Here is a 555,072-nt window from a genome sequence, read left to right as displayed (position 1 = left end):
GTGGGCTTACTTGTCTAGGCTCAGAAGTGCATAATCTGGTTGAGTGTTGGCTGGCGTTTGTTAACGATCCATTCTCGCTGCGTTAAGGTGATATCATAAAGCTGTAGTCCTCCGGGGTGTAAGCAAAGTTTTTGTTGTAACATGTGCATAGAACCATTGCTCATCTCCGCGCTTCCATCGGGCAGTTGTTTGTAAATAAACTTTGCTGTAAGCCAAACAGGTGAGTTGCTGGCACACGGTGAGTCTTGTGCATCGGTATTAACGGTATGTCATGAACAAGGAGTCGCTCATAAAAGTTCCCTGGAGTGCAGGGACAGATACATATTATTTTTTGCTTATGCATTGTTTTTGTGTAAATAACATAATGAAGTCCTGTCCTAATTTGAAGATGACTCCCTTAAGTGTGCATTGATGGGTGATGCCGCCCATACGCATCACGTTAACATATTTTGTGAGACAACACGAAAAACGTAGCACAGAAATTTGACAAAAACCTTGATCTTCTACTTTGATTACTGTGATTAAATTGCACAAAGAGCTTGCAAGTTCACTTATTCACCCCTCTCCATGATGAATCTAATTTGTACCCTCCTGTCTTGTGGAGCTGCTAATATGACGCGTCCTCTCCCCTGTGCGTGCACTAATTAAAAGCGTGTGTTCTCTTTTAAACACAATCCGGCTGCACAATTGAAGTTAATTCTGCAGACTCCGGTTCACGTTTCGTCACCACTTTGTAAATTTAGATCATATGGGGTCAGCGAGGGGTTGAGACGAGCCTGCAGCCGCATGTCGACTCTCCAAAGATCAGTTACCACGTAATGGCGAAGGAATGTCGCTCAGTCTCTGGAGGTTATTGCATTTTTTTTTTGTCTTAATTACAAACAATTTGGCTGTAGTTTGCAGGGATGTAAAACTGCAACACTTAGAGGTGGGACAAACTATAAGAAATCCACATTTAATCATTTGAATTTCATTCCATTTAAATGTATCATAGTTCTTACAATCGTTACAAGTATCATTGGTAAGTCATAATTATGATCATAATTAGGTAAAAAGTCGACCTTATGAGATAAGAAAGTCATAATTATGAGATATGAGTGATAATTATCAGATAAAAAGTCGAATTTACGAGATAAAAAGTTATTATTATGACTTAGGAAAGTCATAATTATGACATCAAAAATAGGAATTATGAGATAAAAAGTCAAAATTATGCAGGGTTTCCCCTAAGATTTTTTTGAAGCTGTGGTGCTGGGCTGCATGGGAGGCCGCAATCTAAAAGTGAAACCAATTGGGAATAAGGAAGAAAGTGTTTCCTCGGGTCGAGTACTTTTATCTTGTCGCACATGCGCAAGAGCCAGCACAGCAGACAAGCGATTCCAGTGCACGTTTATCACAATAAAGCGTACTGAAACATTTTTATAATATTCTATTTTTTTTTGTGCATAAATAATAAGCTACATATACTGTATAGCGTTTACATCTAGGGCCGCACGGTGGCCTAGTGGTTAGCATGTTGACCATACGGTCAGGAGAGCGGGTTCGAATTTCCGTTTGAGCATCTCTGTGTGGAGTTTGCACGTTCTCCCTGTGCATGCGTGGGTTTTCTCCAGGTACTGTGGTTTCCTCCCACATTCCAAAATAATGCACTATTCTAAATTGCCTATAGGGATGAATGTGAATGGTTGTGTCTAAATGTGCCCTGCCATTGGCTGGGGTGTGTCCTGCCTCTCGGCCAAAGTCGGCTGGGATAGGCTCCAGCATACCCAAGTGAGGGAAAGCGGCATACATAGCCGTTCATATAATATTATAACATTATATATATATAACATTATATTATATTACTTAACAATGTTTTCAAGTTAAAAAAAAAACACTTTTATGTTGCCACAATCAATGACATGTATGAGATAAAAAGTCCAAATTATGAGATACAAACTGCACGTGCCGCCTTCTTCACTGGAGCTTCTGTCACATGGCACTCGGCACATGCGCAGTTTGTACTGTATCTCATAATTTGGACTGTTGATCTCATAATTATGACTTTTTATCTCATAATTACAACTTTTTATCTCGGAATTTTGACTTTCTTATCTCATAATTGCGATTTACCATTGGGATTTTTTTTGTTTCTTTCAGTGTTCCAAAGGGGCTTCCATAATTTATTTTGTTTTTCGAAGGAAATAAATATTTAAAGCAGGTATTGTATCATACAGCGGTGTGAAAAAGTGTTTGCCCCCTTCCTGATTTCTTTTTTTTTGCACGTTTGTCACACTTAAATGTTTCATATCATCAAATACATTTTAATATTAGCCAATGACAACACAACTGAACACAAAATGCAGTTTTTAAATGATACCTTTTATTATTAAGAGAAAAAAAAAATCCAAACCCACATAGCCCTGTGTGAAAAAGTCATTGCCCCCTAAACCTAATAACTGGTTGGGCCACCTTAGCAGCAACAACTGCAATCAAGTGTTTGTGATAACTTGCAATGAGTCTCTTACGGTGCTATGGAGGAATTTTGGCCCACTCGTCTTTGCAGAATTGTTGTAATTCAGCCACACTGGTGATTATTTAGAGCATGAAGCACCTTTTTAAGGTCATGCCACAGCATCTCAATAGGATTCAGATCAGGAATTTGACTAGGCCTCTCCAAAGTCTTCATTTTGTTTTTCTTCAGCCATTCAGAGGTTGACTTGCTGGTGTGTTTTGGATCATTGGATCATCTGTTACAGAACCGAAGTTGGTTTCAGCTTGAGGTCACAAACAGATGGCCGGACATTCTCCTTCAAGATTTTTTGGTAGACAGCAGAATTCACGGTTCCATTTACCACAGCAAGTTTGTTGTTTGAACACAACAGTCCCAGACCATCACACTACCACCACCATATTTTACTGTTGGTATGATGTTCTTTTTCTGACTTGAACTCAGGTGTGATAAAACACAGTTCAGTTACGTTTTAACAGGGGGGCAATCACTTTTTCACACCGGCCCATGTGGGTTCGGATGTTTTCCTCCCTTAGTAATAAAAAGTTTCATTTAAAAACTGCATTTTGAGTTCAATTCTGTTGTCATTGTCAAATATTAGATTAGTAATGTAGAATATTAAAATTTGTTTGATGACCTAAAACATTAAAACGTGACCAAAAAAAAAAAAAAGAACTCGGGAAGGTCGAAAACACTTTTTCACACCTCTGTATCTACTAAAATGACATAAAATGAATAAGAACCTAACAAAATATTTTGTTTATGTGTAATGTGTTATGTAAAGTGTAGCTCAGTGAGCTTCTAGGTGAATTAAATCTAAGTAGATTCAGCTTTTTCTTACCAGTGATGGCAAAGCGGAAAAGCGTAATGACATCCATAGAACCATAAATGGAACTTATTGCAACATATGGCTCAACATGGGCAGTACAGTCAATTAGCTATCTATTACAGCGCACACACGAATTGCTAGTACTGACCCACGACACTTATTAATTCCAACAATACCTAAAAAGATAAAACCGCAAACATAGTACACCACACGACTTTGTAAACACCTTGCTCCCATCTGTCAAATATCTTCAAAGAGCAAGTCGTTTTACTTGATTCGAGTTTGACGAGTTCGTTTTATTATGCAGTGGTTAATTTCCCTTTGAAATGAGACCAACTTGGAAGTCAACTAGTGTCCAGACATAATGGAATAAGCCTTTAGATAATAACTGAAGTAGAATGATTGCTCTCGTAGTGCATGTTCTACTTTTTAACCCACACATGTGGACAACTGCAACACTACACAGCCATGTTGTTGAGGTATCCCTTCTTCCTGCAGTGGTGGTGTGTGTTATTGATCCTGATTGGGCCTCGCGGGAGGAGATTCCGGCCTGCCGTTGACCCACGCTTCTCCATGTTTCCACCCTTCCCTGCGATCATCAGAGGCAGCTGTCTTCTCCTGCCAGCAGGCCGGCTCGTGTGACATTTCTGATTGTTAGATGTAAAGGGGCGAAAAAGGAAGAAAAAAAAAAAGTACCACAGGTTTTTGCAAAATCACTAGCAGGTCTTGGCTGAAGTAGTCCGTGCTGACGTTTCTTTGGCTTGGAGGGCTGTCAAAACATTACCCCCCGCCCTCGCTTTCGACGAGCTTGTGGCTCACAGGCTGCTCTCGTTTTCAAAGTCAAACTCGGCCATGTGGCCTGTGTTGAGTTTTTTTTCCTTGTCGCCTTCTTTCTCTTATAGGTTGTCATTGATCTCCTTGGAGCTGGAGGCGGCGGTCGCAGGCAGGCATGCATCAGGGGATGCTGGGAGCGGTGCTGTTGTCCATGTGGTGTCTGTTTGGGGTCCTCGAGAAGCTGCTGGCCTCCGAACAATAGAACAAACAGGAGGGTCTGTGGTGGAAGGGAGCTATTTAAAATGCCTAAAAAGGTAAGAAAGTAACACAATGAGCACAGCAGGTGGTGCGCATTGTGAGTCTTGATAAGGTGCTGTTGCAATGAAATAACTTGTTTTGCCCCTGTTGCAATGGTTCTCAAACATTTTCCACCAAGTACCACCTCGGAAACAGTTTCGCTTTGCAAGTACCGTACCGCTGTTTTTTTCCACCAGCGCTTGCCATCGTGCTTTGAATGTGTGGCCTGAATACTTGCAGTTAATTGGCTTATGTCATGTCATGAAATTTCATTTGAATTCGATTTGTTTAATACATTTATATGAAGACATAGTTCTGATTATTTCTTACATGTATACGTTTCTAATCTAATTTATTTTTCTTTTGAAAAAATCCTCCAGAGTACCAGTAAATAGCACACCAGTGATACTCACACACAGTTTGAGAACGAATGCCGTTCTGGATACAACAAACACTTCATATGAGAGGATCGGTGCCCTACTTTTCTGTTATTTCTACAATTCCATCCAAACCTACAGGCTACAATTAACATTCCACTCAGACATTGTCATTCAAAGCATTCTCTGCCTTTTTTTCCTATTGGAAACATTTCTTTGTCCTCCTTCCTTCACTTTCAATTTGAGCGCTTGGAAGCCGCACAGACTCTTGGATTGTTGTCACCTCCGGTCAAGTAGTCTACTCATTTCAAAGAGGCTTAGGGTCAAAGGTTAAGTTGTCTCCAGTGTGTTGCCGCTTGACTGACACACTGGGCCCGACGCTTCCACGGTGCCCTTTTTGAGTCATTGTGTCTTACAAGTTTAGCACGTTTTAAGAAATATTAAAAACTAAAATGGCATGCCTCAAGAGCATTCAGGCCTCCGTGTGCGGAGGATTCATGCATTATTTACAGAGAAATTCGGGCAAATACAACCTTATCCCACAAAAAGTGGGATAAAAATCCTTTATCTACACCAAAATGACACACAAATGCCAGTCAAATTAGGAATTAATCATAATAGCAAGTAGTAATTAAATAAATAGCATTATATACTAAATATATAATAAAAAGAATATAAAAATAACATTTTGTCATTGTTCGATGAATAAAGGTGGCATTTGCCAGATGCTAATCATTTTTAAAACATCCCCATCATCATTATCATCTATATTCCTTAAATTAGCCTAAAATGGCAAACCTGCAAAATAATCGATGCATTTGTCTCGACAGACAAACGAAATTGAAAATGTCATTTTTGATCCCACTGTAGGCTTTACATTTTTCATTCCCAAATTTGCGCTGCTTTCTTCCATTCAAAGCATACAGCGATTTTTTTTTCCCTGCAAGGGTGCCGTTTGACTGAAATGATATGCGTGAATGTAAAAAAAAAAAAAAAAAAAAGTGTGCGTGTGTGTTACTATTTTTATTTTTTATTTTGGATAAAATGGCCAAACTATAATTATTTTACATATATTTCAAGGTGAAGTAGTTTTAAAAGACATTCATGTGGAAAAAAATGAATGAATATATACAGCGTAATGTTTTTACAGCAGCAAGTTTGGGACATTTTTGGTGATTAGGGGTACATGAGTGAGGATGTAAATACTTCATGGTTTATGAAATATAAACATCCAATGTATTCCCACACCACCGTGCTGAAGAATGTTTCTATCCGACATATGAACGACACCAGCAGCTGCACACCTGATCCCACAATAGTGGGAGCGATAAAAACTCACCAGTGATATTTGTAGCCTTTTGTGGAGGTGACCAACAGTGTTTTCCTTTTCTTTTTTTTTTTTGGGGGGGGGGGGCTGCAACGAGAGTGGAAAAGCCTCTGAACCCTGCGTAGTCGTGTCAGTGACTGATGTCCAAGTGTGTCTGTGGGCCACTGGGGCCCGGATAATTTACAGCAGCTCTGCTTTAGCCATTAAGGGGTGTGAAGGAGGCCCTAGAGAGCAGGAATTTGTCCAAAGGAGTGGTTATGAAATGGGATATATTTATGAAGGAGTGCTTCAAGAGGGTGCAGCACTTGTGCAGAAAGAACATACAGACAGATAGAACATGAAGACCTTTTAGCCAAAAAATAAAAATGAGTGTGGAGGGGTGTTTGTGTGTGTTTTCCATCATACATTACTACTGGAATCATCGTTTAAAAATATTAATCTTCTCCCGTAAATGCCACAAAAATCACAACTTACTTTTACATTCTTTATTATAAATAGTAAATAGTGCTGTATTGTACACAAAAAAAGTCTTGCAAAACAATCATTTTATGCCAAGTGAAAATGATACAAAAAAGAAACAACAACATGAATACGGAACATTGTTTAGGACTTATTTAAACACGTACGATTATGTAATTACAGGAAACACTTGAGCAACACTAAATAAATAAAACATATCGGAAAGTTCCAGATTAAAACTAATTTAACACATGCAAAATTATTTTAAAAAATAACCGTCCAATGGAAAATGTGTGCACCTGTGGTGTGTGTTTTTTTTTCTTGTTTTTTGGTTTCTCAGTTTTACACTGGGCAATGAACTCCAAACAAAAATACTGTATGACAGACATCATTAAAAAAAAAAAAAAGGAGTATTAGTTGGAGGACGTGTACATGTGATGTGTGCTCGTTCATGAGGTATGAAGGTATTGCACTTTCTTTGGGTTGCAGTGGTCCACTCAGGTTAGATTTACTGTCCGTCTTTTCCATCATCGTCGGCTTCGGAAGAACATCTGGCCCCTTTTTGACAGGAATTCAAATCCATACTTACAGAGCACAAAATAACGTCACTTATTTGAAAGAAATAACAACATGCTTTCCTTGCAGGGTGTTGGTAACCGCGTTAAAAAAATGGTGTATTTTATGTAGAGTTTATTGACGAATGAGGTTGGTCCCAACTTTTACCTGACGAACGCACGGCATTGGGTGGAAAAACAAAGTCTGCCTCAGTTGCAAAAAACAAATCTTGAATGTATTAAGTCCATCCCTCCCACCAGCCCTTTTTTTCCTTATCCTCTTCAAGCATGAACAAGCGGGCTTGCGTCCTCGGAGCATGACGAGACGCACAAGGTAACTGGAGAGGCTGCACCTTTGGTCCTAATTATTCCAGTCGACCATCGCCATCAGTGTACCCTCCATTGAGGTGGTTTTTCCTTGTTATTTCTGGGAGGGAGCACACCTCTTCCTCTCGGTCTCCTCTGGTTGGCCTCGGAGAGGCTGGCAAAGACAGCCGGGTACCAAGTAGAGGGGCTTTAAATGATGAAAGGAACCTGAAGATGACAAGGAAAGAGAAATGAAGGTTAAACCAGATGGGCGGATGGATGGATGGTCTTGGGTGGGAAGTTGACTCTGTTTAAGAGCAGGTGAGAATGGAAAGTGAGGTCCGAGGTTGAACAGTAAATCCACCACAAAACAGGTGAAGCGCTTTGGGGATCTCTTGACAGACCCCCCTTTGAACCTAATGTGGCTGGCTGGATCTCTCTAGTTCTGCTCCGTTGATCAATAACTAAATCTGACCTCCACTTGGACACATGGTTCCAATACGGGCCTGCCAGGGGTCATAATCGCCCCCCTGTTAAAGAGCCCTTACCTTAACACACACAAAAAGCTACATGTGGTTCTCTCCCAGGACGGGCTGAATTAATGCGATCAAGATGTCGCCACTGATGGGCCAGTCAACATGTGCTCATGTAGGAGCCACCCGCTCCCCTCCTGTCCTGTCAAACACACTTTTAGTGGCTTCTCTCTTTAAGTCAGGCCAACACGGGGGTCATTACATGGATAGGTGAGCCCCACTCCAGTCTCATCATCACGGGGGTCATGAAAGGACAGTGAGCGTGTGTCGGCGAAAGCCCCCTCCCCCGAAGAAATGCCTCAGCGTCAGGCTATACGTTTGATGATCCTAATGTAAACGGAGGTAACCTGCTGTAATTTCAGCACAGAGCGAGCTGATTTGATGATTTGAGACTCATCAGAAGGGTCCGCGCAATTAACGTGGTTTATGTTAGGTAGAAATCCTAAACGCGGCAGCGCAACCCAAGCAAGCGACAAAAATTCACTTAAAAAGAGAAGAAATATTTCATCGCACTTACAGTACCGTGTTAAAGTCTTGGGGTGTGTTGTTTCAGAAAGGCAAACATGCTAACATAGAATGTGTTTTATAGCTTTGCATGCAGAAAACACTGCATATCAATGATGAATGGAGGCGATGAATGAACATTTTTAACATCAAATTTACATCGATTGAAAACGTGGTTGTCGACAAAGACGGCGATGTGACCGCGAGATCCACTCGGACACCGCCTTCGTGTTTCGCTATGAGTTGTTTTCTTCAATTCAGTCGTGTTTCTCGCCATCAAAACGCTGGCGCTGGGTTTTGTGGGTTATTTTGCAGCCGCGATCAAAAGAAAAGCAGAGACTTGTGGCGCAACTTCTAGCTAGCAAGTAAATACAGAGTCAGCCGCTGATGACGTCATAGACGGTTCCTGTGCTAGCTAACAGGCTGCTAACACGGACACTTTGTGACAAAAAAAAAAAAATACATCAAGAACACAGCTGGGCTCACGCAGTGTAACGAGACGTGCGCTTTATTGTCCGCTAACTGGAAAATGTACGCAAACCGGGGCAAAATTTTGCCATGAATTTTCAATGTTAACCAAAAAACACGCTGAGGTTCTAACTAAAATAACTGAGGTTCCGCTGTACTTTAATGACCGCATTTAACTACATTGTCATTTAGTAGAATTCATTATCAAAATTGGGGAAGCGGGGAGGGGCTTGTTTTCATCAGCAGTCCCTTTATCCGGATCCTCACCAAAATGTAACGGTGGAAATATTTTTTGCTAAAATGTTTCTGTCCTTGAATCTATTCTGTCCAAAAGTATTGCTGTGGAAAACTTCATGAACACACTGTTTTGTTGTTTTTGCTTAATTTCTTTTGAACAATTCACAGCAGTTTGATGACCTTATTAAACCAAATCTGTTTTTTTTCCCCTGAGAAAGAAGTCTGGAAAAGACGGCGTCTTATATAGTCTTCCAGTATTTACTGCATGAAAAACCCAAACTGATTGTGCCGGACTTCCATTGCATTTGGGGATTGCAATGATGTGTTATGATGAAAAAGAGAGCAAAAACGCGTAACATAACAAGAAACAGGTCACATTAATAAAAATAATACACTTGGCCACCTAATATGCAGGCTGTTTTTTCGTTTAATATCACTATATACTGTAACTTCTCAGCATATGTACAGTACATGGGTTGGTTTTAGCCTTTTTTACATTTTAAATATCAAAATCAAATATCAAATCCTTTGATTTTTATTATGCAGCCTCCTGCGGAAAAAGTCTGGACACCCCGGCCTGAAACAAGTCATGTCTTTCTTCTGTGAGAACCTACCTTGCTCTGAGTGTATTGTCCATATTGGTAGGACGGATGGTGGTCCACGGCGTAGGCTGGTGAGGTGTAGGAGGGCGGGCAGTAAGACTGTGTGCTAGGCAGGGCAGGCATGCTGGTCAGACCCGGTAAAGCCTCCAGTCGCTGGGAGCCATGACAGCTCGCAGCCATGCCGCCGTTAGGCTCTAAGCCTCCGGTCAGCGGGGAGAGAGCGAAGTCACTCTGGGGCTGATGAGGTACCCCTCCTGGGTTCAAAAGGCCCATCACCTGTGGGGAGAGACAGAAGGAAGGTGGGTGATTAGAAGAAAGAATGAAAAGACAATCATTCAAGTCTACTCAGGTGGGCTCGGCACAGTCATTGTTCATTGTCAGACACACACTGGGCTAACGGGGCTAACCTAAGACGCTGTTTTTATTCGGCTTCACTGACAGCCTAGTAGATGACCAAATAGCTCGACACCTGCTTTTTTATAGGTAGATATTATTGGCAAATAAGTGGATGGCGGAAACAAGAGTTCTTCTGTATATACTGGTGATTGGTAATAAAAAAGAATATATATTAGTGTATAATATAAATGAATTCAATGCAAAAAACTTCTAAAAATGGGCCCAAATAGCCAAGAAAAAGCAAAATACATATCCTTTCTTTGATGCGTGCTGGTTTTGTGACTCCTATATGTTGAAGTCGTGTGTGATTATGAACAAATGAAGTTATCGACTTCATGCGAGATCTCCTCGGACAGCACCTTCATGTTTTGCCATGAGTTATTTCTTGAATTCAATAGTGTTTCTCACTTTCCTTACCAAAATGTTGGCACTTGCGGCTTTCTTTGGCTCCGTTTGGGGGTTATTTTGTAGCCGGCATCAATAAGAAAAGCAGAGACCTGAGTTGGGAAACGCTACTGAACTCAAGAAATAAGAAAAGACGAAGGCGCGTCCGTGTTGATCTCGCTGCCACATGGTGTCTTTGTCTCACGTCTTCAGTGAAGACATTCAATATGCATTCATTCGTCATTTATATGCATTTTGGATTGTTTTCTGCATGAAAAACTATAATTGTAAAACTACAAAAATGTGTTCTGTGATCAAATGCGCCATTTTTCCGAAAAAATATTGTTCCAATTCCAGATTTTTGTCCACATTGTTAAGCACTTAAAAACGAAGACTCGTGCGACATGGTTCATAGTAAAAACTCAAACTTTGTGCGGCTTTTTTGACTGAAAACTGTTGGTCTAATTCCATATTGTAAAGAGTTCTTTAAAGAGACATCACGTGACCACCCTGAGGAAGACAGCAAGTGAGCGGTCAAAACTTACAGGTACGGAAAAAACTAAAACTGTTTAGAATGCATGGACGTTAGCCCAAATGAACCTCAATGGACTAATTCTGCATTTTTGTGAAGCCATTTTCGCATAATTGTGCTCACTAAATGAAAAGTAAACTAAACAGCGATGAAAACACATCTCTTCTGCAAAAATAATTTAAAAAATAGTTGAAAACACGCCACTTTGAAGTATTTTAAATTTATGTTTGTGTCTGCCGTCAGACTGGTGCGTCTGTTCAAAGCAACATACCCCTTGTTCACAATCTCTTGATGCCCGAAAATCACCGTGTCCTTGTGAGGCCTAGAGGCCAAAAGGGTACGTGGGAACGAGGGGTCGGTGTGTGTGTGTCTGTGTGTGTGCGCGCCGTCAATGTGTGGTACCCATACAACAGTACTTGTGTGTGTGTGTTTGTGTGTAGTCATTTTCTTAGGAGTTTTCGCTCTGATGTCTGGGCTTGCAGTCAGTGTTGCTGGTGATACATCATGAACAGCTGCGCGCAGGTTTGCGTGAGAAACAAAGTCATGAAATTGTCTTTTAAAAAGGGGGAGGAGGAGGCGGGGTGGGGTAACACATCGAACAAGACTTACAGAGAAAGAATTACAGTCCGTGTAATGAAGAAAAGAGGTGAGAGAGTTGAATGGAAAGTGCAACGGAAATAAAGTATGACAAAGATCGAAATAAGGCTGTTTGATGCGCAAAACACGAGGCTTCCCACACTGGCAGCCAGCTGGCGTTATGAACATACACACTTCCGAACACACTGACATCTACACTTTAGTAATACAGGGAAAAAAAACAAGGGATTAAAAAAAAAATAGGCAGGATTTTGTGCAAGAAATCATAGTTGGTCATTTAGATTAAATGCATTTTTAGAGTAGGACTGGTTTTTGCCATCCAATAGCAAAGAATATTCTTTTTTGAACATGTGAATAAATATACAATTTTAAAAATCAAATAAATAACATAATTAATGATAACAAAGAAGAAATAATTAAGAATGGCAAATGCGATAAATATAATAATCGTATCACAACAATCTAACATAAATAAATGAAATTATTACTTTTTTGAATTAAAAGAAAATTCTAAAACTATTTTTAAAAGTCACAATAAAATGTGATCAAATAGAATGAACATATAACGACAAACAATACAAGATGCAATTTAAAACGCTTTTTAATGAAAAACATTTTTAAATACAATTTTTCATAAAGCTTCAAATGTAATTAAAACAATAAACAAATATTATATTTGATCACATTTTGTTATGATTACATAAAATGTGAAAAAGATACATAATGGAAAAAAAATACGATAATTTAACAAGATATCAAAATAATTTCAATAAAATGTGATGAAATATAATGACTCGATATAATGATGATAAAAAATTATAACTAAAACATATTTTCACTAAAGTGGCAAGCTAGCATAACCTAATAAACAAAATCTTAAAAATAAGAACTAGAATAAAATGTAATGAAATGTGTTGAGTCTATATCACTATAGCACGATATGATAAAAATGACATAGTAATAGTTTGAAAAAGTTAAAGAAAACAACTTTACTGCTATCTAATAATGCTCTGTATTACATTTTTAAATAATTCATTCCTACAAAGAGTAAACTTTATCATATTCTGCAAAAACTTATACTTTTTGTTCTTAAGCGGTCAGGTTTGGAAATACGTGAGCAGTTCTCCGGCAGCAGTTCGCAACGCCGTGTCTGTTTTGAGGTGGTTCCGGGGATTAGGTCTCAGGGGGGTGCAAATCCCGGCCGCTCGCTTCCTTGGTGAGAACGGATTGCTTTGGTATGCACCCGATCAGCAGAGGGATGTCGGGGACTCTTGCACCTAAAGTGGAAGACTCGCAGCGCTAACCTCTCCGACAAGAATCTCCCTCATCTAAAACCGACCTTATCCATATCAGCTACCAGGTCATGATATGACCATATCGGGAGTTAAGTGAACTTCTCAATCTCCTGATGGATACAGAGAGTAAAGCTCACTCGCAAAATTGGAGTTCCGATAAGCAAATAGGGGAGATTTAACAGAAAACGGCGCAGGTTGCAAACTTTGAAACGTCTTCTCGATGTCATTGAATGTAATCACGCCTTCCTCTTTATTTAACCGAAATCAGCAAATTAATGATTCGCTAATCTGGAAAGGGTGCGAGTGTGCATTCCAACAGCTGCAGTGAATACACAAATTAAAAGAAATTATCCAACAAAGTGAATCATTTGCATAAATTACACACTGCGTTATAACAGGATAGGTTACTTCATTGGAATCAATTAAGAAGCTGCGTGATTGCAATTCCAGACTGACATTCCTGAAAGTCCGTATCGCTGTAAGACCTTCTGGTGAAGAGCTGCCTGCTAAAGGTTAATGCTGAAACCAGCCACGAGTCCACACAACCTTTGGCCTTTTTTATTGGAAGGCCGGTCGCTCTGTGACCCTGTGAGTGTGCCAATTCACTCTACGGGACTCTCCCAAGTTTTCAGTTCCAGTACAAGAGCAACAATCTGTGACATTAACCATCTTTCATGTGTATGACAAATGCATTGAGCACCTCATTTCTCCTCTATTCTTCCTTTCAAAGGCGTCCATTAGCATGCGAGCCACCTATCACTTCCTCCCAGTGCAGGCCATAATAAAGACTTCTTTTAACTTGAAATACATACATCCTCGGGCATTTAGGTTAGTCACAAACCAGCCCGAGGCATTTCTTGTGTTTATCTGTGCTTGACAGGGCGTCGAGATGCACTCTCTCATGGGAATTAGTACCCAGCATGCATTGCATCTGGGCCCGGCCACCCTTTGTGGCGACTAAAAGCTCGTTTTCCGCCTGTTAGTCCATCTTCTGGCCCAGTAGGGAGCCACTGATGGAGCCTGATGACTGTGTAATCGACCATAATTGTCTTTTCAGTTTTGATTTGTGTCATCGCATCGCGTCCTTATATCTGCAGTCTTCCTCAAAGACTGACATTTGCCGCATTGCAAATTCATCAACCCATCCGGACGAACACAAATGAAAAGCTACTCAACAAGGATCTCATCAATGTCAAGGCAATAACAGAACAGCCGTGCAGACGAACCTGAGGTGAGAGGCTGTTGCCGATGGCGGCGGGGTTGACGGTGTTGGAGTGTCCGGTGGAGGCCACGAAGCTGTCCGAGTATCCTGAGAAGCCGTGCCGTCCGGAGGAGAGGCAGTACGGTGAGCCTCCGTCCTGAGAGCTGGACGATGAACTGAGGCCGCTCTGGTGCACGGAGGTGGGCGGCAGAGGCTGCGGCCGGTGGACCGTACTGGGCTGCTCAGTGGCTGTTCACAATAGAACAGAACCGTTTACAGGCATGCTTATGGCAGGTATGAAAGAACGTGTGCAGCCTGTCATATAACATTAGGTACACCTGCACTGGCTGTATGAAAATGTTGCCTTGGCAAAGATGATGTCATAATTTAACACTTATTATTAGAGTTTGCAACGCACCGGATCATAGCGGTGGTTACCTTTTTATGAGGGGGGGCAAACATCAAGTGTACACCACTGCAAACCTCACGTATAAACAATCTTCTATTTCCTTCCATTTCTTTGTTAGTTGGTAGGATGATGCAAAACTGTTCCATTTGTTATCTTAAAGGTTTTTGCCGGGGTGGGGCGTAGGCAAAGGAAAAATTTTGTTTGTTTGTTTCCAGGAATTTCAAGTCGCACTTGAAATTTGGGGTCAAACTTTGGGGTTTAAAAACCACGCCACCATGTGGTGTATTTGTCAGAAAAATAATAACACAGGAAACACAGTTGCGGTGCACCTTTTGACACATTTTCACCCTTTTTCTGCAGCAGTTCAGCAGTAGAAGAGTTAGCTTGCACCAGGGGTGTCCAAACCTTTTCCACCGAGGGCCACATAGTGAAAGGATGCAAGGGCCACTTGGATATTTCATAAAGCAACACATGTAGATATGCTAAAAGGTTATATATGCTTCAGGAAAAAAGCTCCATCTCAGCTTTGTGATTGACATCAGGTGAAAAAGCTTATTATTAGTATGAACTTTGGTCTTTGCTCTTTTTTTCCATCTTTGCTGTTGTTTTTAATTTTCTTTCTTCAACTTTTCGTAATATTATAACTAAGTTAATTTTCCAAAAATTACAACTGTATTTGTTTTGCTTGTTTCTCATATTACAACTTAAAAAACAACATATTTTTTCTTGAATATTTCAATTCTATGCTCATAATATTCCAAGTTTATTCTCGTAAAATTGCACATTTTTTTCTCGTGAGAGTCAGACTTTTTTTCTCTTCATATTTTCACTTAATTCCTGAAAAATGACTGCAGATTTTACTATTTTTGTTGGGTTTTTTTTTTATGTTCCAAATATTAATACTTTCTTCTTGTGATATGACTTTATTTCCATAATATTTTGACTTTATTCCCATAGTCTAACTTTTCCCCAACCTAATTTTCCAAAAATTACAACTTTGTTTTGTTTGTTTCTCAAAATATTACCACTTAAAAAAAATATATTATTTAATATCTCCACTCTATGCTACTAAAATGACATTTGTTTTTTACATTATGAGTTTATTCTTGTAAAACGCTTTTTTCACGTAATATTTTGACTTAATTCTTGGAACATTACTGCAGCTTTGACCATTTTCTTTTAGTCTTGCTATCAAATTATATTTTTTGAATGCGCCACAGGCCGCAAATGGCCCTAGCCGCACTTTGGACGCTCCCGTTTTAGACTAATGCACGCATACCGTATACTGTACGTGCTCTTGGGATGTTTTGTTTTTTTTAACACGGCTCTCGTATTGAATCTGATGCAGGTGTACCTAATAAAGTGTCCAGAGACATGCATGCCCACCCTGAGCTATGGAGGTTGCGGGGTAGGGGCTGTCAGGCAGCTGATAGGGTTGCAAGCCAGACATGGCTGACGGAGGGAAACCGCCTGGGATGAGGTGGTTAAACGCCATCAGCTGATTGGCTCCTGCTTGCTTCCTCCACCGGGCTCTTCTGTTGCTGAACCACACCTAAGAGTAGAAGAAACAAGCTTGCTGTGTTTATATATCTGATGACCTTGTTTAAAAAAAAAAAAAAGTTGACTTTCACAGCACTATGTAAAGACCCTTCTGTGTCATTACAGGCAGCTGAACTGATAGAGATCTTAACATGCGGAGCGTGCAGTGAAACCACAGACATCTTTGTGTAGCGCGGCCAGTCAGCGGGTTCAAATAAAGCCAGGGGGCTGTTCCAGCTGTTAAAGCCTGTATCAGCACACCATCTGAACGAGCCATAATGTATTTTGGGGATCTTTACATCGCCTCTGACAAAAATAGGAAGCTGTCCTCACACACAGTGGGTGCAGTGTATGTGTCTGTCTACATGTCTGGGGCACAGGGGGGGTGAGTGCGGGGTCGAGGGTTGTAGGGATTTAACACATGCCTCGAAGCGCCGTATGGGATGTGTGGCAACATCTCCGGGCCGTTTAGCACCCGCATGATCCATGACAAGAGCCGCTCATCGCCTGACAGTGAAGATTGCCAACCTGAACGCGAGCCTCGGTGAGTTTAGCCCTCTGAGCGAGCTCCTCCCTCGTGTAGATGTCAGGATAATGCGTGCGCTCGAAGGCCCGCTCCAGCTCCTCCAGCTGCTCCGCCGTGAAGGTGGTCCGACTGCGACGCTGCTTCCTCTTCAGCGGCAGCCCTGGCTCGGAGTCCACGTCGGAGCCCTCATCCGAGTGACTGGCTGGAAAACAAATAAAGTGTTACTTCAGGAGGCTCGCTAAGCTGCCACACAATAGCCAGCTCGGAGACAAAAGGCGTCAGTGAATGCAACACATGGTACAGAGCCACTTTAAATTGTCTTCTCCTGCTTCTTTTAAACTCCTCTGTGGTTCCTGAAGGGATCAAAAGCCAGAGGCTGCTTGAACACGGATTAAAGAGGACTAGATCTCTCCAGGGGCTTCCATTCCCCGGGACACTGTGTCTCTCCCCGTCTTAGCCATGCTGTGCGCTATGCCGATAGGGTCCCAGAGTTAAGGGCACTTGGCCCTTTTGCAGGTGCTTCTTAATCTGTTTGTTCTGTCGAGGGCAGAGGCGGCGATGGAGGGACAGCTTTTGGGGTCTAATTCAGCAGAAGACGGGAATCAATGAAGGCCTGAAAGTAGAAGACGAGGACTATTGCTGCGTTCGGGGGGAGGCTACCCATCTATTAAATAATGATTAGGCGCCACAAACTAGCGTGACAGCCAGCTATTGTCCCCAATTACACGTATGCAGTCCCCCTTCGCTTTCTCAGTCACAAACATGCATCTGCTACGTCTCGGCCTATGCAGGCTTTCGCTCAAAGAACACAGATGGACTCCAGAGAGAAAGAATCCACTCCCAAATCCATGAGGAGGGTTCATTGCACCTTTTCGACATTGGAAAACAAGAAGCGAGGGGCTGGAGCGAGCGCCAGGACAGAGGCTGGTCTGTCTCCCCACTCTCCAGATGTAAAGCTTTAATTAAAAAGTGCCAAGTCAGACATAGAGGAAGGGGGAGTAGCAGGGATCTCCACTTGCCTCTGGAGCCTCCGGAGCCAAGCAGGAAATGTTTGCGCCGGTTGCTAGTGTGCGTCTGACCAGGCATTACACACGGATTTGGGACCCTGGAAGTCGGCGGCGCTCCGAACTGCCAGCACAGAAGATTCTGATGCTGAGAGGAGGTCTTTATTACATTTGTACAAAGGAGTGCCATGCTGGCATGAGGGCTCACACAGTCTGGATTCTTGAATCCTCTGAAAACATCACTTGATACTCTTCAAACATTGCTGTGGCGGCCTTTTGCAACATTCCTTAATTAGCAGCAAACAAAAATGGCACAGAATGGATTCTAAGGGAGGGAATGGTAGCTCATAAAGTTCCCCATTGGCACAGTAACTCATGTTAACTGCAGAGTGGGGGTGGACCTTGCCTCCTTGCCCCCGCCCCTATATTTCTCTTCCCCTCTCTTGTTCCTTATTTTTATTATTAGAAACTAGAGAAAACACTCCGTCACAGACTCTCCCTTAATGGCGGATGACAGTGTTGCTTTTGTCATCCTCTGCTTTTCTCTTTTGCTCTCTTCCTCTCTTGCGCTCTGTCTTTCTTTTTTTTTGTGGAAGTGATGTGGCCAAGTCTTTGTATCTTAGCAGGGAAAAGCCTGTGGCAGGGGCTCTATTGGACCGATTACCACGGTCCATCTGTAGGAGCCATCAGGGACGCCCGGGCCCGCATTCAGGGGCCTGTCACCTGCCCAGCAGGGGAGAGAGTGGGAGGGAGGGGGACTGCAATGGGGGAATGAAGGGTGGAAGGGAGGGGTGGGCCACAAAGGGGTCCAAGAAGGGCCACTGGGGGCTGCAGAGGGGCACAGCAGGGGAGCACCCCTTCATCCCCTCCCTCGACTGCCTCAGGGGCATTGGCTTTTGGGGGGGGATGGTGAAGTGAAGAGGGGGGTGGACATGAAGTAGAGGCTGGTGCCACCTGAAGATGCCCGCGAAGGCTTGCGTGGGCGCCAAACTCTCCCTCGCCCTCGGAACGTGTCCACTCTAAAACCAATCTCGAGGCGCACTGTCGCGAATTTGTTCCCACACATTCCCCACGACAAGCAGCAGAAGAGGATACTAAACACACAAAGGGAGGCCTCACCCTCCTTACTTAAACACCCAAATCAAATTTTACGCTGGAGCTCAAGCTCTGTGGAGCTGAAAATACTTCATAGCCGCTCACAGTTTGGCTGCGGCTCCGACAAGAATCTTAATAGAAAGATAGATGATTACTGGCGGGGGCAGAAATTGGGGCTCCTGCAGAATATCCTTAAAACAAGACATTTGCAAGATTTATTGGCTCATAACAAGCATGCTACAACTTGGTTGATAGTGGAGTTTTTGGGGTATAGTGAGTGAATTCAACAGGTTTATTAGTGTACGGCCTCAAAAAGATCCCTCAGAAACAGGTGGATTACGCTACTGACCCACCAGTCAAGCAATGACACCGATAAAGCCAAGGAAATTAACTCCTGAGGGTTAGGGGGATAACTTCAGCTGCTTTAATAACACCTGTAGTAGTGACACATCCAATAGAAAAAGGCGAGGAAAAGACACACAAACACTCTCTAATGATGACGCTCCACAAGTTGCGATGCACATTGCTTCTATATGGTTGCGACACAGAATTATGTTCCACAATTTCAAAAAAAGTCAGGATTTACCTCAGAAGGGTCCACATTGTCAGTCATGGCTTTTTGCAACAGCAAAAAAATTCCAATAAAAATACTTTTTTCATTTACACACTTGTATCACACGCAGCGAAGTTAGCCTTCCTCCGAATCACGTCTAAGACGATGCATGGTAAAGATGGCTGTTATCCAAAACATACACACCATTACGGCAAGAAATGGAACAATATAGTGCATAACAATGCAAAGTTGCAGCTAAATGGAATGGAGCCCTTATTCATTTCATAGTAATAACATAAACATGTCAATAAAACTTTTAAAAATTGTTACTAGTGGAGAATTTTTTTGTAGTTGTGTCAAGAATTTTTTTTCTTTAAATGCAAACCCCTCCAAAAATTAATATTAATCAAATTAATAGTCAGTTTACTTTTATCCTCAACAGATTTAACAGGTCAGTTTGTATAATATGTACTTTTTTAGGGCTGTCAAATGGTTAAAAATATAATCAAATTAATCACAGTTTTCAAATTAATTAATCATGATTAACCATTTGCAACTATGAGTGAAATATGCCAATTCTTACTGTATTTTATGAACAGAAAAACTTCAAGCTAAAAGATATCACACATCTGAAAATTTATTGTATTGTGTATGTAATGTACACTATTTTCTTTAATAGTAGCAGAATCACACTTTAACTGCGTTATTATGAGCAGTGAGGGCTTGCGCTCAACGACACCATGTTATTTAAGATGAAGTCACATGTTTTTAGTGTACTGTGCATGTATTTTTGTGGATAATTAATGCAGCAGATTGTACTTCCGCAGTAAGAATTACTCTATTGAGTGATGAGAATATCTACTTACTGTTTTAATTTGTTTTTCTGTTTATTTAGACCACACACACACAGCACACACATAATAAAAACATTGTTGTGATGTTCATAGTGTTCATAGCAATGAGGAAGTTGATCCGATGCTGAGCGGACTACGGACGTGGATGTGAGTTGGAGATACGTATATGGTGTTGGACTTGCACTGCTGTTGATGTGTTGAGTTCAGAATAAAGTTATAAAAGAGCGTCAGACCCTGTGTGAGTATGCGGGGGCGCTACACTGCGCGTCCGTCTGCCGTCATAACAGAGACGGCATGTGGCTTGACATGATGTGCACGCGCTAAAAAGTTTAATGTAATTAACGTAATTAGTTACCGCCGTTAGCGTGCTAATTTTGACAGCCCTAACATTTTTTTGTTACATAAAGTAGGTATGAATATAGACAATTTTGCAAACTTTGCAAAAATCACTCTTTGATTCTCAAACATTTTTTTTTGCATAATATTAATAATTTTTATTTTGCATAATTCATATTTCAAATGTAGCAATATTTTTTCCCTCACAGGTTTATAAATTACTGCGTATCTATCCTGCAAACTAACACAACCTTCAGCAGAGAGTGGAAAAACGTTTATGAAAAACTTTATGAAAAGAAACATGATAACAGAAGAAGTAATAGAAAGGAGTGATGGCGGGGGGAGAGTGAAATCAGCAGTGATAGTGAGCATATGGGCCACTTTACAGCCTTGTCTTGGTAGGGGCCGGCTTGCCCTTCCTCCAAGGGCTGTTAATAGAGAAGGTAATTGAGCTGCTGACATGTGTTGGCAATGCAAAACAAAGGGCAGAAGAGACAAATGAACTAGTTATTTGCCCAGGGAAGTAGATCTGGCCCCTTTCAGTGCGCCGCTCATAGTGTGAGTGGGCACCCTGAATAAAATATTGGCAGGCCACTATAGAGTCAGTGCGAGCAGATGCATGGGAGGAAAAGAATAGTTAACTGACAGCTTATAGGCTCAGCTGGGGTTAACAGTTAAGGGGAGGGTGGGGGGGTAAAAAAATGGGAGTGAGTGGGCTGCTCACTTGACTTGCTAAAGAGCCCCCAGGAACCTGCAGCTGCCTGGGAAAGCGGGGGGGACTGTGATGATGATGGACATAAAAAGATGCAGTGAATAAGCCCAACGCTGGTTGGCACTTCATGAACAAAGAACTTAGCGGGTGATGCGACATTGAATGATGCATCTCTGTCTGATATCGGTGATAAAAAAAAAAAATCAGAAAATGGCACCACATGGCCGTTGTACGCGCCCGGTGTGCGGCGCTTATTATTTAGTTCCACTTGTGGTGCAGTTAGGTGACAGTTTCACGGTGGTAGTTCCACCCTCGGGGCAGGGACAAAGCCGGCAGCAGAGAACCCACGCGGGGATGCAGCAACAGGCTGCATGTTCCACTCAAATGGCCACTAACTAGCCTGCTTATGTTTGGGTTCGACCAGGGGTGTCTAAAGTCTGGCTCAGGGGCATTTTGCTGCCTTTTTTTAATGTTTTCCCCCTTTCAGCTTTTCCAATCCATCGCATTAATGGTCTTGACTTCATTTTTAACACTCTTCCTGACGCAACCCTGGCTGTGAATTGAACCCAAGGCCTCTGCCGTAAGAGGCAGAAGCATGCACCATTACACCCCCGGGAATATTAAACAACCATCTAAAATAAAAGTAAATATGCCGTGTACATACACGATGTCGACCTACAGTGGACTGATTTTAGTGTCTTTCATAAACAAAAAGATGAAGAACATCAAGGTTGTACCCGCGTCCTTCAATTTATCTCTGCATGCATATGTTTGGACATGTTTGGTGACACAAATGACTGTAAAAATACATGAAAAACTTCCAAACAGGTGGGCAAAATGAGTTTTTCATCATGTAACATGTCAAAATAATCCCTGTTCTTACACAAATGCATAAAAGGCTGTAATATGCATGCCAGGCCACTAGTTGGCGATGTCATCTTTTGAGTACCTCTTAATACCACGTCGTACGGTGTTTGGTCACTTTCCAGTCGAAATACAACCATTCAACAAATAAAAATCCACTTTAACTGGAAATTGGTTTGTTATGAGCACAAAGTCAAGGCCAAAAGTTTCAACAGTGACAATTTTGGCATGTGTCTTTTATGTCTGTGTCAAAAATCGAGCTGTTTAAAGACTCGAATTGGAGAATAAATCGGAAATGTGTGCACTATGCACTGCAAATCACTGAGACATACCACAGAATTCAGATTAAAAATGACAAGAAAATAATTCTTCACGATAATACAGAAGCAATGTGAAGGAAAAACATGTTTTGTCTTACTGACGACACATGAAGGTCGGTTGCTGACATGAAAAGGCAGTCCTTCTGTGAGCAAACAACGTAGCTTCTACCTGTTTGTATACTTCAAAAATACATCCTTTGATCGTCCCCCGAGGAGGCTGGTCGTTCCGTGGTCCTTTTCCCTAAACATTATTCTAACCTCCTACATGGGGGCCTGATAGTTTTAACAGTCAAGTGACCCTCGCTTAGCCCCTGACCTTTTCACAGCTCCTGTGCACTTCTGCTGCAAAGATCGACTCGCTTCTGACCCTCCAGAGTCCACTTCACCGACACGAAAGCAACCTTCACATTCCTGCACTTTTTCCTCCTCACATTCCCTTCTATTGGTCACTTGTGATTTTTACACCACCGCAATGTGCATGACACACAACTAAGAATGTATGATTGATGAGTTTCACACGAATATTGCATTTAAAGGAAATGTCATGCTGACTACCGTCATCACAAAAACGACCTTGTTGTTCGTTTGTTTTGGTGAGTTCGATCCCCTCGTTAGTCCGAATTGAAGGCAAGGATGTCAGCACACTCTCACAAAGCGTGGTCAGGAATACTCCAAAAAGCTTAAAACTCCGGTGGCAAAAAGATACAAACGCGCAAATAACAATTGACGGTGTGAAAGGTTGAGCGAAAATAAAATTTGAATGATCATAATAGATGAAAAAATGAGCTGGAAATGTCACATTAAAAATATGCAACATAAGGGGGTGAGAAACACCTCAATATTGAATCAAGCAAAATTTGTCCCTGACCAAAAATCACTCCATACTCTTTACTGTTCTCTGGTATTACCGTATCTAAGATAGGAGGTAATGACTATAAACGCAAGCTACTGCAAAAAGGATCAGTTAGGATAATCGATAATGCCGCGTACATACAACAATCAAATCCTTTATTTCTAAAATCACAAATATTAAAAAGTATTACATTATTGTCTCATTTTGCGAATTTTCAAACTGCTAAAATCATGCATAAAGCAAACAATAATCTGTTGGCCAAAAATGCCATACAATACTTTTCTACAAGAGAGGAGAAATGTGATCTAAGGGAATAACTCAACTAAAAACACTTACAACAGCGCTAAAAACCCACAGCATTGAGTAAGGAACTCAAACAAAGCACCATGATGAGCAATTTCAAAAACAATACATACAGTTGATGTTTGCAAAATCCAAGGAAGAAGAGTCTTCAACTTGTTATGTTATGTTTATCTCTATTTATTATCATTCATTTATTATTATATTGGTTATTATATATCATTATTTATTATAACTGTGGAAAAACCTTGACATTTATGTTACCATATTGTGACTTTACCATATCACTTTTGTATGTATTAAAAAGATCACATATGGAATACAGGAAGTGAATAAATGTACAGCAACAGATGTGAAACGGATGGGGGGGGTAGGATTAAATAAGTTTTGCCTCTTCCTACTGCTTTTGGACATGTGGAACTATGAATTGTATTATGTGATGTATTCCACTGTAACTTGTATGCATGTTCAAATTAAATTAAACCATTACCATTACCCAATATAGTAGACATAAGAGTAAATAAGCCATTTAAGACATAAATAGGACTCATGTTTGTGTGTGTTGCTATAAATGGGTTGCCCAGGGGAACTGGAAGGAGACGTCAGCGGTTTAGAGTTGAGTTTCAGCTTGCAGCAACAGTAACTCATGTTGTTATTATTGTTCCTGTTGTGAGATAATTCAAACCAGCAATAAAACCCTGTTGTTCCGGCGGTCAAGTCTGGTGTTTGTGTCAGTAACATTCCTGACACCTAGTGACCAGTGTAGAATACTAGATATCATTCACAGCGTCTTTGAATGCGTCTTTTGAATGCCTTATATTTGTATATTAGTTCATTTAACCATTTTTATGCTTGAAAATGCTTCATTTAGGCGAAAGGTGCGTAAAATTAGCTTCAATATGGATATTTTTTAATCTACAAATAGGCTGTATTCAACCCCGAAACAGCACTATTTATTTATGAATATATTTGTGAAAAAGCGTGATAGAGTGAAGCCACGGAATTCGAACCAGGGAGCATCGAGGGACGACTGGGTTGTACATAAACGGTAAATGCCACATTCTTGTGAAACTGTGTTCAATGAAAGTCTACACTGTCATGTTAGCTGGTTTATTTCACATCCATTGTGGTGGTGTTTAACGCACAGAAAAACTCCACATATGAAGGTACTTGCTCTTTATGGACGGCGTCCAAAAGGCATAACTCACACAATCGTCCAACTGCTGCTGGTGTGTCTGTAATGTGCAATGTGCCGATGAAAAAAAAAAAGGAAAAAAAAAAAAGAGTGTGACCAAAAAAAGGGGAGAAAAAAAAGCTAAACAAAGTTAAGTGATTGACAACGCTGTCTGGCTTTAGTCAATTAACTATCCCATTGTGCTCCTCTTTGCAGAGTCTCCTCACCCCCCGACCCCCTTTTCTCTCTTCCCACTCCTTTATCCTCCCCATCACAGAGTTTTGCTTGGCTAATACTTCCAAGGAAATAAGAGAGTTCTTTTTCTACAGGGCCTCCTCTCCTTGACCTTCCATTGCTTCCATTGGCTTCTCTTTCAACCACTTCACGGTGTCTCTGAGGTTAGAATGCCGAGGAGAGTACATCAGTGCTAAGGGGGCCGGCGCAGGGCAAGACCCCGCTCCATTACTTCAAAGTTGGCCTGAATTCATTAATTGTCCTTTGAATTAATATTGGGAGGATCACAATGCTGGTGCCAACAGAGAAAGAGGCTTTAATGAAGCATAGAGTCGGCATTCAGTTGCAGATCAGCCTTGGAGTGGATTTGCTTTCTGGTTTCTTTTCTTGGGGGGGGCGGACTGGAGAGAGTCCTGAGAATCATTCCAATGAAAGTGTTAAGTGTGTTTATATAGGAGAAGAGGGACAGTCGCGGAAGGGGGGGGGGGCATTCCATCATTCATTCTTAACATGTACAGTGCAAAAGTCTTGGACTGTCATCAGACCTGTTGCTTTATGCTGTCATAAAAACACATCAACTTAACCATAAAAGCCAAAAGTGGCAAGCATTTAGTATGACTACCCCTTCTACTACACTGTTTATGTGATTACGCCCCCAATTATTCCTAAATTTAAATATAAAAGCATGGTTTATTTGGGTTTCTTTTAGCTGGAAATGACACGGGAAAGCCACAAAGGACTGTAGGGAGTTGTGTTAAGAGACATTCATGGAAAATATACACCTTTTTCTTTGAGTATTCTAAAGGATCTTAGACAATTCTAGCATCAGCTATGTCATATCATATCCAGCTTGCCTACATTCTAAAAACAAATCAAACTTTTTTTTTTTAGCCTCAGAAACACTGCACCTACAAATGTTCATTATTCAGAACAGTAAATTAGAGCTGCCACGATTGATCGATGATTAATCCATTATCCAATTAATCAACAACTATTTTGGTATTCAATTATTGTTTTTTTTATTTTAAAATGTAAATATACTTTGATTTCAGCCTCTCAAATGTGATTTTTTTTTAATTTCCTCAGTCACCCACGAAAGCAAACTTATAATCTTTGTGTTTTAGGCAAAACAAGATATTCAGTGATCAACACGAAACAGTGATCAACATGTTTGCCTCTTTTCTGATACGACCAAACCACTGACTGTGGTTGGTTCATATTGATTTGGTCCGTCTCGGGCTGGTGTAGGCAACCTACGGCTCGCGAGCCAGATATGGCTCTTTTGATGACTGCAACTGGCTCTCAGGTATTTCTTAACACGATCAAGTGTATTTCCGCTGATATTTTTAAGTAAAATGTGGATGGATGGATGGATGGATTACAGAAATCACAGTTAAAAATAACGTACAAACAAAAAAAATTCTCATGCATTTTAATCCATTTTTTACGGCAATGCGGGCGGCCAGAGCCAAGGCTAGCTGTCCTTCCGATATTTTCCCAGGTCAGACAACAATACTCCATTATTATTGGATAATGCAGTAGCCTAGCCGGGTCATTGAGAAGTCAAGAAGTAAGTAGTCAGCTAATTAATTCTGCACAACAAACTATTTTGACAAAGAAGATGGAAAAAAAAAAAAAACAGATAAGGACTATGGTGCAAAACCATGCAGCACAGGAAGTCGCATTAATGGTAAGAAGTATTTTGTTTATTATTAGTTAGCTTCAATATAACATTATTAAAAAGAATACAGTCAGAGACTTATTTTATTCTAAAATTGTTGGTCTTGCTTAAAAATGCACGCATTTAGTTGTAGTCAGCGTTAACTACAGTTTACAATATGTGGCTTTCATGGCTCTCTTAGCCAAAAAGGTTGCCGACCCCTGGTCTAGGGCCTAAACAGTTACTCGATGAATCAAAACAACAATCAAATCAATCAAAACTAATCATTAGTGATCGGTGCATTGAATTTTTATTGATTCTATCCCTCTGAGGACTTTATGTGTGACATACTGTACATATAGTTGGGTAAATGTACCAAACGCAGTATTTTCTGTTGGATAAGACACAAGTGGCAAAAGACTTATGTTAAAATAGTCTGTACAAAATAGTCAACTTTTTAAACATCAATACATTCATACATAATTAAGGACAGGATATAAGGATGTATAAAAATAGTGAATAAAGTCAAATTAAACATCAAAACTGTACTAAAGACCACAAAATAAAATATCTGTGCGCTGTGCATATAGCAAGACGGAACATGTAAATCAAAATATGTTTTTATTTTCAATGGAAAAAGTCGCATATTGGCTATATATTCGATATTTGAACGTCATTTTTGACTAGGTGTCGACAACCCACCCAGAAGTGTTCAGTGACCCGCTTTTGGGTCCCAAGCCACCAGCTGAGCATCCTTGTGCCTTCTAATCAACTATGAATTCATAACATGAGATAAGGTACGTTTTGTCCACTAAAACTGCCAAAAGAGGATGAAAATGGCTACACTGTAATGAATGATTCTGTAGTCATGTATATTTTATTGAATATATTTCATTAAATATATTAAACAGAAATGTGTCCTTGATTTTGTGGCAACTGTTTAAGTAACTTTTATATAAAATGTTTGAGATCAAATTTTTATGTAATTCTAAATTAAGAGAATTTCGACTGAATCCATCTCAACAGAATTTATCAGATTTTAATTGACGAGCACTTCGCTGTAGCCTGCTTCCTGCTTCCCGTCATGCTTTGCTGGAGTGCTTTGTAAATAGTTATTAATGTTATATGTTTAATGTTATATAAGTTACCCCGCCTCTCGCCCGAAGTCAGCTGGGATAGGCTCCAGCATCACCACCACCCTAGTGTGCGCCTATCTGTGGTTGTGATCTTTGATCTGCCACCATGACCATGGTTAGTGTTCTGTCTTGTTATCCTTTCATTCCCACTGAGACGTAAGATCACTGGAAGTTCTGTCCTGACTATTATTATTATTATTATTATTATTATTATATTATTCAATCACGTTCAATTATTTCATTCAGTGCTTGACATCTAATTCCTATTTTTTAACACACATTTCATGAATAATATCCCATGCAACTTTTTGTCTCAATTTTATTGAGTAGGTATGGTGTCACTTTTTTTTTTACAGTGTACTCTATCCAGTGTTGTGGATACCCTGGGGGTGAATGATGTTGCTCATAAACATATTATAATATAGTTATAATTGCATAGCGTGCAGCAAAATATTAATCGGAACCTAAGTATGTGAAATAAAGGCAACACATTTAGGATTACAACTAACAATTATTTTTAATAACCGATTAATCGGTCGATTATTTTTTGGATTAATCCATCCATCCATTTTCTATGCCGCTTATCCTCATTAGGGTCCCGGAGGCATGCTGGAGCCTATCCCAGCTGACTTTGGGCAAGAGGCGGGGTACACCCTGGACTGGTCGCCAGCCAATCACAGGGCACATACAAACAAACAACCATTCAACAACCTAACATGCATGTTTTTTTTGGAATGTGGGAGGAAATCGGAGTACCCGGAGAAAACCCACACATGCACGGGGAGAACATGCAAACTCCACACAGAAATGCACAGCGGAGAGTCGAACCCAGATCTTCCCGATCTCCTGACTGTGTGCTAATTTTCTTAGTCGATTAATCTGAAGCTTGTTGTTTCCATGAAGGGAGTAACCAGTTAGGCCATTGATGGGCCAAATTAATATGAAGCAAACACGTAAAGTTAGTGGTTGGGTCTGCAACATATCAGAAAAGACACAAAAAGTTCTCCAAAGTCAAAGCTGTCTTGTTTTGGCCGAAACACAAAGATAATAGGTCTGCTTTCATGGATTACTAAGGAAATGAACAAATATTCACATTCAGAGGCTGAAATTGGAGGACATTTACATATTTAAATAAAAAAAAACGAATCGATTACCAAAATAGTTGTCGATTAAATGGGTAATCAATTAATCAATTAATTGTTGCAGCTCTAAACAAATTACTGCATCTCTTCAAAATAAACAAAATTGAGCCCTATAAGGCCGCACGGTGGCCTAGTGGTTAGCATGTTGGCCACACAGTCAGGAGATCGGGAAGACCGAATCTCCGTTGGGCATCTCCGTGTGGAGCTTGCATAGAAAATGGATGGATGGATGGATGAGCCCTATAATTAATGGCATACTGCTGACTGCCATTAAAAAAAAGGCCAGCCAGTGGTGGCCCGAGACTTTTGCATTTGGCTTGTTATTTCCCACCAGCTTACTTGGCTATTATAAGCCCTATAAACACAGTGAGTGAGGCCCACATATAAATTTCATTCCATTATCCTTGCCCTGAGAGGAAAAATGGAACTGTAGCTGTGTAGCAGACATTCCAGCGGCTACATTGAGGCCTATACTGTCTCGCTAAACATCCCATATTAAAAGACATTCACTGGGGAAACGCCATCACCCCGTAACAAACACATACAAATCCCGTTGGAGGCCTGGGCTGACAGTGTATGAGAGAAAAGTTTGTGTTTATATTCTCTTGTGAGAGTAAATGTTCAGATTGGATTATCATTCCGGCTAGCGCAATTTACACAAACAAAATCTCGCTCGCCTCCTTTTAGCGACAAAAAGCGGTTCAATCTTTCATGTTTTGTCAGCGCCTGATTCCTCCCGGCCCTCAGGGCTGCTGGCCTGCACCATTGAGGCAGGGAGAATGGCAGCAGATTGTTGGAATGCGCCTCAATGAGAGCAATTATTACATGTTGACTGCGTTCACCATGGCACGGTAAAAAAAAAAAGAAGTGGGCCCTCAATGAACAGGGCACTGCAGGACTCCCTTAGAAAAAGAAAAGTTATCCCTTTGACTGTTTGCATTTCTGAGCTTTTCTTTTTCACCCTCGGCTCACCCCCGCTGCCATAAATGGATATTTGCAAGAGTGGCGACTCCTCTTTCATGGCCTGCTTCAATTGGTTCAATGAGGCTAAAATGCAAACAGCAATAAACAGCAGTGAGGATGCTATCACTTCATTAATGCACTCTCAGCATATTGAGCAATAAGTGGCACAAACAATTCACTCCCATGTTTAAAATTCTGCACACTTGCATCCAAAACTGGGAAACAACTCCCATGCTCTCCTCGCAATGCTGTAGCCACTTGCTAATGCCATGCAGACCCCTGGGCAAACCGGACCGGCACTTTTAGATGCATCTCCCGAACCTTTTCGCCGTGCTTTTCCCAGACAAATAAATCTAAATGAGCCAGCTTTGATGTGAGCACTTAAGGCAAGGCAACAATGGTGCTGAAGGAGAAAGGGGCAGAGAGCAACAGGCCTCCCTGCACCACAACAATGGCCTCTGCAAACACCTCCTTAATCAATATTTGGCCAGAAGACACTCTCCCCAAACCCCACCCCCCCACCCCCCACCCTCTTTCACATTCTAATGAGAAGCCATAAAAGGGAAAAACAACAACTACTTCCACAAAGACACACAAGAAAGATATACTGCTGTTCTGTATATGAATAGGACGCAAGCATGCAGGCTGTTTGTATAGGATGTCATCTATTTGATGGAAATACTTCATATTAGGAGTTCATCATCACAGGTGTACAGACACACTGGGGTTTTTACATGTTAGGATAAAGTTGTTTCATATTTTTTTTGCATTATTTTTGACATTTGAGGTTTTATATTTTACCCTGCACATGATTATTCGTTTATCCTATTTTATTTCACTATGTAGCTATGTTTTAAAATTGGATATACACGCACCTCAGATGAACAATACATGACACGTTACACCATTTTGATACTTATTTGACAGGTTTTTCATATATATAATATTTATTTTTTTTACATAAGTAACTTTAAATATTTATTACACCATTTATATATTTTATTTATATTGGATGTTTTTTTAAAGGTCCCCTGTACCTTTCAATATTTATGCATATTTGATTATTTTTTAAATATTTTTTTATAATTATAATTGCACATTACCTTGTACCTTTTTTTAAATCATATATGTTGTACCACTAACAATTTTATCTTGCATCTTTGTTGATTTACCCATTTTCTCTTTGCACCTTATTGTGTATATGCTTATGTGTATAGGATATATAGCCTTTGCACGTGTAAGTACATACAACACAAGGTACATGTTCATTTTTTAAAACGAGCAAAATGCAAATACAACCTTTGATGAACAGTAAATGGCATATTACACTACGTTATTGTTTATTTAACATGAGTAATAGACAGATATTTTTGTTTTTAATAGCACCATTTTTAAAATAGTCGTCTTCACACCATTTTATGACGGAGGCAAGCGGTTTACCGTGTGCTTATTTGCAATTTGTAAGCTTATTTTTGAAAAAGGAGGTGATAGGAAGTGCCTGCAGATAGTGCATAAAAGAGGGCGCCTGAGGCGGGAAGGAAAAAGGAGGAGGAGGAGGGCGGCGTACTCCTTGTGGGAGATGAAAGTGAAGAAGAAGAAAAGGTTGGGATTTTAATCTAGTGGCGAGAAGCGTGACAAAGCGCCAAATGCGCTATTTAAATGCTGAAAAATCACTATCTTTAAGTTTCATTTCTGGGTGGAAACAACAATAAAAAAGTTGCATATCACGTGGTGCAAAGTGTGCGTAAACCTGCGTAATTGCACATCGAACACAAGGGAGTTAGTCATCAATCATTAACTACACACGCCATTTCCTTTTGCAAGGGAAAACACTCCAACAGGTCTTAAATCAACAGGTGCCAAGTGCCTCCATGCACTGTACGCCTGACACAAACGTCACTTTTTGGAGGGGGATGGAAAACTGAATAATTCATCGGTGCCTTTTGAAAGGCATCTTTATGTACAAGCCTTTGGGCATTTTTTCTATTATTGGGGGTTTGTACAGGCCTCGAACCAAGGACCAGTGACCACCCTCGAAAGGCCTCTTGTGGGGAAAAATTAGACAAATGATAGATTTAACACGTGAAAATGTCCCATGTAACTGTGCATTTTGGGTCAAATTTATTATCGTTAGAATTATTATAACACATTTTTTCCACAATTGGAGGTTTTGAACACACGATGAAACGACTAGAATAAACTTACATCTGTCTCCCAGGATGCCATCGATGCTGTGTTTTGTCCTGGGTTCGTTTTCCTCCATCTCCCTCTTCACCACGTCGTCCCCATCCTCCTCATCGTCGCCCACGCCGCCGAATTTGGACCTCATGATGCGACTGATGGCGCTCACTTTATTCATAAAGTTAAAAAAAGATCATTAAACATTTCACAGGCGGCACATTCTATTATAATAATGATAATAATATTTTTTTTTACCTGAAGGAACACTGTTTCTATCGCAGATGCCATCTTTTAATAACTTGTCCCTAATTTCCCAGCTGAACATTCCCGGGTTCTCCCTCTTGTACTCTTCAATCTTCTTGTCCAGCTCTGGAGTTGCACTTTGCTTTACAACAAGAAAAGAAAATAATAAAACATCCTCCACAATAACAATAATGATATTTGTGTACAGACATGCAGCAAAAACTGCACCAGCGTTATTTTAATGCGGAATAGCGACGTTAAAATCAAGTTTTCCTGGTTAAAAAGGCACGCAAGCGATTTAAACAATGAAAAAACTTCTTTAAAAGTCCTGAAGCGGTATTTTAGTCGCATTTTACACGTTTTTCCTTACCTTTGGCTTGCTGCCTCCGATGGCTCCAGGCCGTATGGATCCAGTCTCCTGGTACCGGCACAAGATTTTGGACACGCAGCCGTGAGAGACCCTCAGCTGGCGGGATATGACACAGGGCCGGACCCCGTGATGCGCCATCTCTACGATTTTATGGCGGATGTGGTTGGGCAGAGGCCGGCCGTTGATGAAGACGCCACCGAGCTGGTTAACTCGACCCTGACCCAGAGGGGTGGACACTGGACGGGGAAGGCAAGACAACAAACATGGTTCAAATAACCTCATAAAAATATGAAGTGAAAATAATGGAGGAAATTAAACGTGTGCTGCTCTTATGCATACAGTACATAATATTCATACATGTTTTATGCATTTATATTGGAGGGACAATATTTTTCATAAACAAAACAATTTTAAAATAAATACATTTTTTAAAAATTGAAGTAGAAAAATTATTTTTAAAAAATCCACATTTTAAGTGTCAATTTTATTATAATAATTATGAGCACAAATCTAAATAAATGTGGCATGTTAAAATGGACTTACCCTCCAGAGAGTAGCCTCCCCTTGGGTAGTTCTGGTGTGGACTGGGTCTCATCATCCTCGTTAAACCTCCTGCCAGTGCTGTCATGCCTCCTGACCGTCTGTCAGGTAAAAAAAAAAAAAAAAAGTTCGTCCCAAAGTTGTGTTCTTCTCGTTGTTAATCCTTGAAAAGTATTTGAAAAACACGCCACTTAGGCGCAACAGGTTTCTCGCAATACGTGCCAACGATAATAATACCCGTCAACGTTCAGTCCGTTTCTGGTGGGGTTTGGGTCAAAGTGCAGCTCTCTGCCCGTCCTGGGAGGATTGAGAGGATGTTTTGGGAGGATGGAGGATAGTCAAACATTTTTATCTGTGGTGGCTGTCCCGGTGTGACTCGCTGCTGCAGCTCGCTGATTGGTGCGATGCTCCGGACGTCCACATGCTGCAGGAGCGTTCTGATTGGAGCACGCACACCCCTACACACACACACACACACACACACACACACTTCCTCTGGAGGGTGGATTGACCTCATGAGGGTTGTCTGGCTGCGGTGACAGAGGCTTCTTGCTGCTTGTATGGAACTTCTCATACACACACACACACGTGCGCGCGCACACACACAAAACAAGAAAAGGTAATTCCTGTGTATGATGACTCATCTGAGGTTTTTACCTGATCGTTGTCTTGGAGGCACTTTCATCTTCTCGAGGGGCTCCATAAAATCAACCTGTACTTGCACTGAAAATGATTCAACCCCCATTTCTTCTGTAAAATATACAAGCGCTCAATAGAAGACTCGTTTAAAAGTTGATCATAATAAAAGTGATATGTGATATAACATAATAACATAAGTAATATGTGTGGACCTATTTAATGATACGTTGCTTTATTGCAAATCACTTCAAGGTTATAAACTTTTTAGATAATTTAAATAAAGGTACAATGAGAATTTTGATTTTCTTTGTTTTAGTTTTTTTTAAATGACATTTATCCTCCACGTCTGGTGAATGATTTCTATTTTAATTATTCTGTATGCTGTAACTGTGCATCTTATTATCTTTAAATGCACAACATTTGGAAATTCTGAAAACACGTTTACAAGCATACACATATGATACTGTTTCGAATGGACTAATTCTAATTAGTCTAAACCGGGAAACAACTTCAACTAAATTACATTTCATTATTCGAATGAATGTTGGTTGCACAGTCAAATTATTGTGCTTTTCAAATTAGTTTCTACGTTTTTCCCCCCCGAAATTCTACTGACTTGTTCATGAAATGAAATACGTTATTAACATATTGTCATAACCACATGCTGCGTGTGGGTTTTTTTGTGTGTGATTTTTTAGTTTGTGGATGATTTCGTTCTTGAATGACTCGCGCACAAAAACGATGCGCACACGCAGAGCTGATGAACGAAACGTGAATAAATACTGTACGTCGTTGGGGTGTGACGACACATTTTTCTTTTAATGTTGTTTTTCGTCGTTTTCCCTGCAAGGCACGTGATTTACTTCGTCTGCGTGATGTATTCAAAAAGGTGTCGTTTAATAACCTCGGGATGTATTTTCTGTTTTTACAAGTTGCATTTCCTCCGGATTGGTTGGGCCTTAGCTGTAATATGTTGCAGGCTGCATGTTACCACAAGGCAGTAAACACCTTGCAAAGCGGTGCCATGTTTTCCACATTAAAGGGCACAGATGGAAATTGGGTGCACATACAACGAATGCGCTCAAATGTGGTGTGTGTGTGTGTGTGTGTGTTTTACTACACGACACCCCTCTCAAAGGAAAAAAAAAGCCTCCTTTAAAATAGTTGCAGCAACAATAGAGGGGACACGTGGTGCAACGACACACGGCAGTGTAACACATCCGTGCAAATGCTCGATTATGGACACATAGAAGCACATGAGGGATCATTTGACTTTGCTGAAGCCTTGTGGAGTTGTGATAATTATGATAATTAGGCGTGTTTAACAGACCGATACATTTTTCGGGGCCCCCCTTTTTCTCCCCCAGGAATAAGACAATAGACTGCTGAGTGGCCTACATCTCTGAGAAAAGACTGGTCATGACCTCCACAGGACAAACCAGTGCATTGTTATACAGATATCACTGCTACTACTCGTAGTATTCATCGTGATCAATTTTTACAACGCAAAACACAAAAAAAGCATGACAAAGCATGTAAGGGCATTTTTCTATATCTCACAATGCATGAAATATTGGCATTCATTTCCCCACCAGACTCAATGCAGACAAGAGACTATAAGGACAGAGAACATGTGGAAACATTATATGTCCATAAAAGTCATAGTAAAGTTTGACTATCATGAAAAGGACATTGGATCCAGCGTGTCAAATCAATTAGCGGGGCAAGCTGAGTCAGAAATGTACTGTGGCGGCGGACAAAATGCATTAAAAATGAAGTACAAAATGTCCCTGAAAAGACTCAGTGTGTTGCCTTTACTAACCAAGAAGAAGAAGAAGAAGAAGAAGAAGAAGAAGAAGAAGAAGCAATTGGGCCTTTTAGTGCTCACTTTAAAATAAGTCATTTGCTGTCCCTCAAGGACAAAGTCAGTTCTTGGCTCTCATGGAGATAGTGTGGATTTTGACATGTAGCGTGATAAGCAGGAGGCCTGCTTCAAAGACTGGAATAAATCCTGCATTTATTCAACCAGTCAGCGCGCTTAAATTTAGATGAGCGCTGCGGTTGTCTGCTCGCTTTAACAACTAAAATACACTACAGTGCATGCATACAGGGGACAGTTAAAAGGCTAACTGTAGAGCAGGGGCGTCCAAACCTTTTCCACAGAGGGCTACGTACTGAAAAATGAAAGGATGCAAGGGCCATTTTGATATTTTTAATCCATCACATGTAGAATTCCTAAGAAGTTATATATAGATTTCAAGAAAAAAAACTGCAACCCAGCTTTGTGACATACGTGGACTAGCCTATTATTAGTATCAACTTCTGGCTTTGATCTTTTTTCCATTTTTGCTGTTCTTTTTTTTTAATTTTCCAAATATTTCAAATGATAACTTTTCATTTCGTAATATTATGTCTTTATTTCCATAATATTTTGACTTTATTCCCATAATGTTATAACTTTTTCCCCAACCCAATTTTCCTAAAATTACAACTTTATTTAGTTTTGTTAACAAAGAACATATTTTTCTTTAATATTTTAACTCTATGCTACTAAAATGTCATTATTTTCCCTTAATATTACGAGTTTATATTCAGAAAACTTTTTTCTTGCTTTTTTCCTCTTAATATTTTGTCTTTCTCGTAAAATTACAGCTGTTTTTTCCCATTCCTACTGTTATTCTTGGAGATCTGGAGATCAGGAAGACCTGGGTTGGAGTTTGTGTGGAGCTTGCATGTTCCCATGTTCCCCTTCCTCACACGCCACTATTTATGTCAAATTACGACTTTGACACTTTTTTCTCTTAATATTTTGACTTTATTCTTGTCAAGTCACTGTTATTGCTGTTGGCGGTTTTCTTACTAAATTACAGTATATTTTTAGAGCCACGGGCCGATAAAAAAACAACTGTGGGCTGCAAGTGGCCCCCGAGCCGCACTTTGGTGACCACTGCTGTAGACAATACATCTTCAGTCACGGACAACAGTACTTATTATGCTGAATATACGACACAAAGCAGTTATTATAAAAAGTATAATAAAATAATGTGTTTTCTAGTCTAAAGTCTGCAGATAAAGTAGTGTGATGGTGATAGTGTGATTGAATCATCCATGTTTTGCTAACATGCCAACAGACGGCATTCATAATAGCAAAAATGTAAACTGTACACTAGACTAAAATATGAAGTGCACTCATGACAAGTGTGCCAGTACTTTTGTCAGTCTAAAAACCAAGTACTTGTGAAATATTGCAATCTTTCTGCATGAAGGTCAAGGGAAGACAGATTATCATGTCATGACTTTGTCAGGGGATCATAGCGCGCACTTACCATCCAATCAGAGCAGGCCTATTTGCATGCTATTTGCATGTCGACAAAGTTGCAAGGTAGAAAACCTTTTCTTTTATCAGGGTCTCCGGAGATCTCAACGAGTCAAATTTAAGGTTTTTGCAATTTATCCACACAAAAGTACAAAAGGCAAAGGAAAATTGGAGGCCCAGCATCCTCAAAAATCCCAAAACTTAAAAGCGAGACTGAAGTTCATGCATTTGTTTTCACTAAAAGTAACATGAATACATTTTTAAGACCTTTCAAAATTGCAATTAAGACAATTTATGCCATTTTAATTTTAAGAATTTGGGTCATTTTATGGCCTTAAATTCAAATGATTGGATCTTTTTAAGACCCTGTGGATACCCTGTACATGGGGGAAAAACGATTATTAATGCCATTAAAAAATATATATATATTGCCATAAAAATGTACACAGTGTGGTTCTGTAAGGCGGTGTTTTTCTGCCACTGTACATCGGTGCCAATGTACACTAGTGTTAAGCTACTTAATTGCTCCCCAAAATATGATTTAGTCACCTGACTGTCAGAGTAATTAAATGCATTGGTGGCGTAATAACAATTCAAATTCAAGCCAGCGGAATTAGTGCCACATAATACAGACTCTGAACCACGCTCACATATGAGGTGATAACATGACTGTCATGTATTGAGGACATGTCTGCTTTGTGTTCATCAAAACATGCCCGGGTTTCACACTGACACAAGCGCCTGTTTTGCATCAGGCTACAATCTGTCCTCATGTCGCATTTAAAGATTTTGCTGTTCAAAAAAGGCTTGCGGCTCAAAGAAACGGTCTCACAGGGGACTGTCACATTTGTGTATTATGGTGTTAAAACCACAGTTCTGACAGGCAGACGTGTCCTGTCACCCTTTTAGGCTGCCATTGTTTACGTAAAAGAGCACGCGTATATGCAGTCAGTTTCCAGCAATGTCGGGAAAGGGAGTGCCGAGTTCAGCACCCATCACGCATTGCTATCACACTGCTGTGTTGCAAGCAGTTGCCACTGCAAAAACAAGTATTTTGCACATCACACCAGAAGCAGGCACTGATGTCTTCACGCATCCGTTTATCTAATTCTGTGTCAGTGTGTGAACATACTTACATTTGATACAATGTCCCTCTTCAAATAAATGCCGGACCAACTGTTCCGGCTGTCATGTGCCAATTTAGTGGGATTGCAGTGTGAAAGAGACTATGGGCCGGGGTGTCCAAACTTTGTCCACCGTGGGCCATTTGCTGAAAAATGAAAGGATGTTGTTAAGCAACACATGTACAGTAGATATGCTGACTGATATGTATTTCAATAAAAACACTGCATGTCAGCTTTGTGATAGAGGTGAAAAAGCCTGTTATTAGTATAAACTTGTCTTTTTTTCCCTCCATTTTTTTTTTATTTTCCAAATATTTCAACTTTCTTCTTAAATAATTTTTGTAAATTTTCTATTCGTACAATATTTTGACTTTATTTTCAGAATATTAGAACAATTACAACTTTGTTTGGTTTTGTTTATCATGCTACGGCTCTTAAAAAAAGAACATGTTTTTTCTTTAATATCTGAACTCCATGCTACCAAAATGAAGATTTTTCCTCATAACTTTACAAGTTTATTCTCGTAAAATTGTGACTTTTTTTTCTTGTTACGATTTTTTTCTCTTAATATTTTTACTTTATTCTCCCAAAATTACAGCTGTTTTTTCTATTTCTGCTATTGCTGTTTTGTTTTTTTTTTATTTTCCAAGTATTTCAACTTCATTCTTGTACATTTTTATCTTGTAATTATGACTTTATTCGCATAATATTTTGACTTTATTCTTGTAACATTCTAACTTTTTCCGCAACCTAATTTTCCAAAAATGACAAATTTGTTATTTTGTTGGTTGGTCATAATATTTTTATTTACAAAAAAATTATATTTTTTTTAAAGATTTCAACTTTATGCAACTAAAATGAAAATATTATTCCCTCGTTCCTCATGTGGTGCGCATGTTGCAATATTATGAGGAAAAATAATGTCATTTTAGTAGCATCAAGTTCAAATATTAAAGAAAAAAATGTTTTGTTTTGTTTTTTTTTAAAAAGTCAAACTATTATGAGCAACCAACAAAACAAGTTGTAATTTTTGGAAAATTAGATTGCGGAAAAAGTTATAATGTAAGAAGAAAAAAGTCCAAATATTATGCGCATGAGGAAAAATAAGGAGGAAATGATGACTTTATTAGCATATTTTGACTGTATTCTTGTAACATTATCACTTTTTCTGCCACCTAATTTTCCTAAAATTACAACTTTATTTGTTGTTTTCTTTGTTGCTCATTATATTTTGACTTGACTTGACTTTTTCTTTAATATTTCAACTATATGCTACTAAAATGACATTCTTTTTTTCTCATATTGTGACGTTCTCGTAAAATGACGCCTTATTCCCATTGTATAACTTTTTTCTGTATGTATTTTGGTTTTATTTTTGTAAATTTACTGCTGATTTTGCCATTTGCTGCCCGAAAATGGCCCTGGGCAACATTTTGGACACCTCTGCTATAGGCTAAGTGCAGATTTCCAAGTTATCCCTGTTAATATTTGTATATTTATTAATACCACCGTCAACTCCTATCTTAAAGTCATGTTAATAACCCTGAAATGTTAATTCTTGCTATGTCATCTTATACGTTCAGAATGTAACTAACAAGTTATGTTTGGCCTCCTTTTGGGAGGCAAACATTGTTGCTAAGAGGATGACGTTTAGAAAAGAGAGGAGGAAATCCACTCTCTTGATTACTGGCCTTGGGATGTTATTATTACGAGTGACCTCCGAAAAGAGGGACTGTTTTTCCTGATGCGTTTGATGTGATCAACTACATGTGACCCACAACACTTGAGGGGGAGCTCAAACCGAGCTGCGTTTATCATCACAAAGGAGCCATGAGGTGACGCCAGGTGAGCAGGCCGAGAGGAAGGAGAAGAAGTGCAGCGTTTGTTAACAATACAGCCTGTGGCCATGCAAGGGAACGCTTAATAGTTCAGCAAATGACAACTGAAAAGACTTGAGCTGATAGTTTACAGTCCCATGATGAACATGCGCCGCTTGATTGTTATCTACCTTTACTTCAGGTGAGAGGCTTCCTACAGAGCATGCTGTGTGTGCGTGTGTGTGTGTGTGTGTGTGTGTGTGTGTGTGTGTGTGTGACACCTTACATTGTATTTCCTACTTCCCCACAGGCACTGCTAGCATGCAATCATGGCTAGGAGGTGGAATCCATGCAGAATTGTATACCTTCAATTCAACTCAATTCATTGATGTGGCGCCAAATCACAACAACAGTTATCTCGTGGCGCTTTACACATGAAGGTCACACTCATAAATGAAAATAGAGAACCGAATGAAACCGCACATGAGCGAGCACTTGGCGACAGAGGCAAGGAAAAACGCTCTCTGGGGGAGAAACCTTGAACAGAACCCAGGCTCTGTGGGGCGGCCGTCTGTCTCGGCCGGTTGGGTTAAGATAGAAAAATAGAGTAGCGGGATACTGTAGATCAGGGGTCTCAAACTCGCGACCCGCGGGCCATTTGCAGCCCATCAAGTCACATTTTGCGGCCCGCGACTTGACAGGAAACACTACTGTAAATGCGGCCCGCAAGTTCTAAGTCAGTGGTCTCAAAGTCGTGGCCCGTGGGCCATTTGCGGCCCGCCGAGTCACATTTTGTGGCCCGCAACTTGTCTTCAAAGATGACTGTAAGACGGCCTGCGACAAGCCGATGTTGCTCGTAGGATGTACTGTACACGGAAGCCTACACTGAACTACGCTCGTCTTCATTAGGGTCACGGGTAAGCTGGAGCCTATCCCAGCTGAATGCCGCAAAATATAAACTGTGAAATGATTTGTTTCTTTGATTCACCCAATTACTGTATCAAGATATTCATGTTATTGTCAGCCACGTATCGCGTGTCGTATCGTGAGGTACCCCGAGATTCCCAGCCCTACTCCCAATACTTGATGCGGCCCAGCCTCACTCAGACTCCACCTCCAGCGGCCCCCAGGTAAAGTGTGTTTGAGACGCCTGCTGTAGATGGTAGATCAAGCCAAAACAGGAGAGTCTTTATCTTAGTCCAAGGAACATACGGTAGAAGAGTGTCTCTGATACAACCTATTAGGGTTTAGTTCTAACGTTATGCTTTAGCAAAAAGGCGGGTTTTGAGTTGACTTTTAAATAGAGAGAGGGTGTCTGCCCCCCAGATTGAGTCGGGGAGATGGTTCCACAACAGAGGAGCCTGATAACTAAATGCTGTACCTCCCGTTCTACCTCTAAAAATTCTAGGAGGGGCAAGTACAGTAAGTGTAAACTCTGGGAGCACACTGTTCTACTGGGGTGATAGGAGCTCTTTAAGATATACCAGCGCCTGATCGTGTACTGCTTTATTTGTAAGAAGGAGAATTTTAAACTCAGTTCAACATTTGACAGGTAACCAGTACAGTGAGGCTAATACGGGTGAAATATGATCTCTTCTTCTGGTTCCAGTTAAGACTCTTGAGGCAGTATTTTGGACGAAGTGAAGGATCTTAGGGCAGCCTATGAATAGAGAGTTACAATGATCCAACATGGAGGTCATAAATGCATGAAGTTTTTTAGCATCTGGTAGTGATGACACCAAGGTTTCTGGCTGTAATGTGGGGGGTGAGTGCAAGTCATCTAGGACAGTCGCAATCTTGTCTCTGAGGTGCTGGGAACCTTATTTGACTTTAATAGTAATAAATGGTAATAATGGATTACATTTTCAAGGCACCCAAAGCGCTTCACAATGAAGTGAATCCATTAGTCATTCATGCCTCAGTCACACACGGGTGGTGGTAATGTACATCTTTGGGTCGGGGTAGACTGACCCAATCATAATAATAATGATGGCTGCCAATTTGCGCCTATAGCCTCTCCGACGACCACCAAACTTTCATTCACATTCATACACCAGTGTGGGCAGCATTGGAGGCAAGGTGGGTGAAGTGTCTTGCCCAGGGACACAACGACAGTGACTGGGTGGAGCGGTGTGCGAGGATCGAACCGCCAACCTTCTGGTTTCTGGACGGCCTGCTCTAGCTCTAACCTCCTGAGCCACTGTCGCCCACAAATAGTAAAAAGTTTAATGTCATCCGGCCCTTGATGTCTTTAAGACACGCCTGGAGTTTGGACAGCTGATTAGCTTGGTTAGGTTTCATTGATAAGTAGAGTTATGTGTCACCTGCATAGCAGTGGAAGTTAATGATATTGCCTAAGGGGGACTTATAAAGCCTGAACAATACAGGTCCTAGCACGGAACCCTGTGGGATGCCATGACTGACCATGTCTGGATTTCTTATTACTAATGGATACAAACCGCAGGTGATCTGGCAAATACGACTGAAACCATTTAAATGCAGTTCCTTTAATGCCAAGGGCACGTTCTAATCTCCGTATTACTATTTGGAGGTCAATTGTGTCAAATGCTGCTGTAAGGTCTAATAAAACTAATACTGAAATGAGGCCTTTGTCTGAGGCGGTGAGGATGTCGTTCAGAAATTTTTAAATGTTTATATATTTTTAAGTAATTTTTTTTGCTTTTTTGTTTCTGCACCGTGGTGCATCTTAAATTCTGAGTGAAAGACCTCAAGTAGATGATTGTTCTGTCAGATCTTAGACAATGATGCAGCCACCTGAGGAAGGCCCGGAGTCGGAACTGGACGTGGACTTTCTGGTGTCAAAGTTGATGGTGTCCATTTGGAGTTCGGTTTCAGGGATACGGCGGAGTGCGGACATTCGCTGTTCCAGTTCGATGATCTTAGCGGTGAGATGGATGCAGCTGTGGCGGTTGTTTGGAGAGGTGAGTGGGGCCACGGTGGAGTTTTGGGTCTGGGGAACAGAGAAAGGGACTGGCCAGTACAGGAGCTGATAGCACTGGTTTTAGGCTAATGCTATGTTTAATGACAGCTTGGTGAGTGAGCGTGGCACTTACACGCGGTGAAGGAGTCTTGTGGTCTTGTTGATGCATAGTTTTCTGCAGGGTTGAAGGACTAGCTGTCAGCTAGCGTAAGCTATGCTAGCTGACAGTGTAGGTTGTCAAAATGTCAAAAATACTTTTTAGAAGTTCTGCTGGCAGCCTAGGGTTTGTTTTGCTCACTTATGAGCTGGATTGTACATCATTTGGAATATCGAAATAGCAGTTGAAACGAGATAAAAAAATGACTTTTCCGCTGAACACTTTTGACAGCTCTGACGAGGCGCCATGTCGAAAACCACACGAAACACCACAAAATGTGTAGAAAGCAAAAAACAACCTAGGTTGCCGCTGGTCCACTTTTACTGTCCTTACAGTGGCAGCACTTTTGGTGAAAATATATCCAAAAATTGCAACTTTGGATCCAATTGAAGCAGACCACAGCAGAGCCTGTTAGCTAGCTAGCTCACACACGTCTTTGCATGTCCAATGTTGACACATGCCAAGTAATAAGCACTGATCATATCTGTTGGTGGCAGTATTGGTATCAACAATACCGTACTATTTGCAGTATCGCCCACACTTACTGGACACGTTCAAGATGTGACTTTTCTTCCTCCACTGTTGCACTGCATTGTTATAAACTTTGAAAGTACTAAATATGAATGTATGCTATAGTTACATTCACAACTTTATCCAAAATGGCCAAGGTCAAAGGTTAATCTGGTCAAATTTGTATTATGCTTGAATATTGTCGGTCAATTTTGTCATTTTTATTTCCATCATTGCAAATATTTTTCTAAGACATACAAAAATATTTTCTTTATCATAAAGATTTTTTAAAATATTACTATTATTACTATATATAATTATTGTATTGTTGAAAAGGTTTAAACTATTCAACTTAAAAGAAAATTCTATACCAATTAAAACGGCTGCATAAATGTAAAAAAAAAAAAAAAAAAAGTGCCCTACTGAAGCCTAATGACATTAACACTATCGTTCATTTACTTCCGTGGAAGTAAATGCATCACCGATAATAATCCAGTTCCACGAAATGGCTGCAATAACAAATTCAGCCACAAGAGGGTACCCTCACTCACCAACTCACAGTCTTAGCTTTCAGTACAACATTAATTCGGTTCATTTGGAAGCTGTAGCAACAAAATACCGCAGCAGGACGTAGAATATCATCAAAATACTGTTCAGTTCAATGAAAAGATATGACCATTATATGGTAAATGGGAGTTCCTTGTAAAAAGGCAGCGAAAATGATGCTTCTTTAACAGTAATATGGGATTGTGGCGCTTGAGTTCATGACATTTGTGTTGTACAGCAGGATGGTGTGTATTATGAACACTGCAAATTAACATAAACACGACAAATGTAGTTTATCTCGATGTTGACATGCTGATAATGAAAATGAGCTTGTTGTCTAAAAGCACATTTGAACCTTACATAAAAAAATAGCAGCTACTTCAAAACATACGTCAAAATAAAAATTTTTCTCCATTTTTAAAAAGTCTTTTAAAAAACTATTCACAGAATAAATTCATTTTCCTCCTCAAAATTCTACACACAACAGCCCATAACAACAACACGATAAACTCTTTTTTTATGTTTGCAGTCTTATTAAAATGAAAGGTAAGAAATCCCAAGTACAAACATGTACTGTTCTATATCCACACTTTTTGTCATGAAGCTGAAAATTGAGCTCAGGTGTATCCTGTTTCCACTGATCATCCTTGAGGTGTTTTCTTCAGCTTAAATGGAGCCCACATGTTGTAAATTCAGTTGATGGAACGTGATTTGGAAAGGCACACACCTGTCTATGTAAAGTCCCATAGTTGGGACATGAAGCATGAAGTCAAAGGAATTGTGGTACAGAAAAAAAAATCTGCAGCTTTGAAGGTCCGACGGACAACAGTGGCATCCATCATCCATAAATGGATGAAGTTTGGAACCAGCTGGTCAGCCGTCTACAGTAAACTGAGCAATTGTGGGCGAAGGGCCTTCGTCAGTGAGGTGAATTGAGGCCAGTGGTCACCCCAAGAGAGCTCCAGCGTCCCTCTGTGGAGAGAGGAGAACCTTACAGAAGGACAACCATCTCTCCTCTCACTCCAGCCTGCCTGGAGTTTGCCAAAAGGCACCTGAAGCACTCTCGTCTGATGAGACAAAGATGAAACTCTTTGGCATGAATGCCAGACGTCATGCTTGGAGGAAACCAGGCACGGCTCATCACCTGGTCATACCATGCCTACATTAAGCATGGTGGTGGCGGCATCGTGCTGTGGGGATGTTTAAAAGCGACAGGAACTGGGAGACAAGTCAGGAAAGAGGGAAAGATGAATGCACAGAAACATCCTGGATACAAACCTGCTCCCGAGCACTCTTGGTGTCAGACTGGAGCCGTGCATCATCTTTCAACAGCACAATAATCCTCAGCACGCAGCCAAGATCTTAAAGGAATGGCTCTGTGAATGTTCTTGAGTGGCCCAACAGAACCCAGACTTGGATCCTATTGAACATATGTCCAGTTAATGTGATTGAGCTTGAGAGGTGTTGCAAATAGGAATGAGCGAAACTGCCCTAAGATAGGTGTGCCGGGTTTGTGGCATCCTATTCAAAAAAACTTGAGGCTGTAACTGCTGCCAAAGGTGCATCAACCAAGCATTGAGCTTTGCTGTGAATACGTATGTACATGTGATTTATTACTTGTAAAAAAAAATATTATTCATGAAAAATACTTTTTTATGTCATTATAGGGTGTTGTGTGTACAATTATGAGGGAAAACAAATGTGTTCCATTTTGCAACAACAACAAAAAGTGGAAAAAGTGAATCGCTGTGAATACACTGTACCTGTATAGTCATTCAGCACAGTCGCTCGTGGTTAAAAGGCTTTTAAAATGATATTGGATCCCAATGTGGTCACTATAGTAAGCGTCTTTTAATAAAACACTCCATAAATCTCAAGTTGTGTACAGCCGTCCCTCACATCGCTCCCTCACGATCGTGTTTTTCAAAAAATAATGAATCAATAAATGATCGATGTTTTGTGGTTGACTATGATTTATTATTAGTCAAAAATATTGAAAGACAAGTTATATGTAGTATTCTGGTCACAAAGCATCAGTAATGTTATGAGATACAATGTTAGATTACCTTACCTTTCACACTGCATGGAGACTGGCTAATGAACCACCAGAGCCGAGCCGACATGTCATGGCTGAGATAGAGTGGAGGAAAAAAAATCTCCTCTCATTCTGTGTGGAAGTGGTACGTTTTTGGCTTTCTCTACCAGTACGTTTGAAACGCTTTAAGTTTAGAATACAGTAAGTAAATTGGAGGGGGTGACTAGTTAGCTCGGCAGCTTGCTATGCTAGCGGCGTCTGTCAGTGATCCCGTAGCCTGCACAATGTGGCGTAAACAAAGAATAATAGCAGTATAAAGTGGCTATTGGGGTGTTATTTAATGCCTACAGGGCTCTAATGTTAAAACCTGTACTTGGAAAGTCAAACGGGTTTTCTATGCTCTAAATACCAACATATTCAGTTTTATAATATTGAATCCTATTTCACGGAAATTCACTTATCGCTGTCAAGTCTGCAACCAATGAACTGTGATAAACAAGGGATGACTGTATAGGGTAAATCTGCATTCTTCCCCTCTTGGCTGACATGCTTGGACTCCACATCCTCCTGACTGACCATGCCTACTCTGTTGGAAATTGGTCAGGGCTTGAGGGTAGGCTCCAGCCACTGCTCAGAGCTCCTTAGAAACACAGCCCCCTCAACTGGTTAGATGCTAATGCTTATCAGCAAACAAGCAAAGAAAGAAGAAGAATTGGATATAATTTTGTTCACAAAACAGCTGCACGTGAAGTGGCGAGAGCAGAGGAGCAGTGACCATGAGATAGGTCTTTAGCTCCCCCAAAACAAAAAATCGTCACATTGTTGACTTGTTCCGGATACACAGTTCTTACATCCAAAAAACATTCTGGCACATACTGAGCAACGTTCGCCTGTACTGCTGGACACCTGCCAAGTTGTCATGTATGGACACCTGCCAAGTTGTCATGTATGGCCTTCCTGTTGTGACGTGAGAAATTAAAAAGATCTCGTGGAAATCTTGTGACGTTCTTCCTCAGCATGTAGAACAAGAGTACACCATTTTAAACATATACCTAAGTCCAGAAAGTTGCAAAAATAGAATGGCGCCCCTTTAATGAGAACACTTAGGGGCGCTGTCCACTGCTGTGGTGCTGAAATGCAGAACTAACACAAAGGTGGTGGTGTTATTAGCAGCTGCGGGCATTCTAATGATATTCTAATAATGGCAGCTTTACTTGTACACCACATGACCCCAACTTGTGACAAATTGGGGAAGACGTTTGGAAATCAATTTGCCAGCGTGCATCATCATGATTAGGTCGGTGCTTAGTTCTGCTGTCAGTTCCCAGTCCACGCGATGTGCCTCGGGCGGCTTCAACAAGCGAGTCATAGTCCAAACCAGGACACTCATACAGTGTTTCACGTTGATTTAACTGTACAACGGAGCTACTAACCGGACTTCGCCCAGACGTTCAGCAAAAAGTTTCATGAGCATTGTTAAAGATTACATAACGTTATTGAGAGGGAACATGGCGGGGAAGGCGGAAGTTGACAGCAGCGTCGCTGAGGAATATGAATGCACAATCTGCTACAACCTCTTCGACGTGGAGCGCCATGCTCCCAAAATGCTGTCCTGCTCCCACACCTTCTGCTTGGAGTGTCTGGAGGCTGTGTACACCCGAGAGGGACGCGGCTGGAGGATCGGCTGCCCCTTATGTCGCCACCGAACGCCGGTGCCGCAACATATAGTGCAGGAGCTCCCGGATAACACCGCGGTGGCTGACAAGCTGTCACCGGGTAAACCAATGCACACCGCGGATGAGGAGGAGCGGATAGAACCCATCGCTCAAGAGAACCGTTGTCAGACATGCGCAAAAGTGGCGTTTATTGCGGCTTGCATGTGCACACTTTTGTCCTTCTCTGCCACGGTGGTTCTGGTACTAGTGGGCCTGTTTTTCATGCATAATGTCAAGAGCAGCAAGTCGGTGGGCGCCCTTTGCCTGGTTGGTGCAAGTGTACTCGCTCTCTTCTCCCTCATTCTCACCTGGTTGACATGCATGTTAAAGCATCCGAGCTGAAACATGAACGAGACATTTTACTTCCGCCTTGTTTGGATGTGACCCACATAGATGGACTGAGCGATGAACGTTTGTTGATTTTTTTTTTTACACTTTAATTTAATGTTTAATTAATTCGGCTAATTTTCATCTTAGTTTATTCAGGACAATAAACTAAAATATATCATCTCTTTGGGCACTACTGTGTGTTCATTCCAGGCAGGCGCTTGAAAATCATTAACTTACTCATGTGACTTTATGTTTAAAAAACAAACAGAGGAATTCAATATGTAGGAGTATTAGGACCACACTGTAAAGACAAAAACAAATAATAGCCAAGAATAAAGTTGTATTGTTTCGAGAATCATCTATTACAGTCCCAATTTTCAGAGAATCAAATTTTATGAGAATAAAGTCATTTAAGGTTTACAAGAATTAAGCTTTAATGTTATGAGGGGTAAATGTTACATGTCACATGCGTAAAGTCATTTTACAACACTAAAGTCGTAATATTAGAAGACAGATTCACAATGTTATGAGAATTAAGTTGGTATATAAAAATATATATATAGACATATAATATACTATATTATATTCGAATAAAGTGACATTTTCAAGAATAAAGTTTGGACTATTATAAGGAAAGTCCCACTTCTTTTGAATAAATTCCAAAAGTAAATGTTGAAGAATGAAACTTGCAGTGATACGAGAAAGAAAGTTATGTTGTATCCAAACATGGTTGATTATTTTTAAGAATACAAGCTGTACTAATGCAAGGATGAAGTCATTATGTTATGGGAATAAAGTCATAATTTTACAAGAAAAGTCTAAAATGTTACAAAAAAGAATTTGTAATGTCATGAGAATAAATTTGAATTATGAAAACAAAAGTACGATGTTTTGCAATGAATTCAGCAATTTTTTTTAAAATAAAATTGAGAATTTTTCACCAATCTTATGAGAAAACAGTGGTAATGTTGCATAATGTCACCAGAATAAAGCTGAAATATTACATTTATAAAAAATCATGATACAGTGAGAATAAAGTAAAGTTTTTTCAAGACTAAAAGTCATCATAAGAATGAACCTGCGGTAATACAACAAAACAACATATTGCAACAATATAGTCATAATGTTTTCAACATGATTGGATGACACAGTAAGTCATTCACATGCACTACAGTAAAGCCATGCTGCATTACTCATGATAGTACTGATGACAACAAGCACAAAACATGAATAACACAGCGCCTTTACAGTGTGTGGGGAACAAGTGGGGGTGTTAGATGCCTTGCTCACCACCACTTCAGGTATGAGGCCAAGGGAGGTTCACGTAGGGCAGTTCCAGCATCGCTAATGTTTAATGATACAGTGGAACCCGCTTAAGTCGACAACCCGTCTATGTCCGCCAACTCATCAAGTCCCGGTCCACTGCTTTTCTCGACATAAACTTTGAGACCCGAAGGAGTCATTTCTATGAAAATGGTCCGTTTGTGTCAACGTGTGAGATATTGTCAATTTCCTCCTCATCCCTAAGCAGTGAGATAACTGCTGTCAAGTCACACAGCATCAAAACGTGCACACAGCAACTAAAATCTGTATTGCAATTGTAGTCAAGACTGACAACAACATGATCGCAAGGGTTCTGTAAAACAACAGTATAAAATATCATATGAAAACAGAAGAATGAAAACAAAAATATGCCCAAATGGAGTAAACCCATGTCAACAAACTGCCATAGGTTAAAAAATCCCATTCTCCTTATGTCTCGATTATGTCGACAACCATTCGTGTCGACGTCTGTCAGCCACCACGAGGGACATCAACATAAAGAGATTCCACTGTATTATTATTAAAAAGATTGTTAAAATAACAGAGAGCGATGCAGCATGTGTTCTAATTGAAACGATGCTATGATTTATTTGATCTCTGCTTGTGTCAAGGTGTGATTGATTCACTGTAAAATCCTTGCACCACCACTTTTTTTTTCTTACAACAAGAGCTATTGTGCCAATGACTGGCTCCCCGTGGTGGACCGGCTCGGCGGGGGGTTCGAAGCCAATGACCCTGAGGGGACATGTGCCTTCACAAGATGAGAGAAATAACTTTGGGGCAGGGGGCCAAAATAAGTAGTGCTGTAAAGTAGTGGCACAAAGGAAGTGCAGATGACCTCCCAGGGCTTTTAAATCATCTGTCAGCCTTAAGTTTGTTTTGAAAGTCATATAACCTGCAAGAATATAACAACTCCACTAACGAGCTGTTCCATGAACACATCACCTGATATAGGTTTTCTCTTAAATGTAAAAATTGGATCGTGAGGTCAGTAAATCTAAAATCTAGAAGCAAAGCTCTTCATTGGGCAGGAGATTGACTTTTAATCTCTTATTTGTAGTGGGGTAGATGTGAGGAGGGCCACATTGGTGTGATTTATGTGTTCAACAAGGATCTACCGAGGTATGCGATGGTAAATGAGTGATAACTCTCTGAAAGGTCTTTTCGGTAGCAACCTAATTGTTTGTAATCAATGCATGTTGCACAATTCCGTGATATGATTCATAACTGAGGAAAAATACTCACTGTGCATCTCTTTTGAGGAACGTAATGTTGACCGGGCCAGACCAGTTCACGCTAGACCATGACAAATGTAGCAAAAAGAGAAAGAAAACCATACAAATTAATGAATTAATGGCATGTAACAAGCTACATTACAACAGAATTCGCACGAAAATGCTGAGAAATGTCGTCACCAAGCCAAACACGTGGAGAAAAGAAATGATTGTCCATTATAACATCGGTTGTAACAATTCCCCAAACATTATGAAAATGCGCCCTCTAGTGGATCAAAGCAGAATATCACACAAAAAAGTAAGCTAATATTTTTCTCATCCAGCTCCATGCAAATAAATTGTACTTTCTAGCAGCCAAAAACTCCGATCAAAACAAATCAAATAATAAGTTAATGTCAGCACACGGCCAATAGCTATTTTTGTGTGTATAAGTTTAATTCAAAAAGCAATTAAAAATAATGTTGGATCAACTTAATATTTGGTTTAACTAACAAAATTAAAAGTCAGCTGACTGAAAAGCTAAAAAATAAGTATAATGGGTCGTCCCATTCCATTAAAAAAAGAATGTTTAAAAATGAAATTTAGTTCATAAAAAATATATCCTATCGTTATTTCTATGATTCATAGGTATCAATATTGCTGTTGCTATTGCACTGCAAAATTAGGTGCATAAATTTGTCTTAAAATAGGCATATATCTAATTTAAACGTAGAATATAAACTGCTAAAATGCTTGATACATAGAATAAGTATTGTGGATGATGTGATATAATAATACTCAATTTATCATTTAATTGTTATTTTATATATGTGCATGGCTCAGATCAAGGGTACCATTTGCTGTCTTCAACTTCACTTGAGTAGTATTTGAAATAGTTGTTCTAACAATGTGTACTATCCCTATCACGCTGACGTTTATAGAGTGAGGAAGCTTACCAAACCATAAATTAAGCCTGTTCATGTTTTTATTTTGCGCTGGCACGGCTATGTTGTAAAAAAGTGTCTATATTTGGACATTGAAATGTTACATGTAAAGCATGTCTATGTTTGTTGTGAAATTAACAATATTTTCTCTGATAATTTTGTCATGATTTCTACTTAGAATTAAAGAATGATGTCTGAAATTGGTTTCTAATGTGTTTTATTCAAATATTCTCAGTCTAAAAAAAAAATAACTGTTGTGTAATCATTAGTGAAAAGTACATAACCTTCGTGTCTGCCTGCAGATGAAAATTTTGAAGAACATAATTCCATGGAAAAACAAACCATGATGATTACAGTGGTATATATTCATGGAATAATTACTCAACTCTTCAACTAAAGTGATTTTTTTTTGTATAAAAGAGTAAAATACGATTTGAACAAAAGTCTAACGCCGAGTGGACACCGAGTTATGTACTTTACATTTAAGAAAGAGGGAACTTCGGAGGGTTGCTATGGGAAATGGAAGACGTCTCGAGCTCTGGTACGTTGGGTGTGTGTTTTGCAATGTTTGAAGTTTGTGTTGATAACATTACAAAGGTCTATCCACGAGTTTAACATTTTAAATGTAACACTTGGGTACCCTTGATCTGAGCCATGCACATATGTATATATTAAATAGCTCCTTGAATGCTCTATGAGAATGCCATAGAGAGCGTTTGTGTGGATCGAGTATAGCTGACATCATTTTTGCTTTTTTAGACGGCGAACTAGTTGCGATTGAATCGACAGCGCCTCTGCTGGTCTCAACCAAGTAGTCAATTTGACCTCAGTTGCTTTAAAACGCAATGATTAACAATTGGTTACACGCAAATGACCGAAGATTGTAGGTGTATATCAATTATCAAAATATCACATACATACACTATGTGTCGTTAATCTAAAGTTCTCATCCCTAATTGTATTTTTACTACGCTGCTACAATACCTGTCAACATTTGCACTTAAAAATAAGGGCAGAAATGCTCTTTTGCCCATTATCCTCAATGTGTATGAAACAAAACATCAGTGGGTTTTTTTGCTATCAGATCACAAGTCACAAAGATATCTCCTTTTGGATTAAGAGTGTGTGGAATCCAAGTAACACAGTGGGCATTTATCTGGGCTTAGTGTTGTTTTAAGAGGCGACACTGGTCTCGGGAGTTAAAATAAAATCCACCTCTTTCAGGTTCCTCAAAGGCAGCCCTTCATTTGGTCATCCAGCCAGTGAGTAATACCACTTAAATGCCACCGTGACTAAAGCTGCAGAGAAAAGGAGGGGTGGCAGGCTACCACTGGGAGCCACAGGCAACACGGTGTCTGGGCCTGCCGGCTTCATTTCATAAGGGGGACCGCCGGGCTTAAAGTTAAAGATTACTTTGAAATCTGCATCCCCGGCCATCAAACTCTCCTGCTGTAGCCCACCCTCCAGCCGTCACTCCCCTCTTCCCAAAAAAAGAAAAAGCTGTCGCCACAGAGCAGGGGAAGAGTTTGGAGCGGATCCTCTTTGATGACAGAGAAGGATCCTTTTGTTCCCTAATCCCCACGCAAGCTTTCCCCTCCTCCCCTTCTCTCTCCTTCTGGAAGTCAAGGGGCTTGATTATTACAAGTTATGACTTTACCTATTTGGTTGTTATTTAACAAAGTTATCTTATTGAGGTTTCTCTTTCTAACAATGGGATGGTCTCACAATAATAAGAGGATGCCTTACAAGTCACATGACCCGGGTCAGTCGGCCGCCAAGAGGTGTTTCCTGAAGGAAGAGCCATTAGCCACTCAGGAAGAAGAGGTCACCCAGAAACAGACACTAACGTTTCCTGTCTTCCAAAGTACGTCTTCACCTCATTATCACATTGGACACACACATTTCACAGGGGAGATGAAAGTGTTCCTCGCTTGCTCCAAACATCTGGTCTAGTCAAGATGATCTCAAAGGCATAGCCCCGAGGAGAGCGATCACTGCGCTTCCACTCATGTGATCACAAGGTAATGCACGATTGTGTGCAATACATTGACTTTTTGAGGGAATATTCCACTGCACGCAGACATATGGCCTAATAACCTACACAAACACTCCAAGGAACAGAGAGAAGGGCTCAATGTCGAGGGTCAAAGGTGAAACATGGATCACCTGGCCATTTCACCGACAATCTGCCCAGTGACAGATGGAGAAGAACAATGTCCTGTCGTACACACACTCATTGTCTCTACAACACTTTTTAACATTTAAGCAAGACATGCCCACTAACGCCCTCTGTGTGTCAAAAGAAGAAGGCAGCAAAGGCAGAATACACTTGCACAATTTAACTGACCATGCCTTTGCAAAGTGCTCAGTTTTGACAGATACTATCAAAGAAACATTCATTTTATCCATTAAATATTGTATCATTGTAGTTTATAATGGCGTAGATCTGCCCTGCATCACACTAACAGCTAATATCCCCAGTGATATCTCTTTTAATAACAAACAAATATTAAATGTTGGCATGCAACCATGCAGGAATATGTGGTGATCAACGTGAAGCTTAACAGTATGAATAATTAGCATTTTATTAACAGTGTACTTCCATTTATAATAATTGTCAGCATGTGTGTATTTTACTGCATACTTTGTGTATAGCTATACTGTATACTGTGTATTTATTGCAGTAGCTGCTCATGCCAATATTCCATGATATGATGTTTAATGAACTATGACAGTAACAACTCGAGTTTGTAAATACACAGGACTTGATGGAAACTGTCCTCTGTGCCAATAGATGGTAATCACATGAGACATGGATGTTGAGAGTGGCGTAGGATCTTTATCTCAGCCATACTCACATACTCATATTTTTTTATAAATATAGTAAATATATATATATATATATATATTTTTTTCTATATTTACAGTAGGAGGTAGATCTTTGGCCATTGGTCATTTTAAAAGTAGCTCGCAGGCTGAAAAAGTGTGAGCGCCCTTGAACTAGCCTTTTCCAATCTCAGGCCATGGCTATGTGTCTAGCTTCTGGTTTTGTAGGGGGGTGGTTAGGCTGTTTCTGTCCCTCTCGAATGTTGGCACAGCGATGGAATTGGTAGCTCTCAGGGGCAAAGAGTTGATGGTGTTCCTCTTGCCCTCAAGGGCTGCTGCCAGACTCTTGAGGGCCTGATTGTGCCTCCAGGTGTAGCGGCCTTGTGTGAGGCTGGTCCTACAATTGGTCAAGATGTGTTTGAGAGTCGCTGGGTTTGGGGAGAGGGCGCAGGTTGGGTCCTCGCCATACCGCTGTTGAAGGTTTTTTGGGGATGGAAGCACATCATATGTAGCTCTTATGATGAAACTGATGCTGCTGGCTTCCATTTCCCAGGGCTGCCTCCAGGTGAGCTTTCTCTATTGTCCCTGCTTGGGGACAGCCTTTGCGCTTCTTTCGGCCTCCTCCTGATGTCGCACCTCCTCTAAGACAATTTTCCTCCTTTGTGAAGCTGAAGCTTTGCGCCACGTTGGTTTATTTACTGCAATGCCAAATCATCCCTCTTCCTAGCTGGACATGTCCCACAATGTCATTGTGCTTCTGGGCTAACGTAGTGTGCTGTACTGGGCTGGATGGTGTCCATTTCCGTCCCGTTAACAAAGGTAGTGCAGCATTGCTGATGGTCTGGTCTCTGGAGTCCTTCAATGTCATCTGTAGTCTCACTTTAGAGCAGTTGTACTCTTCGGTGAGGATCATGATAGGTAATTCAACGACTCCTTTACCGTAGATGCTGATGACAGTCAGACAGTGTGGGACCCCGAGCCACTTCTTCACATACAAAGTTATGGTTCGCTCCATCTTCTCCACAGTTGTAATTGGGACCTCGTAGTTTGTGAGTGGCCACATAAACCAAGGGAGAAGTCCAAGTTGTAGGCACCAGAGTTTGACCTTCCCTGGCAGCAGTGTCTTGTCGATGGCGTCTAGACTGTTGGTGATGTCCTGCCTTAGTACCTGCACCTGGCCTTTGTCCCTGAGGCTTGCATTGTACCATCTGCACAGGCTTTTGACAAGCTGCTCTGACACAATCGGTATTGGGTCGTCCCCAATGCAGAACCTCACATTCCTAAGCTCTCCCTTGACTATTGAGATGCTTTGTGACTTATTTGGCTTGATTTTCATCCAGGCCCAGCATTCATCCATGAATGCTCAGATAGGTAAAGGTGGGTTCCGTTCTTAGCTCGCTCACCTCCCACCAAGACTTCCTTGGCCATTGTGAACGCCAGGAGTGAGACTGTGCAGCCTGTCATGATGCCTACTTCTAGACGCTGCCATGATGCATATACCTATACTGTATACTATGTATTTATTGCAGTAGCTTTTCATGCTAGTATTCCATATGATGTTTAATGTACTATGACAGTAACAACTGAACTGAACTTAATTGTACATCCTGCTCAATTTTTGCAGACTATTGTATGACCTATACATTTTTCACAACACATACATATTTTGTAAGGGTTTTTACTATATTATTTTGAAACACATACATGTCTGTAGTACATGGACGGTGTCATAGTGTAGTTAGGATAGGCTATACATTCATTGGTAGCTAACATCAGGAGATAAACTTTGCCAAATCGCTATTATTAGCCTCCAGCATACACCGGCGACCTTATTGAGGATAAGCGGCATAGAAAATGAATGGATGGATATTATTAGTTGACCAAAAACATGTCTAATGCACATGCATGTGTGCTACATAGGACGTGGCTTGCAATGTTGGAGCAAGAAGAGGGTGGGTTTATAATGCTTGAAGCACCCTGGAAAGTTAGCTTGCCCCCATGCAGTACCTAAGGTAGACAGTACCTATAAGTGATGGCGTTTGTTAGCTTTTATCAGTTAGCATGGAGTGATAAAGTAAAACATTGGCCTCATGTTGTGTTCACAAAAAGACTTGATTAGCCCAAAATGGCTTCATTTAACTACTTTTATAATTGTATACATTCCATACAAAATATGTCATAACTGATTTTCATGTGCGAGTAAATACACTGATGATGTTAATCAGCGGCTATCAATTTGTGTTTTTATTTCGAATCAGAGTTGACCGATAGTAACCCAACTGACGTCTCCCGAACCCCCAAGCACGCGCCACCTCCACTCCTCCAATCACCAGCCGCGCAATGCTCCGACGTCACTCATTCACTTCCGGGCTGGTAAACGCTACCCGGGTGACACTAAAATGAACCATTTTACCCAACTTTATACTCGTTTTGTAAAATAGTCGAAATATTAACTTGAACACAAACACACAGGTCTTTTAGACGTTGTCATAATAATGTCAGCGCTTTGCTTTGAAGGGTAACAATACCTGATACGATCCGGCAAGAAGCGCAGGCGTAGCGGCTGAGGTGAGAATGTATTGAAAGCTTTGCAGATGTGGAGCTGATCATTAGCAACCGGGATGCTAACGCGCGCGGCATACCGTATTTATGCTGATGGCTGTGCCAAAATACAAGCCACAGTCGCATAAAAAGGTAGTTTAATTATGAGCAGTTAAAAAATTTGTATCGCAACAGCAGTTAGCGTGAATGTGATTGTAAATCGACAAACATTAGCTTCCCCTTTGGCTAGCGGTGTATGCAAAGCTGTGTGCTAACTGCTCGCTTGGAGACCTGCGGCTTTTCAACTTTATGTAGCTTAAGGCTGCGTTTGTTGTCATCGTAACAGCAAATAATTCATGAAAACGTTCATGTAGCCTAACACATGCTTCGATATCATCAAACATCTCAAATGTGTGCGAATGGCTTATCTGTTTGTAGTGTGACGTGCTCTTGTCCTGAGTCACCTGTCGCTCTCAACGCCAAAGTAATCAATATATGATCAACACGAATCCATTTCCGGTTGCATAGTGGAGCATTGGCTAGCTTTTCTAAGTTTTAGGAGAGAGCGGGAGAACAATTTATTTTGTCTTGAGTAGATCTCTGTATAGAATGCAGATATTTGGATTTTCAAAGTGTGGCACAGTGAGCCTCTCCTCGAAAAATAATACATTTGTGACCTATTCCCTGAAAAACAGATTTTCTGGAGCGTCTTAAATAACTAAAAACTACTACCTAAACATACTTAATTTTCCCTTGAAATAACTTAAGTTACTAAGCAGGTTTGAAAATGTAATTTCTGAAAATCTCTGTTCAGAAACATACACTTGTTTGCGTTAACAGCTGCCACACATAAGAATTATAGAGCGCAATTTACAGTAGTTTGGATGTGTTGTGTTTGCCCAACCCTTTTCATTGTGCAGTGTAAGATTCTTCTCAACATTGTTACATTAGCCTACTACGACACCTCCCATGTGACATTTGAACCTTGGGATGAGTTGCTACCTTTTTTCCAGTTTGTATTGCAGTTAAGTGTTATTAGGTGCAATAATAAGTCCAACATAGCAAGTGGTTTTACTCAGCATTTTATTTGTTAAAGCATAATTGTCAAGCGCCATATCGATTGTTTAAAGAGCATTTAAACAAAAAACTGTGTTGGTTTTAACCTTTACTGAAGCCTAACATTTATTAAATCTCAAATATTAGTTTTTAAAATTCTTCAGCTTCTTCTCTATATAGTCTGTGCAACTGTGCACCAGATCTGCCAAGATAAGAATTGCTGACAGAGAAAAGGAGCTAAGAATAGGCCAAGATGGCTACAGAGCATTCACTTACCATTGTATGCAGGATCTTATTTGCTGTTGTTCAATTTTGCTGAGGCAGGCTGTGTTTTCTAAGCTACATGTTTCTGTGTTGCAGGTCTGGTTGACTCGCTGCAGAAAGGAACCACAGCCTCCAACCTTCAGCCGCAGCTGCAAGACGTATTTTTGCGGAAATATTCTAGTCAGCTTCAGCAGTGACTTTTTTCCTCTCGAGATGAAATTAAAGGAGGACATCAACCCTCTGCTACTACAGGTCTTCCGCTCAGTGGTCTGGGTCTACTCTGTGATCACCTTCATACCCTGGTATTTCTTTTCCGGGGCCGGTACCAACCTGGAGCGGGCACGTCGCATCAAAGCACGCTCAGTTAGTGGGCACCCTGCCGGGCCGTACAGAGCCATCAACAGCCAAAAGAACCTGGTGGCATGGCTGCATCCTGGGGTGGATACCCTGGATAAAATGTTTGAGTATGCTGTTAAGAAGTTTCCCCAGAGGGACTGTCTGGGCACCAGGGAGGTGCTGAGCGAGGAGGATGAGCTCCAACCCAATGGGAAAGTATTTAAGAAGGTGAGCATAAAGCTACTGTATATACCATAGTATATACCATATATACCATCAGTTAACAAATTTTCCTATGAATCTGTTCCAGAGTCAAACTGTCACCAGAGTAAACTGTACATTTAACATTCTTAACTGTCATACAAGTGTGGGATTAAGTCTGGCCAAGAACAATACTTACTTGGAAAGAGAACTTCATGCATTGTACTTTTTGTTGTTCAGTGTCATACAAGAATAAAATTAAGTTACCTGCCATAAAGTAAGCTTACAAATAAGTTCTAAACTCCATCCATCTATCCATTTTCTATACCGCTTCTTCCTCATTAGGGTCGCGGGGGCATGCTGGAGCTTATCCCAGCTGACTTTGGGCGGCAGGCGGGGTACACCCTGGACTGGTCGCCAGCCAATCGCAGGGCACATATAGACAAACAACCATTCACACTCACATTCATACCTATGGACAATTTAGAGTCGCCAATTAACCTCACCTGCATGTTTTTGGAATGTGGGAGGAAGCCGGAGTACAAGTACCCGGAGAAAACCCACGCACACACGGGGAGAACATGCAAACTCCACACAGAAATGCCCAGGGGAGAATCGAACCCCTGGGCGAACCCCTCCAAGCTGTTACTGTGTTGGCCAACGTGCTAACCACTAGACCACCGTGCGGCCCCAAGTTCTAAACTCACCGTTAACTAATTGCATCGGTGGCATTAAAGAGTATGCCTGGACAGCCATTGGCTTCATGTTAGTCACTGTAGTCAGGACACAGACGTCTGTGCCACCTACTGCTAATGTAATAAGCATAATTTCCAGTTCTATGGTTGTCATCACACTTTTGGAGTTAAGATGCTCACTGATCTGAAGTCTTACACAATAAATGGTTTGTCCTCCATGGGTATGCACGACTTTAGAGGCATGGTTTTACCATACATATTTTCTAGACGTCATTCATTTTGGTCGGTTTCCAAACTGTACGACTTTTAGCTTTTAAGTCTTTTGAGATTCCACCGTAATTAATCTTTGACAAGGTTTTCCATCTTTTTCATGCTGTTCATTTTAACTAATAGGTTTATCAGTGCTAAAACAGAAGTGGGTTTGTGCAGCGTACTGTTGGTGCAATGGCTGTAAGAGCCTATGGGTGGCACCATTTCACTAGGTGCGATGTCACATGCCTTCCACATAAGATGAATGTCCGCAATGATTTAATACACTAATGTAGAGAAATGCACACACAGTAATTCCATCAGCGTTGCTATGCTTCATCTTTAAATGACTTGTTGACCTTTATTCACCCTAAACAAATATTATGATGACATCAGGCTACCCAGTTGTGATACACAGCCCAACACCAAGTTAAAGCACATTTGCATGTTGTATGTGTAGGTAATTCTCGGGAACTATAACTGGCTGTCTTATGAGGAGACCTACCAGGCGGCAAGGACATTCGGAAGCGGGCTCGCGTCTCTCGGTCAGAGGCCGAAGTGCAAGATCGCCATCTTCTGTGAGACCAGAGCTGAGTGGATCGTGGCAGCTCAGGCCTGCTTTATGTACAATTTCCAACGTGAGTGACACAAGGAAAGACATGTACAGTCGTCCCTCATCACTTCGTGGCTTCACTCTCAGTTTTTAAAAAATATATTAATAAATCATGCAGTTTTGTGGTTGAATGCAGCCTATTATTTGTCAAAAAGTACATATACTGAAGCAAACTTTTTTTTTGCCCAAATTAAGCATTTTCAAGCATTATAATAATAATAATGGATTCGATTTTATATAGAACTTTTCAAGGCACCAAGCGCTTCACAATTAAGTGAACCCATTATTCATGTCACTCCTCAGTCACACACTGGTGGTGGTAATGTAGCCCCAGGTGCCCTGGGGTTGTGTGACAGAAATGTGGCTGCCAATTTGCACCTATAGCCTCTCTGACCACCACCAAACATTCATTCACATTCATTCGATTTATAAATAAGGAATCCTACTTCAAGGAAATTCAGTTATCACGGTTGAGTCGGGAACCAATTAACTATTAGAAATGAGGAATTACTGTATTTCAACCCTGGATGTTAAATTACGCACTTTTCTTCCCTTTATTTGACAGTCGTCACACTGTACGCCACTCTTGGACCCACGGCCATTGCCCACGGTCTGAACGAGACAGAGGTCACACACATCATCACTAGTAAAGATCTGCTGCAGGGCCGTCTCATGGTACCATAATGAATAGCAGTTTAAATGCAATCAATCCCTATTTTTGTATTAATTTTTTACTTTGCCCCTGTCCCTTCTTACCAGGCCATTCTGTGTGATGTTCCGAGGCTGCAGTACGTCATCGTGGTTGACAAGAAACTGGCGAGTTGGCAGGACATCCCCAGAGGCATCACGGTTCACAGCATGGACGCAGTGAGAGAGATGGGATCCAAGCCTGAAAACTGTGAGTGTTTGTGCAACCGGATTCAAAAGGTTTCTAATTTTGCCAGGGAACTGGAAGTACATTGATGGGGCGGCTTAAATCTGATATGGAATTGGAGTGATGTGAAGCACAAAAAACATGTTGCCCCTGAATTAATGAAGGGAAAATGAAAGTTATTTAGGTGGAAGAAATTGCTTCCTGTCACATTTAAACACACACACTCCTGTGGTCAGTTTGTCTAACCTTCATCTGCCATCCCATCCGCAGTAGCAACAGACTGCAGACAACCACAGTCCTCAGACATTGCCGTCATCATGTACACCAGTGGCTCCACGGGCATCCCCAAGGGTGTGATGATCTCCCATGGCAACATCATTGCTGGCATCACCGGGATGGCAGAGCGAATCCCCAACCTCAAGTATGCATATATTAAACTGACCAAGCTCCTCTGAGACCTTTCTCTACTCAGTTTATGCTGAAACTTTACTGTCTAATGTTCTGCGCTAAAAGGCAAACGATAATGACTGTGAGTCATTCCATTAAATGCTCAAAAAGAAATGAAATACACACTATATGGAAAAAAGTATTGATACTAGAGATGACCCTATATGTGATGGCTTTTTTGCTGATTTCCGGTATGCTGATATTATCCGACTCTAAATTTCCGATACCAATATGTGTAACATCACATATCTCCTGACGTGGAATTAACACATACCTGTTGTGAAGCTAATGGATACTGTATCAGCAATTGGTGAGGTCTGGGGGATCTCGCAGGCCAAGCACAAAAATCAAGGTCTTGGGCCCCCTTCTGACCAACGTTGCAGGGGGGACGACGCGACTACAGTGCCACTGTGGCAGCCATTCAGAACTTAGAAAACTCCTCTTTCAAATGGTCACTGACTTATTCCATGACGATGTTTGAGAACTGAAGCAATGCGTCATGAAATTGGTTCATTCTTTTTGAATAACGCTGTCGAATTGCTACCCACTGAAAATAGCCCAACACACTTTTGTCTAAATAGCCAGCAACACAAGTGGGTACAACTCAAAGTAAGTAAACATAAAAGAGGCACTAATTTCAAGTTTCAAGTCTGCAATTAATTGAAACGTGATGTCCATTAGAATAGAGGCCACCTTTTGCAAAAAAAAAAAAAGTCATACTGCGCAAAGTGTGGAAACTAAACAGCTGTTGTATATGTGTTGGCAGTGAAACAGACACCTACATTGGCTACCTGCCCTTGGCTCACGTTTTAGAGCTCAGTGCAGAGCTTGTGTGCATCTCTCATGGCTGTCGCATCGGCTATTCTTCCCCTCAGACTCTCGCCGACCAGGTCAGTGAACAAATGCATGCTAATAGCATGGTCACCACCTTCAAACAGTTTAGCAGATTTTGCTGTTTGACGGTACATTCACAATCATGGAACATTGATGACAGAGAGTTGATTAGCTGTCTTGTATCCTTGTTTCAGTCCACCAAAATAAAAAAGGGCAGTAAAGGGGACACCAGTGTGTTGCGACCTACGCTCATGGCTGCTGTACCAGTGAGTCCTTAAACGCTGCACAAACCACATTTGTCATCATACTTAAGCCATACATCCCGTAACTGAAAAGTGTTAAATTAAAAGCCTTTTTTCTCATCTACAGGAAATAATGGACCGTATTTATAAGAACGTGATGACGAAGGTGGAGGGCATGAGCAAATTCCAGAAGACGCTCTTTGTGCTGGCGTACAACTACAAGATGGAGCAGATCTCGAAGGGCTACAGCACACCTCTTTCTGACAGGTGACGCACTCTTGAAACAGTCAAACACAAGAAGAAGCTGTAGCAAAAGCAAAACTAGAGTAGTACCGTAATATGCAGTGTGTAAGCCACTACTTTTTTCTTAAACTTTGAACCCTGCGGCTTATACAGGCTAAAGCTAAGTTCTAATCTCGTGACATCTCCTTTACTTCAGAACTACTACTAATCGCTTTAAATACTGTGCTACTTGCGAGTCAGTGAGGAAACGGTAGCTCTTTCTTTGGCAGGAGCCGATCATGGGCTATCAGTGCACTTACAACAAGCTTGTCAACCCATTGGAAATCACAGGAGGTCATTACTCAATATGTTACTCAATAAACAGTCTAACTCATCTTACAAAAAAACGCTAAACTCATCACACAGCAATTTAACACTCAAAAGGTACACCTAAGAAATATACAAACAAGTACCAATACGAGGTTAAAATGGGGGAAAAAATATTTTAACGTTTTCCCATAATGCATTGCGTCCAAGCAAAGCATTCACTTGTGCCTGCCGGGCTTCTGCAATGAAATCAGCCTCCCTCTAGGCTCTCGGCTCCTCTGGCTCCCTCTGGTGAACAGAGGCAGCATTGCAGCGCCATTTTCTATGCCGCTTGTCCTCAGAAATGCTAAGACTAAATCTATGATGGGAAAATGTTAAAATGTTTTTTTTTTTCATTTTAAACACATATTGGGACTGGTTTGTAGATTTCTTAGGTATACCTTTTGAGTGTTAAGTTGCCGTGTGACGAGTTTAGCATTCTTTGTAAGATGACACCATGAGTCGGACTGTTATATCTAATGACTTTCTGTAATTTCTAATGGGTTGACAAGCTCGTCGCGAGTTTCTTCATAGCTCATGATTGGCTCCTGTCAAATAGACAAAGATCTGCCTGGTCGTGGACATGTGCAGCTTATAGTCTGCTGTGGCTTATATGTGTACAAATCTGTTTTTTTCCTCTAAATTTAGTGGGTGCAGCTTATAAATTAGTTTAATGTAAAGGTAGAATAAATTTGATTATCTGTGTAATTAATTGTTTATACACACAATTTCCCAATATAAAGCTTAGCTGCACCCACTGAACATACAAAGTCGTTAAGTGCAATTGATGTATTTTATCCGTGACATCCCACAAAGCTGCTCCTGTTTTCTTTACCGTCTTTATCTCTCTTTTCTCTTTTTAGCCTGGTGTTCAAGCGGGTCCGTGCGCTACTGGGTGGCAACACACGTGTGCTTCTCTCTGGAGGGGCTCCACTGTCAGCCGCCACGCAACGCTTCATGAACATCTGTCTGTGCTGCCCTGTGGGGCAAGGCTACGGTCTGACAGAAACCTGTGGTGCAGGCACCATCAGCGAGGGTAATGGCAAAAACACCGTTTGGCAGTGAGTGATCTCATTTATAGCTCTTTAACGCTGATGTTTACAGTTTGGGACTACAGCACTGGACGGGTCGGCGCGCCTCTGGTTTGCTCAGAGATCACGCTCAAAGATTGGGAAGAGGGTGAGTCAAGAAAAGTGTCTTTAGAGCGAGTCAAAGCATCACAGGTTTGACAATGCAGCCCTGTGCAACTCTAGGCGGCTACTACAGCACAGACAAGCCCAACCCACGTGGTGAAATCTTGATCGGCGGGCCCAACGTGACAATGGGTTACTATAAAAACGAAGCCAAGAACTGCGAGGACTTTTTTGTGGACGTGAAAGGCCAACGGTGGTTCTGCACTGGGGACATTGGGGAGTTCCACTCTGACGGATGCCTGAAGATTATCGGTGAGAAAATGTTGTGGATGGAAGAATCTCTTATGAAAGTTCTAAACTCCTGTTTCCAGGCCAGTGTTGTATTGAGCACAATAATGCCTGGATGAGTTGTGCCGTAGTGGTCTTTGTGGATGCAGCTCAACTTCCCATAGCTTCTTTAGACAGCACACTTGTTGAGACTGAACAGCGTCTCTGCTGGTTGCAATCAAGTAGTACACTTTATTTTGCCTCAATTGCTTCATGATATGATTGATTAACCAATTAGGGCAGGGATATTCATTTACGACCCGCAGCTATTTTTTTATTGGCCCTCAGCACGTTCTCAAAATACAATTAAAAAAGAAAACTTAAAAAAAAATACAGCAAAAATGGAGAAAAAGCAGTAATTTTATAAGAATAAGGATGAAATATTAATAGAGTAAAGTCATTATGTTAAGAGAAAAAACTGAATGAAGAACAATTAAAAGGGAAAAAAAAAGTTGTGGTATGAGGGGGAAAAAACTAAGAAAAAGGTTTTATTACGATAAAGTCAAAATATGAAAATAAAGTCTTAAAATTACGAGAAAAAAAAGGTAATATTAATTATACTTTTTGTCACCAATCACAAAGCTTTTCTTTAAATATAAACAAAACGTCTCAGCATATCTACATGGGTTGGTTTAATAAATGTAAAAGTGGCCCTTGCACCATTTAATTTTTCAGTATGCGTCCCTCTGTAGAAAAACTGACACCCCTGAATTAGACCATCAATTAATGGATTATTACTCCTATTCCTATTAACAATGTTTTTCTTACTTAGACCGCAAAAAGGACCTGGTGAAACTGCAGGCTGGCGAGTATGTCTCTCTAGGAAAAGTTGAGGCCGTTCTGAAGAACTGCTCACTCATAGACAACATCTGTGCCTATGCCAACAGGTAAAGTCTGTCCAGGAAAGACCACCATTACTGTGGCGATTTTTTTTAGTGACCTTCTCTTTGTTTTGTTTGTAGCGATCAGTCGTATGTGATCAGCTTCGTGGTGCCCAACCAGAAACAGCTGATGGCACTGGCAGAGCGGATGCAGGTGCGAGGCACATGGGAGGAGATCTGCAACAACCCCCTGATGGAGAAGGAAGTCCTCCGCGTCATCACAGAGGCTGCTATCTCGTGTAAGGCTTTCACTATCCTCTTCACGTGTGTTTACACTCACTCTTACATGTCAAGTTGGCTGAACTTCCCTCCTTTAACTCTCCTTCGCACAGCAAAACTGGAGCGATTTGAGATCCCCATGAAAGTCCGCCTGAGTGCGGAACCTTGGACACCAGAGACTGGCCTGGTCACCGATGCATTCAAACTAAAACGCAAGGAGCTCAAAACACACTACCAAGAAGACATTGAGAGGATGTACGGAGGAAAATAGCACATGCACACACGTGTACACACACACACACACACACACACACACACACAATAATAACCAAGTAAATGAGGTTGCTGAAAGGACTTGGAGAGGATGCATTATGCTTAAAATACAGTTAACATTCACATGGACACACAAAACCCCACCTGCTCTGCTTCCCAGTGGCCAGCAATGATCAATACAGAGAAAATCCAGCCTAACTGTCCCTTCTATCTTCCACCCAACCAGTGACTCACACTCTAAGTCCACTCCTATCGATGTGCTGAGCTCTCAGAGTTACCATGGCAACCAAGGCCTAATACGAACTTCTGCATGAAGTGAATCAAATGTGAGGTGTAGACGTACGTGGATCAGCGTCAGCCGCCCTCTTCTGCTCCCTGGAGCCCCCCATTGGTACAGCCTAAAAACTCAGTAGGAGAAAAAAATGGTGTTGCATGAGTGCCGCCTTATACCGGGATCCCTCCTGTGCTTTAAAAAGGTAACTCTGGGTTTGTTTTTTTAAATCTGGGTTTCTGTCTTTATCAGTGATTCATGATTGGAATCACCAAGATGCAAGTTTCAAGGTTCTTGTTCAATATTGGCGTAATTCTGATCATCTATTATGTATTTTATTAACTAATAGGGCAGATTTTAAAACATCAGAAGGATCTGTTGTAATGAGTAATGTTCAGGTTGTTGTATGCAGGGATTGCTTGTTATTTTTGGTCTGTGTTCTTTTGTTGCTTCTCATTCTCTCTCTTTTTTTGTATGAGGAAAGTGTTGCAAAGCCATGAGAGATTGAGCGTTTAATATTTTTTTGGTATTCATTTAACTGTTTTATAATTTTATGACATCCGTATTTTTTTATTCAGCGTTTTCTGCTTTTGTGTTTTGTATTTTTCCTCCCCTAAATGACTAAGACACTCCACTAAAAGATCAAATGCGAGGGCTGGATAGTTTACTCCTGCCCCAAAGTTTGTTTACCTGAGTGTGTGTTTACTGATTTGTCTTCGGCCTCCTCAGTTGTGGTCTCAGGCTTTTTGGTGGTGGTGTTTTTTTGGGGGGGGGTTTCCCACCTTTGTCGCCAATTAGCGCTGATCTCCAATCTGAGGAGCCTCAAGACATGCCGCAAGTTGCGTCTTGTTAGTTGGTTTATTGAAAAAGTTGCCCTACCTCATGTTGATCCTCTCATCATGATGCGCCTTGTTGGCTTTTGTTCCTCCCATCAAATTTACTGTTACCTTCCTTGTCAGGTTACATATTATATTACCTTTCTCTCGTGATGATGCACCACGTTGGGTCGCGTTTTACTTACTACGTTATCTTCCTCGTCATGATGCGCTCTCACAAGTTGTGGGTGATGCACTGTTTCTTTACTCTCGAACATACTGTAGTACGTTATCTTCCTCTCGTTATAATTTGCTGTGTCAGGTTTCGGCTAACCTACCAAGTTTTGTTCCTCCCATCAAACTTACCATGTTACCTTCCGCTTGTCGTGGTGCACCCTGTCAGGTTGCGGAAGCAATGACTTTCTATGTTATGTTCCTCTTGTAATGATGCGCCTTGTTGGGATGTGACTAATGTACGAGCTTATGGTCCTCTGGTTATGATACACCCTGTCGGGTTGCGGAAGCGCTATCTTATGAAAACAATTTCAAGGTAAACAAATAACTGAAGTGCTGAATGGATTTCTACAAAGGAACCAAGTTAGTTTGCCTTTCCTTTGTAGCCTCACAGTTCTTTTTTTGTACAACTCCATATTTTACTTTATCTTCCTCAGGCCTACTTATGTTTTGTTTTTTTTTTCTTGTGAATATAAAATACACACGAATGTGCAATATTTTTACGCAAATTTTAAACCAAATTATTTAAAAAGGTAACAAAATGAAACGCACCCACTCCATAGAACTTTTTTTCAAAGCCAGTTTTCTAGCAGTGTAATAGAAGTCCTGTTGGATGAAAGACATAGGAACATGCAGGAGTAAAAGGGAGGATGGTAGAAAGACACTGTAGGGTTGTGTGATGGTTCACTGTGCTAACTCATGTTGTATTTAGGGTGGAAAGTAGGGATGGGGTGAACTGAATAAGAATTTTGTCAATTGTGTGTGTCTTGAAGCAAAATGGAGTGCAGTACTTGGCTGCAACCAAAAGAGGTGCTGTTGATTCAACAGCTATTGGAGGTTGCGATACATCCACTCTACTTTGCTCAATACAAACAGGAAAAAATGCATGGAAACAGGAGTTAAAAACATTCGGAAAGATTGAAAATATCTAAAAAAAATAAAATAAAATAAATTTAAAAAAATGTAATGCCCGTCCCTTTGGAAAGTGAATATTGGCGTTGTAGAAATCGCTATAGTGCACCAAACTGCGTACTTTTTACCAAACGAACATTCTAAGTAGATGAACACACTCCTTTTTATATTTAAATGATCTCACTTAGGAATGACGTGAAATGATCTTTTACAGATCGCTAGTAACATTTATGTACCTTTTAAAAACAGGTTTGTGCGTGAAAGTGTATATAAAACGGTTCTGCCGATTGCATATTTAAATTCATGTACATTCATCATTACTGTAGCTTTGTGGTGATAATAATGAGCATATTTTTCTGTGTGGCATAAATGCCAGGGACACTTTTTTTTCGTCTTACTCCTCCCCCCGCCCAACCTATTCTGTTCAGACGTCAGCACCCTCCTCTCCTCCCATCGCTGCCTGGAATGCAAATTCTGCTTGTAGATATTTAGCGTGTTTTGTTGGGGGTTTTTTTACCACACGGCCGAGGGGTCCGTAGCTTACTGTGCTGTTTTGCTGCTCTTCCTCTGCCTGACTCAAAGCGGCTTGTTGCCTTCTGACACACGTGAGCTCGTCCTCCAGGGCTCCTACGAATGTGACATCACAAGTCCGGCCCCCTTCCTCACCATTAAGTTCTAACAGTGGAATGTCACTTATGTTGTAAGTATGCTGACAGGAGGGGGGTTTCTCCATGATCTTTAAAGCTAAGTTTCTTCTGTGTATATTTAATAGTATCTTTATTACTTATCTTTTTTTGTTATTCTTCTGGGGGGAGCAGAGGGGCCCTTCCACTTGCTTACAAGAAAGTGTCTCATTCCTTATCTCTTTGTGATTTGGCCTTGAAAGTTATGTAATAAAATAAAAAGGTTGTGTTGTAACAGCGGTGTCATGCGCTCTTTGTGTGTCGTGTGAGGCATCTTGATTACAGTCACCCTGAGACTAGTGTTCCTATGGCAACGAAGCCATCGGGTGAATAGCTGTGTTTGAGAGAATGTATTCTGTGTGTGCGTGTATGTCGACACTCATGGAACACATCGTTCTAGGAGCCCTTGAATCAGAGCTAATAGGAGGATTCTTTACTTTTTTTGCTGCTTTCACTTGAGCATCATTCAAAGATGGCAGTTTAGGAATACACACTTTTTTTTAAGCGTACAGTACACATGAAAGTATTGGAAATAATTATTTCCAGCATATATCGGCGGACAAAAATATGAGGTGTATTTACGGACATCGGGTCATTACATTAAAAGACCCGTGACCCACCAGTTGAGAATCACTGCAATAGAGCATTTAAGCGTCAGTTCACTCGTATTTGATGGGATCACATTTTCTCAGCAGAAACAGAAAATTGCTCTCAAAAGTGCTTCAATTTGATGTTAGAAATAGCAAATAAACCAACAACAATGATCACTTTTTCACTTTATTGAATGATAAAAGTGGATGATGTGTATGAAGGTAGAATTTAATACTTCTGGTAATGGTTCCACTGGGATAGTTTGAAAAAAGGCTGAGCTATTTTAGGATTTTAAGGTAGAAAACCTTCGGCATCCACAAGTCTGTTTGCTTGCTCCCTTGCTTGCGTGTGCTGCTGCCATGTTCGTGACCACACAACAGTCATGTTTGTTTAGCGTTCTTGTCTTTGTTGACAACACAGCTGACGGGCTGCACAGACGGAGCCAAAGATGAGGCTCTGTGTGTATTTTATTCACAATTAAAGATTCCTTTAAGTCCTCCTCTCCGGTGAATGAGGCGTAATGTGCCTCTCGCTGCACCACAAAGCCAACGACTGCACCAGAGCTACAGAAAACGGGAAGAACATCTTCCATATTATATGAATGCAGTCTCTCTGCTTGCTGTCCCGCTAATTTAACAGGTCCAACTCTCCTCTCCTCTCCCTCCCTCTTCCTGTTTACTTATGACTCAGAGGTGTTCGGTGCGCACACTCCACTGTGAGCCCATATTGAAGTTTACCCAAGGATAGCGCCATCACAGAGGTGGGTAACGACCGAAGGAAACATTAATTACATCTGGGGCCTGTAATAAAGGTGTGGTCCATCACAACAAACAACACAGAAGGGGATTGGGGTGCAACGAGTGTCAATAATACTGGGAAGCAGAGGTGAACCTTCCAGCACTGCTATCACCCTCAAATGTGCTTGTTAGAGCACTCAGTTTATTTATTTCTATTTTTAATAAAAATCCATTTTGGCAAATGTTTTTAAAGGATTACAAATAGATACAGTATATGTGCCATATATAATTCATATTTGATATGTATATTTCAGGCTTGAAATGGTTTTCAAAGATTGACTTGCTTTAAGTTTTAAAACAAATACGTTAATATAATAATACTTTTGCAGCAGTTTTGGGAAGCCGACATCTTTTGTCCTGAGGACCTCATGTTTGAGTTTTTGTGATACTTGAAAAATGTATGCATGAAAATCCATGTTGCCGCCAATCCAGTGTTTCCCATTCATTCACAAATACATATGAACTGCCATAAATAGATTTGGCGCTACTTGTTCACTCATAAACACATAATAATATCAACATGGAATAGTCCATTGCATGAGATGGGAGGGAGGAGCGGTCGAAACAATTAGATAGTGTACGCGTTTTTATGTAGTTTTAAGCACGCCAATTAAGACTATAACAGTAAATCTCGGGGCCCTTGGCAATTGCCTGTGTTTGCCCAATGGTAAGTCAGCCCCTGTTTGAGGCGGGAGACGAGGAAAACGACACGCATGCACATAGCGATAGATTGAGGCCATCAAAATTGGCGAGTTCATTTTCAGTTATTATGTGATTAATTAACTATAATTAATAATTAATTAATGGGACTGGGACGATAATAAATAAATTAATTTATTTATTTATTATCGCCCCAGTCCTAGTGCCGACGAGATAGTTTTCTCAACAAGAAATCGGGTCACGTTTTAATCTCGCGAGATCTTGTGACACGAGATCTTGTGACACTCCATGCTGATACTGTTAAATTTGCAACATCCTATTTAAAGATTACAATAAAACGATAATATTCAGAATAGTCTATCAAGGGATTGTAGTCAAATGCCTATCCCTACATCTTACATTACAGTACATAATGTAAAATAAAAATGGAATATTGGCAAACGTGCAGCCGTACCTGGTTTGATTGGGTTTTATCGGATTCAATCTAGGAATCCCCCCCACCCCAAATTTTGTGTTCCCCTATAAAAAAAACACTCAATAACTACATTTCCATGCATATTGGCATTTTTGCCTTCAATTTGGAATGCATCAAAGTGACCTTTAGCTAATGCCTGGGCCAACGTGGGGGTGGGGAAACGTGTGAGGTGTTGAGCCAAAATGTGAGGGAGCGTGACGACGGAGAGCCAAAGACAAAGAGAGGAGGGGCAGAGGGGGGGCGAGTGATACGTCTGGGCGATGACTCACCGATGCTGGGTATTTATAGCATCACTGAAGCGGGAGGGTGGGTGCTTGGGAGGTGGACGACAGCGTCATCACACAGCCAACAGGGAGTGGCGGGCGGAGGCAGATGAGCGCAACCGAGGAGGCGAGTGGAGGAGCTGATGGGCCAAAGCAGCAAACTGGAAGCGGTGGGCGTGGATGAATGAAGATCTGTTGAAAGATGAGAGGATGAACTGCAGAGAAAGAGAAGGAGTGACACAAATAGAATACCATTCAGGAGTAAAAAGTCACTTTAAAATGAGAAAAATGAAGGACATACTGAAGGTGGATAAAATTAATCATATATAGACTAATAATCAAATGTACCCTTACATTTCCTCTTATTGATTGGCTGCTTCCAATGATGCTCCCTTAGCGTGACATTGTTTTTTCATCCCACCAACCAGCCTGTGTCGCTAATGACGTCAGCGAATGCGTCACACGAACCCCCCCCCCCCCCCCCCCCGACATCCTCCTCGCTTCATAGACTATAACATAATGAGTGCCGTGTATGTTTGCATGCAACAGCATAGATTTGAAAAGGGATAAACAGCAGAGCACCAAGGAGAGCGCCCACACACATCCACACCAACAAGGGTGAAAACAAAGGAAGTCTGGATGCTAAAATGTCAGAAAATTGAAAATACAGACAAGACATACAGTACATACGTGGAGACAATATGCACATATATGAACTGTCACCAAAAAGCTGAGCAAGTAAACTTACTTGTTCGCTTTCAGGCTAGTCCCTGGTTCATGAAGGATGACTTAAGACAATGAGAAGGGAACCGACATCTGACATACTGTACCAATATCGCCCAGCACTTCGTTACCGAGACCAACATCAACCAATACCGATATTGGCAGCAGCTCTTCCCTCAAACTAATGTCAGGCCACATCTCCAGTAAGAAACACATCATGCTTCTTTTACTGTAATGCCACTAGATGCATTTCATAAATAAACTGTGCAAAATAGGACAAATACTGAAATACAGTACAGGCCAAACGTTTGAACACACACAACACAACCCCATGGTCCCAACCCCGTTAATAAGGCAAGAAATTCCACTAAGTAACCCTGACAAGGCTTAACAAGTAAGACAGGTTAGTCTTAATAAATTGACAAGCCAGTTAAATAAATGCTGGCAACTATGCCATTTGGAAAGCTGCACATTTGTATGTGGCACAAACATCCTTGTAAGTAAAATGCAAAGTATGAAACTCTGGACTAATACAATCACTTAAATTATAAAGTGCGCTCATTCAGCATGTTCCATCCATCCATTTTCCATGCTGCTTATCCTCATTAGGGTCGTGGGGGTATGCCGGAGCTTATCCCAGCTGACTTTGGGAGAGGCGAGGTACACTCTGGACTGGTCGCCAGCCAATCGCAGGGCACAAATAGACCAACAACCATTCACACTCACATTCATACCTATGGAATACGTGCATGCTGCAGATGGAGATGCCCAGCGGAGATTCGAACCCCGGCCAACATGCTAATCGTGCGGCATGTTCAGTATGTTCACTTTCCATCCATCTTCTATGCCGCTTATCCTCACTAGGGTTGCGGGTATGCTGGAGCCTATTCTAGCTGACTTTGGGCAAGAAGAGGGGTACAGGCAGACTAGGCAGTCAATCGCATGGCACATCTAGACAAACAACCATTCACTCTCACATTCATACCTATGGACAAGAGTACCCGGAGAAAACATGCAAACTCCACACAGAGATGCCCAACACAGATTCAAACCCAGATCTTCCCAATCTCCTGACTGTGTGGCGAACATGCTAACCACTATCTGCGTTCACTTTGACTTATTTTTTTGCATTATCATTTGAGTGATTCTTCCTGAGGTGTGATATTAGATTAGAGGTATTTGAGTAAAACTTATTTTACAGTCAATGCAAATCGCATACTTACAATCTGAAAGCGAAACTGCGGACATACTGAGCTAGCACGCTTTGTTGCTGTGTGCTCATCACTATTTGGAGAACCTTAAACTAAATGGTACCATTTTCGATTGTGGGGCCGTTTAAACATGACTCCTATGACAAAATCAGAAAATAAAGTGTACAGTATCTTAAAAGGGGGGCGGACGTCAAATTCCTTTTTGTTTGTTTGTCTGTTGTAGCAGGCTACTTCCTGGTTCATGGAGGGTGACTTAAGACACAAGGGTGAAACTATTCCATTATAAGCGAAATGAGGGAGAAAAAAAATGGAGTACTGCATTTTTGCTTGCCTATTTGATAGCTAGCCGGCTACTTCCTGGTTCATGGAAGTTGAGGTAAGACAAAAAGACTACCTTTTTTTTTTTTTTTTTTTTACTCTGAGGCAGGTAAAACAGTTCTATAATGATGCAAAAGACAAAAAGAGTACATAAATGCATCTTTAAAAGTATGGATTGTGTTTGTGCGATTGCTAGCTAGCAAGCAACGTCATGGTTCATGGAGGATGACGTAACCAAAGGGAACGTACCATTTTTGATTCCGGGAGTGAGGAAATGGTTCCATCATACCTCCGAAGGCAAAAAGAAAAAAACAGATTCTCCAACAAAAGTGACACATTTCTAATTTGGTGTATTTGTGTCTGTCCATCTGTTCGTCACTAGTAGGCTACTTCCTGGTTCATTGGGGATGACATAAGACTCTACCATTTCCATTCTGGGGCAGGGGAAAACACTTTCATTGTTACAAATTAAAATCTAAACTTTTTTTTTTACTTTTTATAAAATTTTACCAGATTGGCTGCAGTAAAAAAAAATCAAGGCTAATCAACAATAACTATAATAATATATCAATTAGTATTGTAGCATTGTTTATTTTCTTTGTGGACTAGAATACCCCCACCCCTCCCTCTCCCTTGTAAGCTACATTTTGCCTCACTTAGCATAAAGAAGAATGTGTGTGTTAATTCTTAGCTTCTAACAGTTAACACATATAGACAATTATTTGTTAAATATGCTCTCTTAAACCACTATAAGTAACATATGCTAGCAGCTGGTGGTGGTGGTCTATTTTTTGGTTGAAAAAAAATGTCATTTTGAGCTAGTGACACACAGAAGCTTTGGACATTGTGTATAATTGGCAAATAAAGACGGTCGTTAGCAGTGAAAATGGTGGTGGTCTCATTAATGCAGAAATATTTCACCCACTCCTTCCCTGGTTCCCTTCTTGGTGTGTGTGTGACATTACATGGACATGTGGCCTTTTCAAACAGGAGCCGCCTGCACAGTCACACGCTGCACCTTCATTCCTTTTCATCTTCCCGAATAGTTCTCTCCGCTAATTTGCTCCAAACACTCTGAATTATCTATTCTGCGTCCTGACAGCCAGGACGACACATTGTCTCTTTACACACTAATTAATGCATCAGAAAAGTAAACGGCTAGGAGAGTATGTACCTGATGGAGGAGAGGAAGAAACAAAAGGTGGAAGCAATTGAAAGGCTGTGAGGCGGCGTCACCATGGAGACGTGGGATGAAAAGAAGACGTGCCATGACAACGGGTGTGCCGTTCTCTCCCCTGCTCGCTATCTATCTATGTATCTATCTATGATGCCTTGGGGGTGATGAAGATGAGGATGAAAACAAACAAGTGAGCACCGCTCAGTTTTTCTTGTCACAATGAATCATTTATTATTCCAAAAGGATTCCAAATTTGGACTCTGTTAAATTGGCTGGTAGTTGAGTCATACGTCCTTGAAGCACACAATACAGAACAAAGAAAGGACTGGAAAAATAAATACTGACATGAAATGGATTTTAAAGGTCCCCTATTATGAATGAAGAAAGCAGACTTTTAAATGATGTTATAACGGTAATACGTGTCTGTTTATGAGCACCGTACGTGAGAAAAGTCTATCATCTCTCTCACTTGTTTGCTCCACTTTTGAGAGAAGAGGCGCTTGCTTGTGAAGTTCCGGGTTTTCATGACGTCATGAAGAATAAATCAGGTTTCACTACACATCTTAAAATAAAGCCTGCAGGTAAAAATGCGTATTAGTATGAACTGAAGTCTTTGCCCGTTTTGTCACATTTTTTTTGTTTTTATTACAATTGTCTTCTTAAATAATCTTTGTAAATGTTCTTTTTGTATAATGACTTTATTCCCATATTATTATAACTATATATAGCTATATAACTATATTAACTATATTGGGTATATTGCAATATATATTATTTATTAATAAATAATATATATTGCAAGTTTTTACCCAACCAAATTTTTTAAAAATTACTACTTTGTTTTGTTTATTTTTCATAATATTATGACTTTGGAAAAATAACTTGTTTTTTTCTTTAATATTTCAACTCCATGCTACTAAAATGACATTATTTTTCCTCATAATATTAGGAATTTATTCTCGTAAAATTGTGACTTTTTCTCGTTTGAATACTTTTTTTTTTGTTTAATATTCTGACTTTATTCTCTTACTTTTTCTTGTTTTTTTCCATATCTGCTGGATTTTTTTATTTCCAAATTTAAACTTTTAAACTTCCTTCCGGTCATTTTTCTTCTCGTAATAAATTTTTTGCTGTTATTATTATTTTTTTTCCGCTAAATTATATTTTTACAATGCGCCACGGGCCGATTGAAAAAAAAAATAGCCGCAAGCATAATACTGTAAGAGTTTGAAGATGAATCTGACTTTGGTGGACGCTATTTACTCAGACGTCAACTTAAGACACTCTCGACCTAGGTCTACAAGTCTGTCTGAACCTCAGAAAGAATGGCAGACACGGAGTCCGACATGCCTCGAGTAGGCGGGAGTAAGATGGCTGTTGCAATTACTAGTGATTCTCTTTTTGTAATTACGGCCCTGACTACTTCAACTGCAATATTTGTTCTTCTGATGGAATTTTGACTGCCCCACTGCACTCCCTGGCAATTTAGTATGATTTTCAGCCATTTAGACAGGTTAAACACCAACCTAATGCCAGTCTGCCAGTCAAAAAAATTATTCTGCATTAGGGACCAAGCTCATTTTCAGCAAGGTATGACCATTGGTCATTTTAACAAAGGGTGACTTCTGTTTCAACCTACATGGAATGTCCTCATGTTTAAAGACAGCTCATTAGAAACCCCCCAAAGGACTCACATTTTCTTCCAATTCCTCCTCAACCACCAGGAGCCTGTGAGGACTTGAATTTTTAAATTTGTGATCCATCATTGAGAACTTTCTTAGCCCCCTGGGGAACAAATAATATATTAAAGCAGAGAAATGTGCCACAAGCTACACACATTGCCACACAAAATGTGAGTATCCTCCAGTGAATAATAATGAATAGTATTGCCTTCAGAAAAAGGCTTGAGAAAAGATCCTTATTATTACTGTCACTTACGCTTCCCCATCCCCCAGTCACCAGCAAAGCATGAGGGACCACTTTCCTCTATTTTTGCATGCCTGATTCAGTGTTACGCACTTTCAAGCAATCTGCTAATGGGTACACAAGAGAAGCAGTGAATAATGTGTTTGGCTGGGGATTGGAGGGATGTGATGTCACAGCTGTGGTGATGCTGTGGGATTAGACAACCCCCCACACCACCACCACCACCACACACACACACACACACACACACACACACACACACACACACACTCTTTTCTTTTATCAATGATTCTTCCTGTTCCATTTCCTGGGCCGACAAAATGAAAAAAAGAGCAGTAATTTGACAAAATATGAGAATAAAGTCATAATATTAAAAGACAGACGTTTTTTTTACAACCATAAAGTCATAATACTATGAGAAAAACATTTACCGGTCATTGAAGCATCAAGTTGAAATACTGAACACATTTTATAGTTGAAATATTAGCAACAAAAGGAAGAATAAAGTTTAAATGTTTTCGGAAAATTAAGGTGGGAAAAAATTTCAACGTCATGAAAATGAAGTCAAAATATTATGGGAAAAAGTCACAACATTCCAAAGTAAGTTGAAATGTTGGTAAAATTGAAAAGCAACAACAGCAAAAATGAAAGAAAAAACAGCAGAGGATAAAAGTTTATAACTTTGTCCCCCGCTGAGATGCAGGCTGTTTTTTTCTTTAAAGATGTATATCTTGTTAGCATATCCACATAGGTGGTTTCCAAAATGTAAAGTATCAAAGTGGCCCCTGCTTCCTTTGATTTTTCAGTACGAGGCCTTCGTTGGGAAAAGTTTGGACACCCCTGCACTAGACACTCTGTGCCAGACTTGGGCACACTCGACACTCAAAGTCCGGTCCATTTGACTAACGTGAGAGCATTGCAGTCCGGACTCAAGCATGGTACACAGCAAATTCAACTGTGTTAAATTCCCAGTGTTGATGTTAATGTGTGGAATGTGAAAAAAAAATTCACTGTTGCTATCACTACTTTTTGAGTTATTTTAACCAAAATAGTGCTATTTATCAAAGTGAGTTGTTTTTTTTTTGTAATACTGAGTGTCTGGCATGGCGTAAAAGTGCTGTGGGAAATTACCATGACTAACATGGCTACCGAGCTAGATGTTGACAATGCAAATCTGTTCTTTGGGGGGGCGTTTTGCAGTTTTTTTTGTATGTTCGTTCTTTGATGTGAGTAGTTCTGCTGAGGTGTCGAGTACAAACTGGGTGTGGAGCTGAATATCATATTGGTATGCTCGTGGGCGTCGAGAAAGAGATAGACCTTCCAATTTTCAAAAGGATAACCAGCATTGTCATTAAGGACAATCAAGCATTTCTTTTGATGTGCAAAGTGGACGCACTTTATTTTGATAACCCCTTCAATGCATATTGTACAAAGGACACAGGAGATTCCTTTTTCTGTTCAATCTGTAGGTTACTTGATGTATTACAGACCACATGACATGCAGTTTTCCAATGAAATAGATAAAAAAATTACATTGTTCCCCACTGTCACATTGTTTAACCCCCTTTAGATTTTTACTGTATGCAGCTGTGTTGAATGGTGTGCCTCTTCTATAAAATTTGGTTCAAAATGGAAATATTTTTGTATTTCAGGTTTTTGTGAGGCATTATAAAAGGACTTATTCAACACAAAATTGTGATTCAAGAAAATAACACTTAAGAAAGCTCACTTGATGAGGGTGTTAAGGTACGGGTGTTAAAATAGGTGAGTTAAAAGCAACTCATAATGTGTTGAATTCAACGATTTTAAGTGGTCACTTCCTCTATGTTAAACATGAAACCCTTTGAAAAGTGTTGCTTGTACTCAATCTAGTGTGGACCGTATATAACAAACTGAAAGTGTTGAAACTAATTCAACAGGAGTTGTATTGACACAGTTGGATTTACTGTGTATGCTTCCCTCGCCCGAGGTGCGGGCCTGGGCCAATTGTCATGCACAAGCACACATACAGTCTCCCCACCGACGCTAACAACTACTATAATAGAAACAAACAGAAATAATGAAATTGAAGAATTGACCACACCTCCTGCCAGTTATTTATAACAAAGCAAGGAGTACTTGAGGATTTCGTAAACATGGTCCGAATGAAGACTGTGAACAAAAATAACCTCTTAACATTCTGGATAAGTGTATACTTACAATTTTGTAGAATCAATCGGATAAAAGAAGACCCTTTTCCCATTGGTTTAAGACTCCATAAAGGCGTGGTTGGATGATTTGGAAGCCCATTGAACTACAACAGAGATTGTGACACATGAGGCCTCTCGGACGTTACAATTGGACAAAAATAACAGGCACTCAATCTGTATAAGTCTAAGGTGTTCCAATGCATTTGTGTGTTGTTGCATTGGTGATACAGTGGGAAAAGTGCTTTTCAGGAGACCATATATAAATCTTCCCACCTCTGTGACCCTCCCTTGGTGGGTGCCATGCTGTGTCCTCTTTATCTTGCCACTCGTGGCAGTATGCAACATTGACTGCATGCCCCCCTCCAGTCTGTCAGTGGAGGGTGTTTATCACCGTCTGGGTGGGTGATCTCGGAGACGCAGAAGAAGCAGGGAATTGGAGGAGGAGCAGCTGAACTGCGACAGCGCCTGTGAGTCATGCTGGAGGGTTTAACTCCTCATGTGCCATGGAGAAGAGACAGTAATTGCGTTATGACAAAAAATGTGCAGGTTTGACGACAGTTACAGGAAGGTGCAGCTATAATTTTAGGAGTACTATGGCTTTCAAGTCCAATCATTCGTCCTGTGGGGTAATATGACTCAACTTGCACACGTATTTATTTGGATACACGTCATGTATCTAACATTGGCTTTTCCTTCAAATATAAAGCAGAAAAACATATCCTTTGTTTGCTTAAGTCGCACTTTGATTGTGTGCAGCCAGTATGCTCTTGTAGCCGATCAATAACGCTCACTGAGCAGTGCCGTGCAACAGACAGCGTCGAGGGCTATTTTTAATGCTGCTAGCTTCTTTTGTATGCCATACCATAAACGTGAATCATTTATATTGGCTCTTTTTTTTAGGAGGTAGGCTCTTGCGTGTGTTGCGTGCGATGACGCGCAGGTCAGGTGTCTCCTCTTATATGGCGCGGAGCTGTCCAAGTGCTGCACACACACAACACACACGCAAAGCTGCAGGAAAGAGGACATGCACGACACTTCTACTGCTGTCTGAGCATAAAAGGTAAGTGTTTGTACTACAAAACGTGGTGCTATCGAATAATGAGATGTATAGTGCGACGAAAGCTTGCTTTTGCATGACATGACTCATCTAATCGTTGCGAATGCTGCTTTTACCATGCACGTCAATCATCTTTTCTTTGTCTACAGGTGATCAATAGCCTATAATGCTGCATTTCCACCACAAGTTGCCCTCGGGGGTAGCCGTGGTCCTCCTCGCCTTCCTTCTCCACGGATGCGCGGTGCGGGCGGCGTCTCTCCCCCGCCACTACCGCCTCCGAGGCGGGGAAGGCGAAGAGCAGCCGGCGGGTTCGGACCTGCTGAAAGCCTTAGAGTACATAGAGAACCTGAAGCAGCGTAATGGGGGTCGACCTCTGCCTGTGGACTACGACGAAGTGGATAAGTTCAGGATGTTGCTTCAGCTCGCCTCGCAGCAACAACAAGAGGATAATGGTCCATCGGATCGTCAGGATATCACCGCGGAGCAGCTAATGAGGAACCTCCTCAAGACCATCCAGGATCAGGCCAAGCTCGGATCAGCATCTACACCCCGAAACGACCGCCGCCTGCACCGACACCGCACCAAAGACACTGAAACCCCGCAGAGCTCACCAGCAGACTATGCCAACTACCCAAGACCCCACAAGAAGTACCCGTTGATGTTTGAGGATGAGGAGAACACAGATGCATCCAAACGGGCTACAGAGGACTTGGACCAGCAGTACACACCGCAGAGCCTCGCCAACCTTCGCTCCATCTTCGAGGAGCTTGAGAGGATGCCTCTGAAGAGAGACCTGTTTAGTGATGATGATGAGGAGGAGGCTGATGATGAAGATGCAGCCCCTGGAGAGGAGTGGGTTCCTGTGGAGGAAAGAGAGGAGACAGAGGAGATGGTGAATGGGAGCCATGAGGAGGCAGATCGGGCACTTGGGGACCAGGAGGAGGCTGCAGAGGCAGAGGAAGTGCAACGACGCTCGGGTCAGGACCAAGAGGACGCGGATGATGACACCAAGCTGGTCGACTATTACCTGCTGAAGGTTCTGGAGATGACCGATCAGACACAGAAGAGGGACCAGACTGGAGAGCAAAAAAAGAGACTCATCCGCCCTTCCATTGTGGACCCTCGCACGGTGAAGGAGCTGCTGGAGCTCTCCTTGAAACTCCACGTCCCCCCACAGGACCTCATCGACATGCTGCTTACAGAAGAGCTCCGGAAGCTCCACCGCAACCCTCCTGCTTCATCTCGCTACACGGTAGGACCGACCCCTAAAGTTCGCTATTTTAGTCGTAGACTGCCCCTGAAGAGCAAGATGGCCCCCGAGGACATGGACCGGGAGGACTTTCTGGACATCATTGGCGTGGAGACCATCAGTAATGAGTATCCGGTGATGCCAAGACCTGCCAAGACATCCTTGGATAGAATCCCAGCAGGGTCCAATGTCGCTCCCAATGCAGGTTCTGTTAAAATCCCACCTCCAACCGGACGTAGAGAGAACCTGTTCTTATCCGAGCTCAACAAGATGCCCCTTAAGCGTCAGGCTGATGACGGCGATGACACAGACAACCATGACGTGGAGGACGAGGTGACCACCTACCTGGCGGCCAAAATCCTCACAGAGTACCCTCCTAACAGCATCGCCAAGCGGGACACCCAGTTGCAGATGAAGGGCAGCTTCCCCTATGACCTGTACGAGCGAGCCATGAAGGACTACTTGGGCCAGGCGGACTCTGGAAGCAGACCGGTGGCCAAAAGGGAGGCTGAGGGGGTTGCAGAAGAGAAGCCCACAGAGGTGCAGAGCAAGGAGGAGATGACGGTGAAGACCTCAGCTCCACAGACCGTGCAGGGTGAAGGTGGAGAGGAGCACCATGACAAAACTGTGGCTGGAATGTAAAAGCTATGAATATAGTATTTCTCTATGGTGGATGTGATTTAGTTTACAAATTTTAAATTGTATGAATCATAGCTATCATCACCCTAATAAAAATAAAAACAACATAAATATAGTCCCTATTTGCTGCAAGGTCATTATATAATTATAGTGACATCATAGGTAATATTCAAATCACAGGGTTTGTACCTTCTCTTGCTACCAAATTCAATCAGCACTTACTCACATAAAATTAAATTTATAAAAGGTTTTGTGATGCTATTCAGTTCGTTTACATTGGTTGTTTGTAGACAGACCATCACATTATAGTCACAAGAAATTAACATGTCAAACCACGTATATGTTAATATAGCTGTAAATGGAAAAAAACAAACAAGACAGCCTTGAAGGCATACTTTCTAACATAATATAGAGCTATCTATGAGAACATCAGTTATTTTCAATTAGCGGCTGGCTGGAATGCTGTGGCTCCACGTATATTCAAGGTCTGTGAAGATGTTGTTGTTATGATTATTAAAATGAATAATTATTTAAAAGTCTAGACATCAGCCTGCCTTCCAAACGCTTTCATACTGCAAAGCTCTGTATTGTTGGCCTATACCAGTGGTTGTGCTCAAGTATGCTCATTTTTAAACCATTTTGTACATGCTCAGTAATGTGTGATGAAGCACAGATGAATAAAGCATCAGATGTATTATTTTTCTTCTTGCTGCGTTGTGTTGATTATTAAATGTAAAAAAAGACTCACAGGATTCCTCCTAATTTATCAAAAGTTGCATTTAATTATAAGCTCCACCTTTGTATAGTGCTTGTCATAAAACAATGTTTTTTTTACACCTATGCTAGCGCAAAGAATAAAGCGCAATACATCTGAGATTAATACAGAACAAATATGCATATCAATTTCATTCAGGAATGTGTTCCTTTAAATAGACACAAATCATAAATTAGCAATTCAAATATATTATTCATAACAATAACATTCAGGAAATCCATAAAATAATTTCATCACGACAATGTTTTTACCTCAACTCTTGTGTTTGCTGTTAAAAAGAACACCCCTTCCACTTTGAAGCGTGCAAGAGAAAGAAATATTATATTTACTTGCATGGCAGAAGGCAAGCATTCAATATTCCGGTTTCTTCCAATAAAAATGCTTCAGAGAAGTTAATCTAGTTTCCATGGAGTCTTCTTTGACTCATAGACAATATATTTGGCTTCTGTATTCTCCTGAGTCCCTTCACGTCCCTTTTTCCTGCGTCAAAATGCCGGTTTGCTCATATATTCCTCCATTGTCTAGAAAAGAAGAAAGAGACAAACAAGAAAAGATAAATCAGCTTCTAAGTGTATTTACAGTTAATATTCAGACGTACACGTTTAACACCTGGAATTAAAAGGTGCCAAGAACACCGACACACAGTCACTAACACAAGCAGAACATCTAACCTGTCTGTCCATATTCAAGGTCATCCAAACAGCTCCACCTCATACCAATCACTGTTGCCATCCTGAAGCGATAATGATCAAAATCAATGGGAGGCTACACTACAGCACACATTCTAAATTCAGGTGTTAGTCAGGCCTACTGAGAAGCACAGAGGAACACACCCAGGAAACGACTTGACCACACAGAGCCGCCATAGCCTTAATGGAGAGCAGGAAGTGTCACTAAAATTACAGTAGGCACCCTACTTCCAGGCAAAATCTGTCTCTCGCTTGCAACTAACGCTGGCAGAGAGAGAGAAAGAGAGTGAGAGAGATAGAAGAAACACACACGAGTTAAAAACAGGCAGCAAACACACATCTACACACAACAGCAAACATCCAAAAGCCTATTAGCTACATAAGAAAGACACGCCGGAGGCCGCTTCAGCAGCGCCACTGTTAATTAAATCGGACTGACTACTGAAGATGCTTGGCGCCACATTCACACTCACAACTACACTGAAACAACACCTTCCCATGCTCGAGTTAAAAATGCACAACTTAGGAGGAAAGTTACTGTTCAGAAAAACATTCATATTCAATTTTAGGTCACCTGCAGACTAAAGTTGGACACAGACTGTGCACTGGTATAGTGCATGCAACTGAGCACTGGAGTCAAACATGTAGTAGTTTTACACTACATATTAGTAACTGTGTGTGACAGGTGTTGCCTCCACCTTGTGTGTGTGTGTGTATGTGTGTGTGTGTGTCTGTCTAAGGTAATGTTTACATGGACAGCAATGTTCCATTTGTACCTACATGTAGGCAAAATTTGCACAAGACACTGACATACAGTATGTCAGATTAAGCTACAACTGCAGCTGTGTCTGCACATACACATTTTGAAAAATATATCTTTAGTTTTAGTTTCAGAATCAATGTTTTAAAGGATTGACAAGAAAATGCAACAGGTGGCGCTACAAACACCTACAAAAAAACAAAAAGGTAAATCAAGGACAGGTATACTTCAGGATTACCAGTTTGGCAAAAAGGAAAAACAACAAATAAAATAATCCGGAATGTTTTCAGTAACCTAAAATCAAGTTTGTGTAAAAACATAACTCTTTTTAAAAACCACAGTGGAAGCCCTGAAGGTGGCACAATTGGGAAAGTAAGCAAAATTTTCTGGAAAAATATGCCTCATAAGACAAAGGTCAAAGCATCAGCATTAGGGAAGTCTCTTAAAATCGTCCGACTGATATTTGCATAAAAATTATCTACAGTATATCGGTGTCGGGTTTTTTTCTGATGATGTCAGCGCATGAGAGATGACATCATGCTCGACACAGCTTCAAGATTGCAAGCTCAGTATGTCCGCGGCCTAGAATTATTTCCAAGCAAGGAGTCTTTCTTTAATACAATATCACACCTCAGAAAGAATCCCTCTGGAGGCACACGGAGCTGCCGTACCTGCAGAAAAAATAATAAGCGACTGGGGACACGTTGAATAAACTCAGTTTATAATTTTGCTCATTATTCCAGAGTTTCATCCTTTGCACTTTACCCTGTTCTTAGACGGATGTTTGTGCCTTATAGCAATGTGCAGCTTTCCAAATTGTATCATTGCAAGCATTGTTGAATTGCTTTATTTGTGACTTTATTAAGTCTAGCCTGTCTCACTTGATGATAGTCGCTGACACACATTTAAAATAAATATGGCACTTTTTCGATAGCATACATTGTATACTGCAGTCTGTCTTATTTTGCACAAATAGTCTTTATTTGTGAAATGCCTCCATGAGATTTGACATTAGTTTGAGGGAAGAGCGGCTGCCAATATTGGTATCGGTTGATATTGGTAATGAAGTGCTGGACTATATCGGTAAGAAATCCTGTTCAGTATATCTGGTGAGACCTCAGTTTAGTGAGCATCTGTCCAAAGTGCAGCCTGGGGGCCATTTGCGGGCCAACTCAATTTTGGGAGGAATATTCTATACATAAAATTAAACGTAACATTATGGCCACTAAAGAGAAAAAGGTGAAATATTGAATGCGTGAATGAACAAGATATCACACTAAAACTGAAATATATTTAACATATGATGACTCGTTTAATTTACACTAGAGACATAACACAAACAAACAAAAAAAAACAATATCAAACTTCCAGATGTCTTCATTTTCTTTGTTTGTTTTCTGTGATGCCACCACAGAAGGGTAAAGGGGAAAGAAGGGTAAACAATTTTATGTGTTTAAAGAACATTGAAATGTTTCTTACAACAGTGCTTAGAGTTAATTAAAGATTTCTGATTTTGATTTCCATTATTTCCCGTGGGACAATCATTTTGAAATATGAAAAGATTGGATGTTTTATCTGTACATCTATTTGTGTGGAGTTAGCTCGTCTGTTAAATGGTACAATTAGTAAAACAACAGTTGTTAAAAACAGATTTTCTTTCATGTGTATCTAACTGGTATTAAACAACCAGCCATCTTATTACTTACAAATGCAACATTACGTCATTTGTGGGCAATATTTTCATTTTCATTGTTTGCATTGCATCATATTGTACTCCGTTGTATCAAATTATGTCAAATTGTATTGCATCGTAATTAGAATTAATCGGATTATTCTATATCGCCTTGCATCGGGTGTAGCTTGATCTGTATAGTATCACTGTATCAAGATTCGCATAACATTGGCCTCAGTGATGAAGATGCCTATGTCTGCACACATAATCACACTTAGAGCAAATGTTGTATAATGTGTTGGCATCAGATTATTCAATACATTCAGAAAGCCGCTCAGTGCGGTGTCTGTTCTTGTAACACAAATCCAAGACAAGATGACAGATGTCAAGAACACACACTTGTAGGCTGAGAGGAAACACTCTGACAAACACAAATGAATATCAAGATGTTCTGAAGTAACTAAAGCAGCAAGTCCCATTGTTTAAACATGTAGTCTTTATATACTCATATTTCCAGGAATGATAGTTTCATCCACACAAAACCGTCTTTTAGGTCAGAAAAACAAGGTTAAAATGTTCAAGACTTAAAACGATTGTTCCTTTTCCAGAAATGACTTTCTTCAAGTATCTGATTTGATTCTAGCTTATAGCGCCACCTGTAGCGTTGGCATATGCCTGACAGCCTGCAATTGCATTTTTATTTGGAGAGGCTTTTGACATTTTGTTTCATTGACATCGTGTTTTTTGTTTGTTTGTTTGTTTGTTTTTTAACACCATATGCACAATTGGACATAGCCTTAATTGAAAGGTTTTAAAGGGGCCAAAAGACTTAATGGGGGAGGCACAGTAGCGTCAGAAAAACAAAGAATGAAACACATACGAAACATGTTTCAAAGCTTCTAAACCAACCTCAGTAATGTTTAAAGGCAAAATTATTTGATTTTTACTTCCTATAGTAAGAGAGTAAAGAATATGGCATGGCTGGAGTATGCTTCAGAAAATCAGTTTTTCGGGGACTAGGGGAGGCCCAAACCTTATTATACACTCTGAAGGGAGGCTCACTGTGCCACACTTTGAAAACCTCTGCCTTAATGAAAAGGTAGGCCTGCGGGCGCCTCATGTGGTCGTGGGGGGCTACCTGGTGCCCGCGGGCACTGTGTTGGTGACCCCTGGTCTATAGTGTCCCAACTCTAAAAGAACCACTATTCATTCTCCACCAAATGTGGATGCTGTGGTTGGGCACTCAATTCCGTGAAGTAGTTTGTTAGGCGCACTGTTTGGCCATACGATAACAGAGAAATACATAGTATTTTTAGCAATAATTTTTGTTGAAACCCAAATAAAAAAAACAAAAACAAAAACAGGGTGTACGAAAACCGAGGTTCCACTGTATAGCAAACTAGTCCACAACAGTACTACAGTTGGTAAAACTTTTACGAAGACTTCCGATTGCTAACAACCAATCCTAAATGAAAATAGATCAATTAAATTCTCTGTGTTTCACTTGGATGCCTTTATGGCTGATGTTTTTAATTATGTTGAGCCTTGCAACAGACGCTCATGCCACACTTGTGAGCCACTTGCTGTTTTGAGTTGTGTTGTGCGCCAGAGCGTCTCACCTCTTGTAGCATGTCTGAGGCTTCAATGGAGCGGTTCACAATCTGTTTAGAGGTTTCTTGTATTTCTCCTCCCATGAGGAACTCGTCCAGGATAAAATAGGCCTTCTCAAAGTTAAAGATTATGTCCAGCTCGCACACCTAAGAGGAGACAATGACCAGTGTAGAATGCGCTTAGGACTACTGTTTGAATATGAAGTGAAGGGGATAAGATGAAGGAAATACATTGCCAAAGTATCTGTCCAGCAGCTCCACATAACGATGAATAACCTCCAATGCTAGCAGCTCATTCTCTTGGTTCTCTATGGCCAAGCAAAAATACAAGCTTGCATATCTAAAGAGGAAAAAAAGGGACAGTTTTAGGCTAAAAAGAGTACATTGATAGACAATATACTCAGGGTGTGTGTCTAAGAGTAGTGCACTTGCTTTGTTGGTAATTCTAAGCGGTTAGACAAGAATGCGGACGCCCCACCCACCTCTTGTAAATAATCTTCAGGTCTTTCCACTGCAGGAAGTTACAGGTGCGTGGTTGTCGTGCCAACACGGTTGTGGTCATGTCCCTGATGATTTTTTTCTTCTCCCGATCAGACATGGGCGTGTACCATTTCTGCAATCGCAACTTGCCCTGGCGGCTGAACAGCAGCAGGAAACGCATCTGAAGACATGGACATACAGTGAGGAGGGCAGGGGAGGGAAGAAAGGAGACAAACATGGGGGACATGCCTTGTTTCCCATGTCCTCTGGTAAGGAATTCCTTACCAGAGGACATCATTAACAAGAGCATGTTCTTCTGTTGTCATGGCTCGTTAAAGAATAACTTCATTCCCCAACTATCTCACTATAATTGCTCAGCAAAATATCTGCAGGTTTATGGTACAAGGACTCTTCAGCATAGGCTATGTAACATTTTAAAATGTGTTGCTTCATATTGTGTAGTTCAGTATTTTGTCTCAGTGAGAAAGGTACAGTCTCGCCACTTTGCAGTTCAAATTTCGCAGCTTTACTCTATCACGGTTTTTATCACGGCAACCGACGCCAAGCTAAAACTCAACTCTGAACCACCAACGTCACTTCCTGTCCAAACTTATTTATTGTCTTGTCTTATTTATGTCTTAAATGGCTTATTTACTCTTATTGTGTCTACTATATTGGGTAATACGAGTGTAAAGGTGACTATAGGGATGTTAGTTCATTTCTAGAGGGCTCTAATAATGTTTAAAAAACTTATTTTGAAGGTTGTAAACAGGTTTTCTACGCCCTAACTAACTTTGCGAAAAATGTACTGATCACGGTTGGGTCTGGAACCATTTAACAGGAATAAACAAGGGTCTACTGTGCTGTGTAAATAGTGGTAAGTTTGCTTAACTGTAGACAACTGTTTTACAACCTTATGCAAAATGCAACACTCCACAAGAATAAAACCTGTTGTGCATTGGAGAATCCATATTGAATTAGGCTTTCCAATGTTGTTAAGCACACGTTTTTAATCACTAGTTTGAGGTGGTTTTAGACACATTTTTGAGATACTAATACACATTTTTCCAATTGCCTCTGGACGTACTGTACTTGTAAATGTAAAACGATGAAGATGATTGATGAAGATGCAGAATGGGTAACCAAGAAAAAAAATGCTTCTTGCCATATCATTCATAATATAACTATATAATACATGGCAAGAAGTGCACACAATGACAGAAAAGTCCAAGTTCAAGCGACATTTTTTTTTTTAATGTGCACTGTTAATATAAAAATATAGACAAATAATTTGTTTTATTTTTAAAAAGTCTTGCTCCACTCATCAACTCATAGACGATGATGGATGAAAGACACCATTGCAAAACACTACTGTGGCATAGCGAGTTCACCCAAGACAGTTAATGAATGCAAAAAAAGTTGTTGCAAGTTGTATTTTTCTGGGTGTCAAGAAGACTTCAGTGTGGAGGCGGCGCTTGGAAAAAGGTTGCTAGAAGATCTGTGTCAGGTGACACTCAAATAAACCCGGAAAGCCACCAACTCGACGCAAAGTGACCGAACCTGTTTTACTGAATGGCCTGTTGGATTACATTACCATTAACTCAGACATTAAATGGTGTCAAACCTTAAACACAATGAAAATACATAAAAACTAGAAACCTCCGCGGTACGTTTCTTAAAAAAACAAAAAATACAAACCGGAAGTAGCATAAGAGTCTCAATTCTGGCGGCGACAACAGGTGCAAACAGGTGAGGCTAGCTTTTATGTTAAAACTCACGCTGATCACTCACTTACCATATTGCCAGCTTTTAAGGTGCCAGAGTGTTTAAAAACGTACTTTAACCCTCACTAAGGGTTAAAACACCCTTTCGGAACACATATCCTTAATCCATAGCCGTCGTCCACCGTCGGTTAGCAGCAGCCTGAGTGAAAGTTGCTAAACTCCGCCCTTCCTGCCCACGGGGCGGTGTCTGTTGTTGAGTCGGCGTACACCTCCAGCACCTGCAAACCGGATTGCAGGTTGTGTGGCAGAGGTTAGAGATCACGTGACTTTTGCCGCGTATTTGAACAAATCACTGGTTATTGTGTAGCGGCAGTACCGTGTAGTGTCGACGGAGGGCGCTATGAGGTGACTTCTCCTTCCGTTGCCTGCTTCATGTGACACTCATCTGTCACAGTGGTTGACAAAAGCAGCACACTGGCTCCTTCAGGAAAGGCTTCCGCAAAGTTATCATTTGATAACATGTCCCTCTACCGAAATACCATCTGGTTCTTAAATGGAATACACCATTACACAAGGTCAGTCAACTCTTTCATTTATATTTTGTGCTTAATTTATTGCCATGAATTACTTGTCCTGTAGTTTTTTATTAATGCAGAGTGTATGTATTTATTTAAACAAAGCAGGCTTGTCTAGATGAATTACGAAAGGCCTGATCACCGATGGCACCACACAAACTCTCCCTTATGTGCCATCACAATAGTCCCATTGACAGTTGATTTGTCTTGAGGATGACATCAACACAGAAAAACATCATAGTCATATTAGTCTTATCTCAGTATCTGTTTAGATTCTCCCATGTGTGTATTCACTTTTGATTTAGGAATGGATATGAAGCAGCATCTAAACATTTTGAGCCACAGGACATGGATGTGTCCGTTGTGGGAAGGTCTTTTATGGTCACTGGAGCCAACAGCGGAATTGGGAAAGCGACCGCCATGGCAATAGCCAAGAAAGGTACACAGCCAAGAGATGGGTTCTCCATCATGCACATTTATGTAAAAATAAATAAATCCGATGTGTTGTGTTTGTAGGTGGTAGAGTACACATGGTGTGTAGGAATAAAGATAAAGCTGAAGAGGCCAAGGAGGCGATTATTCATGAATCTGGGAATACCGTAAGCATTGTTTCTGAAGGGTTCCATAAACGTCTCTGAGCTCCAGCAGGAGTGTATTGAAAGTGTGATGTCCAAAATCTATCTTGATGCTGGAATTTAGACATGTTTAGTAAGTCCTACTGCAGTGGTGTCCAGGGCGACATACAGAAAAACTGAAGGATGCCGGGAGCCACCTAACCCTGGAAACATTTTCTACATTAAAACAAATCCAGTGTAGGTCAATATATGCTTAGCTCTCTGAAGAAAACATTCACATCTTTGCTTTAGTTTAATATCTAATAATATATCTCATTAACGATGAATTCATTTTATTTTTACCATATGCCGAGAGCCAATAAAAACAAAAAAAAGTTGCGGGCCACTGTACTACTGGGAAAAAGGCGTTTTGTCTGTTTGTACCTTTTAATGCCAGAGTTAATCTAGTAGATGCTCTCTAAGCTGAAGTCTCGCGACATTCAGGATGCAAAATTTTGGACTGGGACTGTATGCGGATGTCTTGCATTACATCATGAACAATGGTGGGTTTTAAATCTCTTTTATGTCTTTTATATGACTTTTGAGGGCGATTTTTCCTGAACATTTGAACTGAACACCACATTGTTGGGTATGCATATGACTTTGGAGGTTCCTATTTAGTCTCATAGGGTTGAAATGGGGTGGACAATGTCCAGTAAATTCTACAAATACTCACTGGAAACGTAAAATGGGTAATTTTGGAAATATTAAAAGTTGGACATGTTAGTGAAAAGAGGGAATCGTGCAATTTACCACATTTGTATTTATTTCCATGAATTCCCATAGATTCCTGTTAAAAACAAAAAAGGAAAGCTGAAAACTCTTGTTGCATAACCTTACTAATCAGTGATTGCATAGGCTGTCTGCAAAGGTTAAATAGTTATCATGAATGACTATGAAAAAGAAGTGTACCAATAATTGGTCATTTCATTTCAGGAGGTATACATCCATATTGTGGACTTGTCAGAGTCGCACAAAGTCTGGCAGTTTGCTGAGGCCTTCAAGAAGCAGTATGCATCTTTACATGTGTTGGTAGGTATATGGACCTGAATAGAAGACGAACACCCTCTTTTTCAAGACTAGCTTTTGGAAAATCTGCAACATTAATCTTTTTTTAATCATGTTTTCAGTATGAGTGAACTAACTGGTAGATTACAATAAAAAAGAATAGCATACTATGGGCGGCATGGCTCAGGTATTAGAATGGGCGTCTTCCAACCTGAAGGTCGTGGGTTTGATCCTCCGTCCTCCTGTGATCGTGACCAAGTGTTTTTGGGCAAGATACCGAACCTCCAGTTGCTCGTGATGCTGCGTCATCAGTTGGTAAATGCGTTAGAAGTGTCAAAGCGCTTTGAGTGCATTGGAGGTGGAAAAGCGCTGTGTAAGTGAAAGACCATTAACTAAATGGCTTAGCTGCTGGACAGTTGTTATGCCTCATTGACCAACATTATTTTAAAATTAGCATCCTAAGATCCTCTGATTGCTAACTTGCCCAACCTTTGAGATACTTTTCCCCCCGTGTGTGGGTGACAGGAGGAAAAGCTCTGACTCCTGTTGGTTTGCCTGTATAAATTGCTCGCTTTTTTCTAGGGAAATTAATTAATTTTGTATATTCAACAGATAAACAATGCAGGGTGTATGATACACAACAGAGAGGTGAATGATGAAGGCCTCGAGAAGAATTTTGCTATCAACACAATGGGTAAGTACTACTATGTACTGTACTTTTTACGCATGACATCATCCTCATACATTGAATCAAGCTTGAAACTGGTCTTTGTCTCTTTAGGGATGTATCTTCTGACTGAGAGTCTCATACCACTTCTACAAAAGAGCCGGGATCCGAGGGTGGTAAGAACCGGCACACAATCCAATTTGCTCATCTGCATCATGTGGACTGCACAGTGCCACTTTTGTGCTTGTCTCAGCACACTGTGCCTCTGTTTAGATCACTGTGTCGTCAGGAGGCATGCTTGTCCAAAAGCTGCAGATTGATGACTTACAGTCAGAGAAAGGGTACTTTGACGGTGTCATGGTCTATGCCCAGAACAAGGTAGCTTGGGGGGTCGGTGACTTCATTGAGAATGTGAAGGATTCATTCTATGCTGTTCCTCTCAGAGACAGCAGGTGGTGCTGACAGAACAGTGGGCCAGAGAGTACCCTGCCATTCACTTTTCAGTGATGCACCCTGGCTGGGTAGATACACCAGGTACTCATTCACAACTTCTACAACTGCTAAGTGCATCTAACATGTGAGCAAGTACTCAGGTAAAATGCAAAACGATGCATTTTAATCTATTTTAACCATAAGTTTATGTAATAATGCACTGAGAATGTATCAGTGAGGAACAGGCAGTGACTATTGCTCATTACTACATAAGCCAAATAATGACATTAAACTGGTGGTTAACATGTCATATCATTCTCAGATAATTTATGTATTATTGCTTTTCTTTGAATTGTCTAAATTTTCACCAGAAAAGTCAAATACTAAGCCAAGAGGTCACCAGTCCCGACTGTGTCATGTAATTAATGCATCTTTCTTACTTGCAGCTGTGTCCACATCCATGCCGCAGTTCCACAGTATGATGGGAGGCAGGTTGCGCACTGCAGAGCAAGGAGCAGACACGGTGGTGTGGTTGGCTTTGTCCCGAGCTGCCAGCAGAACCCAAAGTGGGCAGTTCTTTCAAGGTAGCCATCTTTCTCAGAGCACAGCGGCAGTGTCTTTCCCGCCCCATTTTCTCATCTTGCACACACATACACGGTGGTCTTTGTTGCAGATCGTACGCCCGTCCCAACCCACCTGCCCCTGGCCTGGACTCGGAGCTCTACAGTGGAGGTTCTGACTTTCATCGGTCACCTGGAGATTCTGGCCAAAGCTGTACAGTCACTGCCTGATCCACAAATCAGTGATCCACTAGGCCCCAGCACCCCCCATGTAGTATAAATTTGAATGATGAGAACCAATCAAATCAGTTACTAGGGAATAATACACATATGTACACTTTATTTTTTAAAAGACTTCAGTAGAATTAAAGACTACACAATGTCAAGCTTAAAATATTCATATTTTCACAGTACAGTATCTCACAAAAGTGAGTACAGCCCTCATATTTCAGTTTTATGACAGTATGGAAGGACAATACTACAGAAATGAAAGAGCAACAAAAGTTTCAGGATTGTCTAAGAACATGGAACAGAACACAAAAAAATCTGATTACAACATTCTAAATACATTTCTTGAAACATTAGAGCTCACTAGACATGAAATAACACCCCTTGTATTTGACATAAAACATAAATAAGAGTCCTGCTCGTGTGTGTTGGTGTAAATGTGTTCCGGTGTTAGGGGAACTCAGTGGGGGGGTGGACAAGAAGTGTTGTCGGCATTTCAGAGTTGAGTTTTAGCTTTGCATGAGTTACGGCTGCAACAGCAGCCTGTATTTTATTACGGATTATTGTGCCTTCGGTGAGATAATTCAAACCTGCAATAAAAGCCTGTTGTTCTGGTAATCAAGTCTGGTGCTCCTGTCTCATTGACCCTAAGTTACATTGCTGACACCTAATAACCAGTGTAGAATACTACTGTACAGATCATCACAATATCTTTGAATGGGTCTTCAGAATGCCTTTTATTTGCATTTTAGTTCATTTAGCCGTTTTAGGCAAAAGTACATACAATTTGCATATTTTTTTATTACATTGCCATAGTCAACCACAAAAAAAGCATGATTAATATTTTTGAAAAACTGATTAAAGTATTGTCCTTTGAGAAGATACAGTATAGTAAAATTGATGCTGAAATGTGAAGGGTCCACTCACTTTTGTGTGATATTGTACATGAGTAAATGACTCAAGATGGTCATGGTCATCTATGACGGTATAGTAAATAACAGATACAGAGAAGAGCAAAACATTTATGGAAAAAAAAACTACAAAGCATCAATACTCTATTTTACAATCTACATTTTAAATACATTTTTATACAGTATTGAAACAACAAAATCATGTGCAAAATTACAATTTTTCCCTTTATGTTGCTAACGGGATCACAGGAAGACATTAAGGTGAATTTTGGTGCAGTTTTTCATCCCATTTAAGTTTGTAGCAATTGTTCGAAACAATGTTGTGTCAATCAATTCAAAACCCCCTTCCCGTCTCATACTCTATGCGACATAGGTGTATATATTACGGTCCTCTGGTGTCCTTGCCAAGTATTCTCTCTCTATAAGTACCTCTATGCGCTTTTTGATGACCACAGGGCTGGGGAGGAAGTGTGCCTGCAACTGCTGAGTCACCTGAGGACACAAGTCACAGCCATTTGAGAGGTCAACACCTGAATAGGAAATAAAACAAAATGGATTGTGTGTTCTCACCTCAGCCACCAATATGTTATGCTGTATCTTCTTCCTGGACTTCATGATGCGCACAATGGCTGCGTCGATCATAACCTTCCTGTCGTCATCCACTTTCTGCCGTGTCTCTTTCCTCTCAGGGTCGGACTCCCCTTGTTTAGCAGCGACTACAATTACACAGGTACAAGTTAACAATGAAACAGCATATTTTATTTTGATTTTTGCATAAAAATGTACATTTTGCAGTGGTGTCACGCATAGTATTGCAAGCATGTGTGTATCATACCTGTCTGGATTTTGACTCTGTGTACTTTGGCAGTGAATTGGTCATTGACTGTAAAGACGTGTCCATTTTCGATCTCCTTAGACTTGGGCTCTTTGGTGAGGACTCTCTGTGTGGGCTTCCCACAGGCCAAAGACTGCAAGGCTCGCACTAACTCCCATCTGGGAATATCTGTCTCATGGTGGATCTCCTTTAAAAAAAAAAAACAACCCAAAAACCACAAGGGATGTGTTGAAAAATTATGAGAAAGTGTGTGCAAAAAAGCTACAGGATTGTGCAACAAACCTCAAAAGTGCAGTTTTCTCTGTGGTTGAAGAGCATGAGGATGGTCATCTGGAATGTGGAGACCTGTAGTATGGTCTTACGGGAGTTGGAGCCAGTCATTTGGGTCGCTCCCATGGCTGCTTCGGAACCATCCTCCTGCACATGAGACATTTTGATATTACCCAACATGAAAATGATTCATATTACCAAAAGACACTGCCTCACTCACCTTTTTTAAAGCACCATAGAAAGTTGCAATTAGGTCGGCCCCGCCCATGTGATGCTGCAGCGTGAGCTGTCTCCCAGTGTGTTTGGCAAGGTAAAACCTGCCGTAAAATAACATTGAGCATCTGAACACAAACTACGAGATGTTACATGTATCAGCTAAATGATAAAGAGTATTACCTCCTGAAGACCTCAAAGGCGTGTTGGGGGGAACAGGGGATGGTGCATTTTGGCGTTGCAGACTGTGTGGGCCAGTAACCAGTAGTGAGGACTCGGACAGTGAGGTCTACACCACACAGAGAGGCCTGAAAAAGAAGCACTTTGTAAATCACTGTGTTTGGGAGACAGAAAGAAGCATTCCTGATAGCACACACTGCAATTGAAATAGAAATTGTTACTGGAAATACAAATAGCCAACTATAAAGCCCTGATTCATCACTCATTTGAAGACACTATGGGATACCATCTTTCTTACCGGCGTGGACTGTATGTGTTGCCTGAACTCATCCATTGTGGTGTTGGAGATGGTCATATCGCGAAACATTCCCTCCAGTTTTGATGTAAACTGACAGCCACATTCAGTCTGTAAAGAGCAAAGATGGACAACTGTGAGCTCAACCAGCAGACACTACTGATGTAAGACAACTGACCTTCTCTTACTTTGAGCTTGGAAATCATGCTCTTCTCCAAATCGTCCGAGACACTCTTGTTGCTCAGCAATCTCCGGCCCAGATGCTGCTTGTAGTACCTTTCAAACACATCCTTCTCTTGCAAAAACCTGAACAACACCATTGTCTTGTCCAGAATTGACTCCACCTCCTGCTCTGTCAACTAAACAAGGAGAGCAGAGACAAAAAATAATAAAACTGAATTTTCAGGATGAATATGTGAGATATTTCTATGCTCGATAGAACAGCATACCCCTCGAACGCCCTTCTTGAGCTTGTCATCAATGAAGAGCGATAGGTACTCCGGTGACCTTGAGTTGAGGTTGAGGAAATACTCAAAGTCTCCAGCAATGGTTTGTTTGAACTGTTTGTCATTGATGAAGGACTCATGGAGGAAATGGTCAAATACCGTCTTCAAGTCAAGCAGGCCCTGTTGAGGAGACAAGAACTCACACTAAAGCTCCAGCAGCGTGATTTCCTTCACAAAAATAAAGATAGCTGGCAAGAAGTGAGTACACCTCAGCACGAATGTCCAAATTGTGCCCAAAGCATATTTTGTATGAGCACAGCTTCAGAATGTCACAATTCATGTTGAAATTAACATTTCCTATAAAAAAAAAAAAACGCAGCTCCCAAGTACCGTCAGCACTAATACAGCCTCATATCATAACACTACCACCATGACTGTCAGCAAGACACAATTATATTGGCACTCACTTGTGTTGCCAACTATTTTAGACAATAATGACTGTTTCAATTTCAAGCTGTACACTGACTACTTTAAAGTATGTACAAGTTTCATTTGACATTGTTCCTTCAGAAGATATACTGTAGTAATGTAATTCAGTTACAAGAGCCCTAAATATTGATCATAGTTGCCCAAAAAAAGTAGCAACAGTCCATTTTTTAGTGCATAAACTAAGCAAATAATGTATTATAGCGGTCATTAGCCATGTTTTTTGTTTATGTTTGATGGTGAATGTATTATCATTAGCATTTGTTACATCATGGTGTGTTCAGGACTCTTGCAAAATAGGAAATATCACAGTTGAAGCTTCCAAGATTTTTTTCACTCGTCTACATTTTACAGAATCATTTCACATAGAGGATATGGCCACTATTGTAAATGATCCAATTAATCAGAGTCTCCAAAAACAATTGATAAACCTCGAGGCCCAAAAAAGCTTACCTGAATATAGTCGACTGGGTTTTTGCCCTCTCCTTCCTCTGACACTAGAGCTCTCCCCTGCTCTCGCAAGTACACACTCATACACTCGCACATAGTTTTTAGGCCATTTGGCACACGGCTGAACAGCTTGTACATGCATGCCAGGTCTGTGGTCGAAGTAACAGAGAAAACGTATAAGCAACAGGTCTTTATGTGCATAGGAAAGGTTACATTCTACCTTCTGTTATGCCATTCCTGAGCATGTGGACCATCCCAGAGTTCTCCATCTCCACTATCGTTTTCATGTGTTTTGTTATCAACTCTCTTTCCACCACTTTAACAATGGAATCCTCTGTGGACTTGTCCAAGCAGTGAATTACACGCTCAATCTCTTCGTTGATTCTGGCCTCGACCTTCTTGATATAGATGCTGGTGCTGTTTTCTGCGAGAAACCTTTGGCTTTCCATCTAAAGTAGGACATTAGTATTTACTTGATATGCTCTGAGTACATTCTAGAACACACAGGTAGCCAAATGCGACTCACCTGGTAGAATCCAGCTGACATTTCTAAGAATGGGCGCTCAAAGTCTTCCTCGTATACAGACCTGCTGTCTAGGCCCAGAACCATCAACATCTGGCAGGTGTTTCTGATGGACCCCCTGCAATTACAGTAAGTCAAATTGTAATTAACAGATCACTGTCCAGCAATCTACAGTGTGGGTGATCCCTAACCTGTCTACAACCTCTCCCCTCCTCTCACGTTTAATCATATCCAGAAGGGTCTGCCATAAGTGGTCTCGAACAGAACTGTAGTGAACCACTTGCTCTCTGAATACGATGAGGCTGAGGTTGTACACATTCTCTACATTGTTTTGCTGGACGTAAACCCGGTCCTGGAATCACACAGCAGAACATAAAGTATGTGTGTGGGGATCAACACTGATAGAGTGAGTAAATTTTTAGGTTTTAGGTTTGATTTTCAGGTTGAATGAATACAACCCTCACATTTCAGCAACCAACTTCAGTACATTATATCTTTTCAAGAGGCGAATCCAGAGAAATAAAGGATATACTTAAGAATAGTCCATGTGCAGCTTTTATAGCCATACAGATTTACTATTCTCTGAAAATTACTCAAAACCAAGCCATTATTGTGTAAATAGCCTACAGCCAAGCATAAGTGCTGGTGGCTCTGGGGAGCAGTGCTTCATTGAGGGGAAAAAATAATTCCAACATATATTGTAGCATTCTGAAGCAGCGGGGCATCCTCAAGCAGAGGGTGGAGGAGCACAAGGTGTCTAACATCCACCAGTTCTGCGTTGTCATTATGGAAGAGTAGAAGAGGATTTCAGTATCAACTTATGCAGCTGTGGTGAATTCCATACCCATGAGGATCAAGGCAATGCTAGGTGACAATGGTGACATTTTGGACACAATTGGGACATTTGCACTCTGAGGTGGACTCGCTTGCCTTGCCAGCTATTTTGACAATGATGGCTGTATGTTGGGTTATTTTCAGTGAATAGAAAATCAACACTGCTATACAAGCTGTACACCGACTACTCTAAATACATGTTTCATTTCCATAGTATTGTCCCTTAAGATTATCTGGCAGCAGAAAGATAGGGGTGTAAGTGCTTACTTACCATGTACATGAGAATGTCTCTGATCATGATAGTGGCAGTCTGATGATCATTCCACTCTTGATTGAGGATTTGCAGAAATGTGTTATTGAGAGACTTGAGGACATCATGCCGAACCTTCAATTAGAAACTAAAGTTAGCACAAGTAGCAGGCATTTAGAAAAATTCACAAGCTATGGATATTTCTTTACTTTGTTGATGAGATGCTCGGTGACAACCTCCGTCAGGCCCGTGTAGAGCTTCTCCCCATGCTTGTGGAGCACCATGGTGTAGGCATTCCTGTACAGCTCCTCAAAGCTTAGCCCGCTGTTGTTCTTCCGCTGGATTTCCTGGATGGCATTCCTTAGCAGGGCCCAGATGTTGTCAACATACTTCTCATCCATTGTCATCTACAGTGGATGGACAAAAGGGGTAAAATAGGATGTTATTATAGAAGAGACTTTTTATGTTCAGAGGGGACCACTGTGCAAAAAAAAAACAAAAAAAAACACAAAACCCAGACGCAGCTTTAAACCACATTGTGGACCAATCACCAATGTGGTTTACTGTGACAAGAATATGACCAAAAACATCTGCAAAATTGATGGCAGCCAAAGTAACAGTTTAATATAGTGGTATTGCATACCACAGCCGCAAATGCAGTTATCTTAAGAATTGATTTAAGCCTGCAATGGATCTGTATGGTGCAGAAGAATGACATTCCAGCTGTGATTATTGATTAACATAATAAAACATTTCTGCATCCATCCATCCATCCAACAAAATGGATGGATGTAACTGCACGACTCCAATTCCTTATGCTAATCATGTAAAGCAATTTTCTTAACTGGAGACCAACGCACTCTTGTGCCTGGTATGGCTTCTTATGGCAGCTTTCACTTGCCACTGGTATGTTATTGTTTGTCACATGCTAAACAGTGGGGAGGTTTCTAGCACTTTTTATAAATGTTCTGTGGGAGCTGTCACATACTTACAGGGAAGGCTCGTATCCTCATTTTGACCTCCTTCTTGGCTTCACCTTGCAGATTGGCCATGATTCTAACGGTCAAGTGACGCTCCCAAATAATAGAGACTGCATGGGATGCGTTTGGCTGCTAGCTTTGTATAAGGACGTGTGCCGGCCCAACATTTTTCCTTTGCAACAAACGACAGTATGGCGTCATAAGCTCGCCATGTCGGAAAAAATTACGTAGCTGTTGTTGCTTTCTTGGCAATAATAAAAATGACGCCTTTCGTTTGCTAACACCAAAGTTCTCAAGAATTCACACGAGCACTTGCGAGAAGGGGCGGGACTAAGGCAGTAGAGGGCGGAAGTTCGCCGGTGCGCATTGGATTCTGGGATATGGCACATGGCTGAGAAAACTGATGACGCATTTAAAACATTAAGATCTCGCGAGATTTCCTCCCCGAGAAGCCAAATGACGTTCAAGCTATTAACTTCAGCGACATGTAAGTATTTTGTTGTTCAGTAACAAGTAAAGCTGATTATGAAATAACAAACCCAACTAAAAGGTAATGGAATAGAATGCGTTAGAGTTTGCGATTAACTGTCTTGTTTGTGATTATGCTTGACACATTTTTTCAAAGTTAGCTTAACTTTTGAAAACCCTGGCCCAGACTTGTACACACACAACAAAACAGGAAAAGCCTCATATATCCAGTAGACCAGTTTTTATACCTAGATATAGAAATTTAAAATGTTTACTTGTTGTAGTGTTTGTATTATACTATCTTAGTGAAATCAATAGCAATTCTAGATCAGGGTTTTTCAACGTGTGAGACGGCCCTCCCCTGGGAGGAGCTAGAGGACCTGAAGGGACGGTGCAGTACACTAAGTCCCAAACTAACGAACACAATTGGTTCCAGACGACTGTTCTTAAGTCGAATTGTTCTTAAGTAGGGGAAAAGGTAATTACCAATTATATAGGTACTACATGTACGTGTATACATATACAGTAAATGCGTATGTATGTAAATATGAGTTTGGATGGCCATGTTATTTACCTTTGAAGAGGAGTGGTCGAGCATACGTTGTTGGTAATGGTGGAGGCGGAGATATTGAAAAAAAAGGACAAATCGTCGTCGTCTTTAGACTCTTCTAAAAGAGGTAGTGTTCTGTGGGTGGCATAGAATTAAGCAGGCCGATTAACTCTTTATAAACTTTAATCACGCGCTCTGTCCAGGTTGTATCATACAGCTACAATTTAGCTTTCCATTTCTCCTTTACACTCTCTCCCTGCAGCCTGCCTCTCTGTTGGTCCCATTAGCAGTGTCACAGTGCCCTCTACTGGTCAAGCATGTAGCAGTATAAATACTGATGGAGCGACTAGAAGGCAAAATAAAATCAAATATAGACTAGTCGGCTTTGTTTGTATCTCCGAATGTTCGCTAGTCTGATGTTCGTAAGTTGGGGACTTAGTGTATATTTGGGGAAAAATAAAGAAAAACATTTTTCAAACCTGCTAGTGATTTAATTTATGTCAAAGTCAAAATGTATTGATTTTTAGTTCCTACGATTTATGAAACAAATACATTGGCTGGGGGTGACTTAGAAGTATATAAAAATGATAAATAAATAAATAAATTGGGAAAAAATACAAATGCAACAAATAAAAGTGACTGAAAGTGAAGTGTAAAATAAATAAATAAAAATAAAACTGAGTTAAATATAAGTGGGTTGTGACTTAATGACTATTGGAAAATGTGGATCCCAGGTTGAGACCGTTTCAGAAACCCTGATTGAGAGTCTCCAATTAACCTATTTAAGATGCATATTTTTGGACTGTGGGAGGGAGAAAACCCACGGAAGCACGGGGAGAACATGCAAACTCCACACAGATGCCGAAACACAGATTCAAACCCTCGATCTCCTGACTGTGCGACCAACATGCTTAACCACGGTGGTACTTGCAAAGTAAATAATTTTGAGGTGGTACTTGATGTAAATAGTTTGAGAACCAATGTTCTATATAATTGATCAATAATATTCCCACATGTATACTATCTGAATTAAATACAGGGAGGCCCTAGTTTATATTAGCATTTGTCTTGTCAGTGTCTATTTTTGTTTCATCTTTCATACCAATATTCAACCGAGACTCTAACCCCTCTGTAAACAAACAGTTTATCCTCCCAGTAGCGTGCTATTTCATTCACCGTTTTGTTTCTAAACACAGTACTTGATGACATGCAAGCATGCATTTGCATACATGGCAAAATGAAAGGAAAAACACTCAGTTTGTCTACTCCCATAATGTTCTATATTAAGGTTGCCTGCTTTTGCTTTTTTTGAAGCTGTGTTTTGAATGTGTGTAGTTCCTCCTTTTCACACAGTAGTGTGTTTGTCTGCTGATAGCAACCCCCCTCAGACACCTAGAGATAAACGGCCTGTAGATGCAGTCATGTGACAGGCTTACAGACATGGCAGAAGGCTCTGCAGTGTGTAAGATAATGCTGAAATTAGTACATGCATTGTCATTGCGTCCATTTCATTTTGTTTGCCACTTGTAATATACAAGATGTCCAACAGGTGGCGTGCATTGTCGGTGTCAAACAATATTGGGGCCTCCATGTGCAAGCAGATAATGTGCTCTATGTCTCGTAACATGGCAGCATAGTTCGAAGTCATTTATTTTTTTTTTCTTGCATAGCAGCAGAATTTAATACATCGTTTTTCATTTCAGTGCTGACACCCATGGGGTCAGGACAAAAACGCCACTCCCCTCAGAATCCTGCACTCATCATTTTAAACAAGTCGTTGTTGACCCGGCGCCAGCGGCACAAAACAGGACAAGTAATTTAATTTGCTTCTGCCGCTGACCTTGAAGCAGGGTATGTAGGCTACCAGAATCCCAATGGGGTAGCAGGATTGTCTCACACAATCTCCTCCAAGCATCTCAAGGAATACTTTTTGTCCTTTAGTATGTCTGACAGAGATAATATGATGATGTTACCAATAATTTAATTAGATGTCTGTTACTGACAAATGTAAACCGCATTCTAATCACCTCAAGATGATTATAAAATATCTCAGAACTCTATTTGAGGGTTTAGTGACTCATACTTGTCCTTTTGCGTCCTTTCTCATTAGATAACATCGAAACGATTCTTTGCGCGTCCCTATTTTTGTTTTTTTTTGCAAATGAATACAGCGGAACACATTCCCAATTGAGTTTAAATTAAATTATTACAAGATAATACTAAAGTAACATTCTTAAAAAGACAAAATAAAAAAATACTAATGTAATAAAATAAAATATTAATGTATATACTATTATTAATAATAATATTAATATATTTTTCAAAAACTGTGATAAAGTGAAGCCGTGAAATTCGAACCGCAAAGTGGGACATCCGTTTATCACGGTTACCGTAATTGGTTCCAGACCCGACCGTGATTGATGAAGTAGGATTCAATATTAATAAATCGAACATTTTCGGAGTTGGATCATAGAAAACCTGTTTATGACTTTCCAAATAGTTTTTTTTTACATTATTAGAGCCCTGTAGACATGAAATAACACCCCTATAATGACCTATAAACTCCTGCTTCAAACTTCACATAGATGCCGAAACACAGATTGAAACCCTCGATTTCCTGACTGTGCGACCAACATGCTAACCACAGTGGTACTTCCAAAATAAATAATTTTGAGGTGGTACTTGATATAAAAAGTTTGAGAACCAATGTTCTATGTAACTGCAAAGTGGGACAACTGTTTAGTTAGACCATAGAAAACCTGTTTATGATTTTCTAAATACGTTTTTTCACATTATTAGAGCCTTGTAGACATGAAATAACACCCCTATAATCACCTTTAAACTCCTGCTATTCTTTGTTTACACCACATTGCGGAGGCTACAGGATCACTGCAGGGACTAGGGTTGGGCATCGTTTGAATTTGAACAATCCGGTTCAGATTCTGATTCTTCGTTTCAATTCCAGCTCCTAACGATTCTCGATTGCGATGCTTTTTAGAGGCAGGGTCATAAATGTTTGCATGAAGCCGGCGGGACACCTCCGGGGGACGGCCGGGATGGTAGGCCCGGCGAAGCTGGCAGTACCTCTCTGGAGACGGCCAGGACGGTGTGCCCAGCAGAACCAGCAGGACTCCTCCTGTAACGCCTTTAGGACCTGCCAGGTCCAGAAATCCATCTCCGCGAGGTTGTCTTGTTTTGGTTGGTGCATTCTGTTACGTGACAGCATGTTGTTAATGCTGGCGGTGACCCCAGGAGGCAGAAATGAGACCCAAGTGTAGGTATAAGTATATTTTTCATGAACGTTGCAGTGCGGCAACAGGGACTCAGCAACATAGGCATATAAGCACAATGCACTAACTCAGGACAGATGCCAAAGCCTGAATTAAATAATCATACACAAATGAGAGGCAGGTGTGTTGGAAGAGAAAGTAAAGACGGATGAAAAGCGAACAGAACAGAACACGCAGTAACTACAAAAAGAGCATGGAACCGGAACAAATGCATAAAAAGTAAGGCTGTCCCGATCCACATTTTTTGGCATCCAATCCGATCTGATTTTTTTTATAGTCTTGCTGATCGGATCCCGTACCCATCCCTTTTTTTTTTTTTAACAATAATAAGCTTTTGTTACAAACATCAATTTGTGGACTCGAATATGGTTATAAAAATAGCTCTTGAAAGCATTATAAATAATGCAACCAAAGTATTGCTGAATTTACTTTTTTATTACACAGCATGACCAACAATATTGTTTGGCTTTTGTAAAAACCTCTGTTAGTCAGGTCCCCAATCCAATAAAAGATCCAATAAAAGTCCATCCAATGAAAGATGAAATTGGAGAAAAAGGGCATGCAAAATACTTTTATGGTAGAACTAATCATTTCACGTAGATCAGTTTGTGGTGTGATTTACAATATATGACTTTTTTTTAACAAACTTTCTTAGGGGCCTATGAAATTGGTTTTATTTTTTTCCAATTGCTGTATTATTTTTTTTCTCAAATTCCGTTTTTTTTACCAGCACAGAGTGTGTCCTATTTGGGTTACTAAACAAAATGTCCATGAATGAAATGCAAAAAGCCTTACATTTATTGCAGTTCATGCAGTACTGCATGTACATTATTGGCCCATTTTGTCCAGTAATTCAGAAATAGATGTAGCTTAGCACGGTGGTCTAGTGGTTAGCATGTTGGCCAACACAGTAACAGTCCGGAGATCGGGAAGATCTGGGTTCGATTCTCCCTTGCATGTTTCTCCGGTTACTCCGGTTTCCTCCTACATCCAGGTTAGGTTAATTGCCGACTCTAAATTGTCCATAGGTATGAATGTGAGTGTGAATGGTTTTTTGTCTAAATGTGCCCTGCGATTGGCTGGCGACCAGTCCAGGGTGTACCCCGCCTGTCGCACCTACCATATACGGCAACCGGATCGGCCCGATCTCATGGCGGAAGCCGATTTTATCCGATCTTTTAAAAGACAGCAGATCGGCAGCTGATCCCGATCCTGAAGATTGGATCGGGTAAATTGCTAATAAAAAGGCAAACTAAACAGACTGTCACACAGACAAACAGACAGGGCGTGACAATATTTTCATTTAGTACATAAATATCAAACCATTCAACGTGAATATAAATGTTTTTAAGTTTCTTTCTACAAGAATACATGTTCACAAAAGTTGTTTACTTATGAAAAGTAGTGTACTTTGTTTGCTGCCTCAATGTTGGTGTAAGCTGTTTTTTTTTAATTTTTATTAAACTCTTATTTTGTGAACACAGGTACAGTAAACAGGATACAGCTGAAACTGGTCTTATTTTGAAGGCCGGAAGTGTGTTGTGTGAGTTGACAAGGCCCCTTGACTGTTGCTAACAGAGACTTAATGTGCAAATACATAAACTCGCCGTAGCCCCGTCCTTTATTTACAGGAGACTTCCACATCAGGTAGCATCCTGAAACCCTTGGCTACATTGGCATGAGACAGACGTCATTTATTGTTTGACTTCCCTGATTCTGACTGCTTAGAAGAAGTACAACATAGCGCTTCAAAGATGAGGTACTCTTATTTCTACACCATGAACATTAATCATGTTGCTCGTGCTCCCTCCTTTCATGATATCATTTTGTTGCAAAATGCTGCACTGAGCCGACTGCTCTTTTTTATGAAGTTAAGCCAAACCTTTTATCCGCTTCTTCGTTGGTGTTCGCGGCCATTTCTTCCAGACGGCGCGCATCACATCTAGGAATCAAAATCAAATCATTTGAACGACGCCGGGAGAATCAAAATGTTAGTCCCAGTTCTTCTCCATGCTCGAGACTCAATGCCCAACCCTAGGGAACATAAGGAAGAGACAGCCACTGCTAGCATTGCAAGCTGTCAAGCTAGTTAGCCTCTCCAGTTTACTTATTTTAAACTTAAAGAAGTGTTTCAAATGGAGTGAGGAAGGACAATGTAAGAAGCCAAAAATGTACCACTTCCACACGGAATGGGAAGACAACTTTTTTTCACTCTTATCATGTCAGGCATGCCAGGGACACCATGCAGGGTGAAGGTAATGTAACGTCATGCCTCATCAATATAACATTACTGAGGCCCATTGACCACAATACTACATATAACTTGTCTTTCAATATTTTTGACTATTAATAGGCCCTAGTCAATCACGAAAAAAACGATCATTTATTAACTAAATTTAGAAAAACCGCGACAGAGTGAGGAAGTGATGTTTGAACCGCGATGTAGCGAGGGCCGACTGTGCCCCCCCCCTGAATTTGTATCTGTTTTTTGTTTTGGCATAATTGCTGGAAAAATAGAGCTCAGTTAAACCTAGTGTGACTGAACTGAGGTACAGGAAGATATGTTGAGGTCCTTTGGGATTTATAGAAGTCTTACGTGATGTCATGCATTTAAAGTAATTAATGATTAATTAAAACTAATCCACAGCAGCCCTGTGATTAATCTGAAACATTAGTCGTTTGCCAACCCTATTGTTCCACCAAAAACATTGTTTTTCTATTTGTACAACCTTTTATTACTGATCTCAACCACACTCAAATCCAGTAGGTGCCACAAAATGCAATAAAACGGAGGACTTGGGTAAATATTAGAAATGCTTTCTTTGATAATAGGATACGTGCCAAGGATGGGTAATGGTAATTCTATCAGTGACTTAGTCCAGAAAGAATGTGAAAAGACACACTAGCATCTCTGTTGTAGCGAGTTAAATTGTTTATTGTAAATCATGCGACCATTCAATGACGAGATGACTTTTAAAAATACTGGCTGAACCCTGGTGTTGTTGTGTTACTTTATGACTTTAATTGCTGGCACCTTGCTCATCTCCCATCACCTGAGAGTTTGGAAGTAGCAGGCTGGGGGGGTGAACAAATATACCAGTGTCCTATCTCAGCCATGTGATGTAGGCTGCTTGTAATTGTGGTCGTAACTTCTTGCCCGATGGAAGTGACATTTTTAATCACCCCGGTGAAAACATCTTGTGTCAGAATTTGATATTGGTCATAAAATCTAAATATAGTGCCCTGGAGGCAGAGCTGTGGATCTCACACACATACAAACGGGGTAATAATAAAAAAGATCCTCAACGCTTACAAGGGAGCTTCTACTTTTCAGATTACGAGAAAAGTACTTACGGAACACCTATAGTCATGTTTTGCTATTTAAAGGCTTACAGAGCTGTTTGGAATGACTGTAACTCTGCGCTACTTGTCATCATCATTCAGCATAGAGTCCAATAGGTTTTCCAGCTTTTCTTTAATAACATAGTCCTGTCCCCACAATGACTCACTAATCATAGACTTGATTCTCTTTTGGTCCCATCTACTCTATCTTGTTAAAGCATTCCATAAAACTAAACGTTTGCTTCTGTGTGCCTTCCTTCAAGCAGAAGAATTCAGTAGTGAACCAAAGAAGAAAGCTTTTGTTGATTTTTTCAGCACGGACGTGTGTTCGGTTTGGCGAGCCGGCTGTTATTTATGGCTCAAGGTCTCTTGCGATTGGCTGAGGAAATATAATTATGTCTGGGGCTCAGCTTGGCTAGTTTTAGAATTACAATAAGTACCATGTTGAGTTTGCTGCTTGCTAGGTTACTAAGTGGCCTGTTGACTACCTCAATGATGATGCATTATTCCCCCTCTTAAACCTGACAATCCCTTGATGAGTCAAAGTAATGCATTTAACAGAGTTTACTTCACATTATTACATGTAGTACCTGTGGATATTCTCATTCATCCAGGTCATTGTATTCTCTATACAGTGGCTGGATCCAAAAATGACAACAAACAGAGGAGCGCGAACCAGAACTAAATACAAGCATAACTCAAATTTGCAGCAGGTGTGATTGATATGTGAAAAGCAAAACAAAAAAACACAGACCATGGCAAAACAGGAAGTACTACAAAATAAAGGCATTAAACAGGAACTAAGGCATAAAAAGGGAACCTAAATGAGCTGTCACACAGGCATTGACAATTAATAAATGATCGGTTGACTACGGCCTATTATTCGTAAAATATGCATATTTAAGGAAATTGTACATATTTTTTAAAGGATTTTTAAGCATAAAAATGGCTAAAAATACAAATACAGTATAAGCCATTAAGATCACAATTTGTGAATGTAGTATTCTAGTGTACATTGGTCACAGTAATTTTCCAATGAGACCACCACCAAAGCACCAGACTTGAACAACTAGCTTTTTTTGCGGGTTTAAATGATCTCAATGGGCAAATATAGAGCCCTCATATTATTATTGTAATAATAATAATTATAATAGTAACAATGTTTACTGTTGGGGCCATAGCCCACAACAAGCTAAAACTCAACTCTGAACCCCCAGCGTCACTTCCTGTCCGCCATCGATTCTGCTCCCCTACAAGGTAAACTGTCTTAAATGGCTTATTTTCTCCAACAATATCTACTATATTGGGTAATACGAGTGTAAAAGTGACTATATGGATGTTATTTCATGTCTACGTAGATGTCTAATAAAGTTAAAACAACGTATTTAGAAGATTGTAAACACATTTTCTATGCCACAAACTACAAAAATATTCCATTTATAAAGAAGCAATCGTACTTGAGTCTGGAACCAATTAACCGTGATAAACAAGGGATTACTGTATCGGGATATTCCTGCCTCACAGGCTGCATCTTTGTAAAAATGTGGCCATTATGGTATGCTTTATGTACTGGGGCACAGTTATGCAGGAACAGAAAGCCGCCTTGCCCAAACTATTGAGATTGTGACCGGGCTCCACAATACACGCAAATCTTTTGCCAGGGCAGCTCATAACAGGAGGAGAACAAGATGATATTGCTTCAGTCCAACAGGTGGCCAACTTTCCATAATCAAAAGGAGGTGGATGTGGATGTCAATATCGATACATGCAGTCCAATGTCTGGCATGAGTAACAACACCACACCTGTCATCATAAAGTTCACCACCAGAGAAAACAAGGTGGCATTGCTGAGGCAGAGAAGCAAGCTTAAAGGAACAAACATCTACATAAATGAGTGTCTGTCTGACAACACAACACTGACATCGCCGAGAAAGAATGCAACAGAGAAAAATTCAAGGCACTTGGAGTATAAAATCGACATCAAATTAAATGGAGGACGAGAGGAAGTACTTGTTGTCAAAGGCATCAAATATTGAATATGACATCTCAGCAGCAAGGAAAATATAAGACACCTGTTGTAAAGCAAAACTATTCTGGCAAAACAATTTACTCATACTGCATGACTAAGCTGCGGAGCAGGACAGGTTAAAAAAAACAAAGGCGAAAAAGCCACAACACACAGAGACTTGATGCAGCTGGAGTCATCAACAGTCATAACTCTACAATAACAAGAGCTTATGAAAAATTCAACAATATTAAGCATTACATGTTATTCATTGAACGTGACCAATAAGTTATTATTTAATCAATATCCAGAAATTACTCATGAATTGTGCGATTCAGTCAAAATTCTGATATTTATACAGTATACAGTATTTATTCTTGCTGTCTTTACTTTATTTGTCTTTATTTAATGCCTCCACTTATTCTAACTTATTTATTTTCTATGTATTAAACAATTTATTCTTACTGTTATTAAATTAAAATTTGATTTGTATCTTAACACTGCACAAGCTATTTGCTTATTGATACTCTGAACACCCTTCTTTTCACACAGGAAGTGAAAAACATTTAAATGACAAAATGTAACCAAACGAAGAGATGGGATAGGATTAAATAAGATCTGCTTCTTCCTACCACTTTTCGAACATGCAATTTGAACATGAGTTCCTATGGTGAGACAGTAAACAAATTTTGGGGTGAGCTGAAGACACCTGAAAATATTATCCAGAAGCTAGCACTGTTCACCGCTCACCGCTGACCAATAGCAGAAGAGAGTGGCTTGCTGTGATGCATTTAGGTATGCTTGGAATTTTTACCATGTGAAAAGGACCCAGGCCAGGGAAAAAAAAAATCTTTACAACCACAATCTGATTTGGAAAACACCCTGAATGTTTGCCTAACCTTTTGATTGCCTGATTAATAGGTGCTTTCTGTCAGAATAGAGCTACCCTGTGCTTTGGATACATATAATGAAAATAGAAGTCAGTTCTTAAATTTCTACACTTGCTAGAAGAAATTGTACAGTCGTCCCTCGCCATTTCGCAGTTCAAATTTTGCGACTTCACTGTATCACAATTTTTTAAAGATATATTAATAAATAAATCATGATGTTTTGTGGTTGAATACGGCCTATTTGTAAAAAAAAAATGCAGATTGAAGCAACTTTTACCGGTATGTATTTTTTACCAAAATTAAGCATTTTAAACCATAAAAATGGAATGGAATAAATGAACGAAAATACAGTATATGGCATTCAGAAGACTCATTCAAAGATGCTGTCAATTATATGTAGTGTTCTACAATGGTCACTAGGTGTCAGTAATGTTACTGTAATGTTCGGTGAGACACACAACCGACTTGATTGCCGGAGCAACAGGCTTTTATTGCAGGTTTGAATTATCTCATAAAAGGCACAATAATCCTTAATAAAAATCCATAATTAAAAACACGGGGTACTGTTGCAGCTGTAACCCGCCAAGCTAAAACTCAACTCTGAACCCAAGACGTCACTTCCTGTCTGCCCGCCACTTTATGTCTGAAATTTATTTTTTACTCTTATTATATCTACTGTATTGGGTAATACAAGTGTAAATGTCTAGAAGGCTGTAATAATGTTAAAAACTGTATTTAGCGGGTTGGAAACAGGTTTTCTATGCTCCAGCTATGAAAATAGTTCATTCATAAAGAAGGAATCATAAAAAGGAATCCTACTTTGCGGAAATTCACTTACCACGGTCGGGTCTGGAACCAATTAACAACTAAACGCGGGATTACTGTATAGTAAGTATAGTTTTATGCCCGCTTTGACACCCAAACTCCTGATGAGCAGAGAGGGTGGCTGGACTTGGGGAGCACACAGGACTCACCTCTCATGGTGACATCAGCTGATGTGCGCAGGGTTCTGAATAAAACGAACCCACGAAAAGCAGCAAGCCCAGACAACATCTCAGGACGTGCACTTCGGGTTTGCTCATCAGAGCTAGCTGATATGCTTGCTGACATATATAACCTGTCGCTTGCACAAGCATCTGTACCAACCTGCTTTAAGTCCACCACCATAGTGCCCGTACCCAAGAAGAGCAACGTGACCTGCTTAAATGACTATTGCCCTATAGCACTCACTCCTATTGTAATGAAGTGCTTTGAAAGAATAGTCATGACCCACATCAAAAAGAGCATCCCGGCAACTGTGGACCCTCTACAGTTTGCATATCGCCAGAACCGGTCCATGGATGATGCAGTCAACACTGCCATCCACACAGCCCTTTCTGACCTACAGGGCCAGGACACATATGTCAGAATGCTATTTATAGACTATAGCTCTGCTTTTAATACAGTCAGCCCCCACAAACTCACAAATAAGCACCTCACACTTGGCCTGTCACCCCCCCTCTGTAACTGGGTGTTTAACTTTCTCACAGGCAGACCCCAGTCAGTCAGAGTCCACAATCGCACATCCAGCTCAAGAATTGTGAGCACTGGGACCCCACAGGGGTGTGTGCTGAGTCCGCTCCTCTACACGCTCTTCACCTACGATTGCGTGGCCTCCCAGAACAACACCAGCATCATTAAATTTGTGGATGAAACTACAGTCATCGGCCTGATCACTGGTGGTGTTGAAACGTCATACAGAAGAGAGGTGGCGGACCTCATAGCTTGGTGTCGTGATAACAATCTCCTTCTCAATACAGATAAGACTAAAGAGATGATCATTGACCCAAGAACAAGGGAAAAGGAGCCGCATAAACCCCTGTTTATTGATGAGACTGAGGTGGAGAGGGTGAAAACCTTCAAGTTCCTTGGCACACACATCAGCGAGGACCTCACCTGGTCTCACAACACCCAACAAATTATGAAGAAGTCCCAAAGGAGACTGTACTTCCTGAGAAGACTGAGGAAATTTGGCATGTCCACCAAAATCCTTAGTTGCTTCTACAGATGCACTATGGAAAGTGTCCTTACCGCCCCCATCACTGTCTGGTACGGTAACTGTACAACACGTGATAGGAAGGCACTCCAGCGGGTGATCAAGACCTCACAGAACATTGTTGGGGCAGCCCTCCCCTCACTGCAAGACATTTATAAATCTAGAGTCCTACGAAGAACACACAACCTCTTCAAGGACAGCACACATCCACAACACTCATTATTCACACTCCTACCATCAGGCAGACGCTACAGGAGTTTGAAGTCCAGGACCACAAGACTGGCAAACAGCTTTTACCCACAAGCCATCAGACTGCTTAACGAATCACTCATACACGCCGCACGCAACACACGCACACACCCATAGCACTTTATTTGTGTTTTCTTTCTTTTCTTGGGAGAATGAACAGAATAAGAATTTCATTGCATAGTATAACTGCCTGTTTTACTATGCATATGACAATAAAACTCTTGAATCTTGAATCTAGTTGATGGCTAAATACAACAACCTTACTTGGATGCAGGTTGGTTGTTTTTGCAAGATTAGAGGTTTTAAGAAGGGATAGTAGTGCCATCATTTGTTACTGTTAGTGCCAGTAATTACATAGTTCAATTATGATAAGCTTTTCAGAGCTGCTAGTCAAGGAGTTGACCTCCACTCTAAGATATTACATTTAAATTCTTTCAGTAACTTGAATAAGCATTTCCTCCGAGTGGAGTTTAATTGAATGATTTCTCCTTCAAAAGGCTGGAGTTCTTATTATAATTTGGGATTTTTTTTGCCCACATCCTCTTATTATAACGGGCTGCGAGAGAGGCACTTGGGATGGATTTATGTGATTATCAATTTGAGGTGGTCTTTGCTGAGATTATAACACAGATTTACTGTTAAATTATATTAATTAAAAATCAGATAACAATGAAACAAAAACCGGAACCTTACTTTAGAACGAGCCTACTTATTTTGCGTATCGCGCAGCATCTAGTTTCAGTTGCACACCAGCTGTTAAAGATTATATAGTGTGGGGGCCTGTTTGAGTGGGTTACGTACTGTAAGTATGAATATTATGCCTACTTGATGGGATCTACTCTTTTACAAGGCTATGCCTGAATGACTTTATTATACTTGTGAACAAGTTCAAACTGAAAGGTTAAACTGTAGGCAATTTCTTATTGTAGTTACACATTTAAGCGTACACAATGTGAGAGTTAAAAAGTGATTTAAATTGTGACTGTCACCTCGCCCCTTCTCCTTAGTATTGGAATGCAGGAGTGCCACTTGCGGATCGCAGTGTCCAGGGATCCCTAAAAAGGGAAGGCGTCTCACTCTTGATTCCTGGCAGCTCTAGGAGTAGTGAAGACTAAATTAGGCATGGTTTCATTGACTTCCAATTCCCGAAGTCCCAGCATCCCTGCAGCCCAGCGGAGGAGGGGAGGTCGGGCGGTGCTCTCAACCTTGGATGTTTTGCCTCTGGTAAGTGAGATGAGACGATGAGGATAGACAAACCTTGAGATGAGAGCTCGAGATAACATTGTGAATAGAAAGGGAAGACCCAACTAATCAGTCAGTTTGGCGTTCTGCATTTTAGCATCAATAAAGCCTCTCCATAATCGATGCTACTAGCTTGTGGCTCTTTAAAGTACTTTATGGCTCTGCCGTAATGGCACTTAATAATATTTTCCTCTCATTTCAGCTTCTTTTGAAAGCCATGACTTTGAATTTAATGTGGTTCTACACAAATAAAACAACACATATCACAGGTTCATTTTGTGTCCAGTGCATTTGCATCTGTTTTACATTTTTATCTCACTTTAAATAACGGTTACAGGCATTTTTGCATTCACAACATTCTTCTCTGACTGTTAGACTTTTTTTTTAGTGCCACTTCAAAAATATGTCATATGATAACAAACGGTCTACATATAGTTATTGTTTTCTCAATAAAAAAGCTCCAATTTCATAGCAAGAACAATAATAATGGATGTTAGATTTCGTAAAGTGACCTCAAGCTTTTAGTTTGAAGTTTTTATGGCTGAAAATAAAAGCGCCTTTCTAGACACCCAAACACCATTACACTGAGAAATGTGTACGCATTTGATTGTGTTATGTGATTATAGAGCTTATTTTTGTTATTGTCAGCATTCACACATATAAAATTGTACACTATTTTTCATCTATTTATTCTCTACTACTACTTATTCCACCTAATTTTTTTGTCCACCACATTTCTCAACCGGTTCAAACCAATCCAATGTCAAAATGTTGATCTCTTTCAGGACACGTTGGTATCTATTAGGTATTAAAAAAAAAAAATCGGCCACATTTACTGTAGTTTCATATTTTCCGTGACAAATTGTCATTCGGCTTGAAAAAGATGATTGGTCACTGACAGCTGTTTGGTATTCACATATATGTCCATAGCGCGTCCACACATACACAAAAGCAGGCGATCAACAATGTGTAGTCATGCTGTTGTTACATTCAGTCATAGCTAACGTTAGTAGCTAAACTTTGCCGAATTGCTATCATTAGCTGTCAACATAAGTAGTAGGACTGGACGATATGTCGATATTAATATATCGATATTTATAATATACTAATAAGTAGTGCATGTGCACGTGTTACGTCGTGTGGCACACAAAGCAGGAAGAGGGTGGGATGTAATGCTTACAGTATATTCGAATGTTGGCACCCTCTAGGCAGCAGGGGAACTCACTGCATACAGTTCCTTTTAATATTATTTTATAATACAACAATGATAAAACAATTGAAAATTGTTATTACTATTATTCATTGATAATTATAATGTCATAACAATAATAATAATAATATAAAATATGGTAATGTGTGTAGTGCATTATGGAACGCAATGACCTAATAATGATTTTACTTTGAAACACTGGTATGTTCTACAAACTGATGAATTGTCACGTAATATGAAATACCAAATATTTTATGTGTTTTCTCTTGCTGCTGAATCATTATTGTCCCCTCTCCCACTCCTCTTTTCTGCGATTTTGCTGTGCTGTCCATCGTGATTGACTATGTCTCTGTCTCGCTATAGACTGGTGCTGAGTGCTGCTAAGTGGGCCTGCGTGTATGTGTGGGCTCCAGAGTCCTGCCTCCACATTCCTGCGATACTTCGAAAGACACAGCAGTGCTTTGGGGGAGAAATAGGTGGAGGCCCCTGACTGAGGACCGACGTCAGGGCGGCGTGGGGGTTGGGGTGAGTTAAAAAACCTGTGGTGTTGTGCATGCCTCCATGAGGGTGTTTTGATATCACATCCTCTTTCTTTTTAGGTCTCTGAATAGAAACCACTTCCTGGTTTCCCTTTATCTTGCTCAATGCAAATTGTTCTCGTAGCTCAGCCACTTCTTCTTTTCACACACTCGCTGGCTGCAAGCAAACATACCTGTGTGCACTACATCTACTATAGTGTTGGGACAACTACCCGTTGTACCTGGAGTTGGTCCATGTGTTTGCAGCTACAACAGCTTGCACTATTCTGGGAAGCCTTTTGGAGTCTGTCTGCCTTGTTTATCCAGAGGAACATTTATGGACCTTGCAGGAAAAGGCCTTGCCCGAAATGTTACTACAGAGTTGGAAACATAGTCTTGATAATATGACTAATTAAGATTCATTAATCTACTGATTAAGAGCTGTCTCAATACTTTTGTCCACATTGTGTGCACTATAAACAAAGCGCACCGTCACAGAAAGTGGAGATGCAAGAGGAAGTTGTAAAAAAAAGGGGGGTACTTAGTGAGAGGAGGCGTGGAAAATAACAAGGTGACCATATTTGGCATCAGTAGATAATGCAAGCAGAGGATGCAAATGAGATAAAGGAGTGGTTGTCATGGAGACTTGATGTTGCGCAGTGATGGTTCGCTGTAAACCTGACCACACTTGCGGTATGGCCGTTGCTAAGCAGAAGGTGCTATTGTGAGCAAGAAAGAGGGGAGAGTGAGTGAAGTGGCGGAAGAGGGAAGCGAAAACGTTCGTTGATGTCGTGGCGCGTTGCGTCAGCGTGACCTTTTGCTTGAAGTGGCTTTGTTCATCCAGGTAGCACCTCAGCACTAGACACACTCACAGGTAAGCTCAATGTCAACACTACTAATCTTTGCTGATTCCTTTATTTAATTAATCATTATGAGTTGTCAATTTAACAAGGCGCTTTTGTGAACTAGGTTGCTCTTCATTCAGCACTGTCCAGTCCAATTGTCAAAGTACTGTATATCTGAAGCTTTTATTGCAAGGGGATTTTATTTGATATTTTTGTAGTTGCAGTAGTATATCTGCAATATTGCCACTGAGAAATTGCTGGAAGCCCAAGTGTAAGGCCTCTTGGAAAAGGTGTTTCTATTCGATTTCATTTTATCTGCAAGATAAGCTTCCAGCTTGAATGGGGGGTTGGTGGTAGGGGCACACACATACACAGACAGTCACACACACACACACACACACACACACACACACACACACACACACACACACACACACACACACTTTGTCTCTCTCCAGTGCCAGATGAGGACGAGACAGTGCTCTATTTTCTCGCTCTGTATTTCAAACCTGACAGCTTGCTTAAATTACACCTATCTGCCTTCTCTGTGCGGAAAAGGCGTTTAGAGAAAGCCACAAATTAACTCACTCTCCATGGTTGGTTTTCAGCAGCCGCATATTTACAACTCTTAAACTTTTTACGAATGGGTGCTATATTTATAGCATGGTTGTGTGCATAGCGTACCCTGCGGTCCTAATATAACATGTAACACAATCAGGAAATGAACCGGCTGCCGTTATTTGGATTTTTTGATTCTGCTGGCACCAAAATAAATTTGAGTTAAATGGGTTAGTTTGATTGCTGCTCCCAGCTGTTGGCCTTTCTGCAGGCAGTCCGTGTGCTCCGTCCCAGTCGTATAAGCTGTGATGGTCTGTAATGGAAGCCTAATGTGTATTTGCGGCTTAGTGATAGATGAGCAGTCAGAGGTTGGCACACCAAAGCTCGGGGACATTTCCTCAGGAGAGTGAGAGTTCACATTAGCCAGTCAGTGGCATTTACAAGAGGATGGGAAATAGCAGAGCTCTGACATGACCAGGCAGTTTAAGGTGGAAATTTGGGTTCATCATTGACAGAGAGAAAGTGGAAAAATGCATTGGTGAAAAGTTAGGAGATTATTCAAAGACTCACTTTTGATTTGATCATACTGATAGGTAGTTTCAGTGTCAGGGTTTGAAAGGTTAATAGAAAATTCCAGCAGTTGATTATCTTACTGTCATAAACATTTAGCGTTTAAACTGTTGACACTTAACAGCTTTGATGTGTCCTGTTGGTGGAAATCCCCTTCAATTCCTTCGCATTTACACGCACACCACTTCCTGTTTTCAGTTGGTTAGTGTTACTATGCATGAACTGTTTGCTTTTTGATTTCTTTGTTTTTTTTTTATTATTTGTATTTTATTATGTATTATTATTTTTTTTCTTTCTCTGTCTTAGAAAACAGAATTCAATTTAATAATTTTTAATTAGTTAAAATACAACAGTACATATATTTATTTTTTAATTTATATTATATATAATTTACAAAGCTTTAATATTATTAATATTATTTGATTTGTTAACATTTTCTAATTTATTGAGCGTGAATATAGTTACATTATTTTTAGTTTATTTATAATATAGTTACTTATTGTCATAATCATACATTAAAATTATTTAAAATTCAATTCATTTAACTCTGTTGTTCACTGATATTACCATATCTAACTTATTGTGTGGAGATATGGTGTAATAACTATAAAAGTACACTTCACTCATTAACAATGCTACAAAAAAAACAGTTAGGATAATTCATAATGCCCCTTGTAGAGAACATACAAACCCTTTATTCCTAAAATCAATATTATTAAAATTTGCTGACTTGGTAAACTATCAAACAGGTAAAATTATGCATAAAGCAGCCAATAACCTGTTCTTCACAACAAGAGAGGAGAAATATGACCTTAGGGAAAAATCTAACTTAAAACACTTACTTGCACGGACAATGCTAAAAACCTTCAGTGTTTCAGTATGTGGAATCAAATTACGGAACTGACTGAGCAAGGAACTCAAACAATGAGCGATTTTAAGAAACGATACAAGCAGTTGATGTTTATAAAGTACAAGGAAAATACATACAATACAATGTTATACTATTGTTCTATATTATTTTCATTATTACATACAATTCACTGAGCATATATTGTATTTATTGGTTTGTTTCTAACTTACTTCCATCAATTCTTATTCATAATTTTGAGTATGAATATATTTGTCGAAATATCTAATTTACCACTGCTTTAAGGTGCCGGAAAACCTTGGAAATTGATCTATTATATCAGTTCTGGGAGCTCTTCATACCCTCATTCTCAGTTAAACACGGGTTTTCTTACTGGATTCAAACATCAAACAAAAAAACATGTTCCTATTATTGTACCTTGAAGCAGATTGTCTCCCTGAATGAAACATTTCCTAAGTAGCTAAATGAGAAAACCATCTGGCGTCTGCAAACTTGGCTCACGCTTTTTGGAATTGGACAAGCGGTAGTTGTCTCATATAAGTGCTCGTGGTTCTTGGGGAGTAAGAGGGAGTTGTGGATTTAGGTTGTACTCCAAAGTGGCACAAAGTGCTAGACGGGGCAAATCGGATACAGTGCCCACTCCATATTGATGTGGAAATTTGGATGATGTAAAAAAAAATACTAAAAAAAGAAAGACTGAGAGGAAGAGCATAGCTGGCCTGCCTATGCTTGGCTTAGGTAACAGAGGGGGAAATTCCACGTCAGTATCTTTAGTTTCGCAGCAAGCACATATCTTTGGAGGCATTGTAATATGTCAACTCCATCACGTTTACTTTGGCAAATCATAATCACTAAAGGCACATTGCTGGCATGTAGGCAAGTTCCAGTCCAGCTGCCGTTTAATGGGGCTGATTGCAGCGGATTCGTCCAGCCGCCCCTAGGGCGCCAACATTCAAACGTATGCATGCATTATATCCCGCCATCTTCCTGCTTTGAGTATGTAAGCTGACGCTGACGTAACACACGCACACACAGTAGTAATGTTTGTTGTCAGGTAATAATAGCGATGTGGCTAAGTGTAGCTACTAACGTTAGCTATCATTGAATATTAGGGGTGTAAGGATTCGTTTTAATAATGATTCGATTCGTATCACGACTTGTGGTTGCCGATACGATTCAAAGACGATATTGGTTCATTTAGAACGCCGTGGTCCGAAACGATTCAGTAACTTTAAATCGATACAGTAACTTTTTAGCCAAAAAATCAACCAGTGTGACTGTGAAATAAATACCTGGATACTGGACAGTGCAGGTGAAGTTTCCTAGACTCCCGTTGTTTTTTGTAAGGGAATCAGGTATAAATTAATTCCGGATATAAACGAACAAGTAAACAACGATTAATGGCAAATGCATTCAAATTTTATTTGAATAAAGTGCAACCAACTCTTCAGGTTGAATTAACAGGTTAACTTTTTCTGTTCTCCTTTTTAATATTCAATAAATTTTCAATAAAAGTACAGTAAGTGCACCCAACATTTCAACATTAGGTACTTCTGCTTTTGTTTTTCAACTTAAAAAAAATACAATATTACTATCAAAATTTTTTGCAACCAACATATATTGAATTAACAGTAGGTTTGTTTACCTTAGAGGTTAAGAGTGTAACGATTCGATTCGTATCACGATTCGTGGTTGCCGATACAATTCAAGGACGATATTGGTTCATTTAGATCAATATGATCCGAAATGATTCAGTAACTTTAAATTGATTCAGTCACTTTTACTCCACCCCCAACCAGGAGGGCTGGGGGCGGAGTAAATTACACAGACCGTTTGGGCGGGAGACAGGAAACACTGCAGGGAGGTGCAGAGTCTGGAAGATCTAGAAAGCTTTCTGTGTGGAGCTGCTCTAGTCCAGAACTCAATACAAAGGCCCAAATAGTAGTATAATAGTTCCCCTTTAAATCCAATGCTTTATTTCCTAGTATCGATTCAATCGTCTCATTACCTTTTAAACGAAGTTAGATAGATATATGTCGTCTGGAATGAAAACTTGCTAAACACAGATGGATGTAGGTGAATCATGGGAATATACTGTAAATCAATGCATCGATGTAGTGCAATGCATCTTAATTCTGGCTCAATGAAAATGTATGTCAATCTCTATGCAGTTTATTTTGTAATTGTGAAATATATTTTTTTGGACAGCCTGTTCTTTTAAGCCATTATTCGTAACATATGCTAGCTGATGGTGGTGGTATTATATTAAGAGCGTGCTGTGTAAATTCAACATGACTTATTACCATCTTTGTATTTAAGGTGTGTAGCATTAGAAAAACTTCCAGGTGTACGAGGGAATGGAAATGCACATTCAAAGCTTTGTGGTGTTTAATGAAATGTTCTCATACACCTACAACAGTTTTATTTTACCAAGGAGGACAAAAATGCATGTTAAACCTAAACAAACCAAATTAGGATCAGCACCCAACTGTACACATTCATAGATTTTGCCACCCCCCTGTGCCTGAATCTTGCCAAAAAGATGCGCAACATTTCCTGTGACAAAGTTAAAACCAACACCTGGATCTGCACCAGAATTCAATCGCTTCATCCACACATTTATCAAAAGCTAGTTCTGTAGTTTTTGCATACTTATGCTCACTAAGAAAAAAGTGGAGATGAATACGTGACCTTAAACAGAGCTTTGAGGAGGGTCCTTCCAACTACCATTGATGGCCTCTTAAGAATCCCAATTCTGACACCATTTGTCATAGAATTGTGAGGCACACCCTCAACTCAGTTTTGATGCAAAGTCTATTGGTGTGAAAGACCTGTAATTTGATCACGGTATGGTCGTCAGATACCTGTATGTGTATATGCCTGTGGCGAAAGAACATTTTCAATTGTCTTTTGATGACGGATGACCTCACAGTTAAACCTCCCACTTCTGACAACAGGTTTTACCCTTGGTTTAGTAGCCAGACAACATACTAAACTATAGTGACATGCAGTTTCAGTACTTAGAGGTAGACTCATGTCTTACAAAGGCACCACATTCCAAGCTTCCCTTTGTGTCAACGATCAATTGAAAAGGCCTCACCTGTACCAAGGGTCACGGTTAACCATCCTACTTCTGATTTAACATGAAACTCTGAAGAGGGTCCTTTCAACTGGGTACACCACAGATGGCTTCAGAGTAAACCATCCCACCTGATACAAGGTTTTACCCTAAGTTCAGTAGCCAGATATTGTACTCTGCCATAGTAATGGTAAGCTCACTCAAAATACTTCTGCCTTATGCAGGTAGTCCCGTGTCTTGCGCAGATGTCTCATTCAAATCCTCACCTATCTCCGGGATCGATTGCAAATGGCTCCCAAGTGGTTCTCAAGAACTGGCCTGACACTTTACCATTCCACCTCAGATACAATTTAATACGGAAAAGGATTTAGGCAGATGCCCAGGCCTTTATTTCCATGGTCTTGGGATATTACAGCTTTTTTAAAGCCAATTATCTGGGGGTCCTTGAGAGATATAGAATTTTTTTAGGTCGAGATGAGTCAAAAAAGAATGTATGAGAGTCTGTAAACTTTTGTAATGATGTTGCTGAAGTAAACTAAACTGCAATGGTGTGCGTTTCTTTTCACAGCTTTTCTCTCAAGTGTTAAAGGCCAATGTTCCTTTGAATGTACAAGATCTTGAGTGTATGTTATCTTGATTTAATTCAGACTTATGGGTGTTTGGCTTTTGTGCCAAAGCAGAACATCAGTTAGAGAGGGGAGAAGGATCTGGACAGAAGCGAGTTGTTTTTCCCTATTTTGCCTCGAGGTTTTATTGGTGTGGTTTCATTATTTGCGGATATGTAACTTCCTCATTAAAGTGTCTTACATGTAAAATCCCATTTAAGATCTTAGGACACTTACAGTACATTGCAAAGAAATTGGGTTGGGTCAGTTTGTAATTTGTTGTGCATATGTCGGATATGGATAGCTGATCATACTCATTGTTTCTGTCGGTGACATGTTAACCCTCTGAATCTTCTCATTATTCCTTGTTTTGCCCAAGTTTGCCATATCCTTTCCTGTCTCGATTGTACAATATGTATCTCATTTCATTTGATGTGCTTCCATGCTACCTCGCTTCCTCTGCTTCTATTAGTCACCCCCTTTATCTTTTAACTGTGTTTTCTCAATTCTTCCTGCCTCGTCCTTATTTACTTCCTTAGCCTGGCTGGGTAGGCAAGGGCAATGTTGCTGTTTCTGAAATAGCACTTCCTGGTGTTGTTCTAAAGGGGGGTGTGGCCAGCCTGCAGTAAGGAATGGAAGGAAGGTGAGGGGACTGCAGGGTCTGTATGCCCGGTGCAGTCAGAACTCCCTCCTCTGCCTAATCGCCATGCTCCTCCACAGCTGTTGCAGCCGGCACCCCTACAAACACGAACCACTTTCTCCAGGAAGCAGACAGACGATCCAGAGGCTGGGGTGAAAACCATCCCAGCTCTCTCCTCAGGCAGTTAGCACTTAAAGAAGCAGGGGTGGGGAGACACGAGCGTACACAGCCAGCGCTGCAACGTGCACACGCAGTCGCACAGACACACACTCCTCCCTCGCTTACCCTCCCTCCCTGTCTCTCTCACTGTGGTGTTGGGCTCTGCACAGCTCCTCCACTCATTCGCTGCTGATTCACCCGCTTGCCTCTCCTCTGCCAGTCGCTCTGCTGTGCTGTGCTCTGCCTGCCTGCCTGAGAATGGTCCAGCCGGTGCCTGGGGGTCTGCTGTCGCAGCCTGTCTGAACACACACAACAAACACACGAGAGTCAGTGGACACGCGGAAGCACACACACATTAGCTGGAGAGCAATGTGAGAGGTAAGAGCTCGCTTCGTAACCCTCCTCCCCGCCTCCATGGTTTATCTCGATCTTTCCTCCTGTGGGTGCTGCAGTCTTGACTTTCCAAAGTGGGCGTCTTTGCATTGGAGCCTAGGCCACAATATGGGGATTGTTTAGGGTTGGTTCTGTATATCAAGTATGTTGGCCGATGGATTAATTTGTTGCAGCTTGTTTTATAACCACTGGCAGTGACACATAGTAAGAAATATTCTTGCCTCAAAACAGTCAGTAGCCATTTCCTAGGCTAGTTAACAAAAAGATTTTCTTATGTGTGTGTCCATATGGATGTTGTGTGGAAGGCCGTTGTTGATCCAGGAAGCAGTGGAGAGAATCAATAGATCGCCCACTCAGCTTTCATTCCCTACGTCTGACTCAACACTGTTTGGAGTTGTCCTGCAGAGCTTGCTTATGACGAGGGGGAATGGTTACATTGAATTCCCTTCTGCCCCCTCTCTTAGTTGCTGCGTCAGCCTAAAGGAGGGAAACATGGTTTTGCGTGTGTGTGTGTGTGTGTGTGTGTGTGTGTGTGTGTGTGTGTGTAAACTACCGCCCTGCTGCATGTAAATTATATGTGACATGTGAAACTGCTGCTACCTTATTTGGTAGGCACAGTATTTCAGTACAGAATCTTGCCAAACATTCCGGGGTCGCGGGAGGAGAGTGTGTCTGTGTGTGTGCGCGTGTGTGCGTGTATGAGAGGGTGATTTTGTCTCTGCGTGTGTAGGTGTGTGTGTGTGTGTGTGTGTGTCTGTGTGTGACTCAATGAGTGTTTGCATGTGTCTGGTAAAGGGGGAGTTGCCGAGAGAGGGACAAAGTTGAGAAAAAGAAACCGGGGCAAGAAGGAAACCAAGCTAATGCAGTAGAGAGAATTTACTTTTTGGAGTTTGAACTTGACTGAAAGTAAGTAGTGCTGTTTCTTTCTGTTTTTGTGTGTGGATCTTTTGATTCTAAAGTCCTAGGAGGGACAATTACTTAATCACCCTAACTCAAAAACAACCCAGATTACGTCAGCATGTGAGTCTGCTAAAGTCATGATAGGATCAGCGGATCCTGAGGAGCTTCCAAACTTTTCGTCCTTCTTCTCTTTGTCCCCTGTGCTCGTTACCTCCCCCCCCCATCTCTACTGTCTTCCTTTGGGTGGTGTGTCTGTGGATGGGGCAGTGATGTGGAATGTTGTTGTGACTTTGTGGGAGTCCGTAGGTAGCTCAGACAGTAGCTCTCATACACATACACACAAGTATGTATGCACATGCATGCGTGCAGCAAGTATGACACAATTTTAGTTGGTCTTGACAAACTTTAAGTGTGCGTAGCCCACAATCTAGTGCACAGGCGGGATTATATGCTCGACAGCATCTGTGCTGACAGGTTAAGCCTTTATTACGCTAGGGTTTCTCTCTGTGTTCCGACTGTGTTGTGGCCACTTTTCAACAATATGTCTCAGCTTTGGCCAAGTGCCGGACCCACGCTCAAATGAAATTCCATGCTGAGCTAAAACGAATTGCTTGCGACATATTATCACACCAGTATTTGACTCTTTAACCTTTCTCTGATATTTATGTATTTGTCTCTTTTCAAGTGACCAATGGTTAGGCATGTGAACAGTAAACCTGAGTCAAGCTGTTTTCTAAAAAGCAGTGGGGGGTCATGTGCTGTAGAGTAAGTAGTCTTTAGTCTGTATTTTGTTTTGTAACGATGCACATTCCCTGCTACTCTCCAGTCCTTCAAATAAAGGAGCGACTATGACATTTAATAACAGACATTAATAACACACGTCACCCTGGCAGCCTCTTGTTTTGCCCCCACACCAGGCCACTGAGTATGTTTGCGTCTGCTTTATTAGAAGGTCAACCAAGCTCTCATCACACCTCACAAGCTTGGCTGTGCTCCCTGAAAAATGATTAACTCAATGAAAGTCAGAGATAATGGCGTATATAGAGAGTGAACACACCGCTGTTGAAATATGTATCATGTTTTCTGATTAAAAAAAGGAGACCACAGTAAATCATTTTTTTATTTTTTTATTTTGATAGCCCCCTTTAAGATTTATTTCAAGTTATAGGTCACAATCTTAAAAGGAAAAATAGTTCTGGAATTATGACGACCATTTAACATCACCATTTATCATTCCCAATTAGTTTTTACAAAAATGACTTTGTATTACTGTCTTAGCTTTGAAGCATTTACATTTTAGTGTGTAAGCAGGAATTATTATTACATTTTGTCCCTGGTGCAGCATAGGTCGTTTGTTTTGACCTTTTCTCAAATTTTTTGCATGAATTTGAATGACAAAATCTGTTGGTGCCATCGCTGTTAATGGACACCTTGTAAATACCGTAATCCCTCTTTTCACATGGTTAAATGTTTCCAGACCCAACCCTGATAAGTGAATTTTGGCGAAGTATGATTCCTTCTTTATAAATGGATTATTTTTGTAGTTAGAGCATAGAATGTTTACGAGCTTCTAAATATGTTTTTTTTTAACATTATTAAAGCCTTCTAGACGCCAAATACAGCCATATATTCACCTTTATACTCATATTACCAATCAATATAGTTGACAGAATAACAGTAAATAAGCCTTTTACCACAGAAATAAAACTGTATTTCAACACACACAAGTTGTGTGTGTTGAAATACATGTGGTGCTTCCAGTGCGGATCGAGCAACAGAACTGCCAACCTTTGAGAAATTGGACAGGTGGACAGGAAGTGATGTCAGGGGTTCAGAGTTGAGTTTTAGCTGGATTATGGCTGCAACAGTATCCACTGTTATTATTATGATTATGATTATTATAGTATTATTATTATTGTGCCTGTTGTGAGTAAATTCGAACCTGTAATAAAAGCCTTTTGTTCCAGCGACCAAGTCCGGCACTTGTATATTTCACCTACTAACAGCTAGTGACCAGTGTAGAATACTGCACATCACGATACTTCATATGAATCTGTTATATTTGCATTTTAATTAATTTACCCATTTTTATGCTTGTAGTGCTTCATTTAGTAAAATTTCCTTAAATATGCATTTTCTTTTACTAATAGGCTGCATTCAACCAAGAAACACCATGATACATAGGACTATACAATAGATATTATTCCTATGATCAGAATCTCAATACTGATTTTCAACACTGATCCCTTTTGAAAATCCCTTTGTTAAATGTAAAATTGCGCTCAAAATGATTCAACCTTTTTGTAAATTACATTCACTTTCATATACAGTACATATAACTTTTGTTGGTTTATTGGCAACTTGTAGAAATTCGCCAAATTCTCTGTGGAAATGAGCCTGTCAACTGCTGACAAAAAAATGAGAGCAAAATGAGAGCCGATGAGCCTCTGATTAAGCCATAAGGTCAGCCATTATCGTTGATATCCGTTGACTTCACCGCATCTTGAGCACACGTACAAAGATGCAGTGTTGCTGCACACAATCAGATATTCACCACAGCTTAAGAATACACATCATCATAAGGACACGGTTTGTGTGTCTGTGCTAACAAGAGTCTCATTGTGTGCAGGGGTTTTGCTTATGGAAGAATAAACAGGGATTGTTTGTGGACTTTTGGCCTAAAATTCATCTTAACTACTGCTATGTTGTTTAATATCTTGACATGATACTGAGTTAAACCAATGACGATGGTGTTGACAATCCCAACTATGGTGAAGATATTCAGGATAGCGGTGTCTTTGTGTTGTCCTGTTAATCTTTTTTGCAGTCAACCAACATGTCTATGAACTGTAGCCGTCAAAGTGATGGTGGAAAGTGTAGCAGCCCTTAATATCTTTCTATGTTTGTCCATGGAAACCTCAAGAGGCTGTGTGGTAAACATGCATGTAAAGGTCAAAGGGGGCATTATTGACATGCTATATTCCGAGTATCTGCAGCGGCGCTATCATCATGGCGTCCTGCGGTGTTGTGTTTCCTTCCTTGACTTTGATGACCTGTCACCCTGCCTCCACTTCTATCAGTATGCTGAAACCCAGCAGGAGGAAACAAAAGGAAAACCTTCTGCTCGGCAGTCAAAAGCTGAAAATAGAAGCGCTTGGCTGGAAGCTATCATTTTGTTCATTTCGGTTGCCATAGCAGATGTTGCAGCAAAAACAATTGCGATATCTGGATTTTGAACGTTCACTCGACTAGTAGTGGATCATCCTTTTGTCAGAAAGGTCTATCAAAACTGTGAACCGCACCCTTTCTCTTGTTTTCTCATCGCTGCTCGAGCAGTTAGTCATTCTGACAACTCTTGCGACGCACATTGCTTTGATTGCGTCTGCATTTCTGTCTGTTGAGACGTGCTCGTTTCAGCTCCATCCTAGGTGTGATCCTCTGGCAGGTTTCAAGCATAGTGTGGTCTACTGGCACAACTAAAGGGTAGAGTTGCTATGTGACTCATTAGTAAAGTAAAAGAAGGACATACTTGCTCCTCATTTCAGAAACCGTTTGTGCTGTTGAGGCATATAATGGTGTCACATGACCATGATCTGATGGTCAAAACACTTCCTCTTGTCTCAGTCTTGAAATGTTTCTACCACGAGGAAGAATGTGATCACCCTCTCACTGCTTCTCTTTCTTGCTGTCTCACCATCATCCCTTTTACCAGTATGGTTGACCCTGCACCATCTTTTACATACTTGGACTCCAAGGGGAGTGCTGGCCTTGCATTCAGGGGGGACAGGTGTGACTTTAGGTATAAGTTGAGTGAAGACAGCATGAATTAATCAGCAAAAGTAAAGTAGATCTCAGAAGCCCATTTAAATGAATTAGCTAAAGGGTGTGGCCTTCTGGCAAGAGATGAAGAAATCAATAAGGGAAGGAGGTCCATGTTCAGACATGATGGATCATATCGAGCGCTCATTATGAGGATTATTACACAGCGCTACATCTTGTCTCCCTCTCACACACAGAAATGCGCCTGCCTGACTTAAATAGAAAAATCTGAAGCCGATTAAGCATCCAGACAGAACGCAGGGGTTGTCAGCTTTTCATGCATCGAGCCATCACCGTGTCGCATTTGACTGAAGAGAGCCCCATGGCGCAGTCTATGTTAACAATGTAAGAATTGATGGCTCCACTTCACCTCATTAGTTGCTGTCCAGCTGTGGCTAAAGTTGTATTTGTCCATGCTCACCTGAATTCAACTCATAGCAAAGTGTGATTGGATTGTAGGTGTGGTAATGTTTACCCAACTAAGCGGTAGTAGGGAATTCATACAATGTCACATTTTTTTCCAACAAGCAGAACAGTTATGTTGAGTATGGCATCATTTTTTTTAGTGTTTTTTTTGTCAATTTTTTTCAGTTTTCAGAACTGGCAAGTATCATTTGCGTTGGAAGGGTGCCAAATGCGGTGAAGTACGGTGGCCAGAGGGAGCACCTCTCACACTGCAGTCCAGATTGGTCCATAGAAAGAACACAACATGCTAGATCAAGGTGCATAGCTATGTGAGCTACTGTGCTAACATTACAGACACATTCTTACAAGCTATAATGGCAGGTTAGCCTTTTTTCAGAAGAAAAACAAATTAATAAAACTCACAGCTCCCACGTCTTCAGATGACTGTCAGTTGGCAGAGCCCCAGGCTTTATTTTAAGATGTGGAACGATTATTTATTTTTTTTTTTACACAAGGCTGTCGTCTGTGAAGTGGTGGGTGGGTCAGAGGCAGTATCATGTCCATGAGGAAAGAGGGTTTTTTTTTTCCCCTTCATGATGTCATAAAAACCCGGAACTTTCAAACTGACCATTTTGAGAGCCTTTTCTCTCAAAAGTGAAGTAAAGTGAGGGAGATGAGAGCTTGTTCTCATGTTCTGTGCTCATAAACAGGGGACACTGCTGTGAGAGCATCTGTAAACAGTCAATTTTGCACAATAAAAGAACAATAAATAATATTTGAAGATTACTATTTAAAAGTGTGGTGTGATGCGTTATCAATAACTACCTCGTAAATTGTAGCGTTTTTTATTTTTTTTATTTTTTGTACTTGTGGGCTGGTGTCTGGTGTGTGTTGGGTGCAGTGCAGTGTTTGCATTAAGATAACGCTTGCAAATTCAAAGGTCATAACGGACAATACTACTTTTGCTCTCAGGATGTAATGCAATGTCAGAGCAGGCCGTAACTTCACGCTCCTTTCTCGCTCAAAACACATTAAACCATGTTGCTGGGTCATCATGACCAGGGCTGCACTGGTGCAGGGCTTCTAACACAGCGCGTTGCAGTGCTGCAGTGTTGTAACATTCACAGTTCTTAGCATTGCTGAAAGTGCACATGCTGTTCTGGGAAAAAAATCATTTCTCCACACAGGGTGTGGTAATTTACCCTCCTCCTCCTCCTTTGATAAGAGTCCCCTGGGAGCCTAACCATTCAAATTCCACTTGTGGTTTAACCAAAAATAGAATTTACATTGCAAAAGATCTTTTTACCACATTTTATGACTGGGAGTTTGTAAATAAATTTAAACTACCGAGCATTCTCTGGATCTGTGATGACACTTTGCCTTCCCATGTTAGAATTCATTAGAAAAACAGTGCGCTCTCTCTGGCAGTAGGCAGGTCAGTCTTTGCTTGGCTCCGCCTCCTCTCACCTGGCGTTTGGCCCAGAATGTTGCTGCAACTCTTGCTAGCTCCCATTGGCGCGCACTCTCGCACAGCTTCGCAAGGAGGGAAATGACTAACCTCTTTTCCCTCATGCCCCAACTTCCCCTTTTCTTTCACTCTCTTCTCTTCTTTCATCTTCAGACATATTTGCAATGACTCTGCCACACTCCAGTGTAAGTGATACAGGATTTTTGATCTCATTTCACATTGTGTCAACGTGGTGGAAGGTTGTGAATGGCTGCTTTGTGCACTCTTGCTTGTTGAGTGTGTGTTTGTGTGTGTGTTTGTGTGCGCCGTGGCGTGATGAGCGTGTGTGCACAGCATGTGTGTTTAGCACAGTGGGCGGGAGAAAGTTTTATTTGTCTAACTGACAAACGATGCATTTCTGACATTTTTACGCATTCTTCATTTTCACTGTTGCATAGTTTAGTCGCACCGTGACTTGAAGGTCACAACCTGCTTGGAAAAAGTGAAAATACATTTTTTTCCTTTTTTTTTCTCCCCAGAGGAAGTGCCTTTGCTGATGTGTGCCGCAGCTTTGACCTGCTTCTACCGCTGAAGCTCCATCTTCTCCCTCCCTTGCCTCGCTCGCTTGCAAGGAAAGGTGGCCACACCCTCCTCAGACTGCGCTCAGACCCGTTCGTCCATCTGCCATCATCACCATCCACCCCACCCAATGAGCCCCAGCCTCAGCTAATTCTCACCTGACAGCCCAGCAGCCCAAATACACCACACGGCTCACACGGAGCATCACACACCTTGCCTTTTACTTACCTTCGCCTTGGACCCTCTTAAGCCTCCACACAGTCCTCAGTGTCCTTAATCTCGCCCTCTAAAAAGCGGACTACACCCTGGCTATCACCTTTGTTGCCTGCTTCACCGCATCATAACCTGAGGGCTTTCTCCTGAGCCGCTTCGAAAGTTGTAGAAAAGACGGATCAGTGAGCAATAAGAGTGAACATTCAGGCCAAAAGCAGCAACTTCTTCTTCTTCTTGGGCTGCCTCCTGGATAATCCACTGACTTGATCAGGAAGATGGCGCAATAACATTAACAGCCTTACTTCGTCCTGCGACATTTCACCCTGGACACTGTCTCACCCACACAAACAATAATACACAAGAATAAGAGAAGTTGTGGATTAAAACAGAAGAGGCACTTTATCCAAATCGATCACAGTTGGGAGTTTGTTTTGCCAGCGTGTTGCCATGGCGATGAACATAGCACAGATCCGCGATACAAAGTGGCTGACACTCGAGGTATGCAGGGAGTTCCAAAGGGGCACGTGCTCCCGCTCGGACCAGGAGTGCAAGTTCGCTCACCCGGCTAAGAGCTGCCAGGTGGAAAATGGACGGGTCATCGCTTGCTTCGACTCACTCAAGGTAAGAACCGAAAGAGAAACGCAGAGGAAGGGGTGTAGGGGGGCGGCAGGAAGTCAGAACAGGAAGTCAGTGGTCAGAGCTCAGACATGCGCGATAATGGCCGTTGATAAGACACTGAGCACATGCCGCGTGGCAGACATAAAGTCACAAACTAGAAATAGCAGTCGTTTTTACGGCCACTGTCATTGCTAGAACACACCATCTGGTCCCAGCATGTGCTCTCCCTTGTCCCGCCCATTTCTGGTCAGGTGACGAGAACATGTGATAAAGGCCACTGTCTGAGAGGTGGGGAGAGATTAAACTTTTCAGGAAGCAGAAGCTTGCAATACATCACTGTCGAACTCAGCTGATCTAGTGGAACGGATGGAGCATACTTATACTGTAAACACTGCTGCATGAATGTAGTGCATCAACCGTCCTCAGTCAAGAGGATATCACATACAGTATCAGTCAAAAGTTTGGAGACGCTTTGTCATTCAGTATGACGCAAAAGTGTCTTGACTGCTGTTTTATACAGTATGTCTGTAACTCTTATGCTCTTACCAAAGAGAAGTGAGGTGATAGCACCAATATGTAGGTCACTTCCTGTGCTTTAGGGTGGTTTACAAAACCAATATATGCATTTATTTTTAGGCTTAGGCAAGAAACCAAACCAAAACTTTCCCTTTATGTGCCCCACCCCCTTTTTATCAGGGCCTCTATTTCCACTGACTTTCCAGCTTTGTCGCACTTGTACATTTTCGGAATCTGACAAACAGTAGTGGTGACTCATAGTCATTGGCAGTGTGTGAGAAGGGCAGGGTTAGGATGAGGACACTCAGGAGACGTTTACAGAAGTTTATAGCCAGATGTGGACATAAGCTGAACTCCCAAATTTCCTCACAAAGAGCCTGTACATGCGTGTTGAAATTACTGTATAAACTAAACAAAATGAGAACGCAATCGCAATCTGCCGTCTGTGAGCTTGGAAGCTATTGCGTGAAAAAGGATGCAATTAATGAGGACATCGATAAAGAAGAAAAGATTAAAATTTAATCTCCACATTAGGAAAACACATGATTAGAAGTGAACGTTTTGTTTTTTCACTTACCGTTTGTGCAGTAATTTTGCAAACAAGTAGCTTCCATGACCCAAAGAATACCAAAATTACAGGGAGCCTGCATTTACATAATGGTAAAGTCATTATATTCCTGAAAAACTGCTATAGTGATTACCAAAGACAACTATAATTCATTCAGTAGGTGTGTAGACTACTGCCAAGGCTACACAACCCAAATTTTTGGTCAGTACAATATTGTGCACCTTATTTGACATATTCTACGTATAGTGTAACTGAATTTTGTATGCGTTACTTGCACACATCCAATTCTGCTCTACAGCCGTACCATTTATCAGAGGTGGGAGTTACTCACTCATGTGCAAGTCACAAGCAAGTCTCAAGTCATAACCTTCAAGTCTCAAGTCAGTGTGGCGAGAATCAAGGAAGTCATTCAAGTCATTGCTCAGGTCAAGCAAGTCACATGTTAAGTCATACAAAAAAATCTGTTACTCAACCTGAGTACCCAAATCAGCAAAGACAGTGGTACACAAATTCACATATTCACACATTCACACTATTCAAATGTTTAATGGACAAAGCTGATGATTATTATTGTGCATGTGTATGCTATTGTGACAAGACCTGTACTTCATGGCTTTCAGAAGCTTTCATGACAGAAACTTTCATTTCAAACTTTCACAATAAATTTGATGATCAGAAAATGATTCAACATATTGAATTATTAATTAAACGTTTGCCATGATCGAATGGGATACAGCACCCTGCTGTCTGGTTGTCATATCAAAAAGTGTATTTTACTTCATATAACATCACGTTATATGATCTGACGCATATTTTAAACTTAAGGTTAGTTTAATAAACGACGTTAGCATTCGTGTTAGCAAACATTACCTTTCTAAATAACTTTCGACCCACTTAAAGACACTTTTACTGCACATTTTATTGAGGGGTTTTTTTTTAGTGACAGATGAAGTTGGATGTTGTGGTGGTCGTGTCACTGATTTTTCAGCTGCAGACCTTGCATACCCCAGTTTTCTTCTAAATACTGTCATCGACAAGATGTAATAATCCTTCAACTCAAATTGAATCGTTTTTGGTCTAGCCGCCTCTATGACTGCTACGACTACTCATTTCATCAGCTCCTCTGTTGCCCCTCTTCTGTGTTGACCGTGTTAGTCTGTGCAGCGTTCTGCATGTATTGCATTGTAAAACAACACGATCATTTTTCAAACGTAATAAAACGTAATTTCTACTGTAACCGAACTTTAAAAAAATGCAACTACAGTCTCAAGTCATGAAGACCAGGACATAAGCAAGTTGAGACATTTTACAGTGTTAGTCAAGAAGTCTCAAGTCTTCACATTTGTGACTTGAGTCTAGTCATGTGACTTGAGGCTCCCACCTCTGGCATTTATTTACCTCAACCAAATGAATGGGAAGCAGGCGGTAATTGGAGTTATTTCAAAAATGTAAAATCTCATGACACTCTTTACATATAACAACTTCATTTTTTTACATTAACAATGATATGGAGAGCATGAAAAAGTGGAAAGGAAAACATGTCTCTTTTTGACCACATGGTCAATTATTAACAAGTATATTGCACAACAGAACCAATGAAGTAACACCGGTAGGGAGAAAACTGCTGAGCCAGCATTAATACTACTGATGAGTTCATTGTTAACAACAGCACGGAAGCAAAACATGCGTGAATTTCACACCAATATTTTAAAGTGCATGCAGAGGTAGATGAAGCTGCTGGCTGCTGACCACTCATGATACTTCACATGCAGCTACTGTACTGCCATCTTGTGGCGTAAATAAAAACTACATTTGTTAGGTTGCCTACAGCCACAGCTGCTAATGCTGATGGTTTTTGACCTGGTGTTAATTAGAGACTCCTGCAGTTATTTGCTTTTGTAGATCATGCCACCGACGACTATAGGCAGGGGCTTGCCATCAGGCAAAGCAGGCAACTGCTTGGGGCCCCAGCCCAATTGGGGGCTCCTGAGGGATGACTAACGAACGTCTACAGCAGTGGCGCTATGTAAAGGGGCCCCCTGTGAATTTTTGCGTAGGGCCCCAACAGACTCTAGAATTGCCTCTTCACTATAGGAGACTCGGCGGTTAAATGAATGGCGTTAACTAGGCGCATTTATGGTATACGCTGGCAAGACGTATTTTCATATAAGACACAAGGGATGACAAGCAGTTGTTGTGTGTGAGCATAATGTTACGAGAATCTTAACACCACCAAGTACTGGCCCGGCATGCCTAGTACAGCATTTTTCAGTGGTTTTATAAATGGAGGTTGTTTAAACAATGATGTCAGAAAATTCATTCCTATTTTCACTAGGTTCTGTAAATGTATCTTTCAATCTTAATCGGGTACTCTCCTATAATTGTGCTAATAAACAGAAGAATAGTGTAGGTAACAAAAAAATATGTCCATCATTTGATCCCTTGCGACCAAAAGGATGTGCAGATGACCCTCATTCGTTCTCTCTATCTGTATGTCGTGATCCCTTCGTTCAATATCGTGTAGACTTTCACTGACACAGCAGTGGGGCTGCAGTGTGGAGGCGGAAGCCTCTCGATATGTGAACACGTGTTTAAATTGTCATTCATGCTGACAGAAAGGTCAGCTACCGGAAAGGAGTAACTGGCAGACGTGCAGTAGGCTTATTCAAGGGAACCGAAGGGCCTAATTTAGGACTTTTGTACTCATTTTCCATGAGGTCTTGTGTATAATGAAGATGGGTGTCAATTTTTTTTGTATTTTTTTTTTTTAAGTGTGCCCCATGTTTTCCCCACTCGTAATGGAAAACAGCTAACGTAAAAAAAATAGTGGGGTTTGATTTGACGTTTATATTCGAAATGATAACCCAAAAACCTCACACACAACACACACACTCACCATTTACTTCTCACACAGATAGTCATTACGCCATTGCATGACCCCGCTTCCTGTGTCCTGCAGCTTCTTGGATATGCATGAGCACCCTCTTACTGACTGTGAGAGAGAATCGACCTTCTTGTGGAGAAGTGTATAATTAGAACAGGTCTCACATGATCATCATTGCATAGCTGAGCAGGTCACACCCAAACCCAGTCATTTCACCACTCTCTCTCTCTGGCCTCTTTTTTTTCCACACTATATACACTTAACAAATCCAAGAGGGAATAAGGGAGTAGAATTTGTACCAGCGGGAGAAGAGAGAGTTAAATTGCATTTTTTATTACAAGATGCTCATGACAGTAATCAGATATCTCAATGGGTCCTTAAATCCCAGCACACTGTCTATCCCTGCCGCCTGTGTGTGTCATGTTTGGTGCAGCGCACACAGTTCAGCGACATGGAAGAGGGGTAAATATTTGGAGAGGGATAATGGTAGGCTGGACCGCCACTGATTTTAAAGTTGACTTGTAACTTTTTAATGATTAACTCAAAAGGCAGAAGGTTAAGTATGATATTTGCAAATGGATACAATGTTGTGTTTCAGCATGGTTCCCAAATGCCAGGCAAATGGGCGCCAGGATGGAAGAATCCAGCACTTCACAACCATTTTATGCACTCATTTTTTGATTAATGCCACAGATCTGATCATTTATGCTCTCCGCACAAAAAGAGGGCACAGTGAAACAGTGGGAGGTCGAGCACAGTTTGCTTCAAGATGCTCTGATTTGTTGAAATTTTTAAACATTCCTCATAGGAAATATTGAAAATAGAAATGATCTTTTTCTAGGGTCAAATTGTTTTCATCATAAAAAACTGTATTGTTTTAGGTTTTACACTTTAACATTCTCAAAAGCTTTCTTTTATGCAAAATTGACTTTTTAATATTTAACAAAAGTAAAATGTGTCCCTAGAGCATGTTTATGAGAACCAAACATGTATCATCTCCTTCACTTGTTTGCTCCACTATTCAGAGGCACTCAAACGGTCCATAGCGAATAGGCTAGTAATTGCTACGTGACACCTGTTTCAATATATACTGTACTTACTATACATCCACGTAATAAGAACACCAGCAAAAAGCTCAACAAAGCCAATTATGGGAAAACAGAAGAAAATTGAAACTGCAAGCACTTAAATTAGCAAATGCCAAAACAAGTTAACTGTCCGAGACCAGCATATGTCATGAATAATTCCATAAATCTTATATTATTTTCAAATGCAAATGTTGACAACAGGTATTGACTACAGTAATGAGAGGTCTGCAAAACCTGATGGATGATGTGTTTTGTAATTATCTCACATTACAACTCCAATTAGGTAATTACTTGTGAACCTTGTTGTTGTTATTACAGAAATATGATAAGTAGTTTCTCGTTTTTCATATGAAATGAGTCTGACTTAGTGGTTGTGCATGAAATAAATCATGTAAAATGGCAGCAGCGCGCCTCCTACACAGCGTTATGTTCCATCCTACTTTACATTTAAAGCAAGTCTATTCTCGTCACCCATTTCTTTCCACTGTTGCTTATTTTCACTCTCCTCCCATCTTGATTTCCCACTCAGTCTGGTTTTTACCTCAGGTCACACCCATCCTGGAGCTGCATGGGTCACATTACACACACTCACACCACACACACACACACACACACCACACACACAGATCCATGTGGTGTGAGTTTAGGTAAATGACATCAACGGTGACCTTGTGTGAACTCACCAGCAGCAGGGCCTAGTCTAACCAAATAAGGCCCACAACTGTCATAAAAAAAGCGAAGTGTTAACCGTCTATAACAGAGAAGTTTGAATACGTACTGTCGCGCCATTAACTTTTCACTCTGTCTGCGCGCTAGCCTGACACACCCACCATGATCATGTCTGACTTGTGAGGAAAAACAGGCCGCCCGTGTGTACATGCACGTGTGTGTTGCATCTGTGTTAGTGGTGCTGTTGGAGCAGGTTCTTCCTCAGAGCCAAGATTACATTCCCACAGAGCCCAGGCCTCATACCTTATCTTCTCTCTATCCCTTTCCCTCCATCTCTCTCTGTCTGTCTCTTATTTTTCTCACGCTATGACAGCATGTTTATGTGCAGTATTAGGTAAAACAGTCAGGTAAAACATACACATATACACAGTGGTGTAAATATTAGATATGTTGCTAGTCGACAGACGTTGTCCCTGCTTGGATGTAAAATCAACATGTCACGCTCAATGTGTGGTTGTGTTCAAGTTGGAGTTCAAGGGGCTAATGTGTATTTGACACTCGTGTCATATGCAGTGCACTAAATTAAACGACACAATGCACATGGCCCCGTTGAAGCAGCAGTTGCCTTTTTAGTAGCAGGGGAACAGTTGGTATAATCCAGTGCTAAATCATCCTATGTGACGTATTAACAAAGACGAGTCCTGGGTTAACCTTTCATATAAATATATTAGTGTGAGGCAGGGAGTAGACTTCCAGAAAGAAAAAACATCTTTTTAATACTGTTAGGCAAAATGAGTTTTTAGTTCCAACAATGAGCAGGTAAACACAGTCTGGGATGACTACAAAACTCCACTAAATATGCTCCAGAAAATCATATTTTTGGCCGTTTTTGTGCATGGTGTCTTCTGGTTCTGCAGTATTTAAATTGGAAAAAAAACACCTTTAAGGCCATGTCTACATTAATGTGGGTATTTTCTTTTATGTTTTGGCCTTTTGTCCCACACTTGAAAACTCAGTCAATGGTGGAGATATTTTAAAACTCTCATCAGGGTTTGGTTGTACTGTAGACGGAGATGCCTTTAAATCTCCTCTTTAAATACTACTAATTTACATTTAATCTATTTTATATTGTGGAGAAATATTGAAAACCTAATAAAGAAACTAAAGCACAGATTCATTTAACACCAAGAAATACGCAGCACACCTGAACTCCTCACCAGCCATCAGCGCACTGTGTGTATTCGGAGGAAGAAAGGAGACGGATACAAGTTGTTCATCGTTCTGTGTGCGTTCTATGAACCAGTAAACCACACACACTCATAATAACGATGATTAAAGGATTCCCTGACCGGAATCTGTCTATAGTGTCCCACTTCTAAAAGACCCACTATGCATTCTTCACAGAGAGTTACCAATACATGGATGCTTTGTTTGGACACTCGACTAGTTTTTTAAGCGCACTGTAACAGCGACAGTGTACGAAAAGCTGAGACATATTTTTAGTAATAATTTTCTAACCAGGTTCTATGAGAACTGGGGCATATGAAAACCGAGGTTGCATTGTATTTTACAAAGTATATAATTCCTGGTGGTGCAATGGAACACACGTCTACCTTCTATCTGTGTGTGTGTGTGTATGTAATATTAATTTGGGTAATAAAATATATATTAATATTAACGTAAAGTAAGTCAGGTTTTTACTTCATATATTGTGTCATATAATTTATATTACATAGCATTTTCATATCTTATATCAGTCTATGTAATGCGTATTGTTCATATTATTACAGAATCAGAAAATAAGTGACACTAGAGACTCATTAAGACATGAATAAATAATAAAATGTGGTCATCTATAAAAATAAAATACATATTTTATGAAGTAATCTTCATAAATTACATATTATCTATGTTATATATACAGGCCCGTACCCAGGAAAAATGGAGGGAACACCAGCACGCCACGCCCCCCCCCCCGGTCTGTCCAAAAGGTCCATTCACTGTGATTTTTGCAGCCCCCCAAAAAATATCTGGTTAAGGGCCTGATATATTATCTCATGACTTGTATTACCCTGTACATTTATATGTGATGATTTTCAGCTATTTAGACAATAATAGCTGTGTGGTGAGTCATTTTCAGTGGATAATAAATCTATACTGCTATACCAGCTGAACACTGACTACTCTAAAGTACACCCAAGTTTCATTTCAATAGATCTGTCCCTTAAGAAGACATACTGTCATAAACATTTTTGCTGAAATGTGAGGGGTGGACTCAATTTTGTGAGATACAGGAGCATCAGTCACACTCATAATATCCATTACTCATAATATCCTTTACTGAATATGTTTGAGAAAGAAATATGTGTATAGCTGCACTGCAGGGGTGATTTGACATTAAACAGACTAAACCTTCCCTATGTTGATACGATCAAAATATGTTAATGCAGTGTTTATCTACACAACAGCCTCAGCATGTAATCCACAGATGCCTGATTCTCCTTGGCGAATCGCCACCATATGCTTGCCCAAAGAAAGCGTGGATATGCAAAGAAAATAAGACACCTGTTTGCAGGATTATAATGTTAGAAGCTGACTAAGACAAATGTGTTTTCAGGTTGAACAGGGCCTCTTCCCTGTAATCAGCTAGATTTGTTTTTAGTAGCGCTGTACTGATCCCCAGCCCGTCCTGCAGCAATGTTGTAATTCAGACGACACAGGGTTCTGCAGTCCACACATAAATTCTCCACCCCTAATTGGATTTTTAATTGGATATCTGTGGGTGAATCCATGATGAAATCATCCTTTAAGTTTATTAGGTAAGGATTCAATCATCCATAAGGTGCAAGCTTCTTTTTAAAGTGTGTTTTTTTAATGATGCAAGGCTGCGGGGTGTGTTGTTGTCTCAGGTTTTATTAAGAGCTGACTTCCAAACATGACAGGCGCATTTGTTTTTGTCTTAGTGTTGATGGCTCTACCCTTATGGCATTGTCAACTTTTATGCCAAACGGATTTAACACACACACACACACACGCTAATCTGAACACACACCACCGCATTCTTTCGCTGCCATTTCTATGGAGTGTACATCCTCATCAGTTCACGATGCATTTTGTCAACAACAGCCTGTCTTTTCCCCTCGGTGTCAGCTGACCCTGGCCATCACACTTGTTCTCTTGCTCACTTCATAACACAAATACAATGATCACCTCTCTCTCTCTCGCTCTCTCGCTCTCTCACTCTCTCTGCGCATGTGCCTATATATCCAGGTATACTGTAAACACTTCAAAGTTTGTTTACTCTGCTGGGGGAAAAATATTGATGCTTCTATACCTACATTGTAATATTCACTTTTCCAAGATTGCACATATAATAGAGGTGACGGACATGTCACCAAGGATATCGTCGATAAATGCACGTCTCTGTATTCATCTCACATGTGACAACAGAGCAGTGATGTCCAAAGTTTGGTCCATGGGCCAATTGCGTCTGCAGCTTTTTTTCCAAGGTCAAACACAATACTTTCCAGTTCCTTGACCAACCAAATTTGTTCATATTTAGAATACATTTTCTGTACATTGCCACAAGTGTTTTAAGTACAGTTTTAACAATTATTTACCATGGGTAAAAAGGAGTTAAAAAACATGACAATAAAACATGTTATTAGTCATACAGTAAGTCGCTTTATAGCCATATCGTATTGAGCGGGCAGTTTACACTTACCAACGTTGCAATAAGTTCCGTCTGCTATTTTATGGTTGTCATTATTTTTTTTTTACCTTTTGCCATTTCTGCTCAAATATCGATACTTCCGAAACCAGGGGGTACATCGAAAGTTAAGTCCAATTTTAAGCCTTTCAAACTCATGGATCGGAGCTCCAGGACAAGATAAAAGTGATGTAGAATATAAATTAACTTCTATATCTACAACTGCAGATGAAATTTTGTTCAAATCTGCGAAATATGTTAATTTTGCCCCGGAATTACTGTGTACATGCAGTTTGGTCTACATGAAATGACACTTGATTTTCTTCCCTGGACTTTTTGATTAGCTATTTACATTTTTTTTGATACTCTGTTGACTTTAACAAATGTCACAGACTAGGTTATTACATCTTTTGTAGTATAGTTGTACTTGGTCTGAGGGTCGATCATAGCTTTTGTCTTGATGTTAAAGCAATGAGAACCAAAGGCACTATTTCCTGGTATGAAATTTCTTTAAAACTTGGGCTAGAGAAGTGAATGAGGTATGAAATTAAAGTTCAAGTCATGTTTTATCATATAGAATTAATCACAGACTTGATTTAATTCAACCAGTTCATTCATTCATTTTTAATTCAACCAGAAGTGTTGGTTGCACTTCATTCAAATAAAATGTGAATGCATTTGCCAATTGTTGTTTACTTGTTTGTTTATATTCATAATTAATTTATACCTGATTCCCTTACAAAAAAACAACAGGGATCTTGGAAACTTCAAGTTCCAGGTATTTATTTCACAGACAGACTGGTTGAATTTTTGGCTAAAAAGTTACTAAATCGATTTAAAGTTACTGTATCGTTCTAAATGAACAAACATGGTCCTTGAACCACATCGGCAGCAACGAATTGTGATACAAATCGAATCATTATTAAAATGAATCGTTACACTAGTCACACCTATAAAATTAATTCAAAATGTTTTATTATTATTGTGTTAGGCCAATTTTCATGAATTTATTATTATTATTATTATTAATATTTTATTACACCGTTTTTTTGTCCTCTAACAACTTCATTTTTTAACCGATTCAAACCATTCAAGCATCAAATCGTTCAGCTATTCAGATATTTCAAAAACTTCCCAGATTTTCAAAAAATCAAAACATTTCACAGTATTTTTCCCATTGAAAATGAAAGGGCCATTTTCAAACTTCCACCATTTGCACATATATTTTATGTCTTGTAATTTTGCAAACCCTTGGTGTTCTCTCAGTGAGATTCATGAGGTAGTCACCTGAAATGGTTTTCACTTCTCAGGTGTGCCTTGTCAGGGTTACTTAGTGGAATTTCTGGCCTTATTAATGTGGTTGGGAACATCACTTGTGTTGTGTGTGCCCGAACTATTGGTCTGTACTGTACAGTATTTTCAGCAAACCTTTGTATTCCTTTTTTGTTACATAGCATGGCCAACGATATTGTTTGACTTTTGTAACAAACCACTGCGAGTCAGGTACCTGATCCAATAAAAGATCCAATAAATGTCCATCCAATAAAAGATAAAATTGGGAAAATGGGCGTGCAAAATACTTTTAGGGTAGGACTAATCATTTGACATGATTTGTGGTGTGATTTAGAACAGTGATCCCCAACCCCTGGGCCGTGGCCCGGTACCCGGCCGTGGGTCATTTGGTACCGGGCCGCACAGAGAGAAAAAATAATTTCCTTTTTTTTAATGTTTTATTTTGAAAAGTGGCCGGATTCCCTACATCCTTACTACATCCATCTCAATTGACGCATGTCCATTGTGCGTGTGCTAACTTTGTCTCATGTCGCACAGATAGACTACTACTGTATTTTACCATTTTTCTTTCACCTCATATTTGGTGTCAAATGCTGATACTATGTGGGAATGCATAAAGGTAAGTTTTGCTGACTTATTGAGTGCTAATGTGTACATTTGTCTCAAGTTAAGTCATGCTAGCATACTGCCTTGTACCACACACGTCAAACAGCGATGTAATAATCGCTCTGGAAAAACTCCAGGCTTGAACTGGTGGATGGTGGGTCGGCATTCATTTTATGCTTTTAATTTGATGTTATTCATGTCTTAGTTTTACACAGTACATAATAAATAAGATAAATTAGATCGCTATAATGTAGCAGTCAGGGCACAGTGAGGGGGAACTACCACTGTAGCTACAGAGCCGAATATCCAACGTCCACCGTGAAACCACAGTACACCACGGACATGTCTGCATCGTGGTGTTGCATTTTCTTCTTTTTGCGGGTGGCAGGAGTTGACTTGGAGTGTGGCGAGTTAGAGTTACGAACGTTATACGGCAACCGGACCGCCCCTGATCTCGTGGCAAAAGCCGATATTATCAAATATTCAAAATACAGCTGATCTGCATTATTTAACTTATTTTCTTTATTCATTGTTTAAAATACCATTTCCACATGTTTTTTATGATTTTGTTCTCCTCTTGTACTTTTTCAAAGCAGACACGGTATTGCCGATAACAACGTTTTACTTGGTATCGGATTGGAAACTAAATCAGTGGTATCGCACATCACTAATCGCTACACTTTTGTGGTGCCATTACACACAAAAAAGCACACTTCTGGAGTTAATCTTTTTGCTCTTTCAAAAGTCTTTCAAAATTTGTGTCTTTCGTGTTGTGATACAAGACGATGGGTTGACTTCTGCATTTTTGTGCAGCTTTAGGAATGTACTGTATTGACCTGAATATAAGATATACTGTCCTTACAGGTGATCAATTAAGTAGAATCATCTGTCGAAAACTGTCAGGCAGCTAAGAAATATATTATTTTTTTATTATTTCACCGACATTGACGACATGATTTTGAGAATATCTACATTTGTGTCTTAATAAATATTTTTCCATGGTCTTGAAAAAGAAGGGTCAACTCATATTCAGGATCGTTGTTTATTCAGGTCAATGCGGTCTTATAACATTTAAAGCATAGTTCATTGGCTTCGACTGTAAGTGCATAAACAAGTTGCCCAAATAATGTATGTCATAATAAAACAAAAAAGTAACATATTTATTAAACCTTACCTTTTCATGTGTACCACTTTATCAAGTTCTCTTATCCATAGACACACAATATACTGTAACCAAAGACAATACTACAAACACCGTATTTTTCTTGAAATTTTACTTTGAATTCTCGAGTTGTTTGACCACTGAATTGTTTGAGTTCTTGTATTGTGTTGTATTAATCCACTCATACTTGAGAATGAGCCTGTTTCACATGTCGTCTTCATTTTGCTAAGGCCCAATCTCTTCCATCATCACAGAGTGATGTGTGCTGCCATGAACTGCATAAAGAATCCAAGGTTTCCGAACATATTTGTTTGAATTTTAGAGGCGTGTGGGCAGAATTATGACTTCCTGGGTAAATATCATGGGAAACGTTTCTGCTTTAAAATAAAAAATGTAAAAAAGCATAAGCCCCTTTTTTAACAATGTTGCGAAAGTGGTTTGGCAAAGGCTTGACTATATCTTCTTTGGATCTGTTTTTGTGTTTATCTGTCCCTGTGTGGCAATTTCCTGCCTCCGAATGAACGTGTTTGCTCTGAAGGGGAGGAGACATCCAACGCAGGCTATATTTAAGCTGATTGGTCATTTCTGTGAAATGTTGGCGTACACTTTCGCACAACGACCTCTTCTCATCACAGCTCCTGATGCTTTTTTTGTGGGCTTTATTTAAGATAGGCTCATGGTTTCAAGCAATTAAAGTAGTAAAGTTACAGATCTGGATAACTTCCTTCAATGAGACCTGAATGATAAACGAATAATGTCAGCGTACTTTATAAGTGCTCTGGTTTTTCATAATGACGTCTTTTCATTTTGTCCTCGCATGCCAGCAATCCTGCGTACAGACAATTTTGCCATTATCCTCCCACTAGACAGGTGAAAGCGGTGCTGCAGGGCATTAGCGTCATTTACTCAACACCCTTGCAAGCTGCCCCTCCCTCACATAAGCGTTTAGAACCGTCAGTCAGGTTTCCCCTGCCCCTTATCTTTCTGTTGTTGCCGTACATGAAAGACAGATGCCAGAAGCTATACAGTATTATAAACTCCGCTGGCGCTTGTCACTGACGTGGGGCGTTGAGGGAGAACCGCAGTTGATAACTGAATGTTTTTATTACTATTCAGCCCAGATGTTTTGTTTTTTTTAAGCACATTCCTTCACAGAATGACGCTGTCTGGGCCTGTCGAAGTTATGGCACTGCTTTTTATTGCCATACCTCCTCCTTGAAGTACTCTCACTTCTTCACTTTCCCTTATACATATGGCTAGATCAGGGGTGTCCAAAATGTGGCCCAGGGGTCATTTGCAGCCCGTGGCAGATTTTTTTATGGCGCATTTTTTAAATACTATTAAAAAAGAAAACTAACAAATACAACAAGAAAAATGGAAAAGGAGCAGTAATTTTAGGAGAATTAAGTAGAAATATTATAATAAAATCATTAGATTAATATACAAAATTTTAACATTACAGCAAAAAAAATTTACGAGCATAACATCATAATGAGGAAAAAATTAGGAAATGTCACAATGAGGAAAAAAAATGTAATTTTCGCAATAATTTTCCCAGTGTTAGTATCAAAACAAAGAATAAACGTGCATTTTTTGGAAACTTAGGTTGGAAAAAAGTTGAGAATAAAGAGAATAAAGTCACAATGTTATGTACAAAATGACAAGAAGACAGTTGAAATATTTGGAAAATGGAAAAACAACACCAAAAATGGAAAAATGAGCAGTACAAAAAAGTAATAATACACTGTGTCACCTATAATGCGGGGTGTTTTTTCTGGAAATATATGTAACTTGTTAGCATATCTACATGGATTGGTTTATAAAATGTAAAATATCAAAGTGGCCCCCATATCCTTTGATTTTACCATATGCAGCTCTCACTGGATCTATTTTTCATTTACCTTTTAATTACATCTTATAAATGTTGCCATTCATGGTATACAATCAGAATTTTTATGCTTGGCACTATTGGTTTTAGCAGGCTGCCTTTTGAAATTCAAAGTAATCCAAATTAATGTGCTATATGTTGTGTCTTGTCTTACCCCTAAGACTGTTGACATGCATATTCGAATCAATTTAGGCAGCAGTTTGCTACAGTTGGCTTTTAGTATTTGCAAGTAGAGAGGCTTAGCTCTGAGCCTTAGGCTGTGCTGACTTTTGGAAAGTAGCGTATTTAATTATAAAGTTTAAACACGAAAGTTATTTTTATCTGCATTGCTAGAATATAATTTATTATAGGAATGAATAGTTATTTGTGGAAAATAACAGGTTTCTAAGTATATTGTGCCATTGGGAATGTTAGCTGTCCTACTTACAGTATTAGCCTGTTGGGAGGAGCAGCTTGCTGATGGTCTCCAACTTAAAAGCCCTTTTGTGCTCTGTATAGGACACAAAAACTGAACTTGAACACACAGGTACTTTAAGCTAAGTCATCAGCTTTCCAATATTGGAGACGTCTTTTGACATTTTTATTTGGAAAAAATATTGTCTTATATTCAGATGATCAATACAGTAATTGATTAATTTTCCAGGAAATGTCTTTCAGCTCTCCCCTCTAGTGTCCAGTCTATGTTGTGTGACTTCGCTATCCAGACTGCTGATGCTCCATGCTGCAATGCACCAATGAAATAGTCTCTCCCTCATTCTGGCAGCTCTGACACCATATATTGCTTTGCGCAGTATATCAATCCCTATTAGCAGTCCAATTAGTATGCTTAACTCAGTCAAATGAGAAAGTGCTAAAAGAATTCATCCTCTTGTCTTATTTCAAGTTAAAGCCTGCTCATAATTTGAAAACAGCGACAGAACCAAATTGAATTAGCCACTGTCGGCTTTGTTATCCTTAATAGACACAGGAAGAGGGTGAAAACATCCTGCTTTTGCTGGTGCCAAGTCCGAGGGGGATAATCACACGCAGAAACAGGATTAGGCCAGTTGACAGTGGGATTAGAGCTGCAGATAGGATTAGCGTCGTAGAGATCAGATTAGTATAATATGTGCCAGATTGATTGTGTAAAGTCACTGGTGAAGGAGCGTATGTGTGTGAATGCACTGTACACGTGTTTAGAATGCAGGCACTTAGAAGAGGAGAGTGTGGATCAAAGATGATATATAAAGGAGAAGTGTTTGGGGTTTTTTTTTCAGCAATTGCTAAAACAAAAATGCTGTTTACGGTGCACAGTTCATGTTTCCTACCTTTGTGTAATTCAATTTTAATTTTGAAAGTCAAATCTGTTTCATTATATTTTGTCTAAAGTCCTTTTTTTTTTTAAGTGCACTGCTAATGACGATCCATACAAATATCTCATATACAACATACACAGAGATACAACATATCTCATTTACTCACAAAAAAACAGCTAAACACTCGGATAAACAAATAAACGCGGTATGTGTGCCACAACAGTACCTTTATTTATTTAGTGACACAGTCAGCGCCTTTGGTCTTGCTGGATTCAGCCGCTGTTCTACCAGCCCTACTGCGCTGTTTCGCCATGTCTCTGTGAAAATGATGACGTTGCAGTCCAAAAGTCTCTTACTGTAGGTGATGTGGAGTCTTAACTCGTCCATTTTATTCACTAAAGACCACACATTAGTGAGGAAAATGCTCGGTAAAGAGTGTGTGCGGTGTTAGCTTGAGCTTAGCTCATGTTCCTCCACACTGTCTTCGCCTTTTTTTATGTTCTCAACGCTGCTGGTGTGCACTTGGTTGCACTTGGTGGTTAGTGTAGACTCCGGTGCTATGGAGACCTCAGGGGCTAGTTGATAGCGCTGTGAAATCAAACGTGAAGGTTTTATATATTTAGAGAAAAAACAGCCTGCATCTCAGCTTTTTGTTATCAGTGACACAGCGTATTAGTAAGGACATTTTCTCCTTACATTCCATGTTTTTTGCTATTTTTACATATATTGCAACTTTCTCCTTGTACATTTTTTCTCGTAGTATTATGACATTATTCTCATAATATTTTGACTGTATTATGGTAATATTAGAACTTTTCCCCCAAAACTGCAACTTTATTCTGTTTTATGTTTTTTTTTGTATTTCATGTTACATTTTTTTCTCTTTAATATTTCAACTTTATGGTAGTTTTTTCTCTTTACTATTATGGCTTTACTCTCTCAGTATTTAATCTTTAATCTTGTAAAATTACTGTTTTTCATTTTCATTTTTACTGTTTTTTTAGTTTTCTTTTTTAATTGTATTTTTAGAATGCGCCGAGTGACAAAAACAAAAACAACCGTGGGCTGTAAATGGCTTTGGATACTTTGGATACCCCTGATTTACCCCTTTCAGTCGTCATTTATATACACAGTAATCTCTTGGTTTTCACGGTGATACCGACTGTGATAAGTGAATTTCTGCGAAATAGGACTTCTTATGTAATGGGGATATTTTTGTAGTTAGAGCATATAAAACATGTTTACGACCTAATTAGTACAGTTTTTAACATTGTTAGAGCTCTCTATGACATGAAATAACACCCCTATAGTCACCTTTACACTCGTATTACCCAATGTACTAGACATAATAAGAGTAAATACGCCATTTAAGACTGTACACAAGACTCTGCTTGTGTGTTGCTATGAATGTGTTCCTTAGATGAGCTGAGTAGCAGGCAGACGGGGGGTTCAGAGTAGAGTTTTTGCTTGGCGTGGTTTACAGCTGTAACAGTAGCCCGTGTTATTAGATTTTTATTAGGGATTATTGTGTTCAAACCTGCAATAAAAGCCTGTTGTTCTGGCGATAAAGTCTGGCGTTGGTTTGTCTCACCGAACATTACAGTAACATTACTGACACCGAGTGAACATTGTAGAATATTGTAATGTCAGGTTTTGTGTGTGTGTATGCTTACAAGTGGTCCACATCACCATTACTTTATTCTTCTGAATACCTTATATTCGGATTTTTGTTCATTTAGGCATTTTTATTTTTGAAATTGCAAAAAATATGTCAAATCTGCTTAAATACGCATATTTTTTATTGAATATTAGGCCGGATTCAACTACATGAATTAATGAAGCCATGAAATTCAAACCGCAAGGTGGTGAGGGCCGACTGTATTTACATGCACTTTGAATGGTTTTCTGCATGTAAAACTATAATTGTAAAACTATTTTTTGGAGTCTGACTTTCTGAAATGGATGAATGACGCTAACCAAGGTTCCACAGTACAGTGTTCCCTCACTACATCGCGGTTCACCTTTCACGGATTCGCTGTTCCGCGGGTTTTTTAAGTGCAACGTGCATTGAGTTCTGGGTCCTTGTGGTGTATTGTAGCAATCGGTGGTCTGTTTTTATGTCTGTTATTGTATTTACTACTGCTACCAGTAGAGGGTGTTGTATACTCATGTTGAAAACATGTGCTCCACCTTGTCTATGTGTTTATTGCCTGTACGAGCAATTAGGAACCCACAGCAGACAACAGCCGGCCAAATATAGAGCCACAGCAGTCCTTATTGCCTAAGGGAAAAGCCGACCATTGTGTTCTGCGTCCTGATTGGCTGTAGACCATTGTCAATCAATCTCCTTTGTGCCATCACCAGCAAACTGCATGAGCTGCTTGCTAACCACCAATAAACAATAGAAGAAGACGCTAAACCTACTAAATGAATCTTCGGTTCAAGCAGTAGGACGAGAAGGAGGATAACGGCAGGAGCAATATGTTTTAACAAGGAAACTAGAACGCTACAGCCGAACGGCACCAGGACATTAAAATTCTCACGAAATTAGAATTTTCAGTGTTTAAAATGTGACAAAATGTTATTGCCTGTCTAAGAAAAGTGTAAAAAGTGTATTGTGAGGGGTTTTACAGCCTTAAAACATATATAATAATAGTAAACAAATAAAGCTGGATACTTTGTGGATTTTTGCGGGCTATTTTGGGAATCTATCCCCCACAATAAACGAGGGAACACTGTATTAGCAAATAGGGCACCGTTGGCGTTTCTCGAAGAAATGGCTGATGATGATAACAGCAGAGAACAGAGCACTCCACAGCCGCTCCAAAACAGCAGCTCGGAACTTGAGATTTCTGAGCAACAGTCATGGCATGTTTAGGACCAGCTCTCACATGACAAGAAGCTTGACAGAAAACTATCATATAATAATCATATAAGAATACATTCGGAGCAAAACGTGTGTGGGTAAATTGAGGCAGTGCTGCTTTAAAAAAACACACACATACAGAGCAGTCTAAATTTGGACGTAGGGCTCCTGTGTACGTGACATCTGACCTTAGGCATTTCTTCAAAACAACACCCAGTGGGGTGCGAATAACTTATTGCCACTGGACCGTTTGTGTGTACACAAATAACAAGGTCTGTGTGTGTGTGTGTGTGTGTGGCTGCTGCTGTGCTACATACACTATAAGGGCTAAAGCACGGGCGTCAAACTCGTTTTTGCCATGGACCATGTCACAGTTATGGTTGTCCTCAGAGGGCCACCTGGAACTGTAAAACCATATAAATGTATAATCCTCTCACGATATTAATACACATGTGATTATTTACTTAGATGATTTGTTTACTTACTTACATTTAAATCATTAGATTATTTATTTACTTATATTGAAATTAAAAGTCAAAGTGCCTCGCGGAAATTTGAGTATACGACAATTGTATAATTCATTTAAAATGGGAATTGACAACAACAAAAAAAGAATCTCCTATTGCATGCAGTACAATTTTTTGGTCAAAATTGACAGAACAAATACATTTAGCAAGAAAGAAAAATGATGTGTCTTTTGGAGTTTTTATTTATATTATTTATGTATTTACTATAGGGTTGGGCATCTGGTCTCAAGCATCAATGGGAACCGGGACTAACACTCCGATTCTCCCAGGATTGTTCAAATGTTTTTATTTCGATTCCTAGATTCAATGTGCACTTTGCCGACCGGAAGAAATGGACGCGAACACCAACAAAGAAGAAGCGGCTAAAAAGTTTGGCTTAACTTCATAAAAAATAGCGGTCAGCTCAGTGCAACCTTTGCAACACAATGATATCGTCCAAGGGAGGGTGCACAATCAACATGATTAATATTCACACATTCGCAGTGTAGAAGTAACAGAGTACCCCGTCTTTGATGCGCTACATCGAACTTCGTCTGTCTCATGCCAATGTAACCTGGGTTTCAGGATGCTAGCTGATGTGGAAGTTCACATCACACTTCTGGCCTTCAAAATAAGAGTGGTGTCATCTATATCCGGTTTACCTGCGTTCACAAAATAAAGGTTTCATAAGAAATAGCTTACACCAACATTGAGGCAGCAAATGAAGTATACTACTTTCAAAAGTAAATATCTTTTGTGAAAGTGTACTCCTGTAAAAAGAAACTTTAGAACATTTGTATTTACTGTATATTATATTTACATACTGGTTGAAAATAGCCCTGTAAGAAATTCATAGTAACGTTGAACATTAAACAATTCATGGAGAAGTTCAAACATTCCATCCAAAAACAACTCTGGTTAGCCACCTCATTTAAACCATGCAAACTTTTATGACCTCTAAAAAGCATCGGAATCGAGAATCTTTAGGAACTGGAATCAAAACCAGGAATCGGAATCGTATTTGTTCAAATTCGAACGATGCCCAACCCAAATTTATCATTTGGTTTTTTAATTGTTATATATTTGTATGTACAATTATAAATATAATTTTATGGATTTTTTTGTAACAATTTCAAAAATAAAATAAATTATCATAATAAAATATATATATATTTTAAAAAGGCAAGGCGAATCTGGCCTTCGGGCATTGAGGGCTCAAGTCTTCAGACACCTTTTTCACCAGTTAATCTAGGGCTTTTCAAAGTAAACTGTATATAATGTCAACATTTCACTGTAAATTTAATTAAGAATAGGCCTGCTAAAATAATTTTATTTGAACAACAATTTTACGGTCTTGTACAATTCCAAATACAGTAATTAATTGCATCATTGTGTTTAGTACTGCTTGGTGTATTACCTCAACATGGAATGTAAATGTACTGGCCAAGAGTCCCAATGCTTTCATCCTTATGTACAGTTCCAATCAAAAGTTTTGACACTCCTTTTCATTGAATAACATGAGTAGTGTCTTTATACTTTTGACTGGCACAGTACATTGCTTTACTCTTGAAACAAAGACATTCATCAACTCACATGTTTCCACATTTTGTCTACCAATGTCTGCAATGTTGCTCTTTTTGTGTCGTGTAGCTATACCACCACCCATAATACTCTCTGCCATTGTTTTGTACATGGTGGTAATGTGTCACCAGGGGCAAACTGTAACTATTATCATGGATTAACACTCCCACCCTTCGCCATCCTCATAAGCCTCGCTGATCACATATCAGCTCAATTGACCACTAAGCAGTGCAGCATGTGTATCAGTGTATACAATGAGGCTCAGTGCGGAGCTATACACATAATCACAATGGTATGAGAATGTGGTGGTGCATGGTTTGAAATAGATGCAATTGCAACATAAAACCAAGATGGCTCAGATTTTGGATTCTTTTTTTGGAACTGTTGCTAATTCTAGTACTATAAAGAGATGGGATTTGGACCTCAACTGGCTTTTCCTTAGAAGTGTCTTGTCAGTTATTTACCAAGCATAAATGTCAAGATAAAGCAAGTATTCTATTAGAAATGATGCCAATTGTAAAGTATAACAACCATGGAACATCATGTTTCAGTAGTTTGCTTTGGTGATTTAGAGATTTCAGTTAGCTTGTTAATGACCTTAATTACTTTTTATGCTTTATGCTATGCATGCCTGACAATGTTGGGCAGAGCCTTTGAGTGGCTGCTGTTGGTGCTGCCGCTGCTGGTCAGCAACACAAAGCTCCATTCACAGTGTGTGCGAGGAGAAAGCGCTTTCATCTCCGTGTATGTTTGGACAGAAGTCACTGGAACGCAGGCCAGAGAACAGTAGAGGCTCACATACTGTGATGCAAAGCATCCTGACGAAATGACACCATGAGAGATTCCAGTCCACAGTGAACGAGATTGTAATTGTGATTATAGGTACACAAAACAACACAATGGTTGAGTGCTTTGAAGGGGTGCAAAACTTTAGATGCTGTAACATAATTGTAAAACAAATCAAATAAATTGAGATGGGTGAAATGTACTGCTTATTTTTCTCATGAGATATCATCTTTTCAAGGGTCAAACTTTACTATAATATAACCTTTCATACCGAGTTAACCCGAATACAACTCTGAATATAAGACAACCCATGTTTTTGACCCGTTTTTGGAAAAGCTCAAATCAAAGACAAAATTATTATTTTTTTAAATCACATTTTTAATATTAGTGAAATAACAAATGATTGTTTGCGATTAAAAAAAAGGACATTATAATTCAGAGCTGTTTAACAGTTTGATGACTGTGCTGCATTGTCACCATTATCTTAAAATTAGCATCATAACTGTCAGTTCTCTGGGTCACTGATGAGTGAGTGACAGGATGAAAAACTTTGGCTCGCTTGGGGGAAAAGTTCTTTGGCGCCACCTCATGGCTTGCAAGTGTAAATCTATAGACCCTGAATATAAGACGAACCGTCATCTTTTTTCTAGTCTTATGTTCCGTTCAATATGGTCATTGCGGCCTTTTTTTCAAACATGCATGATAGTGGTTTTAGTGATCTCGAGTTGTTCCACACCAAACTCATCCAAACATGCCTTTATGGACCTCACTTCTGAGAAAATGAGAAGTTTAAAATATGTCCAATATTAATGCAATTAGAGTCGTCCCTCACTACCGCACGCTTGGAATTTTGCATCTTCACTCTATCAGGTTTTTTTTCAAAAATATATTAATAAATAAATGATGGTGTTTTTGGGTTGAATATGGCCTATTAGTGGTAAAAAAAAAAAAAAATGCATATTTAAGCAAATTTTATGTATTTTTGCCAAAATTAAGCATTTTCAAGCATAAAAATGGCTAAATAAACTAAAATATAAATACAGTATAAAGCATTCAAAAGACACATTCAAAGACACTGTGAATATGTGTATTGTCTTGTCTACTATATTGGGTAATAAAAGGGTAAAGGTGACTGTAGGGGTGTTATTTCATGTCTAGAGGGCTCTAATAATGTTAAAATTGTATTTGGAAGAAGGTTGTAAACAGGTTTTCTTTGCGCTAACTACGAAAACATTTCGTTTATAAATAAGGAATCCTGTTTCTTGGAAATTCACTTATCACGTCTGGTCTTGAACCAATTAAGCACGATAAACGAGGAATTACTGTATCTTGATTATCTTTATTAAAATCCCATCGGTTGTGATTATTTGCTCAAGAGGTGCTTCTATGGGACATTAATAATAATAATAACTGGATTGAATGATGCATGGAAGTATAACCGATGCAGGCTTCAGGCTCAGGCTGAATGTTGCAGAGCAATCAAAATGCTGTTAAATGTTCCATGTGTGAAAAGCAGCAGTATTGCATAACTTAGGTGCATTGTCGGCGATGTTTTCTGCTTTAGGGGAGTAGAGTATTTCTGTTTCGCAGTGGGAGTATGATGTTGTTTAGATGGCTAGGTGAAGCAAAGTGCATCCCTTCTCATGAATACATCTTGCCGCATGCCTCTTCTCCTCTCCACAAAAGGATGGGATGCAGCCCCACCCAGCATTCTTTATATCATACTTCATTGTTTTTTCAAACCCGCAAACACTTGAAAAAGCGAGGGTGTGTGTATGTGTGTGTCTACGAGTCAGAGGGAGAGTCGGTCGAGTGAGAGATCAGGGCGGGTCATGTTTTTACAACTTATCTTCAGTCGGACCGCTCAGTAGCCAGGCGGATTATTGTTCCCTGTTTGGCCTGGAGTACGGCAAGTCTGGTCTCACCAGGAGAAACAGGCCCCTGTCAATATGACAACACTGCACCCGATTGGCCTTGAGTGAAGTCAGGAAGATTCTGTGAAGGACACAGAGCAATGTTGACACCAGCACATGGAATTGAGAGGCCCTATTTAGATTTTGTCGTGTCTTTTTGTAATTATAATAATTAAGTGCTAACTATCCATCCATCCATCCATTTTCTATGCCGCTTCTCCTTATTGGGGTCGCGGGGGCATGCTGGAGCCTATCTAACCAGGCAATCCTAAACATGTACTGTATGTCTCACTAGTATGTAATATCCAAGAACACAATAATGACCAAAAAGGAAAATAATGCCCCTTTTTAATGCATGGTACCTACTTCCTGCTACCTACTACAACCTACTTCAATACTTCTGCGCTTGCTATTGATGTTTTTCCATTGGCGAAAGGAGGCCTTATAAGTTACTTGTGTTTTTTCTGGTAGCCTGACATGGTTCCAAGCAATGTAATGACGTAAACCACTGCTGGTCACTCATTGGTTGAACATCATTGTAACATTTGAGGATACACGGCAAGAAATTGCAAAAAAAACACACATATTGTAATATTAGCTAAGCCTGTGCCTTAACCCTGGATGCTGCAGTATTATACTCCACATTCTCCACGTTGCTGCAGTATTCCATTTTCTTGATGCCCTCTGTCATTCCATTCTTACATTTTGTGGACCATCCTTCTCATCCACTGTGGTTATTTGTTAGCATCTCTTGTTCTGGCTAATGAGTTCAATGCTGCTTGGTTGGTTGGCTGTCTGACAGGGACCCCACAAATAGGTAAGGGTTGAAGTGGTCAATGTAATTTGTTTTTATTATGGTGCCTAAAATTCCTGGTGATGCTATTTTGAATTAGAAACTGGACCATGTCAAACTGGACATGCAGAGGATGTGGTTGTTGTATTCTTACTAGCCTGACTTGTGTTTAGTTTATCTCAGATATGAAGTGAATTATTATATTATACAATTATTATTTTCAAATTATTCATTATTATAATAATAGCGCTTTTCAAGGCCCCCAAAGCACTCATTCATTCACTCCTCAGTCACACACTGGTGGTGGTAATATACATTTGTAGCCACAGCTGCCCTGGGGTAGTCTGACAGAAATGTAGCTGCCAATCCGCACCTACGGCCTCTCCGACATACCACCAGTCATTCATTCACATTCATACACCAGTGCGGGCAGCACTGGAGGCGAGGTGGGTGAAGTGTCTTGCTCAGGGACACAACAGTGACTGGGTGGAGGGAGCGAGGATCGAACCACCAATCCTATAATTACTTTCTCATTTTCCTCTTCTTGAATATGTTACTTGCTTTGGGTCCCTAGACCACATCCAGTGTTTTGTCTCCAAGCGTCCTCTAATTACGACCTCCGTATCTGGGTCGATAAGTAATTCCATTAAGACATGAGGAGAATGCTTTCTTTCATAATGTTTGTGTGACTATTAAAGAAGTACCATGAAGACAGGACCAAAAGCTGACGTCTGGATGCCTTCTACTCATGCAGCAGTCCCGCCTGTGAGCCAGTTTGTTATCATTATTGTCTTTGTCGAGCTCCTGTGAAATCCAGTTATGACAAAAATTCGAGGAATCACTATGATGTGTGTAAGAGTGTCTGTCTGCTCTGTTGCCCTGGATACCGTCTCGGGCTGCAAGGCTGTTGATGTCACGATCAGAGGAACAGCCACAAACATGATGTAAGGAGCAAAGTCCTCCTCCTGATCTGCATCACCGCTGGTCTCCTCCCAGTGTGCAGTGACCCATGATGATCTCTACTTGTGCAAGTTCTAACAATTCCCTGACGCAGCCCAGCTCTCTCTATAGGGTTGATATGGCTACGTCACCTGCTCTCATCTAGCTTTTCCACCACATTTGTTATTTTGGGGGCGGGGGGGGTTCTTAAGTCAAAATGGCTACCAGTGTCGGTGGAAGGCTTTTTATGCAGTGTTATACCGGGTGAAAGCAATGTGATCTGTCATGCCTCTATCTCCGTCAGTTCTGCCCTCACCACCCTCACCGCTTGCCTCTATCACTTTCTGGATGATTGCTATTAGAACACACACAATTCAATTCCATTTAAAATATTGTCTATCACATTAAAGCGTTAATAGTGACATGATTTAGTACCAACGGTACTGTTGTTAAGTTTTGGTTAGCACCAAATGTTGCGGTTAGGTCCACATCGCTACAAGACATAGCTTACTGTTGATCAAAATCCACATGATCAATATAATTCTTAATAATCTACAGTGTCTCACAAAAGTTACTACACCTCTCACATTTCAGCAACCATTTTTATTTACCATCTTCTCAAGGGAGACTACTATAGAAGTGAAACTTTAGAGAGTGTACAGCACAGGTGCCAAACTCAAGGCCCCGGTGATCACGTAGTTTGTTTTTTTTGGGGGGGATGGAATTGTCCTCATTCCACCCAAATGACTGTCGTTGCCAGGCAGATGTCTCACGCCACTGCATCTTAACAAGTGCCGATTCGCACCACAAAACAGTGAAACCAGTCTTGTTTGGAGCTTACCTTGACGTGAGAGAATAAGTGCTTGGAACTTGCACCAACCCCTCTGTTTAGAGTTGTCCTTTCTAGTCTTTGAGCATGAACTGATGAAGCCTGCTTGGATAAGAGGTGAAGCGTCTTCTAACAGTCCAGTTGTGCACACATTTCAGCCAAAGCCGTGGCCGTCTGAGGACAAACACAACTGTGATGTGGCCCACGGTGAAAACGAGTTTGACGCCCCTTGTGTACAGCTTTAGTGTACAATACAATTATGGCTGTCGGTTTTGTTGCCTTCCAAGCTATGCACTGACTACTCTAAATTAAAACCAAGTTGTATTTCTGTGGTATTGTCCCTTGAGAAGACATACTGCTATAAAAATGCTTGCTGAAATGTGAGCAGAGGCGATTCTAGAGTCTGTTGGGGCCCCAGGCAAAAATTTACAGGGGGCACCTTTGCACAGTGCCACTCCTGTAGAATTTCAAAGTTTGTCAGCCCTCGTGGCACCCCCAACTGAGCTGGAGCCCCAAGCATGCCTGCCTTGCCTGGTGAATGTGAGGCTTGTACTCACTGTTGTGGGATACTGTACAGTCAGACGACCATCCCTATTTTCTACCACTATATATTATTGTTATTATTTGTACCAATATGTACATTCCTTCTCTCTGTTTTCACAATATATGGGTACACCTCAATAAATTTGAATATTGTGTAAAAGTTATTATGAGAAACAGACCAATCAAAGGTTCAGGAAGTATTTACAGTTCATTTTTGAGCGTGATCCAGTAGTTTACAATCGTGAACTTTTTTCCAATTTTATATAATCCTGAATTTGGTGTTTTTATTAGCTGTAATTCAAGATGCACATGTACATACAGTATAGACTTGCATCATAGTCTTTCCAAAAACAACTTGAGACGGCCCAAGTGGACAGCACTAAGTATCTTTAAAAAGCCCCCCCTGCAATCTAAGTATGCTTCTTAGCCCCACTCACGGTCTCTCGCGCTCCCTTGCACCTGTCTGGTAATCGAGTATGAGTGAAAGTGAAGGCGGGTGAAGTCATGACAGGGTACTGAGATGACTCCGCGGCGGGGGTTGCTCAGATGGGTCAACTGGCCCCCGGGGCTAAAATCATACACATGTCTATGCTAAATATTGTTTGTCTGTATTTGCCTTGGGTTCACGTGACACGTAGTGTGTATGGGCCACCTGTCGTATGACCCTGAGTGCATGCATTAATGGGTTTGCATTCGTAATTGGATGAGAATGTGCAAGACTCCCCCTTCAGAATGAAGGTATAATTAGGTACCCGCAGCAGACTGTAATAAGGATCACCATCTTAGATAATTATTCAGGTACTTTGAAGTGCAACCTTCTGACCACGGTTCGTATTTTATTATATGTTAGGATCACATGAGTTGGCTGTATTTATACAATCGGTAAAAGAAAAGTGTCACCATGCCAGATGTCATGAGAGCAGCAAGACATGCATCAGCCATGACCTTCTGGGGGCACACCAACACACATGTACGCCATCTGCCCCCTGCTGTAACTGACAGGGATTGCAAAGTGTTCACTGTTGGCTCAAACAACCTTTCTCTTTATCAATGAGGCAGCAAAGTATTTTTTTTAAATGCATTTACAGTATTTGAGTATAAGGCCTGTACAAAAAATGAGAATAAAATAGAAGTAATTATCATTTTGCAACTTTTTACCAAAAAAAATCAGCTTTTTTTCTTTTAACATTATGACTTAAGCGTAATTGTATGTACAGTGTTTTCCTCCACTATCATATTGACTCGAATATAAAACTGTAAACCGAGTTGTCATGTATTCTGCGTCTAGAGATGTATATAAATATGCAAATCAGCAGACGGCGGATTTCTTCCCAAGCAAGACCTGGTTTTCTTCTTGTCACTCACAAACACCAGTGACGTGGAGAGAAAATAGTTTGAACTGGGGAGCAACAGCAACTGATACAAAAACGGTGGTTGTCTTATATTCGGGTTAATACAATACTTTCTAATACTAAAAGATTTGATAGGCACTTTCCATGGCACTGGTGCTTGCAAAATATATTGACAAAAATGGGAAGCACATAAAAACAAATGTTTTCTGACATGATTTGCACATACTTGCTATATATTTTCGTTCCATGTTGAGGGTTAACACATTTGCACTGAGACTCTTACAACTTCACCTGAGTGGTTTCACCTATAAATGCCCCAAAACACAGATAGGATAAGGAAACCCGTGTTTCTTTCAGGGCCGCTGTTCCAGGGAGAACTGCAAATATCTGCACCCTCCTCCCCACCTAAAGAACCAGCTGGAGATCAATGGCAGGAACAACCTGATCCAGCAGAAGAACATGGTGATGCTGGCCCAGCACATGCAGCTCGCCAATGCCATGATGCCTGGCACGCAGCTACCGCCGATGGTGAGAAGACACAAACGCATGAATGAACATACCACAGTTTCTTGTCTGCATGGTAGGCTGGACTTGATCTTCTTTTCACCATCCTTCAGCCCATGTTCTCCGTGACGCCCGGCCTGGCCACCAACGCCAGCGCTGCGGCCGCAGCTGCAGCCGCGGCTTTTAATCCGTACCTGAGCCCTGTGTCGCCAGGCCTGATGCCCCCAGAGATCCTGCCCAACACCCCCGTCCTCATGGCTTCCAGCCCCACTGTCAGCCAAGTCCCCAATGCTGCTGCTGCAGCCCAGAAGCTGCTGAGAACAGATAGACTTGAGGTAACATGGCATCCATCAACTGTTGCTACACATAAACATAAACAAACTTTTTCACTTTAAACTGAATCCCAAGATCAATCCCTATATTAACAAATGATACTGTTTTTCTAATTAGAAGCTTATTAAAAACTGCCAAAAGTCTTGTATTTCATCACTTTTAAAATGCAGTGTTGTTGACTGTGTTGTGTTGTGTTAATGACTACAAATTGTCCCAGATCTGATTTAATTCAATTCATTTCCTTGAAATGATGCAAAACATACTACAAAAAATAACGTTTGCATGTGCTTACATCATCAATTAGCTTTTTATCCGTGAGCATTTTTTTTTATCTAATCAAGCAACAAAAACAGTCATATTTACTTTATTGGCTGTTCACAGACGTCACACACCACTAAGATAGGGCTGCCCCCTGCTGTCTCACATATAAACTACAAGTTTCCTGAGCTAATGCAAGTTCGATAATAAGAACCTAGTGGTTGTGTTCCAATGATTTATACAGCAAAAGGAACACAAATGGACTGCAAGTCTTATTCACTAAGTTTGACCTATTGTAGTTTCTGGAGCTGTACACGATACACAGAGACAGAAAAGGTTTAATGTGTTAAAGGTAATCTGCATAAATACAGAAAAAATAAGTGAGTTGTGCTGTATCAATTGGCGTTTTCATATGAAAATAAAACGGGCAGTGTTACAAATTGCATATACTGTACTATTTTTGGCATCTAGCAGACTCAGCAGCATACAGTAGGTTAACATAATGCTCTGATTATAGCCATTTGTTGCTGGGCAGAGTTCATATGGTTCAATCAGAACTGCCCCATTGGCCAGTGAAATGCTGTATGAATGCCAGCATGTCAGACTAAGAATATGATTTAAAGAAATAACAGTATAACATTTACATCAGGGGTGTCCAAGCTTTTTCCACCAAGGGCGGCATACTGAAAACTCAAAAGAAAAGGCCACATTTTTAAACCAATTCATGTAGATATGCCGAGATATTTTTTTTTTCATATTTAAAGAAAGCTACTTCTCAGCTTTGTGTTCTCAGTGACAAAACATATTTGTATGAACTTTTTCTCCTTACATTACACTTTTTTGCTGTTCTTTTTTTATTTTTACAAATATTTCAACTTTTTCCTTTTACATTTTTTCTTGTAATAATATGACTTTATTCTCATAATATTTTTACTTTATCATTGCAATGTTGTAACATTTTTCCAACCTAATTTTCCAAAAATGTGTTGTTTCTCATATTACAACTTTTTTCCTTTAATATTTCAACTTTATGCTATTTTTTCTCCTAATATAATGACTTTATTCTATTAATATTTATTCTTTATTCTTGAAAAATTTCTGTTTTTTTCCCCTATTTTTGTTGTTTTTTTAGTTTTCTTGTGTAATTGTATTTTTAAAATGTGCCGAGGGCCAATAAAAAAAAATAAAAACAGCCGCTGGCTGTAAATGGCACTCGGGCTGCACTTTAGACACTCCTTATATATATTCAATTTTCCAAATGACTGACTACTAGGGCCATCTATCGCATTTTGCACCAGGGTCACATACTTTGTAAATGTGCAAAGGATGCGCATAGCTGCCATGAGTGTTAATAATTATGGGTTCTGTATAGGGGGAAAAAGTAGGACAATTAAGTGACGGGGCCCCAAAAAATGATTTTGCTCTCTGTGTTGAGATTTTTTTTCAAATATAATCAGAAAACGATAAAAAAAAGCAACCGCCTTGTTTTTGGCAATTAAAGTTGAACAACCATGTAAAAAGTAAACATCCATACTGACCGGCCCCGCTGCTGCGTATAATTCATGTAATGACAGTGTTTAAAACAATAAAATTCTGCTTAGGGTCCCAATTTGGCCAGGGGCAGCCCTGCTGACTACTTTGCATTAACTATAAACTCTGTATTACTTATAAAATGTGTATTAGGTATTATATATGTGTCTTTGTTTATAGGTGTGTCGCGAATACCAGAGGGGAAACTGCTCCCGAGGGGAGGATGACTGTCGTTTCGCCCACCCCGCGGACAGCACAATGATAGACACAAACGACAACACTGTCACCGTGTGCATGGACTACATCAAGGGCCGCTGCTCCCGTGAGAAGTGCAAGTACTTCCACCCGCCGGCTCACCTGCAGGCTAAAATTAAGGCCACTCAGCACCAGGTGAACCAGGCCTCAGCCGCCGCGGCCATGGTGAGCAATCTTTGCCCAATGCAGTCACACTCACAAACAAGCAACTCAAGTTTGATTGACAGTAGGGACTTGTCATGTACAATCCAGTTTTAAGGTCTCCATGTCCTAGCCCACATTTTATACTTGCTATTGACGTAGCGAGGGCCGAGAGCTGGGGGTGAATCATTGCAATGTGACTCTGACTAGGATGTGCACAGTGTACTGTCTAATATGATTTAGATGAGTAATGAGTGAACAATGTTTTCATTGCTGCGTTCATCCATTTGTGTGTGACGGTAACTAATGTAGATGAGTAGTACGTAGTATCATGATGATCATGTAACTGTTGAGCAGTAGAGCTATAGTGTCCACACTGTGCATGCCTTAGTCCTGTAATCCCCTTGTACAATTGCATTGATTTGTTTTTTTATTTGTTTTTTTTCTCACCTATACCCAAACTGCACTGCTGCCCCCATGATGCACCTCTGCTTGCTGGTTTATGTTAATGCGCTTGAACCCCATTGGCCCATTGCCATCATGTGCTCGCTGCCTGCTAATTAAGACTCAGTCGGCTGTCAAATCACTGAAGCGACCCCTCGACGCAACCTTTGACCTGGTACTATGACCTTTCACCTTTTAGCTTGGCATGTGGCTTTGTTGTACAGCAGTGTTTTAACCAATGCTATTTTGTTGTCTTTGTCTCAGTGCAAATGTCTGTTTTTCCTTCTGTCATTATTGTGTGCAATGAAATGATCGCGGCTCTTCCCTTTAGGGTAGGGGTGTCCGAAGTGTGGCCCGGGGGCCATTTTCTACTCGGAACAGGTTTTTTTTTTTTTTTTTTTTTCAAAAATGGAAAAGTCAGCAGTAATTTTACAAGGATAAAGTCAAAAATATTAAAAGAAGAAAGTAAAATTTACTAGAATAATGTTGTAAAACGATGAGGAAAAATAAGTAGCATAAAGCTGAAATAGAAAAAATACTTTTTTAAAGTCATAATATTATGAAAAACAATTAATAAAGTTGTAATTTTTGTAAAAGAAGGTTGCGGAAAAAACGAGCGTGAAGTCAAAGTATTATGGGAATAAAGTCATAATTACGAGAAGAAATTTGACAAGAAGTTGAAATATTTGAGTAAAAAACAACAGCAGAAATGGAAAAAGATGCTTTAATTTTACAAGAATGAATCCAAAGTATTAAAAATTATAGACGTATTCTAAGTAGAGAAAAAAATCGCAATTTTATGACAGTAAAATTGTAATATTAGGAGGAAAAACAATGTCATTTTAGTAGCATAGAGTTGAAATATTAAGAGTTTTTTATGTTGTAATATTATAAGTAACAAACAACAAAATTGGAAAATTAGGTTGGGGGAAAAAGTTGTAATATTATGGGAATAAAGTCAAAATATTAAGGAAATAAAGTCATAATAATATGAAAAGAAAATTTACAAAGATGATTTAAGAAGAAAATTAAAAAACAGCAACATGCAAAAACGGTGACTAAAGAACAACAACTATAGTTCACACTAACGATAGGCTTTTTTACCTATATCACAAAGCTAAGATGCTTTTTTTTTCTGGAAAATTCTTAGTGGCCCTTGCATCCTTTCATTTTACAGTATGTGGCCCTCGGTGGAAACGGTTTGGACACCCGTGCTTTAGGGGTTCAGTTGGGGGATGCCAAACAAGCTTGAATTCACAAGGAGCCACAATCAATTCATCACCTGTCGTGTCTTTAACAAAAGCAAGTGAGGGTTAGGGAACTAGAGCTTTAATAATGGTAGCATGGCTTCAAGTCTAATGTCCAAGTGTTCAGCCTTGTGGAGCTATCAATGATGCGCATGAATGTGTTGCTAGTGCACGTCAGGTGGGGCTAAGAGGAAACAATCTTATAGCCATAAAAGGGGGGCATCCCACTAGAACAGATGATTCAAAAAGCGATAGTTCACTCAATCACTGAGTTTTTTCAAAGATGGCCTCATAACATGGGAGAATCTACATTCATATTGATGCCATTTTTGACCTGAGTCGTGAGTGAACCATCACTTCAACATGGCTTTACACAGTTTATCATGGAGCTAGCAGTGCAGCCTCCCTCTCTCTCTCTGTGCTTCCTACCTGTTCCACCTCTTGTTAGCCGCTGTTAATTGTTAATGCTTGCTTATGTTGCATCTAGTTAGCCACAGTAGTACTCAATTAATATTCCCAGTGAAGATAATAATTCGTGTATGCTTATTAGCCAGTAGCTCCAGTAGGCACCATGCTCCTGCTTGTGTAGTACATGTGTCAGAGTGCTGCTTGCTTGCTACTGATGATATGATCATATTGTTGATGTACACACAAAGGATGTTGTACTGCTGCTTCTATGATGTCCTCTAACATATGTTCCCTTTTTTGTTTTTTGTTGTTTTTTTTCCAACTCATCTTTTTCCCCCCACGCACACACTTCTCTATCTCTCTGTCACTGACCTTCCTTCATCTGGCTGGGCAGGGTATCGCCCCCAGTGTCATGGCTCCCCTGCCAAAGCGGGCAGCCCTGGAGAAGGCCAATGGGGCCTCTGCTGTGTTTAACACCGGCATGCTCCAGTACCAACAGGCCCTGGCCAGCATGCAGTTTCAGCAGCAGGCTGCTTTCCTCCCATCAGGTATGCAAACCACATAGCTTGCGCTCTGATCACTCAGACGATGCCCGGATCGGCTTAACCCGGCTCCCACTTGGCTGGAATTGGACAGATGGCGGTTCAGCACATTGTGGAACCATCTATCCAAAGTGTGTGCATTTATACTTTGGATTGAAGAACATTACAGAGATGGATATCTAGATCTTTGCAGTGTGAGAGCTCAGGATGCCTCATTGTTTGCTTTTGCATGGCCACTTAGAACAAGCCACAAGCCCTCTACTAATTATAGTAACATGAACAGCACATGCAGACTGGGTGCTGCTTGGAGAAGAAAAGACACATTTCCACCAAGTGGTACGGTTCGGTTTGTCACTGTGTGGTTTGAATCGTGTCAACTTTGATCAGGCTTGTGTTTCCTCTGTGGGGTGTGGAGGCGGATAACCAATAAATCGCAATGAATTTAAACCAAGGGAATAGGATGACCCGGAACGTTAGACAACACCTCTTTATCAAGACTCATTTTTCTTTCGACCGAGCATATAAGACGACCCATCTTGTTTAGAAATTTTTCTAGGGGAACAAAAGTCTTAGATTTGAGTGAATAAAATAAGTTTCAGTATGTCATTTTTTTTAATTGGTGCTTTTGGCTATGTGGTATGCCTGTGGGGTACATTCAGATGGACTATATTGAAACTTTACAACACACATTAAAGTCTGTACAGTACCAAAGTAACCCAAACGTACCGCTTGGTGGAAAGGATTTAAGCTGCGTTTACATGACAACAGCCTAGTTTTTGCAAAGGTAACTCATTACCCAACACAGTTGTCAAAACAATCTCCCTTTGAACTGACAGCTTAGCTGAAAACATGACAATATGCATGCGGCGTCAGTAGTTTTGTGTCCAAAGTGCGGCCTGCCGTTTATTTATTAGTCCGCAGAACATTGTAGAAATAAAATTTAACAAAAGAAACCGCAAAAGTGGGGGAAAAAAGAGCAAAAATTGCGTAATGTCATGAGAAAAAGTTGATGCTAATACTGTAATCCCTCATCTATCGCAGTTTATTGGTTGTAGACCCAATTTTCGTGAAGTAGGATTCTTCAGGTATAAATGGGATATTTTTGTAGTTAACGCATATGAAACCTGTTTACAACCCGCTAAATACGGTTTTGAACATTATTAGAGCCCTCTAGACATGAACTAACACCTTTACACTCGTATTACCGTGTACGCAAATAAAAATATGCAATTTTAGACATGATTAAGACTCATGCTCATGTGTGTTGATATAAATGTGTTCCCTAGGTGAGCAGAATGAGTGGGGGACAGGAAGTGACGGAAGAGGTTCAGAGTTTATTATTTAACAGTAGGCCATGTTTTTATTCGGGATTATTGTGCCCATTGTGAGTTAATTCAAACCTGAAATAAAAGCCTGTTGTTCCAGCGATCAAGTCTGGCGTTTGTGTGTCTCGCCAAACATTACAGTACTGACACCTAGTGACCAGTGTAGAATACGTCTATGAATGCATCCTTTGAATGCCTTATAATTTTATTTTATATTTCTATTTTTATACTTGAAAATGCTTAACTTAGGCAAAAAGTATGTAAAATTTGCTTAAATCTGCATATATTTTTTTAGCAATAACAGTCCGTATTGAACCACGAAACAGCATGGTTTATTAATTCATATTTAAAAGAAAAACCATGATAGAGTGAAGCCGCGAAATTCGAACCAGAAAGTGGTGAGGGACAACTGTAATACTATTAACACACGTTGTCACCTGTAACAGAAAGGTGACACAGAGTTTTGTCTTTAAATATCATACAGTGGAACCTCGGTTAGCGTACGAGCCTGGTTAGCGTATTTTTTTTGGTTAACGTCAACAATTTTGCCCCCGTTTGCATACAATATGAAGCGCATCTTGTCATGTTATTAATACACTGCATATGTCCAAATGTGGTCTTAATGTATTTTTATCGCAAAACATCCTTGTTAGCAGCCTATTAGCTTGCGGATACTTGGAAACGCCCATCTATGATGTCATCAGTGGTTGACTCAGTAGTTCTTTGCTAAATAATACCGTTATGCCACAAGTCTCTGCTTTTCGTTTGATCCCGGCTGCAAAATACCGTAAATTCCGGTGTATAAGCCACACACACTAAATTTAGAGGAAAAAATATTGTGGTGTGCACGTGTCAGTGAGGACCAGGCAGCTCTTTATTTGACAGGAGCCAATCATGAGCTATGAATAAATTCATGACAAGCTTGGCAACCCATTGGAAATTGCAGGAGGTCATTACTCAATATAACAGTCTGACTCACGGTGTCATCTACATTAAGCTCATCACACAGCAACTTAACACTTAACACGCTCTAAAGGTACCTAGGAAATCTACATCACATGTACCAATATGAATTTTAAATAAACAGCAGCTATTTTAACATCTACCCATAATGCATTGCTGCCAGAAGAGCAGGCTGACGTCATTGCAGCGCCCCAATAAATGCGTTTCTCAGACGCAATGCCTTATGTGAAAACTTTTAAAATTTGTTTCCATTTTAAACTCGTATTCGTTCATGTTTCTATATTTCTGAGGTATGCTTTGGAGTGTTGAGTTGCTGTGTGATGAATTTTTGTTCTCAGTAAGATGACACCGTGATTCAGACTGTTCGGGTGTTATTCTAGTATATATAATGACGTCCTCCGATTTCAGATGGGGTGACAAGCTCGTTGTGAGAGCACTGATAGCTCGTGATTGGTTCCTGCCAAAGAAAGACCTACCGTTTCCTCACTGACTCGTGAGCGGCACAGTATTTAAACAATTAGTAGTCGTTCTGAAGTAAAGAAGATGACACAATATTAGAATTTAGCCATAGATTAGCCGCACCGCTGTAAAAGCTGCAGGGATCATAGTTTAAGAAAAAAGTAGTGGCTTAGACAATGGAGCCAAAGAAAGTTGCAAAAAAATGGCCTTTAATTACTGTTTGTGGTGTGCAGATGAAGACTTGGGTGAGTAATGTCTCCACTGGAAATAGTAGTGATACAGTAAATGTAATGTATACCTAAAGAAACAGACTACTTAAAAAAAAATGCTTGCATTTGCGTATTCAGGCTTCATCAGTGCTGTTGTCATGCAAATGCACGGTAGTTGACATCGTAGTTGACTAGTTTGCTCACTAAAAGTGGTCATTGCTATTTAATGACTGGGGCTTCTGCTGGATGTGGGATGCTGGAGATGTTGATATCTAATGGTAACCTAAGAGAACGCGGGCTTCTGTACACGTTCACACTTCTCCTCACTTTGTGTTCACAATGTTTTCATACTTTTAGTGTTCCTTCTTGACATGCACCATACTTGAGACCCATGACTGACCAAGAGATATTAACCTTCCCCCAACCTTATCTCTCTCCCCCCCCTCACTCTAACGAACCTTGTGACGGGCTGTTTTGATTTCTCTCCCACCCCACCCACCCCCACACTATCCAATCCACTTCCTGTTGCACTGCATGATGGGCAGGCTCAATATTGTGCATGACCCCTGCAGCCGGCGTTGGTAGGTTCCAGTTCTCCTTCTTCAGTTATGTGTGACTTCCTGTCTTTGTGGCTCGCATGCAGCGTCAAGAGTCTCGCCAGTTTTGCTTAAAGCTGCGTGTTGGTTCAATGTTTGTGGCTGACACCGTTACTAAATTTTAAGGAAGACAAATATTGAAATGTTAGATTTTACCTGTCATTTATTGGATTTTAGTTGACATGGCTTTTTTTTGCTGTTTTCTCTTTGTTGCTTCACCAAATATACTCTCATGCTTGTTCTCAACCTGGCTTCTGGCTGGTTAACCTTAGAGTGCCTTGACATGAAGACCCCTTTAAAACCATCACACACCGAGGGAGTTCAATTTAAACCTCCCCCATATCACCTCTGCTAGATTGACTATTACCGAATATCAGGTGACTTAATCATGTAGTTTTTGTATTAGTATTGATTAGGGGTGTCGCAACATCTCGCGAGATTAACATGTAACAAGGAAAAAACACTCGCGTGGGCATTAGTCCTGGGACGATAATAAATTAATTAATTAATCACACAATGAATGAAAATGAACTCGATAATTTTGCCGGTGTCAGTACATCCATGCATGTCTGTTGTCCTTGTCTCCTGCCTCCAAACAGGCAGGAAGAGGCTTCGCTCTGTGCTTGGGTTTCAGCACGTTTCTTCCATGGAACACAGCAGACAGCGTACACACAGAGTGCAGAAGAGTGTAACATAGTAGAAATTGTTTTAGTAGATTGCAATATATTGTCATTGTCAAAATAATGTTAAAGTCTTGTCTCGTCTCATCGCATTCTCGCACCAGACCCAATCACGTGTATCACCTCGTCTCGTGAACTGAGTGTCTCTTGACACCCCTAGTATCGATACTTTGCTGTGTTCCCTGCAAAGCAACACGTCACTATCATTTTATAATACTGTACTAATACTGTACTAATGTTTCTACGTTAAAGCGAGAATCCTATTGAAACGGGAGGGCTAAGGTACTCACAGGTCAAATCGGTAAATTTTTCAGGCATAGTTTTAAACAATCAATATTAGCACAAGAGTCCCATTGATTTTTAGGAATATGTCAGACAAAAACGACATGTCACAGTTCAAAGATACGTGTTTTATAGGGCTGTCAAAGATTCCAGCCGTTGTCTTTAAAGCCACAATCCTATTGACTGAAACAATATTGCTAAATCAGCTGTGGTAGCAAGTGACAGTCAGTCCTCTTCAGTGCTCTATCAGACAGAGTTTATTTTAAACATTTTTTGTTCCATATTAGAGCAAGAGTTCCATTGATTTTGAGCCATACCCAACACAAGAGGACTGTAGCGTCAGATGTTAAAGGTTGTGAAATCAAATCACCATCATTTAATCACCTCTTTCGTGGTCTCACTTTTCAAACTGAAATGTAAAAATCTTGTGAGAGCAACAACTGTATTGATCTTACCCAGCGCTACAGTGTTTGCAACCAGTATTCCGCAACGCTAAGGTAGCTCGACAGGGACTATATGCAGTATAGTGTAGTCATAGTTTTCTATGTAGTTTACTTCTCATATTCACGGTGTTGGCATAGAGGTGAAAGGGATCCAGTTAAATTGAATCCCTTGAGGTCTTCCCCCCCTAAGTTATGTATGTGTGTGTGTGTGCGTGTGTGTGTGTGTGTGTGTGTGTGTGTGTGTGTGGCTACACTGCTCCTCTGTGTATTTTTGCTTACATGATTCTCCCCCTCCCAAAAAAAGTTCCCATGATGCACGGTGGTACTCCAGTCACTGTGTCTGCAGCCACCACATCTGCCACAAGCGTTCCCTTCGCAACTGCCTCCACCAATCAGGTTTGCACCTCAACCGCCTCGCTCTCTCTCCTTCTCTTTCTCTCTCACTGCACATGGACAGCGAGTGGGTGGGGTTGCGAAATAAGTGGTGCTCCCTCTTGTTGGCCTACACCTAAGAGTCCAACGTGTATATACTGTAGCACATTCAAAACACTCCTTCAGTTCTCTTTTCTTCTTGACAAATGGTGTTGCATTGAATATGTCTGTCCTCATTGTAACTCCCATTTTTGTCCTTTCCCATTTTGAGGACTCTTCCTTATCAAAGTTGACTACCAACGAATACATGCAATTGGTATGTATGAGGTAGTTATTTTAACCTCCCCCTTACTCCCCTGTACATTCACCATATTCGCACAGCTCATGCAACAGCTGCTATCTGTGCCCTTTGGTGCTTGGCTTTTTTTTTTTTTTTCCTTCTTTGATTTTTTTATTTTGAATTTTTTTCGCCGCTGCTTCCAGCACGCAGCTTTACCATGTGTCCCATGTCTTTAAAAAAAAGAAAAAGAAAAAAACTAACTATGATTATTATGGGCACATTCTAGTCAAAGTCTTTATAATAAGGGTCCAGTTTTCTGCATTATTCTGTGGAGGTGTGCAGGTCAACAACATGGAGGGCTTGTTAGATTTGCATGGGGGGAGCCGACTCACTGACCTTTCACCCCCTTAACCCTGCTCTCCCCGTCCTTCTTCATGCTTTCCAGAGGTGCCGCAAGTGTAGACTAATAGCTTTTTGACTTTTTGCCATCTCTTGTTTTTCAGCTGATGTGACAAGATGACTGTATATTTTCAGAGTGTGTATATGTTGTACGTCTCTGTTTTGCGGGTGTCGGGGGCGCTCCGTTTGATGACCTGCTTTTTACTCCCTCCCTCAGATTCCAATAATATCTGCAGATCATCTGAGTAGTCACAAGTACTTGACTCAAATGTAGTTCCTCTCGAGAACAGTGAGTCTCTATTCCAATCCATTACATCAGGGGTGTCCAAATTCCGGTCCGGATGCCATTTGCCATTTTTTTACTGGCCAGTGGCTTATTCCAACAGTGCCCACATCGGATCATTTACAAGGAGAATTAGGACCATAAGTGTAGTCATGCATACCAAAACTCAGTATCGTGCCGACGTAAACGTTAAAAAGTAGCTTCATTTGGGTGCTAAATGAATGCAGATGCAGCTACCTGCAACAAATGCTTGACGGTGATATTGAGGAAGCGACGTCTTGTAAGTAATGTTGCGTCCTGACAGACGCACGGTCTGACGCTCTTTTTAAACTACCTTAACACACCAACAGCAGTGCTCAATCCCAACACTTCTCCTTAGCTGTCCGCGACACAACACTTCCTCATTATCAACCGATCGTGGTCACCATGCACATTTCCTGTGTTCTGTACCGCTGCTGGTTTTGCTGTGGTAATTATAACCATTTCTTGTGGATTTTATTTTGTATTGGTGAATTTATTTCTTAGTTATAGTTATTCATTGCTGTTATTGAAGTAGTTCAATTACCAGTGCAAACCAGTCGTCCCTCGCCACTTCGCCATTCGAATTTTGCACCTTTTCAAAATAAATTAATAATTGATCACTGTGATTGTGGTTGACTATGGCCTATTATTATTAGTCAAAAGATATGCATATTTAAGCAAATTTGACCTATTCTTGGCCCAAATTAAGCATTTTCAAGCATAAAAATGGCTAAATGAACAAAAATACAATTATAGAAGATGCTTTCAAAACCGTGATATGTAGTATTTTACACTGGTAATATTGCATTGGTGAAATTATGTCTTATTTATGTCTTATTTTTTTATTAAATCTAACACCCCTGCAGTCCCCTTTACACTCACATTATCCAATATAGTAGTTCATGTCTAGAGGGCTATAATGATGTTAAAAACTGTACCGTATTTAGAAAGTTGTAAACAGGTTTTCTAATTATGAAAATACTCAATTTATTAATAAGTAATCCTGCTCGCAGAAATTCACTTATCATGGTCGGGTCTGGAACCGATTAACCTCAATAAACGAGGGATTGCTGAACTGTTCAACTTGCATGTGACAAAATTCCGTAAAAATTAACAGGCATTCTTTTTGGACAAAATGTGTGTGTTTTTATGTTTTTTTTAGTACCAGTTCGGGCAACTTTTAAGCACTGGCACTGTTTCAAAAGTACCAAGATGTTGACTTACAGATGAAACAATAATGTGCGTCCCCGCATCCTTCCCTTCTCCTGTATCTGGCCCTCAAGGGAAAAAGTTTGGACACCCCTGCGTTACATTAAAGTATTTTTTTGTTGAACAAAACAACCTCCCTCTTGTGTTCCTTGTTCTTATGTCCTTCCTGTTTCTCCTCTTCCAGATCAAATGAATGTGTGCCGGCACCGTCCAAGCCAAAACAGTTCAGCCTTGATTTACGTAACCTTCAGAATGTCAAGCGACGGGGACGAGGAGGGTCTCATCACATATGGAAACATCGAGGGTGCCATCTTCCCACACGAGTGTTTAAAAAAAAAAAAAAAAAAAAACAAAAGAAGTTGGGAGAGGAGGACATCTTGGTGCACAGCGGGTCACATCACACCTCTGTATGTTTAAATTGGTTCTAATTGTATTATACTGGATGCACAAAAGGTCAAAGAGTGCACCTCCGGTACGTTCGTCGACCAATTTATTTTATATTCCTTTTTCTTTTGAAACAATCAGCCATATTTCATCGTTTACAAAAAATGCACCTTGAATTTGAACTGAGACAGGCACAGCGATTTAAAACAAAAACAAAAAACAAAAAACAAGGATTAGTGCAGTATTGTGCGTGTGTACAGCTACTAGTCAAACTAGATGTGGATGGATGAATTAATGATGGTGGAGGGGAGGGGACATATGAATGTTTGTGGGTAAACCAACATAGTACCTGTGTACCTTGAAAGCACAGCCAGGCTAGCTCTTCTCACCTTGTCATGTGCCATGGAGGCCATACAGCTCAAACCAGAGTGTTGTCTCAGCAGTGTTATTTGTTTACCAGGTGTAAAATTTAAAAAAAAAAGTAATTCTATGGCTCTTAATGTTGTTTTCATTTCAGATTTTAAAATAAATCATTTTAGAAGTAGGTTTTTTGGTCATTTGTAATGTGTTTTTTAAAAATCTTTTATTACTTTTCATAGACTAGAGTGCTGTTTTTTTTGTGTGTGTCAAGGTGTCGCTCAAGTCCATTGACTCTAAAGCCCGTTGAAGGGGAGGGTGAGGCTTGTTACCTTGTTGGTCCTCTTCTAAAGAGGCTCGCCTCTGGAAGAAGCACTGTTGAGCCGCGTGCTTGTTGCTGAGAAGAGACAAAGAAAGACACGAGGTCTGTTAGGTCATTGTAACCAAAAAAACAACAAAAAAAGTACACTTGAATGATTGTCTGAGTCAGATTTCAAGCAAGCAGCCCAAACTTTCAAACTTCACTTACAGTGTAAGACAGCGGTTCCCGACATTTTACGGTCCCAGCTTTCTTTGAAAACACACTTTAAAAAGGAGGAGTATTTGGTCCACACTGAAACTGAGCAAAAAACATTACGGGGAAAAAAGTCCTAATAAACAATACTCATTTAAAAATACTCATTTTTGTAGGGAAAAAAACCACAATATTATTCCTGTAACATTACTTTTTTTCTCTGTAAAGATACCATTTTATCGTTATTGCATTATGACTTATTCTTGGACTTTTTCATAAGACACGATTATTTTCTTAGTCAATTATGTGAAGCTTGTTGTTTGGATGAATCGTTATGCCCTAGACCAGGAGGGCGGCAACCTTTAACCTTTTCTACCAAATTGAAACCCCCTTGGAGCCACAAAACAAAATGTGACCACTGAGTTGCAGCTAATGCCACACATAGTTTCCTTAATTGTATCGCCACGTTCCTTTTCGGTTTCCCTGGCGTGGCGGAGTGATGAGCCACACCTGTTGCCAGCTGGCAATTACCTATCTTTCTTACGCCTTCAACATTTGCAATAAAAGTGTTGTAACACATTGATTAGTTCCAGTTCCAGTACCACTTTCCATGTTGCTTTAGTGTCCATTGTTCATTAGCGACAAAGGAAACTAACAAGCTAAATAGTGGCCTGGCATCATGGCTTCTCACCACGTCCACTCACCAGAAAACACCCCACCCCTAGCACGGCTCACACTCAACTCCGAAAAAAGAGAACTTTGAAAGGCTCGTGACGGCGTCAAAAGCTTTCCCAAAGTCAAAAAGCTGTGCGTGGGAATATCTTGTTTCGGCCCAAAACACAAAGATAACATGTCTGCTTTCATGGATAACTAAGGAAATTCAAAAATATTCACATTTGAGAGGCTGAAATCAGAGGATATTTGCATTTTTAAATTAAAAAATGATTAATCGGATACAAAATAGTAAATTAATTGGATAATCGATTAATCATCGATTAATTGTTGCAACATTACAACTTTTTTCTGATAATATCGCAACTTTATTCTCATGTTATGACTTTTCTGAAGAAAAAAAAAGCGACTCGTTATTACAATATGTCTTCTCTCATAACATTGCCACATTATCGGAATATAAAATTCACTTTTTTCCGCATATTAAAACTTTTTTTCCCGTAATATTCCGATTCTTTTCTCATAATATCACGGCTGACACTAGATAAGACATTATTGTGGCTTTATTTTATTTTCCGAAGTATGTTATTTCTCATTACAACTTCATTCTCATAATACGTAAGGTTACGACAATTACATCTTTATTCTCGTAACGTTAAGACTTTTTTTTCTTGTGGATTCCGTCTCGTAATGTTACATCTTCATTCTCTTAATGTGACGACTTCATTGTCATGATATTGCGTCGTTTTAATCGTCGTATAACAACCTTAATCTTGTAACTTTACGACTTTATTACGACTATTTTTTTCGGAATGTTACTACTCCTTAATGATGAACCAGGTAAAGTCATAAAATGGGGGAAAAACGAAAACCAGTACTGTTCAGTATGTTACGACCATATTCTTGTAACTTTATGAGGTTTTTTTTGTCATAACTCTCACTATTTTTTTGTAATGTTAATGCTAATATTTCGTAAAAACGATAAAACAACTAAAGTAATAAAATAATGGGGAAAAAAAGTGAAAATCAAGACAGTATAAAGAATACAAGAATTTTGACTTAGGCTCGTTAAATCTTTAGTCTTTGCAATGTTACAACTTTATTCTGACAATAGTCAAAGTTTTTCATTCCACTTTCTGGCTTTTTTTGTCATAACTCTTTTCGTAATGTTACTATTTCATTAAAACTATAAAACGAGTAAAGTCGTGAAATTACGGGAAAAAAATTTTAACCAAAAAACTTGCAATATAAAGAGTATAGTCATTTTGACGTTATTCTCGTAAAATATTAAGTTTTTTATCGTTATCTTACAGCCGTATCCTTGCAACTTTACGACTTTTTTGTCATAACTCTCAGTATTTTTCGGAATGTTACTATTTTGTAAAAAAAAACGATATAACGAGTGAAGTCATAAAGTGATGAGGGGAAAAAGCGAAAATCCATACAGTATCATGAGTATAAGACTTCGGACGTAGCCTCATTAAATATTTAGCTAGCAATGTTACGACTTTGTTCTCACAATATTAATTTTTTCATTGTTATATTACAGACACTTTCTGGCTCTTTTTGTCATATCTCTTATCACTATTTTTCGTGATGTTACTATTTCGTTAAAACGAGTAAAGTCGTGAGAAAAATTTTAACCAAAACTTGTAATATAAAGAGTATAGTAATTTTGACTTTAGCTCGTTTTTTTAAATTATGTTTGGAGTTTTCTTCCTCTTCGCATTAAGACTTTAATATTCTGACTTTATTGTCTATGCAGCTTTACTCCTGTAGTATTTTGACCGTTTTCCGTAAGGTCACGCGATTTTTATCGCAACCGGACGACTTTTTCTTGTAACTTTTCAACATTTTTATTTATTTTTTTCCTATTTCGCTGTAGACCTCATACTCCTTTCTACGAAACAAACAAGAAGAAGGCGTATTTTGGCCAAAATTGGAGCAAAACATGTCAACGCATGATGAATTGTACCTGTTGGGAACCCCTGCCTTAAGAGGAAACACGACAGAGGTGTGACTTTAACGAATAATAACAATAATCAAAGCCAAACTCGTTAGAACAGCATCTCTCACTGAGGAAGGGGCGTCTTGTGTTTGGTTTTTTTGGTTCATTCAACAGTTTTACGTCCCTGTTGTGGTCCCACAGAGGTGTGTCGCGCGTCTTTTAGCGATTGTATTGTACCTAACAAAGCCTTAGATTACCATGAATGGGTCGCGGCCCAAACTTGTCAATCACCATGCAGGTAAAGAGCACCAATGATGTTTTCTAGTTACTTAGTCACACGTCGCTTATGATATAATAAGAGTAAGAATAATAATACGTTTGTGCTTTTTCCTCTTTCTCTGTGTAACAATTATTCTCTTAAAAACCATGGAGCTTTTATTATGTACTACTTAAGGATTTGAATCTATTTGAGATGCATAGTTGTAGATGTTTCTTTTCTTTTTGTTTTGGGTTTGTTTTGGGTTTGTTTGTTTTTTTTTGCCTTACTATATTACTATATTACTTGACAGCATCGATATAGCCGTTGTAGATTGTTGAGGTTGTATGACATTCATAACTTTGTTGTTTTGGAAGCATATACATGATAAACATTCACTTGGTTCATATAGCTGGATGTCTTTTTCAGTTACATTACTTGGGGGGGGGGGGGTATTTTTTTTTCGACACGAGGAATTTGTTGTGAAAAGAAACCATTTTCCTTGTCGCCATGTCAAGGTCATATTTGAAAATATAGTTTTAAGGGTAAACATTGTTTTCTACTGTATCCATTTAAAAAAAAAACAAAAAAAAACGACATTGTTGGAAATATTTCTTAAGTTTGCCCTGAATGTCAGGCCAAAGTGAGCAGTTTGGGTTGTTTGGATATTCGTTTTTGTTGTTTTGTTCTTTGTTGGTTCTGGGTCGGTGGGTGGTGAGATTCGGAGCAAGAACGTAAAAGACTTTTCCCGGCTGGTGAAGTCAGAAATGCTGCAGATGATGAGTTCGAACCTTAAGGGACGAAGGTTGTGACTTTTTTGCACTTCTGTATATAGTCAAATGAACAGAGACAAATGTGTATCATATTGAGATATTATTTTGAATAAAGAAAAAAAAAAGATCTATAATTCTAAGGAATTTTGTTAGATTAATTTAAATTCATAAATAAATTAGAAGACCAGCTAAAATTGCTTGCAAAGAAGGGCACTCGTTTCTTGGCCGATGCGTTCAGAGGAAGCTACGCGCTATTTTCCCTTCTTTTATCCGTGGTTAGTTCTGCCTGGGAATGTTTTAGGGGAATAATGACGCCCCCCTTTTGTCCTGCTTGATCCACCCCTTCAAATGATCGCATTATATTTCATTTGTCGGTCACATCGCTGCTCCCGCTCCACACACACACACACAATATGTATTCCATCCTCATTTGACTGCATGTATAAACCACAAAAGCATAGATAGCTCACAATAACCCGTACAGTAGATCACATCCACAGCGGGGGAGAGAAATAACACGTGTGATCAAATCGTTTCCGAGCGAATGTTGTTTAAAAAAAAAAAAGGAAAAAAAAAAGAGCACTCATCATCCAACCAAATACTTCTGCAGAGCCATAAATACTGTCAGCAAGTTGCTTATCGACGCTGTGCGCTCAGCAGGTGAAGACGTGCCGCACCAAATGCACATTTAGGCTAATTCAAGTCGTTTAAACACACATGAATGTAAAGCGGCTGCTGTATTGTTTGCTATAGAACCAAAGCACCGGATTCTCCAAAACCACACGTTCACACGCAGTCACTTTCTTCCCTGCTGGGGGCACACGGATGCTTTTTTTTGTTTGTTTGTTTGGACCGCTTTTTACTTGTAAGTGCAAAACTACCACTTACGTGTTTGCTAACAGTTGCCACACGATGATGTCTGATTTGTTTATGCACATTTTGATTGTTGCCATATTTGACTCTTCGTTGTATGGATGACGACAACAACAACAACAAAATGGAAATAAAAAAACAATATTTGATTTGCTCATGCAACAGTTTGCTCCCTTTTTGTGCAAAATGTGTTTTGGGTGACCTTAAATTAGCGGAGCCTTACGGATTCATGTGCTGTATTTGCACGTGAGGGCGCACGTCTTACTAGCTGGAGCAGGGGTGTCCAACGTGCGGCTCCGGGGCCGTTTGCGGCCAAGGGCTGCTTTTTTTTTTATCGGCACATTGTAAAAATGTAATTTAACTTTTTTTAAAAACACCAATAAAAACAGCAACAAAAGTGGAAAAATCCGCAGAATTTTTTTAAATTTAAAGTCAACATATTAGGAAAAACATTGTAATCTATTGAGGAAAAAGTCATAATATTAAGAGAATAACGTCATTTTAGTAGCATAAAGTTGAATATTTTTCATATATTAAAGAAAAGAGGTGTTATTTTTGTCTTGATTTTTTTTTTATTGGCTGAAACTGAAAAAAGTTGTAATCTATCGTTAAAAAGTCATAATTTTATGAGAATAACATCATTTTAGTAGCATAAAGTTGAAATATTAAAGAAAAGAGGTGTTGTTTTTGTCTTGGGGGGGGGGCCACCACTGATTTTTTTACTGGCCCGTGGCACATTCTAAAAATTTAACAGGAAAACTAGAAAGAAAGAAAAAACAGCAGAAAAAATGGACAAATCTGCAGTAATTGGACAACAAAGTCAAAATATGAAGAGAAAGAAGTTGTAATCTATCGAGAAAAAGTCTTTTTTTTTTTTTAGAATAACGTCATTTTATAGCAGAAATAAAAAAGAAAATAGATGTTATTTTTGTCTTGGGGCGGCCATTTGCCATTTTAGGTGAATTTAAGGAACAGATATGTGATGCAATTATTTTTAAAACATGATAATCCTCTGGCAAAATGTCCCTCGTGAGATGGCCACTAATATCGGCCTTCCAATGTTATCAGTCTTAAAAATGACGTTTCATATTGATATCGGTTTTCCTGCCGATAATGAATAATGATTAAACCAATTTCACTGATTGTATTAGTCCAGAGTTTCATACTTTGTTGTTATACACTATTGCACAATATTCTATTTATTTGTGCCACACACAAATGCGCAGCATTCCAACTTGTATCATTATCAGCATTATTTCCCTAGGATCTTTTCAACTGTACCACGAGGAATCTACAATTGTTTTGTGCCGTACTCTTCCAAAACGGTCATTGTCGCCCTCTAGTGGACACATGAGTAACCGCCCCCATTTTACCACTCACACCCACATGACCTCAAGTGCTGGCAGTTTAAACTGTCTTACATTAAAGAAGTGACTTTGTTGTCCACGTCGTGTTGTGCGAGGTTTACAGCAAAGTATGTCTCACCTTTCTATCACACAGCCCCCGCAAAGTCACACCAGCGGCATTAAAAATGGACTAATAATCCAATTATTTGTTCTCACAAGGTGTGAACGAATGCCGTGGATGTCCTGCACATAATTTCTTTCTTGGCTAGCATAAAGGTGAAAAATACATTACCTGTAACTGACCTTTAAGTGATTCTTGACTCTTTTTCTCCCCCCACCTAACAAACAAACATTTGGTCAGCTTTTTCGTGTTTCTCCAATTTTTAGCATATTTTTTCATTTTTCAGGTCGCTTCCGTTGCACTTTAAGGGGTCGGGAGGTGGGGGGGAAACTTCCTAAACTATCATCTGGGGTACAGGGAGGACCCAAAAACGGCAGAAAACGCCACTTTTCTGAGGGGTCAAATTTAAGCATTTTAATCAGGTCCACCTATGCCTGCTGCAAAAAATTTTCATCAGGTTGCTTTTATTGCACTTTTCTGGACTCAACGTGGGTCCCGGCAGTACCCAAAAATACCACTTTTTCAAGGCGTTGATTTTCAGCATTTTTTTAGGCCTTCCTTTGTAAAACCTTATTTTTTCAGGTTACTTTAAGTGAAAGAAAAGGTGCATTTTTTGACAATTCCGGGTCCTGCCGGGATCCCAGATGACCCTGTGGAAAGTTTCCCCGTACCATCCGCACCAGAAAAGTACAGCTGAAGTCACCTGAAAAAATGACATTTTCACAACAGCCACTGCCCTTAAAAAAAGAAAAAGAAAAGTGTCATTTTCTGTCATTTTCGGGTCCTGATGAATATACTCCTGGATGAGTAGAGTGCAGTTAAAACATGAAAATTTAGATTTTTTGACAGCCACAGACCTGAAAAAAAACCCAGGTTTTCTATGCTCGAACTACAAACATATTCCATGCCAAAAATCCACCCCTCAAAAGTGGCATTTTGCGCCATTTTTGGGTCCTGCTAGAACCCAGACGAAGGTGTGGGAGGGTTCCCCAACCTCCTGGACCAGCAAAGTGCTGTTAAATGAATTTCGCGACAGCCACAGACCTGAAAAAACAGGTTTTGTATGCTCTAACTACAAACATATTCCATGCCAAAAATCCACCCCTCAAAAGTGCCATTTTGTGCCATTTTCGGGTCCTGCTAGAACCCAGACGAAGGTGTGGGAGGATTCTCCAACCTCCTGGACCAGCAAAGTGCTGTTAAATGAATTTCGCGACAGCCACAGACCTGAAAAAACAGGTTTTGTATGCTCTAACTACAAACATATTCCATGCCAAAAATAACCCTCGATAAGCGTCTTTTTCTTACATTTTGGGGTCCTGCTGGGACCCCTGATGAGGGTGGGTGAATCCCCCGTCACCTGGACGATTTAAGTACAGTTAAAATGACATGAAAAATATGATTTTTCAACAACCACGGTCCTGAAAAAAGGAAAAACAAGTTTTCTATGCTCCAACTACGAACATATTACATGCCAAAAATAGACCCCTGCAAAAAAATTGATTGATTGAAAATTGATTTTGCGACCACTGCGGACTTGGAAAAAAAAAAAAGAAAATCGACCACTGGGAAACCACAGATGAGGAAGTGGGAGGTTTCCCCCGGTGGAAAAAACAAATACAACATTTTAATATTAATAAAGGTAAACATAACGTTTTTTAAGAAGCATGCATTTTTAGCCTGAAAGGACAAATACACTGCTGATCAAAATCTTAAGAACAGTTGAAAAATTGCTAGAATTAGCATTTTGCACATTTGTATCTTAATGAGGTTTTAAGTAGAGCTACAATACAAAAAACAAGAAGGTATCCACCTGTCATTGTCCCATGTTTGATGCTCCCTGGCAAAGTCTAAACGGGCAGTTTTGTGGCGTTGAAGGAGACGAGGTCTTTGAATTCATTTTTTGTTTTTTAAACCCACAGATGCCATGTGATGGTTATTGCGCTGCGGTTGGCACCAGTAAGGGCCTTGTTGTGGGTGGAAGACCGCCCTGTGTCTTGATGGACAACCAATCGGATCCTACGGCTCGGTGCAGGTGTGATTTTTTTAGGGGTGGGGTCTACCACTTGATTTTTTTGTTCCATAATGCTCAGGATCTTTCAAAAAATGTAGAATGACTGATTTACTGCACCCAGCAATGACACGCTGCGAGAGGCCTTGCTGATGCAGCTTGACAATCTAACTACGTTCAAAAAGAGAAAGCTTCTTAGCTTTAGCCATCAGGAGGGCATGACAGTGTGAATGCCTGACAGAAAATGAACATTTTGAGCAGATTTTGGCTTTTATAGCCTGTGGTCTTAAACTTTTGATCAGCCTATTTCAGTTTAATTGTTGTTTTCAATAAAATACTTTTTCAAAGTGCTTTTTGTCTCCCTCCCCCTTCTTGTTTTTGCATATTGTAGCTCTACTTAAAACCTCATTAAGATCCAAATGTGCAAAATGCAAACTCTAGCAGTTTTCAACTGGTCTTAAGATTTTGATCAGCAGTGTATGTGAGGGAATTTTAAGGAAGAGTTCAATGCTAATTTGACCTCAGGTAAGAAAATAAACCATTTGTGAATCTGTGCTGTGCAAACACAAAGCTAACACGGGCTCATAAAGTTAAGTCATAAAACTATATTTATAAATAAAAAGGCATTTCCTTGATAAAAGAGTAGTGTGAAAGACATGGTAAGAATTTGTATCACTATACATTGCAACAGGACAAACTAAAAATGCTGGGGTTATCAGAAGAAAATGTACTTATGTGGTGTACAAATGACTTTGTAAGCGGGAGGCTCATGTTTAGCACAGATCAACTACATACAGGATAAAAAAAAAAACAACATTCCAACAATAAGAAGGTCTGTGATTCTCTTGAACAACATTTTTTTCCTTTCTCGAGCAAATATTTAAGTCTGAACAAGATTAGTGTTTCATACAGCTTTGTTCATGTTAGAGGTAAGACCTGGACATGTGCAGGGGGGGGTTGGGAAGGCAGGCAAGGGCGAAGACAAAAATAAATGAAAAACATCCACGTAGAAAAGCGCTGAGTCATCCTCCCCATCTGTCTGTTTCCACCAATTCCCTCCCCTCTCGGGCTTTGTCCTTGCACAAACTCTTCCCCACTGAGGGCCGGAAACCGACAGGCGCTTTGGTTCCATCTTGGGTGAGGGGCGGGGAAGTGTTTTTTCTTCACTGAAGAAAGTATGGCCACAACTACTACAGAAGAGAAGCACAAAAGAGGAGGAACATGTTTTTTTCCACACACAGCACACACAAGACTGATTGCATCCATGCTTTTAGGAATCGAGGCCTTGAAATACAGCTGCTGCAATCTTCACACCCAGTCTGCTACTCTCTCAACCGATCGCCCTCTAACCCGAGTCACATGACATCTACAAAGAACTCGCCAGCGTTGCCCACGGCCATCCGCAAGGACTGGCGTGACGCAGTGAGCTCAGGGGGGGCCGAGGCCAGTTCCCTGCCCGGCGGGGCGCCGGGGGCCGCCGTAGGCAGATGTGGCGGCTGCGGGGGCAAGCCGGGCGGCCCGTAGATGAGGCCTTGCCCGTAGGCTAACGAATGGGAGTGGGCACTGCGGTGGCTCAAGGAGCTACGGACGCTTCGCTCGCTAGGGGGAGCCACGGAGCGCTCGCTGGGAGCTCGGTGGCTCCTGATCTCAGGTTCGCTCCCGCTGCCGCCAGATTTCCGCCCTTCGTTCTTGCTGCAGTTCGAACCGCTGCTTTCTGTGGAGCGAGTAGAGCAGACGGTGGTTATTAGTCACACATAAATCATTGACTAACATGAGCTGCTTGCTCCCATCAGGGTGCCAGTAAAGGAAGCCACACTCAACTGACCTACTTTTCAGAAATGACATGCTTTCACTTTACGGCCACACAAAGGACTGTCATTTTCACACAAGATCCTGGTGGAGCTTTAATGCCGAACACAAAAACAACAGCACAGGGTGACCCTTATTCTATACTTCATGCGTTATGGGATAACAGCGAGACAGGATGTGCGAGCAGACTCGGTACATACTGGCTGTTACTTAAGCAAACGGCTGCAACCACAATGTCTGACTTTCCACTTCTACGTGGTGAATAAATACATTAAATACAGGTTGGCAGACGAGAGGGGGTGCTGCAGAGATGTGGGCTGGAGGAAATATTTGTGCGCTCCTGCACAGAGGAAGGCTATGTTCTTTTACGACTTTGAAGATAGCAACTGTAAATATGCTTCACTGGACCTTTTCTGGATTCAGAGACATTACACCAGGGGTGTCCAAACTTTTTCCACCAAGGGCCGCACGCTGAAAAATCCAAGTATGCGGGGGCCATTATTCCGTTTTTTATATATTTTATATAGGCATTTTTTTTATATTTAAAGAAAAAAAAACAGCCTGCATCTCAGCTGTGTGATTGGTAACAAAATGGATTATTAATATGAACTTTTTCTCCTTACGTTTTCCTCATCGTTCCTTTTTATTTTTTACAAATATTTCTCTGCTTTCTTCTTGTACATTTTTTCTTGTAATATTAAGTGTTTCTCATATTTGGACTATTATCGTAGTATTTCTTTTACCCAACCTAATTTTCCTAAAATTACAACTTAAAAAAATATATACATTTTGTCTTTAATTTTTCAGCTCTATGCTGTTTATTTCTTTGCAATTATGATTTTATTCTCCTAATATTTTGTCTTTAGTCATAAAATTACTGCTGATTTTTCCATTTTTACTGTCCCCCCCATGTTTCTTTCTTTTTATTTTTGTTAATTTTTTTTTACAATGTGCCAAGGGCCGTAAATGGTCCCCGGGCTGCACTTTGGACACCCGTGCATTACACTGAATGCAATATACACAGTATCTCACAAACGAGTAAAGCCCTCATTACTGTACATCTTCTCAAGGGACAATACTGTAGAAATACCGTAGACACAGCTTGTATAGCGGTATATAGATTTGCTATTCATTGAAAATGACAACACAGCCATTATTTAAATAGTTGGCTACACAAGTGAGGACCAAGATAAATATGACATGCACTGCGACACTGCGAAGCAGAGCAGGACCCCCTCCCTTTCCAACATGATGACGAGCCCAAACATACTTCCAAGATGACAAGTGCCTTCCAGAGGAAGCTGAAGGTCAAGGCGAGAGAGTGGGCAAGTATTACTCGACACCTGAACACCATTGAGCACTTGTGGGGAATTCCGCAAGCGGAAAGTGGAGGAGCCCAGCATATCAAACATCCACCAGCTCCGTGATGTCATCACGGTGGAGTGGAAGAAGATTCCAGTAACGACCTGTGTAGCTCTGGTGAATTAATTTCAAAATAAAGTATCGCGATATTCAACTTTATGATGGATTATTGCGGTATGACGATCACTGTGCACTTTATAAAGTGTAATTCTGTTTGTACTCCATTTAAATTATGCTGCAAAATCTAAACTATAAAATGTATTTTTGGGGTGGTTGTTTTTTTTCACCCCTATAAGCGCACAGATACATCATAGGTTATTAAGAGCAATTAGGCATGGGCCGGTTACTGGTTTCAAGGTACACCACGGTATGAAAAAGTCAGTTTCAAAACCTCTAAAGTTTTGCGTCATACCGTTTCTACTAGAGATGCTCCAATCAGTTGGCTGATTTCTATAAAAAAATCATTTGATCGGCATATGCCAATAAATGCCTTTCAACGCCGATCACAAAAGTCGATCACCCGTGGCTAGTACGATTGCACTCCGCAGCGATCCCTGCGTGCAGTGTAGTGTCATGCCCTAACTAACGTCTTGGGCAGCGTCCTCCTCCCACTTTCCTTCACACCGTGCAGGCGTGCCAAACAAAAACAATCATGTCTGCCATGTGGAACTTAACCGCCAACGCATGCCACGAAAACTATCTTGCAGGGGTAGCATGTTAAAAAGCTTTAATTGAATAGGGCACTTGAAGAACAAACACCGGGCGGAGTATGTTGAGTTTGAGGCTCTCGGTGTGATCATCAGTCCAACGCCAGCTAATGCAGCCATGTGGACACTCGCCCGTATGTGCGTGACAGTCTGAAGGCTGAGCTAATAACCAGAAGAATAAGTCAATTCATCGGCCGATATGACCAGCCTAAGTATATTAGTGCGTGTGTGAATGTATAAACAAGAGGCATTAACTTAAATTTTTTGAAGAAAGGCGTTTTATGAGTACATTTCCTTGTATTTCCTTACAGCGCAGCCTTGCCACATCCAATATGGCGGCGACGCTGAAGTACGGCTCAGCAACGCGGCGTCTACGTATATGGTTTTGACAACAGCGCTTCCTGTTTCCCAGCATTCCTTGCTGTACTGTTGTTGTAAATCGCTAAGTTACATGTTTAGAGTTCACATAGTTGTCGTTATTCTGCATTATTTGTTGGTAGTGTCTTGTCTGTTGTTATCTACCTATTACATTACATTGTTGTATGATTTTTTTTTTAGCTCTTTCTCTGAAAAAACAAAACATCGCTAGTAAGACTAGTGTGTGGAATGGTAATCCGCTGTGATTTCTAAGGATCTGGTAAGTTCATTGTGAGCTTTGTTGTTACTCTGATTGTTTAAATATAGAGTTACCTTATTCCCACAGACTTGTGAGCAGCACAGTACTAACTTCACGATGCAGCAAGTTCAACAGTTTTGCAAATTTGTGAGCTAAGCGCCTCTGTATTGGCTTTTATTGTAGGGGAAAGAAAACGATACTGATCTTGGCCGATATCACGTTTTTATGCCAGTACCAACATCTCTAGTTTTGACTTATTTTCACAAGACAGTAAATCTATACTGTTAAACACTGACTACGCCACGTTATATCCAAGTTTCATTTCGATAGTATTATCCCTTGAGAAGGTATAATAAAACGACTCCTGAAACTTGAAGAGTGTACTTCACTCTTCACTCACCGCTGTGCTGGCTTCCTGCACTGCCAGCAGCTGGCCCACCATGGAAGGGTTGTGACAGGTCATATGGGTGAGGGATGGGGAACTGGTAGGGCAAAGGCATAGGCCACGGAGCTGCCCCGGGGTGAGGCAGAGGAGGGAGGGTATCCTGATCTGAGGCGCCCCCACTTGAACCATCTTGGTCATGGAGAGACAGGTGGGTCATATCTGAGAGAGGGAGAAATGAACATTGAGTTTTAATTATTTGTGTTTACACTCGCATGTTTTACTGAAGAGTCCACTTACTGCCACACAGGTCTCCAAACACATAGTAGCACTGCTCAGAGAAGGTGATCTTGTTGACAGTATGTCGGATGTAGCCAGCCTTCAGCAAGTTGCTGGCGTATTTACGGGCTTCTCTGCGGTCTGTAAAGCCTTCCACGTGATGGAAGAGCCAGTCCACCACATCAGAACCTGACAAAACAAACAACATAAACATTTTAAGGTTCAAAAACGACTTGTGAACACTGAGGCATGCTTTTCCAGTTGTACCAATAAAGGCATTTGCGATGGTGATCTTCAGCCACATCCTGTCTCGCACTTCCAGGCCTGACTCTGGACATGCCATGGCCTTAGCAACCGTTGCCATGTCAGTGTGAATGGAGAGGTGGAAGTCATCAAAACCTGGGAGGATGCAGAGGCACAGAGTTGAAGTCTTTGTTTCTTCCTTTCAATGAATGAATGAATGCAAACAAACCGATCTGCTTTAGAAATCATCATAAATAATGTTTGCTTTCCTGTGGCCTGGATTGAACAGGGAATCAGAATGGATTATACTAGCTTTGTTTAACTTGGACTTCAATCTTGACAACACTTCCAAGCTGTTTAATAACTTCTAGAACAGAATGTCCTCCCTACAACACCAACACAGACATACTTACCCATTGAAGTTCACTTTTGTTTTGTGAAAGATTATATTTTTGGTAATTTGGATGTTGTGATTCATGTTTTCCTCTCCACTAGCTGCTAAACTTCAAAAAGAATTCTTTTGCGATGTCTGCTGGGAGTAAATTGTTTGATGTATCTTTTATTCATCTGCTTCTAGGGTTAAGGCTTAAATATTTACTGACAATAGCCTTACAGCCATAATCCCTTCCTTCATGTCTTACCTCTTACCTTCATACCATAAGACTGTATCCAGCCCAGAACAGCTTTCTGCTTGTGTGTGAGTGTTTTGACTGATGCAATTTTCAGCAACCATGTAAGTGTTGGCATGGCATCTTTCACCTTTTCCTCTTCAAGTGTTAACAATGGCATGGTTACAGACTGTGCACATATCCAAACTATATTTTCAGCACTAAAGCAGAACTACAACCCCAAGGAGAATATGTATAAATCCGATCAAGCAAATGTCATGAAACAAAAGGGTGGAAAATGAAAGTCTGCTCAAAGATTACAGGGAAGATGAAAGTTGTGACTTGTGGCTGACTTTGGACATGTGTTATTGAACAGATGGAAGCTAGCTGTGGGCTGAACAGTCAAATCTGGAGCACAGACTAGTCGCTGGAATGCAGTGAGAGGGCAGGGCTCTGCAAGATTTACTAACATGTCTAAGGGGGATACTGGTATTGCTGAAATTTGGTAGGTCAGGGTGTAGAGGGGAGGTTTCCAAAGGCGTATGGTACTTCGATGTTCAAAAAGAGAGATGCAAAGGGTGAGCAATTAATAAAAAATAAATAAATAAATAAAAATGCAAAATCAGAGTAGAACGGGAAAGGTAAGGGAGACTCGTGAAAGGTCATCACATACAGATGATGACGGACGGGCCTTACGTTCAGTTTCTGGAATGGAGCTGCTGATGGAGGAGCTTGTGGAGGTGACGGTGCTCATGGAGGGGCTCATGCCGTAAGGGGGATACACCCCAGTCATTGCTGCGGTATGAGACACCCACGCAGCAGGATCAATTGGTCGAATTGGCTCACCTGTAGAATTAAACGTAGCATGGTTACAGAGACGACAAACTAGATCGATGAAAACCAAAATAACCACTCACTTCTCGGCAGAGCAAAGCAGCTCCGTGGGTTTGGATCCCAGCATTTGGCAACAGTCAGAGTTATGGGACTGGTTATACACAAACACAACATTTACACATATTGTGTTAAAACGCACGTGAAAATGAATCCAAACTAGTGTGTTCGTGTCTTTTGATGAGCATATGATGTTACCCAGGCTTGTGCACAATGTCCCTCAGCACTCGAACTGCATCATCATTGCTCATGTTCTCAAAGTTGATGTCGTTCACCTGCAGGGAACCCACAAAAAGAGAACAAAGTTCAACACGACAATTATCTTTTGTGGATTACCTTCTTCTGGACATCTGTCAAGTGAGCAGTCTTCCCCATGCCTACTGACCCAGGCTGAGAGACCACTTAGATGTCAGGAAACCTTTGCAGGTGTTGTGGGTTAATTCACTGATTAGAGTGTGAGCCCATGACTTTCCAATATTGAACTTTTCACGTTGGCTGTGTCTAAATCCAAGATCTGCAGCCTACTAGTCCAAATTAGGAAGTCTGTGAAGCCTCCTCCAAATGTGTCTGACAAATGTGTCCTCCTCCTCCACTGAATGGAAGTCTGCATTCAGACCAACCTTTGTGGCCCTTCATATCCCAAGATTCTTTGTGTGCTTCCGTCCAGCCCTTAAAAAAAGGCAACACTACGGTGCCAAGCACCGAATGTCTGGCCTTCATCGACGAAGTAGGTTACTGGCCTTGTTGGCTGCAAACCCTTAAAATGGACACAGCCAGTGACAAATTTGGGGTTTTCATTTTCAGTTTCCATAATCAAACTTGCAACAAATAAAGGCTTGAAATATTAAACTTTTTGTGTAAATAATCTATATAATATAGTATATAGGTTTCACTTTCTGAAATGAGTGATAAAAAAAAAATATTGAACTTTTTCTTAGTTTTTTCATGTACCTGTATGTCAACACAAACAGGCTCCTTACTAAACTGTTTTTGTGTCTATTATTTCAGTTATAAAGGTTTCACAGCCTCAGGAACCACAGAGGCATTAGTGGGACTTGCCGCGTTTAAGCCCGTATATAACTGACCTTGTTACGATCAACAGTTTAGATCGGGGTGTCCAACCTTTTTCACATGTTTGATGCTCCCTGGCAAAGTTTAAAACGGGCAGTTTTGTCGTGTTGAAGGAGACAAGCTCTTTGAATTTGTTTTTTAAACCCTTTTCCCGCAGATGCTGTCTGATTGTTATTGCGCTGCAGTCGGCACCAGTAAGGGCCTTCATTTGTGTCTAAGACCGCCTTGTGTCTTGATGGACAGCCAATTGGATCCTCCAGCTCAGCGCAGATGTGATTTTATTGGGTCTACCACTTGACTTTTTTGTTCCATAATGCTCAAGATCTTTCAAAAAATTTAGAATGACTGATTTACTGCACCCGACCTCAGCAGCAATGGCACGCTGCGAGAGGCCTTGCTTAAGCAGCTCGACAATCCGACCACGTTCAAAAAGAGAAAGCTTCTTAGCTTTAGCCACCAGGAGGGCATGATAGTGTGAATGCCTGACAGAAAATGAACATTTTGAGCAGATTTTGGCTTTTATAGCCTGTGGTCTTAAACTTTTGATCAGGTGATCAGTTTTTTTTTTCTTTCTTAAATTCTTACAATTCTCTTAAATGAGTATAGTTGTTTTGTTGGCTACTCCATCAATCTCTGAGTAGATAATTCATGTATTACATATTTTATATAAGAATACATTTGTGTTTCTTGTGCCTTGATACGTTATTTTTGGAAAGATTTCATTTATTTTTAGTTAAAATGGGTATTGTTTAAAATACATTGCTGATTATTATTTTGATTGATAACTTTCATGTTCTTATTTTATATTATTTTTTTATTGCATTAACACTACTCATTAAAACGACTACATACACACACATATATACACACCTTATATTTTAATCATTTTATTATACATACACACACACACACACACACACACACACACACTTATTTATAAACATTAACATTAAACATGGAAATTATGTATGAAATTTATCCAACCATCCATTTTCTATACCGCTTATCCTCACTAGGGTCGCAGGTACGCTGGAGCCTATCCCAGCTGACTTTGGGCGAGAGGCAAGGTACACCCTGGACTGGTCGCCAGCCAATCGCAGGGCACATACAGAGAAACAAATCATTCACACACACATTCACACCTATGGACAATTTGGAGTTGCCAATTAACCTAACATGCATGTTTTTGGAAAATGGGAGGAAACCGGAGTACCCGGAGAACATGGAAACTCCACAGAGATGCCCAAGCGGACATTCGAACCCTTCCTGATCTCCTGACTATGTGGCCAACATGCTAACAACTCATCCACCGTGCGGCCCCTGAAATATATTATACACATTATTTTTCATTTTTAGATTTTTAAATATATCAATTATCATATTAGTAACAGTTCAGCTTTTTCTATTTATATTGTGTCTTTTTGCTGTAGTTTTCCCATTTTTGCTGTAAAAAAAAAAAAAACATTCTATTTTTACAATGTGCCACTGGCCAATAAAAAAACCTAGCCTTGGGTCGCACATTGGACACCCCTGGTTTAGACGGACAACTAATTGTACAATGCTGACAATGTGTATCTGTAGTCTGAGATGAACATCCCCAGTTCCTGTCTCCATATTGGTTTGGCATATAGTTAATTAAACCAGCTGGTAAACAAAAAAGCTTGGGCAAAAATGAAACTGGAAAGCTAACATTAACAAAGCCTCATCAGCAGAAAATGAAATCATTAGTGGCAGAAGTTGGAAAATTAAGGGAAAAAATTTAAGTATCTTAAATCATCCTTTAGAGGAACCATGATGGCTGCTGGAAATTACGACTGCTTTCACGCCTTCACGTCAAAAGCCTGACATGCATCGGCCCACATGCACATTCCTGAAGTCCAAGGTATGCACTGGCACGCACTTTGACATTCCCTGTGTGCATTTTACAGCAAACAACCACACACACCTGCAACAGCATGTCCCCGGGCTCAATACGTCCGTCTGCAGCCACTGCCCCACCCTTCATGATGGAGCCAATGTAGATTCCTCCGTCTCCTCTCTCGTTACTTTGGCCCACAATGCTGATGCCCAAGAAGTTGTACTTCTCTGAGAGTATTAAAGAGAAGGAATTACAAAGACAATGTATGCAATTACATTTACAAACATCAGGTATATGCATCCACTGTGTCTACAGTGCACACTTACCCATGTTGAGAGTAACCGTGATTATGTTGAGAGACATGGTGGAATCTGTGATGCTGCTGAATGATGATGACTGGACAAAACAATAGTATTAGGAGACGAGCTCAATTAAAATGATCCAAAATTGATACATCTAAATAGGGAACTATGTAGATGTCTAGTTGTAAAAGCATGCATGAGAGGTGGTCTTACTCTGTCCAGATTGGAGGCTTTGGGTTTCCGCCGACGGCGCCGATGTCGTCTCATTAAACGAGAGGAGCTTTGTTCTGTGGAGCTACTAAACCTGGGTAAATGAGAAACGGATGTCTGTGTGAAATTACTGTTTCACAAGAACTAATGAGTAGATAATTATAGCCATCTCATGAAAAAAAAAATTCTACTGTTTAATGATGTAGACTTAGTCAGTGTGGAACGCAAACTTTACAATTGGAATGTACCAATTCTTTAAAATGTCTTTTTTTCACTGCAACTCTAAATATATTCCTCCAGCAAACACCTTTTGTCAGCGGGAACTGTACAGTGTGAAAAGCTACATGGGGCATCTGACCTGCTGGTAGCATCATCATCGTCTGAATCAAAGCAGGAAGTGGACTCCAGCTCGCTGCTCATGAAAGAAGAGCAGCTGTCGTACTCTGCGACTCCACGTCCCACTGCCCGTGATGAGTAACCATTCTGCCTTCCGCCTGTGGCAGAAACAAAGCATCAATACTCATGTCAAGTGGCAATACGTACTTTCCATCCAAAAAAAAAGCTTAGCTAACAGTATATTCACACAGCCATACAGCACATATTTATCCACTGTGAAAAGACTTCCTGACCATGGTCACTGTGTTTTCGCCTGGGCTTCTCCCTCTCCCTTCTTTGCGACACTACAGAGCCTGTCTCAGTGTCGTTGTCCAAACTGTCCCGGCCGCTTGCTGCTTTCCCACTATAGATGGTGGCAGTGTACAAAAGGAAGAGATTATCATAGTCACTAATAGCATTGCATCAATATTAGCATTCACCAATTATTCACCAATTATTATAACAAATGTTTGCAAGCTACAACATCTGCAGCTATCCAAGAAAGAATAAAACTATCACTATATGAGGTGAAAGCAAGTCGTAGGTACCATTAAATAAAACCACTCTGCATTCTACAACTATATGCCAGAGTAAAGGCAATTCGAAAACACTAGCTGTGAGAAAAATACACATTGTTTTCCCCCAGACAGTCACAAGGCGTCAACGTCTTCATTTTTGTCTTTCAGTTGTTATTGTGTTTATTAGGAAAGACTGAGGACCTTATTCAAGAAATGCACACACACAAAAAAAAAGTATCTCGCTTCTACAGGCACACTTTGTGCAAAATGTGTCTCTGACTACAATAAAACCCCACGCACACAATATTCTGTTCATGTACTGACTGGTAAGAAGGTGGTCGTGAGTCTCCGATTCCCCCTGTCCTCTCCAAAGGGGGTGCTGCCTCCAAGTCTGCCACTGAGCCTGCGGAACCTGCATCTGTGTGGGCGCCATCTCCAGAGACTAGCTGTGATCAGGAGGAGAGATGCGTCCGTCAGAGGGGAAAAGACTAAAAGACTATTATTCTCCATCCATCCTATGACTATCTCAGCTGACTTCGGGCGACAGGCGGGGTACACCCTGGACTGGTCGCCAGCCAATCGCAGGGCACATATAGACAAACAACCATTCACACTCACATTCATACCTATGGACAATTTAGAGTCTCCAGTTAACCTAACATGCATGTTTTTTTTTTGGAATGTGGGAGGAAACTGGAGTACCCGGAGAAAACCCACGCGCACACGGGGAGAACATGCAAACTCCACACAGAAATGCCCAGGGGAGAATCGAACCCAGGTCTTCCCGATCTCCAGACTGTTACTATATGTATGGCTGTTTAACTGTCACTGCCAAATAGGAGAAATTATGTATCAGTCAATGAAATGTTTGCTACTTTGACTTGTTAAGGATTAAAGGGGAAATAGCATCCGTTTGTTTGTGACTCGTTACATTTCCATCTTCTTTTCACATTAGTGAGCTTTATTTGTTGACAAGCATTTTCAAAGTCGAAGAACAGCAGCTATTTGTTTGATTTACACACACATTAACACATGATCAGTGTGGCACTACTTTGCTCTGTTGTCTTTATGGGTCATTTGCTTGCAGGCAGTCTCATAACTCAAGAGATTATTGAGGCTGATGTCTACAAGCAGTCTGAAGCACTTTTTCCTTCATGTTTTCAACACGTTGTGAATCACCATGTTTGCATCACAATTGAGTTAAATGAACTGTTTGCTCAGTATGTTTACCACAATGTGCGTCCAAATGTTTTGCATTTGTGACTGATCTAACAGTTATCATTAAATGCGACGAGGCTGGATAGATAAAGAGCAATGACGTCCAAGTGTGATTCTTTGTGATCCATGCGTATTACACTGCATCCATTGTGCAAACTTGCAGTTTGCAAACAGCCTGATTAGACTTCGTAAAAGTAATTGTTTATATAATTTATTCAAGAGGTTGCTTGATGTGCACAAAGATAAGCGATTAAAAATCATGTTCAGCTGCTAGTATAATGCATGAGGCCACAGGGTGTTGGCCTGCTGCTGTGCTGTGGTGACAGCAGGCCAAGCCCCTTGGACCCCAGGGAACCATCAATCAACTCATTCAAACAACAATATCACAGTGGAGGCAAACAAGCCAACACACACAGTAACAGAAATAACATTTGGTGGTCAGTGGAATTTTTAAACATGAGATTACAAACATATTTATTTGCAAAAAGAATTAAAAAAAAGGATATTTTCATGACAGACTAAAACTTGGAATCCTAACCTGCTGCCCAACATTAACTATATGTCTTTTACCAAACCTATTTGTAGCAAGAAAACATTGTCAATTTAAATCTGACAGCACACAGCGAGTCTCTTTGCTACGTGGTTATTTTGCCCTATCCTGTGATTTCACTTGCTGTTAATCCAATTTCAAAGTCAAGAAAAGGAGGAAGTGAGGCTGTGTGCTGGTAAACAGATGTCTCTTATATTATGGAGACAGGAGAATGGTGGCTCGGGGACTTCCAAGTGATGGTGTTGTGTGCGTTGACTTGCATAGAGAAGCATTTTAGGATAAAATTGCAAGAAACACTGCATGGGTTGCAGCAGCAGCAGCCTGGGTTCATTATGTGTTAATGATATTATCACGCAGATGCACGGGGCCCTGGAGATGGGATACGGTGGTGCTGGGATTCATTTAGCTGTGTTCTCATTCAAACTCCGATGAGTCAGATGTGGATGTCTTATGCATCACAAGACAAAACAGCCTAAGCATACTACGCCGGGTTGCCGCTACATGTAATTGATCGTGGCGCAGTTAAAAAAACACCAAAAAAAATCATTTTTTAAAAAAAAGGTGTGGCAGCTTATTATTTTTAAACTTGGAAACAATGTTACTCTATTGTATGAATGGATATATATGCTATATATATATAGAGATACAGATACAGCTCATTATTTATGCATAATATTGACAACAATTAGTTTGAAAACAATTTTAAATATCATACAAATGTTTCACTGTGCTTTACTTTGATAAACATGGACCGGAATCGCCTGTCTGCCCTGTTGGCACTTGTGCATGTGTGACCAGTTTGTTGTTATCATGAATGAAAAATGAAACGTAAAATGTGTAGTCAATTGACGACATCTTGTCACAGGCTAATCTTATCTATGCCGGCATGCGTGATTGCTCACGTTTCAATCTCATTCTACTTTCTGGCACCTTTGTTTACACATTTTGCCTGGCTCTCACTACCTCTCTGGCGGCAGCTAGCGAGGTACGCGTCCCGTACGTGAGCTACAAGTGGCTATCACGTTCATGGGATAAAAGCTAACTTGCTTTTTTTAAACTCTCACTTAATCTTGCTCTCTTGTTCTAAATTATAATATTTATAAATACTTGTTATCATTTATAAAGATTTACTTGTCTTCAAAACACTCGATGTATGTCTAAGTTGTTCAACATAAATAGGTAGTGTGTCCAGCTTTAAGACAGTGACGCCATCACAGGGGTCTCCAAAGGTAGCTTGTAAGCTAGCAGAAGCTCACCAGCTGATGTTGAGTATTTCACCAAAGATTATTTGCTTCCTCTTAGCATTTCTATAAGTGTTCAATTCGAACATGACACCTGTATTTAATGACAAATCAGCACACTGAATGGAGATGTGCTTTGAAAATAAAATGACATTTAAATGTTGGCAGTCACATAAAACACAAATAGCTCACCTCTCCTTTCGTTTTCTCAAAGTAGCTTTAATAGTGCTGCAAGTTGGATATATACCTGTGCCATCATTAGAGATGCTCTGATCAGGGTTTTACGCTGCCGATTCAGATACCAATCATCCCGGACTGAAATCAGCCGATACAGATACCGATCACATGGATTAATTATGCATTTTCAATTTATTTATGACGGCTATTGGCCAGGCGTACCGTATAAGAGGGAAAAGTCCGCACAATTGCAAGTTCCCTGCCAGGGGACCCAAAAAATAGGTCATTACCAATAATTCATTCATTCATTAATAAAAAGGGGGAGGAGGGCCATGTGATTTTTTTTCCATGGGACCCAGAATTCCTGGCTGCACCCCTGCTGGCTATATGATATGAAAAAAGGAACCATAAAAATCACTTTAATTTAGTCAAAAACATATTCGACTTACTTTTTGAAGAGAACATGAAACTTCCAGAGGATGACACGCCTTCTTTAAAGGGGACCTATTATGCTTTTCCTCTTTTCTGGCCTACTGTATAAATGTTACAATGTTGTATTCTCGTGTTAAACGATGCCAACGCGTCAGATAATGAGATTTTGCATTTGCAAGTGAGACCTGAAAGCAGTTTCGGACAGCTCTGCACACTGTGTTTTACTGAGTTTTTTTAACATAGAGTTCTATTGACGTCAATGCAACCCAAACTTCCTTATATGGGCATGCCCAGGCAAACACTGTAGCCCTGCCCACCCCCCGCTCTGCTCTGTTCACCGTGTTAGCACGTATGGCTCCCAGGAAATGTTTGTTCGGGTGTGCCTACAGAGGCAAGCATCAGGCAGAAGTGGTTGGAGTTGCTGATTCGCGTCCAGCAAGAGAAAAATATGCTCATCTGTCAACGGCATTTCACACATGACTGTTTTGTGAACATGGGCCAATACGAAGCTGGACTATCCGCCAAACTGTTGCTGAGGTCCGAGGCCTTTCCAACGTTACTTGGTCGTGTTGAGTCACGACAGCAAGCTGTAAGTAACAATTTATCAGTGTCGTAACTGCGTTTATTTTGTGTAAGAAATCGGACAAAAGTTGGTTCGGCAGCTGTCCGGAAGTCCTCGGGAGTGCTTGGGAGTGTGACCAATCACAGCGGAGTGGGTTAGGCGGGAGGCGTACCTGGAGGAGGGCCCGGGGTGGAGTAAATTACACAGACCGTTTGGGCGGGCGGCAAAAAACACTGCAGGAAGAGGTGCACTATCTGGAAACTCTAGAAAGCTTTCTGTGCGGTTTTATCATGTGGAGCTGCTCTATTGGAGTCCAGAACTCAGTACTAAGGCCCGAAAATTTGTATAATTGGATGTGAGAGTACCTTGGTGGAATTTCCACGTACGTGAGAAAGCACCCGGTGAACTCAATGTCTTCTACTGCTGAGAAAGGCTGGTCATCTCGTCCGCTGAATTTAAATTATTTTTCGGGTTATTAGCTTAGCCTTCTGACTGTCACACACATAGCCTACACACCAGTGTTAGCCGCGTGACTACGCTAGCTGCCTTTTGCATGACGATCATACCGTGAGCCTCAAAAACTCACCATACTCCATTGATTGTTTGGTCTTCAAATGCCGTATTAAAGCTTTTTAAAAAGGTGCTAGCCCCGCAAGATAGTTTCTGTGGCATGTGTTGGCAGTTAAGTTCCACACGGCAGACATGATTGTTGTTTGTGAGAGGGGAAAGTGTAAGGACGCTGCCAAAGATGATTGTTAGGTTAAGATACTACACTGCACGAAAGATCGTCGACTTTTGTGATCGTCGTTGAAAAGCATTTATCAGCATTTGCCGATATTATGATTTTTCCACAGAAATCGGTCAATACTGATTGGTGGCTGATTGATCATAGCACCCCAAGCTATAATAAACCTAGACTCTGAATTTATACTGTTTATACGGAACAGATTTCTGTAACAAAAATATTTAAATTGTTATTTTGTTAATTCTGTTATGAATTAAAAAACATCATTGAACCATTAATTTCCCATTTATTTGTATTACTGTAAAACAGGTATTAAATTCAATTTTGGTTTGTGTCAAATAGTAAAAAAATGTTGTACTTTTGTACTAGTCACACAGTACTATTGAACTAAATAGGTCAGGTAACAAAAGGAACCATGACATTTTAGACTCTCACTTTAAGTGCTCTCAGCAACTTTGCCATTAAATTAACAGTTTTGGAATTTTCTCGGTTCATGTTCTGCTGGTTGTTGAAAAAAAGTTAAATAAGTTAATAAATAAATAAGTAATAAAATTTGTTATTTGTCAAAATAAAATGCACTGACTTGGCACAATGGCAGAGGAAATCACTCCTGGCAACACAGAGTGGGCAGATGCAGAGTTCAAAAGTTTGAACAATGCGATGAAGATGACAGAGAAGCTCACTGAGGAACAGAGAGCACCATGGGAGACACACAAGAGTCACTATAGCAACCAGACTGTGGCATGTCCAGAGAGAAAGCAAATGATTGCATTAGTAGTCCCTCCGCCAAGTTCAAACCAAGTGGCAGGATGTTATGTTTTTCCTGTGTTTGTATGTAATGTACAGTGGAAGCTTTTAAAAGACAACAAGTGTGTGTGTGATATAGATGCCGAGAAAATGAAAAAATATATATATAAATAATAAAATTAAATTAATATAATATGAATAAATATATATATATACACACACACACACACACAATATATGCTTTGTGTTATTATTGGTTGTTGGTTTCAACATTTCAGCTTTTTCTCATTGTGCCTTTTGCTGTATTTTTATCATTTTTCCTGTTTTTTAAATTTTACTTTGCTTCTGCAGCGATGCAATGACAAATGGGCCACGGGCTGCAGATGGCCCCTGAGCCACACTTTGAGCACCCCTACTTTTGCAGCTCTTGGTCGAGGTCGGGCTTGCGGCTTCGGCTCCATGAGCAAACCACAACTCTTATTTGGCTTGTTGGCTTAGTGTAGTGGGCGAGCGATGCAGATTGAAGAGAGAGGGGTCAAAGCGCTACAACAGTCAGTCCTTAACGAGCGGCATCGTCACGGCTCAAAGATTTTTTTTTGGGAGATGCATGTCTCTGAAGTTATATTTGTGCCTTAACTTTGAGGTAGCAGAGGCAGATTTTGAGCCCTATTCACGTGTAATAAGTCCCTCCTTCTCTCACTCGACCTTTTTGCTAGCATGGGGGGGCGAGTCGGTGTACTAGTGTACCTCCGGCTGGGTTTTGGGGACCGGTCTCCTTGCTGGGGTTTGCGGTTTGCTGCCTCGATAGCGGCGAGGCGTACTGTGGACAAAATGCGTGCTTGTCGATCGCTCTCCGTGAGGCGAGGGCACTGATGTGATAATACATATTTTTCAAATGTTCTCGTGACCAACCGGCAAAGTCCCAAAGGTTGACTAGTAGCTCACGATTGACAAGTTAGCGACCCCTGACCTGAACCATTAACTTCTGTCTTTTTCTTTCTTGTAGCAGCAAAAATAAGAAGTGTGATGATTACCATAGAACCAGAAATGTAACATATTCCCCTTCCACTGCATCGACTGGACTTGCCATGACTGTACTGTACTGTACTGGCCAGTATTTCACTACAAAACAGTACCGCCTCATTAGTCTGGAAGTCACTACTGCCATGCCATACTGACCGCACAATGAGAGCACTTTCACTGCATGCTCTAAAGGTAGACTTGCATTTTCAAAGTTGAAAGTACACAGTATTATAGTCATGTTCCAATAACTGAAATAATTAACCTATAAACAAAGAGTCACTGACTGCAGAAGACGTAAAACACAACAACACTGCAGCAACTGAACTATACCATCTAATGTAAAGCTCTTGTATGCAAATATTTCAAGAAGTACTGAATTAAATGTGAATTACTTCCAATAGGAAAAACTGATTCTATGTTTGAACCAATGGAAGGTCAACCTTTGAGTTTCCACTGCTCGTGTATTTGTTTGTAACCAGCATAGATGCCGTTTGTTGGTGTTTGACTTTATTTTACTTTTATCAAGTTAACTTGCGTATACTTCACAACTCTGTTAAATTATGTATAGTATTACACTAGGAGGACGGAATCTACCACCATCTGGCTTTATTGTTTGGCCTTGGCGGAGAGGTCTGTCCTTTACTAAGAGCTTCAATCTTGTCGAGCTTGTGACTTTTCCGTGGCGAAAAAGCCAGTTGATGTCCAAGATTTACGTACAGTCAGTAGATTCTATCATGAATGGACACATAGCTGCCAACCAAAAAAAATGGACTCCAACGTACTGTATGTGAACTTACCCATGACACCACACGTCCATTAAAGCAGGGCAGCTTAGCGTTGTCGTCAGATATTTCCTCTTTTACCACCCTGTAAAGTGAACAAAAGCAGGATTTCAGTAAACCTTTACCAAGACAAAAGCACTCTCAGGGTAATAAAACCTGAGGCTGCATTTAGAGCCAATGGAGACAGGCAATCACGAACAAATGGGACAACCTGATTTAATAGTCCACTCACTACACTATTGTTACACAATGCCAGCAACAGTTATATACAATGGCTTTAAAGTTGGACAGTTGAGAACGCTGGTGCCGTGTATTGTCAAACGAGACCAACGATTTCATTCCTGGCTTTCGGTTACATGACTGTGACAACATCTGCACTGGATTAAGAGATAAAATGTGCTCTGACATAGAGAAATGGGGCAAATCTGGTATGAAATGACGTTCTGCCTCAGACAGCTGCATCTGGCAGAACTGCTACGAAGAATCAGCGACGCTTTGCGAACTCTCAGCCTGACAGGTTGCTATTTCTTATTGTGATACTGTTTGACTCCCAGGTGTATTTACAGAGTGTGCTTTTACCTTCTCCTACATGAATACCAGTCCTTTCAAAACATGTCGGTCCCACTTGCTAGTATGCACAAGTTGCTGCCCCACCCTTATTTGAGTTTGACCCAAAAGCCACGAGAGAAACCTGGCTCAAGTGTTTAAAATAGAACAACTACACTCTTTGGGAGGAACTGTCTGCAGGAACATTACACGTATACCTTTTTTTCCAGCCATGTTTTAACACAAAGGGACATGCTCATAAATCTGCCAGAGTGATGAACGGTGCATTCCTGAGTCCAACTCTGCATTCCGAGGACTAATAGACAACAACAGCAGGGGCCTGCTGTACAAACTAGCTCAAACTACCTCTCTGACGTTAGCCTGTTAGCTTGCCATACATCTACCAGCTGCTGACAGAAGTGGCGTTCCTAAGTAGTTATTTTCGGCGTTGTCAACGCTGAGAATAAAGACTTTAATTGTAATTTAGAACTTTCACTAGTGTTCACGACGCCGCCAAGATGCCAAATTTGGTGCAGGCACGGAAAGCTACGAGCAGTGTAAGCTAGCCGCACAAGCAATGTAAACAAACGGTATGGAGACGCTAAACAGAGCTGCTAGCCCGCTAGCGGCTAACAAAGGAACGCTAATGTAGCTAGCAAGTGGTCGACAGCCAGGTGAAGTGATGACAAGCCAGCTGGCTGCGCTGTTGGCTTTTTCCCCCCTCTCCAGACTCTAGCGGCACTTACCGTTAAAACACAACAATGACACACTGAAATCACATTAAAAACAGGCCAACAGTTACCCGAAGTCATCGTCCATGGATTTGAAGAAGAATTTGTAATTTGGTTTCTTCAGGACATTTTTGAAGTCTGCCAAAGTGACTTTGTCCGCTGGCACAGACAGTTTCACCAAATATGGTGTCTCCTGGTCGTCGAGGTGGTAAATAATTTTCGTCTCCCCCATCTCGGAGTGCGGCTGAGGCGCAGCAGGCAGGGCGCATCAAGCCGAGGGCCTGGCAGGCTCCCTCTCGGGCCCCGACTCCCCGTGGCGTTAGCGGCGGTTGTGCCGTGGTCCTCCCGGCTCTCCCTGGTCGTCCTACTCGCTGCGTAGCCGTGGTTGCCTTTTCTACGCCAGCTAGCCAGCTCAACCCCCCCTCCCCTAAAAACGTCCTTATTCCACAGTACACTTTCCGCAAGCAGATGAGCGGTAGTTTCAGAGACTGATTTAACTTCCTACGGGATTGAAAAGACTGAAAGGCGAGGATACAAAAATCTCGATGATTTTCTCTCGCTAGCCACCAAGCTCGGCTGTTTGGTTGCACACGAAACTGCATTAAATCTCTCAAGGCTGTCTCGAAACGACGCCACTCACAGGTCAGGAGGAGAACTGCAGCTACCATCTCGCTAGAAGACTTGGAATGACAGCGATGAGCACGCTCTTAAAAAATAATACATGGCTTCTACGAAAAAAAATAGTTGCGTCTAATAATGTAATGACAACAACTTTAAAAATTATGTACAACAGACAGCTTAAACTGAGTTGGAAAAATTATGTTTTTCTGTTCCGCCAAGAAGAATTTTAACTTGTATGGACTTAATATATGGACGCTCAGTCACTTTCTAAAAGTGTATTGCTCTAAAAATTAAGTTGATACAATGACTTTTCAACACTGTTGAACATGATTTTTAAAATAAAATGTACTTAATTAGCACAGCTATTACCGTTTACTTTTAAATGGATATGAGTTTAACTATCCATCCATACATTTTCTATACCGCTTCTCCTCATTAGAAGGGATATGCTGGAGTATGGGGGTATGCTGGAGCTTATCCCAGCTGACGGCAGGCGGGGTACACCCTGGACTGGTCACCAGCCAATCGCAGGGCACATATAGACAACCATTCACACTCGCATTCATACCTATGGACAATTTAGGGTCGCCAATTAACCTAACATGCATGTTTTTGGAATGTGGGAGGAAACCGGAGTACCCGGAGAAAACCCATGCACGGGGAGAACATGCCCAATGGAGATTCCAACCCAGGTCTTCCCGATCTGACTGACTGGGTGGCCAACAATTCCCAACATAGTAATTTCATTTAAATCAGTATATTATAATCTTTATTTTGAAAAGGATGTATTTAATTAAGTTACTGTACTAGATATGCTGCCTTAGTTTTTACAGTGTAGCACATGGGTACATGTTACATAAAAATACATACAAAAATCACAGAGGATAAAATAAACAAGACTGCATCTGTTTTCGAAGTGTGGCCTCACTGTGCCACACTTCCCTCGGAGAATACAGCTCGGGCTGCCTCCACTCTGAAAGGTTTTTTTTTTATTCTTCTGAGTTTTCTGCTTACCTCAGACTCTTTACGCTCTAATAAATAACTTTAAAAAAATCATTAATTTTGCCATTAAACATAACTGAAGTTAGCTGAGCAAATTAAAAAAAAGGTGTTGCTACTTATTTTTCTCAAGCTGCTGTGCCTCCCCTGAAGGAATGCCATTCCTGGCCTAGCAACAAGACAGAATATGATAATGCTAATGATAACATATGCCTTCAATTATTTCCTGACTGTTTTTCAAGTTGTCTTTCAGGCCTGTGGTTTAAAGACTGCGACATAACATTTATCCTTATGAAGGCATCTTGAGTGCAAATACTTTTTTTTAAAGTGTCAAATAGTTGAGGGACCTCCTCCAACTTACACACCCTTGCTTACGGAATTAATTCAAACTTGAATATGTACAGCAACCGCAGTTTATTGAACTGAATGAACAGTGATTCTTCATCACAGACAAGGCAAAAAAAATAAACATAACATGTAGCTCAATGCAATAAATTGGAAAGGTCTCCAACAATCACATGGTGTACAAAATGGAGAGTCTGAAATATAGACATGTCGTCTATTATTCCTCCGAGGATAAAATATTACTGGTATCATATTCATCTACTTCAATGTGTAGTAGGTGGACAATAACATTTTTAAGTACAAAAAGGGAGGAGGGTGTTTGGTCTCTCTCTGTTATTAAATAAACTCCAAGGTGGGAGACAGCGAAACGAGTCGAAGGTCTCTAGTCGTCAAGAAAGTCATCATCGAGATTAACGTCTGAGGTGTCTATGTCATCTAGCTCCATGTTGTCCAGGTCTACCTCCAGCTCATCCAGAGTCTAAGCATAAAGATAATAACATTTATTATTTTGGATTTCTACCTAACAAGAAAAGCATAAACTAACACAAAAAGAGGCTCATAAATTCTACCTTTTCTTTTTCCAACTGTGAGACTGAATAGATTTCCTTTGGAAGCTGTGCGGAGGCAGGTTCAGGCTGTGAAGGCATGGCCAAGGCCTCCTCTGCAACTACTGACACTAAGGGAGACTCTTCAGGCTCCTAAAATGAGAAATGACACTTTGTTACACAATTTATGTACCAACTTCATACAAAAATTAACTATGATGAAAGCTATTGCGGAAAATGTGTCAACATGAGTGGATGGACAATGTCTACAAACCGCAACTGGCGAAGTCCCTTTGAGCTTGTATCCTTGAACCTCCTCTAAAATATTTCTGTCTTCATTCGGCTGCAAAAAAAAAAAAAAAAGGGTATGTTAAGTCACACAATTGAGTTTAAAATCGAGGTACTTCGACATCTAATCCTGTTTTGTATTGTTGTAGCAACTCACTGTGACCAAGGGATATTCTTTGGCAGGCCTGGTGGCGCCTAAGCAAGTTTCTCTGAGGTAATGCTCAGCTGAAAAGGCTTCTTTCAGACCAGGGAACAGGTTTTCATACTCTGTGGGGTCTGCTAAGGATTCAGCAGCCTATGATCCAAAGCGGTTGTGTTAGAAAACAAAATAAGATTAATGTAGCTATAGCCAGGGATTGGCAAGAAAATCTCGCCCAAAAGAAATAATCCAATGCCAGATAAGGCAACCTAAAGTCTAATTATTTGTTGTAGCAATCCTGTTTCAATGGAATACCAAATCCCATGAAAACCTCACCTTCTGGTTGACCTTGGCCAGGTTTTCCCTCCACAGTTTGACCACACGGGATACTTGGCTTGGCAGGTAAGTGCGAGCCAGGAAAGCAGCTTCAGGTAGACGGTTAGTTCTTACCAAAAGCTCCAAGCACTGATCCAGTCTGTGTGAAATTTATGGCAGAACAGTTAAAGCTATGAGGTGAGCACAACTCAGCTTCTACTCCTTCAGTCACATGTGGTACTTACTTCCCCTGCAGGAAGTAGGTCATGAAGGCCACATTGTTCTTCCCGTCCTTTTCTGCACCCTCAGCCAGCTTGCCCACCATAGTGGCGTTACCAGAGGCTGTGGCGAGGAGCAACAGGCCGCCGTAGTCCTGCGCATGATGCAGACACTCCTGGGCCAGGCCAAACTGACACTTACCAACAGCAAGCTCTGCCAACTGCTTCCACTTCTGCTCTGACTGCGAGGGCCAAAGACAGACATTTATTAGAAATGTAAAAAACTGAGGAGAGAATGCAAATAAATGACTAGTTACTTCTGCCTCGACAGCCAGCTGGTAAGCAATCTTCAACTCTCCCAGCTGCAAGGCCAGCTCAAACCTGTGCTCAGGGTCTGTGGACACTGCTAATGCCTGCTGCTTGAAACCCTGTGGAGCCGGGAAAAAAGCTTAAATAAGTAAGCACAGAAAAAGCCATGACTCGGCCTATTAACTAATAACTAGGAATCAACAGTCAGTACTAATGACTAATAAGGCTACTAATCCACTAAGTGCTGACCTGTTTCTCCAGGAAATGGGCCACTCTGGTTCGTTGTTCTTTAGGAATTGTGGGAAGAACCTTGTCAGCCATGCTAAAGTCCCTCCTCATGACAGCAGTCTGGTACTCCAAAACTGAGACCAGCAGGGAGTAGCTGACGATGTTGAGCTCCTTGTCTCCCAGGTAGAGACGGTCATCTTTGGGTATGTAACCCAGTAAATACATGGTTCTGCACAGAAAGTAAACATTAAAAGGCAGCTCAAGATAATGAATTGAAATGAATTGCAAATCATAAATATCTGACCTGTCCAGGTGAGCAATGGTAACGATTTCTCCTCCGACAAAGTAGTTGAGTCTGTTCACAGAGCTGGTGTAGATGAAGCAGTCACCCACCCAGAGTCCAGTCTTCACAATCTCCTGGATCTCTCCCTGGACCTGAACAGAGAAGAAATCCAGTATTTCCAGGTATTCCTGAGGTTACGGCCTTCCGTGGTTACGCACACTCTCCCAGAAATTACTTAAAAACGTAATGTTCGTCCATAAAAACTGGACTCGCTCAAGGACTAGTTTCAGCACATGCAGCAGATGAATGTGCGCTGCAAGGATGCAGTGTGTACTGGTCTCGCACACTTCAGATGAATATAGAGTCTGCCTCATTCAAAGCTACACAGAGTGGATAGCATCACTTATTAATTAAACGTTTGTACAGTCGTCCCTCGCTATATTACGGTTTGAATATCGCTCCCTCACTATACGGCTGTTTACAAAAAATAATGTATTAATAAATTATCACTGTTTCGTGGTTGACTATGGCCTATTATTAGTCAAAAAATATTGAAGGACAAGTAATATATAGTATTAAAAATAAATAAATAAACAAGACACCAACCTCAAATGCATCTTCAATGCCATCCTCTGTCACTCCCTCATTGTTCTCTTGTGAGGCAGCTACTTTTTCTGCCAGGTAACGAAGGATGAAGAAAGACTCTTCTGTCGCGATGCACACCAACTCACCAGAATCTGACCAGAAGATCTGACATGGAAAAACAGATGCAGGAAAATAAAGGTGGGTTTGATCATTGGTAAAGCAGCCATTATCTACAAGACCTACAAGTGTAGATCAGAAAAAGAAAAGCAAGATAAGTCTTACATGCTTGGGTTGGATCTCAATGCGGCGGATCAGTTCAGTGTTCTCCCAGTCATAAAATGCCAGACCATTAACTGACCTCACACCAAGCAAGAAACCTCCATAGATCCCTGCACGTTTCAAGACAATACACATTTTTTTTCCATCGTGTCACATTATAAGAACCCTTTTTGATACACTGACTTACCTTCAGCTCCAAAGTCAGGCTTAAAGGATTTCTTTTCTTTGAAATTTTTAAAGAGTTTGACGATGCTGTTGCTTTCTCTAATGGCATATCTGTACAGGAAGAATTGGCTTATTATCCATTACATAAGAGTTTAAAATGTAACAGTAAAACATGGAACAGTAAAGCATCCCAGTTGGACATAAAACTTACTCTGACGAGTCATGTGCCCAGACAAATTCCTGTGCAGAGCCAAAGCTCTTGTTCCTCAGAGCCATGGCAGTGTAGATGATATACTCTCCATCACCACACACCACAACAAACCTACAAATGACAGCTCACAATGAGTCACAGTTCCTCAGAGAGATCCTCAATCATTTGAGCACCTCTTGTCTCTGCAAGCATACCTCCCATTGGGGTTGTGCTGGATGGTTTGTGGGTATATTTCGCAGCTGCCCATGTCTTTCACAGCCAATGGGAGCCTCTCTCCATCCTTGATCTCAGCATCTCCCATTGCCTTCAAGTTGGCCTGCTGGATTTCACTGTGCTTGGCCCAAATGATTTTTCCGTTGGTGTCCATTGACATGGCCGGCTCTTCACGACCCACCTTTAAAGCAAGGAAAGCTTGTGTAAACTGACAGCCAAGGCACTTGTGGGAGAGAACTACATGACTTTAATTGTTAAAAATACTGTCTTGGACTCACTTTGATAATGATGCTGCCTTCATCATAGCCCAGTGCTACATTGTTGGATCCCCTGAGGCCGCACACGCACCACACTCGCTCCATGCCATAGTTCAGGGTGCTCTCCAGGCGGTAAGTGCTGGAGTGCCAAATACGTACCGTACCTTCATAAGTAAAAGATAATGTTATACACACCCAAGATCAGCAAGGCCATATGAGAGAACATCTGAGACAAAAAGGAACACAAGGGATATTCTAGCTCACCATCTTCTGACCCTGTGATTATGATTGGCAGCTCTGGGTGGAAGCTCACACAGGAAACATTCTGAGCATGGCCCTCCAAAGTCTGAACACAGGTTTTATTCTAGAACAAAACAGGTGCAGATGATGATTTGTTTTAACAAATCAACTATCTGTGAAATCAGCAGTGGATTTTTCCCCAGAGAAAAGTATTGTTGAGGCAATAGTTAAGAGTTTCTATTGGTGGTGTTTATCCTCAACAGCTTATATATATATTGGGTTTTTAATTGCTAGATGCCTACAATGCTGCATTGCATAGTATTTCTTTTTCATCTACAGTTGCCAGATACACTGCTGTTGCTGCTCACTAGTGTAAATATGTCCATAAATGCTTTGGATTTGTTATACTTATTGTTCGCTGCTGCTTTAAAGCCTGAATTTCCCCCCTGCAGGACTAATAAAAGGATTATTTTCTTCTATTCAACTCTAATAAAAGGAAGACAGTCAATGGAAAGGCATCATCATCTTTGGAAATAAGGTATGCAGAGTGTGTCTCTTGGATAAAAAGAATGGCACAAAAAATGTGTTTTACCTGGTAGTCCCAGATTTTGACCTGGCGGTCATCAGCGCCTGATATCAAGTAGGGCTTGTCCCCTCCACTGTAATAGTCAATACAATTGACTCCTTTGTCATGGCCTTCCAGAGTGAAATTGGGAGAGGAAGAGCCCAGCTGCCAAACCTGAAACAATACAAGAACATGGCTAAGAACGCACAAGTTCTTCATGTGATTAAATGAATGATATGCTCTCACCAACCAAATCACTAGGTCCACTTGCCTTAATGAGCTCCAATAAAATAAATAAATCACCAAAAAGCAAACAAAAAGTAGCATTACTACATTTATAAATGAAGATTTTTAGACCTAATTGTGGACCTAATGTTGTGGTTGGTGAGTAGGAAGACGTCCGTCCTACCTTGATGGTCCTGTCTAGGGAAGCACTAGCAAACTGATTATTGTCCTTAGGGTTGATGACAATCTGCATGACATAGTGGGTGTGACCCTCAAACACCTGGCTGCAGGACCACTTCTTCTCCCAGTCCCACAGCTTGATCAACATATCATCTGAACACACACAGTATATGCATATGCTGCTGGAAAAATATAATGGTGTTTTTTGGAATTGTATTGGCATACCGCTGCTGGTGAGGATGTAGGGCTGTGTGGGGTGGACAGCGATGCAGCGGATGTAGTCAGAGTGGGCCTCGAACATGTGAACACGCTCCAAGGTATTGTAGTTAAACACGCGGATCTGCATGTCATCCTGTCCAGGCGAGAGGGAAAAACTGGAGTATTACGTTGACAACAGCGCATATAACTGCATGCAGACACAAAATAATTGTCTGGAGTTGTGGATACGAACAAAGGACATATGGTTAAAATACATGATACTCACTGCTCCTGTGATGACCCAGTTCTTCCTGGCCACAAATTTGGATGCTCTGACAGGGAGGTCGCACACCTCAAATGTCTTCACCAGAGTCTGACATAAACAAAACAGGATTTAATTTCTTACATTTGCTGCCCAATCAATAAATGTCAGTCAACAACTTAGCCGTAATGTTCTTATGCATGTTTCACCTGCGTCTCATGGTTCCACACACACACGCTTCCATTGTACAGACTGGCAAGCATCCATGGTTCCGTTGGATGAAGGTCCACACTCTTCACTCGGTCAGACCGAGCTGTCAGCCTTCGCTTAATGTCAAGCCTCAGCGGCTGAAACACAGTGGACATGAGTGTTGTTTCTGAACGTAACGATTATCTGGTAAGCATCCAACTATGGCGTAAAACACTGATAACATGGCGATATTACCATTTAACATGTTAATACTGTTTAAGTTGCTATTATCTAAGTGTTAACGTACCTTACATTAATCCATTCAACAATATTATTATTCTTTAAAACAGCCAAGTTTACAATAATATGTAGCTATACGCTCGTCTGCACACCAGCTAGCTAGCCGCGCTAAGAGTTACCTAACATTTTTTACGAATCCCAGACAAATAAACCACCGTAGCCAGAGTGAATTAAACACGATAACACTTCCTTTTGAGATGGCTCACCATTTTTGTCACTGTTCCGTCGACCCAAGCTCAGATTATTGGTTTGCGAACAGTTGCAAACAGCATTCAAATGTAGCGATTTCAGTGAACAGGGTTGGATACTGACGTGGAACTTCCTGGAACGCAAATCTCGCGAGAGTTGGGGCGTAGAAACGGTGATGTGACGTAGACGATCATATGTGGACAATAAACTGTTCACGTACGTGTAGGGGTACACATAGTGTGGAGTTGGGTCTGGCCGCTTGGAAAGCTTGAATTCATTTTATTTCATTTTAAATGTGTCAGTTGCAAAAATGGTTAATTCCATCTGGTAAGTGCCGCCAGCGAACACTTGCATTTAACACGGATGTCCTAACGTCATCAAAGCTCACCTTTTGGCATTCACACACAGCGCCACCATTTGGAAACAAGGACGAGGTGATAGGAGAAGGGGAAAAGTACACGTCAATCTATTGCAGCGTAGGTGAAATGTATTTATACGTTTCACTTTCGCATCTCTGTGGTGCGTTCAAGGGCCATCAGATAAAGTGCCAAAAAATGGTTTCAGCCTAATTTATGCAATTGCTGTATACACACACATATTTGTGAAAACAAACAAAAAAGATAACTGAAAAATATCAATCTGATCACACTAGTATCAATACCACACTGGTATCTTTATCTAAATTGCCCCACCCACCTATCAATCTATCTATCGACACGTTATGCAAATATATCTCTGACCTTGTCAACAAAGATCAATAAAGGAGGATCACATTGAATAGTGGAGGTGTTCCTAATGTTTTGGCTGATGGCTGTAATTGCTAATGGGGGGAAGTTGACAAAGTCAAACATAAACAATATTTGTAAATTTTGGGAAAATACTGTATGTGTGTTGGGACATTCATCAGCCACATAACCTTTTAAAGGTTTTTATTGAACAATGCCACCAAATTAGATCTCAGTAGCGCAGGGGTCACCAACGTGGTGACCGCGGGCACCAGGTAGCCCCCACGACAACATGAGGTGCCCGCAAGCCTGCTTTTCATTCAGGTTTTCAGTTAATAATGAAAGAACAGTAGAAAGAAATGCATTCTGAAATACAAAATGTGAGTTGTGGACACCAGTATTTTGTTAATGTTCTGGTAAAACAAGCATATTTGCTTTGTTTGGGTTTAAAATAAACTCTGAAAATAAATGTTACAAAAATGAGTAGCTCTTGGCCATTTTCATTTTGTAAAAGTAGCTCTCACAAGGAAAAACGTTGGTGACCCCTGCAGTAGCGTAATGCATGGACTCCCTTCCATCCATCCATTTTCTATACCGCTTGTCCTCTTTAGGATTAGGATTAGGATTAAATTTTATTGTCATTCCAAATGCACAAGTACAGGTTAACCGGTTAAGTTATTTAGCATCCAATCCATAATTGTATTGTACAGTATTCAAGTCACAGGTGAGCTGGAACCTGTCATCAATGGACATTTATGCAAATTATCATCCTAAAAGGGAATTACCGACGAGTAATAATAATAATACCATTGCAACATTTTTTTTTACATTGTGTCTTTAATGCAAAATACAAATTCTACTCCTTAAAAAGCAAATGTACCCACTGGGGTTAAGAACTGTATGTCAAGTTTATTGAGAGCCAAATATATAACTTGTTGGGGGATGAAAAGATAGCCAAATAAACCACACGTCTTTTATTCTTTTCTCTTGAACACTTGGAGGCAAACTGCATCTTCACATGTCAACTCCTGTGGAGAGAGAGGATGCATTAGAACGATGATGACAACTAGTTTGATCATATGTCATAATACCACATTTTTCATAAACAAAACATTTTGGCAGTGCTGCTGACCCACCAGGTACATTTTGTCCCCTTGGATCCAATGCTTCCAGCCTCGATTAGCTTTCTCTCCTTTCTGGGTGCAAACAAGCTTGTCCCCCTCCCAGGACACCAGACTCTAAAAGTCACCATTAAATATATTCTTTATACAGTAAACAGAAAGCTCCTACAAAATAATAATTCACATTTCCTTCATGTATTATAGGCACATGAATGTGATTTTTGCGGCAGTCTTTATTCTTGTATGCATTAAAGTGCAAAAAGGGACAAAAAGAAAACTATCCATTCATCCATCCATTTCGACACCACTTGTCTTCATTGAGGTCATGGCTGAGATGGAGCCTATCCCAGCTGACTTTGGGTGAGAGGCGGGGTACACCCTGAACTGGAAACCAGTCAATCACAGGGCACATATATACAAACAACCATTCACACTCACGGATTGGCGGAGTAATGCTACACTGATGAGACATTACCTTAGGTTACATTACCTTAACACTGCACAGAGTCAGCCATGGAATTTCTGACATGATAATGTCTGTCATGGAAGTGGTATGTCCTTCTTGTTACTTCATGTTTACAGGGCTATAATAATGGTGAAAACCCTATATAGAAAGTCATAAACAGGCTTTCTGTGGTCTAACTACAAAAATACTGTATTTCATTTATTAATATTGAATCCTACTTTGCGGGAATTCAATCCAATGAAACACGATAAACGAGGAACGACCTGTACAGTATAATGTAACAAATGCACATTTAAATTATTAATACATTGATATATTTGTACATATTTAAATGTATTACACTGTAATTTTGTATTATTATTCATTATTATATACAGTTAACAAAAATAACAAAAATAGAAACTCCTCTCAATAATAAATCAGATTTTTCTTGTACTTATAGTGTTGTGGTTCACACTGCTGCTTTTCGCACAGCCAGTGTTGGATCGACCTTCTCACTGTCCATAGGTGTGAATGGTTGTCTGTATGTGTCCTGTGATTGACTGTTGACCAGTGCAAGGTGTACCCCGCCTCTCACCCAACGTCAGCTGGGATAGGCTCCAGCTTTACCATGACCCCAAACAGGATAAGTGATATAAACTGTAGGAAGTGGACGGACGGATGGCTGGATCAATAATAATTATATTCAATATCAATATTCAATATTCAATATAAGTACAAGGAGAAGTTAGAGGCCCACTCACCTTGACAGTTCTGTTGTCTAGTCCCTTGGTGTACTCATCAAACTCCACCCCCACGGTGAAGGCCAGCTCATAGTTCCTGAAGGTGCTCAGTGTTTTGAAGTCGAATATGTCTCCCTCTTGGACCACCACTTTGGTCTGTGACAGATACGCGGCTATTTTCCTCGTTGCAAAGTCAATATCTATAGGAAGAGTGTACACACATGAACACACATTAAGTGAGACACTGAATGCGTGTTAAATTTCATCCTACCGAGTGCTTTCATGTAATCGTCAAATTTGTCATTGCTCTCCAGTATCCATTTCCCACTGAAGTCCACAGGCATGGCGGCAGATGGTGACTCTGTGGCGTGTACAGTACTCGACTTGAGGTAATGAGAGGAGGAGGTGGAAGGTGCAGGGTGCTTTTATACAAAGGGGGGGGGGGGGTGTATGAGGGCAGACAACTATTGATAAGCCACTTTATAGCTTGCATGGGATTGGCAGGGACAGCTTTTTTGGAGGGGGAGGTTGAAGACCTCACTGCACGCTCACTGGGGGAAGGTTCCTGAGGACACACACACACATAGTGCATACAGTAGTGCAGTGCAAACTTGCAAAAGTACTATTTTGTAACTCCAATGTCTGACCACCTCAGATTTGAACCCAAAGGTTGATTAAGTTCGGCTGAACTTGTAGTAACTGTCAAAAAGGACAGGACAGGACCCTGGGTGACATTTCCTTATTATAATTAAGTGTTTTGTATCAGTCAAAATAACAGCCTGCAGAGAGCAATAGCAACACATGTAACATAAAATAAACAGAGCCTGCATATATATGCATGGATGGAGACAGTCACAGGAACTAACACAAAGTCTGCATCATACAAAATAAGGCTGCTTTCTGTAAAGGCAGGCTTTTTATACAGTGCTTGTATTGGATGTCATTAGACTGTGCAGTTGTACCTAATAGAGCGCCTGCAATCTGGATAGAGGCTTTGACAATGCTCCATAATCCTTAAATCTGTATTATATAATCATCTGACTTTAAAGAAGGGCTGTTGACCGCGTATTTAAAACACTTCCTTTTCCCAAAAAGCTAGTTAATCAAAATGAAGATACATTACAAAAAAAGGCACTTGAACACTTGAAAAGAGTAGTTTTGGTTTTCTTTTATTGATTGATTCAGTTTATCAGTGACACAGTCCCAAAAGAACTGGGAGGGATATAATATATTTACACACGTATTTTTTTGGGGGGGAGGGGTAGGAACTGATATCCTGTCTCTCAACTCAGAGCTTCATTTTATAAATTTGTCTCAATGCACATATATTAAGATCAACCCGTTTGGCTCACATCACTGCATCCAGCACCAACAATGCGGCCCACCCGTCTGATATGCATGCTTAATGTAGATGTGTTGATCAAATCAGCACTCATCCTGAGTCAGTAGACAGTATTTCTGGGATGATGGCATAGAAGTACATAATCGAAGATGGATGGAAGCTTGAATGGACTACAAGGGACCTTGGATGCTGTTTCAGTTGCAGGGTGGTACCATCTTGTTGGCTATAGGAGGCACTTTAGGTCTTCTTGAAGACCTGCTTAGAGACCACTCCTGCAGCTCGCAGCTCCTGCAAACAGAGCACAACTTGAACTGAGCCCAATGTAACACAGCCTCACAGTGTGGGATGTATTGATCATACACTCTTAAACGCTGCAACCAAACTCCTTTGTTTTGCAAGTACCCGCATTTTTTTATACCTACGCTTGCCATCACAGTTTAGCTTCAGTCAGGTGGCTTGTACTTGCAGTTAATTGGCTGGTGTCCCATGTGTCCCATTCCAAATAAAAAAGTTTTGTCCACCTCGAGAAAGCTGAATACAGTCATCCTTCATTAACGGCAGTTAATTGGTTACAGACTCGACTGTGATAAGTGAATCTCTGTGAAGTTACGGCACAGAAAACCTGCTTACGATCTTCTAAATACATTTTTTAACATTATTAGAACCCTCTAGACATGTAATAAGACCCATATAGTCACGTTTACATTTGTATTACCAAACATAGTAGCTACAATGGTGTGAAAAAGTGTTTGCGCCCTTCCTGATTTCATATTTATTTGCCTGTTTGTCACACTTAAATGTTTCAGATTATCAAACACATTTAAATATCAGTCAATGACAACACAGCTGAACACAAAATGAAAATTTTAAATGAAACTTTAAAAAAAAAAATCCAAACCTACAAAAAATGTGTTTGCACCCCCAGGCGGACAGATGTGTAAAGGACAGGAAGTGACTTCGGAGGTTCAGAGTTGAGTTTTAGCTCGTCGAAGGTTATGGCCCAAACAGTAGCCTGTGTTATTATAACGATTTTGTTATTATTATTATTATTGTCTCACCGAGCACCGACACCTAGTGGCCAATGTAGAACACTACATTCACAATTACAGTAAAATGCGTCTTTTGCCTTATATTTGTATTTTAGTTCATTTAGACATTTTTATGCTTGAAAATGCTTAATATAGGCCAAGAATAAGTACAATTTGCTTAAATATGCATTTTTAAAAACTAATAATAGGCCATATTCAACCACGAAACAGAGGGCGCGGCGTTCGAACTGCAATGTAGCGAGGGACGACTGTATGACATCCTTGATCATCCAGCGGGAAAAGTCAGGCTGTGTTGCCCTTTTGAAGCTATGATATGCGGCCACTTGATGGCACTGTTGGCTGACATTTCCCCCTCTGCCTCTGCAACCTCAGCTGATTGATTAATGGTAAGCTCTTTTCCACCGATAGGAAGGTGGCGTTATGTTTCATTAGCTATGTAATATTATGACATAATTCTGGTAAAATTACTGATTTTTTTTTTCATTTTTGCTGTTGTTTCTTGTTTAATTGTATTTTTAGAAGAATAAAAAAACAGCCACGGGATGCAAACGACCCCTGCAATGCACTTTGGACACATTTGCTTTAAATCACGAAGTACTGTAGTCATCCCTCACAATATCATGGTTAGATTATCGCTCCCTCGCTGTAACGCGGTTTTACAAAAATGAATTAATGAAATGATCGCTGTGCCATGGTCGACTATGGCGTATTATTTCTACAATGAAATTTAAGTTAATTCCTCTTGTTTATACATTCACGTACGCACTAATATACTTGGGAAACAGTTAGGCACCAAAAACAATGTATTTGAGCTTCTCAAATTTTAATTAAAAATTAAATTTACCTTTCTTTGTAGAAAGGCGCTTTGTGAAAGTAAGTACATCTACTTGTATTCATTGACAGCGTAGCCTTGACACATCCAATATGGCGGCGACGTTGACGTATCGCAGCAGTGGATAAACCTACTCGATGCGGCGTCTGTATATATCTGTGGCTAAAGACATGGCCGTCTCTTGTGTCCCTGCAGTGATCCCGTAGCCTGCGCATTACGGTATAACAGAAGTGTAAAGGTGACTAAAGGGGTGTTATTTCATGTCTGCAGGGCTCTAATAATGGTAAAGATTGTATTTAGAAACTCATAAACACGTTTTCTGTGCTCTAACTACGAAAATCTTCCATTTAGTAATACTGAATCCGACTTTGAAAACTGAAACCAATTAATCCAATGAACGGGAGGTGACTGCATTCATTAGTTTTGGCTTTTTGTGCTGTCTTGCAATAGCAGTTCCTACCACCAGAGGTCACGGTTGCTCTAAAATGAAACGCTCCTCCAAGCAGCCCAGTGCAAAGGCCTCACCTATGATTATTCTTTCTACGTGAAAACATTAGTTGGGCATCACTTCAACAAAATAAGTTGGCTGATTGGATTTAGTTGAAGCATTGATAACAGTAATCACACGGAAGGAAATCTGATAATGGCAAGCTAATGATATTGGTCATTCCATTGTAAGTTCTTTTTAGGTGTTAATGCTTCCATTACAGACCACAGTGGGGTATATGATGAATCCAAGAGAAGTTATTGATGTGCTTGTATTAGAAATTACAGCTACAAAATGAAGGCAATTGTGAGTGGGTAGCAAATGTTAATAAATATTCTTGATGACGAAACACAAAATGCAAAAATAAATGAGTTTTTATCTCACATTTTCAATTTTTCTTCCATTTGATTTGGACTCTGGTGTGCACATCACAGATTTAAAGTTAATCAAAGTGAGTTGCATGAGAAAATGTATGCGCTGAGAGGCATTTAGGATTTGGATTAAAGTGTCCAAATGTGTGATTAATATTCATGGCAGGGTGTGATGTGTTCTTACCAGATGAAGCTCATCTCCTTCCACCCAGTGGGTCCAGCCTCTTCCTTCAATCTCTCCTTTCTGCACACACACCAGCTTGTCTCCCTCCCAGGTGATGGTGGTCTGAATTTACAGGTCAGGACGGCAGACATTTAAGCACAGTACTGTATATCTAAAAGGATGGTTCACAAATTTAAGCATATGTACGATGCTGCGCGATGGCCTTCCAACGTTCCGATAAAATCAGCTAATAAATGATGTATGTGACCTTCATTTACTCTCAGGCTTTGAACAGATTGCATCTTATCTCTAATCAGCAAACAAAAAGCGTATTTCTCTCTCAAGGAATAACAGATAATCTTTGATCCCTTTCAGTATTTGGCGTTCCAGTCTGATTACATAAAATGGGCTTATTTCTAATAACAAGAATCGTTCTTCTTACCTGATTACATCTGCTGCACATTAACATTTGCAGCTGTATGACTGAAAGACTGCTTTAATGCACAATTAGCACACTCATACATTGTGTGGAAATAAAGTGTCTTTTATAGAAGATAATGATTCTCATTTTAGTCTCAGACTGTATCTTTATTTTTTATGATTGTGGAGAGCATCATGTTTCACATCTGGTTCCCTTTTTTAGCTACAGGAGAGAGGAAACAATGTTAGAAACACCCCTCAGAATGATGGATTGCACCACTTTAAGCACTTAAGTCACAATTAATAATGAAGATGATGAAATTACAAGCAAAACATTATAGCTATAAATGTTTTTTTTATATTTATGTTGTTGTCTTGAATTGCGATAAAGTAAAAAAAAAAACCCACCACTTTAAGCACAATAATGAACATATTGTTAAATAAGCATCTCTTTTACTGTACGTCCGTTCCATTGATCTCGTTAAATTCTAGCAAGTCTACCATTTGTGGGGGCCAGCTGGTCTACATGCGCTGCAAAAGCTGAAATGGAAGCAAGATAAAATATCTGAAATTCACTGATTCATTCATTTTCTATGCCGCTTGTCCTCATTAGGGTCGTAGGATATGCCAGAGCGTATCCCAGCTAACTTCATGCGAGAGGCAGGGTGGACCTTGGATTGGTCGCCAGCCAATCGCGGGGGAAAATATCTGAAATCAAGGTCGAAAATATTTATTTTGGACTAACACATTTTTTTTCATGATATGTTCGACTAATTTGTTTATTTAAAGTACTATGTACTAAAAACTGAAATATATCACTTCAAATAAGCAAAATAATCTGCCAAAAGAAAATACAAATTTGACTTGCCAAAACACTACAAATTAATTAATTAATTTTTCCCCCATCTGGTGCTTATTTTAAGCAATACAACAATACTATGTTTATGGTTAATTGGTTCCAGACACAGCTGGGACAAGTGAATTTTCGCAAAGTAGCATTCCTTATTTAGAAATGGAATGTTTTTGCAGTTAGAGCATAGAAAACCTGTTTATGACTTTCTAAATATGGTTTTTAACATTATTAGATGTGAAATAACACCCCTATAGTCACCTTTATACTCGCATTACCCAATATAGTAGACATAAGAACAGAAAATAAGACATATTAGACATAAGTAAGACATAACATAGACTCACACATGAGCATTGGGATAGTGTCTTTTTATGGGCATCGTACTTCCTGCGGTGGCTATGGTCTCAACAATGTAACATTACTGACACCTAGTGACCAGTGTAGCAAGCTACATATAACCTCTTTAAATGCAGCTTCTGAATGCCTTATATTTGTATTTTCAGTCAGACGTTTTTATGCTTAAAAATGCTAAAATGCTCAATTTAGAATATGTAAAATTAGCTTAAATATGTATATTTTTGACTAATAATAGGATGTAGTCAACCACAAAACAGCGAAAAATTATTTATTTTGAAAAAACTGTGATAAAGTGAAGCCATGAAACTTGAACCATGAAGTGGTGAAGGACTGTATTTCATATACATATTAATTTTGTGTATAGCGTATATTGTTGTAGACCACCCTATTCACAAACCAGTGCCGCATGGTCTGCTACGTGGTACCCATATTGCAGAAGAGGTGGTTTAATAGTGAAATTGCTATACAACATAAATAGCTGCTATTTATACTCACCATGCATTTCCTATCATCCACGCCAGACAAATCCTCCTCAAACTCTTTGCCAACATAGAAATCCATGTTGTAGTTTTTGAAGGTACTGAGGGTTTTGATGATTATGTGATCCCCTTCGTGGGCGATGTCCTTGTCAGGCTTCAGCAAAGTGGCGATTTTCCTAATGGCAACATTAACATCTGCAGAAAGAACATGCACTATTATTTGTTTGCATCCATACTGCGCTAAACGCTATTTTGCTTAGTGAGGTGGTGGTGTGTGAACCCAAATGCAATTCAAGCAAGAGGTCAAACTGCAGACTGACCTAGAGCCTTGAGGTACTCCTCAAAGTTGTCGTTGGAGATCATTTTCCAGTATCCGTTCAGATCCACAGGCATTTTGGCGTCTTCTCCGGGGGTTCCCTTACTCTGAGTGGGCGAGGAGGTCGACTGTGGAAGGCCACTTGTGCTGGAGTGCAAATCCTGCTCTCACAATCTCCCATTTGAACCCAACTCAAATCTAATCCGATTACCTGCCGGGTTTCATTTTTTTAATGGAAAACACAGCTCGCACCTCCCACTTCTGTGCTCACGTAACACCCCCATTCCTCACTATGATATGCTGGAACCCACAGGCCCACATAATATACAATGCACTATGTGTGCTTTATCTGGCAATATGCTTACTATGCCTGTGAGGGATTAGGATAAAAGAACTTCCTTTAGAGCTACATATGTAATTCCATGTGAGCACTGATTTATGCTCATAGCGGGTTCTTTTCAGTAAAAGCAGTAACTCAAGTGAATACAACACAACCTGAATGATGAGTTACCCTCGCACAAACAGCACAATTCAGTCTGTCAAGCCTTTAGCCGCATTAAATAACTTATTTCATTTGGAAATCTCACATAGTGAGATAGATGCAGCCAAATTCTATGAGTGTAGAAACCCACACTCTCTTTAAAAGGACACACCCGTCATTACCAGTAGCAAGGAGCTGCCGAGAAATGCATCCTGGAGCTGAGCAACTGTCAGATTACTTTAAGAAGACTGAATGCCTGTCGGACACCCACTGTGGATGCTGATGAGCAGCTAAAAAGATAATTGTCATGATGTATTAGAGAGACTGGAGGAACCTGGAGAAAAAGAAGAGTCAAAAGTATTTTACTGTCATATGCAGTTAAAGCGCGATTTTACACGCAAGAAGAATCTTTCTTTGCATTTGTGCTGTGAATGTGAGTGGAGAAAAAAGGAAATGTAAGCACATACGGTGCCTCACAAAAGTGACTCCACATCTCATGTTTCTCCAAATATCTTTTCAATACTGAAGAAATGACATTTTAATACATTGGAAAGTAGTCCAGTGTACATCTTGGATAACAGTGTAATTTTAATTTAAATGGCTAACTGGCCCAATGTGGACATTTTCTCATAGGGGGGTACCAATCCAAGCCACTTTATTTATAAACAGTTTCCAAAGTGCTTCACAGACTAGTAAAACCATAAATAGCAAGAAGTAAAAGTACAAATTACTACAGTAAAAACTAACAGATCAAATAAACACAAATACACATCCATCCATCCATTTTCTATGCCGCTTCTCCTCATTAGGGTCGCGGGGGTACTGGAGCCTATCCCAGCTGACTTCAGGCGACAGGCGGGGTACACCCTGGACTGGTCGCCATGAAATGGCAGGGCACATATAGACAACCATTCACACTCACATTCATACTTATAGGTAATTTAGGGTCTCCAATTAACCTAACATGCATATTTTTGGAATGTGGGAGGAAACCGGAGTACCCGGAGAAAACCCACACACGAGGAGAACATGCAAACAGACATGTCCAAACGTAGGTTCAAACCCAGATCTTCTGGATCTCCTGACTGTGTGGCCAACATGCTAAGCACTAGGCCACCGTGCTGCCATTGCAATATATTGTCTTTTTTAAATTTATTGTACTTTTCTCAAAAGTAATGTTAAAATCTCGTCGTCTCCTTCTCGTGGACCCAATCTTGTGTATCGCCTTGTCGAGTGTCTCGTGACACTCCTAGTAGACTGCAGACTTGATGTACTACAAAAGCAATTGATGAGGTATGTTAATCAGATGTGTTCTATGTACTCAGTGGCTATCAAAGTTTTGTTTAATTGTAAAGACACTTTATGGACACCCTGTATATTTTCAGCCTGGATATGGTAAAAATAATCATGAAGTAGTATGAAATGTGTCTTCTCACATAAAGCGACTGAAAAAAACAGCAGTCAAATAATACAATTTTGAATATATACTTTATTATCAAACTTCCCCATAGCAAAGCATGGCAACATTTAGGAGATAAAGATAAATCCAGAGGAGCACAGGCAGGTGAAGATGCTCTGTAGTCCATCAGTTTTCTTGGCAGCTTTTGCAGGTTGTGCAAATCACACTACAGTAGAGTGTAAATTAAATCCCTCAATCCCGACTGAAGAGAAGCATTCATCTGTGACTGAATTCATACTCCAAGGGCGTCCATGTTGAGCTCAGTGTTGTTGCACTCATTTCAGTCATGCAGACTCTCTCTTGGCTGCTGGGCTTATTGGAAGTTTTCCACCTTGCAGAATGACCACACTGTGATTGTGGCTCAAGTACTAGCTTCATAGTGGAAAGATGCAGAGTGAGGCCTCTGTGAGCTTGAAGAGCTGGTGCATCATCAGCGAGTGGAACCCGTCCCACGTCTCTGAAGACAAGCATTGATCTGTGTCAGTCGTCCAGACTCTCCACTGGTTGATGTGCCTGCTTGGCGAGTGGCCTCAGAGCCGTGCCCTCATTCCTCCTCTCGCTGTCCTCAGTGTAGAGGTGGTGCTGCTGAATGTATTCTATCACAGAGTCTGGGATAAGGTATTTGACGCTTGTTCCCCGTCTGAGAGCCCGCCGGACCTCTGTGGCACTGGTCTCATTCCTCACCCATTCTTTCACCTGGAAGATGTTTTGTCTGTGGCGCCAAAGTGTGTCCGATTCGTGCACCACCTGCTCTGGCTGCAGTCCCCCTCGACTGACGCACACCAGACCGAAGTGCCCGACCACTTCCTTCATGTGGTCGTCCCGCCACAGGCCTGGGATCTTGAAGGTGTCTAGGAAATCAGCTCCACACAGCAGCTTCAGCTGAGGAGGAGCGCCTGGGGGGAGAAGTGGAAGAAGTGCAGCATAATCAGTGGATAAGCCCATTCAGCTGAGTGTCTGCTCAATCACACTTTAGCAATCTAATAATAGTGAACAATGTCCAAAGGGCCTTTGTCCTTTGGAGGTTTCATTAAAGGGTAATTACTGTACCAAATTGAAGACTCCTTCAAAGGCAGCCCTTTACTTTGCATTTTTTTTTGAAAATATACATCTACTAGGCCTGAAATGTCCAAAAACTGTTTGCACAACACAGCTCAGTCCTGAAAAATATTCAATATGGCAGCACGAAGCAAAGGGAATACAAGTATTGGATTTTTACTCCATGCATCTAACACCAGATATACTAAACTTTGTGGGACCTTAAGACCTTAAAACAGGGGTTTGGATGATCGATATCGGAATCGGCAGCATAAAACTGGCAGCAAATCGGAGCATCTCTCGCTATTAATGAGGAAAAAAAAATCCTGACTGTATACAAACTATGAAATGGACACTCTTCTGATAAGTTTTGGGGTTGAGAAGTTTTTGCATAATCCAGTAAACAAACCCACAGGTTGCATGTTCTGGGAAAATATGCCTGAAGAGTTGAACAAAACTTGGATTTGAAACTATCACAATGCGTGACGTCAGCAAAGTTCTTAGAGACATCAGCGCTTTTTCCTTGGATTTTTTTTGTGAAGCCAACACAGAAGGGATATGAATGAATATGTTCTAACACTGCTTGGTAACAGACAGGCATGTATTAATAATATTCGTGTTCCAGTTCCCTTAGACTTAGACAGACTTTATTGAACCACAAGAGAAATTGCTTGGTTACAGTGCTCAATTACAGAAGAAAAAGAAAAACACTCTTAAATAAAATGCAGTGCGATATGAATAAAATATAATACAGTAAAAACAATAGATGATGAACAAGATTAACAAGATTTGAACAAAATTTGGGTGTTATTTCATGTTTACAAGGCTCTAATAATATTAAAAAACACATCTAGAAGATTGTAAACAGGTTTCCAATGCCATAACTACAAAATAATCAATTTATTAATATTGCAGCCTACTTTGTGGAAATTCACTTATCATGATTTGGTCTGGAACCAATTAACCACAATCAACAAGGAACGACTGTATTTTAATTTTATTTTACCGTGCTTAGCTTCTCTTTATCCTTATAATACAATTAGGAATGTTAAAATGTTATTTCACCCATTTCCTGTACAGTTAACAAAGCTTTTATGATGGAGACACTTTATGCAACTGATTGTGAACAGAACATTGGAATCCACGCTTAAATGGCTAAATTAGATGTCTAAATATCAGTTGTGCTTGATAAAGGGTTGATACATGTCTGATGAGCTTTTTGCTGTGCAACCATGCTAATGCAAGTTTCCTGTAGTTGTGAAGTGGTTCGTTCAAAGGTAATGCATCCAGCACACGCACGCACACACGCATGAGCACAGTCTTAAAAGCAGCCTATTAAAACAATCCCTAATACAAGCAGGAGACTTTTTCTCTGCACGTGTTACAGCACATTACACGGACACAAATCCTTCACGCTGACTCTGTAAGCTTATAAAATATGTGTTAGAGCAGAAAATGCAGAAGAAGAAAAGGTTTTACTGAGCACTGTGTGCTTTTGTACTTTCATACCATTGGCGCACTGCCATCAGCTCACGGCAATATTCATGTTGCTTACAGAGAGGACATTGCAGCGCTCCTAAAAATGCACGTTTGAAACATTTTGTGGATTATTCTCGTCACGTGGAATCTATTTTACCATTTCACACTCACATTGTATACTTGGGAAAACAGTAAGACACATAACATAACATAAAATCCCCCCAAAACAGAAGATTTTCTGAGTAGTAGTGTCTTACTTTGAGAAGGGCTGCTGCTTCCATTGGAGTCTTCATGTGTCCTCTCTTCATAATCCTTTAGAATACGACTGTAATGATACCTGTCCAACATGCAAGGGTATGAGAGGGAGGTTATATAAATCCATGTGTATGATAAACACCAATAAAAGTATCCTTGACTAATTCTACATAATTCTTTGAGAACTTGTGTCAGACTTAATTGAATCAGCATGCGTGACAAAGGCAAAAACTTGTGATACAAAACCCCCCCCCGTTAAGCTTCTTACATGTTTTTCTATTCCAGTGCAGTGAGATGACGCAGGAGGTTGCGTGCTGTCAGCAAACAACGGGCCACTTTATGACACGATCAGCACCCACGTTGCGCAAACAGGGCTCAGAAACAGCCACACAACCATGTGAGGGGGAGGGGCAACACTAATAAGGAGATTTGCGTGAAACTGTGAGAATGTGTTAATTGGGAAAATGAATAAACGGGCAGGGAGGGGGTTGTTGAATGATGCATGTTGAATGTGCCCAAATTAGCACTGAGAACAAACTCCAAAGTTTGTACGGTGGAAGTTTGGTTAGCGTCATTAATTTGTTCCAGAAGGTCTGACTCTAACCAAAATGGACGCTAACTGAATCAACTTTTCCCCATAGGAAATAATGTAAATCCAATTAATCCATTCGAGAAAGCCAAAATGTTAACAGCTGCCACAGCTACATCATCATCTGCCAAGGATATTGTGTGTGTGTGTGTGTGTGTTTTTTTAAAATACAACTTTGTTAATAGACTTCAGTGTGTGTCAGTAATTTTTTTAAACATTTTGAGCACATTCAACAACACAATAATAATGATAACCGTGATAATTTTGGTCACAATAATCATGATATGAAATTCTCACATTACATCCCTCGTATAAAGTGTAAATCTTGTTTCTGGTGTGCAATAGGTGTGTTGTTATAGTGTTATTATAATTATTTTTAAGTTTCCTTATTACTTTGTAACTATTGCATTCTATTTTTTCATTAGGTTATGTTTACTTTTTGTCCTGTTTATACTGTAGCCTGTTCTTACTGTACGTCAATTTTACACTGCAACCGTGGAAATTCCTCAATGTGGGATAAATAAAGTCCATCATATCCTGTCCTCAAGAATGAATTAGTTGGCATAATATAAAAAGCAGCAAGCGTGAATTTCTGCTTTCCAAATAGTGAACCCACATTTGAATGTACTTTATAGCAATTTGTTTACTAATAAGATGACAAATATCGTGTTATCATGTTAAGAGTGGTTGTAGCTTGAACTCCCTAAATAGTCAACATGTTAAAAACTGTTGTCATTCAAAACAGCTGAAACCGTCTGTCTTTATTCTTATGTTGCAGTTTTGTACCTCATGGTGACCACCGTTTCAGTCCAGTCAGGCTGCTGGCTCTCCCATTCATCGACTGTGACCCAGTTTGAGCTCTGCAGCGCAAGCTTTGCCATAGCAATCCTGTGCTTTGCCAGCACCAGGCCTTGCTTTCCATAGCTGTCACTGACAGGAGACACGATGCCACCCACCACCTGGTACTGGCCTGGAGGGAGAGAATATTCATTCACTTTTTCTAGGTCAGGATAGTTGACGCAGAGGTGGAATAAACAATCTTATTGTTTAAAAGATGACACCGATGGCACTACTTGTGTCTTTATGATTTTTGAAAAATGAACTTTAACATTTATTATGGCCGTTGTAGATCGGACGTTTTGACATTTACGTCAAATATGTTCAAGGTTGTTGCAACAGACGAGAGACACTCCAACGTCCAGGGAATATGCTGCTCCCTAGTGCTCCATGTGTCATGTTTCACCTTATGCTCCTCCTGTTTTTGCCCTCTGCTATGCCATGCCTTCATGGTGCTTTTTAGTGACTGTTCTTTACGCGCCATAGTCCTTTGTTTTTCCCTCTATGGACTCAATTAAAAGACTTTATTCTGCACACCTGCCTCTGCATCTGAGGTCCAGTACTTGTCTGCACCTAACACCATGAGTGTAAAATGAAAACCTGGTTCCTTTGAAAGCATTAAAAATGCTTCACCAGAACATTTCACAGTTAAAATACTAAGCAGTCACAATATGAACTTTATGTAACTTGTTTGTAGATTTGCAGGTTTTTTTTTTGTAATAAAGTAATAATGTAGGAGCATATTTAAGCTTTCCATTTTTTCTTAATTATACAATGAAATAAATTGAATGCATCTTGATCCTTGATCCTTCATCCTGGACATAAAACCATCATTATGTAGGCATTACCCATTAAGGCCTATGGTTACCTTACTGTATATCATTTCCATTAACTGGCATATAATACCTGACAGCGCACTATGTGAATAATTATATGTCACCCAACATGACACAGTCCACAGTCCTACCGGTTACATGTGCCCTGAAAACCTCCCCAGGAAGGCGTTCGGGAGGCATCCTGACCAGATACCCGATCTACCTCATTTGGCTCCCTCTTCACCATAACGGACCGATGCAGAGTCCGCATCACTGCAGACACCGCACCAATCCGCCTGTCGACCTCACGAGGCATACAAACAGGAATTGACAACACAATGTCTGAATGATTGATGAAATTTTGAAAATGAAATGTATTTTAATAACCATTGCTTTTATAATGACCGTATTTCCTCAAAGAGTGGGCAACCCCAAAAACAGCTTACTTTTCCGCCCTCAGTAAGCACAATTACTTCAGTTCAAAGACCCTATTGTTCATACACAGACATTGAAGAGTTAGCTGCTGATCTCTATTGCTAACCAAAACAGCAACACCTACTAAGGCACGTGAACAATTTCTAAATTGAATTAAAGTATGGAGTCTTGTTACAATGAAGGAGACCTGAGTCAGTTAAAAAGCTGGTTTGCAGCATGTTCCTGTTCTGCAGCACAAAAAAGAAAACCCACCTGCATCACATCCACACAGAGGTCTCTCCGGGACCATTTCTGTTTGGCCATACAAACAATGCCATGCATTTGTGACTCAGTCTTGTCTAGTTATTAATACACTGAATGCATCCAAATGTGTCCTAATCAATCAATCTCAACTCCCAGCCGGAAGTCGTTCTCCCCCAGCTCTGTCGCCCCTCTATGATGTCATCACCGGTTGACCCTGCAGTTCTTCACAAACTAACACAGCTATACCACAAAGTCTCTGTTTGTATTGAGTACGGCTGCAAAATAACCCACAATGGGGCCAAAAAAAGTTGCAAGTGCCAGCACTTTCAAACAATTGAGAAACGCAACTGAATTTAAGAAAGAAGTTGTCGTAAAGTACGATGGTGCCGTCTCTCTTCCCATCTTCCCTCTCTGCTCCTTGCCAACAAGAGTCTTCAATCAAGGTAAAAGTGATGTTAAATGTTATTTATCCTTTTCATTCATCATTTGTAAGCTCACATCGTTTTCTGCATGTAAAACTATAATTGTTCTATAGTAAAAGTGTTTTGTGGCGACATCTTTGGGTGTCTGGAAAGGATTGATTGGATTTACATTGTTTCCCTTGGGAAATATTGTTTTGGCTTTTGTACACTTTTGGACTTTTGGTTTTGGACGGACCATTTGCAATGGATTAATATCGAAAACTGAGGTATCACTGTATATTATTTAAACTAAGCATAATTAATTATTTCAAAAAAACAATATTCCATCCATCCATTTTCTGTGCCGCTTATCCTATATAGGTTTAAGGGGGTATGCTAGAGCCTATCCCAGCTGACTTCGGGCAAGAGGCGGGGTACACCCTGGACTGGTCGCCAGCCAATAGCAGGGCACATATAGACAAACAACCATTCACACTCTTGTTTTTTTTAATATTATTTGATAAAGGCACCTTTCAACGTCTCCAGCAACTACATGAGGAGATATGTTTTTTTTTTAAACATAATTTTTCGTGACACTGTTGTTATCCTGATTGACTCTTTGTTACCTGTTTACCTACCAAGTCAACTAGTTACAGACACGTTACTCACACATGACATCTGACCTGTGCTGTGCAGGTGGTCTCTGGCCAGCTCAAACAGCCTCATGTGCTGGTTGGTGATGGGATTGAAGGAGCCACAGGCTAACAAGACTAGCGGCACACGCTGGCTAGGCATTTTGGTGAATGCCCCCCTCAAGATGGCAGAACAACCTTGACAGGAAAAGAAATAAAAATTATTCTGAACACTGAATACAAAAGGAAGCCTCCTATTAAGTGTATGTGCCTTCCAGTTGACTCGATTGTGTACATTTGTCGAAGCGTATCTACTCGTATCCAAGTCAAACAACAATACCTTTATGTCTATGATGTCATGTTGAGCACATGATCACGTATCTACAGTATGTGCCCAAAGCAGCTATACAATACATAATATTACATTTGGACACTTTAATATAGAACATTAGACATTATGTAGTCCAAGGAACATCATCTGGCGGCCCGTGGGCCACATCTGGCCTGCAAGAACCTTCCATCCGTCCCCCAGAATAAAATTATTGAATCCATGATAGAGTCATGGCACTACATTTATTGCAGGTGGGTCATTTTACTGTGAAAATCCAAGATTGGTAATGGTAATGGTTTCATTTATTTGAACATGCATACAGGTTACAATAGAATGCATCACATATTACGAGTCACTGTTCCACATGTCCAAAAGGAGTAGGAAAGTTTATTTAATCCTACCCCCCCATCCGTTTTACATCAATTGCAATACATTTGTTCACTTCCTGTATTCCAAATGCACTCTCTTCTGGTTGAATGCATAGGAAAATGATAAGGTAATGTAATAATGTGGTAAAATAATAGTCACATTTCTTGTCCTGTAACTACTTCATGTGACAATCATAATAAATAATTGTACAAAATAAACTTAACAAACATAGTTGATTATGGGTGAATACTGACAATGAACTCACAAAAATGAAGAGTTAGTAATAACGGTGGTAGTGATTAGACGTAGAATTGACAAATAAAAATAGAACAGAACATAGTTGGATAATGGGTGAGTACTGGCAAAGTACTCGCATACGAATGAAGAGTAAGAACTGACAAGAATGAAGAGTTAGTAGTGTTTAGAGATAGCATTGTATGCATACAGTGTTTCAAGATTCTTCTTCCTTGTACTTTGCAAACATCAACTGCTTGTATTGTTTCTTACAATCGCTCATGTTAGTGCTCTGTTTGAGTTCCTTGCTCAATCCGTTCCATAATTTCATTCCACATACTGAAATGCTGAAGGTTTTTAGAGTTGTTCTCGCATATAAACGTTTTAGGCTTAAGTTTTCTTTAAGGTCATATTTCTCCTCTCTTGTCCTCTTCTTGACATTTTGGGGTTGCAGATTTCTGTTTGTTTTATGCATAATTTTAGCTGTTTGAAAATAAATTAGATCATCAAATTTGAATAATTCTGAAATTATTGACTAAATTGACTAAAACAGAGGATTTGTATGTTTTCTATAACGGTGTTATGGATTATCCTAACTGATCTTTTTTGTAGTACCTTTAGCGAGTGAAATGTACTTTTATCGTACAAATCTCCACACAATAACTTAGATATGGTAATACCAGAGAACAATAGAGAGTATGACGTTATTTTTGATCGAGGACGAATTTTGCTTTATTCAATATTGTGGTATTTCTCGCCACTTTGTGTTGTATATTTTTAATGTAAGATTTCCATCTATAATGACACCCTGAAATTTACTTTCATTCACCCTTTCAATGATTGGATTAAATCTTAAGTGTAATAGTTATAGTACAATAAGTGCACTCAAATAAGGTGACTGGTTTTGTGATGACATAGGTTAGGTTTGGTTTGATACAAAGTGAATTATATGTGTGTGCATCATGTGACTTCATTTATCACGTCCCCATTTGAGTCTCCAGTTGCCACTGCCTCCAATATATGTGTACAAATGTGTTTTTTTGTTCTTTTTTTTTTTGAAGTACAACAATGGTGTAAAACGTGAAACACGCTACTTTCAGGCCCTGTTTTATGCATATGCAACTTTTAATAAATTAAACCCCTTATTACTGACGGGTAGTTGTAGGTTTGTAAAATTGTAAAAAGACTCTGGACTTTTGTGACTAGCTGAACGCTAATATGAGTCTGTTAACACTGACAAAGGCTATAAAATTATACAATAAAATAGTACCGTACTTAGGATACAATATGTTGTAATATCATCTGGCCCTCGCAGTGTCTGCCGAGAACCCTTGGACAAATGTACCCATGATCCACTTTAGAACCTGTGACCTGATATAGAAACTGTACTTGACTATTGTTGATATTCACGGTGACTGTTTCTTAAGAGTTTCTTCATTGCAATATGGGAGTGATATTTGAATACTTTAAATAATCAAAAGTTAAATGAAAGTTAAGTAAATGATGAGCAGATCATTTCACAACACAGATTTGCAAAACTACGTCCCTAACTACCAACCGTCGTTTTCCTGTGGGTTTACGCCAATGGAATGGGAAAACGTACCTTGAATGTAGTTGTTCCTTTTCAAAATTGTTTTTGCGCTGGCCATCGTGTTTATTTTGAGGAGGTTTTACTCGGAGAGAGCAACCACAACAAATGCCTACCAGGAGGCGTCCATCTTGTTTTTTCGGATGTGACGTCATCCACACGCCGAATTCCGATTTAATTAATTTTAAGCATCTTATTTTTACACATCTTCACTAAAAAAGAACACAGATTATATTCAAAAGCTATATAAATTTCAACATATTAAAGGAAAGATATTAAAAGACATGTTCACCCTTGTTTTTCCAAATTTTAGCATGTGTGTCACACAGTTTTAGCTCCGTCTATATGCAAAAGGTTGTTGTTTGGTTCCCCACCTAAACGAGGTTAAAGTGCGGCTCCTAGTGGACAAACAGTAATTAAACAATGAGCTGTCCGTGGTGCTAAATCACAATGCAATGCTGTACATGAATTGGGTCTTACTAACGGTCGATATTTGACCAATTGTTATTCCTACTTGATTTTCAAATAATAGATGATCAAACTATATTTAATTGTAAACGTGTTCTAGCAACTTCTGTCATTGTAACAAAAATAACTTTTGACCAGTCACGCAGCAATTGTCAAAAAAGTACTTGGCAATTTAATGATAAGTTAAAAGCTTAAATCAAGAATTGAAGATTGTACAGGTGAAAAGCGAAGACCAACCAGTCATGTATGCATGAGTGAAACGAGGTCTTTTAAAGCACGGCAATTAAAAATAAAAATAGCTGCTACTATCAGAGTGAAATCCACTTCTTATCCCCTTTTGGAGTGATTGATGATCAGAGGTGAGAAAGGTAAAGGAACTCTTTGCTCATTATATAATTTCCCTCTCCGCGCTCAGCTTTAAATCTGCATCCACTTTCCATGGAAAAAAAAACAACCTTGGAATAATTGTGTTTGAGGCGACTCTATTCACATGTGAATATAATTAGTGTTTTTCTGCATATGTGTATTTGTGTTCACTTGAGGTTTGCCTCCCTTCTCTCTAATCCCCAGAACACACACCCACACCCAGGAGAAGAGGAAGAACAAAGAATAATTGAGCGACATAGGGCCGCAGGATGAAAGGTGAAGGACTCAAATTTGTGACAGTGTAATCTGTGCTCTTCTAGTTGTTGTTTAAGTGGGTGCATCTGAGAAACACCATACAATAAAAACCTATCTCCAGTCCCAAAATGTACCTAAACTTAAACAAAAACTAGTTATTAGAGAGGTGCTTCCTGACTACTGCCGAGTAGCCCTTGAGCAAGGCACCAAAGACCCCTGGTTTGAGTGACCCCCTCACTCTGACATCTCTCCTTGCATGCCTGCATGTGAGTGCTCTGGTCCTGTGTGGTGTGTGATATAATATGTACAGAAAAGTGTAAATTGAAATTCCCCTTGAGGGATTATAATATGTATAACAATAATAACAGTTATAGATAAACGGGCAAATATGAGAGTGTACATATTAGAGAAGATGTGATAAAAAAAACAGTTGCCCAATTTTTTATGCCCCTGTCAGTTTGACATTTTTGGCAAACACAAATAATCATATTGGTCTGAAAAGGATTTTTAAAAATTAGTTCTCAAATCATGTCCTGCAGTTGGCTGGCGACCAGTCCAGTGTGTTCACACACTCTCGCCCAAAGTCAGATGGGTATAGAATATGGATGGATGGATCAAAAGAAGTTGTAAATTGACAATAGAATATAGAAATAAAAATAGAATATAGAATATGGATGGATGGGCTCTCAAAAGAAGCTGTAAATTGACAATCTGGTGTTATACAATTGAGAAAAGAGTAAAGGCGGACAAAAACCTGGTTTAATATGAATTCCATTCATCATGATACAAAAAAAAAGCTAATCAACACATTTAGCCATGTGGTGAGCTTATGCTGATATAAATCAGATGATTTAGTGGATTGACACTGGGTTTCTGAGTGAATTTAGAAAAAATTCTATTAAAAAATTACTCATCACCCATCGTATCATTTGCAACCCCAGAAGTCATTGAAACTCCATGAAAATCCCGGGTATATTCAACAGAAAATGTGCACCATTTCATTCAACATAAACGTTTTTATTTGTTTCCACATTTATAAGACACACTGTTTAGTAGTATATAAATGATTTCTGATGAGACATACGATTAAGATGTACTTTATCATACTTATGGAACATTTGTATTGTTGTTGTATTAATAATACAGCAATTCTATAAATAAAGTTTTATTTTGAAACGGCATATCAGGAAGTGACTTTTAAGCAATAACTTGTTCTCTCTCTCTCTCTCTCTCTCTCTCTCTCTCTCTCTCCCTCTCTCTCACGCTTTCGCTCTCTACACGCCCAGCGTGAGCAGAGAGCTCTACCAGCCGAGACTATCCTCATTCAGTGTCTGTGAGACAGGGAAGACGTGGAGGAATCATCCGCACAAACTGACAGCCATGGCGAAAGTCGCTGTCTCTTTTTTGCTGTTTTGGCTCGTCTGTGGCCCATGCTGTGCCCTCGGCGGAAAAGGTAGGATCCCGGAAAAAAAGAAGATAAAACAATATGTTGTTGTTTTTATGATTTACAAAGTTGACACAGGGGTGCAACTTCAGATAGCTAGCTTTAAGTTTCCATTTGTAAGTATGTCGGCTTGTGTGTTTGGTTTTCTCCTTTTGAGATTTGTTGTGTGGTTGTTAATGGAGTGAACGTCACAATTAAGGCGTCAGGTATTCAATTAGTGTTTGCCATAAAGTAACAGCTCTGCTGGAAAATCACCTTGCTTGGCGACTACACGTGACACCTACAGTAGGTAAGGTAATTGGGGTTATTGATTTCCCTCTTTCTCTTTCGTCACGATGTTTTAAAACAACAACGAAAGCAAGGAAGACTGGCTGTTTTGAAAGCTAGTCGCCTAATAAGTTCATAAAACAACCCTATCAAAAACAGTGTCCTGCTGACATGTTCCACATAATAACACAAAATTTGCAAAGAGCTTGCCTTATATTCTCCAGCTTTACAGCATTGAAATATGATGGCTACAGGCAAAAAGTTATCAAGGTAATGTCAATAAAGATCACACACTTCTAAAAAATCTTATATGATGCTTGATATATGCATCATTTGGTAATCCAGTCGTTGTTTTAAAAGGATGATCATTAAAAAACTCACTGTTGGCTCCAGCGACCCTGATCCAGTGATACACATCAAAAAGACAGTGAGAATGTTTGTGTTGGATGGAGGGTATGGTCATGGTCAGGGCATTACATTCAGTCATATCCTCTCTTGAAAGCAACTGTCAAATCTTTCTCCTCTCTTTCTGACACAGAAACGCACATACACACACACTTGCATGCATGCATGCATGCATGCATACATACAGTACATGTAGCGCTTATACCGCTTTGCCTATGAAAGGCAGGGACACAGTGTGTTAATTGGGTCTCTGGAGTGAGCGTGTGTGGCTGACTCGCTGTGTGCGTGCGTTCAGCCAAGCACCATCATTATTTTCTTTGTTTATAAAAGATCTCAATATGGCTGATGGCCAGAGGGAAAACTAACACAAGCTTAGAGCTTGTTTTCTGCAGAGACCACCCATCCAAACATTTCAAACATAAATATGAGGTCTACTGTGGTTTGCCATATGCATCTGCACCTCTCAGATGTGTTTTTTAAGATTGCATAAACTGGTGTGAAGGCCACGTTATTCAGCATGTTATGAAATGACCGCGCTGGCTTTCATGCTGTGTGGATTAATTAATAATAGTTTTCAGAAGATGTGGTGTTGTAAAATCATTTTCTCTTTGAAGAGGATCACGTCAAGGCCTCTTTGTTCTGCTTGCATTCTGTATATGAGTGTAGTCGATGCCTTCAGCAGCTCTACAAGCTCAGCAGAATAATGTTTACATGAGACAAAGGCTTGCTGCTGAACACCTTTACATGCAGGAAAGAGACCAGAGCCAATGAATGCAAAAGGGGGGCGAAAAAAAACAGAGGATTTGCTGCAAGCTGTGAAGAACAGAAGAAAGGGAGGGAAGGCAATTGAAACCAGATCAGATTTATGGCAGTCTTTTCAACAGAGCCGTCTAGCTGCTTTATCCCTGCTGTAACATAAATCCTGCCAGTGACATGGAAGGTAGAAGCATAACTCAGGTGCTTCTCTTCTGTGCTAGTTAGACAGCGTCTGCTGAGAGTTGCTCTGCCTTTCCTTGGTGCTTCTTTTTTCCATCTTTACAGTCATTCACTCCCTAGTGTCTTCCCTCACTTTGTTTTTCTCCCCATCTGTCTTCCTCTCCTCCTTTGACTCTGCATCACTCTTTGCTGATCTGCTCCATTGAGCTGATGCCATTCAGAGGGCAGAATTGTCAAAGAGAAAGAAAGAGTTTCGTCATCCTCCTTCTTCCCTTGGCTGCTTTCTCCAAGCTTCATTGGTCTCTCTTCGGACTTACAGACCTGCTGCTTTCGCCACCTCTCCTTTCACAGCAACGTGTTCAATTTCAAAGTTTTATGGGCTTAAGTGAGACGTATAAATGACAAGGCACTCCTTTCTCAGTCTGGCATTGTTGTCTTGTATTTGGATTGTGGCCCATTCTCCCTTATACCTCCTGTTACCTTCCGCTAATTGTTTTAATTTGATATTTTTTCTCACTATTTGCCATTCAAGCTTTTCTGCACTTTCAAAAGAGGCACAGTGGAACCTTTGTGGTCAAAGGCAATCTGTCCTGGGTTGCAGGTTGATTTCTGAAACAGTTCTTACTATAGGTAATAATGAAAATTAAATTTGTCAGTTCCAGGGTCAAACTGTCATCTGTATTACCTGTAAAGGCAATATTTTAAGTAACATTTCAACTGTCATTCAATTTTAAGTAAAAGTTTACTGTTGTTTAAGAAAAAAATAAATAAAACTGCTCACACGTTGATAATGTGTGACAGCCAAGTGGGCCAAAAGCTATGCTGTGATTTTTTTTGTTGTTAAAAATATGGAAAAAAATAAGAGGAACCATTAAAACTGTGCCAGAAAAGATGGGGAAAAATACGGTAGTTTTCCTGAGAAAATGGGAGAGTTGACCGGTATAATGCCACAATGGATTTGGAAATACATAAATCAGCATGTGATTGAAATGTATACTTACAGCTTTCATTTTAGACCTTTCATGAGATGAACTCAAAGATCTGCAACTTTTTTCTATGCACACAAAAGGCCTGTTTCTTTCCAATATTGATCACATATCTGTCTAAATCTGTGGTAGTAAGCACTTATTCTTTGCCGAGATAATTCATTCACATCACAGGTGTCCCTTAGGGTGGCCACAATAAAAGGCCACTCCAAAATGTGCAGTTTTACTGTATGTATGTTTACTTCGGTTGTTGATTGTGGCCTGCGGAATGGTCCGCTCCTCTTCCATGGCTGTTGTTGGATATTGGCAGGAACTGGAACATGCTGTCATATACGCCGATCCAGAGCATCCCAAGCATGCTCAGTGGGTGACACGTCCGGTGACTATGCTGGCCGTGCAAGATCTGGGATGTTTTCAGCTTCCAGGAATTGTTTACAGATCCTTGCCACAGGGCGTCGCTCATTACTATGCTGCAATGGGCCAAAGGATATCGTCGCCATATCTCTGTGCATTCAAAATGCCATCAACAAAATGCACTTGTGTTCGTTGTCCATAACCCCATGCCATCATGGGCCACTTGATCCACAGCGTTGACATCAGCAAGGGCGCCATACATGGTATCTGCCATCTGCCATCTGCCTTGCACATTGAAAGCTGAGAATCATCCTTGAAGACAACACCTCTTTAAAGTGCCAGACGCCATCAAATTCCCCCATTCAATTCCGTTATGAACTATGAACTGGAATCAGGGCGAGACCCTGATGAGGATGATGAGAATGCACATGAGTTTCCTTGACAGTTTCTGACAGTTTGTGAAGAAATGCATTGGTTATGCGAACTGGTTGTTGCAGCAGCTGTTGTTGCAGTCCAGGTGGCTGGTCTCCAAAGATCTTAAAGTTGAAGATGCTCGATATGTTGTTATTGGGCTTATGGTAAATATATGATCATTCATTTCACAGGCGACAGCTCTGGTGGACATTCCTGCAGTCAGCATGCGTACTGCACGCTTCCTCAACATTTGCGACGTCTGTGGCATTGTGCTGTGCTGCACATTCTGCACTGACCTTTTATTGTGCCCATCCTAAGGCACACCTGTGCTATAATCATGCAGTCTAATCAGCATCTTGATATAGCACAGCTGTGAAGTGGATGGATCACGGTAAATGCCGTCATTTTGTTAAACCTCTTAAATTAAAACTGAAAGTCTACCCTTGCACACATGCTGATTTATTGACTGATCAAATCCATTGTGGTGGAATCTACTGAAAAAGCAAATAAAAGAACTGTCACTGTCCAAATACGTCTGGACCTTACTATAGCAAGATACTGTATACCCAACAACATAATTGACAGGAAAGGATGTTCAGTGTTCAAAATTGTAGTTAAATTTACAGTACCAGTTGATGGTTTGGACACACTTACTCATTGCTATAAATGAGGTGTGTTCAAAAGTTCAAACTTGTGTATGTTAACCCTACTTTACCTTCTAATAATTCATTGTATCTATGTGCCAGAAGTGTGTGAATGTGTTTTGTGGCACCAGGCCTTGCTGTTCTCTTTTTGCTTGTATACAAACGAGAGTATGTATGCACTCTAATCAGGATGTTAATTACTCAGCAAGGCCAATTAAAATATGGAATGGAAGGTAGAACAATAGTCTAATGCACTGTTTTTTTTTTGTTGAGAGAAAAACTGCTTTGGTGTGTGTGTTTTGCATTATGCCAAATGACACCAGCTGGTCTAATGTCTCTGCTGGGTAGTTTTAGGGTCAGCATTGCTCCATGTGGTGTGCTACGCTTCACTAAATGAGCTGTGTCTGCAGGACTACAGTCACACAGGGCTGATTAGCTTCAAATGTAGGCACAGCTGAAACACACTAAGAGTTCTCTCTTCTTTTGTTAATCCAAATGTCTCAGGGTGGCCCAAGTGCGTACTATTTCTCTTTATCTATCTAATTTGCAGAAGAGCTGCTGCCTATTGCTGGGTTGCATGACCTAAGGCAGTCCGCCTCATGGGGGGCAAAGTTACCACCGGCTGCGTATTATATACTGTATATGGTTTAGAGCCAATAAGCCACATATTAAAAAAAAAAAAAAAAAAAAAAAATTTTCACAATATCACTGAAGTTGACATTTCAAACTGCTGGCCCCACTTCCTTCTACACTCGCAAGGAGTTCAGGAACGACAAAAGTATCGAGGCATATAATTTCATTTCATGTGTTTGGTCTACAAATTAGGCATTAAGGCCATGAAAGACACTGTTGGACTTATTTGTGCATGGGTAAGTAACGGACAGTGGAACCTCGGTTAGCGTCCGCCTTGGTTAGCATATTTCTTGGTTACCGTCGAAAATTCACATCCTAATTTTGCTGCGGTTTGCATGCATTCTCCGGCTAGAGTACAATATGCCGCGTTATGAATGCACTGCATGAGTCCAACTGTGTTTTTAATGTATTTTTCTTTATCACAAAATGTACCTTCGCGTTAGCATCCTATGAGCATCCGGAACCAGAGGTTACGTCGCCCGTCTATGATATCATCAGCGGTTGACTCTCAACAACGTTGACACAAAACACGTTTTTATAGTTTTACACGCATAAAACAATTCTAAATGCATATATATGATGATTGAATGGGATAAATGAACATTTAAGGTTACTTTTACCTTCACTGAAGACATGACTGTTCCCAAAGACACAATGTGCCAGCGAGATCAACCACCACCACCTTCCTGTTTTCAGTCACGGCAAGAATCATGTCATCACTGAAGGTAAACGTACGTTCTTCTAAAATATTTTGCTGTCATTTAATAATCTTCGCAAAAAATGTATATTGGGTATATTATATTGGGTAACACGTGTGTAAAGATGACTGTAGTGGTGTTGTTTCATGCCTAGAGGGCTCTAATATTGTTAAAAACCCTATCTAGAAGGTTGTAAACAGGTTTTCTATGCTTTAACTACGAAAATATTCATAAATAAGGAATCCTGCTTTGCGGAAATTCACTTACCACAGTCGGGGGATTACTGTAGTATGTGTTTAGATTTACGTACTGTACAGGTATGTGTATTCACAGTTAGCCCTACGCCTTTATCAAAAGTTTCCTCGGTTTCTCAAGTCACTCCGTGTTTAGTGATGTCTCTTTGAGCCTCGGGGCTTTATGTTGTCAGAATGCAGCACAGTGCTCAAAGAAAATGTGTGTTTGCCATTTTGGTCGGGGATGATCATTCTTAGCTGCGTTTACATCCTGTAGCCATGTAGACAAATAATTAGAATGAACAAATATTACAAGTTAACACAGCAAGCACACACCATTAGTGATTAGTACTAGACTTTTGGTCAGAGGCTGCATTCTTAAGCACAGTCTACAAGCTCCAACTGCAGCAACTACACCTTGTTTTAGGAAACAAGCAATGTGATTTCTCCCAACATGAAACCCGCACAAGGGAAACATCATTAATAATGGATGGATTGTTTATCACTCAACGACTAGAGATACTTCTAGGTCTGTGTGACCTGTGACTCAAGGCAGCAACATTAAGGAGATTTCATATTCGTATGAAGTAAATTAATGCGGTCGCCCCACACTGAGTCTAGGTTTCTTCTTTCTTATTAGAAGGTGTTTTTCCTTGCCTAAATTTATATAAATTTATTTATAATCTGGTCCGTCAACACCCACGCCCTCTACAAGAAGGGCCAGAGTCGCCTCCACCTGCTGAGGAGACTGAGGTCCTTTGGTGTGTGCAGGACTCTTTTACGGACCTTTTATGTGTGAAGGTGGCCTCAGCCATCTTCTATGCTGTGGGCTGCTGGAGAGGGGGCAGCACGGACAGGGACAGGAGCAGGATCAATAGACTGATCAGGAGAGCGAGCTCTGTCCTGGACGGTCCTTTGGACTCCGTGAAGGAAGTGGGCGAGAGAAGGATGTTGGCTAAGCTTACATCCATCATGGACAACACCTCTCACCCCCTACATGACACTGTGGGTTCCCTTAGCAGCTCCTTCAGCAGCAGACTGTTACACCCCTGGTGTAAGAAGGAGAGGTTCCGCAGGTCCTTCATACCGACCGCTGTCAGGCTCCACAACACATGCACCACCTGAACCATGTTGTATTCACTATGTCACTATGCATTCTTTACTTGTGTATCTTGCTTGCTGCTGTAACAAGTGAATTTCCCTGCTGTGGGATTAATAAAGTACTACTACTACTACTACTACTACTACTACTACTACTACTACTATAATAAGAAACAAAGTGAACTATCTGGTCACACATGCGCAAGTGCCAACCAATAGGCGACTTTCTCAGCATGCTTTGTTAACATGATCATTTTCTTATGCCTTATGTCTTATGCCTCTTTAAGGTGTTATTTTATACAGACAGGTTGTGTACAGTTAAAGTTTTGTTACTGTGAGTGTGAGTCTGGCACCTTGAGGGACAATGGTTTGCCATTGTAAGCACGTTGTTTGATGAGGATCCCGCTGGCCTTGAGTTTGACTCCTGTGCACAAACGGGTGAAAATTTGGCAAGACATGCATCCCTGCTCTGTAAGGTCTAAACACATATACACACACACACAGACACATTTGTTTTCATGTTATCCTGAACTTGACTTGACTGAGTCATCTCCTTTTTTATATAGTCCTGTGTGGCTCACTTCAGTCAATCCAAAGCTGCAGTCTAAGGCTTTGAAAACGCTTCATATTTTGTTCTCATCCCTCCCATAGAAACCATGAAAAAGGCTACGTATTCTTTTTGTGTGATTTGATCCTGGTGGTGTTTTACAAGCACAGGTTCAGGTGAATGTTTTTGTTTTGAACACAGTGCTACGTCCAAATCACTTCACAATGTGGTCACCACAAGATTACGATACACTGTAACACATGCTATTGAGAAATATAATTACATATTGTAATTATATTGTAATTGTAGTATTACATAAATTGTGTCTTACATTACTGTGTTGTGTTGTTTGGTAAGAATTAGATTATTTTTTGTGTTATTTGCTTAGCCTTCTGACTGTCGCGCTCATGTGCTACAAGCGAGTCTTGCCCACCATTGGCTGCCGTTTAACTGTTGCTGCTCCGTGTGTCTCGAAAACTCACCATACCACGCCAAGTGTTTTGTTTTCAAATGCCATCTTACATTTTTTGTGTTGAAGCTTTTTAACACGTTCCCCCCGCAAGATTTTTTTCGTGGCATGTGTTGCAGGATGCTAACTTTACTTCGCTCTCACACGTCGCCGCCACGTGCCTGCGCAGTTTGAACGAAAGGAGGACGGCGACACTTACGGCTACCGTTTTTTTTTTATCTGCATACTGTATGCCGGTCACAAACTTTTCATGGAACTCGGACGGTTATGATCGGTGGCCGATCAGTCGAAACATCACTACTTTTCACAATGGCATTGAAGATGTAGCTACCCGTCCATATTATTAAGTACTGTAAGACTGGATTTTGGCGCTTACCACTGTCAACTTCTTTTGTACTTAAGCCAGCCTGCACTTGAAAAGGTTGAGAAGATTGTAGAGGACGCTTTATCAGCTCGACTCAACTCCAGTCAATTTTCATGAGTTTTATTTCACACTTGTCAGGTTAGGTTGTTAAACTTTGAATCAAAGAAGAATAGCATTGAATTACTACTCAGCAGTCATAGTTGTTACGTACCAAGTGGTCTATCGGGTCTTCTCTCGTTACAGTCATTTGAGTCGTGGATTTTAGTTGTCCACTGAACTTACCAATTATTAGAGATTGTAAAATGAACCCGAAACTTCGAAGCTTGTGTCAGACTTCCTGAATCACACTGCTTCGAAATAGTGCTTTGGAGCTTGTATCATTCTGCAAATGTCATGTGACCCATTTACATTAGAAATGTCATACACAGCTTGAAACGGATGTCATTGGTTTGACAGGTTGTTTTGGCGCTAACTTGTGTGTATAATAACCACCAATATTGAACAACGTGTGCTTGTAAGGCCAGCCTTGGCAAGTTTTTTTTGTGCGTTAGTAATTGCGACCAGAGATTCACCCCCTTTGATGACATAGGTTGGTTTGACTTCACTCTTCCAACAGATGTAACTAATGATGCTTTCACTGAAGCATCAAAGCTCTGAATCTATTCTGGCACAACCAGAAGGAAAGTTGACCTGCCCATCTCTACCAATTATTTACTCTGTACAGCCACATAGCATCATATAATGCATGTCATAGATAGGTCATATAGGTTTCAAGCAAGTCAATTTTGCATCATATTTGTATCAGAGATTTGAAAGACGTGCATTTTTAGCATCATAATCGGCATAAGACAATTATGTGATGCTTATTTTTAACAATATATTCTCAAATAAGTCAAACAACCACGACGAAAACATTGGTACAGGTCTTTATGTCATACATCAGTAAGGACAGTAGCATTAGATTCTACCAGGTCTGCTACTAATTATTCTTTTTCTCCTTGTCTTGTCTTCTATGGACATACAGTATATTAATGCATGAAAATAAGGTAGACAAGGAAGACTGAGTACATGTAGAGTTTCAGTATACTACAATAAATTGTGTTGAATCATCTACGACCTTTCTGCCATCCATCCATCCATTTTCTACTGCTGCTCTGATCCTTACATGTGTGTGTCAGGAAACTACATTGCCATATTTTGTGATTTGTAATTTACTTGCCTCCATTGTTTTGTACATCACTTTCTCTCTCTTCATCTCTCAGGGTACAACAGTCTTGTGTCCAATTCCCCATCAAGTTGCTGTCACAACAGATTGCTTTTAATTTTTTACTTACTCTGGTGTCTTGACATTTTCTGCATATTTTAATCATGGTCCACAGCTTTCTCTATTACATGTTTTCTGTCAGCAAAAAAGGCAATCAATCTTTTTTGCAGGTTCAGCATTGCTTTTTTGCGCCGATCATGTCCTCACCCTAGCTTTTCTTGCTCATTATTCTCAATCACTAGTGGTTATAGCGCATGCAAAAATGAAACACCCCTTTAGTCAGCGTAAATGCCTACACCAGGGCACACTGGGTGACATTTGCTTTGACTAATTATGTGGAGATAGTGGAGGGAAAAAGGATGTTGATTGTTGTTGACACCACAGTGGTTTGCATTCTGATGGGAATGTGTAAGTGTACTTCGGCCTGTCACGATTAAAAAAGTTTTTCACGATAACAGTCTAGGGTGTACCTATCCCTATCGGGCGATAGGCAGGGTACACCCTGGACTGGTTGCCAGCAGGGCACATATAGACAACCAACCATTCGCACACACCGCCAATTAACCTAACATGCATGTTTTTAGAATGTGGGAGGAAACTGGAGAACCCGGAGAAAACCCACGCACGAGATTCGAACCCATGATACCTGATGTATATTTTGCGTGTTGATATCAACTTGGTGTTGAAGTAAGTGTATCGATCCTTGTGACAACGCTAGCCCTGAGGGATCAAGAAAATGTAGTCAAATACCTGTTCCGATTCCATTGATTGTTTTTTCACATTCATTTCTTTTTTCTTATTCTTTCTGATCATTTGACAGACTTTTTAGTTCAATTGATGCACTCATTTGCAGAGACAGAAGCAGTCCAAATCCTGGCAAATTTCTATATTCTTATGGAAACTAAAGCCTATAGTGAGGAAAGTAACATTTAAGAGTAGCACCTCTGTCCACATGTATAATTCTACTTTTCCTACATTGTTTTTTAGGCATCTGATTGGCTGAAATTGCCCCATGGTTGGGGACTTCAGCGCAACATATTGCTTTGGGGTGTTTTAAAAAATGTATTTGTGCACCACTAATGGTAGGGTGTCACAATACACAGCAACCAATCACACCTTCAAGTTTCTTTGTATGACCAATGACTAATTATACTTCCTTGGGAGTAACTACAACAAAATTTACTCAGACAGTTGAGTGATCGATCATCTTTGGCACTACTGCAACTGCAGGCTTTTGAAAATCTGTCTCTGTACATTAATCTGTTGTTTCTCGGCTCCTTCCCACCCGCTATCCCTCAGCTGCCGTTTGCTTTTGCCCCTTGTACAAACTTCCTCTCTAGTTCCCTCCTGCACAATTACACCCACACGCCCACTCACACATCCACTAAGCAGCTCCTCAGCCGCCCTAATAAAGCTGCTGTCCTCTACAGTAATGGGGATCGGCTGTGGGTGAAATGCTCCAAGATGGCTCCTCTGCAAAAGATCCGTGGCGAGGATGGCCAGATTACTTATTCCGTTAACCTCTCTTCACCTTGGTCTCTTCACTCCCCATTGCACTTGGACAACTGATACAGTCTCACTGCTCACGTGATCACAACAAGAGCGAAGTCTAATGCAATATTAATATGCAACATACTTTACCTCTCACGGAGCTTTTTGCCTCTCAGGCATCATTTCTTTATTTAGATCGTAGACTCCAGAAGCAAAGTGCAGGGGAAACAGTGGTAATTGGTTTGGAAGACATGACAGAAATTCTCCATCATTTATCTTTCTGCCATTGTTTTGATTATCCCAGTATGTTATTTACTATTTTGTGCTCATCTTTATTATTGCCAGGTTACAGAAATAACGCCTATCTTGGCGATTAGTGAAAGAGTGGTCGTGGAGGTGCTGCTTCCCTCCTTTGCTTTGAGTAGCATATTCAAGTCATCGGCATTGTCAATTATTGATTTTTAGAGACATGCTCATACTATTGGGCTTGCACGGATGTCTGTGGCAGCCTAGAACAAATTTCTGTAAGATGTTATGTGCCAAAATTTGTATACCACTGTCAAAGTATAATACTACCGTCCCTCGCCACTTTGCGGTTCAAATTTCATGGCTTTTCTCAATCACGGTTTTTTAAAAATATATTAATTAATAAATCATGTTGTTTTGGGGTTGAATACGGCCTATTATTATTTTAAAAATACGCATATTGAAACAAATTTTACATACCGTTATTTTTTTGCCTAAATTAAGTCTTTTCAAGCATAAAAATGGCTTATTAAAGAAAAATACATATACAAGGCTTTCAGAAGACGCATTCAAACACGCTATGAATGATATGTAGTATTCTACACAGGTCACTAGATGTCAGTAATGTTACTGTAATGTTCAGTGAGACACACAAATGCCAGACTTGATCGCCGGAACAACAGGCTTTTATTGCAGGTTTGAATTATCTCACAACAGGCACAATAATATAGACCAACGCACGTATAGACCAACGCACCTGAGCATGAATCTTATTTATGTCTTAAATGGCTTATTTACCCTTATTATGTCTATATTGGGAAGCACAAGTGTAAAGGTGACTGTGGGGTGTTATTTTATGTCCAGAGGGTTATAATAATGTTAAAAACTTTATTTAGAAGGTTGTAAACAGTTTTTTTAATGCTCTAACTATTAAGTTATTCAGGATAAATGAGGAATCCTACTTCACGGAAATTCACTTGTCACGATCGGGTTTGGAATTAATTAACCAGGATAAACAAGGAATTACTGTACATCAAATTTTGATAGTAATCCATGAATTTATTTTTGCAAATTTGGTCAGTTGTTTGGCATTGTTGTCGATTAATTGTGTCGTGAAGTAACTGAGGAAAACTGAGCGCATCCCTTGGCTTCAACCAGCAGAGGCTCTGTTGATTCAGTCTCAACCAGTTTGCCATGTAAACAAGAACTAAATGACATCAGCTGTGGGAAACTGAGCAATGTCCATGCAGACCGCCATTGCGGCAAAACTTCTCTGTGCAACATTATTCTGCTCATGGCGCTGGCATAGAAACACAAGTTCAGACCATTCAGACCCTTTAATCTAAACTGTAGTACATCAGATTTTCCTTCTGCGGAGACCTCAACCCATGTTCCTAAAGCTGCAACACGCAGAATAACACATAGGCAACACTGCAGTAATCTAGTAATTCTTCCGTAGAACTACGCTTCACTGAAGTCTGATGAGGATTTTGCATACAACCCAACTGAAACGATTAAAATGGTTTGCTGGTGCTCTGCTACATGGGTTTATCATACACCCTCCAGCTTTACTGCCTCTGGTACCTGGCATCTTGAATGCGCAAGGGTGACGGGCAAGGACGAAACACAAGGAAAGCAGAATCATCATCATATGAGGACATGGGTTGAGGGCAGCGCTTCATAGAGAGACACAAGCAGCAGGGAGTGATGAAGATAAGGAAAGAATGAAACAAATATTTACATCTAAGATAAAGGTGGGTGAGACTGTTCCGTGTGGTGATGTTTGCTGTTGCCACTCATTGCCTGGCTGTGTGAGCAGCCTGTGGTCCAGAGTGATTCATCATGATTATGTGTTGGTAGGCAGGTAATGTCGCAGTAGGCAGGTCTCGGCACACCTGAGGTGGAGGCAAGCTGATGCTATTTCTGTGCTTGTGTTGCTGCCCGCCTCCATCAGCATGCTACATATTCCCATTGTCTGGTATTTAATGCTGTTTGTTCTGCCAGAACACTTAGCCGTAATATTATTTTATAAGGTACTTTTCGCTTTCATTGGTTGATGTCTGTGCTTACGTATTTTTAGTCTTCAGACCTGTGGGTCGAACGTCACAGCGTGTTGGTGTCTCATTAAAGATGTCTTAAATGACAGATGTCAGTCTGTATCTCCATCTGTTTGGCTCTCGCCCCTCGCAAGCTCCTTATCTTGAGCTGACTTCAGTTTCCTTTCTCTGGTATGACAGCTACATGTGTCTGTACCGAATGGACTCCCTCAGCTCTTCATACTGCATATATAGTTTTTGGACAAACAATGCCTGTGGACACACTTGAGTTTTTGTGTGCTTTTCGAAAGCTAGAGAGTCCTAAATGATTAATGATTACCAGCTGATGTGTCTGCCAAGGCTGGAGCTAAAACCAGTGTCATTCTCTCTTTGCTGTCAGTCCATGAAAATTGTATAAGACTGGACTTGGTTGTCACGGTAAGACGTTTCCGACTGTCGACAAACCACCAACTATTCATTTTTTTGACCTATAGACATAGACCTCCGAAATCGGAGGAGAATGCGCTCGCAAAGGTGGACTGTATGCCCTCTGAACGAGTTGTTGTAATGTACAATCACAGCCACGTTGTTGTGACACAAGGTTAGATTGTTTTGGAGGTTCATGTCATGCGAAGCAGGAGGCTTCGGATGGGGAGAAGTGAGCCAGTGTAGCGCACACCGGCTCCTCGACACAGGAGCATTTGAGCGTACAAGCTCCCCCTCTGGTGAACAGTCGTAATTACAATAATTATCAGCTTTAAAAGATTGGAAATGAATCAAATGGCCGAATTCATTAAAGGCGAGGGCTGTATTCAGCCCGCAGGCCGCCAGTTGCGCACGTCTGCTGTAAATCTTACGATATGCCTTTCACAATTTAAATTCAGTTTTACACATTAAGAAACATTTACAGGCATACAGTATACAGTACTGTACTTACAGAACATGATGAAAAAATCGAGTGAATTAACTTGTGAGACAGCGCCCTCTTCAAGGTTTAAAGCTGCAGTGCCCTTTCTCCCTTGCAGATTGCGCCATCAAACCACTTTCTATTCAAATGATCAGGGAGCGAATGCCGAACTATGATTAGGCGGGGATCATCAATGCACAAATATAAGTAAAATATCTACTTTAGTGGTCTTATTTACTATAATTTCCGGACTATAGAGTGCACCGGTGCTTAAACTGCACCCACTAAATTCAAAGAGATAAGAGATTTGTACATATATAGGCCGCACCGATCTATAAACTGCAGGTGTCCACGTCATAACATGAGATACGTAGTACACAGAAAGATGTTACACTGAACGATTTCTTAAACTTTTAATTAAATACTATAAATGCCGCACGGTGGCCTAGTGGTTAGCATGCTGGCCACACAGTCAGGAGCGACTCTAAATTGTCCATAGGTGTGAATGTGAGTGTGAATGGTTATTTGTCTATATGTGCCCTGCGATTGGCTGGCGACCAGTCCAGGGTGTACCCTGGCTCTCGCCCGAAGTCAGCTGGGATAGGCTCCAGCATACCCGTGACACTTGATTCAAGATTCAAGAGAGTTTTATTGTCATGTGCATGGTAAAACAGCAGTTATACCATGCAGTGAAAATCTTATTCTGTTCATTCTCCCAAGAAAAGAAAGAAAACACAAGAAAGAATAAGAACATAAGAAACATAAACATATATACCAATAAATTAAGCAACAACAACAGAAGAGACATTGATACAAATAAATGCAAATAAATAAATAAATAACTAAATAAATAAATAAATAAAGTGCTATGAGTGTGTGCGTGTGTTGCGTGCGGCATGTGTGAGTGCTTCGTTGAGAAGCCTGATGGCCTGTGGGTAAAAGCTGTTTGCCAGCCTTGTGGTCCTGGACTTCAAACTCCTGTAGCGTCTGCCTGACGGTAGGAGTGTGAATAATGAGTGTTGTGGATGTGTGCTGTCCTTGATGAGGTTGTGTGTTCTTCGTAGGACTCTAGTTTTATAAATGTCTTGCAGTGAGGGGAGGGCTGCCCCAACAATGTTCTGTGAGGTCTTGATCACCCGCTGGAGTGCCTTCCTATCACGTGTTGTACAGTTACCGTACCAAACAGTGATGGAGGCGGTAAGGACACTTTCCATAGTGCATCTGTAGCAGCAACTCAGGATTGTGGTGAAAATGCCAAATTTCCTCAGTCTTCTCAGGAAGTACAGTCTCCTTTGGGACTTCTTCATAATTTGTTGGGTGTTGTGAGACCAGGTGAGGTCCTCGCTGATGTGTGTGCCAAGGAACTTGAAGGTTTTCACCCTCTCCACCTCAGTCTCATCAATAAACAGGGGTTTATGCGGCTCCTTTTCCCTTGTTCTTGGGTCAATGATCATCTCTTTAGTCTTATCTGTATTGAGAAGGAGATTGTTATCACGACACCAAGCTATGAGGTCCGCCACCTCTCTTCTGTATGATGTTTCAACACCACCAGTGATCAGGCCGATGACTGTAGTGTCATCCACAAATTTAATGATGCTGGTGTTGTTCTGGGAGGCCACGCAATCGTAGGTGAAGAGCGTGTAGAGGAGCGGACTCAGCACGCACCCCTGTGGGGTCCCAGTGCTCACAATTCTTGAGCTGGATGTGCGATTGTGGACTCTGACTGACTGGGGCCTGCCTGTGAGAAAGTTAAACACCCAGTTACAGAGGGGGGGTGACAGGCCAAGTGTGAGGTGCTTATTTGTGAGTTTGTGGGGGCTGACTGTATTAAAAGCAGAGCTATAGTCTATAAATAGCATTCTGACATATGTGTCCTGGCCCTGTAGGTGCGAAAGGGCTGTGTGGATGGCAGTGTTGACTGCATCATCCGTGGACCGGTTCTGGCGATATGCAAACTGTAGAGGGTCCACAGTTGCCGCCGAGATGCTCTTTTTGATGTGGGTCATGACTATTCTTTCAAAGCACTTCATTACAATAGGAGTGAGTGCTATAGGGCGATAGTCATTCAAGCAGGTCACGTTGCCCTTCTTGGGTACGGGCACTATGGTGGTGGACTTAAAGCAGGTCGGTACAGATGCTTGTGCAAGCAAACCAGTGAGGATAAGCGGCATAGACAAAGGATGGATGGACTATAAATGCTTTTTTTTGCAAACAGTGCGTGTGTTATGAGTGATTGCTGATTAAACAGTAGCCTACCAGAAAAGTCATTCATCGTCGTCGTCCTCCTCCTCCCCTTGGGAATTGGAACCATTAAAGTTGTCCTCTCCAAGTGTTGGAACCCAACAGCCCCACCATTCCCACAGCACACACGTCGCCAGTCTCTCTCCTTCTTTTTGCTACCAGCATCACCCCCACCCCAAGGCAAATCAGCCCCCCAGCCGGTGCTGTCCTGCCCAACACGTAGCAGTCAAGCCCTCCGAAACCCGCCAGCGACAGTGGACCACCCGCGCCACGCTGCCAAGATCCACTAGCAGACCCCCGAGCACAGGCTGCAGATTGATCGCCTTCGGCCTGAAAATCGCATCACATGCACCTCTCCATGCGTTCTCCATGAGTAGTGATGTATAGATTGATACCTTCGATACCAGATTGTTCATCCTTATTTCCTAAATGATTTACTCTCAGATGCATGTGTACTTTTGTTTAAAATTTTTATATCATTTTTGAAAAATTGCCTGCAGGGGTACAACGATTCCTCGACCAGTACCTCGATTACAAAAAAATAATCAAGGATTTTTTTCTGCCTCGAGGAATCGCTTACTTCACCAACACGATTACGTCACCCACGCAAGGACGAAGAAAATAGCGAATGTTTGAAGGCGTAGGAAGATTGAAGAGGTGAGAGAAAGGCAATTGAAGAGGTGAGAGAAAGGCAACGAAGAGAAGGCAAACAAAATGTAAAAAAAAAAGACTATAAATAAAATGTGGCTAAACAGCAATTTGAACACTGTGAGGTGTATCCGTTGTAACGCGGCACTTACGTACCACAACAGCACATCTGCAGTGTTGCATCATCTCCTCCCGAATGGAGTGGAAGATCCGCGACAAGGTAAACGTATCGTAAAGCAGTGAGATGAAGGTTAATGTGCCTTATTAACAACGTTAGCAGTGTGGAGGGCTAGCTTTCTCTTAATTATGATTACTGTCGAATGTGGCGGTTTATTACGACGGTAACGTGACTTCATGAAGTGTTTTTTTTTTTCTGCAAAAACACTGCGCTGGGAGTTAAGATGGAAGATAAAAACATTTAACTCACTAATCAGTAGCTGGTCATTTCTAGCAGACAATACCGTGTAATGGAACAAGAGGGTGTCTTCATTTTACTTTGAATACTACAAAAACTCAGTATTTATCTAGTCAGCCTGTCTATGTTTAGAATTTATAAATGGACAGCCACTAACATGATGCAATGTGTAATTTCGTCTTAGTAATGTCTTATTATAGTACTGTCTTAGTAAAATAATTATTTCTCTCCTTTTCCAGTAAATAGTTACAGTCTGGGATGGATAAATTCATCTACAAAAGCACCAGCATGTAGTCCATCAGGCCCAAGAAAATACAATTTGTTCTTATATGCACAATGTGAATTTAAGAAATAAAACGTTTGATTATCTAAAAAATTAAACCAATCGGTCGTTCATTATTTAAGGAAATGTTTTATTTTCTCTTGTGTATTTATAATTGCTCTTGATAGCTGAAGCCCCAATTGCTGGGCTTAAATATAAGTTATTTATTTTACTCATGCTAAAGAAAAATGTAAAACAATTTAAAATTTTTAAAATGTGGACATTTTTTGGTCCAATTTCTTTTAAACCACTATTGGTAACATATGCTAGCCGGAGATGATGTTCGTATTTTTTTATGTTTCAAAAATTGTAATTTGGAGCGTGTTGTATACAGTCTCTTTTTTAATATGGAAAAAATATTTAAGTTACCTAATATGATACACAGGGAAAAATTGCATAAACAGGGTGGTACAGTATACTATCAAAATTATCATCTATTGTAATCACCGCATGCTGAGCATGCTTGCATGTAAGATTTATTTTTTAGAGATATGATGACCTGCAGTCTGCAGTGCTGCTCGCTCTGTCAGCAGAGTCCATATTGCAAACAGTGCAGAATGTTATTTATTTGTTCTTGATTCTGGCTTTGTTTGTTTGGGCAGCTTTTTGAGCAGCACGTGCATTAAATGGAAGCTAATTGAGCAGAGGTTTCTAAAGCGTGGGAGGCACCAGAAGACTTTAGGGATGGTGCAGCAGCTTGAGAAAAATGAAGAAAAACAAGCTGTTAAGCTAAGCTTCAGTTATGTCAAGTATACAGAGACTTGTTGGAGAGGAGAACTCCATCAAAGATGATGCAGGAAATACATTTTTCCAGGTTCCAACTGTACTGTATTTTATTCTCTGAGGGGAGGCTAACTTGTGTGTCTGACTTTTTGAAAACAGAGCAGAAGAAGAACCAGACAGAATAAAGATTCTATACCTATGAAAGGAAATCCATACTGTATCTATGATTCCTTCTGATTGAACTTATTCATTGTTAATGTAAACATATTTCTGCCTTTCTGTTGTTAGCTTTCATTTTTGTGAATTCTTCTTGATACTCAACAGATCTTGTCCTAATGTTTGGCCTGCTAACAATACTGTACAGTGCTTTTGTCACAGACATGTTTTACCAACACAAGAAAAACACTCCAACCATGACTCACTTCCTTTCTTCTTCCCTGTATCCGTGAGTGTGCACAGTGCCAGTGCTGTTGGGGTGAAGTCGCACAGTTGAATGCAGTCAGTGCGGATGTTAATTCATCTGTGCTTTGACAAGACTGACTGTTTCCCATGAAGCAGCCTGACATTTCAAATGATTTCAACAAAGACCATCAAAACATTGAGATTATGAGTCAGGTTTGCCTCAGCTGCCATAAAACCGATTTGCTGTTTGTGTTGCATGAGCTCCTGCTAGGGCTAAAGTTAGGTGTCGTTTACATATTATCTGATACCGGTGCCAAATCGGTATCATGCCCAATGGCATTATGGCATTTTGTGACATTCAAGTTACAGAATAGTCATTTAAATACTTCAATATAATATAATATGTTTTCTGGTTGAATACGGACTATTATTAGCATATAAGCATATTGAAGCAAATGTTACATATTTTTTGCCTAAATTAAGCATTTTCAAGCATAAAAATGGCTATAAAATATAAGGTGTCAGCAATGTTACTGTAATGTTCGGTGAGACACACAAACGCCAGACTTGATCACCAGAGCAACAGGCTTATTGCAGGTTTGAATTATCTCACAATAGGCACAATAATTGCTAGTAAAAATGTCGAATACTGCCTGCTACCTTTGTGGCTTTAACCCTACAACAAGATGAAACTCAACTCTGAACCACCAACGTCACTTCCTGTCCACCCGACACCTACCCGGCACTCAGGTGACTATAGGGGTGAAAACTGAATGTAGAAGGTCATACTGTAGGTTTTCTATCATCTAACAATGAAAATATTCGATTCAGGAATAAGGAATCCTACTTTGCGCAAATTCACTTATGACGCTCGGGTCTGGAACGAAATAACCACAATTAACAAGGGATTACTGTACATCAAAGGCTTCTATCCCTCCTTGGCTATCACTTCTCACGCTGCCATGCAGTCATGGCTGAACTGGAGGAGGGTGGGATTTTGTACGTTTGAAAGCCAGCGTCCCCATTGCAGCACCCAACTATGACACACAGCACCTTTTTAAGTGCATATATTCCTCTGTTTAAGCGCATACTTTCCGTACAATTCGAGCAGAAATTGAAAATTAATACACAATTGTTGTGATGTTAGACTACCGTTACAAAGGTGTTTGCTAGTTAATCCTAAATGCAAGAGTCGTGTATTAATTGAGCACAAGGAAGTTAATTAGACAATGTTATTTTCATCGTAGCACATGGAGTCTGCGTCTTTTGAGGTGAAATACAACCACTTTCCAGCGTTTTCTCCTGAGCATTTGAGCTACATCAGGTTTGTCCAAACTTTTTCCAAATATTTCTTCTTAAATAATCTTTGTAAATTTTCTTATATATGTATCTTATATATATGACTCTTTATATATGACGTTATTCCCATAATATTTTGACTATAACTTGACTGTAAATTTTCCCCAACCTAATTTTCCAAAATCTACAACTTTATTTTGTGTTTTTTTGTTTCTCATAATATTGCAACTTTTAAAATCTAAATTTTTTTCTTTCATTGTTCAATTCTGTGCTACTAAAATGACAATACTTTTACTCATAATATTATATATGGGCCGCACGGTGGTCTAGTGGTTAGCATGTAGGCCAACACAGTAACAGCCTGGAGATCGGGAAGACCTGGGTCGATTCTCATCTGGGCATTTCTGTGTGGAGTTTGCATGTTCTCCTCGTGTGTGGGTTTTCTCCAAAAACATGCATGTTAGGTTAATTGGTGACTCTAAATTGTCCATAGGTGTGAATGTGAGTGTGAATGGTTGTTTGTCTATATGTGCCCTGCGATTGGCTGGCGACCAGTCCAGGGTGTACCCCTCCTCTTGCCCGAAGTCAGCTGGGATAGGCTCCAGCGTGCCCCCCGACCCTAAAGAGGAGAAGCGGTATAGAAAATGGATGGATGGATTGTTATATATTTTATATATAAATTAGTTCTCGTAAAATTGCAACTTTTCCCCTCATAAGAATATTACTTTTTTCTTTTAATATTTTGGCTTTATTCTTGTAAAATTACAGCTGTTTTTCCATTTCTACTGTTTTTTGTTTTGTTTTTTTCCCCTCCTTGTAAATGTTCTTTTCGTATTTGACTTTATTCCCATAATATTTTGACTTTATTTTTGTAACATTAGAACTTTTTCTGCAACCTCATTTTCCAAAAATTACAACTTATTTCATTGTTGTGTTTGTTTCTCATCATATTCCAACTTAAAACCTGTTTTTCCTTTTGCTAATAAAATGACATTATTTTTCCTCATAATTTTACTACGTTATTCTTGTAAAATGACGACTTTCTCTTCAGTTTACAACTTTTTCTCGAAATGTTTGGACTTTACTCTTGTAAAATTACTTCTGATTTTTCCATTTTTTCTGTTTTTTTTAATTTAGTTTCCTGTTAAATTATATTTTTTAGAATGGGCAAGGGGCAAAAAAAGACAGCACCAGGCCGCAAATGGCCCATGGGCCACACTTTGGACACCACTGAGCTAGATACTCACGGTTGTCCATGCAGGTGAAAAACGTTAAATGTTGCGCTGTCAGAACAATTGACTTGCTGGTAACTAATCCTCATTTTTCTGGTTACGGCCCTTTACGTCGGTACCGGTGCCATTATGATACTGAGTTCTTTTACACATCCTGAGCTGGGAAATAGCTGGTAAAATGCATTTCATTCATGCAAATCCTGATGCCTCATCAAGTCACAATTAGAGCAGATGTTATGTTAAAAAAAACACTGCCACACCTTGTGCTGTTATTTCTATTAAAAATGCTCATACGCTTTTCCTTCCCTATTCCCTCTGATTGCAGTCTTTTTGAAATGCTTTCTGGGTTGTAGTGAAGATTTCAAATGAACGCTGCCTTGATTAGTTATTTAACTCCACAACAACACTCTTCAGCATGAGCTATTAATCAAACCTGGTGTGTGTAGAAGTGACTGCACTTACGCATCACATAATTGTTCCAAAAGTAATAGTAAACACTGTGCAGCATTATATTAGCAGTAGTAATTTAGTAGTTAAAAAATAATGTAATTGTGATGATCATTTGGCCAGTGTGGAGCCATTAAAACACCTTATTATTCATTGAATTGAATGAGCTATTTACAAATTATGTTAAATTTACTATTGCACATTATCTGTTTTAGCCCCAGACATGTTAAAATGTGCAAGTGTAAATGTGAAATATTTCAATATAGCGCTGGTAATAGGCCTGTCACCATAACAAATTTTGCTGGACGATCATTAGAAAACAAATTATTGCCAATAATATCATTGTCAACATTATTTTGAGATCATTTTTTCCTTAATGTAATGATAATACATGGCATAATCTGAGTACACCATATCAAAAGCAAGACAATTTTATTTCTCAAGAGTATTTAGTATTGCAATTGGATTTCAAGAGCTTTTCAATAAAATAAACAGGCAACATAATACATTGAAAAACGCAAAAAATTTAGCAAAAAATGCACTTAGATAATAATCATAACCAAAAACAATAAAAAATTAGACCCTGTTTCTGTTAAGAAAAAAAACACTCCAATAAAAGCCACAAACAATATGAAAACAATTAATAAAATGGAATATGAAGTCTCTGTAAACAAAATTGCACTTCAACAAATAATGAACATTGGGTATTATTGTTATGAACGGCCAAGGCCGTGATGCAGGAATCCAAAATGCAGAGTCGAATAGGTGAAAACAGAAAAGGTCTTTAATACAAAAAATGGATAACAAAAAGGTACCAAAAACCACACAAGAAACAAAGTACAACCAAAATACATCCGGACCTAGTCGCGGGAAACAGTAACAAAAAACACTGCTAGCAAGGTGAGCTGAGCAGGGAAAAATACAGACAAGAACAAAAAGAGCTGCTAACAAAAAACTAGCAGAAGTACCAAAGAATACAGCTACTGCTGAAGACGTCAAGCAGGCAGGTAGGTACTTACAGGTGAGCAGAGCGAGGGTCAGAAAGCCAAAACACAATGCACAAGAACAAGCTGGAAGGAGCTGAACAGGGTGTAGCAAAGGGACAATCTGGCACTGAACCTAGCATTGCACACAGCTTAAATAGCACAACTAATCAGGCACAGGTGAAGATGATTAGCTCATCAGGGTGCTCAGGAGTGTGCTGCAACAGAGAAACAGTAGAAGGCAGTACCGCAGCACACAATCCTGACAGTATCCCCCCCTTTTATAAGACGCCCCCTGGCGGCATACCTGGTTTATTGGGGTGAGCGGAGTGGAAGTCGGAAATGAGAGAGGGATCCAGGATACGGGAGCAGGCGACCCAGGAGCGCTCTTCTGGTCCATATCCCTCCCAGTCGACCAAATACTGCACCCCCCTCCCCCTTCTTCTCGAATCTAATAAGGCTCTCACCGTGTACGCGGGCTGGCCGTCGATGATGCGGGGCGGGGGTGGAGCCTCGACCGAAGGGCACAGTGGACTGGTAGCGACAGGCTTGATGCAGGAGACGTGGAAGACTGGGTGGACTTTAAGAGCCGGTGGGAGCTCCAGCTTGACAGCTGACTTGTTAACTATTGCCTTGATCTTGTAAGGTCCCACGAACCTTGGAGCCAGCTTCCGAGAGGTCCCTGCAAGCGGAAGGTCTTTAGAAGACAGCCATACCTCCATCCCAGGCTGGTAATCAGGTGCGGGAACCCGGTGCCTGTCAGCAATCCGGCGGTTGTGTTCTGCTGTACGTGTTAATGCAGCCCGGGTCTCTCGCCAGATGCGTCGGGCACGTCGTAGGTGAACATGAACTGCCGGGACGGTAATTTCTGCTTCCTGGGAGGGGAAAAGCGGGGGCTGGTAACCAAAAACAGTCTTGAAGGGTGACATACCTGTCGCCGAGCAGGGTAACGAGTTGTGGGCATACTCGATCCAGGGGAGGTGGGTCGACCAGGAGGAGGGGTGTCGATGACAAACGCACCTGAGTGCTGCTTCCAAGTCCTGGTTGGCCCGCTCCGTCTGGCCGTTGGACTGAGGGTGGTAACCAGAAGAAAGACTAACGGTCGCCCCCAATGCCTTATTAAATGCCCGCCACACTCTTGAAGCAAATTGAGGCCCTCTGTCCGAAACAATGTCTGCAGGTATCCCGTGTAGGCGGAAGACGTGCCTCACCAACAGTTTAGCTGTCTCTAGGGCCGTGGGCAACTTGGGGAGCGACACAAAATGCGCCATCTTCGAAAACCTGTCCACGATATTGAGTATGACGGTCCGGCCATATGACGAGGGTAATCCAGTGATGAAGTCCATTGCGATGTGGGACCATGGCCGACCAGGGACAGGTAACGGCTGAAGCAAACCGGCAGGAGGGCGATGGGAAGCTTTACCTCTGGCGCAGACGGAGCAGGCGGCGACAAACTTCTTCACGTCAGCTGTCATGGTAGGCCACCAGAACCTTTGGGAGACCAGGAATAGGGTTCGTCGAATCCCCGGGTGGCAGGCAATCTTAGACGAGTGACCCCACAGCAGCACCTCGGATCTGAGTCGTTCAGGAACAAACAATCTCCCCTCTGGGCACCCCTCTGGTAGTTCCGTCTGTCCCGCTGCCTCTGAGACCTTCCTCTCCACCTCCCACTGGAGGGCGCCGAGTATCCGGGCGACAGGTACGATTGTCTCCGGTGGTGAGTCCGACTCCACCGGGGAAAAGATCCTAGATAGTGCATCAGGCTTAATATTCCGTGATCCAGGTCTGTAAGTGATAGAGAAGTTAAACCTTGTTAAGAACAGTGACCATCTGGCTTGGCGAGAGTTGAGTCTGTGCGCTGAGCGTATATATGCCAGGTTCTTGTGGTCCGTAATAACTACCAACGGCTGGGCTGCACCCTCCAGCCAATGTCTCCACTCCCGCAGCGCGAGCACAATGGCCAGCAGTTCCCGATTGCCCACATCATAATTTCTCTCTGCCGAGGTGAGGCGACGTGAGAAAAAGGCACACGGGTGCAGCTTCTGGTCGACTGGTGAGCGCTGGGATAGAACCGCCCCCACTCCCGTATCCGAGGCATCAACCTCAACGATAAACTGCAAGGCAGGATCAGGGTGAGTAAGGACAGGGGCAGACGTAAACAGTGCTTTAAGCTTGGTAAACGCTTCCTCAGCTTCGGGAGACCATACAAAGGGAACCTTTACTGATGTAAGCCTTGTCAGAGGTTCTGCCTTTATGCTGAAATTACGAATGAACTTCCGGTAGAAGTTCGCGAACCCCAAGAACCTCTGCAAGTGCTTCCTTGATTTGGGAGAAGGCCAATCGACCACCGCCTGGATCTTGGCGGGATCGGCTCTTAACTTGTCCTTCTCCACTATAAACCCTAAAAAGGACACGGATGTGGTATGAAACTCGCACTTCTCCGCCTTGACAAAAAGGCGATTCTCCAACAGCCGCTGAAGGATGCGGCGTACATGCTGGATATGCTCCTGGAGGGAATTAGAAAAAATCAGGATGTCGTCTAGGTAAACAAAACAGCAGTGGTTAATCATATCCCTAAGTATATCATTTATTAAACACTGGAATACGGCGGGTGCGTTGGTAAGGCCGAAGGGCATAACAAGATACTCGAAGTGACCGAGTGGCGTATTAAAAGCCGTCTTCCACTCGTCCCCCTCTTTGATTCGAACCAGGTGGTAAGCATTCCTAAGGTCGAGTTTGGAAAAGATCTTGGCCGAATGAAGAGACGAAAAGGCGGAGTCCATGAGAGGAAGCGGGTAACGGTTCTTAATGGAAATGTCATTAAGGCCGCGAAAATCAATACAAGGCCGTAGAGACTTATCCTTCTTTTCGACAAAGAAAAAGCCGGCCCCAAGTGGAGAGGACGAGGGGCGAATAAGTCCGGCAGCTAGAGAGGAAGCAATGTATTCCTTGAGCGCAAGTTGCTCGGGTCCAGAGATGCTATAAAGCCTAGCATTGGGTAATGGTGCTCCCGGAAGGAGTTCAATAGCGCAGTCATATGGACGATGGGGGGGTAAACTCTGAGCTCTATCCTTGCTAAATACCATGCGGAGGTCATGATAGACGTCGGGAACACCAGTGACATCAATCTTCTCAGTGTTCCTAGGTTTACCTGAAACTGTGGGTACCGCGGAACGTAAGCAACTAGCAAAACAGTGACTGCCCCAATTAACTATCTGTCCCCTCGTCCAATCCACCGTCGGGTTGTGAATCTGGAGCCAAGTGAGACCTAGAACTACGGGCGCGGATTGAGACGGAGCGATAAAAAAACTAATGGATTCATGGTGGTTGCCAGACAATTGAAGAGATAACGGAACGGTTCTATGAGTGACTACCGCCAAGGGGCGTCCATCCAGTGAGTGAACCTCCTTATGGTCTCTCAACTCAACCCCCTGAATGCCATGTTCCTTAACAAAATTAGAGTCAATAAAGCAATCATCCGCCCCAGAATCGACTAATGCAGAAATCCGAACATTGACGCCCCCCCCCGTAATGAGTCCAGTCACCTGTAGTCTCTTAAAGACTGCTGGAGTCGGAGCCGACGCCGGAGGCATTTCAGCATACTCACAACGGTCCTGCGTAGGCTGATTCTCCCTCGACTTAGATACGGCGGTCGATCCTGCGCCAGTCTCCTTAATAACGTCAGGAGGAGATCCGGCGCGGCGTGCCGGTCGCGCGGGGCATCTGTTGATGGTGTGGTTGGGTTCGCCGCAGTACAGGCAAAGGCGGAGTCGTAGCCTCCGCGACCTCTCTGCAGCAGACAGGCGTCTTCCCCCGAGTTGCATGGGCTCCGCAATCTCCTCGGTGGTCGCCGTTGATGGGACTCCCTCTGTTCCGCTGGTTCCGGAAGTTAGTGGTATCAGCCGAAACTCCTGACGGTGGTTCTTGGCTGATCCTGCAGGTAGTCCCTCACTGCGTTCGCGATCACGTTCCCGGAGGCGATTATCCAGCCGTATGGCTAGGTCGACAAGCTCGTTGAGCGTGGTGGTGAACTCCCTCACTGCCAGCTCATCCTTGATCCGCTCGTTAAGAGCCTTGCGAAATATTCCGCGGAGAGCCTCCTCATCATATCGGCTTTCTGCCGCCAGCACTCTAAAGTCCACAGAAAAAGCCGCTACCGAGCGTTTGCCTTGTCGTAGGTCCAACAATTGGTTACCGGCCTCCCTACTACGGATAGGGTGATCGAAGACCTGCCGTAGCTCCTCCAAAAAAACAGGATAGGAGGTGCGTAACTCCGGCTTAGCTTTGCTCACCGCTATAGCCCACGCTGCTGCTTTATCAGTAAGTAGGCTCATTATAAACGCTATCTTGGCCTGGTCGGAATAGTAAGTGCTGGGTTGTTGGTCAAAAATCAGGGTACACTGGTGTAAAAATTGTCTGCAATCCATAGATTCCCCCGAAAAGCGTGGGGGGGGTGGGAGGCTAGGCTCGCGACTATTACTGCTGCTGGCAGCAGGTGCGATTCGAACAACCTCTGATGAGGGAGCTGCACCCTCCGACTGTCCTGGGTGAGAGCCAAGTCCCAGATGCTGCTCAATAGCGCTAATGCTAGTGGCGAGGGCGGCCAGGGACTCCATAACTCCCCGGAGGGATTGCTCATGGCTGCCGACGAGCGCACCTTGTTGGGATAGTGCGGCCTTTATATGTGCGAACTCTGCGGATTCCATGTTTGGCCAGATTGTTCTGTTATGAACGGCCAAGGCCGTGATGCAGGAATCCAAAATGCAGAGTCGAATAGGTGAAAACAGAAAAGGTCTTTAATACAAAAAATGGATAACAAAAAGGTACCAAAAACCACACAAGAAACAAAGTACAACCAAAATACATCCGGACCTAGTCGCGGGAAACAGTAACAAAAAACACTGCTAGCAAGGTGAGCTGAGCAGGGAAAAATACAGACAAGAACAAAAAGAGCTGCTAACAAAAAACTAGCAGAAGTACCAAAGAATACAGCTACTGCTGAAGACGTCAAGCAGGCAGGTAGGTACTTACAGGTGAGCAGAGCGAGGGTCAGAAAGCCAAAACACAATGCACAAGAACAAGCTGGAAGGAGCTGAACAGGGTGTAGCAAAGGGACAATCTGGCACTGAACCTAGCATTGCACACAGCTTAAATAGCACAACTAATCAGGCACAGGTGAAGATGATTAGCTCATCAGGGTGCTCAGGAGTGTGCTGCAACAGAGAAACAGTAGAAGGCAGTACCGCAGCACACAATCCTGACAATTATTCCATAACAGGAAGGCTTAGCGAACGACACTGTCTGTGAGCGTGCACCATTTTGCACTGTTTTATTTATATTTGCTTTGCCGACCAAACGCCTCAGTAAACGTTGACTGTCAGGACAAAGACTCCGCTGCACCTCGAGCCGCAGTTTTTTTTTTCCCAGTTGGGAAAACTGGACAGGATCGTCATGTTTGAGTTGCGCATGCAAGTTGGTGGTATTCCCCTTTTTCATTGCCACTACTTTCCAACAAATGCGACATCGTTGGTGTTCATGGGCTCACCTTGTTAATTCTTTTTAAAACCTAAATATTCTCACACTGGGCATTCTCTTTAGAAAGCATCGCTTTTGTTCCTTCACTCATATCTGTGTCGTTAGCAGCCCCGACTCCACCCACTGCCACAAAGAGACTGAATGACTGACAGGAGTCTTCACTAACTGTTCACTCGTTCCGCTATACAAACAACGCGCCCAAGTGTTGAGACAAATACACATAGTGAGCCCTCTCGTCATCCAGCGTGTTTGGCAGAGAGAGACGAGGAAAACAAACATGCATGCACATGTCAATTTATCGAGTCTGGCAACATTTAGTTCATTTTTATTTGTCGTAAAATTAATTGAATATCGCGACAGGCCTACCGGTAAGCATGTTTGAAATAAACTGAATCATTATGTAAGTATGGTATTGTTCAGTTGTAGTAGTATTCTGCCGTTGTAGACAGTTTTGATGACAATTTACTACTGTACTATTCCCACACCTACCTCATGTTATCACCTCGCTGTCCTCATTGAACTGGTGACACTCTCTATGACACTGTGACACAGTATAGAACTCTTATCTCCCAAACTCTGTATGCTAACATTACCCAAGCAGAAACACTTACTGGCAGCCAGAAAATCCATTGTCAATGAAACTCTGATCCTTCTCATATCCTAAATCTGTGGAGTTTTGATATAGCGGCCTGAACTCGTTTTGCAACAGCATTCATTAGAGTGGAACATTTCTGTCTTCATTAAAATTTAAATAATTTTCCCTCAGAAACCAGTGCTCCATTTTTACTTTCACTGAGCTATGCATATTAAATTGTACACACCTTCCCTATCTAGGCCAATGGCTCCCCTGGCCATAGTGTTACTATAAGAATCAAATAACACACAAAGGATCACATCTGTGGTACCTGCAAGGATCACCGCTGATGTATTGGATTTTCTTGTCCCATAAACAGAGATAACACTCTCTGTTCAAAATATGATCACAAAACAACACAAACTCAGAACTGTTAGGAATTGTCATTTGAGCAGTGGTGTCCAGTCAGGACCAGCAAAGCATCATCTGTTGGCCGAACCACTATCAGAAGCACTGGCCTACATTTACAATTTAAATTCTATTATTTGCCCCATGAAATTGTTTTAATTTATTCCAAACAGTCTATTATCTTCATTTAGTAGCCGGTCTCTTGGCTGTACTGCTTGTGTTTATGTATGGTACATTTGATACATACATGTGTTGTCATCTAATTTGCAGAGGGCCTTCAGAATCAGTAACGCTGGCCCATATCACTTCACGTGGTAATGACACCAAAAAAAGTTTGAAAAAAAAAACAATAACACAGTGGAAGTACTCACTTACTAAAACATTTTTGCCATACTGCTGTCAGATTGATAAACTTATGAAACAGCAGTGAAATGAAGTGGCGATATATAGTGGTGATAAGAAAAGTAACATATTCACAACAATAACACAGTAATGACATTTACTGATTTTGTATTGAGATAACTTGGATATAATACACACAAAAAAATGACCACATGTTTTTTTGAGCCAGTATTTGACAGACAGCTGCAAAATAAAAGACCGGTTAGCACTGGAATGAAACACCGTAGTATTATTCCAAGATTTACAGATCTTGTAAAAACTGACTGATCGAAAGCAAGGCTACAAAGATGAGTGACTGCAATTTACGTATAGAGCACTTACAGGTGACACCGGCAACCAGGTGCCAATAAACACAGCCATGAAGGCAAGTGAAGAAAGTGACATATTCACAACAATAACATTCACTAATATTTTATTTCCATCTATAGGGCAGTATGGAAACATTTGTCCTACAAAGTATGCCGATCATCTGACAAGGCGATTGGTGTCTTTTAGAAATGTGAACATTTATATGATTTTTTTTCCCTCTTCATTGTGTAATTTTGACTGGTACAACTTATACTCCAGAGCGACTTATAGTCTGGAAAATACGGTATTTTATTAATCATATTTCTTGATGACTGCTTCACTGATCACCTTTATATTGAAATTGGCATCATATCTCCTCCTCTGTTTGCTAACTTACCCAGCCTTTCTGTTTCATGGCTGCATCTCTCCAAGTCACTGGTGTGGAAGTGACTGGAAGAAAAGCTCTGACTCCCTGGGGAGAGAACATTTGGAGCCACCTACTTGTTCGTTTCATGCATAAAGTTCGAGATGTCATGCTCCGTGGGACAGTTTGCATCTTGTCTTGGTTTTGTTTCTGTATTTCCGGTTTTGTGCTCTTATTTTGCCATTTGTTTCCGGTTATTGTGTGTTGAGTTTAGAGGGCTTCTTACACCGAGCGTGGGCGGTAGGCTGACGCTGGTTCATTGTCAGTGCTACAGGCAGTGCATGGTCTTATGTTTGCAGCGTTGTTAATCACCTGGGTCTAATCCCAGAGAACTTTGTCTTTTTGACCTCTCAGTGGTTTTGTTATTCCTTTTCGCACGGACACCTTCTGTTCATTTTTCCTGCCTGAACCCATTAAAGACTTCTTACCTGCACTTTCTGCCCTGCTTCTGCATCTTGGGGGTCACGCAGCTTACCAAAGCGTGACACTAGACCTCAAAAGAGACTTTTTTTCTGTTCGGCTTGATATGGTAATTATTAACAATCAGTTATTTGATTCATCGATGGTATTACTCATTGCTACTATAGGTTTAGAATTTACTTACCTTTTTATTATATTAATCCACAGCTGTACTACTGTATATACACTGCTCAAAAAAATTAAAGGAACACTTCGAAAACACATCAGATCTAAACTGGAAGAAAATGATCTTGAATATCTTTCCTGATAATAAGTGGGTGATGTATTAGTAACAAAATGATGCTACATAATTTGCTAGAAATATAAATGATCACCCAGTACAGGGGGGAAATCAAAGACACCCCAAAAATGAAAGTGAAAAAATGATGCAGCACACTGGTCCATTTGGCTAAAATGTCATTGTAGCAACTCAAAATGATTCTCAGTAGTTTGTGTGGCCCCCACGTGCTTGTACACATGCCTGACAACGTCGGGGCATGTTCCTAATGAGACTACGGATGGTGTCCTGGGGGATCTCCTCCCAGAGCTGGACCATCACTGCGGTACCTGGACGCATGGAGGAGATTCCAGGAGACAGCTGTTGTTGTTACGTTGTTACTCCAGGAGAGCTGGACAGGGCTGTAGAAGGTCCTTCAACCATCAGCAGGATTGGTATCTGCTCCTTTGTGGTAGGAGGAACAGGATGAGCACTGCCAGAGCCCTACAAAATGACCTCCAGCAGGCCACTGGTGTGAATGTTTCTGACCAAACAATCAGAAACAGGCTCCATGAGGGTGGCCTGAGGGCCCGACATCCTGTAGTGGGCCCTGTGCTCACTGCCCAGCACCGTAGAGCTCGACTGGCATTTGCCATAGACCACCAGAATTGACAACTACACCACTGGTGCCCTGTGCTCTTCCCTGATGAGAGCAAGTTCAACCTGAGCACATGCGACAGACATGAAAGGGTCTGGAGATGCCGTGGAGAACGTTATGCTGCCTGCAACATCATTCAGCATGACCGGTTTGGTGGTGGGTCAGTGATGGTCTGGGGAGGCATATCCCTGGAAGGACGCACAGACCTCTACAGGTTAGATAACGGCAGCCTGACTGCTATTAGGTATCGGGATGAAATCCTCTGACCCATTGTCAGAACCTACGCTGGTGCAGTGGGACCTGGGTTCCTCCTGGTCCACGACAATGCCCGACCTCATGTGGCTAGTGTATGCAGGTAGTTCCTGGAGGATGAAGGAATTGATACCATTGACTGGCCCCCACGTTCACCTGACCTAAACCCAATAGAACACCTCTGGGACATTATGTTTAGGTCCATCCGGCGCCGCCAGGTTGCTCCTCAGACTGTCCAGGAGCTCATTGATGCCCTGGTCCAGATCTGGGAGGAGATCCCCCAGGACACCATCCATAGTCTCATTAGAAGCATGCCCCGACGTTGTGAGGCATGCGTACAAGCACGTGGGGGCCACACAAACTACTGAGAATCATTTTGAGTTGCTACAATGACATTTTAGCCAAATGGACCAGTGTGCTGCATCATTTTTTCACTTTCATTTTTGGGGTGTCTTTGGTTTCCCCCCTCTATAGGGTGATCATTTTCATTTCTATCAAATTATGTGGCATCATTTTGTTACTAATACATCACCCACTTATTGTCAGGAAAGATATTCAACATCATTTTTCCCCCAGTTTAGATCTGATGTGTTTTTGAAGTGTTCCTTTAATTTTTTTGAGCAGTATAGTTTTATGACATAAGTATCCAAGACTGGTTGCAGACAGACAGTGTTTGCTATAAATGTTTTAGGTTGTGGAATGTGTTTCATAATGGCTGGACATACTTGGCCTTTCTCTCTGTTTTGAAGCTTAGAAGCAGAATATTTCATTGAGCTGGACTATTTTTTTTTAGCTTTGCTTGAAGCCCAGGCGAAATCATCCCTGTTCTGCCACTTACAGTATGTGGGTCCAATTAGAGGACCTGTAGATTCAGCTCTAACTAGCTGGGGTGGATCTGTGCTGTATTGGCAGATCACCTAATATTAGATTACATTTTTTACCTCTGTTTCCATTAATTTCAATATTTTTCCATTGCCTTATAAATGTTTGTCTTCATGGTACAATAGATCCGCGCTATTCGCAGGGGTTACCACCTGCGAATAGCGAATAATCACAAGTAACTGAGATGGCCATAAAAATGTCTATTTCTGATACCCTGATAAAGCCTGGGGTATGCTGCTGTGTCTAGGCGCCACTGTACACTAAACTGGCTCGCTCCCCCCCCTACAAACACTCCTTCTAGCTTGAGGTTGGCCTCTCTGATTTTGGATCAACATTTGCTAATGTAATCATTAGATTACAGTATCCCCCTCCCATCTCTTGAATAGCCATTGTTCGCTCGCAACGAAGGAATCTAACAAGCTAAATGCATCAAGGCAAATGTAAAATGCCACATTTTGGTTTTTGAATTTTGAGGCTTCTCTCTATCACGGCTTTTCAAAAATATATTAATAAGTCATGCTGTTTTGTAGTTGCATACATATTACAAGCAGATTGTTAGTCAAAAATTGTGCATGTTTCATGTATTTTTTTGTCTAAATTAATCATTTTCAAGTATAAAAATGGCTAAATTAACTAAAATACAAATATAAGGCATTCAGAAGATGCATTTAAAAACATGACGCTACGTAGTATTCTACACTGGTCACTATGTGTGAGTAATGTTCCTGTAATGTTTGGTCAGGCACACAAGCATCGGACTTGATTGCTGGAACAACAGGCCTTTTTGCAGGTTTGAATTACCTCACAACAGGCACAATAAGAACATAATAATAACACGGGCTACTGTTGAGGCTGTAATCCACTCCAAGCTAAAACTGAACTCTGAACCCCCGACATCACTTCCTGTCCCCCACACATCCGGAACACATTCATTGCAACATATATGTGCATTAGTCTTAAATGACTCTCTTTCTATGATTAGGTCCATCCATCCATCCATCCATTTTCTATGCCGCTCATCCTAATTAGGGCTACGGGGGTATGCTGGAGCCTATCCCAGCTGACTTCGGGCGAAAGGCGGGGTACACCCTGGACTGGTCACCAGCCAATCGCAGATGATTAGGTCTACTATAATAATAATAAATAGTAATATGAGTGTAAAGACTATGGGGGGTTATCTCATGTCTAGAGGGCTCTAATAATGTTAAAAAAACACATTTAGAAGGCCGTAAACAGGTTTTCTATGCTCTAACTATGAAAATATTAGATTTATAAGTAAGGAATCCTACTTTGCAGAAATTCTGTAGGAACCAATTACCCAAGATAAACAAGCGATTACTGTATATGTAGTAATATAATAATGTATCATATACTGTATCATCATTATGTAATGATGATGAAATTTGCTGTGCATATCACGGTGATGAAGACATGTACCCTTGTTTCCTGTGGCGCCACCAGCAGCAAATACAAGGTACTTGTGTTGGGTAAGTTTTGGGCCTTCCCAGCATGCCTTGTGTTTATGTTGATCCCACCGTAAGCGAGATAGTGGTTTGAGCGGAGGACTTTTTGTTATTTTGTGCTTTAAGGGCCAGTGTTTGCGAAGCTGCAATTAGCAATTAAAGAGCACTTCCTTGAAATAAATTGAAGCTTCCCTCTGACCATTTCCTATGTGACTCGAGCTCATCACAGTATGTTTTATTATCGGTTGTCCTCATTTGCTCAAGCAACATTCCTGCTGATCAATAAGCAGCCGTCTGAACACTGCTGAAGCATGACTCCCCACCCACCAGCAACAGAGTTGTAGTTACTTAGTACAGCCATGATAAGTGTTCACAGATGATTTAATTCCTACATAGAAAAAAATGTTCACATTTAAACGACCTTGTTCTTTTAGTCACCAGTTCATAAAAGCACATAGAGGATGTTTAATTAAAGTGGAATGGCATAAATACCCAAAAATGTGCACATGCAGTATCTCCACACCAAAAGGTTTTAAATGTCACTCAAATAAAGAAGAGTTTTTTTAAATTGAACATTTTTTGGGTGTACCAACAACACCCGCTGACCCCCCCCTTTTTTAAATTTATTTTTTTAACAGTTTTAACAACACGAATCAAACACCATAGCACAACCAGCAAGTTTTGCGTTATACTAATAAAGAAATTAGATATTTTTATTTATTCCCTGTTACTCAAATTTATACTAGCTTAGGTTGCGTTTTGACTCTCTTACTACTTATTGTCCCCCACTGGATAGTAGGTGTGTCACGAGACGACACAATATACGAGATTGGGTCTAAGACAGCGGTCTGTAACCTGCCGCATGCGGCTTTTCAGCCTCCTTGATGCGGTTCCCTTCGCCAAGAGCGGTGATTTTTTTTCAACATGTGCATTTTCGTAAAGAGTGTGACATATCCGACTCACCTCAAGTCCGTGAACGCATCTGGACTGTGTTCTGACTGCTGATTGGATGAGCAGGGGAAGGGGACGTTGGCAAGTGTATGCAGTGAGTCTCACTGCGTGGGAGAGAAGAAAGGTGAGGGAGTTTTGAGTTGAGTCTGAAGCAAGTTACGGCGCAGTAAAATAAAACAATTTAAGAACAGCATCGAAATATGTTTTATAACGAGAAGCGTGCTGTAGCTACTTGCTTGGAGCTTGTGACACACTAATCGCCGAGGTGGTGACTCCAGGAGAGGCAGATAGTGTGCTGCTGCAGCTGGCTGTACACTCACCTCTCACCGAACAGTATGTGCTTTCGCTTTCACATCTCCAAATACCAGAAAAATCTCCCAGCGATGTCAGGAGAAGTCTTTGCATTTGTCGCTAGTGCTTTTGAGAAAATAAGTCACCAAGGGGGTTTGGAAAGTCGCCAGATTTACTGAGAAAATCGCCACTGCACTGCACATGAGATGGGAAGCCATTCACAGATGGAGAGTACATAAAAGAATCGTTCATAACAATAGCAGCGCATCTATTCTCTGAATTAAAAAATAAACAGGAAATGAAAGAATGCCTGTCTTTGCAAAGACAGTCAAGGACAGGCCCAATAGAATGGTTATTGATGACAATTTAGCACAGGCGGTATTCGACAAACAATGCAGATATGCAGATATGTGAACTCTGTTGGACTTTTTTGTCTTAACGTTGGCTACATGTTTTAATTTTACACAAATATGTGCTCCACTAAGTAAGACTTGCAGAGTAAAGTGTTTACATGATTTCAGAGTAGGCCTACAAATGTAGGTGCACTTCTGTTTGAGTTTTGTGGTTGTAACAAGTTTATAAGTTGTGTAATGTTTTGTGGCTGCCGACTATTTTTATTTTTATTTTTTACTGAAAGGGGAGAAAGTGTCTCTTTTGATGGCAAAAGTTGCCGACTCCTAGTCTAAGAGAACGTGACAAGACAAGATTTTAACATTAATTTTAAGGAAGGAACAATGACAAAATGGATGACAATACAGTGCAATCTACTAATATACTGTAATTTCTACTATGTTGCACTCTTCTGTACTTTCTGTATGCTAGCGGCCCTACCCCACCCACCACCACCAAGACAAAGAGATTGTATGACTGTCAAAACTGCTCACCCTGCAAGAAATCTAGTCATGTTTTAGTCTTGCGAGATCGAGACCTCCAGCCTTGACCTCAACATTTTATGACACCCCTACTGGGCAGTGAACTTAAGAGCACTGCACTATTGGCAAGTTGATTGCTTACAGTGAGCGCAAACAAATCTAAAGCTAATCTTAAAAAACGGGGACAGGCTCTGATGGTTCCTCGGTTTTTCCAAGAGTAACCATCTATTTGCCCATAAGACGAGTGAGAGTAGGGCAACATTTAATCACATAACTAGATTGCCTTTCTTTCTCAATCTGCATCTGAAAGGTCAGGGGATGGGAGACATTTTTTTTGCCAGAGCTATAAGCAGCTCCCCGGATCTTGCTATTTCCAAGCAGGCTTATGAATCCATTTTTATCAGCTCTAATAAAATTTGCCTGCTCGCCCTATTGCATTACCTTCCATTCCTCTCCGCCTGGAAGATGACTTGGGGCCGATAGAGCCTTATCAGACCTCAGCCAAGGCTGGGACAATTATTCAGCCATTAGACCAACTAGGAAGTCTTATTAGCTTCATGGCCAGACATCTGCCATCCCACCTGCAGCCTCATAAACCCCAGTCATTCGCAGCAAACGGCATTAAAAACTGTATTTATACATATACACGCGTAACCATATTCGTGTTTGTAGTATTAGTGCTGGATAACCGTAAATGGTAATTATTCATCACGTTCCATCTGTTTCAGATTTACTATTTGTATAAATATAATATTATAATACTTGCCTACGTCGCCAAGTGCTTGCTCATGTGGAGTTTCAGTTGGTTCTCTTTTTTTTATTTCCGAGTGTGGCCTTCATATATATAAAGTGCCATGAGATAACTGTTTTGGCGCTATATACTGTAAATAAGTTGAATTGAATTGAATTAATATTTGGCTGCTTTTGAAATATTTTGCAGGAGCACTGTGCTAAGTAAAAAAAAAGTACAAAAGTGAGCAGGGAGTGGGCCTCCCGGAAGTTCCCAGAAGACATCAGGGAAAGGTGCAGCAGCTTGGAAAAAATAAAGAAAAACAGATTTTTCAGACATGCCCAGCGAACTACAGTTATATCAATGCAAATTGAATTGATTTTCGGTCGTACAGTGAGAGCATAAACCGGGGTAAGAGAGCCATGAAAGCCACATGTTTTAAAATGTATTTCTGTGAGAGTCTTATAATATTTTTTAACACTGAGTACAACTACGAGTACAAGATTTCTACGAGGATTTTGTTAAGGCTGTGGTGGTGGGCTACATGGGAGACGGACTGCTGCCGCCGTGTCATGCCGCTGCTGCATCGCTGTGGCAGCAATGTTATTTAAAATATTTACATTTACTGTCATGACGTCAGGGTCGTTTCCACAGGCTTGAACAACAAATGCATTGATTAACTTTAGATGCCTTTCTCTCTGCCTTTTCTTCCACTCCTTATCTGTCAAGTGCCAACCGGGCAGACAGATGATTCCGGTGCATGTTTTTCAAAATAAAGTGTCGTGAAACATTTTTGGGATATTTGATAGATATGTTATTTCAAATTAACTGTGGTCAATGTGTAAATAATAGGCTATACTGTACATGTATCTCTATAGCACAGGGGTGCCCACACTTTTCCAGCCCCCCCCCATAAACACAGACAATATCTATATGTATTTATTTTATTTATATTATATTTATGTACATTGTACATGTATATCAGGGGTGCACAAAATGATCTACCGCTTACTATATTAAAACATCGCATATATAAAATCTAACTGGTAAACTCTGCCACTACTATACTAAATACTCGTGATTAGTGTTTCACATTCACAGTTTCAAAGTTTAAAGGTCATCACAATAGTTGATGTAATTACACATAATTCCTCAATAGTTGTGTACATAAACTGAGTAATATCTATTTTCTATGCCGCTTATCCTCAGTAGGGTCGTGGGTATGCTGGAGCCTATCCCAGCTGACTTCGGGTGAGAGGCGGGGTACACCCTGGACCGGTCGCCAGTCAATCGCAGGGCACATATAGACAAACGATCATTCACACTCACATCACACATCGTTCACACTCACACCTTTGGATAATTTAGAGTCTTTCGCTGATGGCTTTGTAGTCCGGTTGATACGTGGTGTAAGTTAAGCTTCATGCCCTTCACTTGTTTCCTCCACTTGATTTGCCATCATGATGGTACGATCGTGAACAGTTCTTGCTGACAGAGGCATGTCTTTTAGTTCTTTGAATATCTTATAGTGATCCGAAATGTTGTCAAAAAGTTCATTCGACACATCAAGCATGCATGTTTTTCCCATATTCGCCCTCTGTGAATGTCTTTCCGCTCTTCACTATTGCAAAGGAACCAGCAAAGCTGGCCGGAGACCAGTCGGCCTGACTGCTGCTGCTGACTAGCTTGCCCTCTGGACAGTAGCTCTTGGCATGCCTTCTTCTTCTGTGACATTTAGATGCAAATGTAGCATGGCCTGTGTCAAAGTGCTGCTTTATATTTGACCGGATCATCAATTAAATTTATCGCTGCATATTAGACACACGGCCAAACCTGCTCTCTTCATGAAGGCGAATTCCTCTGTCCATTTGTGCTGAAATGTACAGTACCCCTCATCTTTTGTTCTTTTTGTCATCCCCTTTGTCAAAAGTGTTTGTGCTACAGAATTAGCTAGCTGACCGACTAAAGCCGGGAAGTTTACTTCTTGACCTCTCAATGACCCGATAGGCTACCGCATTATCCAATTATAATCGTGTTTAAAAAAATATCGGGAGGACTGTTGGCATTGGCTCTAGCCATCAACATCGCGTTAGAAAGTGGATAGATGGATTAAAATGCTGCATAATGTTTTATATTTTGAACGTTATTTTTAACACTGATTTCTGTAACGTTTTACTTTAAAATGTCAACAAACAAAAAAATAGAATTAAAAAAATTAAGGTTCCCAACCCCTGGCATAAAGAGTCTGGGGAATCAGTTTTTGGGGAGTACTAGAGGCATGTATTGTATTCTCTTAGGGGAGGTCTTTTTAGGCCACCACTTTTTGTTGTCTCACTATACAACGGATGGTTAAAATGGCTATTTCAGCCTTTAATAAAGCATTTGCATATACTGTATTTCAATTGGGTGACCGTCTTTGAATGATAGCAGTATTTTATGTATTGCATATTATTTTGGGTAACTGTTCTTTGGAAAAACAAGTGTCTTTTTTCACATTTTAGATAATCTTTTTTGTATCCCAAGGATTTATGTGACGTATTTATGGAGTAGGCGTTGTAACCATTCAGTGGATACACTGGAGCCTTTCTGTCTTTTGAAAACAAAGCCCGTTTTTTGAATGAAATTTGAATAATTTGGCGTTATATTAAAACACTTTGGAGGAAAGCCTTTGCTATATCCCAAACAAGCGAGAGCTGCCATGAAGAAGAAAGGAGAGCCAAAAGACGTTGCATTGCTTTCTCAGATGATTCCTGCAACAATCCCGCAGATGCCCTGATTCACTTCGTTGATTGTCAGTTGTTGCCATACCATTTTATACGCAGGATTATTGTACTTTTTTTTTTCATAGTGATGAACACTAAGGTACATTTTTGGACATTCTTTTATTGTTATTCTTTTTACAGACAAGCTAACTAGCTTCACAATACCAATTTGGATTTCAGCTGGCAAAGCATTTTCACAGAGCTCATCCTCCCTCTGCAATGGCCTGCTGGGCTGAAAATAAAGCATTTGCACTGTAGGTGGATATGAATGTGCACACACTTGAATCGATTCCCAATCTGCCTTACTGTTTGGCCAACGGTTTGATCAAATCAATCATTTTCATTTTTTTTCTACCTAAAGACAATGAACACAATGAAGACAATGAGAAGATCTCCTGTATTTCCCACCATTAATGCAGCATGAGACTTTCCATGCATGTTGCCTCGCACGCTGAATGCATGGATCAATACACACCCTGATGGACACACGCAGGCTGAAAGCATTATAGATTAATGAAAGGAAATGACAGAAGTGCAATAAGTATTATATAGCCCACACTTTAGAGAGCTTTTTTTCAGTATGGATTCAGTACATTGACCTCTTAATTGCCATAAGAGTACATTTTTAGGACTGAAGCACTCAGACACTTGAAGTAAACCTCTGAAGCGCCAATTTAAACCTCCATTTCATCTTTTGGAAATACTTATTGTGGTTAGCAAGTATTGCCACTTAGACCTCTTTATTCCACTTCTTTGTCCCGCAATCATTTTTCTCACTCGAAGTGAAGCCGCAGAGTAAAAATAAAAATGCAAAAATGTCCTTTCTTCTTTGTTGTGGCACTAAATTGGAGTGCAGGTTTTAGATGATAAAAATGCATAATAATGTATATTGGATTTGATTAGATCGAATTTTATTGATACCCCAGGTTTATGCCCTTGGGGAAATTAAGGATATCGTTCATTATACAGTGGAACCTCGGTTAGCGTCATAAATCCGCTGCATTAGCTGAAAGGTACGCTAACCAAATCACTGTTTTGCATAAATCCAAATAATCTGTTCCAGAAAGCCAAAAATATTAACACAAAACTATTTTTTTTTTTACAGTTGGAGTTTTACATGCAGAAAACAATTTGAAATGCATATAAATATATATATAAAAATGATGAATGAAAGGGCCAAACGAACATTTAAGGTCACTTTTACTTTCACCAAAGACGTGATTCTTGCCAAATGTATGATGCGGCAGTGAGATCAACACGGATCCCACCTTCCTGTTTTGCCATTAGTTTTTTTTTTTAATTCAATAGTGTTTCTCACCTCAATAATGCAAAAAGAAGCCAAAGAAAAGTTGCAAGTACCAGCGTTTTTGAATAAGGTGAAAAACACTATTGAATTCAAGAGATAACTCATGGAAAACACGAAAGTGGTGTCCATGTTGATCTCACTGCCACATCGTGTCTTTGGGAACAGCCAAATGTAACCAACGTAAATACAACGGCTCAGTGATTTGGATTCAGACAACTCCAAACATCTACACTACAACATCACCTGGAGCAGTTGACAATCAATATTTATCTAATAACAAGACAAAAATATAAAACATATAAAGTAAAATATGTCTACTCAACAGAGATGTCAATTTTGTTCCTCAGTTAGCCATTGTGGGTGTAACTTGGCTTGTAGAACAGTTTGCTCTGATCAACCAATCAGAGGACGGAAAAGTTCTGATGTCACTGTGGGCCAGCTTGCTGGCCCTGAGAGGTAAATCTGAAGTCTGATTGGCGGAAAAAAACCATGGCTATCATTGATAATAGTGTGTATGTGACATGGACCAGCACTCCTGATTCTGAAGGCCCCAGTCAGATTAGATTAACATGGCAACACATAGAAGCTGAAATCTGATTGGACAAAAAACTATCTAACATACACTCCTGGAAGCAGTGCAGCCAACGCATGCGCTACTAAATGAAGATAGACTGTTTGGAATAAATTAATACTATTTCATGTAACAAATATTAGAATTGAACTTGTAAATATAGGTCAGTGCTTCTGGTAGTGGTTGGGCCAGCAGAGAAGGCTTTGCTGGCCCTGACACCACTGCATTTTTGAGACTTGTGGTGTAACTGTGTTAGCAATGAACTACATCATCAACTGCTGATGACATCATAGACAGGCAATGGAGCTGACCTTCGGTTCCTGTTTTTGTGTAGCGGCAAGCTAATAGGCTGCTAACAAGGACATTTTGTGATAAAAATGCATTAAGAACACAGTTGGACTCATGCAGTGTAATAAGAAGACAAGACGTGCGCCATATTGTACGCTAATCGGAGAATGTATGCAAACTGAGGCAAAATTTTGGCGTACATTTTTTACGTTAACCCTAAAACATGATAACCGGGGCGTACGCTAACCGAGGTTCCACTGTACATCAAAATAATTTACATTTCCAGATTTAACTCATTAGTGTTTCTAGAGCCTACAGTTATACAAACACAAATGCAAATCACCTTTGAAACCTCGCAAGATTCCAAATACACATTAAAGTCAAAGATATAAGATCCTGTTATGTTGACAATGAGCCAGGAAATTTACTCCAGAAAAATAGTTAATCCACATGGATTAGCCACGCAATAAAGCTGTGAACCTTTGAGGGACGCCTCACTCAACCCAGTCAAACACATCACGGTTCGAACACTGCTGCCTCACTCTATCATGTTTTAAAAAAAATAATAAATAATTTATAAATGATGGTTGATTATGGCCTATTGTTAGTCAAAAAATATTGAACGCCAAGTTCTATGTAGTAGGGATGATCCTGAAGATCGGATCGGGATCGGCTGCCAATCCGCTGTGTTTGTGAAGATTGGATATCGGCTTCCGCCAGTCCGGTTGCCGTATCACGTTGGTAACTCTGAGCCACACACCAACATGGTAGGTGCTTTTATGCGCCTCAAAGCTGGTTGCCACTCGACTCGCGCCACCCGCAAGAAGAACTAAAAAAATGCAACACCACCAGGCAGACGTGTCCGTGGTGTACCATGGTGAAGTTAGTTTCACGTTGGACGTTGGATATTCGACTCCGTAGCTAAAGCGGTAGTTCCCTCTCACTGTACCCGGACTGCTGCGTCATGGGGTAGGGAGCTCGCACGGGAAGTGCTGGTTGATAATAGGGACCGCACAAACACTACTAAACATCTCGAAACGGTGGCGAAAAACTTGGAAATGCCTCTGTTACGGAGCGTGAATGGAAGCTAGCAAGGTTTGCTTAGTTTAGCTAGCGCAGTTGTGTGTGTGTGTGTGTGTGTGTACTTATGAGTATATTTTCACTGTGTTGTGCTTTACCCCTTTAATGTAAGGACCATTTTACATTTCCCACTGACGACGTGCAAATCCTGAGTGAGAAAAAAAGAGAGGGGCACGTTTATCTTGCACCCGGCGCGTATCAACCGTCGTTTGCCATTCTCAACACACACAACACATTCCGGCTTTCAAAATAAGAGCGCTCTTTGTCACATTGGTCATTGTTATAATTGTGTAAACAAAATAAGGATGTCATTAAAATATTTTACATTAATAACGCGATTGGAAAGACATCTGTGACTACATGTTCCTTAATCACAAGCACGGGCATTACAGTTTGTTGAAGATTTTGTAGCAATATGTGCTGAGGCTGACATCCCATTAGAAAAGTTAGCTAAGCTACGTCCATTTCTCAATTACTGGACAAAATGGGCCAATGATGTATTGCATCAATAAATGTAAGGATTTTTGCATTTTATTCACTAACCCAAATAGCACACACTCTATGCTGTTAAAATAAGTGCAAAAGGTAAAAACCTGAATTCTAAAAAAGTTAAAATGGAGAAAATGGAATTTGGGAAAAAATAAAACGGATTTCATAGGGCCCTAAGAGAGTTTTTTTTTTTTTTTTTTTTAATCGTATTCTAAATCACACCACAAATGGATCTATAATCATGTCAAATGATTAGTCCTACCCTAAAAATATTTTGCCCGCACATTTTTTCCAATTTGATCTTTTATTGGATCATTTATTGGATTAGGGAAGACTATTAAAAAAATCTGATCGGATTGGAAGCCAAAAAATGTGGCTCGGGACATCCGTAGTGTGCAGGAATAGGGGATACATGGCTTCAGGTCAAATTTCTGAAGGGTTACGTGACTGTGAAAAGTTTGGGAACCACTGTTTTGGACAAAGCTGATAAACACAAACTGCTAATGGTGCAGTTGAATTACTTTACACCACAAAAAGAAACACCTAAGATGGATAGACTGGCGCACACTTTTGCAGAGAACCTTTGCTGATAACAGTCTGATGCATATCTGCTGAACTTGCTTTGTTAACAGTTTTTCTGCTTTCTGCCTTTTGTGCACATTTAGATCTGCCACATTAGAAATGTGAGCAAGAGTGAGGAGCAAAGCTGCAAAGTGAGGGGTGATAGTGAAGTGAAGTAAGATTTCATTGATAAAGGTGATCTTATATTGACCTATTATTAAAGCAAAACCATTCACTAAAGACTGAATGTACTCATTTATTTATTCTTGATAACAACATTATGTTTTAGGTGAGAGGAAAGAAACGCTTTTTTTTCTGGATTGGCTGTCAATTGACGCAAAAATATAAAATAACTCGAAACAATGAGGTGATCAAAGTACCCTTTTTGGTAGCTTAACCCCACCAGCCTTGTTATTTTTAATTTTTTGTCAAGAGGCAATGGTGTGTAGCTATTTAGCCCATCGGAAACCAATGAGATTAATGTTTTTGCATGCATATTGTTGCTGTATGGAAAATCATTTATGTCCACTTTACTATGATTTTGACCTTTTAACATAATTAGATTATCTGTCTTATCCTGCCAAAGTACATAGCAAGCAACCAAATAAAACACATTTTAATAATGCCATGTTTAATTTCTTTTAATGATTTACATTTGGCCTCACGGTGGCCTAGTGGTTAGCATGTTGGCCACACAGTCAGGAGATTTGGAAGATCTGGGTTCCAGTCTCCATTGGGCATCTCTGTGTAGCGTTTTCATGTTCTCCCCGTGCATGCGTGCGTTCTCCTCGGGTACTCCGGATTCCTCCCATATCAAAACCATGCATGTTACCGTAGGTTAATGGGTGACTCTAAATTATCCATAAGTATGAATGTGAGTGTGAATGGTTGTTTGTTGTATGTGCCCTGCGATTGACTGACGACCAGCCAAGGGCGTACCCCGCCTCTCACCCAAACTTAGCTGGGATAGGCTCCAGCATGCCCCCACTGCCCTAGTGAGGATAAGCGGCATAGAAGATGGATGGATGGATTTACATTTGCTGCACTAGCCTTCAAAACACACGTCCGCTTACAACAACACCTAACCCATTCACATACTGTAGTATTGAGGATGATCTAACAAATTATACTTTAAGGTCCTCTGTTATGCAAAATTGACTTTTTTAATGATGTTATAACAGTAATGTGTCCCTAGAGCCTGATTATGAAAATCTATCATCTCATGCCATCTCTCCTCCCTCAGCTGCACTGAGTGAAGAAGAGGCGCTCAAATGGATGGTTTTTCATGATGTGATGAATGAAAATCCTTCTTCAGCTTGTACAGTACATGATACCACCTCTGACCCGCTCCTAGCTAGATCAGTTCACCCCGTGTCTACGCCCACTAGGCCTCGCTACACATATTAAAATAAAGACTGGAGCTCTGCCAACTATCTTTCAGTCAATACAGTACATAAATGTGAGCTCTGTTATCTACATAGAGAAATATGTAAAACGGGGCAAATATTATATTCTGCCTCGTCCTGCTTTGAGCATGTATGCTATGCCAATGTAACACGCGCACACACACTAGATATGTTGGTGATGTAATGATAGCAATTTGGCAAAATTTAGCGACTATTGGTAACTATCAATAAATGTCCCATCGTAACCACACAATGACTCCAAATTGCAGATCGTGTCGTTTTTGTGTATGTGCATGTGCTACGGACCTGTACGTGTACAGTTGTCCCACGCCACGTCGCGGTTCGAATTTCAGGGCTTCATTCTATCACAGTTTTGGAAAAATATATTAATTAATAAATCATGTTTTGTTCTTGAATATAGCCTATTAGTATGAATATAGCCTATCAGTATGAAAAATGCATATTAAGGTAAAGTTGACATATTTTTGGCCTAAATTAAGCATCTAAATGAACTAAAATACAAATATAATATAAATAAAAATAAATAAAAATAAAAAAATAAATTGTGACAAAATCAAGCAAATCCCAATGTCAACTACAACAATAACAAGAAAATCTGAAACTTTAACAGATGATGTATTGTTGTAGCTTTTATTTTAAGGATACACATATTCAATTATTATTAATTAATTATTTATTATTATTAATTAATTAGTTTGTACAGTCAAACCTTTTATTGCCTGATATTTGGTCCTGTTTTCTTTTAAATGCAATATAGGTTCCAAGTTAATTGTGTTGTATTGAAACATTAGGGAGTTTCATTAAATTTGAATTCATATGACCTTGTCTGTTTGATGCAATTTAAGGCAAAATGAGGTTCAGCCCTTCGATGTGAAAAAAAATGCAGGAAGCAACCTTACTCAATTTTAATTGAAGACCCCTGGTATACAACGTGAGTGACAGCCATGAACGGCCCTCCTTTATAGCGGTTAATTGGTTCCAGACCCGACCGCCATAAATGAATTTCCACAATATAAGATTCAGTGTTAATAAATTAAATATTTTCGTAGTTAAAGCATAGAAAACCTGTTTATGACTTTCAATATATGTTTTTTAACATTATTAGAACCCTGCAGACATTAAATAACACCTCTATAGTCACCATTACACTTTTATTATTAATTGTTTACACGGGATTGCACAACTATTATCCTACAAGGACTCTAGATGGCCGCCAGCTAGCAAGCTAGCGAGCTAACAAGTTAGCCTCAAATTTATTTCTTCTGAACTTAAGAAAGGATTTAAAATGGATTGGGGAAGAAGGACAAAGTAAGAAGCCCCAACTTACCACTTCCACATGGAATGGGAGGAGAATCTTTTTTTCACTCTACATCCATGGTTGGCTCCATCAAATGAAAGGTAGGGTAATGTAATCAAGATGGATGTTATTGCTGGCTGGTGGCCAGAATAGTACATATCACTCATATTTCAAAATGTTTTGACTAATAATAGACCATAGTCTGCCACAAAACAGCGAATATTAATGAATTTCTGAAAAACACGACATAGAGAAGGAGCGATAATCAAACTTTAATATTGCAAGGGACGACTGTATTTTATTCAAAACAACAACAAAAATATCTGACAATTTTTATGCAATTTAATTTGCAACTGTGAAAAATATGTAATTTTTTTGGTTTCAAAATAAAAGTAATTTGGAGAGAGTTGCATATCGAGTAGATATAGAGACCTTGGAGTAGAGCTGCTCCTCCACTTTGAGAGGAGACAGCAAACATGACATACAATATCTGAGGCATTCAATTAGGATGCTTTCTGTGTACCTCCCGTTGGAGATGTCAAATTGGTAGGAGATGTCTGACTCGTACCAAATGGCTCTGTAGGGTCCGTATTGCATATCTTTTCCTGATGCAGAGGAGGCACCTACTTTATGTTACATTAGGTCAACCAAATTCTAGTGGCAGAAAATGAATAGATGACTGGGGAACTTGGCTTAGTTAATATGCCATGGCAGCTCCACACTCTGACCACTGACAGGCATACTGTTAAACCTCAGCCAAAATACTCAGAAGTGACTCTGTGATCTAGCTGCAGATGCATAAGGTGTGTCCAGGGCCTCATTTTGCAATGATGGCCCACAAACAAACCCACAACGTTAAAATTCTGCAATCAGACAGTCGAACAAACAAAATGAGACCTTCATATCATCTTTGGCACAGGTAACCAGCTGCACTGGGGCTGTCTGCAGAGAACTATCTAAAGCAGCATACGATTACATTCCCCTGCATATCTCATCTTACTCGGGCTGTCTTTGACTAAGGATTTTCATCGTCAAATCTGATTTGTTCGATTTTGTCCACAGTCGAATAACATTTGTTGTTTTTGTTTTTTTTAAGAGCAGAGCTATTGGCTATCCCGACAAATAAACAGATCGCCGATCACACTCAGATAAAGAATTAAACATGGCAGATGTGCAACACCAGTACCTTCATTTATTTAGTGACACAGAAAGCAAGACGAACAAAACTGGAACACGGTCGCTGTCAGAAACGGCTTGAAAAACAACAACTTGCCAGAACTCTCAGTTAGCAGCCTAATTTGTTGTTTTAAAATTCACAGTCGGGATATAAAATGAAGTTGACGTTACAGCGTCACCCATCTTAAATGAAACGCTGTTGGTTGCTGTCATGATACCGTATGTAAGAAGCTGCTGACACAAGTTGCACTTCATCTGTATCCTTTTCACAATACTTCCACACTTTTTTTTAGTAGCCATTTTGAGCCAATAAGTCTGTCTGTCTTCCTAGCGTTCAAACCTAGCACTCATCTCAGCTCTTTTGGATTGTGGCACTGAAGCAGGCGATTTTATTCATGCGTTGTAAGTATAGGTCTTCTCTTAAATACACACGCCATTTTAATTTCTTTATTAACGCAAAATAGACAGTTTCTGTATCAAAATAGGTTACTTAAGACAAAAACAAAGACATCCTTTGTAAAAAATGGATGCTTAGCAGCAGGGTGGCCACACCCCATTTAGTCAAAATGGTGCAATCTTGATCACATGACATTTTTATGGGATTCGACGGCGAGATTGGTAGACGAATCAGACTCCTCAGGATCGTCGAATAGTCGACTATTCTAAGACATCCCTACATCTCATGCTTGAAAATGGGGAAAGAGCTCATCTTCTTGCAGAACATAAAATCATCATAAAGATAGCAGCATGTGAGATTGAATTATGTCCCTTTGTGTTGATGGCCCTCAGGCTGTTACGTGGCCTCCTCTGAAAGAAAATAACACACATTCTTAATGCACTAAAACTGAATTTAATTGGTTTAATAAGGGGTTTGGTTGCATGTGTTATCCTCATGATCCGAAAACAATTATATTAAAGCAGAGGCTCATTGTTTGCTACTAAAGAAATGAAAAGGGCATTAAGATCAGCAAAATGCTCCCTTGTGGTTTCAAGGAAAGTAAACTTGCAATGGAAATGAATTTAATGAGGTATTCTCTTCCTAATAAATAACCTAGCAAACAGAAGGGTCCACCAAAGGCTAACTTCTGTCTATGAACTCCACTTGTGTAATATTTTTACTCTGTTAAGAAGCAGGGAGAAAGGGAAGACAGTAAAATGGACCTTTGATGTATTAGAGAGCTATGTTTGAGTTCCACAGGTGACGAGTAGTGTTGTCAAGAACGTTTTCAAAAGTGAGAGCACCAAAAGCAAAGCATGGATGGAGACGGTGGGCTGTCTACCTCAAGAGATGTCTTGTAATGTTAAAGTAAACGTGGCGACTGAGGGATGTTTGGGTGTGGATATAGAAAACAGTCCACTTGGGAGCTGGAGAGGAGGAAATTCAATTTGATGGTAATCTGATGTACACTTTCTACTGTTTGTGAGTTAAATTAGATTTGGAATCTGTTTGCTTTAGCTCCTGTGTAGCCCTTACAGTATTAGGGAAGAAGATTTATCTAGAAAGATCTATGGTTGTGTCTGATTGAAGAATCATGCTGAGGGTATAGTGGACAGATGGTAATCTATCACACAGACAACAAAATGTTTTATTTCTTTCCTTGTCACCTTAGTTTATCTTCAGTTTTAAAGCCTTCCTGGACTGGTAATCTTAGGGGCTATCTACACGGAAACATTTTCATGTCAAAATGTCAACGTGTTTTATCGTTTCAGCCTTTCATCCACACGGAAACAGTGTTCTGGGTGCCCTGAAACTGTACTTTTTTGAAAAAGGCTTCCAGATTGGGCAAATGTGAAAACACTGGCTTGTCGTTTTTGTGTAGTCAAGCGAACCGCTGCTTTATGAAAACGATGACATCACCGACTTGTCGCCACCCTGTCCTCGTCACGTGACCAGAAGTGGGCTTTGACGACAGGCCAACATAATATCTTAATATTTCGACTGGCATGACTCACCCTAGTCAACATTCTCCTGATATTTTGTTGTCTTATACAGTGTTCCCTCATTTATTGCCGGGATAGGCTCCCAAAATAGTTGGCAATAAGTGAAATCCGCGAAGTAGCCAACTATATATTTTTTTACAATTATTAGATGTTATGATATGTTTTAAGGCTGTAAAACCCCTCATCATATACTTTTTACACCTTTCTCAGACAGGCTTCAACATTTTCTCACATTTCTCTCTTGTTTAAACTTCAAATGTTGTTTGAATTTCAATGATCTATTTGGTTGGACACAATAAATTATGTGACTCACACGTATTTCACTCCTCTGTGCCTTGTCGTCCTGGCACCGTTCGTTTTTTCCGTAGCGTTTTTGTATCCTTGTTGAAATATATTGTTGAAAAAATCCCACACGTTTGTGTGGACAGGGCCTCGGAGCGAATCCTTACAATGTCACTTATCTTAATGATATTTGAGAGAGGCAATTCCTTCACCACATGCATTCTTTGTTTGGCTAAGGTCACAGTGAAGTGTGTCTAGTTCAGGCTAAACATGTCCTGAAACAAGAAAGAGTGAATGTTCTATATTTAAACAATAGCCTACCATTAGAACCAGAGATGTCAACTCTCCCAGATTCTGCGGGAGAATTACAGAAATAGGGGAGGGGAGATATACTACTGTGCACCAAACACCAAATGTTGGCAGCTCTTGTTGAAAACTTTTCCAAAGCTCAGGTCAAGTTTTTTTTTTGCGAATTTGCTAAGTATCTGTTGGCCTTTTGAAACTGTCAAGTGATGTGAAACTTTGCAGTGCGCTTTGACAAGCCTTCAAAGTTTTCTTGCAGATGTAAGTCATGGCGGAACAGGTGCTGTCTGACTACATGAGGACAAATCTGGGGTGGATGTAGTGAAGTGGAGCCATGTGTATATAAAAAAAAAATAATCAAAAATTCCACTCACAAGGCTTTTTGGAAAAGTGATTCTATTTGGCATTTCAGCATATAAATATACTAAAGTGGAGGACACCCTTCTTAAGGAATTCATTAGGGTTTGGACTGAGGATTTGAGCTGCTACAGGGGACCGACTCTGTGCATGGTGCACAATGGAGCTAATTCAGGATGAAGGGGTGATTGGTATTGCAGTGGTTCACATTGCTGGCTTTCATGAATCAATTCCCACTTAATATCCCAATTCACAATCACTCAATGATTGCAAGCAGTAATCAACCCTTCATGCAAGTCAGCTGGGATAGGCTCCATCTCCAGCCGTGACCTTGCACAGGAGAGGCAAATATGAAGAAAAGTGAAAGCGTGTTCGGTTGGGTGATAATTTTTATATACCGGTATAAATCCTTCGGACAATTTATAAAAAAGCAGAGTTGATGATGCGTTCTTCCTGCGACTGCACGCCGCGGTGCACTGTATTGATGCAATGGCGCCTCACGTCTACCACAGAATAGTCCAGCGGTGGCGGAGAAAGCCGCGGAAACAACAAAACCACCAAAAGAGAGAAAATGAGCTTGGCTGAAAGCGGAGGAGAAGCGGAGACTATAGACGAAGACATTTTTGCTAAACGGGGAGGTATGTACCTCTTTACTGTGATATGGAAGTGGTTTGGTTTTGATATCTGTAGTGCAGACATGTGGAGTAGCCGAGCGGCTCAACCATATACAGTATTAATTAGCCTCACACTCCACTACAGAACAAGCGACTGACTTTGACGTTTTTTTTTCTGGAGGAACACACAGGTGAAAACAAGTGAGTTGAAAGAGTTTCTCCAGGAATGGGACTTAGATGAGAAGCAAGTGTGTGTAACTGCTGACAGTAGATCTATTCTTGTGAAAGCAGCTGCCCTGAACAACTGGAATAGACTGGCTTGCTTTGGACACTCTCTACACAGTACCATAGTCAGGAGATTGGGAAGATCTGGGTTTGAATCTCTGACTGGGCATCTCTGCATGGAGTTTCCATGTTCTCCCTGTGCATGCGTGGGTTTTATCCGGGTACACCAGTTTCCTCCCACATTCTAAAAACATACATGTTAGGTTAATTGGCAACCATAGGTATGAATGTGAGTGTGAATGGTCGTTTGTCTATATGTGCCCTGTGGTTGGTCCAGGGTGCCTGACGTCAGCTGGGATAAGCCCCAGAATACCCCTGCGACCCTAATTAGGATAAGCGGCATAGAAAATGGATGGATGGATGGACATGCTAAGGTCCATATCGGCCAACCCTAAAGTGTATTAATGAAAAAACCTATACGAAGGCAGTCTATTCATTTCATAACACCCCTTGAGACTTGCCACACCTGAAAGATCTGCGGTACTTGCCAACTTCTGCACCCTAAAAAAGTAAGAATTTGCTGTTGACTTTACCGTGTGCTTATTTAATGTTTTTTGTACGGGACTTTACCAACTGAGGCAGGCCAAATGGCCATAAAGTGAAACTATAAAAAAATGCAAAAACTTGTAGTCACATTTTTGTACTGTACAGCTCCTTATCAAAATGTATGACTGTACTGACTCCAATATAAAATATGTAGGACTCTCTTCGACTAAGGATTTTCATAGTTATATCCAATAAGTTAGATTTTGTCCATCGTCGACTAATATTTGAATGTTTTTTTTTCTTTTAAGAGCAGCGCAAATAAACATGGTCGGTGTGCAACAGCACTACCTTAATTTATTTAGTGACACTGAAACACGGTTGCTGTCAGCACACATCAGAAAAGTTCACACAGAATAGGAACAACATGGCTTGAAAAACAACAACTTGCCAAAACTCTGTTAGCAGCCTCATTTCTTGCCGTAAAATTCACTGTCGCGATATAAAATGAAGCGGGCATAACGGCCTTAGCTGTTTTAAATGATGTTCAATGATGTTGTGCTGTCGTGATATGTAAGAAGCTGCTGACACAAGTTGTTCTTTCTGGAGTCATCTTTAGCCTTTTTTTTAAGTAGCCATTATGAGTCGACCTTGATCACATGACAGTCATGATAGTCAAATCAGACTCCTCCGAACTGAATCATCAAATAGTCGACTATCCCAAGACGCCCCTAAGAACAAATTCTTTTTGCAAGGAAAAGACGTGTGAAAAAGGTCTGGAGATGTACACATGCAAACAGGTGGTGCTGTGACATCTCTCCAAGCGAGTCAGAGCTTTTCTTCCTGTCACTCATACACACCAGTGACTTGCAGAATATTGTTAAAGGAAAACTGCTCTTTTTTGGAAATTTGCCCATCATCCACAATCCTTATGGGAGACATGAACACATAGGTCTTTCGCTTTTTTGTGCATTTTAAAGATATAAAAATCTATAAAAAGCTACAGCTTAGTAGTGCACGTAATGGTATACACCCAAGCCGCCTACAAATCCCGCTATTAAAACACCTTTAAAAACCTCCAACAACCTTTTATGGTTTTATATACATGCTGTGACCATGTGGTAACAGGTATATTCATGATAACATGTAGTACTTACAGTATTTTGTGTATTTAAGCCAGTCAAAGCATGACTGGGACTTCCTTGCTCGGCGCATTGATTTCACATAGCAACGTCGTAAAAACAAACGCCTTCTCCTAGCGTTAACTTTTCCAAACTCCGAAATAAAACCAAAGTAGCAGTGGCAGCGTCTCAAATCTGTAGCCTTACCTTTTGGTAGTGTCTGTGGCGTTGAGAGCACGACGCTCACGCGCTAGGGGCGAGTCTTTGGTGAAGCTAGTCGCTAGCCGACTAGTAGCTAGCTGGTGTGGTATGGCTCAGTGTCAATACACCAGTAATATAGTTTGATGGGCGTAACAATGTTAATAATAATAATAATAATAATAATAATATTGCTGTAGCTGTGTTAATATGCACGTCATATTATATGTAAATGGAGCGCTATAGTCCAATGAGGTTCATTTGGTCTAAGATTCATACAATCTAAACAGTTCTTTATACAGACCAGAGTTAGCTAGTGTTTTCCCACCTGACAGTTTTGACTGCCCACTTGTAGTCTGAGGAAGAATAGAACTGAATAAATTGAGCGTTGTTGGCGCTTTTTGGAGACTTTTTCAGACGACTTTATAGGAGGAATAAGTACTTCCCATACGTGCAGTAATGAGCTGGCTCTTTTGATCTGTTTTTATATTTTTAAAACGCACAGAAAAGAGAAAGACATACTATGTGTTCATGTCTCACATAAGGATTGTGGATGATGGGCAAAATTCCCCAAAAAGTGCAGTTTTCCTTTAAATATGATGCCACTTTTTATTCAGTGTTTTTTTATTTTGTCTTAAAAATATATATAAGATGGGCCGTCTTATACTCAGCTCAATACGGTAATTAAAAATTCAAGGAAGTGTAAAATGTTACCATTTGCAAACAGCGACACATTTTTCTTCCCATGTGCACTAAGTTAGCGCCAGATGATATGGCAAAAAAAATGTATCACCCGATCTCGATTATTATCACAATTTTTTATATTGTTTTGAACCTGCCAGTTTTAAGGCATCTGTACTAAAAACAACAAAAAAAATAGATTAGTTCAAAATTTGTATTAACGTATGAAGTAAATAATTAAATAAGTACCGTAAGTAAATCAATAATAAATAAGGAAATTAAATAAGACAAACATGGACAAATATATAAAAACTATTTTTACTCACCAGTAAAATGAATGTAGAAAAATATAACATAATACAGTGAACAAGTTCACTAGTTACAGTTTACAGTCCTGAGTGTTTTTGCAGGGACACAAGACCCAAAATAAACAAATTGCCCCATTGGGGATAATGAAGGACTAAATGAAGACGCTTTATGATAATCCTGCTACGCACACATAAACATACCAACTAACAATGGTGAAAACAGTACCCCCCAGGATGGTTTAATAGAACAACAAATGAACCAAGTTATGCAGAGGAGATAAAATTGAAAGAACATCAACTTGCAGTCTAGTTTGTATCCCAAACTCTTAATACCCAAGGGGCGATGTGCTTCATGCCCACACCATCACAGACTTATATCCTGCACTCCATAAACAGCAAACTACTTTCTGTGATAGCAATAAGTGCACGTTTGGGTTGTAAATTGCACATAACAGATGCACATAAAGTTTTCTGGTCTTTGCCAGGCCTGACTTGACTGGAAAATACTGTTTAGCCCCTCAGGCTGGCTGCAAGGATAGCGAGGACAAATCACCCACTGCAAACCTCATCCGTGCACCCTGCTCAGAGCTCCCTGTCTAAATTCTAATCAAGAGCCAAACGCCAAGGAAAATGTATTGGGTGGAGAGCAGGTGGAGTCGAGAAGGGACCAGCCAGAGGGATTTTGTGTTGGAAAATGAAAATTACCTGTTTGATCTCGTCACACTGTCGGCCTCCTAAGTTGGTTTATGTGGGCTGGCTCCTTCTGACAGAAAGGCACACATTTGACTGCCTAAGTAGTTTTGTAATTAAGTTGTTTCCACGTGTGTTTTAACCTAAGCTGATCCCCTTTTACCTTCGCTCCTCACATGTACTGCTGCATTCACTGACTTCCAACATAGTCAAAGGCTATTTCTGTGTGTTTGCGAAATACTTTTAAGGAGCACAGTCACTGAAAATGTGTTTTATTTTGATACATCATAAAAAAGAGGCCTTGTGCGTTTTTAGAACTTCACTTTGTATAAGTCAATGCGATTATACCAAGGTACATATATCTAAAAAAAATGATGGCTATTGACTTATTCTTTTTGCGCTCGTAGTCATGTTAACATGATGTTTAACAGGGCAGATATTCAGTATTACTGCCAATATCTGTAAAATGTCTTATTCATCACAAACTCATAATGTTTAGCAAACCGTGTTGAGAATGTTTGTGTAGTGGAGCGAATAGAGAAATTGATAGATGATTATAAGTGCTGAGGAATGGAGTGGGTTGAAAGTGGGTGAGCGAGAATGAGGGCCTTGTTAACATGAGGGGAGCAGCGACATAAAAATGTAATTGACTCTTCAACTTTAGTGTAGTATAAACGTATTACCAAATAAAACAGAGTGAAGAGCGGTGAGTGAGTTCAGTTTTTGTAAGGCGACAAATTAGCATAGTTCATGTCATGTTTGCGTAACCATTTTGTTGTGAAATACTTTTCCTGTCTGCTGCAAAGAAAAGGTCTTTTATTGGGGCGTAGTATGGCTTCTATATTCAATTCAACTATCCCAGTTGACCAAACTGCTGTACAGAAATAAAATTAAGTTAAAATACAGTGTTAATTAAATAAAATTTAGGACAGCATAATGAGTAAAATTAAAATAGCTCAAAAAATAAATATTTATTAATAGGGACTAAAATTAAAATATCCTGCGCAACTAGATTTGCATGCCAGAAAGTACAGTCGTCCTTCACTACCTTGCACTCTATTGCGGTTTTTCAAAAACGTATTAATTCATAAATGATTGCTGTTTCGTAGTTGAATACAGCCTATTATTCGTAAAAATATGCACATTTAGGCAAATTGTAAGTATTCATGGCTAAATGGGAAAAAAAATATATACATATGAGGTGTGTTGGAAAAGTTCCAGGACTCGTGTCACAAAAGACCTATTTCAAATCCAAAGTACAAGTTTCCCCTTCAAAAGTAATTCCCCTCAAGTCTGAGGCGCTTTCCCAGGCTTTTCTGCAACGCCTTTCTGAAGGATTCTTCGAGGATTCATCGCAGCTTCGTCGTCAAGGCCATCTTGAGGTCATCCACGTCTTGAAAATGGGTCCCCTTGACCACCATCTTGAGCTTGGGAAAGTGGGCGGGGGGGGGGGGGGGGGGGGGAATCATACAGAGCCAGGTTGCGTGAGTAGGGAAGTTTCTGGAGCACGGTGACGTTCTTCTCTGCCAGGAACTGTTGAGTACTCAGGGCATTGTGAGCAGCCACAAGTTGTCCTGCCGCAACTCTTGCCTCTTCTTGTGCACTGAAGGACGCAAACGCTGCAGGATCTGTTTGTAGACGTACTGGTTGATTGTCTGGCCCTGTGGTAGCGATTTACAGCCGACGATGCCCCTCACCTAGAAGAATGTGATCAACAGGAACTTTTTTTGACACCGCTCATATAAGCTGTTCAGAAGATGTATAACATCTGTACTTACTATTACTCACCTACCCATCTTCTGAAGCCGGGCTGGGCTTACAGGCACTTATCAGCAACCGGAGCCCTGAAATGCCAACCCCCTGTTGAGAGTGAAGTCTCAGCCCTGAGTTGACGTTGAAAATAAAAATGGCAAAATAATAAATGAATGGCCGTAGGGAGTGTGCTAATGCAGCTTAGCTGAACACTCCACTGTCTTTGCTGAGAAATGCCGTTTTGCACCACACGTAGACAAATAACACACCTGGCAACAATACCTAATTTACACACAATTACAATTACACACAATGTCTTAAGAAAACCCTATAATTTCCTGTTACATAAATGCTACGTGCCTTTGGTGCCTAGGGTAATTTGGAACTAACAAACTGTAAAAAGAAAGATCAGGGAAAGGAACTAAAGCACTGACAGGCTAGAACATAAATAAGCATTTAATACCAGATAAACAAAAAACAATCCCCATGAAACTGGGGAAGAGAAAACCATATAGAAATAAAACACTGTGTTTAACACAACTAAAGCTAATGAGAAAACTACTACAACAAAACAGTAACGGACGTTTGAAGTAAACACACCAAACAAAACACAAAGTAACAGCAATGCTAGGAAAACAAATTCAAGTAACACGAGCCTCACTGGGCATGAAACATGCTGGATGCTGGCAAGAAGAAGCACACAGTGGCTTCTGAAACTGCAGCGTGGTCCTCACACACAATCCTCCTCTTCCCTTTGCTGCCTGCCTCCTGCCTCTTTTGTCTCCACTTGATTGGCCTGATTAGCCACACCTGGGATTCACTCCCAGGTGTCGCCTCTCGGAAAGAAAACAAAATAAACACACAGACACAACAAAACATACCCACCATGGTAGGTAACATGCACACTCCGTAGGCCCCGTGTGATGTAACAAATGCATGGATTGCTCTTTCAAAGTTAGCCTGAGGAAGATACTAGCAGTGACCCATTTCGGGGTCTGCATCCTTTAAGTGCGTATTTGCAGAGTGCATTATGTCATCACGGTGCATGAAGTCTCAATTTGAAAAAGGGGTCCTTAAAATGTGGCTGACAAATGTGTCCTCCTCTACCATTAGCTCCAAGCATTCATCGCCACTATCATTTCTGGCCTTCCGTATCTGAAGATCCTTTCTGCGCCCAGCTCGAAAAAATATTTCAGCATGGCGGGGCTACACAGAGGAAAAAAATAGCAACTTGTAACATAAGTATAACTTTTTTTACTCATTAAAACATATAACATCGGATATGTAAAGCTTAGTGTGTTAATTCAAGAAGCAAGAGGGTGTGAACACGTTCCTAGTTAGATGTCACATGTCACAATGCTCCAGCCGCGGCTGGAGGACTCTCATAACGACCCAGCCGTTGTTGGCCGCATAGGCTGGGTGCTTGAGGGATGCAGACCCCTAAATGGGACACAGCTGTTTTATTTTGGCAAGAAGCCTCACTGGAAAGAAGCTTGATAGAGCTGAATTGTTAGTCAAACTTAAACATGCAGTCGAGAATCACTCTAAGCTTCTCTGCAAATGGCTGGCAATAAGAGAACAGAGGACCAATAAGTCAAGTCCGTGTAAAGCAGGGGTGCTCACACTTTTTCAGCCTGCGAGCTACTTTTAAAATAACCAAATCCTAGAGATCTATCTCCTACTATAAATATAGAATATATAAATATATTTACTATATTTGTAAAAAAAAATATGAGTAACTATTTATACATGTATATCAGGGGTGCACGCACTTTTTCAGCATGCAAGTTACAAGTCAAAATGATCTAGGTCTTTCTATAAAACATATACAAAATCTAACCGGTAAACTTTGAAATACTATTGTAATTATTAATGAGTAGTATTTCACATTCACATTTTTAAAGTTTACAGGTAATGGAAGTAGTTGGTATCATAATTATATTCAATATGGCAATAAAGGCAATAATAACAAATAATTCTTCAATATTTGTGTACATAACCCGAGTACTGGTAATATGTCAGTCAAAATAGCTACATAATGTTCAGTAGGAGACACAGTTCGTGTATTACATCCAGTTAGCCTTTGCTATCAAACATTACCGATATACAAGAATTGAAAATGCTTATGCAAAAGACAATGCAGCCCAAGTCAAGGCAACGTATTAAAAAGGTTTCAGCAATGGGCACATTTTCCATTCCATCATTTTATAATAGTTTAAGAAGTGAACGTGTAGAAAACACTGATTTCTGTAGTGGAGTTCCTGACGTGAATCAAGCCATCAAACAATACACTTTTTTTTTCTACATAACTAGCCGCTACAGGTAAACAGATAACTTCTGTTATAGATATCGACATCTTACCTCTGAGTTAGTTTATCCGTAATCATAAAGATGAAATTTGCATCTCCGTTTGTAGTGGGGGAGCAAGCGTGAATCAGGAGGGGAGCTTAATGTCAGCTGACTGATGTCATATGACATCTACAAAGTGACGTTTGCCCGATCGACCCAAGCTACCTTGGTTATCTACCGTTAGCTCGCGATCGACGTAATGGGCACCCCTGGTGTAAAGGGTTTCTGTTTTATTTTTGTTCAAGTACAGGAAGTTAGCTCCCATCCAGACAGTTTTGCAGTTTTCATGCTTAGATCTGAATGGCATCTGCAAAGCAGTGAAAGAAAACTTTGTGCTTTTTAAAAACAGAGCCCAAGGGAAGCATGTTTAAAGAGAAAAGAGCAGGTGCCAAAATTGATTCCTGGGGGACCCCGCAATTAAGGGGAACACAGAGGAGGAGCCGAAAAAAAGAAAAACTCCTGTTTGTCGAATAGGGTTGAAACCATTTTAGTGGTGATGTACCTTTAATGCCGACATGTCTGCAGACGAGTTCAAAGAATGCTGTGGTCTACTACGTCCAAAGCTGCTATTAAGCCTAAAAGCACAAGCACCACAGATTAACCTGAGTCAGCAGCTAAAAGCAGTTCATTAGAAACGTTTTAAAAGTGCAGTTTCTGTACTGTGCAGTGATTGAAAACCAGAGAGACTTTTTTTCTAAATTTAATTTTAGATTAGATCAGAAGTTGATTGTAAGCAACCTTCTCTAGGACTGTTTGAGATTGAGCTTTGAGATTGGTCTAAAATTTGACAAAACATTAGGGTCAAGATTGTTCTTGATGTTGAGCGGCTGGACCAAAGCATGTGTGACAGTATGGCATGTAGCCGCTGGGTCTACAACATAGATTTTTCATAAAGTGTAGTGGAGGGCACCGCCATGTTTGAGTTTATCAGAGAGTTCAGTGTTAAAAACCACCTGACGTTTGTGGCTATTTTTTGACACAAGACTAAAAAAGGTGCTTTTTTCATCTTTGACTGTCCACTGATATTCAGCAAGCCTGTTTTTTAGTATTTTTGAACAAACTTGAAGGTGGTTTTTCTTCCATTTCCAATAAGCATATGTACATGCATGTCTGACCTACTGAGTGTGCTTCTTTGCCATGGCTGTGTCACACACTCAGTGCGTTTCTGTGTAAGTGGGGCCACTGCGTCCAACACCTTGATGCACGCATTATTTTTATAAAGTCAGGAGTTTGTCTGGAGTAGAGTTACACAAGTCTTATTGACACAAGACAACAGATGAGCTAAAAGCTTCAGAGAGCAAAGACGCAGTCTGCGGGTTCATCGTGCGTACTCGGTGTGCCGAGACTCATGTTCCAGAAAAAAATAAAGCAAAATAATCAGAGAAATGTGTTCCAGAAAGTTCAATCAAGGTAACATTGCAGTCAAAAGATAACACAAGGTCCAGTGGGTGTCCTTTTTTGTGTTGAGTCCGACACCAATTGGGTCAAATTAAGAGTCCATCAAGTTAAAAAAAAAAAGTTATATATTCTGTCTTGTATTATGGCCTCCCTCATTCACTGAAGGTTTGAACTCAGTTGCTTTCTTACAATTTTCTGGAGGTTCATGGGAAATACAGTGGAACTTTGTATTGGTTTTTGTATGCTCCGATTTTTATATGATTCGGTTTTCGATGAAAATATACAAAAACTATGTCTTGGTTTTTGTACGCTGTGTCGCTTATCATATGAACAAACAGTGCGCCTAACAAACTATTCCGCGGAATCGATTGCCCAAACAAAGCACCCGCATGTTCTGGTCCCCACTATTATTTCTTCTGGGTGTTAAAGTCATCACTATAAAATGTGTTTGTGTTAATATTTGTTGGTGTCTGGAACTGATTAATTGGGTTTACATTGTTTATTATGGGGAAAAAATCAATTAAGTTTTCATATGTTTCAGTTTTTGTTGGACCTTTTGGAACGGATTAATGATGAAAACCGAAGTTCCACTGTAAATCCAAACTGGTCCACCTTCTTGCTAGCTTTCTTTCTCCACCCCTCGCGAGGCGCTCTATCTTCTTGTTCGTGGAAATTTGATTCCTATTAATTTTTGGTCTAGTGTGTGTTCTTTTTTGTGTGTTTAGCCCAACACCAGCTGGGTCAGATTTAGAGTCTATCAAGTTTAAAAATCCTTTGGCCAACATTCACAGCAGACATGAATTATTAAAATCCCCCAACAATCAGAAACTGATCGTAAGTCAATGCTAAGGTTGTCACCAAGTCTGTGAAGTCTTGTATTAAGTCTTTGTTAAATTTTGGTGGGTGGTACAACTCAGCACACCAGACCAGACTACCAAGGTTTATAACAAGCGTCTAAAGCTATAAGTATTGGCAGATGGTATCGAATGGGACATGAAAAATGTGGATTAGTGCATTCTTACTATGAATTAATACATATTTTTACTAGAATTTACTTCATGAACTTTGTTAAATGACTTAAATGTACTTTAGCTTGTAAGTCTACTTGGAGTAATGTATTTAACATCCATCCATCCATTTTCTAAGCTGCTTGTGGGTATGATGGATCCTATCCCAGCTCACTTTGGGCAAGAGGCCGGGTACACCCTGGACTGGTCGCCAGCCAACCCAACCTTAGACGTTGCCTTTTTCTGAGCGTGTCTGTGTGTCACAGTTGCATCTCTCCAGGCGACCAGTGTGGGAGTAACAGAAAGAAGAGTTGGTGAGTAGTCATTTGCGCTATACCTTATCTCTAAATCTCCAAACCCCAAATGTAAAACGTAATAATAATAGTAATAATAATGCAGTTTTAATATTACTATACAGTCATTGTAATAATGTCCCAAGGGTAAAGTTGCTGTTAATTGCTGCTGGTATTTTTTTATGCCCTGGATCCAATTCTGTATGTCTCACAGCCACTGTAGGCTATTTTACAGTACATGACGCAATTTCACTTGAGTATTAGTCAGGCTTTCAATACCTCAAGCTGCTCCTGTTAATATGCCTACCTCTTTGTTTTTAATTCCTTGCTGTTAGCAATTGTTACCTGTCTTTCTAACTCCCAAGGCTGTCACTCTGAACAGCTAATCAACGTGAGGAAAAAAAGCCAAGAATGAAATCCCACTGTGTAAATACATCAAGCGACTGTCAAGTGCTGGTGTTTATAATCAACGCTCGGGAAACCATTACAACTACTTGACATTAAGACCTTTCACTTTATTTTGGCGTATTTCCTCATGTGGCTGGGGAGGTGTTTGATTCCCCAACTGCAGACAGGTCCAAGCATCTATTGGGGGTAAGATGATTTATTTGTACAAACACATTTCTATAATTTTATTCAACATAAATACATAAATAACATAAATAAAATTCTAACTATGTATTCTGTCTTGTATGATGGCCTCTCTCACTCACTGAAGGTTTGAGCTCTGTTGCTTTCTTATAATTTTCTGGAGGTTTTTGTTCGGTCCGGTTTTCATATGATTTCGATGAACTTGCAAACTCCACACAGAGACGCCCAAGCGCAGATTCTTCCAGATCTCCAGAATGTGTGGCCAACATGCTAATCGCTAGGCCACCGTGCGGCCGGAAATCTAATAGTTTTTTCCTATTATTTTTTGGTCATGGTTCAAATGTTTATCAGCTTTTGTTCTGAAATGCTCCACACTGCACGCATCATTTTCCCTTTAAATGAAAGTTTCAAGTTTAGCTTTGCAGATGTCATGTCTGATTGTCAGGCAGTGTGTGATCTGGTAAGATATCTGTCTATGGTGGTGTCATTCATAGTACAGTGTTCCCTCGTTTATCGCGGGGCATAGGTTCCCAAAATAGCCCGCAATAAGTGAAAGCCGCGAAGTAGCCAACTTCATTTTTTTTTTTTTTTTTTTACAAAATATTATATATGTTTTAAGGCTGTAAAACCCCTCACCATACACTTTATACACTTTTTTCAGACAGGCAATGACATTTTCTCACATTTCTCTCTTGTCTAAACACTCAAAAACGTTCAAACCTTCGTTTGAATTTTAATGATCAACCTTAATGATCAACACAAGAAATTATTAGGTCACCCACGTATATTTCACTCCTGTGTCTGGGCCTTTTCGTCCTGGCGCCGTTCCGCTGTACTGTAGCGTTTTTGTATTCTTCTTAAAACATATTGCTGCAGATGAACCGAAGATTCATTTACAAGACAGCAAGCAAGTAAGCTAGCATGACACAGGAGACATGGCAGGACGGCGCGAGGAGATTGCTTGACAATGGTCTACAGCCAATCAGCACCAAAAGCACCAAAAAAAAATCTGCGAAACAGCGAATCCGCGAAAGGTGAACCGCGAAAGTGCTAGAGAACACTGTACAGCATATTACATTCATATTACCTCTTATTTTTGTCTTTGAGGGCAAAAGGATGTATTTTTTTGAGGTGCGGTATATATTCAAGTGGACGTAGCTGGCCTTGTACACCAAGGTGAATCTCTGAGGTTGGTCTATTATGTTATGTATTAATTTTGCTGAGTTATTGATTAATCTTGTGCTTAGAAGTGACAGAAATGTGAATGATGAAAACAATGAAGCAATTAAAATGTGGTGTTTTCCTTTCTCTGGTGAACATACATCATACAATTTGCAACTTCACCTTTTGAGACTGTGTTGTGTGTTCCCATTGTGTTCTTCTTCACGCGATCAACTCCCCCCAGCATGAGCTGCTCATCCTAATGCACTCTACCTAGCCTTAGAGACCAGATAGCCTGAGGCAGAGATAATCAGCTCTTGTGAAGCTGCCACACTTTTTGAGCAGGGCCTGCAGGTCCAGCTTAGCTGGTTGTTTATCTTTGGTTTTCTTTTCAGTTTTTCACCCTTCTTTACACACACTGTGGCTAACCTTGAACAATATGGCCTATATGTATGTATATATGTATATTTATATATGTATATTAGTGATGCCACAATCCATGTATCTGTACAGAGGTCTCGATTCGATACCACTATGAATCGAACGATACTACTCTCATCTCTCGACTCCATGCAGTGTGAAGGTAATGTCATATAATGTCATGTCTCATCAGTGTAACATTACTGACGACACGTGACCAGAATACTACATATAGCTTGTCTTTGTTTATAGTTTGACTAATAATAGGCCATAGTCAATCCCGAAACAGCGATATTAATACATTTTTGAAAAAACACAATAGAGTGAGGGGGAGCGATGTTCGAATGTAGCGAGGGACAACTGTATAACTCAAGTCGCAAATGTCACATCAGTCAGCTGACATAAAAGTCCCTTCTTGATTCGCTGTTGCTCCTCCGTGGCCAAGAGAAAAATCCCCACAGGCAGAAGCAATCAGCAGTTCCTGTTGTGGCATCTCAAGTGGCTCTCATTATTATCCAAATTCCAGATAAAATAACTTGGCGGTAAGATGCATAAACATACAATAAAAGTCATCATTGCAATTTGTAGTGGCTAGTTCCATGCAAAACCTGAAAAAAAGTAAATTGCGCCGTGCACGCCCTGAACTCCCTTATGGAAATGTGTTTTTTTGCACTTACTTTTTATTGTTGCTATTATTTAATGATGAATTAAATGAAACATTTATGTTTTGTATGTGTTGCCTTCAGTTTTGCTATATTTGCAAATGCAGAATGTTGTTGATCTAATTAACAGGGGTGTCACGAGACACGAGATATTGTGATCTCGCAAGATTAACAATTACAGGAAAGATGTCTCGCAAGGGCAGGGTTAGCTAGAAGTCTATTAGACTATGAACTATAGCATTGCTACTATTAATGATAGTACATGTAATATGGAAGTGGCAGTGCGCGAGGCAGGATTAGAATTGCACAGTAAATGCTTTGCCCAAACTATATACCTTGCAATCCTACCTACCCAGGTGTGCCCAGCCGCCACTCGTCACTCGGCAGGTGCTTTTTTTCATTCAGTAATGCAGTTCAATATCTGCGGCAGTGGTAATGTCCAAACAGATGCAGCCTCAATTCTACATTTGATCAAACTTACTTAAGATTTGTCAGATCAAAACACAATTGCTGCATAAGACTTGGAAACATGTGATCTTAGCTTCTATTTCGAAAATGTACAACTATCAGGTTTGGCTCTTGAAGCTTCATGGGAACAGTAGTTCTTTTAGCGTAAAATAAAACTAATGTACTGCAATCTATTTTATATGTCTTTACATTACTGCACATCAACATAAATTATTAGTAGTAGTAGCTACAACTGCTGTCATTATTTTTACTTTTATATAATTTTGTTAGTTCAGTTATAGTTTACATTTGTGGAGAAAAAAGTTCAACAGTTAAAGTCATCATGCTTAGGTCTCACATCCAAAGTTGTAAAACATTGCAAAATGTACCTGCATTGTTTTTTGACTCAGTTAAATAAAAAAATGTCTGTTTGTCCAGTCCTATATTTTGTCATTGTAGTTTTCGTAAAAGTAATGTTAAAAATATTGCATTGTGTCGTTCTCCTGAACCCAATATCGTCTATCGTCTCATCTCATGAGCTGATTGTATCGTGACACCCCTACTAATTAAGCAAATGGCCAAAAATATTTTGCACCGCCGGCCACAATGGGCGCCAACCAATGTTGTGAAGTATTATCCTCATAGAATTTAAATTTGCACGTTTGATCGCAAACGTGTCACTAGAAACAGAAATACAGTGGTACCTCGGTTTTCATACAGCCTGGTTTTTGTAGGATTTGTTTTTTTTATGGAAATGATTGCCAAAAATATGTCTCGGTTTTCATACGATCAAACAGCGCTCCTAACAAACTATTCCTTTTGCCCACATATCATTCCGGGGAATTGAGTGCCCAAACAAAGCATCCACGCATTGGTGACTAAGTCTCTGTGATGAGTGGATAGTGATTCTTTTAGAGTTGGAACATGATAGACTGATTCCAGCCAGGGAATCCTTTAACCATTTCTATTATGCGTGTGTCATAGTCGATTCGGAGGGCCCTAGTACCGGCCACAGGGAGTGGTAGGGAGACGTCCCTGCTACTGCGGGTTTATTTGCTCATAGAATGCAGACAGAAGGAATAACAAGTTATTTCTTCCTCCTAATAAGTACTGTGCGCACTGCGCTGATGAGGCGTTCAAGCACACTGCGAATTTCTGAGTGTTAGACAAATAGCCTTTCAGAAAGTCTGTGTTTTTTTTGTTTTTTTTTGAGTACGGCTTCCAAAAAGTTGTATAAGCCAGACTTTTGATAAAGAAGATGACAAACTATTAAATTCAAGAAAGAACTCATGGCAAAGTATGAAGGTACTTTCGTACTTTGCTACAGGTTTTTTCTTAGTACAGTACGGCAAGTGTAACATGTATGGGTTTCACATCAACAGCTGAGTAGGGCAACCAAAATTTGAAAGCACTGATAGGAGACTTGTTGTCCGTTAACTGGAGCATTTATGGTATGTTTAGATTTCTGCATACCCATGAAAAAACAAGTTTTTCAAACTCATTCTCACGTAAATGTAAATTTACACAAATTCTCCCACTAATCTTAGTAGCCTGCTGTTGCTTTTTAAAGTTTTTTTTAAAAACATATTGCCACCGAAAATCCTGTAGTATGAGTCAAATAGCCTTAATGTCATAACGAAAAGTAGACCACTCGCCTAATTCAGACTAAAATCATGGGGTGTGAAATGAACAGTGGCTGCAATTGCCAACTGAGGGTAAGCAAGAGTTAATATTCTGGTTAGAAATGGCATACAACTACAGGTACCACCCTGAGCTGTTCTTTTATAATTCAGCTGTTTTGTTATGAGTGTCAATTGGTTATCATTTTAAGATGTTTGTTGTCTCATATAAGCGTTACATTTTTAGCTTGATGATGTTATTTAATACAATAATCAGATGGCTGACTAAGTACGGGTTTTTTTCCACCTCATTGGATGCAATATTAGATGTGCCATTGGATTGCAGTAATTTATCTTTGCTACTTATATTTGGCATTATGAGTAATGGTACTTTCACGCTTTTTAGCTCCCTTGATTAGTTTGGCCCCCACCTTTACTCCCACGTGCACATTTTTGCCTATGACATATTCTTTCACATGTAATGTCATGGCCAAGTTTGACAAAGTCACATGCAAACTGTGTCAAAAGTGAACACAAGGCTGAGGGTGTGGAAAAAACAAACACAAACATAGTGTGAAAATGCTTTTAGATTGCTGTGGGAATGTTGTTTGGGCATTGTTATACGTTATTGGACATTGTTGCATATTTAAAACCACTACTACTCTACTCAACAGTGCACAACGCGGTGCAATCCTAATTTCCCAATTTCCTAATTTCCCAATTTAAACGCCTTCGTAGATGCCTGTGTCTTGCATATGTATAAATTCAGTCATGAACATTTGTGAATTATTTCCTATGGAAATTAAGGAACATGTTGGAACGGTAACAAAAGTCAAAAGAACGTCCTGTACTGTCCTGTATACTTAGATTTAAATTACAGTTGAACCTCGGTTAGCGCCAAAGTTTTGCCTCGGTTTGCGTACATTTTCTGGTTAGCGTACAATATGGAGCTCGTCTTGTCGTGTTATTAATTTTATGCACTGCATTAGTCGAACTGCGTACTTAATGAGTTTTTATCCCATAACATCTCTGTTAGCAGCCTATTAGCTTACTAATACATGTAAACAGAAACAGGAAGTCAACATTGTTGCCTGTCGATGACTGTTAACTTTGTAGTTGCTAACTAACACAGCTACGCCACAAAATGTTTCTAAATGCATATAAATGATGTATGAAAGGGATAAATGAAAATTTAAGGTCGCTTTTGCCTTCATTGAAGACATGATTGTCAACAAAGACACAATGTGGCAGCCAGAGTTATTTCTTGAATTCAGTAGTGTTTCTCACCTTCTTTATCCTCCATTTTTATTCTCTATTTATTTTATAGGCGTGATCAAAAGAAAAGCAGACTTGAGGTGAGAAGCACTATTGAATTCAAGGAAAAACACATAGCAAAACACAAAGGTGTTGTCCGTATTGATCTTGCTGCCACAATCACATCTTCAGTGAAGGTAAAAGTAACATTAAATGTTTATTTATCCCTTTCATTCATCATTTATTTTGTTTCATGTATATACTGTATGTATTTCATGTATTTATATGCATTTTGAATTGTTTTACGTAAGTAAAACCATAGTTGTATTGTTGTGTTCACATTTTTGGCTTCCTGGAATGGATTAATTGGATTTGCATTATTTCTTATGGGAAAATTCATTTTGTTAGAGGCATTTTCAGGCCTTCTGGAATGGATTCATGACACTAACCAAGGGGCCACTGTACCACAAATGCTGTAATAGTGTTCAGAGCGTTTAGTTACCTAAGACGCAAAGAGGACGGGACACTGTTTGGAAGAAAGCCATAATTGGAGCGAGGCTGTTATTTCTGAAAATGTATAACCTCATTAAATTTAACAGCTTACTTTTTTCACTTTAATAATGATTTGGAGAACATGAGAAAGTGTTAAGGAAAAAGTAGCTCTCTTTGACCACATGGTCATTTCCTAACAATTTCCTAACAAGTACAGGTATATTAGACAACACAGCAGCAACAGAACCAGTGTTGTAATAGTGTGTAATAGCTCTGGATTTTTCAAATTGCAGTACAGTAAACCCTCGTTTATCGCAGTTAATTGGTTCCAGACCCACCCGTGATAAGTGAATTTCCGCAAAGTAGGATTCTTTATTTTAAATCAAATATTTTTGTAGTTAGAGCACAGAAAACCTGGTTTTTAACATTATTAGAGCCCTCTAGACATGAAATAATACTCCTATAGTTACCTTTGCACTCATATTACCCAATATAATAGCCAGTACAGTAGCCTGTGATAACACCTGTTGCTATTATTACTGTGCCTTTTGTGAGATAATTCAAACATGCAATAAAATCCTGTTTGTCTTTTGTGTCTCACGGAACATTACAGTAATATTACTGACACCTAGTGACCAGTGTAGAATACTACATATCATCAGAATTTGAATGCGTCTTCTTAATGCATTTTTATATTTTATATTTATATTTTAGTCTATTTAGCAATTTTTATGCTTGAAAATGCTTAGTTTAGTTATGTATTTTTTTTTTTTTACAAATAGGCTGTATTTTAACATGAAAGCACATGTGGCGAGGGACAACTGTCCATCCATCCATCCATCCATCCATTCTCTATGCCGCTTATCCTCATTAGGGTTGCGGGGGTATGCGGGCGAGAGGCGGGGAACACGCTGAACTGGTCGCCAGCCAATTGCAGGGCACATATAGACAAATTCACTCTAAATGAATTTAGAGTCGCCAATTAAGCTAACATGCATGTTTTTGGAATGTGTGAGGAAACCGGAGTAACCGGAGAAAACCCACGGGTGCCCAAGATGCCCAAGCGGAATTTCGAACCCGGGTGTTCCGGATCTCCTGACTGTGTGGCCAACACTTGACCACCGTGCGGCCAGTGACAACTGGAAATTTTAAATTGTACTTAAAAAAAACTACTATAGGTTGCTTCCCACCACAGCTTTAATGCTAAGGTGTTTTGACTCGTTGCTAATTAGAAACCTGAAAATTGGTTAATTGGGTAACTGAAAGAAGTGTTAATTTGAGCATTTACGGTATTCCTCCTTGGCTCATGCCGCGCCCATCCTAAAAAAATTGGTGGAAATTATTCTTGTAGCTTCTTAGCAATCCCGCTTTCATTTAAAGAAATGCCAAAATGTTAAAACATAGCTTCCTTTGCAAACATTAAAAGCTATTGTTCTTCACCAAGACACGTCATTTCTTTCCAAAAGCCTCTTCTATGAATGCTATTAAATGCTATGCTGCTGAGACAAAACTGTTACATTTTTAGCCATGGTTCCGTTGCTGGCATGCTGCTGGTCATGTCCACTTCTCGGTGCTGCTCCAAATGAGATGAATGCTTCTGTGTGAAGGCTGATTAGTGTTAGTGACAGCTCATAGATCTTAGCTGGCACTTTTCCAACCTTGCCTCGCTTGCTCCCCACACCCAGCGAGCCTCCTTTGTCTCGGAATCTAGCATTTGTTATAGACTCGCATATTGGACACAGCTCAGCTCATTTTATGGGCAGTTCTTGAAACTTGGAACTCTGTTTCTACTCATGTACAGTAGAATCCTTCTGGATGTGTCTTCTGTAATCAGTAGTGCCCAAATGGCCTTGAGTTCAATCAATCACAAAGGGGCCACCTTAAGAGTGGCAGCCGATCTTCAAAATGTTATCCAGGAGATTTAACATTTTACATTTACTGTGTGAGTAGTTTGGAAGGGATATTAAGACCATCGATTTGAAAAGTACATCATGTTTATGGCACTGCCGTGCTGGATTTAATGTGCAAGTTGCCAATCAATGAAAATGCTCATTATTTTTCCAGACTGGAGCCCAGGCTATAGCTTAATAGTGTTGTTTATTCTCTGAGTGGTATAGCTAGGAGACTAAGACGTGATTTGTCTGCACTTTAACGATTAAGCGCATTCACTTCGATCTAAAGTGGAGCCCTGGAACTTGAAGGGTTTGATGGTTGAACAATTTGGAATTTTGACCTAAAAGTATGAACAAAATCCAGAACCTGAATGAAATGGCGACAAGACAACATCAGATCTTCTTCATCTTCCTCATTGCAAAAACTCACATCTAAGCAAAGAATAAATATCTAAAATGAAGGTATAAAATACTTAATAGCAAGATATTTTTTCTTACCAGGCACATTTTATGTCCGACTAATTTACTTATCTTAAGTAATATGTCTTAAATCTGAGGTATACATAAAATAAGCAAAATAACCTGCCAACAGAGCAAGACAATCCAGCGTTTTGGCAACTGAAACGATCTTATTGTGTATATCAGAATTAAGCACATTTAATCAAATAAAACTTTTTAAAAAGTTGAAAGCTCTTTTTGTACATATAAATTGCAACCCAAAGTGCTTTACAGAGTTAAAAACAATGCCCCCGATATCCCAATAGCATAATATTTAGGGTATAATTTACACTCTGTTCATGCCGTTGTTTTATGGAACAAAAGTGCCAAAGTGCTGAAACCAATGCACCAATGTAACCCTCTTCCTGCCTGTTTGGAGGCAGGAGACGAGGAAAACTGACATGCATGCACATGAAAATATATTGACACTGGCAAAATTATCAGGTTCATTTTCAGTTATTGTGTGATTCATTTATTTATTATTGCCCCGGATTTAGTGCCCATAAGACCACGTTTTAATCTCACGAGACCTTGTGACAACCCGAGTTAGTTGTATGACTTATTTTTGCACTTACATGACAATTAAGTTTGATAAAATGTTAATTAAATCCTTATTTCGACAGCATATAAAACTTTCATCACGACCGTTGGAACACAGGATTAGTATGGCTTTATTTTATAATGAGATTATATTAAGTTCCAAGAGTCATATTTTAGTGTAGTGACAGTGGAGAAGTATGGGTGTTTAAGGTTTCGTGCATTTTCCTCTTGAATTCCATCCAGTCACATTCACTATGTACACATAAAACAAAATTTACACACGCCCAGTTTTATAAGCAACACACACCTCCACAGCCTCTGTGTTTTGCCAACCAGGCCGCTGCTGCATACTTAAATGCAGCTCCCTGTCCTCTCAATCCCACACACACTCAGCATTTCTGCAGTTTAAACAATGTGCTCTGCATCTGGCATGCTGCGCTGAAAGAGCTACTGCCTCCATGCTGTTGGTTTAGTTTATCTTCGCCTGTCAGAAATCCTCCCAGTCACTCCTACGGGCTTTTGGGGATTCCGTCAGATTCACATAAGCACACACTGAAAAATCAAAATGTCAAGAAAGTTAAAAAAAAGTCCCATTTTAAATTATTTTAAAACATTTTTTTTCTAAAATGAAAAAATCTATTTTTAATAAATAATTTCTTTGTGGAGTTTGCATGTTCTCCCCGTGTGGGCGTGGGTTTTCTCCGGGTACTCCGGTTTCCTCCCACATTCCAAAAACATGCATGTTCATTGGTGACTTTAAATTGTCCATAGGTATGAATGTGAGTGTGAATGGTTGTTTGTCTATATGTGCCCTGCGATTGGCTGGCGACCAGTCCAGGGTGTACCCCGCCTGTCGCCCAAAGTCAGCTGGGATAGGCTCCAGCATGCCCTGCGAGAAGCGGCATAGAAAATGGAAGGATGGATGGATCTTTTATCTTTTTTTTTAATCTAAATACTAGAATTCTGATAGTGTTTATGACAATAGGGTTTCCTAAATTACACCCACGGTGTAAGAAGGAGAGGTTGTGTCCTTCATACCGACCGCTGTCAGGCTCTACAACACCTGCACCACTTGAACTATGTGTCACTATGTATTCTTCTTGCTTGCTGCTGTAACAAGTGAATTTCCCTGCTGTGGGATTAATAAAGTACTATACTACTAAATTAAGTGAATTTTAGATACAATCACACTTTTTAAATAAAGTTCCATCTATATAATCTGCTTCATGCTTGTTGAAAAGCTGGTGAAGTAACCAACATAACTAACATGCCAGCAAGAAGAGATGTTCGCTTCCCGGTGGTCGAGTGTTGATGTTGGCCCCTCAGTTAGACAACCCGGGTTATAATCTCCTTCGGAACACCTCCCCATGGGTCTTCTCTGTGTAGTCCGGCTTCCTTCCACATTCCAACAATATACACGATAGGCCAATTGGAGACTCCATAAATTGTCCACAAGTATGAATGGTTGTTTGTCAACAGGAAAATCTCTCTTTAAGGATAATACTCCTACATCTAGAATATGTACAAATATTTTGCTTAAATCTAGCCTCATAAAAGCAAATTTGATCTCAGTTGATGAATCTTACAAGAGCATTTGGCTTACGTCTTGCCTTGTAATAAGAACATGTTGCTTAAATCATTAAATGGTAATGGTTTAATTCATCCTGAACATTATTACGAGTCAAGCTGGAGCACATCACATACTACAATTCACAATTTAGCATGTCCAAAAATCATTATTAAGATGATTAGGATTAAGAATAACTTGCTTATTTTAGGACGCATTGTATTCTTAGTCGCAAGAAAAATATTGTAGTTATAACAATTCTAGCTAAGCAAATTTTGCTTTTTTTGGCTTGAAATAAGAAAAGTTGTCTCATTTTAAAATAATTTGGGCTTCTTTCAAGTATGGCTGTTTTTACAGTGCAAGCACTCGTAGTATGTGGTAGCAGGTTGCCCAAGTCTGCTGAAATGCGAGTGTCTAACCACCAAGAGTTGTTTCACTTGTGTCAGTCAATAATCCGTCACTTCTGGTTGTCTCAACCACGGTGGTTTGGATATGACCTCGGGCTGTGTTTACGAAAGCGTGCGTGTGTGTTTGGGGGGGGGGTTGATTCTCAATAAACATGGACGAAAGCAAGACGGACAGAGAGACAGGCAGAGAGTGAGGCTGAGCTGTGAAATACATCATTTTCCAATCGAAAGAGCCCAAAAACCCTTTTGTAATGATTGCACACAGACATTTTAGGTAGGCGTTAGGGGTCGATTTTGATAATGTATTTGTAAGCTCCTTGATCCTTTGTTTACATGCTAGCTCCTCTAACTACAGGTTCCATCAAGGAGTTGAGATGAGATGTGTCTGTAAGCTAACATAATACTTTTTTTAAATGATGGAAACAGACAAAGCACTGTTTAGCTTGTTTCCTGCTCTGCTTAAAACCCAGCTCGTACAGTTGTGGTCATATGTTTACATACACTCTTCATGGGTATGACTGCTTTGAACTGTTCGTTTTCGATCCGGTGCTGTAAAACCAATCCTTTTAATGCTGGCAGTGTGAAACTACAAGCTGCAGTCAAGCCTTATCACGAATGAGGAGTTAATCGAGCTTGGCCTTGTCAAGTTAAATTCTAGAACCTTCAGCATTACTTATTTAAAGGTTTAGGTCAATGTACTAGTATGTATTTATTTCAGCCCGCATGAGGGGAGCACCCAAAATATTTTCAAACTTGTGCAACCAATTCTTGATTTTAAAATGTTGTAAAAATATATGTTTTATAATAATTCCACCCTGGAAAAAGAAACACAGTCGTCCCTTGCTACATCAAGGTTTGAATATTATATCTTTCAAAAATGAATAAATGATCGCTGTTTTGTGGTTGACACTTTATTAGTAAAAAATAGTAAAATACAAGTCGTATCTGGTGTTCTGGTCACTATGTGCAATGATGGTAGATTGATGAGACATAGATTACATTACCTTCACACTGCATAGAAGCAGCCATGGCATGTCTGAAAATTATCCTCCCATTTTGCGTGGAAGTGGTACATCTTTGGCTTCTAAGTTTGTCCTTCTTCCTCACTCCGTTTGAAACGCTTTCTTAAGTTTAGAACAAATAAATGGGAGGCTAACTGGTTAGCTCGGTAGCTTGCAATATGCTATGAGCGGAGGCCGTTTGTTATGTCTCTGCAGTGCCTGCGCAAATGTGGTGTAAACAAAAAATAATATGAGTGTAAAGGTGACTATAGGGGTGTTATTTCATGTCTACGGGGCTCTAATAATGGTAAAACCCCTCTTTAAAAAGTCTTAAACAGGTTTTCTATGCTGTAACTACAAAATATTCCAAATATGGCGATAATGCAGTGCCAGTATGTTTACGCAAAAAGACCACTCTGCGCGCTTGCAGTTTTTGAATAACTGCCATTCTCTGCGTGCTAGCTGCCGCTCTGTTCATGCTACGTGCTCACCAATGCTGACTTTTGGCACTTGGGGGGCGGGTGTTAGAGAAACACAGAATGTTGCTGTTGTTGTTGTCTCTCTGTATTGTCCTCCCTCTTGTCCCCGCACTCCACCCTGTCTCCTTTTCTCTTCTTCTCTATCCCCTCCTGCTGCGGTCCGGCCGCTCCAAATTTGCAGGACAGTAAAACATCATATAAAGTCAAGTAAAAACTATGTAATGGGAGAAGAGTATCTTACGCTTTGCAGAGCAAATATGTTTAGCATGTAAGGTCATTGTGATCAACAGTACAACAATACTGCAGGACAAAGGGGGAAAAAGACAGAGTAGTAGCTAGTGCGCAGAGGGTGGCAGCAAGCAGTTCTAGCATATTAATAATGAATTCATTTATTTTTAGAATATGCCAATTAAAAAATGAGCTGTTGGCTGAAAATGTCACCCGGGCCGCACTTTGGACACCCCTGCCCTAGTGTGCGTAAGTTACTGTACATGAGATCCACCCCAGGTTCTCTTCAGGTGTCCTTTAAGCGTACTTTTTTCAAAAATTACATTTTTTTTCTCCTTGGATGGCAAATGAATGACAGAACAAGAAACCCTAACATTTGCAGGATACAAAGAATTGCATCCTGTCAAGAAGCAACTTGTAAGCAATACATCACAAATAGAATTCTCTTTCTCTCTCCTGTCACAGTGTGGTGTGAAGCAGAGGATATGTGTGCTCAAACAGCAGCAGACAAACCTGATAATTTCAATTTAGAGAGCCTTTAACAAGTCCAATAAGAATCAGCTGTGCTCACATTTTGGCCAGCAAGCTGTATATGAAATAGAAGTATAGATTCTTCCTTCGCTGACGACATTGTGTCACACTGAACTTTTAAAACACAGATAAAGAACACCTACATATTTTATATTGCACCGTGCAGATGTCTTAGACCGCTATTAATATATATCGATTTAGCAATACTTTAATAACCACATATAACTTGAATGTGTGTTCAAGGTTTTTTCCCTGTAGGGAGTTTTTCCTTGCCTCTGTCGCTAAATGTTTGCTCACGTGGGGTTTTCACTTCTGTTGTGAATTGGCACTGTATAAATCCAACTTTCCTTGATTTGACTAGACAAGAGTGCAGACCCCAGTGCAACCAAAGCTGAATATAAACTACAACAACAAAAGTTAAGTGTGAGAGTGTATTTGTGTTGGTTTATTTATGTTAGTATTTGGTGTTTGTGTTGGTTCCTGGCTCACGGAGGATGACAGATGTGGGTTGCTAGTATAATTCGGAGAGGTGGAACATTCCTTTTGAGACCAAAGTGACTCAAACTGTGATAATAAAGTCCTGTATTAGCCCCTTATTCAGATCTTCACCGAAATTGTATTGATTCTTCTATAGTCCAAAGTTAGTTGGAAAGTGCTTTTGTATTTTTATGCATAGGTTGTCCCACTAGCTGTGTCTGTCTTACTATTTACTGTTGTACTGTGTCACAATGATGATATCAAAATAAAAAGGTCATTAAAATGATAACACCGGTGGTGACCTAAGATTTTTGCACACTACTGTATATGGAGAAAATGCTATTTTGTATATTTTGTTTCATGCTGATTTGTAAGCACATGACACTATTATGGACCAAGTAGTCCTTTGTGGACATAATAGTACTACAGTAAGGGAACGTGTTTAAGAATAATGCTGGATTCTGTGAAATTTTAAGAGATTTATTTTTTCGTCCCATGCTGCTTGAGAGTCCTGTATGACATTTTCAAAAGATTGACAAACTTGACTTTGTTAACCCCCCAGTGCTCTGCAGTCCAGTTTATGAGAAAGTGCCATCGGGTGAGATTCATAGCTGGACATCACTCATCCCCTCAATCAAAATCAGCAGCACTTTTCTTCCAACCCCTTCCAACCGTATCAGGGCACACGTCAGGGGTGCCCATTATTCCCCTTCATATTTAGCTTTGTCCTCCAGCCCTAAGCCTGTGCTATTCCTTATCTTCCCGAAATAATGGCTAGCTCAGTGGGTGGACACCACGTCTTAAATTAATTCTTACACAACTGATGTTTCAATGACATGATTTAACCCACTTAAATTGAGAGATGACCTCATCTTATTTTAAAATTTGAAGATAATGCAAGTGAACCGTCTTTTTCACCTGTGCTACATTTTTCACCAGCTCATTCTATGCCCATTCCATTGGAAAAAAAGTAATTCAATACTCAATTGTCAGACATAACCCAACACTTAAGATACGTAAAGACATCATATCACCCTCCTCTTCAAATCTCTTTTGTATCCTACCCAAATGGGTTTGCTACAGAAGTCTTTCTTCCTATGCAATGACACAGGGTCCATACTTTTAGAATGCCCTGAGAATGTGTCCGAGTTAATCTTAATCATCCGATTTGCAGTTCAGAGGTAGCTTCACAGGGTGTCCATATGTTTTGTCCTAAAGGTGCTGTCCCTCTTGGGCTCCAACCTACACTTTTTTCAACCAGAAAATATAAGAAAACCACCACCGGCTAGCAGATGTTACCCGTAGTGGCTTAAAAGAAGTAAGAAGTTACTTTATGAAAGCTGTTTTTACAGTACAGTGGAACCTCAGTTAGCGTACACCCTGGTTAGCATGTTTTTTGGATAACATTCAATATGTATGCCTCCGTTTGCGTAAAATTTTTGGTAAGCGTACAATATTGCACCAGTTATGTTGTGTTATGAATGTACTGCGTGAGTACAACTGTGTTCTTAATGTATTTTTATGACAAAACATCCTTGTTAGCAGCCTATTAGCTTGGTACTACATGGAAACAGGAACCGCAAGTCAGCTCCGTCGTCCGTCTATGATGTCATCAGCGCTTGACTCTAGAACCCGACTGATATGGGATTTTTGGGGCCGATGCCGACACCGATATTGGGGGTTTAAAAAAAGCCGATATCCGATATATCGTCCGATAACCTGTATATCGGCCAATATATGAAAAAGAGCATGAATATACACAGGATATATACTGTACACGAAGGTAAATTCTCATAATAATTAATTAATAATAATTCAACGCAAAGAAGCAAAAGACTACCACATTAAAATAAGGAAGTTTAATTAGTAAGACTGTCAAGATAAGGACATGCCTCTTTGTAATGTACTTTTAATGTACTTAATGTACTTTAGACTCCTATTATTCTTTGTTTACACCGCGTTGCTCAACTGTAATGCTATGGGATCACTGCAGGGAGACAGCCATGGCTTGAACAATTAGCAAGCTACCGAGGTAAGTAGTTAGCCTCCAATTTATTTACTGTATTCTAAAGTTAACAAAGGGTTTTTAAACCGAGTAGGGAAGAAGGACATAGCAGCCAAAAAGTTACCACTTCCACATGGAACGGGAGGATAACTTCTTTTCACTCTATCATGTCGGAAATCCCATGGCTGACTCGATGCAGTGTGATGGTAATCTAGTGTCAAGTCTCAATAATTTAACATTACTGACGCCTAGTGGCCGGAATACCACATATACCTTTTGCCTTTCAATATTTTTGGACTAATAATACGCCATATGCAACCACAAAACAGCGATCATTTATTCTATCCATCATTCATCTTCTTCCGCTTATTAATTTTTGAAAAACCGCGATAGAGCCAGAGAGCGATGTTGCCAGGGAGACTGTACAGTATTTTATGTGACAATTACCGTGTTGAAAACACCACAATGAAAGTAATTTCCTGCTCTTTCCTTGCTGGTTTCTCTCTGAGACAGTGTGTGTCATTATTGAACCAGACATCTTGCAGCACGGACAGCTAAAACAGACTTCCTGCACTTTTCAGTCCATTGTTCTCCACTTTTACAAGTCTAATATTTCACAGTGGAGCGTGAACTCAAAGGTCAGAATCCTGAGAACAAAAATTATAGTAATTGAATTTGCTCTAAAAACAAAGCTTTGATGTTCGGGTCCTGTGATGTAGAGCTTTTCAGAGTTTATTTTACATCTCTAAGCCTACATTACAACCTATATCCTTCTCAGGTACCATCAGCCTCCGTTGCACGTTTCAGAATTTCCCATATTGACTTGTCTAGTCTTTCTCCCAATTACACTATTTTTTTTGTTGTATAAAAATAGGAAAAAAACCCCTAAGAAAAACCAATACAGATGTAAAAAAAAAAACCCTCTGCAGTCAAGGTTGCAGATACTGTAGTTGCAATTTTTTATCAAACTGTTGACATGCAAAATAAATATGACACATTTGTTTGTATTACGGCCGCACGGTGGTCTAGTGGTTAGCATGTTGGCCAACACAGTAACAGTCGATTCTCCCTTGGGCATTTCTGTGTGGAGTTTACATGTTCTCCCCGTGCGTGTGTGGGTTTTCTCCGGGTACTCTGGTTTCCTCCCACATTCTAAAAACATGCAGGTTAGGTTAATTGGTGACTCTAAATTGTCCATAGGTATGAATGTGAGTGTGAATGGTTGTTTGTCTATATGTGCCCTGCGATTGGCTGGCGACCAGTCCAGGGTGTGCCCCGCCTGTCGCCCGAAGTCAGCTGGGATAGGCTCCACCATGCCCCCGCGACCCTAATGAGGAGAAGCGGTATAGAAAATGGATGGATGGATATTTATATTACCATGACTCTACATTTGATTTCCAGTTAAATAACATCCAAATATATTGCCACAATTGTAGTCAGTTTTCATCATTAACATGTTCTCATTAGAGGGGGAAAAACATCCATATGCTGATTAAATTTTCTAAATTCTTTGGAGATTCACTGTGAAATTATGCAACAGTTGGTTGGAACCATAACATCTGGTATTTCCAAAGTGTAGCCAACAGGCCAGATTGGTCCATGTTGGCTTCAACTCTAATTGCATCAACTTTGAAACCAGAAGAGCAAAAACAAAGACAGTTGAAATTAGGTTTGAATCATTAGATCTGTGCCACTTTACTTTAATCAAATATATATATGAAAAAAACGTTTGGACTCATTATTGCCTTGATAAATGTAAATTCCAAATACAGCATTTTATGATATGACTGGCAAAATAATCTCACGCATTGGCCTACAATAGGTACATGTCTGAATCTGGTGAAATACAGTAAAAGAGTGCATGGTTTTATACTGTAGTGGCAGTGTGACTATTAAAAATGTGGCTTTAATGAAAGTCAATGAGGCATTTTTGGCCACGAAGGTGACCTACGGGATTATCTGGCACTACATGAAAAAATACCAATGCAATCTAATCCGTTGTTTTGCTAATCTTCTAATCCAGTGCTTCCCAAACTTTTCACAGTCGTGTACCCCTTCAGACACCTGACTTGAAACCATGTACCCCCTGCTCCTGCACACTTCAATAACGTAAACCTTTTTTAATCTTCATTACTTGAAATATTGAACATGATTAATTGGTGAATTAATTTCATAGTAAGTAAGTAATTCTGGTTAAAAAAAAAAAGTATTTTGCATGGTCAATTTTTGATTGAAGTTTTACATGACTTACTGACAAACTAATGCAAGTCTTGAATCACCACAGAAGCACCATCCCCCTACTATTTCTTATATGGAAAATAATCCTTTTTTTTGTTTTTGTAATGAATAATCAAATATTTCAAATTGAAAGGAGTAAGTAGACTGTTTGGTAGTTTTCGCCAAGTTTGAAGTTGTTTATTTAAAGTGCTTATGACACCAAAAACAGTTAGAAAAAAACAATAACAAAATGAAAGTACTCACTTAATGACATTTTTGTCATAAATAAATAAAGAACTCTAAAATACGAGTGAAATTAACTAGTGATTTTGACACGCTGCCCCTAATGAGTTTTCCGAACCGCCGCCATCTTGACTGTGAAATTACGACGATAACACGATCCGGGAACCAGACTCAAACAAACGCTGCCATAAACTCACAGCAAAGCCAAGAAAGTCACATTTTCACAACAATAACACAATAATATCATGATGTCATCACAACACTGATATTGTGTTGTGATGATTATGATATAAGACACACACAAAAATTGGCCACAAGTACGTCAGTAAGTGATACTGACAGCTCTATGTGCACTGCAAAATACAACACCAGTGAGCAGCAAATGTTGCTTATGTAGCCCTGGCATAAAACCCCGTACTATTATTCTAAGATTCCTAGAATAGATCTTGTAAAAAATATTCATTTACTTGTGAAACTGACAGATTGGCTGCAAGACAGGCTAGAAGACGAGTGACAACAATCCATGTTTAGCTAGCAATTCACGTCGAGAACACTTTCCGGACAGGAACCAGGTAAAAATGGAGAATATTAGGAGAAAAAATATGGATTGACTTACTTCCCCCTTGGCATGCTTTTCCATGGTCCAACGTCTTATGGGTTTTTGACTTTTTACTTCCATCTGCGCGGCAGTATCATAACAATTGTCCTCCGATGTTTGCCCAAATACCGAAGCGTCTGACGCAGCGAATGATGTCTTTTGGATATTTGAGCTAACTCCATCTCCTCGAGTGTTCCAGCAAAAGCCTTCAACACAACAAGCGGGCATATAAAAAAATATAGAACAGCAGAAATTCATCCAGAAATAAATATGTATGTTTTCCTTTTTTTAAGTAAGGTTTTTAAGGTTTCGACACCGTTGAAGCACCTGCAGTGTTTCAAAAGTACTGATTTGGCAGAGGTATTGGATAATATGTAAACTATAGCTAACCTTAACCACAAATGATCCTCTTTTCTCCGTAAAGACATGGAAGCAAGAACAATTAAGGAGCCTGTTCATGTTGCCTGATCATTACAAGTCTCTGGAGTGGAACTGTTTCTAATTCAATGCAGTCAGTCAGACACAGAGCATCCATGTCTCCTCACCGTGGCTCCTTCTACCACATGCTGTTCTCTGTTAATGGAGATATCACCTGTTTCCTGCTTTTCCTTCCCATCCCTTTCTCTGTTCCCTCCTTGTTGTGATTTCCCTCCACTCCTCTATCACTTCACTTCTTCCATATCCTCCTTTTATATACAGTACGTCTTCCTTATGGTAAGATAAATGTCTAGCGCCTGTAGAGCAAACAACTGACATTATTAGACTCAAGGTTTTGCGTGGGTTTCAATAAATACTATCTGAGAAGCATCTGTTGTCACGGTGACACTTATTATCCATACATCCATTTTCTAAGGCACGCTAGGGTCGCAGGGGTATGCTGGAGCCTATCCCGGCTCACTTCGGGCGAGATATAGACAAACAACCATTCACTCTGTGGACAATTTAGTGTCGCCAGTTAAGCTAACATGCATGTTTTTGGAATGTGGGAGACTGTGTGGCCAACATGCTAACCGCTATTATCCATCCATCCATTTTCTATGCCGCTGATCCTCATTAGGGTATGCTGGAGACTATCCCAGCTGACTTCAGTCAATATAGACAAACAATCATTCACACTATGGACAATTGAGAGTCGCCATGCATGTTTTTGGAGGAAAACCCACACACGCAGGGGGAGAACATGCAAACTCCACACAGCGATGCCCAATGGAGATTCGAACATGCTAACCACTAGGCCACCGTGTGACCCTGACTGTTGTTATATGCATTTTAAATGTGACTGTTTATTGTAGCAGAGGTAATGATCAGGACTGCAATATATACTGTATGGTGCAAGCAGAGTGCACACAAAACACAAAAAACACACAATAGTTTTCTTTCATAAACAGACAAGGACAAATAAAAAAAATGCTGCAGTTGCAAAAAACCCCCAAAACCTCATTACACAACACACTTTGATTTTCCTATTCTTTCTTTTGGTTGTTGTTTTCATCCTACACATTGTTGACATTTTCTGTAGCTGCTCAACCCCCCTCAGCCTCTAGTCTGCTTACAGTACAGTACCGCTGACTCGGCACATCCACCATAACTAGTTTGTTCCCATGCTCATCAAGATACATAATAACAGCCCTCAAAATGCATTTAATTCTCTGTAGAATAATGGTTTTCCTAGCTGGGTGGCCTTGGGCTTGTAATCAGTGTTTATTGTTCCTTTTCATTAATTAATTAAAAAAAATCATACCCTACAAATCCTAAGAGCACATGCTAGGGAACCACTGGATCAGAGAGCATGCGGGAATAATTAATGTTCTAAAATAGAGCTAGTGGAAGGCTTCAACCAAGGACTACATGCAGCAGTCAATACGTCTAATTATACTGCTCATTCTAAAGGCATCTTACACCTCAGCAGTGGGACTTTAAAAGTCGTTGTTGATGCTCTGAGGACTAATGCAATGAAGCACACCCCTCCCCTCTCGCCTCTTAATGCCTAATCTAGCTGTTGTGGTCGATTTCCTTATCACTTATTCCTGTAAATGCATTTAAGATGCTTTAGTAGAGAAGAAGCAGAAATACAACTTAAAATAGAGTGCACCACTTGGAAGCATCTAGAAAGGCGCTGTTGATTCAGTCTCAATTTTGCTGTCAAATAACTTCAGTTATGGGAATCTGAGCTACATCAATGGAGACCTATTAGGGGTGTAACGATTCATTCACTACATCGATGCATCGATTTATATTCCTATGATTCAACTGCATTGATCTGTGTTTAGCAAGTTTTTCATTCTGGACGGCATATATCAGTCTAACATCGTTTACAAAGTTAACAATTCGACTGAATCGATACTAGGAAATGAAGCATTGAATTTAACCATGGCAGGCTTTATATTGATGTGTTTTTTGTTTTTTTTTAGCACTTTTAATGATAAAGACTCGATAAAGACATTCAGTCTCTGTCTGTGACGTCATTGGGCCTCATTCACGAAACGTTCTTACGCACAAATCTGTTCTTAAAGCTTTCTTACGAAGATTTTTGGCATTCATGAAACGTGTTCTTAACTCACAGTTCTTAGATCTAAGAACAAATTCTACGAACGCTCAGGAGGACTCTTACGCACAAGCAAAGCTTGCACTTTCAATGCGCAATCGCCCTCATGATGGATTTTGCAACCTGATCCCAAAAAATGTAGTGCAAATAAAATATCCCAACAATTATTTATCATCAAAACAACTAAAATATACTCCATTGATAAATATATATTCAAATCCCAATTCATCCAAAAAAAAAAGTAGCTGGCTGGACGTGCGCTGCGCAGAGAGAGAATGTAAAGGGATCATTAGATTTATTTGCTGAAAGCGACGAATATTTGATGTCCCGCTTCAGGCTTCAGGCTTCAGGCTTCCCTCTCTGTTCTTGCAGGTGTGCAGGATCATCAGAATAACATCGCAATGAAACGTGGTGTGTCTATTGCGCACGTGCACCCCCAGATAACGACATTCACCCCCAGAACCAGAGCACGGGGCTGCTGTATTAATTAGGCAGCGTCTAATCAAATGTAACCACAGAAAAAATAAATTGTCACACACAAACTATGTATTTTGACTTTATTTTTCCATCATGACTGTGTAAATATTTTCTAGAGTTTCCGAAATGGTTTGGTTTCTGATTGATGGCCCGCCTCCCGTTTCCTCCAGATCCCTCCGGTGCAGTCCAATCTTTTTTTTTTTAGTCTATTTTAAGTCAAAGCACTTCTTTTTAACCTCTGCAGTGGTGCGTTTCTCCGTGGAAACGGCATTTATGTTTCCTGCAATGGTGAAACATGCCGACTCTTTTTGGATGGCCTGATGAGCGGTTGATACACGTGAAAATAAGGTGGTCTTGTGTTCGCTCACTCCTTGTAAAAGCACCTCTATTTCAGTAGAATTTAAGTTTTTCTTTCATTTGTTGTCCAGCTGCTCCTCAGTCTTGCCCTTGCGCGTTGCCATCTCCGCCTCCAGCTGCCCGTTGCGCACGGCACATTTTTTACCTTGTATGGGAAATAATAGGCGGTGACCTATGCAAATTAGGGCTCACATGCACGGGCATCGCAGTTGGCATTCATCAACCTAAGAACACCGGTGCGAACGATTATCCCTACTTAAGAACGTGTCATGAATGCGGCGCAGTTTCCAACCCGCGCCTTCTTAAGTACACTTCTTAAGAAGACTTTTAAGAAGATTTTCGTGAATGAGGCCCATTGTCTTCCGGGTATGTGGTGGTCATAGGAGTTGTAGTGGACCTGTGAAATCCAGTTGATTCACGTCTTCTTCTTTTGGTCTGTTAATTCACTTCATTCTGTATTCATATTTAACTCATCTGTCTTTATTTGAAATCACTTTTTAAGTGACATCTATGTAGACAATATGCAAAGTAAGGATGTTTTGTACGCCTGGTAGTTTACGGTCTTGTAGCAGTGACGCTTAGAGACGTCATCATCCAGCGTGGCATGTCCAGGTCAAAACATACGCTTACGCAAAAGCAATAAATGGCGCACACTTGCTTGTAGCGGCGAGGAAAGAGAAAAGAGGAAAGGCTGGTAATTTTTGTTGATCGTTTATTCGTTTTGTCACACATTTACACTCGCGTTTCTTATGTATTCTTTTGTTTTACCACTTTTCCTGATACTACTGCACGTCATCTGCCATCAATTCACACGCAAAATATCTGTTTGCTTTCCCGGTTTGGTCTCATCATTATAAAAACGTATTATCATAAACCCACCACATCACGGTATCTTGATCAGTGTCTCTGCTAAGTGCGTCATCAAGATGGAGGACCCATTCCAACCCTCTCAGCGGCAAAAGGTACAGGGAGGCCACATTACTTGCTAGTTGCTGCACCTTTCTTTTAAGTGGCTGCTCTGATCAGGTGGATTATCAGCACACAAAAGCCATTGGCCCATACAGGTGAGAAAGTTTCAACACCTAATTGAAGAGACCATATCACAATAATTTGCTGAGGAATTTGCGTAATGTCCCTCACCTTAGGGTGCAGGTTTGGATTGGACTATTGAAAGTAAGCAATTCATCATGTCAAGCTATACCAGCCTCTGTTCATCTTGATTTTGTATTGCATTTTTAACACATTTTTTGTACTCATTGACAATTTATTCTTAAGTATGTCAGCATTATTCATAATTTATACCTGATTCCCTTACAAAAAACAACGGGAATTTAGGAAACTTTACCTGCACTGTCCAGTATGCAGGTATTTATTTCACAGTCACACTGGTTGAATTGAAAAGTTACTGGATCGATTTAAAATTACTGAATCGTTTCGGATCGTATCGTTCTAAATGAACCAATATCGTTCTTGAATCATATCGGCAACCACAAATCGATATGATTCGAATTGTTATTAAAACGAATTGTTACATCCCTAAGACCTACATGTATGCTATGGCTAAACTCTTGGCCGCAACAGTAACCCTTGTTAATATTCTGATTACTATTATTATAATATTAGTATTATTATTATTTTGCCTGTTGCGAGATCATTTAAACCAACAATGTAGAATACTACACTCACAAGTTGAATAATGGTCTTAATAGCTTATACTGTATTGGTGTTTTAATTTGTTTAGCCATTTTTATGCTTGAAAATTCTCAATTTGGGTAAAAAATACGTACAATTTGCTTCAATACTGTATGCATATTTTTGACTAATAATGGGCCGCAGTCAACCACGAAGAAGTGGCCATTTATTAATTCATACATTTAAAAAAAAAAACACCTTAGAGTGAGGGAGCGATGTTCGAACCATGATGTAGCGAGGGATGACGGTACATAAGGAAAAGTTGGAAATGTAGGACACTGCCCCTTTAACCTTATTAGTAGTTTAAAAAGACGTTAAACCATGAGAAACATATTCGACAACAAACTGATGTGTCTTTTTGGACAGTAATCCCTCGCCACATTGTGCTTTGAATTTTGCAGCTTCACTCTATCATGGTTTTCAAAAATTAATAAATTATTGCTGTTTTGTGCTTGAATACGGCCCATTATTAGTCAAAAAATATGCTTATTTAAACAAATCTTGTATTTTTTTGCCAAAATTATTTTCAAGCATAAAAATGGCTAAATGAACTAAAATACGAATCTAAGGCATTCAGAAGACGCATTCAAAGACGTTGTGGTAATTCTACACTGGTCTGTCAGTAATGTTACTGTAATGTTAATAACAAGGAACTCTCCCAATGCTAACGTGTGTATATTATTATATTATATATTATGTTTTATTTTCTCTTACTCGATCTACTATGTTGAGTTATGCCAGTGTAAAGGGTGTTATTGAATGTTTAGACGACTACAAAAACTACAACTACAAAAATATTCTATTTATAAATAAGGAATCCTACTTTGCGGAAATTCACTTGTCATGTCTGGAACCAATTAACCGCAATAAACAAGGGATTACTGTTTTCATTATATCTGAAACTCTTTCATGGGCGTTATCGTTATCTATTTTAAAAAGCTCCAACTATCCCTGTCCTCTCTCTCTAATTTACCTATACCTGCTGACTCCAGCAATACTCTACCTTCTGCTCCTTGGATTTCACACCCCCATTTTGCTGATCCAGTATATATAAGCTACTTTTATCCCGGCGGCACACAGGTCTAAAGGCGCACTAGGTCAGCCATTAAAGTTAAAGTGTATATCTTTGGGCGGCGGTTGTATAATTCCTAATTTGTCTCACCTTTGTAAATTGTGAGGTCATGAACATTTGTGTGTCCAGCCAAGTTAATACCTGCTCATTAATGTCAGTGCACGATGAGTTCACCAGAGCATGAAGACCCTCCTCCATCGTTTAGTAACACTTTGCCTTCCTGGCCAAGTACACAAACCGGGGATGTCCAAAGTGCGGCCTACGGGCCATTTGCAGTACATGGCTCATATTTATTGGCCCTTGGCACACACCCTTTTTAACTAAGAGAGGATAGTAAGGACAAGAGACATTTTATCACAAAGCAACGTCACAAAATGGACATACTGTATTGAGCCGAATAAAAGACGTTATTTTTTTCCCTTAGAAAAAATTCTGAAAAGGGGAAAAGAGATGTAGCGTCTCAAAGGCTAGGCAAGTTAGCAAACAGTAGAGGAGGATGATGTTATGATGCTAATTGGCATGCATGGGTTTGATTTTGTCTTAAACATAATTTTCCAAAAACTGTTCTTGAAAAGAGAGGCTGTCTTATATTCAGGCTAGTATGTTTCTGATCTCATTTTTACTTTCGAGACCGGGATGTCGACATACTGTACATTCACTGTCAAGTCCTATCTGTGGGCTACATTGAGGAAATACTAGAATGTAACTTCATGTAAAGTAACTACAAATAGTGCTGGTTACTTACAGAAATCACACTAAACTATTTGGTCATGCAGTAGTTTAACTTTCAAAATATGGCACACCACAAAAGGTTGTCTCTTACTGCCTACTGAGTCATAATAGAAACAATTCCCCCACCCCCAAATCCAAAATGGTATGTTTGTTGGAACAGTTCAACCTTGGCTTTAGCTTTGAGTATCATAATAGTTTAAATCACTGTTGCTGCACTGCACTGACATCGTAGAAACCAAATGAAGGGAAAATTTCAAATAAATTTGACATCCCTGGGATTTGTCAGCGCACAGATAAAGCAGTAACAAAGTGTCTCTTAGAAATGAAAGATAAGATTAGCAGACTAATAAATTTTTGTGCGCCTCGGGGATGACACTGACTTACACTCGAGTACCAAAATAGACAAGAATGACAGTAATGTTATTTACAGGACAAGACAGGCCAGCATCTTGTTTATGGATTCCAGTTATTTCTTCTGCCATATTACATTTTACAGAGCCCTGGTGGAGACACTCTTTAAGATTGTCCCGCTAAGTGAATTAGACCTCCATAATGTGCTCCGTGATGCTGTAACGACTGCAGATGTTCCGCGGCGTTGCTTGCTGTCACTTTCACACCCTTGTTTGGATGTGAAGGACAGATACCTTGTATACATCACTTACAGCTTTACAGTGCTGAGTGTTATAAAAGCCATTTCAAAGCTATGACGTATGAGCTCTTAATACACAAGTGAAGACCTTGTTGTACTTGTATTAGACTGCATTCAGTTGGAAAAGGTAAAAGTTTGGACAGAAAGTAGTTACAGCATAGATCGAAATATGGGTTTTAACGAGGGCTGTCAAAAATAACGCGTTAACGGCACTAACTAATTTATTTCACTAATTAAGTTATTTTTTTATGTGTGTAATTAACGCATGCACACCAGAGCAAGCGGGCCTCTCTGTTACGACGGCAGACAGTTCTCCAGAGCGTCCCCACACAGTCACACAGAGTCTGACGCTCTTTTATTACGTCATTCTGACCTGAACACATCAACAGCAGTACAATTCCAACACCATATACTGTATGTATGTCCAGCTCACACGTCTGTAATCCTGGGAACGATACGTCCTCATTTTCATTACAAGAATGCAAGATGCATTCAGGGACACTCCAAACATCACAAAAAAGCCTTTATAATGCATATTGTTGTGTGTGTGTGTGTGTGTGTGTGTGCGTAAATACTGTAAGATTGTACTGTAACAGTAAGATAAAGAAACACATGAAGTGGATATTCTTATCACTCACTTCGTAACTCTTCATTCGGATGTACAGTTTGCTACATTTACGTATGCTGTAAAATACACTGAAAACAAGTAAATTTACCTTAAATTACGGGATGTCTTTGAATGGAACCCATCATTGCTCATAATAACACGGTTTAAAGTGTGATTCAAATGTTCTGCTACAATTAAAGAGACTAGTGTCAGACCAGTTAGTCAAGATTTTTAGACTTGTGTGGTGTCTTTTAGCTTGACTGACATTCAGTTTTTTCTCTTCTGAGTTGGGTGGAAAATTAGTTGTCACCTGCTCGGTGGCAGCAACTTCAGCTGGCTGTTTTTCCTCCTGGTTTGGGTGGAAACATGCTATATGGTTTCTCATATATGTCGTGTACCCAAAATATTTTAAGCTTGCATATTGTCTGGCTCTTGTCCAGCTCATTTTTACCTTCAACTACGTTTTTTTTTTTTTTTTGTTCCGTCAGCATCGATTATTGACATTTATGAATTGATTAATAATCGACAATGTCTGCATTGCAATGCATTTAAGAATCGATTATTTCCCCCAAAACTACTCACAGCCATCACATTGTATCTCCAGTAATGAAGTGGAAAACACCTCCCCTCATTGTTCTCCGACTAGAGCTAGAAAACTGTAATAGAAGTTCTTCACAAATAAAATCTGATCAGTAACATATCATTAAATAATAATAAAAGTGCAGATACATGGTGTTTTATTACGTGTTATGTAAGATGTTAAAACATCCATTCAATAAAAAGCTGCCGTGTTTTTCTTTTTCAGTTGCTACATCTGCTCATTTAAATTATGAATTGTTTGAAACACATCATTATGAATTTATATGAACTATGCACAGCTTGCTGTGACATCTGCTCGCTGCATTGAGACATTGAGATGTGTTATTGTTCAGTGGATTGAAAGGTCATGTACTGATACTGGAACACTGGAGATTAACAGGGTTTTTTTTTTCTTACACGTGTGGGCCTCTATCCACATATTAGATTGGGTTGAGGGAAAGTGGGAGGAAGTTTAATCCGCACTGTCAGTAATTATATGTGATGTGATCTGTGGTAATCTCCAGCTCATCTGGTCTGGTTAATCTCATTTGTGGCATGGTGCTTCCTTTCTACTCTGCACCAGAAGGGAGAAGTTGGATTTAGAAAGATCAGATGAGAGTATTTGTTGGGTTAGTCTCTTGTGTCAATCATATTTGATTGAACTTTGAATGTGTGAGCCATTAAAAGTCCAACTCTGTCAGAAAACATGAAGTGAAGGTAGTGTTAACATTATACTCTGTGACCTTGTGTGCTATGTACGCTATTTCCTTAAATAGTAGCCAGGGGGTATGTCTTTACTCAACTGCCGGGCACCTATTTGACGGGGGTGTCTATTTAGGGAGCGACATTATGTGTGCAAATGGAGGACTATATGAGACATGGTGTCTGTTGTAGAATGGAGGTTATGATTTAGGTTTGATTGGGTGTCGCCTGCATACTCACTACCGTAAACCTGGTTAGTATGCAGGAATTATACATCACTATAACCCCCAATCAGGGAAACCTTGAAAATGCATATCTAATGCTTCCTCCTTTGCAATTTTTGAAGCCTCCTGTTTTTACTTTTATGTTTAGTAAACAAGGACATACACAATTTGATGTTTCTGCACTGGAAAGTACTGCAAGTTCATTAGTGCAGGAGATAGTGAGCCTTTCATTAGTGGAAAAGTAATGCTGTTCTTTCTCATTTTGTTTTATTCTGAATAAAATATTGTGTGCTCTGTTACTGTCTCTGAGCATTTAAAGTACAGCATTTAAAGTGCAGCTCTAAATAAAGTAACACAACACAAATCACTAATGTTTTTACCAGCTCCTCCATTTCTGACGACATTACAAAAAAACAAAACCAAAACTGAGCTCAATCACAAAGGAGGAACTGTCACAGAAGGGTCAATGTTTCCCTTCCCTACAGATGACACGATGTGCAGTGGAAAGAAACATGTGAATTACAAAAACAATCCTTGCACTCCTTGCTTTAAATTGAAATGTGCATTCGACTAAAACGTTAAACAGGAAAAGAAGAGATTAATATCATCCTGTCTTCTTCCTCCACCCCCTTTTCCACAGTCAACAAGCACAAACCGTGGATAGAAGCCTCTTACCATGGCGTGATCACAGAGAACATGGACACCGTGCTGCTGGACCCTCCGCTTGTCGCTCTCGATAAGGATGCCCCGGTTCCATTTGCAGGTAGGAAACATGCAAATATATACAATATATACAAAATTATTTATGCATCAAGTGGAACCTCTGAGGTCCATCACACTCCAGTGATTCCCAATGAAAACATTGGAAATAGAACAATTATATTCCATGGTTCAACTTTATTAGCTGTTTTAACATTATTTTCTTTTACCATTAAATGTGATAACGAATGACGACTCACTTGTACAGTATGGTGACGCTGGAGTTCCGCTTACTACACGTCACTTCCTGTGTATATTCTTCCCATAACACCCAAAACTACAATTTTTTTTTTATTTCTAAAACTATGGCCATTTGACTTTAGAATGAATTGACTTTTTGAGGGCCACATAGTAAAAAATATGAAAGGATGCAAGGGCCACTTTGATATAAGTTATATACAGTATATTTCAAGAAAAAATTGCATCTCAGCTTTGTGATACAGGTGAAAAGTCTATTATTAGTATGAACTTTGGCCTTTGCTCTTTGTCTCCCATTTTTGCTGTTTTCATTTTCAAAATATTTCCACATTCTTTGTAAATTTTCTCTTTATTCTCATAATATGTTGACCTTATTGCCATAAAATTATCACTTTTTCCCCAACCTCATTTTCCTAAAATTACAACTTTATTTTGTTTTGTTTCGAATGCTATTACACCTTAAAAAAAAAAAAGAGTGCCTTTTTTTTAAATATTGCAACTTTATGCGACTAAAATTAATTATTTTTCCTCATAATATTACAATGTTGTTCTCATAAAATTACAACATTTTCTCGCTAGATTACAACTTTTTTCTCTGAATATTTTTACTTTGTTCTTGTAAAATTACTGCTGATTTTTCAATGTTTGCTGTTGTCTTGTTAAATTCTAATTTTTAGAATGTGCCAGGGGCAAATAAAAAAAAAGCAGCCGCTGGCCGCGAATGGCCCCCAAGCCGCACTTTGGACACCCTGCTTTAGAGGTTCCACTTAATTAGAAACGTTTTGACAGATGAGTTACTCACGCACACACATACGCATACACAATGCTTTAATATTTTTCTCCTCATGGAACTTGAATTCCATTAGTCACATTGGCACTTTTATATGATTTATTGACATGGCTAAATTAAATGGATCACAGTGAGTTAGTTCTGGAAGTTGCGTTCTCAGCTCGGGGGCACCTCGGCTTCTTCTCGTTCGCTCCACCTGTCCTCGTCTCTGTTGCAGGAATTGAACCTGGGACCTCTCACGGGCTGCAGTCTTAACCATTCAGGCATAAATATGACTTAATGCAGATACAATACATTAGACAATAAAATAAAAAGTCAAAGTTGCTCAATACATCTACTGTATGTAGGCGTTGTCAACTTCAGTCTGCACAAACTTTTGACCGACTTCGAGCTTCTAATACAAGTGCTATGGGTCAAATAGGGAGCAAGTATGGATGAAATTCATGTATTTCTTTTCATAAGCAATGTTTACAGTACACTTCTATGTTTTTTTCCCCAAACTTGTCTCCACTGCACTTCATTACTTTTGTAGATGGAATTTGTAGGTGTTGTCGCGACAATGAGGTTGTCCAATTAGGGGGTCTTATGATCTCGTCTCTGCTATTTGCGGATGATGTGGTCCTGATGGCCTCATAAAACTGTGACCTTTGGCGGTTCGCAGCGGAGCGTGAAGCTTCTGGGATGAGACTTGCTATGGTCCTCAGGCGGAAAAGAGATGATTGCACCCTTCGATTTGGCAGTGAGGTCTTGCTCCAGGTGAAGGAGTTCAAGTATCTCAGGATCTTGTTCATGAGTGAGAGAAGACTGGAACGTGAGATTGACAGGCGGACCGGTGCAGCGCCTACAGTTAATGCGGTCACTGTACCGGACCGTAAAAGATAGGGTGAGGAGCTCGGTCATCCGGTAGGAGCTCAGAGTAGAGCTGCTGCTCCTTCACATTGAGACGAGCCATTTGAGGTGCGTCGAGCATCCCGTCCGGATGCCTCCTTGTGGGGTGTTTTAGGCATGGCCAGCTGAGAGGAGGCCCCGGGGTAGACCGAGGACATGCTGGAGGGATTATGTCTCCCAGCTGGCTCGGGAATACCTTGGTAGAACTTGGTAGAAGAGGTGGCTGCAGGCCGGGAAGTCTGGGCATCCCTACTGAGACTGCTGCCCCCACGACCCGGACCCGGATAAACGGAAGAAAATGGATAAATGGATGGGCTCCACTGCACCTATACTGTACATTTTCATCTCTGAATAAACACTGAATAAAAAATGTTTATTCTTTTCAGATGTTTGACGCAAAACATGCTGCTGCACACCAATATAGGTTTTGTTGCTTTGCAGCATGGCAGACCTCCAATATGCCACAGAATGTGATAACATGTATTAATGACAGGAGAACATAATTATGAAACTCATCTGCAGATGATGCTTTCAGATGTTGATTATGTTGTCTCACAAGAGGCAGCCATGCGAATATAGCAAAGCTGACAGTGACGGCAACGAGACGAAGATCACTGTTGTAATTAGATAAATTATTCTGAGACTCAAAGGCAAACAAAGACCCTTTTTGGCAGTTAGCTCTTAACAGCTCATTATGGCCAAATGGTTTCTATTAAGCCCGATGCTGACAACCATGGAAAATGGATATTTGACTTTGTGTATCTCTCATATTTTTGTTGTAATGTGGCAGGCATTATTTAGTCTTTTATAATTCTATGTCTGAGCTGCTCTATGAACATGGCTGACCTTGGGGAGTGCAAACCCGCTTGCATAACTGTCCTTACATGCATTACCTCACAATAAAATGATACTTTTGATACATAACATCAGCCCAGATAGTTTAACTTAAAGCCACTTTGGAGCTTTAAACCGCAAATAGACAAAAAGAAAACTAGTTTGGATATTTTTTTCTGTCCTCCCCCTATGATTAACACGTTGTTTGCTGAATGGTAAAGGCCAATTCCGGTGAAAGATCTTGAGAAGAGCTGCAGAGCTGTGCCGTTGTGACTGACTGGCTATATTTCTTTCTCTAAATGACTCGTGAATGAAACCCTCACAACAGCTACCAAGGAGACTCAAGAAAAATGGCATCAAACTGAAGCCCCTTCACAATTTATCTCCGTTTACAATTGTCCACAGCTACACAAACACTCAGGCTTTTTTCCTTGTGGATTCCCAGTATTTCACCTCTTTATCTCATTCCTTGCTCCTTCTCCTCTATCCATTCTCTCCTACCAAATGGCACATTCTTGCATCCTTTCCTTTCTTCCCCATCTCGACAACTTGTTTCAAGCGAGCTCTTGTGCGTGGTGCTCACTTGAGCATTACAGACACTCGCATCAATCCTGGTTTTGTTTTACTGCAGAGGTGTGGCCTGTCCTTCTGGCTCCACATTAATTGCAGGGAAAAAACACAGACAAGGATTGTTCACTACTTACCTCCCCTCTCATTCTTCCGCTTTTTATCAGTGCAACCTTTCCTTTTTTTAACCTTTGTTTTCATTCCTTTTTGACTCATGCTTTGTCTGTTTCTCCCCTGCACCATCACATTTCATTTAAACTACCTACAGTGGCCCTAACTTAGAGAATATGTGTGGAGAGAAATTATTACTGCATGCCATGCAGGCATCCTTCATCCTCTGTGCCCACACCTCATGCAAAGGTGTGTGGGTCGAGGCCTGTGCACAGAGCAAGCCCTCTCAATCAAATTAACATGAGGGATGGTTGCAGTGGACTGGAGGTTGCTGTGAAAAAGCCTGTTTCATTTGCCTATTCTTTATCTCAGGACCGCAGTCAACAGGCGTACTTTCTCCCCATTTGTCATGCTACCAGAATCATGCGCTGTAGTACACTATTACCTCATGGTAATGGACTAAAAGTAGCTGGAGAGGAAAATGTGGAATAGACATACGGGCAACGAAATAATGTGAGCATCCTTAGAAGTAATTTCCAAAAAGGAACATGGATCGTTATTCCAATGCATGGAATGCAATTTTCTAGGCCAGTTCCCATTTGGGATTTTTTTCATCTAAGAAAATTGCTCAATGTTCTGAAACATGTTTTCCAATCATAATATTTCAGAATTCATGTGATGGCTTTCCATGAGCTCATCGCCCTGTGCTCTTTCTGAACATTGTGGCAGTAATGCATCATGGCTCACAATACTGTAATATAGCAGAATAAAGGTAAGATTGCATATAATGTTGCAGTTCAAATACTGTATTGACCCAAATATAGGACAATATTATTTCCCTAGAAAAAAAATCTAAAAAAGACAGGCCAGTATGGCATGGATAGCTCATTGGAACCAACATAATTCACACTACTTTTGTGCAGCGTAAAAAAATCACTGATCCGCTACCCTTGATTTAGGAAAACGAACGATGAGTGTCTCTTTTCCCGAAACAAAGTGATTGAGTGAGTGTGGTCAGATGAACACTTCTCGATACAGTTGGAAATAAATAGCGAAGAGCATCATGTAAAAAAAAAAAAAAAAACGTTTTCATTGGTTGTTAAAGTAGAGTAAAGAATACGTATTCATGTTCATGTTATGTTTTTAACATTTTTGAGCCCACAGACCAGCTGTACGACGGAGTATTAGGGCCAAAAATAAGATTACGAGAAAAAAGTTGTAAATTAACGAGGATAAAGTCGTAAATTTACAAGAAAAGTCGTACATTTAGCAGAGAAAAGTCGTACATTTACAAGAATAAAGTTGTACATTTACTTAATATTACGTTTGTCCAAGGCCGAAGGTCATATAAATCCCTCCTTTTCATAGCTGTCTCAGGCAATGCCTGTTACGACGGAGTATTAAAATAATCTGAGATTTTGAGAATAAATTTACGAGAAAAAAAATCGGAATATTACGAGAATAAAGTCGTAAATTTACCAGAATAAAGTCATACACTTTCGAGAAAAACTTTATGTTACAGGCATTGCCTGTGACAGCTCTGAAAAGGGGGGGCTTATGTGACCTTTGGTCTTAGGCATGTGGAGGGGGCCGTGGAAGGAAGGCGGAAGTGAGAAGGGCTAGACATGCTAATCTAAATGCTAAATGCTCAACTGCTCTGTTTTGCGGGTACGTTATAAATAAAAGCTTGCCTGAAGCAAGAGGAAAGTTTCCTTCCTTCCGGAAGAGCTATGCTCTACTTTCCCTCTGACGGGTATGACACGATAACACATAATATTACGACTTTATTCTCATAAAATTACGATTTTTTTCTTGTAAATTTACGACTTCGTTCTTGTAAATTTACAACATTTTTACTTGTAAATTTACGAGTTTTTTCTTGTAAATTTACGACTTTATTCTCCATTCTCTTTATGCTTTTTTTTCAACGTGGCCCTAAAACTCCGTCGTACACCTGTGATGAAGTGGTGGGGAAAAAAAAGAGCGTGAGAGAGGTAGGCTCCAGACCTCAATGTAATCTGATGCTATTGTCATGTACCAAAGCAAAAGTAGAAATTAAAACACTGTATTGTTTGTTTTCCAGAGAGAGGGGATGGGAATGTCAACAATATCTTCAATGCCATTGTGGCAAGTTATGGATAGTTCATTTTAACTCACTCAGCTTCCCGAGGGAACACATTTCTACCAACACACACAAACACAAGTCTTATTTATGTCTTAAATGACTTATTTACTCTTATTATGTCTACTATATTGGGCAGCACGACTGTAAAGGTGACTATAGGGGTGTTAGTTTGTGTCTAAAGGGCTCTAAAAACGTTTGAAACCATATTTAGAAGGTCGAAAACAGTTTTTTTTCATGCTGGAACTACCAAAATATTCCATTTATAAATAAGGAATCCTACTTTATGGAAATTCACTTATCATGGCCGGGTCTAGACCCAGTTATTTGCGATAAATGAGGGGTTACTCTAAAATTAGGCATTTGATTGCACATTGAGGTAACAGCAAACATATTAGCCTTAAAATTACAACACATTGTGCATGTGCAAGTGTCTGATAGTGAAGAAGAGGAAGAAAGTGGTGGCTCTATACCTACACAGCATTTATAATGAGACGTCCATAACCTTTTCAATAATTTATTGCTTTCATTTGTTTTGAGTCCATATTTTGTTTTAAATTAAAGAATTTGTCTTTATCTGCCGTTTTAGCCCTTGCGGTCCATGGCGTATAAAAGCAAGTTAACAAACATTTTAATGGTGTGTAAGAAAGAATACTGTAGTCAATTATTAGACAAGAACAAAAACAACATTAGAGCAACTTGGGGCATCCTAAACAGTATCATCAGGAATGCTTCCAAAAAACAGATTGCCCTCAGTATTTTATAGATGGAAATGCCAGAAATGATAATATGAACAAGGTTGTTGAAAGGTTCAATAACTACTTTGTAAATATTGGACAAAGTCTGGAAGAAAGGATCCCAAATTCCTTGTCAGTAGAGTAAGGGAATGAAATCATACCCGGGAATCCCAGCTCCATGTTCCTCACTGGTGTGATAAAAGAGGAAATCATTCATATTGTCAACAAATGGAAAGCAAAAATAGCAACTAATAGTAATGGAATTGAAATGGAAACGATAAAAAAGGTCATTAATGAGATCGCAGAACCATTGATCTACATCAGTAATTTATCATTTGAAACAGGTACAACAGGTTCCAACCAAAATGAAAATAGCAAAAGTAGTACCAATCTTCAAAACGGGAGACAAACTCCAATTTACAAGCTAATTTATTGCCACAATTTTCCAAAATTATTGAAAAGCTATTTAACAACAGGTTAGCCAAATGGGTAAAAAAAGAATGAATTAGAACTAACATTTCAACTTCCATGGCAGTAATCAAAATAACGAAGGAAATTAACAACGCGATACTGCTACCGCGGAGAGTCCGCAGTATTTATGGATCTAACAAAAGCATTTGATACAATGAATCACAATATCTTAATTAACAAACTAGAAAGGTATGGAGTCAGAGGGTTAGTTTTGAACTGGGTAAAAAAAGCTACTTCGCAAAGAAGCTAGGAAAATACTCATTTGCCTGCTTAAATATACCGTGTGGCGTACCCCACAGGTCCATACTGGGACCAAAACTGTTCACCCTTTATATAAATGACATCTGTAAAGCCACGAAAGACCTAAAGTTGGGATTATTTGCAGATGATACTGCTGCATTTTCTTCTGGAGAAAGCACATACTGAAATGACTATACTAAAAAGATGGTTTGATAAAAACAGACTATGCCTGAACCTAAGTAAAACTAAAATAATGTTGTTTGGTAATAGCAGAAAGACACTTATGAGCAAATAGTAATAGATGGCGTACACATTGATAGGGTGAACAAAAATACATTTCTAAGCATTGCAATAGATGACAAAAATGTGCAGTTTAACTGTATTGGGAGTAGTCTGGAGGGGTCAGAAAGCCAGTCATTAGGCATAGAAGATGGATGAATGATTCCAAAACATGCATGTTAGGCTAACTGCCGGCTCTATATTGTATCCCGCCTCTCGTCAGCTGGGATAGGGATGCTCCAGCATACCCCCGCGACACTAATGAGAATTAAGTGGCATAGAAAATGAATGAATGATTTACAAACCTTAAAGGGATAGTTCTGATTTTTTGACATGAAGTTGTATGACATCCACATCAGCATTGTAGTCTAATAACAGAGACTTACCCCCCACTTGGTCTCCTAAGTCCAGTTCTGGTCCGATTTCCGTGATGCAGAACGTAGTTCCACGTAGTTGCTGGGGACAATTAAGTAAAGCGTTTGGCTTCTCAACGCAATATGCGTTCAAAAGAGTAATACAGAGTCATCACAAAAATGCCTTCTCTAAAAAAATCAGACCTCACAAAACGCTTGGCGTTATATCTGTCTCCCGCCGTATCCCTCTGCGCACTGTCACCGTTTGTGACTGTGACGAAGACGCTCTTCTGAACTATCCCTTTAACCTGTTGTGACACATTGTTATATTGCCTTATCAGTTTCTTATGTTTTTTTCAGAATTGGTAAAAGGTACATGTTGAATACTGGAGGTGTATTAAATACAAATGTATTATCTATTGATGTGAAATGGAGAGGTGGTAGGATTAAATAAGGCTTTCTTCTTCCTACTCCATTACCATGACCATGGCCTCGGTATTTGCTTTTATCGTGTGTTAAGGCCACTATTGGCCTTGTAACATGTCACTGGCATCTGACACATTATGAAAGCAGCCCAGCAGCTGTAACTCTCCATCAATGTCTCTGCTGGATGCGTTCAGCCGCAGTGCTGTGAGCGTAGACCTTTTTTGTCAAGCTCACATGGTATGGTACAAAAGAGAGGTAGAAAGGAGATGAAAGCCATGAACAGTTTTAGGTATGGCATAAGGTCATTAACGGTCAAATTAGAGAACTGACGTGACCAGGCAGGTGTCCGTCTGCTCGGTAGGGGAGGTGGAAATGTGTCTTTGTCTGCCTCGTTTGTTCCTTCCCTGCATGTGCTCTTTGCCTTTGTAGAGCTGTTGCAGCTCTGCGGCCAACACTCTTGAGTTTGTGAGCTAATGGTGAGGGAGGTCTGCAAAGATAGAGAGAGATGCACAACATCACACGGTCTGTATGCTCTTTTAAGGGCTGGCTTTTATCTGCAAACCATAAAAATAGATTGAGGATTCCTGGAACACTGTGGCTGCATTTACACTAAAGGGCTAGGTGCTCAAATTACATTTTTTTCCCATTTTTATTTCTTTCTATGGTGTTATAATTGTGCCATACCGTAACGTATAAGACACACAGGGGTTTAAGCCACACCCACTAAATTTAGAGAGGAAAAACAGATTTGTACACATATAAGCCGCACCGGACTATAAGCCACATGTCCATGTCCATGTCATAAAATGGCATCTATTCTTATTTATTTCTTTATTTGACCGGAGCCAATCATGAGCTATGAAAAAGCTCACGGCGAGCTTGTCAACTGGTTCCCTCTAGTGGACAGAGGCAGCAGAATGAATCAGCTTTGCTGGGACGAAATGCATTATGGGAAGAAGTTAAAATATTTATTTCTTTTTTTCTAAACTCGCATTGGTACTTGTATTGTATATTTCGTAGCTACCTTTTGAGTGTTAAGTTGCTGTGTGATGAGTTTACCACTCTTTGTAAGATGACACCGTGAGTCAGGCTGTTATATTGGGATTTCCGATGGGTTGACAAGCTCGTCATGAGTTCCCTTATAGCCTCGAGCGGCACAGTATTTAAACAATTAGTCGTAGATCTGAAGTAAAGGAGATGTCACGAGGGTTCAAAGTTTAAGAAAAAAGTAGTGCCTTATACACTGGAAATGATCATTTTGAGGTAGCAAAGTTTTTGAGCACCGAAACTAAACTAATTGTTTGAGTGAACATAAATGTATTTTGTGCTCAATAAATGTATTTGCATGTTTGTAATTGTCCATATTAATGTGCGATAATTAATGTTGTGTGCATTAGCACACTGATGCGCCCTCTCACTCCCTCTCTCCCTCTCGCTCAACCAGAGCATTCTGCTCGGTGAAGTTTTTTTTTGTTCTACACTCGCTCTGATTTCTGCTCTGCGTGCGCTCAAGTTGGAACAGCATTATAAATGTGGCAAAAAGACAACCAATCAGAGAGCTGGATAAATGCACTCTCTGATTGGCTGTTTGCTTTCCAATTAGATTGCTTGTTACATATATCCCGCAAGCATTGGTAAACAATATTTAAGTCACAATTCGGGGTCTGCGTCCTTCCAGGGGCATTTGTGGGGGTGCTGATGATCTCGGTGCGGGAAGGCTGCCCAATTCGAAAAATCTCCAAGCGTCCCTAAATTGTGGCCATCAAATGTGTCCTCTTTGACCTTGGATATTAGATGTTTTGTAAACCAACCCATATTATCTATATATTGAAAGAAAAAACAGCCTCCATCTGAAGCTTTGTGTTTTTTGTCTACATTACACTTTTTTTTTTGCTCATTTTAGAATTAAAATGATTATTTTTTAAGTAATAGTTTAATTCTATTCTTATGAATGTTTTTTTCTCATAATATTATGACTATCCCAAAATGCTTTGATTTCATTCTCCTAATATAACTTGATATTTTTCACAACCAAATTTTATCCCTTTTTCTTTTTGTATTTCCCACTATATTAAAATTTTTTCAAAAAATAAAAATAACGGCTTTTTTTTCTTCAATATTTAAGCTTTATGCATTTTTAATCATAATATTATAACTTTATTGTTTCTTTGAAAGATTACCAATTTTTTTCTTTAATATTCTAACTTAATTCTCCTAATATTTTGACATTATTCTTTTAGAATGACTGCCCTTTTCTTCTTTTTCCTGTTTTTTTTAGTTTTCCTGTTTTATTATATTTTTAGAATGTGGCGGTATCCATAAAAAAAACAGCTGGGGTGCGCACTTTGGACGACCCTGATCTAGAGTTTAGACCAGGGGTGTCAAACTGGTATTCATTGAGGGCCACATCGCAGTTGTGGCTGCCCTCATCGGGCCACTTGTAACTGTCAATATACATGAAATATAAATATGAATATAACCTCATGATATTATTACACAATTGCCTATGCAATTGAGTATTATATTTTTACAAATTGATGGATAACTCACTTTGAAATGAGAAGTAAAATGAGATTTTAAAGGAGTCAAGCAGACATTCGAGTATTTATTTTTGATAACAAAAAAATGCTTGGAATATCTTGTTGCATGATCAGATAATATTTAAGTCTAGAAGAACTGCACACAGCACAATTTTTCTGGCAAAATGAAGAATAAATACATTTAGAAGGAAAAAGGTGAAGTGCATGATTGACACACATTATTCCCAGGCTTTTGCGGGCCACATAAAATGATGTGGTGGGCCCAAAGTGGAGTATTGCGCTGTGTGAGTTATATCAACAAGTAAGTAAGTTTGATGATTATGTGTTGTGCATTAAGAGTGTTTAATCTTGAAGATGTAATGTATATTGGTATTCCAATCCCTGCACTGTGAAAACCTGTCAATGTACTGTATATGTGTGCTTTATTGCGGGTTGCATATATTTTGTACCTTGGATACTGCTTTATCATGTTTGTTTAACTTTCCCTTTCAATTTGATATCAAATTAATATGCAGATAGCGAGTGCAAGCGGACAAAAGTGAAGCTCAAGCTCAATTCAAACAGAAGGATCTCAACATCCGGCTGAAATAAAATATATGAAGGATGAATACTTAAGTGTCTATCAGTGGTCATGTAAATGTTTTATCAAAATTTGACCTTTTTAAAATGCAAATTTTTTTTTACCAGAATTACTTACTATACAATTAACCAGTTAATCGCGTTCAATATTTCAAGTTAATGAAGATTAAAAAAGGTTTGTGTTTTTTAAGTGAGCAGGAGTAGTGTTCATGGCTTCAGGTCAAATGTCCGAAGGGGTATGCGACTGTGAAAAGTTTGCGAACCACTGGTCTAGACCAATACTTTCATAGTGTCTATAGTCATAGAGTCTATGTCATAGTGTCAAGTGTCTATACCCTAAAGTATAGGGTATATGGTCTCAATACGGTAACCTACCGTATTGAGACCATATCTAATGCCAAATGCTTTTGCTGTAGGTTAGATATACTGTAGTACTGGTATTTTTTGTGCATTTTTAATGCAGTGATTGTCAGGCTACGATATCAGATTTGTATTGCCTCAGTCTGATCACCATTTTTATGCATATCCCAACTGTGCCACTTGAAGCATAATGAAACTGAAATGTCTCTTTCCTCGCATTTTTTTGTCTGAATTTGTCCGACTTTACCAGAGTACTTTGCAAAATATAATTTGATGAAATCACTGTAATGGGGGGAGACTGTAGCATTTTATCCTCCAAATGTTAATTAAATTCAGACTTGCCCAAATGAAATGTCAAAGAAAAGCACATCTACCTCAGAGGTGAGTATATATCCAAAAATGAATCAAATTAGTTTTTGTTCCATGATGGCTCTTGTATTCTTTCTGTGTAGTGATAATGATCATAGCCAAATGAGCCTGTTCCGGGAGAAGAGCGTTTATGAAACAGTCGACTCAAATGAGCAAAGGCTTGATTACCTTTAATTTGTGGCTGCCCATTTTACACTCTATTGAGGACTTTATATAAATCTTTTTTTATGTTTAGTGCCCCTGTTTTGTAGAGGCATAAGAGCTCCGTATAAACATAATAATATAGAGATAATCAAGTCAAAATGTACAGCATTCTAAAACTAAACTGTTGTACTGGAGGCCCACAATATATAGTGTTGCATTACAGTTGTAGGAGTAAAGGACAGAGAGTAATTAAGTCATAAAACCACGGTGCCCTTTTCTAGCCCATTTAAAAGATAAACTACAATAACAAGAGTCTCAGCTGGAGCTGTAAGTGTGTTGTCTGCCACAATGTGAGCTACATTTGTTGAAATGTCATGTGGCTAACTGCCTCATGGTGACATCCTGCACATCATTAACTTAACTACAGTGGTGTGTGGCATCCCTGTGAATGGAAGCCACTGTATCGCAACAGCGTTTTTTTGCCCTTTATTAATATGAGTCATTTTTGCATGGCCTAAGAAGTGTATGAATGAGTCAGAGTGAGCATCAGTGGTTATCACACGTATTGCTGTAAGTTGTCCCCATCTGGTTTGCACCGAATTCTGACTAGTCGTAGAAGCTCCCAGAGAAATCTGTAATGGAGACAAAGAGAAATGCTGCAGTGCTACTTTACTTGTGTACAAATACATTTTATAGTATATGCCTTCTTTTCCGCACTATAAATTACACTTTTTTTTCCTGTTTTGGCTGGTCCTGCGACTTAGAAATAGTCAGGTGCGACTTATACATCAAACAACAGTCGTCCCTTGCCACTTTGCGTTTCAAATTTCACGGCTTCGCTCTATTATGGTTTTAAAAAGATAGATTGAATGTTGAAAGCGGCCTATTACTCAAAAAATATGCATATCGAAGCAAATTGTACATATTTATTTGCCTATATTAAGCATTTTCAAGCACAAAAAATGGCTAAATGGACTAAAATACATATTTATAAGGCATTCAGAAGATGCATTCAAAGATGCTGTGAATGATATGTCGTATTCTACACTGGTCACTAGGTGTCAGTAATGTTACTGTAATGTTCCGACTTGATCGCCGGAACAACAGGCTTTTATTGCAGGTTTGACTCATCTAACAACAGGCACAATAAATGCTTATAAAAACAGAGGCTACTGTTGCGGCTGTAACCTACGCCACGGTAAAACTTAACTCTGAACCCCCGACGTCACTTCCTCTCGGTGCACCACTTAGCTTCCCAAGGGGACGCATTTATGTGTACTATATTGGGTAATACGAGTGTAAAAGTGACTATAGGGATGTTATTTCATGCCTAGAGGGCTCTAATAATGTTAAAAACTGTATTTAGAAGGTCGTAAACTGGTTTTCTATGCTCTAACCACAAAAACATTCCATGTATAAATAAGGAATCCTACTTCGCAGAAATTCACTTATCGTGGTCAGGTCTGGGATCAATTAAACGCGATAAACAAGGCATTACTGTATACAGTAAATTCCGGTGTATAAGCCGCTATTTTCCTTTGGCTCCCTCTGTTGGCCAGGGGCAGCATTGCAGTGCCATCCAGCCACACATTTTCAATGCTGCTTGTCCTCCAATGAAATGTATGCTCAGATAAAATGCATTACAGGAAAACTTTAAATGTTTTTTTTTTGTTTCATTTTTTCTTTCATTTCTTTAATACTTGCACTGGTACATGCTTGTATATTTTGGAGGTACACCTTGTGAGTGTTAAGTTGTGACACCGTGAGCCATTCTACTGACCTCCTGTCGTTTCCAAAGGGTTGACAGGCTTGTTGTGCGTGCGATATGCCATTTTATGACATGGACATGTGCAGTTTATGCACTGGTGTGGCGTATATATGTACAAATCTGTTTTTTCCTATAAATTTTGTAGGTGTGACTTATACGCAATTAATATCTGCTAGCTTCTTTTAAGTGTGGCTGATCTTCTCTTACTTATTATAATTTAGATACTGGCAATGATGAGGACAGATATAGTTGAGCGGATGCACACAATGTGCAGATAAAATAATTATGGAAATGAGGCAAAGGCGACTCATGGAGCGGGTTACTGTGAATAGGAGGGGCTGGGGGTCATGGATGATGAAGTTAGTTTGAGTGACTCTGATGTCGTACAAAGGTTCAAAAGCCAGATTATCCTATTTTATGCTCACATGAACAAGAAAAATGGTGCAAAGAAGATATGCAAATTGGCGTCTAATTGGCCTGTCAAGATACAGAAGCCTCATCAAGTCACTGTAAACGCACACAAGAGAGCGAGAACACACTAGAGAATATAGAGAAATACTGGATTAGTTTCAGATGATTTTTGCAGCATAATTCATTGAGACATTTGAGCTCATGTGGAGTTTGCAGACTATATTTAAAGGGCAAGTTCTTTCAGGAATCATTTTGTGGACTGAAAGCCATTTGTTTTTTATTGTTATGAAGCATTTTTTCAACACAAAGACAGTTATTATCTTGTTGCAGATTGGTTTGAAAGCACATTTTGTAGCATTACTGTTGTTGTATTCCACTCTGTCCTGATTATTTGAAGGGGACATATTATAGAAAATTGACATTTAAATTTCTTGTATACGCATATAGCATTTGAGTTCCTGAAGTGCCTGTCCAACCATCAAATGCAAAATTACACAACCAAGCAATTTTCATGTTAGCGCCCTATGTCGTTCACCCAATCCATTTTCTATGCAGCTTCTCCTTTTTAGGGTCGCGGGGGGGGGGGGGTGTGCTGGAGCCTATCTCAGCTGACTTCGGGCGAGAGGCGGGGTACACCCTTGACTGGTCACCAGCCAATCACAGGGCACATATAGACCAACAACCATTCACACCCACGGACAATTTAGAGTCTCCAATTAACCTAACATGCATGTTTTTGGAATGTGGGAGGAAATGAGGGTACCCGGAGAAAACCCACGCACGCACGTGGAGAACATGCAAACTCCACACATAAATGCCCCAGGGGAGAATAGAACCCAGTTCTTCCCGATCTCCAGACTGTGACTGTGTGGCCAACGTGCTAACCACTAGACCACCGTGCGGCCCATTTCTTTTTTGGCTGTGTCAAAGCCAAAACTAAGCAGAGCTGCGGCGTTGTTGGATGCACAGATCACACATCCTTACATCACCTCCTATCCACAGAGAACATCAGAGCAAAATGAATTCATTTTATTTACGATTGTTAGTAAAGAGCTCAGTTTAGTGCTTCAAGGTTGAGATCTGTTGTGTCTTGACTTCTGGGCTAATCCCGTTCTTTCCTTCCGGTGTAGAAATAAGACTTGGCCTGTAGTTTTCTGGGTGAAACTTTAATTTCAATCTGCTATTGCAGTAGAGGGGGCAGTGTAAGCAGTGGCTCGTTTGCACCATACTGTATCCCCAACGTACAGTATGTTGTAATGGTAGCCCTGTGGGTCTCCTGCAAACAAACTTGTATTATTATATCATATGATTTTGTATTACTATACCTTTCAGGGGCATTTCCTCTCTAATACCGTATTTATCGAGGAATAAACAGTAAATACTGATAAATATCGTGTTGACCCAAATATAAAATAAGCCTTCTGTTGCAAAACTGCTCTTTTAGACACTTTTTTAATAATGGGGGTCTGTCTCGTGGCTGCATCTTTCCAGTACATTGGTGTTTATGAGTGACAGGAAGAAAAGCTCCGACCTACTTGGAGGGAAGACACCACCTGTTGGTTTGTATGTATACAATCTCCAGACAACCCACGATTTTTCAAGGGAAAATATATATTGGTGTCAATATGATAAATTTTAAAATTGGTTTAATCACAATTTTCAAATGAATTAATAGATTTTTCGCCATGTGCAACTATGTTTGAAAAATGCCCATTTTTTAACTGTACTTTATTAAAAGGAAGAAAAATGACAGGACAGAATTACATAGACAGTGTTTGTATGTGTTGACCGCTCCAAATGAACTGAAAATTTAAATTTAATGCACCACTTAATGATTAAAAAACAGTAAGGCATTTGTACACTAATGACAGGGTGGTTACAATAAGAGTTACTGAGAAGGATGAGTCTCTGAAGTGTCTCTCACAAAAACCTGCCTTTTGCATTGCAATTGTGCTTCTATAATCAATAAAGATGCACATGCACGAATTCAGAATTCAGTAGACATGTTAGTAATCCACATTTACAATGAACCATTACTGCAAGACAAATGGAAGTAATCAGCATAACATGATGAAATAGAGTCACAAGCAGCAGATCATTTGTATAGGTTTATGTATACAGCTGTTTCTCTCTCTCTCTCTCTCTCTGATGGATGTCTTGCTGTTTCCTGTCAAGGTGAAAAAGACAAAACAGTAATGTTTCAGATGGAAAGACCTTGAGATTAACATCTGTTTTGCAGAAAAATAGATACAGAGATAGAGAGGAAATGCCAAGATAAACGAGGACAAGGCGAAGGGGCTATTTAAGTGATCCAGGGCTCATAGCGTCCATGGGTTCGGAGTCATTTTATACTTAGATGGAATCTCTTGAGGGGTGCATTGTGCAATTGCGTGGCCTTCTGGCTATCGTGTGGGTGAAAACCTTTAGGCTTAAGAAACAGCAGCAAGTGTGTTATCTGCGTTGAGAAATAGTAATACCAGTCCGCAACATTAGGTACACTCACACAATCTAATGTGGTCCAATACAACAATTCAGCCTTTGCAAAGATAGTAATACTCAGTTGTGCTGATTTTTACTTTGATGAACTACACACACAATAACAAAGTAGCTGAGCTTTATGATATTTTTAAAAGTATGTAGAGGCATAATACACACACTCACTCACAACTCATCAGAGTTGCGTGACACAACAAAGACTCACAATAGATGCATTCTTGTCACTCACACCAGCTTAACTCTCACTTTCACTTTCCAAGTTTTACTTTCTAGACGGGTGCAGCAACCTCTGTGTACGTCATCATTCTCGGCCCTTGCTCGATCTTCCTCACTGATGACGGAGTCCAGCGCTGTAACCAAATATATTGCTCTTATTTTTTAATACAGTTTGAAAACCTTTTAAACTGTATGATCATTGACTACCTCTCTGATAGCAATGCTGCCCAAAGAGCCAGGAAGAAAAGCTTAGGAATATCTATTACATACAGTATATACCGTAAAAATGCTTTTCCCTGCTACTCATATTGTCCGTTTTTCCTTTCAATGGAATGGACCTCAGTAATTCACCTCTCCAAAAAGGTTGCCTGGCAGCTGGTAGATTGTTTCTATTATATAAATTACAGTCCATCCTCTAGGTCCGATCTACTAATTACAGGTCTGAAACACCAAACCACACGCGCGTACACACACATGCATTCGAAAGGCAGTGTGTGTATTACTAGACAAGGGTCTCCAGGGTCAATTATGGCAGTGTAATGATAGTAATTGGCAAATTTTCAGCACATTACCCTACTTTATATCTCATTCAGCAGGCTGTAATTTACTGAGGGAGTGAAAGCTCATCTGGCTCTGGATGATAGATAACGGTGAGGGTCTGAATGAGGGGACCTGTGTCATTAATTGTGTGTAGGAATGAGCTGTCACGCTATCCGGCTGACATACAGTGACCCAGTGGAGCGTAAGGGGCTGTCTTTGCAAGGCTATGTATCAGTCATATTTGTTAGTCAGCCCATATGGAAACTACAAGGGTACTCGATAGAGCGTAGACCTCCACCAAGGTCAGACTTTTAAACACAGTAGGTTATGTTTATTTGTCCATCTGTCTGGCTACTTCCTGGTTCATAGATGGTGATGTTGCGAACAGACAATTCTGGACACCATAGATCAACCTCGGTCCGGCTACGGACCCAGTGATGGCCCTTTACGGACCCGTGACCAATTCAAGTGAATGAGAAATAAGATAATATAACATATAATCATGCTTGCGGACGTAATTACTTCAGTTATTTCGGTTACATGACAGCAAACGTGGGGACATCACTCAAAATGAGCCAGTAAAATTGTTTGTTTACTTGCCGAGTAGTGAGTGAGAGAAATTGCTGGAGAAAACAGAACATTTAAAAGTGAGTGGATGGACCAATATATATGTTCATTCTTCCAGAATCCAGGGCCAAACCGCTGTGTCTCATATGCACTGAAACTGAAGCGCTGGTCAAAAGCGCAAATGTGGAGCAACATTACCTGGGAAAACACAGATAATTCGAGGGGAGGTATCCACCGAAGTCTGATGTGAGAGCGCGGAGAAAAAAATGTCGCTTTAAAGCCTCGTATGGAAAATGGACAAGAGTGATAACACATTCATTTACAGCACAACGTGTAAATGAGTGTTCACTAAGGATTGTATGGATATTGGAGCAAAACAAAAAATCCTTCACTGACGGGAGAGTTGTGAAAGAGTGCTTCTGCTGCAGAGACCTTGTTATTGTTATTATTTAGTATTATTCCTTCAGAGAAACTGACACAGTTTTGTTTACCTTAAAAAATAAGCCTCTTGTGTTCATTTCATTGTTTGTACAGTCAAACATTTCATTATTGGTGTGAAATTTGGTCCCATTGTTTTTTAAATGCAATTTAGGTGGCAAGATAATTGTGTTGTATTGAAACAATAGGGTGATGTGCGGGGTCTCCTTATATTTGATATTCACATGAGCTGGTCTGTTGGATGCAATTTCAGGCAAAATGAGGTTCGGACCTTCACTGTGAAAAAATTCGGGTAAACGGACCTTACTCAATTTTAATTAAGACCCCTGCCATAGATGGCCCTATTGACCTATTGATTTTTTTTCTTTCTGTACCCGCACCTGTACTAGGATCTCCACCAAAACTGAATGGCATATTCGTTGTACCGAGCAACAAAAATTGGGCTGGGGGCCTTGGCTATATACAGTGGTGTGAAAAAGTGTTTGCCCCCTTCCTCATTTCTTATTTTTTGCATGTTTCTCACAGTTAAATGTTTCAGGTCATGAATTAAATTATTAGCCAATGACAACACAACTGAACACAAAATGCGGTTTTAAATGAAAGTTTTTATTATTAAGGGAGAAAAAAAATCCAAACCTACATGTCCCTGTGAGAAAAAGTGATTACCCTCCCGTTAAGACATAACTTAACTTAATTGAGATTTGTCAGTCTGGAAAAGGTTATAAAGCCATTTCTAAAGTTTTGGAACTCCACAGTGAGAGAGCCATTATCCAGGAATGGCAAAAACATGGAACAGCAGTGAACCTTCTCAGAGGTCACAAAAGACCCCACAACAACACCCAAAAAACTGCAGGCGTCACTTGCTTCAGTTAAGCTCAGTGTTCATGACTCCACCATTAGAAAGACTCTGGGCTCTGGACTATGAGAAACGGCCTGCATGGCAGAGTTCTAAGACGAAAACCACTGCTGGGCAAAAAGAACATTAAGGCCAGAAAGCATCTTGATAATCCCTAAGACTTTTGGGAAAATACTCTGTGGTCTGACAAGACAAAAGTTGAACTTTTTGGAAGGCGTGAGTCCCATTAGGTCTGGCATAAAGGTTCAGAAGAAGGACATCATACCAACAGTAAAGTATGGTGGTGGTATTGTGACGGTCTGGGGCTGTTTTGCTATTTCAGGACCTGGAAGACTTGCTGTGATAAATGCAACCATGAATTCTGCTGTCTACCAAAAAATCCTGAAGGCGAATGCCTGGCCATCTGTTCGTGGCATCAAGCTGAAACCAACTTGGGTTCTGCAGCAGGACAATGATCCAAAACACACCAGCAAGTCCACCTCTGAATGGCTGAAGAAAAACAAAATGAAGCAATGGAGTGGCCTAGTCAAAGTCCTGATCTGAATCCTATTGGGATGCTGTGGCATGACCTTAAAAAGGTGCTTCATGCTGGAAAACCCTCCAATGAGGCTGAATTACAACAATTCTTCAAAGATGAGTGGGCCAAAATTCCTCCACAGTGCTGTAAGACACTCATTGCAAGTTATCGCAAACGCTTGATTGCAGTTGTTGCTGCTGCTAAGGGTGGCCCAACCAGTTATTAGGTTTGGGGTCACTTTTTCACCCAGAGCTATGTAGGCTTTTCTCCCTTTATAAAAGTTTTATTTAAAACCTCATTTTGTGTTCTGTTGTGTTGTCATTGACTAATATTTAAATTTGTTTGATGATCTGAAATATTTAAATGTGACAAACATGCAAATCAGGAAAGGGCATTTTTCAAACCACTGTATGTATTTATCTTTTTGTAGGTGTAAAAGGTGCGTAGAAAGCTTAATTGCTTCCATGTTTCTCCGTCACATACTCTCGCTGCTTGTCTGCTGTGTACACAGACCTCCACCCACTCTGCCTCATCTCATTGCTTTATCGTCCTTGAGCTGCTGTGACCATGATTACTGCTGTGTTCATGATTACCATAATGACTCATATATCACTAGAAAGCTCACACTCTCACACTTCAGGAACCAACGGCATAATTTTGATAGTTATCTTTTTTGAGTTAGTTACGGTCACCGGCAGGGCTTCGGGGGGGCTGGGAGGGCGGCACACCCCGGGGCCCCAGAGGGATAGCTCTTTCCGTTACCATTGCAATGTCTGAGCGCTCATTCTCCAAGTTACAACTAATTAAAAACCACTTGCGAAGCACAGTGGGACAGGAGAGACTGTGTGGCCTTGCCATGTTGCCCATAGAGAATGAGAGAGCAACGAAAATACAGACATACAGAGCATCATGGACGAGCTTGTGGGCCGCAAGGCTCGTCGTATGCCCTTCAAATAGTGGTGAGTAGGCCTATAATACTTACCATTGAAATAGTGTTTGTGAACACGTGGGCTGCTGTGCCAGTTTTACGAAACTAGCTACTGTTGAGTTGAAATAGTTAAAGTGGGTGTCACAATGATGCGGCCGCTATCCGTGGTCCTGAACTGCTACAGCTTCAATGTTAAAGGTTTAAAAATAATCATTTGGAAACATCCGGTGGGCTGGATGGAAAAGCTTAATGGGCCGGATGTGGTCCATGGGCCGTATTTTTCCCAGGTCGGCCTTAGACAATAAATGTCTCATACCATCAGCCCTACAAAAGTAATACAGGCGCTCCTTGTTTACCACAGTTCATGGGCTCCAGACCCCACCGCAATAAGTGAATTTCCGTAATGTAGAATTCAATATTAATAAATGGTACATTTTGTGGTTAACAGCATAGAAAACCTGTTTATGACCTTCTAAAAACATTTTTTTAACATTAGAGCCCTGTAGACATAAAATAACACCCATATAGTCGCCTTTAAACTCGTATTACCCAATATAGTAGACATGATAAGTAGGGATGTCCGATATTGCCTTTTTTAATTTAGTGTACTACAGATTTCATGTGATCTGTTCCGTATTTATGTATTTATTTATTGTTATTGTATTTTTTTTTCTTATCTCTCATATCTTGCCTTGGTTGTTTTATTTTGTGATTAAGTTCATTATGACATTTTCGCAGAGCTGCTGGAAATATTAATTTCTCTTGGAGATTAATAAAGTATCTATCTATCTGTCTCTCTGTCTATCAATCTATCTATCTAAACACATATCTGTTGTGAAGCTAATGGATACAGCATCAGCATTAGCTTCTCGACATGGCTGTGAACAACAACTCGTGTAAGCAAACACCTGAGAAATACTTGCAATTGGGCATGGCAAAGCGTGGCTGAGGAGTCTCGTACCGCGTCTGCCTGCTGCTATTTCCGTGTTTTTTTTACATTCCTGCTACCACCCGCTAATATCGGTGGGCCGATGTTATCGGACATCCCTAATGACAAGCGCTAATAACACATAACTCACACGTTAGCAGTGGGAAAGTTGCTTGTTGTAGTATCTCAAATTCAATGTGAGTCAATCTCATGGCATTAAAAAAAAGAAAGATAGACATCCGCCTGTCATCCATCCTCACTATGACGTTTGTTATTTCATTGATATACAGGCAGCCAAACTAGACGTACACTCCGACACTACTGCTAGCTTTGTTTACACCACATTGCGCAACCCTTATGCACAGGCTACCGGCTCTTTGAAGTGACACAAGACTAGGGCCACTTTAAACATAGCTACCAATCTACCAAGCTAACTCCAAGCCTCCAAAATTACCGTAATTTCTGTACTAACTAACTATAGAGCACACTGGTATTTAAGCCGCACCGACTAAATTTAAAGGGAAAAAAAGATTTGTACATATAGACCTCATCTGTCTATAAGCCGCAGGTGTCCACATCGTAACATGGGATTTTTAGTACACAGAAAGATGTTACACACAAACATTTGATTAAATAAACAAACTGTGTATGTGACACAGCAAGTTAAACAGTTCCTGTAACATGGCTAAGTAAACAGTCGAAAGAAAAGAAAAGCCATTCATCGCCATCTTCCTCCTCCTGGTAACAAAAACCACTCAAGTTGTCTTTTTCAGCATCACAATTGAACAGCCTCGTAATTCCTTCATCACACACTTTGTCAGTCTTTCTCTCTTATCTCTCTTTCTCTGTCGTTGTTGCTCTTTGTGTAACTTTTATCTTGAGCCATTAACCATTCTTCAACACACATTCATCTTCATCACACAGTAGTCCACCCTTTCAAACCCTGTTGGTGATAGTGGACGGTTGGCGGTCCAAAGTAGTCCACACAGAAACTGTAGTAGTTTGACACATGATCAAACTTACTTAGGATGTGTCAAGTCGCTGCATAACACTTCAAAACGTGATATTAGCTTCCACTTCACACGTCCATGTCGCTGCTTCCTGAAGCTGCACTCTAAGCATTATGGGAAATGTTGTTTTTAGCCATAACTTAGCCGCATCACTGTACAAGCCGCATGGTTCAAAGCATGAGGAAAAAGAAGAGGCTTATACACTGGAAGTTATGGTTAATTTAATTTAACTAACTTTAATTTAACATAGTCAATCATGAAACTGCAACCATTTATCAATTAAGACATTTTTGAAAAAACACAGTAGAATGAGGGAGCGATGTTCGAACTGCGATGTAGTAAGGGACACCTGTATATCCTTGGAAAATTAAAAAGGAAAATAAGAGCACAAAAAATATAAAAAATATATATTTTTTATATATATTTGAATTAGGGCTGTCAAAAATAACCGCGTTAATAGCGGTAACTAATTTGTTTAATTAATTACGTTAACATTTTTTGTTTGTGGAATTGCCTACCAGAGCAAGCATGCCTCTCTGTTATGACAGCAGACGGAGTTCCACGCAGTCACACAGAGTCGGACGCTATTTTATAACTTCATTCTGACCTGAACACATCAACAGCAGTACAGTTCCAACAGCGTATACTGTATGTATCTCCAACTCACACATGTCTCTACTTCCTCATTGTCATTACAAGAACATGAGATGCATTCAGGGACACTCCGAACATCACAAAAACAGCTTTATAATGCGTGTTCGTGTGTGTGTGTATAAATAAACAGGAAGATAAAGAAAAACATGAAGTGGATTTTCTTATCACTCACTTTGTAACTCTTCATTCGGAAAATACACTGAAAACAAGGAAATTTACCTTAAATTACGTGATGCCTTTGAACGCAACCCCTCATTGCTCATAATAACACAGTTTAAAGCGTGATTCAAATGTTCTGCTACTATTAAAGAGACTAGTGTTAGACAAATACATTTTTAGACTTGTCTCATGTATCTTTTAGCTTGATTGACGTATTCAGTTCATTTGGATCTGTTAATCCATACAAATATACATAATCCTGTCCTGTTTTTGTCTTTCTGTTAATTAAATACAGTAAAAATGGGCATATTTCAGACATAGATGCTAATGGTGATTAATTATGATTAATTAATTGAAAAACTGTGATTAATCAGATTAAAGTTTTTAATCATTTGACAGCCCTAATTTGAATATATTTTAAATATTCGAGTTCTGAAATGCCTTTCCCTGAAATGGGAACCTCTGTGTTTGAACATGCTAGGTGCATTTGCATCAATCAGGCAAACAGCAATAATATGTAACATCACCTGCTTTGCAATGCTCAATCTGCATAAGAACAGCAGCAAACCTTGTTGGTGTTGTGCCAGAGGAAATGTACCTTCATAGAGTTGATAAAAAGTCATTTTTTCTGGCATAATGAATCAAGAGACGTTCTCGTTAAGACTTGTGTGGAACTCCACATGAATTGACATTGCTAAATGAATTGCCTTGTGAATGGCAGCTGACACTAATGCAGTATTTCTGTCTTTCTATACGGAACCACTCACAAATGAATTTCTGGTTATTTACAACAGAGACATTGCTGTTTTTACATTATTTTCTACATATATTTGTGCATCTCTCCAATCATGCAGCAGTAGATCACTTCTAATGTTGTGCAACAGAATTTGACGGCATGTGCATGTGAAATGAGAATGTTTGCGACTCCGCCTGCCACTTCCACTGCTCTTAACTTTTTGGACCAAAAGGCAGACAGTTCACTTTTACAAAAAGTGCCAGAATATTTGAAAGGCAATTTGAAGTGAGTGACAGAATAATGGATGAGTGTAGCAAGGACCGTCAGTCAACAGCCAAACACAACCAAGTCAAAGGTACCACTAACGTATACTTACACATACTCTTCCACCTCTGCACTGTAGCTGAAAAATGACTTATTCATATGTGACATTCACTCAACTTTTTGCCTTTAAAAACATTCACTATAGGGGTCCAGACTAGCGTTTTTTTTACTAGGAGCACAGTGGGCCCCGAATTTAAAATTTTAGGAGCGCAAGAAGAAAATTTAGGGGCGCACACCTAAATGGACTTGCAAAGTAAATATTCACATTTCCTCTCATTTTCACTGTATTACTGATACATACTTGAACAATAAATGGCAACTGTTTTCTCTAACCACTCTGTTTTTGTCCCTAGCTTCTGGAAGGCCTTGTTGCTGGCATCATATAGACCTTAAAATTCTTTCACTGCCTAAGACGTCTATTGACGTCTTTTCAAAAAGTAACGTTGACCGCCAAAGACGTCTATTGACGTCTTTTGCCTTATTTCGCGGGAACAGCAGATCGAAGTCTTATTCATCTTGTGTGTGAATTTCTGGCTTGTAGGCAATGTATTTCTGTCCCAGTAGGGGCAACAGTTCTCTTTTGCTCCAACTGGCAGTGACATATTGTCTATGAAGAAGACAGATTGTGGGTTGAGAGAGGAAAACGGCGAAACACATGCAGAAATCGAGCAGAGACAAAAAATACAGGCAGCTAACACTGTCACAGAGCTTGGATCTGCCTTTTGTAGTGACGCTATCGCAAAAGATAGAGGTGACATGGGTGATGTAGGTGGCGTAGACACAAATGCAGTTGACAATGGCAGCCGAAGCAACGAGCTAGTGGTTAGCATTGCTGAGCCATGTAGCGCGACACCGGAGTCGGGTGACTCAGAGCCCGACTCTGATTCTTCTGACGTGTGACTGCCGTCTGGATAGGTCAGCAGCAGGGACTCATCCCCACATCCAGCAGACCCCACCGTCACTCTGCTTGAATTTGCTTCTCTGCAGAAAAAGGTCGTTTTCTCTGTTTTTTGGTCAAAATCAGGTGTTTTTGCTAAAACTACCCTATGTTCTACCGCCAATGTAAAGACCCAAAAAGGCTACAAAGAAACTGAGAGTCTAAAGTTTCTTTACATAGTTTCAATGTTTATGTAGTTCTAAAACTCAATATTCTGTGGGTCTTGAAAGTTCAGCAAAAATGCCCCAAAAACGCTGGCAGTATGGAGCTCTCTGCTCTGAACATGGCTGGCAGTCAGTGAGTTAAATCACAGCATATGCACAGTTATTTATTATTCCTTCAATATTTACTGTAGACCAGAAACCACCAGCCTGTCATCATATCTAACAGCTTAATCATTATCATTATCATCATATGTTGAGGTTAAACATCGTTTTTAGTTTTAGAGTCAAAACGTGGGTCCCCAACCATTGGTTCGTGAGGGATCGAACCTGGCTTTGAAGAACTTTCAGAAGCATTGATTAAAAAAAAGATCTATCCTGCTTAAACAGGATAGTATAAAAATTCAGTGTCCGGGATTATGAGCACAGGTGTATCCAACTTACAGCTACTTTGATAGAAAGAAAGGAGAGGTGAGCTTTTTCTGTTTCATGTGACTGGCAACTTTTATCAACGATGGAGCGCCGCAGCCATCTTGTTTACGTGAGTGTTCCACGGCGGAAGAAGATGTGAGCGTCGTCATCACATACACCAGAATGGAAAGGTGGCAGTGCGCAGGGACACGGCGGGAGACAAATATAACGCCGAGCGATTTGTGAGGTGTAATTTTTTTGAGGAGGCATTTTTAGGATACAAATGTATTACTCTTTTGAACCCATTTTGTTTAGAGTTAGCCTTGTGAGCAAGCATACGCCAACATGAATGAAGGCACAAAAGCAATTCTTTCTAAGGCGAATGCCACAGCCTTAGTGTGGGAATATTTTGGTTTTAAACAGAGTGAACAAGGTGATGACCGACACCGACGGTTTTCCCAACTGCGGAAAAAAAACTACCGATGGAGGTGCCGCGGGCAGCGTAGCCGTCGTCCCGACAGTCAGTCAGTGTCACTTGCTACGTTGCAAAAGAAATGAGAAATTTTTGACAGAGCGTACGAATTACCTGGGAGAAGGTACATGTCACAAACAGCAATTCCTGAGCTGTATAAAAGCCCCGGTCGCACCGCCCGAACTTTGCTGTAGCGTTCCTGGAGCGGTGAAAAAAAATCATCACCGCTCGTAACCGTTCACCACCGTTTAACAGAAGTTGGCCCCCCTTAAGGCAACGGCGTATACGCTCGGCCACCACTGATGGTCCCTCCTACCGCTCCGAAAGTTTTGAGCTGCACAAAATATTGCGAGCGGTGAGGAGCGGGCAATTTTCCGCCACGGCTAAGTTCATCACCGCTCCAACAACATCCAGTCAAAGTTTGGCGCCGCTAGACGCAAGTTTGTGGACGCTTGGGTCCGCTAGGCCAACGCAGAAATCTTGAACGCTGGACCACGTTGCACAAACTTAGTTGGAGCGGCTGTAAGCGCTTTACGAGCGGACACGGGATTGCTGGAACGGTGTCAGGCGTTGAAGCAGCGATCCATTGCGGTGATGAACTTTGGTTTGGCATTAGTATAGAGGTGTCGGAGGGGGACCAGAATTTGGCTATAAATACGGGGAGAAATGGACCAGGAGCCCATTTGGAATAGCCATTGAGTGCAGACCTCAGTTATATCGAATTTGCTCAAAGTTACAGTAAAACTGTACTATCATGGATGCTGAGAGACTTGCTATGATTGGTGCACTAGTCCAGCAGCAGAATCAGAACCTCCTCAGATTGCAACAAGCTGTTGACAGAAGGAGAAGAGAGAGAAAAAGGAGAGACAGAGTTGTGTGGGTCAGCAGTGGATACTGAGAAGGCCTGAACATGGACTGTATGACAAGCTGATGGTGGAGCTGAGGAATGAGGATCCACGAGCCTTCCAGCACTTCATGAGGATGCCACCAGCCCGCATGCGCAGAACGCCGCTCTACGCTCAACGCTCGCGTCACCGCTAAACCAACGTTCGCTACCGTTAAACCAACGCTAAAGCTTCAGCGGTGCACCGCTAGGTCAACGCCCGTGTTTTCGATTTTTTTCCCCATTTTGTGCACGGTTACGAGCGGTGATAAAAAAATTTTTCACCGCTCCAGGAACGCTACAGCAAAGTTTGGGCAGTGTGACTGGGCCTTAACCGAGTGAAAGAAGATGTGTTGAAGGACATCAGAAACATTGCATTTTATTCCGCCACCACATATGTGGTCCAGCTCAAATATGACCCCCTACATTAGTTTAACAATACACTACATAACTGCATGTGCGTGTGTGTAGTTTTTTTGGAGTGGGTTTTTTTTTCTTAACAGAGACAGAGTCCATTTTTTTTTCATTGAGGGTTTTTTTTGTTTGTTTTTTGTTTAATTTATTATGTTATTTTTAAAATTTATTTAAAAGCTCTTGATATTCCAATTGCAATGTTAAATACTCTTGAGAAATTAAATTGCTTTTGATACAATGTACTCTCATTATTATGCCATATAATTAATGAAAAAATGGTCTCAAAAAATGTTGTCAATAATATCGATTATCAACAATAATTTGTAGGACAACTATCGTCCATCAAAATGTCTTATCGTGACAGGGCAAGCAACAACGGACAATTCAAAATATGCTGAATATTTTGGTGGGGAAGCAAATTATTGAATATGTAATAAAATATGCGTGACGTTTCTGTGAAAATCAGTAATTGTGCTAAAATACTTACATTTATATGCTTCTTTTGGTCTCCGCGCTGCCTCTGGAGTGTGGTATGCGTGTAAACTCTGCCTACCCTTTCCTTTCAAGTCTGGTCCCTGACCACACTTGCTTTCTAGGGTGATATACCCCTGAGCACTTACCCCTTACCCCTTGATTTAAGCAGAATAGAGACACCTCGGGGTAAGACGTAGAAATGAGATTCAGCCTTAAGACATGGAGATGAAGACTGGTCGCCTTCAAAACACAGAATGGTAAGTGTAAATTACTCTGGAGTTGCTTATCTTTAAATTATTGTTTTCAGTCGTCTTGTTAATGAATGTAAAAGGGTTTTCAGAGCCTCTTTTAATTTGTGGCCTCACATTGACGATGAATATTTGCCGCACAGTAAACATATAGCTGTCAAAAGATGTTTATATAACATGTATAATGCTTTGCAGCCTTGTCGCTATCATGGAATAGTGTTTAGAAGACATTATGTAAACAAGACATGACTTTGGCTGAATCCCAATTCTACTCGTTAGCCTTTCGTCTTACCCCTTCCCCTGCCCCTTAAAACCTAGGGCCAAGGGGAAAAAGCCACTAAGAAATGGGACACCACTTGATTCCCATTACATCATCATCCTTCACCACTTGCTGGCTGTGACATAGACAGATGAGATAATTCAATTGTTCATTGCATGTGTCCTTCCATAAAGTCAGGTGCATACATTTCTACATGATTTCAATGTAAAAGCACACATTTTTACAAGCTGACAAGTCGCTACAAGTTGAATAAATAACAGCTTAAAAGCAGCACTGTAACCACATTTATAAAATGAGAAAATGTATGAAATATACATATGAAATAGAAACAACAATATCACAAACTTCATCAACAAATGTGCAAACCTTATCAAGCACCATTTCAACGTTTAAAAACCAACCTGTTTTGGCCTCGCTCTCCTCCTGTCGTCGATCTTCTCCCTCAGATTGTTTTGCAAGATAGTCCAGAATTGCATTTTGTCGTATTTGACTTTTCCATACTGAGATTGTAGCTTTTGAATGGTACTGGAGTGCTGCATTGTGTAGCAGAAGGCTGACCTCAGTTGGCTCAGCATCTCCAGCAGGAATGACACATGTACATGAATGACGGGCTACAACTATTAACTCATTGTAAATACAATAATAATAGTAGTATAGCAGCAGTGTGCCAAAAACAAATTGATGGGACAACGTTAGATTCCAAAAGTTGATAATGTGGTCGCCATAATTTTTACATCTTTTATTTAATCACTTCCTGACTATCCGTACTGTATGCTGAATACAATAAGCATATCTCACCACGACAATCGTTGGTGGACTACGGTGGCTGTAATTCACAGCAAACAGACTTCACTACGATGTGCTGCGTTAGATGAATGATTCGATTAGAAAACGCCAACGTCACTGTACACTGTGGAGCGGGGATTGCCACCTGCCATGGCCGGGCGAGGTGCATTGTAGGCGGACATACGTCCGGGCAGCCTCCACGCTTCCACGGAGCTCGGGGGAACCAGAGCATAGAGCGGGGGATAGCCACCCGCCGTGGCTGAAAAGGGGGCGTTTTAGTCGAACACAAACATGGCACTCTCTCAGCCAGTTCATCAATGTAGATTCTCCTCGCTAGCGAGCGATTTTAAAGTACAACTTACAATTAACAGGCTAATGTGGTTGCTCTCTCTAACTAATCATCTAATCATTTCTGAAATGCAGTAGATTGCAGTGAAGTTAGATGTCGGTGTGAGCCTGGCTAGTTATAACTAGCGAAAACAAACAATTGAAAGCATGGCAAATATTTACATGGAGTAGCAAATGATTGAATGTATAATAAAACATGAGTGACGTTACTGTGAAACTCAATAGTTATGCGTGATTACTTTTACTTTTATATGTTTCTCTCGGTCTGTGCGGTTCCATCTTCTCAGGGGGTGTTGTAGCTGCACCTTCCCCTTCATTTCAAGTGTGGTAACCTACCGCACTTATTTTTAAGGGGTATATACCCTTTGGCACTTAACCCTTACCCCTTGGTTTAAGGAGAATTGGGACACCACTTGATTATCGTGAACGCACAAAACCTAGGGGTAAGGGCTAAGACAAGGAGTAAAGGGTAGAATTGGGATTCAGCCTTACTGTCTTGTGTCAGATTTGAAGATGTGGTCGTTCTTCGTTGTGTTGTTTATTTCCTGTGTACCGGCGGAATAGCACCCTTTTTGAAAATGCGTTCCTCCGAAGCAGTCTTAGGGAAACAAACTTACAATATCACTCTGATAGTATGAACATCCAGCAGCAACGCAAGATTTTAGCATGACTATTTGAAAAATATACTGTAAATAAAAAATATTAATATGAATATACTGAAAAATATACTGAAGCAAGTCGACAAACTACCTCAGGAAGCGATACGGAAGTTCGTCACGGCTACCGCCATGAACTATAAATGTAATTTTTGCGAATTTAACGTTAGCTTTTAACAAATCGAACAATGTAGAACATAATTACAATCAAAATATAATATATTTAAGCAAAGTTGATAAAGAGCACATCCCCAATGAACGTAATAGCCACTTGTAGCTTGTAACAAAAAGCAAACTAACTGCATTGTTTGTATGTTTTAAATACAAAATATCGCTGTTGTAAAAAAAAAAAGTCGCATTCGGAGTCCGATGACCAGAGGCTAGCGGGAAAACTAGCTACTGTAGCTAGCTCGCTGCCACCAGTGAGACAGAGTGACAGGCAAAGTGTGTAAACAAAGATGCCAGAAAAGTTGCATGCCAATGAGATTGAAAGGTGAGCGATCACACGCTGGCATTAATGGGTTTATCCTGTGACAAGCTGTCGTTATTCACTCCACATTTTACAGACTATTTTTCATTCGTACAGTAATAAGGGACAAAGTGCTTCCCTTGTCAACTCAATATAGGACACCTACTTCATGCGCACGTACATGAAAAATGTACTCACAATGTCTCAAATTGTAGTGCAAAATGTGACCATTTATTGGCAGTCTGGTGTCCTGCTATTCAATAAATTGTCAGAAAAAGCTGAACCTCTTCTGTCTGGCTTTTGTGACACATTTTGCCATAGTAAACGAAAGAAATAGAAATAATCTGTTCTATGCTCACACTATCAGTCTGTCAGTAAAAACTCCTGTTATTTTGTTCTGTCTATTTTGAAGGAATAAAGAGCGAGAGAGAAAAAAAAATAGCAGATGATGACAATCTAAGACCAGCCTCTGTCTGACCTACTAAGACCTTTGTTTGACCTTTTTGTGTCATTTAACATGATCACAAGAGGGACTGCCACTCTGAGGTGAGAATTCTGTCATTCTCACTGTCTCTATGCGGGAGCTATCATGTGATGGAGGGACTATTTATAAATGGCTTTTCTGTTTGGTGAAAGATGATGTGGTTTATTGTTGTATGTTTTGTCTTATTGAAGGCTCCGATGAAAAAGTGTTACTGCATATTTGGGCCATTATGGTATAAATAAAAACTGTTAAGTTGCTTGAGCCACATCAGATCCTACGTTAGTAAAACTAATTTCACACGGATCTAATCTGATACATTTCATTGGGATTTTTCATGTTCAGTTTAATTTACTAGATAAAACCTTCTTTTTAAAGTATGGCTTCTGACCCTGCATACACAAAGCACTTTATTTTAGCCAAGAAACACTGAAGATCATCCGTCACAGGAACGTATCAATAAGTGCTTCACTTTCTTATGCAGTAAGATAACAAAGCGTCCTGCTGCTGAAGACATAATTAAACATGACAGGGAGCCATCTGTGAGTTATTACCTGATGCTCTGCCATGACAAACGTTGACTATCAAGTGATTTGAGGCAGACCCCCCCCACCACCCAATACATTTAAAGTGCACATTTTGGAGTGGCCTTTTATTGTGGGCAGCCTAAGATACACCTGTGCAATAATCAGCATCTTGATACGCCGCACCTGTAAGGTGAATGAATTACGAAAGCTCACTAACAGAAATTCTGACAGATTTGTGGCCAATATTTGCGAGAGATGGGCCTTGTGTGTACATAGAAAAGTTTTGCATCTTTGAGTTCAGCTCATGAAAAATGGGAGCAAAAACAAAATGGTTGCAATCATAGTTTTGTTGAGTATGTAATGAGTTTTCAAATTTCAGAAATAACAGGGCCTGCTTCCAATTAACGCCCCGTCCACTTTGTGGTTTAGGTGAATACGCACCGGCTATCATTAGAGCTTTTATAGTAGACAACAAAATAGTCCAAATGATCCCCCGCTCACAGAAAATGATGGCAAAAGCTTTTGATGTGTATACAACAACAGCAGTTGGCAACATCACGTTTTAAGGAAGCTAAAAACGCATGCATTAACTGCGTGTCCTTGCGAGTCTTCGAATGTCTTGTATGTAGGTAACGATTTGATGCAATCTAGTAAGCTTACAGAGAAAAATAACCAAAGTCAAGCCATGTCCTGTAAGCAAATATCCAAAATGACCACATTTTAATTCGTTTTTAGTTCACAGCTGTGTCATTTAATTGGTCCCATAGACCATAATGTATATTGGTTTATATCTATTCGTGTGTGTGTGTGTCATGAAACTCTGGGCCTTGTCTTTGCCTTCTTAGTGAACTGGTGAGGTCATCATCAGAGCCATGGAGATTTAGCACAAACACAGCACGTTAAAGTCTGTGATAGTCTCAGTCAGGCCAGGCTACTCTCCTTGGATATAACAAGATACACAACAAAATGACTACATCTTGGAAAACATCCGCTGTCCTAATTTCTAGATGTGTGTCTACTGTACGTTGTGTAATCAGACTGTGTTTGTGTGTTGAACATTTCCTGGCACGCACATATTCGCCCTGTCAAATTGTGCTTGCTCAAAAAGCCATTTAGCTGTCAAGTGGTGACACTTGGAGAGCTGTGGAGCGTCACAAGTGGCCAGTAGCACATGAGGATGGAGGAGGAAGCGGCGTTGTGAGGTGTGTCAGGGCTAAAGCTGAAGAGCAGTGCCTCTGAGTGCAGATGTTAAGATGTGAATAATTGCTTACCACGGTGAAATCCCCTGCAGAGGAAATGAGGTGACATATGGCGAGGAGAAGATAGAAGAGGTATAGAGTGCCATTTATAACTGTATGAGTTATTTACAGTATTTGCATTCTTGCTTTGCATTTTATAGTACATTTGCCTCATGTGCTATCCTCTTACCCTAAACTGACAACCCCCAAAAAATGTACATTGGCTTAGCATTGCTAACATTGGACCTAACATTTCTGCTCAGAGTTAAGCATTTAACATAATTAGACAATATGTACATCAAAATACGATTATTTTTTGTATTTAAAATGTACATGGCTTGACTTGTTTGGTATTTGAGTATTTGCTGGTTAATGCAGTGGAACCCGTCTATCTCGACGCCTGTCAGACTTGCTGACAGATGTCGACATGTAGTAGGCGGTTATCAACATAACCAAAACCGAAACTAGCCATTCACGTGTGGCTTGCGCTATAAGGACAGTGGGCAGTAATAAAAGACTCTTTAACCTATGGCAGTTTGTTGACGTTTTCCTCCATTTGTCCATCCATCTTCTACCGCTTATCCAAGATCGGGTCGCGGGGGCAACAGCCTAAGCAGGGAGGCCCAGATTTTCCTCTCCCCGGCCACTTCGTCCAGCTCCTCCCAGCGGATCCCGAGCTGTTCCCAGGCCAGTTGGGAAACATAGCCTCTCCAACGTGTCCTGGGTCTTCCCCGAGGCCTTCTACCGGTCGGACTTGCCCTGAACACCTCCCCAGGGAGGCGTCCGGGAGGCATCCTGACCAGATGCCCAAGCCATCTCATCTGGCTCCTCTCAATGCGGAGGAGTAGCGGTTCTACTCCGAGTCTCTCCCGGATGACAGTGCTTCTCACCTTATCTCTAAGGGAGAGCCCAGCCACCCTACGGAGAAAACTAATTTCAGCCGCTTGTACCCGTGATCTTGTCCTTTCAGTCACTACCCAAAGCTCCTGACCATAGGTAGGAACGTAGATCGACCGGTAAATTGAGAGCTTTGCCATTTGGCTTAGCTCTCTCTTCACCACAACAGACGGATGTAGAGTCTGCATCCTCCATTTGTGCATATTTTATTTAGATTCTTATGTTTTCATGTTATATCTCATTTGCTTATCTAAAAGAGCTGCAGAGGTAGTTGCATTCTATGTCTTGACTACAGTGCGCAAATCTTTCTTCGGATGACGGATAAGCAAAAAAAAACATAATAGTTGTCGCTTGTTTATCAAAGTCACTTGCTTTCAGACTCAACCGCGATAAGTTAATTTTCGCGAAGTATAGGATTTAAGATTAGTAAATGGAATATAATATGTATATAATAAACCCCTAAAGTGTTTCTGCAGCAAAATAATTTTAAGAAGCAACCAGCGGTACTGAAAATAAAAAATACTTAGCTACCACGACAAGAGACAACCGAGAGAAAAACTAAAGTCAGTCAGTCAGAAAATAATTAAATGCATCGCACTGGCTAACCAGTCCTACTCCATCGTGCAAGACGCCGGATTCAGTAAACTTGCAGAGTTCCTCGAGCCACGCTTCGAAATGCCCAGTTGTAAGTTTTTGTCAGATGTATACAGTCATGTTGACAACTTAATTTCATGATTGGGCAGTATCAGCATGGCGGTAAGAAAGCCAATATCAAGCATCTCTGGGCCTGTTCGGATTATTTTTCCTCATCGTGTGATTTTGAGTGACAAGACAATTTCAAATGTGTGCGTCTAAGTGTGTCTGCGTGTATGTGTGAGGTGTTAGTATGCCACCCTGGGGTCAAGTGGGTGGTGTGACAACTTCCCAAAGGCAATTAATCAGTGACCTACCCCGTGAACTCCTGCATCTCACGCTTTGACTGACACCACACACACAGCGGTGTTGTCCTACACAGAAATGTGTGCTTTTGGGAACATTTTTAGGCGTGCAGGCGATAAGCCACTGTTAGAGTTGAAGTCTGTGTTTGAAGTCATTGTTTAAAAGAAGTTGCTTTATGTTGAAATGTGTCCATGATCTGAATTACAGTGAAGGATGACCCCAAAAACTAGGCCACTCTGCCCGGCAGTGAGATTCGGGTACTCAAATAATACTCGATTTACTCAAAAATGCTTTATAATTCCAACACATTCCAAGGATGCCTCCTCTGTATGGATAAAAATTGGTATCCAGTCAAACCTCATACGCAGCAGTTTTTTAATCATTTGTTCTTTGTCGAAAATTTGTGCTAAAATTGTGCTTCGGTTTTTGTACACTGTCTCGGTTTACGTACAACATTGCATGTAACGAACCGGTCCGTTTGCCAAGTACCGTGTTGTTCCACGAAAACGAGTGTCCAAACAAAGCACTGTACGCGTTGCCAGCTCACTAGCCATGCATTTTTTTATTGAGAGCCACTGCTCAATAACCCACCATGGGGCCAAATAAAGTTGTGATTGCCAGCACTTTGATAAAGAAGAAACAATATTGAATTCAATCTGGCCAGAATGAACAGGAAGTCCACATCAACAATAACTTCCATGCATTCATCATTTATAACAATTTCACATTGGTTTCTGCATTTAAAACTATAATTATTCTCTATCAAATGTATTTTTCCTTCATATTTTGGGGTTTCTGGAACTTATTGATTAGATATACATGATTTATTATGGGAAACATTGCCTCTTTTAAGTTAATTTCTGCAAAGAAGGATTCACTATTACTAATAAATGAAATATATATATTATTAGAGCCATCTAGACATGAAATAACACCCTCTTCATCACCTGTACATTTCTATTATCCAATATACACTGTGTGCACAATTATTAGGCAATTTGCATTATTGATTATTAGTTTTATTATTTAACAATAACAGTGCTCTTGGTGAAATGTTAATAAACCTAAAAAAAAACTCAAACTTGAATATTTGATGTTTTGGCTTTTGTTGAGAATATCTCTGTGTGCACAATTATTAGGCAACTACTAGTGTGCACAATAACTAGGCAACTTAAAGAGAAACAAAAATATTCCCATCTCACGACTTTATTTTCATTTTTTTTTAAGTCAGAATGATAAACAAACAACACAAACTTTACAAATAAATATTTCTGACATTTCCAAAAATAAATCTGTGACCAATATAGCCACCCTTCTTTTCAATAACCCGGAAAAGCCTTCCATCCATGGAGTCTGTCACTTTCTTGATCATTTGACCATCAACTTTTTGTGCAGCAGCAACCAAAGCCTCCCAGACACTGTTCAGAGAGGTGCACCTTTTGTCTTCACTGTAAATCCTACGTTTAAGGGCCCACAAGTACTTAGTTGCGTTTAGGTCAGGTGAGCAAGGAGGTCATGTCATTATTTTGAAAGACCTTTTTAAGACCTTTACTGCTAGCCACGCAGTGGAGTACTTGATTGCATTAGATGGAGCATTGTCCTGCCTAAAAATCTTGGTCTTCTTTAAAGATGCACACTTTTTCCTGTACCACTGTGTGGAAAACAATGGCAGTAGGTTTGGGAGTTGAGTTTCAGTCCATCTTCAACCTGAAAAGGCCCAACAAGCTCATCTTTTAATAATTCCAGCCCTTTACCAGTAGCCCACCTCCACCTTGCTGGCGTCTGAGTTGGAGTGGAGCTCTCTGCCCATTGCTGATGCAGCCACGGGCCCATCCCTCTAGTCCACCAAGAGTCACTCTCATCTCATCAATCCATAAAACGTTTGAAAAATTTGTCTTCAGGTATTTCTTGGCCAAGTCATAGCCTTTCAACTTGTGTGTCACGTTCAGTGGTGGTCGGGTTTCAGCCTTTCTTACTTTAGCCATGTACCGTACTTCTGGACACCCTCGGTAGATTACAGTTCTGGAATATGACGGCCCTGGAGGATAATGGGTTCCTGGGAGCTTCACATTTGATTTTTTTTGGAGACGGCATGGCTCAGGTGGTAGAGTGGTTGTCTCCCAGCCTGAAGGTTGCATGTTCAATCCTTCGTCCTCCTGTGATCATGGCCAGGTGTCCTTGGGCAAGATACTGACCCCCCAGTTGTTCCTGATGCTGCGTCATCAGTAGGTAAATGTGCTAACAGTGTCAAAGCCCTTTGGTGCCTTGGAGGTGGAAAAGCGCTACACAAGTGAAAGATCGTTTTTCTCAAATATTTGGCAGCTAATTTGCAATTTTTCTGTCGACACGTTTCTTGCGCCGCTTTTGTGCACTTGTAACAAAACATTTAATGGTTCTGTGGTCACGTCCTAATATCTTTTGGCTGTTTCAAGAGTGCTGCCTCCCTAAGAAAGATGTTTTACAGTTGTTGGCTTTTCAGTCTCCTTTCTCTTTTCTGGCCCAAACAATCTACTTAATCTGCATTTCGGCCTCGGCCTATCCAAGGTAGCTCCTCGACAACAATTTCCCCCTCTGACCCCTCCTACTGTTCTTCATGAACACATGTTGTTTATTGTCTCTGTCACGGGCTCGTTTACGGACATCTCCATGGCAACTGCTGCGTTATCGCGATGACACCCTGCAAACTGAGGCTCCAAGGTTGGGCACCTGTCGGGGGAACTTCTTCGGGCCTGCACACTCATCCATCCAAAGACACTCGCACACACATCCCTTTGCCCAACGCCTTTGCCGCTATATCCACCCCGTGCTGGCTAGACGGGGAACACAGCTCGCGGCGATAATGGCTGCATTAGCTGTGACTGGCTGCTGGCCGCGCTGGGATCGCTTCCACTCCTCTTTGCCCTCTCCCCTGGTGCAAGTCTTGTGTTCATGTTTAAAAGTGTGCTTATTTGTGCCTATATATGCTGAGGTTTTTTGACAGTCCCACATTGTACTCCCCATAGGAGCTTAGTTTGGAATTGTCTTTTTTTCCCCTCCTCTCTCCTCCTGTTGTTCCCTTACCTCACCCTCCTTCATTTCCCAGTCGTCCTGTCCTGTCTAGCCTCACATCTTATTGTATGTATGTTGTATTGTATGTTGTATATGTATGGACAGATGACTGCACAATTCCTCTTGTACCCCTGTATAAGTGGCAAGTAAAGGCTGAATCTGATTCTGCCAGAGGAAAAGAAGCAGCCTAATAATTGTGCACACATCTCCTAAGGCCACACCCTCCCTCAGTACACCTGGTACGCTTAAACCCATTAGGCATTCAGTTTGGGGTTGGAAAATATGCATAAAAAAGAGAATATGGTCAAAATACTGAATTGCCTAAAAATTGTGCACACAGTGTAGCAGATGTAATCAGAGAAAATAAGACATATTAGGCATAAATAAGATAACATAGACTCACACGTTAGCAGTTTGTTGTTTTTTTTCCGGACGGTGTACTTCCTTTGGTGGCTTTTCTCTCATCAATGTATTGTAATGGCGGCTTTAAATGGCTTTACACACTCGTATTACCCAATATAGTAAGCATAATAACACTAAATAAGCCATTTAAGACATAATTAAAACTCCTGCTCGTGTGTGTCACAGTAAATGTGTTCCCTAGGGGACCTTAGTGGCGGGCGGACAGATGCGTGGAGTGACATTGGAGGTTTAGATTTGAGTTTTAGCTTGTCGGGGGTTATGGCCCGAACAGTAGCTTGTGTTATTATTATGATCATTATGTTATTATTATTGTGCCTGTTGTGAGATCATTTAAACCTGCAATAAATGGTGGTGATCACATCCAGTGCTTCTCTCACCAAACAATTACTGACACCTAGTGGCCAATGTATAATACTACATTAACATTTAGAATGCTTCTTCTGCCTTGTATTTGTATTTTTGTTCATTTAGTTAGTTCATTTAGCCATTTTTATTCTTGAAAATGCAATTTGCGCTTAACTACGCATATTTTTTTTACTAATAATAGACCATATTAAGCCGCGAAACACTGATCATTTATTAATTAATTTATGAAAAACAAAAATGTTCCAACCGCAGAGTTGTTCTAACCACAATGTAGTGTGGGACGACTGTATTGCAAAATACTACCTATAACCAAACACAAATTCCAAAGAAAGAAAACCAACAGGGTTAAAAACCAGCATGGAAGTGATTAATTGTGGTTAATTTGTTTTGGAATGTAACCAATATTTTTGGGAAAAAATTCAAATCAGCAAGGACCATAGGATTATGTATGTGCATACGTTTGCTTTTTCTTTGTCTTTTTGCAGCTTTTTGGTAACACGTATTTAAAAAGCCACCGACACGACAGCCTCTAAGGGATTATCTCACATGCAACAGAGTGCCCTAATGCCGGTCGGTTTAATGGCCTAATGAAAAACACTGAAAACCAGACATTTTCATCACTTCCTAAAAAAATGTTTAAAAAACAGGATGTTTGGTCACCCTAATCATTGTGCTTTTAGAACGTGTACAGCCTTATAGAACCCAACTGTACTGTATATCAGCGATCCCCAAGACTACTACTGTATTTTTACCATTTTTCTTTCACCTCATATTTGGTGTCAAATGCTGATACTATGTGGGAATGCATAAAGGTAAGTTTTGATGACTTATTGCGCGCTAATGTGTACATTTGTCTCAAGTGAATTCATGCTAGCACACTGCCTTTTACCACACACGTCAAACAGCGATGTAATAATTTTCTGGAAAAACTCCAGGCTTGAACTGGTGGATGGTGGGTCGGCATTCATTTTGTGCTTTTAATTTGATGTTATTCATGTCTTAGTTTTACACAATACATAATAAATAAGATCAATTCGATCGCTATAATGGACGAAAACACCCCACCCCCGCACCCCCCGCCTCCCCCCGGTCCGCGTGAGATTTGTGGGAACACAAGCCGGTCCGTGGGTCAAAAAAGGTTGGGGACCACTGCTGTATGTCACATAAGTCTGGGGCACACCCCCTAATGAAATGATTAATGAATCATGGATCAGGCCCCACAAGCAGATTATTTTCATTAGTGTCCCATTGCATTTGCCAGTACAATGTGTCTGATTGACTGCTGACATTTGAGAATACGTAGGCCAATACCAGGGAATATAATGCGATGGAGATGCAAGTAGATAATATAACCACTAGTCGGGCAGTGAAAAAAATCCCCAGAGCCATTACTAACTTTTTAAACACATTATCCTTTAGTTAACTTAATGTCCTCATCACGACCTCAGCAAAACCTTGAGACAGGAGAGAAAATCCTGTTTAAGCCCACAGTTGAAGGGCTTAGTAAAAAGCCCTCATTTGTTTTTAGTCTTCCTTGCATCTTCAAACCTCCTTGCAAAAAAACTGAGAATCAAACATAAGCAAAGAAGCTTGTTTTGTCAGGGTTTTTTTTGCAGGAAATTACATGCACAATTGTGTTGATTCTTTGTGTGTGTACAGTAGCTGGAGAAATACAGTGTGATATAAATATTATCAATAATTACAGACTGGAATACACACTCAAACATTGAAAACCCACTTTTAATATATGAAAAAAATCATAATTCAGGATATAACCAAGCAAACAAATAAATGTGCCCCAACAAATGTATATTTTGTCCAGAGTCTATGTTACTGTATGTACAGTATGTGTCTTGATTGCGTGCGTTCAGTAGGAGTGAGTGTATCGTGACTGTCAGTAGAGAGATTGTGCTGGCTTGTCATTAATTAAATGAGAAGATGGGAGCTTAGTTCAAAGAATGAAGGAATCAAGGCTTAAGACCGTCTGATACTCTGCTTGGGAAATGGAATTTAATCACACACACGCACACACACGCACTCGCACACACACGTCATCAAATATTAAGACGTGTGTTGTAAAATCTATATATGTATAGTACAATGCAAAAATGGGAAGGAAGCATTATTACATTTTTCATTATTACTATACATATATTATTATTTTATTCTCTTTACAAGTTCACTCTATTGCCCCCTACCCTGAAGTTGGTACAGTCCTGCCTGGTCCTGACACAATTAGTCAAAGTAATCCAGACCGAAAAGTTGTTGTGATTAGTATTATGAAGTGAAGTATACTCAAGTCCAAATGAGTGCGGCACAGTGTGAGTGCGAGCCATTTTTCTAAATGATTGCACTTTCACTTTTATACGTATACACACTCCTGATTGAAATTTAACACCATTTTGAAAAAATTGCACAAGTTTACATTTTGCACTGTTGGATCTAAAAGAGGTTCTAAATAGGTCTTCAAAATGCAAAAAGACGAAATAGGTGTGAGAAAAAATAATTTCAGGAACCAATTCATTGCAACCGTTCGACTGAAATAGGCTGTTCATCAGCTGATCAAAAGTTCGAGACTATACCTAAAATAGAAATAACATTTTCAGAAAAGGACTCAGTGATGAGTTGCTCTGCCTTTCTTGTTCATCACCTCAAAAATGGGTTTGGGCATGCTTGATGCCAGTGTTTCAAGTAGGCTAGTGGGAATGTTGCTCCAGGTGATGAAGATAGCTTCATGGAGGGCATCTACTGTCTACTTCCCTTTCCATCCATCTCCAAATGTTCTCAGTTGGATTTAGATCAGGGGAACACGCAGGGTGTTCCAAAAGAGTGAGGTTATTCCTCTTGAAGAAGTCCTTTGTCAGACGGGCATTGTGACCTGCAGCGTTGTCCTGTTGAAGAAGCCAGTCATTTCCACACAGATGAGAGTTTTCGGTCATGAGGGATGCCCCGTGCAACATCTCCACATAGCCACCTCCCGTTTGACGCCCCTGCACAACCCGAAGCTCCATTGTTCCATTGAAGGAAAAAGCACCCCAAATCATGATGGCGCCCCCTCCACTGTGCCGTGTGGAAAACATCTCAGGTAGGATCTCCTCGTCATGCCAGCAACGTTGGAAGCCATCAGGACGGCCAAGGTTACATTTTTTCTCATCAGAGAACAAAACTTTCTTCCATCTTTCCATGGCCCATATTTGGTGCTCTCGTGCAAATTCCGAACGGTGGCGTTGAAGGAGACAAGGCCTTTGAAGATGTTATTCTTCCTAAAACCCTTCTCTCACAGATGCCGTCTGATGGTTCATGGACTGCACTCGGCACCAGTAACAACCTTCATTTGGGCCGAGGATGGTCCCGTGTCTTGACGGACAGCCAATCGGATCCTCTGATTTAGGACTGGTGAATTTTTTTGGGGTCTACTTCCTTGTTCCATAACCCTCAGGATCTTTGAAGAAGTTGAAAATGACTGTCTTACTGCGTCCAACCTCAGCATCAATGGCGTGCTACGAGAGGCCTTGCCTACGCAAGTCAACAATCTGACCGTGTTCAAAGAGAGAAAGCTTTTTTACCTTTGCCATCAAGAGATCATGACAGTGTGAATACCTGACAGAAAATGACATTGAATCCACATTTTTGCCAAGATCATGGCTTTTAAAGACTGTGGTCTTAAAATTTTGAACAGGCTATTTCACTTTAATGCTTGTTTGCAATACATTGCCTACTCAAAAATGTTTTTGCCACCCTCCCATTTCTTCTTTTTGGATTTTGAAGCTCAACTTAGAACCTCCTTAAGATTTAACACTGCAAAATGTAAATTCATGCAATTTTTCAACTGGTCTTAAAATTTTCATCAGGAGTTTATACATTATATTTAAATTACACAGTTTAATGCTGACCACAATCTTTCCCCAACCACATTTGTCTCAGAAAAAACACACTGACTTGATCTAGTATTTCCAGCCAGAACTAAAAGGGTAGTCTCCGATGAGGCTTTTTCACTCCACTGCTGTTTCAGCACAGTACAGGTCACAGCATCACTATCCTGATGAGAAGTGATACCTCACATTGTTAACCACTAAAAGCTGATTAGAGTGGATGTGTCCCACAGGCAAGGCACTAATTGGCAAAGTAGAGTGTCACTCCACATATAAAGTCAAGGCTTCATTCTTCAGCCAATTTGTTTCCATTATGTTACCAAGAGAGCCTGTCCATGAACGGTGCGACATATTCATTTTGCTCTAATGATACATTCATGTACCTGATTAACCCAAAGGACTCGAGGACCCTGTCTATTTTCAACATCCAAAAGACATGCCTCTTAAATAAGGCTTTTTATTTTTAAAGTGCTCAACTGTGTAAATGTTTATTTATTGAAATAGTCAAATAAGGGCATCCACTCTAATAGACGCCCGGTCTCAATTAATTACTCTACATTTTCGCTATTATAGTCCTACTATATTCATGTAATTTGGCATTAGTATTTTGGCCTCCTCTTTAATAAACACCGTACCACTAACAGACAACTGATCCTCTACGCCGGGGGTGCTAATTACGTCCATCGATCGCAAAGGTGGTGCGGGTCGATCGCATGTGTTACGAACATCATAAACGTCTCTTTGTAGATGTCATATGACGTCCATAAACAGCTGACATTAAGCCCACCTTCTGATTCCCTGTTACACCCCCGCGGCAAACATTAAGTAGCGAACAGAGGTCTCAAGCGACACATGGAAATGCAACTGACTTCAACTTGACTTCGGCTATGTTGTCGGCCATATTGTCTTTTGCATAATCATTTTCATCTGTTGTATATCAGTAATGTTTACATAGTGTTACTGACGTAATACATGAACTGTGGATGCTATGTCGCTATGTTGACTGGCATATGTAATGTTATGTGTTATGTAAGTGTGGGCACCCCTGCTGTATGCAGTTGAGTAAATAAATGTCCCCGGCCACTATATGAATATATCTATATGTTTCCATTTCATTTAGATAGTAGTTAACTTTGTAAAGTACAGTCGTAGAATAGGAAAGTATACTGTAACTACTGTATGTGTGTGTGACAAATAGAAGTGTGGTGTAAGAGGAGGTCATGCTAAATACTTTGGGTGTGATTTTAGTATATTTTATTTATTTATACATATGGTAAATATACAATCGCAAACAAATGTAAGACATTCATTTTCTTTTGCACATAATTGTGTCCTTTGGCCAATTCTTGTCACTTAAAGCAAGACTTACACTGAGAATACTAACATTTAGGTCAGATCTTTTCAACACCATGGCTTTGCAATTAATTGTATTCACACTCACACTGCAAAGCGAGTTCAGTGGGTTAGCGAGGTGTGTTGAGTCTAAAGGTGGCTCTCTTTTAAAGCTAAACTCCAGACTTTCAGCTTAAAATTGGCTATGAAAGTACCGCTGTTTCACTGTAACTGATTCGGTGATGGTGTCACCATTTATAGACAACCCGGTGGACGTGGCAGCAAGAATTTGAGCAGCACTACGACGGGAGTGGCTACTTGGAGATCACACTGATTCACTAGCATTCCCTGATGGAATTGCGAAGGGAATACGCTACATTTGTTCATTTTTTGAGCCGAGCATCAGGAATAAAATGCAATATGAAATCTTAATTGGGCCAAAGTTAGCAGACGTACGTGTCTCAGTAGTCTGTCACTTGTGTGAGGACTCAGACCCGTTAGTCATCTTATATTACAGTACAATATTTTCTGGAGGCATAAGCACTCTGAGGCATCAATCAACTGCAACAAAACACGTCCTTATTCGAACAAAAAGGAAAAAATTTGTCACAAAGGAAAAAGTCGCCACAATACAACACGCCAAAACTGCCACCTAGTGGTCACCACCATGTACATGATTTACATGTATTTATTTTTGAAATGGTGTTAAGTGTTAATATGTTAAAGTTGTACAGTGTTGAGCGTCCGTAAATGAAAAGACTAGTAGGGTATGGGTAGTACAATAACCAGTGTTAACTTGTGCATTGACACACTTGGCATTATACTGCCAGCGGTCCTCCCTCGCTCTGGTGGCGACAGTGTTGCTGGCGGGGATCGCTTAGTTTTTGTGCGAGAGTAGAATAATATGACATCAAACACCCCCTTTTATTTGAACACGCACTGAGCCCAAAGCAGAGAACCGGACTTGACAAAGGAAGTTGATAACCACCATTGCAGTACAGTTGAACTTTTTTTTTAGCTGCATCTTGAGCACAAAGCCTGAGTTTGTTGAGCCACTTTTGCCGTATACCCCAACTGTCAAATTACCCTAGTTTGAAATGCATTCGTATTGACAGCATGACATTTTTTGGCACTCTAGCTCTTTGAGGGGCCATCTATTTGACATGATTGCTGGATGCTGTTTTCTCCCTGACTCTGTACATATCAGTAAGCTCAATCCCATCCTTCCATCTATTTTCTATGCCGCTTATCCTCATTAGGGTCGTGGGGGGATATGCTGGAGCCTATCCCAGCTAACTTTGGGCAAGAGGCAGGGTACAGCCTGGACTGGTCACCAGTCAATCACAGGGCACATATAGACAAACAACCATTCACACTCACGTTCATACATACATTTAGAGCCGTCAATTAACCTAACATTCATGTTTTTGGAATGTGGGAGGAAACCCATGCATACATGGGGAGAACATGCAAACTCCACACAGATTCGAACCCAGGTCATCCCAATCTCCTGACCGTGTGGCCAACATGCCAACCACTTGGCCACCGTGCGGCAAAGCCCAATCCCAAAGGGCACAATATAGTATTTGTTTTACTTACTTTAAAAAGCAACCCTTTACCTTATGATGTGTTGGCCCAGAGATTAGACCTGCTTTCATCCATAAATTTCAGCTGAGTGAATTTGAAGTGTTCCCTCAGGGGGGGTGGATGCTGAGAACCAAACTTAAGTGGCAAGAAATGGAATGTACAGGTATGTGTGTGTGTGTATGTATGCATAAGTACATGTTTGCTGACTCAGTAGAAAGATGAAATTACTGACATTACCATTTACATATACATCCACACATTTCCACCTACTCCATTCTTTATCTCCTCCTCTGCTTAGCTACACAAAAAATTTGCAACAACGGATGAAGCGGAAAATGGATTTGCATCCAACCACAAAGTGTGAAGTTGAAGTCCCTCTTTACTGCTCTCCACTAAGTTTATAAACATGAGCACTCGAGTTGTGTCGTTGTCACTGCTAACAAACATTTTACTCTCCTTGGTCCCATCTGTGTTCGAACATGTTGTATGCACAGGTATGTGCAGGCTGGATCACACACTACAGTACATACAGTAAAAATGAGTACACCCCTCACCTTTAAGCATCTTCTCAAGGCACAGTACTAAAGAAATGAAAGTTGGATGTAACTTGGAGTAGTCAGTGTACAGCTTGTATAGTAGTACTGTATGAATGCCCTCTGAAAATGACTCAACACACAGACATTGTTGTCTAAATAGCTGGCAACACAATTGAGTGCACATCACAGATGTCCACATTGTGTCCAACATGTCATTATGTTGTGTGAGCACCACTTTTATTTAGCACTGCCTTAATCCTGCTTTAGGATGCCCCACAGGTGCTCAATTGGGTTCATGGCTGGAGACATACTTGGTCAGTCCATCACCTTTACCTTCAACTCCCTCTGCAAGGCACTCGTCATCGTAAAAGTGTGTTTGAGGTTGTTATCATTTTGGAAAAGTGCCAGTTTGCCAAGGGAAGGGATCATGCTCTGCTTCACAATGTCACAGTACATGTGGAATTCATGTTTACCACCATGCTCGATTGTAGGCGAAACACCTTTGTACTCAATGGTGTTGCTAGCTTAGCCAAGGGTGGGGCGTGAGGGGAATGGGGGAGGCTGACAGCTCATCTCCGTCCACTTTCCAGGCACTAGTTTACTCATGATTGGGCATGGGACGCAAGCTCAGGCTTGATCACCCTGTAGTTGGCCGCCTTTGATGAGGTTGTCGAAAAACACACACTGATTCAAAGTTACACTACTGATGATGTGTCGCAAAATTTACTTAGATATATCAAGAGGTTTTTTGTATTTAAAGAAAAAAAAGCAGCCTGCAGCTCATCTTTCACAAGGGGTATCATTAATAGGAAACTTTTGTCCTTACATTACACTTTTTTTGCTTTTTTTAATTTAATTTTTCCCTTGTAATGTGTTTTTATTATTATTATTATTATTATTATTCATAACAGTTGGACTTTATTATCATAATATTCTTACTTTCAACCAACCTAATTTTTCTAAGAATGCAACTGTATTTTTTTAATATTACGAATTTTTACATATTTTGAATAAAAGCACATATTTTAATCTTTATATTTCAACTTTATGTTATATTTTCTGTGACTATTATGACTTTATTCTCCTAATATTTAGTTTTTATTCTTGTAAAATTACTGCTCTTTTTTTTCCCCCCATTTTTTTCTGTTTTTTTTTTTTTTTTTAGTTTTCTTTTTTAATTGTATTTTTAGAATGAGCCGCGGGCCAGTAAAAAAACAGCTCCAGGCAAATGACCCCCGGGCTGCGCTTTGGACACCCCTGGTCTATAGTATTTTCCCTCCAGAAGATATACTGTAATAAAATGTTTTGCTGAAATATGAGGGCTGTATTTTAAGACTACCTAATGTTGTGGCCAGTGAGTGCAGTTTTTTTTTGTCAAGGAAAATACAGATTAACATGTTCATTAGTTATGTTTTCACATTATACTACAGTATATCTCCTCCCTTCTACAACTACAAATGTATATTCTCCATGATGTTGATGTCCTTGACCCTCAACCTTTATGGTTAGTGTCTTTCCTATTACATTGTGATCGTGTGGCGTTTGCCTGGAGGGGATTTCTTCAATATGCCACAGATGGATTTGGTCAGATTAGATATGGTGTTCAAAGGTCAAGGTTACAATGACCTCTACTCCTCTCGTGTCCTGTTCTCGCTTCCTAGATTCAATATAATGACCAATTTGCAGCATATAAGTGTCAGAATTATGGCAAAATATGGTGTTTTCTGTACAGTGTTCCCTTGTTTATCGCGGGGGATAGATTCCCAAAATAGCTTGCAATAAATGAAATCCGCGAAGTAGCCTACTTTATTTTACAATTATTATATATGTTTTAAGGCTGTAAAACCCCTCACCATACACTTTACACACTTTTCTCAGCCAGGCATTAACATGTTCTCACATGGCTCTCTTGTTTGCGAATGGTAATTGGAATGGTTTTACAGTAATCCCCACTTTGTCATGGATAATTGGTTTACAGACCTGAGATAAGTGCATTTTCACGAAGTAGATTTATAAATAGAATATTTTCATCGTTAGAGCATAGAATACCTGTTTAGAACCTTCTACATACAGTATGTTTTTGTAACATTATTAGAGCCCTCTAGACATGAAATAACACCCCTACAGTCACCGTTACACTCATATTACCCAATATAGTAGACTTAATAAGAATAAATAAACCATTAAATACGTTAATAATACTCTTGCTTGTGTGTGTTGCTATAAATGCCTTCCCAAGGGGAGCTGAGTTTGTCAGAAAGTGATTTCAGGAGTTCAGAGTTCAGTTTCAGTTTTGCGTGAGTAACGGCTGAAACAATAGCCTGTTTGTTTCTATTAGGGATTATTGTGGCTGTTGTGAAAGCATTCAAACCCGCAATAAAAGCCTGTGCTTGTGTGTCTCACCGAACATTACAGTAACGTTACTGACACCTAGTGACCAGGGTAGAATACTTACATATCATCAGTGTCATTGAATGCGTCTTTTGAATGCCTTATATTGTATTTTACTTCATTTATCCATTTTTATGCATAAAAATGCTTAATTGAGGCAAAAAAATATGTAACGTTTGCTTAAAATATGCATGTTTTTCACTAATGATTGGCCATATTCAACCATGAAACAGCATGATTTCTTCATGGATATATTTTTGAAAAACCATGAAAGAGTGAAGCTGCGAAATTTGAAGCGCAAAGTGATGAGGGACACCCATATTTGTTTTGAAAATTAAAAGATTAAAAATTACATAAAATAAAAAAAAATAAATACATAGAAAAAGTAAAGGTAATTCAATAGAAATAATAGAATAGAAATGTAATTACTATAAAATGTTTATTTGTTTAGTTTAGTTTTACCTTTAGCCTTACAAAAAGTCATTTCTTTTCAAAAAGGCCCTATTTTATTTTGGTGTTGACAAAAATGAATAATACCTGTAGCTATACTAATGAGTTTCACATGTATTATGGAAGGCCAACGTTTATTTTCTACTTGACTTGTTTAAATGAATATTTTACTATTTTCTAATAAAGCAATTTCTCATGTTTGGTCCCTCACCAAAAATATATATACTTGACTCTCAGGTTAGTGATTACTTTGTTGCAACAATCCTTGCAGAGTAAAGCACTGTTCCATAAATTTCTTTCCTTGTCTTTTTAGGGGAAATTTGTGCCTTTAAGATTTATGGTCAGGAGGCTCCATTCGAGGCAGTGGTGTTGAATCGCACGTCAGGAGAAGGCGTACTGAGAGCCAGCGGCCCTGTGGACTGTGAGAGCCAGAAGGAATACACATTTATTATCCAGGCCTATGACTGCGGAGCTGGACCCAGTGGGGCTGACTGGAAGAAATCCCACAAGTGAGTGAAGCTGTGTGTCCGGGTGTAGTGGGGTGTATTTGCTTCAATCCTTACTTTAATTAATCAAACGTAAAGCATTTTTAAAACTTTATACCTCCGAGTCAACATGATAATGCAACACAAAGACCGAAACCGTGACTTCATAATTCTTACTAACTAAAAAATCATCTTGAGACTTGGAGCCATACAAAAAAACATTTCAGTGCAAACTACACACAATAACTGCAGTAATTTGACATGAATTGTGCAAATTGTGTAATTATCTACATCCATTTTGATTCAGTTTGTTCTTTGCCCAGTTTGATGGTGACGTGGCCTCCTTTGTCTAGCTGTCATAGATTTTCTTTGCAACACAATAGAAGTTACAACAACGAGGACTGCTGTTAGAGCTGTCAGTTGCTTCTAATTGTTCTGTAACTCAGTATGAGTCACTTGTGCCGCTTCTGAGGTGGAATAAAGGAACATAACATGACTTGTGGACAAAAAAATGAATTTGTATCAAAGCTACAAAGACAGCTACACAAGTGAGTCACCCCCGTTTAGAATTTAGAAAAGAAAGAAAAGTGTACTGGTCATTACAGCAGCCTGCAAGTGCCATTGTTAACGTTTATTATAGAGAGTCATCCCTCTCCACATCGCGGTTTGAATTTTGTGGCTTCACTCTGTCACGGTTTTTCATATTAATTAATAAATCATGCTGTTTCATGGTTGAATACGACCTATTGTTAGTCAGAGAATATGCATATGCATGAATATGTATATTTTAGCAAATTGTGTCCCGATGCTCCTCCATGAGCTTATCGTAGTGGAGGAGTTTGCGTGTCCTGATGATACTAGGAGCTAAGTTGTCGGGGGCTTTTATGCCCCTGGCAGAGTCACCCATGGCAAACAGGTTCTAGGTGTGGAACCAGATAAAGAGTGGCTCAATAGACCCCTATGAATAAAAAAATAATAGGGCCAAGTTTTCCCTTGCCTGGATGCAGGTCACCGGGCCCCCCCCTGGAGCCATGCCTGAAGGTGGGGCATGATGGCAAGCGGCGGGTGGCCGGGCCTACACCCATGGGGCCCAGCCTGAAAAAATGACATGGGTCCTCCCTCCATTGAGCTCACCACTCATGGGAGGGGTCAAAGGGGTTGGGTGCAAAGTGAGATGGGTGGCAACCAGGGAGGGGAGGGCAGGTGGGGACCTTGGCGGTCCGATCCTAGGGACTCCACGGTGGGATCTCCTATCTCTGGGGCTGAGGTTGCTGAGGTTGTCAAAAAACTCCACGAGCCCCGGGAGCGGATGAGATCTGCCCGGAGTTCTTTAAGGCCCTGGATGCTGTGGGGGTGTCTTGGTTGACATGACTCTGCAGTGGACATCTGGGGCAGTGCCTCTGGATTGGCAGACTGGGGTGGTGGTCCCCCTTTTTAAGAAGGGGGACGGGAGGGTGTGTTCCAACTATCGTGGGATCATACTCCTCATCCTTTCTGGTAAGGTCTATTCAGGGGTTCTGGACAGGAGGATCCACAGTTGAATCTCGGATTCAGGAGGAGCAATGTGGTTTTCGTCCTGGTCATGGAACTGTGGACCAGTTCAACACTCTCGGCTGCATGGGAGTTTGCCCAACCAGTCTACATGTGTTTTGTGGACTTGGAGAAGGCATTTGACTGTGTTCCTTGAAGAATTCTGTGGGGAGTACTCCAGGAATATGGGGTATCGGGCCGGCAAATTCAGGCTGTTTGTTCTCTGTATGACCGGTGTCAGAGTTTGGGTGGCATTGCCAACAATAAGTCAGACCCATTTCGAGTGACGGTTGGACTCTGCCAGGGCTGCTCTTTGTCACTGATTCTGTTAATTACTTTTATGGACAGAATTTCTAGGCGCATCCAGGGGGTTGAGGGATGTGGTCCTGCTGGTTTCATTGAGCTGTGACCTTCAACTCTCACTGGATCGGTCTGCAGCCAAGTTTGAAGCAGCTGGGATGAGAATCAGCACCTCTAAGTCCGACTCTATGGTTCTCGCCCAGATGGTCATGAGCTTTGAGTAGGGACCGAAAGGACAAGATCGTGGGTACAAGCAGCCAAAATGAGTTTTCTGGGCTGGGCTCTCCCTTAGAGATAAGGTGAGAAGCACCGTCATCCGGAAGAAACACGGAGTAGAACCGCTGCCCCTTCTTATTGAGAGGAGCCAGATCAGGTGGCTTGGGCATCTGGTCAGGATGTATGACTGGTAGAAGGCCTCGGGGAAGACCCAGGACACGTTGTCTCTCAACTGGCCTGGGAATGCCTCGGGATTTGCTGGGAAGAGCTGGACGAACTGGCCGGGGAGAGAGAAGTCTGCTTAGGCTGCTGCTTTCGTGACCCGACCTCGGATAAGCGGTAGAAGATGAATGGATGGATGGAAGCAAATTGTACATATTTTTTGCCCAACTTACGCATTTTAAAGCATAAAAATGTCTAAATGAACTAAAATGCAAGCATAAGGCGTTCAAAAGACACATTCAAAGATGTTGATAGAATGTAGTATTCTCCACTGGTCACTAGGTATCGGTACTGTTTCTGTAATGTATGATGAGGCACACCTGGACCAGACTTGATCGCCTGAATAACAGGCTTATATTACAGGTTTGAATGATCTCACAGGCACAATAATAATAACATAATAATCATAATCTTAATAAAAACATGGGCTACTTTTGCGGCGCACACAAAACTGAAACTCAACTCTGAACCCCCGACCTTGCTTCCTGTCCGCCTCAGTCTTATTTATGTCTTAATTGGCTTATTTACTCTTATTTTGTCTACTATTTTGGGTATTAAAAGTGTAAAGGTCACGATAGGGGTGTTACTGTATTTCATGTATAGAGGGCTCAAATAATGTTACAAACCGTATTTAGAAGGTCGTAAACAGGTTTTCTATGCTCTAACTACAAAAATATTCCATTTATAAAGAGGAGTCCTATTTTGCGGAAATTCACTTATCATGTGCGGGTATGGAACCAATTAACTGCGATAAACGAGTGATTACTGTACAGTATACAGTACAAATTAAAATACTCTTTCTCAAGTTTTACATTTTAGTTGTACTTATTGTGCTGCTCTCCTTCCGGATCTGTCCTGCTTTTGGCTGAGATCTGTCACTCCAGACGGGATGACGACTTCTGTTGACAGGATAGCGTGCGCTCGTGTTTGTGAGTGACAGTGACAGATGCGGCGACTAGCATTGACAACATCAAATCAAAGTCTTTGCAGCTTCAGTCACACACAACAAGCTGCGAAAATACGGACGCTGCTGGCTCAGTGCTAAAAGTATGACAGTGAGAGGGAAATTTATGAGCTTGGGGATCTGGGACGAATTTCTCAGGTGGAAGATGAATGGTGTAGTGTGTGAGTGTGTGCGCGCACACTTATGTGTGTCCTTATCACTGCATGACATTCTAAATAGGCCTCATTAAGCTAATGTCATTAATTTGCCAGATGTGCTTCCTCGGATACAAGTTACAGCGAAGGTCACTGAAAAAGAAAACTTATGTGAATTATTGCTTTATTTATATACTCCGCTACAGAGATTGTATCACAGGATATTACATTGCATTGTTCGGTTCTGTCTATTGTGGTGGTACGGAAGATTTCACTGTATGTTACTTTAACTGTCCCCTCCTTTCATTTAGGGTTCTTTAGATAGACCGTGAAATAGGTTTTAATTAAGTTTGATCATCTCTAATGAATTCCTCGTTTCCCTTTTCCTCCATCCATCTCTTGGCTTCCTGTCTCGGCTCTTCCTTTTCTCCATCAATCACCTCCAAACTAATATGTATGTCTGCGTGTCCCCGCGGTTTCTCCTTCATTCCCTCGCTCTTCTTTCCATCTCCTCACCCAGGGCTGTGGTTCACATTCAGGTGGATGACGTCAATGAGTTCTGCCCAGTGTTTCGGGAGCCTCTATATAAGGCTTCAGTCGTTGAAGGCAAGATCTATGACAGCATTTTGCAGGTATTTTCTTAACACTGTGTTTGAAGTTTGTGGGAGCTACTTGTACAAAATGAAAATGGCTGAGAGCTACTCATTTTTGTAACATTTATTTTCATAGCTTATTTCAACCCGAAGTGAATATGCTTGTCTTAGCAAAATGTTGGTATCCACAGCTCACATTTTCACATTTTCTTTCTAGTGTATCTCACTTTATTAAATGAAAACCAAGCTCGCAGGGCCTCGTGGTTGTTCGGGGCTACCTGGTGCCTGCGGGCACCACATTGGTGACGCTTGGTCCATAGTGTATGAAAATGTGACTTAAAGGAAAACTACTTTTTTTGGGAATTTTGCCCATCCTCTACAATCCTGCGTGAGACAAGAACACGTCTTTCTCTTTTCTGTGTGTTTTATACTGTATGGCCGACTCATGCTGCCTTTTTCACTAACAATGCAGGTAAAGGGGATTCACCTCTTTCGCCTATAAAGCTGTCTACCTCTAAAAGAACATCCAAAAATTGCCAACAATGCTCCATTTACCAGCCTTGACCTGCATATTAACTCCTTCAATACCAAAGACATAATTATATATGTCCAAACGCCCGATCCCAAAGACATTTTTATACGGCTTTTACGTTTTTTTGTGTGAGAGACAAAAAAAGAGGTGATGAGGCAACTGCACACTAATAGATGTCACTTTTACAGCAGTTTTAAGCCAGAAAAACAGCCACAAGGTGGCAGAAGTGCATTTGATAAGAGCTCGGCATGGATCATTTTCCTGTAAAGAAGTGAGTGTAGTGCACAGAAGGTTACGCATTGTAGGGAAATTTTAACGCATGCACACACACGCACACGCGTGCACACACACAGTTTAGTTCCAAAAATGGCTGGGATTGGATGAGTAAACCAAGCCATAGCGACATTGTTATTGTAGGAGCTAACACCGAGGAAGTACTTTTCACCGCCAAGTCATGCCGGTCCTGACTGTCTCGGCCCCTGTCAGCTAAGACGTTTCACCCTCTCATCTTATCCGCTCGGCTTCTAAAACCTATAGCTCATCCTCCGTATAGTCAGGCTCAAAAGGACAATGTTCTGGATATTTATTTGTCCCAAAGTAGTCGGCGGCATCGGCACATGGTTAGTGGCAGCAAACAGAGAATGCGTGCTCTATGCTGTTTTTGTTGCTGGAAGTAGCTAAGAGATCTGTGAAATGCGCCCAGGAAAGAAATTACGGTAATACTTAAAATGACCAAAATACTTTAAGTATTACATGTTATCATGAATGTACCTGGTTCTACATGGTTACAGCATGTACTGTACGTACGCATGTTGGAGGTTTTTGGATGTTTTTTTAGAGGGCTTTATAGGCAGAGTAGGTGAATCTCCATTACCTGCATTGTTAGTGAAAAACTGCCAGCACGGGGTGGCTATCTAGAACGCACAGAAACATGGAAGACGTGTTCTTGTCTCACTTTCAGAAAAAAAGTGCAGTTTTCCTTAAACGCTTCATCATAATATTCTTAACTCATTCTTCCGAAATAATTTGTTGACAGAAGCAATGACTTCAATTAATATTTTCTTATTGACTGGTTATGCTAAATTGTATTATAAATATTATAAAATCTATATTTGTCAATTTAAATATAAATGTAAAAAATAACAAAATTGTTTAACAAATGCAGACAAAAATATTAACTTTCAATTAATTTACTCACTATTATTTTATATAAAAATGATTAACTTAATAAAAATGATTAACTCAATTATTTTATATTAATTACAATTAAAATAATGTATTATAAATAGTACCTTAATTATGCTACTAGTCTAAATATTAAATCAGCATTGTTATGGTTGCGTGCCATGTTCACAAGTTAATTAATGTCCAAGTTTGTGGGACTTAATCTAAAAACACAAACAATAAAAGTGAGGCCTGCTGAGTAGTTGTTTTTGAATAGTCATCGCACTCAAATTAGATCCTCAAATGTTCAATCAATTATAAACACTGGTGTTTATAATTCATTATAAATGTTGCAGTTATGTGTTGTCATCATTATCAGAAATATATGTGCATACTGCTTCGATGACATACCGAATGATACGTGTTGCTGCCTGTCATGCAGTCAGTAAGAGTCTGATTCTTGGCCAGTGCCCCAACATCCAGCTATTTGAGCACACCACTGCCAGTCCCAAGCCCGGATAATTGGGGGGTTGTGCTAAAGACGGCATCCAAAAAATGTATCCCGATAAATTATTAAAGTTTATATAAATTTTGTAATATAGCATTTTAGCCTTGAGAGCTGTATGATGTGTATTTTGTACCATGACAGGTGGAGGCTTGGGACCAGGACTGTTCTCCACAATACAGTCAGATCTGCAACTATGAAATTGTGACAGCAGGCACACCATTTGCCATTGACCGCAATGGTAAGTGTGTTTACATGTGTGTTTGATTGGAGGAGAGATTGCAGTTTTCATGAGGAGATATAATATGCCTTTATTAGTTAAATTAGTTAAATTAAAAATGAATTAATTAATAAATGATCGCGGTTTTGTGGTTGACTATGGCCTTTTGTTAGTCAAAAAATATTGAAAACCAAGTAGTATAATAGAATGAAAAAAGTGTTCTTCTCCTATTCTGTGTGGAAGTGGTACATTTTTGGCTTCTTACTTTGTCCTTCTTCCCCACTCCATTTGAAACACTTCAGTTTCGAATAAGTAAATTGGAGAGGCTAACTAGTTAGCTCAGTAGCTTGCTATGCTAGCGGCGGCCATCTCTTGTGTCCCATGATCCCGTGTGGTGTATGTGGTGTAAACAAAGAGTAATAGGAGGGTAAAGGTGACTATAGGGGTGTTATTTCATGTCTACAGAGCTGTAATAATGTTAAAAAACGTATTTAGAAAGTCCTAAACAGGTTTGCAATGCTCTAACTATGACAATATTCTGTTTATTAATATTGAATCCTATGAAAATTCACTCATCGGTCTGGAACCAATTAACCACAATAAACGACTGTAAGCACTACTCTACGTGGGCCGCATGGTGGTCTAGTGGTTAGGATGTTGGCCACACAATCAGGAGATCTGGAAGACCTGGGTCGTATCTGTGTTTGGGTATGTCTGTGTGGAGTTTGCATGTTCTCCCCGTGCGTGCGTGGGTTTTTTCCAGGTACTCCTGAGTGTGAGTGGTTGTTTGTCTGTCTGCCCTGCGATTCGCTGGCGACCAGTCCAGGGTGTACCCTGTCTCTCGCCCGAAGTCAGCTGGGATAGACTCCACCATACCCTCGCAACCGTAGTGAGGACAAGCAGCACAGACAATGAATGAATGGATCTTTGTGTAGTTTATTATAGACACTACTATTTCTATAACTCCTAATTCTAGTCGAGGGAAAGGCTTCTTGAGACGTCATCTGTACTTCTGTGAAGAAGGTGTCGGCTTCGTCAGCGAACTAACAAGTGCTGGTAGCCTAGGCCTTAAATACAGTAAGGCCTCGGCTACCAGCACTTGTTAGTTCGCTGACGAAGCTCTTTGGATGAGGAGCGAAACGTCCGACACCTTCTTCACAGAAGTACAGATGACGTCTCAAGAAGCCTTTCCCTCGATGGACAACTCCTGTACGACTGAGAGCCTTCACAGACGCATTCCTAATTCTAGCATTAGGAAATAATTCATAGGATCGCAAGGATAAACTAGCACCAAGATCTATTTAGGCTGTGCTCTCTGCACACATCCTAGATAACTGGAGGACACAATTCTGATTGATTTCTTCATTGTTTGCTATTCTGAGCATGTCCAAAGTTTCAGCTTTGGGCTATTTGCTTGCTCCTCCATGGACATCCATATCCACACTGTGTTGATCTGAGTTCAGTGTAATCCGAAGTAAAGAGGCTGGAGGGCTAATGTGTATGTGTGCACTTTATGTGAGTCTCTCTCGCTTCCTCTTGGGGTTTTTTGAACAAATCTAAGAGACAAATCAAATTAAGTGGACCAACCTGCCAGAATGATTCTAGCTGTACACTTGATGTTAAATGGCTGTAAATGGGGCTAATAGTGTAATGTGGAACCCTGCTGCCAGCAGTTATAGCATAATAAAAGAGGCAGTAAATTAAACGGCATTTAACTAACATCCCTTGTTTACAGTCATGATAATAAACTGACTGATAATCAACATAGGAGTGCAGATGTTAATGCCAGCACTGATACAAAGTAAACATGAGCTTTTTGAGGTTGGCTATTATTTTAGTATTTCCTGTTTATTTTAGTTTTTTCTTCTCCCTTTGTTGGCAAAATATTTTATATTATATTAGACATTTATTGTTCTGCACTTTTATCTTATCGGTGTAAATAAATAAATAAATAAATCTAATGGGTGTAAATAAAAAAATAAATAAAATTAATAAATTGTGCGTCTCCAAACATTATAGATTGTGTTTGCTATACCAACAAATACTTTAGTATTTGAGGTTTTTTAAGAATACCCCTTCTTCCCATCCATTACTGTCAAGTCATTCATACCATATCTTTAACATCTTTACACTCACAATATTTAGTTTGCTTACAATTAGTCATTTACATTTTTGTCACCGTTTATAATTACGGTAAAAACAAAATCTGCTGACCACCCCATCCTTGGCCAAGCGGTTCCTCCTGCAACATGGTCTGTTATGAGTCTTCTCGATGCTTTCAGACTAGGTCATGTGGAGCACATACCTCTATCGCACTGCTGAAGTGCATTCTCAGTCCAAGGGCCAGGAACCCTTGCGCCACTCGACAACTTGCTTGAAAACCTAAACTCAGGAGAATGGCACGTGTGGCTGGATGACTCATTGCATTCTAGGTCAATCACTAGGCTTACTAGAGCACTTGTGATTTATGAGCTGGCTGGACTCGATCCTTAAACTGACAACTAACAGTGCAGTGAGGCCTGGTTCAGGTAGGGCTTAGTTTCCAGCCATGCATGCTCTCTCCGCTTTTGTTTTTCCCATCTTTTTGTCACCCATGATACTCTCTTTCTGAGCAGCAGCGAACCATTTCATAAGCCTAATTTGAAACTCTAAGCAGGGACACCTGAGTTAGTTATTGTTTTCTTTTGCACAGTATAAAAAAAATAAATAAATAAGTAAAATAAAATTCTAATAAGCTATGAGGAAAAAAAAAACATTTGCCGTCTGCCCAATTGCATAAGAATGTGTTGAAAGGTACACTCAAGGAAAAAAAGAAACGCAACACGAGTTTTGGAGGGGCAGAATAATTTTATTTGTGAGATCTGCCAGTTTTATATGAACGCTACATCCATTTCTAATCCTTAGGCCAACTCACACGGCGTTTGCACATTTTCGAGTCCACTAACACAACCAAACAATAGAGCACACCCCCAAACCAAAAGTTACAGGAATTGCATTATACTGTCAATAGTTCACGACACTGTGTCCCAATGGTCTCGGCTGCGGACCTGGTGGCGGGCCAGAACCTGTCACAGAGATGTGCCGGCCGGTTGGCGCGGTCTTGTACAGAGGTCGTTACACGGGGGCGACCAGTCTGAGGGCGGTCGTTAGAGGAACCAGTGGCGTGGTATCGCTCAGCAAGACGAGTAATGGTAGAGCGGTGGACTCCAAACACCCTGGCGACAGCAAGACAACCCGGTCCAGCTTGGAGCATGCCAATAGCTCGATCGTCTCTGGTTGCGACACTCGTGGCTTCGTGAAGAAGTGTGTTTTTGGCTTCATTCTGGTGCCCTTTTAAAGAGAAGGCTTGAGCACAGTTAACCAGTGGTAAAACTCATCTCTGAGTTTCAAACACGAGCTTGTGTGCATAAACAAGCCTGAAATGCACTCTTTTTTGTCCTCACAATCAGTCGAGCGGAACCAAGAAATCTGTTCACCTGTCTTCAGCCTAATTTGGAGTGAAATCCTGATGCTAAGTCATTTTTCCAAATTCACCCGTATTTCTTAGGAATTTTCGAAAATTAAAATGTTTATTTTTTTCTTGAGTGTACTTTTAAGTCCTCCGAGACCAATCTTTTTTCTTTTTTCAGTCTGAACTGTCTCTGCAGTTCATTGAGCACCTGATATAACACACGTAAAAAAAATCGGTATGTTATGTTGTTTGACTGGCAGTGACTGACAGTGACAGATCTATGCAGAGACCGCAAAGACGAGTGAGCAGCAATCCCTGTTTAGGTAGCCTTGAAATTTGCCATGAAAACCCATATTATTATTCCAAGATTTGTAGAATATATCTAGTAGAAAAAAATCTGAATATATTTCCTGCCACCTTGGCACTCTTTTCCACGGTGCAATGTCTTCTGAGTTTTTAACTTTTTGTTTATTTCCATCTGCATCAGTACTTGTGATTTCCCCAGGCTGGGTCGAGGAAAGATAGTCGGCACAGCTGATAGGAGAAGCACCCTCCGGAAATACACATTTAGTCACAAATTTTTCTTTATCTATGGCACAGTAGCAAAACAGCTGTCCTTAAAATGTGCTGATCATAATACAGAAGAATCTGATTGGGTGAACGGCTTCTTTTGGAAATGTAAACAGGCTTACTCTGTGTGCCCGAGTGTTTCAGAGAGGGGGTATTCTTGAAGTCACATCACTTCCTCCTTCTGCAGTGTCAGACGGGATTGTTTTTCAGCGGCGAAAAATGTAAAAAAGGGTAAATACTGTATGTCAACGTTCGTGCTCACATCAAACGCAGGAAATATGCCTTTAATGTTACATTTTTTTTATTTTTTACAGCAAAAAATAAGATTGACTTGTGTTTTGGTGTCATGCGCACTTTAATATTTTTAATACATGGAATAATGGAATGGTTTTGGTGATTTGTTTATACCCTAGTAAAACTAGAGGTTGAATGAGCCAGAATGCCCTTCGAAGTGCAATCTGAGTGCACTCCAAATATTAGAGCCCATTCCTGTGGCTGGCCCTCAAAAACTCTTGAGATGGATTTGAAGTGGAAAAATACAGAACGGCATTTGAAAGTTGTTCTAATTGAACTCTGACTGCATTCTAAATATTCTTATGGTATTCTAAATATTCTTAAACAGCATTCCAAACATTCTGATCATAGTCGGAAAAAAAAACTTCACGATTAAGCGTCGCCTTATTTACAACACATCACATTCACATAACCGCCAAGGAAAAAAGAAGCTGTCGTGGGCAGCGCAGAGGTGCTGAAAAAGGATTGAAAGCCAGCAAGCCCGCTGAAGCGTCGCTCACCTTCCGCGTCGCCAATTTACATCAGATCATGCCGCCAAGAAAAAAAAGGAGCCAAACTATCCACTGGCCGCCGGTAAGCAAATTCAGGAAGCCACTGAAGCACCAGCTCTTATTCCTGATAAGTATTTGGACAGCATTCGTATCCTGTATCAAATGTGGCACAAATTTTACTGTAACTTTTTGTTTCTGCTTGATTCGTGCTGATTTGTGCTTTGCGTCACTTAGTGGGGGCTTTGTGTAGAATTTAGGCATGTTGACTGATGCTCTTCTAAAGATGTGTTTTTGACATCTGACATGGCGCTGCTGCTGGATTAAGGCTGCAGTCTCTTCAGGGCCGTGGGTTTCGAGTCCCACTGCTGTCAGTGCTTTTGGCTTGGATCAAATATGGAATTCCTCTTTGGACAGGACGCACCACCTATCGTGTGGTCTTGTTCTTGGAGAAATGTAATGCAGTATATACAACAGAATGATAATTCACTTTCCCTTCCAGGGAGGCTTATTCGTTTGAGAAAAAAAGAATTGAAAAAGAGGAGAACACTGTGTCTAATCATGTCCACTCTGATTTGGTGGCTTTTAGGTAACATCAGAAACACGGAGCGGCTGAGCTATGACAAGCAGCAAAGCTACAAGATTATGGTTACAGCATTTGACTGCGGCCAAAAGAGAGCAAAGGAGGACGTGGCTGTGCATATTGATGTCAAGCCTGTCTGCAAACCTGGATGGCAAGGTCAGAGATAACCAAACAAGTTTTCTACTGTTCACACATATTGTAATCTATAAATGACATAAACGTATTGGCGGATTTTAATAGCAGTATAAAGAACACTAAGACTGTGTTCTGAAATGTATCAAATTGAAGCCTGCTCTTTTTGAGCACATCCTTCTCCTCAAGGGAATTGGTTTCATTTTAGAAAGAATGTCTCTCGTTGAAATCAAACCCCGAGGTACAAAAAAAGAGAAATGAACCAAAATCTCCAGAGAGAAAGTTGGCTGGGAGTGTTCCCTTCACTGCGAGCCTACCATTGGAAGCAGACACTCTCCTGCTGCCTTCCTTGTCAGCACTGACAGCATCTCACAAGTCCAACTCACCCAGGAATGAAGGAGGAAGTGAGGAAAAGATCAAGAATGAGAACTCAAGGGACGTAAGAGAGAAACAAAGTGAAAGTGAGACAGAGAAGAGTTGGTTATTCCTGCCGCCTTACGGTGAACCATTTAGCACTACAGTCTTTTTGGTGGTGTTTTGTATATCTGCTGAGACGTGAATGCTCTCAGACAGCCAGGAGAAAAGAAGCTGAACCTAATATGAGGGATTCTGTAAATATACTTGTCATGCGGTTTCATGTAACACTGCTTCGGGAGCTAGAACTAAGATGTGGTTTGGAGCAGCACTGATACAACTGAATGCAATAAGACATGAGAAACTACAGTTATGTTGTGTCTGCACAACATAACATTAGTGAAAACTAGAATGGCAAGGATAGATGTGCAGGGAAATAATCAGTGTCATACATGGAAAGTCATCTAAGATGGATACGTAAGTAAACCTTTAGCCATAAAGAGCAAATATTTTGAAATGTTTCATGTAGGACGTAACATAACACCAACGAGAGACTGAATGCTGTTTTCAAACACGAAAACGGCAAAGAAAAAGTGGATCAGAGCCTTTTAGTTGTTAATATTCATCAATTATCCAATCAATTGACAACTATTTTGGTAATCGAGTCCCTGTTTTTTTATTTAAACATGTAAATATTTGATTTCAGCCTCTGAAATGTGATATTTTTAAAACTTTCCTTCGTCATCCATGAAAGCAGACCTATTATCTTTGTGCTTGTGCAAAACAAGATATTCACGCACATCAGCTTTGCATTTGGAAAACATTTCGGCCTCTTTTCTGATCTGTTGTGGACCAAACCAGTAACTGTTTGTGTTTGATTCATATCAATTTGGTCCGTATGGGGCCTAACCGATTACTCGATTAATCAGAACAATAAGCTTCAGCTTAATCGACTAAGAAAATAATCTGTTTATCAAGAACAAATGCATGCTTAAATCTTTTTCTTTGTTTCCTTCAACGATTTTAAAATAAATCGCAGAGGTCCTACGATAGTGTACCAGAGGTGCTTTGCCCAAAATCTAGACAGATTAAAAATGTTTTTAGTCTGCCTTTACTGCGAACACGCTGTTTTGTGTGTCTGTAGCTTTGATGCTAATGAGCTGTGTTTGTCCACGCCTGATTGTGTCTTCAAGAAGTGCATACTTTTTACACATACAGTACATTACAACCTTGGTTTGACTAAACTGATTTTGTGTTTTAAGGCTGGAACAAGCGGGTGGACTATGAGCCCGGGACCGGCAGCAAGCCCCTGTTTCCCAAGATGCACTTAGAAACATGCGGCGAGCCTTTGTCTGGCATAAAAGTGATGGTGGCGCTGCAGACCAGTCACATTGGGAAGGGGTGTGACCGGGAGACGTACTCTGAAAAGTCCTTGCAAAAACTCTGTGGTGAGCAGAAACAACAGAGCGTGGTGAAACAAAGAAATAGGTCGCATTAGAAACTGATTTGGAATGCCTCTTTGAAATACAGAGCTCCGACTTAACAGTGGAGGGTGGCCATGACGTGAGACAATGAAATTTTAATTAAAAGACCACATTACATTTGATGTCTCACTCCTTTCATTTTATTGCAATTTCCAGTATGCCACTGAAATCCTGGAGACTGGAATTTCATTAAATATTCTTAATTAAAGCTCAAAGGCCATTTCAAACTGACATGTGTTCATTAAATGCGTTTCATTAATACTCTGGAATTTCTTGTTATGAAGGTGAACTACTTTGCTAATGGCAACCCGTAATGTCAATACTACATTTTATTGGATAGTATTTATTGGTCTTCATTTTATCATAATTACATCTTTATATTCTTTATATCTGTATATATATTTTTAAATCATATTTTTTTTAATTACTTTTTGGATATTTGTGTTGTAAGTCACTCTGATCATTTAAAACGGTAATGGGAAGGGAGATGTGCGTTGTTAGCGTGACAATACTGCCCCGTAACTTACTGACTCAACCTAGTCCTGAATAGATTTGCTCTTAAAGGTGAAAGGCTGACAATAATGATTACTTTCTGTTTTACAACATCCATGCATATTGCCTCAATGCTCATACAATGTTTGGTTGCACATTGTGATCAGTGCTTCTGCTCTCCATGGAGTTCTCCTCACAGTGTTTATATGTTTGTTCCCTCCTAGGTGCAGCATCAGGGAGCACAGATCTCCTGCCCGCCCCTAGCCCGGCCACAAACTGGACAGCGTCTCTTGTGACCGACAGTGGGCGTGACAGTGACCTGATCTATAAATTTGATGGGCAGCAGGCAGCCAATGTTCCCGACCACGTTGTGCCCCAAAACCTGACCGATCAGTTCACCATAGCAACGTGGATGAAACATGGGCCCAGTCCAGGACTCAGAGCCGAGAAGGAAACTTTGCTCTGTAACTCTGACAAAACTGGTGAGGATTTCACATTTGATAAGGTTTACATAAGAATTCATTCAAATGTATTATCGTATTCTTAATATTTAGTTTATTTATGCTAAAACCAATCAATGGAGGCTTTTTGAAGAACAGTAATCCCTCATCTATTGTGTTTAATTGGTTCCAGACCCCACCGTGATACGTGAATTTCCAGAAAGTAGGATTCCTTAATTATAGGTTATCTATCTATCTATCTGTCTATCTATCTATCTATCTATCTATCTATCTATCTATCTATCTATCTATCTATCTATCTATCTATCTATCTATCTATCTATCTACAGTAACTATCTACTGTATCTACAGTATCTACTGTATCTCTAGACATCAACTAACACTCCTATAGTAACCTTAACACTCATATTACCCAATATAGTAGACATAATAAGAGTACATAAGCCATTTCAGACATAATAACACTTGTGCTGTGAGTGTTACTATAAATGTGTTCCCTAGGGAGTGACGTCGGGAGTTCAGAGTTGAGTTTCATCTTTCCCTGGATTACGGCCACAACAGTAGCCCGTGTTTTTGTTCGTGATTTTTATTAGGGATTATTGTGCTTGTTAAATAAGTCGAAGCTGCAATAAAAGCCCGTTGTTCCGGTGATCAAGTCTGGCACTTCTGTGTCTCACCGAACATTACAGTAACACTACTGACACCTAATGACCAGTGTAGAATACTACATATAATTCCCAGTGTCTTTTAATGCATCTTCTGAGTGTACTGATTAATTTAAATATCTGTATTTTAGTTCATTTAGCCATTTTTATGCTTGAAAATGCTTAATTGATGCAAAAAATACATACAATTGGCTTCAGTATGCTTTTTTGACTAATTACATATAGGGCGTATTCAGCCACAAAACAACATGATTTAGTAATAAGTATATTTTTGGAAGAACGTGGGAGGGTTAAGCTGCAACATTTGAACCGTGAAATGATGAGGGCACTCATCATCTGTATGGCACTGAGCCTTCGGTCAGAGAACACATTACGGCTGGTGCCTTGCTTACGCCACGAAAAACCCCAGACTCTCTCTCCATAGGAACTAAAAAATAATACATTTTGCCTTTAACCATAACCAAGAATGTGTTGCGGGACAATAAAAAACAAGCTGCGGGTCGCAAATGCCCCCCAGGCCACACTTTGGACGCCAAAGGGCGTGGGGGATGCGTGAGAGGCAAGGAGGGACTATACTCATAGACTTGCTGTCTTTCATGCCACATTAATGCTTCAACAATGCTGGTGCCAGCAACTCATACAGTGGTGTGTACAGATACATAAATACATATCAGGTTCCCAGTAGTACCTGACAACAAGTAGTACATACAAGTAGAACTGGAGCCTTGCCCAGCTCACTTCAAGTTGCCAGTCAATCACAGGGCACGTATAGACAAACAACCCACATTCACACCTGTATGGACAATTAAGGGTTTCCACTTGGATTTGGATTGAATGAATAATACATATAGCATATGTTTTGGCCTTGTCCTATCTAAAATCATGGGGTGTGCTGTGAGACAATGACAATATAAAGTTATCTATCCTACTCAATCTGCTGCCACTATCACTTCAAGGCAGATGGAAGAAAATAGATAGCATAACATCTCCGCACTGATTTGAATGTTGTCACGGTGTATGTTTTAAATAAACCCAAACAACATTGAATCCCCTCAGCCTATGTGGAAATGGGATGAGAATCGATATTTTCCAATTCGGTATAGAAATGTTGAAATGTCAGTACATGTGTCACTTCCTATGATAGATTTTTCCAAACATGCTGTATACGAGATGGAAATGTGTTCAATTTGAATATGGCAGGTTGAGTTTACCAATGCACTTACTGTGTGTCATTTCACACAGCTGGAAATGATGACAGAATAGAGTACACACACACACACACACACACACACACACACACACACACACACAAAGCAATGTTCTGTCCAGTGTTTCTATTTCTAACCATATATTTGCTGTTGGCTTTTCAGAAATGAACCGCCACCACTATTCTCTTTACATTCACAACTGCCGCCTGGTTTTCCTGCTCAGAAGAGATTTCAGCCAGCTTGATACTTTCAGACCTGCTGAATTCCACTGGAAGCTGGAGCAGGTGAGGTGTGTGTGTGTGTGTGTGTGTAGGTGTGTGTGTGTGTGTGTGTGTGTGTGTGTGTGAGAGAGAGAGAGCGAGCATAGATTCAGGGTGATTTTGCACAGTGGGTGAAAAGCTATCAATTTTTTGTGTCGTGAAGGGAGAGGTTGTCTATTCTCATTACCGCAGGCCCTCACCTGCCCACATTTCTTCACACTCTCTTCTGCTCATTGGAGGAAAAGGCCTCTACTTTGTTCACTAAATCCGCGGTGTAGCCACAGTGAAAAGACTGTTTTGTCACGGGGAATAACTTTGCCAGGAGCGGTGCACACATTTGGACTGTTATTGTCAGTGCTTTTATGGATTGGGTTGTTGTCGTTCAGGGTTGATGCCCTATAGATTGTTGACATTTCCTATATTTATCTGGCTGTTTTTCCGTCATGTCTCTGTGCCATGCTTCTCATTAATTAGTTTTATTAGTTCTGCCAAGCAAGTAACGTAAGAGTACAGTCGTCCTTCTCTACATCGTGGTTCAAACATTGTTCCTTCATTTTATTGCAGGTTTCAAACATTTACTAATAAATGATTGCTGTTTTGTGCTTGACTCCAGCCCAGCATTAGTCAGAAAATATGCATAATTAGGCAAATTGTACGTCTTGTTTCTTCAAATTAAGCCTTTTTGAGCATAAAAATGGCTAAATGACGTAAAAAAACAAATACAGTATTAGCCATTAAGACCACCAACTTGTGAATGTAATAAACTACATTGGTCACTAGGTGTCAGTAATTGTTCGGTGAGCCCGCACCAGACTTGAACAATCGGCTTTTATTGCAGGTTTCAATTATCTCACAACAGGCACAGTAATAATAATAATAATAATAATAATAACAATAATAACAAATGTGAGTGTGAATGGTTGTTTGTCTATATGTGCCCTGCGATTGGCTGGCAACTGGCAGTCCAGGGTGTACCCCGCCTGTCGCCCGAAGTCAGCTGGGATAGGCTCCAGCATGCCCCCACAACCCTAATGAGGAGAAACAGCATAGAAAATGGATGGATGGATGGATGGATGGATGGATAATAATAACAGGTTACTATTGCATCCATAGCCCACAACAAGCTAAAAGTCAACTCTGAACTCCCCGACACAAACAAAAAATGTTCCCCTGATGTGTCTTCATGTGCTGCTTAAAATTGTAGCCACGTTTCTCTCTTCGTTTCTCTGCACAGTGCATTCAGTTTTTCTTTTCGGATTGATCATACTTAAAGTGTATCCACAAATTAGTGCGTTGTTTCCCACCAAAAGTGCTCCCCAGCGTGGATGCACTGCCACGTTTTATCCATCCATCCATCTTCTATGCCGCTTATCCTCACTAGGGTCGCGGGTATGCTGGAGCCTCTGCTACGTTTTTGTGTTTGACTAAAAGATTACATGCACTACAGGCAGACATGTCATGCATTTTTGTCCAGTCTTGTCTCGTCAACGAAAACTCACTCATGGCTCGTCACGCTTTAGTCATCAAAAAGCCACCTTTAGCTCGTCACCGTCTCGTTTTCTTCATGAAAAAAAGCTCTGTCAATGAAATAATGTCGCTATACGAAAACAACACTGCAATGACGTAATCACCGGTTGACTCTGTAGTTTTTTGCTAACGCAATTACACCACAAGTCACTGCTGTTTTTTGAGTACGGATGCAAAATAACCCACCATTGGCCCAAAGAAAGTTGCAAGTGCCAGCACTTTGATAAAGGAGCGAAACACTACTGAATTCAAGAAATAAGTCATATCAAAGTACGAAGGTGCCGTCCATGCCGCTCTCTCCTCCCCTCCTCCCTCCCGTCCTCTCCAACAAGAGTCTTCAGTAAAGCTAAAAGTGACGTTAAATGTTCAGTTATCCCTTTCAGTTGCCATTTATATGCATTTCAAATTGTTTTCTACTTGTAAAAATATAGTTGTTTTATAAAATTGTTTGTTTTTGTGCAATTCAGTTTTAGATGGACCCTTTGTAATGGATTCATAATGAAAACCAGTGTTAGATGTGTTAAGCTATTTAACTGGTGTTTGTTTTGTTGGGTTATTGCAAACTAGTTTATCAACTTTGAAAGTGAAGGGGTTTGAATAATTTCAAGCGCAATTTATAAGTGGAATGTCTTTTCTCTTTTTGCCATGCTTGTGTCATACAATTAAAAAAATGGTTCAGTGCCATCATCTTATGTCAAGAAGTGGCCTACTAACATACAAACCAACAAATGAGCATAAATATGCCATTTCACAAGTTGGTTTCTGTGATTTTAGTCTATTGGATTACACTCATTTAGCCACACAGTGGCCTAGTGGTTGTTAACATTGTCGTTAACACACAATCAGGAGATCTGCAAGTTGGAATCTCTGTTTGGGCATCTCTGTGTGGAGTTTGCACGTGGGTTTTCTCCGGGTACGCCAGCTTTTTCCCACATTCCAAAAATATGCATGTTGGATTCATTGGAGACTCTAAATTGTCCATGAATGTGAGTGTGAATGGTTGTTTGTGTATACGTGCGCTGCAATTGGCTGGCGACCAGAGAGGCCTAGTGATGAATTGCATCTTTCAAAATCGTAATCAGTGGGGTTTATTGAAAGTAAATATATTATCTCTTCAGTCACTTTTCTTTTGTCTGTTTGTTTACTTTGTGTCAGTGCCTCTCTTCTCATCATCTGTGCTATGTTAGACATAAAAAAAGACGTTTCTGCTTGTCTGAGCTACTAAAAGGCAAATGTCACGATGTGATGCTGAGTGCTGCAGTCATTTTAGGGCTGTAGATCTACACTACAGTAATACCGTAATGAGTTACTTGAAAGACAAAGTGTGGAGTGGCAAGTATTGTTTAAGAAGCTAATTTAGAGAAGTGGATGCTGAGAGGTGCCGAGCACAGCCTCACTCACTGTAAGCCAATGAGTATTCACTGTCTATAAAAGTGGCAATGAAGTGTCTGTGGCGTTAGAATGATTTGGACATTAAGGCCGTATAGTTTAGTGATAATGCCCAGTACTATCCATCCGTCCATTTTCTATGCCGCTTCACCTCATTAGGGTCGCGGGGGTGTGCTGGAGCCTAGTCCCGGCTGACTTGGGGCGACAGGCACGGTACACCCTGGACTGGTCGCCAGCCAATCGCTGAATGCACAGTACTAGTACATGTAAATAAAAAATGTTTAGCAACCTTATTTTGTAACGATAACACATTTTCTCACGATAATGGCATAATCCAACTCAAGAGTTTAGCAGATTATGAAGGATTCATAGGAATGCCAGGAGTGTGTATGTGTTTGGGAGCTTATACAAATGTTATCGAGTGTCTGTGACTGTCCGTGACTTTTAATGTACCGCGCACCATAATAAATCCTGTTCACATTTCCATCAGTTTTCTGTATCCATGAGAATATTTGAATGCATTCTGTGCTATCTCCTGCACCCATGTGTGCTATTTCTGGTAACCCACATGTGCAACCTGTGATGCAAGTCGCTTTCATGCGGGAAATATTTGTTTCGCACTACACTTATAGGGAATGTAACATTTATTTCTCTCAAATGTACTTTGCAAGAAGGCAGCTAATGCACTGGGTTTTTTGTTAGTAAGATTAGTAACCGAGACACACTCTAAAGTTATATTTTCTTTCTCTTTTGTGTCCTATAACATCTCATACTCTCATCCGCATAGATAAATAATACTGATGGTATTCATTTGCTGTCTCAGAGGCAATTTAGGATGGACCGTGGAGGAATCATGCATGTTCATCTTAAATGACTGTGAAGCAATAGACAGACCATTTTCCTCCGTTTTTGTTTGAAGACCAGGCGGATGGGTTGGAAATGTGTGAAATTTAAACTCATGAAAACATTTCAGTCTTTAAATAGGTTTATTTAAACGAGGGCTGTCAAAGTTAACGCGGAAGTTTCCTTTAATGGCACTACTTTTTCTAGACGCGCAATAAATGTGTGAATGTCCTGTTTGACCCTCGGCCCACACCATAGCGTTAGGAAACACAGGGGCATGGCAGCTGATGTGCAGCCAGAAGCGGGAGCAAATATGGAGCACAAATGGGCAAAGAAAAGGGAATTTTGAATGGTAAGTTTAGCTTCAAAGCCCTGGCAGATGGCTCTCTCGACAAGACCAAGACATTTGTGTCGCTGTGATTTGAGTTGTCACGAAGTCCGTCACACCTCCGTTGCCAGGGAGAAGTGAGAGGTTAGCGTACTGCAGGTATTTCTTTAATTGTTGTAAATTATTTTTTAAATAAAAGAATGGACCATATTTCCAAAATTGATATCTATTTACAAAAAAAATTGACGTCATTATTTACAATTTATTTTATTTTTATTTTATTGGGGGGGGTTCATCATTGCATCTGAACCTTTCCCACGACCCGGTGGTTGGAGACCCCTGCCTTACAGCATGCTTGGGGATATCATGTGCTCTTTTACACATTTGAAAATACTGTATGAATGGCATTTTTGGGGTTCTTTATCACATCGTTCTATTTTTAAAATGTATCGAATTGTATCTAGCTGCGTATCGAATCGTTTACCATAAAGAGATTTGCATTGCTACGTATTATAGATAAAAACTTTGATGTGCAATTCATTGTGATTGAGTTTAACTATGGACAATATGATGTGATTCAATATTTTAATCGATTGACAGCCCTAATTTAAACACAAAACTCTTAAGTGTGGTTAGCACATGGCACATTTGGCGACAATTTAACAAATGTAACATGTAAAATTAAAATCCCATTTCATTCAGACACATGTAGGGCAAACTAAACAATGAATGTTTAAGCCTTGGTGGAGGTCTGCGCTCCCTCACTCCTCCTGAATGGCTTTTATTTTTATTCATTTTCAGTGCAAAATTGTTAGTCAAGCACTTCTTTTTGGATCTGAGGAAAAGTGTGTACCCTGAAGCAAAGCAGGTAAGGTCAAAGAGAAGTCAGCACAGTTTACAAACCAATATTTTTGAAGGTGAAATACTGTAGTATCTTGGTGAAAAGGAGCCTTGTGTCTCTTTCAACTATCAGAATGAGCGATCTTTATGTGACAACATAATGTCTGCATTACTCATTTGAAACTAAAAATGTGTTATGAGTTTTACTCAGCATCATCATTCGGCTATCATTGAAATGCTGTTCAGCCCATTCTGCACAATATATACCGTAATGTGCAGAATGTTACAAAAACTTGTAAAGGAAGTCTACTGATTATTGTATGCCTGTTTTACAACTTTGAGGACCTCTGCTGGACTTAGTTTCCCAATGTATTCAGCCCAATGCCATTTTTAGGTTGCCCAACAGGGGGCACTACACATGTTGGGCTCATGTTGACAATAATGTGTGCTACGTTTTGACATTTTTCTTTATTTTGCTGATTTTCCCATTAGTGTATAACACCAGGGATTATATAGCACATACATGTGTTTACTAAACAATATAATGTTCAGTGTTGAAAGGAAAAGCAGATACACAATCGCCTTTTTTTTTGCACACCGGAACCTTGGTTAGCATCATTAATCCGTTCCAGAAGGTCCGACTCAAACTGAAACGTACTCTAACCGAATAAGAAATAATATAAATCCAATTAATTCGTTCCATACATCCAGAAATGTTAACACAAAACGCAATTCTAGTTTTACTTGCAGACAACTATTCAAAATGCATATAAATGCAGTCGACCCTCGCCACCACATAGTTCGAATTTCGCGGTTTCGCTCTATCACAGTTTTTCAAAAAGATATGAAATATTAAGTCATGCTGTTTCATGGTTGAATACCGCCTATTATTGGTTTAAAACACATGCATATTTAAACAAATTTGTACATATTTTTGCATAAATTAATCATTTTCAAGCATAATGAATGGCTAAATGAACGAACATACAAATAATATATATAATATAATAATAATACATAATGTTAGTTCATTTAAGGTCATCAGAAGATGCTGTGATGATGTGATGATATTCTACAATGGTCACTAGATGTCAGTAGTACTTGTATTACTGTAATGTTAGGTGAGACACACAAGCACCAGACTTGATCGCTGGAACAACAGGCTTTTATTGCAGGTTGGAATTATCTCACAACAGGCACAATAATAATAATAACATAATCATAATAATAACAAGAGCTTTAGTGTCACGGCCGTGGCACAATAAAACTCAACTCTGAACCCTCGACGTCACATTTATAGCAACACACACGAGTATGACGCTTATTTATGTCTTAAATGCCTTAAAAGAAACACTGACCTTCTAACACCAATTCACATCAGAAGTTGTCGGTTTATTGTAGGTGGGGGCAGGGTTTTAGGGAAGATCTAATATGGTATTTGATGGAGATGGGGGTCGGGAAGATGAAGACCCAGGCTGTGAGACCCTGACATGGGTTCATCAACTGCCTCGCTGGACCGGGCTTGTCGCTCATCATGTTGATGCATTATTGGACCAAATACATAGGCGTCAGTGACTTTTTATTTGAAATCCATACAGATACAATCAATATTTTGTTCAAATGTAGTGGAGTTCATTGGGAAGCAGGCCAATTGGGATTATTTGGAATTATTGTCTTGGATTGTAAAGCGGTACATTTTTGGTGGAGAATTTCACTGCATTGAGAAGTGTTTCTAACAAGCAAACAATTAAAATGATCATATTGAATGATGTTTTTGCAATGAGTAAGCTACATGGTGATGAGCCCTGATAAATATTAATTAGCAGTACTGTAGAGAGCTCCGGTGCTGGCATGTGTGTTCCACGGACAAGGTCAGTGAGACTTGGGAAGAACGTTAGCGTGGCGAGAGAGACGAAGGGAGGGAGGAGGTGATGATACTGCGTGTCAGAGCTGCCTCTCACTGTCCTCGTTCCTCTTGCACTTAGGAAGGACACTCAATGGCTTCCGCTGCAACTCCATTTAGCTGTATTGATTTTTCAATTCTCACCCTAGAGAGGAGGAGCGGAGAGCCATGAAAGAAAGTTGGCAAAGAGAGAGAGACAGAAAGACAGAAGCCTCCATTTGCCAAGTAGATCGAACACTGTGAAGGAATGTCACATCTGATAGAAACCTTTACACACACACACACACACACACACACACACCTATCTACAACAAACTTATGGTCCCCCTTTCTTTGCTGCACACGGTAACAAATGACTCAGTCAGGCACAAGGCCAAAAACAAATCCAGATACACACTTTAAGCCTGTTAGAGGAATAATGCACATACAAAAGACACCTAAAAAGGAAAACATCTTTTGTCTGTGTTTGGGTCTTTTTATCTGCAAAGTTTGAGTGGAAAGTTTGCCAAGCTTATTCTTGTGTGGCCTTGATGCTTAACTTTTACAAATGAGGGCTGCTTGGACCAAGAAGAGAAGACATTGCAAAAAAAAAAAAAAAAAGAAGAATCCGCACTAGCAGAAGTGTGGAGACATATGTACAGTCTGAGATTTTTTCTTTTTTTTTTTTTTTACAAGTTAAGCCAAGAGAAACGAACACTTATTGGAGCTGGCAGCTGTTTGGAAGCTCAATTAGCACTCTGCGATGGCGATCACATGTTGTGAATCGCAGATAAGCATTCCAATTTTACTCTCTTGAAAGCAGCTGCACGGGCCTCACGTAGTTTATCATTATACGTCTAAGTTCAATTAGCGCTGCTGAAGGTTGGGAGTGGTGGAAAATTAACCCCCGCCCTCGTCTGCAAGGAATCTTCATTTATCTGCTTTATCTACCTAGCTTGCAAGCGCTCGCTGTTCCCTGTGCTGTGCTGATTAGAAGCATCCTGTTGTTTCCAAACAGATGGGATGGATTGTTTTGGTGCTGGAGTTAGGCTATTGAATGTGCACGTACTTGAATTGAAGTCCATTATTTAGTCCCATCTCACGCTTAACAGTCTTACTGATGAAAAAGTTAACTGCAGAATTCTTAAGTGTCATTCGTTGCACAGTTGTTTGGAATGCTAACATGTGCAAGTACAATATTCACTGTAAGTTTAGAAAGAAAAGTCTCTTCACACAACAGAGCTAGAAAAGCATTCTGAGAGTGCAGACCTCCACCAAGCGCCACAGTTCCCCCCCATGTTGTGATTTATACCAGTGGTCCCCAACCCCCGGGCCGCGGCCACGGACCACGGACCCGGGCCGTGGGTCATTTGGTACCAGGCCGCACAGAAAGAAAAAATTATTTCCATTATTTCATTTTTTTTAATGTTTTATTTTGAAAAGTGGCCAGATTCTCTCTGTTACATCCGTCTCACTTGACGCATGTCCATTGTGCGTGTGCTAACTTTATCTCATTTCGCACAGATAGACTACTAATGTATTTTTACCATTTTTCTTTCACCTCATATTTGGTGTCAAATGCTGATACTATATGGGGGAATGCATAAAGGTAAGTTTTGATGACTTATTGTGTGCTAATGTGTACATTTGTCTCAAGTTAATTCATGCTAGCATACTGCCTTGCACCACACACGTCAAACTTCTTCAAACTTCAAAGATTTTTGAGAATACAGGCCGGTCCGTGGGTCAAAAAAGGTTTGGGACCACTGATTTACACCATAAATATCATCTGAGAGGATAGTGCTTTGAGTGTCAAAATGTACATGCATGCTAAAGCGCTAGGTGCTATAGTATCGCAACCTGCCGATATTATCACATGTTTGGATAAATGTCTTACACACACATGTGTGCAGATGCTATTGCACTTGTTAAATGTGCACAGATATATTTGCGTACACACTATTCACAGCATACGCCTACATCGTTGCAGTCGTCGCTCTTCACTTTGCAGTTCGAATTTTGCGGCTTCACTCTATCACGGTTCTTCAAAAATGTATGGATAATGAATCATGTTGTTTTCTGGTTGAATGCAATCTTTTATTTGTGAAAAATTGTGCATATTTCAGCAAATATTACCTGTTTTTGGCCGAAATTGCCTCCTTTAGGCACTTCCTTCGTGCTATGTGTTGTGGAGAGTTGTTGAGCTTGTGTGTGTATTTGTGTGTCCCTGGCAAAGGGCCATTTTATGGCATTGCCCTTCACTTAGAGACCACTCAGTGCATATGTTGTTTATTCTGTAAGTACTACATCAGCTTTCATTCAACATACTTAAGACTCGGTGGCTTATGTCTCCCTCTTGTATTTTATCTCTCCATCCCTCTTGCCTCCTGCCTCTGTACTCCAGGGCCAAAAGTATTTCCAAATGAATTCAAACTTGCAATATATCGTTATACATTAATTAAGTGACACAAGTATAGGAAGATGAGTCATCATTGGGAATGAAAGGCTACTTCAGGGTAATTTTATGTCCGCTCCTCTGTACCTCTATCGTAAATATGTCTGGGAGGATCTTTGCACAAGATCAACGATGCTATCATTGCTGTTTTATTTTGTGCAATAAAACATTGCTATTGCATGGTCACACGTCCTACAAAGGCATACTACGGAAAGGGTTTTATTGTTTTTAGGTTTTATGTGAGGGATAGAGGGAAATAACCTGAAAATGTCTTCATACGAATTAAATCCCTGATCTAACATAGGCCAAACTTAAAGATCTCATAAAATCATATTTTTCTACAATTTCAAATAAGTCCCAGAGGTCCCCTAGTAGTGTATTGAAAGCGTGTCGAGTCTTTATGCTGGAATTTAGACTGTTTAAAAGTGATTTTTGTAATCCCTACTTGGAATACGCTGGTTTGTGTGTCTGTAGCTTTAATGCTAATGAGCTGTGTTTGCCCAGAGTGTGTGGCTCCAAGAAGCACTATTGTGCACTTTATCCACTTACACTCTGCACTTGTTCAACATAATAGATGCCATACGTCACAACAGTGTAACATTAAGGAATGGGACAGGAAGACACATATGTTAGCACTGTAGCTCACATAGCTATGCTAGTGTTTCCAACATGAACGCATTTAAGCAGCAACATCATGCTAGGTTAGCCTGCTGGCTGACGAAAAACAAACTTATAGCTCGTGACTGACTGATAAATGGCAGACTCTCGGGGTTTTTGGGGAATTTTGCCCATCATTCGCAATCCTTATGTGAGGCATGAACACACAACTTTCTCTTTTTGGGCTTTCTAAAGATATAAAAACAGATAAAAAGAAGTAGCTCATTAATGCACGTAATGGGACACACCTATTCCCCCTATAAAGCCCGCTATTAAAACACCTCCACGTTTTATCATTTTATATCCATGTTGTAACAATGTACATTCATAACATGTAATAACGTGTAATACTTACTGTAGTTTGCCGTACTTTGGTCGTTTTAAGCATTCCCGGAACGTCCTTCCTGGGTGCATTGCTTTCACATAGCAACATAGAAACAAACGCTACACCGAGTGTGAACTTTTCCAAAGTCAAAAACAAAAACACAGCAGCAGTGGCGGCAGCTCCAATATGTCACGTTACCTTTTGGTAGTGGCCTGAGGAATTGTGAGCGCGGCGCTGTGAGTGTGTGTGTGTGGTGAAGCTAGTCGCTAGTAGGTGTAGGTGTCAGTACGCCATAGGGTCCGCCACACGGTTCACATGGATATAACCGTTTCGGTTCTGCATGTTTGGTTCGGTCCACTTGCGTGCCGTTATGGTTATATTTTATGCCATTTTTCTCATTAAATTCTTTACTAGAGTGATCTAAGCGGAACTAAAGTCCTGGACGAGTTTCCGCACGGACGCCTCTGAGTGTCATACACTACTGACTGAGGAGGAAGAATGCTGGTAGCTCGCAGGCGTGACAAATGGCATCATGGCAAATGAAAGCGAGAAGCCTGAGCTGGAAGACCCTCCAATCTCACTACGGTCTCCTGTTTGGGAACACTTTGGCTTCCCTGTTAGAATTACGGATGGACAAAGGCAAGTAGATAAATCCAAAGTTGTGTGTCGACATTGTTCCACGGATATTGGGTATGCTGCAGGAAACACATCGAACATGTTAGCACACTTAAAACGGCATCATCCAGCAGTGATGATGATGTTACATCTACAAGAAAGAAAACCAGCTTAGTGCAAACACCGATAACTTCAGCATATAAACAACCTTTAGCAAGCAACTCTGACCGGGCAAAGCAGTAACACATGGTATTGGAATTTTTTTAGCCGCGATATTACGTCCGTATTCAGATGTTGAGAGCGCTGGCTTTAAGTCCAGTCATGGAAAAAATGATTAGACCACGTTCATTTTAATGCCTAATACAACTAAAGTTACCTTTGTTTGGACAAATATAACAATAACAACAAAAATAGCTCAAAAGACTTCCATCGTTTGGTAGTACAATGCTGTCGCTATTCATGTAAGAACTTAAGTGATTTTGGTTATTATCAAGAAAACCATGGAAGTTGCTAGATATCAGCTCTTATATTCAACTCTTATGAGCTATATTTGTTATCATCATTATATTTGTCCGAACAAATGTACCTTTAGTTGTACCAGGCATTAAAATGGATCAATAAACTGAAGAAACAAGGGTGGTCTAATCATTTTTTCCATGACTGTATGTTGTTTTGCACAAGAGATGATCATCAATGAATGTGTATACAAACACTGCATCGAGGCAGAAGGGAGTCTTTGAATTGAGCTTTGTGCTGTAATGTTCTAATACCTTCATAAGAAGATTATCTTTTTTCCTTCTTCTTGTTTGTTTGTCAGTTTTACAGGATTATCCTAAAACCACAAAGTCAGTTCAATGTATTTCATGGTGCCAAACTTACTTACGTTATCCTTTAATTACTGCAACTCCTATGCCCTCTTTTCCACCAAACAGTACAGTTTGGTATGGTAGTCAATGATTTGGCATCTTCACTAAAAATTCTTAAAAAATTCAAAATAACAGATTATCACAGCATATTAGCATCCTTCCTTTAGGGTTGCACTTTCTAAAGAGTGGAGCTGGACACAGAGAATCAGAGCTTCCACACAATGGCATGCAATGAAAGGAACTGTAAAGAAGACATGCTGCACTGCACGTTTTGTCAAACTAAGTGTGTTGTGTATCATTCGTCTTCTTTGTGGAATTCCAGAGATGCCTCGCATTGTGTGACGTCACTATGACGTCACACTATTTAAGTAACTGGAGCACCGATCATCATTCCACCCAAACAACCCACAGTGGACACTGAAACCAGATCACAGACCAAAGTGTGTTCATGTAACACCAATGCAAACCAAGACGCGCTCGCTGAGATTTATTTTTTTAAACGCACTGTTTGAATCTAGGTATTGGAATATACTGTATCTTGGCATGATATAATGTTAATTATGAACCGTCCTGTTGGTGAGTCAGAAGAAAAACAGAGGACATACTGCCGAGCTGCGTGTGCAAAGACATCCAAGACTTGCAGAGACACACAATTTAGCAGTCATTTCCACCGGCACTCAGCCAGACAGCTTTTAAAAGCCAATTAATTCTGCTTGTCTACTCAACTGCACATCCAAACCCTGAGCGTGAGCTGGTGAAACTGAAACACAGCCATCTAAAGTGACATTAGGCCTCTGCATTAGCTTTCTGTACATCATTTGATCAGGGTGCACTTAATACCCAACTTTTCACCTTCAAGTTCAAGCAGGTAGTAAATAGAAAATTCTTACAAATCATTCTTATATTGCTGCCATAGTTAAAGCTATGGTTGAGAAGGACATGAGGAAAAGATCATTTACTTAGCAGACACGTTCACAGAGAAAAAAAAACACACTCTAGGGCGAGGTTTGATTGCTCATGTCCTCTTGGACTTTTAGGACAATTTTGTGTGAAGGACTTTTTCTGTTCTAGTGTGATTGAGTCCCATTACCCATAAATGTGCGGTTGGATGAGTTTAGTGTGGAAGAATTTGAGCGTATTGACCTCAATCCCGTCAAATGCCTTTGGGATGAACTGGAACACAGGTCCAGCATCAGTGAGTAAATGCTCTAATTTTTAAATTAACCACTGGGTTTTAAGGGAAAGTAAACAGTAATCCCTCTTTTTTGGAGGTTAGTTGGTTTCAAGCCCGACCGTGATAAGTGAATTTCCGCAAAATATGATTCCTTTTTTTGTAAATTGAATAATGATTAATAATAATGATTAAAGCCCTCTAAACATGTAATAACACCCATATCACCTTTATACTTGCATTACCCAGTATAGTAGATAGTATAGAAAATAGCATAAATGTAATGTTTGTTGAAATAAATGTTTTCCAGACGTGTGGAGGACTGGAAATGACGTTGAGGTTTCAGAGTTGAGTTTCAGCTTGGCATGAGTTACAGACACAAAAGTAGCCCGTGTTATTAGGATTATTATGTTATTATTGTTGCCCGCTGTGAGATAATTCAAACCTGCAATAAAAGCCTGATGTTCTGGCGATCAAATCTGGCGCTTGTATGTCTCACCGAACATCACAGTAACACTACTTACACCTAGTGACCAGTGTAGAATACTACGTATCACAATTCGAATGTTTCATCCGTATATACGGTATGTATTTTACTTAATTTAGCCATTTTTATGCTTGAAATGCTTAATTTAGGCAAAAAAATATGTGAAATTTGGTTAAATATGCATTCCAACTCAAAGAGTGTCAAAGCACTTTGAGTACCTTGAAGGGAGAAGTACTGTACATTTACCAAGTCCACTATACAGTATATAATGTGTAAAATTCTAATATATTCCAATATCAACCGTTACTGATGCCGATATGTATAGCATCGCATATCTTCTGTCATGGAATTAACACATAGCTGTTGTGAACCTAATGGATACAGCATCAGCAGTTAGCTTCTCCACGTGCTTGTAAACAGCATTGCACCACTTTAAGTAAACATCTGAGAAATACTTGCGATTGGGCACGGCAAAGCGTGGCTTGAGGAACTCCACAAGTTTGCTAAATCCGGCAGCAGTGGATTTTCTGCCAAGGGGTCTCTCGGAGTCTGCCTGCTGCTATTTCCGTTTTTTTTTTTTTACATTCTCGCTGCCCCCCTCACCATTAGTGGTGTTTTGATAACCCACCACGTCCTGCCACCCCGAACACGGTTGAGCAGAGCATCGGCTCAAGTACAGTATGTGCTGCGTGTGGACTGTTATGGTGACTGGACTCACTGCCGCACGCACACCGGGATAAACTCCAAAACTTTGCATAGAAACAAGCCTACAAATGTTGCTCAGATTGAAGTTACAGATGTCCGCCATCTGCTAGTGTAAAAAGTACAACTACATGGCATCATATTAGCAGCAAATTCAGCAATGTTGCTCGTTTGCGACTTTGGTGCTTAAAGGGCTATATTGGTTTTCATTATAGCGAAAAACCCCAATATATTATTACATTTATATTACATTTTAATGCCAATATCAGGGCGATAATATCGGCCCAAATCCCTAGTTATATTCATTCATTAGCAGCACTGTATGACTCCTGCAATTCCCAAAGGGAGACATCCACTGATTTTACTGCCAGGATAAGCATCCATTGGTATTAGGTGTGTGTGCGTGTGTGTGTGGCCGCTCAGAAATACATTAGTTCCTGCAGTTTTTTTCTCTTCGCATGGCAAATCAACAGACATTTCCTCTGTAGAGCAAATAAATTCTTTACTGTTAAATCAACCAAATGCTCCACAACGTGCAGGGGGGGGGAAACGATCAAAGTGGCCTTACAATCCCCAAAGCCTCTGAAGCTGCATTTGCCAGCAGCAGTTGAATACAAGTCCATTCCCTGTTGAAGTGGTTGAAGTATAGGTTGTCTTTGATTGAGATTATAACACAACATACAATATTGTGTGTATGGTAAATGGCAGCCTCCCAGGCGGCCTGAAAGGATCCTTTTTAGTTGATGTTAACGCATCTCAAACCTGCAAGTCTTTTAGCAGTGTGGAGGTTAGAACATGTTGTGTACAGCGGTGATAGCAACTCCTTGTCAACAGACTGATTTTTGCACCGCCTTTCTCATCCTAATTTGGGATGCAGACATCCATGCGGCGCAAAGCTGCCATTGAAATGACATAAGTTCAAGTTGGAGTCGAGTGAAAACCCATTAGGCATCGCAATCAGCTCGTGTGGATTCTCAGCAGTGTCTGTCACTCATTTTATACCTTTTAATGAACAGCGCATTAGATTGAAAGCTCATTAGCTGTCAGCAGCAGCCGTAAGTAAAGGATCCATAAATGATAAGAGAAATTTTCAGTTGGAAAGGAGCTTCAAGGATGTACTTCTATCATCCTTGGAAAAAATTATCCTCCACTCCTATGCTGACCTATTTCAGCAACTACCTTTTGACGTAATAAATCACGGACACTTAAAAAGAAAGTCTTGTTGCCTAGTGACCGACTCTTGATATCCTCTTCTCCTTCCCCTTCTGCAGATCTGTGACAAAGAGTGGCACTATTACGTGATCAATGTGGAGTTTCCAGCTGTGACTCTCTTTGTGGATGGAGTGACCTATGAACCCTACCTGGTGACAGATGACTGGCCAATCCACACCTCAAAGATCGATACGCAGCTCACAGTGGGCGCCTGTTGGCAAGGTTTGTGTGTGTGTGTGTGTATTTGTCCATCAAGTTCCAGAAACTACAATCTGGTTTATTGCTAGAAGCAAACATTCACAGGGTTCTCCTTAACAGTAGTTTGCATCACTATTCAGGATTTGACATTTTTTTCATTAGCTCTTATAGTTTTGTTTACTGCTTTGAGCGAGGCTCTGACTTACATACAGCGGCCACACTTGCTTGTTCGGCTCACTAAAAGAGACGGATATTCAGCTCGCAGATGTCTCCTCATAATTTTTTGTTGCTTAAATTGATTTCTTACCAAAATACAAATTTCTAATGTAAAAATGTAATTATATCGATTGTTTATTGTTTATATGCGCAACATGGAATAGATTGCAACACAAAAACAAAGACCCATCTCACTTAGACAAAAGGTCCAATCTGATCTGTGTGTATTGTTTGTAAATTTTTTAACTATTTACATCAACATCAAGAAAACGTCACACAACGAAATGTAACTTAAAATATGGAAAACTAAATGAAAAAGCAGCATCCAGGTAACAGCTTTGGCTAGTTTTTAGTAAAGATTGATCAAGATTTCAGAAACACAAAGTGCTTCAGCTTTGTTTCCTGCTGCTCATTTTCCTCACCTTTCCAGCTTGCTTGCTCTGCTTAGCGTCGACACATATGGCATCACACATTTTGCACCAATCACGTGCGGCTTTGACAGAAAAAAACTACGAGAAAAAAATTACGGCTCCAGTTGTTGACTTCAAAGTGCCGTTTTGTTTGCAACCAACACATCAGCGCTTCACTGTCACAGACATAATGAAAACAAATAAAACCAAAAACATGTCAGTAACACAGTCCATATGTTGGCAACAGTACCTAATGTTTTGTCACTAAAAGCATTGTATTCATTCACTGTATATAATTCGATTGTGTAGGTCAGGGGTGTCCAAACTTTTTCCACCACGCAACAATCAAAGGATGTGAGGAGCCCTTTCATATTTTTACAGATTTTTTTATTTTTCGAAAAGGCTAAAAAAAAACCTATTTACATATATGTAAAGCCAAATCTATGTGTTATTAACTGTGAGTGTCGGCATTAATTTCTACAACGTGCCATGAGCCGCACTTTGGAAACCTCTGGTGTAGATGTACCCACAGATGTGGCCACAGAGCATGCACAAAAACGGGACGGGAAATACTGTAGGTTTAAAGATTGAGTTGATATTAATACATTACAGGTAGCTATATTTGTATTGAGCCGTTCTGACCACAAATGTAACTAATAAAGGAGAACAGCATCGTATCTCATAACATTTGACTACCAACTGCTCTGCAAGTAGATTATAAGCAAGTAGGGGTGTCACAAGATCTCGTGAGATTAAAACAGGATTTCTTGTTCAGAAAAAAAAACTGTCTTGTGGGCTTGGGATGATCAATCACACACAATTTTTAGGGTTGTAAATCTCTTTGTGATAGATGATCCGATTCACATCTAGATCATCTAGATACAGGACACGGGTTACGATACGATTCAAAATCGATATATTTTAAAAGCAGAACGATTCGATATTGTGTGCAAATGATAAGATTTGATTCAATACAATTTGAGGTAAGATTTGATGACGTTATTGCGTGCTAATGTGCATATTTGTTCGGTCCACAACCTCAGGTTAATTCAGGCTATCACACACATCCAACAGCGACATATAATCTTTCTAAAAAACAATCGCCAGACTCATGCTGGTGGATGGTGGCTCTGTATTCATTTACTGCTTTTAATATTATGTTGTATCTGTTTTAGTTTGATACAATACATAATAAAGAAAAATAAATTAGATTGCTGTAATGTACATGCTGCTACTATTTACATCCATTCTCGTCTTCAGTCATGCTATGCTAGAGAGTAAGGGCAACAATCCTTTCACCGGCAGCCAAGGCTGTCTGGTTGCTTAAGAGACTTACTGTCAACCGGTTGCTAGTCTTGTGATACCCGATGCATGTCGATTAATCCAAGGATTTATGGCTGATTGTTATCGATCGAAGAGGCTGCTACTGATGCAGCCGTATCTCTCGCTTGTCAAACCGGATATCCAGTCGCATCGGTTTATCATTCACAACCCTATTCATTTTTCCAGCCTCAGTATATTGCCATGTGCGTACGTGTCTGTTTTCCTCCCTGGCCGCCAAACAGGCATTGTTTGCAGACTGTGCATTGGTTTCAGCACCTTCGTGCATTTGTTCTATAGAACAGCATGAACGGAGTGAGCCCTTATGTCAGTCATACAGTCTCTTTGTCTCGGTGGGTGGAGGCGGGGCCGGTAGCATACACACAGAGTGCCGAAGAGTGTAGCCTTGTTAGAAGCAATGGAAGGTAACATAGTAGAAATTAAAGTAGTACATTTCAATATATCGTCATATATTTTTTAAATATTTTTTCATTGTACTTTTCTTAAGTCATGTTAAAATCTTGTCTCACCTCATTCTCCTAGACCTAATCTCGTGTATCGTCTCATCCCGTGGCACCCCTCTAAACAACAAATAAAAACTTTATATATATTTATGATTTAAAAATCTAGTCACATTAATCCACAAAAACATTTCTGTTTTTAGAAGCCAAAGGGAACAGGCTGGAAAATGATGACATCTCATGACAAACATTGAGCTCCTGCATCAGCTACTGCCAACCAGTGAAAATTATGTTTGAAGTACACACACACACACACACACACGCACACACGCACACACACACAGTGAGAGAACGTAGGAGAGAAAAATAAATAGAGATTAAGATGTATGCCTTGAGGCTGCTAGCATTTCTTTTGATATGGAAAGGCATGAGCGAAGTGGGTATCAAACAGGAAATGGTTGGTACCAACAGCTGGGAATAAGTAGACATGATCACATTGGAGTGAATGGGAGGTGCCGTGCAATGGCTGGAATCATTATAAAAATGTGCTTTGGGGAGGGGTGCGCAGAACAACAGCAGTGATCATCCGCTCTGCAGCTCGCTTAAATCACGCTTCTCACCTCCCTCTGTATCTTCAAAAAGCCTCTGTCCCGATGACATTTTGCTTGTCGTTTGAAATTCTTTTCATTCTCTGCTTGATTCTAATTTTCTTTTTGTCATCATCGCTTTTTTGCTGCTTCATACGGTCTGATTCTTCTCTCTGTGAACCTCTGATTGTGAGAGAAGGCCCTGAAGGAAGGATTAGGCAGAGTGAATGGGCCACAACTTTGCCAGCTATTACATCCCAATGAAGCTGCCTTAAGCCTCACTAAGCTGCAACTGATAACTTTGCAGGCCATTAGTGAGCAAGATTGCCTTTCAGAGTCTCTCATTTCACGACCCCCCGCCCCCCTCCCCCTTTTACTCGCAATCAACATCACAATAATGAAGTATGTGGAGTCAAAGACATGCAAGTTCCTTTCACCCCCCAACAGCAAAAAGGAATTTGTCGCAGCATAATGTGCACAATATGTGGTTTTGTAGGTAGAATCCTGTTTGTATGGAAGCCTTATTGTCATTCTCAACATGGAAAAGACCCAAAGGGATTGCTGAGGTCTCTGTATAGTAAATATGTATTTTGTAAATGAATAACTAGAAAAATCTATAAAGTTTATACCATTAAAATGCATTAGGGGTGCTCCGATCACAATTTTATGCTGCAGATTCCGATACCAGTCATCCATGAGTGAGATCGGCCTATATCGATACCGATCGCATGTATTAACTGTACATTTTTCAATTTTACTATTGGCCAGGGGAATGGTATAGGGGAAAATGTTAGGACAATTTCAAGACCCCCTGACTGCCAGGGCCCTTCCCAAAATAGGCAATAATTAAAAATTAAAAAGGGGGATGCCAACATGATTTTTTTTCCATGGACCCAGCATTCCTGGCTGCACCCCTGCTATTGATATATGATCTAAAAAAGAAACCATAAAATCACCTTAATTTAGACAAAAACATATTTCACTTACTTCTTCAAGAGAACATACAGTATAGCACTAGTGCTGCAACAATTAATCACTTAATTGATGGTTAATCGATTATCTAATTGATCAACAACTATTTTGGTAATCGGTTAATTGTTTTTTGATTTAAATATGTAAATATCTGATTTCAGCCTCTCAAATGTCAATATTTTTTACATTTCATTTGTCATCCATGAACACAGACCCATTATCTTCGTATTTTCGCCAAAACAAGATATTCACACACATCAGCTTTGTGATGGGCATTTTTGCCTCTTTTCTGATATGTTGCAGACCCAACCACTAACTGTAGTTGTTTGCTTCATATTAATTTGGTCCATCTATGGCCTAACCGATTACTCCATTGAACAGAACCAAGCTTCAGATTAATCGACTAAGAAAATGATCACGATTATATTTTTGCGTACATTTATTGTTTTACTGAAGCTGTTTGAAAAAACATTTAGATTTTTAGTATTTAACATTATTTTAACACATTATTAAAGCGGCAACCTGGTGTTTGTGCACTTATTTGCTCTGAAAGTTCCAATCTTCTATTTCTGAATAAAGAGACGGAAATTAATTGTTTTGTTTTTTTCAATACAGTTAATCGGAAAAATAGTTAACTGATTAAATCTGTGATTAAAATAATCGGTAGTTGCAGCCCTATACACCACTTGTGAAACTTAGAGGATGAGACACCTTCTTTAAGGAGAGTACATTGTTTGATGGAGCGCTTCATGGCAGGACTTCCAGTAGCAGTAGTGGAGCTCCAAGTGAGAAAGCAGTCGGCGGAACTCGGTGTCTTCCACCGCCGGCTGGTCATCTAGTCCGATGAATTCAATTATTGTTGACTATGTTAGCTGCCATTTGACTGGCACTCGCAATATGCCGTTAAGTGTTTGTTCTTCAAATGCCTTATTAAAGCAATTTAACGTACTACCCCAGGCTGCGGGCTGCAACATAAACATAAAATAAAAACAGACATAAAATTTAACGCGCACGGATTTCCCGTGTCACATGGCTGGACAGAGACTCGCAATAATCGCATGTTTCATTGAAAATTAATGGACTAAAGGCGACATCGCCTCCCGTGTGTGGCGCCCATCAATCGGACGTGGTTGCTTGTTCGAGCCCGTTGTCTGCAGGGTATAGGTACTGTATACTACATAGCAGGGACACTACAGCAGTCGCTCTCTGTACTTTATTTATTTAAAATACTCTTCTCTTCCAGCAGAATTATTATAGCTAGAATAGTCATGACTCCCTTTAAAATTGAAATACATTTGTGCTATCTGAGATCACAACACTGCAATTAATTAACATATGTTTTTATTGGTCATTTTACATGCTTGTTGTTAGGTGGAGTTCGTTAGGCTAAGTCATAGCTTATATTTGAATTAACTGAAATTATATCTTAAACTTAAATCTATTACTCCAACAACAGCACTACAGTCGTCCCTCGCTACATCGCAGTTCAACCATCACTCCCTCATTCTATCACATTTTTTCAAAATTAATCAATCAACGATGGTTATTTTGTGGTTGAATATGGCCTATTATTAGTAAAAAAATAAATAAAATAAAAAATGTAAAAATGTGCATATTTAACCAAATTGTACTTATTCTTGTCCTAAATTAAGCATTTTCAAGTGTAAAAATGGCTAAATGAACTAAAATGCAAATACAAGGCAGAAGAAGCATTCGAATTGTGAATGTAGTACTGTATTCTACACTGGCCACTAGGTGTCAGTAATTGTTCAGTGAGACAGGCACTAGACTCATCACTAAGGTTCCCTTGTCTACTATGAGGTCATTTTCTTTACTCTACTGGGTAATACGAGTATAAAGTCATTTAAAGCTGTGGAAGTACGCTATCCAGAAAAAACAACAAGGATGTTACGGTTGGCCACAGCCGAGAGTGCTGGATCCCAATTGCAGAGACGACTCAGTCCGTGTAACAAAAATGTATTAACAAAAAGTGACCACCAAGTGGGACAAAATACAGAAACACAAAAATGCAAAGTACAACACAAAAACTACCCGAACTAAGGATGCTGCTAGCATGAATAAAAAGCAGGGAAAAAAACTAAAAGTGGTTCAAAAAGGTAGCTGAGAGGAAAAATACAAATTGAAAACACTGCTGAGAACCTAGCAGGAGACTACAGAGATTCAGTACATACATTTGATATAATACATTACAGTAATACTCTGACTATTAATTGAACAATATATTTATACTTGTAGTTTGCAGTGGTGCAGAACTGTAAGCAAAAAAGGGTAAGCAAAATAGTAGAAACAGCTCTCATTGTGATGGATGTCATGAGATGAATTATTCAGCTTTAGCTCTCGTCTTCATTCGGGCCAATCAGCCTACACACCACACTGCAAATGTGACAGCAGCATCTGTAAAATGTGCAATAAATGTCCTGCTGCCCACTGTATAGAACAAAAGTGTGTGGGTTTCAAACACAACAAGGAAGGAAAAACATCCAAACACTATCTCCTGAGGCAGGAAACAATTTAGGCTTTTATGTTAGACACAAGAAGCAGAGCAGAGGCAAAAGAAGAAAGAAATTTCTTACCAAGAAGTTGCAAATCAGGAATTGCTGAGAAAGTGAGGCCACAACATGAAATGCTGGAGCAGACAAACATCGACACATGGCGGTGAATACTTGAAGAGTAACACAGAATATCAACAAGAGTCCAAGGGGGGGTGACATGGATACTTGTTGGAAGTGACACGCACTTTGCACACAGTGTTGCATGTTTGTGTTTGTATTTATTTGCGATGAAAGATGCATTTCCTTGCTGTGACAGTTTGAGAGCGTTCCAGGACAAGCATCCATTGCATCTGTCAAACTTGTGCTCCCAATTCTTAAGAGGAAGAGTCAGAGCGGATGTGTTGTTGTGCCAGATGTTGGGAGCCTGTTATATAAAATGGATGTGATTACTACTACTAGTGTGTGGGCAGTCATAAATCAGTAAAAGGCTGACATCTGTGCACGGTAATTGTCTATGTATTCATACTCATCTATTTGTTCATTTTCATGTTGTAGACATGGAAAATAAAGCTGTTACATTCTTCATAGCCACGTCCTTTGGGGGATTTGTCTATGAAACCTCTACGAGTGAATTATACATAATACATGTTGTGTTTTTTTTTCTTTGCAATTGTCCTTTATTGACCCACTCCTCCTCATTTTCCACAATGTGCTGAACCTCACCTCTCTTATCTGCTTTCTCTACTTTCTCTTCGTCTTCCTTATCTCTTCTATTCTCCTCCCTTCCCGGCGCCTACCTCCTTCCCATTTAGGTGGTGAGGTAGCGACTCCGCGCTTCACCCAGTATTTCCATGGCAGCTTGTCGGGCCTGACAATCCGCCCGGGCCGCATTGAAACCCAGAAGGTTATCTCCTGTTTGCAGGCCTGCAAAGAAGGTCTTGATATTAACTCCCTTGAAAGCCTGGCTAAGGACATCAAGGTGTGTGGCTATTGTGGGGAGCGGGGGCGTTGGAAATACACCCTACACGCACACGCACACACGCATGCACAGACACACTTGAATATACTTACTGTATTGTTATAGTAACTGTAGTTCCTCTACGACGACTGCGAGTAAGACACTGTCTCCTGTACATAGTGTGAATGCTGAAGCGCAAGTATGTGGTGATTGTTATAATATGCTGTGATGTATGAGCCAGCATTATAGTCCTCAAATAATTTCTTAAATAAAATGGCTGAATTTGCACATTTCCTGATCAAATACAGGGCAGAAACCTAAGATGGGGCCGCGGTGAGCTTAGTGCGCAAGCCCTGTCTGCCGTCTGAGTGCACTGACTTGCATCACGGTGCCTGCCAGTTTCTGTTTGTCAGAATGTCACTAATAATAGAATGTTGCAGAAACATTTATTACACACCATGGCTTTCTACAGCCCGTGTAATGTCTTTAATTTAAGTGTGACATTATTATTCTTGCTAATCGGGCAATAAAATACAGAGAAATATCAAACAAAAGGTGCTTGCAGTGCTTCCTGCTGAATGGGTGGGGGCGTGCATGAGCTGGAAGGTGCTTGTCCACTCCGTCCTTCCATAGAGAGGAAAATGCAGTGGGGGGGTTGACGGCAGCACCAGCTGTTTGGCAGAACTCTTACGCTCTGCTGAATGAATGAATGAATTTGACTGCCAAGATGGAGGATTACAGTATATACCCAAATTCACCAGGAGGTGATCAGACTTTTGTAGTGTGACTCTGAAGTGCTGGATGTTTGCGAGTTTAAAAAAAAAAAAAAACACAACGTCGACGAAACATTCTGCACCGACAAAGGCACCTGCGGTTGCTCCCAAAAGCTAACCATCGCACACAAAGTTGGACTTCTGGACATGCTGAAGGAAGGTAGAAGTTACGCGGCTGTAGGGCGCCATTACGGAATAAATGAATCTTCGGTTTGTTACATAAAGAAGGAGGAAAATAGAATAAGGACGACAGCAGCAATAAGTTTTAACAAGGACGCAAAAACAATACAGCGAAGCGGTGCCAGGACGAAGAGGCACGGTCAGGTCAGAGGAACTGTGTAATACGCGTGAGTCACTATTAATAATTTCTTATGTGTCTAACCTTGTACAGTAGGTTGATCATTAAAATTCCAACAAAATTTGAACTTTGAGAGTGTTTAAACAAGAGTGATTTTTTTTTTTCTGTATTAACATAAAAAAAACCTCCAAAGGAGTCAGTGCCTCACCAGCCATAGACCTCACCGCACGTCACTGTTACACATGATGTCACATGATTATGCAAAAACGTACACACTTAACTTCTATGACATTTTGTCATACATGAAATTACATTTTGGATAAAAAAAATTTGGACTGAGGTATTCGTTTTGTCGTTTTTCAACATTTTGAGTCACGGTTTGTCTAACAAACAGTCCAAAATATGGTGGTTCACTTTCTTACCTGTATTTATTTTCTATTTTTTGACATTTGAGTCATAATGGGTTTCCACCCTCCAGCCCCAGAATCTAAAGTGTTATGATTGAGCTAGGCTTGTTGTAGTTTATGTTGACTTATGTGGTAACTTTATGTTGCACCAAGAGTGGCTTTACACTAAAGGCCATTCATTGCCATTCTTGTCAGAATGCAGGCTGCTAATTGCAGAAGCTGCTGCTCACCACAATGTGGTCAGACAAGCACATTCAGCAATTTGTTCTCCATTGGGTGTAATAATAATTGGCGTTTTGTGAATCTTTCAGCTCAGTAATTACAAATTATTTTGTTTTCGTAGTTCCATTTTAACCCTGCACAGTCTGTGCTGGTGGTGGAAGGAGAGGATCTAGACAGCATCAACACGGCCATGACCAAGGTCTCCTACATCAACTCTCGCCAGTTCCCCACACCAGGCCTGCGACGGCTGCACATCAGCACCACTGTACTGTAAGTTCTTCTATTTGTGTTATTACTTATTATTAGACGGTGTGAAAGGTACAATATTATAATATTGATTTTTGAAAAGTCTCAAAGGTCCCACAATCGTGTATTCAGAGTGTTGCCTAAATCTAACCTTGATGTTGGAATTTAGACAGTTTAAAGTACTTTTATTAAGTCCTCCTGGGAATACAGACCTGCCAACATGGCCCGCCTTTTAACCCTTGAATACGCTTGTATGCTTTGCTGCTCTCAGGTAGACATTTTGTTGGTTTCAGTTTCCTTGTTTCCGGCTAAAATAGGCTACCGCATCACGGCAACGCTATTAGCATCACTGGCTGGCTCCGCTCCCTCCACGCCCTGTGGTAGAGCGTGACGTGCACCTCCAAAAAACGAAGGCTGTATTTGGTCAGCTTGTTGTACATTATTCCCTGTGAGTGTACGATAAATAAAAACTAATTTGATCATTTTGCCGGCCTCGCTAAATTGACACGTGCATGCATGTTTGTTGGCACTAGCGAGGCGCTAGCAAGTGTACCCACAGAGTGCTGCAAGTGCGTGTCGTGAGGATTAACAATCAAGCAATTACTTTGAGGGTCATGTTGTGCTGCATCCAAAACATGTACTTTGACCAAACTCCGAAAAAAAAGTTACACCTTATTGAACGTAAACAGCGTTTTCCACACATGTTGCTAAAGTAAAAAGTGTATATGCAAATGACCTGACGTCTGCATTGACAGATAGTGTGAAATTCAGAGTATTTCCGAGTTATTTCTCCGTTTTTTTTATATTCAGACAATAGCAAAAGTGACACTGATTCAAAATTAGAAATATTGTGATTGATTGGCTGTTTTTGTCTTTTTGTTTATTTTATATGTTGTTTGTTTAATTAATTACATTTTTAAATTATTTTTTTATTTGTATTAGTTTTTTCTTTATTAAAAACACTCTTGAGAAATTAAAATGAATTGCTTTTGATACGGCGTACTCGCATTATTATTATTACATTAATGAAAAAATGGTTTCAAAATAATGCTGACAATAATATCGGCCATAATTTTTAGGACAATTATCGTCCAGCAAAAGTTGTTATTGCTACAGGCTTAGTTGTTGTCCTTTTTTTTTGTCCAAGGGTGTCCACTTGATGTTAAACGTTCACTTCTCCATGCCAAACTGTGCATGTTAAAAAAAGCCTTTAACAGACCCTTTTGCATAGATTTTTTGTGGCATGAGTGCAAAAACAGTTAAAAAAAAAAGGGGGATTGCTCTCCGCCCCCTCCATCTTTGCTAGGCTAGGTAGAAGTTATGTTCAGTTGTCCGTTCATTTGTCATTATGTTTGTATTATTTTGTTTTTAAAACTATAATCTTTGTCTATAAGATGTGTTTTGTGTTAACAATTTCAGTGTCTGGAACGGATTAATTGGATTTACATTATTTTCTATGGGAAAATTTGCTTTGGTTAGAGTCCGTTTTGGTTTGAGTTGGACCTTCTGGAACGGATTAATGACGTTAACCAAGGCACCACTGTAGTCGATGCTCACAGTGTTCACGTCACGTCACACGCTCAACCCTGATGAAGAGCTACAGTATAAATGTAAGGGTGTCCAGAGTGCGGCCCAGGGACCATTTGTGTTTGACGCCTCATTTTGTTTTACCACAATGCTTTGATATTTTAAGTTGGCAGGTTTATTTTATGATGTGTAGCGAACAAAGCTATCCTTCGTGAAGTGGTGGGAGTATAGACAGAGTGGTTCAGAGGCAATATCATATAAGAAAGGAGGGTTTTCCTTCATAACATGACAAAATCCCAAAACCTCAGATCCGACCATTTACATGCCTCTTCCTAATGATATGATGATAGATTGTTCTCACGTTTGGTGCTCATAAACAGGCTCTAGGGACACGTATTGCATCACTGACAAGTCCATTTTGCATAATATGGGGCCTTTAATAAGCCAGCAGAAATGCTCTTTTCATTCTGCTATTGTTTGTGTTTCATTCATTCTGTTGGCGTGCAGGCGAGGGACAGATGGTCAACATCGTCGCCCCCTCAAGCCTGTCTGTTTACGTTCACACTAAGTAGTAATAACATGTGTCTTGAGGCATCCGCTAAGTGTGTTCAGATGCAAAATATTCAGTGCAAAATACGTTTTCATAAGCCAAAAAGCTCTGAGAGGTACATAAACGTTCTGTCAACTCTGTCTCTCTCTTGCAAGTCGATAAAGTGATTTGATGATTCTGTGATGATACATTTGTGAAGTGACACTGCAATGCTCTGTGTTGTACTGCGGTCTGAAGCTGGTATCTCTGTGCCTTGAGGGAAACTGGCGACTGTAAACAATCTGACCACGTGGGCAGATGCCAAACACCTCCATACCAACCCCTTGCAGCTTGCGAACACACATTTTAAAAGCAGAGCACCAAGTTCCCAAATGCTTTTTTTTATCTCTCTGCAGGGCTTTTCAAGCTTTGTGAGAGGATGTCCGTGTATTAGGTAATGTTTGTGTTCAAAGAACATGGTCACGAGTGGTCGCCTCGATGTCACACCTGAGTTCTCCTCAGGGCTCAGCTACACCTGTCACAGCAACAAGCTGCTACACTTTCACACACATCAGATTCGTTGTGCTGCTGAGCAACTCTGAACTATCTTATGACATATTTCCACTGGCTCGGATTCAAATCTTTATTCAGGTTGAACAGAAATACTCTTCAGTGAGGACGACCTTTCATCAGAATGGCTGCATTGTGCAATTGTTACACTGAATATGTTTTTATTTTTTGTGCATTACGCACTAGAAATACAACAGAAGAGAAAGAGAAAAGTCTTTATTGTCATGACACAGTGCACAAGGAAAGTGCAGACGTAACATTGAGCTTTCATGAAAAAACATCTGACACATCACAATACAAAACAATCTGGCGTCTGTAACACAGCCTGATGGAAGTATAAGTATTGCACATTATTTCTATTAAACAACAGTAAATCCCCACTATTTGCTATTCAGAGAACTGCAAAAAAAGCATATTTTTGACACTCCCAAGCCCTAAATGTGCCTCACACACTTTCAAATGATAAAATGTATAGGTAGTCACCACCACCAGTTGGACCGCTTCCATCGCTCTCTAAATTTGGCGGGTGGTATGGGGCGCCGCTGCTCCGCAGGTAGCTGGGTCCTCCCAGCTAGCAGTCTGATATGATGCAGGCGTTTCACCACGCCGTGTCTATGTTATCCACACTTGCTTACCTGTTGTAATTCCAGTAACGGTTTACCATCACATATTAACTTGTGCACACCTTCCTGCTAGTTTTGATGCCGGACTGCAACAAAGTTGACTGTCAAAGCTCTTACATCTATGGTATGTCATGATGTCGTACATGTACCTGACATTCTATGCTTTGCCAACACATATTTATAAATTATGACCAATGTAGGGTGAATGAGATGAGCTTCTGCAAAAAATTGCCTATTTTCAAATAGAAAATGCGCGAACGGATGGGTTTTCCCATAAATAAAAATAAAAAGCAAGCGAATGCTGAATAGGTGGGAATCTACTGTATTACTATTAAATCTAACTTTCTGCCTACATTTTGGAGTTGCATCCTTTATTTGTTGATATTTAATGACACATGAAAGAGGAGAAGCGGTATGGAAAATGGATGGATGGATGGATGGATGGATGGATGGATGGATGACAGACGGGGTTCCAAACTTTTCCCAGTGAGGGCTGCATACACTAAAATCACAGGATCCGCAGTCCACTTTGATATTTTCAACTTTATAAACAAACCCATGCTAACAGGTTATATATATTTTAAAGAACAGCATGCATCTCAGTGTTATAGGTGACAAAGATTAATTTTTCACCACTGCTCATTTTTCTATTTTTGCTGTTGTTTTTCAACTTTACAAATATTTCAGCTGTCTTCTTGTAATTTTTTTCATAACGATGTGACTTTAATTTTGTAGATTTTTTTTTCGTAATATCACAACTTCTTCCCAACCTAATACACTACGTCCCCAACTTACGAACATCCGACATGCGAACTTTCGGAGATACGAACACCAGCCGACTGGTCTATTTTTTCATGTATTTCGCCTTTTAGTACTGTAACTCCATTATTTATACTGCTACATCTTGACCAGTAGAGGGCACTGTGACACTGCTAATGGGACTAACAGTTACAGGAAGCCGCTGGGGAGAGAAAGCTAAATGGAAAGCTAAATTGTAGCTGTATGATACAACCCGAACAGAGCGTGTGATTAAAGTTTATGAAGAGTTAATAGGCCTGCTTAATTCTATACCACCCACAGAACACTACCTCTTTTAGAAGAGTCTAACGACGACGACGATTTGTCCTTTTTTTCAATAATTCCTCCTCCAACTCCTCCACGACGACGTATGCTCGACCACTCCTTTTAAAAATAATAATAAAATAGAATAAAATAGAATAGAATAGAATAGAATAGAATAGAATAGAATAGAATAGAAAATAATATAATATAATATAATATAATAATACACAATATAATATAATATAATATAATATAATAAAAATAACATTTATCATTACGTATTATTATATCATTTTTATTATTGTTTTTTTCATGAATTATCCTCGTTTAATATTACTACTGCATCCAAACTCATATTTACATACATACGCATATACTGTATATGTATACACGTACATGTAGTACCTATATCATTGGTAATGACCTTTTCCCCCACTTAAGAACAATTTGACTTAAGAACAGTCGTCTGGAACCAATTGTGTTCGTTGGTTGGGGACTTAGTGTATTCCAAAAATTACAATTTATTATTTATTTTGTTACTAATATTGCAAAAATCATTGCAGTAATTATTGTGAAAATAATTATTTTTCATAGTATTATGACATTACGCTCTTAAAATTTTTAGATTAATATTATGACTATTCTAACATAATACACTTAATTGTATTACAGCAATTCCTCATTTATCGCTATTAATTGGTTCCAGGCCTGACCGCAAAAAGTGAATCTACGCAAAGTAGGTTTCCTTTATAAATGGAATATTTTTGTAGTTATGGCATAGAAAACCTGTTTATGATTGCTATACATGTTTTGTTTTTTTTTAAATTTATTAGAGCCATCTAGACATGAAATAGCACCCCTATAGTCACCTTCACATTCGTATTACCCAATATGGTACATATAATCAGAGACAATAAGCCATTTAAAACTGTTTACCTTGAAGGGGAGCAGAATCGATGGTGGACAGGAAGTGACGTTGGGAGTACGGTTGAGTTTTAGCTTGTTGTGGACTAAAACCGCAACAGTAACGCATGTTGTTGTTATGATTATTATTGTAATTACTATGCTATTATTAGGCCTGTCACGATAACACATTTTTCTGGATGATAATTGTCCTACAAATTATTGCTGAAAAACGATATTATTGTCAACATTGTTTTGAGAGCATTTTTTCATTAATGTAATGATAATATATGGCATAATAATGCGAGTACACTGTATCAAAACCAATATTTTTTTTTATTTCTCAAGGCTATTTAACGTTGTAATTGGACTGAGTTTTTAAATAAAATAAATTAAACAAACAATCAAACAACAGAAAAATTGAAAAACAAAAAAAGACAAAAAAAAAAACCCAATGAAAATAAAATGAACTCTGTCTTTTAGCAAAAATTGCTCTTAAATAAAAATCATAAACAAAAACAATAAAAAATAGACCCAGTCTCTGCTAAGAAAAAAAAAAGCGCTCCAATAAACGCCAACAATAAAAACAATAAATAAAATGCATTATCAAATCTTTATAAACAAAATTGCACTTTAATAAATAATGAACCTTGGGTGTTATTCCTTAACAGGAAGGTTTAACACGTAGCGAAGGACACTGTCTGTGAGCACGCACCATTTTGCGCTGTTTGCCGACCAAACGCCTCAGTAGGCGTTGACTGTTGGCGACGAAGGCTCCGCTGCACCTCAAGCGGCAGTTTTTTTGTTCCAGGTGGGAAAACTAGACAGTATGGTTGTGTTTGAGGTGCGCACGCAAATTGGTCGTATTCCCCTTTTTCGTCGCCACTACTTTCCACCAAATGCGACATATCTGCTCGTCGGTGTTCATGGGCACACCTTGCTAATTCTGTTTAAAACCAGAATATTCCCACACGGGGGCTGTGGCATTCGCCTTAGAAACCGTCGCTTTTGTGCCTTCATTCATATTTGTGTTTGCCCCCTCGCAGGCTGCAGCACTCTCGCTAGCAGTCCCAACCCCCCCCACTGGCGGACAAAGACTGAAAGACTGACAGGGTCCAGCTTTGCACTTAAGATATAGTGCAGTTATACTTTACACATGGCTACTGTCACTTCTTTCATTGTCATTTCAGTAGGTGTATCATAGGAGGATGCCTTCACACAATCATGAGAAACATGCCAAGACATTTCCTCTGTATGCTGTTCCTTGTACTTAAAAAAAATCAGCCACATAAAAACAGCACTAGACATATTGAAAGTGTGTTGCCATGCTCTTCTGTGTGCGTGTGTCAGGTGTTTCGGGGAGGACGCGTGTCTCTCCATCCCAGACGTCAGGGCAGTCGTCATGGTCCAGCCGCCCAGCGAACCGAGAATCACCATTACAGGATCCAATCGACTCGTCAGGCCTGCCAGTGACCTACGGAGCCCTGTGGGCGTGGCGCCCTTCAAGGAGCTTCATATCACCAGCACAGTAATGAAGGGAGACAGCTTCACTGGATGTGAGATGTTGCGCGTGCAGGAAAGTCTCGATACTCTTTGTGAACGTTTTTTTGCTTGATTGTTGTCATTTTTGTGTCTACGCATGCAGCCCGCAGGCCAGGTGTGATGGAGGTGATGCATAACTTGGACTATTGTGATATTCTGGTGATTGGGGATGAACTGGATCCCGAGAGAGAGAGCCTACACATTCATCACAGCGCTTTGCTGGGGAAACACCTAGACGCCACCAACTCCACCTCTGGAATATCAATATATGGTACGCTTGATTACCTCCCTGCAGGCAAAGCCCAAAGGCTCTGACTCAAATGTTGTGTTTCAGTAACTTTGCTGCTTCAGTTTTTATGTTGGTGATTCACACATTGCTTCTATATTATTGTCATGAGTGGCTTATAGAATTATTTAGCTTTTTTTTTTTTTAATAAAAGCTGTGGCTGTGGGCAACCTCCAAAATGGCAGTAGGTGCAAGTGTCACGGGTGTGCTGCATCTAGCAGGCTTTACTATCTCTGCATGCCCTTTAAAATATTGCTTGCACTACTCAGCTGTTTGTGTGTAACTCGTGCGTGTTACGCTTTACAATGAACTTACCAGCCGTATTATGCTTACCATTATTCCAACATTGGTTCTGTTGCTGCTTAATAAATGTCCATGTGATCAAAGAGCACTGCATTGTCCTTTCCACTTTCTCATGCACTCTAAATCATTATCATTAAATGCTGATGCTGCAAAGTGAGTGAAACACGAGATTTAAGCCACTGCTGAAACATGAAGCCGTAGCTATTGCCAAGATGTCCTGATTTAGACCCAGCACCAAACATTACAATGTTAACAAAAGAGAAAAACGGGGGATCTGTAGCTTTTATTTGGACCTTATTTTGCCCACAAACGGCAATGAGCAACACTGCATGGGTGTTCCACTGTGACGCATATTAACAGCTTTTGTGTGTGTAAGGTGTGGACTCCATGGCCCACTACGAGCAGGCACTGCGTCAGGTACGCTACAGGAACTGGCGACCTGCCACCTTGACTGAGAGAAGGTTCAGGCTTACCTGCTCTGAACTGAACGGCCGTTACACCAGCAATGAGTTCATCTTGGAGGTGAGTTAGCTTTTTTCTCCGTCGTCCTTTGAGGACATTCATTCAGCTTCCAAATGATTCTCCATCCTCCGGATGCTCAAGTGGCTCATTTTCTCTTCTATCCATCTCCCACGAGACGCACTTGTATTGTGTATAGCAACACACACACACACACACTCACACACACTCACACGGTTGCCCCAAACAAGTGTTCTTGTGCTTCTCCTTCAGGTCAGTGTTCTTCACCACTCAAAGCCTGTGAAGCATGTCAATCATATGGCTGCTCAGCCGCAGTACATGAGACCCGTTCATCACCCACTCATGATACATGCTCCTAATTCCCACATGTCAGGTAACACACATGCACACACACACTGCAAACTTGTGTTCCAAAAAGTCTGCAACATTAGCTAGTTGACCCATCATGTTGTTATTACCGTGAGGCCAAAAATGAGATCATTAACATCCATTTATTTCCTTGTCTCGTCGCGTTTATTGTATCTTACTATGGGACACAGAACACTCATAATTGTTTTAACTTGTCACCGTTTTAATTGGATCGCTGTCACTTTAGGATCAACTGTTTTCAAATGTAGTGCGATTGTTACTTGAGAGGTCAACTTGAGCCAAAAACGGGTCAGTGTTTCTTCAGTTTTGTTATACAGACTTCCCTCGCTCTATCGCGGTTCACCTTTCGCGTATTCGCTGTTTCACGGATTTTGTAGTGCTTTTTTTTTATTACAGCGTATGAATGCTGTTACAGGCCGAGCCTGGCCCTTTAAGAACAACTGCATTGTGGGAAGTTATTGAGAAATTCCGACATAATCGATCATGTTATCCTTATATCATATCCATAGTGCAAGTGGACAATGTAGAAGCCCTCTTTTCTTTGTTCGATAAATTATTTTACGTTTTTTTTCGCCACTGAAAAAATACAAAAGGATACAAAAGGATTTGCTAAGAAGAAATGTTTGGATGGATGGTATTTTTCCATTTAGAGAAAAATCTCTAGCTCAATCCATCATTGCGCTCTGCGCTCTGCATTTTATGTGTTTTATTCTATTTATTTATGTATTTATACGTAACCGAATATGACGTTTACGTCTGCGCTACGTGCATGGCATACGTTTTTATGTAGCTCAGTCTTGGTGGATGTCATAAGACGATAGGAACATCCGCATCCTAACAAAGTATTTTAACAAGGGTAACTCATAAAATAGCCTCCCGATATATTACATATATGAAGTATGGTTATTGACAATTTATGTTCATGCATTAACAACATAACAACTACCACAGCGCATGACGTCGCAGAAGCGCTGTTGTAAAAAACTGCTAAAGGAGGAGGTGACGTAGTCCTCGTGTATGCGCGGCACCGATTCCGTTCCGTCTGCAGCAATATGCTTTAACAAGGATATCAACAAGGATACAAGGATACAAAACGCTACATTACAGCGGAACGGCGCCAGGATGAAAAGGCACGGTCACAGGAGGGACTTAATCATTTATTGTGTTGATCATTAAGGGTGATCATTAAAATTCAAACAAAGGTTTTAACTTTTTTGAGAGAAATGTGAGAAAATGTTATTGCCTGTCTGAGAAAAGTGTATAAAGTGTATGGTGGAGGGTTTTACAGCCTTAAAACATCCATCCATCCATCCAACCATTGTCTAAGCCGCTTATCCACATTAGGGTCGCGCGGGTATGCTGGAGCCTATCCCAGCTGACTTTGGGCGAGAGGCGGGGTACACCCTGGACTGGTCGCCAGCCAATGGCAGGGCACATATAGACAAACAACCATTCACACTCACATTCATACCTATGGACAATTTAGAGTTGCCAATTAACCTAACATGCATGTTTTTGGAATGTGGGAGGAAACCGGAGTACCCGGAGAAAACCCAGCACGCACGGGGAGAACATGCAAACTCCAAGGGAGAATCGACCCCAGGTCTTCCCGATCTCCTGACCGCGTGGCCAACATGCTAACCATTCATCCACCGTGCGGCCCGCCTTAAAACATAAAATTGTAACAAAAAAAAAATAAGTTGGTTACCTGGAGGATTTCACTTATTGTGGGATATTTTGGGAACCTATCCCCCGCGATAAACAAAGGAACACTGTATGTCACTATTGGGATCTGATTGTTTTGTTGTACATGTTTCATGGTACATAGGCAGCATCAAACAGTGGGATACACTGTGGGTGTCTACAATCAGGCTTTTCTAGTTTCAAGTCATCTACGGTGAAGTCACAAACTATTTATATATATCATACATACTTTTATAACTTATTTGGTTGTGTGGAATAATAGAAAAAGCTTGATGAAGTGATATGACTCAAACGGAGAACAATAGTCAGCAACAGTAGGCATGAGAGGCACTAACCCATTGACTTCTTTATACATCTGAGGCTTATTGCCAATGTAGTGGCAGCCTGGCACAATGAAGTGAGGCTTGAGGTGCTCAGTGAAGCGTTTAAACCCAGTGTTGCTCATCCCCGACAGGGGCTGGCTCTTTTCTTTTTTAGCTAAAGACTTCTTGTTGTCCGGTGGGAGTTTCTCACACTCTGCAAATGTTTCAGACAACAAGACGTGGTCTTGTGAAAATCTGCATACATGTTTTTTTTTTTTTGCAACGCTGCTTCAAATGCACAATGAGGGTTGGTCGTATTAAACATTCCTGGTTCTGTGCCAAAAAATGAAAGGTGTTTTGCAAGTTTTGCACTCAGCCGCAACGTCTTTTTCGGAATTTAAGGACAAATACTGCCACACAGCCGACATTACTCCTACTCCTCGCCAAACATGGACTGCTTGTATTCCAGTGCTGATGTTGGAAATTTTAGATGCAGGACGATATAATCTCATACTCGTGTTTTTGCTGTTATCGGACCAATATCCAATATCAATGTCGAATCGGGACATCCCTACTTGCTAGCTTAGTTAGTCTGCAGTGTGGAATTATTTGTAAAGATGCAATTTGCAATAAAAACGCTGGTAATGCAAGGGAGGGGAGTAAGGTGTCCTTCATGCTGCGTTCATGCATGACGTGCTGAATAAGCATGCAAATAAAGCATACGAATTCACACAGTCAATAGCGCCACGTGTTCTTCTTGTCCAGGACCAGCCCCTCCAGCAGCCACAGTTGTTATCGTGGTGTGCATCGCCGCCCTGGTGGTGATTGTGGTGATTGGCGTGTACAGAATCCACGCTACTCATCAAGAGAGCTCCAGAGAGGAAGAGGAGGGCGCCAAAGAGCCTGAGGTGGACTGGGACAAGTCTGCACTGACCATCACTGTAAACCCCATGGAGGTAACAGAGACACACCACCTTGTACTGCACAACACTCCCACGTGTCGACATTTTCAATGTGTTTTTCCAGAACGTGAAAGGAGCTCATGCTCTCAGTGAAGAGGCGAGCGGAGAGCAGTGTGGAGAGGAGGAAGATGATGATGCTGATGCTGATGATGTTGAAGAACACGTGGGAGGAATGGCAAGCGCGGAGTCGGATAACAGTGACGAGGAGGAGGGGGAGGAGGAGGAGGAGGAGGAAGAGGGGGAGATGGAAACGGCAAAGGAGCGGAAGCTTAAGTGGGACAGTTCATTCATAACATACTGACCACACACACGCTGATAAAAAAAAATACACCTGCACATAAACACACTCTCAATATCCATTCTCTGCTCTCTCTTTCTCTTTCTACACACTCACGCGGAAAAAAAGAAAACACCCACTTACATCCCTGACTTCATTTCCAAGCAAACATGTCCCCCTGCTGGACAAGTCAGTAACTGCAGCCCGACTGCTCCCATCATATGATCAACAATCATGACCCAGCATGGTGTTACAGTTCATAGTGCTTCTTTTTCACCCGATGTTTGATATCTGCAATGAAACACCTTTATTTCAGATTACTTTTGTATGCTTTATTTTTTAAGATTGGTGTTGAAAGACAATGAAATGAACAGTGACATGTATGCATATGTAAATGACTCGATTTAACAACGCACATATTCTTAAAAGAGTATCCTGTTTTAGTCTGTTTCATTCAACATGGCCTGTGAGGAAGTAAGGAGCTAACGTTGGCTTTTAGAGTAGCTTGTAACACAGTTGTCAAATTAGTGTGTCCTAGTTTTCATTTTTAGCTGAAACCTTGACACCCTTTGTGTACGTAATCTATCTCTACACTCCCCCTCAAAAAACAACCCTCTGCATGACTACTGGTAAAGAGGGGCATATTTTTGTTGTGGTACACGAAATCCCGATTTGCAAAGAGGACAAAACCGGACGTACTTTGCAGGGTTGTTATCTTTTACGAGGAAATGTTCGCCATTAGTCCATGGAATACAAGCCCAGTGATAAATAATGAGTCAAAACGAAATATATCACTTTAGGATTGGCATCTTTTCCTTCACTTTCTTCACCTCACCTCTATGAAAAGCAACGTTTCCCTGTACAATAAGATGAATATATGAAACAAGAAACCCCTCATTAATGACATAAGACATTATCGTACCGTAATGATCCGCTGACTGAGTAGTTCTCGTTAACTCCTGGTTGTGATGTCATCATCGTGAGACGGTCCACTTGTCCATAGTTATTTGTCATGTTGTGTGCTTCTGACAGGGCAAATACCTCTTTTACATTGAAACAGGAAATCTACCTTGTGAGGAAGGAGTTCAAGACAGTTGTTTTATATATTTGTTTCCTTTTTTCTTATTTCTAAACAAATGGTCTCCCTCTGTAGTGGTCATCCCACTGCCTTGTGTATATTGACCAATAAAGACTTTAGACTCTACTTATTTGTCTCACTTTTTTTTGTTCAACATTTTCAATCGTGTCAAATGAAGACAACCAAGTTGGCCTCACTTGTTATTATTATTTATTTATTCCGAAATGAACAGGCATGTAAATAACATAATGTTCGACGCCGGAACCGCGATGCAGCGAGGGACGACTGTATAATTTTATCATTTTATTTAGTTCAACTGCTTCTTGCAAAAAAAAGTCAATGAAAAAAAGCTCAACACGTAAAATCAGCAATGTTCAATTGCATCTATCCAACCTCAGTGCCACGACACGTTCGTGTTCCTTGAGAGATCATCAGGTGTGCTGTGGGAATTTATCCAATTTCACTTAATTGGTCCGAAAATAATTATTAATTAGTTAATTATAACGTACAGTCAATCCTCAGTTTTCATATGGCCCAGTTTTTGTATGATTCGGTTTTCCTCAACAATTCTGCCTCAGTTTTTGTGCAATAGTGCATGGAACAAATTAATCCGTTTGCCCTTTGCCAAGAACTCAAACAAAACACCCTACGCATCGCTGATTCACTGCCTGTGCAATTTTGATTGAGTGCAATTGCTAAATAACCCGCCATGGGGCCAAAGAAGGTTGTGAGTGCCAGCAGTTTCATAAAGAAGGAGAGAAGCACTAAGGAAGTTGATCTCGCCAAGATGGACAAGAAGTCTGCATCAACAATTTGTCGTTTATAATTATTCCACATTGTTTTCTGCATGTAAAACTATAATCATTGTCTATAAAATCTATTTTTGTCAATATTTTTGGGTGTCTGGGACAGATTTCCTACGGGGAAAACCTGCCTGGGTTTTCATATGTTTTGTTTTTTGCGTAAGTTTTTGGAACTACCGTCATCCCTCGCTACATCGCGGTTCAAACATGGCACCTTACTTATTGCAGTTTTTCAAAAATGTATTAATTAATAAATGATTGCTGTTTCGTGTTTGACAATAGCTTATTATTAGTCAAAAAATATTGAAAGACAAGTTATACGTAGTATTCTGGTCACTAGGTGTCAGTAATGTTACTTTGATGAGACATTTATATTACATGACCTTCACACTGCAGAGTCAGCCATGGCATGTCTGACATGATAGAGTGGAAAAAAAACATCCCCCTCCATTCCATGTGGAAGTGGTAGGTTTTTGACTTCTCACTTTGTCCTTCTTCCCCACTCTGTTTGAACACTTTCTTGATGTTGATGAGGAAATCGGAGAAGCTGTTAGCTCGGTAGCTTGCTATGCTAGAGGCGGCTATCGCTTATGTCCCTACAGAAATCCCATAGCCTGCACAATGTGGTGTGAACAAAGAATAATTGGATGTTTAACAGTATAGGGGTGTTATTTCATATGTACAGGGCTCTAATTATGTTAAAATACATATTTAGAAAGTCCTAAATATGTTTTCTATGCTCTAACTACGAAAATATTCAGTTTATTAATATTGAATTCTACTTTGCTGAAATTCACTTATTGCAGTCAGATCTGGAACTAATTAACCGTGATAAATGAGGAGTGACTGTAATTAATAACAAAAACTGAGGTTCCACTGTAATCTTTGTTCATCTATATACAGTATGTACTATTGTACTGTATAGTGACAGGCAGAACAATTAAATGGCCTTCCACTAGATGGCAGAAGGTATACAATGAACCTGTGTCTCCACCTGTTGCCATTCACAGAACTGAATAAGCAAGGTTGACATTAGTGTGTTTTTTTTTTCACGGAAGTTTAAAAAGACAGGAACATTCAGGAAAGGGAGGATGCTTATTTTAGTTATATTATTGGGGTCAATTTCATTTCATCCGAGTAAAGTTCAGTTGTTGTTGCTATTGTTGCTGATTATTATTACTTCATTATTCCATTTGTATGTCTTCTCAGTTGTTTTGTGCACATTTTTAGCATTTTAAGTGTTGTCTAGCTGGCATTGGGTTGGAGTTAGGGTTGTTTTCTTTCCTTTGTTAATTGAACAAATTTATTTATTTATTTTTAAAGTACAAATCAAGTAAACCAATTTCCCAACACTATTCTCGCATTTTTTTTTCCATGATATAACCATTTTATTTTTGTAGTATTTCAAATTTATTCTCATCATTACTTTAATTACTTTAACTTGAGTGGATATTATTATTATTGTTTAATGAATATTATTTAATTGTATTTTAATCAGTGTATTTTATGTATTTTTTCAAAATGTACCAGAAAATGTTAACCCCTTTGAAACCATATTTATGAATAGAAGTATTCAATGATCTTCAAGCATCCACACGCATGACCAACTAATGTGTTACTAATGTAACTAATGTGTGTGCTTGCTGTGTTCCTCGTGATGGTCTACAAATCGTGTAGTGCAGGGGTCCACAACCACCCGGCCTGGGCCGAGGAAACCTTTTAGGCGCAATGATAAAAAAAAAAACACACACACACACAAAAAAAATACTTTTATAAATAACTAAATACAATTTTAAGTAAATACATATCAATTTTGGAAATATGGGCCATTATTTTATTTTTAAAAAATAATATAGTTTGAAGTTTTCGCATGTTTATGTTGTTTTATTGCGAGTGTCCCACTTTGTTTGACAGTCCTTGAACGCATCATTGTACGCGCGCTAGCCTTCTCCCACTCTGCACAGATTGTCAACTAAACTTTATTTTTATCGTGTTTCTTTCACTTCATATTTGCTCCCAAATGCTGATACTCTGCGGGAATGCATAAAGGTAAAGTTTGATGACGTTATTGAGTGCTAATGTGTATATTTGTTGTGTGCACAGCTTCAAGTTAATTGATGCTAGCACACTGCCTGTTAGCACACACGCTAGCAGCGGCACTATAGTCTTCTATCTGAAAAACAAACTCCAAGCTTATCGTGGTGGATGGTGGCTCTCTATTCACTTTGTGCTTTTAATTTGATGTTGTTCCTGTCTTAGTTTTACACAAGACATACTAAATGAGATAAATTACATCGCTATACGATCCCCACCACCACCCCCCTGGTCCGCGGAGATTTGTGGGAACACGAGCCGGGCCGTGTGTCCAAAAAGGTTGTGGACCACTAGTGTAGTGTGCCTCCATCTTGATTAGACAAGACTGTGATGTAGAGAGACACATTCTCGGTCAGTGGGATGAAGTCTATTGAGCATTGAGACTGATGAATTGTTGTAGCTCTGCCTTGTTGTTTGTGCTCAGATGCTTGTGTTCTATACAGCTCCCTGAGGATAAAGCAATACCAAACACTAATTAGCAGCTTAATGGGCCTTTAACTGATGAACACTGCATGTTCAATAACAGACTAATGGACCTCAGGCAGGCAACAATTCACTGTTACGTTAGTTTTCCCACTAATTTAATTGTCAATATGCTTTGAAAACACGTTTTTCAGTATTTGTCTCATGTTTTGGTCAAATGGCAGCATATATTCTTATTTGTCTGCTACTGTGAAGGCGATATGAACCACGTCAAACTTTGCTAATCATTGAGTGCATCTGTAGTCGTTGAGTGACTTTCAGGAGGAAACTACACACTTGACAGAATTTACGCTTTTTGGTTTAACGCTTTGCACTGCCAATTAACACTGAACACGTTTCAGCTCGACTAACAGCCGAGCGACCAACGTGCGGCCCAGGGGACATTTGCGGCCCGTGGCTGTTTTTTTATTGGCCCACAGGACATTCTAAAAAATATAATAAACGAGAAAACAAAAAAAAAACAAAAACAAAAAGACAACAACAGCAAACAATCAGCAGTGAAAATCATCTGTAATTTTACGAGAAAAAAATTGAATTATTACGAGTAAAAAGCTGTTCTCTAACGAGAAAAAGTCGTATTTTTATGAGAATAACACGTAATATTATAGCGAATAAGAACAATTTTAGTAGCGTGAAGTTGAAATATGAAAGAAGAATAAAGTTGTAATTTTTGTCAAATTAGGTTGGGCTAAGTTGTTCCTCAAAATATCGCGGTTCGATTATCGCTTCCGTGATATACGGTGTTTTTTCAGAAATTAATTAATAAATGAAAGCTGTTTCATGGTAGAATATGGTTTATTATTAGTCAAAACATATTGAAATACATGTGATATGTCGTATTCTGGTCACTGGGCTGCAGTAATGACACAAAACATTGATGATTGAGACATGACCTTACATTACATTACCTTAACACCGCATGAAGTTATTCAGTCATAAAGGCATGTCTGACATTTTAGAATGAAAAAAGGTTCTCCTTTCATTCGTGTGGAAGTGGTACATTTTTGGCTTTTTAAGTTTCGTAGAAATACATTTGAACAATCCTCCCATGGGACCGTGAGCTCTATGATGTAGACCACCTTTAGTGAAGGGGACCATAGTCTGGCCTGAAGGTGGTGGTTGCAGTCTCTGGTGGACATATTAGCTGCTTGCCAATGTCGACTAGCATTTTCCAGAAAGAATCACTAGTACACACATTTCTTCAAATTCACTTTTTGCTTTTATTCACATTTCATATCTGACAACAACTGCACCGTATCTCCTTACATTCTACATCTTAATGGTCCTGAAGGAAACACAAAGTCGGGCCACCGTTCTCACCTGTAATAACAATAATTATAATAACATTAATAAAAGCAGCATTGAAGAAACATCTTTACATTTTCCTCCCTTCATCACCAGCATCTTTGTCATAAATTTACCTGAATGTAACATCAATGATTAGTTTAAAAAAAAAAAAAAAAAGCATCAACAAAATAACGGAACTATTGTCAACAGAATCAGACTCCACACGCACAATCATCTTAAGAGGAATACAAACTCAGATGTAAAAACAAAACAAAAAAAGTGACTCAAGCCTTTTTTTTTTTTCAGAAATGAAGCATAACTGGTCTACAGTGTGCGTGTGTGCATGTGGATGTATGCGAGTGTTGGTCGGTCACACGCTGCTACGACACCAGTGGTCACGTTTGTATGCGCCGCTCTTGTCTAAATCAATCATAGGTTTGGAATAATATTGTTTGTGTGGTGGAATCAGATCCAGTCTGGTACTTGAAAAGTACAGCAGCTGCTACAACCTCCCTGTACTGCCATTATTAGCGGGCTAGCACTACAATCCACCTAGAGTACACATTCTAGAAACGTACGGTCTATACTGTGTATGCATACTGCATTAATATGCGTGCGTGTGTGTGTGTGTGTGTGTGTGTATTTCCACATGGCTTCTTAGCATGGAATACTTTGGTCATGACTGACATCACGATACATTTAGTGTCTTGTCCAGTGCAACTTAAGACAAAATAGAGGATTTTTTTTTTTTGTTGCTTTTATTGAAGCCCCTTTCAGACATGGGAGTTGGTTGAAACGTGACTATTTAACATGTGCTCGCTGTAGTGCATGAAGGAGTGCAGTATTAGGCTAGAATAAAACTAACATTTTCCTTTTGTTCAAGAAAAAAGTTGTAATATTACAAACACAGTTGAATGAGTTTTTTAGAATTATAAAGGTAAAATTGACAGAACCTGACATATTTTTTCTTGGATTTTTTTTTCAGTGAAATGCTGCAAACTTATAATAATAAAGATGCAATAGTACTTGAAAGAAGTTGGACTTTTTTTTTCATACCTCTGAGAAAAAGGTTATATCTAATGAACATAACGTCGTTATATTATTTGTAAAATTATTATCATTTTTTTTAATTAACACTTTCACAAGAATTTTTTTAAAATGTCATTATCATAGGGGGAAAAAAGTTTTAAATATTGTCAAAAAAATGTTTTGTATTTTTTTGAATTGTTGCAATGTTATGAGAATAAAGTCATAATATTGTCAGAATATTTTTGGGGGGTGTACAAAAGTGAAAAAAAAAATATGAGAAAAAAGTTGTAACAAAAAAAAGGAAAACACTTGTTATGAGAAAAAAAAGTAGTAGGTCAAAGTATTAAAAAAAAAAAAAGTAATTTATTGTCAATGTATTTTTTTTTAAATCTCATAATATGCCTTGTGTGATATTACAACTTTTTTCTTGAAGTAAAGACTTTAAAACAAAAACCTAAAAAAGTTCTTTGTATGTCAATGCATGCCACATCCATCCATCCTTTTTCTATGCCGCTTATCCTCACTAGGGTCGCGGGTGCATGCCACATGTGTTTATGAAATATACCTGTAGATACCCCAAGAGTTCATGATCAAAGCCTCCATCTATTTAATACTTTCACTGACTATGCAATACAACTGCTCTCAAAATGCAGCATGTATTAACTTAAAAGAACCAGTAAATGACGTCAAACTGTGGATTGGTAAAATATGTAAAAAACTAAAAACTAAAATAAAGTAAAATGAGTAAAAAATGCATCATTATTTCCTTTATGTAAAAAGTCTACGCTCCATGAAAGCAGGAGTGTGACATGTCTGGAAAGGGCTTCAGTGCAGATGCGAGCGACATGTTGAAGACAGCTTTTTGGTGGGTGAGATGAAACCATTTGTGCTCCGATCCTCTGTCACCTGTGTCAGTGCTCACTCACTCTTATCTCATCATAAAGGCCTCCAGGGTAGGATTAGTGTGCTTTCTCTGCACAGTTTCTATTCTGAGCACTAGATGGCGATCGTCGCCTGTCGCCACCATACCCTCGGCAATAATTTACTTCCAAATCCAAAACAGGAAAAAAAATAAAAGTAGCTCCAGAACCGTGAGAAGCTGGTGCTGCTGTTCTCAGAGAGACCGGACCCCGTATGTCAGTGAATCCACCAGTAGCACGCACACTCGGGACCGTCCTCCTCGTTTCCTTCAAGCGCTTCCTTGCATCCGCTTGTGGTTTGCCTGCCTGCTGCTTGGCTGTGGTGTCCTTGTAGTGCCAGTGGGCTCTGCTGGTGTCAGTCACTGGTACTGGAGGTAATTCTTGAGGGACTGGGGCAGAGGGAGGCTTTCGATCTCCTGAAGGCGATCCCGACCCAACGCGAGGCGGGCCGCACGCCGACACAGGTCCATTAGAGGAAGAGGCTCGGCTGACAAGGAAGAGGAGGTCAAAGGTTAGTGGGTGGAGTAGATGTCGACTGTACGGTGCATCTTTAAATAGGTCTCAATGAGTGACACAAGTAGGGGAGTTAAGAGTGTGATGTTGCACACTTTTGAAATATTTACACCTCCTCCACAGTCTCACTCATTACACTGTTTTCTTCCACACACTCTTACATTTCATTCCTTTTATGCTTATCCCGTTCAGGCTCACAGATGAGCTGGAGCCTATCCCAGCTGACTTTGGGTGAGAGGCGAGGTGCACCCTGAACGGGTCACCAGTCAATCACAGGATACATAAAGTAACCCCTGCTATTTGCGGGGATTACGGTCCGGAAAAAAAAATGTTAATAATGGATGCACCCATAAAAAGCCTTAAAAATGCCTAATTTTGATACTGTAAACCAGGGGTGTCCAAACTTTCATTCTGAAAAATAAAAGGATGCAAGGGCTTGGATATTTTGTAAACCAACACATGTCAAAATGCTAAGAAGTTACATATATACAGTATTTCAAGAAAAAACTGCAGCTTTGTGATATAGGTGGAAAAGCCTATTAGTAGTAACTTCAGTCTTTGCTCTTTTTCCCCAATTTGTGCTTTAAAAAAAAAAATCAGAATATTTCAACTTTCTTCTTCAATAATCTGTGCACATTTTCTTTTGGATATATTATGACTTTATTCCCATAAAATTTGAACTTTTCCACAACCTAACTTTCTAAAAATTACAACTTTGTTTTGTTTGTTTCTCATAAGATTAAATTTTTTTAGAAATAGTATTTTTTCTTAAATATTTCAACTCTATGCTACTAAAATGACATTTTTCCTCATAATATTACAAGTTTATTCACGAAAATTGCAACTTTTTTTCTCGTTAGAATGACTTTTTACTGTTAATATTTTGACTTTACCCTCGCAAAACATTATATTTTTTTTCCGCAACATAATTTTCCAAAAATTATTTTGTTTTGTTTGTTTCTCTCATTTTGACTTTATTCTTGTAAAATTAATGTTGTTTTTTTTATCAATTTTTGCTGTTGTTTAAAAAAAAAAATTATGTTCTTGTTAAATTATATTTTTAGAATGTGCTGCGGGCCAAAAAAAAAAACAGCATTGGGCCACAAATGGCCCCGGGGTCGCGCTTTGGACACCCGTGCTCTAAAGCATATAGTATGCCTCCCACGCTAATTAAACACAATGTAGTTGTACACATTAAGAAACAATTACTGCTATATGGTACTGTACTTACAAAACTTGCAGTTACACAACATCACATGTTGTCAAGTATCTTCCTGCTGGAAAATGTTGAATAAACTAACTTGTGCGACTTCTTCAGGATTCATAGCTGTAGCACTCTTCACCCCCCCACCCCCTGCAGTCAGCGCCATCAAACTGCTTTCTACTAGAGTTGCCATAAAATTACAAACTGAATACCATTTACAAGTTAAAGCAGAGAATAATGCGGGGGATCGAACGCCGGACCGCGAATAGGCAGGGATCCACTGTCCTGTACTGCACTGAACAACAAGCATTCATATGCACGCTTACACCGACAGACAACTTCCAATTAACCTGACGCCCACGTTTTTGGAAACAACCTTGGTTAAAACCACATTAATCTTTGGACAAGCCTTAGAGAAGAAGGAAAATGTCCTTTTAACAGGAAGAAAACTTGTCGAGGCGGCCATCTGCCTCCACCAGTGACGTTGAGAGAGAGAGAGAGAGTGATGTGCTAGATCCGGTACTTAAATCGTCACAGTTTAATCCCGTTAGAAATTCTGAAGTGTGTGTGTGTGTGTGTGTATGTGTGTACACAGGAGGGCGTGGTAGAACCCTGGAGAGAACAAAAAGAACAAACTGCTTTGTTCTGACATGGTGACGTGTGTGTGTGTGTGTGTGTGTGTGTGTAACAAGTCCTTAAAACCTTCCACCTGATGAAACTCATGCTGTAGTCTCACACACAATAAGCATGCAACACCTCCCCAACACAATGGCCACTGGCCGGGTAGAGGGCTTGTGATGACGACAATGGAGGTCCTTCATAGGGTGGGGGGTGGGGGGGAGACGTAAAGTGTAAAAGCTTCCAAGTCAAACGGCGGGGGCAGAGATGCCGACATGAAAGAACGGATGAAGGTCTTTAAACAATGGCTGTGTAGAATGTCAGGTTGAACTTTGACCCAATGAGCCTGACGCAGGACCGTTAGAGAGATTTTAGAGAAGAAGTGGAACACCTCTACGTACATTACTGGCCTCTAATAGTCTTTCTGTGTTCCTGTGGGGCTCCTCAATAACAAGAAGCGAACATATCAATCCACTCAACTCAAGTGTGCGGCCTTCTAACTTGACGGTCTTCATGTCTAATGTCGCATGTTCACTCCTAATCAGTGGGCTGAAATATACGCTTTAAAACACTAAAATGGTGTTTAAAGTTTAAAAAGTGGACAAAATACAATTTTTTTTGTTGATATGTCGATTGTGGGGCAAGCATGATTGTAACATAACGTGTTTCAAAATGAACATTTTTTAAATAAATACGCGCCATATTTGTATTTGTTCGTGAGTCTGTTTGTAACCTAGCTGATGTACTTCCTGGTTCATGGAGGATCTTTTGGTGTCATGAGCGCTTACGGCAAACATTTCTAAGCTGCAGTCAATACTCTTGTATTCAAGTCCGCTATAGGGTGGTTATATGCACAATACGACAAATCAACAATGACCAAACTAATAAAGGAGAAGAACACACCGCTACTGGTACAGATACATCAGCAGGCCTATATTCTGATATAATGGAAGGGAAACGTCGTCATTTTTGGATCTATTTTTAAATGCTGAGGTGGTGGAGTGTATTTGATATAAGTAGTAAGATGTTTATGCCAACATGACCAAGATCAAAACAAGAGAATGGAGGACAGTCTTACACATACACACCTCAGCTAGGGACCGTCTCATTCATGCTTATAGGAGCACACTAGCGCACAGTCAAGCATAATGACCTCAGTCTGACCCCAAGCACTATATTCTAATGAGAGCTGCAGAATAAACGCTGTGGCGACGTTGGCGTCAAACAGAAAGTTCCAGATGATGCTGCATGCACGCAAATGTTTCCAGACAGGTGACAACACACCACATTAAAGAGAATTATACAGACGAATCTAAATTAAAGCAGCGTATTTGATTGAGTTAACGTTGCATGAAGGGTTTTTTCTTTTTTTCCTCTGCGCCAGAATTGTCAGGAGTAGTGGTGGGTTCATATTTCATGGATTTCAGGGTAAATAATCGTGCTGACACAGGCTGAGCTTTATGTGTTTATGAGTGTATGTAAACAACAACACCACAGGCCCTCATTACAGCCTAAATATAGCGGCAACAGAAATAAACTGCGATGCTTAGCGGGCTTTAGCGCCACCCTGGCTGGTGAACACACTGACATCAGGAGGGAGCAAAAGTGGAAATTGGGTGAAGGATGGCGATGATGAGAGACGATCACATCAAAATGCTTGAGAAATGTCATGATAGTACGCTGTCAGTCAACCTGAGTATTGTCATAAACATTCAGTTCATTGGCATACTACATTACTAGGCCCATAAGATGCTCATTGTGCTGTAAGGTGGAATTATCCTGAGGGAAGTCTTGCACAAACGCCTGCATTTGCCTGCATGAACGAACGAACGCACAAGAATGAGCATTTCCGTCCCCCAAGCACACACTGCAGTGTGGATCATTAGCTGCCCTGTAGAAAAACACTAATTTGCTCTGCAGACTAGTGCTGAGACCAGGAGCTATTTGTGTGGTTCAGCTCCATTAAGAACACAGATGATTGCATCTGAAATGCCGATCCAAAGTTATTTTGGCCAAATGCTGCATTTTGGAATGTATGTGTGTGTGCGTGCGTGTGTGCCTATCAAGGATATCAACAAGTGGAGGCATTTTGTTGGTGGCCAGACAGTATCTGGTCTGTCTTTGTTTTACCTTTGTTCCCCCAAAAGAAGTGAAAAAGCTCATATAAAGGAACACAACACATCAGCATAAATACTGACAAATTCCCTGGCTGCGCTACAGTTTGTGCACTATAAAGTGAGACCTCATTAAATTCCAGACAAAACAGAGAAAAGCAAACATGAAGGGCTTTTTTTCTACGTCTGGCAGACCTACTCATACCGTCCTACCATAAGAGGACTTTGTGACATGTTCAAGTTTAATAATTGCATGCAGATGGGGGGGAAAGTCAGCAGGACCGGTAAGACTGGACAAAATGGTTGTCAGCTTAAGTTTAAGGAAGTTAACCATCATTCTATGGAATTGCTTTATTTTACAGATTGCAACTGGTAGGCTTGATAGTCAAATCAAATAGAACGTATGAAGCCGTACACTTCTACACAACTGCAAACTACAACCACAACAATAAACGTATTGTCAAAAGAATTAAGTGTCTCAATCAAAACTGACCTTTGTTGCCTGCGGAAAGCCAAACTTGTTAATACTGTTTTTGCGCAAGTATACCGCGACACTCGTCCCTCGTTTATCAAAATGAATTGGTTCCAGACCTGACCGCGAAGTAGGATTCAATATTAATCAATTGGATATATTCGTAGTTAGAGCATAGAAAACCTTTCTTACCATTATTAGAGCCCTGTAGACATAATATAACACCCCTATAGTCACCTTAACATTCCTGTTATTCTTTCTTTACACCACATTGCTCAACTGTAATGCGCAGGCTACGGGATCACTGCAGAGACACGAGAGATGGCCATTGTTTTAAACATAGCATGTTACCATGCTAACTAGTTAGCCTCCAATTTGTTTATTCTAAACTTAAGAAAGGGTTTCAAACAGAGTGGGGATTAAGGACAACGTAAGAAGGCAAAAATGTACCACTTCCACACAAAATGGGAGGATAACTTTTTTTCCCCACTATGTCATGTCAGACTTGCCATGGCTGACTCCATGCAGTGTTCAGGTAATCTAATGTAATCATGTCTAAATTTAATCATGTCTAATGTCTAATCTAATCTAGTCATGTCTCATCAATGTAACATTACTGACATCTAGTGACCAGAATACGACATATAACTTGCCTTTCAATATGTTTTCACTGCTAATAAGCCATATTTAACCATGAAACAGCTATCATTTAGTAATTCATTCATTTTTGACATGCCACGGCTGAGATCAATTGGAAAAACAGGTCTTCCTCTCATTCCGTGTGGAAGTGGTAAGTTTTTGGCTTCTTTGTCCTTCTTCCACGCTCCGTTTGAAACACTTTCTTAAGTTTAGAATAAGTAAATTGGAGAGGCTAACTAGTTGGCTCGGTAGCTTGTATCTGTTATGTCCCTGCAGTAATCTGGTAGCCTGCACTATGTGATGTAAACAAAGAATAATAGGAAGTTTAAAAGGTATCGGGGTTTTATTTCACATGTACACGGCTCTAATAATGTTAAAATACGTATTTAGAAAGTCATAAACAGGTTGTCTATGCTCTAACTACAAAAATATTCAGTTTTTTACGAGTGAATCCTATTTCGCGGTAGGGTGTGGAACTAATTAACCGTGATAAACGAGGGATGACTGTATTTTACTACTGCAATGTAACCGGTGTTACATCACTGTTCATATTGAAAACATAGAAGAGGTGCTGTCTGATATCCAGGGTCATCTTATATCTGGATCAATACTGTACATGTCACGGAAAAAATTAATAAATGTGAAAAAATGAATAAAGGGTTTTTCTTCTAAACATGCTAAGATTATGAGCACTTAAGCGCTTGATCATTTTTTGGGGGGGCGAGCCGGGGGCGTAATAAACTTCTTTCATCAGTCCTCTTCAGTGAGTGCCGTCACGGTTTTTATTGTTGTATTTATTATTTGATAGGATATGGTTGGGACAAGGCTGGCTAAGGACTTTTCAGTATGTGAGTGAAGTGAAGTGTCTCACAAAAATACGACACATGGGCGGCACGACCAACATGCACATCCACCTTGTTCTCTACCACCCTTTGGTTAAATTATGCTGCAAAATATAAACAGGTTATATATAAGTAGGTTTTTAAGATAATCGCAGTATGGCCAAATTGACATATGATCGTTATTATGAGCCATGTATCGCGGATCATATCCTACCGTGAGGTCTTCTGAGATTCCCAGCAGTAATTGAATGTTTTCTCTACCGAGTTTGAATGCACAGGGAATCAAAACGTCGAAGTAACTCTTCCTTAAATCATTTACGGACAAAATCCCCTCATCTTCTTGCACTTCATCCCTGAAGAGACGTCCTCTGTAGCTATGAACAGCGTTCAGAGAGCTACTGGAACAGGAAGAAGGAGTAATGGGGGCACACAATGTGACACCACCTTGTAATGAGATGCGCCAAGCGGGATTTATTGTCTGCGGGCTATGCTAATTGGAACCAGGGTGACAACAGGGGTATCAATTTTATGATGAAGGTAAAAAAATTGACAGGAGGGGCGGTGATGAGCAACACATAAAGAAATCAGTACATTATGAACACTACATATGATATACAGCAGCCACAACATTAGGTACAGCTGCACAATCTAATAAGAGGTATTCATTGAACCATATGTTTGTTATTGTGGCAGTGATGTTGATCTGCACTGCTTCACATAACGCAGGTGCAGCTAATATGCTTTTCATAATTCATATGCTACATCTATAATACAAGTCTACACCTCTCTGCCTCGCTTTCCTCTTCATCTGTGATCCTCTTTTCATCAATTACACCCAAGGTCAGCCGCTCTCTGCCACATTAGAGATCAACTCTCTAAAAGCCACATTACCGCCAAAATGCCAATATGACTAAGGGGAAAAGATGGGAGTGCATTCAGCTTGACGATGATGCTTTTTTCTAATTTTTTAAGCTAAAGAAGAGAGTGCAATCATTTAATCCTTTAATTAAAGTCAACAGAAATCAGAAAGGCAGCGCACACACAAACAGTGATATGATACAAGCGTGTGTGTGTGTTTGCTCCAAGGTTAGCGTGACCTACAGCGCCATATAATGTGACCTTATCTTCTACACATTAGCAAGCTTGTTCTCTTCTAAATCCAATGTGACGCTATTGACCAACTGTATTGTGCTTTCCTGTACCATAGAAGTCATGACCAGAAAACAAGATACGCACATTTACACAATGGTTATCCAGCCATTGTCCTGCAAACATGTTGACATGTGCAAACATGTGCGAGGTCACGAGGACAAGAGAGGCAGGCGCCAACACGGCCGGCAGCACGTACACTTTGAACTTCAATACTCTGTGAGACGCCACAAATTTCCATCAAATATTTACACCTGTTAAACCAGAAAAGAGTGGGATTGAATTTCTACGATTGCAAACAGGGGCAAACAGTCAATCGGGGGCCCAAGGGAAACCCGGCCATCGGGGCCCTCCATATCCTTGTTCTGCAAGGACAAAAATGTTGTCATTTGTCTTAATTTCAATTTTTACACAAGTTGAGTAATGTAATTAAGGTCAGTTTTTCCTGCACGTGAAATCTGTTACAGTAATTTGTCAGTTTACGTCGCCAGTTACACTGCCATTTTTATTTAGTCTCTCCCCCCAAAAATGTTAAACATTGATGTCTACTAACAAGTGTGAATATGAGAACATTTTCCTATTTACTGAGCTAGATAAAGTCCTTAAAATCCTCCTGGGGGATTATTATTACATAAGTGAATTATCTCAATGCTTTCACTATAATTGATAAGAACATTAAGCAACCTCTAACAATGTTTTATATACACGCTGTGATCATGTGTTACCAGGTACATTGATGATAACATGTAATACTTACAGTATCTTGTCGTATTTTGATGAACTTCTTTCCTAGGCGCATTGATTTCACATAACCCAGATAGCTAACGCTGCTTCCGTCAACAACAGCGACAACACTTACAATGTCCGCTCTCATTGGGATGGCTGTGTCTTTCAGCACAAGACGTGTGCGCCAGTCCTCAGGTAAAAAATGCTGACAGAAAACGAGCATCAATGTTGAGTCTTTGTAGTGAAATTGAGAGCCAGTAGTATCCACTCTTATCCGCTCGTTCTCTGCACTTGCCTCCTCCGTTGTTGTTTTAAACCTTCCTCTTTTGGAAAAGAAAAGAAACTTACATTATCACTGTGAACATCCAGCAGCAACACAACATTTTGGCACGACTACTATTTTGATGAAAAAAATACTTAACAAAGTCGACGATCTACCTCGAGAAGCGTTTGTTTGCTCCGCTTTAGCTGAGAGGCGTTACACCCGATGGCTTCACTTCCAGCAATGAGGCTGAGCTGCGAGCTCGTTCATGGGGTGCCTCCCATGACGTGCAATGATAGCTGGCTCATACTCGTTTTCTTGCGTTATAAGGATTGTGGATGATGGTTTAAGAAATGTCTGTAGTACTGCAACTGCTCCTTTTTAGCATATTCTAACACACTCCAGGATGAGACTGTTGTGTGGACACAAAATCCCTAAATGAAAGGCTAAAGCAGTGAGAGCACAAAAATAAATGGCAATAGAAGAACAAAGATTCTTTCCTAGACTAATTTACCAAAGTACAATTCAATAAAATGTAATAACCAAGCATTTGTCGCTGGTCAATAGATTTTAGCATCCGTTCCAAAAATGTCAGAAACACACAGTCATGACCTTCAAACAAATTAGAAATAAAGTGGGGAGTTTCTTTTTTTGTTTTGTTTTTTTTACTACCAATTAGATTTCCTTCAAAAATGTATGTCACGCTGAGAAATGCTGTTGTTAAGCTGAAGGTGCCATACAAGAAACAGTTAGTCTAACACACGTTAATACTGTACATCCACAGCATATCATAGCAATCCCCAGACAGCATGTAAATATGCCCCCTAGAGGGGAGCGTGCGGCATATGGGAGGACATATGCTAGTAAGTAAACACTCCGAGTTGATGTAATTTAACCATCGTTGACCACATCGTTGCCTTCTTGCACTCGTCCACATTCTGTATGTGGCGGCACACGTCTGACTCACAGCCAGGTGGTTCGGGATTCGAAAATCGTCTCAGACCTCTTTGAATGCTTGTGTGGGTTCACTCCAGGTACTCTGGTTTCCTCCCACAGTCCAAAACCCATGCATGCTAGGTTAACAGGAGACTAAATCATCCATAGCTGTGAATGTGAGTGTGTGCTTGTACCATGTGATTGACTGGCAACCAGTCCAGGGTGTACGTGGCCTCTCGCCCAGTCAGCTGGGATAGGCTCCAGCTTACCCAGGACCTTGAACAGGATGTAGCAAATGAATAAATCCAATGCACAAACAGTGTCCCCAACCAAGGCAACTGTAGCATAATTCAACATAAAACTAATAATGTTCATATTTCCTGCAAATGTATTCATTCTTTTAACACTGACAGAAAATACTTCTAACTTAATGCTATCTGACGCAACAAGACATTACGGCTCTCTGAGGGCCGCCATCACTCGGATGTGGCCCGTGATGAAAACTACTTTGACACCCTGACTTAATCTCTCTTTTTCCACTATACAGAAAAAAAGGTGATGAATGTCTCAAAGGAGCTGCAAATTTTCCTCTTTATTGACCTTCAATTCCCTATTAAGCTCAAAACAAATTAGTAATAAAGCACTTTCTGGATGGACAATATAGCATTAGTGCAAATGCTTGTCTTTCAACATTCAATAAAAGAACTATAACAGCAGCACAGGGACACTGAAGGAAGTTGGCATCCAATCCTCCTCCGGAATATTGCGGAGTTAAACTAATGCAATGTAAACAATGCAAAAAGGTAGTCAAACTATAAAGGGTTTGCTAAAAAGGCTTTGTATTGTGCAGAAAAGAAAAAGAATGCAGCTCCACAGTGGGTGCCATACGGCTATAAAACATTTACTATACAGGTAAGTGGAGCCCAAACATATGCTTTTCCTGTAATGTAAAATGTTGTTGTACTGTAGAGCAGGGCTACTCAACTACATAATGAAGAGGGGCCATAGTTTCAAAAATGTGCTGCCCAAAAAAAAAAAAAAAAAAATACAGTGATACCTCCGTTAATGTCCGACCCGGTTAGCGTATTTTTCGGTTAATAAACACATTTTTTAGCTAAAATTTTGCCTTGGCTTGCGTTTCCCAGCTTTTTTAGTGTCCAAAATACCGTCCGGTTTGTTTGCGGCGCCACCTTTAGTGAAGGGGACCATAGCACCAAGTCTGGCCTCAGGGGGGTGGTTGCAATCTCTGGGGGAAAGATTAGTTGCTTGGCAATATCAACTAGCATCTTCCAATCCCGGGCCATGGCTAGCTGTCCAGTTTCTGTTTTGGTAGCCGGGTGGTTCATTTCTGGAAGTGAAGCCATCGGGTGTAACGCCTCTCAGCTAAAGCAGAGCAAACAAATGCTTCTCGAGGTAGATCGTCGACTTTGTTCAGTATATTTTTCATCAAAATAGCAGTCATGGCAAAATGTTGTGTTGCTGCTGGATGTTCACAGATCCGAGTGATACTGTCAGTTTCTTTTCTTTTCCAAAAGAGGAAGCTTTAAAACAACAATGGAGGAAGCAAGTGCAGAGAACCAGAGACAGATGGACGCCCATCTCGTGTTCTGTTCTTTGCAGTGATCATTTCACTGACGACTGCTTCAAATGAACACCTTCACAAGAAAGTATGGTAGAAACACATTTTAAAAAAGGATGCTATTCCGCCGGTACACAGGAAAAAAAAGATAACAAAGAACGACCGCTATGTCAAAGTTGGCATATAATTATTGTCTATAAAATGTGTTTTGTGTTAACATTGTGTGACTGGAGCGGATTAATTGGATTTATATTATTGTCTATGGGAAAGCGGAAAGCAGAGCGGTGGAAGTACTGCATGAGCAAGAACTTCTCTAGTCTGACTGAATGGCTTAGATTATTTGGGTGATGTTTGGCGGGCCGCCTATTGAGAAACCAGGCCGTCGATTATGTGTGGGGTCGCATATATTGTGTGTCCGACAGAAAAACGGCTGTTACAAGAGAGGAGCCCGTGGTAACACGAGCCGAGGCGCTGTTTCTTTTTAAAGCCTCGCTCGCTCTCTTTCTCTCCATCAGGCTGCATTACTGGAAATGCTGTGTCCTTTCACTTCAAAGATGAGGCGCAGTGAGTAGAAACAGTAGAAACAACAGTTGGGACGATGGCAGCAGAGCAAAGGTGGAGGGCAGGGGATGAGGAGGAGAAAAGAGCAGCAGGAGAGGACGCAGACATGAGAAGGAGCTGAGAGAAATGATGAGAGGCAGCAGGACGCTCGGACACCCAGATCCTCAAATGACCTTACATAAAGTCACTGCGGACACGAGCACATCAGTTATGTCATTCAAAAATATTTGTCTTGCATGTGTAGGGTTCATACACCTTTTCTTGGGTCAAAACACTTCATTGTCAAACCAGAAAATTGCACTCTCTTCACAAATTTTAATAGGAATCCTGCATGTGTGGAAAGACCGTCACGGCGAAACCAACTTTTAATATTTCAATATTTACATTTACTGCTAATTCACTTAGTAGAGGAGGTCTGGTGGGTAAAAAAAGCAACAAATTCACACACCAAACACCAACAAAACTAGTCTGTTATATAACATGTCTTGAAATTAATATTGTATATTAGCGTGCAGGTAACTGTACAAACTTTTGAACATGTTTGCATGGACGCTAAAACATGAGCGTTGTCCTGGCTGGTCCACCAGTACCATTATAGCCCTCTAAAACAAGTGATCTGTGGTCACCAGTGATGCTATAATTACTACTTACAGTCAGTGTACAATCCAAATGATCTTGACGCTATTACATTAATGGAAATTTATTACATACTATGGCTTTAAAATAAGGCCCTGACTCAAGTGAATAACAAAGAAACTGCTGATGTGGGTCAGATGTGGCTTTTTGTTGATGTGTACGAAAAAAACACACAATAATAAACTTAACTTGTTCACCCCCTGACTGAGGTGGATGGGATTTCACATCTCAGCAAAATTAAAGCCATACAAAGCAATGCTGCCCGTCTGAAAACGTCTCCAATTATGGTGATTTACCTCATTAGCATGCCAACAGCTAATTAGCTGAAGAAAACATAGCATCAGCTGTCCTGTGTATCTCTAGGTGGGATGCACAGGGCTCCGACGTGCACCACACAGCAGAGAAAGGACAAGGAGAGTCGGCAGGAGTGTTTTCTTCCAAAAACAGCAGGTCAATTTAGTCTGCATTAAATATAAAAGGAATACTTTAAATAACAAGACTGTCGTCTGCTGGAAAGAGTAAAAAATTCATTTATCGCTGAGTTTGTTTGCGTGTGCATGATTGAGTGTCCATGATTTAGTGTGGCGGGTGGAACAAGGTAGAAGCCACCTGAGGATGACAACTTCACAGGAAGGTCAGAGGCGAAGGAGAGGCTTTGCTGCTGTCGCTTCACTGGATAAAGTGTGAATAGAAGTGTGAAAACAACACCTGCCCAAACACACACACATACAAGCTTTTAAGCATGAGCTCTCACACGTGCGCGCACGCAGCAGGTGGGCTCTTGGCGCCAACCTGCTGATCCTGCACGGGATTTACCTGCCAGGTCAAACACACACACGCACGCAGGGAAGATGAGAGCAAAGCAGGGTGAGGTAAACGAGGCCGCAGTGTAACTGGACTCTGGACGGTAACATGCCACCAGGCAGGTTCTAAATTAAAGATCAGCTGACTAAATGACAATAGAAGACATCATGGATCCGTACCTTTCGTGCTCCTCGCCTTCATTTTCACATGCAACCTGCAGCAACACATTGACATGCGTCAGAAAACTCCCCAACAACACAAACCCCTGTGATTTCATATGAAAACAAGGCCTTATGCAAGCACTGCTTCCACAACGCCTCCCTTCAAGCCTCATCCACCATCACAGAGGACATTATGCATGTTTGATGCCGCCCGTACGAGGCGATCAGTGGAGTCCAATGAACTGTGCGGACTTGAAAAGCGTACGGAGCTGATGAAAGACGAGAGAGATTGTGTTTCTCTGCGCGCACGTCATCAAGTGACACACAAAAGGACAAGTGGCGCTCGCAAGCTGACACACCGTACATGTGCAAACACACCAGGGGAGTCAAGTGTAGCACGCTATAATCCTCACAGATTAAGCTGGCTGCAGACAGGCCCAACATGTGGGGGGGGGAAATGCTCAAGTGCTGCGGGAGGCAGCTGAGTAAGCATTAGGATACAATAGACATGTATCATGTCGGGGACTCATTTATGCAATGTCTTCATTCATTTTATGACGATTACGCTGTTCACGGTCACGGGTCAGCTGGAGCCTATCCCAGCTGGTTATAGGGCTAATGGTAATATTAATTTTCCATTAATATTACCCAAACCCAGGTTCTGGAAACAGCAAACTAGCAGCAAGTGATGTTGAACCATGCTAACTACCGCACACTTCAGTGCTTAGCTGCAGGTCTTACATCAGTTCTGCTGAACAGTCCAGTTGCGATCGATTCAATACCCTGAGAACACAATGACCTGGGTGGATGACAATATTCAGTTATGCTGTTATGGTAACAAATGTACAAGAAAATAAATGAAATGAGACTAATAAACACAAAATAACAATGCTTCCATTCACCCGAAAGAATACATAAAGTGCCAAGTAATTGAATCTGCATCCAGAATTATTACATCTATGTTGCATTTGTTCTTTTTAACTCGATCTGTGATGTGAATGCAGAATGAGCTGCAAACAATTTGTCACATGCATTTCTGTTTTAGACGTTTTGTGTGTACAAAGTGACATATCATCACCCTATTAAAATAATTTTTTTCAATTTTTTTTTTGACGAAAATGAGTTTTTGGCGTAAATCATCTCTAGTTAATGCTGGCCATCTCTGCTAAAATCGCTTAAACCCTTAGTTGAAAGGATCATGCCCTTTATGCCCTCTATAGGACAATGGCCTACAATATGTCCAGAGGGTGACTTTGGCCATTTTTTTTTTTACATTTTTGACTGACTGATTGATTGGTCAAACATGATGGAATCATGAAACTCAATTGATCTTACTGCTCAAGTATCAGACCAGGCAAAAAAGCAGGAGACCCAACTGTACATGATTTACGGGCTCTTCAATTTAGCCCTGATGGCAAGGTCCATTACAAGCTATCCTTCTCTGAGAACTCGGAGTGGGTTTTCCCAAAAACTTGAAAACATGACTCAGGCCATTATTTTAATAGGGTGACGATATGCATATATTTTATCTGGCCTCAAGATATGTTCACAGTAGGTCTGCAGCTAACGATTATTTTCTTCGTTGATTAATCTAAAGCTTGTTGTTTCGATTAATAATGTAATCAATAGGCTGAGAAATTCAAAAACATTCACATTGAAGAGGCTGAAATCGGACGATATTGACAATTTTAAATCAATAAATGATTAACCCAATACCAAAATAGTTGTTGATTAATTGGATAATTGATTAATTAGTTAATTGTTGCAACTCTAGTTCACAGCGTCTCAAAAGTTGGTTGTCGTTGTAAAAAACGGTTTGTGTTCATGCTGGTAGGGCAGCAGAAACAAACCCTCACAATATATTAGGATTCTTGGGAACGTAATGAAGTGAAGCCGGTCCTGCTAATCACACATGGTAGCAAATGCATCGCACCGCATATCACATTCGCACATGCACAGAAGGCTAGGGTTAAGGGGTGGAATGATTAGGATGAGATATAGGTGCCGTTTGGGTGCAAAGACAGGAAAGCTCAAATTTGTGTCATATGAAAAGGCCACAGGGGACAAAATGTGGTGTTCATATGACACAAGTGATAAACAGTGACAAACAGAATCATCCATCCATGCCCATAAATCCTTGAAATCTCATTTCATGTGATGATCCAAAAGCTATAAAGCTGACAGCAGTCAGGCGAATATCACATTGCATTGTATCGCAGCAACTTCCCTGCATGGGACAATAAAGAGGCTCAATGCGGAGGATCTTGGGCTAAGCTTTGACGTACAGTATGACACAGTATAAAAGAGAGTCCGTGTTGAGGATGTTGTGTCTTCTGAGGTATTTTCACAAATAAAAGACACTGCAAAGTCACTGATAAATAAAGTAATAAAGTGCCATGTCCTCAATCTGGTTTATTGCTTGTGATGACAAAATAACCACAATAACAAAAACATTTTTCTTCTGCCCAAACTGGAGTGAAAACCCAGGACAACTCTAGGATCCTTATCTTTATTTTGCCTTTCTCTAAGGCCTTATACACAAGAAACGCCACCGTGTTTTGTGCTGCTCTGACGTTTTCGTTTCCAGCAATTTGACAAATGTCAAAGGACAAACAGGAAAAACACAACTAAAGATTCACTGCAGTCTGCTGCCGCCCACCATTATTCGAACAAGCGTGGTGCGCTCTTTCGATCATAATAAAAAGAAACTCTTTTTTTATTTTATAATTAAGCGCTATAAAAGCAGACCTGTCGACCTTTTGTAATTGCGGCAAGCTGCTTTCACAAATGATGATTTACGCACCTGCGGGGCATAAAACGGGAAATAAATGCATTTCTGCTCGCTATGTTAATGTTCATCTGCTATGTTAATGTTTTTTTAATGTTCTCCGTCCATGTTGGTGTGCATGATGCAGACTTTCGTTGCAGCACCGCTAAGACTGCTTTGAAACTGTGATCCTAATTATGCACAGGACATCTCCAAACAGGGAAAATGTATTTCCTTGTTTGTGAAAGACTAATTGGATAAGAGCAAATCTGTTAACAAAAGAGGCAGTCGAGAGAATCAGCTTTGAGGCTTCCTTTTTATCTGTAAAACAAAGAACGAGGCATTGACGGCGATGGTCCTGCAGCCATGTCATTACTTCTGAACAAATTGTCGGTTTGCTTTAGGGAATTGCAATCGCTGCCCAGACATGACACAAGCGGTTAATCCTCATCTCGGGCTCGCAGTCATGATGCAAAGCAAGGTCGCTTGTGTCGTAAGCAGCGAGGCGAGCTGGAGACCGCACTTGTTGTATCCATCAGTTTGGACACGATTGCTGTCTTTCACACTTCATAAATTTAAATACTGACAAAGTTTTTGCCACAGAGCCAAACTGTAAAATTGGATCTTACAGGTACAGCAAATATACACCGACATGGTACACCTGCACAATCTAATGAGATTGTACCTTTACTAAGAAAACCATCCATCCCATCTTCTATCCTCACTGGGGTCGTGGGGGTATGCTGGAGCCTATCCCAGCTGATTTCGGGCGAGAGGCGGGGTACACCCTGGACGGGTCGCCAGCCAATCGCAGGGCACATATAGACAAACAAACAATCACTCATTCACACTCACTTTCATACCCATGGACAATTTAGAGTCACCAATGAACCTAACATGCATGTTTTTGGAATGTGGGAGGAAACCAGAGTACCCGGGGAAAACCCACGCACGCACGGGGAGAACATGCAAACACCACACAGAGATGCCCAACGGAGATTCGAGTATATCATAGATACTGTAGCATAGATTGAACAATGTACCGTAAATTCCGTGTATAAGCTGCTAGTTTTTCCTCAAATTTTCTATGGCTAAAAACTACATTTCCCATGATGACTGGTGTGGTCATGTTCTAATCTCGTGACATTTCCTATACTTCAGAACCACTACTAATCGCTGAAATATGTGCAGTAATGCGGAAATCGCTATTACCACTGTAAGATAGCCCATCATAACGGCAAAAAAAACGCACCGAGAAGCCACCATTCCCTTGCTAACCCTGTCGCTCTCGATGCACATACTTGAGTGAGCAACATCATGCACAGTTTATATTATAACCAAATGTAAAACATTGTTGGATTTGGAATTATTCAATAAACGCCATAAATATACCGCCGAGATTGCAAAGCCTGATTATGATGAATGAAAACAAAAAGGAAATGGAACATTTAAAAGCGGAAACAAACCGGGATCCACGCACAAGGTGCCACTGTGTCGTGGTTCTTATGTAGTCCAGAGGATGACGCCAGCAGAAATAATGTGTAATATTCATCAATTTCACAAGTGACTTTACGTAAGTTCACAATGCTTGCTTGACCAAGGACTTCTTCAGGGAGAATAACATCACTCTTTTGGACCATCCTGCATGTTCCCCCCATTTAAATCCCATAGAGAACATTTGAGGATGGATGGCAAGGGAAGTTTATAAAAATGGCCATCAGTTCCAGACAGTCGATGCCCTTTGTGAAGCCATCTTCACCACTTGGAGCAATGTTCCCACTAGCCTCCTGGAAACACTCGCATCAAGCATGCCCAAAGCAACTTTTGAAGTGATGAACAAGAACGGTGGAGCTACTCATTACTGAGTCCTACTGAGAACAGTTTTTGTTCTGGTTTGGAGAGTTTTTTGTTATTTTTTGAGCGATGGTCTTAAACTTTTGATCAGGAGATAAACAGCCTATTTCACTTTAATTGTTGTTTCCAATAAATTACTTTTTCAAAATGCTTTTTGTCTCACTCCCCCTTCTTGTTTTTGCATATTGTAGCTCTACTTAAAACCTCATTAAGATCCAAATGTGCAAAATGCTAATTCCAGCAATTTTTCAACTGGTCTTAAGATTTTGACCAGCAGTGACAATAAAGCATACAAAACAAAACATAAAATGTTTTGGAGATGAATCAAGTATCTCTCCCTCCATCTAACACTGACTACGGGAAATAAACGACCGGATGTAGACGTTCTTCTTGTTTATGGCGGGTCGCAACCAACGTAAGCTTCCATCATCGGACATACATGAAGAAATTAAATTGATGCCACTTTTTGATTATTTTTAAATTGATGCAGAGTAGGACTACTGCCATTTGAAGGAGGACACAGCACACACCAAAAGAGAGAGAGAGCGCAAACATTTGTGATGAAGGAATTAGGACGCTGTTCAAACTCTGACACGGAAGAGGGTAGGCTACTGTTATGTACTGTATGTTACATGCACTATTTGGTTTTTAACTACGTAGCTGTGTACTGTGTCGCGCTGTTAATTAGCAGTGTTGCACCACTGTCTGACATGCACTGTTTGGAAAAAATATATATAAAAAAGTTTTAAAATAATCATTTAATAATAATAATAATAATAATAATAATAATAATAATAATAATAATAATGATAATAATGTTTGAGACTTACATAACGCTTTAAAAATATTACTGTACAACAATATTTTCTTTATTTACTCACATTTCCCATTTTCTCACTAAGTATTTTAAAACACAGAAGCAATTTGTAGCCAGGAGTAGCGCAGAACCACACACAACACATATAAATTAATTAAGAATATATACACAAATTAGACAAGAAATAAAAATGTGCCTTTGTGCAGTAAATATCAATAGCAGAAGTGTGCAAAAACTATGTTCATAGGGTTTTTTTCTTTTAGCGTTAAAAGAAATAACAGCATTTAACCAAAAAAGGGAGGCGCAAATCACATTTTTAACAGTGTGATATTTTAAACAATTACAATTAATTTACAGGATCTTTGAAATGTGAAATTATACAATATCTGATTAGATTATGTAAGTGTAGCCAATGGGGTAGGTGTTTACATGTATAAAAAGTGGTGTGATTTGTGTTCTTTGGTCAGTTGCCATTTTTGAAAGTTTTATGTCCAGTGGATTGCTAAACTGGGCTGTGCATGATTGCAAACTGAATGATGCTGCCCTATTTAATTCTTGAAACATTTATATTGATTAGATTTTTCATATTCCTCGCTGGTGGTGGAACGTCACACACTACAGGACTACGTGCAGACAAGCACGGGTTTGATTCCTGGCCAGGACCCCAACAACCTAGTCGCTGGAGATGTCCCATGCTGGTCCCAAGTCTGAATAAAAATCTGAGTGCTGCGTCAGGAAGGGTGCCCGGCGTAAAAACCAAGCCAAATGAAACGTGATTGAATCACTGTGACGACCCTTGATGGGAAAATGGAAAATATCTTTTCCATAATCATGATCTATATCTAATAAACATTTGAAAGAAACAATTTTACACCCAAGTGCATGTGCAGGTGGATTTGGCTGCTCGTTATCCAACATTAGGACACAAGCGTCTTTGTTGTGAAATGACACTGCATTTAAAACAGCCACACGGTGTGAGAACGATACGCAGATACCTGATTATGCAATATCAAAATGCTGTTGTCAAGTGTCCGCTTCGCCAGAGACACACGCACGGCAAGTACTTGCTTTACGTGTAAGTTTATGTCAACGTCACATGTGGATGTCTCTGAGCCTTGCGTAAACTCCAAAGTGGTGAATGAGATGTTTCTGAAATCAACTTTGGCCTTAATGAGTCTGGTGTTGCAACAACCACAGGGGGGCTGGAGGTGATGATCATCATCTGTTGCTAAGAGACGACTGACGGCACACCAGGGGTCTCTTGCTAAATTGAGACAGATTTTTTGATTTCCTGGGATGCAATAAATACTGTGCGCCACAAGCAGCCATGGTATGAACACCAGTTTCCTTTGCATAAGCAGAGGTTCTTCTCCTTCTCATTTTTGTGTCACTTGTCTCACTTTAGGTTACCTAGCAACACACCATTACTTGGCATGTGGACAGTAAGCACATGACAAGAAGCTGCTGAGCTTCTTGCACTTTATCAGCTCAAACTCTTCTCAGGGGAATCATGAGCACATTGCATTTCCTCTGCCTGTTGGTTTACTACCTTCATTGCCAACTTCCTCTTTTCACCCACCAGTGGCTACAAAACTATCAGCTTTCTCCCGTGCACATAGTGCATATAAAGTTTCTAACCAGTTTGTAACAATCAATTCCTTATAAAAGGCACAGCACCATGAAATTGAACATAAAACCTGAGTGCACAGGGAGGGAGGAGAACAAATGCTTTGACTGATTCTACCAGCATAGCGTCAGGACACAAATCTTTTGACATTTCCTTTACTATACTTGAGCTGTCAGTTAGAGGGCGGGGCGGCTGCAGCCTCCAATAATACAACCAGCTACTCTGGCCATTTGAATGAGATGGAGAGCAGATGAAACGATGGATAGCGAGAGGCTGCATGGAGGATTAACGCAACAGAAAGAAAGGGACGTGCATGAAGGGGAAGAACGCGACAAAACGGTGATAAAAGGTGGGAGAAGATGTACGAGACAAGCAAAGAGTCATCAAGAAAGCAACTGTGTGATGTCAGTTACAGTGAAACAATGATGTGGGGGGGGGATCACACGTCTGGAAAAAGTGACATCTGACAAATTCTGCCAGTGCTACAGTCCCTCCCCATTGTCTATTTTATCACTGTGATACATATTGCCACATTCCCTGATACATGTACAGTAAAACAGTCGTCATTAAGTCATTAAGAATTTCGGCCAACAGAAACTGAATCTACTGTTAAACGCGGACTCTCGTGGATATTGACATATTGTGAAAGGAATGCTGTTATCGCGAGGTGAAGGAACGTTTATGTGGGGAAATATTTCCCCATTCATAGCGACATGTCCAGCCGCCTCCTGAAGTAAGTCCGCCAAAACACTCTTCACCAAGCGTGAGCTCACGTATAAAGGCCAGTGTCAACTGACTGGGTTAGCTTAGTGTAGCAAAGCATGCTAGTGCGGCTGTGTGTGTGCCAAAGTTGTGTTTTATGCCCATGCCCGCTGACTGTGTGTGGGAAATACAGACGACGGCTACAGCTGCAAGATGTACCCAGCTAGCTATCTTACTTAGCAACAGTCAAAACACATGTTCAGCACACACACCATACTTCCGGCTTTCAAAGTAAGAGCGGCACACATCCTGTAATAGTGGTAATAAAATAAGGGTGTCTTTAAAAAATCGCTTACATTAATAAAACGATTGCAAAGTACATATTCTTTAACCACAAGCACGGATGCGATCGTTTGTTGAGGATTCTGTAGCAATAAAAGGTTTTGTTTTGTTTTTTTTTAAACAATGATGTATTGCATCAAGAAATGTAAGGATTTTTGAATTTATTTAACAGTCATTTTATACACTGACACAAGTAAACACACACTCTGTGGTGATAAAGTCAGTGTAAAAAGAAAAAAACAGAATTAAAAAAATTAAGAGAAAAAACGCAGTTTAGTAAAAAATAAAACTGAATTTGGGAAAAAATAAAACGTATTTCATAGGTCCCTACGTCATGTTTACCAGCCACTGAGGCAACCATTGCATGAAGCAAACACCAGGGATCTGTGATGAGTTCAGACGAGGCCAAAAGTCTAATTTAGACCTGCTTCCTGCTCACCCGGTGTCGTAAAATTAGAAGCATGCCGTCACAACACTAGATGCTGCAGCTGGCTAAAGGCGCTGGCTCATATTTCAGTTTAACAATTCTGTCTGCCTCTGCCTAAATATTTACCTCAAACGGTGTCAAATTCAGTTTTTTTGACCATGAACAGCACGAGTAACGAACAGATAAGTCTCAGGAGGGTCTGCTTGAGTACGACTGACGTTTTAATTCAGCACATCTTACGGAACATTGAACGCCTGAGTAACGTCTGCGTAAGTTTCAGCAATAAAAAACGTCTGAAAAATGTATGAATTACTGTACGTCTATCAACATCCAAAGGCTGAGCTCCGCCCATCGCCTCATCACAAAAGTCGTAGCTCCTGGATGGTCCACGTCCCTTGTTAGGACATTAGATGTGGATCACCACTATATTTGGAATACGATTATTTGTATCGTTTTCCTCTTGAAATACTATCATTTAGGAGTACTATCACACTTCAAGCTCCCAGCAGCGACTTATATTATTATGCACTCCTGTTCACAATTTTAAGATCAGTTGAAAAATTGCAAGAAATTACATTTTTCACTGTTAGATCTTAAGGAGCTTCTAAGTAGAGCTTCAAAATGCAAAAAGAATAAATGGGAGTGAGACTAAACATTTTTTGAGTAAAGTATAATAAAGACGACAGCCTTTAGAAGCCAAAATCTTGGCAAAAATGTGGGTTCAATGTCATTTTCTGTCAGGTATTCACACCGCCATGATCTCTTGATGGCAAAGGCAAAAAAGCTTTCCCTCTTTGAACGCGGTGGGACTGTTATGCTGCATAAGCAAGGCCTCCGACAGCAAGCCATTGCTGCTAAGGTTGGATACAGCGAGACAGTCATTTGAAACTCCTTCAAAGCAATTTTGCAATTGAATTTTTTCAACTGGTCTCACAATTTCGGTCAGGGCTATAACAAGTCATGGCTGTACATTTTTGATCCTATTATGCTCTGACGAAGAATAACATGATGTCTGTTCAACGCATGCAAAACTCTTCTGAGCAGCATTTTTCTGCTCAATACACAACTGGCATGGAGTTCAGAACATTCAGGGAGAGATTATCTCATCCCATTAAAAATAACATTTAAAAGAATAACAATTAATTATTAACTGATGGCCAGTTTTCTCCACAGTTAATAAAGGAACTTTAGTGGAAGACCTTTCCCTCGTCTAAGCTCTTGTAGTAGAGCAACCAGCACAGAGGAAACACCTGACTGAAGTCATGACATCATTCTCACTTGATGTGCTAACAGGAAATGTCACCATGGAAACGGGACAGCGTGTCCTCAACCATCCCCTACCCTCCCTCCTCCTGTAGATATGATCCAATTCTGAGTTGGTTCCTCTTCCTCTTTTGCTCTTGAAGAGTGGGAAGCGCTCGAGACAATAGATGATGTCAGCGACGGCCTTGTCGCATTCCGATCACTTAACTGTGGGTGGCGGTGGAACAACACAAAGTTTGGTTGCATTAAATCAATGTCACACTTGAGCTCAAGTGAATTAAGCAATAAATTGGATGAGCTCCGTTCAGCGTGGAGGTGAGAGTGAGACCTTTAAATAGAACACAATTCATGAGCTACCACAAAGAAATGTGAGAGTTCTTCGGGAATGCCGGGAGGCCAAATTGAAAAGTTGATTGGAAGCCTGTGTAAAAGCTCCTGAACAAAGACGGAGGCAGATGAAGATTGGACACCATCATCTTGTAGCTCTCTGTCGGACAGATTAGACCAGCACTGTTAATTACAAACCGCGGGTCCCTTTGCACTGCTGCTGAAAAACAATGACCCGCTGAGCCGGCGCTGACCAAAAGCTAATAAATTGTAGCTCATAATAATTACAGCGCAACGATCAACGTAACACACACAAGTGGAGATACAGTGTGTGTAGTTTGAACACAAGAGGCAACTTGTGGCTGCAGCAGGACCTGCAATCTAATCTTTGGCAGTGTTAAACATTGGATTTATGGATATGTATAAAGCCACTGCTGAGCAATGAAAACCCATTTCAGCTCCTCAGCATTCTTGACTCAAATAAATTTCAGTGAAAATCACGTGGCTGTTGCCGTGCTGAAGAAGTGGCTGCTAAGCAATACGACCCCATCAGACCGTCTTACTGCTATTTAGAGTATTTACGGTATGGCAGGTAGCTGCCCAGAGGAGAGGGGTCGGACGCAGCCTGCCTGACTACTGTAATTGACAGTAATCATTTTTTCCCCCCCCTTTGCGTATGCGACACACACACACACTTGGTAGAACAGAATTGTTTTCAACAGAAAGTAGAATAAATTGAGAGAATCAGGTGAAAAGTCACACTGGTTTCATCTGTACTCTCTGTTTGTCTTCCCTTCTCTCAGCATCTCCCATAGACAAAGAGAACACATTTACATGAAACTGAACTAATCACAAGGCTCGACTCCAAGTATTTGTGCTGCTGGTACAGAGGGAACATTCAAAGCAACCAGACCCTCATCACATCAGTTGTAGAATGTAATAAGAAATGCACGTAGGGACGGACAGTTGATCACATTTCCTTGAGCGACTATGGCGAAAAGCAACAATCTTTGGAGTTATTTTTATTGGAATGGGATCGTTTCTCTCATGCGACTTCTGAACCCCTGTTTTAATGCCCACGTTATACTAAGCAGCTTTCATAACAGCCCACAGCTGACGTCATGTTCTCCCTCAGACAGCAAACTTGTTGGGACAAAACCAACAGCACATCTGCTGGTTGCAGCCAAGTAGTGCACTCAATTTTGCCTCAGCTGTTTCAAGACACATTTAATGCAATCAATCAGTAGTATGTACAGTACATCCCATATTTAGTACAAAGGGAACCTGGCATACAGTATTATGAGGTGTTGCTTTTTTATGAACTGCTATAAAATGAGCAAGTGTGATCCATTCAACTCAGTAGTTTCCAAACACTTCCTGCATGTACTGTAACATTTGAAAGGGGCCAAAAGAAGTCAACATTTATCCTAAATTGTACTTAAAAAATACATTTATGTCTATAAATCAATGTTTTCTTAACTGTTTTGCTGTTATCTCACAATGATTTCCAACTCGCCTTAGATCTTTATGAGAAAACATTCTAATTGGCCAGAACGTTAGGTACACCTGCACAATACAATGAAATCCTGCCTTTACAAAGATAATAATAAAATAAACACCGAATGATGTTTTTTTTTAAAATTCAGCTCCTGTATTGCTTCTTATTGGACTGTGCAGTGGCTGCTGAGTGCATAAATCACATAAAATGGTTATCTTCTTGTATAGCTTCCTGAACTGTTGTGGCGCCTCAGCTAAGCATCAGCTGACCACACACATGCATTCAGGAGTTCATGTTCTTTCCTCACAAACCAAAGCTACCATTCTTAAACCCTTCACTCTGTCGTAAAACCTGACCTGCTTCCTCGGGCTGATCAGACATTTCCTTCCTAGTCATCTAATAACAATGGAGAGACAGAATGGGGAATCACACATATGGCGAGGATGCAACCGGTGTTTCCAATATATACGTACACTACTAGACAGTTGGTGACTAAGCTAGGATGTCTGGCATGATTTGGCTGTTTGCTGGCGACAGATTGCAAGAAAGCCAACTGAAAAGATGTGGCGTGGAGTGTTTGGACGGTGTAGGGGAAACAAGTGCAAATGGCACACAAAGAGCAATGCAATTAAACATGAATAATTGTGTAACGTCTTCATGTTCAATACGATATTCTTCTGCAACTGGCGCTGGCCAGCTAGGGGCTTTGCATGTACTCTGACCACGAATACCTAAGTTATGGTAAGTTTATAATGGAGGCTAAATTGAGTGTCTGTCTCCATTTGCACTGTGATTGACAGGTGTACCCTGCTTCTCACTCAAAGTCAGCTGATATGTGCTCCAGATTCAATGTGACCCTGAGCAGGAAAATTGGTATAAAAAATGTATGTGAATTTCTTGTATGTGTGAATGAATGGTATTCATATTTTAAGTGTCTAATAATATCACGCAAGATCTCACATTTGATGCTACAATTGGCATTACACAGTACGGACACCACCATTGTTGCTGACCCCACTTACACTTAAAATGACTATATACAACTTGCTAAGAAGTCATTTTGATTATAAAGACTTCCTTATTGGAAAAAGCACCTCTGTAAAGGAATAAGGGTGACACTTTTGAGACTAGACCAGGTCCAGGTTCGAGACCAACCGACTACCTTTAAAGGGATTTGCTCCCAAAACGTTTTTAAATAAAAACAGCTACAAAGTGAAAGTCATTTTGAATTGAAAATGGGTCTCAAGAATGGATATTTTAAATTGCTTACCCTTGTAGACACTGGGAAACGGTTGGCTCATGGACATACTGTATGTGCATGTATGAAGTGGTCAATGTAGTCGAATACATCACAACAAAAACATCAACGGTGGACCACATGGGTTGTTGTTGCATTTGTGCTTGTTGTGCTTTTCCAGCACAGTGTACTTTTACAACAATGCTACTTTGTCCAAGGATGAGACACATTTACACATATGCTTTTGCTTTTCACGAGGGTAGCAGCAGGTAGTTCGCATGTGTGGCTTTTGTACAATTCTGTACAACATGACATTGCCGATTACTGGCCTAGCGTGCTTGTTTTTTGAATGATAAAAATCCCAAGGACAAACATACAATCAAGCGTCTTCTGCTTCTCAGAATTCAAGTATGTGTGAACATGTGTACAATTCATCATCCATCCAGCACGTAGATCTATGTCATGCAGCCCTGTGGTGCCTCATTAGCTTCTAGTTGCTCCTCTGCCCTCTTCCTCTATGACAAGTCCCCCCAATCCCCACCCAGCACCCCCCCTCTCCACAGAGATGACACCAGTCGCTTGACATGACTTTCAATTTGCCCCCCTCCCTCCTCTCCTCATTTCTTTCAGCACTCATCCTCTTCATCTCTAATGTGTCTCCTCTTTTAGTATGTTATCGCATGTCTGTCACTCTTCCTTCTCTGAAGCGCGATTCCTCAGCTCTCCTTATCCCATCTTCACGGTGAATCTCTCCTCTTATATTCATTCTCTATTTTGCCGCTCACTCTTGTCCCTTTATTCAGGCCTCTTTTTGTCAGAAGGCAGCTTTCATCAAAGCTTTGATGTCAGATAGCGAGTAAGAGCCCCTATCTTTACATCTCAGACTATCTATTATCTACGTTCCCCTTTCTGATTCCCTTCTCTTCCATGTCATGACTGTTTTTTTCTTGCTCTGATTCCTCCCTACATTTTGACAGTGTGTGCCATGTAGCTCATGGAGCATCTTATAAACAATAAACTAGAAATGTCAGGAAGATCACGGCCACCGCAATCATTGTACTATTAACAGGGGGCCTTAAAATATGTCCCCGGTTATATGATTGATAATGGCAAGAACGGGTCTCAATCGGCCTTTTGTCAACATATAAGGAAGGAAATGACTTTGACCTGTTTGGAAGAACTACACGTTTTAGGTGGGTGGTGTCAATTCCATACTCAACGGGCTTCACAACATTTTCCTCATACACAAAATATTCTTTATCTGATTTGCTCGTCTTGCTCAAGGACACCTCCACAGGTTCAATCACTAAGAGACAGCCACTCGACCGCTGAGTGAGCACCTCCAAGCAGCATCTACACTGCATTTAAAGCAAAAGCATTCATGTAAACAAGCTGGGCCTGAATGAATGTGTGAGGCGAACCAGGTTGCCTCCACTTTTCTAACTGACCTGTTTGAGTTCAAGCGATGCGGACTAAACATGGGGAAGAGGAAAACAGCAGGTCAAAATGTCAGGCAGATTATAAGAGCGGGGAAAAAAATGGGTCACGTCTTGTCAACAGATCTGCTGGTATGTGAGCGCTAAATAAGCCTTTGAAGGATGAAACCAGCCCTGTCACAGAAAAAACGGATTTAGTGTCTCTATGCTGTGTATGTCACTCCCATAGGTCTTATGGTTGCTTGTCATTTTTGCATATAACGCAGCAAGAATTACAAAGTCACGATAAGTTCAACATTCCGACAGGAACTCTGAATAAGACACCGGCATGTAAATTGCCCTTTATGATCACATTAAGCCAAATATGTTGCATACTGGAAGTAGGAAATACCAATTGTGCAATTAGAAACACTTCCACTGGATCTGGATGCTTGTGAATGGAATATTCTGTAAGTAACTCTTATAATGGAACAGTGGTGTTATGTTGAAAAGATGCAATGGCCATGTTATTGCAATCCATAGCTAGAGGCTGTACTACTTCCCTATTTTCAGTCCTTGCTTCCTTTAACATTCTATTGTCTTTCTAAGAAACATCATACAAAGTATTTTTCTCTCCGTCGACTTGTTTTTACTGCAGTAACTCTCCCTTCGTATCTCTTTTCTCTTTTAATCTGAACTTCTTGTTTCTTACTTGTGATGTTTTCTCCTCGCTATGCCACAGTATTGATTTGTCCTCTCCGTTGTTCTAAAGTTAGCATATGAAGAAGCTTAGAAACCCAGCAGACAATACTTGTAGTTCTACAACCAGGAAAGAACCAGATGTCACAGTGTGGTTAGATGTGTGGCTCGAGTACAAAGAGCAGAAGAAGATGCACATTACAACTCTGAAGCTAAGACAGCTCCCTCCCATTGTAGCAATCAAAGTGCCGTTAATTGGTACAATTATAGAGACAAGAGGAGAGAGAACAATAAAGAGCTCAGCGAGTGTGTGCGCGTGTGTTTGTGTGTGTGAAAAAGATACACGCACACACGGAGGCAAATGACGGTGTACTTCGAACACAGTAAATGGGTTACACATGTTCTCGATGTAATGTGGCAACAGTTATGTGAAATATGCGCCATGTGTAGTTTGCGTCTCGTTCAGCATTTATTTGCATTAGGGCAAATAAATTATGCTAACCCATCTGGACTTGACTGCTTGTTCTGCAGCTGGATGTAGTGGGTTTTATGTCCTGCATGTTTTACTGTTTGACGGTCACTGAAGCGAAGAGAGAAGACACAAAAATGCTTATGGTGCAGAGCTGCAGCAGTCAGAAGAAGCTGCTTGCATAAACTCTCCTCATAATACCCCCACAACCATGTTTTTCATTAAAAACAATCATTGACAGCAATCTAATTGTCAGAGTTATGTAGGAAGTCACAATGAGCTACTACAATGGCTGCTAACGAGGTGATACACATACTCACTCACACACAAACACACACTGGCCACAACATTAGTGCACAATCGAATGAGATCCCAAATCCTGAAAGATAACGCTCCATTTTGAGTGATACTGTCAGTGTTTTTTTACGATATGTTAATTGATTACAGTAAGAGGCCTTAATCATATTTTGGTTACCTTATTTAGTTGTATTAGCCACAAAATATGCTTATGTGTGTGGTTTCGACTTACGTTTAGTTAACAAATATGGTTCCTTGTACGATAATTATTGGCCCAGTGAGGAGAGATGGCCCGTTCTGTGCTGCTGGTGGGTTAGTGTAAGCAAATCAAGCGCTCCTTTTCTGTGACATGCTGCAAACGGTTTGTCATAACCTCCCCTGAGCGCACTTGTAAACAAACATGGCGTCCATCATGTGGGACTTCTCACTGTTTCAAAAGGAAGACATGTTGCCAAATGTTCCAAATGCTGTGCAAACATTCCGCAATGAAAGAAAAAAAAAAAACATTGAGCTTCAATACATCAAACCTTTTCAGCCACCTGAAATGCCAAATTCTTATTGCCGCAGCGTTTGAAAAGTGCAAAAAGCTTGCCAGCGACAACCCGAGGGGTAAGGCGATCTATGATTTCATCATGGAAATGATGGCGCTTGACGACCAGCCCTTTAACATCGTTGAAGATATCGGCTTTCATCTGCTAGTAAACCCCTTGGAATCACAGTTTGTATTTCGAGATGCCGCTATTTTTTTCCAATGTTTTGTTAATAGTAGTGATATCACGATAGTTGATAAGAACAAATCTACATGGACACCTCCAGGTGTGTACAAAATACAGTTAAATTTAAATATAAAAAATAGATATAAAAAGTTATGGGTTATTGGTATAGGTATTGGTCTTGAGGATTGGTTTGAGTCTTGACTAGGTATCGGCTTGGAAAAAAATATTGTGCATCCCATGCAGCCCTATTAAAGACTATATCACTGGTGAGGAGCAAACATACAGTAGCTATTGTTCCATACATCATTGGGGTTTCTTCCTTACAGGGAAAGTTCAACCACACACTGATAACGCAGCATCAGGACCAACTGGGGACTCAGTATCTTGCTCATGAATTCTTCGACATGGTCATGGGGGGGCTGAGAATCGACCACTTGAGGCAAGACCCTTTCAACCTCTCCTTCTGATTAAGTCAACAAACCGGCCGAAAACTCACACAGGAATGAGGAGGACGTGTAAACTCCACACAGAAATGCACCACGATGTGAGACGGCAGTGATACTAATAATGATAAGATGAGCAGTATTATCTTTGTACTTGCATTCAACAACTCTTTATATTGTATGCCGCATCAAATGACAAGTGTGTGTGTGTGTGTGTGTGTGTGTGTGTGTGTATGTATATTCATAGCAGATGCAATGTGCACTGAACTCACGGAGGACCGAGCAAATGCTGTGGAAAAGGAAGCAATATGATACAGCCTCTGTTGTCTAGCTGACTGCAGGCATGACTTGCATACACACGGATGGGCAAAACAGCAATTATGACTCCGTTCTTGCCATCTGAGTCATCAGGAGGGCAGACAGGAGACTATTCCAATCCAAACGGACATTAAAAGAAGCTGCGACCCAGACTCTAATCTTACCTCAGTCAAAGACGGCCCTACAGGTTATTCTTTTTACCTCTGCATGGAATCTTAAAACATCTGTATCACAACATAGCTCTGATTGACAAACTGACAGAGACCTGAAGGTGGCCCAAAGCAATGAAGGAAAAGAGAAACCATAGACTCAGGTTTGGTGGTTCAGCTGGATTTCCCCCTCGCCTGGGTCCAGACCTATAATACGCCAAGTACGCTGACTTGTCTGGCATTGTGACACCAAACAGTGTTTTTTTTCCAGTAGAGATAATAAATCTCAGCCGCAATGGGGAACTGTGCAGTAATTCCTCCACTGAACATTACACAATATCATGTCATCCATCCTTACAAAGTAAGCCAGGCCAAAACCAGAACGTTGGCATGGCTACCAATCCACAGTGACATTCAAGGTCGATTTGTGGGGTCTCTTGTAATTGGTTAGGGCAAATTAAGTCCCTATTCTCCCATGAAAATTGGTAATATGAGGGGTTATTTCACACCAGAGCAGGATTTTGAGTTGGAATGTACAGCACAACTGTGTTCAATTCAGCTAAATGTGCTTAAAGCAATAGTTTAGCTTGTAAGAGCAAGGCCAGAGACTCAATTTTCTCCAGAGTGAAAGAGAGTGTGTCAGTTTCAACGCTGTCTTTAGTGTTGTACATTCGCTAGACATCACACAAACAGCTGGCCAAGACTTTATCAGGAAGTTAGAACATTCAAGTCTGATGCGGCAATGTGTTTTGGGTCTGACTCATGTTTCAGTTGGCCAGCTGCAGTTTCACAAAAACATCCACAGGCTTAGGTTGAGAAAGGGAGTTGGACATGACCCCTTCTTATCCATTTTTCAGGGGGTAGGAAACAGGCTCTTACTGTTACAAGAACATTCCATGGCAGCCCGTGAGAACAGCGAATCAAATTTTAGGTGACTGTGGATAAAATCAAGTAAGAATCAGTCAAGATGTGTTCGATTTAAACACAGACCGTCTGTGGGTGTCTATAAGTTAAACTGATGCTCAATAAATGGTTAAACTGCAAAAGGAGAAAAATGTTCTTATTCCACATCACACAGACACCCACAGCAAAGAAATTAAAACATAAACATAACAAATCTACGATATTCGTACCTCGCCACTTCGCGATTCGATTTTTGTGGCACTGACGGGTTTTCAAAAATAGATTAATTAATAAATAAAATGTGGCTGAATATGGCCTATTATTAGTCAAACCATATGCACATGTAAGCTGATGTTGGGTATGTTCTGCTTAAATTAAGCATTTCAAGCATAAAACTGGCTAAATGAACTAAAATAACAATATGATGGCATTCAAACGACATATTCAAAAGACGTTGACCACAATAAACAAGGGATTACTGTAATGCCACTTTTCCACTGTACGGTATTTCATCAGCGCTACTCTGCTCCACTTGCCTCAGTATTCAAAATAGTACCACAGGAAACTGCAAAAACCATGCTGCATTGAATGCAGTACTGTCTCTACATGTTTGGCTTATCAGGTACTAGAAATACTATCTTGTAGTGCCTGATAGTGCTTGCTTTTAAAAATGGACAGCAAGTAGAGGTGTGCTGAGCCAAGTAGGTATTCGTCAGTGGAAAAGGGACGGAAGATGCACCGAATGCAGTGAGTTTTGTGATGTAACACTTGTCTTAAAATTATGTCTAGTTCTTTCAAATGTGAGCCACATCCTCAGCATGACTCACACCTGGCACTAAATCCATTCAGAGCACCTTTCAGCATTTAGTTGTGTTGTTGTTAACTTACGATCAAGTCCATTGATGTACTTCATGGATATCTCACAATGGCCCCACACAGCGCTGACGATGGGATGTAGTTTCTTGCCTTTCAACCCTCGGAATGCCACTCCTAAATACTGTCCTTCAACCATGAAGCTCAGCGTTCCTTCGTCCATGTCCAGAATGACCAGCAGGGAGTCCGGCAGGGTGAACGACTCCTCCGGCTCCAGGAAAGAAGGGTAAGATGGCAGCGAGCTGTGCGCCCGGTTTTTGCTATCATGATAAAGGCGGTTACGTCCCAGATCCCAGCCCCAGGATTCACAGTCTGACCCCACCAAGGCAGTGTACCCCACAGAATGCAAGGGTGCTTCAGAGGTGGCCACTCCAACAACAGCATGGGTTCCACGCTGCCTGGAGGGCCAGTGAATCCTCCAGACGTGGAGACCTCTCGTGTATCCGACCCGTCCTCGGATGCAATCTGTGCTCTGAGCAACCGGGTGGCGGTGAAACGTCAACTTATCCTCCTCTTTGATGAAAATGTTTAAAGAACGATCGTCTGCATTCCACGCATGACGAAGTTGTGTCTCCAAGCTGGCACAAGGCATGTCCAGAAGGAGATCCAGCCTGGGAGGTTTGGAGAAATCCGGGCCCCTCAACTCTGGGTGCTGCCTGCGATGAGCTGAGGGCCGGTAGGACGGGGAACCACCGCTTTCACCGCGGCCGTCCACAGATTTAATGCTGCCGGAGATCTTCTGGCCCATGGCTGAGATGGAACAGGTGGCAGAAGGAGGGAAGGGTGGGAGGTGATGGGGAGGGTGGTGTTTGTGCAGGTGGGTGCTGCGTTGAGCGGAGCGTGACGTTACCTCATCAATGCGGTGGAGCTGAAGTAAGAGGTCCCTACTGAGGTGTGGTAGAGGGAGATGGAGGAGGAGGAAGTTATGAATGAAAGATGAACGTGATCTGGTGTCATGCCCCAGATGTCTTCAGGAGGACAGAGCTGCTGCAGCTAACTCTGTTGACAGAGGACACGAGAGAGATGAATGTTAGAAAGTCACCAAAAAGCAAACTACAATCTGACAAAAAAAACAAACAAGTAAACTACAACGGTACTTAGAATGAATTTTGTCTTGAACATTCATGCATTATTGACTGGAAAATTAAATAGAACTTTAAACACCACCCTATCTTGCAATGTTTATAAAAGTGGGAAAAAAGTACATTATCCACACCTATGTGTTTTTCTTTTGGCCCCAGCACCACCCCTTCACAATTTTTCATGGAAATCTCCATTTTTGCATTGTACTGTGCTCACTACAGAGAAAAAATGCAAAACCTCCTCAAAAAAGGGACTTCAAATGTGAAAAGTAAGTGGGACAAATGGTGAGAGTTTCACAGATTTTATGCCAGACTTCGAGCTTGATGGGAATAAGCCATGGACAGGATGAACAAACATACACACAATACACACACTGGAATAAATACACTGCCTCTGACTCATGCCGCATCCTTTCAACACACCCATGCCAGTCCGATCATGCAATCTTCCAAATGTTCCCCTCGTGTGCAATATTATCTGAGATTCACAACTTGCATACTCTCATTTAGGGACATCTAATTTTAATGAATATTGCTGCAAGAGGCTGCAAGAACGAGACAAAAAAACCCCCCAAAAAACACTTGGTGATAATTTATCTGTGTTTTTTCAGTGTAGCAGTTGAAAAAGTCACATTGGATTTACTTTTCGCACTTTGTTCATAAACCTCTTTTCCACCGCAGGAACCTTTTCAGGAACTTTCCTACACTGTATAGCCTAGATTCCTTGTTTACAAATGGAATATTTTCGTAGTTATGGCACAGAAAACCTTACAATCTTCTACATATGTTGTTTAAAATATTATAAGAGCCCTTTAAACATGAAATAACACCCACATAATCACCTTTACATTTGTATTAGCCAATATAGTATATACAATCAGAGCAAATAAGCCATTTAAGACGTAACTAAAACTTGCGCTTGTGTGCGTCGCAGTAAATGTGTTCCGGTGTTAGTAGGGGAACAGAACGGGTGGCGGACAGGAAGTGATGTCGGGGATTCAGAGGTGAGTTTTAGCTTGTCGTGAGTTATGTCCACAATAATAGCCGTTGGTTGTGGTGGTTGCTGTTGGTTGTGGTTGTTCAAGTGGTCAATTACCAACACCTAGTGACCAATGTAGAATACTACATTCACAATTTCGAACGTGTCTTCTACCTTGTATTTGTATTCTAGTTCATTTAGCCATTTAGAGTAATTTATTTATTATTGTTATTATTAATTTAGGCAAAAATATGCACAATTTGCTTAAACTTGCATATTTTTTGACTGATAATAGGCCGTATTCAGCCATGTAACAGGCATGAATGACGGCTGGTGCTTCCTGTTTCAAGGAAGAGAGAGTCACACATCAGACAGACAGGGGGTGTGAATGACATAAGTAGATGTGTCATCTACCAATGCATGCATTTGCCTCATCTATTCACAAACCACAAAGAACAGGACATGTTTTCTGGTAAGGACATGTCTTCTCACCCCTTAATAGAAGTGATGGTGATGCTGCTTTCGTAGCCAAGACATGGCAGAAACATCAGGTTCCAGTAATGTTGGGAAATCCTGGTATTGCTTTGTTAGTGATCTATTCTGAGTTTGTTTCAGTTTCAACATGAATCACATGCACAGGCTTGTCAGTATAAAAAAAGACCCTTTACAAGAATACAAGAATAATTTAAGCGTGTCATCTAGGAGTGATGACAAAGTATTTCCAACATACTTGTCAGTCATACACAAGCCTTTTTCACAAGTTCGGGAATCGAGTCTGCACACACTGGACTGGAAACAAACTTGTGCACGTAATATGAGTAATACTTTGTGTGCACAACTACACACACACACACACACACACACACCTCTGTCTAATTCGGACTCCCTTGCCATTTCCCACTCGGCGTCTTTGCTTGTGAATGAGGTCATTGCAACTGGCAGCCAAAACATGTGCCCAAACCCAGTTCACCCCTCAGCATGAGTGAGTTCACTGATGGGACAGGCAGACAGCTGCCTCTGTGTGTGTTTGTATGTGTGTGTCTTCACAAGTGGCGGGTTGAAGGTGGTCCCTGCATGCAACATTCAACTCATTTACATTTACATTCAATGTAAACCAGTTTTGTTTACATTGATGTAAACCAGTTTTGTGTCAAACACAGACACACACACTCCAAGTGTGGATGGCAATCTTCTGCATTACAGGCTGTCATCAAGAAGGCACTTGACCTCTGAACTTGTGTCGTCACGGTTGCCATTGCACAGGAGCCCCCCGCCCGCCATGAGCTGGGGAAACGTCTGCTGCTGCTGCGACTCACAGCAGCATATTTCAACCATCTGTTGTTTACTTTCCCTTCATTTTTTTCATCTCCATCCATCTCCCTTTTCTTCTGCAGCCAAACTCATGACTGGTCCTTCACCTCATGGCTATTCACTAGGTCAAGTTCGACAGCTTTGGGAAAGGGCAGGGTCACATGAAAATCTCTACACATAAATTACAATGTAGAGAGGTGAGAGAGGCAATACACACCTTTCAAGGTAGCATGTCAATGTAGTTTGCAGGGGGAAAAATAAAAATGAGAACACACCACCCGGTAGGACTAGAAAAGTGCCAGGTTTACAGGGCAAAAACATAAAAGTCACTACAAAGCCAAAAATGCAGAACAGAACTGCAAGATGTCAGTTCTCAAACACTGCTGAGGTGCCCTGGAGCAAGGTACCAAGCCCTTAACTACATCAGGCAGGCTTCTGTCTGTATGCGATGTTTGTGCAATATCACACCCCTTTTTAGGCAGTGGGATGCCCACAAGATCCACCAGGTCACGCCAGATTCAAGTGCAAAATGAATGTGTTTAAATAATGTGTAACAATCCCTAAAGTGTTGGGGTTTTTTTTGCGTATTTCCCTTAGTTTGTGTTCCAAGAAGCACTACACCGTCAACCTCGAGTCTATCATTCAGACAGCCCTAGTGGGTGTAACTAACATATTCTAATCTTTTTCATGGGCCTACAGGGCAGATATGATTGTGTTCCACAAACTACGCCAAGCCTAAGAAGAAGCGGAGCAATTCAGTTGATATACTGCTGCACTTGCTAGTGTGTTACCATTTAATTTAATTTGTGAAGTTTTCTAATAAATCACAACTGATTTTATGTATAACATCATTGTTATATGGAGAGAAACTGGGCTCTAAAAGACAGCAAGGCTAGATTTACACCACGTGGTTGACAAGTGACACAATTTTGATTTGTAGCTCCTATGTGGCCCAGTTTCGGTTATGGGTGATGCCAGCGTGACAAAAACCCTTCTGATCGGAATTAGGGGTCTTTGAAAAGTGGGGGAAAATGTGACACACACAATCATCCAAATATAGCGCTAAATAACAAAACATGAGTTTACACAAACAACACACGCATGGTAAATGAATAAACTAAACACCCAGGGTAAAACGAAACAACAGCGAAAGCATATATAATTAAATATGGTCAAAAATGGAAGGATTGTTATTAATGTGTGTAATTTCCTGTCTGTTTATGCAGGTTGTTTGAAGTGTTCAGAAAATGTAAAGTATATTAGATAGCAGTCAATCAAGGAGCAATAAAAACATTTTTTAAATCGCAACTGGGCACATACAAACCGTTGTATAAATGTAGTCTAAGAGTACAGTGGAACCTCGGTTAGCGTATGTTTCGGTTTAAAAATGTTGTCTTGGTTCGTGTACGCTCTCAGTTGTCGCACAATATGGCGCATGTCTTGTGTTTTTGATACTGTGTTCGTAATGTATATTTACTATCAGAGGTGCCTGTTAGCAGACTGTTAGCATGCGTTCAACTGGAAAGCCGGAAATCATTGTCCCCCAGCTCCGTCGCCCGTCTATGACATCATCAGTGGTTGATGTTGTAGTTCTTTGCTAACTAACACAGTTACGCCACAAGTCTCTTTTGTTATTGATCACAGCTGCAAAATAACCCAGCCACCCACTAAATGGAGGCAAACTAAGCAAGCAAGCAAATGCAAGCATTTTGATAAAGACCATGAAATACACTACTGAATTCAAGAAATATCACAAATAACACAAAAGGTGTCCTCCATGTGGATCTCTCCTCACCCCTAATCGCTGCCTCATAGCCGTCTCTGAACAATCAAGTCTTAAGTCAAGGTAAAAGTTAAGTTAAATGTTCATTTATCCTTTTAATTCACCCTTTATATGTATTGATATGCAATTGTTTTCTGCATGGAAAACTATAATGATGCTAACATAGGTCCCAGTGCACTGCAATTTTCCCAGTATGTAGCCTATCTATTTTAGTTCCAAAAGCCACTCCTAGCCTCACCCAGAACACAGCCAAAACACTGAAGATGGGTCGGGGATGGGTCTTTCAACATGATAACCCAAAACATATGGCAAAGGCAACAAAGGGATGGCTCAAGAAGAAGCACATTCAAATCCTGGAGTGGCCTTAACCACCCTACAAATCTTAATTCCATAGAAAATCTGATAAGGGACATGAAACTGAGTTGCCAACCTTCAGAAGAGTATCCGTTAAAAGGCGTTGACCAAAATACCTTTGACAAGAAACTTGAGAAACTTTTAAAGACGATAACAAATATACTGTAGCTCATAAGGTTTCAAGAGCTGATATCCAGCAACTTCCATGATTTTCTTGATAATAACCCAAATCACTTTAAGTTCTTACATGAATTGCTATAGCATTGTACTGCCATTGTACTGTAACTCTTGTGAGCTATTTTTGTTGTCATTGTTATCTTTGTCCAAGCAAAGGTACCTTTAGTTGCAACAGGCATTAAAATGAACAAGAAGGGTGGTCTAATCATTTTTCCCATGACTGTAAATATATTAGTATTTCACATTCAGTTTCAAAATGTACAGGTCATAAAATTAGTTGATACCATTCAATAATTCACAATTCAATTCAACATGGCAATAAAGATCATTACATACAATTCCTCAATAGTTGTGTACATAGTAGTATGTTTTACGTTCAGTTCAAATTTGTAATCAAACATTACAGATTTACAAGAAAGGAAAATTGAAAAGACAATGCAGCTGAAGTCAAGGCAACTTATTAAAAAGGTTTCAGCAATGGCCACATTTTCCAATTAATCATGAAATCATACTTTCACAAACTATGTGTAGAAAACACACATTTCTATAGTGGAGTTCAGGAGGCGGAGCAGCGCAATCAGCAAATTGACTTTTTTTTTCCTACATAACTAGCCTCTACAACTCAACGGACAACTTTTATTACAGATATGGGTATCTTACCGCTGAGTTAGTTTATCTATAATCTGAATAATAAAGATGAAAGCATTTCCATGTGTCGTTTGAGTTGTCTGTTCACTGCTTACGCTTTGCCGTGAGGAGTAATAGCGAATCAGGAGGGAGCTTAATGTCAGCTGACTGATGTCATGTGGGTGATGTGGATGTGGGTGACACATTCGATCGACCCACACTACCTTGGTCGATCGCGAGTGATGTAAAGAGCATTGATCTAAATCCTATGTGCAGCACAAGTTGTGTGATTTCCAATGAAAATGTAATTGAAGGTGCTGGGCCAACATAGTATGTATGTACATTTGTCTATCACCAGTGTGACTTAACTAGTTTTAAGGCAGCTCCAACCCTGTGAGAGCCTTAACTGTCACACTGTGTTTCCTCATCTTTGCCTCATTCCAATGACGTGTAAAAAAAATGAATCATAGAGTGGTCACTTCTTCCATGTTCCACTCGCGGCGACACACTCGGGCGCCAGACTGAGCAAAAACAGACCTCACATGCAACCGCAAGCGCACACATTTATATTACATCTCTTCATGGCAACAGCTGCACCTCCTAGGATTAAACAAACTGCCATCCTTTCTGCATTGTTGACATTCATTCCCACTAAGGGAATCCCTGGGTGGCTGAGAATGTTGGACGTAGACATAAACTGAAGCGTCTGGCTGCTGACAGTATGTCAAAATACAGAGACTGGGACATTCAGTTTATTGTGCAGCTGATGAAAAGAACTGGTGTTCTCGCTTTGTACTTATTAGGCAGTTCCATAGGGATTATCGTCACACAGTGAATTTTCTATCCTTTCCCCTTGACTCCCTGTTTCATTCCAAATGCCTCTGTCCATTTTTCACCATCTCCTTGCCTGTACCGTAATATTAAATCCATAGAGAGCAAATCCCCCTCAATTGGTACAAATTGTGGTATATAGGCTGACACCAAACACGCCTCCTCCCAGCATGCAGCAATCAATGCAATCTCAGCACAATGCCTGCAAAACAATGTATACAAGCATTTCACATGTAGCGCTACACGGGAAACACGTACTCAGCGACCACCACAAAATAGGTTTTCCATTAAAATTCCATCAAGTTTTGCATTCCCACAGCTCTTTAATTGCCTATAGATTCTCTACAATAAGAACCCTCTAAATGCAAATCATCACGATGCTTCTACTAAAAAAAACATCCATGCAATGTGGATTAAACTGAATTAAAAGAATTCCTACACTTCAAACTCAATCTGCACTCCATACATTGTCTCTCTCATGCAGCACCCTCCCTCTGCAGCATCCTCCTACTCACGTCTTTTCTCTGGAGCTGCCTCATTCCTTTTTCTAACCTTCAACCTGAAACTAACTAGTTCCCCTACCATAGAGGATGCATGAACACACACGTGCTCAGCACCCTAAACGTTTGTCACAAGCTTGCTGAGAGCCCTGAAAAAAATCTATAGAGGAGGACTATTAAGGCTAAAGTGATTGAGCACTCCTTTACGGACACCTACGCAAAACCTATTCATTTCTCACTCGCAAACACACACGCGCACACACACACACACACTTGGCAGTGCTCGGCAGTGCCATCTATTAGGCAGCAGATTTAGGTGGCAGATTCATAACCCCGTGGTAATAAAACTGAATCTAAGTCTGGATGATGCTATGAGGCACCCCCTGCTGCTTTCTTCCTCATTCCACATGCAAGCTGCTTGCTCAAGAGTGTGATGAAACATGTCACACCAAACACAAGCCGAATTTCACAGCAAAATAAATAGCATCAAAAGAGGAAGTGACTTTTAAAAAGCACTATTTGTTGTTGTTTACATCTATCAATGTTGGTACTAGGCAGAGGCTTCACTGGGGTTTGATGGCTGGCGAGGCTTAGCCCCCAAGAAATGCACAGGATGTGAACGAATGTAGCATGAACAAAGTTGCACAAACAGCTAACAAAGACTGAGAAATTGTTATTATTATTATTATTATTTGTAGTAGTCTGCGCTTTTTAGTCAAAATGTGCAGACAAATTTAATATAAGGTAGCCAAAATATGAGTTTAAATAAATAATTGTATAACCTGATACTTGGCCGCACGGTGGTCTAGTGGTTAGCACGTTGGCCAACACAGTAACAGCTTGGAGATCGGGAAGACCTGGGTCCGATTCTCCCCTGGGCATTTCTGTGTGGAGTTTGCATGTTCTCCCCGTGTGCGCGTGGGTTTTCTCCGGGTACTCCGGCTTCCTCCCACATTCCAAAAAAAACATGCAGGTTAACTGGCGACTCTAAATTATCCATAGGTATGAATGTGAGTGTGAATGGTTGTTTGTCTATATGTGCCCTGCGACTGGCTGGCGACCAGTCCAGGGTGTACCCCACCTGTCGCCCAAAGTCAGCTGGGATAGGCTCCAGCATGCCCCCGTGACCCTAATGAGGAAGAAGCGGTATAGAAAATGGATGGATGGATGGACCTAATACTTACTAACCTAATACATATTTATTGAAATTGATAAACAGAATCACAACTTTTATTTGTTTTGTCTTGACATTTTATCAGTGATGTCATTAGGCCTTTTTAAGACCCCCTTAAATGATGTATTTTTGTTTTATTAAAATGTAAAAATTCTGGCCACTTTATATTGAATTTGTTGGCAATTTTTTTTTGCACAAAAAAAACAGAAGGAAAAAAACATTTATATCTTTCTTTTTTTAATCAAAAAAGTGCAGACAAACCCATAAAGAAATAATACATGTTAAAAAACAAAATTTTAAACAAAGAATTGCCGACAAATGCAATATAAAGTATCCCAAAAACTTTTTTAATCAAATGAAATCAAAATATTCACAGGGGCTTATAAAGAGGCCTAATGACGCCATCGGTAATAGGCAGCCACAAGTAAAATGTCACGAAAAAACAAATAAAAGTTGTGATTCTATTCATCTGCTCGCAATTTCAATAAATATGACATGAATTACAATAAATATGAACATCTGTCTATCCATCTTCTATGCTGCTTGTCCTCACTAGGGTCGCGAAGTTATGCTGGAACCTATCCCAGCTGACTTTGGCCACAAGGCAGGGTACACACTGGACTGGTCGCCAGGCAATATAAATATGAATATGTAACAAAAATCTAGCTAGCACTAACACACCAACCACATTATAAATGCCATTAATTCCAAAAATGAATTGTTTTGTATACTGTTTCTGATGAGAATAAAACAAGACACTACTTTATGCAGACATTTTATAGTCAATTATCAATTAGTTGCATGATAATCGGGAGATAATTGCACCATCGGGTCTACTGCACACATTGGTACTATGATTGAGGCACTTGTCTCCCTCCCCACAGTGTCTCCAAAATTGCTCTGTGCTAAGTGGAGCACAGGGTGCAGCACCAGCACATTTAACAGCACACACCCAGCAGTTATATTGAAAAACCTCCCTGTTGTTGGCAAATTGCTGCCTGAGAAAGGCACCAAGTGAGGAGAAAGAAGCAGGGGAGATTAATAACAATGCTTAAAAGAGGCCATCATTAGAGCACTGTGGAGGAAGTATGTATGGATTTGGGACAACTAAAAAGAGCGGCGGAGAACAGAAACAATGACAGATGGGGGTGACGTGGGTCAGCAGCTGACAAAACAAAAGGGTAAAGTCAGAAAGGAGGGCTGCTATCTCTCTTAGCCAGGACGGACTAAACAAACGTGTCCTCCCACCCTGACCCGACCGCCATGCACAGACTAAACACACCACTGTGAGAGACGCTACTGCAGGCTGTCAGATTAGGAGTGCTTGTAGCGTATGGGCTAAAAATAGCAAGCAGGATCTATCCTATTATTGTATGAGAGCGGGGGAAATCCTCGAGTAGCTTATCCCACAACCCTCAACTCTCCATGTGTCCCAACAAAAGCAGACAGACACACACACACACACACACACACACACACACACACACACACAGGGGTATCCCAGCTGGCCAGCTGGGGCCTTAAGGCCATTAAGAGAATTAAAGGAGACCGCGCAGGAGCCGGGGAGAGAGGCAGGGAGGAGGAAAAACGTGCTGTGTACATGGTAACATCCATAGTGGGAGAAAATGTTCAATATAAGACGCAAATGTTGAGGTTGAGACAGCATGTGGGTGATGATATTTTCTGATGTAAACAGCAGAGACAACAAATCATGTCTGCAAACGACTTTAGCCCTTAGGTGGCTACTACTGCACTGTACAAACATGTCACTACAAATCACTTCCTGAAATAGAAACTGAACTAAACACATATTTCAGGCACTACACTACACAAGACATCAAGCGGCTTACAATGATTCTCCAGCGATCCTCCTCATGTCTCGCAGCATGGAGCGCGTCAACCCAGGTCCATGTTAAAACTCCTCAAGCCAACCACCAACAATGAGAGCATACAACAGGAATAAGAAGACCAGCAGCCGGCAAGTCAGACAAAAAGAGAGAGACTCCCTCTGATCTCCTCAAGCTCTCTCCTCCTCCCTCCCACCGTCCCTTGTTCCCTCCCTCTTTTCCTCCCGAGGGCTTATCTGTCCAGAGGCTATCACTTATTCCGACCCCTCCCCGTGCTCACCTTCCCCCAACACACACCCGACGCACAATTGTGTTTCCAAGGCAGCATTGTCACAGTGTTCTCCACCACAGCACCAAACACCTTCAAGCTCCGCTCCAGTTACATTCCCATGTCAGTCTTTTACATGAGAGAGAGGGAGAGAGTACAAGGGGTGGGCATTTCAAGAAATCCCTTAAATTGACGGGGCTCTGTTCAATTATGGGTGCCTTCAACTTTGTAGTCTGATACTCTGGTGCAGACCAATAATTTTAAAAATAATACTTGGTGGTCACTCACTTCAGCGCTGTCTGGTTTGCTTTCACACTTGTATTTTTGCCAACGGAGGAAATAATCCTCTCAGTTTAGAATATGTGTAAAGTTGCACCTTGATTGGAGCGAGTATGTGTTGTTATATTGTCCGACGACCTCACACACCGAAAACAACATAGCATCTTCTGGGTCACCTGCTGTGTAGGACTTTACTTTCTATGACGGATTTTACCAGCTGAGATGCAACAAAGAGGACATACATTGAATAAATAAATACCATACATTCAGATTTGACGCTATCTGTTTCCCCATCCTCATAAACACGTTATAATGGCACTGCGTGTCAATGCAATTTGTTGTTACAGCAGCAGGACGCATTGCAACTCCACTTCTTAACACAGGGTTATATTATATTAACCATCTCTATATATTAACCTGTCTATATATTAACGTAGGTGGAAGCTCAACATGTGCATAGACTTAACTCACATTAGTAGTGTTATGTAGCACTGTACATACAGCAGTTTTGCTCATAAGTAATTAATGTGCGCCCCCAGGGCCAATCAGCTCCACCCTTTAGGTGCATTATTATCCCCACGGAAGGGTGGCAAAAAGCTGTAAAGTGCAAATGCATTCTATTTTGGAATACTTGTCAATATAGGGACCATGGAAACCAAAAAAATTAGTAGTGTAGTTCTTTGTGGAAACTGGAGAGAGACACAGAGAGAGCGCGCTAGAGTAAGAGAGGTGAAAGTTGATCCCCTCTGATCTCATCAAGCAGAGTCGCCGGCAGCAACCAGACCAGCAGGCGGCTGAGAGGAACACCCGTTTCACCTCCCTCCTGCCCTCTGTGCGCTCCACCCCACCTGCCTTCTAAGGGCTCACACTGAGTGACCAATAAGATCAACTCCTAACCCCTCCTTCTTCTTTGTATACTAAAACCACATGTTCACACACCCCTACACGTGCCGCTGGCCCTGCACGAGCTGAGCATGTGGTACGAAAATGCCAGTCATGTGAGCGCACATTTGAAAGGTTCCCAAGTTAATACTGTATGTTGAAGGTTAAAATGTACTGTCAATTAAAAGAGAAACTACTTACTAGCTCTGTTAAGGTTCATGCTACATAAAAGACACTGTGTGCCTTCATTGCATTTAGCACATTGATGCAGACTGTAACACTGTGAAAGAGGCAAGGACCTCTTCTGTGTTTTTTGCTTTCTGGACTCGCTGTCCTGCTCTAATGTTGTAAATGTGATACTACATTAATCTGTGACGTCACTTCCTTGTTCAAGATTTTCCCATAGCAGCATTGCTCAATGACATGATGTGGGAAGTGATGGTGTCATTGCGATAGCACACACTATCAGGGAATAGGTCCATTTGGCTATAAAAACTCACACACACACACTTGCTCCATCATTCAATACTTATTTTTCACCTTCATGTCCTTTGGAAGTTCTCTAAGTGTGCAACCACACGCACTTCTTCCACACTTAGTCTTATTAGACGGACTACAGCACTTACACTCATGCAGGTCTGGTGTCCAGCCAGCCCACTTCCTGTATGAGCTTCCTTTTCCCAGAGCTTGCACAGGCACCAGAACCCCACCCGCACGACACAACATCTCCAGTGATATTACCATTTCATTGCATCACGTGTCTACACACTTAACAGCACTCATGCTCTCAGACATCCATACTTAACAAAAGTGCACATAGATGCACATCTGAGTTGAGTCATCGATCAGTCATAGCATAAGAGTGTTTTGGCTCAGCTCTGTTAAAAGCACAATAGTTTAACCTCTTTGAGGATATGTTTCTGCTACGTCACTGCAAATTGTCCATTGTCAGCCAACATGGACTCATGTGCACTTTTTCTTTACACTTTTTGAGTTCAATTACTGTTGAGTACATGTCGCGTCAAGAAAATGAAGAATGTTTTGGTAATTAAATGCTATTCGTCACAGCCAATCACTCAACAAGTTGACTCACCTTTGCCCTACAAAACATAGCCAGTGCTACAAACCAGGACCTGCTCACTGTTATTCTAGACCCCAGTCGATATAGGTCAGCGCTTCTAAATGACCGTAGTTGCTACGTATATAGGCTATGGTCACACTGCAGGTCAATTCCGATTTTATTGCTCATATGTGACCTGTAGCTGATTTTTTTTTATGTCAGTGTGAACAGTACAATTCGGATTTTTTCAAATGCGACTCAGGCTTTGTTCGTATGTAGATATAAATCCGATATGTATCCGGTGCTCCCTCAGTCGGAACGGTCAGGTCGCATATATACACGACATATATGTCATCGAAAGGTGTGGTTTATCGTGGAGCACTTGGAGGCAAAAGTACTTCTTCTCATCTGAAAATGATTTTACAAAAGGTGTTAGTGAAGCAACTCCTGTCAATGTCTCACCACTCCTGTCTCCGACATCCACCCACACCAGTGGCAAAGCCAGAAATTTTTCATTGGGGTGGCCAAGATGAGACCATTACTCACATAGGGGTGGCAATAAGTTGATACCTGAATTGTCTAGATGGCCAGTGGGGTGGCCGGAGAGTAACCATGGGTGGCCACGGCCACCACCCGTAGCTCTGCCACTGAACCACATGCTCCTTGAAACAGATGTCGCAGCAAGTTGTCTACCAACTGCCATAGCTAAAATTCTTGCCCTCTTTCTTCTTAATCTCCTACACGGAATCATTTGGTTGAGAAAATATTGACTCCCATTGCACAACATCTTTGAAATTGCCACAAACGCATTAAGGATACCAGCTCTTCATGCTCTAAAGTCGATTCTAAGATCAAAATACTGATACTTCAGATATATGATTTTGTGCCCTCTGATTTGCTGGCGACCAGTCCAGGGTGTACCCTGCCTGTCGCCCAAAGTCAGCTGGGATAGGCTCCAGCATACCCCCACGACCCTAGTGAGGACAAGCGGCATAGAAGATGGATTGGTGGATGTACTGTATATTAGCTTGGCTATATTGTAAATCGCCCAGCTACCTCAATATACTTCAATATACTTCAAATAAATCAATAAATTACTATGATGTCTTGATTCTTTATGGTATGATTTGAAATACTGTGCATTACTTTTTAAAATTTACTAGACACATTAGGTGTATTTGTACCGGTGTCGCCGATACCTGAATTTTACCCAGTACCTGATCGGAAATGAAATCAGTGGTATCGCACATCACTAGAGCACACACCGCAGCAATCTTTACTTCCCTAAACACAACAAGAAAATGCGAGTGACGTCATACTTTCCGGACGCTTTGTGTTCACATTAACAAGTCACGTTTTTTTTTTTGATAATGTGAACGACCACAGAAAAAAAAAAATCAGATTTAAACAAAAAATACAAATTGGCCATCATACCCTGCAGTGTGAACATAGCCATAGACACGCACATACATAGGTAGGGAGGGGTGGGGCTTCAAGATTAGACACTAGCCTCTTTGTCCTCACATGCAGGCAAGGAGAGATGTCAGAGTGATGGGGCGCAGCAGGATTTGATCAGTAACACTCTGGTCCCAAATCCTCCTTTCAGGATGGTCTACGGCATGCCCTTCATTCATTCTTTGCTTTGAATGCAATCATTTATGTAAAATGTATTTGTGCATGTAAATTAATATAAAATACATGGGGCTGTAACTCTGTACAATACATAGAAACTGTATAAAATGCAGCAAACTCACCCCTGTTCTTGATTAGATACTATTTGGAGATGTATTAATCACTGTGCATCAAAATGTATGCCAGTGAGTCCATTTAAGTGTATTAACTAGCTGTGACCTTTTTTCCAGCGACCATTTTGACAGATTAAAAGAAGAGTCCCTTCTAATTAGGTATAAAGCAGGGGTGTCCAAAGTGCACCCGGGGACTATTTGCAGCCCGTGGCTTGTTTTTTTATTAGCCCACGGCAAATTGTAGAAATAAAATTAACCCAAAAATGAGTAAAGAGAAAAAATGTAAAGCGAAAAAAGCTGTAATGTTGGTACTAAATAACTAATAATAAAATAAAGTTTTGTCTTTAAATACATATAACGTTTTTGGGCTTTTTTACTAAATTAAAAAATACATTAAAATATCAAAGTGGCCCCTGCATCCTTTGATTTTCAGTATGCTGCCCTTGGTGGGAAAAGTTTGGACACCCCTGGTATAAAAGTATACATTGTTTTTGCCTTAATTTTAGATTTTTTCTTAATTGTGTGTATTCCATGTAATTTTCTTCTGCTTGTGTGTGCTTGCATTGTAGTCTAATAAAGATACATTGCTAAAACAACAAATCTAATGATGATCAAAGAGTTTTGCACAAATTCTAGTTTTTTGGACAAATTTTGGCCAAATGACATGAATGGTTGTTTGTCTACATGTGCCCTGCGATTGGCTGGCGCCCAGTACAGGGTGTACCCCGCCTCTCGCCTGAAGTCAGATGGGATATGCTCCACTTTACCCATGGCCCTAATGGGGACACGCGGTCTAAAAAAACGGATGGACGGCTGGATGGACACAATCCCTGAAAGTCAACCAAACATTTATATTTTTTTATGTTCAATGCTTCAAACAAGGTCTGACCTTCACTGAACACGCCCCGTTCTCTCAGCTGGACATTGCCGTAAATTGCCTCCTGATTTGCCGCCTCAAGGCATATTCACACTTAAGGGACCTCGTGGGGTCTGCATAAAGAGGGGACACATGTGCGTGCGAGTTAATCTGTGGGACAATGGGGGGCCCTGTCATCACCCTACATGGAGAATTAGTTCTGCTTGTGCACGTGTGCGTGTGCTGCCTTCTGCCAACACACGTGCCAAACACAAAAGCCATCCAACTGTCCACATGGCCCAGGGGAGAGGGAGTTACAGGAGGGGGGAGCAAGCGATGGATGATTAGAAGGCGGGGGTGCAAAGGGCAGAAGAAAGGAAACAGCAGTGTTAAATGTGCAGCCTGAGGGTGAAGGGTGAGGACCAAGCGTTACAGGGGAGAGCAGTAGGACACGAACAATGGATGGTAGAATTACTTCGTACAGATGGCTGAGAGAAAGAGCGACACGAGCCAAATTGGAGCAAACAGTCCAAGAGGGGTGATGAAGGTCACATGGGGTTTTTGTGCTCATTCAGCAATTCTTTTCACTCGCAGCACAGTACCTCTTTACCTCTAATTTTGGTCAAGTCTCATTCTAAATCCACGTTGAGTGTGATGAGATCAAACCCATTTTGAGTTTTACGCGCAATAACTAACTGAAGAAAATGTTAATGCCTCGAAAGGCCACACGACTATTACATTACGCTTGGGGAGAAATTGATATCACAACATGTCTGTAGAAACGCTGCTGCTGTGAGGACTTGTACAAGTATGGTATGTGTTAAAGCAGTTTAAAAAGAGCCTGATTTTGCTTGCGTTAAAGGCACAATCATTTTGATGGTACCCTGGCTCTCGCAATGAAGATACAGTGACAGCAATTCTCATGGCAACCACAATGCATTAGCGGTCTCACACTGGTGTACCAGCCAGGACACCCCACATGTTGTGTTGTACGATACAGACCCAAATATAAGACTAATTCTTTCGCCGGACAACAGGATCGTCTTATACTCGGGGTGTAGGGGAGTCAAAGCTTTTCTTCCAGTCAATCACGCGAATCAGTGACTTGGAGAAATGTAGTTGCAAAAGAGGCTCCCTATAAAAGTATCTCAATGTATGGGCAAGTTAGCAAACAGTGGAAGAGTTGTGATGCTAATTTTAAGATAATGATAATCAATGAAGCAGAGTGAAACATGAGTGACCATAACAATGCATAATGTAAGTTGCACTTAACAGTAGGGGCAGCAATGACTGGAATATGCACTTATGAGGTTCCTCATCTTCCCGTACCTCCAAGGCCTTAGACAAGAAGAGAGCACCGGTATTTGTTTTCATACTGTGTGAAAACAAAGCAAGCGCTTATTGACAAACACACACACAATCCAGTTGTTTGCCTCTTGCACACATCAATGCAAGTACTGACCATTTGAGTACAGCCAGTTGGAGGCTAGGAAATGAAAGCAGCAGGTGGTGATCTACTGCTTCCATCATTCCTTCTCACTTACTCCCTCCATTAAACACAAGCTTTCCATGTCTCGTTACTGGAAAGCATTAGGATACTTGTGTCTTACTTGTACATCACACACACTTTTCTCTCTCTCTTTTTGGGCTCTTCAAGCCAATGAGTACATCACTTGGAGTATCTCCGATTCTGTCTGGCATGTCCACTTAATACAGACGCCTCTGGAAACATCAGTCCATGCATACACCATCATGAAGGTTGTAATTTCAATAGATGGTTGCTTTCAATAAAAAAGTCACCGCTTGTAATAGTGGTTGTGTTGAGCTATTTCAATTCATTCATTTTAAACTACTCTCTTTGCAAATACCGTATTGACCCAAATTTGAGACAGTAATTTTTTTTCTCCTACAAAGTCTGAAATAGACATTGTATATTTAGCGTTTAGAGATTGATACATGCAAACCAACTGGTGGCAGCAAATGACTTCTCCCCAAGTGACTGAGCTTTTCTTCCTGCACTCATCTACACCAGTGACCTGGAGAGATGCAGTTGAAACACCACAAGAAAAAAAAAAAAGTGTCTCAAAAGCTTGGGAAAGTTAGGAAACAACAGAGGAGTCGTCATTTAGCTCTTGCTTGTGAATATTGTAATTTACCCAGGTCGTTGTAGTCTGACCTTGTTTCAATGAATGGAGTAATCGGTTAGGCCATAGATGGACCAATGAAGCAACCACCTACACTTAGTAGTCGGGTCCGCAGCATATCAGAAAAGAGACAAAAATGCCCATCACTGTTTTCCAAAGTCAAAGCTGATGTGTGTGAATATCGTGTTTATATCGAGATATGTTTATATATACAGTATGTTTATATCGTGACTATCGAGATAAATAGGTCTGCTTTCATGGATGACTAAGGAAATTAAAACATATTCACATTTGAGAGACTGAAATCAGACAATATTTACATATTTAAATCAGAAAAACAAGTAATTGATTAGCAAAATAGTCGTTTAATTGGGTAATCCATTAACCATTGATTAATTGTTGCTACTTATAGATAAAAACTTGTCTGCGATTAAGTGTGATTAATTATGAGTTAACTATGTACAAAATGCAATTAATTGCTATTAAATATTTTAACCGATTGACAGCTCTAGTTTTTTTCTACGTGAAAACAATATTTCGTAATACAATGTATGAACGGACATATATGCTATATCAGGGGTTCCCATTACAGCGATCACGAAGGTAGATGTCAGTCAGTTGACATTAAGCCCCCTCCTGATTCGCTCTCGTGCATCCACAGCAAAAAAAAAGTGTAGAACAGATGTCTTTAGCCACATACGCATAATGCAACTTTCATCTTTACTATTCCGATTACGGATGAACTAACTGAGCGGTAAGATGCCTATATCTCGAACAATAGTTATGCGTTCACTTGTAGCGGCTAGTTATGTGGAAAAAAAGTCAATTGTTAACAATGTAAATCCAATGAATCTATTAGACACCCAAAAATATTAACAAAAAATACATTTTAGAGAATAATTATAGCATTACATGCAGAAAACAATATGAAATATTAGAAATGATGAATGGATGGAACTTGATGCAGACATCAATGATGCTGTACATACTGTGTTTCTCACCTTTATCAAACTGCTGGCACTCACAATTTTCTTTGGTGGGTTATTTAGCATTTGTTTTCAATAAAAAAAATGTGCAGACAGTGAGTCAGCAATGCGTAGTGTGCTTTGTTAGTGCACTCAATTTCACGAAACGATACAGCACAGGGCAAACAGTCTAGTTTGTTACGTGCAATATTGTAAGAAAACGAGACGGCAAGACAACAGATGGAAAAGTTTGGAAACATTTTTACAAAAACCGAATCATACGAAAACTTGGGCGTACAAAAACGGGTTTGACTGGAATTTTTTTTTTTTTTTTTTTTTTTTTTTACTTTGCAGGTCTTGAGTGAGAGGGGCTGTTTTATATTTGGAGTTAGTAAGAAACAAAATTTGCAACAGAAGTTGACTAATTTTGAAAGGAACTGTACATGGCCACTATTAAAAAAACAAACGCATCAAAACCATGTCTCCAGGGTCCTTACATTAATCAGAGCTTGGTGGGGGTTGGAGACAAATGAATAAATTAATCAATGATTGAATACATGATGAACAAGAGAAAAATGAGAGAAATGCATAATCTTTACAATCATTATAAGACATTTTTCATCTTAAAATTCATTTTCTGTAAACACCTCGCTATGTCCTCCTTTGTTGAATCATGCCAAAGTCTACATGTGTAAAAGAAGGAATACAACTGCACAGGCAACTGAGACGTGGACACATTGGGTTGTATAGACAATGCTTGCTGGACGGCATGGTGGTGAATTGCAGCAAATATTGCCATATGCAAGAAAAACAGTCTCACAGAAAATGCAGTATTTTTGATTAAAATAATGGATCATGATCACGTACTACTCCCCCCGCCGTGCACACACACACAGACAAATAGATGATTTTACTGCCTTTATGGGACCTCCACTCCCACTGATGCCCACAAAATTCAAACCGAGTCTGTCTGTTACGACCAACATGAGAGTGATGTCAGTATTTCCTGTTTATGTTCAGCAATTCCACTACTATCCTCAATCTGGCTTTGTGTTTCTGATGGGGACAAAATGAGAGAAAGATCTTTTCCAAATGCATTCCAGCTGAGATCTCTCATCCTCTGCCCTCTAACCTCTTCATCGTTGCTCATCACATCTCCTCCATCTTTGCTCATCCGTCAATCAAACCAGCACCTCCCTCATCTCCCGCCCGCCATCTCCTCCCACAGTTTTTTCAGCCTCCACTCGTCTCCCCTCCCTTTATCCTCGACGCTCCTTCCCTCCTCCATTTTCTCCAACAGCTGCCGCTCCGCGTCTGTCGCTCCTGACCTCTCTGCGCCACGTGCCATGTCCTTCTCAAACGTCTCCCCCAGAGAGCTTCAGTCATTAACACGCATAGGGAGGCGGGCACACTACACACATGCACATACTGTATGAGGGTGTGATGAGTGGCTGTCTCCCTCACAGTTCAGACTCTCATCACATCGCTCTCATCTGTCAATTAAATGGCCCACAGAAGGCAAATCTCTCAATTAAATGGGCTGCCAAGTGTGCAGAAAAACTGTAATTAAACATGGCCAACCTAAAGACATGATTACATTAGTTTGACCGCACACATGACTAGTGACCATGTACAAGTACATGTCAAGCAGTTTGTATAGGTCAGATGCTCCAATACAGTACAACAAAAGTATTAAAACTATTGCTGTTTAATCACACTAAAGATGGAATACACAGTATACTACAGAAACAGTATAGTGTTTCCTATACATTAATTTATACAGTACTTATAGCTTATAGTTATAGTATAACGTTTTTAGCCTTTGTTTAACAATTGCATGCACATGCGTTATGGACAATTGTGCAAATTAGACGATGAAGTGATGCAGATAACCGTCCCCCACCCACAGTCAGACTGCAGCCCTGTAAGAAACACTGATGTCAGCATCTCCAAAAGTCTCCAATGAGACCAGAAAAAAAGTCGCTGATTTGTTGCAGGCCACCACAAATAAATGAAAGTATGGGAAACACTGTCAATACTGCAACAGAGACACATACACAGTGCACTTCTTATCATGCATTTTACTTTACAGGGCAAATTACATGAAATGGACAAAAGAGTTTGGGACACACCTTTTAATCAGCTCCACCTTTATAGGAACCACTTGGGGAGGGCCTTTCTCTAGTTCAGTACCCAAATTATCACCAAACATCAGTCACATCTGACCTCACAAATGTTCTTCTGGATAAAATGGACGAAACTTTCCAGAGATTGCTTCCCACTATTTTGCCCACATAGTGGTACAAAAATGTAATGCATATCTGATTTTCATGTCTTTGGTAGTTTAAAAAAAAATGCACTCAAGTAAAAGCAAATGTGGCCATTTAAGGGGAAACGGGATGGCCTCCTCACGCTAGGGGAGCGCGCGCACAGATATGAAGTGTGAACTCTGGACTGGATTATGACGTTATGGCAAAGAAACAGGTCTTGGTCACACACAAACATGCACACAGTCAGAATGAAAAACAGACTGATAGGCATGCAATCAGGAGATGCCGATCCATTATCTCAACACACATTGGAACACGCTGCTGGACAGGAAACCATCAATACTGAAATTACTGAGTAGATTAACTCTTAAACTGACATCAAATGCAAAAAAGCATGCCGGAACAGAAAAGCTGAAACCACTGTGATACATACGGGATCAACGTGTGCTTAAAATTAGACCCGTGTAAATAATGGTTCCTGGTTTCTCAACATTGACTTAGTGTACTTCGGACTTGATACTCGGAATTCAACTGTGTCATCGTTTCCACGTAAGGGCCAAAAGGTGAAAGGTCAGTCCCATATGGCACATGGACAAGATCCATAGTAGTCATCAGTAAGAGCACTCCGATAAGACAGCACTGCTACTGGGTGCAACCAAGTAGTGCACTCCATTTTGCCTCAATTGCTTTGAGACACAATTTATCAACAATCAATTCCTAACAATCAGCATAATAATTCTTCAGCATAGATTTATTGAGTATTACACCAATCCTTAATTGTAAATAATGCATTCCTCAATCTGCGCTTTTATCTTGATGCAGGACACAAGCCCCAACTCCGCCACAAATTTTCAACGGCATATATATTGACATGTTTTTGCAAAGTAAAGGAATCAGCTCTCCTGAAAACATTGCCTCCTTTCACTCTGTACAGGTAATCAATCATGCACAGACGCTGGAATACATACAACACATAAACATATGTGGCTGCGAGTGTAAACCCCCAACACTCCTTAATCCTCATGTTGTGCTCCTCAGAAAATCTGCGTCAGCATTTTAAGCTCTAGACTTTGTCATCCTATTTCCAATTTCCCGCATGTCACATTGCAAAGACACCCATTTAGCCATGTCACACTGGGTGACACGCACGCTTTTGTTGTCATACTATGTGACCATGCTGCTGCCAACATGCACTGAGAGGTCTTCACTAGCACAACCGCAACTTATGACAGCTTCATTGTTTTCTCATTTGGCCACTTGACATTTCTGCTTGATTAAATGTCACTTGTCCCGACAAACCCTCTCTCTCTCTCTCACACACACACACACTTTGTAGGAAGTGTTGTGCGGTGTTGTAACAACTTCACCCGGTAGCTTGCCAACCATGGAAGATGACCACAAGAAATGTCTTACCAGTTAACAACACTCACCAGCACTTCTTTTTCACACTTATTTCTTCAGCAGTGATGTCAGCCGAGTGGCAGTGAAAACACGCTGCAGCTGAGTGCAAAACTTGTCATGCACAAGTTTCTCGTGGCGGCACAGAATTGGAGAAGTTTAATATGACGAACCTCATCGCACAAATGAAGCGGCATCAGACGAGGAACTCCCGTGGAATGGCAGAAAGTCCTTCGCAATAACAGAAAAGAGCGAGCCCCTGTCGGTGGTGAGTAAAGTCAGGTTTAAACGCTTCACTGAGCACCTCCAATCTCGCTATATTATGCCTGGCTGCCGCTGCATTGTGGATAAAACTATACCCCAAGTGCATAAAGAAGTCAATAGGTGAGTTTTTCCTCCTACCTACTGTTGTGGACTATTGTTCTCTGTTTGAGTAATGACACGTCATCAAGCCTTTCCCAACATTCCACACTATAGAATGTCCTAAAAGTATGCACGCTCGTATCTTCTTCCGCTGTGGAACACAAGTAAACAAGATGGCCGCGAGCATCTTCATCACATACACATGAATTGAGAGGAGACAGTGCGCAGGGACACGGCGGAAGACAAATATAACGTAGAGCGATTTGTGAGGTCTGATGCAAATGTATTGTATTACTCTTTTGAGCGCATATTGTTTGAGAAGCCAAATTCTTTACTTAAATGCCGCAGCAACTAAGCAGAACTACGTTCCTCATCACGGAAATCCGACCAGAATTGGACTCGCGGGACCAAATGCGGGGGTACGTCACTGTTGATATAGTCCATTGCTGATGGAGATGTTGTACATCATCATGTCAAAAAATCAAAACTATCCATTTAAAAAAATTGCAGAAAAAATCTTCCCAATACAGTGGAACCTTGGTTAAGCTAGGCTTTTTTTTTTATATTTACTCTTATTTTGCATTGAAGACGATTGCACATAAATGTGATGTACTCTGTACAACGACATTAAAGATTCTGATTCTCCATCATTAATCCAGAAAGTCTGACTAACTGAAATGGACGCTAACGGAATAAATTTTTTCCATAAAAAAATCATGTAAATTCAAACACAAAATATGTTTTTACTTTTATAAAACAATTCAAAATGCATGTAAATGATGAGTGAAAAAGGATAAATTAACATTTAAAGTTATTTTTACCTTCATTGAAGGCGTGATTCTTGACGTGGCTGTTCCTAAACCCACGATGTGGCGGCAAGATCAACATGGACACCACCATCCTGTTTTGCCATGAGCTATTTCTTGAATTCTTGAATTCAATAGTCTTTCTCATCCCAAAATGGAGCCAAAGTAAGCATTTCAAAACAAAGGTGAAAAACACTGTTGAATTCAAGAAATAAGTCATGACAAAACACGAAGGTGGTGTCTATGTTGATCCTGCTCCCACATCGTGTCTTGGGAACAGTCACATCTTCAATTAAGGTAAAAGTAAAGTGAGTAAAGTCTCCGGACTCCAATTTGGGAATCTCTGGTCTAGAATTATGAGTTTTTGTGTGATAGTTTTACATTTGTTTTCTTTGCATTGTCAGGTATGGGCACTGTTTTTGTGATGGTTCCTCATCTTTTCGATGTGTTTTGTGCTTTTTTCCGAAAGAGGCTTAGTGTGGACCCGCCTCGACCTCTCCATTGCGCACGGCCACCTGCACGTTGGTCGTGCTCCTGGGCCACTCATCTACTTGCTACTGTCTGCAGGCCGTAATGCCTCAGTGGCTGTGTATTTTTGTTAGCCTTAGGCTTTTGTTTGACCTGGTGGGTTTTTGTTGTTTTTTTGTTTTTGTTTAGGGATTTAGTTTGTTTTGTTTTTGTTTTTATCTTCTGGGGTAGCAGTGTGTGACAGGATGACGGCTCTGTATCAGGTTGGCCTGATCAATCCACTGTCTTGTGTGCTTTTGGGCCGACACATCAGGGCTCTTATTTTGTAACTTTTCTTTCCTTTAATTTATCAATAAAATCTGTGGACTTGCTTTAGCGCTCTTTAAATATGTTCAACCTGAACAGCAGTGTGACTCATTGTACATAGTAATAAATTGCTTTGAATTATAGGTTCATCATTATAATAATTTGCAATTGCTTACATTTAAAAAAGCTTATATAGCAGTATATTACTTAGTTATGGCACAGTCAACAGACCCTAAAATTAAAACCCAACTACTTATTATATTATATTATATTATATTATATTATATTATATTATATTATATTGACAAATGTAACCATGAATGTGTTATTAGTGGGCGGAGAAGCTTTCTCGTTGCATGCACATTAATAGAGCTGTAAAGTATACATGTTAAATACATTACAAGTTAGACACAGGCATCGACGAAAAGGGCTAATTTAACTTTGACTAACGTTTTGGAAACATTGGTATTAAGAAATAAAAAAAGCTATAATGTGATTTATACTTGAGTAATTGTTAGGAGGATGTAGTGAAGTGGGCCGTGGAGAAGGCGAGGTGTCGGGCAAAGTACTAAGTGACGCTAAACCGCATGGGCAGCCAATCCTCAGAATCTCATTGCAGGTCCACTCCCCCCCCCCAGACACACTTGAGTGGTGGCACCAGCCTGCAAACTAATCAACTTTACTTTGGGATTAGCAGCTCTGGGTAAGCGTCTGTCTGCCTGTCCATGACTCTCTGAGCCCCTCCTCCCTCACTTCAACTCGTTCATTTCTACGGCGGGCTGGTCATGTACCGGTTATATTATTTATTTGTATTAATGTCTCTTCTGTTTTTGTTGCTTAATTTATTGGTATATATGTTTATGTTTCTTATGTTCTTATTCTTTCTTGTGTTTTCTTTCTTTTCGTGGGAGAATGAACAGAATAAGATTTTCATTGCATGGTATAACTGCTGTTTTACCATGCACATGACAATAAAACTCTCTTAAAAATCCCATATTATACCATTTTCCAACAATTACAAATAAATCTCACAGATGTCCCACAATAATGTATTTGAATTGTGTGTATTTGAATATATATTTGGACAGTACCCCCTACTGGGGGTACGCTGTTTTTTTGTGTCTGTTGCTTTTTGTGTCTGTTGCTTTTTTTTGTGTCTGTTGCTTTAATGCTAATGAGCTGTGTTTGTCCACAACAGAATGTGTGACTCTAAGAAGCGCTATAGTGCACATATACACTGTAACGTTGCACTTGTCCAACACAATAGATGCCATATATCATAAACAACAACATGACATTAAGGAATGGGACAGGACGACGCAAGCGTTAGCAACACTAGCATAGCTATGCGAGCTACAGTGCTAACGTTATAGTCATATTTTAGCAGCCACATCATGCTAGGTTAATCTATTTGCGAAAGAAAAACTAAATGACCAAACTTAGTTCCCATGTCCGTAGCTGACTGGCAGATACTTGGAAGAGATATAGGCTTTATTTTAAGATGTGATGTGAAGCCTGCTGTCCTCTGTGAAGTGGTGAAAGTACAGTATAGACAGGGCATCTAGCTAGGCGGCAGGTCAGAGGCTGTATCATGTCCATGAGGAAGGCGGTTTTCCCGCATGATGTAATGAAAACAGATCGCTTGAGCACCTATTTTCTCAAAAGTGGAGCAAACAAGTGAGGAAGAACATAGATTTTAACAATATTTTGAGATTGTAGTGCTGTGCAAGACATTTAAATACAATACCTGACAAGCCACATCATAAAAATAATCAAATTAACTTCTCCTTCCTTGGCTTCGCTGGTCGGTTGTGTCTGTTGTTTGGTTACAGGTCAACTTTTTTTATTGCTTCATTCTGGGACTTTAAGCGGGAAAATAAGCACTCTTCAGTGACCACCATTCATGTGAACTACTGACATTGCTGCCATTTTTTCACGTTGTCTTTAACCATTAACGTGACATCAGCCTTTAACCACTAGCCCAGGCTAATGGCTAGTAATAAGACGGCGAACATTAATGCGGGCCACTGGCCACGATAACATCAGTAATGAGTTTGAAATGGTAAATGTACTAAACTGTTAAAATTCATCGTAAAGGCAAGGTTGGTACTCGCCAAGTTTGGCATACTACTCGACTTTGTCGCCACCACTTTGTTGCACTGCTTGCACACAGGCTTATTGACATCCTTTGGTTTTCCTTCTTTGTTTCCCTCAAATACAAAGTACCTCCAAACATCACTTTTTTTCCCAATTTCATTTCCCACTAAAACTGGTTGCTTTGGTCCATCTGCAGCAGACCTGGCCTTGCTCTGTTATTATGCACTACTCAAGTCACGTAGCTGCAAAGGAGAGGTATGTACCTGCCTGTGGGGGGTGAGGGTGGGGGGCGGGGGGTGAGAGTGAGAGTGACCCATATGCCAGTCAAGAAAACACGAGTTTTGGCAAGTTCAGAACAAAACATCTCAATGCCAAATGTCTTGTTGTATATACAATGTCGCTGAAGACATACAGGAAAGAAGAAGCTCACACATACACAGACTGACCAGCATGCATGTCAGATTTAAGTAGGATGGAGCCCTACATGAATGCTGCTTCTACTGTAATCATGAAAATGAGAGTGGGAATATAGAGCCAAAAATAGGAACAGAATAATGAGCGTCTTATCATCTGCTGCATCGTTTCCACATCTCCACTGCAGCCTCTCCTCCTTCTCCTTGACAGGAGCAAATACTTCCCTGGAGCCATATAAAACATATTACAACAGGAATTATTGCTATTTGCCAGCTCAGTGAGGTTGAATGCGTACTCCTTGTACTTTTCTTTGACTTCACACACACACACACACACACACACACACACACACACACGTGGGACTCTCTGGTTACACCAGCACCTCCGGTGTCTTTGACTTATTCAAGGCGATCACTAAGATCCATTACAGACAAACCAACCTGGGCCCCATGACGCCAACTGATGCTTTTCTTATCACATTATTCAACAATGCTGCCACAACATCTGTCATGTAAATACAACATCTGTTCACTTCCAACCAAGAAAGCCAGAGAGGGAGGATGTCAGCCCGCTCACTCTGCCCCACATCCTTGCTAAGTGACAACCTAAAAGGAATTAATAAGTCATAAGCAACAGCACAAGTGCTCTGCTACGTATGTGAACTTGAAGCCCTTTATATTCTTCGCATTGCTTTTCTTCTTTACGCCTCATAAATGCAAATATTGCACCTCTCATTCACACACATTCGCCTTGCGAGAGCTCAAATTGTGTCATTCCCTACAAGTGAGATGATTTCTCACTCTCACACACACGCACGCACACAGAGCACAGAATGATTTGAGCACTAAACAACAAAGTGCTGACTGGATGACAAAATACAGCAGCAGACTCATTTTCCAAGCGAGGCATTTCCACACAGCAGGTACACAGAGATAAGATGTGTCTAGAAATCATACAAGCGGAGAAATAATCAAATAATGTCATAGCTAAATCCAAACGTATTGGGAGTCTGCCGAAACATCTAAATCAAAGTAGTAGAAAGACTAGACATGCGTGGCAGACAAACATTCGCGGATGACACTACAGTCATCGGCCTGATCACTGGTGGGGCTGAAACATCATACAGAAGAGAGGTGGCGGACCTCATATCTTGGTGTCATGATAACAATCTCCATCTCAATACAGATAAGACCAAAGAGATAATCACTGACCCAAGAACAAGGGAAAAGGAGCCGCATAGACCCCTGTTTATTGATTAGACTGAGGTGGAGAAGGTGAAAACCTTCAAGTTCCTTGGCACACACATCAGCGAGGACCTCACCTGGTCTCACAACACCCAACAAATTATTACTAAAATTAGAGACTGTACTTCCTGAGAAGACTGAGGAAATTTAGCATGTCAACCAAAGTCCTCAGTTGCTTCTACAGATGCACTATCGAAATTGTCCTTACCGCCTCCATCATTGTTTGGTACGGTAACTGTACAACACGTGATAGGAAGGCACTCCAGCGGGTGATCAAGACCTCACAGAACATTGTTGGGGCAGCCCTCCCCTCACTGCAAGACATTTAAAAATGTAGAGTCCTACACACAACCTCATCAAGGACAGCACGCATCCACAACACTCATTATTCACACTCCTACCGTCAGGCAGACGCTACAGGAGTTGGAAGTATGGGACCACAAGGCTGGCAAACAGCTTTTACCCAGAGGCCATCAGGCTTCTCAATCAAGCACTCACACACGCTGCACGCAACGCACGCACACACTCATAACACTTTTATTTATTGGTATTCATGTCTCTACTGTTCTTGTTGCTTAATTTATCAAAATCACCACCTGATTTCACTCCTATTTCACTCCTATTTCGTTGTTTATGACAAAAATGTTTTATTAAGTGACTACTTTCATTTTGTTATTGTTTTTTACAAACTTTTTTTAGTGTCATGGGCACCTTAACCTAAAATGTTTTTGGATATGCATGTTTTGGGGGTGGAGGACAGAACCCATGCAAGCACAAAAAGACAGATTCAAACCCAGATCTCCTGACTGTGAAGCAGACATGCTAACCACTAGTGCAAGACAACCCACCTTTGACTTAGCACCAAATTGTACACCTTTACACATCCACAGCTCCTGCATATGCCTTAATTCTGCCATTAAGAGTCCTGGATTTCTGACACTGCTCTCACAATTTTAAGCCCTTCCCCAAAATTTTGTGGGAACTGGTTAAGTAGTCTTTGCATAATCCTGCTGACCCACAAACGGCAATGAAATTATAACCTACTTAGGGAGTTCCTTTAATCTAAAAATGAGTGCTACAAATATGTTCTGACAGAACACTGATGATAAATATGATGCTGCTGCTTCATCACCTCCAACCATCCGACTGACTGATGAAAACCTGACATATTCCCCCCTCTGTGACAAACACACATATTCAGGGTGGGCTCAATCCCTCCCCTATGAACCTGTAGGCTGTAACACATGCCTGTGCGTCTTTGAATTTGAGACTGTGCTCCTAATCCTAGCAGTGTGTCTGTCTGTACAGCAGCACGGCCTCACAGCGTGCAGCCAAGCTCTGGTTTCCGCTCTGAGGCCCTTGAAGTGGCCTGATGAAAGCCATTGCGTGGTGGCGGTGAGATGAGCCTGATGTCGTGACCACAAGCTCTCAAACAGCAGGACAACAGAACCTCTCCGGCCTGTTAAAAAGAAAATTACACACACTCATCGCCTTATCATGAAAACTGCTTTTTAAATATACTACTGCAGTCAGCCATTACTTTGTTTTATCTTTAGAATGCTTACATGTGGAGCTAAACGAGTCTTAATGCATGAGTTTAACCAACGCTTTATTGTGTGGGCCTAGTCAAAAGAAGAATTTACCTGCTTTGGGGAAGGCAAAGTTAAACTATTCTATCCTATTGTAGCACACAATGAAGGGAAGGAAAGGAACAGAAAGGTGGAGGGATTAAAGGGTGGAAGAAACGCCAGCATGGAAGGGAAAAGAAGGGACGACAGTTGGAGGAAAGGATCAAAGAATGGCAAGAAATGAATCATGTCAAGCAGTGGTTCCCAAACTTTACACAGTCACGTACCCCTTCAGACATTTGGCTTGAAGCCATGTACCCCCTACTGCTGCACACTTAAAAAAACATAAAACCTTTTGTAATCTTCATTAACTTGAAATATTGAACATGATTGATTGGTTTATTAATGTTATAGTACCGGTAAGTAATTCTTGTTCAAAAATGTATATTTTGCATGGTCAAATTTATTTACATATCTTTTATTTCAGCCGGATGTTGGCCGCATCATGAAAAATTAAAGGATGCGGGGGAGCCACTTTGATGTTAAAGAAGATTATTATTATTAATTAGCACCAACAGTTTGGATTTTTTTCTTTATATTGTGCCTTTACACTTTTTGAGGGTGTTAAATTTCAGAAAGAAAACAAGGTAAAAAGGTCAAAGAAAAAGAAAAAGAAAAAGGCAAAACCTTCTGTTCTTTTTTGCTGTGCTTTCACTTCTTCCATTCTCCCTTTACCTTGCTTTTTAAGTAATCGGTTTGGTACAGAAGACACAATTATCCAGACACACTTCTTAATACATTTATATAATCAATCAGTGGTTGGTCTAGACTCATTTCCTCCTGAATCTCCATTCTTCATTTTAACAAGACATTTTGGACAACATGATTGCATTTACAATAAAGCTGAGTTTTCAAGAATGACTGTGCCCCATTGCAGTAAGTGTGGCATGCTTGGATGAGTGTGGTGTCGAAGAACTTGTACAGAACCCTTACCTCAAGCCCTCAGGCCCTCTAACAGGTCCAACATCAGTGACCTTAACAAAAATTCCCCCAGACACTCCAACATCTGTTACCTGTTATGGCAGTAAAAGTCAAGACTATATTGTCTTCCATTTTCCCTTCCTGTAGGTGCAGAGATCACATGGCCAAATACTTTGGTCTTTCTCTTCCTGAGACTCACAAAGTAAGTTGCATCTTTGCATTAAATAATCGTCTTTAGTAAAAACCAGAATAGTTTGTCAGAAAATATGCTTATGTTTGTCTTTTGTAGTGGACAACAGTATTTAGTGCTCATTGAATAATTCTTCCATCCATCGTGTTTTCTACTGTTTTGATAGGAACATGATAATGCAAGAAGCATTTTCCCTACTATATATTGCACTTTGTTCATAGTTTGGCTGATCCTGCCACTTATAGTCAGGTGTGACTTATATATTAAAAAAATATAATGTTTCAATTGTTAATTTACACTGACAAAGTGAACATTCACAGTCGCAAGAGGGCCCACTAGGTTTGTGACAGCTACAGTATGTGCTGCTCCTGCCACTTAGTGATGTGGGGTTAGATCGGGAGCTTGGTGAACTTGCTTTCTGGTAACTTGTTTGTTATGTTAATTTAGCCTACTCAGCCTCCCCGGTATGGTATTTATGCTACTGTGTATCTGAATAACTGTTAATGTGCTATGTTAAACCGAACACTTACTCAGTTTGTTGTTCTGTGTGATATTGTGTAGTTTCCTCTCTAAATTAAATGTCTGTTCTTGGCCTTGCATTTGGCGAAATACATTTCTAAATAAATGCAATAGTCCAGTGTGGCATATATACAGTCATGGAAAAAAATATTAGACCACCCTTGTTTCTTCAGTTTCTTGTTCATTTTAACTCCTAATACAACTAAAGGTACCTTTGTTTGGACAAATATAACAATGACAACAAAAATAGCTCATAAGAGTTACATTCATGTAAGAACTTAAGTGATTTTGGGTATTATCAACAAAAAAAACACGGAAGTTGCTAGATATCACCTCTTAAATTCAACTCTTATGAGCTATATTTGTTATCATCATTATATTTGTCCAAACAAACTTCGGGAAAAATACAGTACTGTATGTTACCAAAACCTCTTCACTCCATATATCCATTTAAAAATGCAATAAGTGGGCAAATTGAATTACTTACTTCTCTTGTGCCCCATAAAACATGCTGGTCAGGATGGCAGTCATTTTGGGAAGACAGATCTTTATTAGGGCTGCAACCAACGTTTATTTTCTTAGTTGATTAAGCTTGTTGTTTTGATTAATCAGGTAATCCGTTAGAGGCTATAGGGACCAAATCAACATGAACAAACACAAACCATTAGTGGTTTGGTCCGCAACAGATCATAAAAAGGCAAAAATGTTGATCACTGTTTTCCAAACTTAAAGCTGATGTATGTGAGTATGATGTTTTGGTCTGCTTTCCATGAACATGCACTGGGGAAATGTAAGAATATTCACATCGATTCATCAATTAATAGTTGCAGCTATAATCTTTATATCTATTTCATTGGAGAACCCCCAACGAATCACACATCACTGGAAAACACAGGACTTCCTCTCCACAGCACCACTGGTTTTATTCTTGTTGAGTGGTTTGCATTTGAAATAAGGTCTTAAGATGAAATGAGCTCTCATTGATAGATAAATGTAATTCATAAGGCTGTCTCACTGTTGACTTTGCTGTGATCTCACAGTAAAACATACAAATGTGAATTTAAAGCCTCAAGCACCATTCCACTGCCTTGATCGCAGTTCAGCTACAGTATGAGCACTTTAAGAATTTACAGGGTATACACATCTAACCGCTGCTATCAATGATGCATTATCATATTGCTATTTGCTATTCTGGGACTTAGCAGCCTAGCGTTTAGATTTCCGACCTTCCCTCCTCACCTGGGCGGAGAGAGACGCGTCTATTTGCGGCTACCTATATCACATTTCTTATCATTCTCATATTGCTCTTTGGGCCACGCCGCCTTCCCCCACATCTCCTCACTTGTGTCCTGTGATTAGTCACCTCCATCCTTTGCCATCCCGCTTGTCTGAAATGACTCACTGCAGCACCAGCCTCCTTCTGGCTGATGTGCTCTCACTCCGCAGCCTTTCCCGTCCTTCCTCTCTCTGCCTACACTCACCAGTACAAGCTGCTTCCATTTTTCTTCTGGCTTTATGTGTCATCTTCCATCCCTCTGGCCAAACCTTCTATCTTCTCACATTTCACTCATTCTGCTTCCATCTCTCTTTTTCCTCATTTGTTGTGAACATTCGCTCCATGAACATCTTCTTGAACAACTCTCACCCATTCTCAGTGATGCCCATCACCATGAATCACACTTTTATTTAGAATTTTGAGGAGAGGGGGAAAGGCCTACTTGTCATTCTATTGACTCATCTGCCAAGCTCCTGTCCATCATTAACTCCCTTTTAGACAATAAGGAGCACCAGAGAAGCAGCTGCAAGCCACAGCTGCACTATTACTGACGCCCTGCTGTACGTGTGTGTATGTATGTGTGTGTGTGTGTGTGTGTGTGGGTGGGTGGGTGGGTGGGCGTGTGTGTGTGTGTGTGTGTGTGGTGGGGGGCGGGGGGGGGGGGGGGTGTTGGGGGGGTGTCTGTGTGCATACTGGCTGTGTTTGTATTTAACTTTTCTCTAATTGGAAGCTTTTTATCATTTTCTGCCCTTTGGTCTATGTGTGTGTGTGGGCTGCGAGTAAAGCCCATCACCATAATTAGCAAAGACCAGCCACACATGGGTCTCCCCTGACACTTCCCCTCTAACATGTAAATATTCATGAGACTCTTAAGCACTTTCATGAGCTCTGTAATTGTGGTCCAAAAAAAACAGACAATGTGAAAATATGGGGAGCGAGGAGGGGAGGTTGACATGCATCTTAGATTCTGCCACAAAAGCCACTGAATATTTTTACAGTCGCTTTTTCTTTATCACTCAGGATGACCAACAATATTGTTTGGCTTTGGTGTGTAAAATACTTTTAGGGTAGGACTAATCATTTGACATGGTTATAGATCAAATTGTGATGTGATTTAGAACATGATCTTTTTTTAAACAAACTCTCTATTACTTGTAGCAATTAATTGACGGTCCCTAGTATAAACACACAGCAGTCCGGGCACCGATTTTAGCTGATCTTGAAAATACAGCGGATCGGCAGCTGATCCTGATCCTGAAGATCGGATCGGGACATCCCTAGTAGTTAGAGCATAGAAAACCTGTTTACAACCTTCTAACAAGGTTTTTTTAACATTATTAGAGCACTAGAGACTCTAAATAACACCCTATAGTCAGCTTTACACTCCTATTACCCAATATAGTAGACATAATAAAAGTAAATAAACTACAAATAAGACTCATGCTTGTGTGTGTTATAACTGTGTTCCCTAGGGGAGGTGAGAGGCGGGCGAACAGGAAGGGATGTCGCGGTTCAGAGTTGAGTTTTACCTTGGCATGGGTTATGCAGCAACAATAGGCCGTGTTTTTATTATGGATTTTTATTTGGGATCATTGTGCCTGTTGTGAGATCACTTAAACTTGCAATAAAAGCCTGTTGTTGCGGCAATCAAGTCTAGCGTTTGTGTCTCACTGTAACAGTAACATTACTGACACCTAGTGACCAGTGTGGAATACTACATATCATTCACACAGTCTTTGAATGCATCTTCTGAATGCCTATGTATTTTAGTTCATGTAGCCATTTCTATGCTTGAAAATGCAAAAACTGAGTAAAATTTGCTTCAAAATAAATATTTTTGACTAATAATAGGCCTTATTCAACCACAAAACAGCATTATTTATTAATTAACATATTTTTTAAAAAACATGATAGAGTGAAGCCATGAAATTTGATCCGCAAAGTGGCAAAGGACGTCTTATAACTACTACAGGAAGCAATTTCAGCCGAACCTGTGTGTGAATGCAGAGGAGCTGAACTGAAATCCTGTTGAAATGTAGAGGTGTTGAAATCAAGAATGAATGTTGGAATAGATTGAAAGCTGAAGAGCTGAAGCCGTACTGAAATGTTGCAGAAATGTATGAACATTGAAATGCAGGATGAATACAGAAATATCTAGAATGAATGTTGGAAAGATTTTGAAATAGTTTGCATTTCTGGGTTAAATAATGTGAGAAGTGTTGTGCTAACAGTTCACCAGGATGAGGCGACAAATAAGCAATGTGCAACTACTAAAATTGTTCATTCATTTTCAATTAGAAAAGTGCCACGGAAAATATGGAATTGCAGTAAATGTGGGATTTAAAAAAAATGTATTGATATATAGTCCGCACGTTCTGATTGAGCTGATTATTTTGATGTTGGAATGATTTGGATCGGATGAAAAATGAGAAAGTGAAAGTAGTTGACGGCCAAAGAATGGGGCAGGAAAAAATAAGCAGAATTTCAAATGTGTTAAAATTTAAATGGATAGAAAAAGGTGAGAGGAGGACTGAAACCACAACCACTAAGTTGGCAGACACCTACACTATCACCTGAGCCTCGCCTCCACACAGAAAAAGGGGAACGTTGAATATGAAATTACAGTTGAGAAATATTGGAGTAGTTATCAGAATAAAAATGGCAGAATATAAAATGTTGGAAAGTAAAAATGCAGACTGAATGCTGTGTACTTGCATAAATACATTGAATGATTACTGCAGTTACAGTCATGGAAAATGTAAAAAGACTTCCCACCAGTAAGGGGCACCAAATAAATTGCTCATTCATTTTCAATGACAAAATACGTCACTGCAAATATGAAATTACAGTAAACGTGGGAATATTTTTGAAAAGTCCTGATAGACAGCGAACATGTCCTGCATGAGCTCAACATTTTGACATTGGATCGGTTTGAATCGATTGAAAAATGTGGGAGGAGTTAGTGGACAAAAAATGAGGTGGATTAAGAAGAAGTAGTGGAATAAATAGAAGAAAAATAGTGTCGAATTTTATATGTAACAGGTTATGATTCACAGCTAAAGTAGATCGCTGATTCAATATAGCAACACTTGCTTTTGTGAGAACATGAAAAAAAAATGCCCACATTCAGCTTGGAGTATGAGCAAATAAAACAAGACAAGACTATTCTCAATGTTGGCATGAAGGCTGATCTCAGGTACTGTCTATACAAGTGTTTCCCATGGTTGAGGAAGAGGTCAAAAGATGATGTTTGAAGAGAATAAGGACCAGATAATGTGCATCAGTGTTGTAAAAATAGCAATATTACATAAACAATTATAAAGCAGCAATTGCATTTTCGTTAGTTTGGCAGAATTTTTAACTACTCCACTCCTTGGCAAGAAGTAGAGTATCTCACATTTGAGTCACAATTTTATACTGTACACTTTATACACTTTTCTCAGACAGGCAATAACGTTTTCTCACATTTCTATCTTGTTTAAACACTTTCAAAAAAGTTCAAACCTTCATTTGAATTTTAATGACCAATCTACAGATCGGACACAAGAAATTATAAAGTCACTCCCGTGTATTTCACTCACGTGTCCGTGCCTTTTCGCCCTGGCGCGGTTCCACTGTACTGTAGCAGTTTTGTATCCTTATTAAAGCATATTCCTGCAGTACTCTTCCTGTTGCAGTCCTCCTGCTTCAAACCGAAGATTCATTTACAAGCTAGCAAGCAAGCAAGCTAGACACAGGAGACATGGAAGGGCGGCACAAAGGAGAATGACTGACTGTGGTCTACAGACAATCAGGACGCAGAAAACAATGGGCGGTGCAGCCAGACGAGAGAGGGACGAGAGAGACACTGAACTTTCCCACAGTGCAATTCTTCTTAAAAGGCCAAGATCGGCCTGTAACAGCATTCATACGCTATAATAAATTTAAAAAAGATGCACTAAAAAGTCGGCGAAACAGCAAATCCGCAAAAGGTGAAATGCGTTAGAGCGAGGGAACACTGTATATCAATATTATAGAACTGAATATTAGAGTATTGAATACTATAGAATTGAAAACTGGATATAACTTATAGTTGTCAGTTTACAGCTCGTAAAGCAGTGTCGATTTACTCTGAAAATGTGTCCACGCACAGCCATTATTGTCAGAATAGCTGGCCCACAAGTGAGTACACTTCACAGCCAACATGTCCAAATTGTGTCCTTGGTGTCAATATTAAGTGTAAACACCATGATTATCTAAGCACTCTTAATCCTCTTAGGCATGGAATTCAGCAGAGCTGCACATGCTACTGGGACGCTCTTCCTCTCCTCCATGATGACATCACAGAGATGCTGGATGTGAGACACCTTGTGCTCCTCTGTCTTCTGTTTGAGGATGCCCCACAAGTGCTCAATTGGGTTCAGGTGTAGAAACATACTTGGTCACTTCATCATCCTCACCTTCAGCTTCCTCAGCAACACATTTGGGAGGTGTGTTTGGGCTCGTTATCTTTTTGGAAAACTGCCATGCGGCCCACTCTCCCAAGGGAGGGCTCATGCTCTGCTTCGGAATACAACAGTAACATGATGGAATTCATGTTTCCCTCAGTGAAACGCAGCTCCCCAGTTCTGGCAGCATTCATGCAGCCCCATACCATGACATTACCATCCAGGGGTGTGGATTGGAGTCACGTGACTTGGACTTGAGTCACAATTTTGATGACTTTGGACTCAATTTGACAATATCAAAGACCTGCATCTGGACTTGGACTTTGACATCAATGACTTGGGACTTAACTCGGACTTTAGTTGATGATTTCAAAATACTTTAAGTGAGTGTGTTGAGTAAAGCCTAGGACACAACCAGACGTAAAATTTTTTGGCTGCGCAATTTTTGGCGTTCCCCAAATCAATGCGTTTTTTATTTTTTTGTTCATGGAGAACCTAGTTGTGGTGACCAAGAAGGGTTAAGATCTCGACACGCATGAAGGATGTACAAAATATCTGAACGTGCGTTGGCTGCAACAATAATATATATGTGGGGTGCACAACACACATAGGAGTAGGGGTGAGAATCTCTGGCCACCTCACGATTCGATGCGGAGATACACAATTAAAAGAAACATGAAACAGATTCATTTACTTATTCCATTATCTTTTAATAATTGGAAGGTCACATCTACCACCATATTTCCCATTGCAAAGAACCAGCAGGAAAAGTAAAGTGCATCTGTAGCAGCACGTATAAAATTAACAAAAATCTGCCATTACTCACAAATAAATAATAGACTTCTGAATTAAAACTAAAATCCTGAGCACAGAATCTCAAAAAATATTTTTGCTTTTTAGCAAAGTCAAAAACAGCTTTCATACAAAAATAATGCTTGCAGACGTCAGTATATTAAGAATAACCAAAAAAACGAGGCTGCCCTTATTCACAATTGCAGTGTCAGTGAAATAACGTTGCGATGGGACGCTGTGTCTGGTATCCAAAGTGCGCAACAAAGCATGAAAGCCCTGCTTCTCAACAATCCAATACGGCCACAAATCCTTCGCAATAAAAGTTGTGATTGACTTTGTGATTCGCTTCGCCTTTTCCGAGTTGAGTAGAAAATTTGTTATCACCTGCTCGATGGTTTTGCTCCTCCTGGTTCGGGTGGAAACGTGCTATGTGGTTTCTCATATTTGTCGTGTTCCCAAAATATTTTAAGCTTGTATGACAAAACTTGCATATTGTCTGGCTCTTCGCCAGCTCATTTTTACCTTCAACTACGTGAAAGCCAAAGTGCTTCCAGACACTCGCTTTAAATCCAGCGGGTGCGGGTCGGAGTTTACGCTCAACCATTTTGGTAGAGTCTTACACCATAAACTGTCCGGGCGGCACCTCCGCTTTCTGTCTTTTTGTTCTATTTTTTTTGTTCCGGCAGCAACGATTATTGACATTTATGAATCAATTAATAATCGTCAATGTCCGCATCGCGATGCATCAAAGAATCTGTTATTTCCCCCACTACTACATAGGAGTCCGCAAGTGCGTCGTACAAAAAAATTGACATTTTGCCGAAAGCTGACACTAGCAAAACGTCCAAAAGACACACGTGGCCGTACGGATGACGCACAAAGAGCATAAGTTTGTCCTCCAACCTGAAAAAAGTAAGCGCCCGTTGAGTTTGTTTGACATGTCAAAGAACCTCTGTGGCCAGCCTACAGCATGAAAATCAGCACATCATACGTGTGCCCTCTGTGCGTTTCTTGCATTTTTTTGCATGTAGACAGGCCGTAAGAGTCCATATGACTGGTTGTGACCTCGGCTTTAAGTGCACCAAAGCTCACTTTGCTACATCCACTTCAAAGCCTACTGAAACATCTAATAGCAGTGTGAACATGTTGTGAGAAAAGTGGGACTTGGAGAGCAGTCTGGTCTATTTTTGGATGTACTGTATATGGAGAAGAGGGAAATGAATCGGGTTACAAAACCTTAAAGATGAGATGTGATAACTCAGAAGAGAGACTCCATTTCAACATTTCCAAAGTCACATTACCCAGAAAATAACATTAAAAGATGCTGTTTTCCCACACAATTTTTTCAAGTATGTATGCTGCAGACAAAATGATCGCACGCCAATTTTCTATTCCAGCCCGACTCCACTGCATTTATCCAAATGGAAAGGCCATCACAGTGTCATGAAAGCCATGGAAATCAAAGGCAGACTGCAGCAGATTCAAAATTGGGGAAAGCGCACACACATACATTACAATGACTCACAACAAAATGACAAATAAGCAAGACCTTGCCAACTCAGACACTTCCATCATTTATATGTAAATGAGCACACTTTGCTCTCCAGGAAACACAAGCTGCAGCAACAGTCCGATCAAATTACACGAGATGTCACGAGAGATGATTGGGAACGCCAGAGAGCCAAACGACGTGTGACAAGAGTGGACATGAGAATGTGTAATGAGATGAGATGGTGACAGCTTCAGCTTGAGCAGGATGTTTGCTGAAACACATCTGGGGCAGCTCCCAGAAGGCTCCTACTACTGTATGTTATCCCAGTGTGGACCACTTAAATTGGCTCAACCCTGCTAGAATCTGCCTCAGAGCAGTGTCAACTGGTCCTAAAATACTGATGAAACTTAGCAAAAGGTATGGAACATATTTGCCATATTAAATGCATCTCTGCCACTCACTTGAATAAGACCTGAAGAAACATGCTCCTTTTGCAGTATATCACATTATTAATTCATTTGTTGTGTCCTCTCAATGAAAATTGGCAGTCACATAATCAGAGAGGAGTTTAGAGCCCCAACAAAGAAAAGTAGAAAGATGACACCTTTTTGTTTGTTTGTTGTTTTTTTTTTAAAAACAGTCTTCCCTCGCCATTTTGTGCTTCGAATTTCGCGGCTTTACTCTGTCACGGTTTTTCCAAAATATATTAATTAATTATATTATTATAATTAATTATATTAACATGGTCTGTTATTAGACCAAAATGTGCATATTTACGCTAATGTTACATATTTTCTGCCTAGATTAAGCATTTTCAAGCATAAAAATGGCTAAAGTAACTAAAATACAAGTACAGTCGTCTCACACCACATTGCGCTTTGAATTTTGCAGCTTCACGCTCACAGTTTTTCATAAATATATTAATAAATGATGCTTTTTTTATTGTTGAATCACCTATTATTAGTCAAAAATATGCATATTGAAGCAAATTTGACTTATTTTTTGCCTAACTTAAGCATATACTGTATATATTATATTTATATATATTTTAAATGATCCTTTTCCGACACAACGAAAGGAGACAGACGCGGTGCTCTGTGTGCGTTATAAACAATTAAGTGATCCATCAATCCATTTATTTATTATTACTTATCATTATTTGTTATTATGATCATTTTTGATCATCTTTTTTTAATTTACATGAATGATCTTCCTATGGTCTGTAAAAAAGTACTCCCTCTCTTATTTGCCGATGACACATAACATTTGAATACGCTGATTAGTGAAGCAAATGAAGAACTATCGTCCGTTTCTAGATGGTTTCAGATGAATAAAACCTTCTCTCAATACTCAAATCAAATTTTATTGTATTTTGTAACAAAAATAAGAAGTATTCTAATGAATCCAACAAAATATTTATAGATAACTTTGAAATAACTCGGGTTTCTCATATTACATTCGTAGGTGTCATTGTAGATGAAAAATTCAGTTGGAAACTTCACAAATACATAAATAAATAAATATACATACTGCTCAAAACAATAAAGGGAAGACTAAAATATCACATCCTAGATCTAAATGAATGAAGTATTCATATTAAATATTTTGGTCTTTACATAGTTTAAATGTGCTGACAACAAATTCACACAAAAATTATCAACTGAAATCAAATTTATTAACCCATGCAGGCCTGGATTTGGAGTCACACTCAAAATTAAAGTGGAAAAAGACACCACCTGTTGTCTATTCCATTTGCTCAACAGCATGTGAAATTGATTGTCAATCTGTGTTGCTTCCTGAGTGGACAGTTTGAATAACGGCACAGCAGTTTTGACTGAGTGTGAATTGAGTGTTCCCTTTATTTTTTTGAGCAGTGTATATATATTTTCATGTTATTTGACAAATATTGAGTCTGAACTGCTCCAGATGATGTTGTAGTGTAGAGGTTTGGAGTTGTTGAGAGACTGTATTGGAAGATAAAGGGTTAACTGGCTTTGTTGCTTTCGTAATAAAGGCATTCATCCCCAATTCTGTAATAACACACATTGTGATCCTGCGCTTTTGTATAGTATTGATGGTTTGTATAATCGTGACGTGATAGTGGTGCTATTAAGAGGTGGATTGTGTCGCTTAACTCCCCACTGAAATGAACCACCCACCGCCGCAGCCTTTGGCAATTCAAAAAGTAAGCGAGGAAAGCACTTCAGAATGTGCAAGATGAATAACTAACTCAGTTTTCAAGTGCTGAAAAAACATCAGCATTGGGTCAGAGTACCAAGGTAACACAATGATGATGAGAACAGGGGACATATTAAATTGTGCAACTGACTGTGACAAAGAAAGCTTAAGTCGGTCCTGCTTACATTGGCAGCCCGTCTGACAACCTGGTCCCTGTCCCTGTCTGGCATGAGATAGAGTGAAAAGAAGTTATCCTCCTATTCCGTGTGGAAGTGGTACATTTTTGGCTTCTTACTTTGCTTTTCTTCCCCACTCTGTTTGAAACCCTTTCTTAAGTTTAGAATAAATAAATTAGAGGCTAACTAGTTAGCTCGCTAGCATGCTATGCAGCCGTAGTCGTCTCTTGAGTCCCTGCAATGATCCAATAGTCTGCATTAGCAATGTGGTGTAAAAAAAGAATAATAGTAGTATAAAGGTGACTACGGGGTGTTATTTCATGTGTACATAGCTCTAAAAATGGTAAAAATAAACACATTTAAAAAGTCAAACCGGTTTTCTATGCTCTAACGACAAGAATATGTCATTTATTAATATTGAATCCTACTTTGCGGAAATTAACTTACCGTGGTCGGGTCTGGAACCAATTAACCGCAATAAACAAGGGAAGATTGTATTGTCAATGTAGTCAAGGCATACAACAACATACCTGCCACATCTCTGTTAGATAAGAGTTCTCTAAAGGAGGTCTTTCAAATAATCAGATGAAAACAGAAGAATCAAAGTAAAAATATATGCAAACTGCAGTAGGTTCAAAAAACCCTTTATGGTGACATCCACTCTTACATTATGTAGAGGTCGGTCAGTCTAAGGGGCATCGAGATAAGCGGGTTCCAATGTATATACAGTAATCCCTCGTTTATCCCGGGTAATTGGTTCCAGACCCAACTGTGATACTTGAATATCCACAAAATAGGATTCCTTATTTATAAATGGAATATTTTGTAGTTATGGCACAGAAGCCCTGTTTATGATCTTCTAAATAGTTTTTTTAACATTATGAGGGGCCTCTAAACACAACCATTTTGTGATCTTTACATTCACATTACCCAATATAGTGGATATAACCAGAGAAAATAAGCCATTTAAGACATATAAAACTTGTGCTAGTGTGTGCCGCAGTAAATATGTTGCGTGTGGAGGACAGGAAGTGACATCGAGGGTTCAGAGTTAAGTTTTAGCTTGTTGGGGGTTGTGGCCGCAACAGTAGCCCCTGTTATTGTTACTACTATAATTATTATTTTTACATTATTATTGTAGTGCCTGTTGTGAGATAATTTGAACCTGCAAAAAAAAGCCTGTTGTTGGGGCTACCAAGTCTGGTGCTTGTCTCACTGAACAATCACTGACATCTAGTGTCCAATGTAGAATACTACTGCCAAAATGTGAATGGTCTTAATGACTTATGTGTATTTCATTCATTTAGCCATTTTTATTCTTGAAAATGCTTAATTTAGGGAAAACATGACATGACATGACATGACAAGACATGCCAAATTTACTTATATACTGTATGTATTTGGTTAGTAATAATAGGCCGTATTCATCCACGAAACAGCATGATAAAATATTGCTGAAAAACACGTGATAGAGTGAAGCGCAAAATTCAAACCACGATGTGGCGAGGAACGACTGTATAGTTAAATGAGGTGGGGCTGCTGAGTAAGAAGAGAAGGGAGGTGCTGGCGAGCGGTAGCTGATCTTCTGTAGTGACCGGCTGATGCCATTGTGTAGACAGATAAATGACTCCTTGTCACACTTACAACACTCTTCCTCCATCTTTCAGTCCTCCATCCTCCCATCATGACAGGCCATCCATCAACCAGAAGACGCCACTACACATATGCATTATACGCCTTTATCGGTGTGATGGTGTGCTTGAGTACCTATCTCCTGCTTCTGCTCTCATTTTAATCTCATTCGCACCATCTTATCCACTTGTCCTACATCTTACCTCGTTTGCACTCTTTCTGTGGCTATCTGGCCTTTTTCTATCGCCACTCATCCCCTCCCTGCTCTCTGCTCTTCCCATCTGCTCTCCATCCTTTACGTGTCCTTGTGCCCCTCCCCACCCCGTCTAGTATAGAAAGCTGGGTAAATGTCAAGGTAGCCGCAGAAAGCGGTGACCACTCAGAGCACTAAAGAACCTTACTACATCATTGGAATTTGCATTGGGCATGAGCTCAGGTTGCACTTAGATTGGACACTGAAAATGCTTAAGGTTAACCCCAGGTGACCCCCTCAGAAGTGTACTAATGGCAGATGGTGGAAAAAAAGATCCTAAGTGAAGCAAAATAACAAAGCATTCATGCAAATGTCCTCATTCTGCATCACCACCATCTACTGTTGGAAGTCCTCATTTAAACCCCCACAGCTCAACAAATACAGATCTACAGTATCTATATCCACAACTCACTTACCTGAAGCACAACCCATGCTACAATATTGTATGCTGTCCATGTAAACTCTTGGAGTTACTGAAAAAATGTGGCTAAATATAGAAATATGAACACAGACAGCAAAAAGAGCAAAGGCAGAGCTTTGCAATGATGATGGTCACAAAGCTTGTAACAGTAATATATAATAATATATATATTATTATATATATAATATATAATAATATATAATAATGTCATACTAAGAGAACAACCCCCTCTTCTTCTTATTCTTCTTCTTCTGGCCACTGAATCAACGGACTGAATCAACAGCGCCTCTGCTGGTTGCAGCCAAGTAGTAAACTGTGCTATGCTGCCATCTTGGCCAGGTCACTCTTGTAAAAAGAGATTTTGAATCTCAGTGAGGTTTAACTGGTTAAATAAAGGATGATGAAAGTATGTTTTGCCTCACTTTCATCAAAATGTGGCTAATCAACAATCAAATCTTGACTGATTATTACAATCCATCAGAATATCTGCCTTTACAAATAGCACATTATAAGACGTTTTTATATTTCTTTCCTTGTTTAGCAACATTTAAGGAGTTAAATATTCAAAACACTTCTCAGTATGATGCGGTTACGTTTAAACTACAAAAGCAAAAACAATTGTATAGGGTTTTAGTACGACAGGGTATTGGGTGTTCTTTTGTAACTTATTTGAACAGGTGACTAGAGGGATCACATGGAAAAAATTTAGATGCTTGCTCATCCTAAGTGATTCACCAAAAAAACAGCATGCAGACAATCAAGTTGAAAACTGCACGTATTCTATACGCTACTAAATAAATATCCATCGGCTATTTAGCTTGCTTAAACTTCCATCACCATTGTTTGACGTCAGAGGACAATTTTGCCTACATGGCACCAGTAATATTGAAAAAAAATCAAAAAGTTTGTCTCTTTTTGCCGAAAATGGCTTAAATGCACCAACAAAGCAGAAGAAATACACGCAGCTCGCCTGCCCAACAACTACACGTTGAACAGCATGTAAACACAGCAACACTCACCGCACGGAAGCTCAACTCCTCTCCAAACGTCACTTTTTTATGATGGTTTAACAGCACTGACAACAAAAAAACGATGCCTCTCCTCTTTGCTGTTAAATTTTATTCCAGCGATGTTATGAAGAGACGGGGTGTTTCTTTGTTGCCGTAAACGATAGCTCGCGTGAAGCCAAAGCAGGGGAGCCCCGATACCGTGTGGCCATTAACACGACAAGGAGCGCGCTGATTGGCTTCTTCCGCCATGTTAACTTTAGCGCTATTGGCTAATGCGCTGATGGTATGTTTACGGACTGCCTATAAAGTCCGCAAAATTAATAGCTTGACATACACTATCTGTACAGTAGGACTTACTGTTTTCAATTTCAGTATATGTCATACACTGAAAAATCCTAAGTGTTTGAACTTGATAAAGTGATAAGTCTTGAATCTCCTCCTCTAATAGCCCTTTAGCTTTTCTTATAAGATATTGAATTGATAGATATTTGAAAATGTTATAGTTTCCTTCGTTCCGTATTTGAAGCACAGGTGACAGCTTTCAATAGCAGAAGCGAACACATACCCATGGTTTATTCATAAAAGCGTTTAGTCTTAGCCATGAGTGAGGTGTTACAATAAATACAATCTTCCATAGTCCATACACATTCAACAATCTAAAAACTGTTTGTGTGCTAAACAACTCATTGAAAACTTAAAAATCGACTTCGGGTCAACAATGGAACGCTTTCTCAAGTGCGTCTTATTAGAAGCACTCTGGCACCACCTATCGGTAGTACGCGGTAGGTACAAAAACATTTCAACATTATGCCACACGTTCAACAATAAAACCAGACAAACTGCAGGAATTTCATTTTTCAAGTTACAATCGTTTTATTTAATTCTGGTTTTAATAACAAATGAAAATAGTGATTGAGCTGGCAAAAAACAACATTTTCAGCGTACTGGTCATACATACATTAAGTTACTCAATTGCAAACATTGAGCGCTAAAAGAAATCAGTGTTTGTCCAGTTCTTTGTACATGTCACAGTTTTGGCGAATTGACCTCAAGTATAAACTACAACCAAACACTAGACTTAAAAGCTATTGATTTGTTAAAGGAAAATATAAAAATTAATTTGCTTTGTTTCTTAAAGACCGCAAATATTGTGTCAGTGGCAAGAGGAAATCAATAACAATTCCCAGTGACAGCACAGGCCTTGGCTTGCCCCTGTAATAATACTGCAACAAATGAAAAATTTAAGTGTTCAAAAAGAACAGTATGCAGTTTGTGCAGTTTTTGTATTCTTTAAGAAAATTGGTAAAATCTATTTGCAGAGTATATAAACTCAGAAGGTTTACTTAACTAAGACATGCATGTCTACTTTGTAATAACCTAATGGGAACATCTCTGGTTAATTACCAACAATCCTCTTTAAGAAAAGGTATCTAAAGCTAACAGTCCTCGATTCAGTTATACGTTTTGAACACTCACATTATAACACTTGCAAATATGCTGGAAACTCATGACAGTATGAATCCAAAATACTGTAAACAGCACAATGACAACATTCAAAACTGCAGAAAACACTCAAAACCGCAACAGAAAAAAAAAAAAATCCGCCGAAGCATGGGGACAAATATGTGAAGTAAGGTATTGTCCTGCAGCGTGAAGTATTATAAGAATAAGCCCAGTCAGACACAATCCAGGTCACATCAAAATAAGGTTCAATTGCACAAAAATGAAAATAAAACGTCAGGACAGGGAAAGATAAACAATGATATGCATATACAGTATCCGTATTATATACACACACACATACACACAGGACATGATTCACAACTACTGAGAACTCAATACTGTACAATATATTTGCTATAAGAACAGTAGCGCAAAATACAATTTTAATATACGTTTTTCTTCTTTTACAATATACACAACTAAACTGTCCACACAATAAAATGCAAAGCACAAGCCTGAGAAAAGGCCACAAAAGTGCATGTTATTATCCAGGCAATAAAAGCCAAAGGAGGGAAGAACTTGCACGGCAGCAGGAATGACGCCTGTGGATAGCACACAGGAGCTCTTTCCACACTCCCGGTCGCAGTGTCTTGCACAATTAAAAGCTAGTGTTGGGGAGGGAAACCTTTAGTAGTAATTTCTTATACATGCATTTGTAGATGCATGGTAAAATGGTAGATACATCAACACATACAAATATAAGGTGATGAACAATTCTCCCCCAATTATATTCAGGTAGTGACCTGGTACTTCATGGTGATACTTCTACATAGCCGCGCAAATCACATCGCATCAAACACTTAGCGGTATCAGGATGAACATGCCCTTGATTTCTGATCTTACTTTTGTTCTGCCCAAAGACACAAATGACATCCGCTTCCAAAGCTTGTCAGTGTCAGGCACTGGATCATGGAGGCAAAACAAATCCAGATTCTGCCTCTAATCTTTCGTGCTGTCCTCTGTTTGAGTGACAGGCCACCTCCAGCTGGTATTTGGCATCCCCTGCATCACATTGCCTTCTGTGGGGGGGTCCAACGCTAAGAGGGGAACGGCTTAGTATGACGTGTAAAGAAAAGGGGAATGAGGGACTTGATAAAAGTAATATATTCATCCATCCATTCTGCCTTGGACAAACATTCCTAAACACGAGTCTCTTAAACTCAACAAGTGCAAATAGTGCCTATTTGAATTTAATAATTAAAAAATTCAAATGAGAACTATATTTTGTTATCATCCTTCCTGTCAAATGCAGCAGTTCTCCAGCATTCCCCTTTCCAAACTTTCTCTATATATTCGAATGAAAAGCAGCAATTCACTCATCACCCATAGCAAGGAAGTTAAGGCCACTGATCTGTGCGTATTATCTTTTTCTTATGTTTAACTGGTGACTTTTTGCCAGCAACACATCTCTAATCCAACGCATATCACCTCCACGGCGACCTTCAGCAGCTTATCTCTTCAGGCAAGCTAATGACGGGAACTAGAGGTCGCTATGGTAACAAAGGGCTTCCTTCTGTCCTTTTCATATTTTTGTGTTTGTACTTTGCTGGTCCACCTCAGCTTCTTCCTTTGGTCTTCATTTTGTCCTCGCCAAAGGCGAACATGATGAGTCTGTTCACAGTGGAAGGAGAGAAGCCTAACGGCCCAACAGGTAGACCACCACTTCATAGGTGCACATCATGATGGCCGTGTTAGGAATCTGTCTAACGAGGTGCGTAGTGAGGCCGCGGTACAGCGCACGGTATCCTTCCTCTTTTGGTACTGTCAGCAGAGTTTGGAAAAAAGAGCGGTACTTGCTGCCCTCTTCTCGTAGCCGTGTGCGGATCACCTCTGCAATTAGATCATGGAGTAAAGTTGGTTACTTAAAATATAAGTGGTCACTAATTGACTTTGAACACATTAAAGCCATTAAACCATAAATTTTGTATCATTAATTTGATAAAACGTCAAGACAATTACAGACTCAGCTTTTTCTAAATTGCATCCTATCAGGAACATTCTTTATACGGCAGTAGTGAGTTAAGTTGACCTTATTCTGCATTTTTGGAGGGTAGAAACCGTGTTGTACTTGTCCTGCTCCTCTGTTGTACCGACTAAAAAATCCAGATGTTATTGAATTATTTTCAGTTATGATTTACGACGTTTCACAAATACTGTACATTTACCATTCAGGAATTGCCAACGTGGAACCTTGGTTGGCATTAAATCCTTTCCAGAAGGTCTGACTCTAACCAAGCCAAACCATAACCGAATCAATTTTTCTCAAAAGACATAATGTAACATCAATTAATTTGTTCCAGAAAAACAAAAATGTTAACACAAAACACATTTCCTATAGTTTTATATGCACAAAACAATTTGAAAGGAATATGAATACATATAAATGAACGAAAGGGATAAATTAAGATTTAAGGTTACTTTTACCTTCACTGAAGACGTGCTTCTTGACATGACTGTTCGCAGCGAGATCAACATACCACCTTCCTGTTTTGCCATGAGTTATTTCTTGACTTCATTAGTGTTTCTCACCTCAATAACCCAAAATGGAGCCAAAGAAAGGTGCAAGTGCCAACATTTTCATAAATAGGGCGAAAACACTATTGAATTCAAGAAATAACTCATTACAAAACACAATGCTGGTGTTCGTGTTGATCTCACTGCCACATTGTGTCTTTAGGAACAGTCACATCTTCAATGAAGGTTCATTCGTCACTGATATGCATTTATACTTGTTTTATGTATGTTAAACTATAATTGTAAAACTATAAAACCATATTTTGTGTAAACATTTTTGAGGTGACCGCCAATGACATCATAGACGGGCGAAGCAGCTGAATGCCGGTTCCCGTTTCCATAAAGTGGCAAACTAATAGGATGCTAACAAGGATGCTTTTGTCATCCATCCATCCATCTTCTATACCGCTTCTCCTCATTAGGGTCGCGGGGGTATGCTGGAGCCTATCTCAGCTGACTTAGTTCCAAGAGGCGGGGTACACCCTGGACTGGTCGCCAGTGATTGAAAATGTTCAGTATTCAGTGCAAGTATTGTGAGTATATTGAATGCAAGTCAAAAGTGCGTGACAAAATTACCCATTAAACTTTGAATTACGCTGAATTATGTGTAAAATATGAAGGCAATGCTTTGATAACATGATCGGCTTTGTGGAAAAACTTGGTTTTAGTTTACCAATGATAGTTAAAAGCTTAGATAAACTTATTGGGAAATTTGTCTGCTTACCCTTTTAAAATATTCAACACACAGTGATGTGTAAATCTTTTTTTTTTTTCATGAGGAAATGCTGCATCATTACATACAGCAGATATAACGTAGAGGTTTTCTTCCCAAATAGTTGCATATTTGCTGTATTGTGATATTAATGTTCTCCATGGCAAAATATCTCAATAATAGATATAAATGTTGACATAAAAAACATATACAGATATAAATATAAATAATAATAATAATACAGATGAAGTGAGTGAGTGTTACCATGGGGGTATGCAATGGTCGTTGCACAGGTCTTGGAAGTGGCAGCAGCGAGCATCATCCCAACAAAGTCTGAAGCATCTTTGACAGACTCCTCCTCGCCCTCCATGCTAGTTTGTGCCCTCGACTGCAGCAGCTTGCGTTTGATGCTCTCATAGATGACAAAATGGATGACCGTCTCAGAGATGCCGGCGTACGACGCAGACATGCCCTTGTAAAAACCCCGCAAGCCTTCCATCTGGTACACCCGCCGAACACACTCAAACGCGTTCAAGCGGCGTTCACCCCGGTTCCTGTGGTCATAACAACAAAAATCACAATTCAACGTATTACCACTAACAATTATGGCTGTCAAATGATTTTAAAATGTCTAAGCAGATTACCATAATATCTAGTGTACACGGTGCTCCTTTTTTCTCACGCATTTTGAGGCCTGCGACTTATACATTGATGCGGATAATTTATGGCTAAAAGAACTACAGTTCCCATGATGCTTAGGGTGCAGCTGCAGTAAGTAGTGAATTAGGTGTGTGAAGTGGCCCCTTTGTAGTCTGATGCAGCCTCCACTCGATGCCCTTGCTCTCCAACTCAAGCTTGACAGTCGCCCAGAAACACGGCATGCACCTCACGGTGGCGTAGCAAGCAAATAGTGCATACAAGAACGTGAGGCGCACTCAGATATTGGGTATTTACTTTTTTTTTTTTTTCCCCATGCAAAAGACCCGTGACCCACTGAAAACAGCTCACAACCCCCTTTTGGGTCCCGACCCACTGGTTAAGAACCACGGATCTAGTGACAATGAAGAAGTGCCGTTCCGAGGAGGACTAGAGATGTGTTTGTGAGTTGGAGATACTTTACATATGGTGTTGGAATTGCACTGCTGTTGATGTGTTCAGGTCAGAATAAAGATAGGGTCAGACACCATGTGACACTATGAGGATGCTGAACTGTGCCTTTGTCTGCTGTCATAACAGAGGTGTGGCTTGGCATGGTGCACATGCGTTAGTTACACTAAACATTTGACATAATAATGAAATAAATCACTGTAAATGCCGGCGTATAAGTCACACCCACTAAATTTAGAGGAAAAACTAGACTTGTACATGCATAAGCCGCACCAGTGTATAAGCCGCAAGTGTCTATGTCATAAAATGGCATACTGTGGCATGAATGAGTCTGTGAGGACCAGGCAGCTCTTTGACAGGAGCCAATCATGAGTTATGAAAAAACTCATGAGCTTTTTGACCCATTGGAAAAAGCAGTAGGTCATTACTCAATCTAATAGTTGGACTCACGGTGCAATCTTACAAAGAACACTGATCTTATCACACAGCACCACTCAAAAGGTATACAAAATATATATATAAAGTTGTGCCAATGCGAGAAAAAAACACATTTTTTTCTCATAATGCATTTCATGTCAGCAAAGCATTTCATTGGAGGACAAGTAGCATAGAGAATGGATGATTGGTGCTGCAATTGTGCCTCTGTTCACCAGAGGGAGATAGAGGAGCCTAGAAGTAGGCTGACGTCATTGCAGCGCCCCAATGAATACATTGCTCAGATGCAATGCATTATGGGAAAACCTTAAAAGGAGTTGGGGATTTTTCCATCGAAATCCGTATTGGTACATGCTTGTATATTTCTCAGGTATACCTTTTGAGTGTTAGGTTGCTGTGTGATGGGTTTAAACATGACACCATGAGTCAGACTGTTATACTGTTATATACTGTATAATGACCTCCTGCGATTTCCAGTGGGTTGACAAGCTTGTTGTGAGTGCATTGATAGCTTGTGATTGGCTCCTGCCAAAGAAAGAGCTATCGGTTTGCACACCGGATTTGACGGTAGCTATGTTTGACAGCCCTACTAACAATTTAAATACAGTCATTTCATCAATAGATTTTTCAGAAGCTCCTGACCTGGAGTCCAGCTGCATGCGAGTCTTTATCAGCCATATGGGATTAGTGGCTGTGATGGCGGTGAACCCTAAAAAAGAGCAATGAACTTTAGACAGGTGTAGAAACACATGGACATGGGCACACAAGCATTTTCTCATGGACAATTTTAATTCACTATCCATATGGACGTATTTTTTTTACTTTGATGGAAGCAAACACTGGGCATAAAACGCACCGCTACACATACACAGTATATGTACACATCTCATGTAATGATAAGAGCAAGAAGACAGCAGCGGTGAGTGTAATTTAATGCATCACCCTCAACATTTGATATTGTGAACACGTGGAAATGATGTTTTCATTTCTACTGAGCGAGAACTTGTAATGTTCCTATAGATAAAAGTACGGTACTCTTACAAATGGTCAATTATAATTATGTAAATGCTGATGTTCATTTGCAAAACTTCACACAGAAGCAATATGATGTCATAGCTCCTCTTATTAGTACATTTAACAGTTAGTTAATTAGATGTGTGCCTCAATACTCGAGTTAGTTAAAAAAAAAAAGGCTGCAGCCTTGTTAAAAGTGAATCTTGCAAAACCTGCCAGATTACATTGAAACAAGATCAAGATCGCCTCTATTCATCAGGACTAATGTTCAAAAGTGTGAGGCAGCATTTTTTATTTATCATCTGGCTTTATCTCCAACCGTGTTAATGTTAATCACAACAAACAGGATAACAAGCCGATAAATAATGAGGAAAAAGGATCAAATTGTAGTTGTGTGTACATGTACGCAATGACTCTCTTGAGAAGCCATTGTATTTCCTTTACAGTGAATGCTAAACAATGCAGTATACTCGATGTGGATGCTAACTACATCGGTACTTAGTACTAGTCCCAAATGACTCAAAGGCTGAGTCAAAATGGTGGAAGCAGCCACTAGTGTAACAGCTAAGACCATAGCAAATGAGACCTCAGTCACATCTAACATCTCAGTGCAACGCAGCCCTACGTTCATCTGCGTGAAGAGGAGATGTTGACGCAGGTCTGTTGGAGAGAAGAACATAAAGAAGAAGAGGAGGAAGACAAAAAGAGGGAAGAAGTAGAAGGTAGCGTCTATGGCGTGTACTCACGAGGGAGGGGCAAAGCTCCTCCAGCTCCTCCCCGCTGCAGCTAGTAGCCTGCAGATATGGGGGGCTCAGTTGGCGGGGATGTCCCACCCAATCACGCAGGGGTGAAAGCTTTACAGTAAAGCCCTAAAATAGACACAGGCTTTTCTGTACCACAGTCACACACAAGCAGCAGTCACATCCACCCACCCGCCCAAAACCATTTGCTAAGTTCTTTTTTTTTTTACACTTATGGTACTTTATTCCCACTTTCTGGCCAATTCATCCCTCCCTTTATTCCTTTTTATCAGCTGACACAAAGAAAATGTCGACGGAAGAGAGGCGAACTGGATCAAAAACTCCAGTTTCAGGCCAAGAACACCACAAGTACAAAAGCAGGAGAGGTATTCTGTTTAAGCTTCCTGCAATTATTGTGTAAAAATATTACAGAAATAAAGGTCTACACTGTAAGGAAATGCGGAAATGCTAACCTTGTCTGTTTGGAAGAAACAAAGGATGGGTGAAGGTGATGAAACATAGAAGTACAGGCGGTCCTCGCTTTACGACGTTTCATGTTACCACATACTCTTATAGATTAATTAAAAACTTAGTCCGGGACTTAATCAGTTTGGTTCGTAAATACGAGGCTAGCTCATGAACTAGTTACGTGCGTGTGATGAAAGAATACACAGCTGAGTGTAGCCACGCTCCCTCGCCCACCTTTATAATGTCTCCCAAGTGCCCGGCAGACTCCCTTGATGCATCAAAGAAAAGAAAAGCCAACATCAAGGAAGTAAAATGCCCAGAAAGGGGAGAAACGCCAATCAACACTGGCTGCATGCCTGGTCCAAGACCGCCGTGGCCATCATCAAGAGTGCAGTTCGTATCCTTAAACATGTAAGGATCTGCTCCTATGAATAACTAAGCACATTCTTTTTCTTTTTAAATTACCATTTTATTTAATTCTTGTATTAATTACGTCCTTTATGTCTTCCGTGTATAGTGCAGAGGTGTCCAAAGTGTGGCTCGAGGGTGTTTTTTTATTGGCCCATGGCACATTCGAAAAATACATTCAAACAAGAAAACTAAAAAAACAGCAGAAATTGAAAAAAAAACAGCAGTAATTTTACAAGAATAACGACAAAATAAGAGAACAAAGCCATAATATTAAGAGAAAAAAATAGCATAAAGTTGAAACATTAAAGACTAAAATTTTATTTTTTAAGTCATAATATTATGATAAACAAAGAAAAACAAGAATAAAGGCTCAATTTTAGGAAAATTAGGTTGTAAAAGTTATAATATTACAATCAAGTTGTATTAGCCATTAGCCATATTAATTATATTAATATATCATCAAAGACATAAGGGGAAAAATGTACAAGACAAAAGTTGAAATATTTGTAAAAAATAAACACAGCATGAATGGAATAAAAAGCAAAAGAGTATGACAGGGAGAAAAAAAAAACAGTTGAAATATCTGTACAAAATTGAAAATTGAAAAACAAACAAAAACGTGTAATCCTAAGGAGAAAAAGGTCATTCATACATACGCTAAATGCTATGTCACCAATTACATACACAAAGCTGAGATGCAGGCTCGGTTTTTTTCAGTTGTTTTTTTTCCTTCTTTGCTTGTCTACATGGGTTGGTTTAAAAAATAAAAAATAAAAAATTAAGTGGCCCCCACACCTTTTGATTCTTCACTATGCAGCCCTTGCTGGAAAAAGTTTGGACACCCCTGGTGTAGTGTGAGTGACTTAGGTGTTAATTTAGGTATAAAGTCCGACTTACACTAAAACTCAACTTACAATGCGTCGTAGGAACACAACTCGTTTGTAAACCGAAGACCTCCTGTAGTAGGAAAAAACACATTTCTGAGTACGTTACAACAATGAACATTACAACCAAGTCCTAGTGGCTCTCGTTGAGTCATGTTTAAAAATTCCCCTCATCATTTGGCTATCCCGTGTCGGCACAGTAATAATAAAATGTAACCAATATAAACAAAAACAAAAAAAACTCTCTTTACAGATGTGCTAAGTTGCTTAAAAGTTTGAAATATATGTGCATACTGTGTATGACAGTGCTGACACATACATTGATGCATATAGACATGCTGTGCGTTAGGATCATCCTAAAAGGCACATGACTATTTACAATAAAGCTTGACCTGCTTTCCGAGTCTGTCAATATGGTTTTGATTAAAAACAGGAAGGCAAATTGTTCAAAGAGTAAAAAATAGAAAAACTGGGACTTCCTCATGCGCAACAACTTGTTGCAATCCAAAGCTTGCCTTGAGGGTGGCCTAACTTGGTAATGTTACTTGACAGACATAACAAATGTATCAATGTTTACATAAAAGCCCCCTGTATGTTAAACAATGAGATAGTTGTATTCCAAATACAAATGCTTGTCTTAGACACCACAATACATAATCTTTGACAACTACTTATCATTCAAAGTACTTTAACATGAGCAACAGCCATGCCAAAGTATTCTGAGGAGTATTAAAACAAAACCTGATGACAATTAACAGACCTGCTGATGTTTGGCACATTCACGTTTGCATTTGTGTATTTAAATAGCACTACTGTTTTACGGTCTGCAAACTTGTCTGTAAAGGCATGAGAGCAGTTCCCCTTCAATGAAATAAACAAAGAGGTGATGGACAATGACCAAAGACAAAATGAGCATCAATTATTTAGAGTTGTGGCGCAGTGACAAGGTTAGCATTTCTTTTGTTGACCATTACTGGTGGTGGAATAAAAAATTTAAAAAAAGGGTAAGAGAAGGCAACAGAAAAATTACAAACCACCACGAACACATTGCCAGAAGCAATGCTATTACCATTACAATTAATAACCAAGACTTACTAATATTAATTTAAATCACCATCATACCAGTGTTGGGGTGCTACCTGACGTGTCCGCTCGAGTGCCAGGGGCCCCTGTTGACCACTGGGGGCCGTGCTCTCTCCTCTATACACACAGAGCAAAGAAGGGGGGCCCAGACCACACTGTTTAAGTAACAACTGGGATGTTAAACCATTTAGAGTCCTCTTACGAGGCCTCAATTTAAAAAAGAAAATTAAAAAGGGAAGGATGGGGGTAAAAACAAAAGTAGGACATGGTGGTACAATGGGGCTAAAAAATGTATAAAAGCACAACCTAAACTTTGAGGACCTTGTCGTGTTGACTTAGCTGAATATACAGACTGCATATTAGTGTAATGTTAGTAATGGCACAATGCAACATGCATGTTTTAGCAAGTCAAAAAGTTGCCACTGAAAGCCACAAAATACTTACTTGACATTGCTAAATCTGGGTAAAACAAATGTTTACAGACAAGTGAAACATACTAATAATGGTACAGTGGAACCTCAAAATTACCACACCCTGTCGGTTGAAGAATTTAGACACCACAGTTTTTAAACATGCCTAAAAGGTAAATAAGTTATGGTTGTTGTCAGCTAAGAATAGTGATTTGGCAAAGTCTAGCTACTAAGTGGAAAAAGTTCTAATGTCACGAGAATAACGTCAAAATATTATGGGAGTAAAGTCCTAATTAGGAGAAAAATAAAGTCACAATGTTATGAGACTAAACTCATACTATCGTGAGGAAAAATGTAATTTTAGTAGCATAGAGTTGAAATATTAAAGAAAAGGCTATTTTTTAAAAGTCGTAATATTATGAGAATAAAAAGAAATAAAAGTTGTGATTTTTGGAAAATGTATTGGGGGAAAAGTTATAATATATTGGGAATAAAGTCAAAATATTATGGGAATAAAGTCAAAATATTATGGGAAAAAAGTCATAATATATGGGAATAAAGCCATAATATTACAAAAATCGAATTTATGATTATTATTTAAGAAGAAAGTTTAAATATTTGGAAAATTAATAAAAACCTGAAAAGAGCAAAAAAGCGAAGTTGATAATAATAATAATAATAATAATAATAAATAATAATAATAATAATAATAATACGCTTTCACGTTTATCACAAAGCTGAGATGCAGTGCTTTCTTGAAATATACAGTATAACTTCTTAGCATATCTACATGTGTTGCGTTACAAAATATCAAAGTGACTCCTGCATCTTTTCATTTTTCAGCATGTGGCCCTCTGAAGTTTGGACACCCCTGATTTAGAGGATCTTTTCCATAGTTTTACTGTGCAGAGCTCAACTTCTTTTTATGCCTGTATGACAGTTAATCATGTTGAAATGTTACTCAAAACACTGTCTGCACAGTTAATGAAGAAAGATTTGACAGTGACGATTTACTTCGGAACGGACTCTGGAACAGATCCTTTAATTTTTGCGGGGAAAATGGTTAAGAAAATTGAATTGTGTCCAATCTTCAAGGTCCCACTGTACTTTTTGCATCATTGTTGTGCCAGGCAAGCTATTTTTTGGCCTTTTACTTCTTTTCACCATAATTTTCAGATTTAATTGATTAAAGGAAGGTACCGTGGTGTTTACAGGGAAGTTTTTGTCACCACAAAAAGTTCTGGGTTTGATCCTGAGAGTCTTAAATTGTGCTTTCTGATACACCCCCCTTTTGGTATACTGTATTTGTGTACATGGCAAGCTAAAATACAGCTCCCATTATTTAGCTTTAGCATAACTTGTACTGTAATGTTAATGAAGGTGTACATTTGTGAGGATCCCAAACATGTATATAGATGAAGGATGGGGGAAAGGTAATATTCATTTGTGAGGAAAACTGATGGAATTTATATATCTGGTGAATACTGGGGGGAGTCATTCTGTCATTCTGTGGGGCTTTCTGTCTACACAACCTATCACTGTCCAGGCAGACAGACAAACAGGTAGCTATCAAGACAGACAGACAGAAGGGAGGGGGGAGGGAGCCTTGGTTACCTGCCATGCCAGCAGACACCATGTGCACCTGGGTGGAGTCTGGCTCCAGCACGCCATTCAGCTTCTCCTTGGCTGTTGAATAGGCAGCAAAGTAGATTGCCCTATGGTAAAAAAGCACAGAGAATTTAGATCACAAGCAAATAAATAACAATAAAACAAAGAGTGATGCCTCCCAGCAATATTAAAACATATTATTACATAGTCGCTATCCTGTATGTTGTAATTTTACCTTTAACTAACATCCAGAACATTAACATTTATTCATGTGTAAAACATACACTCATCAAACAATAAATAATTATGTTTATGTTTATACTTCACAACAGAGCAAACAAGTGGGGGAGGCAACCAAAAAACTAGATCTATTGTGAACTTTAAAATGTTACTTAATACCTGAATTTCCTACTGAATTGCTGATTTTCTTTTAACTTAATTTTTTTTTTTTTATTCATCTGGGATATGCTCCCACTTCATTGCGACCCTGCATAGGAAAAGCACACTATGGGACATGAAAATGTACACCAGCGTGGCTGGTTTATCCCTTACGATATAAGCTGTGCATGGGGGAAAAAAAAATGATAGTGGATTTCTGCTGGGTGGAATTAAACACACTAACCACTCCTCCCTGTCCTTGTTTTGAAATGAAAGCACACACACACACTAACTTGACCTAGATTTGTTCGCACATGTATTGCGAGAGCTCTCATTATTAATAGGTGCAGCTACTGATACAAGCTGTGCACTCGTGTTAAGTGTTTTGTTTATGACACCTACATCCAAAATTCTGCTGTTTGCTAAATATAGTATGAGAGCATCTTCTGCATGCTTAAGAAACCCAAACATGAGGCTATAAATCTTTACCAAAGCTAGATTGGGTAAATTGAGTGCAAACTATGTGACTCTGCATGTTGTTATGTTGGTTGAAGAAGGTTGCACTTGTTTATTATTAGTATTACTCAAAAACTATAAGCCAAGGAAGAACACATTACATTTTGATACATATCCACAAGAGATGCAAGATCTATTTTTTTTTTTCCAATACTGATAACTTCCTTTGGTATCAAGGATGGTTCAGAAAACTCACTGGGGGGGGCATGTCAAAATCAAAACTTTATTTCACTCCTACCTCATAGTTGTTAATCTATGACAGCAGTATGACAAAATGTTTTATTTATTGAGTACTTTCATTTTGTTGGGTTTTTTTCAAAATTTTTTTTGGTGTCATGAGCACTTTAATTGTAGTTTGTGCACACCTGGAGGTAACAACAACTCAAACAAATTTGGATTGACAACTATCTGTAGATTTGTCCTTACCAAATATTATGACATCACTACTACTAACAAAACATTTAAAAAAATAGCAGAGGCTCAGAAGTACAAACCCTGGCTCTCAGGGTAGGGCCCTATGATTTCGCCAATAAAACGGAATTTACTGTAAAATGCGGAATCTCGTGGAAAGTGACGTGAATGAAATGATGTAATCGTCAGGAGAGGGAAAGTTCGCGTGGGGAAGTATTTCACCGGCGGACCACTCAATCGTGGCGGAATCTAATCAGAAACACTAAACCCAACCACCATCACCCCCAAACTAAACATGTCGAAACTGTGGCGAAAAACCTTGGAAATTCCTCTCTTATAGAGTGTGAATGGAAGCTAGCGGGGTTACAGTAGTTTAGCAGAGCATGCTAGTGCAGTTGTATGTGTGCGACTCAGGCCGACCATTTTACAATGTCCGCTGACGACGTGGAAGTTCTGAGAGGAAAAAAAGACTAGATACACGTTTATTCGTGCACCCAGCTCATCTTAGCCGTTAACAGACTCTCAAGACACACAACACACTTCCGTTCATAAAAATAGGAGCGCTGTTTGCCACATGTAGTCTAATTGTGTAAAAAAAATAAGGGTGTCATAAAAATACATTTCTATTAATAACGCGGTTGGAATTGCATCGATGACTACATCTTCCTTTAAATCGAAAGCACAGGCATTACAGTTTGTTCAAGATTTTGCAGCAATTTGTGCTGAGGCTGACATCCCATTAGAAACGTTAACCAGGCTACAACCATTTCTGAATTACTAGGCAAAATTGGTCAAAGATGTACTGCATCAATAAATTTAAGATTTTCTGCATTTAGTTATTGGACATTTTATTCACTAGCCCAAATAGCCCACACTCTATGTTGGTAAAATAAGTGATAAGTGATTTTATAGTGCCCTACAAGGCGTTTACTAGCCATCAAAAGCTGGTATGGTCAACGATGGTAAAAGGGCTGATCGTCCAGCGGCATCATTTCCATGATGAAATCACCGCTAGTCCTCGGGTCGTCTCTGGCAAACTTTTTTGCCATTTTCAAAAGCTATGGCGATAGGAACTAGCCCTGGACCTCGAGCATCGTGGTGATGCAGGCGTTTCAGGTGGCTTATAAGATGTACTAAAGCGCAATGTTTTTTTCCCCTCATCACAGAATGAGGTTAAGTATATAACCAAGATTAAAACTAGGGATGCTCGGATCAGTGGTTCATGCTCTCGATTCCGATACCGATCATCCATGAGTGAAATCATCCAATACTGCTACCAATATCGTTCACATAAATTAAGTGTACATTTTTTTATTTACTATTGGCAATATAATTTAAAAGGGGAACCATAAAATTATCAAGTAAAAAAATATTTGACTTACTTATTGAAGAGAACATATATCACTGGAGAAACTTAGAGGATGAGATGCATTCTTTAAAGGAGAGTTTGGATGTGAGTGCACACAGCTTGATGGCACCCCAGCAGGAGCCCACCCCGTCGGCAAACCCGCCGCCGACGAATCCAACCACTTTTCAGGCTATCCGCCTTAGACCTCCGACTGCCACACACACACGGGCGAGTGTCCACAGTTGGCCACATTAGCCTCCAACCAACTGATGGTCACATCGCAGGCCTCAAAAACTCACCACACCCCGCCATGTGCCCAGCCCCCAAATTCCGCATTAAATTAAAAGTTTTTTAACGTGCCAGGGCAGCAAGATATTTTTTGTAGCATGTTTTGCAGGGTGCAACACTTACATCACTCTCACAAACGACATCTAAGTCCCACACGGCAGCCATGATTGTTTTGGTTTTGGCACACCTGTGCAGTGTGAGAGATAGTGGGCGGGAGAAGCTCACTACAGGCCGCATGATGCAACAGTACAGCCAGAGGTGATCGACTTCTGTAATCGGTGTTGCAAGGCATGTATCGGCATATGCCGATCACATGCGTTTTCACAGAAATCGGACGAGGCCGATCGATCGGAGCACCCCTAATTAAAACAATATTAAGTGGAACTTGCAGACACAAAAAAAACAGGTGGGACTGATAGCGAATGATAATGATAAAAATTCCTAAGAACAAAAGGCAAGGAGCAGCACGTGCAAACTGCATGATATGCTGTCCACTTAGATAACGCACAACACCAATGACGACAACAGTCGCATGATGTCAAAGTCACAGCTGGCCAGCACCTTCTGCTGCTGTTTTCTGCATATTGTGATCCACTGACTTTAGGCTGTTACGCAACCTGGACGGGCCTGGCTAAGAAAAAAGGAACATTCTCAGTTTTAACAAATTTGAAGCAGAGATTTGAATCGCAGAGCAACATAACTGCTCTCAATTTGGCAGCCTATCATTTATGCTGCCAATTCCATGTCTTTGGAAGCTTAGAAGAGAACAATTGGAAGGATTCAAATGACCAATAAGATCAACAACTGACTCAGGAACTCTGAAAGCAGGTACTAATGAAGAATTCCTCTTTGTTTTGATTTTGCCATTTCTGGTGCACCTTTAGACATGGCAAAGTCTAAAAGTAGGACAAGGCTCTTGGCAGAACAGCGCGAGCAAACAGAACGTACCTGGAAGGTGCCACACCCACAAGGTTGGGTCCAAGTCCTCTAAAGAGTGACCGCAATCCCTCCCTCTCAAAGATTAATCTGCAGGCAGACAACAGTTGATTTTATATTTACATGTATACAGATAATGTTGTTTATCCACATGCAAGAGAATGCCTGGAGACAGTGGTAGGACATTGGAAGAATTACATAAATGTTAATGCATTTATTTTTTTGTGTTGATCAATACAAGTGGTGCATGAATACCAGGGTCTCTGCAGATTTCAACAATTCAAACGCAAGACTTTTTGAGACCTTTTTAAGACCACAATGATGACCATTTAAGACCCATTTCACATTCATACGGGCAAACACACACAAAGAAAAATCAGAGACCCACAGCGTGCAGTAGTCATGTTATAGTTTTGTTGTTGTGTCATAGTGGTCCGCACGGTGGCCTAGTGGTTAGCATGTTGGCCACACAATCAGAAGATCTGTTTGTATCTCTCTCGCTCTCTCTGTGGAGTTTGCATGTTCACCCAGTGTGCATCCTCCCACACAAAAATATGCATGTTAGGCTAATTGTAGACAAATTGTGAGTGTTAATGGTTGTTTGTATGTGTCCTGCGATTGGCTGGCAACCAGCGCCCCGCCAAGTCGGCTGGGATAGGCTACAGCGACCTTAGTGAGGACATGCGGTATAAAAAAATGGATTGATAGTTATATTAGAGCGTCCTCAAAACACATACTGTACCGTAATTTCTGGTGTATAAGACGCACCCGTGTTTAAGCCGCACCCACTAGATTTAGATAGAAAAACAAAGAGCGCCTCCGTCTGCAGCTAAATGAATCATTGCACCACCCCGGCAGCCATGGCCAATGAACTGCTTTGCTGGGAAGCAGTTGGTATTGGTACTTGTCCTGTAGATTTCTTACCAACCTTTAGAGTGTTAAGCTGCTGTGTGATGATTTTAGCGTTCTTCGTAAGATGACACCGTGAGTCAGACTGTTATATTGACTAATGACCTCCTGCGATTTCCAATGGTTTGACAAGCTCATCGTGAGTTCCCATATAGCTCGTGAGTGGCAGGGTTCAAAGTTTAAGAAAAAAGGAGCGGTTTATACACCAGAAATTACAGTAAATAAAAGCAACATTAATACATTTTTAAGATGTTTCAAAATCATATTTGAGATATTTTAAGGGAATTTTAGGCATTTTAAAGGCCTTAAATTCAAATGCTTGGATTTTAGACCTTTTATGACCCAGCAGATGCCCTAATGATCAGGAATTATAGAAAATATAACTAAACATTATTGCATTTCACACAGAAGCCCTGTTTTACTTGTAAATTCATATCCCTATCAATGTGATCCCTTCCAGGCAGATGGACCAGTAAATGACCAGTTGTAAGAAAACCTGCCACAGCCTGAGGCTCAGTAAATCCTGATATTAACAAGGCCAATATCAACATACTGAGACCCAAAATAAATAAAAGTGACAGGTGCCCTTGCTCTAGTGATCTTTACAGTGTTATAAACAATGATGACCCACAAGTTCATTTTGTGCTGTCCCTTTCTATTTGCCTTTTATTTTCTCCAGGAGATACCCCGCCTCTCTCCCGAAGTCAGCTGGGATAGGCTCCGGGATACCCCCTAATTAGGATAAGCGGCATTTAAAAATGCAAGGATGGATGGATGGATGGAATATTTCAACTTTATGCTATTTTTTCCTCCTTATATTATGACTTGCTTCTCCTAATAGTTTGTCTTTATTCTCGTAAAATTACTGCTCTTTTTTTTTTTTTTTTTAATACTGTTGTGTTTTTTTATTTTCTTGTTTAAATGTATTTTTAGAATGTGCCGAGGGCGAATAAAAAAAACAAATGGTCCCTGGACCGCACTTTGGACACTCATGCTTTAATGCGTTCATTATTCAAGACAAAATGCAATGTCTTACGGTTTAAAATTATATTATATTTCATTCGGAGCTCGCGTAAAATTGTTACAGTTATGCAACCAAAATAACATAGCAAGGCTTCCTCTCACTGCATGCTGGCCTACTTCGACCCGCAAACATTTTTCCTATTCCCTTGCTTCCCATATCGCTCTCTCCTCATCTGTCCTGCTTTGCTCTGCAATAGTGGTGTAAGGTTTCTGCTAATGCACAAGATGATGAGCTGAAAGCAATGCTCTTGCACTGCAAACGTCTTAAAATCCATCTTCTACCACTTATCCTGTACAAGATTACTGGTGAAATTGAGCCCATCCCAGCTGACTTTGGAAGAGGGGCAGGGTACCCCCAAACTGCTCACCAGGCAATCGCTGGACACAAACAAAAAAACATTCACAAGGAGACCCTTAAGAGTCCAGTAAACCTAAAACAGTTTGTCAAGTTGCCACCAAATGAAATAGTACATTGCTCTAGAAGCGTTACATAGGATTGTAAAAATGAACTACATCCTGGTAATAAATGCACGTGACATAAACCAAACATAAGAGAAATCCCTTGGTCATAAAATAATTCAAGATGTGGAGGTGAAACTTTCCACACTTCAGTGTTATGCAATTTGTTCCACATACTACAAGTTGGATGATTTGATTGTCAGAGAAGAAAAGGCTAAGCATCCAATTAGGCTGAATTTTTACTTACAGCTTTCAATTTTAAGGTACCTGCAATCTCTATTGTTGCCACTTGGTAAGTATGGTCATTTAAGTCATATGAAAAGTGCATGTTTTGATTAAACAGCACTTTGAGATGTTTTGTGATTTTGCAAACATTCAACATGTTTATTCAAATGAGTCACTGCTAAGTGAGACACCACATCTCCCATTGTTTTAAATCACACAAATTGCAAATCACACTGTTGTTTTGCAGAGTGTAAGGTTACATTAAAGTGCAAAAATTGGTATTACAGTATAGACGTATAAGAATGTTCTACCTCCACCTAATAATTGCTCATTTCTTCTGCAAGATATAGTAATGCATTTATTTTTCAACTCTATGAGACATAGCACTTATTTCTATTGGATTAGGCCGCTCGCATTTAATTGCATTTGCATTTCCCCACATTATTTGCATTCACACCACCGTGCCATGCCCTTGGATTGCATTAGTCTTCATAATCCAATTATTAAAATGTTCATTTTCTAAGACAAAAAAGCAGTCAAATAAGTTCAGAACGAGTTGATACTATTAAAAAGGGGAAATACATGAGATGCTAAGACAATTAAATATACAACAAGTGTCCTTCAGTATGCCTTTTTAAAATAAACTGTTTTCCATTTTTGCATCATCAAGGTGGGATACCTGCATTTTATGCACGTATTTCCCACCAACTTCATTTAGGAAATAATATGTCACTTCATTCTCCTTACTTGAGACAATGCAAAGGTCCAGGTGGAGCGACACGGGCCACACCAGCTCCGTTTACAGTGCTGAGCTGGACTTCAGAAATGTAAAGAGTGACAGAAGATGACTGCAGTCTGGTCTTCACCACTTCCAGAGGACACGTCAAAATGGCTCCCACCGTACCCCCGCATCTGGACAGACACCAAGACAACAAGGTGAGGGGAAACCATTGAAAGACATGGCAAAACAATAGGGATGGTGACAAGATAGTGTATTGGCATTCAATGGTCTTTCCACTGTGTATTGGAATACCAGGCAAGTTGACAAAAGATCTTACAATGCAGGAACATGAGAATGATAGTGGGGTGACAGGCATAATCCTGAGCTAATAAAGCTACCAGATGCGAGGTGGTGTGTTTTTATGTTGCCGTTTGCCACAAACAGGGCACGGCTAAATAAAAACAAACCCTGAGGAGGCAATAATGAGGTCATGTGATAATTTAAGACTTGTTGGGGTGCTCACTGAACTTTCACCCAGACACGATGTTGCACTCGGAATGAATCTGACAAACTGTTGGGCTGCGCTGACCTTCACTGAACCCATTAGCAATATGTAAACAAACTCACACTGATACGTTTACATTCATTTGGTGGCAAAAACATCAAGCATGAATCTTAGGTAACTAATTTTTATTCCACTAACTTCCCCATTCCTGATGGTCCCCTCTGCTTTCCCCAGATCAGCACTGTTCTTTCTTAAAGATAAAAAAGAAAGTTAAAAATTAAAGCTAAAATGTTGCCAAATGTAAACGAGGTCAAATAAATAATACAGTAGCGGAGGCTAACATTTATGCAGTCGGCATAACTTCCTTAAAGTGCACTCTACTTTAGAGTAGTAACAGCTATATTTACCTTTCTAAAGGCCGGCCCACATTCATGCACAGAGCGGTGACCCTTTGCCTACTTTCAGGGGAGTGCTAGCTGCCATGTGCAAGGAAAAAAGGCAACCAAGCACTTTAGCAGTCAAGCACTTTATGTCTCCCGAAACTCATGGTTCAACCTGCCATCAGGGACTAAAAATGGAAATTAGCCACTGACGATAATCTTGCATATTTACATGAAAATGTTGCGTATTATGCTCCGTCCCTGTTTTTCTTAAATAAATAAAGATACAAAGTGAGCTAAATCCACCACCTCGGTTTTATACAAAAAAAAAAACTAATGAGATTCTGCTGTTAAGCCAAATTTCTCCAGAGGTGTGTCAGATTTGAGGTGATAGGAGCAGACTTGGCTTGGGATGTGATTGCTATGTTTAAATTTCATTTGTTTTGTGTGCAGATGAAAGAGAAAACAACAGCAATAATATTAATAACAAAGCTTTTCTATGTCTCAATAAACTGTGTTTGTCAGTGTCTCTAATAAAAGGCTGTCAAACCTGTCTGCAGAATAGTTAATATGAAGGGATTCAATAATATTATACGTTAGAAATGTCTGATATCACCTTCTGCATATAGAGCCAAGTTGTTGCATGACAACAAAAGATGTATGTCACTTAAAACAAATACATTCAAGTCTACTGGAGAAACTCCTAACGTGTACTTAAAACATGTCTTACAGTGCATTAATAAGATTACAATGTTAAATTGACATACACTGAGCGATTATTTTCCCTTGTTCAATGATTAATGTATAAAGGTTATTAGAAATTGATAACCCTTTGTGACGGAAGTACCTGTAAAACAATCTAACTCCATTGTACTTCACAATAAAAGCGTAATACATTTAAATTTACATCAGAAGTGGCAGCTGTTTAAAATAAATAACGCCGGAACTATAAATTAGGATAATAACTGAAAAACACTGATCCAAAATTAGACATTATGTTATGTAAAATACACGACATAGGTTTACACATTGGCCGGAAGTCATCTGAATAGGTGACTACTTTGACAGTGACGAGAGTGACGTGCACGCGCTGCTGCCATGATTGTAGCGTAAACACACGCAGCTCTTAATAATGTCGATGAATGAGATTGATGACATTTATTAAGTAGGCGATTTAAAATGTTATTCCCACCGATGTCGACATGCACGATGCTATTAAACTTACCCCCCAGCGAACAAATGAACCAGTGTGTCCCTTTGGCTCATTATTTAGCATGCTCTGCCAGGCAGCACACCCCCGGGCTGCGGCAGAGGAGCAAACGCGGGTTGCTGTCCCGTGTCTTCCCGTGGATGTTATCCTCTGTGAGGATGTACACGTAGTAGATGGGACAAAACCACGACGAGGACCCAGCGGTGGGGCGAGTCTTACAGGATTCGAACGCCAGTGGGCCCGCAGTTCTCTCTGTCTGCTGTCTGGTTCGAGTCCTCTTTCTTCCAGCTAGCTAGGCCTCTTTTTGGATCAAATTAAAGCGCAGAGGACGTGCGAGCACCGCGGCGTGTCTTCATGTGAGAGCAGTAGGCAGCTCCAACAGACGTTTATATGGAACATCCACTCGTAGTGCGGAATTTGTCCTTTGCTTCGGTCGCTGCGCCAAGAGGGCAGAACTCATAGTATTAACTGTAAATTGATAGGCTGGAAAACACAGCCGGCGATTGGGCAATCGCGCAGTAACGTCACAACATCAACGCCCTGATCACGCACTGTTCGCATGCTCAACAATTCGATTATTAACAAAAGATGCCAAACCTTTTGATTACATTCTTAAAGCCTAATCCCATATTGAAGTTCAACTATTAATGTAATTTGGACACATTTAATCTCAAATTATGATCTTGAAGTTCAATCATTTCATGCGATGACTCATAGCTCTGCCACTGCATTGTCCTCCATAGCCTCCATGTTTTGATGATACACATCACTAAAAACGCACATTATCTGTATGTGGAATCAAAATATGGAATGGATTGAATAAAGAACTCAAACAATGTATTAAAATCTGTACTTATTTACTACCAAACTGTGTTTCTGTCAGCTGTACTTCTTTATAGATGTATTGTTTAGTCATGTATTTATTCTTTAATAATCCCCACAAACCATATTATCTTGACTATCACAAACCTCTTTCATTCACTATTAAAAATGGTAAGATGGTACACATAGTGAACAAACTATTAGTAATTGCTGAGACATGGAGAGGGGGTAGCATTAAATAAGATTAGCTTCTTCCTACTCCTTTTCAAACATGTCAAACTGCAACTGTAACCATGTGATACTTTAATGTAATCTTGTTATGCATGTTGGAAATAAACCAAATCATTACGATTACCAAGACAATTACGTTGTCATTTTTTCCCTACAAAGACTATGTGTTGCTATTGTAAAACAGCAAACGTGATCATTTGTTGACCTTGTTTTATAATAACAATTTTTAAAAAAAACCCTTTGATTACCTCTTCTGTCTTCTGATGAAAGTGTTCCTTCCGCTGTCACACAGTCAAACAGATCATCATGCAAAATAACTAAACAATTTCTCTGTAATCTTGTATCCATACATGCTATTTATTGGGTTTTACCCTATCTGGCGTTTCATGACATGATGAATTTCTGTGTTATGTTTAACAATCAACAATTTAAACATTTTCAGACAGCTGCTTCACATCAGCTGACAGACTCGCGCTCAGAATTGCCAGCGGCTGATTCAATAATGCCACTGAATGGATCCACAGTTTCGTAATTGACATCGCCAGTTGGAGTCATGTGCACGGTTTCAGTGTTCACATTCTTTCATGTCGTGTTAAATTAGAAATGTTATGTTAGTCTCATGATAGGGAGCTCTTGATTAGATGCTGACGGATGTACAGTGGGAAACTGATTTTTGGTGACAGCTAAAGATTTCCCTGTATGCAAATGTAATGCAAAAGTCATTGCACACTACTGCCTCCTTTGTTTAATTAAGTGGAGGGAATTCTCTATTCTGAAGGACAATTAAAGGCTTATTCTATTTAATTGTATATTTTTTAACCGAGGGCCAACTGCAATTTTAAGTCAATGCAAGATAAGGTAAACATACCCGTGAAGAAAAGTAAAAGGGCCAGATGAATATGGAATATGGAAATTAGTACATATCATAATCCTACGATAACTTTTTCAATTTTCTCAAAAAGGTCAAATTTGTTGGTTGTAGGTTGAAATAAATCCATATCTACTGTCAAGGAAGTTTGGTATAAATTAATTTATCTATAACAAACACATGCTTTTATCTTATAAATGCAATCTAATTCAAAAGTAGAACAAGTAAGCACGGCTGTAGGGTGAGGCAGGAAGCATAGTCATGACAGGTCACCCAAAACTGATTCACTGCCTTCCTGTGCTTCTCATGAGAAATCTTTTAAAGACCACAAGATGGAGATGCAGCAAGGGAATTAAACAATTATTGAAAAGTCAACTTTGTGAACAAGTTATGCAATCAGTCTGTCTTTGTCCAAGTCTCCAGACCCCTAACCAACTCATGTTCTTCCTGTTCGCTCCTATATTTTGAATAAATTAAATAAAATTCTATAAAACAACATGTATGTTGTGTCTGCCTGGATTTCTGCTACAGTTAGTGTTATATAAGAACATAGATTGACACATATCATACGATTCCCATTTCTAAATATTAACTCAATGCCAGCACCATATCTCTGCACAAAAGTGGAAGAATGTTGTGTCATTCTTGGGCATTGTGATTAAGAGGAATGGCTGCAGCAGTGGGTAGGGCACGAGACACACTTATCAACTTGATGCATATCTTAAAATGGTTGAAAAGTTTGAGGTCAGATAATTGCAAATGACAGCTGTATTATTAAACAAGTATGTATACACTTATGGCAGTGTATTTTATAAATACTTGATGTAAATGGTGAGTATTTCAGTCCATGAAGTCCACTAACAGATGTCTCATGATATTCCACAGAAAGGTTATCTCATGATTCCTGTTGAACTTTGACCAAACAGAAGAGTGGGATGACTAATGGGAAGCACGTTCAGACGCATGCTTGCATGCATGCACACGCAGGTTTGTCCTTGAACATAGTTTTCCCTCTATTGTGAACGGTTCAGCGGGAATGGACTTTTATCAGTGTTTGGGTTAAAAAGGAAATAAAGTGGGTAGGCATGCAGTGATAATGAGGCAGATGTGACTATATTGTTTTTTTTAATTTTGGGTTATGAGAAAATTCGGAAAAAGGTCTAAAGCTCTTTCGCTCAATGTTTCTACAGAACGCGATTTCAGTTGCACCATGGCAGCCTGCTAACAGCTACATTGTCTCATTATCTACTGTCCCTGTTTGCACAATGAATGAACTTCCAATTGTTGAGTGCTGATGCGATTTGGGATCATTAAAGCAACATGATATCATTAAGACTGACAAGTTACTTTCATCGTCTACTCTCACAGAGATGACGAATACAACTTTTGCTGAAAAAACAGAAAAATAACCGAAGACGTTTTTATTATCCCACCTTCCCTAGTGACAGCGAAGGCAGCATTGTGTCACGTGACCAGCTAGCACAGCTGAGGGATGCTGAGGCTTGCCCGATGTTAGCCTGATGCTAGCCCGTTAGCTCCACTAGCTTTGTCTGTTAATCCCGTGAGAAACAAACGCTTATTTGCGCGTTTCCAAATACAGCCACACAGGCCAACCACGACACAAGCGATGGAGATGTCGCAGCGAATGTCATTTATGTTCCTTAGCCACAACTGTGTTTGGTTCGCTGTCAATGTCATAGTTTGCAGCTAGGGCTGACCAGTTAGCTCCTGTAGTCTGCTGTAACACAAGAGCCAAGGCCGAGCGACAAAAGAGAGGCTGTTGGGTGAGTGATTTTAGATTCTGTTTGTGTTTCAGTGTTTATTAATGAACGTTAAATGTTAGCTTGTCGTCTGATTGCTCTTCTACTGCGAGAAGAGGTTTTGATGTGCTGAAATAGCGTTAGCCTTTGTCGCTAGTGATTACTCTGGCGTTGGTGTTTTGTCAATCTTTGGCTGTCATCCAACATCGGCTCTTTAAAAACTGTACATTTGGAGAGCTTACCACTTGAGTATGTTGTACTACAGAAACGTCTCATAACTAATACACGTTTTTAGTTTGAAGGAAATATACTTGTAGTTAATCGGTAATTTATTATTGATTTTGGGTTTGAATGCGCAAGGTTTTCATGTTAATGTAATTTATAGTAACATTTTGGTCTTGCTGACATTTAGTTCTCAGCAGGCAAGACAAGCAAACTATAAGTGTTGTATTTGTACATTCAAATGTAAAGCCTCAGCGACGCGCTGCATGTTGGCGTAAACATGCATCGCTCAAGTCTTTTGTTGCAACAAATGGTGCTTGTTTGGTTACCTTAAAATCTTAAAGGAATGAAGGATAGATGAATAATTGGACACCGGAGGAAACATTTTGATGAAAACACAATTCATAAATAAATGGTGGATATGGATTATTATATTTTATTAAGACATTGAGAAAAAAAAGGAACAGTGGCGAGGGACCACTGTATAAGTAAGGACATTAAGACAAGTGAAGACATTAAGGTTAAATACAGTATATAAGTACTGTCATAAAATACTGAGAAATGATTTAATGGTAATGTTCAATGAATCAAATAGTGTTGAATATTGTTGAATTTTGATTCAGCCATCTTTCAACATCATTTATTGTAATACTTGCTTCATATTCTCTTGAACCATTCAAAAAGAGGCACAAAGCCCTTCAGTGATGTACGTATCTGTAAAAATAATGTTAATATTTTGTGGCCTTTCTAAGTGGATCTTTATCATTATGTGTATGGTAGTAGTCCTGTTCATTGAATTGGAGTTTTATGTATACTCAGTTTATGTCATTTGTGTCTCATCTCTGCAGGTGGACAGAGGAGAAGAGAATTAGGCTTTCAACCTTCTCAGACCCTCTTGAAAAGTTGTCTGTTCCATCGTCTCCACGAGCAGAGCCATGTCTTCATCAGGGTGCTGCCACCTACCTGGCTCCCTTTGTGATTACTCGGGGAACACTGAATCCAACTCATCTAAGGATTCAGAGGAATCTGATTCCACTGCACAGGCCCAGTTTATCGCCAAGGTCTCAGCTAAAGATGGCCGCCCACTCTCCACCATTGTTAAAGCTGTGAGCCTGCAAAGGTAAGAGGAGGAACATTGTGACCTAATGAACATATTTTTAGCAGGGCTGTCAAAAATAGCGCACTAACGGCGGTAACTACTGTACTTTATTTAATTAAGTACATTTTTTTTGCATAATTAGCGCATGCGTATCATGTCAAGCCATACCTCTCTGTTATCACAGCAAATGGAAGCATAGCGTAGTGTCCCCCCACAGTCACACAAAGTCTGACGCTCTTTTATCATTTTATTCTGACCTGAACACATCATCAGCAGTGCATTTCCAACACCATATATGTATCTCCAATTCACAAAACTTGTCTGTAGTCCTCCTTGGAACAACGCTTCCTCATTGTCACGAGACAGCCATAACCCCGAAAAGCAAAGTATTGTCTTAATTATGCACATGTGTGTGGTCTAAATAAACAGAAAGACAATGAAAAACAATAAGTGGATATTCTTATCGGAAGTATACTCGGAAACCACAGAAAATTCATGTACATTCAAAACGTGAATTCAACTTAAATTACTTGGTGTCTTTGTACGCAACTCTTCATGGCTCATGATAACATGGTTAAAGTGTGATTCAAATGTTGTGCTACTCTTAAAGAGACTAGTGTTAGGAAAGTAGATAAATTAGTTACATTTAAGTTCAGTTCAGAGCTCAGAGTTACATTTTCAGTTCATTTGGAGCTGTTAATACATTCAAATATATATGTAATTGTGTCCTGTCATTTATATTTTTGTTCATACAGTAAAAATGGCCATATTTCTTACACAGTTGCAAACAGTGATTAATCATGATTAAGTGGAAAACTGATTGATTAAAATTTGTAATCAACAGCCCTAATTTTTAGTAATCGTAATCAGTTTTCAATGTATCCTCAGTGATGTAGGCATGTGCCGGATTTGTCATGAGGGAGGTGGAGGGGAGACACTGCTCTCTCCATGCGAATGTACTGGAACACTGGGGAAAGTGCACAAGAGCTGCTTGGAGAAGTGGCTGTCATCTTCCAACACCAGCTACTGTGAACTTTGTCACACCGAGTTCACCATTGAGCGGAGGCCACAACCCCTAACGCAGGTCAGAAGGATATATTTTCATTGATGTTTTTTAAAATTGTAACTACAGTGGAATCTTGGTTAGCGTGTTTTTCAATTAACGTCAAAAAGTTCCGCCACAATTTTGCCTTGATTTGCATGCATTCTCTGGTTGGGGTACAATATGGCACGTGTCTTATCGTGTTCTTAATACACTGTGTGAGTCCAACTGTGTTTTTAATGTATTTTGTATCACAAAAGCGTCGTGTTAGCATCCTATTAGCTTGCCACTAAACGGGAAACAGGAACTGGAAGTCGGCTGCGTTACATCGCCCGTCTAAGATGTCATCAGCGGTTGACTCACAAAAATGATAACACAAAACACATTTTTATTGTTTTACATGCATAAAACAATTCTAATTGCATATAAATGATGAATGAAAGGGATAAATGAACATTTAAGGTTACTATGAAGACGTGACTGAAAGACACGGTTTGGCAGTGAGACACCACACGGACACCATCATCCTGTTTAGTCATCAAGTTATTTATTTAATTCAATAGTGTTTCTCACCTTCTTTATCAAAATGCTGGCACTTGCAACTTTCTTGGGCTCCATTTTGGATTATTGAGGTGAGAACCACTATTGAATTCAAGAAATAACTCATGGCAAAACAGGAAGGTGGTGTTGAAGAGGAAGATGTTGATCTCACTGCCACATCGTTTTGTTGGGAACAGTAACACCAACAATCAGTCTTCATTTAAGGTAAAAGTTAACCTTAAATGTTTGTTTATCCCTTTCAATCATCATTTATATGTATTTCTATGCACTTTCATGCTTGTTAAACTATAATTGTAAAACTATAAAAACATGTTTTGTGTTAACATTTTTGGCTTTCTGAAAGGAAATAATTAGATTTACATTATTTCTTATGGGGAAAATTGATTCGGTTAGCATCCGTTTCAGTTAGAGTACAACCATCTGGAATGAATTAATGACGCTAACAAAGGTTCCATTGTAAAATGATAACACTGACAAGCCATGACATTAGGTGTATCTGCACAATCTAATGTGGTCCAATACAAGCACTTTAAATAGTTAAGCTCTGTTTTGATTTATTCTATCAGCAAGGTGTTATTCAGTCCCTCCAGGATTTCATGATGTTTCAATCTTGGCAATTCATGCAATTTCAACCAGTTGCTGCGAATTACATGCCCCCTTGCAATTTTGTCTAATCCCTGCAACTTTCCCCCACAATTTGGCCAATCATCGCCCTTTTCCCCGATCAAATACTGTATGTCCCTGAGTCCCTGCACATCAACTGTCTAACCATTGTGTCCCTGCATCGCCCACCCACATCCTCACGTGCTTGTTTACATTGACAGAGATGTTGACGTGTGATCATTTTTCATTGGCTCTCATTTACCAACAAAAATCAGTGTTATAGATTACGCTCAACCTCGTTAACCAATGGCCTCCTCATTTTGTTCTTACTCAGTGGCTGAAGGACCCGGGCCCTCGCAGCGAGAAGAGAACGCTGCTTTGTGACATGGCCTGTTTTCTTCTCATCACGCCCCTGGCAGCCATCTCTGGTTGGCTTTGTCTGAGGGGTGCCCAGGACCATCTGCAGCTCAAGAGCAGATTGGAGGCTGTCGGCCTCATTGCACTTACCATCGCCCTCTTCACTATCTACATCCTCTGGACACTGGTAATATATGAGAATATTCATAGACAAATAGTGTCTCAGAACTGTGCATAATTGTGGATTGCAGGGTTCATACAGTTGCTTAGATTTTTTGATGTTTGAAAAGTGCTTTACTTGAAACACTTGTTAGATGGTGTGTCTGTGTACAGAAAATGCATGTGTTTCCTTTTAATTAGGTCCTTTTTTTTGTTATATAGGCGGTATATTTAGAAAAAAAATACACATCTCAATAAAGTAGATGATGTTGTTTCACTCTGTAGGGAATGTGTAGAATTTCACAGCTTCAGTTTTTTTAATTGAACTACTGAAATAAATTAACTTTTCAAATATATTCCCCATGTAAATAACAACAGTAATATGCTGGAAAAGCTTGGCATTTAGTCTTTTTCTTTATGTCGTACTGTATTATGTAAAGGTGTGGAAAGTGCCTTTTGCACATTTGTTTTTATTCAAAAGGCAGGCATGCACGCACAGGAATCAGATTCTTCAATTTAAAAGGCCAACTGAATAAGAAAATGTAACATCTGGCCACAATTCAACAGCTTAGGAGACATTTTTTCAAATGTGCTATTACCATTTTTATTGACAGCCATCTTTCACCTCTGCCAGGTGTCCTTTCGGTATCATTGTCAGCTGTACTCGGAGTGGAGGAGGACCAATCAGAAAGTGCGCCTGCTCATGCCTGACACGAAAGGCGCACACACCACCCAAAGTTCTGTACCGACCAAGTCGACAAAGAAAATGACTGACGAGACCATCGTATGAGTGCAGAGCGGCAGTGAGGGAAATATTTAAAATAAAGCCAGCCGAAGCACTCACTAAACGAAAAAAAAAAATCAAATCATATTAATGAACTTTTGCACTTCAGATGGACCATTCTGAGAGAGGCCGAGGACTGCTTTCTCCCTCTGTTTTCTTGTATTGAAGCACTTGATGTAAACTTCAACAGTATTGGCTGGCCACAAATGTGGTTTTCACATGAACTCGTGCCAGAGTCACAATTGATTTTGATAAAGTCTTGTCTGTGGACAGCTGGTGCTGAGAAATGAACGGCTGAAAGTGAAGATGGACTAACCAGCCCGGCCTTAAGTCCATGACTAAGGTATGAAATACTAAGACACAAGCTAATGTAGCAGGATATAACTGACAGCATGCTACAACAGTATAATATGATACATATTCACTACCTAGAATTCCCCACATGCACCTTCACTATGTATTTAGCTGTTTTGAAACAAGGGGCAACTTTAAGCTTGGAAGAGTATACTACAGCCCCTGCGTTGGGACATTAACTTTCAGTATGCTAAATTTAATCTATAAGTAGATAATCTACATGCCCTGTATCACCCAAACAGTTGAGGTTTCACCTCACAAGTTGTATTTTTACTCCCCAATTCAACCTCTGTGTTCCAGTATGTGTTGATTCTTTCTTGCTATGTATTTAAAAACAACAAAAAGTTGGGATAGTAAAGCCTTTACCACTTGAATGTTTCCATTTCTTATGAGGTTTAGGACGGGAGAAACCAAGTGATGAGATATGTGTATGTCCCATTCAGTTTTATGGTGTGAAACAGTATGTCATCTCCATAGACGCATTTTGAAACAAGAATTGTTGCATTGGGGACAAGGTCAGGACACCCTTTTTTTCCTACAGATTTTATAAACCTGTCAGACCCCAAATGTACTGTATATATGACCGTCGAGTAGTTTTCCCATGAATTGGTTGGCAAACTGTTGCTCCTCCACCCTGGATGTTTTGTACCAAAGTTTCCAACCACCTGTTCACTTACATTATTTCAAGCCATATTTTATTTAACATACTCATGACTATTTCTTGCCAATAATTGCCCACATTACATTTTGATCACCTTACAGGCCCATATGTTGAATGGATGTATATTCATAAATGTCATGTGAATGCAAGTCGTATCTGGACGAGAAGGTTGTCTTATGTAGATAACACCAACTGCACCCATTCCAACAGCGGCGCAGTAATAGTGCAGCCATGTACGTAAATAGTACTGTTAACACTTATACTTGGGTGCACTTTGAGCTATTGTCATAAGAGAATTATCTGTGGTTCTACTTGTGAAAGCACCATTGATTAAAATGAGCTACATAGCAAATACTGGTAGAAATGTCCTATTTCAAAAAATGTACCAGTGCTTACAGATGCCCAGTAAGGGTGCAACAAAGTAATGTGTCAATCATTGTAAGCAGCAGTGCTGAAGCCAGTATTTCGTGTCACCATAGTCTTCCTGCTGCGTGGAAAGTTGGTCTATTGTGCAATAAATTTGGAAGGACTCCCAGACTTGTCCATGTGAAAACTATTTCCAGCTTGTTGGTTTTACATGCTTCATTTATCCACCTATATTTATACTGTATATACAGTATGTCACAAAAGTGGGTATACCCCTCACATTTCATGGGACAGCACTTAAACAACACGCTTGGATAACTAAATTTACTGTCCCCTCAAAGTAATGTGACATACAGCCATTAATGTCTAAACCGCTGGCAACAAAAGTGAGTAAAGTGAGTACACTCCTACATGTATGTGAAACTGTACAAATTAGGCCCAGTTGGCCATTTTTCCACCCTAGGGTCATGTGACGTGTTAGTGTTGGATGGTCTCAGATGTGATTGAGGAACAGGTGTGTTAAATTTGATGTTCTCGCTCACACACTCACTGGAAGTTCAACATGGCACTTCATGGCAAAGACCTCTCTGAGGATGTGAAAAAAAGAACATAAAGATGTTCTAGGCCAGGGGTCGCCAACCCGTCGATTGTGAGCTACTTGTCAATATTTCGGAGTTGCCGGTCGATCATGAAAACATTTGATCAGTGCCCTCACTACCCGGAGAGACCAACAGGCACACATTTTGTCCACTGAACATGCCCTTACGGCTCGCCACTATTCAGGCAGCAAGCCCCAGCAAGGAGCCCAGTCTCCAAAACACGGCCGTAGGTATACTAGTACACCACCTCACCACATACACCAACTCGCCCCCCCACGCTAGCAAAAAGGGCGAGCAAGCGAGAGAGGGAGTGACAGCGCGCATGCAGTGATGTGCCTGCTCAAAATCTGCCTTTGTTACCTCAAAGTTAAGGCACAAATATACCTCAATAAATGTGCAACTCCAAAAAGATCTTTGAGCCGTGCCGCCGCCGGGGCTGACTGTTGTAGCACTTAGAGCAGCCCCCCTTTCCTCAATCTGCATTGCTCGCCCACTACAAGTTACTAAGCCAACAAGCCAAATAAGAGTTGTGGTTTGCTCATGTATCCAACGCCACAAGCCCAACCCTGACCAAGAGCCACAAAAGTAGGGTTGTAGGGGTGCCCAAAGTGCGGCTTGGTCATCTGCGGTCCGTGGCTCATTGGTCATTGCATCACTGCAGAAACAAAACAAAATTTTAAGAACAGCAAAAATGATAAAATACTGCAAAAGGCACAATGAGAAAAAGGTGTGTGTGTGTGTGTGTGTGTGTGTATATATATATATACACAGTCAAACTTGTCTATAGCGGCCACTAGAGGGAGTCTGCAAAAGTGGCTACTATAGACAGGTGGCCTCTATAGACAGGTTGGCGTCCAGTTTGAATGTTGACCAGGAGAGGAAAAAAAAAGAAAAAAAAAGGGAAAATTCCATTCCATTCCATTCCATTTTCCTCCGCTTATCCGGGTCCGGGTCGCGGGGGCAGCAGTCTCAGTAGGGAAGCCCAGACTTCCCGGTCCCCGACCACCTCCTCCAGCTCCACCGGGAGGACACCGAGGCGTTCCCAGGCCAGCTGTGAGACATAATCCCTCCAGCGTGTCCTAGGTCTTCCCCGGGGCCTTCTCCCGGCTGGGCATGCCCAAAACACCTCACCAGGGAGGCGTCCGGGAGGCATCCGGACTAGATGCCCGAGCCACCTCAGCTGGCTCCTCTCGATGTGAAGGAGCAGCGGCTCTACTCTGAGCTCCTCTCGGATAACCGAGCTCCTCACCCTGTCTCTTAGGGTGAGTCCCGCTACCCTACGAAGAAAACTCATTTCAGCTGCTTGTATCCGCGATCTCGTTCTTTCGGTCATGACCCAAAGCTCATGACCATAGGTGAGGGTGGGAACATAGATCGATCGGTAAATTGAGAGCTTTGCCTTCCGGCTCAACTCTCTCTTCACCACGACGGTCCGGTACAGCGACCGCATTACTGCAGACGCTGCGCCGATCCGCCTATCGACCTCACGCTCCAACCTTCCCTCACTCGTGAACAAGACCCCGAGATACTTGAACTCCTCCACCTGGGGCAGGACCTCATTCCCAACCCGGAGGGAGCAATCCACCCTTTTCCGACTGAGAACCATGGCCTCGGATTTGGAGGTGCTGAGTCTCATCCCAGAAGCTTCACACTCAGATGCAAACCGTCCCAGTAAACGCTGCAGGTCACAGCTCGATGAGGCCATCAGGACCACATCGTCTGCAAATAGCAGAGATGAGATCCTAGTGCCCCCGAACTGGACTCCCTCGACACCTTGGCTGCGCCTAGAAATTCTGTCCATGAAAATTATGAACAGAATCGGTGACAAAGGGCAGCCTTGGCGGAGGCCAACGTTCACCGGAAACAGGCTTGACTTACTACTGGCAATGCGAACCAGGCTCCTGCTCCGGTTGTACAAGGACTGAATGGCACGTAGTAGCGCGCCACCAATCCCATACTCCCGGAGCACCCCCCACAGGACACCGCGAGGGACACGGTCGAATGCCTTTTCCAGGTCCACAAAGCACATGTAGACCGGTTGGGCAAACTCCCAAGTACCCTCCAGGACCCTTGCAAGGGTGTAGAGCTGGTCCAGTGTTCCGCGACCAGGACGAAAACCACATTGCACCTCCTGTAGCCGAGGTTCTATTAACGGTCGTACCCTTCTCTCCAGCACCCTGGAATAGACTTTCCCAGGGAGGCTGAGGAGTGTGATCCCCCTATAGTTGGAACACACCCTCCGGTCACCCTTCTTGAAAAGGGGGACCACCACCCCAGTCTGCCAATCCAGAGGTACTGTTCCCGACTTCCACGCAATGTTGAAGAGACGTGTCAGCCAAGACAGTCCCGCAACATCCAAAGCCTTGAGGAATTCAGGGCGAAACTCGTCCACCCCCGGAGCTTTGCCACTGGGGAGCATTTTGACTACCCCAGATACCTCAGCCACGGTGATGGAACTGTCCGCGTTCGTATCCTCAGTCTCTGCTTCCTCTAGGGAAGGTATGTCAGTGGGATTGAGAAGGGCCTCAAAGTATTCCTTCCACCGCCCAACTATATCCTCAGTCGAGGTCAGCAGGCTCCCGTCCCCACTGTAAACAGTGTGGACCGGGCACTGCTTCCCCTTTCTGAGGCGCCGGACGGTTTGCCAGAACCTCTTCGAGGCCGACCGAAAGTCGTGTTCCATGGCCTCACCGAACTCCTCCCACACCCGAGTTTTTGCCTCGATCACCGCCGAAGCCGCGTGCCGCTTGGCCTGCCGGTACCCGTCAGCTGCTTCAAGAGTCCCACAAGCCATCCATGCTCGATAGGACTCCTTCTTCAGCTTGACGGCAGCCCTGACCTCTGGTGTCCACCATCGGGTTCGGGGCTTGCCGCCACGACTGGCACCGACCACCTTGCGGCCGCAGCTCCGATCGGCTGCCTCAGCAATGGAGGCACGGAATAGAGCCCATTCGGACTCGATATCCTCGTCCTCCCCCGGGATGCAGGAGAAGCTCTGCCGGAGGTGAGAGCTGAAGACTCGACGAACAGGAGACTCTGCCAAACGTTCCCAGCACACCCTCACTACACGTTTGGGTCTCCCGGGTCTGTCCGGCATCCTCCCCCGCCATCTAATCCAACTCATCACCAGGTGGTGATCAGTTGACAGCTCAGCCCCTCTCTTTACCCGTGTGTCCAAAACATGCGGACGCAGGTCTGATGATACGACTACAAAGTCAATCATAGACCTGCGGCCTAGGGTGTCCTGGTGCCATGTGCACTTATGGACATCCTTATGCTGGAACATGGTGTTTGTGATGGACAAACTGTGGTTCGCACAGAAGTCCAACAACATCACACCGCACGGGTTCAGATCGGGGAGGCCGTTCCTCCCAATCACGCCCCTCCAGGTCACACTGTCATTGCCCACATGGGCGTTGAAGTCTCCCAGCAAAACGACAGAGTCACCAGTTGGGGTGCTCTCCAGCACCCCTCTGATGAACTCCAGGAAGGCTGGGTACTCTGAACTGCCGTTTGGCGCGTACGCACAAACGACAGTCAGGACCCTTTCCCCAACCCGAAGGCGTAGGGAAATGACCCTCTCGTTTACCGGGGATGACTCCAACACAGAGGCACCGAGCCGGGGGGCTATTAATAAGCCCACACCAGCTCGCCGCCTCTCCCCTGCAGCAACTCCAGAGTAGAACAAGGTCCAACCCCTCTCGAGGAGTTTGGATCCAGAACCCAAACTGTGGGTCGAGGTGAGTCCGACTATATCTAGTCGGAATGTCTCAACCTCTCTCACAAGTTCGGGCTCCTTCCCCGCCAGAGAAGTGACGTTCCATGTCCCAAGAACCAGATTTGGCCGCCGAAGACCAGGTCGCCTAGGTGCCCGCCCTCGACCGCCACCCAAAACGCAATGCACCGGACCCTTATGCTTGCCCCCGCAGGTGGTGGGTCTACGGGGGGGAGATCCCGTGTGGCTTCTTCGGGCTGAGCCCGGCCGGGTCCCACGGGTGAAAGCCCGACCACCAGACGCTCGCCTGCGAGCCCCTCCCCCAGGCCTGGCTCCAGGGTGAGGCCCCGGTATCCCACTTCCGGGCGAGGTGCGGTCTCTCCTCGTGTGTTTATTCATAGGGGTCTTCTGAATCACTCTTGGTCTGGTCCGTCACCCAGGACCTGTTTGCCTTGGGAGACCCTACCAGGGGCATATAGCCCCAGACAACATAGCTCCTAGGATCACTCGGGCACACAAACCCCTCCACCACGGTAAGGTGGTGATTCACGGAGGGGAAAAAAAAAAAAAAAGGGAAAATAATAATAATAATGTTGACCAGTAGAGGGCACTGCGGACTGCTGATAAAAGTTGTACAGCACTATTAGGCTTGTTATTATCATGGTTCATGGTTTTAATCCTGAACATGCATGAGTCAAACAGTAGCACATCACATAGTACAATTCCCAATTTTGCATGTCCAAAAAGGAGTAGGAAGAAGCAAATCTTATTTAATCCTACCCCTCATCAATTTCACATCAGTTGCAATACATTTATTCACCTCTTGTTCTTCCAAGTGTACTTTGTAGGTCTACATGACAATGTAGTGCAATCATAGCCAAGGTTTTTACTTACTAAAAGGAAGCTAGAGGCTTAATAATAACTGATAACTGATAAAATACTTCAGTTAAGTACAACCGAACTCAGTTTTGCTCCCGCTGCCGCATGCATGCTAGCATATGTTTTTTTTTTTTTTGTAGCGTCGCTGGGAGCACGTCCTGTTCCCAGCTTACTTTGCGGTAATGTTTTGGTGCAAATGCTCTTAAAGTTACATGTTTGACCAGGAAATAGCAAGCTCAAATGAAGACGGCTTTTTTATGTGGAACAACTGATAGTTTGTGTGGATCTTGTGAATGATTGTGACTGAGCTAGGACTCAGTAATTAAAGTCTACACACGACGCCTTCACTGATTGAAAACCAAAACTTTTTCGTGCATGAAGCTTCTACTTGAGTTGGTAATTTGGCTGCTATATGCAGTCAGACATTGACCAAGGGAGAAAAAAATGGGTGGCTGCTGGCTGCGTTGGACAGGTGACTGCTATCCACAGGGTCTATAACATGTAAATTTGCTGGGGGGGATTTTTCAGTGGCTGCTATAGGCAGGTGGCCCTTCTATAAAGGTGGCCGCTAAGACAGGTTTGACTGTATATATATATATATATATATATATATATATATATATATATATATATATATATGTGTATGTGTATATATACGTGTGTGTGTGTATGTATATATATACACACACACACACACACACACACACACACACACACACACCCCTCGTTAGGGGGGTAGATCTTGGGCAAGTTCACGGCTGAGACTAAAGATCTTGGTCTTAAAAAGGTTGGCGACCACTGTTCTAGGCTATAAGAAGATTGCCAACATCCTGAAACTGAGCTGCAGCACGGTGGCCAAGATCATATAGCGCTTTAACAGGACAGGATTTTTCAGTGGCTGCTATAGGCAGGTGGCCCTTCTATAAAGGTGGCCGCTAAGACAGGTTTGACTGTATATATATATATATATATATATATATATATATATATATATACAGTATATATATATATATATATATATGTGTATGTGTATGTGTATATATACGTGTGTGTGTGTATGTATATATATATACACACACACACACACACACACACACACACACACACCCCTCGTTAGGGGGGTAGATCTTGGGCAAGTTCACGGCTGAGACTAAAGATCTTGGTCTTAAAAAGGTTGGCGACCACTGTTCTAGGCTATAAGAAGATTGCCAACATCCTGAAACTGAGCTGCAGCACGGTGGCCAAGATCATATAGCGCTTTAACAGGACAGGATTTTTCAGTGGCTGCTATAGGCAGGTGGCCCTTCTATAAAGGTGGCCGCTAAGACAGGTTTGACTGTATATATATATATATATATATATATATATATATATACAGTATATATATATATATATATATATGTGTATGTGTATGTGTATATATACGTGTGTGTGTGTATGTATATATATACACACACACACACACACACACACACACACACACACCCCTCGTTAGGGGGGTAGATCTTGGGCAAGTTCACGGCTGAGACTAAAGATCTTGGTCTTAAAAAGGTTGGCGACCACTGTTCTAGGCTATAAGAAGATTGCCAACATCCTGAAACTGAGCTGCAGCACGGTGGCCAAGATCATATAGCGCTTTAACAGGACAGGCTTCACTCAGAACACACCTCGCCATGGTCCACCAACTAGTGCAAATGCTCAACAGATCCAGAGGCTGTGTTTGTAAAATAGATGTATGAATGCTGCCAGCATTGCTGCAGAGGTTGAAGGAGTGGTGTGGCCGGTCACAGCATCAAATTGGCCTGCATGGATGTCATCTCTTCTAAACATGATGCACAAGAAAGCTGAAGACAGTCAGACTCAGGGCATGGATCACTGGAACCCTGTCCTGTGGTCTGATGAGAAGAAGAGAAACCTGTTTGGTTTTGTTACTGTTGAGTGTGTGGCGGCAACTAAGTGAGGAGTACAAAATACAAGTGTGTCATGCCGACAGTCAAGAATGGTGGTTGGAGTGTCATGGTATGGGGCTGCATGAGTGCTGCCGGCACAGGGGAGCTACAATTTATTAAGGAAAACATGAATACCAACATGTACTGTAGCAGAGCATGATCCCGTCCCTTTGTAAAATGGCCCGCAGGACAGTATTCCAACACCCTTCCAAGATGACCACTGCCTTGCTAAAGAAGCTGAAACTAAAAGTGATGACCATAAACCCTATTGAGCATCTGTGGGGCATCCTCAAGGTGTCTTAACATCCACCAGCTCCATGATGTCCTCATGGAGGCCTGAAGGAGGATTCCAGAGGCAACCTAAGATGTTCTCGTGAACTACTGTACATGCCCAAGAGCATCAAGACGGTGCTGGAATATAATGCACACAAAATATTGGGTACAGTGTGGACAATTTCACGAGGGGTGTACTCATTTTTGTTGCCAGCGGTTTAGACATTAATGGCTGTGTGTCAAGTTGTTTTGAGGGGACAGTAAATTGACAGTTTTATCCAAGCTGTACCAGAAATGTGAGGTGTGCACTCACTTTTGTGACATACTGTACTTATCCGAACGACCCTATGTTATTGATATTGCTGGAGGATTACATTCATTGCATTACTGTACATTCGTTTTATACCTCCCTCTGCAGACTTATTGTACATGGTTTCACTAGGTAACATTACTTGAACCAAAAATATGAGTAAGATTCTCCACTTGGTAGCCGTTTCTAAGGCAAATAACCTATTGCCTTTATTTATACTTATTGATTTTAAATTTATTAACTACCTGAGCCAGCTCACTGAGATTCTCTGAGAAGAAGAAATTAAGCAAGCAAAACATTCAACCTCTAAAACTACAGCGTAACCTTGATTAGCGTATGTCACCCATTAGCTGTGTTTTTCAGTTAACGCTGAAAATTTTGCCTTGATTAGCGTACAATATCGCACGCGTCTTGTCGTGTTATTAATACACTGCAAGCGCAACTGTGTTCTTAATGTATTTTGATCGCAAAACGTTCTTGTTAGCAGCTTGCTAATACATGCTGTCATTACGCAATCCACACCGGAAACGCAATCGGTTCCACACATGTGCAGAATGCGTCTACATCCGGTCGGCCTGTTTTTCGGCAGTCACTTGTTGGGCAAAGCGATTTGTACTACTACGCATGTGAAACCTACGTCAAAAAACTTTATTAAGATTTGAGAAATTACAACATAATTGAGCATTTGCATTTGCAAGCATTTGCAAGCAAGTTATATTTTGGATGGATGGTATTTCTCCGTTTAGGAAAAAAAAAAACCTCTAGCTGAATCCTCTAGATTAATCCATCATTGCACTCTGCTTACAGTTGTTTACATTCAAATATTACTGCATTTGATGTGTTGTTTTGGTGTATTTATTCATGTATAATATATGTAACCGGAT

General features: G+C 40.4%; 16 protein-coding genes across 37 annotated transcripts; 7 read left to right on the top strand and 9 right to left on the bottom strand.

Moving 5' to 3' along the window:
- Window positions 1-6,565: 6,565 nt before the first annotated feature.
- On the bottom strand, window positions 6,566-43,804 carry pax3a (paired box 3a). The gene is made up of 11 exons (XM_054768208.1): window positions 42,843-43,804; window positions 38,263-38,396; window positions 33,175-33,737; window positions 32,632-32,867; window positions 32,274-32,403; window positions 32,043-32,186; window positions 16,640-16,839; window positions 15,959-16,124; window positions 14,189-14,412; window positions 9,771-10,034; window positions 6,566-7,642 (listed from the first exon to the last, which is right to left on the bottom strand). Exons 3-11 carry the CDS (start codon window positions 33,257-33,259, stop codon window positions 7,625-7,627), a joined length of 1,467 nt encoding a protein of 488 aa, XP_054624183.1. The 5' UTR covers window positions 33,260-33,737; window positions 38,263-38,396; window positions 42,843-43,804; the 3' UTR covers window positions 6,566-7,624.
- Window positions 43,805-47,597: 3,793 nt separating this feature from the next.
- LOC129177277 (RING finger protein 208-like) lies at window positions 47,598-49,049 on the top strand. Its single transcript, XM_054768209.1, has one exon. It carries the CDS (start codon window positions 47,723-47,725, stop codon window positions 48,311-48,313), a length of 591 nt encoding a protein of 196 aa, XP_054624184.1. The 5' UTR covers window positions 47,598-47,722; the 3' UTR covers window positions 48,314-49,049.
- Window positions 49,050-56,964: 7,915 nt separating this feature from the next.
- acsl3b (acyl-CoA synthetase long chain family member 3b) lies at window positions 56,965-66,500 on the top strand. The gene is made up of 15 exons (XM_054761059.1): window positions 56,965-57,176; window positions 58,566-59,033; window positions 60,411-60,588; window positions 61,129-61,238; window positions 61,323-61,461; window positions 61,708-61,858; window positions 62,651-62,774; window positions 62,913-62,984; window positions 63,088-63,227; window positions 64,412-64,584; window positions 64,653-64,727; window positions 64,802-64,993; window positions 65,781-65,895; window positions 65,971-66,128; window positions 66,222-66,500. Exons 2-15 carry the CDS (start codon window positions 58,683-58,685, stop codon window positions 66,377-66,379), a joined length of 2,136 nt encoding a protein of 711 aa, XP_054617034.1. The 5' UTR covers window positions 56,965-57,176; window positions 58,566-58,682; the 3' UTR covers window positions 66,380-66,500.
- Window positions 66,501-80,519: 14,019 nt separating this feature from the next.
- Window positions 80,520-83,265, top strand: scg2b (secretogranin II b). The gene is made up of 2 exons (XM_054761082.1): window positions 80,520-80,686; window positions 80,833-83,265. The coding sequence occupies exon 2, from the start codon at window positions 80,850-80,852 to the stop codon at window positions 82,572-82,574; it is 1,725 nt and encodes a 574-aa protein (XP_054617057.1). The 5' UTR covers window positions 80,520-80,686; window positions 80,833-80,849; the 3' UTR covers window positions 82,575-83,265.
- Window positions 83,266-83,324: 59 nt separating this feature from the next.
- Window positions 83,325-90,525, bottom strand: ap1s3b (adaptor related protein complex 1 subunit sigma 3b). 2 transcript variants are annotated; one of them, XM_054761299.1, is made up of 6 exons: window positions 90,353-90,525; window positions 88,560-88,738; window positions 88,309-88,417; window positions 88,087-88,224; window positions 84,018-84,079; window positions 83,325-83,867 (listed from the first exon to the last, which is right to left on the bottom strand). In XM_054761299.1, the coding sequence occupies exons 1-5, from the start codon at window positions 90,353-90,355 to the stop codon at window positions 84,038-84,040; spliced, it is 471 nt and encodes a 156-aa protein (XP_054617274.1). In that variant the 5' UTR covers window positions 90,356-90,525; the 3' UTR covers window positions 83,325-83,867; window positions 84,018-84,037. The 2 variants fall into 2 exon arrangements, with proteins under 2 accessions (XP_054617274.1, XP_054617283.1); XM_054761308.1 differs by lacking the exon at window positions 84,018-84,079 and having other exon boundaries at window positions 83,329-83,867; window positions 90,353-90,520.
- Window positions 90,103-97,423, top strand: LOC129171995 (dehydrogenase/reductase SDR family member 12-like). Its single transcript, XM_054761286.1, has 10 exons — window positions 90,103-90,856; window positions 91,162-91,295; window positions 91,373-91,455; window positions 92,407-92,502; window positions 93,091-93,172; window positions 93,260-93,321; window positions 93,419-93,523; window positions 93,589-93,679; window positions 94,024-94,161; window positions 94,251-97,423. The coding sequence occupies exons 1-10, from the start codon at window positions 90,801-90,803 to the stop codon at window positions 94,415-94,417; spliced, it is 1,014 nt and encodes a 337-aa protein (XP_054617261.1). The 5' UTR covers window positions 90,103-90,800; the 3' UTR covers window positions 94,418-97,423.
- On the bottom strand, window positions 94,409-101,113 carry LOC129171930 (cullin-3-B-like). The gene is made up of 16 exons (XM_054761095.1): window positions 101,051-101,113; window positions 100,268-100,465; window positions 100,080-100,193; window positions 99,166-99,326; window positions 98,978-99,092; window positions 98,672-98,900; window positions 98,455-98,600; window positions 97,519-97,695; window positions 97,258-97,428; window positions 97,073-97,180; window positions 96,778-96,902; window positions 96,602-96,698; window positions 96,394-96,528; window positions 96,112-96,298; window positions 95,847-95,992; window positions 94,409-95,768 (listed from the first exon to the last, which is right to left on the bottom strand). The coding sequence occupies exons 1-16, from the start codon at window positions 101,108-101,110 to the stop codon at window positions 95,637-95,639; spliced, it is 2,301 nt and encodes a 766-aa protein (XP_054617070.1). The 5' UTR covers window positions 101,111-101,113; the 3' UTR covers window positions 94,409-95,636.
- A 332-nt stretch (window positions 101,114-101,445) lies between these two features.
- On the top strand, window positions 101,446-179,443 carry LOC129171936 (muscleblind-like protein 1). Of its 19 annotated transcripts, none has more exons than XM_054761161.1 (15): window positions 101,446-101,525; window positions 114,875-115,091; window positions 116,683-116,844; window positions 124,382-124,539; window positions 131,665-132,538; window positions 160,679-160,849; window positions 160,939-161,160; window positions 163,127-163,366; window positions 163,908-163,961; window positions 165,836-165,989; window positions 169,485-169,520; window positions 171,245-171,336; window positions 171,602-171,628; window positions 172,209-172,280; window positions 173,689-179,443. In XM_054761161.1, exons 5-14 carry the CDS (start codon window positions 132,365-132,367, stop codon window positions 172,263-172,265), a joined length of 1,227 nt encoding a protein of 408 aa, XP_054617136.1. In that variant the 5' UTR covers window positions 101,446-101,525; window positions 114,875-115,091; window positions 116,683-116,844; window positions 124,382-124,539; window positions 131,665-132,364; the 3' UTR covers window positions 172,266-172,280; window positions 173,689-179,443. The 19 variants fall into 19 exon arrangements, with proteins under 19 accessions (XP_054617136.1, XP_054617081.1, XP_054617109.1 ...); XM_054761106.1 differs by having other exon boundaries at window positions 171,584-171,628; XM_054761134.1 differs by lacking the exon at window positions 124,382-124,539 and having other exon boundaries at window positions 171,584-171,628.
- Window positions 179,444-182,266: 2,823 nt separating this feature from the next.
- LOC129171919 (segment polarity protein dishevelled homolog DVL-3-like) lies at window positions 182,267-203,357 on the bottom strand. The gene is made up of 15 exons (XM_054761069.1): window positions 202,816-203,357; window positions 201,483-201,552; window positions 194,315-194,436; window positions 193,727-193,836; window positions 193,456-193,591; window positions 193,101-193,191; window positions 192,912-192,981; window positions 192,673-192,812; window positions 189,855-189,931; window positions 189,683-189,750; window positions 189,462-189,611; window positions 188,182-188,313; window positions 187,936-188,103; window positions 187,654-187,857; window positions 182,267-184,473 (listed from the first exon to the last, which is right to left on the bottom strand). Exons 1-15 carry the CDS (start codon window positions 202,974-202,976, stop codon window positions 184,115-184,117), a joined length of 2,058 nt encoding a protein of 685 aa, XP_054617044.1. The 5' UTR covers window positions 202,977-203,357; the 3' UTR covers window positions 182,267-184,114.
- Window positions 203,358-204,759: 1,402 nt separating this feature from the next.
- copb2 (COPI coat complex subunit beta 2) lies at window positions 204,760-211,237 on the bottom strand. Its single transcript, XM_054766789.1, has 22 exons — window positions 211,110-211,237; window positions 210,624-210,761; window positions 210,439-210,525; window positions 210,180-210,306; window positions 209,959-210,107; window positions 209,577-209,723; window positions 209,009-209,108; window positions 208,766-208,908; window positions 208,469-208,668; window positions 208,275-208,385; window positions 208,086-208,174; window positions 207,902-208,008; window positions 207,641-207,784; window positions 207,056-207,186; window positions 206,773-206,980; window positions 206,532-206,642; window positions 206,242-206,456; window positions 206,018-206,156; window positions 205,700-205,837; window positions 205,529-205,597; window positions 205,279-205,407; window positions 204,760-205,187 (listed from the first exon to the last, which is right to left on the bottom strand). The coding sequence occupies exons 1-22, from the start codon at window positions 211,110-211,112 to the stop codon at window positions 205,092-205,094; spliced, it is 2,781 nt and encodes a 926-aa protein (XP_054622764.1). The 5' UTR covers window positions 211,113-211,237; the 3' UTR covers window positions 204,760-205,091.
- Window positions 211,238-212,055: 818 nt separating this feature from the next.
- Window positions 212,056-232,120, bottom strand: LOC129177347 (uncharacterized). Its single transcript, XM_054768384.1, has 12 exons — window positions 231,997-232,120; window positions 229,511-229,657; window positions 226,883-227,066; window positions 225,510-225,589; window positions 223,219-223,631; window positions 220,800-220,923; window positions 220,496-220,674; window positions 218,392-218,493; window positions 214,398-214,548; window positions 214,148-214,326; window positions 212,954-213,055; window positions 212,056-212,845 (listed from the first exon to the last, which is right to left on the bottom strand). Exons 1-12 carry the CDS (start codon window positions 232,040-232,042, stop codon window positions 212,792-212,794), a joined length of 1,761 nt encoding a protein of 586 aa, XP_054624359.1. The 5' UTR covers window positions 232,043-232,120; the 3' UTR covers window positions 212,056-212,791.
- On the bottom strand, window positions 215,280-220,967 carry rbp1.1 (retinol binding protein 1, cellular, tandem duplicate 1). Its single transcript, XM_054768573.1, has 4 exons — window positions 220,800-220,967; window positions 220,496-220,674; window positions 218,392-218,493; window positions 215,280-215,756 (listed from the first exon to the last, which is right to left on the bottom strand). Exons 1-4 carry the CDS (start codon window positions 220,870-220,872, stop codon window positions 215,706-215,708), a joined length of 405 nt encoding a protein of 134 aa, XP_054624548.1. The 5' UTR covers window positions 220,873-220,967; the 3' UTR covers window positions 215,280-215,705.
- A 2,238-nt stretch (window positions 232,121-234,358) lies between the features above and the next one.
- On the top strand, window positions 234,359-430,382 carry clstn2a (calsyntenin 2a). The gene is made up of 18 exons (XM_054755830.1): window positions 234,359-234,523; window positions 326,252-326,374; window positions 375,866-376,061; window positions 379,924-380,035; window positions 382,342-382,438; window positions 387,810-387,959; window positions 389,552-389,737; window positions 390,490-390,747; window positions 392,762-392,883; window positions 408,218-408,380; window positions 415,648-415,814; window positions 417,615-417,763; window positions 424,304-424,509; window positions 424,599-424,766; window positions 425,461-425,606; window positions 425,817-425,937; window positions 428,705-428,895; window positions 428,966-430,382. Exons 1-18 carry the CDS (start codon window positions 234,451-234,453, stop codon window positions 429,200-429,202), a joined length of 2,865 nt encoding a protein of 954 aa, XP_054611805.1. The 5' UTR covers window positions 234,359-234,450; the 3' UTR covers window positions 429,203-430,382.
- Window positions 430,383-435,085: 4,703 nt separating this feature from the next.
- On the bottom strand, window positions 435,086-514,564 carry spsb4a (splA/ryanodine receptor domain and SOCS box containing 4a). Of its 2 annotated transcripts, XM_054759641.1 has the most exons (4): window positions 514,386-514,564; window positions 470,082-470,230; window positions 469,247-469,981; window positions 435,086-437,359 (listed from the first exon to the last, which is right to left on the bottom strand). In XM_054759641.1, the coding sequence occupies exons 3-4, from the start codon at window positions 469,977-469,979 to the stop codon at window positions 437,232-437,234; spliced, it is 861 nt and encodes a 286-aa protein (XP_054615616.1). In that variant the 5' UTR covers window positions 469,980-469,981; window positions 470,082-470,230; window positions 514,386-514,564; the 3' UTR covers window positions 435,086-437,231. The 2 variants fall into 2 exon arrangements, with proteins under 2 accessions (XP_054615616.1, XP_054615608.1); XM_054759633.1 differs by lacking the exon at window positions 514,386-514,564 and adding an exon at window positions 479,900-480,032 and having other exon boundaries at window positions 469,247-470,230.
- Window positions 514,565-514,947: 383 nt separating this feature from the next.
- Window positions 514,948-537,042, bottom strand: LOC129176978 (solute carrier family 25 member 36-A-like). Of its 2 annotated transcripts, none has more exons than XM_054767609.1 (7): window positions 536,590-537,042; window positions 534,506-534,670; window positions 531,155-531,232; window positions 527,272-527,372; window positions 521,290-521,356; window positions 519,370-519,659; window positions 514,948-517,709 (listed from the first exon to the last, which is right to left on the bottom strand). In XM_054767609.1, the coding sequence occupies exons 1-7, from the start codon at window positions 536,628-536,630 to the stop codon at window positions 517,516-517,518; spliced, it is 936 nt and encodes a 311-aa protein (XP_054623584.1). In that variant the 5' UTR covers window positions 536,631-537,042; the 3' UTR covers window positions 514,948-517,515. The 2 variants fall into 2 exon arrangements, with proteins under 2 accessions (XP_054623584.1, XP_054623585.1); XM_054767610.1 differs by lacking the exon at window positions 536,590-537,042 and adding an exon at window positions 522,287-522,530 and having other exon boundaries at window positions 534,506-534,576.
- A 2,924-nt stretch (window positions 537,043-539,966) lies between these two features.
- Window positions 539,967-546,632, top strand: LOC129176716 (E3 ubiquitin-protein ligase MARCHF2-like). The gene is made up of 5 exons (XM_054767029.1): window positions 539,967-540,279; window positions 541,326-541,597; window positions 542,465-542,660; window positions 544,117-544,326; window positions 544,933-546,632. The coding sequence occupies exons 2-5, from the start codon at window positions 541,413-541,415 to the stop codon at window positions 545,086-545,088; spliced, it is 747 nt and encodes a 248-aa protein (XP_054623004.1). The 5' UTR covers window positions 539,967-540,279; window positions 541,326-541,412; the 3' UTR covers window positions 545,089-546,632.
- The last annotated feature ends 8,440 nt before the right edge of the window (window positions 546,633-555,072 follow it).

The sequence above is a fragment of the Dunckerocampus dactyliophorus genome, chromosome 2 (assembly GCF_027744805.1).
Source record: "Dunckerocampus dactyliophorus isolate RoL2022-P2 chromosome 2, RoL_Ddac_1.1, whole genome shotgun sequence".
NCBI lineage: Eukaryota > Metazoa > Chordata > Actinopteri > Syngnathiformes > Syngnathidae > Dunckerocampus > Dunckerocampus dactyliophorus.
This window is presented reverse-complemented; position numbering and strand designations above follow the sequence as displayed.

What these genes read in the sequence shown, in the direction of transcription:
- pax3a (XM_054768208.1), bottom strand. Translation starts at nt 33,259, where the DNA reads ATGACAGCACTGGCAGGAGGTTTAACGAGGATGATGAGACCCAGTCCA. An exon ending in TCACCGAGGCTCGCGTTCAG is followed by an intron (nt 16,125 to 16,639) that starts GTTGGCAATCTT and finishes TTCTACTCTTAG; the next exon opens with GTGTGGTTCAGCAACAGAAG. An exon ending in CGCAACCTCCATAGCTCAGG is followed by an intron (nt 14,413 to 15,958) that starts GTGGGCATGCAT and finishes TATTGTGAACAG; the next exon opens with CCACTGAGCAGCCCAGTACG.
- LOC129177277 (XM_054768209.1), top strand. Translation starts at nt 47,723, where the DNA reads ATGAGCATTGTTAAAGATTACATAACGTTATTGAGAGGGAACATGGCG.
- acsl3b (XM_054761059.1), top strand. Translation starts at nt 58,683, where the DNA reads ATGAAATTAAAGGAGGACATCAACCCTCTGCTACTACAGGTCTTCCGC. An exon ending in TGCAGGCACCATCAGCGAGG is followed by an intron (nt 64,585 to 64,652) that starts GTAATGGCAAAA and finishes TGATGTTTACAG; the next exon opens with TTTGGGACTACAGCACTGGA. An exon ending in ATCTGTGCCTATGCCAACAG is followed by an intron (nt 65,896 to 65,970) that starts GTAAAGTCTGTC and finishes TTTTGTTTGTAG; the next exon opens with CGATCAGTCGTATGTGATCA.
- scg2b (XM_054761082.1), top strand. Translation starts at nt 80,850, where the DNA reads ATGCTGCATTTCCACCACAAGTTGCCCTCGGGGGTAGCCGTGGTCCTC.
- ap1s3b (XM_054761299.1), bottom strand. An exon ending in TGGACAGATACTTTGGCAAT is followed by an intron (nt 88,225 to 88,308) that starts GTATTTCCTTCA and finishes GTCTCCTCTTAG; the next exon opens with GTGTGCGAGCTGGACATAAT. An exon ending in CCTCAGACATGCTACAAGAG is followed by an intron (nt 84,080 to 88,086) that starts GTGAGACGCTCT and finishes TTATCGCTTCAG; the next exon opens with GATGGCAACAGTGATTGGTA.
- LOC129171995 (XM_054761286.1), top strand. Translation starts at nt 90,801, where the DNA reads ATGTCCCTCTACCGAAATACCATCTGGTTCTTAAATGGAATACACCAT. An exon ending in GGAATACACCATTACACAAG is followed by an intron (nt 90,857 to 91,161) that starts GTCAGTCAACTC and finishes CTTTTGATTTAG; the next exon opens with GAATGGATATGAAGCAGCAT. An exon ending in CATGGCAATAGCCAAGAAAG is followed by an intron (nt 91,296 to 91,372) that starts GTACACAGCCAA and finishes TTGTGTTTGTAG; the next exon opens with GTGGTAGAGTACACATGGTG.
- LOC129171930 (XM_054761095.1), bottom strand. Translation starts at nt 101,110, where the DNA reads ATGGCCAATCTGCAAGGTGAAGCCAAGAAGGAGGTCAAAATGAGGATA. An exon ending in GCATGATTTCCAAGCTCAAA is followed by an intron (nt 97,181 to 97,257) that starts GTAAGAGAAGGT and finishes TGCTCTTTACAG; the next exon opens with ACTGAATGTGGCTGTCAGTT. An exon ending in GCCTTTGAGGTCTTCAGGAG is followed by an intron (nt 96,699 to 96,777) that starts GTAATACTCTTT and finishes ATTTTACGGCAG; the next exon opens with GTTTTACCTTGCCAAACACA.
- LOC129171936 (XM_054761134.1), top strand. Translation starts at nt 132,365, where the DNA reads ATGGCGATGAACATAGCACAGATCCGCGATACAAAGTGGCTGACACTC. An exon ending in GGCTGCTTTCCTCCCATCAG is followed by an intron (nt 165,990 to 169,484) that starts GTATGCAAACCA and finishes CATGATGGGCAG; the next exon opens with GCTCAATATTGTGCATGACC. An exon ending in GACCCCTGCAGCCGGCGTTG is followed by an intron (nt 169,521 to 171,244) that starts GTAGGTTCCAGT and finishes TCCCAAAAAAAG; the next exon opens with TTCCCATGATGCACGGTGGT.
- LOC129171919 (XM_054761069.1), bottom strand. Translation starts at nt 202,976, where the DNA reads ATGGGGGAGACGAAAATTATTTACCACCTCGACGACCAGGAGACACCA. An exon ending in ATGGACGTGTGGTGTCATGG is followed by an intron (nt 194,437 to 201,482) that starts GTAAGTTCACAT and finishes TCCTGATCACAG; the next exon opens with CTAGTCTCTGGAGATGGCGC. An exon ending in TCACGACCACCTTCTTACCA is followed by an intron (nt 193,837 to 194,314) that starts GTCAGTACATGA and finishes CACCATCTATAG; the next exon opens with TGGGAAAGCAGCAAGCGGCC.
- copb2 (XM_054766789.1), bottom strand. An exon ending in ACTGGGTCATCACAGGAGCA is followed by an intron (nt 210,307 to 210,438) that starts GTGAGTATCATG and finishes TCGCCTGGACAG; the next exon opens with GATGACATGCAGATCCGCGT. An exon ending in TGGCCAAGGTCAACCAGAAG is followed by an intron (nt 205,838 to 206,017) that starts GTGAGGTTTTCA and finishes TTTGGATCATAG; the next exon opens with GCTGCTGAATCCTTAGCAGA.
- rbp1.1 (XM_054768573.1), bottom strand. Translation starts at nt 220,872, where the DNA reads ATGCCTGTGGATCTGAACGGATACTGGAAAATGATCTCCAACGACAAC. An exon ending in GGAGTACCTCAAGGCTCTAG is followed by an intron (nt 220,675 to 220,799) that starts GTCAGTCTGCAG and finishes TTCTTTCTGCAG; the next exon opens with ATGTTAATGTTGCCATTAGG. An exon ending in AAGGAGATGAGCTTCATCTG is followed by an intron (nt 215,757 to 218,391) that starts GTAAGAACACAT and finishes CTCTGTTTGCAG; the next exon opens with GAGCTGCGAGCTGCAGGAGT.
- LOC129177347 (XM_054768384.1), bottom strand. Translation starts at nt 232,042, where the DNA reads ATGGCCAGCGCAAAAACAATTTTGAAAAGGAACAACTACATTCAAG. An exon ending in AAGCAGCAGCCCTTCTCAAA is followed by an intron (nt 223,632 to 225,509) that starts GTAAGACACTAC and finishes TTCTCCCCCCAG; the next exon opens with GCGCTCCTCCTCAGCTGAAG. An exon ending in AAGGAGATGAGCTTCATCTG is followed by an intron (nt 214,549 to 218,391) that starts GTAAGAACACAT and finishes TTTGTATAAAAG; the next exon opens with CACCCTGCACCTTCCACCTC.
- clstn2a (XM_054755830.1), top strand. Translation starts at nt 234,451, where the DNA reads ATGGCGAAAGTCGCTGTCTCTTTTTTGCTGTTTTGGCTCGTCTGTGGC. An exon ending in GACTGGAAGAAATCCCACAA is followed by an intron (nt 376,062 to 379,923) that starts GTGAGTGAAGCT and finishes CTCCTCACCCAG; the next exon opens with GGCTGTGGTTCACATTCAGG. An exon ending in CACATCAGCACCACTGTACT is followed by an intron (nt 417,764 to 424,303) that starts GTAAGTTCTTCT and finishes TGCGTGTGTCAG; the next exon opens with GTGTTTCGGGGAGGACGCGT.
- spsb4a (XM_054759641.1), bottom strand. Translation starts at nt 469,979, where the DNA reads ATGGGCCAGAAGATCTCCGGCAGCATTAAATCTGTGGACGGCCGCGGT. An exon ending in GTACATCAATGGACTTGATC is followed by an intron (nt 437,360 to 469,246) that starts GTAAGTTAACAA and finishes CTTCCTTGTCAG; the next exon opens with CCGAGCCTCTTCCTCTAATG.
- LOC129176978 (XM_054767609.1), bottom strand. Translation starts at nt 536,630, where the DNA reads ATGAGCCAAAGGGACACACTGGTTCATTTGTTCGCTGGGGG. An exon ending in GTGGGTGTGGCACCTTCCAG is followed by an intron (nt 527,373 to 531,154) that starts GTACGTTCTGTT and finishes TTTTTACCATAG; the next exon opens with GGCAATCTACTTTGCTGCCT. An exon ending in GACCATTGCATACCCCCATG is followed by an intron (nt 517,710 to 519,369) that starts GTAACACTCACT and finishes ATCTAATTGCAG; the next exon opens with AGGTGATCCGCACACGGCTA.
- LOC129176716 (XM_054767029.1), top strand. Translation starts at nt 541,413, where the DNA reads ATGTCTTCATCAGGGTGCTGCCACCTACCTGGCTCCCTTTGTGATTAC. An exon ending in AAAGCTGTGAGCCTGCAAAG is followed by an intron (nt 541,598 to 542,464) that starts GTAAGAGGAGGA and finishes ATGTATCCTCAG; the next exon opens with TGATGTAGGCATGTGCCGGA. An exon ending in TCTACATCCTCTGGACACTG is followed by an intron (nt 544,327 to 544,932) that starts GTAATATATGAG and finishes CACCTCTGCCAG; the next exon opens with GTGTCCTTTCGGTATCATTG.